This window comes from Heteronotia binoei, chromosome 3, assembly GCF_032191835.1.
Source record: "Heteronotia binoei isolate CCM8104 ecotype False Entrance Well chromosome 3, APGP_CSIRO_Hbin_v1, whole genome shotgun sequence".
Classification (NCBI taxonomy): domain Eukaryota; kingdom Metazoa; phylum Chordata; class Lepidosauria; order Squamata; family Gekkonidae; genus Heteronotia; species Heteronotia binoei.
In genome coordinates this window covers 28,943,638-29,520,353 of record NC_083225.1, presented here as the reverse complement: position 1 = coordinate 29,520,353, position 576,716 = coordinate 28,943,638, and the positions used below count along the sequence as shown (strand labels likewise).

Here is a 576,716-nt window from a genome sequence, read left to right as displayed (position 1 = left end):
ACTGGTGCAACTCAATTCAATATGCAAAGATGGAGAAAAGAAAAATCTGCTCAAAAGAATTCCTGTCTTATGTGGAAGTATGTGTCTCAGTAGTGGGGATTCAAAGACTGCTTTGAACCACTGAGTGCTGCCACCGAGGGGTGGAATTTTAGCAGGAGCTCCTTTGCATATTAGGCCACACCTCCCTGATGTAGCCAATCCCCCAAGAGCTTACAAAAAGAGCCTTGTAAACCCTTGGAGGATTGGCTACATCAGGGGTGTGTGACCTAATATGCAAAGGAGCTCCTGCTAGAATTCCACCCCTGCTGCCAACACAAACACTGGCTTGGCTCTTTTGATACCAGTCCATGCACACTTTGCTCTGGCCACAGTACAGCTCGCTTCCCCCATTGCTGGTACTGCTGTTTACCCAAGGCTCATTAAAAACCATTGATCATGTGCAAATGGAAGTGCGAGTGTCAGAGGAAATGAGCTGCAGTGCAGATGGTGCAAAGCGCATGTAGAACAAGGCCACAAGATAAAAACATTACAACATAAGAAAAGTCCAGTCCAGTCTCCTGTCTCACACAGTGGCCAACCAGTTCCTCTGGAGGGCCAACACCAGGGCGTAGAGTCTGAGGACTCCCTCTAATGTTGCCTCTGGAATTCAGAGTTTTACTGCCTTTGAATGTGGATGTTCCCTTACTCACCATGGCTAGTAGCCACTGATAGATAATACTCTGTAAATCTGATCAGGGATTTGTTTATTTTTTTTGGTAGAAAAAGCCCAGCAGGAACTTGTTTTCATTTGGCCACACCCCCTGATATAACCATTGTTTCACACAGGGCTTTTTGGGTAGAAAAAGTCCAGCAGGAACTTATTTGCATATTAGACCACACCCCCTGATGCCAAGCCAGTCAGAACTGCATTCCTGTGTGTTCCTGCTCAAAATAAAACCCTGGATTTTTAAGATGGCTTTTACTAGCTTGATGCACAGGAATTTGGGCTTAGGTAAGGTAGTGAATAATTGGTGTCAGGGTTTTTTTTTTTTTCTCCCACAGCCAGGACAAAGTTAAATATACATTGGGGTTGGATCCAGTGAGTGTTTTTACTCTCTCTTGCTCAATTCTCCTCCACATTGCAGCCCCCAACCCATATATCTTTCATCCGTAAACTTCCCATGATCCCCAGCATAGCCTATTTTGGGAGGTCTCCTTTTGGAGACGTCTCCTCTCCCTTCTCATCAGGAGAAACAAACTGGTTAATCCAACCCCATAAGTCCAGTGGAAAAAAAGAAGTGGGTCTAGAATTGCCAAGTCCCTCCGCTGCTGCAGTGGGGGACTCCTCTCATATGCATGAAGCATGCATGGAATTATGACATCAACAAGACGTGGTGTTAGCATACAGGGCACATTGCACTGGGGACGCTCTAGAATTTGCAGTAAAACCCTATGGTACCATAAAGTTTTTACCATGAATCTTAGAGTGTCCCGGCGTGATGTGCCCTGTGTGATGACATCACTTCTGGGTGACATCATCACGCAGGGCATGTCGCACAACCGCTGGGCTCTTTGGGGGCAGGGATCTCCTGGCAACCTGCTCTGTGGCACCGGGTCCATTTGGAATGGGCGGGATATAAATGGAAAGAGAATAAATAAATAAACCGAGGGATCCTCCACCCCCAGTCAGAGCTTGGCAGAACCTGGCCCAACTTTAGATCGCTGATGCACACCCTGAAAGCAATCCATTACACTCACCAGTGCCAATGGCAGCAATGAGGAAACTATTTCAGGCTTGGTGCTAGGTACCGAAGAAGTAAAAAATCACCATTGAGTGCATGAGGTGCCATATTAACAAACTTTAGAAAAGGGTTTGTTTGGGTTTTTTTGAAAAGTTTTTAAAGAAGCCAAGGATGGCACCAGGGTAGAAGAAAATCTGGCTGTAACATCAGAAGAAAGCTTCAGAAGTTCAAGCTGTTCCCGGTATATCTATGAAATGTCTCTTGCCATGCAATTACCTGACCTTCAATATTTCACAGATAAAATTAGGGACACTGTGGTGTCCTTGCAGCTCCTCAAATCTCATAGAAGGATTACCAGCTGAACACTTTCTCCCTCTACTATTATGTGCTGGTGGAAGTATTTTTGTGGCTATTGGATGCTACTTCTTATAGCGGCTGCATGCTTCACTTTCACAACAATATCTGTTTTGCACTGGCTTCTGAAGGTTGAGCAAAGACCAACATAATCTTTTTTAAAAAGTAAAGAATCTTAATAAATTTAATCCCACAATGGATCAAGTTGTTATTTCAAGATAGGTAACTATTCTACATATACTACATTTACTCTCAGAATAAATTGTGGTGGTGGAAGCAAATAGTGCATTAAAAAGGAATCACCTTACCCTGATCATGGAGCTTAACAACATATCTGACTCAAGATACGTTAGAAAACAGGAGTAGGGACCATATTGTTCCTAACCTAGCCCATCTATGCTGGCTTCCAGTTTGATTCCAGGCACAATGCAAGTTGCTAGTGTTGATTGTTAATGCCATTTGTGGCTTGGGGCTGGATTACCTGAAGCCTACTCCCTTAGCAACCTACCCACTCAGTACAGTCATTCTTCAAGTGCTGCCACCTTCTGAAATTAGGGCCTTCTCAGCTGTGGCACCAAAACTCTAGAAGTCTTTTTCCCAGTGAGACTCATCCATCCCTTTCTGTTGCTGCCTCCCACTGAAAACTTTTGTTTTGTTTTGTTCACTCAGCAATCCCACCTTACTGCTCTATGATTTATCATTTTATGCATGTGTATTTTGTTGAACATGTATTTTGACTTGGTTTTAACTGTTTTGAGGATGTGTGTTTGTTTTAATGGTTTCAAAAATGTGCTTTTATTATGCCTGCTTCGGCGGGGAGGGTGGGGTATAAATAAAAATTTATTATTATTATTATTATTATTATTATTATTATTATTATTATTATTATTATTATTATTATTATTATTATTATTATTCTATCTGCCTTGGTGACCATGACAAAAGCAGAAAGGTGGGGTATAAATTGTGTAAATAAATAAAATGAATAACTAACTGTTGGATGTTATCAACCATTCAAAAAAGAAACTAACTACGGAAGTACGTGATGTGGCAGAATGTAACAACATGTTACATTTTCTCCAGGTCTTACCTGGGTCTATTATGAGTAAAAAGGTAAAAGTAGTCCCCTGTGCAAGCACCAGTCATTTCCGACTCTGGGGTGACGTCGCATCACAATGTTTTCATGACAGGCTTTTTGCGGAGTAGTTTGCCATTGCCTTCCCCAGTCATCTACACTTTCCCCCCAGCAAGCTGGGTACTCATTATACTGACCTTGGAAGGATGGAAGGCTGAGTCAACCTTGAGCCGGCTACCTGAACCCAGCTTCCGCTGGGATCAAACTCAGGTCGTGAGCAGAGAGCTCGGACTGCAGTACTGCAGCGTTACCACTCTGCACCACGGAGCTGCTTTTCTGTTATGAATACCATGCTGCAAACTCAATTCCCAGTTACATGGGACAGCACTTGGATTGTGACCATTGTGCACACAAAGAGATACCACTTATGCCTTCCCCTCCCATGCTGTTCCCCAGCCAGAAATGGCTCAGGGGAGCTGCTATATGTTCCATTGGGTGTACCCTATTACTACAGGTGGACCCTGCAACAGGGTCTCCTTTGGGGCCACTTTATCTCAGGAAAATGGGATGGGGAAAGGCATAAGGCTTCTCTCCCTGCCCACTGCATTCCCATTCTGAATTGGGCTCCACACTTCTGGGAACTGGGTTGCCAGAATGCAACTTACAAGATACATCCGATTATGTGGAGCCATGGAAGACCAGGGGTGGGTGTGGGGATCCATATTGATTCTAAAAGGTTGAAGAAGGGATGGCAACTTTTATGCTCAGGGGGATATCTCAGCAAAATGCGAAATAGGAAAATACCAGACAATATAGATTTTTCCTGGTAACTGGAGGTACAACACATATAATCATGACAAATTCATCACTGGAGTAGGCGATATGGCAGCAATGCCCACCGACACAACCGTTCTAGCATCAAATTGAACATAGTCCTCATAATCATTTCTAATAACAATTTTTAGCTTATCTTTATGTTAAATAAGCCAGTATACAACTTTCTTCTTTTGCCTAGCTGATATCTGAAATGATGATTGATGACAGTAATTAACTCTCTAGTCCACTATTTAATTTCGGGAGCTTTTTGATTTATGAAACAGAGATAGCTGAGAAATATAGTAAAATTTAGAAAATGTCAAGCAACCTTTCTTCTTTCTTCTTCTTTTTTTTTTTGCAGTAATGTTAATTCAGTTGAAATCCATATTCATCCATCTGCTTATTTCTTAGCTCTCCAGATTTTTCAGCCTGATTATATTTCTCAGCTCTTGTTTCATTGTAATTGGAATGTGCCTCACAACAATCAGTGTCTGTAGCCCTTTTAATGAACAACAGCAACAGCAACAAAAATCCTTTTACCAACTTTTAACTTCTTGTCCTTGCAACAAGCTCATGAGGTGCTGCTTTTGCCATTTTATTAAAGCAATGCACAATCTCTCCTCCTCATCTGACACAGAGCAGAACTCCAAATCTGCCATTAAATATCAGACTCCAAACCTCATGTCCTCAAGGGAGAAGTGGCAGACAAGTGAATGCCCCACTATTGCTTTTCTTCCCCTCTCATACCATCCACACACACACACACACCCGCCACACACTATGTGTGCAATAATTCCACTGGGACAAAAGTGGCCCCAAAGTCACCCAGTGAAGGAGAAAATCAGAAAGAATGCTCAATGTTGTTCTCCACTTCTCCCTTGCCCCATCACTGCTTTGTATATTAGCAGGGCTTTTTTGTAGAAAAAGCCCAGTAGAACTCATTTGCATATTAGGCCACACCCTCAATGCCAAGCCAGCTGGAACGGTGTTCCTGTACATTCCTACTAAAAAAAAAAGCACTGCATATTAGGAACAATCAAAAGATTGGGGAGACCATTTTCCTACAAGATTCCAAATTACAGCTTCACTAAAACCAGAGTTAAGTAGGTGTAATGTACTGAGTGACGAGACGTGTTGAAGGCAACATGCTTTATTAGTGAGGCAAAATAATGCGGGCCAGGTCCTGATTATAGACATACCCCGGAACAACCCTCAGTCTGGCCAGGTCCAATCATGGCCAGTTAAACTTCCTGCCACAGATCTTGATTGGTGGAGCATATTAGCGGAGCTACATCCGGGGACCAGTGGACTTCCACTGGTCACCTCAGTAGCGTCCACTGTGTTGTAACTTCAGGGCTGAAATGCAAGACACAACACTCTTCCCCCCCCCCATAGTTCAAGACACAAAGTCTTTCAAGTAGGCTGGTGCCCTGTGTTCCCGGGTCGATCTCCTCGGGGTTATTTAGGGAGTTGGAGCAGCTGCCGTGGCTGGCGGGGCAGATGGTTCCTCGTAGTGGGGTGATGCCAGAAAAGGGCTGTCCGTCGCCTGTTGTTGTTCCGGAATCTCCTCTCTGGGGGGGTGCTCCCTTCGCTGTGGTGCTCTTCCACTCGCATAGTCGGTGCGGCCAGTATAGGCTGGGTAGCTCCCGGGGATGTTGCTGTTAGTACTCCCCCACTCCCTTGATCACTGTCGGTTCTTCCGGCAAGGTGTGATGGCGCAGCTGGTCAATATGCCTCCTTAGGATCTGGCCCCCCTCCAACAAGACCTCGTAGGAGCGGGACCCAGTCACCCGCAGCACCCGGGCGGCTAACCACTCCGGCCCGCTTGCAAAGTTCTTTGCGTATACCGGATCCTTTGGAAAGAATCCCCTAGCGGCTTCCCTGGTTTCGGGGGAACTGCAGAGGTCCGTAGCCCGGTCAGGATGCAACCTGTCTAGCCTCGTGATCAACTTCTTCCCCATTAGTAACTCGGCAGGGCTTAACCCGGTGACAGGGTTGGGGGTGATTCTGTTAACAAATAGGAAGGCTGCCTGGCGGTGGTCCCAATCTCCCTGTACAATGCAACCTAGGGCCTCTTTAGTGGTGCGCACCATGCGCTCTGTTTGGCCGTTGGTGGCTGGATGGAAAAAGGCAGACCAAATGTGCTGGATGAGGTACCGATTCAAGAACTCCTGGAATTCCCGGGAGGTGAAAGCGGACCCATTGTCCATGACGAGGGTCTAGGGAATCCCATGAGTGCAAAAGACCTCTCGCAAGGCTCTGGCTGCCGCCGCAGTGGAGGTTGAAGCTACAGGAAACACTTCCAACCAATTGGTGTATGCATCGACTAAAAGAAAGAATATTTGGTCCTGCTATGGCCCCGCAAAGTCTAGGTGTAACCGGGACCATGGCCTCCTGTTGGTCTCCCAGAGGTGGACCGGGGCACTGGGCGGATCAGGCTGGGACTCTTGGCAGGGTTTGCACCTTTGAACCCACCCTTCTATCTCCTCGTCCATCCCCGACCACCATACATAGCTATGTGCCAGGGCCTTCATGCGCACTATCCCCGGGTGTGTTTCATGTAGGGCTTCCAGCACTTGCTTCTGCAATGGGGGGGGGGGGAACCATCACCCTTCTACCCCAGAGAAGGCACCCCTTGTGCATGGACAGTTGTTCTCTGTGTGATGTGAATGCCCTGAATTCTGTGTCCAGTTTGCCCGCGGGCCACCCCCTTCCCACCCAGTCTAAAATGCGTGCAAGGATGTGGTCTCTACCCATGGCCCTAGCTACCTCAGCGGCGTGGAGGGGCCTCTCTGGTAGAGTCTCTATAAGCATCACATGGTGGGCGGGGGTGGGATCTGGGTCCATAGAGGGCAGCAGCAGGTGGCTGAGGGCGTCAGCATGTCCCATAGCTTTGCCAGGGCAGTGGACCAAGGCATATGTGTACAAGCTGAGGAACTGGTTCCACCACAGGACGAGCTATGACAAAATTACCGGTGTCTGGTGGTCTGGGGCAAGGAGGCCCAGTAGCGGCTTATGGTCCGTGGCAATCGTGAAATGCCTACCGTACAGGTAGTCGTTGAATTTATGCACACCCGCCACTATTGCCAAGGCCTCCTTGTCTATCTGGGCATAGTTGCGCTCTGCGGGGGTCAGGGTCCTCGAATAATAGGCCATGGGAACCTCCCTCCCGTCCGGGAGTTGGTGCCCCAGAACGGCACCCACCCCATACGGGGAAGCATCGCAAGCCAGAATCACTGGTAGGGATTCGTCAAAATGGTGGAGCACATCATTGGAAACTAGGAGGTCCTTGACTGCCTGAAAAGCCGTGGCCTGCTTCTTTCCCCAGACCCACGGGGCGTTTTTATCGAGGAGCCTATGAATGGGTTCTGCGATGGCTGCTTTGTGGGGCAAAAATGAATGATAAAAATTTAATAATCCCAAGAAACTTTGTAACTCTGTCTTGCACGTGGGGGCCGGGGCGTGGACTATAGCCCTGGTCTTGTCGGCCGTTGGGTGGATTCCCACAGCGTCTACTGCAAACCCCAAGAACTCTACCCTCGACACCCTGAGGGAACACTTCTCCCATTTTACTTTAAGTCCCGCTGTCTGGAAACAGCGGAGTACCTCTCGCAGACGGCTGCTGAACTCCTCAGCGTCCGGGGTGGAGATCAAAATGTCATCAAAAAATGGTTGCACTCCAGGGATCCCTTTGAGAAGAGAATCCATTATGCTCTGAAAAATCCCCGGAGCCACACTAACCCCAAATTGCATCCGCCGCACCCGAAAAGCTCCCCTATGAGTCACAATGGTCTGGACTTCTGCTGTCTCGGCATCCACCAGGAGTTACTGGTACGCCTGGGCCAGGTCCAGTTTTCCAAAAACCTTAGAGCCTGCTAGGGCTGCTAGTACATGGCTGACCACCCGAACGGGGTATGGATTGTCCTGAAGTGCCTTATTTATTGTGCACTTATAGTCAGCGCATATGCGCACATCTCCATTCGGCTTCACTGGAGTGACTATGGGTGTTTCCCATGCAGCAGGATAGGATACCGGTTCTAGCACTCCCTGGGCCATGAGGTGGTCCAGCTCCGCTTCTATTATAGGTTTAAGAGCGAACGGAACTCGCCTGGCCTTCAGCATTATCAGTCTCATGTGGGGATTGAGGGGTAAGGTGATGGGAGGCCCTTGTAGCACCCCAGGGACTCATCAAACACTTCTGGGAATTCCCGGCACACTTGCTCGAAATTTTGCGTTCGCATCTGCTGCACCCCCACTATTTGTATACCCAACGGTCAAAACCAGGCCAGCCCCAGTAATGTGGTGAGCTGGCGTTTGACCACGAGTATGTCCAGCGTGCCCTTAAAGTTCTCAAACTCTACCCTTGCAGTGGCCCAACCCAAAATCTGTACAGGTTTTTTTTTGGAAGTCCCACAGTACGAAATCAGCCGGTCGCAGCTGGGGCTGGCCACGGGGGCAAAGTTTTCTTAGCGACTCCTCCAAAATTATGGAGATGGAGGAGCCCGAGTCCAGCTCCATTAGGCATGGAGCGCCCTCAATTAGGACCGACACCCTGACCTTATCAGGGGTGGTGAGGGGCAAGTTCATTACCTGCAGGCTAGTCGATGTGGTCGAGTAAGCATCGGTCGAGTCGTGGTTGGTGGACTGGCGCCCGCGGTTAACCTCTAGTCTATCAATGGCAACTAAATCCAGAGCTAGAGCACACTGCAACAGTGCAAACGGTTCAGCTCATAGGCTCTGTTCAGATGTCAAACAAAAGTCAAGTCGTAATCAATGTTCCTTCTAAGCTGTGGAGTCTTGTGAGCAAAAATTCTACTTTGTGAGCTACTGGCATTAAAGTTGTGAACTGCTGCATAAATTAAAACAGGAGTCAAGTTGCACCCTTAAGACCAACCAAGTTTTATTGAGAACGTAAGCTTTCGTGTGCTCTCTAAGCACACTTCATCAGACGAGGGGATCCAGTATTGTGGGCTGGAATACATGCAGTTTGTTGATTAAGAGGGCAAACTAACTGATCACATGGTCACATAAAACAGTGTGGCTTGGCCATTTGGTCTGGATAGCCATAAAAGGTAATAAAGTTCCCTGCCAAATGGTGTTTCTGCAAATCTAGATAAATCACAAAAGGATATGTATATCCTAGTTGTAGTCTAAATAAAGTTCTAAATAAAACTTGGTTGGTCTTAAAGGTGCAACTTGACTCCTGCTTTGTTCAACTGCTTCAGATCAAAACGGCTGCTCACCTGGATTTGCTGCATAAATTAGTTTGCTCTGGGGTCATCCTTCCAAAGCAAAGACAAAAATGTGTGAGCCAGAAGTTAAAAAACTGTGAGCTAGCTCACACTAACTCAGCTTAGAGGGAACACTGGTTGTAATTTAAATAACTTGAATTTCACAGCAAACCTGCAACCAGTAGGGGCAGTCAGATGGCTAGACCCTGGCATGGATAACCCAAGCTAGCATGACCTTGTCAGACCTGGGAAGCTAAGCAGGGACAGCCCTGAATAGTACCAGGATGAGAACCACCAAGAAAGTCCAGCGTTTGCTATAGAGAGGCAAGCAATGGTAAACCACCTCCATTTGTCTCTTGCTGTGAAAACCCTATGGTGTCGCCATAGGTCAGCTGTGATTTGACAGCACTTTCCAGAACCTTTCTCAAAATTCAGTTTACCTACCCCAAACCAGGAACTGGTTTATTAGCCACAATATGAAGGGGAAATCCTCTGTTCCCGTTCTCACACTCTCCAGGCAAGAAGTGCTGAGTTGCTGAAAATCAGTGGATCACTTTGTCTCACAGGTAGTTCCCCCATCTGTGTTCATCACATCCTACTCTTAAAGGTGCATGCTCCATACTTATTTGCAGCAATCCCACCTCACCTGTGCTACCTCTTACATAGTCTGGGAAGGAGGTCACTCTTCAGGCCCGTCTTGATACTACCTGGGTATAAGACAAGTTTCAGTAGCAGAATATGAAATGTTTGCCAATTGTGGAAGGAATAGGGTTGTCAATCCCCAGTTGAGGACAAGGGATCCCCCAGTTTGGAAGTGCTCCCCCCGCTTCAGGGTCATCAGAAAACGGGGAGGGGGGGATGTCTGCTGAGCACTCTATTATTCCCTATGGAGACCGATTCTCATGGGGTATAATGGAGAATTGATCCAAGGGTATCTGGGGCTCTGGGGGGCTGTTTTTTGTGGTAGAGGCACCACATTTTCAGCATGGCATCTGGTGCCTCTTTTTAAAACACCCTCCAAATTTCAAAAAAAGATTGGACCAGGGGGTCCAATGCTATGAGTCACAAAAGAAGGTGCCCCTATCCTTCATTATTTCCAGGGAAGGGGAGGCATTTAAAAGGTGTGCAGTCCATTTAAATGTGATGGCCAGAACTCCCTTTGGAATTCAGTTATGCTTGTCGCAATCTTCCTACTGACTCCACCCCAATGTCTCCTGGGTCCACCCCCAAAGTCTCCTGGGTCCACCTCCAAAGTCCCCAGATATTTCTTGCAATGGACCTGGCAGCCCTAGGAAGGAAACTTGCTGGAAGGGCCATGTCTGTTGGACATTTGGAAGTTTAGATGGCATTTTTGTATGATGTGAGGAATATGTTAGTCTGAAAAGCCAGCCAGCTAAGGTGGCATGAACTGCTTTATGTGCTGGGTCAGTTCAGCTACCCCTACCCTGCTGTGCTACCAACCAATGAGACATGACTTGGTGCTATGGCAGAACTTTGCCCTTTAACTGGTGTTGCAATGCATGCGGGGATAGTGGGTGAGCCTTTGTTGGTGCAGGAAAGGACAGAGTCACTGCAACCAGGATCTGAAAAAACCAACCAGGACTGAAGTCTATGAGCTGAATCCTGATAACACAAACTAAATACATTTAAATAATGACTACTGTGTTACATCCAAAGAGAGCCATAGAGTCCCACTGGTAGATCAAGCAGAGCTGTCTGAATGGGCAAAACTAGGCAAACACTCAAACAGGATCCCATCCAGTCACAAACTTGGAATGGCATTTGTCTAGAACAGGGACACTATGCATGACTTGATTCCTCTGAAAGAAACGGGAAAGGTTTGTGAGGTACATTTTCAGACCTTCACCAATTCTGAGCTTTTCTCCACGCTTATTTCTGTCACTTTTGTGCCTGTACAGTGTTGTTGTTGTTTTTTTCTTTTCTGGATGTATTTTACTCTACCTAGTGGTCACTTTGATAGATCATCATTGTAACGCTGGCTTATTTCCCTGCAATTTTAAAGTCCAGGGAAATAAGCCAGAGAGACAGTGATAAAATATTGAATTGTTCATTAGAGGGAGCAAAACACATCTGAAAGGGGGGGGGGGGATGACACAATATGGGCACATAAATGACATAAATAAGAATGTGAAAAAGCCCTCTATCTGGGAGTAGGGTGGAGATATCCACTAGGGAAGGAGAATTATATAGGTTTGGGCAAGGGATAACGTGAAAGAAACAAGGCATGCAATCATGATGGGTTATGGTCTAGAACTCCACCTAGTTAGGTTGCTATCACGTCCGGGATTCACAGAAAAGACTTTCTAAAAATATCTATATCCAATTTTTTATAACGATAGTTCTTTGACAATGGTTTTAAACATCCTTAGTTATCGTCTCTGTTGGATTCTAGAAACTTGAGCAGAATGCTTGAGTATCATGTGTGACGTGTCATTCCTGATTTATTTTCCCCCAGATTCTGAAGAAAAAAAGTTATATGATGCCAGCAGGATAAAACCAGATGCTTCTTCTCCAGTTTCCTTGGAACAGAAGAGGAAAATCACACCTGGAGACAACTATTTGAGCCTAGCAACCCAGAAAGCACATCCAGATGTGAGATAGCAAGTTCAGCTACCGCCTGCTTAAGAACATAAGAGAAGCCATGTTAGATCAGGCCAATGGCCCATCCAGTCCAACATTCTGTGTCACACAGCGGCCAAAAATATATATATATATATACACACACACACACACTGTGGCTAATAGCCACTGATGGACCTCTGCTCCATATTTTTATCTAACCCCCTCTTGAAGGTGGCTATGCTTGTGGCCGCCACCACCTCCTGTGGCAGTGAATTCCACATGTTAATCACCCTTTGGGTAAAGAAATACTTCCTTTTATCCGTTTTAACCTGTCTGCTCAGCAATTTCATCAAATGCCCATGAGTTCTTGTATTGTGAGAAAGGGAGAAAAGTAGTTCTTTCTCTACTTTCTCCATCCCATGCATTATCTTGTAAACCTCTATCATGTCACCCCGCAATGAGTGAGTTGGAATGAGTTGGAGCAACATTTCTTTCTCTAGGTACATTTGGCTCTATAGCAGTCTGCAGTCTGCTTGTCTGCAGGCTCTTCTCAGGTTTAGAAAAGGATTGCTAAAAGCAGCTGGGTTTTGTCAGAATTCACCTAGGACCCTTTTAGGGCAGAACCAGGAGTTTAAAAAGCACTTGAACAGAATGGGTAATCCACTAGGGGTGCTAACTGTCCAGAATAAAGCAGTCTGATCATTGTTTTTGCTTTTAGACCGGTTGTCAGGAATGCAAGAATTAAGACTAGCCCTTTCTAGCCTTTGTTGTTTGGCAGGGGGAACACCTTAGATAAAAAGACCATATCTGTGCTCAAGACTTGTCCTTAAATGTTCCCAGGTTCCCAGTCCTGATTCCTGAACTTCTGGGTTGTTCCTCCACCCTTCACCATTGGACCTAGGTGCCCCATCCAGGTTTCAGACTCAGGAGTTGGCAGTCTTACCTTGGAATGAGTTGGAGCAACATTTCTTTCTCTATGTACATTTGGCTCTATATCAGTTAAAATTGTTTTTCTAGTAGAATTTTTCCCCCACAAACACAAACTGTGTTAGGGTAACATCAGGACTGCACGTCTGTACATAATTATATTCTAATTTAAGCCTACTGGTTTCTGATGGACTTAGACTGGGGCCACTCACTATAGGTTTACACTGTAATAATCTATGGTAAGGAATGATCATTTGACTCTTCTCAAATAACTTCTAAAGGCATCCTGGAAATTGTGATGTAGCTATCAAACAATGCACTGAAACCCACCACAATAAATCTGAAATAACAGAAAGAAAAGGCAACCCAAGGCAACCCATAAACATTCAGTGAAATCGTTCAGGGGATAACAACAGTTGATTGTCACTTTCCCATGTTCTCAGACTGGGCTATCATTTTAACTTTAGATCATTCATACTGTCCCTTGCTGGAGTTCAAATTAATGCTTCTTTCCCTTGAAAAATCCAAAGCGACCTCACTGGCTTGAAGGCTTGTAGTCTGAACACTTCTTTCTGTGTGGATCAGTTTTCGATCCCTAAGCCATGCAAATTCTTTGTAGATGTGAAAAGTATCATATTTAATACCATTCTGAGCCAATCCAAATATTTTTTTTAATTCACAATCTGTTTCCATTAATTTTTGGGGGGTGGGGGGTCAGTGTTCCCTCTAAACTAAGTTAGCGTGAGCGAGCTCACAGATTTTTAGCCTTCAGCTCACACATTTTTGTCATAACTCAGGAAGGATGACCCGAGAGCACACTAATTTATGCTCACAACATCAATGCCAGTAGCTCACAAAGTAGAATTTTTGCTCACAAGAATCTGCAGCTTAGAGGGAACATTGGTGAGGGTGTTTCATGCTGGTGTAATACCATAATAAATGATTTTGAATTTATTTCCATTAATGTCCAACCAGATACTCTTGTGGGTTTTGCCTATATCAGCTTATACAGGAATCCTCTAGATCAGGGATGGCCAATACCTGTCATTTCAGGAATATTTTATCCACTAGAGAATAGAATATATATTTGAGCATATTTTAAATATAAATTTTATTTTTCAGATTCAGCTCCCTACTTTGTTCTGGGTCTATAATAAGGTTCCATAACATAATGATATCATGTGCCAATATGCCATATTCTGGGCATGGAACAGGGTCACTGGGGGTATAGGGGGGAGGCACTTGTGAATTTCCTGCATTGTACAGGAGGTTGGACTAGGTGACCCCAGAAGTCCCTTCCAACTCTACACTTCTATTATTCTATAAGGGGAAAGCTTTATTGCTATGGAGTGCAATGAAACGACACCTCGCCCAACAGAGCTAACTTGAATAAAAGTTACAACCTTAGAATGTTCAGTTCGTACTCTGATAGTACTCAGGAGCTATGTTAACAAATCTTTCTCAGCTGGCAAAAGGCATCAAACAGTTTCTCCAACTAGCTTCAGTTTGTTTCGACATTGGTGGGTTGATGGTAACTAGCCAACAGAAAAAAAAATGTGTCTTCCCCACCCCCATATGATCAGAACTTTTACATATGCAATGAATTCTATAGAATCTTATGCAGTCAAGAAGCCAGAATTGTCCATCATGTGGTAGGTATCAGGTCTGATAAAAGAGTGATTGGTTAGCTTAGAGTGCCAGACATTCCAAGAGACCAACCTCAAAGATTCTTAAGGAGCTCTTCCTAGGCTGGGAGAGACACGCATCAGACGGCTCATCGAAAGAAACATGGCTTCAAGAACAAAGCCTAGACAGGGCCAGCACAAAAATATGAACACTGGAATAGTGTTTGCCTGGGGGAGTGTGGGACTGCCAGCTCTAGTTTGGGAAATTCCTGGAGATTTGGGGGTGGAGCCTGGGGAGGGTGGGGTTTGGGAAGGGGAGGGACATCAGTAGAGTATTTTGCCATAGGAGTCCACCCACCAGAGCAGCCATTTTCTCCAGGGGAACTGATCTTGGTTGTCTGGAGATCAACTGTAATAGTGGGAGATCTCCAGGTGCCCCCTGGAGGCTAGCAACCCAAGATCAGTGAGCAATGTCCCACCCCTGAGTTCCAATCCCCACTACAGCTCTTCACTCCAGTAGGAGCACAGATGGAGGGCAGGAAGTGATTCCAGTTCCATAAATCATGTCACAATATTCTAGCAATTCCCCAAATCCCTCTATGGTTTTACCACAGAGATAGAGGCATTTGTAGAACATGGTGATGTCACTTCCAAGTTCTAAAGATTTATTTTACTTATTATTTCTACTTGTTAGGGTACATAGTTTCCTAAATGAATATTCAATTCTAATTTTTTTTAAAAAAGAAATCTGAAGAAAAATTCACTGGCTTGAATTCTAGGAACAAGTTTTATGTACACTATGTAACGTCTATAGCAACGCATGCTTTTTCCACACAAGGACCCATTAAAAACTGTTGAACTTGAGCAAAATTGGAATTGCCAACACTAGAGGAAGCAAGTTTTGAGGAAGCGGCTATCTAGCGTATCATAGCAGCTATCATAGGAGCCAAACTTCTATCTCCAAAATGGAAATGCGCCATCAGAATACTAATAAACAATGGAAAACTAGACCATAAAGAGTCAAACAGCAACCTCGAGAAATACAGCAAAGAATTCCTCATGCAGAGCTACCTCCACTAGGCTTCTTGAAATTCAATTGAGTTATTAGTGACAATTTGTTTCCAAGGCTGCATTCCTATGCATACATAGTAGAAAATAAATTTTGATGGCATCGCAATTATAGCTAGAGTCAAGTTGCAGGAATCTGATACTGCTCTTTTCAGACTAACTTTCCCTCCTTTCTAGGATCAGATAAAAGCAAAAGTAAATGGACAACAGGAATGTTTGTAAAGAACCATCAATGGGGGAAATCTTAAAATGGGGGTGAGTTTGGAAGGCCCAATCACATTATGAGCAAACCCCAAATCCCTCCAAACCTTGGGCCAAGAACCTCATGGGACAGAGAGTGAATAAATTGTTGGATTTGCTGCCAGAGGATGTAGTGATGGGCGCAGGCAAAGACAGCTTTAAAAGAGGATTAGATAAATTTATGGAGTTTAGATCAGGGGCTGCAAAGCATGGTGACTAAAGCGATCCTCCACATTCAAAGGCAGTCAGCTTCTGAATCCCTGTGCTAGGAAGCAACATCAGGGGAAAGCCTTGACCTTTGTGCTCTGCTGTTGGCCTCCAGAGGAATTGGCTGGCCACTGTGTGAGGCAGGATGCCAGACTAGATGGACCACTAGTCGTCTTCTTCTTCCCTGCCTTTCCCACAAACGGGCTCAGGGTAGGTAACAACATTCTCTATGAGAATAGCTGGATGAACCCATCTCTGCCAGATTTCCCCATCCCTTGAGAATGCAGGGGATTGGTGGCAGGGAGGCTGCAGATATGAGAGACTTTCCAGCCCTTACCCTTAAAGCATTAATGTGCATACTCAGCCACATTATTCAACATGGGGGCGCATGATAGATGTATGTTCCAGGGTCTCTCAATTCAATATACTTCAGACATAGAAAACTACAGTTCTTATGTGACTGATCAAGAAAGGATACTTCTTAGCAGTCTCAGAAGCATCCAGGCTATAATAATAAAAGGGCTTTAGCTGGGCCTTCCTATCCTCCAGTGGAAAAAAAGGTTCTCTGGGAAGAGAAGGACTGACAAGCAAAGTCCCCTGGCCTTGGTTTCTCTAGGAGCCAGTATGGTGTAGTGGTTAAGTGCGTGGACTCTTATCTGGGAGAACCGGGTTTGATTCCCCACTCCTCCACTTGCACCTGCTGGAATGGCCTTGGGTCAGCCACAGCTCTCGCAGAGTTGTCCTTGAAAGGGCACCCACCTCACAGGATGTCTGTTGTAGGGGAAGATAAAGGAGATTGTGACTGCTCTGAGACTCTGAGATTCGGAGTGGGGATGTAAATCCAATATCTTCTTCTTCTTCTTCTTCTTCTTCTTCTTCTTCTTCTTCGATAAAGCTCAACAAGTCTAAAAGCTCCTTCCTGAAGATTCTCTAAGAAAGTTCAGAAAAACTGAACTCATTACAATGCAAACTGAGGTCAGCTCGTCGATTGCCATGAAGAGCCTGACATCATTGGATTGTGGCATATAAAAGTTAAGATGCTTTCCTCCTAAACTACTCCCCTTCCTCTTGAAAGAGTTTTGATTGTTCAAATATGAGTAGATTCTCTTGAATCAGCATATATCCCCTTCAGCATATATTCCACTTCAGGAATTTTAATTGATTCTTTTCATGCACTCTGGATGCCCTCACATTCTTGCGAGGGGGGGAGAACTACTAATAAGAGATTTTAAGAAAGGCTGACGCATTTATCGCCAGCATAGTTTCCATATCAACTAACATCTTCTGGGATCCACACAGTGATCAAGTTTCAAACCAAGAAAAATGAAATCAAAATCTTCATGGGCATCATTGTCCTTCAATAATTTGATATTGCCATTTTAAAAATTAGACAAGTAATATTTTATAAATTGTATAACTAACATGTTCACAGGCTTAAGGCTACAAAGGTTGTCTAGAAGTGAGCGATGCACGAACTCTGATGTCCTGATGGACCTTCACAAACAGTGGCATCAAGATCTCTGTAATCTTACATCCATTGCCTTACCTTCTCTGATGTCACAGAAAGGCAAGGCAACCTCATTTTAGACAGCTGAGTGGAAAGACCTTAGAATGAGAATATTGAGGTCGATGAGTATCTTTAGAAGATAATAGAACCATATTCTGGTGATACTTGGTTCAAATCAAATGTTTTGGAGTACTCTGGGGGCAATAAGCAAGTGACACTTTCAGTTCATATTACATGGAATGTGGTACCAAACATGAGTGAGATCCTAGAACCTCAAAGATTCATTTCACTAAGATTAGGAACTTTGTAAGAATGTGGGGGGGGGGGGGTTGTTTTAAATTGGTGAAAATGAATGAGGCATTCTATTAAAAAAATGCATGTTTTGTTTGTATTCAGATTTCTTGTCTCTTTTTTTGTTTGGTTAATTGGTTGATTCCCCTCTCTACCACCAAACATTCAAATACATCCTGTCTTGTGACCTTGACAAAAGGTACAATCTCAAAAATGGGTTGCTCCATAATCTGAACAAATGACAATCCATTCCCAAAACCAGGATGCACTTGCCTAACTGCCATGGGATGAAGAAGTATCTCACCACAGTCTCCTGAACCATCCTCCAGTTGACATTTGTTGACACTCTGAAAGAATTCTGAAAACCCAATGACACAGATCTTCCCTTGGCAAAAGCCAGCTCTTCTTCAGCAAGAATCCTTCTTCTTCTCTAGTGGACAATTCTGAACTTAGTCATTGTTTTCAAACTTTTTTCCTAGGACAGAAATCAGAATGATAGTCTGCTATTTCCTGGACGCTTGCTTTTCCAGAATCGTTTCCCTCCTGCTCTTTTGAACTGTATTAAATTCTGAACAAATGTTGATGCCTAAAAGATTAATGAAGGGAAAATCCTAAGTAAATTTACTCAGGATCAGGTCTATTCAGCATGACTTACTCATAGGACTGCATTCTTAGGATTGAATTGGAAAACAGCACTCTAAAGTATTCACCTGCAATCTGATGCTACTGCATAAAAAAGAAAAGAAAAGCTAAAGGTAGTCCCCTGTGCAAGCACCAGCCGTTTCCAACTCTGGGGTGAGATATGTAAAACAGTCTTATCTTATCTTGCCTTATCTTATCTTAGTTGTTCTAGTCTAAAGACACTATACCTGATCCCCTTGTCTGATGAAGTGTGCTTAGAAAGCACACGAAAGCTTACATTCTGATTAAAACTTGGTTGGTCTTAAAGGTGTAACTTGACTCCTGCTTTGTTCAGTCTTATCTTTCTTACAAAAGGGGAAAAAATCAGAAATATGCAATATGGGGAATATTTATGTGCACCTCGTTGGGAAATTTTGAGAGGAAAATTGTTTAAAATTTCCCAGCCAGTTCAATGGACTGCTGGATTGCAAAAGAAATTCAGAGGTCTTTAGTATTGAAAAATATATATTTTTATTTCTAGGTACACTGGGACGAAAATAATGACGCTATAGACTACATCCTTATTCTGTTGCTAACAAGCTTAGTATACTGTCAGCTCCCTTCAGACCGGAAGCTGCCAACCGCTGTCTCTCTTAACCGTCATTTTCAACCCTCTCCTTAACATTCCATCAGCTCTCATCTCATTGGCAGTGAGCCAGATATCCCTTCCTGAGTCAGCTAAACAATATGAACTGGTAAACACATTTAACCCTATAATGACTGAACTTAGACATTGCCTAGACATGCAATATAAATACTCAGAATTCCAACACATCGGACATGCAATCAGGGCACAAATCATGCAATCAGCACAAATTCATTAGCATATTAGGACACACCCCCGACATCACCAGAAATGCAGTCATCCTACCACTCATGATTAGTAGCAGTAGAGAAAATAAACAGAATAAGGTGAGGGTAAATAACTTTGTGAACAGATGGATGTTGTGCATAAACAGCCACCCACCCCCCATCCCAACACAGATGTTCACTAGCAATACACTTTCTTGGAATAGAACTCTTTCCCTTTCTTCTTCCCTCCCGCACAAGCACTTCGTGCCCACTCTGAGCAGAGTGGTCGGGGAAGGAAGGACCCTGTGGCTGCCTTCCAGGGATATTTTTGAGCCGGAGCGTTGACCAAGCCAGCTGGAACTGCATTCCTGTGTGTTCCTGCTCAAAAAACTCCCTGGATATGCTTCTCTACAGTTATACTGATAATGAGAGCATGATCCATCCCAAAGAGCATGTTTGAGTCCCATTAATTCTAGTAGAGAAATTTAGTAAGGGCCTAACAGGGTAATCCTGTGCACAGTTGTTCTGGTCTAAAGCTTGACCTGTAGGTCTTTTCCACAGATGAAAAGGATTTCTTCCACAGACACTGCCTTCCTCATTGCCCCATCCACTGCAGCCCAGAATGTCTCTAAAATGCAGGTGGGAGGGAGAATCCCAGACACATCACCAGGGAGAGTCAAAGGTCTGCAACAGGAAGCAAAATTCATGACACACACACACACACACACACACACATCCTTAGACATCCTCTGATGGGATCAAGTCTAAACCTGTTTATTGCAATGGTTTTAGATTGGATGAACCCTGCATAAAATTTAACTGTTCTGATTTTTTTTTTCTATTTAAACTTCAAGTGATACCTTAGAGGGGCTGCATTGTGACAAAGAAGAAGAAATGGAGAAGGAGGAAGTTTGGATTTATACCCTGCCCTTCACTTGAAATCTCAGAGCAGTTTACAATCTCCTTTCCCTTCCCCTCCTCACAATAGACACCCTGAGAGGTAGGCGGGACTGAGAGAGCTCTTTCCAGAGCTGCTCTTGAGAGAAGATTTCTGAGAACTGTGCCTGACTCAAGGTCACCCAGCAGCTGCATGTACAGGAGTGGGGGATCAAACAGAGTTCTGCATATTAGAGTCCACTGCTCTTAACCACTATGTCAGACTAGCTATCCAGATGCTAGGTAGAACAAATAATTTCCATTTTTCACTGACTCAGCATGTAAATAGTCATGAGCTAAAGAAAAAAAATAGATTTTAATATTTATTTATTTGCTGACTTTATTTATACCTCCCCTTTCTCTCCAATGGGGACCCAAAGTATCTTACATTGATCTACTCTCATCCATTTCATTCTCACAACCTAGTGAAGTAGATTAGGTTGGACCCCTACAAGATTTTTATATGGTTTTGTAATAGACACATGCACTTTTGTCTATAACTATTAATGTTTTTTAACTTTTGGTCTGGACTAGCATTCAAAACATTCTTTGGAGGTTTAGGTTGGGAGGGTGTCTAGCCAAAGGTCACCGGGCAAGCTTCCATGACACCAGAGGGGATCAGAACTAGGAGTGTGCATTTGGTTAGGCCGAACCGAATAGACCGCCGAATACCCATTGATTCATAAGTATACGGTATCGTATACTTCCAAATCCAATTATAAGGCATTACACGGGAGCCATATACGGTTCCCCGTATACTTCCAAATCGATATTCGGAAGTATACGAAACTCCATGGAAAAGGAGCTTCTGCAGCCTCAAGGTAGCTGCCTGCCTCCTTTCCCCCCTTTGGAAGCCTTTTCTCGCCTCTCCCATAGCCTCCCTGGGATCAGGGAGGGAGGGGGAGGGAGAGAGGAGCCCCAACAGCCAATCCAAAGCATGCATTTGCAAAATGCATTGCAAATGCATGATTTGCAGGGCTGTTGTGTAGCTGATGGCTGGGCTAATCCCCCAGCCATCAGCAACATTGTACCCAAGTAAGCACTGTTCTCTGGCCAATCACAGAGCAGTGGTATTTTTTTTAAACAGCTCTGTGTAGGGACAGAGAACCTTTTTAAGGAGTCTGCCTGGCTGAACTCTATTCCATTGCTGCTGTGTTGGTGTGAGAGAGAGATTGTGCTGCACTGGCCCTTGGCTTCAGCTGCTGCTGCTCTCTCTCAGCCTTGCCTGATCTGCCTGGAGAAGACATCTAAGGTAAGACAGTCTTGAGGTTCTTGTTTTTATTTTAGTTAGGATAAAAGTAAAAGGACTTCTTAAAACTCAGAATCCCTTTACTTATCCAAATTTGGGTGGGTGGGTAGCTTATTTGGGGTTAGGGGGTTCTGCTGGAGGTGAGGGCCTGGGGTGGGGGGGTTGCCAATTTGCCTATATCTAACTTTAGTGAGAGGACTTTTAAAAGTGCAGTGTCCTTTTACTTTTCCTTATTTGGATGGCCTGGATTTCTTGGGGTTAGGGAGAAGGTTTTTTGGGGGAGGAGGGGTGGGTTAAGTTCCTGTATTGTTAAAAGTCAAGTTTTTTACTGTTTTAAAAGGATTCTATGTTTGATTTGTTGCTGCTGTGTTGTGCTGCTGTTGTTCCTTTTCTCTAGTTCTGGTTCCTTGGGGGGAGGCTGTCTGGCCTAATTTTTATTGTTCAAAGTTCAGTTTTTAACAGTTGAGTTTGTTGGCCTTTTCTCAGTTGGATTTGTTTGGATCTGTTGTTGTTGGTTTTGCATCCTGTCCTGTTGTCCCTTTTCCTGGTTCTGTTTTTTTTTTTTTTTTTGCCGGGGGGGTGTTTACTGATTTGGCCTGAGGTTTTTTATTGTTAAAAAGTTCAGTTTTTTAACAGTTGAGTTTGTTGGCCTTTTCTCAGTTGGATTTATTTGGATCTGTTGCTGTTGGTTTTGCATCCTGTCCTGTTGTCACTTTTATGTTTTTATAGACCTATTTTTAAAGTCTGAGGGTTCCATGCAGTTTTGGGGGCTCTCCCTCAAACCCCCTGCCCCCCCAGTAGCCTCTGATTATGTCCTATGTTGCCATTGAGTTCACTGGCCCATAGGGTATAATGGTGGGATAGGGACACCTTCTTTGGGTTCCCCTGGAATGGGAACCCCTGGCCCAATCTTTTTTGGGACTTGGGGAGTTTGTAGGGGAGAGTTCCCTGCAGGTCTCCTGCAAATTTGGGGGCTCTTCCTCAAACCCCCTCCCCTCCAGGCAGCTTCCAATATACCCTATTTTGCCATTGATTTCAATGGCCCATGGGGTATAATTGGTCCGTATATTTGGAAATAGCCATATATCTCCTGTATATACGGCTATTCCGAATACCGGTATTTGGAAATATACGGTATTCTGAATATTTTGGACTTGTATATTTCCGAATCCGATTAATTCCGAATCCGATTAATTCCGAATTTCTTTTTTTGCACACCCCTAATCAGAACTTGGGTTTCCCAGAACCTAGACCCACCCTCTAGTCTTCTAGATCAGCAGTTTCCAACCTTTTTGGCACTAGAGGCCAGTTTTGTGGGAGACAATTTTCCCATGGACTGGGTTTGTGTGAAGGGGGGAAGATTTCAGGATAATACAATTGTGCACTTTATTTTGGTGTGGTGATTATGTAGACTCTTATCTGAGAGAACCGGGTTTGATTCCCCACTCCTCCACTTTCAGCTGCTTGAATGGCCTTGGGTCAGCCATGGGTATCGCAGGAGTTGTCCTTGAAAGGGCAGCTTCTGGAAGAGCTCTCTCAGCCCTGCCTACCTCACAGGGTGTCTGTTAATAATAATAATAAACTTTTATTTATATCCCACCCTCCCCGCCAAGGCAGGCTCAGGGCGGCTCAAAAGACATGGTGTGCACCATGATTACAATAAATACAATTAATACAATAAAATACAGTTAAAACACAATTAAATAAATTAAAACCACTATAAATTGAGGTGCTACATTACAATACATATATATCAAGATGGCTAGATGTCACTTTCAGGATTCCACCTTATAAGCCAGTTGAAAGAGGACAGTTTTACAAGCCCTGCGGAACTGATTGAAGTCCCGCAGGGCTCGCACCTCCTCTGGTAGCTGATTCCACCAATGGGGAGCCATTATTGAGAAGGCCTGCTCCCATGTTGTGGGGGAGGAAGACTGTTGTAGGGGAGGAGACTCTGAGATTTGGAGTGAAGGGCAGGATATAAATGCAATGTCTTCTTCTAATTATTATTATTATTATGGCATTATAATATATAATGAAATAATTATACAACTCACGGACCAGTTGCTAACAGGCCGTAGACAGGTAATGGTTCACAGCCAGGGGTTGGGGACCCCTGTCCTAGATTCTAATTTGACACCATCCAGACTCATTCAAGGTTGGGGTTAGAACTTGTATCAGTGACATGATATATCACTATAGAGCAGTTAACAGACTCTGCATTTTTTGCATTGTGAAGCTCTCACCCATCACTCTTCAATTCTGACACGTTTATTGACTTTGCCAGTTTCCAGCACAACAAATGGTATCTAAACCATAGCCGGTTGTTCTTTCGGGTTGCTAACTGTGTTCTTGTGCCATAGATTCTAAATTGGTACTATTTTGCATGCTTAACCACTGCCCATCAGCTATATGTATCTCTGCTCACTGTACACCATTTCATTGTCTGATGAATTGTGCATGCACACAACAGCTTGCGTTCTTAGAGGTGCTACTGGACTCCAACTTCGTGATATGTGAAAAGTATTGACCAACTAGAAGCAAAGACAAAGGACAGGAGCAAAGCTATTGAACTCATTTAAATAAACACAGATTAAAACAGTTAAACCGCCTGTTCTATTTTAAATGCAAACATAATGATCCCTCATTTGTTTTTACAGTGTCTGCATTATTGCATTAAGACAATTTGCATCATATCTTAATGTTTCTTTGCTTCACGGCCCATTTCATTGTCAAGGTAAGCACTTATCAGCAGTGCTTCATGCTGTTCTCCTTATTGCTTAAAAATTCAGGTTTATTAGGGGGTGTTTTTTTTAAAAAAAAATGTAATAATAATAAATACTTGGCCCTCAGACAGAGATACTCAATTGAAGGATCTACAGCAGGTATTTTTGCAACTACAATATTCTCCTGATATGTGAGAAAGATGATTGGAAAGGCTAGAGAGACAGCTTGCTGCAAGATTAGCCCAAAGAAAATGGCAACAGAATGCTACTGGTGGTCACCTGCAGCCAGACCCGGAACGTAGGTGTAAGCCACCTGGGGCCCCATCTGGCCTATAGGGGCACTGCTGGGCACCCCCTCCCCAATGCTTTTGGCTTCCCAGGTCTGCACAGGCCCTGGAAGCCGAGAGCAGATAGGCAGCATGTCAGCATGTGCTCTCCTCTGAGCCTGCCTTACTTTGGAAGGAATTAGATAGAAAACCTAGATCTTGATTCAGTCCAAGAGGATTCGTTGCCTTGAGTTTGAGCAAAACCATTCATACCAACTCAAGTTCATATTGCAAGGGAAAGTGGGCTTGGAGGAGAGCACGCTTCACCCAGCCGCGCTTGACTTCCCAGGTCTGCGCAGGGCAGCAGGCTTCCCAGGTCTGTGCAGAGTGGTGGGGCAGCACGTGTGCTCTTTGGAGGAGCACACAAGCCACTGCTCAGCCCTACCCTCACCTTCCTGGGTCTGCCTGGGGTGCGAGTGGAGCCTAGGGCACCAGGAACTCTAGCAATGGGCATGCCTACAGCTTACAACTCAAGTCAGTTCAATGTATTATTAATGATCTGCAACCCATGCTGAATAGTGACATTTCCCTCACACAGGCATTGGGGAGCTGACCTTTTCTTGCCTACAGACAGCCTACTAAGCTAAAAGAACTTCTCACTTACAATGAAAAACTACCTTTCAGTAACATGGACTCTGGTACCAAGGCCTACAACAAACCAAGATGCCAACTTTGTGCTCATATAGATCCTAGCAACACCATCAGTGGACCCAGCAAAACCAGCCATACCAGCTCAGGTTCATATTCCTGCTCATCCTCTAATGCGATTTATGCCATCAGGTATCAGTAATGCCCTTCCACCCTCTGCACTAGACAAACAGGCCAGTCCCTACAGCAAAAAATGAATGAACATAAGCCTGACATTAGGAACCACATTCAGTTTCTGACCTAAGAGCAGCAGTTGCCCTACAAAGGAATTCCAAAGATTGATTAGAACAAGAGACTTCTGAATTGCAGCTGATTATTGAAAAGTAGTGGGTAAGACGCTATAGTGATTCCAGCATAGCTCTTTTATTAGCGAAAACCCAACTGAAAATACACACAGCTAGCCACAACTTATATACACAGAAACTCCACCCAAAACACATCTCCAGCAATAAACAATCCAATAGAAAAACAGGCACTTGGAACCCTCATTTGCATGGGCTTCATTCAAATGGATATTGCCTAATTGGCTGGCTCAGCAAGGGCGGCCAATCTGAATGCAGTTGCAAGGAGCCTCTCCAACAAAGGGTCTTTGTTTGAAGCTCCCAGCACACAACAATAATGACACTCAAGGTAATGGATCCTCTTGGACTGAATCAAGACCTAGGTTTCCTGTCTCATTACCAATGCTGACTTCTCCATGCCTAATACCCACTGCATATCACACCTAATCCATTCACTCCTTCTGTTGTCATTCACCCGCTATTGTCATTTGACATCTGAAATCACTCCACTCTCCAAGATATAAAGACAGATGGACTCACATTCTAACAGTATCTGAAGAACTGAGCAGTGACTCACAAAAGTTCATTGCCTGCCACAAATCTTGTTAGTCATTATGGTGCTACTGGCTCTTGTTCTTTTCTATTGATACAAACTAACATGGCTACCCACGTTAAAGGGTATCCTAGTGGAAGATGTCTCCACCAGATGCTGTGGAGGAAGAGAATTGTGAGGGTGCATATGTATGCTAGGAGGAGAAAAGCCTTAATACTGAAACACTGAAAAACCAGTGATCTGTAAAATCAAATGTAAAAAGAATGTACAGAAGCATTTAATGTTCTGAAACGCCCTATCATAAATGAAAGCAATGCAAACAGCACCACCCAAAGGCGTGGTTTGGAATTAGCAGGCACAAGTTTGTTAAAACACACCACCTCCGGATTTCCTTATCAGTAAACATGTAGATGAACATAATGTAAACCATCTACACAGCTGTGACTTTCAGGGATATTGTTCTAGCCAAATTTATTTAAAGGAAATATTGCTTCATAAGCTACATTTTGGAGCGGGTAAAAGAAAACATCTTAAGATATATCTGAACAACAGACTGTAAAGGGAAATAAATTAGAGAGCGATAGGCATAAATTTGAAAGTGAGTATATTATTAGGAACAGTTAATGTAACACATTGCAAGAGTATGGATATGGTATTTTTCATATTGTGTCTTTTTAAAATTGAGTTGGATGTATAATAATTGATGTACAGAATATTCCGTGCGGTTTGTGTTGTTCATTGATGCATGGAAAATAAGTACAGTCAAATAAAATTTACTATAAAAAATAAGCAACATTTTGGAATCGTACAGAACTTTAAACACATCACTCCATTTCATTTAGTAAGGCCTGGCTTCCATACAGCTTCGTGTCAAAAAAAGTTGTCCAACCTGAAATATTTTTCAAAGTGAATTCCTGTGTATCAACATGAAATCAATAACAACAAAGTTTGAACACCTGTAAAAAAAAACTTGACACAAAAACAGATTGCATTAATGAGCAAAAGGGGAACATGACATGATATTAAAACATGACATAATATTAAAAGCAAAAACAGGAACCAAAGCCATGATAGATAGATAGATAGATAGATAGATAGATAGATAGATAGATAGATAGATAGATAGATAGATAGATAGATAGATAGATAGATAGATAGATAGATAGATAGATAGATAGATAGATAGGGATCATCCCAAATGGTGCAAGATTTCAGGCCCACCAGAGCTCTTCATCAGTCTGGATGTTACAAAATTTTTAAAAAGACAAAAGGTTGGGAAGCAGATTTTTTAAAGTCCATGATGACACTTTTTGATCTCACATTCATCCTCAGAAAGATGCAAGCAGGCAGTTTGCTTAATCTTATCATTGGTATTCAACATTCTCTGGGAAGCCATAGTCAGTACCCTTTACCCCTCTTCCAATTTTCTTTTTCCTTCAAATACAGAAACCACCCTTAGTCCACCCCCCCAACAATGCTTCAAACACCAATGCGAAGCACAGTTCTCTTGCGACCTGAGAGAAACAGGAAGCACCTTGCAGTTTCTGTAGTAACAATGCTTAATTTAGGGTTTTCCCCAACAGTCTTTTGTGTCACTTTGATTGGTCCCAATAAAAGGAACCACACAGATTCCCCTCCCCCCCCATTTTTGGAATTTGCTTGACTGATACGGCAGAACAGGGTTTTGTTTTGTTTTCTGCTTTGATAATCTTCAATGGTTTGAGAAACCAGCCTGATAAATGGACATTTGTGGATTATTGTCTCTCCTTCCCAATTTTCTTTATGCATGTTACAATAAGGACAGAGGCAGATGAAAACAAGACATCCATGTTCAGATCTCACAACATCTTTCATTTTATTTAAGACAGCCTGATTTGGATCATGGCCATCAGTGGTGGGACAGAGAGGTATTGCTTCCAGATAGCAAGCACACTTCCTCTCTCTCCCCAAAAGGCTGTGCACCTTTCCCCTTTCTCTGAGTTAATAGCTACAGCAATTTCCAGCCAGAAAACTGCAGGGAAGTTTCACTATATAGCCATCACACTACCATGGCCTCAGCAAACCCAAAGTCTCTGGGTATTTTCCAGCATAGACCTGGGGTTTTGTTACCCCAACAACCCTGGATTTGCATTACTGTTTCAGGAAATCACCTGAATCAGCCATTTCTGTGTACATTTTCAGTTTGTAAATTTTGATATGCACACCAGTACAACCCACAGCTTGGCAACCATGGCCTGAAATGGGCAACGTTTTGGGAATGCATTTTGGGGTTTTTTGTAGAAAAAGCCCAGCAGGAACTCATTTGCATATTAGGCCACACCCTGGCGTCACCATTGTTTCGTGCTGGGCTTTTTTGTAGGAAAAGCCCATCAGGGACTCATTTACATATTAGGCCACACCCCTGATGCCAAGCCAACCAGAACTGCATTCCTGTGCGTTCCTGCTCAAAACAAGCCCTGTATGTATTAATGGTCCTCATAAATTAACCACACATCCCTAGTCGATTGGGCTTCAATTAGAAATCTGTGCCACTACAACAAAAGAGAAAGCAATCTGTGCTTCTTTGGTATTTCCTTACCTCCAAACAGGGTTTTCTCCTACTGGTGCCCGTGTTGCTATTCTTGGAAACAATTATATGAGATCATGCAATGCCTTAACCTTAATCAACCTGAGTTTCAGATCATCTTGCTTTTGTGAATTCCAATTATAGAGTAAGTGGTAGAGATCTGATTTGCTTTGCCTTTTTTTTTTTTGCTTACTCTTGCCGTTAGCTAGCTAATTAGGAAGGGAAACTTTTGAATTGACTCTATCCATCATTTGGACCTGAGAGGAGTTTCCCACCCCCCTCCCTGCTGCTTCTTCATTTGTGTTTGAAAGGACTGGATTATGCAGAACACATTGATATCTACCTTAGCCGTGGACAATAAATCTAGATAATTCCATTGCCTGTAAATTCAAATAATAGTTGTTTCAAGAATCACATACATTCAAAAGGAATCATGGCACAAGTTAAGAAGTGAAAGAAACTGAAGAGAGAAAGCAAACCTATGTACCCTACACTTCGTTTTCAAGTAAACGACTGTTAATGACAACAATTAATGTTTGTTTGTTTTATTATCCAGGAGTACCTAAATCTTATCCTGAGGCACCTGATAAATAATCACATACTTATTTATGAGATATCAGAAGCTTTATCCTCTTGAAATTCACAATATTGTATTTTTTTTTCCAAATGAACAATGTATTAAGCATTCATAATAACATTAAAAATATTTTTTTTTTCACTTTTGAAGGTAGCTAGGAGAATACAGCTTTAATGTCTTAATTAATACTGCCACCTACTGGTCAAAAATAGGGAATTTGGGAATCTACCAAGTTGAAATATTTTTGCAAAGGGAAAAAATGACTAGCAATCAGCGGATTTACTAGAATAACTTTGCATAGGATTGCACTGTAAAGCCTCCCTAACTTTAAAAAAAAATCAATGATAATATTTTAAACATTTAAAATATTAAATATTTTAAACATCAATCTGAGATCTGAGGGGAAAGTGTACATTAAAAAAATTGCATTTGGATTTGCTACTTTTCTTGCTTTATTAAGGACCTGGAATATCACAATTTCTAACAGTCAGATCAAAAAATCAATCCGAGTAAAAAAGAGCCTTGTAAGATCTTGGAGGATTGGCTACATTGGGGTGTGTGGCCTAATATGCAAAGGAGCTTCTGCTAGAATTCCACCCTGAGTATCCATCACCTAAGAGATTCTCCCTGGCAAATTGCAGACAGATAATCTGCAATTTTAGAAGCAAATAAAATTGCTCTGTACAGGGAGGCATTATAACACTGTCATGTAAATGAGTTAGTTTTTCTGCCTTTCCCAAAATGAGCAAGAAGATCCAGTTTGGTATAGTGGCCAGTTTGCTGTAGTGGTTAAGAGTGTGGTCTCTAATATGGGAGAACTGGGTTCGATTCCCCACTCCTTCACATGCAGCCAACTGCATGATCTTGGGTCAGTCACAGTTCTCTCAGAGCTGTTCTCTCAAGAGCGATTCTCAAAGTGCTCTCACAGCCCCACCTACCTCATAGGGTGTCTGTTGTGGGGAGAGGAAGACAGGGAAATTGTAAACTCTAAGACTCTGAGTGAAGAGCAGGATATAAATGCAATTCTTTTTCTATCTATTATCTATCTTTCTTTAACTGTGATAACTGAGAATATTGACATGACTGTATTTAAACAGTATTTTAAATTATGTCGCTGTTTTGGTGAAATATTCAATTCACCCCCGAATGTTTTGATTTTGTGTAAGATACGGTGAGAAAACAATTTTAATACCTGTTTTATACTTGTTTCCTTAATTAGCATGGAATTAGTGAAGGATGGATTATAAATCCAATGTCCTCCTCCTTCTCCTCCTCCTCTTCTCCTCCTCCTCTCCTCCTCCTCCGTTTTAAACAAAAATGGCATATACTGGAAAGAGGAACTAAATCCTGAACCCTTCCTGTGCTCCAGCCCTTCCGCTATTTTTTTTTTTTTTGTCATTTGTAACATGTCCCTTTGAAGCGGCTTTTCAGTCCAGCAAGTCTTAGCTGGCTATGCCTGCAGCTCTTCCTTTCTTTTCCCTTCTCTTCCCATTTTTTCTTACTTTCCTCTCTTGCTGATGGGCTATGTTAGGGAAGGGGGTTGGGAGGTCAGGTTACCTGGAATTTGTTTCTCGTTATATTTACTATCTTATGTAGTAAGCAATTTTTAAAATCATAGAGGGAAAAAATGGATGTCCAGAAGATCCCAAGTTACCCACTATCTCATGCATAGAAAGGTCATCTGATTCTTTGTCATCGCTCGTCCCTGCTGAGCCTCTGTTGTGAGTGTTGCTCTTTACTGTCACAGGACATCTGTTTATGCCTCTGACTCAAAACACTCTGCACGTGCCTTCCTGCCAGCGTGTGCGAGACTTTGTTCAGCTTCTTGTAAGGCAGCCAAGTAGGCTGGTTGCCTAATGCCTATTGCAGAAGAGAGGAAAACCTCACCTCTACTTCTATCCTTTTCCCCTCAATCTGCAGGCAACCTGTCCATCATCGTAGAGAGGTAGGGTGTAGCCTGGGCTGCAGTATCCTCCCAATGGGCTGAGCCTATCTGCAAGCAGATGCAAGCAACTCTTTTGTCATTGCCTTCCAGCCTCAGCTACAGAGAATAAACTAGCTCAGGTCAACACAGTACATATGACTGTACAGATTTAAAAGCTCTCCCCAGTCCTGGCATGGTAGAAAATGTAAGCACTTTGCACAGAAACATCCATCATGATGATGTTGTTCAGCAAGAAATCTGGCTAGGTGTTTGGGTTGGAGAGATTCGTTCCAGGACTGTATCTGCTGAGTTGCCATCTCCTCTTTCTGCCTTTTCCAGTTGTAGGAGAAATGAAACTCAACAGTAAGGCTCCAGAATGACTGCCTGACTGACAGGTTTTTCAGACATTTCCAAATATTGGCAACAATTCTGTTCAGATTTGGAGCATGCTTGATATTTATGACTGGGGGTTGTTCAGGTCAGATCTTGCTTAGTTCCATTTCTACATCACTGTCATTGTAGTGTACTGAGAGCTTCAAATGAATACCCTTTGTTGGAGAGGCTCCTTGCAGCTTCATTCAGATTGGCTGCCCTTGCTGAGCCAGCCAATCAGGTAATATCCACTTAAATGAAGTCAATTGTTTGAGAGGCTCCTTGCAGCTACACTCAGAGTGGCTGCCCTTGCTGAGCTAGCCAATTAAGTAGTATCCATTTGAATGAAGCCCATGCAAATGAGGATTCCAAACACCTGGGGTTGTTTATTGCTGGAGGTGTGTTTTGGGTGGAGTTTCTGGGTATATAGCTACAGCTAGCTATATGTTTTTTCAGCTGGGTTTTTGCTAGTAAGAGAGCTATACTGGAATCATTATAATGTCTAACCCACTACTTTTCAGCCATCTTATTCGATTATGACATACAATTCTAAACGGCAATACAAACTTGTCAAGGCAACAGCTAAATATGCCTTGTCCAAAATAAACATTGCTCGTAATATAAATTCATAACAGGCCCTGGATAGGTTATGAGTTGACAATACTAACTTTGATGGACCAAGGGTCTGATTCAGTATAAGGCAGCTTCATATGGTTCAAGGTCTTTATAGTCCCCCAGTAGCAAGGAGGACCATGTATTTTGTTTCCGGGCTTGGTTAAGCCACAGCATTGATGGTTAAACCACAGTATTGATGGAACTCTCTGTCTGGGGCAGTGATGCTGTGTAATCTTGGTGCTTAGGGGTGGCAACAGTGGGAGGGCTTCTAGTGTCCTAGCGCCACTGGTGAACCTCCTGATGGCACCTGGTTTTTGGCCACTGTGTGACACAGAGTGTTGGACTGGATGGGCCATTGGCCTGATCCAACATGACTTCTCTTATGTTCTTATCTGCTGCTACAGTGTAAAAGGCCCTGAGAACCATTTCTTATGCTGTGTGAATGTTGCACCTTAAAAAATATCACTGCCTTGAGTGAGCACTTGGTTTGATCCTTTTGCCAAGGCTGGCTGTGTCTGGGGGGGGGGGGGGGGGGGGGAGAGACAGAGCTACCTGCCTGAGCTATTCTCACATCAGATTTTATCACCTACTGCTGCTTCAGCTGAGCAGCTCATAGAACTGGACCGTAAATCAATAATTTCTAATACAGTTGTAGCTCATTTGCTTGCCACAGTCAATTGGATAATTTAGGTAAGCATTTGTTGCACTTGGATGTATATATATATTCTTTCAGTGTTTGCAGATTATATTTCTTTATTCTTTCAAGGCAATGTTCCGACGCTGTCTTTTTATAGCTCGTTCGTGGGTCTCAGGCTAGAACTAGACATTACAGAACACGCATGGTTGATGCTGAAAATGGCAGTCATGTGTCTTCCCTTCTGTCTCCAGGACGCAGTCTGACTGCTGATGTTGGTGGTGCTCCAGAAAGTTTTCTGCTGCATTGCGATACAGGAACAAACAAAAAATATGGGATGGATAGTTGTCTAGGAGGGTAATTCCAGACAGGTAGCCATGTTAGCCTATATCGGGGGAGTGGGGGACAGGAAAGAGCCAGTTCGGTGTAGTGGTTAAGAGTGCAGACTCTAATCTGAGAGAATCAGGTTTGATTCCCCACTCCTCCACATCCAGCTGCTGGGTCGGTCACATTTTTCTCCGAGCTTTTCTCTCAAGAGCAGTTCTTGAAAAAGATCTCACTCCCACCTATCTCACAGGATGTCTGTTGTGGAGAGAGGAAGGGAAAGGAGACTGTAAGCTGCTCTGAGACTCCGAGTGAAGGACAGGGAATAGATCCAATATCCTCCTACTACTCTTCTTCTTCTTCTCCTTCTCCTTCTTCTCTTTTTTCTCCTTCTTCTTCTCCGACTCATCCTCTTGCTCATCCTCCAAGGCAATATAAGGCATCATATGTCCAGGGCGTACTATTACTAGTCTTAAATTATTGTTCTCCTACAAGAAACTTCAAAGGTAGAATCCAAAGCAAAATGACTTATACATAATTCACAAAAAAATTTGTTCAAGACTATTAATCTCCCAGGTCTGGGACCTGGGATCCAAGACATGTGCTATGATATCAGCGCATAGCACATTTCCCCTGCCCACAGGTGGCACAAGCCAAAAAGCAGGTGGGGAAACTTGCAGCTTGTTAGGAGACACCATGGATTCTGTCTAGCATCACTAGAAATTGTGAAGGAGAGAGGAGACACAGGAACACGGATACATATGACATAACATCAAATTCTGTTCACAAGCACCAATTACTGAGTCCTCAAGTCCCATTTTTCTAAGCCTGATGGTAGCTAACCATCTTGAGGAAAGCCAACAGATTCATTTTGTCATCAGTCTTCACCCTGAGATGGACAAGAAAGACAGTATAAGTAATGTGTTCCAAAGGAGTTGAAGGTATGGAAATCAACAAAACTACTTATCAGCATTGAATTCCCAACTAAAAGGCACAGGTATAACATGTGAATTTAACAGTATAGGTCAGGGGTGTCAAACTCATTTGTTATGAGGGCCAGATCTAACACAAATGAGACCTTATTGGGCCTGGTCATGTCAGGTTGGGCCAGGCCATGCCTGTGTCGGGCCAGGCTATATGTGTAACCTATTTAAGATTACGTAACAGAGATATAAACTTTTTAAAGGACACAAATAAACACAATTAAATATTTTTTTTCAAAAAAAATCTTTAAACATGCTTAAAATGTTATCACTTCTTGGTCTTAAAGGTGGTTTCTTTGTATTTCTCCCTTGGGATTCAGGGAACTGGGCAAAGGAAGCTGTGGCTCTTTCCTTCCTTCCCTAAGGGACTGGGGGAGGCCTCAGCCCACAGAAGGAAAAGAGGCTTGGCTAAGTAGCTCTGCTGTGTCATTGAGAGAGCCTGGCAAAGCAAGCTGTACCTCCCTCCACTTCCTCCCCAAGGAAGGAGCCTCAGCCAATGGGAAAAATAGAGGTTTTGCTCTGTAGCCCCTGTGAGATTGAACAAGCCTTGTAAAGCAAGCTCCTATGCAGAAGGAAGCAAGAGAGAAGGAGAAGGAAGCAGATGATAGCCAGTTGCACGAAGGCCTGATAGGAGCCCTCTGGGGGCCTGATTAGACCCCCGGGCCACATGTTTGACACCCCCGGTATGGGTGTTTTGGTAGCTTGAAAGGGCAGCCACACTGAACTGCAAAGCTACGGAATGAACGTCTAGTGCCTAGAGATACATTGGTTTTCAGCCTTGTCCCAGAGTAGAGCATCCTTGCTTTATCTTGTTTTCCTGGTTCCATTTACACTTAGAGAGCCAGCTTGGTATAGTGGTTAAGTGTGCAGACTCTTATCTGGGAGAACCACGTTTGATTCCCCACTTGCACCTGCTGAAATGGCCTTGTGTCAGCCATAGCTATCGCAGGAGTTGTCCTTGAAAGGGCAGCTGCTGTGAGAGCCCTCTCAGCCCCACCCACCTCACAGGGTGTCTGTTGTGGGGGAGAAGATATAGGAGATTGTAAGCTGCTCTGAGTCTCTGATTCAGAAAGAAGGGCGGGGTATAAATCTGCAGTCTTCTTCTTATGCCCATTTAACAATAACTCAAGGAAGTAAATTGCTGTAGTTGCTGCTCTCTGAACTATGTACATCAAAGTGTTTTTGCTACAATACGTTCAGCCAAATAAGACACCCCACCCTGCTAAACAGAGGGCGTTTGATCTGAAATAAGTCACTCGTTGAACTTCAACACTCTTGCTCCATTACTTTGAACAAAATGCTCTGGACTGCCATACTATACAATGTGGCTCATTGCTGTACTGTGATGCCTATTATTTAACATCTCCAATTATGAATTGGAAAAAAAGGAAAATATTTGCAGAATCCAGCACTGTGTAATTCTTTTAAAAGATTAAAATTTTGGCCAGATAACCAACAGCTTGATTCAGTCTAGCATGCAGCAATACAATGCATTGTATCTATAAGGCACAGAAATGATGACTCATTTAACTTCGGAAATGATATGTTCATTCTAATTTGCAGCATCTGAAAAACTGCAGAGGAGACCCTGGCTGTGATCCATATGCCATCTACACTATTGTAGTTGGATGGAAGTATATGGAAGTATGTATAGGTGTGATTGTACATGATGAATCAATCACCCAAGTGCCGTGAGACACCTGTCTTCATGCTGGCCATCCAATGTAGGAATACCGTAATTATTCATTATTGCTATTTGAGGGATTATTACTGAAGGGGATCTCTCATTCCTCCAAAACTGTCTACTAGCTTAGATCAGCAGCGGTGGCCTTTAAAAATACCTTCTTGGCGTTTGTCTCCAATAGGGATTGGCTGGGATTGCGCCTCCTGATCACTTGCAAGGATCAGATTGGAAGGGAGCCTTGTAAGCTCTTGGAGGATTGGCTACATCAGGGGTGCCTGGCTTAATATGCAAAGGAGCTCCTGCCAGAATTCTACCCCGGACAACTTCTATTGATAGCACTGTCCCCTTTTTTAAATGCATGATGTATCCTGTTCAGGAAAATCGTACTGTATGGTGCTTCCAAATATTGTTGACCAAACATATATTGTAACTGTCAGGGCTTTTTTGTAGAAAAAGGCCAGCAGTAACTCATTTGCATATTAGGCCACCCCCCCCGACATCACCATTGTTTCATGCAAGGCTTTTTTGTAGGAAAAGCCCAACAGGAACTCATTTGCATGTTAGGCCACATCCCTGATGCCAAGCCAGTCAGAATTGTATTCTTGTGCATTCCTGCTAAAAAAAAAAGCCCTGGGTGGTGGAAAGTGCTATCAAGTCACAGCTGACTTATGGTGACCCTATGGGATTTTCAAGGCAAGGGACATTTAGAGGTAGTTTGCCATCACCTGGGTCTGCATCATGATCTTGGTGGTATTCCTTGGAGGTCTCCTATCTAAATACTAGCCAGGGCTGACCCTCCTTAACTTCTGACATCTGGAGACCAGGCAAGACTGGGCTACCCAGGTCAGGGCTACCAGTGGATATTTCCAGGCCTTAGATTCAGTGGGAGCTCACAGGAGCAGAGCTCCTGAACCTTTCTGAGAGTTCCACCTCCTCCTTCTGAGAGTTCCACCTCCTTCTCCATTGAATAGTGCAGCTGCAGAACAATCCCTGGATGAGCTCCACCACATATCTTTCTACAAAATAACCCCTGGATATTTCATTTGAAAAAAAGATAAGAACATAAGAGAGAAGCCATGTTGGATCAGGCCAATGGCTCATCCTGTCCAACATTCTGTGTCACACAGTGGCAAAAAAAAAAAAAAACCAGGTGTCATCAGGAGGTCTATCAGTGGGGCCAGGACACTAGAAGTCCTCCCACTGCTCCCCCCTGCAAAGCATCATGAATACAGAGCATCACTGTCCCAGACAGAGAGTTCCGTCAATACACTGTAACTAATAGCCACTGATGGACCTCTGCTCCATATGTTGATCCAATCCCCTCTTGAAGCTGTCTATATTTGTAGCTGCCACCACCTCCTGTGGCAGTGAATTCCATGTGTTAATCACCCTTTAGGTGAAGTACTCCCTTTTGGGTGAAGATACAAATAAGCTCAAGCTGTACACAAAGACAAGAAAGAAGAGGTGGTCCTTGAGATGTTTATTTATTTATTTATATTTTGCCTTATATCCCGCCCTTCCCACTGAAGTGGCTCAGGGCGGCTTACAACATAATCAACTTACATAATTTTAGCTTAAAAAACATTTACATAAGAAGATTAAAACAATAAATTAAGGTGATCAAGGTTTAGGTGATCAAGTATTCGAAATGGTTCCCCTACATTGTACTCTTTTCAAACTTTGAAGTAGGTAAGTCTTATTTCCATGATGCCAACAGTGAGTGAGGCTAAAAGGCAGTGATTTGTCTAGGGCTGCCTAATGAGTTCATGGCTGAGGTGGAATTCAAAATGGAGACCTTCTGACTCAGAACGCAGTTGCTTAGCCACAAAGCAACAACAGCTCTGGAAATATAGAGTAGCCTGTTGCCTCCCTGAGTGATGAATCCCACGACTGAATGCCTCATTTTCTTCAATCTCATTAGGTGCCCACTGGCAACCCAGCAGCCTTGATGTACTCCCAACACTTGTTGCAAATGATGTGTACACTTGGTTATAATTATTTTCTCCTGTTCACCTAAGGGAGAACTAAGCTCCTCTCCTTACCTGCCTATTATTCCTTCCCCTTCTAAAGTGCTATCAAAGTTAAATCACAATTAAAAGAACCTAATTTAGGGACAAAACAAAGCGGGGAAATTGTTATTCTCTTAAAGGAGGGCTACTATGGAGGAACACTAATTTAGTATACATTTATGGATACTAATTTAGTATATATTTAGTACATGTTCTCTGACTGTGCGCCTATAAGCATAACTATTATCTGATGAACAGACTTTAAGGAGGGTGTTTAGTAAGCTGTGAGTGAGCCTAAATTCTCTTTATTGCCAGTGGGAGCTACCACTGTGCTCTCTAGCATTTCCCTCCTAATTTCAGTAAAAAGTACATTATTGGAAGCACTTATCTCAGTGGTGGCTGACCGAAAACACAACAATTCCGGCAGAGTAGCACTAATTGTTTTGCAACGAAGCTTGGAGTTCTGTTTACCATATGCCTTCAGGTTTCTCTCTTGTTTTCCCTACAACGTTCACGCAATGAATCGTTTTAATTAGCACAAAAAATGTAAACGGATAAAGACATTAGATACTGGAAGATGAATAAGAAATGGTATAATGAGACTTCAAAATAGCTGGAGGAGCTGGAAATCCCATTAGGGCTTTCCATTAAGTGGACAAAGACAACAGACCTACACAAACATCCATTTTCCCCCCAGGGAACAGATCATAGCACAGTCTGCCTATGAGCTCTTGTGGTTTGTGTGCATAGGGTCCTGTACAAATGTCATCTTGAAATCATGGAAATCGAGGGCAAGGGCAAGGGGGTCAGCTGGACTCACCCACAGGAGATGGGGAGGTGGGAATGTGAGGGGCAGGATCACAACATTGCCATAATATCACTTCCGGGGTGAATCCAGAAGTTATGTTATTGCATTGGTGCAATGCTTTAGCTTTTATCATAAAGTTTATCATAGAGCTTTAATCATAGAGTTTCTGGTGAATCATAGAGTGTCATCTTGATGTAATGACATCTCTTCCAGATTTGCCCAAGAAGAGACATCATAGCATTGCTGCACCAATTTTTCTTACCATTTCCCCTTCCTGCCACTCTACTGAGCCGTTGTGATGGTCAGGAGATGCCGGAAGAAGGGGCAACTTGAGGTGACCAAGTCCTATGAAAACCAAGTCCTATGAAAAAAGGTTGAAGGAGCTGGGCGTGTTTAGCCTGGAGAGGAGGTGGCTGAGAGGTGATATGAGCACCATCAAGTACTTGAAGGGCTGTCATATAGACGATGGTGTGCAATTGTTTTCTGTGGCCCCAGAAGGTAGGACCAGAACCAATGGTTTGAAATTAAATCAAAAGAGTTTCTGGCTCAACATTAGGAAGAACTTCCTGACCATTAGAGCAATTCCTCAGTGGAACAGACTTCCTTGGGAGGTGGTGGACTCTCCTTCCTTGGAGGTTTTTAAACAGAGGCTAGATGCCATCTGACAGCAATGAGGATCCTGTGAATTTAGGGGCAGGTATTTGTGAGTTTCTTGCATTGTTCAGCGGGTTGGACTAGATGACCCTGGAGGTCCCTTCCAGCTCTATGATTCTATGAGGTGCAGCCTTGATACCAAAAATAAACATTTGCACGGGGCTCTGCTCATGACCTGAGTTTGATCCTAGCAGAAGCTGGGTTCAAGGAGCTGGCTCAAGGTTGACTCAGTCTTCCATCTTTCCGAGGTTGGTAAAATGAGTACCCAGCTTGCTGGAGGTAAAGTGTAGATGACTGCGGAAGGCAATGGCAAACCACCCCACTAAAAAGTCTGCCAAGAAAATGTCGTGATGTGATGTCACCCCAGAGTCGGAAACGACTGGTGCTTGCACAGGGGACTACCTTTATCTTTATCTAATGACCCATTCATGGAGAAGACCCCTTGCCACAGAGCAAGCAGTTCTGGCACATGCAAAGAGAACATTCTATAAATCAGGCCTGCAAAAATTATGATCCATCAAATGGGAAGCATAGCGTCAGCTATTTTTAATAGCCCAGGTAGGATCCCAATATTTTCCCCCTTTATCAGACTTCTGATGTGTCATCGCTGTGGTATTTTGGAAGAATTTTTTTTAATGTGTTATTGTATTGTTTTTAGATCAAGATGGCTAGCTATGTTAGTCTGACTATAGAAATAGAAAAGAAGAAGAGTCCAGCAGCACCTTAAAGACTAATAAAATTTGTGGTAGGGTATGTGCTGTAAAGTATCTAAAGAAGCGAGCAGTGACTTACAAAAGCTCATACCCTACCACAGATTTTGTTAGTCTTTAAAATGCTACTGAACTCTGACTCTTCTCTATTCATTGCATTAATAGCACCGAGAGCCAGTTTGGTGTAATGGTTAAGTGTGTGGACTCCTTATCAGGGAGAACTGGGTTTGATTCCCCATTCCTCCACATGCACCTGCTGATGTGACCTTGAGACAGTCACAAGTTCTCTCAGAGCTGTTCCTCTCAAGAGCAGTTCATGTCAGAGCTCTGTTAGCTTCACTTACCTCACAGTACTACCGTTTTCGCACACAGCTTACCACCGGGTCACATTCCTGTTCTCTCCGCGGCGTCTGTCAGATTTCCTATTATCTGCGCCGGAGTTACAGGAAGTGCCGCGGCTTTTGCACAGCAAACGTAAACTGGGTTTTAGCGGATTACGTTTGCTACGCAAAAGCCACGGCACTTCCTGTAACTTCGGTGCAGATAATGGGAAATCCGACGGGCGCTGCGGAGAGAACAGGAATGTGACCCCGTGGTAAGCTGTGTGCGAAAACGGTCTGTGTCTGTTGTGGAGAGCAGAAGGGAATGGAGATTGTAAGCCACTCTGAGACTCCTTTGGGTAGTGAAAGGCAGGGTATAAATATGATCTCCTCCCCCTCCTCTTCTTCTTCCCCAGGAAAATAAAAATGGCTGTAAGAAATAATTAGTTTATTAGCAATTAGTTTATTGACAATATCTGTAAAAAGAAGCACATTTCATGAAGAACTCTTTTTTTGCAGTTATAAACACTTTGTATCCCTAAGAAGCTCAATGCTTTCTATACATTTCTGGTTGGGTTTTAAGTTCAATTATCCTACCAACAACATTGGAAGAAACTGAATGTTCATCACTGCATTAAATACCGTTGCCTGGGGAAACCATTCTAATAATCCCTGAGGAGAAACACTAATCTATTTTAAGTGACTCAGGAAATGTTAATTGTTGTTTTCTTACGTATATGCTGTGTGTGTGGATGTTCTTTCCTCCCAAGTAGATACCGTTAATGCAATATCTCACTGGACTGTAACCATCTGTCTTTCTGGTGATGAGGCTACTAGTATTCGGATGTGGTGTTCCTGGCGGTCTTGCTAGGGCTCGGATTGGCATGCATCCAATTACCACATCCTCTTAAGGTTATAAAACTACTCAGGTTTAAAGGTCTCCCCTTTCATCTGCCTCACACCGGATATTATTACAGAAAGTTCTGTTCTCCTTGATTAGGAAACTGAAGCAATGGACTTTCTTTTTTTTTTTTTTAAAGTTTCTTTCAAGGCTCCGGTAGAGCAGACAAGAGGGGAAAGCTCCATAGCTGTTAATCATCTACATTGCTAGAGTTGGTCTCTATGCCTGCTCAGCATGTTCCCATCTAAACCCATATGACAGTGCAGTGATTCCTAAATCTAGATCATAAGGAACGGTGTACAAATATGGAACATAACTTATGTCTACTGAAAGGGATTTCTGGAGAGTAACACCCCTTTTATTGTATTTATTTTAAGGTTTTGGTTTTGACCTCAATTTCAAATGAGCTAAAACGAGATGGGAAGTTTCATAGCTCACGAGAGGGTGAGTAGTTTTGTCACATGATTTGCAAGGATTGTGCTATGCATACAAAAGATCCTAGACAGCAGGATCCAAAAAGAACTTTTCCTGACACCCTAGAGCAGGGCTGGCCAAACTGTGGCTTGGGAGCTACATGTGGCTCTTTCGCACATATTGTGTGGCTCTTGAAGCCCCCACTGGCCTGTTGGCCAGCTTGGAGAAGGCATTTCTGTCTTTAAATCACTTCTCCAGCTGGAGGTTTGGAGAATGCATTTAAAGTTAAAGTTGTTTTCTTTCCACCTCTCCCTTGCTTCCTCTCTCTCCCATCTTTCTTCCTTCCTTCCTTCCTTCCTTCCTTCCTTCCTTCCTTCCTTCCTTCCTTCCTTCCTTCCTTCCTTCCTTCCGGTCCTGCAGCTCTCAGACATCTGACATCCATGTGACATTTACTCTATGTGGCTCTTATATTAAGCAAGTTTGGCCACCCCTGCCCTAGAAAGCCATTGCTAATTGGGGTAAGTAATTCTGAACTGGACAAGGGTCTGATACTCTTCATACTTTGTCCATCTAGTACTCCTAAAAACTCTTCCCTAGGAATATCACATTGAATAAAATTTAACTTGCTTTTGAGTAGGGCTGCTTAAGTTTGCTCTTGTATTAAGCTATGCTGAGACTGGATTGTTGAGTATTTTATTCTACACACTTTGTACTTCAGTATAACAAAACTTGAGTCCCGGGCCACTTTTAAGACCAACAAAGGCGGATTCCCCACTACCCTTGTCCCGGTCTCACACACCTCTTCTCTGTGGGGCTTCCATCCAATTTCACACAAGCTGCCATGGGGCTGAGACACGACACGCCTCTTTCCCACAGCAAGCAAGATCCTCTGAAAACCAGATTCTGCTTGCCGTGGGAAAGAGGAAGGGTGAGTCACAGCCCTGTGACAGCTTGTGCGAAATTGGACGGAAGCTCTGCAGAGAAGAGGAGCATGAGACCGAGACAAGGCTAGTGGGGAATCAGTCTTAGTTTAACTATGGGCAGGGCTTTTTCTTGTAGAAAATTCCCAGCAAGATCTTGTTTGCATATTAGGCCATGCCCCCTGATGTCATCATAGCTCCACACACAGGGTTTTTGTAGAAAAAGCCCAGTTGGAACTCATTTGCATATTAGGCCACACCCCCTGATGTCAAGCCAGCCAGAACTGCATTCCTGCACATTCCTGTTTGGTGTAGTCAGTTTGGTGTAGTGGTAACATGCACGAACTCTTATCTGGGAGAACCAGGTTTGATTCTCAGTTCTCCACTTACAGCTGCTGGAATGACCTTGGGTTAGCCATAGCTATCGCAGGAGTTGTCCTTGAAATGGCAACTTCTGAGAGAGCTCTCTCAGCCCCACCCACCTCACAGGGTGTGAGAGGAGAAGATATAGGAGACTGTAAGCTGTTCTGAGTCTCTGATTCAGAGAGAAGGGTGGGGTATAAAACTGCAGTCTTCCTGCTCAAAAATTCCTGTACATTCCTGATCCTGATCATAAGCGTTCATGTGTGTGCAGCTTATACCCAAAATTAAACATTGTCAATATTAAAGGTGCCGCAGGACTCAAACGTCGTTGTATTGTTTCAGACCAACATGGCTGCCCACCTGAATCTATGCCGTACTTGTTACAGATAAGTCATAGAAACTTGTTACAGATAAAGTAACAACAAATACTGATATAATTAAGATGTCATCTCTCTAGTTAAAAGTACCCTAGTTATATTTTTATCATTCTTTACCTTTCCATGTTTCTGAAATCTAAGTACCAGTTTCTCATTCTTATTCAGTTCTAGTCAAGACAAATAAGTGGGGGCGGGGGGAGAACAGCTAAAAGTCTACATTTGGGTATGCCATTCTAAAGATTTAGATATTGGATATGGCCATTCTGTAAATTAATGGCCAAGGCATTATTTGTTTCACTGGGGTCGGAACAAAGACACGTTGGAGTACCTTTGGACATTTTGAAAGCATAGCTAGGGAAGTTTTGAAAGTCACCCTGACTCTATGTGGCTCGTTTTTATTAGTACAAAAGCCACAGGGTCTCCCCCCCCCCTTTGATTTTTCGCATCCACATGTAGTTTGTACAATTAGCCAAATGCTGCTGAGTCAAGTTGGACTTTCTCTTTTATAAATGTTGCACCTTCCATTTTAAGAGGGCCATTAAATACTTCAGGGGTCCAAAAGGCTACTTTGGAGTCCATGGAGGGGGGGGGGGAGGAAACATCAGGAAGTTGCCTCACACCTATACGTCCACCCCTGTAATTTCTCTCTGAAGAACTTTGGGATGCTACTGTGGTGAAGAGAAACCTTTGGAAACCCTGAAGCAAGTATAAACAAGGTGTCTGATGAGCAGGTAGTGTTATAGCTATTGAAAACATGATGAAAGACTGAAAAGGAAGACAAAAGACCTGGGGTTTCTTTTATGTTTCCTTGAAGACTCAAACTACACGTTACAGGTAGGGATGGGATAACTTGTGGCCGCCAAGACCATTTTATAGGAGAAATTAGATGTTTAAAAATTGCTGAGAGGCCCTGATCAGCATAAAGCACATAGAGGCACTGTGTGCTTTTTGTTTTCCTTCCCCAGCACGTGCCTTTTAAAGTGCCAAAACAGTTTCCCACAATTGTTTCAGCACTTTAAAAGACTTGGGAATGGAAGGAAAAAATTCTGGGGCTGAGAGTTGCCAATCCACTGTGTGCCCCATCCTGGCTGATTAAAGCTTGCCAGATGGAGCTATGGTATCCTATACAGGACATCGTAACTAGATTTCTCTCCGAAGGGCTTTTCCCAACGCCTCTGAAAGAGGCAGTGGTCTGCCCTCTCCTGAAAAAACCCACATTGGACCTGGCCAAATTGGCATATTATCGGCCAGTCTTGAACTTGCCCTTTTTTGGACAAGATTATTGAGAGGGCAGTAGCTCTACAGTTACAGATTTTTCTGGAGGATGTTTCCATCCTAGATTCCCATCGGTCCGGTTCCCGCCCAGGTCATGGGACAGAGACAGTACTGGTCACCCTAATGGATGCCCTCCAGCGGCATCCGGACTGAGGTGGTTCAGCAGTACTGATGTTGTTAGATCTATCGGCTGCATTCAATACGGTCGACCATCAGCTGCTGACCCTCCGACTTGCACACACAGAGATTCAGGGGTTGGCCTTGCAATGGCTTTCCTCTTTCCTTTATGGTCGGGGACAAAGGGTGGCAATCAGGGGACAATCATCTCAGAGACACTCGCTTAATTGTGGTGTGACTCAGGGGGCAGTGCTCTCCCCGAGGTTGTTTAACATTTATATGTGCCCCCTTGCTCAGATTGCCCGGAGGTATGGACTGGGTTGCCATCGGTATGCTGATTTTATAATTTTTATTGGTTTAACTATAAAAAGAAAAAGCATAAGTATAGATACAGAAACATTAAAGGGGGGGGGTGGATACAGAATGGGAGACCAGAAACAAAGAATAATGCAAATATATCAGTTACATTTCTACCTCCAAATGAAATACCCAATTCTTTCTACCTGCAAGTATTAAATTTTCTCCTTATATTTTACCATCTTTATCTTTCATTATACACTTTTTACTAAACTATTACTTAAAATACAGGTCTAGACTATTCTTCTTCAGCACATTTAAGTATAAGAAAGTCAGAGAAGTCTCAACACAGAACTAATTGTCTAAGCTTAACCATATTAAAAAATACAGACTAACTTATTATTTTAACAATGTTGTCATTAAAATGAGCATAAGAAACAAATATCTTTATCCTTCTAACTTGCTTATTTCAAACGGAAAGAAAAAGAAATCAGATTTAAAATATCATAAAACGTAGAGATAAAAAAGTGATAAGCAGAAAAAAAATATAGTAATTTATCTGTCTCAATATAAACAATTTCTCCAAACAAACATATTAAGAGCAGATCTACCAGATTACAGAATAATTGTGTTGTCTGCCTTCTTAAAAATTAACCCGTTAACTATTTATTTATATAAAATTCTTTTCAAAACTTTTAAATCCTTTTATATCCATATTACTAGGAGGAACAACTTAATATGCCCCAAAAATCTCACTTGGCCTTTTAAAATCGCATGTCAGTTCTAGTTGAGAGTTCCATATCCAGTTACCCACAGAGAGAGAAATAGTTTAAAAACCCTTCTTCCTAAAAGTTTTCCACATCTTGATTTTATTGCTGAGATATACCTTCTCTCTCCTTAGTGCGGTCATCCCTCTCAATAAAAATAGTAAGGATCCCACGCCACTTGTTCCTCTCAAAAAAACTTCAATCAGTCTCGATTTCCGGTCCTTCTTTTTAACTGCACCATAAGGTTCCATTTTGGTTTTCTTCTGTTCATTTCCCAGTCTATTAATCAAAATTGAAAAGTAACTCAGATACCCAGTTAGTCTGTCTCTCCAAATCTCCTCCAGCCGTGTGTTTTGATTGTTGCCATTTCAGTTGCACTCAGGCGACAAAGACAAATCTCTCTAAAATATATCTCATTTTTGTTCAGACCATATTATAGCCAGATAATAGTCTCGCTAGCACATATTCAATTATAATCCGGGTCAATTTGAGAATCTATATTCAGTCTAATTCAAATTGTTGCCAATGTTCAAAGTTGTTCTTTGTCTTTTCGAAGCCTCATTCATGGGAAAGTAAGGAGGGGGGGAATTCGCCTCCTTCCCTTCCTTTGAACTGCCCCGTTTGTTGTTATGTAAAATGACCCATTAGCCAGCGGTATTGAAAATAAACTTACTTGCCGAGTAGAATTGCCGTGCTTGAGGTAGGAAAACGATGCATCAGAAGCTTGTTAAGAGAAAAAAGAGCAAGCGGTCGGCTGTTCACTTCTTACTGCTGTGATGGCGATCATGGCGGCGGAGCTTCGGGGCATACAAGAAGGGCAGGAACAGCCGCTGCTATGCCCCTGGCTTCTTGCAAAGCCCCATGTCAAAAGGAAACCCCTTCAGGGTCTCCCAGGAGATGCCATGTCTGTGGCACCTCTCCAACCGGCTCGAGACAAGCTCCGCAGACCTCCACTGAGCTCAAGGCAACATAACCTGGAAGTCAGCCACCATCAGTATGCTGACGACACCCAGCTCTATCTACTGATGTACGGCCGGTCTGGCTGTGTCCCAGAAAATCTAGACATTGCGCTGCAAGCTGTGGCTGGATGGCTTAGGCTGAGTTGACTGAAGCTGAATCCAACGAAGACAGAGGTCCTTTGTTTGGGTTGTAGTGGTCCGGGCAGGAAAATTCCCTTACAAGCTCTTGACGGGGCACCACTTACAATGACATCCAAGGTCAGGAGCTTGGAGGTGCTGCTGAACCTGTCCTTGTCAATGGAGGCCACTGCCAAATCAGCCTTTTTCCATTTCAGGTGGGTGAGGTATTGGTTCCCTTCCTCAAGCACTGTGACCTTGCAACTGTGATCCATGCAATAGTCACCTCAAGATTGGACTACTGTAATGTCCTCTACATGGAACTGCCCCTGTCTCGAAACCGGAAACTGCAGCTAGTGCAGAATGTGGCAGCTAGGCTACTATTGGGGCTCCCCAAGTGGAGGCTGAGGGAACTGCACTGGCTGCCAATAGTATACTGGATTCGTTACAAGGTGCTGGTTATCACCTTTAAAGCCCTATATGGCTGAGGACCTACTTACCTTAGGGACTGTCTCTCCCCACACTTTCCCCAGAGGGTACTTAGATCTGGGACACAACATCTATTAGTGATCCCCGGACCAAGGGAGGCAAGATTGAAGTCAACTTGAGAGAGAGTCTTCTCGATCGCTGCCCCCTTCTGGTGGAATCAGTTGCCGGAAGAAGTTAGGGTCCTGTAGGACCTTGTCCAGTTCCGCAAGGCCTGTGAAATGACACTATTTCAGTTGGCCTTTAGTCTGGAATGACTGATATGGGACTAGGGAATGATAGTTTATATCCTGAACGCCATCTGAAATGTAATAGTGTCAGCTGATATTAGCACCAGAATGTTTTAACTACTTTAATGGTTTTAATAATGTAATGTGAACTGTTCTGTTTTTACGTGTTGTGAGCCGCCTTGAGCCTGCTCTGGTGGGGAGGGTGGGATATAAATCCAATAAACTTAATTCCCAAATGGAGGCAGGGGATCCCCCGGGTTAGAGAACCTCCCTCCACTTTAGGGTCATCAGAAAGTGGGGGGAGGATGTCTGCTGGGCACTCCCTTATTCCCCATGCAAAGCAATTCCCATAGGGAATAATGGAGAATTGATCTGCAGGTATCTAGGGCTCTTGGGGGGGGCTGTTTTTTGAGGTGGGGACACCAAATTTTTAGTATAGCATCCAGTTGCTCCCCCCAACATACCCTCCAAGTTTCAAAAGGATAGACTGAGGGGTGTGAGAAAATGACCCCTCTGTCACAAACACGGTTGCCAGGGCGCCTGGAGAAGTAAGCTTGCATCCGCCTGGCCAGTGAATGCGAGTGATACTACCCAGGAAATACATAAGACTCCCGTGTACCTATTAACAAGAACATAAGCGCTTGAGTCAGGCACAGAGTGTCTGCAGCCGCGCAATAACATTTCCCCGCCATCGTGTGGAACCCGCCATGGCGAGGAGGAGGCTACGCCGCCACGGAGCTGTCCAGGCGAACGGTGTCAAGGCGCTAAGCATGGAAACCACTGTGTTTCGCTTACACCACATGTAGCCATCTTCCTGCCTGGTTGGGCTTCATTCCTTCTATGTGGGAACCTCACGTACACACCTTGAGTCATTCCTAGCCCGCAAGCAACCCACCTAGTCTATGAATGGATTAATGGCTCCACTATTAATCCTGATTGCCCAGTAATTTACTGAACAACCGTTTTCACCCCGGAGAGTTGAGAAAGAGGAAGGATCTCTCCTGATACAGCCAAGCCCTTTTGTCTACACCGGAATACCTAGGTGCATATCTGATTCTCTATTGTCCCTTTCCCAGTTAATCCCATCTCCTCCCAATCACCCAACCATTCCCACATTGATACCAGCGGAGCCGCCCCAGGCCCTGTCGCAACCTGGAAGTTTCCAGGATGCCCAGGATGAAGGTGATGTTCATTGGTTGAAGCACACATCCAATCAGGTGTCGCCATTGACTCGCCATTGGTCCAGCCGATGTCCAGCCTTCGTGGTCATCAGCAGAACCTCCCATGACCACTCCCAGTCACCTCCCATCCCCTCAGGACTAAGGTGACTCTATATAACCTGTGGACTAGCTACCCACAGGTGTGCCTTCTACTCAGTAACCCCCATTCCCGCTGTGTAGTTACACCCCCGATTCCTGATCAGTTTCGGGACCTTTCCCCCATTCCCTCATTCGTCGCCATCGGAGCCTTCCCTTGGAGTCTGCGAGAGGTAGTATTACCCTGTATGTCCATTCCTTTATGTTCCCCTATCGATCTCTCTATATTTCTTAGACCTGTGTGAATGTGTGATTGATTTTGTATCTTGAATGAAAGAACTATTGTTTCAAATAAACCACAATTGATTTTATTAAATTAGAGTCCTTTATTGAGCATTGACTCTCTGATCGGTTGAGCCTCGTATACACAGATAACAAAGATTCCTTTTTGGGGCTAGCTGTCTCTCAATCTAATTCCCCAATCTCATTTTGAGAGCAGTTTCCCTAACAGAAATTGGTGGAGAAAGATTGGGCATTATCCTGTTTGTGTGAATGCACGCGAGTCGACACGCGTGTCTTCATACAGACAGACGTAAGGTTGCACCGTTCAGAAAGTCTTGCTAGCGAGGCTATTGCGTGAGTGATTGAGTGAATGAGTTCTGTGTGAACGGCTCTAGCGAGCATTTCTATAAATTGTGGGTTGGGCTGCTCCCCTTTCTATCATTCAGCGTTGGACTTCTCAGCCGCACCTAGGAGGCCAGACACCTCGCAAGAGGACTGAGCCCGATAGAACGCAAGGGGGAAGTCCCGTGAAGTCTGGCCGCCGTCCCGAGGCCTTCTAAACGCGTCTATCGTGGGAGGGAATGTCAGGACAGGCTAGGATTGTTTAAGATCTGGATAGAGCACCCTTCCCTTCTCCCTTTTCTTTAGAGCTTAGTGCACACACGCACACACACTACATACACACTCAGACACCTACACACACACACCCAAGTCCTTACACGAGTCTAGGCCAAGGCTAGTCTAAGGCACCCGACAGTCAAGAAGGCAGGTGGGTCGTAGGACCGCTGCAATCTGACTGCTGGGCAACTTTTATTTTATTTGCCCGAGACGCGACCGTCGGGTCGGCTCGAGGCTCCCCTTTCTGCCCGAGACGCGATCGTCGGGTCGGCTCGTGGCTTCCCTTTTGGCCGAGACGCGATCGTTGGGTCGGCTCGTTGCCTAAAACTTTGCCCGAGACGCGATCGTCGGGTCGGCTCGTGGCTTCCCTTTTGGCCGAGACGCGATCGTTGGGTCGGCTCGTTGCCTAAAACTTTGCCCGAGACGCGATCGTCGGGTCGGCTCGTGGCTTCCCTTTTGGCCGAGACGCGATCGTTGGGTCGGCTCGTTGCCTAAAACTTTGCCAGAGACGCGATCGTCGGGTCGGCTCGTGGCTTCCCTTTTGGCCGAGACGCGATCGTTGGGTCGGCTCGTTGCCTAAAACTTTGCCCGAAGACGCGACCGTTGGGTCGGCTCGAGGCTCCCCTTTCTGCCCGAGACGCGATCGTCGGGTCGGCTCGTGGCTTCCCTTTTGGCCGAGACGCGATCGTTGGGTCGGCTCGTCGCCTAAAACTTTGCCCGAAGACGCGACCGTTGGGTCGGCTCGGTGCCCCCTAACCTTAGCTAAAATACCACCAGAGATTAGCAATAGGTGAAATACAAAGAAAAACCTACCCCCACGCTAAAATGGAGATTTTCGCGAAAAAGGAAGAAATCCCCAAGTTGGAAAAATGGTTGTTAAAGAAAGGGGACAACCCTTGGCACAAGGGAATCTTTGACCAAGGCCCTGATCCCCTCCAGTCCTTTAGAGATATATTTGAAGAAAATTGTAACAACAAAACGATTAGCACTGGCAAAAGAGACCTTTTTGCCACGTGGGGTTTGTTTGGAGCCCTGCGGGATAGCTCCGCCCTGATTAAACAACTCAGGGAACAGCTTACACAGAGAGATCAGGAAGTGAAGCAGCACGAAGTGCAGGCAGAGAAGAAAGAACAAGAATTGGAGACAATTCTTAAGAAACACGCAGAGGCGCTGGAGAGGGAGTTCCAAAAGCAGACTGCTGAAAGGGAATCCATACTCCAGAACCATGCGGCGGTGCTGGAGAGGGAGTTCCAGAAGCAAATTGCAGAAAGGGAATTCCTGCTCCAGAGCCATGCGGCGGTGCTGGAGCAGGAATCCCAAAAACATACCGCAGAAAGGGAATTCCTACTCCAGAGCCATGCGGAAAAATTGGAACAAGTGCAGCAGGATCACGAAATCGAAAAGGCAGAGTTGCATAGGAGACACGCTGCAGAAATGGATAGGATAGCGCAGGAAAATAATACTCTGGACCTTGACTGGCAACAGGCAAGTCGGACCGTAGAGGAGATTAAGGCTGAGAAACTCACCCTAACTATAGCATATCAAGATACCATAACAGCTCTAAAGAAGGCCCAATCGCAAGTAAAAGCATTGAGCAAAGAGCTGGAACAAACCAAAGACCGAAATGACAAGTTGCAATATGCGCTAGAATACACCTCCGAGAAAAATAAGAAGGCAAGGGAGGCAGTTAGTCACGAAGCATGTAAAAAGGAAATAGAGGCCTTACGGAGGAAATTAGAACTAAAGAAAACCTTCATAGCTGCCGTCTCGGCACCTGGCCTATATGAGTTTTCATCCGATGAGGAAAGTGAGGACGAGGAGGAAATTCAACCCTCTGAAACTGTTCCCGCCCCAATTTGCCCGGTGGTCACCCGGCAAACTACCACTAAACAGGGGAACGGTAAAGAGACAGTGCAGATAACTAAGGAGGTTAAGGATTGGAAAATTGAAAATGTTAAAATGGCACACCAAATTCTCGGCCCATATAATAGGGAAACCTCCATCCGATGGATGATGCAAATGTACCGAGAATACCCAAATATAACCATCAGGGAGTTAAATCAGGTCCTGAGATTGGCTCTAAACGGCCCTCATGTAGAAAAGGTGAGAGAAAAGCTGCTACTCGCACACACAGACGCTATAACCACCTTGGAGTGGATAGCTGAACTATTGAGAATAACTTGGAATGAAGAGAATGTTAAATATGTATATACCCAGACCGTGCAAGGTCCAGATGAAGACCCTATGGTCTATCTAGCAAAAAAACAATTTTTAGCCTTAGCTGCCGACGTAGTATTTCCGGAGGAAGAGGGTCAGGAGCCCGACTACGATTACGCTGATTTTATAACAGATGTCATTAAAGGCCTCAACCCAGAGACGCGGCAGGCACTGGGACCCACACACGCACCTAACCCCAAATGGAGCACACTTCATGCCAATCTGGAAAATATTAGTAGATATATGGACACGGTAGCGCAAGGGAAAAAGAGTAATAAGAAAGACAGGGCTAAGGAAGCTGTTAGTACGGTTACTTATGCTAACAACGGGCCTCACTCTCAATATCAGAAGAGGGAAGTCAATCCGGGCCCCTATAACCCATCACAGCCTCCAGTCAATCCTCCAACAGGACAAAATAAGTACGCTCAGAAGCCAAACAATGGGAAACCGGCCAGGCAGAAGCACGTAGCAGGGGGAGGGAATCCTAACTATCAACCGAGAGCCCCTCCTCCACCTGCGCAGCCCTCGGCCCCTTTTCCTTCTCCCACTGTGCAGCCGCCTCCGCCCCCACAGCCCAACATAATGACGGGCCCTTATGGGGAGGCATATCAAGATTTGCAGAATCAGAGTCGAGGGTACAAGCCTCCCTATAACAGAAAGGCCGAGCGAATTCGTTTTTGGAATTCAATGCCGCCCGAAGAACAGACTCAGCGAAAAGTGCTCTGGAACTTTTTACTCCATGCAGGGTGCGACATGACCAATATGGATCTAGCACCCACTGCACTTTTGATAGAGAGGCAACAGCAAGTGATGCAGGGGTGGGGAAATCAGCAGCCGTCTGCTCCCCCGCCCCCACCAACCCAATCTCATTTTGCGGCGCCTCAAGGGTATTCACCACCCGTAGCTGCGGTAGCCCAGAATCCGCCTACTCCAATATACCCTACCGTTCCACTATACACAGCACCAGTGGCGGCAGTTAATCAGGTAGCAGTCGCCAGCGATCCCGAATATGAGGAACAGGGGTTGCGCTAGGGGTGCCCGGGGCCCACTAATCTCCCCGAAGGAGTAGTGGCTAAACTTAAGCCAGACACCTGGGGGAGACCAATGGTAAAGGCAGGCATTGGGGCTCCAGGGAACATTAAACCTGCCACTCTATTAGTGGACACAGGAGCATCGATCAGCGTGCTCCATCCAAAGCTAGTTACTCAGGGAACCCAGACAGACAGAACTCTGGAACTGGCTGGATATGCGGGAGGAAGCCACCTCTCACATATCTGGAGAAAAATTCCAATCACTGTAGGGAGACTCAAAGCCACCATGACAGCCTGTAATAATGCAGGAGAAGACGATGGAATGATTGGGGCTCCCTTCATAAAGAAAAACCATCTAACTGTGGATTTAGCCAACGGACTCCTGTGGCACATCCCGGGAGGCCCGGACTTTATCAATGCTATACACCGATGTGCTGCTCTAAAGGCGCCTTTCCCTGTGTGTTCAGTGACAGGAGACCTATGGACCCAAAAGTTTCCCGGGGTATGGATTACTGACAAGGCGGAGTGTGGGACTGTGAGAAACGCTTGTGTTCTCATAGAGGGCAAAGATCCTCCTCCCCAGCGTCAGTACAAATACCCCGCGGAAGCGGAAGCAGGAATAGGGAAAACAATTGAGGGTTTGTTGAAGTGGGACGTCATCCTCCCAATGCAGTCCATCTGCAACGCCCCCTTGTGGCCGGTCCTTAAGGCAGATGGAGTAACTTGGAGGATGACGGTGGACTTCAGAGCCCTCAATGCGGTAACTCCCCCGGTGGCCCCGGTGGTCGCCAAATACAACGAGATAGTAGCAGCCATTGCGGCGGGATCTAAATTTTACAGCGTGGTGGACTTGGCCAACGCGTTCCACTCGATCCGCTTGCACGAATCCTGTTGGTATAAATTCGCGTTCACCTTCCGCGGTCAACAGTACGTGTTCAAGCGGACGCCGCAGGGCTTCCATTCTAGCCCAAGCATTTGTCACGCGCATGTTGTACAAATGTGGGACAGGCTGCTACCCGGATCAAAGGATTGCGTGCTCAGTTATGTAGATGACGTGCTGATTCATGCAGAGACAGAGGAGAAGGTCCGGGAGGTCACCGAGGAGGTCCTTAACCTCATCCAAGAAACTGGCTTCAAGGCAAGCAGGGAGAAAGCCCAGCTAGTAAAGACCGAGGTGAAGTACCTCGGCATCACACTAGGGGCAGAAGGGAGAACACCGGATTCACAGAGAGTAGAAGTGATCTCTAAACTCCCCGCCCCCACAGACCCCCACTCACTAAGAGCTTTGTTAGGCACCTTTAACTTTTCCCGGGATTTCATAGAGATGTTCTCCGAGAAAGCCCGACCTCTTTATGAGCTCCTGAAGAAGGATGTGCAGTGGTACTGGGGACCTGAGCAGCAAAAGGCTTTTGCAGAGCTCAAAAATGACCTCGCAAAGGCTCCGGCGCTCGCCCACCCCGACGTTACCCAGCCGTTTTTCATTCAGTTGGCTATCTCGGAACACAGTCTGGGAGCTACTCTGATTCAGAGACGAGCGGGATCTCAGCGGGTGGTGGCTTACGCCTCCAGGAACCTGTCTTCCGTGGAGGAAAAATTCTCCCCCTGCGAGAAGGTCTGCCTCGCTCTGGTTTGGAGTTTAACCCATTGGGAGTTTATAATAGGAGGAGCAAGGGTGGTAGTTCAAACCACTCATTCCCCTCTTAAGTATATCCTCTCAGGGAAAGTTAAAGATGGGCAAGTTTCAAACCAAAGGATTGCCCAGTGGACACTGGCGTTAACTAATAGAGGGGTAGATTTCCAGAAGGAGCAAAAGGAACCGCCCTCGCCCTATGGCCTCGTAGTTGAAGGGGAAGAGCATGAGTGTCCGCTGCCAGTGGTACAACATATACCCTGGCCGGTTAATGGAGGAATAACCCTAGCAGAAGCCCGACAACAAGAGCTTGTTTGTTGGTTTTGTGACGGGTCTTCTTTCCATGTAAATGGCTCAGCTCGAACCGGCTACGGCGCCATTAGGGTGCAGGATTCCCTAGTCCTTAAAGGAACAGTCCGCCCTCATTCTAGCCAAGCTGCGGAAGTGGAGGCAGTGTTAGCAATCCTCCAGTTTGAGCCTCCGGACGTGCCCCTAGCCATTTTTACTGATTCCCATTGGACGGTGCAGGCGATCACAGCCTGGTTGCCCATTTGGAAGAAACAGAATTGGCTAAATAGCGAGGGGAAACCAGTAGCGCACTCTCAGAAATGGCTGCAAATAGCTGAGAGAATAGAGGCGCGAACTGACTCCACCTATGTGACTCACGTCAAGGGACATCAGAGACAATACACAGAGGAAGGGATGTGGAACAACAGAGTAGACGCTATTGCCAAAGAAGCTGCATTCGCAGACAGCAATCCTTTCCGCTCACCCCCTACCTTTCCCCTACACCCGGTCACCACTCGGAACCAGAGCAAGGGGAGAGAAATCCTGATGGATTTGGGTGAACTCCAGAAAGACGACCCAGAGATCCTGGAGCTCGCCAAAGCCCAAAAGGATGAAACGGGGAAATACACCATCATTCAGCAAGATGGTATTTACTGGGCAGTAGATAGCCAGGGGGAACAACACTGGATTGTACCCCTGCAGGTCAGAGGGGATTTAATCAAGTTTGTGCACGAGCAGGGACACCGCGGTGCAAATCTAACTTTGGAGCGGGTAAAGGAGACGGGCTGGTGGCCGGGCATGCGCCAGGAAGTCGCGCAGTGGGTTAATAATTGCCTTGCGTGTGCTATGGTTAATGCCGACACATCAGGACCCAAAGCTCCCATCCAACACCAAAGAATAGAGGGACCCTGGGCTCGAATACAAATTGATTTTATCGGCCCCCTTCCCCGCACAGCAAGAGGAAATCGATACTGCCTCACGGTGATCGATCCTTTCAGCAAATGGGTGGAGGCTTTCCCTTGTAAATATAATACTGCCGCTACAACTGCTAAAATTTTATTCAACCACCTATGGACAAGATGGGGGATCCCGAGGGTCATGGACTCGGATTTGGGGTCACACTTCATCGGGGAGGTCACAAAGGAATTGTGCAAAGCCTTGGGGGTGGAGCAGCGGTTCCACATTGCCGGGCACCCCCAAGCCTCAGGGGCAATTGAGAGGACAAACCGGACTATCAAGGAAGCCCTACGGAAAGTAGTAAAATCCACAGGCCGGGATTGGGACGAGAAGTTGCCCATTATCCTGATGGCGCTGAGGGGAACTACTGCCGTCCATGGTCACACACCGCATATGGTCATGACAGGAAGGAAAATGGTGTTGCCAGAAGCCTTCTGGCTCAAAACACAACTTCCATCTGACTGGATGCCGGTGGTGGTGAATGACGCGTGGGTGCAATCGCTAGTCACGGAGGTCCACAATATCCACCTGGAGGTAGCTAAACAACTAGGAAAAACACAACAGGCAATGGATCAGAGACTAGGCTGGGTTAAAAATCCCCGAGTGTGGGATCCAGGCCAGCTAGTGCTGTATAGGAAATTCTCACAAAATGAACACTCCTTGGAAGCCAAATGGTTAGGTCCGGTCCCGATAACACTAAGGATCAGCCCAGCAGTCTATCAAGTAGAAATTCAGAAAAAGAACGGAGAAACCTGGCGAAAGTACTTCCATTGTTCCCAACTCAAGGAATGGAAGGGGACTGCTCCCGCCAACACTAATCCGATTCAGCAACCTGAGGTGACACCGCCGCAGAAAAGAGCGGAAATCCGACAAATCTCTGTTATGCCATGCCCCGAACCGGTAGATTTCTCCCTAAGCGACACATTCCTCTCTATAGGAGTAACCTGAGCGAGCTAAAACACATGGAGATTTCTGAGACAGAGACCTGTACACAGAAATCTAGGGGGGGTGGAGGAAATACAAACACAGCTATATAATGCTAGGAACTGCAGCAAGTTTTTTTTCTCTCTTTCTTTTTTTTCTCTTTCCTACCCTCCCCTCATACCCTATAAAAACCCCTCACTGTGTGTAGAAGCAGCAACAAGGGTCTACAGCACAACTTTATTTTTGTTCTAGGTACACAATATGGATTACCAGAAAACAAAGGTGAGATTTTTATGGGAAGTAATATATGCAATGTATTTAGTGTTGATGTTAATGCAGGAGAAATGCACAGCTGATAGAGCAGTATTGCCCACTATAGTCCCATTCTCTCATTGGAGATGTAAAACAAGCCTATACCCCAAGGAAATCATGCTATGTAAAGTCATAAAGTCTAATTATGGAGAAAATGACAGCAGACTTCCCAGAAGCAGCTATGACTTTCGCAGCTGTGATGAAGAGTGGGTTAGACCACCTAATATGATTTTGTTATGTGCTGGGACTAGAATGCTAACGCAGGAACTGTACTGTTTTTTCCCATGAGGACACCATGAGACCTCTAGTGCCAATGCATTGTGTTTATGTCCCAAAAGGCCCACGGAAATTAACAACAACTCCTACAATAACTCCTAGCGCTACTCCAGCCTCTAAAGGGTTTACTGAGGACATGGGGCCATACTGTGAAATTGCAATCGTGTCGACCGCAGTATGGAGCGCAAAGGATCCCTTCAAATTTATATTATCAATTGGCTCCAGGATAGAAAAACCGCTTGCGTTCTCAATACAGACACCTAGTGGAGAGACGCATCATTACCAGCTAACCGCATGGTCAAATAGAAATTGGATCGTTACTGATTTGGAGTTGGGAACACAGGGACCTCCTGACTGGTTTATAGTAATAGACCCTCTATGCAAGCAGGAGCCCGCGATGGGAATGAAATTCACCAAATTAGGTATCTTCAACACAGAGCTTCCATCGGAGGAAGGAAACTATACCCTCACGATAGGGAATTCCACCCAGCTCCAATTCAACCCTCTCATTCCCGACGCTGAGAGCACATTAAGCACCAACTCTCACATAATTGGTTCACATGTGATTAAAAGAGATATAAAGGAGCAAGTTTTAATCCGCCCACAGATGGTATTAAAGGAAATCAGGGTCAGCCTGACGGGATTAAATACCATCGAAAAATTGCCACAATGCGCTCCCTACTTGGAACCCAGTAAAAAGGGTTGGGAAGCTTGGCTGCAGTTATGGGTGGGGAACACACCTCGCAGATTGAAACGATCTGTAGGAGACTGGGTAGCACCAGTTGCTGGAGGAGTAGCGGTTCTAGATTCTATAAATATAGAAACCCTAGCAAATAAATTTGCCTACGCTACCTCCTATATTTCCCAGCTGGGAAAACCCATTAATGACTCTTTCCACACCATCTCTGAAGTCCAGCATTCTATCAGCTCCATTCTAGTAAATTGGGAAAACCAAATTGAAAGGGATTTTGCCTTGCTGTTGAGAGGCACCCAATCCCTACAGTTAAATATTTCTTTGGCGCTGGCATGCACCCAGGCTCAAGCTATGAATTTAGCAGTAACCATGGGCATGATCAGACAAGCCACGGAGGGAAATATCCCACTAGAAATCAAGCAGTTAATTAGACCAGAAATTCCCACCCCACAACTGGAATTGGAAGCCTGGTGGACTCTGGTTAATACATCTTTTTCTGTGGACCGGCAGGAGCTAAGACTTCTCATCCTGATGCCCACAGCACAAAGGTTCTTTTATGTGCACCCCGTTGTGCCGCTAGGACTGCAAGTGGGACCAACTGACGTTTTATATTCCTCGGACTCAGACAAATGGGCCAGGAATGACAACGGAAGTTGGGAAGCTGTAGATTTACAAGCATGTGTACATAAGGACAACTTGGGATTTATTTGTGATGAGCAGACTCTACACACTCACCACCCCTGTGTGAACCCCCTGAGGGACTCTCCCCAAGAATGCAAATATGCGCTCAAGCAAGAGAATGCCTCCGCTTTTGTGTATTTGGGAAGAGGGTGTGCTTGCGTGAGGACATACTGTGAGTACCTCATCATAAATACCTTCCACATTCAACCCATGTTACCAGGTGTCAACAGATGCTTCTGCAACCTATCTTCCATTGTAGGGTGCGATGTAGAATTCACAGTCCCCATATGGACTAGGGAGGAAATCCTGTTGGCCCCTGGCCTGTTCAAATTCATTCAACCAGTTTTTCTGGGCATGGGGCTGCGGGCGATTAGATCCTTGCTGTCTCATCCCCTTTTAAAACAGACCTTGCAAGAAATCAAGAGGAGCGGAGACACAGCGTCCATGGTGGTTAAACATGATGGACAGGAAATCTCCGGGCTTTTAACGCAAATCAAGGACACGGGAAAGCATTCGTTCCTTGACGCGCTCCTTGGCTGGAGCCCTACTGGGTCAGCGATACTTAACGTAGCCCTGCACCCTATTGTGGTCATTTTGGTCTTTCAGATTATACTCTGTGTTGTAATAATTGTCTTGGGGTGCTGGCTGAGAAAGCAGCTAAAGAAGGTGGACGAGCTCCAAACCATGTGGAGATATCGTCCCCTCGTCATTGAAAAGCCCTAAAGAACCGCCTTGAATCCTCTCCCCACTCGTGCAAGGGGGGGGGAAGGCTCCCCGTTCCTTATTCCTTTTCCAAGATCTTTCTTTTACTTGTAAGGGAGGGCTGTAAAGCCCAAGGGAAAGGGAGAGGGGAGAAAGGCGACGAAACCGAACCGTGGAGTGCGGACCAGCAGTGGCAAGGTAGAGCTTGCAAGGGCTGCTATCCGAGGGTTCAGAAGTCTTCATCGGAAGACTCCCATCGGGTGCGTGCCCTGCTTTGCCACTTCAGGCTCCCATCTGAACTGGATTGCGCCAGGCGCTTCAGTTCAACAGGCCCGCTGGGACCCCCGGTTCTGCAGCCCCACATGTTTGATAACAGCGGGGACCGGTCGGGTCACAGGCTAAAGCCGCCCGATCATCCCCCTCTGGTGCCTCAATCCCACCAAGTAACTAAAAGGTCACTAGGAGTCAAATGGAGGCTCGGCCCAATATATAGTTTAAATCTACACACACCCTGTTTATAGGTTTGGAAAACCTCCCTCCTCATTAACCCCTGAATAAGGTTTTAATGGTTGAAAACTTCACTGCCCCGTCGCTCCCAAGCCGCCTTGGATTTGAGGCATTTGCATAAATCTCTCCGGCACATGCTCCAACTTTTGGGATGGGAAACGGAGGACGATGGGAAATGTAGTCCCCACAGCCAGCTTTTACATTATGCATGTCAGTATCTTTCAGCCCCTCGCTCTGTTCCTATGGGAAGTTCTATCTTTTACCAAGTAAAGGGTGGGCTCGTTGGCCCAGGGGGATGGGGTGAGAGGAAGCCCAAATTGAGCAGAACAAACTCAGGGCATTCTTGCAAGTGTTGGATCGCTTCTTGATGGTCTAGATAACAGTCCCACCAAGTGATCCATCACTACAAGGCCCGAAGTGACTCTGGGACAGAACCTGTTCTGACCCAGAGAGACTCCCAGCAGTCCAGTGTTTGAGCTCTGTGACTCTTCCGGCGCTCCGTGATCCTGAAGGAACACAGGGAACGGAGAGGGGAAGAAGTTGCAGACGCTCAAAGCATCAGGAACCTGGTGCAGCCTCTGTTCTGACCCATTGGGACGCCTGAGCGTGCAGCCCTTACCCACATAACTGTGGAAGGGACTCAGGCTGTGCATGAGCACCCGAACCGAGGAGCTTAGGAAAAGCCACCTCCCGCGGGCACCCTGTGTCCGCCAACTACCTTTTAGATTAAAGAGGCAATGCGGGTGAAGAGCGATCTTGGAACCAATACACCTGAACTATGGCCCTTCCACAAGCCACTATCCCCACAGGAGCGGACCGAACCTAGGTACATATATTTGAAAAATGTTTTACAAATATCCTATTCCCAACATGCCTTGGACTTAGTTCATCTGCATAAACGCACCATGCGCATGCACTAACCCAAAGCACAGGATTGGGGACATCTGGGACTTAGAGTTCCAACACCCTATGTGGGTAATGAACTGTTGTTATGAAGACTTGTCTATCTTTTACCAGAGAAGGTTGGGCCGCCGAAGCAGCCCGAGGGTTAAAAGAGGGCAGGCACTGTCACTTGCCCTCCGGAGCGCGGAGCTCCAGCTAAAAGTTCCGCCCACCTAGGGTCTCAGGGGGCCAGAACAGACTCTGCACCAGGTGCCATACTTGCAGGGGCACCCTGAGTTTAGGCGCACACGAGACCAGGCGGAATGCTTGAACCCGGCCCCCACCGGGAGAGCCAAGCGCACCGGAGCACTTCCAAGTCACAGTGACTCTGGTATTCCCCACAAGAAAGAAGTGCCCAATAATAGGAAAACCGCTGAAGTATGACCGCAAGCCTTTCGGGGGTGACTCTGAAAAAGGGGCGCCCCACAATGGCCCAAGGAACCCATTTCAAGGCAAAAGAGTATTTGCATATGTGCCTCCCACTTGGCTTGCGTAATGAACTGTATATCATCATTGCCTGGCGCCTCTACAAACCGCCCTGTCCGTGGATAGACAATAGTGCGAGGCGGGAGAAAGTGACGTGGCAATGAATCAGTTGCTATCTCCCGGGCGGGAGGGGTAACCTGAAATGAGTTCTTGAGTGGTTGTATTCATGTTTGTATGTTTTAAGATCTACCTTTATACCAAGAAAAGGGTGCCCGCCCTTGGGTGGGCAGGCTGTGAAAAATTAGAGCAGGCTTTTGAAGAAATTACAAGGCCGAACCAAGGAGCATGGAGTTGGAGGGTGTGGGAGCCAAGTTAGCCCTTTTTGCAGGCTATCTCATCAAGCTTTCCCAAGAAGCATCCACGGGCACAGGCCTCTCCAATGGTGCAGGTTCAGAGAAGCCTACCCAATGGAGTAACTGGCCCAACTTGACACACTCCTCCCCATGGTCTCCACTATACTATCAGATTAGTGTGGGAAATGGCAAAAATCTCCCAAGCTGTTTTGCAAGAAATCATTTACATATCCCACGCCTACTGACGGGATATGGGCATCAGGATGTGGGCACGACCTCACAGGAAGTGGTGACTACCATGCAACCTAGATCCCACCCCTGCCGGTCAAAGATTTGATTGACAGGCAGGGATCCTTGGGCCAAATACCAACTTGGACCAAGGTTTCCTTGTGAGAGTGTTCTTATTATTATTTATGTTTTCTATCTTTTACCAAGTAAAGGGGGAGTCCCCCCCTCCCAGTCAGGGAGGGACTCCAAGAGGCCCTAAAAGAGAACCACGCTTATAGCTGGTTCTCCGGAGCCCAAACGGGCTCCCGATTAAAAAAAGGGGAAAGCGGCCAGTGGATCAACTTCCCCGAACCTACAACATGGGAGAGGCCTTTCCGCGGCCGTGCTCCCCGGTTCGGGGTGTTGGCCCATAGGCCTGCACTTCCAGGCGTATGCCTTCCCCCTCCGCAAAACCGGGAAGGCATGAGGAATGAGGTACTTCAAGGTTGAGGGGAGCAAGCTAAGGTCGACTGGAGAAAACTGTAACCTCATTAGGAAAGTTGGTTCTGTAAAAATGCTGTGACAGAATCTGCTAAATGTTATTCTAAACATGTATAAACATAAGCAAAGTATGTAAAGATTTCTCCCAGAACCCCCATTGTTCATTCATTTGCATGAGTACCCTGGAGACCCCTCTAGATAGGGTCTCCCCAGGTCATGTGAACAGACCCCCGACGAGGTCCGAGCAGCGTCGGGTCTTTTCGCTTAGACCATGCTCCAATAGACTCTTGGCTTCACTATGGGCAGCCTGGAGTCAAGGGGGGGTGGGATAAGCGACGGAGGCTACTCGGCGCCGCCAGCCTCCTCCCCTCCGGAAAGAGAGACTACAGACAAGCCTAAAAAGAAGGGAAGCCTTTCCTGTCCCCAGCGCTGAAAGTTGTCGAGGGGGGGAGAAGAAGAAGCCTGAAGACCAAAGGTCAGAAAAGAGATAGATGAATTATGTACTAGCATAGTGTTAGGAGTTTTATGAGTATGAAATGTATCACGGAGATTTTGAATGATTTGCCTTGTGAATCCGTGGATAATATGAAGTGCTTATTGCCTATCTAATCAACTATTGCAGCCTAGCCGGTCTAGACTGCGTGCATGATTTTTGCTTTTAAGTAACCTTTGATTCAAATACTTTGTATTATGTGATTTTACCACGTGTTTTTATGGATTTTAATAATGCTATATGAAATACTGAATATGCACAATGTATCTCAGAAGGCCTCCCTGTAAGCACGAACGCAAAGGAAGGATCTGATGGCCCATTGGCATTTTAAAATTGTGTTTTTGAGTAGTTTTAAGATAGTGGCTCCAACCTTTTTGCAGGTAGCCGGTATTCCCTAGTAGACACCCCATGCTTCAAGGGCTTACCGCCCTCTTACCGAAGCCCCATCTTCCTTTATTATTATCAGTTGTACATACGAGACTTTGCCACTAGACGGTGACGTCAGTCTCGAGGGGGGAACTGTGAGAAAATGACCCCTCTGTCACAAACACGGTTGCCAGGGCGCCTGGAGAAGTAAGCTTGCATCCGCCTGGCCAGTGAATGCGAGTGATACTACCCAGGAAATACATAAGACTCCCGTGTACCTATTAACAAGAACATAAGCGCTTGAGTCAGGCACAGAGTGTCTGCAGCCGCGCAATAACATTTCCCCGCCATCGTGTGGAACCCGCCATGGCGAGGAGGAGGCTACGCCGCCACGGAGCTGTCCAGGCGAACGGTGTCAAGGCGCTAAGCATGGAAACCACTGTGTTTCGCTTACACCACATGTAGCCATCTTCCTGCCTGGTTGGGCTTCATTCCTTCTATGTGGGAACCTCACGTACACACCTTGAGTCATTCCTAGCCCGCAAGCAACCCACCTAGTCTATGAATGGATTAATGGCTCCACTATTAATCCTGATTGCCCAGTAATTTACTGAACAACCGTTTTCACCCCGGAGAGTTGAGAAAGAGGAAGGATCTCTCCTGATACAGCCAAGCCCTTTTGTCTACACCGGAATACCTAGGTGCATATCTGATTCTCTATTGTCCCTTTCCCAGTTAATCCCATCTCCTCCCAATCACCCAACCATTCCCACATTGATACCAGCGGAGCCGCCCCAGGCCCTGTCGCAACCTGGAAGTTTCCAGGATGCCCAGGATGAAGGTGATGTTCATTGGTTGAAGCACACATCCAATCAGGTGTCGCCATTGACTCGCCATTGGTCCAGCCGATGTCCAGCCTTCGTGGTCATCAGCAGAACCTCCCATGACCACTCCCAGTCACCTCCCATCCCCTCAGGACTAAGGTGACTCTATATAACCTGTGGACTAGCTACCCACAGGTGTGCCTTCTACTCAGTAACCCCCATTCCCGCTGTGTAGTTACACCCCCGATTCCTGATCAGTTTCGGGACCTTTCCCCCATTCCCTCATTCGTCGCCATCGGAGCCTTCCCTTGGAGTCTGCGAGAGGTAGTATTACCCTGTATGTCCATTCCTTTATGTTCCCCTATCGATCTCTCTATATTTCTTAGACCTGTGTGAATGTGTGATTGATTTTGTATCTTGAATGAAAGAACTATTGTTTCAAATAAACCACAATTGATTTTATTAAATTAGAGTCCTTTATTGAGCATTGACTCTCTGATCGGTTGAGCCTCGTATACACAGATAACAAAGATTCCTTTTTGGGGCTAGCTGTCTCTCAATCTAATTCCCCAATCTCATTTTGAGAGCAGTTTCCCTAACAGGGGTCCAATTCTATGAGCCCCAAAAGAAGGTGCCCTAACTTTCATTATTTCTAGTGGAGTGAAGGCATTTAGAAGGTGTGTGGTCCCTTTAAATGTGATGGCCGGAACTCTCTTTGGAGTTCAGTTATGCTTGTCACAACTTTGCCCCTGGCTCCACCCACAATATCTCCTGGCTCCACCCCCAAAGTCCCCAGATATTTCTTGAATTGGACTTGGCAACCCTACTGGTGCTGCTACACCACACTACTCACACCAAATGCAGATAGGGGCCTAATGGCAATTTTTAAGCACTGAAATTCTCCTATAAAATGGCATTAGTAGCTGAGTGTTGTCCCATGCCCACCTGTAACATATACTTTGACTCTGAGAAATCTGAGGCATAGTTCAACCCAGCCACTAGTTTAATATCTTTTCACATGAAGCAAGGGTCTACTGGTGTTGGCTGTCCTTAATAAAGGTGGCAGAGCACTGCTGCAGCAGTCAGGTCACCAAACTGATTAAAGAATGACGAAAACTTCATTTAGGAACTAACAAATTGGACACCAAAGAGAAGAGATAGACCTAGCTGCCTTATCTGTAATGCAAAATACCTGGAAAATTTGAGGGTGGATCTGGGAGAGGGGAGGGTTTGGGGAGGGGAGGGGCCTCAGCATGGTACAATGCCTTAGATTCCACTCTTCAAAGCAGCCATTTTCTCCAGGGGAGCTGATCTCTGCCAGCTGGAGATCAATTGTAAAAGTAGGAGATCTCCCGGCCCCACCTGGAGACTGGCAACCCTAGCTGAGAGAGCATTATACACTGTTCTAGAGGAAAAGCCTAGGAGTAGCATTCTCCAGACAAACTTTTAAAAAGAAAAATGCCTACAATTGATAATTGGCACTGAAAGATCTGATTGCCATTTTCTTACAAATTGCCAGAGGTAGCTTTTGGATGACACAGTATGGGTCAAACACATCTCACCATCTTTGTGGAGGTAGCCTGACAAATGTTAATGAATTAAAAGCTTGCTCTCTTTAAATTCAAGAGCAGGGCTGGTCTCAAGTTCTGTCGGGGCAGGTACTTTCCCAACAGAGCTGTCCTTCTAAACAAAGGATCTCCTTTGAAAGCTTGTTGAAGGCCTTGATCCTTCCTTGCAACTTTGGGGCTTTTGGTCAGAAGCTCAGGATAAGCAGAACATGGCCTTCACATCTATGTTTCCATACATGTACAAAGAATATGAGGGTTTTCTTTTTCTTTTAAAGGCCACACAATAACATCCTGCAAAGTCACAGTAGGATCTTTATTGTGTTCCCTCAGATGGTGTTTAATTCAGCATTGGCTTTGTAATATTTCTGAGTCCACTGCACAAGACTAACAAAATGAGGAATGGATTAGAAGAACTTTAACATAAAAAGCAACTGAGCTGTCTCTAACAGTGCAGTCCTAAACAGAGTTACACTCTTCTAAACCCATTGATAGCAATGGGCTAAAAAAAAAAATTGTAGATCTGATTAGGATTGTTGGTAAATCCTGTTCTAGAACCAAATGACCTGTTCCTTAACACTGTACAAATATAAGGAAGTGTCTCTAGATCATGAATTCTGGCCTGTATCCCACAGTTCCACTAAGCAAAGTTCAAAGCTTTGTCTAGCTGAATGAGCCTTCCTACAGCTTTAGGAACTCTTCCATCAAAGGAAGAGCCGCTTGAATTGGATGAAGTCTTCTCAGAGTGGAGGAACTTCTTCTAAACTAAGGAGAGCTGCCAGCCTCTAGGTGGGTAGTAAAGACAAAGGACCACAGCGTGGAGGCTACAAATTAAAAATGCACAGAGCCAGGCAGAAAAAAAAACAATTTAGTAATTGCTAGTCATTTGTGTACAATATATATATACAGCATACAAATCCCAAATATAAAGTATGGACTACAGTAGGTTGATCCAATACACCATTTAAAATCTTCCTCAGGTCCAAGGATGAATACATTGAATAAAAAAAACCCCTTATAGTCGTGTTTGTTGCTATCACTTTGGGCGTTTTTGCACTCACCTTCAGCCGGCGCGACCCCCCTCTTCACCGCGCAGGATCTGCGCGGATTTCGCACTAAATGCCGCGGAGCAGCCGGAAGAGCCGGAAACTCCCGGCGCAAAAGCTGCTCAAACGTAAACCGCCAAAAAGCAGTTTCCGTTTGCGCGGCTTTTGCGACGGGAGTTTCCGGCTCTTCTGGCTGCTCCGCGGCATTTAGTGCGAAATCCGCGCAGATCCTGCGCGGTGAAGAGGGGGGGGTCGCGCTGGCTGAAGGTGAGTGCGAAAACGCCCTTTGAAGTCGTAACAAACCAGGCTCCAATGAATTTACAATCCTAATCATTGTTACCACTTTTGGAATGGGGCCAAACCAGATACCAAGGAACTTATGGTCTTATTTGCACAAACTTGTTTTTATATGGGAATCACTGCAAACATTCACCAGTAGCCAAAGCCTACAATGATTATACAAGATCAGTTTTGGAATTCAGCCACTGCTGAGAGACAGTAGAACTGGGGGGGGGGGGGGGAGTTGGCAAGGAAGTTTGGGAAGTAGGAGAAGTTTCCCATTACAGCCAAGAAAAGAGGATAGATCTTCTAGAGAGAGCAGAAAATTCACTACCCAGTCAAAGAGGAAATTAGCTCTGTAGAGTGCAAAGAAATCCCTGGTTTGGTATGGTTAGAAACTGCTTTTACAAACCTTAAGTGTAAGTTAAAAACTCAAGATGAGTACTGGTGTTTCAAGAGAAGAGGGTTAGGGTACTGGGAAGATTGTACCAGCTTTCTGGAAACTAAGAGAGTTAGATAATGGGGGGGGGGGGGTATACTAAAGTGTTTAAGGAAAACACGAGCAAAAGTCTCTCAACATCAAGATTTAAGTCACTGTGAAAATCTTAAGAAACTATCATTAGCCTGAAACATAAGAACTAAAGTCTGTGCTTGTACTGGTTTTACCTCAGAAATGTCAACCCCTGATTTCACCTGACTTTTCCCCTCTATGTTAAATAAAACATTTTTGTATTTTTTGAATTGTCAACTGCCTTGACTGCCATTTAAATTGTTTAAGGGCTCCTGATCCTTCACTCAGGTTCCTGGGTTGAGCCAACAGCCAAAATATTGTACTGTGACAGGACGGGACTGCCAGAGTTCCTCAGAAAAGAAGAAAACACATTACTAGAGAGGCTCAGTCAGTATAGGGAAAGAAAAATGGAGGGAAAATCTTGTCTCTGAGGAAGTTAAAATGGATGCAGCTGTCTGTCATGGAATTAGAGCTGGATTGAGTCTCAGTCTTCTGCCCATTCTAACGCAGTGCTATTTCAATTTCTATATTAATTCCACCCTATAGCTGAAACTTTGGTTCTGTTTCCCAGGAGGCTTTAGGACACTTCAAATCATATAGAGTGATGTGACCTTCCCAGTTAACATAACAACTTTTAGCCTCACATGACTTTTGCATTTTACATTTTGGAACATTTATTGTTGTTGTTGTTCAGTAGCACAGTCGAGTCGGACTCTTTGCGATCCCATGGACAAAGTCATGCCAGGCCCTCCTGTCTTTCACCATCCTCTGAAGTCTGCTTATATACTATCAAATTCTAAATAGGGTATCAGAGCCTAGCTTCCTGAGACTGTCTTGGTTAACCTTGACTCTCTGAGGCTGAGATCACACACACTAAATAATGCACTTTCAATCCACTTTCTAACTGGATTTTGCCAGTTCACACAGTAAAATACATTTGGAAAGTGGATTGAACGTGCATTATTTGATATGTGTGTGATCAGAGCCCCAGTCAACTAGCTTAACCCAGCTTTCCTGGACCCTCATGACTCCAGAGAGAAAGCGAGAAAGGATTGAGCTCTGTTATGTACATCATTATATGTCAGATACTCATCACAGAGTTGATGGGCAGCTACATTGGTTCCTATGGATGGGAAAAGGTATTTTTGGGCTGCTAACAGATGGGCAGTTTGTGGGGGTTGGGAGGTGTCCCAAATCAGGCCAAGTGGAAAAGAACCACCCCGAAGCTTCCACACACTCCCCAGCGAAGCACCTGCATCCTGTCTGTGAGGCAGACGGGCGCCTCCAGATGGGAAGGCGCCTCAAAAGCTGGATCACTCTTTCACTCCCCCCCCCCAAACAAGTTAACTGCTCATATGCTCAAGCGTTCCCAACAGTTTTAAAGGGGGGGAGCCAGAAGAGGCTTGGGGCAGCTTGGCGGTTTCACAGGCCAGGGCACCTCGCTTGCACCCTGCCGCTGCCAGACAGCGAGGAGATGGCTTGGCATACAGCTTAAAAATTTGCTACCACTTCCAAAGTGGTAGCTTTTTGAGTCGCTCTCTGGAGGCTGGAGGACAGGGTGGGTATGGGATGGGGACTGGCAGCAGATGTTGCCATTTGGAAGGATTTTTGGGGTTGATTTCAGAGGTGTCTCTGAGTCAGCTCAAAGTGCTGGTCTGTAATCACCCAATGTGAATGTATTCTTGTTACTGGTTGTTCTGGCCAACTACTATATGGTATGGGTCTGGGACTTGACAGAATAACCAGGGTATATCCTTTTATAAAATTACTTTGTAAATGTTTAAGTATTAGATTTTGATTAATGATGTATGAGTCTTATATGTTTTAATGAATTTACGGGTGGGATTGAAGTTAAATAAATAAGAAAAAGAAGGGGGTTGGAACAACTGTCCCTGTTTCTTGATGCAATTGGGAAACAAGGGTCGTTTTTGCACTCACCTCCAGCCGGCGCGACCCCCCTCTTCACCGCGCAGGATCTGCGCAGATTTCGCACTAAATGCCACGGAGCAGCCTTTTGCACCGGAAACTCCCGTCGCAAAAGCCGCTCAAACATAAACCGCCAAAAAGCAGTTCCCGTTTGAGCGGCTTTTGCGACGGGAGTTTCCGGCGCAAAAGGCTGCTCCGCGGCATTTAGTGCGAAATCCACGCAGATCCTGCGCGGTGAAGAGGGGGGTCGCTCCGGCTGGAGGTGAGTGCGAAAACGACCAAGCTTATCTCCCTTCCCAGATGGAACATGATGGAAATGGGATTGTGTGCAAAGGTTCCTGCGCCCCTAATTTCCCCAACACTGTCATTGCAGGCAGTGTTCTTTCTAAGATGAGTTAGTGTGAGCTAGCTCAGTTTTTTAGCCTCTGGTTCACACATTTTTTGACTTGGCTCAGGAACAATGGCCCCAAAGCAAACTAATTTATGCAACAGCTCACAACTTTAATGCCAGTAGCTTACAAAGGAGATTTTTTGCTCACAAGACTTCACAGCTTAGAAGGAGCATTGATTGCAGGCAACAGGACTGCACTGTACTAAATGCTGCACAAAGTTATTGAGATAAATTAATAGGGACTGTAGTTTATGCTACTGAATCTAGGATTCTACTGTGTAATTATCTTATCATTTAATGTGTCATGTTAAGACTCATGCTTTGATTCTGTTCTGTTTCTAGATTTCTGATTGGTTCTGTAACCCTAATCCTATTTTATTCTTTATTGAATTCCCCATCCTGTGGATTGTATTGACTTACTCCGTGCAATCTGCCTTGAGTCCAAGTGAGATGGAAGGAAGGAAGGAAGGAAGGAAGGAAGGAAGGAAGGAAGGAAGGAAGGAAGGAAGGAAGGAAGGAAGGAAGGAAGGAAGGAAGGAAGGAAGGAAGGAAGGAAGGAAGGAAGGAAGGAAGGAAGGAAGTTGGTTTTATGAATTGTCTGTCCAGGAACTTTTGGGAAACAACTTACGTTATATGCATAGAACTTCCATGCAAGACTGCAATGAATAAAAACGATGAGTGAAACCATCAGTTACAGGTAGACTTTGTAACTTAGAGAAGGGTTTGTTGACTTGATATTTATTGCTCTTCCAGTAAGTAAGCAAAAGGAGAAGGTGGCTGGGGGGAAGAGGACTTGGAAAAAGGAACACAGGGGAACTGGAATTGGAAGTGGAAACGGGAGCATAGAGAAAACATTTTTCTTGAAAGGCTTTCCTGCCTCTCTTGTAAATTAGTTTGAGGGTTCCAGAGATATGTAAACCATTGTAGTTTGGAGTTCACTTTTTGAGGATCAATTTTTCACATGCACAAACACACAAACTGCTCTGCAAATAAATTGTTGTCCTCCATATTTTTACTCTCCTGTACCCCTGTTTTTTAAGCTGGGCACTTCCTTTGACCAATCTTTTTGATCAGATTTCAGAGGGCCAGTTATTTATTTACTCACAACCAGTGTTACCTGTAAGCTGAGTTAGTGTGAACTAACTCATAATTTTTTGACTCACACATTCTTTTCTTAGCTCAGGAAAAATGGCCCCAGAGCAAACTGATTTATGCAGCAGCTCACAATTTTAATGCCACTAGCTCACAAAGTAGAATTTTTGCTCACAAAACTCCACAGCTTAGAGGGAGTATTGCTCACAACAACAAAATGCAATAATGGGAAGAAAGAAGACATTTCAAGCATTGACAGAAGTCCAAGTATTTTTATTTTCCCAAAACACTGGCAATATTTCTTGTAATACAATGCCATCTAGAGGTAGAAATCTGTGCTGTTTGGGTTTATGTCAACTGATATTCTTTGTGGATATTTGTTATAATTATTATTTAGAATACTGGCCTGCTGGGGCAGACTAGCATTCCATGTAGTTTAGCTTTCTATTTTTATTGCTAACTAGTCAAATGAGACTGGGAAATGCTCAAATAGAACATTAAGGCAAAAAGCCCCTTCCCTGTTTTCTATCTCCAGCATCAAGTTTTTGTTTTCTGCCATCAAATCACAGCTAACTTATGACAAATTGACCCCCCTCCAGTGGTTTCAAGGCAAGAGATGCTCAGAAGCCATCAATTGAGAAATTGAAATGGGCGTATGAGAGGAACTTGGCTGGGAATTTCAGTTGGCTTATGAGGAAGCTGCGGGGGCAGCGGAACGCCGCTGGTTGCGTGAAGGCAAGCATTTTTCCTTCAGAAGCCGACAAGCAATGGAGGGACTCCTTTGGAACTTTGTTTTTGAGTTGTAGTACTCTCTTTGTGAAAATAAGAGACTTTGTGGGGTCCTTCCTGAAATAATATATTTGAGACTTTATGTTGCTAAAATGTTTTGAATATATGGAAATTTCTGTATGTTTCTACACAATATAATATAATTTGTACAAGGTATTTAATAGTGTGATTTGCACAATATTTTTTGGTATATTTGTATTTTGTATATTGTGCTGCCATTGTCCTTCACCTCTTTCCCATGGCAAGCAAGATCATCTGAAAACCAGTTTCTGCTTGCTGAGGGAAAGAGGCAGTATGAGTCACATCCCCATGGCAGCTTGTGTGGAATCGGTCAGAAGCATAGGGGGGAAAGAGCTCCAACAAGCCTTCTGAATACACTTTTTCCTAACTTAAATCAGGTTGTGCATCTTTACTGTATTAATTCCTTTGTCAGCATGCAGGTGTATTGCTTGCAGAATTCCTGGATTATCTAAATGTTCTGTGAAATACTTTGAATTAGCTTGTAATTTCACATTCCTCAACTGGAGAAGGAAAGTACCTAGAAAAAATCCCTAGGTAATGCTGCCATAATTTGGCTTATATTGACTCTTTACTTAATGCATAACTAAAATTACTCTTCAGGAATATCAATATAAGGGATGCTACATTGCTGTTAGCTTTTTAAGGGACCAGCAAGCTCCATTTGGCATCTGACAGACATTTGATCAACTATCAGTTGTTATGTTGCCTAGCACACCAAGGCTGCAACCTGATATCACTCAAGTCACTCTCTGTGACCACTGAAGCCAGCAAAGCATTCTACACAGGATGCTGGCAAAGAGCCCTTAAGATCATGGCAGTAGGAAAGATCTTTTTGTGCCTCCCCCTCCTTTTTATCATTCAGCCTTGTGCAGAGTTCTTGGGCATTCAAAAGCCTGCATAGTGTGCTGTGGTATTTTGGTAGATCTTAATAAACATGGTTATTGTTTTGGGATTTTGAAAAGCAGTGGCCATTGTTGACATGTGAAGCAGCTATCAGGTTGATGCTAAATTTTGAGACACGCTCTGATCTCATAACACCCACCATAAAATGGAGGGAGGAGGGCTTAGTCCACATCCTGCTGTGTCCAGACCATGATGGCAGCTTGTCACTTGCTCACCTTCTTCCTTGTCTCTTTTAAGATGTTTAATTTTTTTTTCAATAGGAAAAAAGGATACAGAAGGGGGAAAAAATAGGAAGGATTCCTTTTTTGTTGTTGTTGGAGGACAAGATATGAGGTGTCCTTTAAGCTGATGGTGCACCAGATACCATTCTGTTGCACTGTGGCTGAAAACTGAACAGAAACTGGAACATGTAGTTCCTTAGAAGAAGGTGCTATTGCTAACACCAGGGGTGGAATTCTAGCAGGAGCCTTGTAAGCTCTTGGAGGATTTGCTACATCAGGGTGTTTAATCTAATATGCAAAGGAGCTCCTGCTAGAATTCCACTCCTGGCTAACACCTTCTGGTGGTGAGGAGGAGATTGGATTTATACCCCACCCTTCACTCAGTCACAGACTGGCTTACACTTTATTTCCATTTCCCTCCCCACAATAGATACCCTGTGAGGTGGGTGGGGCTGAGACCTCTATCAAGAACTGCTCTTCAGAGAACAGCTCTGAGAGAACTTGTAACTTACCCAAGGTCACACCAGCAGCTGCATGTGGAAGAGTGGGGAATCAAACCCACCTGAGACCATTTTAAATCAGGGAAATTACTCAGGGGCAAGGATGTTTGCCCACCAGGATGCATCCCATGGAGGGAGATGACTTCATGAAAGTCACAGTTACTTATTATGAGGTGGGTTCATCCCTCCAGCTTGAGTGGACCTGGTGGACTCCTTTCAACCAGGAGGGATGACCCCACCTCATAATGAGGAACTGTGACATGGATGAAGTCATGTCTCTACTAAGGGAGACATCTTCATGAGCTCCTCTCAACCAGGAGGGATGACCCCACCTCATAATGAGGAACTGTGACATGGATGAAGTCATGTCTCACTAAGGGAGACATCTTCATGAGCTCCTCTCAACCAGGAGGGATGACCCCACCTCATAATGAGGAACTGTGACATGGATGAAGTCATGTCTCACTAAGGGAGACATCTTCATGAGCTCCTCTCAACCAGGAGGGATGACCCCACCTCATAATGAGGAACTGTGACATGGATGAAGTCATGTCTCTACTAAGGGAGACATCTTCATGAGCTCCTCTCAACCAGGAGGGATGATCCCACCTCATAATGAGATATTGTGACATGGATGAAGTCATCTCTCTCCATGGGATGTATCTTGGTGGGCTTCTCTTAACCTGGACGAATGACCCCCACCTCATAATGAGAAACTGTGACAAGGATGAAGACATCTCCCTCCATGAGATTCATCCTGGTGGGCTCCTCTGAACTAGAAAGAATGACCCCACCTCATAATAGGAAACTGTAACATAGATGATGTCAGGAATGGAATTCTAGAAGGAGCTCCTTTGCATATTAGGCCACGCACCCATGATGTAGCGAATCCTCCAAGAGCTTACGAAAAAGAGCCTTGTAAGCTCTTGGAGGATTGGCTACATCAGGGGTGTGTGGCCTAATATGCAAAGGAGCTCCTGCTAGAATTCCACCCCTGGATGAAATCATGTCTCTCCTAGGGATGCATCCTGGTGCACTCCCCTCAACCAGGAAAGATGAACATGCCTCATAATGAGGAACTTTGTCATGGATGAAGTCATGTCTCTCCTAAGGGACCGATTCTGGTGGGCTCTTCTCAAGCAGGATGGATGACCCCACCTCATCATGAGAAACTGTGACATGGATGGAGTCATGTCTCACCATGGGAATCATTCTGGTGGGTTCCTCTCTACCAGGAGGGATGACTCTACCTCCTAATGAGAAAGTATAGCATGGATGAAGACACATCTTGGTGGGCTCCTCTCAACACTTTTTACATGCTTTCTTTTGAAAATTCCTTCAGCATTCTAGGGGGTTGCTTTGTAACTTACACAAGAATCAGCCAGTCAACCCAATGCAAATCTAGATTCCACTGCAAACAGAAGATAATTCCACATGAGCAGGCCTGGCCCTAGACCGTCTGGCACCCTGGGGCTGCAATCACACATGCTAAATAATGACTTTCAACCCACTTGTGATGCAGTTTACAACCTCATTTTGCCAGTTCACACAGTAAAATCCAGTCAGAAATTGCACTGAAAGTGGATTGAAAGTGCATTATTTAGTGTGCATGATCGCAGCCAAGGCAAAGCTAAATTCTGGCAAACCCCCCCCCCCAGCACTGATAATCTCACTGAGTCACCCAATTCAATGCCCCCCAGAATGCCAGCACCCTAGGCAATTGCCTAGTTTGCCTAGTGGCAGGGCCAGCCTTGCACATGGGTGGCTATTTAGCTAGGGGGAAAGTGGTGTGATAGAGTTGGATCTTGTTAGATCTTGAAAGCTTAGCAGTGCCGGTAGTTAGATGGAAAGACTCTGCAGAGGAAGAAGAAGAAGAATTGCAGATTTATACCCCACCCTTCTCTCTGAATCAGAGACTCAGAGTGGCTTACAATCTCCATTATCTTCTCCCCCCACAACAGACACCCTGTGAGGAGGGTGGGGCTGAGAGGGGTTTCACAGCAGCTGCCCTTTCAAGGACAACCTCTGCCAGAGCTATGGCTAACCCAAGGCCATTCCAGCAGGTGCAAGTGGAGGAGTGGGGAATCAAACCTGGTTCTCCCAGATAAGAGTCCACACACTTAACCACTACACCAAACTGGCTCTCCACATGGCTTTACTTCCAGGAAGGCAATGACAAACCACTGCTGCTTCTCATTTACTTTGAAAGCCCCCTGCTGGGTCTGCCATCAGTCGGCTGTGATTTGATGGCACTTTACACACATGCACAACTATTTTATCATCTAACATCAAAATAGAACAGGAGTTTGGAATAAATTTTGTTGGTCTTTTGTTGGTGCCACTGTTTTATTTTGCTATGAACAGCTTCCCCTGAAGCCCTTCCAGATGTACATTCCAAGTGCCCGGTGTTTCATGTTCCTTATGCTTTCCCTTTTCATTTCAACTTTTTGACAATACGAAGAAAGAGAACAGAAATTACAGGCACTTTGTTCTTAATGTTCTCCTAAATTTTTAATAACACCTGAAAGCACCCTAAACTTAATAGCCTTATGGCTTTACTTCCATGTGTGTTTTTTTCCAACAGGGGAAAATATTTCCTCATATCATTGGAGGGTAAACTGAGTTTTCTTTGACTAGCTTGTTACTCTCTCAGATTTGGGATGAGGAATGCACATAGCTTATTGCTTTCAAAATGGAAGCACAGAGGACAAGCAAAGTGTAGGGGCGTTTTCGCACTGACCTTACTCGGGAGCGACGTCCCTCTTCACCACGCAGCGTCTGCGCGGATTTCACACTAATTGCTCTGCAGAACCCGGAAGAGCCGCAAAGTCCCGCGGCTTTTGCGTCGCAAATGTAAACTGGCCAAAAACCAGTTTACATTTGCGACGCAAAAGCCGCGGGACTTTGTGGCTCTTCCGGGTTCTGCGGAGCAATTAGTGCGAAATCCGCGCAGACGCTGCACGGTGAAGAGGGACGTCGCTCCCGAGTAAGGTCAGTGCGAAAATGCTCTAGGACTGAAAAGAAACCCAGGCCTCAGATTCAGTGGGAGCTCACAGGAACACAGCTCCTGAACTTTTCTGAGAGTTCCACCTCCTTGTCCATTTAATAGTATGTGCAAGCTGCATAACAATTCCTGGATGAGCTCCACCACCAATTTTCTAAAAAAACACCCCTTGATGAACCTCTAGCTACTCTAAGAGCAGAAAGAAAGATACAGACAGATTTGTGGGGAAGGTGAAATAGTGGACCGCTTTATCGAACCGGACAAAAGCCTTTTAGGTGTCTGTACCCATGGATGCCATATGCTATCTAACAAAGAAAATTGATTTAAATCAGAGATGGCCACTCTGTTCTCCAACTCAAGTGCCAGAACTATCCCCTTTCCTCACAAATGGTCAGGCTGTGTAATATAGTTGTGATTTCTGAGGAGAGTATGAAGACACCAGCTGAGGGAGTAGGATTACATTGTGAATGATTGCCTGAGGAAACAAATTGGCACAAGTCTTCAAATATGTACCTGAGGTAAATTGTGTGTACAAAATTATATAATAGAGACATTTCTTCTTTCAATAAGTTGATGAAGATTTCTGTTTGTTTGTTCTTGTTTTATGGTCCCTTGTTCAACCTCGAGTTAATTCACTATTAAAATCCAAAATAAGAATCCAATGTCAGTTTAGAGACAAGTTTTATCACTCTCTAAGGTGCTATTAGACCCCTGTTTTATACAAAATAAAACAAATGATTTTTTTAAAGAAGAGGAGGAGGAGGAATAGGAGGAACAGGATAAAAACAGGAGTTCAGTGGAACCAATTTTTGTTACGGATTAACGCAGCTACTAATCTGAAATGGTCAAAATCCACTTTGTTCACTTGAATTTCTGCTTCCTCTCACTTCCTGAATACTCTGTAGGGAACATGTGCATCTTCCACATGGATGTGTGTACATCTGTTTGCAAGAAACGGCCAACATGTTTAATTTAGGGGGGGAAATGAGGACCAGTACCTGGAAAAAATGTGGGATTTAAATCATATGCTGAGCTGTACTGCCACCAAATGAAACATAAGAATCACTTAATGTGTGCACAACAAAAAAAATCTGTACGCTGTGCACAGATTGTATGCATGATCATGCACACACACACACACACCCCTCCAATATGCACAACTCAATTACATTAGCCAAAGCAATGTTTCCTCTAAGTTGCAGAGTCTTGTGAGCAAAAATTCTACTTTGTGAGCTACTGGCACTAAAGTTGTGAGCTACTGCATAAATTAGTGTGCTCTGGGGTCATCCTTCCTGAGCTAAAGAAAAAAATGTGTGAGATGTAGGCAAAAAATCACGCTAACCCAGCTTAGAGGAAACACTGCAGGTCACTTAATTCAACAAAGAAAATGTGGTCCACCATCAGGTCCAACCCGTGGGGTTCTGGTGTCTAAGGCAGAACCCCAATGCGCCCTCCCATAAAAGGTTTCAGGCATGTGCAAAGCACATGCGTGCACAGCGTGATAATGGCACAGTGACGTCATCATGACGGGCACTCAGTGCTTCCTTTCCCCAGCACCCTCAGAGGACGCGGGGAAAGGAAACTCCACTTTCGGCTCTGAGGGATTGGGGGAAGCTCCTCTGATCCTTCAGAGATGAAAGGACAGTTGGCTCTTCCCTTCCTTGAATCTCTCAGAGCCGAAAGAGCGGCAGAGGTTCAGGGATAGCATGAGCAGAGGGGGTACCCACCCCTGCTGGGAGCTGGCACCCTAGGCAATTGCCTAGTTCACTGACTCTCACACACCGGGCCTGTCCACCATGAAGATCGTTCCAGAGGGAAGCCATGCTGGTCTTGATGAGAACCTCTGGATTCAAGTGCAGTATCACCTTACAGCAGAGGTGTCGAAATCATTTGTAATGAGGGCCAGATCTGACATAAGCGTCGCTTTGTTGAGCTGGGCCATGTGTGCCATAAAACATAATGCCAGGTGCCAGAGATAGAAACTGTATAAAGGGCCACAGCTGGCAAGCTCCAGGTTGGTGTATCCTCACTTCAAGGCCCCTTGGGCTGGGAGGCGGGTGCAGAGGAAAACCCACAGAGGTAGACTGGAGAGACAACAGTGTAGCACCGGCCAGATGCTTCCACAATGCTTGACTGCTGCAGATGAGGTTGTTCTGTTGTGCCGAAGCCAAAATGGAATGGCTCCACCCACTCTCTCCAGCACTCTTGCATCAGTTGCTCACAGGTCATATAAAAGCCCAGGACTGACCAGTTCCGGCCCCCAGGCCTTACGTTTGGCACCCCGGAGACCAACAAAGTATTCAGGGTATGAGCTTTTCAGAGTCAAAGTTCCCTTTATCAGATGTTCCATGCAACTTCTCTACAGCACCATTTGAAATGAAAAGCAGTCCTTGGAGGCTGCAATCAGAACTGGAGGACATCCCAGTGAGGAAAGGGTTCTTAACTCTTTCCTCCCCTGACCTTGCCCACCTTTCAAAATGCTTCCCTCCCGAGCTGCTTATCTCCCCACAGGAGATGCAGGGGTGGAATTCTAGCAGGAGCTCCTTTGCATATTAGGCCACACCCCCTGATGTAGCCAACGCTGAGGAGATGTAAACTTTACTCTTGGTTCTATAGCAAACCATGTATTTCCTTTTCTTCAGTTTCAGAGAATAACATGTTGGTCTGCAGTAGAAGAGCTAGATTCAAGCCCAGTAGCAGCTTAGAGACCAACAAGACTTTCACGGTATGAGCTTTTGAGAGTCAAAGCTGAGACTCTTAAAAGTTAATACCATGAAAATCTTGCTCATCTCTATGTGCCCCTGCACTTGAATCTAGCTATGCCTACCATGTGTTCCAGGGACTCATGGAGATTTGGGGATGGAGCCTGGCACCTGGAGACAGGGACCTCATTGGGGCACAATAGCATAGACTCTACCTCCAGTTTTGGTGTAGTGGTTAAGTGTGCAGACTCTTATCTGGAAGAACCGGGTTTGATTCCCCACTCCTCCACTTGCACCTGCTGGAATGGCCTTGGGTCAGCCATAGTTCTGGCAGAGGTTGTCCTTGAAAGGGCAGCTGCTGTGAGAGTCCTCTCAGCCCCACCCACCTCACAGGGTGACTGTTGTGGGGGAGGAATGTAAGGGAGATTGTAGGCCATTCTGAGACTCTGAGGCCGTTTTCCCACTCACCTTTTACTGGCGCCACGACCATCCTGACGCCGGCGAATCTGCCTGGATTTCGCATCAGAAGCTCCGGCGCTCCCAGAAGCGCCGGCTACTTCCGTCGCTAAGCCAGCGCAAACGGAAATCGCAAAGATGCAGGAAAACGTTTGCGCTGGCTTAGCGACGGAAAGCGCCGGCGCTTCTGGGAGCGCCGGCGCTTCTGTTGCGAAATCCAGGCAGATTCGCCGGCGTCAGGATGGTCGTGGCGCCAGTAAAAGGTGAGTGGGAAAACGGCCTGAGATTCAGACTGAAGAGTGGAGTATAATCCAAAATAGTAGTAGTAATAGTATGTTATTATTATTATTAGTAGTAGTAGTAGTAGTAGTAGTATCATTATCATTCTTATTTCATAATTTATATTTTAGTAGAATTTTTAATAAAGATCTATGGTAATACAAATAACATTAATGTACTGAGTATAAAAATGCAATCAAGCAATAAGTATGAAAAAAAAGCCAAAATAAGATTGTAATAACATAGGAATAACAAGGAGAATATTGAAATTCTTCTTCTTCTTCTGCATTTTCTCCAGGGGAATTGATCTCTTTAGTCTAATCTGTAGTTCCAGCAGATCCCCAGGCCCCACCTGGAGGCTAGCATCCCTAGTCCTCACCATATTTTAAGGGGAAGGAAAGGATAGCACCAGTCGTTTCCGACTCTGGGATGACATTGCTTTCACAACGTTTTCATGGCAGACTTTTTACGGGGTGGTTTGCCATTGCCTTCCCCAGTCATCTACACACACACCCCCGCCCCAGCAAGCTGGGTACTCATTTGACCGACCTCGGAAGAATGGAAGGCTGAGTCAACCTTGAGCTGGCTACCTGAAAACCCAGCTTCCGCCGGAGATCAAACTCAGATCGTGAGCAGAGCTTAGGACTGCAGTACTGCAGTTTTAACACCCTGTGCCATGCGGCTCTTATTTAAGGAGAAACCAATGCCTAAAAACACACACCTGGCAGCCTGACTCTACCCCAGGTGCTGGACATACTTTTTTCACATTTAGAGGTGTTCATCGTCTTTAAAATCACACATTCCCATAGGAATATGTACTGGGTACTCACCTGTTTCTACAGAATGCAAAGCAACTCTTGGGGCAATCCTTCCAAATGCAGGATAGTTAGAACCACCTTTTTTCCAGTTTGATTATGCAGGTGGATGGTTTTTGCCTCCTGCTGTTAGTATCTTTTTGTTCGCAGAGGCAGTTTTGTTATTCCTTGCCCAAGTGCAAAATATGGTGGACCAACCACAGGGGAAGCAGTGCTGTTAAGCCTCCTCAAAATATGTAAGGAGAAGCATTTTAACTGTGTACTGTCTTGTTAGAGACAAGTTGCTCCAAACAGTCGCTAGAGGGCAGCAGCAATATAAAAGCACAACCACCGTACAAATTAGAGCTGCTGGTAGATGGAAGAACAAAATGTTTTTTAGAGCGGCACCCAAGTATTCTTTTAGCTGCGAGTACAGTGATCCGGCATCTGAGACAAGCAGAGACTGTCCAGTCATGGTACCTGCAGCAAAACAAACATTATCACAACCCAATCCTCCCTCTCTCTCTCTCTCTCTCTCTCTCTCTCTCTGTAGTCCCAACAAGTTGCAGGCAATTTATGCTGACCACAGCAAGGGGTTTTCTAGGCAAATGAGAGCAGAGGTTATTTGCCCTTGCCTTCTTCTGCAGAGTCTTCCATAGCGGTCTCCCTTCCAAGTACCGCCCACACTGCTTATCTTCCAAGATCAGATGAAACCAGGTTATCCCATGCTGCCTTCCCCCGCCCCACCCGAATACCCTTGATTTTCTATACAGAAGTGGAATTCCCATGTCAGAGAAATGATATAACTCACAGAGCAACTTTAATAAGACTTGTAAACACAAGAATGCTCTCATAAGGTCAGCTGACTCACACAAAGCTTACTGCAAATCTCTCTCAGCGTGGACAGCCTCAACTGCCCACAGAGAAATATGACTACGGTGTGGCCCAGAAGTCGCCCAGGTGGAAAGTCTTATGAGAACGTGTGGTCATGAGGCAGCTTTTTGGAATGAGCATAAAGATTTCCCAGCAGTTAAGAAAGATGAAAGGTGAAATGCCTGTGGAAAGAAAGAAAGAAAGAAAGAAAGAAAGAAAGAAAGAAAGAAAGAAAGAAAGAAAGAAAGAAAGAAAGAAAGAAAGAAAGAAAGAAAGAAAGAAAGAAAGAAAGAAAGAAAGAAAGAAAGAAAGAAAGAAAGAAAGAAAGAAAGAAAGAGGGAGGGAGGGAGGGAGGGACAAACAAAAAGACTAGAAAAGGCTGACAATCCTGTGAAGTAAAATCCAGACTTTGTATCATGTTTGATGTAGGCTTGCAACTTAAAAACTGAGTGACTGGACAGAAAATGTTTACACATGGTGCTTAGGGGGGGAAAGCGACTAATGTTGATTTTAAGCAGAATTGAAAGAAACAAACCATCCAAGCCATGAGGTGTAATAGGTTTACTCTAATCCATGCTAAGTCAGATGTCATTGGGACTACTGGTTCCCATTCTGAGTAGTGCATTTTAAGAAAGATGTAGATACACTAGAGCAGAATCAGAGGAGGACAACAAAGACAGCCAGAGGTCTGGGATGCAAGTTCTATAAGGAAAGGTTGAAGAAAATGAGTATGTTGAATCTGAAGAGAAGACAGAGGGGAAGACATCATTGCAATCTTCACATACCCATACAACTTATTCTTTGCTGTTCCAAAAGCTAACACTACAATATATCAATATTCTTCATATCTAGAAAGACTTGATATTAGCACAAAAATGAAAATCTACAGATTCCCCTAGTATTACTCAATGGTACTCAATTTTTTGGGACCACTACATTTTTTTTAAAAAATAACAAATTTATTGAGAAAAATATAAGGCGTTACAAGAAATACTGCTATTTAGAGCAGTATAAAATCAGTACACAGACAAACTTGAGATTTAAGGTATACATTACATATGTACAATTCAGCCCTTCCCTCCAGGAAAGAAAAAGAAAAGAAAAGAAAGAAAGGTGTTAATTAACAGGTCAAAAATAGATCCGACTCCAGTAAGACGGATTATTAGGTAAAATTTCATGTTCCATCAAGTATGAGACTAAGGGGAACCAGACTGATATAACTCTTTGTTCATAGCAATCTATTGAGTATTCATAAGTACTGTAGGCTAGTTTGTGAAGAAGGAACAAGTCCCAAAGTTTGAGTAGCCATTGCTCAATGGATGGAGAGGTTTTGTCAACCCATTCTGAGGCTATTATAAATCTGGCAGCTGCTATTAGAATATTAATTAATTCAATATTGCTTTTACTAAGGGTATGATCTTACCAGTTGTGTAAAAGGAAGATGTCTGGTTCAAAAGGAAGATAGTAACCAGTAATGAGTTTAACATGTCTTTGAATTTGTTTCCAAAAGTCAGATAAGGACAGTTCCACCATCCATGTAAATATGTAGCAACTTCACCACACCCTTTTAAGTGAGCCAAGTTTATCCCAGGATCTATCCTGTTTAATAATGAGGGAGTTCAATACCAATGCATTATTGTTTTGATAAATTGAAATTTTATATTGGAAATCCTTCGTTGTTAGACCATATAAATTCCATATTCTGTCCCAGTGAAAAGAGTTTAGCTGCTTCTAACAGTCTTGGTTCCAGCGTACTTGGTAACAAAGGGATCTAGTTTTTGAGGATTGTAAGAGGACTCGGTACAGATTTGAAAGAAGTCGTATGGGTTGGTCTTTAGGTTTACTAAGTAAATTTTCAAAGGCGGTGAGTGGTCTATTACATAATTCTTGAATAGGAGGAGAGTGAAACAAATGTTTTAGTTGAAGATATTGGAACCAATGCAAATCAAAGTTGATTCTTTCCTCCAGACATTCTTTCTCTAGGAATCTGCCTTTGAGCATTATATCTATAAAGCAATTTCACCCCGTGTTTCTCCAGATGTATAAAGGATTTTTCTTGACCCAAGGGGAACCATGATTGGGACCACTACATTATGGATAAGATCACTGTGGGTATCTCCAAAGCAGACCAATATCAGGAATACCTTAAATTTATAACAAAATGGTCACCCATAATCGAAAAATTCGACCAAACTATACAGGGTACAAAATGTTTTAGAAATCATAAATATTTTGAATGTATGCAATTTTGTTAGAAGTGATGGGTTATCTATACTATAAAGCAGTAGACAAGTGCACCTTTAAGACCAACTAAGTTTTATTCAGAATGTAAGCTTTCATATGCTGTAAGCAGACTTCATCAGACAAAAATGGAATGGCAAGCATCAGTTCTTAATATGTGGGCAGTGAGTTGGTATGTAGAATCATGGTTGCCATTCCATTTTTGTCTGATGAAGTCTGCTTAGAGCATACGAAAGCTTCCATTCTGAATAAAACTGGACTTAAAGGTGCAACTTGTCTATTGCTTTGTTCTATTGCTTCAGACCAACACGGCTGCCCCCTTGGGTTTATCTATACTATGTTATAGTTTTTGCTCATAGTTTTTGAAGTCTCAGTTTTTTAATTGTTAATATTATTTTTATTTTTATAATGCTGTAGTTGTTGTCTATATATTTTAATCTATCTGGGTAATTGAAATATCATTTTTTTAATAGACTAGATCTAATGGCCTTACATTACACGGTAGATTTTGTTTGAGATCAGGACTTCTTTTTGTAGAAAAAGCCCAGCAGGAATTAATTTGCATATTAGGCCACACCCTGATGTCACCATTGTTTCACACAGCAGGAACTCATTTGCATATTAGGCCACACCTCCTAGCACCAAGCCAGCTGGAGCTGTGTTCCTGTCTGTTCCTGCTCAAAAACACCCTGTTTGAGATAAATGGCACAATGGTAAGACCACTGAAATTGGAAAATTTTTATTGTGTTATATTTTTTTTAATTCCCTGTATAGGGGCCTTTCTAATGTTAGTAGTCTAGGGCTCTAAGGCAGTGATGAGTGGGAGCTGATGCATATGTAATCATATCCACAAAGAAAGTTCACAAGTTATCAACTCCTGTGAAGGTCAACTGAGAGTCAGCACAATGGATACAGTATCATAGTTCAGCCAGGGAAAGCTGAAATTAAAAATCTCCCTGTTCAGTCATAAACCTTTCCAGATAACTTTGAGCCAGTCAGGGCTTTTTTTGTAGAAAAATCTCAGCAGGAACTCATTTGTATATTAGGCCACAACCCCCTGACATCACCATTGTTTTGCGAGGGGGGGGTTGTAGAAAAAGCCTAGCTTGAACTTATTTGCATATTAGGCCACACTTCCTGATACCAAGCCAGCCAGAACTACATTTCTGTGTGTTTCAGCTCAAAAAAATGCCCTAGGGCTAATCACTCTCAGCCTACCCAACAAGGGTTGTTGTGAGAATAACAGAGAGAAGGTCCAAAGTACACTGCTATGAGCTTCTTCAGGAATGTAAGTATGCTCTCTGCAAATGATGTAAGATTTTGAGGACAGGATCAGGGAGCAGGGGTAGAGTTTGGGGAGAATATAATGTCAGTTCTGGGTGATGCTTACTATGGTAAAGAGTATAGAGACAAGGGGAAATTCCTAGAGCATCACAATGGAGGCCATTTTCTCGGCTTTCTGTGTAGAATGCCAAGTCCTCTTCATCCCCTGTTGGGGGACATTTGCGTGTGCAATGCATGCGCGAGCGCCAAAATGATGTCACCCGGAAGTGACATCATCAAAATGGTGGTGCCCATGCGGGGCCGCTCTAGGTGTTTCTGGGAAAACTCTATGGTTTTCCCGGATGCTCAAGCTATTTGGGAGGTTAAAACTTTATGGTGCCTATTGTACCATAGAGTTTTACCTCCCAAATGGCTAGAGCATCCAGGAAAACTATAGAGCTTTCCCGGAAACGCCTAGAGCAGCCCTGCACTGGTGCCGCCATTTTGATGATGTTGCTTCTGGGTGATGTCATCACACCCGCGAAGCAGGGGGAGGTTCCCCCAACCAGTGCAATGTGGGCTGGCGGGTTGAGAACCTCCCAGGCAGGAGATTCCCCACCCGAACTGGGGCTTTGGCAGCCCTATTTCTGTGTCCTAACTAGTCCTCAATTTCTTGAGGGTAGGGGACCAGGGTCTAGGGGTTGCCCACCAAGAGCAGGCAAACGGGAAGCCTAAGCTTCTTGGAGGACTCATGATATAAGAATGTCAAGAATAATAAACTCAAAAGGAGTGAATTTCTATAAGTATCCTCTTCCATTAACAGGAAAACTCCAATCCTGATTTCAGAACAAGGAAAAAAAATCACTTTTGGAAAGAGTAGCCAGAAAAGAAAGGAGAAAATTGTATACAACAATGAAACTACAGAATTTATCTGTAGGAAGCTCTGCTCACCTCACCCTGCCCCACATTTCTGAGGAATCCTTTCGACTGTACTTTTTTTTCCAACCTGGAGACAAGTTTCTAACAACCAAATTTAGTGTACACATTGTGGTTGCATTGGGAAGTAGGTTTCCCTTCTATTTCCAATGCTAAAATTAATCTCTAAAATGGAAAAAAAAATAACACGTGGGACTGCCATAGTTTATAAACTGGAATGTTAGTAGAATACTGTCCACACATTTCAATAGCACCCTTGTATAGTGTCCACCATAGGAGTAGTCTGGCACAAGCTGCACTTCAGGGTGCTTATTTAGATTTTATACGCTGCTTTTACGTGGAAAGTTTTAAAAACAAAAATCCCAGGCTCATCCTCACAACAAATCTGAGATGGCTATCGCTGCTGACTTGTGGCAACCCTGAAGGATTTTTGAGGCCAGAGATGTTCCGTGGTGGCTTGCCATTGCCTGCCTCTGAATCATGACCCTGGTATTCTTTGGTGATCTCCAGGGCTTTGTGTGTAGCAGGAAGTCCTTTGCATATTAGGCTACACACTCCTGATGTGGCCAATCCTCCAAGGGTTTACAATAGGCCCTGTAATAAGAGCCCTGTAAGCTCTTGGAGGATTGACTACATCAGATAGATAGATAGATAGATAGATAGATAGATAGATAGATAGATAGATAGATAGATAGATAGATAGATAGATAGATAGATAGATAGATAGATAGATAGATAGATAGATAGATAGATAGATAGATAGATAGATAGATAGATAAATTTATTGTCATTGTTCTCCACAAAAAGAGAGCAACGAAATGAGGTGCTCTTCCACAAACATACCAACACATCAAACACACATATTCATATTCATACCATTTAAATACATCTAAAACCATTTAAACCATTTAAATACATCTAAAACAGATAAACATTCATAAAACCATTAAAACCATTTAAATACATCTAAAACAGATAATCCTTCATAACCCTGCATTTAACCTAACCACAGCACTTGGATAGAAACTGTCCTTAAATCTGTTTGTTTGTTTGTTTGTTTGTTTGTTTGTTTGTCAGGGGTGTGTGGCCTAATATGCAAAGGAGTTCCTGCTGCGAAAAAAGCCCTGGTGGTCTCCTATCTAGATATTAGCCAGGGCCGACCTTATTTAGTTCACAAGATCTGATGAAATCTGGCTAGTCTGGGCAATCCAGGACATGGTATCATTTTATATTAAGAAAAAAGAAACCCAAACTGGTTTATATGAAAGCCACCCTGGGAGTTTATGTCTGAACTGGGACTTGGATTCAGCTCCTTGTATATCTCGTGAACTGAATCACTTCACTTCTCATGTTTTCATAAGGACCTCATCAAGGAATCGCCAAGAACCACCACAGTGCCCCAGACAACAACGCTGTTCACCCTCTCTCAGATCGCTCAGACACAAACATCATAGCAGCTTTTTTGCTAAGCAATACTGCTGCTGATGTTACTGAAACGGTGGCAAAGTTGCTCCAGGCAGCTCTACTTATAGGTAGTACTATGGTAAACTAAGCAATTTTATATTGATTTAATTCATAACTTTTAAAGAATGGAACTGAAAGATGGAATGTGTTTTTTATACATGTGTATGTTTTATTTCTGCATTTTCTTTTACCCTACCCTTTTCTATACGAACAGTTTTATAATGCCAATAAAGGAAATTGCTATGTATGTAATTTCTATGTGTACTCCCTTCTCTTTCCCTCAGTAAAGGGATTGCTGAGTTTATAGCCTTGCCCAAGTCCAAGTTTCCAGGCTGACAAGCTCTCCCAGAACACACACACACCCCAGTTTATTTATTTGCTTCTGTTTTTATCCCACCATCCCTGCAAGCAGGCTCAGGGTGGGTTACAAGTCATGCAATATCAGTATAAATTTTGTTGGATAAAATCATATTACTATTAAAACCATACACAACAATCAGAAAATGATGCTCAGTTTGGACTACTGAAAGGCCAGCATTATCAGTGTGGGGTGGGGAGATGAATTTGGAAGTCTGCTGGCTCCTCCAAAAGCCCAGCAGAACAACTCTGTTTTACGTGGCCTGTGGAATTTTAGCAAATCCCACAGGGACCTGATCTCAAATGTGAAATTGTAACAGGTAATGAAGAGAGGGCGGAACTGCTCAATTCCTACTTTTCTTCAGTCTTCTCTTCTGAGGGAAACGGTGCTCAACATGTCAAAAACAGAACATATAAGGAGGGTATGAAGTTCAAACCTAGGATCAGCATAGGGGTAGTACATAAACACCTAGGCTGATAACAGATGGCTGTTTTGGGGGCGGCTTGCAGCCGCCCTGAAGAAAGCCAGCCGAAAGAAGAGCGTCCTGGTGCTTCCAGAAGGCGCCGGAAGAAGGGGTGGGCCTTGGGTGGCCGGGGAGCATGTGGAAGAATGCTCACATGTCCCACTTGCGGCTCCCTGGGCACTTGTAAGGCACTTTCCAGGCTTTCAGATGGCCGGCCACCACCTCAGAGCCGCCCCAGCAAAAAGGAACCACTTTACCAATGGTTCCTTTTTGAGGCGGTATGAGCGTCTCTCAGGATGGGGTAAGTGCGGGAAGGGGGTGTACGGCAGATGTTGCCGTGTGGCCGGTTTTTTGGGGTCAACTTCAGAGCCATCTCTGAGTTGACCCAAAGTGCTGGTCTGTAATCAGCCCTAGTTTCTTTAAATGAAACTAAGTCCTCAGGGCCTGATGAATTGCATCCAAGGGTTCTAAAAGAGCTTGCGGATGTAATTTCTGAGCCTCTGGCTATTATTTTTGAGAATTCTTGGAGAACAGGAGAGGTACTGGAAGATTGGAGATGGGCGAATGTTTTCCCCATCTTCAAGAAGGGGGAAAAAGACAATCCAGGTAACTACCGACCCATCAGCTTGATGTCTATACCTGGAAAATTTTTAGAACAAATTTTCAAACAGTCAGTCCTGGAACATTTAGAAAGAATGGATATGATTAACATAAGAGAAGCCATGTTGGATCAGGCCAATGGCCCATCCAGTCCAACACTGTGTCACACAGTGCCCCCCCCCAAAAAAGTATATATTTATATATATACACACACAAACATACTGTGGCTAATAGCCACTGATGGACCTCTGCTCCATATTTTTATCCAATCCCCTCTTGAAGCTTGCTATGCTTGTAGCCGCCACCACCTCCTGTGGCAGTGAATTCCACATGTTAATCACCCTTTGGGTGGAGAAGTATTTCCTTTTATCCATTTTAACCTGACTGCTCAGCAATTTCATCAAATGCCCACAAGTTCTTGTATTGTGAGAAAGGGAGAAAAGTACTTCTTTCTCTACTTTCTCCAACCCATGCATTATCTTATAAACGTCTATCATGTCACCCCGCAGGTGACGTTTCTCCAAGCTAAAGAGCCCCAAGCGTTTCAACCTTTCTTCATAGGGAAAGTGTTCCAACCATTCTAGTTGCCCTTTTCTGGACTTTCTCCAATGCTATAATATCCTTTTTGAGTGCGGCGACCAGAATTGTACACAGTATTCCAAATGAGACCGCACCATCGATTTATACAGGGGCATTATGATACCAGCTGATTTGTTATCAATTCCCTTCCTAATAATTCCCAGCATGGCGTTGGCCTTTTTTATTGCAATCACACACTGTCTTGACATTTTCAGTGAGTTATCTACCATGACCCCAAGATCTCTCTCTTGGTCAGTCTCTGCCAGTTCACACCCCATCAATTTGTATTTGTAGCTGGGATTCTTGGCCCCAATGTGCATTACTTTGCACTTGGCCACATTGAACCTCATCTGCCACGTTGACGCCCACTCACCCAGCTTCAACAGATCCCTTTGGAGTGCCTCACAATCCTCCCTGGTCCTCACCACCCTGAACAATTTAGTGTCATCTGCAAACTTGGCCACTTCACTGCTCACTCCCAACTCCAAATCATTTATGAACAAGTTAAAGAGCATGGGACCCAGTACTGAGCCCTGCGGCACCCCACTGCTTACCATCCTCCACTGCGAAGACTGCCCATTTATACTCACTCTCTGCTTCCTATTAATCAGCCAGTTTTTGATCCACAAGAGGGCCTGTCCTTTTACTCCATGACTCTTGAGCTTTCTAAGGAGCCTTTGATGAGGAACTTTATCAAAAGCTTTCTGGAAGTCAAGGTAAACAACATTTATTGGGTCTCCTTTGTCCACATGTTTGTTCACCCCCTCAAAGAAATATAACAGGTTAGTGAGGCAAGATCTTCCCTTACAGAACGCATGCTGAGTCTTCCTCAATAACTCGTGTTCATCAATGTGCCTACTCATTCTGTCCTTGATAATGGTTTCTACCAACTTTCCTGGTGTTGAAGTCAGACTGACTGGCCTGCAATTTCCTGGATCTCCTCTGGAACCCTTTTTAAAGATTGGGGTGACATTCGCTACCTTCCTGTCCTCAGGAACGAAGGCAGATTTCAATGAAAGATTACAGATTTTTGTCTGAAGATCCACAAGTTCAGCTTTGAGTTCTTTCAGAACTCTTGGATGTATGCCATTCAGACCTGGTGACTTATTAGTTTTTAATCCATCTATCAGTTGTAGGACCTCTTCTCTTGTCACCTCAATCTGACTCAGGTCTTTCAACACCCCTTCCAAAATTAGTGGTTCTGGAGCAGGCAAACACTTCTCATCTTCCACAGTGAAGATGGAGGCAAAAAATGCATTCAGTTTCTCAGCCATTTCCCTATCCTCCTTCAGTAATCCTTTTACCCCTTGGTCATCCAAAGGCCCCACTGCCTCCCTGGCTGGTTTCCTTCTTCTAATATTGGTAAAATGTGGTTTGGATCCTATTACTGTTAGGTGGATCTGTAACTGGTTGACAGATCACACTCAAAGAGTGCTTGTGAATGGTTCCTCATCCTCTTGGAGAAGAGTGTCAAGTGGAGTGCCTCAAGGATCTACCCTGGGACCTGTTTTATTCAACCTCTTTATAAATGATTTGGATGAAGGAATAGAGGGAATGCTTATTAAATTTGCAGATGATACAAAATTGGGAGGGGTTGCAAACACAGAAGACAGAAACAGGATACAGGATGACCTTGACAGACTGGAAAACTGGGCTGAAATCAATAAAACGAATTTTAACAGGGATAGATGTAAAGTTCTGCATTTAGGTAGGGAAAATCCAATGCATGGTTATAGGATGGGAAAGGCTTGTCTTAGCAATAGTATATGTGAAAAGGATCTAGGAATCATACTGGATAATACGCTGAACATGAGTCAAGAGTGTGATGCAGTGGCTAAAAAGACAAATGCAATTTTAGGCTGTATCAACAGAAGTATAGTGTCCAGATCACATGATGTGATGTTATCGCTTTACTCTGCTTTGATAAGACCTCACCTGGAGTATTGTGTTCAATTTTGGGCACCATATTTTAAGAAGGATATAGACAAGCTGGAATGGGTCCAGAGGAGGATGACAAAGATGGTGAGGGGTCTGGAGACCAAGTCCTATGAGGAAAGGTTGAAGGAGCTGGGGATTTTAAGCCTGGAGAGGAGGCGGCTGAGAGGTGGTATGATCACCATCTTCAAGTACTTGAAGGGTTATCATATAGAGGATGGTGTGGAATTGTTTTCTGTGGCCCCGGAAGGTAGGACCAGAACCAATGGTTTGAAATTAAATCAAAAGAGTTCCCGGCTCAACATTAGGAAGAACTTCCTGACCATTAGAGCGATTCCTCAGTGGAACAGGCTTCCTCTGGAGGTGGTGGGCTCTCCTTCCTTGGAGGTTTTTAAACAGAGGCTAGATGGCCATCTGACAGCAATGAAGATCCTGTGAATTTAGAGGGAGGTGAGTTTCCTGAATTGTGCAGGATGTTGGACTAGATGACCCTCGAGGTCCCTTCCAACTCTATGATTCTAGGATTCCGTGAACCCTGAACTGGACCTGGTACTTTATTGGAAGCCAGTGCAGTTGGCACAGCACCAGCTGAACACGAGCTTGCACAGGCATCACCATCAGCATGCATGGTGCCGTATTCTTCACTGGCTGAAGTTTCCAAGTCAAGATCAAGGGCAGCCCTGTATAGAGTGAGTTACATTTATCTTTAGACACCTCAATAGCCTCAGCCACTATAATGACAGCTGAAGTTCTTTTTTCTCCTCATAAAAATGTTAAAGTAAAACATTACCAGGCGAACACACAGATCTATCAATTTATAGATCGATCTGTCTATAGAGGCACCTGTGGTATGGTGATTACCAGGCCTCATTTTGGGCAGGAGAACACAGGAGTGGCACTTTGGAACCTCTAAATTTTATTGTGCTCTTTCTTTCCTCCCCCCTCCCTCCACCACAAATGCTTGCTTCTGGCTGCATTGTTCAAACACATGAGAATTTTGCTGATCTCTAAGATATGACAAACTTTCTAATATCTTTCACCACAAAAGAAATGGGGAAATAACCAAAACATATAAAGCAAACAGATGGAAATCTTCATCATGCCACTGTGGCCACATAGGAAAAAGTAATTTTGAAAGTGTGATGGGAGTCAGGTTTTCTTAAAAAGGTAAAAGTAGTCCCCTGTGCAAGCACCAGTCATTTTTGACTCTGGGGTGACATTGCTTTTCACAACATTTTCACAGCAGACTTTTTACAGGGTGGTTTGCCATTGCCTTCCCCAGTCATCTACACTTTCCCCCCAGCAAGCTGGGTACTCATTTTACCGACCTCAGAAGGATGGAAGGCTGAGTCAACCTGGAACTGGCTACCTGAACCAGCTTCTGCTGGGATAGAACTCAGGTTGTGAGCAGAGCTTAGGACTGCAGCTTTACCGCTCTGCGTCACAGGGCTCTAAAGTTTTCTTATGACAATACTAATTCAAGAAGCATTTTAAGGTAGATGCTGAGCTGATCTAATTTTGTACACCTTTAGTACATTAGGGGAGGGACGGTGGCTCAGTGATAGAGCATCTGCTTGGTAAGCAGAAGGTCCCCGGTTCAATCCCTGGCATCTCTAAAAAAGAGTCCGGGCAAATAGGTGTGAAAAACCTCAGCTTGAGAGCCTGGAGAACCGCTACCAGTCTAAGTAGACAATACTGACTTTGATGGACCAAGTGTCTGATTCAGTATAAGGCAGCTTCATATGACCACCTTCTAGTAATTTCAGGGATGTGTGGTACCTGCAAATGATTTATGTAGATGAGTTGTGCTAATGAGCTCTAGCACCTCTTTTTCTACAAAATGACCCCTGGTGATTACACGCAGGAGATTCTAATCTGGAGAATCGGGTTTGATTCCCCACTCCTTCAAATGCAGCCAGCTGAGTGTCTTGGGCCACTCAGTTCTCAGAGCTGTTCTTTCATGAGCAGCTCTCTCAGAGCTGTCTCAATCCCACCTACCTCACAGAGTGTGTGCTGTGGGAAGAGGAAGGCAGTGCCGGATTAAACCATGTGAAGGCCCCTAGACATTTGAAATCTTGGGAGTCCCTTGCAAATTATCTCAGAGTTGGAGCACCCACCCTGCCACCCATGGTCCCCACTGCAGCCTGCAGTCACCTTCGTAAAAGCCCCTTTGACTAAGCTGTGGGAGGGAGGCAGAGAGAGAGGTAAACTTGGCAACCACACCAGCAGCAGCCGTACCTGGCAAGTAGGGCAAAGAACAGTTCAGTTGCTGGCTGCATGTGCAGGCTGAGAGGGGTGCAAACGGGGGGAAACTGGGGGGAGAGAGAGCCAGCCCGCGGCCCCTAAAAGCGTGGGGGCTCATAGGCCAGTGACTACCTGGCCTAATTACTAATCCAGCCCTGGAGAAAGGCAAGGAGATTGCATGAGACTCTGAGTGAAGAGCAGGATATAAATGCATTTCTTCTTTTATCATCTATCATTTATCTTACTTCAACTGTGATAACTGTGAATACTGGCATGACTGTATATTAAACAGTATTTTTAATCAGGGGTGGAATTCTAGCAGGAGCTCCTTTGCATATTAAGCCACACACCCCTGATGTAGCCAATCCTCCAAGAGTTTACAAAAAAAAAAAAGAGCCTTGTAAGCTCTTGGAGGATTGGCTACATCAGGGGTGTGTGGCCTAATATGCAAAGGAGCTCCTGCTAGAATTCCACCCCTGTTTTTAATTATGTAGATGTTTGGGTGGAAGCTTAAACTTACCATAGAATGCTTTGATTTTGTGTAATTCTTTAAGGTACAGTGGGAAAACAGTTTTAATGCCTGTTTTATATTTGTTTCCTTGATTAGCATGGCTTTCTCATGTTCTGATTAAACTCATACATAGGGATGGGCGTGAACTGCATTCTTGTGTTTTGGTTCATGGTTCATGCCTGAACCACAAACCAAAACACAAAGTGATACAAACCAGAAGGCTCATTCGCAAACTGAACTAGTTCATATTGATTTTGTGAGCCATTTCACATTTACACCCCTGCTTTCTGCTTCCTGCGGCTTTTTGCTGAAGCAGAAAGCAGGGGTTTAAATGGCTCCCAGTCATCTAAAACCAAAGAGCTGAGCAAAACAGCTTTTTGCTTGTGCGTGTGTGAAGAAGGGCCCTGCTTTTTGCTGTTCATGAACTGCCATGAGCTGCATCAAAATTTGTAAAAGTTTGTGATGGTTCTTCAGTTCTCAAACATTACTTTGCGAACCATGAACTGGCGAAAATTCATGACAAACTTTAGTTCATCAGTCAGTTCATGCCCATCTCAATTTATAAAAAAACCACGAGGATTCTGAACAACAGGTCTCCGGCGTAAAACAGCAGGAAGATATCCCAGAACTCTTTGGTTCAGATCCTTTCCACTGCTGCTAGGTATTTCTACTGACAGAAGAAGGGATAGAAACTTTTTTTCTGATTCCCCCCCTTATACTGTGGCATCTCATCTTGACTCCCATGATGTTCCTATGAGTGGGTGGGGGGTCCTACATGGAGACTATTCTGAGGGTCCCTGAAGGCTGCAATGGGAGGAGGAAGGCAGAAGTATTGCCATTTATGCAGTGCAGTTCCATTCATACTTCATAGGATCCAAGCCACTATACCTGATAACAACGGCATATTGGCTTCTTGAATTTTGTGGCATCTCTACAGCAATGTGCTAAGCAGGGCTTTTTTTATAGCAGAAGCTCCTCTGCATATTAAGCCATGCACCCTTGATGTAGCCAATCCTCCAAGAGTTTGCAGGGCTCTTAGTACAGAGCCTGCTGCAAGCTCCAGGAGGATTGGCTACATCAGGGGTGTATGGCTTAATATGCAAAGTAGTTCCTGCTACAAAAAAAGCCCTGGTGATAAGTATTTGGAGGTCAGAGGCAGGGCACATGGGCAACATCTTCCTATCTGAGGAACAGAAATTGAAACATAAAGATAGTCCCTGAACACAGAATCCTCTCACTTGGCTGACCGAATCTTAAGATGGAAGAGTAAAAGAAATATCACTATTCAGGGCTTTTTTCAGCAGGATTGTACAGGGATGCAGTTCCAGCTGGCTTGGCATCAGGGGGTGTGGCCTAATATGCAAATGAGTTCCTGCTGAGCTTTTCTTACAAAAAACCATTGTGTGAAACAATGGTAATCTCAGGGGTGTGGCCTAATATACAAATGAATTCCTGCTGGGCTTTTTCTACAAAAAAAGCCCTCTGACTATTATAAAACAAGTATCTCATTTTCTGTTCTTGTCCATGTGTATAAGAGGCACTTTAAAAAAAAAAGAATAGGAAGACACGTGTGGAGGCTTAATTGTGACACATATGGCAGAAGTTCAACAATGTCAAACATAACATGAATTTATGCCTTATTTATAGTTATTAGATTTTGATGCTAAAAATGATTTTCCAAACTGCAGTGCCTGTTGCAGTGCTTTCGTTGCTTCCTAAACATACACCATCTGGAGAGTTTTTACATTTAACAAAAAAAAAAAAATTAACCCTTTCTCATTTTTCTCACACAGTGTATTTTAATTATTTTCATGTCTGAGATAAGGCCCAAGTAATAAAAAAAAATCTGGAAAATAATTGCAGTAAATAGAAGTTTCACGAGGCTGAAGTTTTTGTGTGTGTGTTTTAACATTCCTCAGTCTTGCCAAATAGAAATTAATTGGACCCAAATAAGCTGATTGATATCAGGATGGATTCTATTAAAGAAAATACCAGGACTCAGAAACAGCTTATCTTTAATTGTGTTTTCCTCAGCTAGAACACTGCATGCTTCACATTTATGCTGAAGAGAGGTTGTATAAAACTAGCATCAAGGAATTAGGTAGCTTATATTTATTATGTGTCCATTAAATTCATATCAACATCCCTTGTTTTTCATACACATTCTTTAGTCATTAAAATCTGTGTAGATCTACCTTTGGATTCGTGTATGTATGTGTATATATATTTTGTAGAAAAAGCCCAGCAGGAACTCATTTACATATTAGGCCACACCCCCTGACATCATATTAGAACACATCCCATTGTTTAGCATAGCAGAAGCTCATTTGCAGAAGCTCATTTGCATATTAGGCCACACCCTCTGATGCCAAGTCAGCTGGAACTGCGTTCCTGTGTGCTCCTGCTCAGAAAAAGCCCTGTATATATATACACACACACACACATGCATACACACACACTTCAATTAAATAATATTTTTTTAAAAAAAGAAAAGATGTAAAGACTAAACTATAACAACAGTGGTAGCACTATTGCAAATATCTGAAAATAAATACTTGCCATCTATATGAAGAAGAGTAGAAGAGTTGGTTTTTATATCCTGCTTCTCTCTTCCTTAAGGAGTCTCAGAGTAGTTTACAATCTCCTTCCCCTCCCCACAGCAGTCACCTTGTGAGGCGAGTGGGACTGAGAAACCTCTGAGAGAATTGTGACTGGCCCAAGGTCACCCAGCAGGCTTCATGTGGATGAGTAGGGAGTCAAAACTGGTTCTCCAGATTTCTTAACCGATACATCATACTGCCTCTATATGTCATGCATTCAAATTCTGATGGAGTTCTGGGGTCCTCAATCCATTGATTTACCAGAGGTGGACTTTTATCTTTCCAATGTCTTTTAGCTGTTATCAGGCCAGTATTCCATTATTAAAGATAGGGTCTGTATTGGTAAGTAGTAGTGCAATCATAAGCAGAATTTCATTCTGCATTGATATCTGTCCTTGAGATGGCTCTAGCAAAACCCTGCAAATTGGCAGTAAAGGGACCAAGAAAATCTACCCCTTCTTGAACTGCCTTTCCATAAACTGCCCACCAGGCTGGTATACTCCCTTGCTGTTTATGATTGCATACAGGGCGCTTTTTTTGCAGAAAAAGCCCAGCAGGGACTGATTCGCATATTAGACTACGCCCCCTGACACATCACCATTGTTTCACACAGACTTTTTGTAGAAAAAGCCCAGCAGGAATTTATTTGCATATCAGGCCACGCCCCCTGATACCAAGTCAGCCGGAACTGCTTTCCTGTGTGTTCCTGCTCAGAAAAGACCCTGATTGTAAATATTTTGCCAGATTGTTGGACAACCTTTTCCAATTAGTGTCAAGGGATAAATGACAAGTTATTTGTCACTTGGACTGGGAAGCTCCAGAAAGATTTTTAGTATATGTTTTCATATCTTAAATTTTCAAATCTTAAGTTTTCACATCTTAAATTCATATTTTAAATTCCCACCAAAGCTAAGCATTTTGCTATTTTTCTTTCCAAAAAAAGAGATTGTGCAATTTACTCATGGTACTAAAAATAATTTGAAAATCTTTTGCCAATTCTAATATTTGCAGGGGGAAACATGTACGAGGAAGAAGCAGTGACATTTAGTATGTAATGCATGCAATTTGTCATTGTCTCAGGACACTGAAGTTGCCCATATCGCGTAGAAAACCTTCCATCATCCATCACCTCAACTGAGACAAATGGCAGCATTGTCCCCCTGTCCGTACGGGAGATTCAGTCCCGTCCTGCACCTTGTTTCCATTTCCTGCAATGCATCACCAGAAAGGCAGGTCTTATCGATTGTCTGGGAAAGGGAGGCTGCAACACCAAGCTCCTCAGATTAGAAGAAATGAGCAATATCAGGCCCCATTGTGGGCAGGAGCTCACAGGAGTGGCGCTCCGGAACCTCTAAATTTGATTGTACTCTTTCTTTCTTTACCCCCCCCCCAAAAAAAATGCTTGCTTCTGGGGTCAATTGTTCACCCACCCACCCCGGCAAAAATATTGCTGAACTCTACGATTTAACAAACTTTCTAATATTTTCCCCCCACAAAAAAAGGGGGGGAATAACCAAAACATATAAAGCAGACAGATGAAAATCTTCATCATGCCCCTGTGGCCACATAGGAGAAAGTAATTTTAAAAGTATGATGGGAGCAAAGCTTTATTATGACAATTCAAGAAGCATTTTCAGGTAGAGGCTGAGCAGGTAGAATTTAGTACGACACCTTCCGGTGATGTCAGGGTTGTGTGACGTATGTAGATGAGTTGTACAAATGATGTGTGCTAATGAGCTCTGACACCTCTTTTTCTACAAAATGACCCCTACGTATGATTTTGATTCACAGAGGTTGAACAGGTCTGAAGTAGCAACATTGCTAGCAGCGTTTCCATGCTTGAATATGGATGCAAGAACTCCATTCAGTTCCACGATTTGATATTCAAATTTTAGTCGGTCACACAAAACATAATATAAATGCCGCATTTGAAGGTCTGTAATCCTGGCTACATCATGCTCAAAAGCCCTCTGCTTAGAACTTGGCTTGTTGGATTAAGGGGAACAGGTTTGTTCCTTAAATCAGGAATGAACATTTTCTCTGAAGGAAAGAAAAAAAGGAGTTCAATAGCTTAGATCCATCTGATTACCGTTTAAGGAGTCAAGGATCAATTCCCTGGCCCTGCTCTGTTTAGTAATTCTGGGTCTCCAGACTCCAGGGGCTGCAACAGTCTCATTTAATCAAGGCATCAATGTAGCCTTCTGCGGGTCCCTTTCCATTTACGCAAACCAGGAGTTTGCCAGCCACAGGTATCTTAAGCACATGCAGGGCTGGCCCTAGACTGTCTGGCACCCTAGGCAAAGCTAACTTCTGGCGCCCCCTCCCCTGCACTGATAACATTACCAAGTCACATGAGGAGCGCCCAATTCGGCACCCGCAGTCGGCTAGCACCCTAGGCAACCACCTAGTTTACCTAATAGCAGGGCTGGCCCTGAGCCCATACAATTCCTTGGTAATATGGTCCCCATGTTGTGTGAACTGGACATGGGGATTTTCTATGGGAAATCTGGGTTTTGGTGCATGTGAATCGAACTTTTACCTGCATGGGAAATCCAAACATTGCCCAGCTCAAAGGAGGACCATGACTGTGATCCCGATATATGTGAATGGCTCTCTCCTGTTTAATGTGATAGGAACGTAATATCTCCACAGGGCTTGTGAATTTGAAAAAAAAATATTGCTTGGTCAGAGCAAGGGTGGCCAAACTGCAGCTTGGGAGCCGCGTGTGGCTCTTTCACACACATTGTGTGGCTCTTGAAGCCCCCACCGCCCTGTCGGCCAGTTTGGAGAAGGCATTTGTCTCTTTAAATCTCTTCTCCAAGCCAAGGCCGCTGGTGACTTGAAGAATGCATTGAAAGTTAAAGTTGTTTTCTTTCCTCCTTTCTCCCCCTCATCTATTTGCATTCTTTCCACTTTTCCTTCCTTCCTTCTTGCATGTCTTGTGGCTCTCAGACACCCATCATTTGTTCTATGTGGCTCTTATGTTAAGCAAGTTTGGACACCCTGGGCCTAGAGGGCCTTCTTGTGTAATACACCGTGATCACTCTTGGAGCAACATTTTTTGTAACATCTTTCACTTTGGGATACCAAAGTATGAAATATATATGCAGTATATCAGATCTGAAGGATGCAGAAATAGCTGCTTGTTTGAATACTGCATGAGGCTCTCCTGTTTATTGACTGTATGTATTTTAAAGGCAAATACAGAATGTGTTACACACATGCATCCTAAAAAGTGGCACACTGTAAGTGGGTTTTGTTCCTAAGAATAAAATTATAATGGTATAAACATTCCTCAGTGATATCTGCCTCAGTGCTACAGAGAAGTCTGCATTCTAAGCAGTGGCGGACTGGCCAGGGTGTCAGCTTCCCCGATGGCAAGGGAGCTCTGTGGGCCTCTGATGAAGTTGTTGTTGTTGTTCAGTTGCACGGTCGAGTCTGACTCTTTGCAACCCTATGGACCAAGTCACACCAGGCCCTCCTGTCCTCCACCATTCTCCAAAGTCTGCTCAAATTCGTGTTAGTTACATCAGTAATGCTGTCCAGTCATCTAATCTTTTGCTGTCCCCTTCTTATCTTGCCTTCTGTCTTTCCCAGCATCAGGGTCTTCTCCAGGGAGTGCTCCCTTCTCATTTGGCGGCCAAAGTATTTGAGCTTCAGCTTCAGCATCTGACCTTCGAGGGAACAGTCTGGGTTGATTTCCCTTAGGACTGACTGATTTGATCTTCTTGCAATCCAAGGGACTCTCAGGATTCTTCTCCAGAACCACAGCTCGAAAGTCTTCTGCGCTTGGTCTTCCTTATGGTCCAACTCTCACAGCCATGCGTTATTAGTGGCAATACCATCGCTTTGACTATATGGAGTTTTGTTGGCTGATGAAGTGGGCCCCCTTAAACATTAGACAATATGTTTAAAATGTCAATGACCTTTTAGTAGCTTGAAAATATAATAGAAGTTCTTTATCTCCTGGCAATCAATATTTTTAGACCCAGTCTGCCACTGATTCTAAGCACCTGTGCAGTGCACTCCTTAAAGGTGTCACTTAACAACTTGAAGATTTTTGTTCAAATCTACCCTCAGCCACAAAACTGAGTGACCTTAGGTCAGTCACCCTCAGGTGTTTCTACCTTGCAGGGTTGTTAGGAGGACAAAATGGGGAGGGAACACCATATGCTGCCTTACACGCTTTTGAGGGAGAACAGAATAACGATAGATAGCAGACAGCAATTGTACTAAATGAGTTCTCCTTAAAAGTCTGTAGCTGTAAATGAGGGGTGGAAAAACTTGTTTAATGGAAGAGCCACAAGACATGAACGTCAGGTGTTTCAGGAGCCACAAGACATGAATATCAGATGTTTGAGAGCCACAAGATGGAAGGAAGGAAGGAGAATAGATGGGAGGAAGGAGAGAGAGTTGAAAAGAAAGCAACTTTAACTTTAAATGCATTCTCCAAGTCACTTCCAAGCCAGCCAATGGGGCGATGGGGACTTCAAGAGCCGCACAATATGTGTAAAAGAGCTGTACGTGAGGTGACCTGAGCCACAGTTCGGCCATCCCTGCTATAAATCATAGCTTTAAAGCCCTTTAAGTGGGATTTTTACGTGAAATGTAAAATACAAGCGTGGTGTATTTAGGATGGGGAGTGGAACAAATCAGTTTTGAAAGGACTATATCTAAGTGTGTGTGTGTGTTGGATTGGATCCAATCAGCTTTTCCACCGATAAAAAGGGAGGAATAAAAAAGTGCGGGAAAGGGAAGGCATCCTATAACCATTTCAAAAGATTGTTTGGGAGACTGTGAGACCCAAATGTACATATGGCACATGGGATGGGGGCCATAGTAAAGATAATTGGGTACAACTGAGCAAAAAAGCTGACTGGATCCACCCTGAATAGGTGCCTGGAGAAACTAATGGCAGGGTTTTTTCTGTAGCAGGAACTAAGGGTGACAAACAAATATTACTTGGCATTAGAGATGCTATATCCATTCTGGGGATGCTAACATGGACCATGCTTTTCCTTTTCCGTCTAGGAAATAAATAGATTGATCACGTGTGAATACATATTAACAATTAGCCTTAACATCTTAAGCAATGCAGGCAGAAGCTGTGCAGAACTTTTCACAGCCATTGTAGAGGTAAGTAATCCACCCCAATGTTTCAGTTTAAGGCCTTATGTGGCACACTGCTAACAAACTCACCCTTTTTTGCATGACTAGTTTGAGCTTTGGGAAACAGACTTGTCAAATATTTGGATTTGTTGTACACCATAGCTTCATTTTCAATTACAGGACTGATTATTATCAGTACTGCTTCTTGCAAGAAGATACACTGTTGGTTTTGGGTGGTGTTATTCCAGTCTTGCTAGATACCTTAATGGAAGCTACTTAGGATCTGGGTACAGTAGTCAAGCAGTGACAACAGTATTGATTTGAGATATTACGGAAAACAATGAAATGCAATAAAATTAGTGATGTGGACTAGGACATAATGGGGAAAATGGAAGAGGGTATTTTGTGTAAACCCCCCCCCCCCCCCCGCTTGAACTATAGTAAACTGGGGCATGTTGAGTATCACTAAAAGAAATTCCTATAATGAAATATTTTATTTTTAAGAATGTTAAATGTTTCTTGTACAAGGTATTTCATATTCAGAACAACAAAGTTTGAGTTCAGTGGCATCTTTCAGACCAGCAAAGTTTTATTCTGGTATAAGCTTTCATGTACATGCACACATCTTCAGATATATGCACACAAAAGCTTATACCCAAAATTAAACTTTGTAGTTCTCAAGGGTGCCACTGGACTCAGACTTCGTTCTGCTGCTTCAGACCTACACATTCTGAATATGGATTCAGGTGTGTGGCCAACGTGGCCACACACCTGAACCCATATTCAGAATGTATAGCTTGAAAAAAATCAGTACTTTCTCAATTTTGTCCTGGGGAAATGGGAAAATTTGGGAGCACTGAAAAAAAACCCCTCCTTTGAAATATTGTCTTTTTTTTTCAGTGAGGGGGAAAAACTTGTCTTAAAACCATTTTACTTTTTCCAAATGTATACCATGAAAAGTCTGAAGACTTTTTCATTTTTTTTAATGGGAAAAAATGAAGAAATGCTGAGAATCATGGAAACACGTACGTTTTTGTTTTGGTTTTTGGAGTGAGAGAAAAAAAAGATAAGGTTTTACTCAAAATGTTTATGTAAGACAGTCTATAGAATTAGATAACGATAATCCCCATGTATACTGTAGACATATACAATGTTAAAAATTGTTTAAATGTAAATGATTTTTGCAACTGTTAGTACGCTATAATGCATTATTAAATCATTAAATGTTTTCAGTGTTATAAGATTTAACTTATAACAATTTTAACAAGATTTAACTTATAACAAATTCCAAACACATTGGTATTCTTACCTACTGAGAAGGTATGCGTTTTGATCCAAATAATACTTTTGTTTTCTACAGAATATGTTTTCTTCCTTTTTTTCCAGCCTCCCAAGTGGCAAAAAGATCCATGTGCTGTGGTGGCATAGAAGTGCAGCAGTTTGCAGCTGTTTCTCAAGTATGGGGTATGCTTGCAGGTTTCCTTGTAGAAAATGAAGACATTACCTTTGCATTCCACCAATATGCTGAACTGTACAATTTATGTGCTAAGTTATAAATGAAATGTTTTATGTTGTTAAATCAGTAATATGAATTTTCCATCTCTAAAATACAGTTGAAAAATATAGCTCAAAATTCTCTGCTTCAAATCTGTAATATTTTGTCAGTTTTGAATTGTATAGAAAGAAATATCCACTTCCGATGTTTGCTTACAGTATTGGCTGGGGGGTGGGAAGGCCATGTTCCAGCTCTCTCGCCTACTCTGCCATAAAGTTTGCCAGGTGACTTTGCCCCATTCATACTTTCTCAGTCTTATCGACCTCACCAGACTGTTGGAAAGACAAAATGGAGGAGGAGAGAACCATGTAAGCCACTTTTGCATTCCCTGGGGAGAAGGATGAAATAAAAATCTACAAAACAGTGGGGAAGTTGTCAGGTTGTACAACTTTTTGGTTCCCCATGCAGGCTATAAAGCTCAGATTTTAGATATTATAGAAATCCTATGTAGACTAGAAAAAGTCTAACCACTTTTGCTTCAAGACGTTAGCAACACAATCCAGCCAATCTTAAACACTTGCAAGCTGACATTCTTCGGCTTTAGGGATGTCTTGCTCGCAGGCAAGTATGCATAAGACTTTCACTTGGAGCCCCAATTATTTCCAAGGAAGAACTTGTCTATCTCCCTCTATTAGTGTTTTCCACCAGCAGGTATAGACAATGACTTCTTCTTCTTCCTCCTCCTCCTCCTCCTTCATTTGGGATACCCCCAATAATGGTTGCTGGCCTTCCTCCCTATTTTTGGTGTTGTTTATGTGCTGTTATTGAATTATTTGATCATTTTAAATGTTGTTTTTAAATATTCAAATGTTAAATTTTTTGTCACCTTGGGGACCCTGAGGGGGTGGGAAAGTGCCATGAAATGTTTTCAAATAAATAAATATATGTGTGAGTCTAGGTAGGGTTCAGACCAAACTAGTTCTGGATCGTGTCAGATACGTTGGTTCAGTTTATCAACTCAGTTTCCAATTAATTAAGAACCAAAAAGGTGAGTTGGAGATACAAAATAAGCGGCCCACTATTAATTTCAATACGTATAAAACATCAATATACAAATCATGCACATTATACAAAATACATTTATTTATTACAAATTGGTTTAAAAACAGTTACAGGCCCAAATGTAGCCTCAATAAGAATACAATTCATACAATATTTCAAAATTAAGACCTTATGCAACCCTACAATAGACACATTTCAGCCTTCTGGCCTTCTTCAGTGGTCAAGCATCAGTCTTACACATAGGCTCTGTAAAGTACCAGGCTTGGAGACGCACGTAGGGCAACATAGTTTATTCCATGGTACCATACAAGATGGAAGAAGAGAGCACGCGGGCTGGGTCCCGCATATATACAGTTGCCGGACTATTCTTCCTGCTGGCTGGTCCAATGCAGACCAGCCGTATTTCCCGCCACTGGCTGTGATTGGCGGATAGTCGCATCCAGCGCGGAGGCACCTGGATGTTTCTCAGTTACCTCCGCGGCTGGGGTGGACTGATGTTATTTCGCTGTTGTGGCCTTTATGAACTGGTTGCGTTCTGCGAACGCCATACACTACAGGCTCAATTATTGAAATGATAATATCAGACAATATAGGACCAAAAAATGAGAATTATGGTCTGATTGATATCAGTGACTCAAGGCAAGGAAGTGCTTTATAGGCTTCATATGGCATCACCTTGTGTCCAAATCAGACACCAGATGCATGTAATCCAAATAGCATTACAATTACGTGCCTCCCTACTGTGGCCCAAAAGAATCAATTTGAAAAGCAATATGGAGCCAGCGTAACCTAATAGTATGTAGTGCCAGTTCCCAAGAGCAATAAGAATACAGTGCATTGGGTTCAATCAGCTTTTCTACCAGGAAAACATGCTGTGCTGGGATCATGGGATCTGAATGGACAATGAACCTATGGGGATGGGGGTGTAACAGGGAGCAGAGTTCAAGACTGAGCAAAAAATGCTATTCAGAGCCAATCCGTTGGGTGGCACAGAGCACGTCACCCTCTTAGCCTAACCTAGTGGTTGGCAAGATAAAATGGGATCTCCTCATGTACTTTCATCCCCTGGAGTTTGAGGCAGCCAAGGTATAAAAGTGTTGTGAGAAAAAAAATAAGCACCAAATGAATTGTTAATTGGCATTGACTTTATTTACTGTATTCAGTAATTGTTTTGGATGGTGCTGCCAATAGTAATTTTGAAAATACAGATTAAAGAATATATCTTCACACAGAAAATTCCTCCCTACAGTTCCTATCACGTGCCATTGCTCTGCTTTTAACATACATTTGTAACACTCTTTCCTCACTTGCACAGAATTTGTATGCTATGACACAGGAGTGGAATTCTTCATTTAATAGGTATTTAATTTTCTACCTATTGTTGTTATTATTATTAGGCCAGTGGGAGCTCACAGGAGCACAGCTCCTGAACTTTTCAGAGAGTTCCACCTCCTCCTTCTGAGAGTTCCACCTCCTTGTCCATTGAATAGGTGCAGCTGTGTAACAATCCCTGGATGAGCTCCACCACCTATTTTTCTACTAAATGACCCCTGATTATGATTATGATTAGCAGTAGTAGTACTTAGCTTATATTGATAGTTGCTAACAATATTGTTTTTGGTTGTAACATATTCCTCTGGTATTGTAGTGTTGTTTTATTGTTGTTTCATTTATCTCTATTCTATAATATCAGGGCCGTAGCCAGGGTTTGAAAAGTCGGGGGGCTTTTATAAAAAGTCAGGGGGCATCCTTTCCCATCCAGACATTTTCTGGGATAGGGGCAAAAGCTGGATTGCATCTTGCATGCAAGCAGGGAGGGTTTCCTTCCACCTTCCTCTCCCCAACCCTGGTGCTTTGCAGCCAGCAGCCCTCCCCCTGCCCATTCCACCTGCCTCTCACTCCTCTGCCTCCCTCCTCTCCACCTGTTGTTTTTGCTGCTGCAGTGCACTGTGCCCTGCTCAGCTCTCCCAGCTCGGGCTGCTGCTGCTGCTGACACTTTACCAGTTCAGCCATGGAAAAAAGATCAAAAGCAGGCTGCACCCCGGAGGGCCCCTTGGGAGTTGGAGGCCCTGCCTGAAAGTCAGGGGGTAGTGCCCCCACAGGGCCCCCCTGTGGCTACAGGCCTGTATAATGTTGTGCTTATCGTTATACTTCTTGGAATTATATACTAAGATTGTTGGTGTTCTGTTTATTCTTGCATATTTTAATAAAGTATTATTGGCATCGGGGGGAAAATACAGTTTAAACATACAGTTTAAACACAAGGTTTATGAAAATACAGTATGAAAATACAGTTTATGAAAATACAGTATGAAAATACAGTTTAAACACAAGGTTTATTTTGAAGAAAGTCCTCATGGAAGAGCCTAACCAAGTTTAGCATGCTTCAACATTGCAGTTAACCTCCTCATAGTTTAGCTAGCCCAAATAGCCCAACTTAGCCTGAGCTCAACAGAGCTTGGAAGTTAAGTAGGGTTGATTACAAGCAGTGTTCCCTGTAAGCTGCGTTAGCATGAGCTAGCTCACAGATTTTTAGCCTTGGCTCACACATTTTTTGTCTTGGCTCAGGAACAATGGCCCCAGAGCAAACTAATTCATTCAGTAGCTCACAACTTTAATGCCAGTAGCTCACAAAACATAATTTTTGCTCACAAGACAGCTTAGAGGGAACATTGGTAACTGGATGGGAGACCACCAAGGAAGACTGAGGTTGTTACGGAGAAGAAGGCAATGGAAGAGCCTATGGACAGGTTTGCCACGAGCAGGTAAACCTATGCTTGGGCATATCAACGGACTTCAGATAGAGGCTTATACAACTGAATATTCTTGTGTATTAAAAGATGCCCACCACCCAGAAAACTTGACATCAGGGAGAAATTTATTTTACTTTATGTATAGTCCCCTTTCTCCCCAGCGAGAACCCTAAATGGCTTACAATGTTCTCCCCTTCTCAGTTTTATCCTCACAAGGTAGGCTAGAGCTGAGGTTTCTCCAGAGGTAGGTTACAACTGAGGGGGTGTGACTGGCCCAAGACCATCCAGGAAGTTATCATAGTGTGGGGTAGGGTTGCCAAGTCCAATTCAAGAAATATCTGGGGACTTTGGGGGTGGAGCCAGGAGACTTTGGGGGTGGAGCCAGGAGACATTAGGGGTGGAGCCAAGATCAGGCTGTGACAAGCATAATTGAACTCCAAAGGGAGTTCTGGCCATCACATTTAAAGGGACGGCACACCTTTTCAATGCCTTCCTTCCATAGGAAATAATGAAGGATAGGGGCACCTTCTTTGGGTGCTCATAGAATTGGACCCCCTGGTCCAATCTTTTTGAAACTTGGGGGGTACTTTGGGGAGAGGCACTAGATGCTATGCTGAAAATTTAGTACCTCTACCCCCAAAAACAGCCCCCCAGAGCCCCAGATACCTGCGGATCAATCAAACTGGGCCATGTAAAAGGGGCTTGAACAAAGTGCAGAGAGGACTGTACCTAAAAGGCAATGGGGCACAGCACAAAGAAGAAGGGGAACTCACAAGCATGTAAGAGGGTGCAAGGACAGGAAAACACGCACAAGGGACAAAACTGAACGAAGCCGTCAAGTAGCACCTTTAAGACCAACTTATTTGGAATGTAAGCTTAAAGCACCTGAAAGCTTATATTCTCAATAACATTTTGTTGGTCTTAAAGGTGCTACTTGACTCTGCTTTGTTCTACTGCTTCAGACCAACAAGGCTGCTCTCCTGGATTTGTCTACAAGGGAGGAAATTGTAAGAGCTCTCTATAGGGGAGCAGTATTAGCAGTTTCCAACCACGACTCGAGTTGAAGCATGCTGGGGTGTCCTTTGGATCATGCTGGTAGGAAAAAGCACAGGGAGATGCCCCCGTACCCTGCGCACAAGTTCTCAATATACGCTTGGGAAAAATGAGCGAAGCAGATAATGACAGGGAATATTTAGCGGTTTCAGGGCGGGCTCTCCAAACACATTTGGCGGTGAAGTCAAAGCAGTAGGGAATAATCTAGGACACCGAGTACAGTGCGAGGGACTTTCCCTCCCCTCCTTCCCCCCGACTCACTGAGCATGAGGACAGGGCGTGGGCCCATCATCTTCGCAACAAGGCGAGCGAAGAAACCGGCGCGGAACCTTCTGGAGGAGGAAAGAGAGGGAGGGTGGGAAAAGCGCCGCTTCGCCATGCCCGGACAACCTAACACTCTCGGGGGCACTCCTCCAAGCCCACCTCCGCGTCCTCTCAAGTGCGCATGCGCTTGCAGCACCCACCTCCGTATCGGCAGAGGCTGTTCCGTCATCCACTTTAAGGGAAAGGGGGGAAATGGAGAGGTAGAAAAACGGAACTAGACAACTTTCCGTTTCCCGCACGCTGCTGGAGTATGCAAAGGGAGCTTGAAATCTGTATGGTTTCGGCCCCCTTTCATCCTGTCATTCCTCCTGGGTTCGGCTCAGAGCCGGAAGTGCTTCTCAGGAAAAAAACTCCACCACTGTGAGTGGCGACCTCTAGCAGCCAATGCTTGAACTGGCTGAGCCCATCTCGGAGAAGCAGCTATGGTGAGCGGACGCCCGCTCTGAGATGGGGCGGCTCGCCACTTGGCGCCGTTTCCCCCCCCTTCCCCCCGCTTCCGTTTTTTTGGGGACCGGGGGAAGAGGCTGGAAATTCTGGGGTCCCTCGCCAGGGCGGGAGGGTTGGGAAGCCTAGTGTGGGGGATTCAAATCCAGGTCTGTCAGATCCTAGTCTGATACTCTAACCACTAGCTCTCAAAACTTAGCCTTCTCCTGGACAGATTAGTTTCAGCTGTATATGGATATTTTGTTTTTAGTGTGTAAGGAGGAGTTGGGTCACCTCAGACATACACACTCTTGTATTCTTAAGTGTTGATCCTCCTTCGGTACATTTTATCCTGCCGATCCTCCAGGGTGCTCATTCAAGCCTCTTCCGTTTTATCCACACAACAGCCCTGTGTGGTAAATGGGACTGAAAGACAGTGACTTTGTGAATCCAGTCACCAAACAAGCTTCACAGTTGAATAGAAATTTTGGTCTACCAGAGTGTGACACTCTTAATGACAGCATCATGCTGAGCCAGATATGAAGTCCCTTTGGGCCCCCATTGGAGGAAAAGGTGGGGTAAAAATGAATAAAATAAGTGAATAAATATGCTAAAAAGTAGGCCTAGAGTCCCAGATACTAAATTTGTCCGAAAACTTCTTCCCTCATCTCCTGCGGAGCTGTGGAGCTGCAACACCCCTCTGTATACCCAGGTGGGTAGCCATGTTGGTCTGAAGCACAAAGTTTTGAGTCCAGTGGCACCTCCTTTAGGACCAACAAGGTTTAATTCTGGTATAAGTTTTCGTGTGCATGTGCACTGCTTCAGATATCTGAAGAAGGGTGCATCTCTACAGGAAGGCTTCTACCCATGGTTAAACTTTCTTTGTCTTAAAAGGTGCCACTGGACTCAAAGTTTGTTCTTATATTAAGAATTGCTGCTCGCCATTCCAATTTTGTCTGATGAAGTCTGCTTAAGAGCATACGAAAGCTTTCATTCTGAATAAAACTTAGTTGGTCTTAAAGGTGATACTTGTCTACTGCTTTGTTCTATTGCTTCAGATCCACACGGCTGCCCACTTGGATCTTAGTATACCCAGCTGCTCTCTCTCAAGATGACTGAAACACAAGGAAAGGGTCCTACAAAGTTGCAATAAGAACAGCAAAGACCTTGGCAGGCCTCATTCTGAACTTCTCCTGTAGGTGGGCAGGACGCAAGGAAATGGTAGAGGCCACATGGAGATGTATCTTAAGGGGAGGGCTCTACTCAAATGTCTCGTGTTCCTCCCACAGCAAGAGAAGGGCAGCTACAGGAGGTGGAGTCTGTATTCACTAAGTGTATTGCAAACCCCCTTGAGACAGCAACAGGACCATCTGAGGGCTGGAGTGAAGTATCTTTGTCTTCTCTCTGGGCCCCCAAAACGATAACTTGGGGTTGTTGCAGCCCCTCTTTTATTCTTGTTCAGGCTTCACTCCAAGTCTATGTTTTAAAACCATTTTGAAAGCCTCGGGAACTGCCTTGAGGGCTGATATGAAAAGCTGGGGGGGGGGTATCAGTGCTATAAATATCTGAATCAGTAAGATGGAGCCCCTTGCTGGTTGATCTGGCTTGTCTGGAGCACGTCAGCAGCTGTATTCAGTGCCTGCCCTGTGGAAAATACAGCCTCTGTTTGCGAGGAGTTGCCAGCACGGATCTAAGTACACAAGTCATCAAACTGAATATACTTTTGACTTCCCCAACGCAGCGTACTGTATATGTAATCTGAAACTTTTACAGACCAACAGTGCAAATCCCAAGCAGGTCTACTCTGAATCATACTGATGTCTACTCAACAGGGCTAACTCTCAGGAAAGTGTTCTTCATATCGGTCGCACATAGATTTGCTTTTGGATAAACCCACTGACTTCACTAGTACTTTTCTTCCTTTTCAGGTTGTGTTCTTATTTGGGAATAAAGCCAACTAAAATCAGCAGGACTACTTCTGGGTCAACATGGATCAGATTAGACTACACATATGCTAAGGAAGACCGAACTGCGCAGTCAGATACTGCCTCAGTAGCACTTATTCCCAAACAAGCGTCCATATAACTGCAGCAGTCTAGTAAAATAATAACATGCAAATTGAGAACTATTTTGAAAGCATTCCAATAGTTTAACATTCACTCATCCTCATTTCCCAATGTTATTATTGTGTTCAAATGTTTTAAGCAGTATCATTGTCAGCTAAATTCTTTTTAAAAAAATATGTTGTGCTTTCCCTTGCTTATGAATGTGATTTATACTTAGAAACAACCTTCCTTGCTCTCCTCAAAACTGGTTTAAAGCAGATAAGCAAAAGTGTTGTTACCTTGAAGCATCATGGGAAAAAGCTAAAAATTATGTCAACTTTTTCCCTTTCATGTGAAGACGATGAAAATAATTTCTCAATGTCATTCAAAATATACATGCTAAATATACCAGAGGTTTCTTTTATTTGTAGAGAATGTGTATAGCAGATGTGAAAACTGGAAATGTCTAGCAAAATTTTAATATTGCAATGACAAGGTAACATTTTCTCTTCGTTGGGACACCAGATTCTGTTGCACAAAACGTAATTCCGCTGACTTAGGATGCGCCAGAAAGTTGTCCATCAATTTTTAAGATTACACAGACATTAAACGAAACTGTATACCATAGCAACTTGGTTTCAGAATGTGAATCTTTTCTATAGATTTCTTGACAAACTGTATAAAAATTTCCATTATAGGCAATAACCAATGCAAAGTGTTACTATTTCCTTTCTCCTTTATAATGTCTTCGGCTCTTACAGATTCCTTTTTACAGACCACCCTGAGATCACATCAACAGTTGGTTACAATGTAAAGAATTTCAGTATCCTTCTCTTCTTCTTTTTGGCTTGGGGCTAAAGATTTTTTTAATATATATATATAAAATGTCTGGCTAATGATTCTTTTAGTAACCATCGTAAAGCCAAAAGCCACACCAAGCTTAGGCTGATTTCCAGAACCGGTATTTTAGTTTTGGAACTCTCTCTTAAGCGTCTATCAGTTTTTCAAGGGAAGAAAATGCATCCATGTGACAAACTCGACTAGGCTTTAGGGGTTTTTGGCGTTTGCTTTTTTAAAATCGACGCGGTTAAACATGGGGGGGGGGGGGAGAGAAGTAACCTCGACGACGTAAAACATGGAGGGGGGGGGAGGGAAGCAACCTCCTTTCTCTTATTAATGGTCCGAAACAACAGCGGCTCCCGCAGCTTCCAATTCAAAAGACAGGACAGGGGAAGTTAGCATGAGCGAGCGGATGGTCCGAGATGGAGGGTCCATTTTTTTTTTTAAATGTGTATAGATCTGTTGTGCTTTTTCGAGTTTTCCGGTACGCTCCAAATTACGAAACGTGATTTGGGGAAAGGGAAACAAAGCAGGAGTCAAGCATCACCTTGAAGACCAACAAAGTTTTATTCAGAATGTAAGCTTTCGTGTGCTCTAAGCGCACTTCATCAGACAATAATAAGGAATGGCAAGCAGCCCTAAACATAGAGAAGGTGGGCTGTCCTGGAAAGTCATGGAAATGTTTTTAGCAGATTAAAAGAATCTAGTTAGTTTGATGCAGCTGGGCATCAGGGTGTTTTTTGAGGGGGGGGAGATCACTCTGTTTGGAGAAAAGCCGAGGGGGGGATGGGTAAGGGAGATGGGGGGGGGGGGGCGAGAGAAAACAGCCTCCCTTCCCTCTCCCCCGAGCTGGCATTTGTTTGCGTGCTTCCCTCTCCAGCTCTTCTTTTGTAAAGGCTTCGCTGGGATCTCATGAAGGCTCCCGATCTAAACTGCAAGTCCGGGGAGGTGAAGCCCCCCGAAGCCTGACAATGAGACGCTTAACCGTGCGTGCAAGCAGCCCCGGCCTCTGGGTGTGGGTGTCGGAGGGGGGGGGGGCGCGGCTGGGTTTAGGCTCCTCCTCGGCCCTCCGGAGCTGACAAAAACAAGCGTGAGAGAGTGAATGAGCCGCTAACGGGAGTGAGCAAACACAACAGGAAGGGGGAGGGGGCGGGATGGCAAAGAGCCCCGGCCAGCATCTCTCCCCCCCCCTCCTTCCGCGCTTTTCCTTTTCCCTCCCCCCACCTCCTCCCCCTCCTCTCTGGCCCCAGCAAAGCGAGCCCTCCATCCCGGGATGCGCCACATCGAAGATGCAACAGCCGGCATTCACTTTTTTCCCTCCACCACCACCCCTCTCTTCCACACAGTTCCTTCTCTCGAGTCGAAAACCTCGCAATCGCTTTTTGTCGCGCTGGTTTTTGCGAGGTGGACTTTTTTTTTGGGGGGGGGGGGTGGACGGCGAAGTTAAGATCGGACGGGGGTTTACTTGGAAAACTTCTTAAGAGATCCAAGTGGGCAGCCGTGTTGGGCTGAAGCAGTAGAACAATGTAGGAGTCATGTTGCACCTTTAAGACCAACAAAGCTTTATTCATTTCATTTATTATAAACAAGTTTCATTTATTTTAGCCCTCGTCTGATGAAGTGTGCTTAGAGCACACGAAAGCTTGCATTCTGAATTAAACTCTGTTGGTCTTAAGAGGTGCGACTTGACTCCTACTTTATTCAACTTAAGAGGTTATTGGGGTCGCCCGCTAGGCGCCATCGTGCGCCTGGTTTACTCGGAAGAAGGTCCCGCTGCGGACGGCCTCGCAGCTCGATCCGATGCAGTTAGGTGAACTGAAATCCATAGGCTTACAGCGTAACCATAAGCATGCACACTAATCATTTACTCCTTAACGTGTTTAAGATTGCACTTCAGTCACCGTTTCGCGCACTTTTACTTGAGAGTTAAGTCTACGCCCCCCATCCGCGGGGCGTTGTTCCGAGCGCACGTGCTGAGGATCGGAGTGCAAGAAGCCGCTGCGTTTGCAGACTTACTACGGAGCAATTTCACTGCCGCCCGCATAGCTGATGATGGTGGCCCACCAACGAGCCTTCTTTTGTGGGGGCGACCACCCTGGGATGATCCCACGGATCTTCAGGGACAAAAGCTATTTAAAAAGGATCACGTGCAATTTTCGCTTTCGTCGGCTCCAGGAGGGAGTACCCAAACCTACACCGCTTCTTGGGATGCGAGGATTGCACCTTCAGCCCATAAGACACTATAAAGCAATTCAGCGAGAAGCCGTTCAGTCCGCACATCCTCGGGTAGCGATCGGAGGAAGGACGGGACTCCAAGGGGAGCAGGTAGTACGAGTGTTTCTGTTGCTGCACCAGCACTTGGGTGCTACAAAGAGTAAAAGGGGGGGGGGGCTTAAGGGGAAGAAATGTTCCCCAGCTCTCGGGTCAGCTGAAAACTAACTGCCATCTCTTTCCTTCTTCCCTCGTGTAGAAGCCACATTGCACAGAGCCGAATGGGGCTCTCTGTAGGCGCGGGCGGGGCCGAGCCATAGTAGCAATAGTAAAAAAGCCGTAGTAAGAGGAGGAGCGGGGGGCGTGGCTCGACGGGGAGTGGGCGGGGCGCGCCCTGATTGGGCGGGCGCAGGCTCGGAAGGACTTTGTTTTCTATGCTAATGAGGGCGGAGAAGAGAGGGCTTGTGGCTATTGACGTTGAGGCGGGAGCCGCCGCCCTTCATTCTCCGCCCCCCCCTTCAGCCCTACACATGGGGCTCTCTCCCCTCCCCCTCTTCCTCCGCCATCATCATCGCCACCGCCACCTCTTCGCGCCACTTCCCTCAAGAGGGGGAAGCGGGGAGGGGATAAAGGGGGTGGGGAAAAGCGGTGGCGGGGCGGGCGACGAGAGCGGCAGTTGGTTGGTCGCTCCCTCCCTCGCTCGAGCGACCGACGGGCTGGTGAGTTCGGAGCGCTCCCGGCACCCCCCCTCCCCCCGCGCCAGTTATTGCAGTGGCGGCGGCGGTTGAGGAGAGAGAGAAAAGGAGGGAAAGCGCGGGCGCGCGCGCGCTCAGGTGGCCCGCGAGGTGGGTTTGGCGGTTAGTCGGTCGGGGCGCATGGCAGCCGGGTGCCCCCTGCTCGCGATTACACAGGCAGGCTGGCGCGCGTCCTCGCCGCGGCTCTCTCTCTCTCCCCCCGCGCGCGCGCAACGGCAAAGCGGCGCCCTCCTCCCGCACGACGGAGCTGGCGCGCGCGCGGGGGCGGGCGGGGCCGGAATGAGGGAGATTTGAAAAAGGCTGCGCGGCGGCGGCGGCGGCTTCGAACGCCTCCTTTCGTCCCCGCCGCCCGGCCTTGGAGTCGGGGAAGGAGGCGCCTCCGAGGATGAAAGCGGGGGTGCGTACGGCAGGCTGGCTGGGGAAGCCGCTCCGGGAGAACAAAAGCGGCGGAGGCGCGTGGGAAGGAGAGGGGGCGGCCGGCCAGGCTCTCACCACGCGGGCGGGGGGGGGGGGAGAAGAGAGTTGTGAGGAAACGAAACGGGGCGAAAGTTTCTGCGAGGGACTCCGCGGGCCGCCGGGCCGGGCTCCGCGTGGGGCTTTTGTTCTGGGAGGGGCGGGGGCGGCGTTGGTGGGGCCCGGGCCGGACTGCGTGTGGTGCGCCTCCTTCCCTCCAGCCCCGCCCCGCGCTCCGCTTTCCCGCCTCGGCGGGGGGGGGGCAGAAGCGCCTCTCGAGGGGGGCCGCATCGGGGGCGGGAGGCGGCGGAGAAAGAAAGTCGCGAAGACTCCGCTTCAACTGCGAAGTCGCCGGCGGTGGTGGCGGCGGGGCCGCGGCGGCGCCATGTTGCCGAGGGGGGCGGGGCCGGGACATGGCGGCGGCTGCGCGTGCTGAGGGCCGATTGTTCCTAGCTAGGCCTCGGCCATGTGGGAGCCCGGGGGTGGGGACCGAGAAGGGTGCGCGGAGCGGTGGCGGGGAGGCCGAGGAGGGGGGAAGGCGGCGGAGGCCGTGCCGGAGAGGGGAGGGGGGCGAAGGACGAGGCCCCGGCCGGCTTCTAGGGGGGAGAAAGAACGGGGGGGGGGGGAGAGTTCGCTTCTCTAACAGCAGAGCGCTGACCTCCCGTCTTCGCCACAGCGCCCCCTGCCGCCCATCCCCGCCCCAGTGGCTTCTCGGGCGCAGCACGTGCAGCTTCAGAGGAGCCGCGGGCCCCGGCTCGGGGGCGCCATTGTTTGCTCCATCTGCTTCCCGCCACCTTGACCCTTTCGCAGCCCCGGCGCTGTAGCGGGGAATTCGTCCGAGTTTCTGGTTCCTACGGGGCGGTGAAGTTTTGGCGAAGGTGGTTGGCACGAACGGGAGGCAACGGAGTTAACTGATCGGTGTTTTGGCAGGTAGTGATGTAGGGACTGAAAGTTGATTGTAACAACCCCCCCCCCCTCCTCCGTTCTTAAGTGTTGTGTTTTTCTCTATTTGCAGCACGGGCACAATCAGACAGTGAAACTCGGAGGCCTAATACTACTGAAAAATAAAGTTCCCTTTTTTGTAATAGGGGTAAGTTTCAAGCAACTTAGTAGTTCTGGGGTGCTAGAAGAATGATTTAGCCTTCCTTGTCCTGGAAAACGGGGTTTGTTTTTACTTTACAGCATTTATTTACAAGAAAGAGGCCGCTGATCCGTAGGAGTACACACATCGAAGGCAGGGAGGAATGGTTTTATGGAAAGGTTGAGAGTTTATGGTGATTTAAGTATTCTGGCACCATGATCTAAGCAAGTGTGTTTCACCCTTAACCTGAGAGTGCAAACTTCTTTTTGAGTGCTATAAGGGAAATGTCAATTTGATTCTCAGTAGACTGAAGTAGAATCTTGATACCATTTTTTTCTTTCTTAAATAGTCATGTAGTCAATGTTAAAAAGGAAATGCCGTCATATTGGGGGAACATGGATATATCTAACACTTATTTTGTTAGTGAAGTGTATGTAACTTAGTGTATGCTTCATAATGAGAGGAAGCTTTTATATAAACACTGACTTTTTCAGTTCGATTGTTGCAGAGATTTACAGCTATAATGGCAGGTGTGTAGTTACTTGAATAAGTGGGGCAATATAATTTTATATGCTTTTCTATAGAGGACTTAAGGTGTGTTCAAATAATTATAGCTCTCAAATTCTGCGCTAGAGAACACAGTTGATTCGGGTAGGTGATCTCCGCTTCAAGTTAGGCTATAAGTATGGTAAGTTACTTGTTATGTCTCTGAATGCTTCATGTTAATGAAAGCTGTTGTTTTCTTTGACAGGTGAAAATGCAGCCTGCTTTGAAACCAATGAAGATACTGGTCATGTCAGAGTAATGTCAAAGTGCTTACAGTGCAGGTAGTGGGATATAGAACCTACTGCAGTGAAGGCACTTGTAGCATTATGCTGACAACTGCCTCAAAGGTTTGACAAACTATTGTGCAAAGACCATAGCATGATGTTTTAATGCTTTTTGTTCTAAGGTGCATCTAGTGCAGATAGTGAAGTAGACTAGCATCTACTGCCCTAAGTGCTCCTTCTGGCATAAGAAGTTGTATTTTCATCCAGTCACTTATGTTGAGTATAAAACATAGCAATGTTTTGCAGTCCTCTGTTAGTTTTGCATAGTTGCACTACAAGAAGAATGTAGTTGTGCAAATCTATGCAAAACTGATTGTGGCCTGTTATTGCCTACATAAAACCATCTTAATTCCTCTTAATTTAACTTAATTGTCTTCTCAAGGTAGCAGGCAAAACAGCTCATGTAGCACTAAAGTGCTTATAGTGCAGGTAGTGATTAATAATCTACTGCATTAGAAGCACTTAAAGTACTGCTAGCTGTAGAACTTCAGTTTCACCATATTTTTCCTGTTTGCTGCTTTTTTTGTTGTTTGAACACTGTGCTCTGGTTAGTTTTGCAGGTTTGCATCCAGCTGTATAATATTCTGCTGTGCAAATCCATGCAAAACTGACTGTGGCAGTGACAAGTCAAATGAATAAGAGCTAAATTGTACCCCTTTCTACATAGGTTGGGATCAGTTGCAATGCTGTGTGTGTGTCTGTGGTATTGCACTTGTCCCGGCCTGTTGAGGTTGGTGGGGCTAGAACATGGAACATCTTAAAAAGTTTCTTTGTCGCCTGATGGTTCTGGATCACTGCAGAAGATTTTTTCCCCCTGTGAGTTGGTCATCCCCACAATTCTGATCCAGTGGAATAACAAAAGTTTACTTGAAATTCTTGGTGTGGATGCAGAGTTTTAGTTCTATAAAGTCATTGTATGAAGGACCTAAGACACTGAATAAAATGCTAGTATTATGCATTGATAATTATATGGGTGTGTTCCTTTTTTTTGCAAATTAGTGCATTAACAATTACATGTAATATGCTTAAGCAGTAGTCAGCCTATATTTGCCCTATCCGCAAACATACTGTATGGGAAAACAGTATATGCTTGCCAGTCTTACTGTCTCAAGGGACAGTAAGGTTGGTAATGGGAGTGCTGAAATGCTAGAGTTGTCCTGTGTGGCAGATTGTTCTCTTTTATGGCAGAAACTGCTTATCTAATATAGGCCATCCCTTTGACACCAGTGCATTGTGTTGATGGTTAATTGTTGCATACTGTGGGGTACTTGGTTGAAGAAGACCTGTAAGAGCCTAATACTGGCACATTTTTATTTTTAAAAACTGGGAAATTGTTATTAAAGAGGCTTGAAAACATTTATTTTTAAGCAGTATGAAATTTAGAAATGGCGATCTGTGAAATTCTAAAATGACAGTGACTTTGATCCTGTGAACATGCTCCATGTGTGCAAGATAGTCTGCTGTAGAACATCTCTCTTACTGTGTCACTCCTCCCTAGCCTGGTAGTGGCTGACAGTGGAATTGATGAAATAGAAGCCGGTATTTGGGACCCCACTGGGGAGAAAAGGGTGATGTAAGTGAAGTAAATAATTTTTCCTCTGCACAAGTAGATCTGTGATAGAAGCTGACTCTTTCAAGATTGCTGCTCTTTGCACACTTGAGTAAATTTCACATAATGTAATTTGGAGTAGAAATGTCCCTGGATTGGTCTGCATTTTCTCAGTCATTGAAGATGTACTCTCCTGTCAGCTTGGGCATTTTATGATCACTTTTGGATGTAAATAGAGGAATAGCTTTCTAAGGACACTTTTGATTCACACCTGTTCCTGAAAATGGAGTTGGGTAATGTCTCTCTTAACCACAAGATGTAGAAAGTCATCTTTGTCTTCAGGTCATTTGTTCTTTGGAGCACTGCTGCCAAAGTTGTTCAAGCAGCTTGAAGAGAAATGAAGTAATAATGTAAGAGCTACTAACGAAGCGGTGTGGTGGTAACAGGTTAAAATTCCCATTTTAAGAACTAAACCTGGCTGGATATGCCAGATTAGTTAGTGTGTTTTAGCAAAACATGTATTTTGAAGATGAGGAAACATCCTTCAGGACAGCTGTAAGACAAAATGATAACCAGATTTAAAATAGTGGATTAAAAGCACTTTTTCTTGCTGTCAGATCTGATAGGTAGTGAGGATTGAATTGGATCACATTAAGGGTGCTGTATGCCAAATGTAAGAGTAACTTTTTTGTCTGAAAACAAAAACTAATGTAACTGACCTGTGATATTTGCTGTACATAAACAACAGTATTCACGTATAAATCTAATCTGAATTGTGTGCAGGGTTTAAGTATGCAAGCAACATGGCTCAGATTTCTATGTTCCAGTTGAACGGACATTATTCAGGTGGGTAGTCTGATGTCACCTCATGGGTCAGTAACGACTCGATGCTTGCACAGGGGACTACCTTTACCTTTAGCCATGTTGGCCTGAAACAACAGAATGAAGTTTGAGTCCAGTGGCACCTTTAAGACCAACAAAGTTTAATTGGGTATAAACTTCTATGTGCATGCACCTTATGGTGTGTATGTACATGAAAGCTTATACCCAGAATTAAATGTTGGTCTTAAAGGTGCCTCTGGAATCAAACTTTGTTCTATACATTATTGTATGCTTAAAGTACGGGAGGTTCATACTTCAAACTTTTAAAAGTAATGATCTAGATATTTTTTGTGCATTCAAAGTGTTGGTACTACTAAAATACTTAAGTTCAGATGTATGACTTTTGCAGTGTTCCTTCTATTTTTGATGCCCGTTTCACGTTATTTTGGAAATGCTATAGCTAGGAAGACTGTATAATTGTAAATTGTAGCAAAGAGTAGTAGTAGAGAGTGGAACTAGTAACCCCTTTTTTGTTCCATGTACATCTTCAGATAACATCCTGATGGTGGCAGATGGCTCAGTGGTAGGTTTTTTGTGTGTCTAATGCCTAATGCAAGTATAAAATATACTGACCAAAGGAGTTGCTCAGCCTCATGATAGGAACTAGTTCTAGCCCAGTAGAATTTTCTGGTTTGCTCTAAACATCTGACCCTCTCTTTTTGCAACTATATTACTACTTTGGAATTGCCTCTTAGTTTCAAAAGTTGCTGGTTGTGGGGATGTTATGACTTTTAATAGTAAGTAAGATTTCAATGGTATGTTTTGGGAAGTTTAGTCACTGGCTTGAAGGCATATCTGTGTTCATTTTTAAAATGGGCCCTTTCTGTTTGTCCCACATAAAAACTTAACAATAGCACAAAAGTTTCAAATATTAGTTATGACAAATTGGCTTGGATGGTTTATGTTCACTCCTTCCATGATAATTATGTGCTTTAAAAAGCTGGCTTGAGAGCCATGTCTACAGAAGAAAATCCTGTCTTAAAAGTTCAGTCACCTGTGTCCTCAATCGTGACTTCAGATTGGACTACTGTAACTCTGTGCAGGCCTACCTTTGAAACTGATCCAGAAACTCCAGCTGGTCCAAAATATGGTGGAGCAGGTCCTGACTGGAATGTCATGGACAGCACACGTTCAGCCTGTGCTACCTCAGCTGCACTGGCTTCCAGTGGAGTACCAAGTCAAGTTCAAGATTTTGGTACTGACCTTCAAGGTCTTAAGTAGTCAGGGACTCATGTATCGTTGGGGCTATTTCTTCTGGTATGTTCTCAAAGAGTGTTTTGCAGAGACCTACTGGTGATCCCCAACCCAAAAGAAGTCCAGCTGTCCTTGTCCAGAGCCAGAGCATTTTCTGTCCTGGTTCCTACCTGGTAGAACTCTGCCAAACAACATCTGTGTCTGGTGCAGACCTAATGCATTTCAGCACAGCTTGCCAGGCAGAGGTGTTCCATCAGGGTTTTGGTTAAGGATAGCAGTGGTACCACCTTACTGGCATTTCCTCCCCTCCCTCTTATCCATTTCTGTCTCTTTTCCATCTTGTTGGACCAGGGACATAATTAGAATTCTGATATGTTAAACACTGTGAGAGAAAAATTTTATTTATATATTATTTAAATTGTTCTGTTTGTGAATGTTTTTATCATTGTCCTTGAGCAGTGTGTACTCAGGTAGGGCAGTCTATAAACTTCAATTATAAATAAACTTCATAAACCTTATGGGATGCAAAAAGGAAAATTTGTAATTGGTCATTGCATTTCTTCTTATAGCAGAAATGCTGATTATTTTTTTTTTTATTTTTTACTAAGCATTGGGGCAATGAGTAGACTATCACACTTAGATGCAAGCTATAATGGTCATGATCCTGGAGCAGTTACTTCTCATGTTTCTACCTCCTAGGAAGGTAGGAATATGATCTGGAAGAAGAAAATGTTCAGGAAGGGCAGGTGAAAGTAGTATTGATAAGCTTTTCTGGATAATTGTTTAGTATCATGTATTTTGGTATGGTATTTTTAGTTTTAAAACTACAATACAGCTTATTGATGTCTATATAGATGCTGGCTTTGTGCTAGGTCTGACATAGCATGACTTAGCTTTATTTTCCTTAAGAACAGGAGTTCCAGTTGCTTTAAAAGTAAACTTAATGCTTTTCAGCTAACATACAATGTACTGTGAAGTGTGAAATGTTGAGGTTCATAATGTCAGATGTCTTTCCCATGGTTCCTTCTGTTATAATTAAATGGCTTTAATTCAATATGTGTGATGGTAATTGATTCATTAGGTGTAGACCATGAGTAGGCAAGGCAACCTCTGCCATAAAAACTTGACAGTTTAATTTGGCTCCTAGGGCCACATCTCTGCCCAAGCATTAGCATTTTACCTGGGCATAGTGGTATAGGAAAAGGCTACAGGGATGGCTTATGGCTATCGTCTCCCAGACTTCCACAGCCACCAGCAAAATCTCTGCAAATCCCTGAGATGCTGGCATTGCTTTTGAGACTTGGCTTGTTCTGAGTGTCTGGCCCAGTACAATTCTTGTCTCTCTCACCACCCCATGATTGCTGCATACTAACATCTTTGGCTAGAAAAGGTAGCCTTGCTGTGGTGTAGACTTGTGTTTTTGAAAACACAAAGACTGGTCTGCTGCTTCTGGTTCAGTATTATCCTGACTGGCACTGGCTCTCCAGTTTCAGGCACAGAACCTGGCCTGAGAGCCTCTTAAGTGGAGAAACCAGCAGTTGGATCCAAGGCTTCTACTTGTCAAGTGTGTGTATTCACCAGTGGACATGAAGGTCATTTAAAATAAGGCTGTTTTATGGACATGTAATTGAAATTTTAAAATCTGATTTGTTTTTTTCTCACCTTCAATAACAATATGCTGTCATGTCATGGTTTTTCACATTGTCCTGGTCCCAGAACAGAAATTGGATCCACTGAATCATGCCAAATACATAATGTGTCAGGATTTCTGGATACCAGATTTGGATTACCTGCCTTTTTATTGCTTCTGAAACATCAGGAGTGAATCTACAGTGTACAGTAAATCTACAATGTAGAGGTGGGGAGAGACAGGAAAATCCTCATATGGAATTATTTGTTTAAGACATTACTTGGATCTAGACCTAGTAATTAAGCTATAGCATATTTGTTAACCAGCAAATATAGCTGGTTAACAAATATGCTCCCCCCCCCCCCCCCAAAAAAAAAGATTCCTTGTGGCTTGGATCTCAGTAGGAAGGAAAATTGGGTTTTGCTGATTTCCCTCCACCCCCCCTTGCTGCTGCCTCTCCCTTTGACCCACAGTATTCCTGATGGTGGAAGACAGGATGGCCTGGTGTGACTTGGTCTATGGGGTCGCAAAGAGTTGGACTTGACTGTTCGGCTGAACACAATTCCTGAAGGTTATAGAATAACTGCAACAGGGAAGGAGAAAGTTGTCATTTATGCAGCACAATTGTGGCTGTACTACATAGAATCCAAGGCTGGTTTTCTCCTATAGTATGTTCTTCTGGTAATACAAGTTCTCTGCTGGAAATCTTCATATACCATTATTTAGTATATGTCACATGATTAAATGTTTGGAGGACTTTATTTCAAATGTGGTTTGTTATTGCCTTCCTCTGCATGATGACCCTGTTATTCCTTGGAGGTTGTCCTTCCAAATACTAGCCAAGGCGATCCTGCTCTGACGGGATCAGGCTAGACTGGGCTATTCAGGTCAGGGTAATAAAGTGTAATTCATACTAACAATCTCAACTGCAAGTTAAAAATAACACGTTCACTTGATTTTTAGGGATATTTATTAAACTAATATTTGTATTAAGTCTGTCATCTACACCCTTTAAAACAGGGTTGTCGAACTCATTTGTTATGTGGGCCAGATCTGACAAATGAGTCCTTGTTAGGCAGAGTCATGTCAGGCAGAGCTGTATGTTATACCTATTTAAGATTAGGTAGCAGAGATAAAAATTATAATGGACACAAAAGTTTTTTTTTAACCACCTTAAAATAAAACATGCTTAAAACATAAGCACTTGTTGGTCTTAAAGGTACTTTCTTTGTAGCTCCTATGGGATCTAGGGAAGTGGGCAAAGGAAGTTCTGGCTTTTTCCTTCAGGGGACTAGAAGGGAGAGGACCCTCAGCCAATAGAAAGAAGAGAGGCTTGGGTCAGTAGCTCTCCCCCCTTCCTCCCCAAGGGAGCAGCCTCAACCAGTGGAGAAAATAGAGACTGCACTGTAGCTCCTGTGCAATTGAACAAGCTGTTATGTAGAAGGAAGCAGATGACAGTCAATTGCTTGGAGGCCTGTTAGGAGCCCTCCAAGGGCCTTATTTGGCCCCTGGGTGGAATGTTTGACATCCCTGCTTTAAAATATATAAAATATAATTGACGCTACAAATTAAAACCTGCAACCCAAGAACTGGCATGCTATGCTAGCACTAGATGTTTAATATTGTACCAGTGTTGTACCCATGTGTTCATGTTAAACATGTAGACCCATTAGCTATGACAAGGATATGTAAATAGGTTTCAGTAATTGCCAATTGCAAAAACGTTTGAGCCCCCCCCCCCACATTAATACATTATAAACTTGTGTTGGGTGTCTAAATGTGAAATAAGATGACTTTGCCAACTTTGAACATGCAGTTTAAGATTATATGTACATCTGTTATCAGAAACAAAGCTTGGATCCTATGACTGCATTCCATGTGCACTTTTCTCTAGCTGCAGTGCAATTCATTTCCTCTGTCACTAGTACTCCCATTTGCAGAACAGTTGAAATGGATGTAATGACAGGAAGTGAGGTGTGCTGTAGGTGGAGCAGTGTGTATGGAATGTAATAAGTTCTAAGCCAGTGTTAAATGTGACAACATAACACGTCTATGTTCACTCTTCAGAGTTCACTCTAAAATTTGGACTTGTAGGATACCATGGCCCCCCCAAATTGGGAACCACTTCTCTAGAGACCCGCAAGAGGTAAGTATACTGCCACAGTATGTATCAACCTGCATTAGTTTTTGAGGCATGAGTAACAGACATGGCAACAAAAATTTGCTTAGCAAACACATACTGTATCTGATATAAAGCTCTTTAGTGTTAGTGTGAACACTGAAGTGTGAACATAGATGTGCTATGTTGTTACATAGTACCAATGTGGGGTTGCAGCAAAGGCAGAATATTAAAAATAGTCACACTTACCTGTAACTTGTTCATGGATGTTTTCTGTGTAGACACAGTTCCTCCTTCCTGCCTCACTGAGCTTTTACATGGATATTTTTTCTTATATATGGAGTTTGTAGTGGCCTCTCTGGAGCTGAGGCTCCTGCCTGCAGAGTATGTGATGGTTTGGGTGGGAAGAGCTGTTGCGCCAGCTCTTGGAGGGAGGAGTGCCCTCACAGTAACTTTTAGCTGGGGAAAAAAACCTTATTACACAGCCAGCCTACACAGATGCAGTCCCAATGTGTTTGTGCACAGAAGATGTTTATGAACAACAGCTACAGGTAAGTGCAACACTTTTCTGCAGTATAACTACTTCCAGAAAATATGAAAATGATCTTTGACGCTGTTGCATTTTTTTTACTACTCAGCATGAAAATGCTTGGTGTTATGTCTTCTGGCAGCTTCTTCCACTTTGTTTTTAGAATCTAGAGATCTCTAATCACTGCCTTAGTTAATTATACAGAATTTAAATTTTTCCCTGGGTCCTTGGATCAGAAAGGCGCACTGATTTTAATTCCAGGTAGCAAATCTACATTTCTCATGAAGTTTTTAAGATATCCAAGTATTTGAACTGTGTTCTGAAGTTTTTTGAAATGTGGGATCTTTGGTGTTAAGTGGTAATGAGGTAAGCTTGCTCCAGAAGGTAGTTAGTTTCTGAGCACCATGAATGACAAACTGTTGCCTAAGGGAATCTCATGCCACTAGCCTCAACATGTCTTGGGAGTTTTGCAAATGTAGTTTAAGAACTTGTATTTATTCTGAGGTGCTGGATAAACTTGGAGCCTAATGGCAGTCTCACAGCTGTATTTCTCCTATATGAACACTTATATCACAGATATGTACTTCAACAGTTGACACAGACACTGATAATATAGGTGTTTCCTGTTGCATAAGAAGTATTAATCATCTAGAGTTCTCTGTTTATTACAGAAGAAAGATGTAGTTAGTGAAGACAGTAAGTGCTAATATAGAATAACTGAAAGCAGTACCCCAAGAACAGTTCCACTATGAGGTAACATATTCATTGCCCATTGAGGAGGAGAATTTTGGCCAAAGTACAACTCATCTGTGGTAGTGCATATGCCCAAGTTACCACTTTGTCACCTAAGAGTATTGTCAGTATGGAGTCAATGTCATAACTAGACTCTTGCAAGATCAACTATGAAAAATATCAATGACTAATAGGTACATAGTCCATAAAAATGCATAACATTCATTTACATGTGGAGTATTTATAAGTGTATTTAAGAGTATAAGGTTGCTTCCTTCTCCAGTCCACTCGAAGCTATATGCCCCACAGACTTGCAGTTGTCCATGTTGGGGCTTGTGAACTCCAGAGCTCCAGTTATCCTGCAAGCTGATAGGAGTGGTAGCCCTAGAGTTGATGGAGGGTGGGATTATGAAGTGCAGAGTCACGCCCTCTTCCATACCCTACTACAGACAGCAGCTGCATGGCAGTAGTTCCTTCTCTATCTCTGGTGGCCAAACTGCGGCTTGGGAGCCACGTGTGGCTCTTTCGCACATATTGTGTGGCTCTTGAAGCCCCCACTGCTGCATTGGCTGTCTTGGAGAAGGCATTTGTCTCTAAATCCGTTCTCCCAGCCAAGCCAGCTAGCAGCTTGAAGAAGGCATTTCAAGTTAAAATTGCTTCCTTTCTACCTGTCCCCCTTCCCCAGCTTCCACTATTAAAACAATTTTATTGGTAACATATGGTAATCTATATCTTACATCTTTAAAAACTTCTTTTATCTACCCCATATATTACTTTCTACCCACCCCTCCCCTCGTTACTTTACCCCCGCCAGTGTTATTTACTTAAAAAGCAAATATTTAAAGGTACCCTTAAAACAAAAATTTGTATTCTTTTTAAAACTTAATCATTATCAAAAATTGTCCAATGTCCTTTTATTTTCCACTCTTTTTCTACATATCTTCTAAACTTTTTCCACTCTGTCTTAAAAACTTCCAAATCATAGTCTCTTAAGAATGCATTTAAAGTTAAAATTGCTTCCTTTCCACCTGCCCCCCTTCCCCATCTTCCCTCTTTCCTTCCAGCTCTCAAATATTTGACATTCATGTCTTCAGGCTCTCAAGCATCTGACGTTTATTCTATGTGTCTCTTACGTTAAGCAGGTTTGGCCACCCCTGCTTTATATTGTGTAAGATAAAGTCAGTTCTTTTCAGCCTGATGTTGCACTACTGGATTTTAGGTCTCTTAAACTTTAAAGGTTTTAATGTACATTGCCTGTCACCCTTTTTTGGCTAATTTCTGGAACACGGGAGGAACGCGGTCCTGTGTGAAATGGAAATTGAAAGATGTGCAAGGTTTTCCTATAAGCCTAAACTTATTTTTTATGTTTTAACAAAATATATCATTTATAATTAAGCATTCATAATTTTTCTATATTAAATTTGAAAGTATAAATGTTTTAAATTTCTAGAAGGAAAGGTGCAAATGGTAGCTAATGCTAGAGAGATCCTTATGTTTCCTTAGCATGTGTACCTTTTTTTTGTCTGAGAGTTAGGAAGGATAAAGGTTAAATTAGAAGACAAAATGTCGTAGTAAAGAATATAGTTGAACAGCCTCATGAAATCACAGTAGAGCTATAGACATACTTAAATAAAGCACAACTTGTAATGTATAATCAAGTACCTTCTAGCATGTTGTTTCCAAAGTACTCATTTAAGTATTAAACACGTCCTTGAAATTACACTTTATATGTCTACAGTATAGGGTGGAATTATTCATATATCTAATGTTGAACATAGTCCCAGACGTGGGTCAAAAATCTGCCCTGTGGAGCATTTTTTAAAAGATTTCTGCAGATTTCCTATACCTGTAGAAAAATTCAACAGGTTAAATAAAATGGTTTTGAAGGAGAATTAAAATTTCCCTGAATGGGAAATGTGAGGTCATAGCCAGGTCTATGACATCCATAGCAACCAAGGCATCAGAACATGGGCCTAGACAACCCTGGCAGGCCAGAAGGTTGGGTGAAAGCAGCAACAGACAGACACAGGAAGGCAGAGATGCTGGAGTGAGTGACTCAGTGTACCTGGACAGGGAAGGGGAGTGCTCCACCACTCCAAGGGTGTATAGGTATTCCTTGAATGGGATGTCTTGCTTTGACTTAACCTGGAAGCTGCTCTCTAACCCCTTGCTCTGTCCTCTCATTCACACGTCTCCAGGGAGACAGGGCTGGCCCTAGACTGGCACCCTAGGCAAAGCGAACTTCTGATGTCCCCTCCCCAAACTAGTAATGTCACTATTTGCAATACGGTGTCCCCAGAAGGCCACTGTCCTAGGCAATCGACTAGTTTGCCTAGTGGAAGGCCTGGAGACACGTGTCTGCTGGTCTCCTGTAGATCCAAAGCTCTCATACACCATCACACATGATGCTGGACAAGCTGACATTTATGATAGGAAAAATACTCTTTAGATTAGGCTTTTTTTTCTTTGTCTTACTGTAACCTGAATGTGAATTGTATCTGAAAAAAATAAGTTTACTCCTTTTTTTCTTGCAATTACTTTTTGGGAGATTTATTCACTGCACTCGTTATCATGCTTCTACGATTGGGTGAACTCTATCAACCAGATTTCCCAATAGGTGAAAACATTGAGGGAAATAGGGGGAACAAGGGGGAGGAAAGTGTTGGGAATAGTGAGGGTCATTGTGGGAGGGAATAGGATTCCCCACCCCCCCAGAATTGCAGGTACCAAATTTGTCATTATTTAGTGTTACAGACTTACATAATGCTTTCATGCTTGCTACCCATTTTTTTTACATTAAATTCTTTTCTTTAAAAGAAAATATTCAGGAAGTGTGTTTTTAGTGCTTCAAGCGATTGCCTTCAGTTTTCCAATGGGAAAAAATGGTAAAGTCAGGGGAGTGGGGGATCAACCCCCCCCCCCCAACAGCGTTTCCATTTCCACCCAGCCACTTCACTTCTCTTGAAAATGCATGAATATTTTAAATCCCTAATAATGGCAGCTCAGTATTGCATATTAAGAAGCATGCCACGAAATCTAAGAGGAGAGCAGTGTAGTTATACCAAGCAAAGAAAGTGGAAGTCTTGCTTAAATGAGGTAAACGAGCTCAAATGCTGGGGAACTGTACCTAAGTTAATTATAAAACTGGTGTGTGTAGGGGGGGGGGGGAGTTACCATATTGCCCTAAAATTGCTTTAAATGCATTAAAAGCAAGAACAAACCAGGTGTTGTGGAGCACTTGGTTAATAAGAGGGTGAAAAGATTGTTAAAGGAGGATGGGGAATTTACAGATAAACTGATGATTCCTTTGGAACCAGTGAAGTAACCGCAGAAGCACCAGAGTGAAGATTAATCTGATCCATTTGTTGGGACTGGCTGTATCCGGGCAGTAAGCTTTACTTTCAGCGTTGCAAAGACTCTGTTGCTGCATTCAGAGGAAGCAGTGAAAAAAGTTTTAAGAGAGAGAGTCCTGGCAATGGGGGAAAGCTATACACAAAAGGGAATCTTGTTTTGGTTAATGTTTGTATGAAGAAATAGGCAACAAAGGTATGCGCAAGTTCAGTAAGTTTTCCAACTATATATCTAAAAATAATTGCTATGGTTGACTGGTAAAAGAGTCCTTTGGCTTAACTTGGGCTGTGCCAGCACTAGAGAATGCACTGATGCCTTTTTCAGTATCCATTGAGTGCTTAGCCCTTGCACATACGATTGGGAGAAACAAGTAGCTGCAGTTTATAATAGTTAACTAGGTGCAACGGACCTTTTCTTAGAAAAACAAAGCCATGCCCTAACCACCAATTCCTAGAAATCAGAATCGCAGGCAAAATTTGGAGGCAGAAACGGTATCGCAGAACTACAAATCCCAGTTTACCTTGAAATTAGAGACATGTTCCATTTAAACCAATCAAGGGAGAAGTAAACAGAGCAGCACACCCCCTCTACCGGTGTTTACTGCTTTCAAGAGCTAGAAGTGGATGTCGGTGTGGAAAATGTGGTTGGTTCGGGAAGCTTGTTCCGTCGCTCAGCTCCCCTCATAAGATTTGTATGTGGATAGGTTTCCTGCCCTTATTTTCAGCAAGATTGTAGCATGCGAGAGGAGGCTGAGCGACTGTTTCCCCGACAGTGTTTACTGGCTTCCTCCTGTCCTGGTTCACCATTTCCTTTCCTCCAATGGGGAGGCTAAGTATTCCTAACGGCAGCTGTAGCCACATCGCAAGGCCCAGCAGCTGCAGCCTAATCTCTTACACTTCCTAGAAACAAGCAAAAATTAAGAAAGTAGGAAAGTCTCAAGAGCAGACAGCAACTGTGTGTGTGTGTGAGAGAGACAGGAGAGATGGTAGTTTCATGACTGCAGTTGAAGCAGAAGGAACAGAGTTGTGCCATCTGTATTCTGGCCAGGATTGTGCCTTGACCCTTGAATGACAAGAGGAAATAGAAGCAAAGACTTTTCTTCACTGGATCTACATGCTGGCAAATGTTTCACTTGCTGAATTTCCAATGGGTGTTCATAGTCTCATAAACGCTTTCTGTCTGATCCTCCTGTAGTATGGCACTTAAGTTCCCTTCTAGACTTTCCTGGGGGTATTTTGTTTTACTTTGATCCAACAACACTGTTTTACGTTGCTCAAAAAGGTATATTCCCTTATTTTCATTTGTAATAAATATTCACTTCTATTGATTCTACGACTTTGCTCAGACATTGGGATCACTTGTGGGTAGGTACAGCTCTAAAGTAAATCCATGTAATTTGATGCTTACAAGGATGAAGTAGCCAGTAGTGCCACACATTTCATAGAAAGATTCAGCATGTCATGCACTCACCTGATTTTATGGCAAGGTTTCTGTGCCTTAAAAATTTCCATCTGAAAAACATTGCATTTGGTGTGTTTAGACACCTTGCTAGTACTAGTAATAAACTTTCTCATTATTTTGATAGTAGCTAGGTATAAGGAACAAACATCCTCTGAAGCTTCAGTCGTAAGCTCACTAGGACATAGTCCCCTTGAGAACAATGGGATAATTCTGCATAAACATGTTTAGTGATAGGCTGCAAGCCAGACATTCTTCAGTGTGAAGTGGAATTCTCAGTCTAGATACTCTTGCTTTATAGTGTTAACTTACTTTTTATAGATTTGATGCCTTTCCACTGATACCACCAGTTCATTTAAAAACTGATGAAACAGAATTAACCATGCTTAACTGGAAAGATCAGGGTTTTAAGCGAGCAGATACACTGAAAAAAAAGACCGCAGTTGAGTGTAAAGTATTCTGCCCTGATTAAGTGGTTTGGGAGATTGCATGGGGAGCCAGGAGAGCAAAACAAGGCAGGTGTATTTAAGAAGCGCCCCCCTCCTTTTATCAGTGGTACTAATTTCCAAGAAAGTTAGGACTCCTTTAGGACTGCAGCTTTTGAGACCTAATTTCAGATCTAACTAATGGTAGATCGGTTGCCTGTTTGCAAATGCTAAAGTTTATATTGTTAAGCACTCCCCACTTTTCTAAACAATGAGGAGTCCAAAGGGCAACCCTCTGGCTTTAACTTCTTTTGGATGACATAGTGCTTGAAACAGATGGTGTCTCTGTAATGTTTGTTTTGTTTACACAAATCTAGCAGATCATATGGGGGAACGAATATGTACTACTGCAGGCAGTAAATCTGCTATACTTGGAAATTCCCAGGGAGATTACCTGTACCCTAAGGTGCTTCATCTTCAGGCAGCCCATAACTCAATGTATCAATTTCTTCTTAACTGAAATAGCAACATTAACTTTAGCTGTATTTGTATCCCTTCCACTAGCTGAAAGGCATCAGTTTCCAAAAACAGGCAGAGGTTTTCCAGCTATCTTGAGAAGCCATTGTTGCCAATATCCAGCCAGGGGAGGGCTGGAGATCACATAGTATAACAACTGCTTGTAAGCCAAATTACTGGGGTGCACTCTTCTGATGGTCTTTTAGCAAGAGGTAGACCAGAGGCAGAGCTTAGGGATCTTTACCAATTTACAGAGGTGCAGTTTACGAAAGAAGACTCCAGAATAAATATATTTTAAAATATTTACTTAGAAAAATATGCAAAAAAACAATCACACATTCAAGTAATCAGCACTCATAGACAAAAAGCTAGGAAATAAAGGGTGAGGAATAGAGATTTTTAGGAATTATTGCAGAGGTGATATCTACCTTTCTAGGTGTGGTCCCAAGGATCTATGAAGCAGAAGACATGAAGGTGGGAAGTAGCCCAAACAATTTGGGGGTGCAGATCTGTGGTAGGGTAAGACAAGACACACTGGACTGGCAGACCACATGACCTTATATTACCTAATTTGTCTATGCAATGGCATCAGGTGACCCATGACAGGTCAGGTGACATGACACTAGTGCAAGGGTGGCCAACAGTAGCTCTCCAGATGTTTTTTGCATACAACTTCCATTAACCCCAGCCAGCATGGCCAATGGCTGGGGCTGATGGAAGTTGTAGGCAAAAACATCTGGAGAGCTACTGTTGGCCACCGCTGCACTAGTACATGTGACCCCTGATGTCACCAAAAGGGGCAAGCTTCCAGGAGGTTGACAAGATTAGCGAGTCATGGGTTTGCCCAGGACCTTTTTTGTAGAAGCCCAGCAGGAATTCATTTCATATTAGGCCACTCCCTCTGACATCACCATTGTGTAGCATAGGGCTTTTTTGTGGAAAAAGCCCAGCAGAAGCTCATTTGCATATTAGGCTACACCCTCTGATGCCAAGCCAGCCAGAACTGTGTTCCTGCTCAAAGCCCTGGCTTTGCCTAACCTAAAAGAAACATGACGGGATAATCTGGGGCCAAATTGCTTCCTATTGTGACACCAAAGCTAAACACAATGGGGATGGTCTCCATGACTGGAATTGGTCTTTGTCCTGCATGAGGTTATATTGTGTACATAACTGCTTTTGCTGTTTGGCAGGAACAGTCTTTTGTCCAGGTGAGAGGATGAAATTAACAAGTCTATAATAACATCTTCCCCATTTGTATCTTCAAGATGTATATCCTGAGTGTGTGGGGCTCCTGCCTGGCTCTTATGGTGTCCAGAGCGGCTTGACGTTGTTTTAAGACAACATAGGAAAATGGCTTCTAGAATGCTTTTTTTTTTTTTTTTTTTTTTTAGCTGTCAAATTCTTTTATTGGATCCAATTTAACATACAGAAAAAACAAAGACAAGAAAAAGGGAGCAAAATACATGTACAGAAAAAAATAATATCGACAAACATTTGTCACCCCTTTAAACTAATCTTAAATAAAATAATCGATATGGCTTCTTGCCACTTCCAACTAAAATTTCCGAGTGGAGTGAGACTGTAGAAAGCCCAAGGACAACTACTTTTCCAGTTCGCATCAAACAAATACTTAAAAAGGACTGCTACTATAACAAAGTAAGTCTATAACAGTATACCAAATATTCCATTTATTATATCCGCCCTTTATTCCCTTTCAATTATTTTCTAACCAAGCATAAACCTTTTGCCATCTCTCTACTGCTTTTCCCCTTGTAATACCCTTCATTATATTCGCTAATATATCCATTTCTATCACCGTTAAAATTTTTTGCGATATTTCGTTTCTACCCGGTATAACTTTAGATTTCCAAAACTGGGCAAATAAAGTTCTTACAGCCGTTATAATATATATTGTGATTAATTCATCCTCCGATGGAACTACACCTTTAACTAATGACAATAACATAAATTCTGGTTTAAGAGGGAAATTTACCTTCAATATCTCTGTTAAGATTTTGTGAATCTCCTTCCAATACTTTTTCGCGACATTACAGGACCACCATAAATGGTAATATGTTCCTGTTATTTTTTCGCATTTCCAGCAAAGAGGTGAAATCGCTTTGTTGATTTTATTGAGAACGATTGGGGTAATGTGCCATCTATAGAAAAGCTTTATGAAGTTTTCACGCAAGGCAACTGGCTTTATCATTTTAAAATTATTCTTCCATATAAATTCCCATTGTTCTAATGTGATACTATAACCGAAGTTTTTGGCCCATTTTATCATGACATGCTTAACGGTCTCGTCTTCCAGCTTTATATGAAGAAAATAATTATAGAATTTCTTGATCGTTTTTCCAGTTTTAGCTGTTATTAATATGTCGAAGTCAAAATTTGGCTTAGTAAATCCTTTATTTTTGTCCAAATTAAACTTGGCCACGATTTGCATCATCGTCCACCAATCTAATGCAAGCCCACCGGCTTCTAATTCCTCCTTTTTTCTCAATCTATTTTCTTCATCTAAAATATCCGAATATCTCATGGTTTTTTCTGGAGACCATAATTTCGGATGCATCGTGGCCTCCACCGGGGATATCCACCTAGGTGTCTTGTCATAAATTTTATTCTTAATCTTCAGCCATGTCTTCAGTAAAGCTTTCCTCACCAGGTGTCTTTGAAAGTAAGTTTGGGGCTTAGGAGCATACCACAAATTAGAATGCCAACCAGCCTGTAAGTCGGCCCCCTCAATTGTCAACAAACGTATATTCTCTAACATGACCCATTCCCTCAGCCAATCTAAAACACAAGCCATATAGTAAATCTTGAAATCCGGGAGGCCGAGACCACCATTTTCTTTTATATCTGTTAAGTTTTTCCAACTAATTCGTGGTTTTTTCCCTTGCCATACAAAATTTTTAACTAAATAATTCAACCTGGTAAAAAAACTGTCCTTCACAGCAAAGTTGGCCGTTTGGAACAAAAAAAGAACTTTGGGTAAGATTATCATTTTAATTAATGCCACACGTCCCATGAACGATATTTTCAACTTTTCCCATTTTTTAAACAAAATAGCTATTTCTGATAGGAGAGGTTCAAAGTTATCTTCGTAAATTGTGCTAGCTTTTGCCGATATTATTATTCCCAAGTATTTTATTTTAGTGACCCTTTGAAATCCTGAACTCCTTTCCAACTCTGAAATATCCAAATCGGAGAGATTTTTGGCTAAGAATTTCGATTTTTTTATATTAATCTTTAAACCTGCTACTTGACCGTATTCTGCTAGGTGAATTAGAAGCTGCTCCATTGATTCCCGTGGGTTTTGCAAAACAAATAACATGTCATCCGCATAACTTAACACTTTATAATTTTCTTTTCTTATTTTTATACCTTCAATTCGGTTGTCTTGCCTAACTATTTGAATTAAAAGTTCCAAAGTAAAAATAAATAATAAAGGAGACAGGGGGCAACCTTGTCTGGTTCCTTTTCCTAGCTGAATTTTTCCTGTTAAATCCCCATTTACTATTATCTTTGCGTATTGATTGTCATAAATTGTCCGAATATTATTTACAAAATTATCTCCGAAATTGGCATGCTGTAATAACTCCAACATAAAACTCCAGTCGGCGTTATCAAAAGCTTTCTCCGCGTCAAGAAACAAAAAAGCCAACTTTTTATCGCTATTCAGTTCTGCATATTCCAAAAAATTAAATAACATTCTAGTATTTGTCCTTAAGAGTCGTCCAGGTATAAAACCTGTTTGATCCGGGTGTATAATATCTTTAATAATTGTTCTTAGTCTATTTGCTAGAATTGTGGCAAAAATTTTATAATCTATATTTAATAGTGATATAGGCCGGTAGTTTGTGATATCATCGGGTTCTTTATCTGGCTTTGGAATAAGAACCACATTACTATGGCGCCATGATTCAGGGATGAGTGCCTTATCCCAGACCTCGTCAAGTAAATCCTTGAATGGATCTATTAGAATATCTTTGAAAATTATATAATATTCTGGGGGTAAGCCATCTGGTCCCGCTGCCTTGTTACTCTTGATTTTACCCCAAGCTTGTACAGTTTCAGCCATAGTTATCGGGCCTGACAGTGACTCTCTCTGATCTGCTGTTAGCTTTATCCTATTTTTATTCCAAATATATTCCCTTTGCATTTCTTCACTTCTCTCCTCCTTAGTATATAATTTTTTATAAAATTCTTGTACGATATTTTTCATTTCCTGTAAAGACGAAGTATTCTGACCGTTATTATCTCGTAGAGTTTTGATCACTCTTTTCTCTCTCTCTTTCCTTACTCTGTAAGCTAACCACTTGCCCGGCTTATTAGCATTTTCAAAGAAATATGCTTTAGAATATGCTATCTTTGCCTCCATCTGTTGCAAATAACATAAATGTACTTTATGCTGTAAATTTCTTATCTCCACTCTAAGCTCCTGCAGTGAGGGTTTTACCTTTAATAAGGTTTCTTTATGTTTAATTAAATCTGTCCATTTTAAAACATCTTGTTTATCCTGTCGTCGTTTTTTTGCATTATAACTGATAACAAGCCCCCTAAAGTAGGCTTTACTAGATTCCCACGTATTTGTCATCGAAACTTCCTTCTGCGTATTGAGTTTAAAAAAGATCTTCATTTCTTCAACTATATATTGGATAAAGTTCTCATCCTTCAACAATTTTTTATTCATTCTCCAACCTGTACTCTTCCTAACCACATTTAAGGCCAACATAACGGGAGAATGGTCAGCTATTGTGGAGGGGAGAATATCAGTTTCAGCTACCAATTTCATTAAGCCAGTCGAAATCCAAATTGAGTCTATCCTTGACCAAGATCCGTGTCTGCTTGAGAAGAACGTATAATCTCTTTTTTTCGGATTAAGGGTGCGCCAGACATCAACTAGGGCAAATTCATCCACTAATCTTAAAAAGTTCTCGGGTAAGATGTTACTCCTGTTTTTCTTAGATTTCTTTTTACCATTTCTGGGACTTCGATCTAACTCTGCATTTTCAACTGCATTAAAATCGCCTAAAATACAGATATTCTCGTATTGGGCCCTATCCACTTTGGTATATAATTCTTTAAAAAACACACTTTGATTTACATTAGGTGCATACAAATTAACCAAAAGGAACTTATTAGAATCCTTTATTATTTCAATAGCTTGCATCCTAGCCTCATTGCCTTCGAAAATTAGATCCGCCTGCAACCCGCCTTTAACATAAGTCACCAGACCTCTCTTTTTCTTGACGTCTTCGGAAGTAACAAATGCTTTACCCAATTTTTTGTTATGTAAAAGAAACTCATCTTTTTTCCTGATATGTGTTTCTTGAACACACACAATATCCGCTTTTAATTTAAATAGTTGTAAGAAGGTTCGTTTCCTTTTTCTGGGTGAATTCAACCCATTTACATTAACAGATATAATCTTCAAGTTGTGTGCCATGCTGTTTTCTTATTAACTATCTAAAGGTTCTTTTTCTTTCTCTGGGACCTAGTCTCTCTAATTGAGTCTTCAACCTGCAAAACCTCACCCTCTTCCCCTTCCTCTGCATCCAAAAGTTGATATTCCTTTTGTGAGTCTATGAGTACTATCTGGGCCTCTTGCTGCCCCCTGTTTTTCTCTTTTTGTCCATTTACACTATACACTTTAAGGAATTCCTCTAGTTTATCGATAGAATCTATCCTGAATCTGTTATTAAGATACGTGAAAAACAATCCCTCTGGCAACAACCACCTATACATAATACCTTTTCTCTGCAAAGCTAGAGCCAAACGCCTATACTCTTTTCTTTTAGATCTAATCAGCCAAGGAATGTCCTTCATAACCTTTATCTTGACTCCTTTGATGGTTAACTGTTGGTCTCTAGCTTCCCTCCATATCTTTTCTTTGACCGTCCTGCGAACAAATCTCACGTGCACTTCTCTACTGAGACCATTCCTTCTTGCATGTGTAGTACTTACTCTGAGGACCCAGTCTATTTCTCTTTCCGCTTCGTTCTGCTCTATAGACAAAAGATCTGCAAATGTCTCAGCCATTAATACCACCAAATTCTCATTCTTTTCCTCCGGTATATTTAAAAACCTTAAAGAGTATTCAGCTTGACTCATCTCCAATTGCATAGTTTTAGTCTCTAATTTAACCTGACCTCCTTCCAGTTCTTCTACTTTACCTTCCATTGATTTGAGTTTACCTTCAATAGATTTTGTTACCCTAACTACTTCGATTATGTCCTTCCTGGTATCACCAAACTTATTATCCAGACAATCCAATTTAGCCGCCACTCCCTCCATCTGATTTGTCAAGGAGTCCTTCAGTTGATTTAGTGCTTCTAAAAAATTTACTTGAATATCTTTTAAAGCGTCCTGGGACAAGGCTGCCCCTACCGCCTTCGGTTGGCCTGGAGAAAATTTTACCTTCCCTGCCTGAGACATTTTCTTAAATCAGTGAGCACAGTTTCCCACAAGTCTGAATTGTTACCTCTGTAAAGCAAATTCCTATAGAGAGGGACTCAAATAAACATAACCTTCCCACTAACGAAGCTGTCATAAACTACCTTCCCACCCTACAATTAAACACGTCCCACCTTGCTGAATTCCCAAACCTCTCCCAGCACTCCTTTCTAGATAAGACTAGTAGACTAGTAGACTATTAATCAGAAGAAAACAATCCACAGACCCACCAGCATCACATAAACGCAGTAGTTGAAACCCCTCCCCGACTGATACCCTTTTCAGTCCTCTTTTACGTAAACTTCCTTGCTTCAGAAACTCCCGTCGACTTTTCCAATAGATCTTATTCTTCGCCTTCTAGTCGGTCCGAACCTCCACAACAGCAAACTACTTGCAGCAAACAGCAAACAGTTTTCGTCTTTGAACTGCCAGTAATCAACCTGCCGAGTTGCCACTGTCACTCCATACAATGTGAGCTTAGGAACGCCCCGGCACAAAATAAAGAATGGAGCGTCTCAGCGTCCTGTCGACCCGGCGTCCTGACGTCTTTGTAAGTTACGTGCGTCGCCACACCTTCCGCGCCGCAACGTATTAACCCTCTAGGGAAATTCTTCCTCACGTCGCCGAGTTTGACGCCCTGACGGAAAATGTGAATTGAAGCGTTTCGGCGTCCTGACGTCCTGATGGGCTACGTACGTCGCCTCCCCTTCCAGGCCGGAGCGAAATTAACCCTCTAAGTTGCGCAAGGGTAATTCTTCCTCACGTCGTCGGGTTAGAAATGAGTGGTATATCTGCCGAGCAGGACCGCTTCTAGAATGCTTGATGGCTCTCAGAAATAGGAATGCAGTTAGGATCTGCAGGCTGAGCAGTTCAGGAGAGAAATGTGATCTGGAGTACTTCTCTGTAGAGCATGCATGAATGGGCTCAAACAGGAAGCTGGCTGGAAATTGGCAAGGAACACTGATACAGATTCACACAGAGTAAATGCCCATATTGAGCTGAAATTCCTGTGATTGATTAGACTCAAGCAAGGCTTGAGAGTCCAATGTAGCAGGATACATGTGCTTATGAGGATACAAAGCCCAAAATAAGAGTCCAGGGAGTCTGGTACCAGGGCTAGAATGAACATAGTCCATTAAAGATGGAGGAGGGGGCTTGGGCTTACATGCTCTCCAGATGGCAGAGATCACTTCCCATGGAGAAAATGGCTGCTTTGCAGGGTGGACTCTGTCATTATACCCTGCTGAGGTTACTTCCATCCTTCTTTGGTCCCCACTGTGGAGAAAGGCTATACTTTTCCTAGGTGGAGGCTACAGGAAGGGGAGGAGATGGAAAGCTGAAGTCAGATCACTTCTGCTCAAGAAAATGGCCACCTTGAGGTGCATACTCTATGGTATACTATACTGTAACATAACCACCAGGCAAAAAAAGACAGATCATACCACAAGCGCACACTGATGCTAAATGCTGCAAGGCTGAATACGATAGGAAAAGGCAGCAACAATGCATTGCAGACTAAAGGAATGCTGAGCTTCAATATCTGCATGATCGTTGTGCTATGAAGCCACAGCATGTTGACACTGAATGCCCAAGTCTGGGGCACTTGCCGAGAGTCTCTTTGTAGAGCCCATTATATTTATTTCCACAATGGGCCTTGTTCCTGATGCTTCCTTTTTGGTTTGGGGGGTGCACTGTGAAGGGTCCTTCATTAGGGTTACATGGTCTAAGGAAGAAAAGGAAAAACATATCAGTTTACTGGAACTCAGAGCAGTGCTTAATTCCCTTACCAGCTTTGCAGAGATATTATGAAATCAGGCTATCCTGTTACAAATGGACAATGCAGTCCCCAAATTTTATGTAAACACTCAAAAAGACACAGGTCCCAGGTTCCTGTGTCAACAAGAAGCAACACTAATATAGCAGGTGGTCCTAAGTCTCAAGGCTTCTATCCAGGCTGTACTTATTCCGGGAATACTGAATATTCAGACTGGCAATATGAACAGAGCAGGGACCATGTCTCACAAATACTGCCTCAATCAGGCCTACCTACAACCAGTATTTGCTTTGTGGAGGGTTCCAAGCTTAGACCTGTCTGCTACCAAAGAGAATGCAAAGGTGAACAGATTCTGCTTCCAGGCAGGACAGGGAGCATGGTCCAAAGGAGATGCATTTCAGGTTCCTTGGGCAGGGCTCCTTGTCTATGCTTTTACTCCTCTTCCTTTATTGATTAGAGTCCTTGCGAAGGCCAGAAGGGAACATTGCAGAGATTATTTTGATAGTGCCCTTTTGGCTCAGGCAAGCCTGGTTTTGCAGCCTGATTGATTCAGCACAAGGTTGTTTCATCCATCTCTCCAAACAGCCTGACCTGATCAGCATCAGTTAGGTTCTGCATCACAACTCACTTTGGCTCTGTCTAATGGCATGAAAGATCAGGCCAGAAATTTGTCATTCTCAGAAGGTGTGACTGACTTCCTTCTAAATGCTAGAAAACATTTGACCAGTCTTATGGTTTCAAATGGGGACAGTTTTCATCATGGTGTGTGACTGAGGCATTCAGCTGTTTACAGCTACCCTGAAGGATATTTTTGAATATATTATGTTATTGAAGAATAATGGTCTTCCGTACTCTTCTCTAAGTGTATATCTAGCAGCAGGGGTCATTTCATAGAAAAAGAGGTGCTGGAGCTCATTAGTACAACTCATTTGCATATGCCATTCACGCCTGACATCACTGGAAGGTGTACTCAATTATATCAGCTCAGCATCTATCTTAAAATACTTCTTGCATTATAATTGTCATAATAAAACCTTACTACCATCATACTTTTTAAATTACTTTCTCCTATGTGGCCACAGTGGCATGATGATGATTTCCATCTGCCTGTTTTATATGTTTTGGTTATTTTCCCATTTTTTGTGGGGGGGGAAATATTAGAAAGTTTGTCATATCTTAGAGTTCAGCAAAATTAACATGGGGATTTGTACAATGGAGCCCAGAAGCAAGGGTTTTTTTGGGGAGGGGGGCAGGGTAAGAAAGAAAAACAATAAAATGTTCTGGAGCTCCGTTCCTATGAGGCCTGCCTAGCAGTGATATGTTTCCTGTGGGAGTGGGAAGAGGGCAGATCCGTTTTCTCCCATCCTCTTAGGAGTCTGGCCAATTTGGTCCCACCAGGGATGTTAATTCCCCAATGGTCACTCTCATTGGTATTATACTGCTTAATGAGAAAGCCATTCAAACCTTTAGCAGCATGTCCTCTAGATGAACTGTCTTGTAAAGTTAGTTTTTTGGTGGCCATCACCTCGGCTAGACGGGTTAGTGAGTAAGCAGCGCTCAGAATTGAGCAGCATTACCTTGAGTTTCTTCCAGAGCATGTTGTGCTTTGGCCAGGTGCATTCTTTCCCACCTAAAATAATTTCTAAATTTCATATGCACATAACTGTCTCCTGGTCATGCATAACGATCCAGCATATGTGGCTGGTTTTGTTTGTTTGTTTAGATTAGCTAATTATGATTCTGGAAAAACTGTCCTATTAGATGGCAGAATGGTCATCTAAATTTCATTGAAACTTCTAGAAATGACTGCAATCAATTGAAATTTTCAGTCCTGACCACTGGGTGGCATCCCAAGGCTACTTACAAGCAGCATAAAATCACCTATTCAAGCTGCCAGGTTCTTTGCTTCAGCTGTTCCAGGCTGCCATAAAACACCTTTTCCTTGGCAAACAACCCCACAACTATGCAGATGACCGTATCCATTTAGTCCAAAATGTGCATAGCCTTAACTTTAAAAAATGTGAAGCTTCTTTTAGAGTAGGACTGTTGTCCCCAGTGCTGAGGATTTAAGGAAGATTTTACTCTAATGCCATCTGTGACAGAACAGCAGTATTTTAATTTCTTCCCCAAAACTCTTTAGTTTCTCATTCATTCATCCATCCGTCTGTCCATCTGCCCATCAGTCTGTCATTCATCTATCCAGGGTTTTTCTGGTAGGGAAAACCCTTCAGAAGGAACCTATTTGCATATTAGGCCACACCCCCTGATGGCAAGTCAGCTGGAACTGGGTTCCTGTGTGTTCCTGCTCAAAAAAGCCCCCTTCTCCCCCTCCCTCCCTCTCTATCTAGATTTCTATCCTGCCCTCCCCCCAAGTGAACAAGAAATTCACAGCCTGGTGTGTGAGAAATTGGTATTTCTTGTGACTTGCCACCAGGATGCTGCTGTGATCGCTCCAAGACCAGTGCTGACAGTCCATCAGAGTCAGGCATGGGGGGGCATGTGGACTGAAAGGTACAGAATCTCCCCCACCCAGCATTTTCCATGATCTTTCTGATGTATCCATGCCACGGTATATCTTGAGAAATGTAATCTGAAATATGTCTGATATTATATCAGGCAGCTTGGGGTCTCAAAATGTACCAAGGTGTGATGACTCAAATCAATTTTTGTGTTACAAAGGTTGTGCCTGGGGTCTCCACCCTGTGGAAGAGCTCAACATGAATTATGGGTTTTCCTCAATTTGCACCTGTATGGTATCTGATTTGGATCAGGATCCTAGTGTACATGGAGAAGGGGATTTGCCCTTCCCACACCATTTTTCTGCCTTGAAATGTTCTGGAGTACATTTCTGGGCAGAGCACAGTAAGGTGGTCAGGAATGGAGAGAGACCAAAGGTATACCACCTCCATGTTAGAAACATTATCCCCTCTCTTATTCCCTTTGACTACTATGAACTTTGACTGCAAGATGAAGGAACAAGATGCATATATTAATAAATGTAATTTAGCAATTTAGCTTGGTTTTAATGTTGAATGCAATTGTGTTGGGTTTGTCATTTGATTTGCTAACATTTAGTAGTGAGTTCTGCCAGGCCTAGGGTAGAAAATCTGCAGCTCTCCTTGAAAAGCCAAAATAGGCCTGGAAAGGGCCTCTCCCCCCCCCCCCCCGGTCTTTTACTGTCAGAACCAAGCCAGGTTCAACTCAGGGTTGTAGGGTTGCTGAGTCCAACTCAGAAATACATGGAGACTTTGGGGGTGGAACCCAGAGACTTTCCCATTCCCCCCAAAAAACATAAATAAAACTACAGCAGTGCATCTGCCCTGAATTCAGTCTTCATTTCCTTGTACCCCAGCAGATGGCTGCATTTTCACTAAATGAAACTGAACAGGCAGACACACAGCAGCCAAAATAAACACAGCATGCACACACTTTTGTGATCTCATTGGTGCAATTGATACAAGGTGCATCCTCCTTGTGTCCTGGAACATTGCTGGATAAAAGAGTAAAGTGGGGGATCCTGATTTTGTAAACATCTTCTTTGTGGTCTCTGTGCTTCACACTCCTGGGATAGTGCGCCTGCACCAATCCCCGCATTGGTACCTGAAAAGCCCGGGATTTTTCCACGCTCGGCGCCAATGGGCACGCTCAGGCATCCCAGTACGCATTCTCACCGGCGCCAACGCGGGGATCCCGCCAGTTCCTTTCTGACCGCTGTGCGGAGAGGTTTACCTTTCGTGTCCCCGGTCGGTGAGATTTTTGGCCTTTGCCTTTCTCGTTGTACATAGCCCGTTTATTGTTTTCCTTAGTGTATTTAGTTAGATAAGATAGTTAGATATATATTTTTTAAAAAAGTTTTTCTGTGTGTGTGTGTGTTGGACTACCCTTCGAGGTTCTCCCCCCCCTTTGTTTTCCCCCAGTTTTTCCTCTCAGAGGACTCTGAGTGGGTTTTTTGGCGACCGGTGTCTATGGACAGTCGCTGGGGGTTTTTCAAGCGGTGCCGTACCTGCAGGAAAAAGATTGCCCCCCTCCCCCAGACGGCCATTCCTTGTGTCTTCTCTGCTTGGGTGAAGCGCACCGTGTGCCCACACTGCCTCTGCTTCTCCAAGCAAATGAGGAAGAACCGGCTGGCGCGGCTTTCGGCAGCTTTAACCAAATTGGCACTCCGCCCGCAGAAATCGGCATCGGGCCCGTCAGCATCAAAGATGGCGGACACCCCGGCCCCGGAGCTCACATCGGCCGATGTGACCCCGATTGTGACCGAGCTGCCGGTAGAGTGAGGCTCCTCCACAAAATGTTCCCATGAGGGATCGGTGGACACGCCCGCTAAGAAGCGTCGAGATGACTCGGGGACCCGAGCATCTACTTCTAAGAAGGCAAAATCGAAGAAGCGGAAGCAGCCCCGCACTCCATCGCCTTCACTAGACGCTTCGACTTCAGTGACCTCCGCACAGCCGAGGAAGATCCTGGCTTCCCCGCACCGCAGCCCAGTGACTCAGCCCTGTCTATCGACGTCGGAGCAGGAGCAGAAGATCAACCTGACCCAGCGATCTTCGTCGTCAGGGTCGTGACGTCACAGTGCTAGCGGGTTGATGTCGGAGTTGGAGGCCAGAGACAGACAGGAGCTGGAACCCCCGTTTGCACCTCGCTGTTTCCCAATACCACCGTGGAAGCAGCGCAGGTGGCAACCCCCCTACTCGTACTATCCGCCGTATCAGTGGTACCCGAGGGAGTTTCCAGAGTGGGAGCAGCAGTCGGAGGTGTCCTGCATGTCCCAGGTCTCGCATCACTCCCGAAGCCATCGGTATCGATCCCTCCGGAGAGGCGCATTGTGCCGATCGAACCTCCTTGACGACCATTGACGCCGATCTGGTCGCCGCTGAGGGAATCGACGCCGATCCTGTCGGAACACTCCGTGCATCGGGAGTCTTCCTCATTGGGCTCAGACAGCGACTCTCAGGACTTGGAGCCCTCACCAGGTTCCAGACGGCTGAGGATCTTCCGATTTCACCATCGGAGGATCTAAAGTCCTACGGAGACCTAGTGAGGAGAATAGTTGCCACCCTCAACTTGCCTGTGACCCAGCCTCAACCAGTTGTGGATGATAATGTCTTTGACATTATGCAAAGGGACACATCCACAGCAATCGCTTTGCCGGTCACCAAAGTGATTCTACAGGCGGTGAAGGAGCCCTGGAAGAGACCATCAACAACACCGGTTTCTTCCAGGAGGCTGGACCACATGTATAGGGTCCAGGAGGCGGGGGCTGAGTTCCTTTTCACCCACCCGAAGCCGAACTCAGTAGTCGTCTCCTCCTCCTCTAAGGCTCGCAAGGTCCACTCCTCCCCACCGGATAAGGAGGGGAAGAAGATCGACAGCATGGGACGGAAGGTCTATTCAGCAGGGGCCCTCAGAGTAAAGGTATCTAATTATGCAGCTTGTATGGCTAGATACCAATACTCCGTATGGGAACAGCTCTCCCCTCCCTTCTCCTCTCCTCTCCTCTCCTCTCCTCTTCCTGAGCGAGGATAAGAAGGCTGCCACCAAGAAATTACAAAAGGAAGGCCTTGCTGTAGCCAAGCAACAACTGGCTGCAGCAAAGCACATGGTGAAAGTGTCAGCTAAGGCCATCACTTCTGCTATATGTATCCATCGCCACTCGTGGCTGAGGTCGACTACCTTGCATCAGGACACCAAGACCTTTGTAGAGGACTTGCCTTTTGAAGGAGATGGCCTCTTCAGTACCACCACGGACACTGCACTGCAGAAGTTCGATAAAAGCGTCAAGACCTCCAGGAACCTGGGCATGCAGGCCACGTCTAAGGCTCCCAGGTCGAAACAGTGGCACAAACCCTGGGCCAAGAAGCCCTACCAAAAGTTTTCACCAGAGCAGCAATGGCGTCCCCGCTCTACGCAGCCTGACAGACCTTCCTATTCTGGCAACAATAGGAGCCGCTATGGTTCCCAGGCTTCGGGCAAGTCCAAGGGTGCTCGCCCTCAAAAGCAGGGCCTTTGACTTTCCTGTGGCACGCGTCATCGCCCCCACTGGTACAACAGCTATCCGCCTCCGCCCTTTCCTGCCTGCCTGGGAGTTGATCTCTACAGACAGGTGGGCTCTGTCCATCATAGAAGAGGGCTACAGAATAGAGTTTGCGCAGATTCCGAACCAATCCGTGGTGATTACCACCCCCCCTCCCCACCTCTGCTGGCAGAGGTGAACAACCTCCTTCAGAAACAAGCCATAGAGAGAGTTCCGATGGAGGCCAGGACGGGAGGTTTTTACTCTCGTTACTTCCTGGTTCCCAAACGGGACGGGGGTTTAAGACCAATTATGGATCTTCGGAATCTGAACAAGTTCATTCTGTACCACAAGTTCAGAATGTCAACGTTGCAAACAATCCTGCCCCTCATCAACCAAGGAGATTGGATGGCGACCCTGGACCTCAAGGATGCCTACTTCCATGTCAGCATCCATTCGGCGTTCAGGCGTTTTCTCAGGTTTGCAGTGGGTTTCCAGCACTTCCAGTTCAAAGCCCTTCCGTTCGGCCTGTCCACTGCACCTTGGGTGTTTACAAAGATGATGAGCGTGGTGGCCACCCATCTCCGTCTTCAGGGAGTGGTCGTGTTTCCATACATTGACGACTGGCTCCTTGTGGCGAAGTCGAGGGAAAGTTTGTCAACACACATTGCCATCATTCTGCTTTTTCTCAACACCCTGGGCTTGCAGGTCAACCTAGAGAAGTCCCATCTTACTCCGTCAAGGACAGTGCAGTTCATTGGGGCTTTGCTGGATACAAACCAGCATCGTGCTTATCTGCCCTCAGCTTGGTTCAATTGCTTCAGAGGCGAAAGTGGGGCATGGCTCAGCAGCTTCAGCGGATGCTGGAGCTGATGGTGGCGACGACAAGCATGCTATGTTTTGCGAGACTGTGAATGAGAGGCCTTCAGTTATGGTTTCTGCACCAGTTTCGCCCACTCAGAGACTCACCTCGAAAGAGGTTTACCATCCCATCCGGGGCTCTTCAATCGCTACAGTGGTGGGAGTCGGAGAGCAACATCTGGCAGGGAGCTCCCTTCCATCTCCCGACTCCTACGGTGACTGTCACCACAGATGCTTCCCTGTGAGGGTGGGGGGCCCACATGGAAGACCTATGTGTGGGGGGCCAGTGGCCACCAAGACTGACTCAGTGTCACATAAACTACCTAGAACTGCTGGCGGTTCACTTTGCCCTTCGCTCTTTCTGCCCCTTGGTGGCGGGAAAGACTGTAGCGCTGCTTACGGACAATACCACTGCCCTGTGCTACATCAATAGGCAGGGGGGGACAGTGTCTCATTGGCTCTGTGCATTGGCGATGGATCTCTGGTTGGAGTGTCTCCAGTATGATATTTTTGTGAAGGCGACACATCTTCCGGGGGTCCTCAACATGCAGGCGGACTCCCCCAGCAGGGGTGGGGCTTCCCACACGAGTGGGAACTGCAATGGCGTTTCCTAGAGCCTGTGTTCCAGCTTTGGGGGTACCCGCAGCTGGATGTCTTCGCCACGGCCGAAAACAAGAAATGCCCTTTGTTCTGTACCAGAGGGGGAGCGGATCCAGCCTCTCTGGGAGACGAGCTCCTGCTTCCTTGGGAGGGTCGGTCCCTCTACATGTTCCCACCTCTGCTGTTGCTGACAAAGGTGGTCAACAAACTAGCACGGGAGAGACCACGCTGCATCCTGGTGACTCCCTGGTGGCCTCGCCAGAACTGGTTCTCGATCCTGCTCCAGCTGTTGAGGGGGGTCTTCTACCAGTTCCCGGCAGAACCGGACCTGCTGTTGGCTCAGGGCGGGCACGTATTCCATCACACCGTGCCTCATCTGAAGTTGACAGCATGGTTCATTGACCAGTAGGGTTCTCTGACAGGGTCCAGCAAGTCCTCATGAACAGTAGGAAACCGTCCTATGACAGGAAGTGGGGGAAATTTAGTAAGTTTTTGGCTGACTCTTCAGTCTCGCCTGGCAAGGTGGGATTGTCGGCAATTTTTTATTTCCTGCTGTCCCTAGTGGATGAGGGCCTGGTTTTCTCCTCCATCAAAGTTTATTTGGCAGCGATATCTGCCTTCCATGACCCGGTGGAGGGGTACTCTGTTTTTGTGCACCCCCAGTCCAAAAGATTTTTGAAGGGGTTATTCAGGCTGTATCCACCATCAAGGTTGCCCCCACAATTGTGGGACTTGACTCTGGTGCTGGACAAACTAACCCATCGCGCATTTGAACCAATGGCCACATGCTCTTTGCAGCTCCTGTCCTGGAAGACTGCATTTTTGGTTGCCATCACATCAGCACGTCGTGTTGGGGAGCTCATGGCGATGCGTTGTGATTATCCCTATCTCGTTTTTTGAGAAGCTGGGGTTTCCCTGGCTCCAGACATTACTTTTCTTCCAAAAGTGGTCTCTCAGTTCCACCTCAATTTAGAAGTTTGGTTACCCACTTTTTACCCTAGCCCTTCCTCGGACGAGGAACGCAGGTTGCATGCTCTGGACGTTAAGCATGCTTTGTTGTTTTATTTGAAACGTTCAAAAGATTTTCTCAAGGACAAGCAGCTGTTTGTTTCCTATGCTGCTCTTAAGACAGGTTCCAGAATTTCATCTCAGAGGCTCTCAAAATGGCTCACTGAGACGATTAAACTCTGTTATTTGCTGGCGAAGAAGCCGTTGCCTGGGCCTGTCCGTGGACACTCCACAAGAACGATGGCCATGTCGGTGGCGTTCCTCAAAGGCGTGTCCCTTTCGGATGTCTGCAAGGCTGCCACCTGGTCTTCTCCGCATGTCTTCATGAAGCACTACGTGCTGGACGTGCATGCTCAGCAGAGGACTCGGTTGGGGACTGCGGTGCTGCAAGCTGTTTCTTCCAGTTGACTGTCTTCCTGCCTCCAGGTATGCCTTGCTTGCTAGTCTCCCAGGAGTGTGAAGTTAGACAGGTTGCTTACCTGTAACTGTAGATCTTTGAGTGGTCATCTGTGCATTCACACTACCCGCCCTCCTTCCCCACTGCTGGTGGTCTCCCTCCAGTAGGGGCTTCCAGTGGTCAGGAAGGAACTGGTGGGATCCCCACGCTGGCACCGGTGAGCATGCGTACTGGGACGCCTGCGCATGTCCATTGGCGCCGAGCGCGGAAAAATCCCGGGCTTTTCAGGTACCGATGCGGGGATCAGCGCAGGCCCACTATCCCAGGAGTGTGAATGCACAGATGACCACTCTAAGATCTACAGTTACAGGTAATCAACCTGTCTTTTTGACTTCTTTTGACTGTGTTCTCCTACAGGAAACATGAGTAGCTGATGGATTTGAGCTGAAAGATTTCAAAGTTTTCAATCTCCCTGCCTATAGAATCCATCCCATGAGACGATGTAAAGCTGACGAAGCTACCCTGATAAAACTTGACTTACTGGTTAAGGTTGTTCCACTAAACCCATGCCCGCCAATCGCCCAGGCTTTACTGTTATCTTTTTCATTCATTACCTTAATTATTATTAATGTTTATTTTGCCCCCCCTTAATGAGAAGTCAGAGCTTGATGCGATTTGGGTGAAGTTTTCTGATTACATTTTGTCGTTGATCAGGGAATTTCATACAGCACAATTTTTGATCTTAGGTGACTTCAATGCTCGAATTGACAATGATCCTCAGAAATGGATCTCATATTCCGATTCTGAAGCATCAGATTCCCTCCCATTCCAGTTGTGCTTGCCTCATCAATCCAATGACTCTTTAATTAATAATGCAGGTTTCAAACTAATTGAATTTTGCATAACTCATAATATCGTAACACTTAATGGTCATTCTAAATTCTCAGCTGCATCTGAGTTCACCTTTTTTTCTCATGGGGCCGTACTGTGGTTGATTATTGCTTGGCCTCACCTGAGTTTATATTATCTATCAATAATTTTGTAATCAAGCCATGCACAGAAAGTGACCATCTGCCCCTCACTATAAATTTAAGCATGGATCAGGCAGATGCCAAGCTATCGCTCTTTACAATGGCCTCTGAGTATGTCTTGAAGAAAATCAAATGGTCAGCATCTGTAGAAAGAGAATTTGTCACTTTCTTTGACTCTGATATAATTCAGAGATTAAGAGACTCAATCTTAAATGCTGACTCTGATGACACTGCTTTTGCAGGACTTTTACTATTATTTAGACAATGCAGTACCAAAGCAAAACCTGTATCTATCTAGACCCAGCTTCTCTACCTGGTTTGATACTGATTGTCTAGTTTGGAAAAAAATCACTGAGTGCACAATTTCAAAGATCCTTTAAAAATTAAGGCCTATGATGATTGTAAAAAAACCCTTTTCAGACCTCATAGCTTCTAAAAAGAAAGCTTATACCCAGAGCAAATGGGATCAATTATATCATTTGATAACATCTAATGATAACAAGGCCTTTTGGAGAATTATCTAAGGTAACTTAAAAACTAATTCCACTACTGAGCCTATTGCTGCTGAATCCTTGGTTGACCATTTTCCTAACATATTTGCTGCTCCACATGTGTCTACTCCTAATATAAATGATTCAAACATCACTGATTTTTCAGTCTGGCCCCCAGTAACCTCAAATGAAATCAGTATTCTATTGAGAGATCTAAAAGTGGGCAAAGCACCAGGTCCTGCAGCGGTCTTCAAAAATTTGCTGACGGGTGGCTTTTACCCCTTGCAAAATTATTTATGCTGATTGACTTTTATGGTACAATCCCTGACTCTTGGCTTGATTCTATAATCATTCCAATTTATAACAAAGGGGGTCCTGAACTCCCGGAAACTTTTCATCCCATCAGGCTACTATCAATAGTGGTCAAATTCTATGCAAAACATCTGGAATCACATTTATTGGACTGGGTGCACCAAAACAACATTATTGGGTCTGAACAAATTGATTTTTCCAAAGGCAACGCTACCTGCAATCATTGTTACACAGCTCCAACTTAAATAGCCACAATGAGTGGCATTACTCTGCCCTTCAGGGTGATGCCAGCTGACAAGGACTGAGTAGCCCAACCAGTAGCTGATCCCACTCTCATTTGGCCCTTCAGGCAGCACCAGACTGCTGAACGTCCTTCTCTTTTCCTTGCTATTCTCTCTCCCCCCCAAAAAAAAAACCATCAGCAAATGGGTGCTTAGGAAGTAATCAGTGCACTTCCTGCTAACAGAAGGGGGCAATTATTGCTGATTCCCTCCCTCCACTGTAGACCGGAAGGGTCTGCTGTCCCCCAGAAAAAAAATAAAATAAAGGGGCATTTGGAGCTGCAGTGGGAGGGGAAAGGGAAAAGAGTCCCATTCCACTGATAGAAACCCTTTCTATCTGCAGATATTTGCAGTGGGGTCCATGCCATTAAATAAATTCACTCCACTTTTCAGCCACGATCAATCCCCCCTGAACATGAGATGAATATACAAATGTCACTGGAGAGCTTTCTTCCCAAAATATGTAACCTTTGATCACTTTAACCATCTTATTACTAACCATCAGATAAGCAGTTTTCTGAAAAGAAATATCTGAGATACTAATAGACCAACGTGTTTCTAGACTTCAGGATTGAGAAATATGAAAATCTAAACATAACAATGTATGAATAATGTGAGACTCATAAATGGAGGACTGAAGCTGGCATGGTATGACATTGCTGCAGCCTTTTTGCTTTCACTTTCTTAGTTACATTCAAAGAGAGAACACACTAAAAGTCATGTACTTGTTTTATAAAAAGCAGCACAATACTCCTTGCTATTCTGAATTACTGATAAATTGCACATAGATACATTAAATTTCACATTATTTCATTCAACTGAAGAGGTTCATTTAATTAAACTATAAGCTTTTGGTATGTTTCTTCTTTCTAAGGTTTAGGGAGACTGGTTCCTTCCTTCTGGCAGGGATTTCTGCCACAGTAATTTCACTGCCTGATTTAAGATTAAAGCTTTAAAGTTTCAGTTATCTGAAATGTGTGAAATGTCTATCCTGCATTAGAAATGTTAGAATAATAATGCAAAACTTTTTGTGTGTGTTCATTCTTGAAATGTAAAGGCAGTTTGGTGTTGTGGTTAAGAGCAGTGGACTCTAATCTGGATTACTGGATTTGATTCTCCACGTAAAGCCAGCTGGTTGAGTTTGGGTCAGTCACAGTTCTTGAAAGAGCTGTTCTCTCAAGAGCAGTTCTCTCAGAGCTCTCTTGGCCCCACCTACCTCACAGCTGTCTGTTGTTGTGGGGGAGGATGGGAAGGAGATTGTAAACTGCTCTGAGACTCTGAATGAAGGGGTGGGGGTGTAAATCCAAACCACCTCCTTTTTCATCTTATTTTCTCTGCAAGCAAAGTATGTATATTTGTGATCTTCAAGTTGACATGGTGCTCACTAATATGTTTTCTGTTACCCCTTTGTTTCATCTCCACAACAAAGAGCCAATTGTGGCTTTTGTTCTGCTCATTAGATCAGATTGTACCTTTACAGATGCAGCTTCCAGGCAGGACATGGCAATTCCCTGGAATTATAGTTCATCTCCAGACTACAGAGATCAATTCCACCAGAGAAAATGGCTGCTTTGGAGGGTGGGCTTTCTGACATGTCCCACTGTGGTCCTGGTCCTCCCACAGGCTCCACCCCAAATCTCCAGGAATTTCCAAACATGGATTTAACAACCCTACCTCCCCATCCCCTGACATTGGGCTTGGGGGTACATGGCAACTCTAGATACCTCAGAAGACTCCAGGAGGTGTCACTTTTGTTTCTTCAGAGGACCCATTTGAAATAACTGCTTCCATTGTAAATGAATGCTTGGCTTGGAACCTCCCAACTTTTTGTGGAAACTTCCAGCATTTTTTTAATCAAATAGATAAATAGCAGCATTCATCAGAGGTTCTCAACCTGTTAAGTTTATGGATACTTCTGAAAGTCCAAAAATGGGTTGTGGCTGCCGCCACAAAATGGCTGCTACCATAAGGAGATGAGGGTAAGCCACAATGTTCTGTCTATTTCTCCCACCTTTTCCCATTTCATGCACCATAACAGGGCTTGGGGGGATTTTTAAAATAGGTAATTGCTATTGTGCTAGAGCATTATAATGTTGTAACAAACCACTGTCACACAATGTACTAGTTCCTCTAAATTCTCAGCATAGGAGACAATGTCACATGGATGCCCCAAACAAACCTGCTCCCATTTTACATGCCAAACTGAATCAACTTCCATGTGGAAGCAGTCTATTGAAAACAATAGGTTTGCAAATACTTTTAAAATTAATCCACCAAAAAGTGGCAACTTGTTGGGCTAACATGGAACAATAAGTAATTGGCCAGTCTGTTCATTTAAAAAAAAAAACTGATTATGCCTAATTGCAATTCAAGAGCCACAAAAATCTTACTGAAGTATAAAAAATTCCATGTTGTCTGCTTGTGTGGGTAAGTGCACTAGTGTTTGGTAAAGGCTTAGCAAATCCCTGGCTGTTACAATTCTGCAGTAACCTGTCTGACAGTGCTTTGAAATGATATCTGGTAATTAGAGATAATGTAATATCAGCATAGCTGAGAAAAACAAACTTCATTAAACTGCTGCAAGTTCCCCCAGGAGTATACCTACTCCACCAAGATTGAATGTCCAGATCCTCCTTGGAATGAAACAATAAGATGTGGTCATACTGAATATTCTTGAAGGAAATACTATAGCATCCATGACTTGGAGGCACTTTGTATCCCATAAACATAACTTTACCATCCATTTATGGGGTTTTAAAGAATATTTTAGAATAATCGACCAATAAAGATTTTGGAGCTTTGAGGAGCTGTCAGTAGCAGATGAGTTCTGTTCATCAATGACTATAAGAACAGTCTCCAGACCAGTTCTTTATAGGTTAGTATTGTATGGATTTGTTCTGCTATTCTTCTGGTGCAAGATACCTTCCCTGATGAAAGTTTCTCTTCCATCCACTGTTCTGTAGCTGTTCCCACCGGTTGTAAACAGCATTATTAAATTACTATGTCACACTTCAAAGAACATTATTTACAACCAGTGTGTCCTCACTACTTTCTTTTTCTCAGTGTTTAAGATGAGAAGGCCAGGGAAAGAGAGAAAGAACATATGCACGGGGGAAATATATATTGACCTGATGCAGAGTAGAACAGTGCTTCTTTACTTTAGGAGGTACTCTCAGAATTGTAGTCATAGATGGTCTTAGGTATAGGGAAACTAAGGCACCATGATGGCTGTGAAACAAGCTGCCCTGGTTGCCAGCTACTGTGCTCCAACCATTGTGACTACAGACACAGAGGGTCAGAGACTATGCCCCCCCTTTCAGTTACCATATAGCTGGGTGCCTCTCCATCCTTCACCATAATCACCTCTGGAGTAAAAATAGCTGGCAATTATCAGTATGTCAGTCACAAATCACTGCCCTGACCATCTCTCCAGCCCAGAGGGAGATCAGAAAAGGGCTGGCAGCATTGACTGGTTCCTTGCATGAAGCCAACATGGGTGCTCCTTCTGGTGACTGCACTCCCAAACCTAGACACTGTTACTGTAATAGTTGCTGCAGCCAGAATTGGCTGGAGCTCAACCACCCTCTGCCTCCATGTGACAGGTTGGAGAAGGTGTTGGAATTCTGAGTATTTCTATTGCATGTCTAGGCAATGTTTAAAGTTCAGCCATTAAAGGGTTAAATATGTTTACCAGTTTGTATTGTTTAGCTGACTCAGGAAGAGATATCTGGGCTCACTGCCAATGAGATGAGAGCTGATGGAATGTTAAGGAGAGGGTTGAAATGATGGTTGAAAAATTATGGTTGGCAGCTTTGGATCTGGAGAGAACTGACTGAGTACCAAGCTTGTTAGCAGTAGAGTAAGAATGTAGTCTATAGTGTTATTATTTCCATCCCAGTGTCCTTATCCCTTTAGAAATAAAATTTATATTTTTCAATACTAAAGATCTCTCCGTTTCTTTTGTGATCCAGTAGTCCATCAGTCTGGGAGAGTTTAAACAGTTTCCCTCACAAAATTCCGCAACAGAAGGCAGGTGTGAAAAATGAAGAGAGGGGAGAGACCAAGCAGACTAAGAAGGGGGAAGGGAAGGCTATAATGATGATGAATGCAAAAGTAATGGCTGACCATTTCAAGCTTCAGGCCCAAGCTGGGGTAACAAAGTCTCAAAAGCAAAGAACTGTATGTGAGGAACTGTCACAGGCTGGTTGGTGGGAAAGTAATGGGGCAAAGGACAACCTGAGAGGCTGCCACAAGCCAAAAGGGATTTTGGGGGAGAGATCTGATCAATATTTCTGACTTCTTCACTAGGAATGAGCAAGAACTGGGAAATTGCAGTTCAGGTTGTGGTTTATGGCATGCCCAGTTTGTTAGCTAGGAACCTTTAGGTGCCAAGTGAATCAGTTCAGTTTGTGAGATTTGTGATATGGTAAAACACCTCCCCCCCCCAACCGTGTGCTAGAGACACCAAATTCACTGAGGATCTCCAGCTGACTGTCCCCAACCTGCCCTCCATGCTTGGTGAGGATAGGATTTAGGGGGTCTGAATTACAGCCCCTCAAAGGAGGTGCCACCAGGAAAGTGCTTTCTGGAGAAATGATAGACACAGGTTTAGGAGAGTACGAAGTGGACCCTGGGCAAACTAGAGACATCAAACTCATAGAGGACTTCCCCCAATGCTCCTCTATGTGCCTTCCAAATTATGTGCAGATTGTATTTAGGGGATCCAAGTTATGATCTACCCCCCCCACCCCCAAGAAGATTCTTCCAGGAAAGTGATTTTTGGGGAAATGCCAGGCACAGGTTCAAAAGTGTACACATCAAATATACAGGGAATCTTACCCTGCCATCCCCTCCTCTACAATCTCTCCCCTGCTGCTTTGAAGTTTGGTAAACATTTTGATTGAGCAGAGACAATCTGGAAATGTATCCATTCATGAACTGTCACAAAGCACTTGAAAGTCTGTGGAAAGTTCATGCCAATTGACCTGCCATGAACTTCAGTTTGTGAAATACAAACTGGCCAAAATTCATCACAAACTTTCATTTATTCTTCACCTGCTTCTGTGAGGACTGGCTGTGGTTATCAAGAAATCAACTGAGCAGCCCTGTGAAGTTTGGCTCTGACTGCCTTACAGCTGATTATTGGCTAATTCTCTGAAGCTGCCATGACTCCAAGGTTGACAACAGCAAGGGATGGATGCTGGAATGGCTTGGCTCTGATCTCTTTGGCAGCCCTGTCTGCCCTTTGGAGACCTAGTCAGTCAATCACTCTTGGAAGCCTTGCTACAGACTACAGCTGGCCTTGAGGCCAGCATGCTCTTTTTCATCAGTGACCCAACTTGTCCTCTCACTCATAATCACTGAGACTGCTCCTATTGCAATGCATGCTAAAAACCCAGGGACCTTGCCTATCTTTGTATCTGATCTCCTTTAGAGAGAGATATGGATATAAAACATGACATTTAAATTAGGTCCTGGTATATAAAGTAGCACTGGAAGTGGTTACTAAAGCATTAATGATTACAGTTGTATTTTTGGCTGGATAGCACTTTGTTGTGTTATTTTTTTTTTCTGCCGCATTTCCGCACATGTGACACGTGGTGGAGCTGTTGCTGAGCATTTGAATACTATTCCAGCTCAGTGGAAGAGCATTATTTAGTTTGTAAACTGGTTTCCTCTGTATCTGAAAAATACTATATAATTTAATTTGTTTCCTTTTATATGTTAATGTTTTGAGGACTTGTCAGGATGTGGAGCATATTAAAATGTTAGTGATTTTAACACCAAAACATGTTCACTGCTGAATATCCCCCCCTCAAGAGTTTACTCTACCATGCAGCTCAATCAGACCAGTGATTATACCATTGTCTAACCAGTTTCATAGTTTAATTGTATGGGTTTAAAATGTGGAAGACAATGCATGCTGCCCTGAGGTTCTTGGAGAAAGGGTGGAATGAGTGGCAGCTACCAGGTCAGACTGCTGAACACAATGGTGTATATCTGGGCACTAGTATAAACATTTTAATTCATGCTCATCATGTATTCTTTGTGTGGATCACAAAGAAAGGATTACTATCATTCTTTACGTGAGCTGAAGGCAGACTGTTTCACCCCCCCCCACACACACACACACCTTTTTGATATTGATTAAATGTACTACAAAGGCTTGGATGGAAAAGTTTTGCTCCTAGATGACCAACCCATCTTGTATTAAATTGCCTGTACTCTCTTGGGGTGAGAGTTGCCAACTACAGCCTGGGAGATTCCTGTATATTTGGGATAGATCCTGAGGAAGAAAGAGTTTGGGGAGGTGAAGGAGCTCAGTGAGATGTGATTAAAGCTGCAGTTTCCTCCAAGGAACTGATCTCTGTAGTCTGGAGATCAGGTGTGCAATTCTGTGAAAATGCCAAGCCCCAGTAGAAGATGGCAACCCAACTTAGGCAACCTCTTTGTCTGATCACTAATATTGATGAACCATAGTTATCCCTAATCCTTGTCATAAATTAACACTAATGAGCAGCCAAGGCCGATGAATGGCAATATACCTAATGGCATGGTGGGAGCTGAAGAAGGTTTGGACTTGATCTGAAAGGGGTGACCTCAGTAAGGAGATCAATGGAGTTTTGGAGTTGTTTGCTCAACAGCTACCATGTGGAACTGCAAGGCTATGTTCTTGTTTTGGGAACATAGGGTAAGGCTATCTCAAATCTCATTTTAAACTCATCTCAGAGAGGAAAAATTTAATTTCCCAGACATCTGGATTTAGCTGTCACAGGGAATTGCAGTTTGTTTCAAAGACTCTCAGACTTGCAAATCTTGATCATACTTTGTTTATAAAATGAGAAGGGTGTATGCAGGCACGGCAACCAAAAAAAGGTGTTTGTGCCTTTTGTGGTAAAAATGTAGCTACAGCTTGTCACGGCATCTGAAATTGGTTCTGGCTAACTAATCAGATATACTGCTGTGTTGTTTTTTCCCCTTAATGAGATAATAAAGCCACTGGATTTCAAATTGTGAAAGGAACCAACTTTTTCTCCATAAAACTTCTCTGACTTAGCATAGTTGAAGTCTTTATATATTTATGGTCACTTGCTGTGAATAAAGATGAGAACTAGTAGATCTTCTTCATGGTCTCTGTGCAGTCCCACACATGGGTCTTGCCGCAGGCAACGGATCCATACCTCGGAGCTCCAATAGCTCGCCTATAGCGTCTTTTGGCGCGCTTTCCTCCCGCCCTGGGGAGCAGGCAGCGACTGCGCATGCCTGGAGCGGGGGGAGAGCGCCCATTCCACTCAGTTTCTTCCCTACCGCCGCCCGGACATCACCTACCTCGCTGCGTTTCCTCCTTAGCTCATTTTCTTCTTCATTCTTCTCTTCATCTGGTATTGTATTCACCTCGTCTTTTCATATTCTTCACTTCTCTTGCTATTTTTCGTCCCTAAAAATTAAAAAAAAAAAGGTCCGTTTCTGCGCTTCCTTTCCCCTTCCTTTCCCTCCCTCCCCTCCCTTGTCCGGAGCGCATGGAAGGGAAGGTTACGTTCAAAAAGTGCAGGCGCTGTGGGGCTAAGATCCCCACCACTGACGGCCACAACTATTGCCTCTTCTGCCTTGGGGAAGCCCACCGGGTCGACTCTTGCACACATTGTGCTAATTTCGGGAAGCAGGCTCGAAGAATCGTGCAGCAAGGCTCCGGAGCTTTCTGCTTGAACTGTCTTTGAGGGCGATGCCCGCATCTGCCTCGCCGCCTCCCCCACCTAGAGCGGGAGATTCGGCTACTTCGGACGTGCCTCTCTCTCAAAAGCAGACGCACAAGTCCGTAAAGAAAATATCGAAGCACGCCGGGACCGGCCATAAGTCTTCTAAAAAATCGCGTCACTCTGACTCCGAGGATTTGGCGCCGAAAGGACCGCGTCACTCTGAAGCGACTGATTCGACTCCGAGGAAGTCTTACGAGTCGCACCCGACCTCGCACCCGCCTCGGGCCTCGACTTCGGCTCCCGATACCATGGACGTCGCAACCTCGGCCGCTCAACTCCTGCTCCCTTCAGAACTCTCGGCCCCGTCAGATGTAATTACTGACATGCCGCAGCTCACTCCTCACTCTTCTACGGCCGTAGAAGTGATTCTAATCCAGTCTCGCTCACCGTCGGTCCGCAGCGTGGTTCCGTCTGACTTTTTGGAGCCCGACCCATCCGATCCTACTCAACATTACGCGAAGTCTTCACTTCGACTCGGATCCTTCCGAGATGTCGCACTTTCCCCCCTGTATAGGGAGTCAGCGACCCAAAGCTCTGCTCACCGACTTCGTTCTCGTTCTCCAGAGGACCAGTCCATGCCGCGTTGGATTCGATCACGCTCCTACTTCCAAACGATTTGACTCGCTCTACAGAGTACATGCCCCGGATGCTAAATTCTTGGCGACGCATCCAGCGCCCAACTCTATTATAGTTCACTCTGCCACTAAGGCCAAGCCCTCACGACACCCTACACCACCAGATCGTGAGGGGAGAAAACTTGATACCTTGGCACGAAAGTTATTCACTCTGGCCTCTACCAATTCTAAACTCAACAATTACTTAGCTTATTTCTCTGCGTATGTCTTCAATCTAGCGAATCAATTTACACCCCTGATCCCTTCTCTCCCTGAAACCTCTCAGAGAACGGCCTCCAACTTGGTGTCGGAATCGTCCAGAGTCTCCAAACAGCAGATAAACACCGTACGACATGCTGTTTCTTGTTCTTCGAGGGTCTTCGCTTCCTCCGTTGCCTTGCGCCGTCATGCCTGGCTGCGTTCTACTAACTTGCAGCCCGACATCAAGCAGAAGATAGAGGATCTCCCCTTCGATGGCCTAGGACTCTTCCATGCGTCCACGGACGAAGTGCTAACCTCTGTTGACGACGGCCGCAAACGTGCCAAGCGCCTGGGAGTTTCCCAACCTAACTCCCAACAGTTCAATCGATCGAAAACTTGGAGACCTTCATTTCAGAAACGACAACGGTCACCAAAACAAAGTGACTACTGGAGGCGAAAGGGTGTACAACAAAAGCCTCATTTCCAGCAGAGACCTAAGCCCCAACAAACCAAGAAGGCCTCCCTCCAGACTAAGCAGTCTCTTTGACTCTCTCCAAACCCCACCTGCTCTCCAAACCCCACCTGCTTACAGCACACGTCTCCTTCCGTTCCTTCCCACTTGGAACTCGATCACAACCGACTCCTGGGTGCTGACCATCGTGCGCCTAGGTTACGCAATCGAGTTCATTTCTCCACCTCACCACCACTACTTCATTGCTACCCCCCCGTCTTCACTCCTCCATCAGGAAATCCTGGACTTGCTCCAGAAAAATGCCATAGAACCCGTCCCTCCTCAACATCGAGGGACAGGCTTCTATTCGAGATACTTCCTGGTCCCCAAGAGGGATGGAGGCAAGCGTCCCATTCTAGATCTGCCGAAGCTCAACAGGCACATCGAATACAGGAAGTTCAGAATGATCTCCCTGCAGTCCATCTTGCCCCTTATTCCCAGAAATTCCTGGATGGCTTCTCTAGATCTTCAGGACGCTTACTTCCATGTGACCATTCGACCTCAACATCGGAAGTATCTGCGATTCGCCATGGGCCAGGACCACTTCCAATATGTGTCCCTGCCATTCGGCCTCTCCACTGCACCCCGCGTTTTCACCAAGTGCATGGCAGTGGTGGCAGCTGCCCTTCGCATTCGGGACATCCCAGTCTTCCCATATATCGACGACTGGCTTTTCATAGCTCCGACTCAACATCAACTGCAGAGCAACCTCAACGCAGCTCTCACCCTTCTGAATTCCCTGGGCCTTTGTGTGAATGCTTCAAAATCTCACCTCACACCTACCCAGGACCTCAAGTTCATAGGGGCTCTTCTACGCACTTCTCTCCATCGTGCTTTCCTCCCCGAGGATCGGGCACTAACCATCATTGCCTTAGCCAAGTCAGTTCAACAACAGCCTCGTCAGTCTGCATTCACAATCCAACGCCTGCTGGGCCTCATGGCCGCCACAACATCTGTCCTTTACTTTGCCAGGCTACGGATGCGACAACTACAGCTCTGGTTTGTACGAGCCTACCATCCCCAGGCGCAACCGCAGAGCGTTTTACTCACTGTTCCGCAGAGAGCACTTCTATCTCTCACATGGTGGACTGTACCCAACAATCTCCTCGCAGGCATGCCGTTTCTACCGACTCCTCTGATGGCCATCGTGACAACAGACGCCTCCAAGTGGGGATGGGGAGCCCACTTAGAGGACAAGACCGTCAGGGGGCTTTGGACTCCCCCCGAGAGGGCCATGCACATAAACTGCTTAGAACTGATTGCTGTGCACAGGGCCCTCCAATCGTTCCTCCCACTGATAAGGGGTCGGCACATTCAGATCTCCACGGACAATATGGCAACAGTTTACTACATAAACAAGCAGGGAGGCACCAGATCCCTCCGCCTGTGCCATATAGCTGTACTGCTCTGGGAATGGTGTGTCAAGCACAACATCTACATTCACCTCCCGGGTGTGGAGAATGTTCTGGCCGACTCCCTCAGCAGGGTTCGCATAGACGACCACGAATGGTCCATCAATCCGACCTACCTTCGTCGTATCTTCCGATGCTTCGGAACGCCCAAGGTGGACGTCTTTGCTTCCAGGGAAAATGCCAAATGTCCTCGATTTTATTCCAGGAGGGGCAACGACGCCTTCCTACACAGCTGGACAGGTCCTCTTCACTACTTCTTCCCACCAACCCCCCTTCTGTCACGGGTGTTGGTAAAGATAGCACGAGATGGCACGGACTGCATCCTCATTGCTCCATGGTGGCCTCGGCAACCGTGGTTCACGAGGCTTCTACAAATGTCCCGCCACACTTACCGCCGCCTTCCTTCTGTGGGCGACCTTTTATCCCAGGCCAGTGGTCAGGTTCTACATCACAACCCTCGGGTTCTGGCCTTGGCAGCCTGGAGAATACATCCGCCTGCCTCTCCACAGAGGTAGCCAACATCATCCTCAACGCAAGGAAGCCTTCCACTAGACTTTCGTACCAACGCAAATGGAAGCACTTCTGCTCATTCGCGACATCTAATCATCTGCAGCCAGAATCAGCACCCCTTAACCTGATCCTTGATTATCTACTTTCTCTACAGAAATCAGGACTCTGCTATTCCTCCTTAAAAGTTCACCTATCTGCAGTTTCTGCGTTCCATAACCCTGTTGATGGCAAAACGGTGTTCTCCCATCCCTTGTCTAAGTCCTTTCTTAAGGGCATGTTGCACCTCAATCCACCTGTTAAGCCCTTCGTCCCGACTTGGAGTTTATCACTAGTTCTTTCCTGCTTGATGAAAGTTCCCTTTGAACCTATGGCTACCATAGACCTTAACCTTCTTTCCTGGAAGACAGCATTGCTGGTAGCCCTTACCTCAGGCAAATGGGCAAGTGACTTATGCGCCTTCCGCCACAATCCTCCCTACACCATTTTCCACAAGGACAAAGTTGTTCTGCGACCGGACCCTGCGTTCCTTCCTAAGGTTGTCTCCCAGTTCCACTTATCGACTTCAACTTCTCTACCAACGTTTTTCTCCAACCCATCCGACCAGGGACAACGAGCCCTGCATTCTCTGGACGTTAGAAGGGCTTTATCTTTCTACCTTGATCGTACACAACCTTTCCGTAAGGACCCTAATCTGTTTGTGGCCTACGGAAATCCTCACAGAGGACACAAAATCTCTACCCAGAGACTATCTAAATGGGTAGTTAGTGCCATCAGGTTGTGTTACGAACTGGCTAAACAGCCTCTGCCCGAAGGTCTTAAAGCCCACTCTACTAGAGCGGTCTCGACGTCTTCGGCTTTCCTGCAAGGCGTCTCCCTAGAGGACATTTGTGCGGCTGCATCATGGTCCTCACCATCCACGTTCGTCTCCCATTATGCTTTAGACGTTCGTGCAAGACGTGACGCCTCCTTCGGTCAAGCGGTCCTCAGATCCATCTTCCACTGAAGTCAGGGGTGAGTGCATCCGCTTCCATCTCTATGTTGCATAATATGATGTGATTTGGTTATGTGACTAACTTTCTTCTTTTACCAGCACCCTCCTCCAGGACATTTAGCTGGCTAGTCACCCATGTGTGGGACTGCACAGAGACCACGAAGAAGATAAACAGGTTGCTTACCTGTAACTGATGATCTTCGAGTGGTCATCTGTGCAGTCACACACGCCCACCCAGCCTTCCCCGCTGCTGGCCTCTTGTAATTGTTGCTTAACCTTGTATAGTGTCAGTGCCGACGGCGGCTGGAAGAAACTGAGTGGAATGGGCGCTCTCCCCCCGCTCCAGGCATGCGCAGTCGCTGCCTGCTCCCCAGGGCGGGAGGAAAGCGCGCCAAAAGGCGCTATAGGCGAGCTATTGGAGCTCCGAGGTATGGATCCGTTGCCTGCGGCAAGACCCATGTGTGTGACTGCACAGATGACCACTCGAAGATCATCAGTTACAGGTAAGCAACCTGTTTATCTTTTTGTAGTCATGAAAGATAGCAAATGTTCATAACTTTCCAGTGAACTCCTGAAGGCCATATGTCACTTTCTTTAAAGCAGAATGAGGTAGGAAGCCGTCAAATGAGCTCCATTGGGCACATGGGAAGACAATATGAACATGAGCCCTGCTCCCCTATAGCAGAAGGAACATGTCTCCTATTTACTTGAAAGGAAGACCAGGACATTTTTCTCCCCTGTCATAAGCCTCCAGGGAAAAAGAGGAGGATCATCTTAGATCCGCGTACAAGTTATCACTATGTACAGTAATAAAAAAAAGCTTTGGTGTATAACCATTTCTAGGGAGTCAACGCAGGTCATCTTCCTTTCAAGTAGGTACAAGTTCTCTACTTTTGTTTGCAAGCACGGGCTATTGTGTCCTGCAGTTAACATTGTAACATTCTCAGGAGATGCACAAAGCAGTCCACAAGAGATGCCCTATAAGGATCCAAGAACGCATAAGACTTCAAAGAGTAGCATTTATACTAAATCACAGCGTTAGTCTAACCAGGGCTTTTTTATATAGCAGGAATGAACAGGAACACAGTTCTAACTGGCTTGGTATCAGGGGTGTGGCCTAATAGGCAAATGAGTTTCTTCTGGGGTTTTTCTACAGGAAAAGCCCCAAGTCTAACTAGCTACTGAGTGTTGTTGATTCTGATGAGCAGTAACCCTCCAAGGACTCTGGTAGAGGTCTCTGCCAGGGGCTGGTATTGATGTTTATAGATGCAATGCAAACACTAGGGTACCAAACAATATCCCCCTTCCCTATATTTGATGAAAAATTCTCCAATGTGAGAGCTTTATCCATGGATTCCGTGGTATATCAGAAAAGCCACAAGGCTCAGAAATGCATTTTGCTTTATTTCACTAGCTTTATCCTCCCAACCCCCTGAAACTCTTGTTCTTATAGTGTTTTGGACTACTATTTTCTGATGCCGTGTTCTGTGCTGCAGTTATTGGAGTTGTATGGAACAGCCTCCTTTGCTTTGCATGAATTATGCCCCCCATCTCAGACAGACTTGTAACTAATTACATTCCAAAATGTGAAGGTATCTATTCCCTGTAGAAACTCGCAACCAGTCCCAGACCATAACTTTTTATTTTCTCAAGCAAAACCAAGACCAGTCCTCGGAGAGTAATATATTAATGGCACATACCTAACATTTGACATAACTTCTTAGAGCTACGACTAACATTGGCATTTGGGGGTAATATTTCAAAGCAGTGCCTTAGGAATTTAAAATGGCTAACTCTTGTTATTAATGTGACCTCCATGTTTAATCCTTTTCACATCTGGGAGTTTAAAGTTTAGCCCTCCCCCCTTCCCCTTTTGGAGCCCAACTGGTAAAAAAACTGAACGTCTCTGGTTTGGAGGCATTTATGCAGCATGACACAGAATGCCATCTATATTTGTATGTTTACTCTTCAAGCCTGACAGACTTTTAAATGTTTAATGTGAAAAGCTTTTCTTCTGACCTTCAAAAAGGTTTTTTTCCCCTTTCGTTTTGCTGCATGTGCCATTTTCTTTCACATTTTCTGAGTGCTGGAGAAGATCATTTAGTTTTAAATAAACTGAAGAGTTTTTTTGTTTGTTTTTTAGCTTTTTCTGTTATTTCAGTGTTTTGTCAAATTTACTTAGATACACCTGTTAAGATCCTGCTGACAGCCTAGTCAGTTTCCCTGAGTTCTAAATAGAGCATTGAAGCTTTGCAAATTTCATTAGCTTTTGTGAGGGTACCAGGGGCTCCATGAATTGACAGGAGTGGATTTTGTCCTAAAGTTGAAGTCCAAAAGTGGAATATCTCCTGGTCTTAATTAAATATGTGGCAGAGTGCTGTGCAGGTTTGAAGGGTGAATGATAGGTCAGGGACAGGGCAATAGTGCCTTTGAGCTTACAAGGATCTACTTCTGTGGCTTGCAGTGTGAATATGGTTACAAGCAATTAGGGTTGTGCATTCAGTTATATCAGAAAATATATCAGGCAAGATATTTATCAGAAAATATGAGAAAAATACCTTATAGGTATTTTCTGGCTATTTCTTCAGCTGGATGTAGATTTGGGTATTTTTTCAGCTATCCAAGATCGTAAAATTATTTGGGATTTTTTTTTTTTTTTGACCACTGGATAGTCAAAGAGTGTTTAAAGGGATTTCAGTCCTTTTAAATGCCGTCCAGGTGAACACACTGCTTGGAGAAGGTGCTTAAAGGGACTGCAAGCCTTCAGAGTTCACTTGTGGCTTGGAGAAGGCATTTAAAGGGGCCATGATCCCTTTAAATACTCTTTCTCCATTAAAATAAATGGAGGATGGGGCACCTTCTTTTGGGGGGGCGTTCCAATCTTTTGAAATTTTTTTGGGGGGCGGATTTTAGGAGAGGCATCAGCAGGTATGCTGTGAATTTGGTGCCTATACCTCAAAAAACAACCTGTCCAGATCCTCAGATAACCCTGGATCAATTCTCCATTATATCCTAATGGGGATCACTGACTATAATGGTTTCCATAGGGTATAAAGGTGCTGGAAAAAAACTGGGATTTCTGAAAAAAAAAACAAATATGGTATTGAGTGTCAGCAATATCAATAAATACAAATATTTTTCAGGTTCAATATATCCAAACCCCTAAAAAACTTTTTTTTAAACATCCCTGCAAACAATTATGAAAAAATGAAATTCACATATATTTTGACAAATTGTTTGAAACCAAGCATCTGAAATACGGAGAAAGCAAAAAATGCTAGCAGTGTTAAAAAGGGGTATAGATATTGGATTTATATCCCGCTCTCCACTCCGAAGAGTCTCAGAGTGGCTCACAATCTCCTTTACCTTCCTCCCCCACAACAGACACCCTGTGAGATGGGTGGGGCTGGAGAGGGCTCTCACAGCAGCTGCCCTTTCAAGGACAACCTCTGCCAGAGCTATGGCTAAGCCAAGGCCATGCTAGCAGGTGCAAGTGGAGGAGTGGAGAATCAAACCTGGTTCTTCCAGATAAGAGTCCGCACACTTAACCACTACACCAAGCATGAAATACAAAATGGCAAAATGCCCTTTTCATTTACAGAACTGTTTATTTATTTATTTATTTTAGTATATTTCTATTCCACCCATTCCCTGTAGGGCTCAGGGCGGAGTACAACATATGATAAAACAATAAAATACAATAAACACAATCTTCTTCCTGGTCTCTGTGCTTCACACTCATGGGATATAGTGCCTGTGCCGATCCCCCGAATAGGTACCTAAAAAGCCTGGGATTTTTTCGCGCTTGGCACAAGTGAGCATGCGCAGCCATCCCAGTACGCATGGAGTCAGCACGAGGATCCCGTCAGTTCCTTTTTGACCACCGCGCTGAGAGGATCTCCTTTCGATTGCTCTGGTCGGTACTGTAATCCTTTGGATTTTCTTCTTGCTATATAGCCCATTTGTTGTTTTTCTTAGTAATAGTTAGATAGTTAAATAGTTATAGATAGTTATTGTTTAAAAAAAGACTGTCGTTGTTGGACTTTGCCCCTCGGGGCTTTATTTTTTCCCCATTCCCTCAGAAATAATTCTGTGTGGGTTCCGGTGCCTATGGAAAGACGTTGGGTTTTTTTAAAATGTTGCTGCAAGTGTTGTAGCAAGATTGCACCTCCTGACGGTCACTCCCTCTGCTTACTGTGCCTGGGCGAGGGACACCGAGTCGATTCGTGCCTGCATTGCTTAAGTTTCTCTAAGCAAACCCGCAAAAACTGGGCGGCAAGGCTATTGGCAGCACTTGTAGAATCGGCTCTTTGTCAGCCGAAAATGGCAACAGGCCCGTCGGTATCGATGGGGGGAGCCACCCTAGCCCCGACGGTTACATCAGTCGATCCATCCTCACCGGTGCAGACCGATATGCCGACTGAGCGAGGCCGACCCACAAAACGACCCTTGGAAGGGTTAGTGGCAACTGTGGCCAAGAAACGTCGGGACAATTCGGGGACCCGATCATCCCTCCCGAAGAAGTCTAAGTCAAAGGATAAGCGAAAGAATAGACTTTCCCGCACTCCTTCTCGGGATGCCTCGGCATCGACGCAAGCTGCTCCACCCCGGAAGATCCTGGCAATCTTCTTCGTGGTCTCTGTGCAGTCCCACACATGGGTCTTGCCGCAGGCAATGAATCCATACCTCGGAGTCTCCAATAGCTCGCCTAGAGCGCTTTTTTGGTGCGCTTCCCACTCGCTCTGGGGAGCAGGCATCGACTGCGCATGCCTGGAGCGAGCGGGAGGCGCCATTCCCACTCAGTTTCTTCCCTTCCGCCACCCAGACAACACCTACCTTGCTGTGTTCCTCAATCCTCAGCTCGTTTTCCCTCCATTCCGTATCTACCGGTATAGTATTTTTCTCTTTTTCTCTCTACATTTTGTCTACCTTTTTCGTCGTTAAATATTTTTTTTAAAAAAAAGACCGGTTTCTGCGCTTTTCTTTCTCTGTTTCTTTCCCTCCCTCCCCTCCCCCATCCGGAGCATATGGAAGGGAAAATCACTCTCCCTCGGTTCATAGTGTGGTGCCTTCGGACTTCCTTGAACCCGACCCCCGTGCTTCGGATCTGACTCAAATTCATCTCCGACCTTCTCTGTGGGCTGGATCTTTTCGAGACATCGGTGTTTCTCTGCTATTTAGACAATCGTCAACACAGGTCTCCACCCAGCGGATCCGATCCCGTTCCCCATGCAGACATCGTGATACCTGCTCACGCTCTCCTATCTACTACGAACATCATGACTACTATGCCAGAGGTCAATATGACTACTCGTCTTTCTCCAGGTCACCATCTCCCAGGCACCGGCCCTACCATTGCTACTCACGCTCCCCCTCGGATGAGGGTGTTCGTTGCTCCCGATACCACGAATTCAAATCTGCTTCTCTTGGTCAGGATGTATCAACACCTCGCATCAGACAAGTAGATTCACCTCGGTTCCGTGACTCCTCTCGAACTCGAGATCCGGAGTACTACTCTCGACACCGAGAATCCTTCGGTACCGGGAGTCAGAGATGCCTCGCGCTGCTGCTTCCACCATCTCCGTTGCTCCAGCTACGGTGACCACTCCACCCAGACTTTTGACTGCCTCCCAATGAGTCAAATCCTCTTACGGACATGCGTCCACTTCGGTACCTGCCAAGCCTCCGATTTCCCCTCCTACTGAGGAATCCCACTCCGACAGGGACAGCTCAGCCTCCTCTGACTCCGAGGACCCTCCTGCCTCTCCTGCTTCGGATTCCACTCAGCCAGTCTGTCTCTCTCCCTCTGATGGTTCGAAGGCTTACCTAAACCTGATTACCACCATGGCTGAAGCCTTAAAGGTCGCACTTCCCTCCGATTCACCCAAGGTGTCGGATATCGTCCACGACCTAGTCCTGGCAGATTTCCCGGCAGGTTCCCTTCTCCCTATGTTGCCTGTGCACCTGGAGGGCCTGCGTGAGGCCTGGGACAAGCCTGCTTCAATCCCACCCACTTCGAAGCGCTTCGACTCCTTCTACAGGGTACACGCCCCTGACTCCAAGTTTTTGGCCTCTCATCCGGCTCCTAACTCCATCATAGTGCACTCAGCAACCAAGGCCAAACCTTCCAGACACCCTACTCCTCCTGATCGTGAGGGCCGTAAATTAGACACCTTAGCACGGAAGATCTTCAACCTTGCCTCTACCAATTCCAAGCTGAATAATTATTTGGCCTATTTTGCAGCATACATATTCAATCTGGCCAACCAATTCACTCCTCTTATACCTTCTCTACCTGAGACTTCCCAGAAGACAGCCTCGGGACAGCCTGGTGGAATCAGCTCCCTACAGAGATCCAGGCCCTACCTGGCTTATTAGCCTTCCATAGGACCTCTAAAACAGAACTGTTCTGCCAAGCTTTTAGTTGAGGCCACGGGCGTCTATTCTTGATCTGGTTGACCTCCCCTGCCAGCACTGTCACCTGTGCTATAAAATAGAATAATATCTGCAATCTCTTTGGGATATCATGATGTGAGATGGCCAAGCTGGGCAATATGTGATTATGATAAATTTCCTGAGTGCTGTTGTGTTGTCTGTTTATAAAATGCTTTTATTCTATTTTATTGTTTTATCATATGTTGTACTCCACCCTGAGCCCTATGGGGAATGGGCGGAATAGAAATACACTAAAAATAAAATAAATAGTGTCTGAACTGTCTAGAGTCTCAAAACAGCAAATTTACACCATTCGCCATGCTGTCTCCTGCTCTTCAAGGGTATTTGCCTCCTCAGTGGCATTGCGCCGCCACGCCTGGCTGAGGTCGACCAACTTACAGCCTGACATTAAACAGAAAATTGAAGACTTACCCTTTGATGGCCTCGGCCTCTTTCACACTTCTACAGACGAAGTCCTAACCTCGGTCAATGATGGCCGCAAGAGGGCGAAGCACCTTGGAGTTTCCCAACCACCCTCTCAACAATTTAATCGGCCTAAGCCCTGGAGATCATCTTTCCAGAGACGTCCACGTTCTCCCAAACAGACCAAGTACTGGAAAAGGAAGCCCACCCAGCAAAAGCCACTGTTCCAGCAGAGGCCATGGTCTCAGCAGACCAAGAAGTCTTCTCAGCCTGCCAAGCAGTCTCTTTGACTCCCCTATGTAACTAGTGCAACAGATGCAGCCTGCCTACCAGACACGTCTTTCCCCTTTCTATCCCACCTGGAGCTCAATCACCACCGACTCCTGGGTGCTAACCATAGTCCGCCTAGGTTATGCAATCGAGTTGGTTTTGCCACCTCACCACCACTACTTCAGTATTACTCCACCCTCTCCTCATCTCCGACAGGAGATCCTGGACTTGCTCCAAAAGAATGCCATAGAACCCATTCCTCCTCAACATCGGGGGACAGGCTTCTACTCAAGATACTTCCTGGTCCCCAAGAGGGATGGGGGCAAGCGACCCATTCTAGATCTCAGGAGGCTAAACAAGCGAATAGCCTACAGGAAGTTCAGAATGATCTCCATCCAATCCATCCTTCCTCTGATTCCCCAGAACTCCTGGATGGTATCCCTGGATCTCCAGGACGCTTATTTCCATGTGACGATCAGGCCTCAGCACCGCAAATATGAACATATGAAGCTGCCTTATACTGAATCAGACCCTTGGTCCATCAAAGTCAGTATTGTCTTCTCAGACTGGCAGCGGCTCTTCAGGGTCTCAAGCTGAGGTTTTTCACACCATTTTACCTGGACCCTTTTTTGGAGATGCCGGGGATTGAACCTGGGACCTTCTGCTTACCAAGCAGATGCTCTACCACTGAGCCACCGTCCCTCCCCTAATCTTCGCTTCGCCATGGGACATCACCACTTCCAGTTTCGGTCTCTCCCGTTCGGTCTCTCCACGGCACCCAGAGTGTTTATGAAGTGCATGGCAGTAATCGCAGCTGCCCTGCGCCTCCGCAACATTCCAGTGTTTCCGTACATAGACGACTGGTTGCTCATTGCCCCTACAGCACACCAACTGGCGAAGAATCTCGAAACAACTCTCACTCTTCTTGCCTCCCTGGGCCTTTGTGTGAATGTCACCAAATCGCACCTCATTCCAACTCAGGACTTGCAGTTCATAGCTGCGCGCCTTTGCACATCTCCTCATCTTGTTTTCCTTCCAGAGGATCGTGCCCACACCATTATGTCATTGGCCCAGTTGGTTCGGCATACCCCAATGCAACCAGCAATAATCATACAACGTCTTTTGGGCCTCATGGCTGCAACAACCTCAGTTCTTCAATTTGCGAGATTGCGCATGCGACATCTCCAACTTTGGTTTGTTCATGCCTACCATCCACACCTACAACCCCAGAATACTGTTCTCACTGTACCTCAGAGTGTTCTGCTCTCCCTTGTTTGGTGGACAGTGCCAGACAATTTGCTTTGCGGGAAGCCTTTCGTTCTTCTTCCTCCATCTACCGTCGTGACCACAGACGCCTCCAAGTGGGGATGGGGAGTCCACTTAGGGGACAAGACGGTCAGCGGGCTGTGGACTGCACCCGAGTGGGCTATGCATATAAACTGCTTAGAATTCATAGCCGTGCACAGGGCCCTTCAATCGTTCCTTCCGTCAGTAATCAATCAACATGTCCAGATCACAACAGACAATATGGCCACAGTGTTCTATGTGAACAAACAGGGCGGTACCAGATCTCTTCGCCTGTACCGTATAGCCATACTTCTCTGGGAGTGGTGCATCAAGAACAACATCTACCTGACTGCCATTCACCTTCCAGGGATAGAGAATGTCCTGGCCGACTCTCTCAGCAGGATTCATATAGACAACCACGAATGGTCTCTCAATCCACTCTACTTGCACCGCATTTTTGCGTGCTTCAGGACTCCCAAGATAGATGTCTTTGCTTCCAAGGACAGCTCGAAATGTCCTCTCTTTTACACCAGGAGAGGCAACGATGCTTTCCTTCACAATTGGAGGGGTCCTCTGCATTACCTGTTTCCACCGACCCCCCTGATCACCCGATCATTAATCAAGATTGCTCGGGTGGGCACAGACTGCATACTAATAGCACTATGGTGGCCACGGCAACCATGGTTCACGAGTCTTCTCCAAATGTCCCGCCACACTTATCGCCACCTCCCCTGGCAAACGATCTCCTCACCCAGGCTCATGGTCAGGTGTGGCACGACAACACTCAGATTCTAGGCCTTACAGCTTGGAGAATTCGACCACATCCTTATCATCAAAGTAGCTGAAGTTATCCTGAATGCTAGAAAACCTTCTACCAGGCGCTCTTACCAGTGCAAATGGAAGCGCTTCTGCTCCTTTGCATCCGCCCAACATCTCCATCCAGAGTCTGTACCCCTGCCTTCGATCCTGGAATACCTGCTGTCTTTGCAAGTGTCGGGTCTCAGCTATTCCTCTCTAAAGGTTCACCTTTCAGCCATTTCTACCTTCCACGAACCTATTGATGGCCAGACTGTTTTTTCCCATAGACTACCAAATCATTCCTAAGGGGCATGTTGCACCTTCACCCTCCTATCAAACCGTTTGTACCAGTTTGGAGTTTGTCGTTAGTGCTTTCACAACTCATGAAACCCCTGTTTGAACCCTTGGCCACCGTAGACCTTAATCTTCTCTCTTGGAAGACTGCCTTGTTGGTTGCTCTTACTTCCAGCAAGCGGGCCAGTGACTTGTGTGCCTTCCGTTCTGACCCTCCTTATACAGTCTTTCACAGGAACAAGGTGGCCCTGAGACCGGACCCTTCCTTTTACCCAAGGTGGTATCACAATTTCATCTTTCAACCTCCACTTCGTTGCCCACATTTTTTTCCTGATTCTAAGGACTCTGGGCAAAGAGCTCTACATGCCCTCAATGTCAGAAGAGCTTTGTCCTTTTACCTCTCTCGTACACAATCGTTCCGTAAGGACCCTAACTTGTTTGTGGCCTACGGCAATCCTCAAAAAGGACACAAAATTTCTACCCAGAGACTTTCTAAATGGGTATCCAGTGCAATTCGGTTGTGTTACGAGGTTGCCAAGCAACCCTTGCCTGAGGGCCTTAGGGCTCATTTGACCAGAGCTATCGTGACCTCCTCGGCCTTTCTGGAGGGCGTCTCCTTAGAGGACATCTGTGCTGCTGCATCATGGTCCTCGCCGTCCATGTTCGTCTCACACTATGCCTTGGACGTTCATGCCAGACAGGACACCTTTTTCGGCCAAGTGGTCCTCAGGTCCATCTTCCACTAAAATCACCCCAGGCGAGTGCATGCATGTTGTAAGTATGATAATGTTTCTCTTGCCAGCACCCACCTTCCTTTGACTCTCAGCTTGCTAGTCACCCATGTGTGGGACTGCACAGAGACCACGAAGAAGATAAACAGGTTGCTTACCTGTAACTGATGATCTTTGAGTGGTCATCTGTGCAGTCACACACGCCCACCCAGCCTTCCTCTCTGCTGGCTTTTGTCTGCTTTGGATTTTACCTCTGTAGACTGTCAGTAGCGGCTGGAAGAAACTGAGTGGGAATGGCGCCTCCCGCTCACTCCAGGCATGCACAGTCGATGCCTGCTCCCCAGAGCGAGTGGAAAGCGCGCCAAAAAGCACTCTGTTTTATGGTCCCATAGAATACAATGGACTCCATAGCCCACTCCATTGGCACCCGGAGCAAGCACCCCCCTCTGCCCCCCTCCTAGATCCGTCCCTGTCAAAAGGCTTTGAGTCTGTATTCCTGGCAAAAAGTCTTTGTTGTTTCATAATGTTTCATTGTCTTGCTGGATTATTTTATTGTGCATGTATGTGATTACAAACATACATTGCTTTGTCTTATTTGTGTTTTATTGTTTCTATATGACCAGCAAATGCACCATAAAACTCAGATAATTTCTTCTCTCAAGTCTTATGCATTATCATTGTTATGATAAATGGTACTTCAGTGACGAAATCAGTTTAATAACCTTTATGCTTTAATTGTTCAGATTTCATGCCTGAGATATACAGTGTGTTTCAGTGTAAGGTTTGGTATTTTGAATGTTGTTCTTTGCATCATAGATATATTAATATAGTCATGCTTTACTATATTCAGTAAAGCTTTAAAAATGGCAGGATTAACAAGAAAAAGGACTACTATATGTGAGTAAATCCAATATTAATGCCATTCACTTATGTCACTGAGATTTGGCTCAGAAACTTTTTAAAAAGATCATTTTGAATACAGTAAAACATTGTTTATGTGTGGTAATTTATAAGGCATAAATGATGAAACCTCACAAAAATGGTTCAGTGTTTGAAATGTGTTTTAAAAGTGCTTACTTGGAATCTGTAGATGGCATCAGTGTGCTTTACATGAACAGAGGTAATTAGCAAGATGAGTAGCATTAAGAGTCAGTCCTGCATCTGAAGCACTTGCTTCCCAATCCTTGGTGTCAGCTTTCTGAAACTGGACAGCACATCATCACAAGAAGAGAAATATTGTATTGTGCTTGTATTTCATCCACACACCCCCTTCAAATAAACCACAACCTATTCCTTATCGGTCACATCAGCAGTTTTTATAACTATCCTCAAACAGCAGGGAAATACAGAGGAGTTGAAACCCTATTGATTACTTGTATTTGTTTACGTTGGTAAATTTTCCATGTTCTTTGATTTCCCAAAAGCTGAATAGTGACTTCCTGTTATCCATCTCAGACTACCAGTGTGTATGTAGAGGGGAAAAAGATCCAAGCAGGAAAGGGCTGTGTATTCTGCTTTGCTGTGTTTCTCCCCTTGCTCCCTCCCAGTAGTATATATTGGATGCTCAGGAGAAAATCCCTTTTTATTTGATACAGTTTTGATGCTCACACTCAGTTTAGGGAAAGTTTATGCTACTGACACTCCTCCCAACATGTGCAATCACTTTGTGTGACTAGGACAATGTGTATTGTTTTCAGCTTTGGCACATGCAGACATGTAACTTGGAAAAAAATAGATATATTCAGCCAGGCATATGGAAGCTGGAAAATATGCACAGTGTCTATTCGCACAAAATGGGATACCAGGTAGCGTGATTTTTCCTTATGTGCAATTTGAGCACGAAAATTGAAATGAATGAAAAGGGCATATAAGGAGAAAATGAGAAAGGTGTCTGATCCAGTTTACTGACACTTACTGTTCTCTCACTTCAAAAATAATTTCAAAGAAAACTGTCATGCACACTGTCTCTAAAAGATTCTCCAGAAGATGCAGTATGATCTTCTTCGTGGTCTCTGTGCAGTCCCACACATGGTTTTTCCCGCTGGGACGAACCCGACCTCGGAGAATTTAAAGCTAGCCTAGGCGTTTATTTTGGCACGCATTCCCTCCCGCTCTGGGGAGCAGGCAGCCACTGTGCATGCCTGGAGTGAGGGGAAGGCTCTCCACTCACCCAGTTTCTTTCTAACAGCTGCCTGGGATAGTCCTTCCTCACTGTGTCTCCTTTATTACCTAGCCTATTTACCTCATCCTTACCTCATCCTAGACTGATCTTCGTACTCCGTTTTCGATCTTCACTGCTTCCTCTTCTGGTATCATATAAAAAAAAAATTACCCACTTTACTATCACTTTACCTTCTTTCCCTACTCCCCCCCCTCCCCTCCCGGGATTATGGAAGGAAAGGATTCAAAAGTTACTTTTAAAACGTGTACTCGTTGTGGGACAAAAATTCCCTCTTCTGACGGCCACTCTCAGTGTTTGTTTTGTTTGGGGGAAGCCCACAGAATGGACTTTTGCATCCACTGTAGTCAGTTTGGAAAGCAGGCAAGAAAAAACCACACCGCAAGACTGAAGAGTCATCTCTTGGAATCCTCACTATGACCTGCGATGTCCCACACTTCTGGGTCCCAAAGATCACTGCCTTCCCTGACCCCTCAGGGCGACATGGCAAAACCGGCAGCTTCAGTGGCCTCGGCTCCCTGTAAGCCTACAAAAAAATTGGATGACTCCAAGAAAAAGCACTTGGAATCGTCATCTAAACGACATCAGGAACTGAGAGCTACATTGGAGCCGATCCAGCCGGATTCCAGAGCTCCCGATTTCATGCCTACAACAACTTTGATACCGAAGACTTTGAAACCAAGGTCGACAACTCCAGTCGTCCCGCCAGAATTGTCAATGCCGACTGATGTGATCGAGGACGAAGTTATAAGGATTCGGTCCCGATCACCATCTGTTCATGATTCCATGCCTGAAGACTTCTTGGCATCAGAGTCTATGGAACAGTCGCCTCGTCCCCAGACTCAGAAAAACACACTCGAGCTACGGTCATTCCAAGAGATGCCGGTGCCGAGAGAGTTCAAAGACTCTGCTGTATCCCCACTACATCGAGAATCCCCTCACCATCAGAAACTACATACCCATCGGTACCAAGAAAAATCTCCGAGCCGAGGAAGAGATCGAGACTCGCATGCTTGTTGGTACCGAGAAAGATCTCCGAGTCGAGGAAGAGATCGATATTACTACTACAGCCAGTCTAGATCTCCATCTCCATCTCCATACAGGCATTACCGCTACAGACCTTCAAGGTCACTGTCTATCGAATACTATCGGTATCGTGATCAACCTCGGAACCATGTCAAAACCTACCATCCACGATATCAAGATGCCGAACCTCGGTACCGTGAAGAGTTTTGCCAACATAGAGATAGAGAAACACACCAGTCTAGTCAGCAGAAACAGAGTCATACATCACCGGTTCCATTGACATCTGCTATATCCAAGGTTGCCCTGGTGACAAAGCCTCCTGTTACGGCACCGATACTGGACACAACTCCAGCTGATGCTCCGGAAGAATCTGAGGCTGAAAGCTCTGATTCATCCCACTCAGTTTCCTCTCCAGCATCACCCGCATCTGACATTGTTAAACCAGCAGAGCTGTCTCCATCTGAAGGAGCCAAAGCTTCTGGATCTAATCTCCAACATGGCGACCACACTCAATATTAAATTAACAATTGACCTCCCAAAGATTTCCGTGGTCCATGACCTAGTTCATGCTGACTTGCCTGCGGGATCCTCCTTACCCATGCTGCCGGTTCATTTGGAAGCTCTTAAGGAAGCCTGGGATAAACCAGCCTCCATCCCACCAACGGCCAAGCGCGTAGAGTTATTGTATAAGATTCATGCACCAGAGTCAAAGTTCCTGTTTAACCACCCAGCTCCAAACTCGATGATTGTTTATTCTTCATCAAAGTCTAAACAAACATGCCATCCTGTACCACCGGAAAAAGAAGGAAGGAAGCTGGATACATTAGGCAGGAAACTCTATTCCATTTCAACTGCCACAGCCAAAATCAACAATTACTTAGCTTACTTCGCTGCCTACTCCTTCAATATCTCTTCCCAATTGAGTAGTTTCGTACCATCCTTACCTGAAGCCTCTCAAAAACAAGCATCAAAGTTGCTACAAAAGCTTAATCGCTTAAGCAAGCAGCAAATCAACACCGTACAACACGCTGTCGGCTGCTCCTCAAGATCTATGGCTGCTTCCATTGCCCTACGCAGACATGCCTGGCTCCATTCATTTTCTCTTCAGCCAGATATAAAATTCAAAATAGAGAATCTCCCTTTTGATGGCCAAGGTCTGTTTAATGCAACTACGGATGACATACTAACCACAGTGGATGATAGCAGAAAGAGAGCCAAGAGATTAGGGGTTAACCAACAGCAACCTCAAACTGCCAGACAAAGACCGTGGAAGACACCATTTTATAAGTGTCCTCGCTCTCCCAGGCAAACTGAATATTGGAAACGTAAGGCTCTACCAACTAAGCAACCATTCCACCATCACCAACGACCACAGTCAACCAAAAAGACATCTACGACCACGAAATAATCTCTTTGACTTGCTAATAACGCCACCACCACTAATACCGCCACCACCACTGACACATCATTGCCATCCAATTGCATCAAGACTGCTTCCCTTTTACCCCATGTGGAAATCAATAACAACAGATTCATGGGTCCTAGTGATCATCCACAGGGGCTACACCATAGAGTTTGCTTTGCCCCCGAAGCACCATTGCTTTATACCTACCCCTCCCTCCCTACCTCTCCAGGAAGAAATTGCCACCCTGCTGGCCAAGGCGGCCATAGAACCAGTTCCACCTCAATACCATCGCACGGGTTTTTACTCCCGATACTTCCTGGTTCCGAAGAAAGATGGAGGGCAATGTCCAATATTGGACCTTTGCGAACTCAACACTCACATTCAATACAAAAAATTCCGCATGATCACTTTGCAGTCTATCCTCCCTCTCATTCCAAAGAACACCTGGATGGCACTCATCGACCTCCAAGGCGCATATTTCCATCTTACAATAAATTATTGTCACAGAAGATTCCTGAGGTTTGCGGTCAGGAACGATCACTACCAGTTCCGAGCTCTCCCCTTTGGCCTATCAACAGCATCAAGGGTCTTCACAAAGTGCATGGCGGTGTTGGCGGCGTCACTTCGTCAACAGAAAATCACGATATACCCGTATATAGATGACTGGCTCATAGTGAGTCAATCAAGAGAGCAACTGCAACGAGACATCTCGACCACTCTAAGCCTTTTATCCTCCCTAGGTCTACAAGTCAACCCCCAAAAGTCCAACCTTGTTCCAACACAAGTCATCCAATTTATAGGAGCATGTCTATCGACTGTAGATCACAAAGCCTACCTGCCAACAGACAGAGTCAACAATATTCAAACATTGGCCAATGCTATCATATCTCATCCAACCCAGACAGCCCTTACCTTCCAACGCATGCTGGGTTTGATGGCGGCCACAACCTCGATCCTTTCTCGTTCGATCGTTCCATCCACATCGTCAATGCCAACAAACCCTACTGATAGTTCCACATCACATTCTACCAGCTATAGAGTGGTGAACAGTACAAGATCATCTCCTTGCAGGGATGCCATTCTTGAGACAACCTCCATCAGCCATTGTCACCACAGACACCTCGAGGTGGGGTTGGGGAGCCCATTTCGACACATTAACAGTGCAAGGACAGTGGACAACCTATGAAAAATCTCTCCACATCAACTGTTTGGAACTTCTAGCTGTCCACAAAGCACTCAAATCCTTCCTGCCATCCCTTCACGGTCTACACATTCAAGTCACATCAGACAACGTCGCGACTGTGTTCTATATCAACCGACAAGGAGGGACCGCATCCACCCGTCTGTGCAAGAGAGCTCTAGCTCTTTGCTATTGGAGCATAGCGCACAAGATACACCTGACAGCTATACACCTACCTGGGATCCAGAACATCCAGGCAGATACCCTGAGTCGACAGCTGGTCAACGATCATGAGTGGACACTCAAACGGTCGTACCTCCAACCAGTCTTCAAAAAATTTGGAGTTCCTCTTGTAGATGTGTTTGCCCCCCCGGACAATGCCCAATGCACCCAATTCTATATGTGAGGCCCCCCTTTGACTCACTCTGCAGGAGATGCTTTTCTCCATCAATGGAACGGGCCACTCCACTATCTTTTTCCACCCATTCCATTGATAACAAGAACCCTCCAGAAAATGCAACTGGATCAAACCAATTGTATATTAGTCACACCATGGTGGCCCCGCCAACCTTGGTTCACCACACTTCTCCTCTCCAACAGCATATTTCATCACTTCCCTCAAGCTCGGGACCTTCTATCACAACAGAATGGCAAGGTCCTACATCACGACCCAGGACTCCTGTGACTAACTGCATGGAGAATCAGTTTTTAGAGTTTCCTGCGGAAATCAGACAAGTTCTGTTGAATGCCAGAAAACCATCTACTAGAAGGTCTTACTCTCTGAAATGGAAGCGCTTCACTGAGTATGCTACTCATCACAATTTCCAACCTATGTCATCTTCCATGCCTCAAATTCTATCATCACCCTTTCTCTCTCCGAGTCTGGTCTTACCTATTCCTCATTGAAAGTACATGTAGCTGCCATTTCGGCTTTCCACCCGCATATCGACGGACGCACAGTATTTTCTCATCCTGCTGCAAAATCGTTTCTCAAGGGCATCCTACATCTCCGGCCACCAGTCCGTCAATTACACCCCACTTGGAGTTTATCTTTGGTTCTAAGCCAATTAATGAAACCTCCCTTTGAACTGATGGCATCTATCCCACTGCATCTTTTATCGTGGAAAACAGCGTTATTAGTGGCGCTTACATCGGGCAAAAGGGCCAGTGATATCTGCGCTTTTCGTTCAGACCCTCCTTACACTGTTTTCCGCCATGACAGAGTAGTTCTGTGTCCTGATCCTATGTTTCTCCCAAAGGTTGTTTCACCCTTACATTTAGGGAAACCTACTATTTTGCTGTCCTTCTTTCAGAACCCTACTGACAAGGGCCAACGAACTTTACACAGTCTTGATGTACGTCGAGCCCTTGCTTATTATATTGACAGGACGAGCTCTTTTCATAAGGACTCGAGATTTTTCGTAGTCTACGGAACTCATAAACAAGAATCTCTACTCAGAGACTCTCTAAGTGGTTGGTAGCTGTCATTTCGTTATGTTATCAACTAGCTAAACAACCTGTCCCAGAACATCTATGAGCCCATTCCACAAGAGCTCTCTCTACGTCCTCTGCCTTCTCCAGAGGCGTGCCTATAGAAGACATCTGTGCTGCTGCAGTCTGGTCTTCTGCATCGACGTTCGCCATGCACTACGCCTTAGATGTTCGTGCACGGCGAGACTCGTCCTTTGGACAGGCTGTACTCCACTCTATCCTTGATTGAAGCCTACAGTCTCTCCACTGGTGAGTGAAATCAACTTGGGTGTTTATATGAATGTCTAACTTATATGCATGTATAACCTCTAAAGTTCTGTTTCAGAACCAGCACCCACCTCCGCGCACTTCAGCTGTGTGGGACTGCACAGAGACCATGAAGAAGATAAACAGGTTGCTTACCTGTAACTGATGATCTTCGAGTGGTCATCTGTGCAGTCACACACGCCCGCCCAACCTTCCCTGCTGCTGGCTTTTAAATGCATTTTACACTTATACTACTATTTGTACAGCGGCTAGAAGAAACTGGGTGGGTGGAGCGCCTTTCCCTCGCTCCAGGCATGTGCAGTGGATGCCTGCTCCCCAGAGTGGGAGGGAATGCATGCCAAAATAAACGCCTAGGCTAGCTTTAAATTCTCCGAGGTCGGGGTTCGTCCCAGCAGGAAAACCCATGTGTGTGACTGCACAGATGACCACTCGAAGATCATCAGTTACAGGTAAGCAACCTGTTTTTTCTAGATGCTAATTTTTTCGTAATACATTTATTATGGTTTTGCTAACTCAAGTTAAGGCTTGTTTTATTTTAATTTGGAGGCATCACATAACACACTTTCAGCGGTCTAGTATCGTTATTGAAGTGACTAATTAAGCAATTGATATTATTGAATATCACATATTAGTCAAATATTGAATACCCTTTCAAATCAGTAGTCATACATGGAGTTGATACATTGGCCAGCAAATTGCCCTGTGTTGAAAAAAAACGTTGATGCAAAGACAGTTACTAAATAATCTTCTTCGTGGTCTCTGTGCATCACACTTGTGGGATGTACTGCGCCTGCGCTGGTCCCCAGTCGGTATCTGTAAGAAAGCCCGGGAAAGATTTCCGCGGACGGCGCCACTGGGCATGCGCCGGCGCCCCACTGCGCAGGCCCAACGGCGCCACCGCGGCAATCCCACCAGTTCCTTTCTGACCGCTGCGCGAAGAGTTGTGTTTCCTCGTGTTCCCGGTCGGTGAGCTTTGGGTTTTTTCTACCCCTTTTTCCCCGAGCCTCCTGTAAATATTAGCCTGTTTATTGTTTTCTGTAGTGTAGTAGTTAGTTAGTTCCATAGTTAGTTAGTTTAAAAAAAAAAAAAAAAAAGTGCGTTTTCGTTCGGGTGCGTGTCGCGGTGGGGTTTCTTGTCCTCCGGGACTTCCCCCCCCTCGCCCCTAGTTTTTCCTCCTCTCAGAGGATTCTGAGAGGATTTTTCCCAGCGACCGCTGTCTATGGACAGTCGCTGGGGATTTTTTAAGAGGTGCCAGGCCTGCGGCAAGAAAATCGCCCCTCCCGACGGCCACTCTTTGTGTCTGCTCTGCCTCGGCGAAGGACACCGCGTGGAAGCCTGCCCGCATTGCCTCCGCTTTTCGAAGCAGACCAGAAAGAATAGAGCGGCTAGGCTCTCGGCCGCACTAACTGCCTCGGCACTTCGCCCTCCGAAGCAAACGGCGTCTTCCTCGGCATCGGTACCGAAAATGGCTGCCGCCCAAACCCCGAAGGCCCCATCGGCCGATGCAGCCCCGGTCGACGTTGTCCCGCAGAAGGAGCAGCAGTCGGCGAAACGGCCCACCGACGAGTCGGTCGAGAGGCCCCAGAAGAAACGACGGGAGGATTCGGGACATGAATCCTCTAAGAAGGCGAAGAGCAAGGAGAAGCGGAAACGGCCACGCTCCCCTCCGCCTCCCCCCGACGTGTCGGCACCGATCGGCACCGACCCAGTGAGAAGGGTTCCCCCCTCTCCTCTCCGCACCCCCGCTACTCCAGGGGCTAGCGCGAGAAGGCAGCGCAGCCCTCCGACACCAAGGGCTAGCGGCCATCGACCACGCAGCCCTTCAACTCCACGGGCTAGCGCGCATCGACGTCGTACCTCCCCGACGCCTGGACCCAGCGACCATCGGCTGCAGTCCTCGACACACGACGTGGAGATCGACCTCACCCGTCGGTCTCCATCGGTGGCGTCTCGTCAGCGGAGCTTCGACTCGGCATCGGACGTCGAGTCTCTTCCACCGGTCGACGTGACAACGCCTGCGGCACCCAAGCGCGTGAGGCCAAGGGAGCCTTCGGTCGAGCCACGCCACTACCCATCGATGCCGCATTGGGAGCACCATCGATGGCAGTCGACGTATCCCTGCTGCCCCCAATATCATTGGCATCAGCCACTCGACCACCCGGACTGGGAGCATCAATCTGAGCTATCCTCGCTCTCCAGGACATCGCATCGGTCCAAGCATCCTCAGGGATCGGCCACGACTCCTCGGGACAAACGCGTCACACCGACGGAGCCTCCGCGCCGAACACCGACACCGACCCGGTCGCCGCGAAGGGAGCCATCACCGCGCCTATCGGAGCGCTCGGGCCGAGGAGAGTCCTCCCCGTCGGGGTCGGAAAGCGACGAGGAGAGAACCTGGGAGCCCTCACCGGACCCCAACACGTCAGAGGACCTCCCAGTCTCGCCCTCTGAGGACCTACGCTCCTATGCGGAGATGGTCAAAAGAATGGCAGCGACCATCTCCCTCCCCATCTCTCAACCCAAGCCAACCGTGGACGATAGTGTTTTTGATATCGTCCAGAAGGACACTTCTCCAGCCGTCTCCCTCCCAATGACAAAGGTCATGCTCCAGGCGCTCAAGGATCCGTGGAAGAAGCCATCCTCTGCACCGGTGTCTTCAAGAAAACTGGACCACATGTACAAGGTCCAAGAGGCGGGGGCTGAATTTCTGTTCACACATCCTAGACCAAATTCAGCCATCGTCTCCTCTTCCTCGAGGTCACGTAAGGTGCACTCTACCCCCCCTGACAAGGAGGGGAAGAAACTCGACGCCATGGGGAGGAAGATCTACTCGGCGGGGTCCCTCGGCGCCAAGGTATCGAACTATACGGCCTGTATGGCCAGATACCAATACGCCATGTGGGAGCAGCTGTCCCCCCTCCTGTCCTTCCTACCGGATGACAAGAAAACCACTGCCAAGGCACTGCTGCACGAGGGCCAGAAGGTCGCAAAGCAGCAACTAACAGCAGCCAAGCACCTAGTGGACGTTTCAGCTGCGGCAATCATGTCCGCTGTCTCCATTCGCAGGCACTCCTGGCTGAGATCGACCGCCCTGCAACAAGACACCAGGGCGCTTATCGAGGACCTGCCATTTGAAGGGGACGGACTCTTTAGTTCCACCACGGACACCGCACTGCAGGAACTAGATAAGAACCTTAAGATCTCTAGGAGCCTTGGGGTGCAGCCACTTCCCAGACAACCCAGAGCCAGACAGTGGAGCAGGTCCTGGTCGAGAAAGACTCCGCATAAGCCATCTTCGGACCAACAGTGGCGACCACGCCCTCCACAGCCCGACAAGCAGGCCTACTCGGGCAACAACAGAGGGCGCTACAGTGCCCAGCCATCAGGCAAACCGAAGGGCACCCGCCCCGCCAAGCAGGGGCTTTGACTTTCCTGCACCACGCGTCGTTGCCACCACCCAGCCCACCATCCGCCTTCGCCCTTTCCTGCCTGCCTGGGAGCTGGTCTCCTCAGACAGGTGGGTCCTCTCTGTCATCCAGGAGGGCTACAAAATAGACTTTGCTCAGATTCCAACACAGTCAGTGGTGATCACCACCCCCCCATCCCCACCTCTGCTGGCGGAGGTGGACACCCTCCTACAGAAACAAGCCATAGAGAAATTACCATCGGAAACCAGGACGGGTGGTTTCTACTCCCGCTACTTCCTAGTCCCGAAGAGAGATGGGGGATTAAGGCCCATCATGGACCTCCGGAATCTGAACAAATTCATCCTGTATCGAAAGTTCAGGATGTCCACACTGCAGTCCATCCTGCCCCTCATCAACCAAGGAGACTGGATGGCCACTCTAGACCTCAAGGATGCTTACTTTCACATCAGCATCCACCCAGAGTTCAGAAAGTTTCTCAGGTTTGCAATAGGCTCACAACACTTCCAGTTCACTGCCCTACCCTTCGGGCTCTCCACGGCACCCAGGGTGTTTACAAAGATGATGAGCGTCGTGGCCGCCTACCTGCGGCTGCAGGGGGTGATAGTCTTCCCATACATAGACGACTGGCTCCTGGTAGCCAATTCAAGAGAAAGTCTGTCTACCCACATCACAGCCACACTGCACCTTCTCGATGCCCTGGGCCTGCAGGTCAATCTAGAAAAGTCAAATCTCACTCCATCAAGGACAGTGCAGTTCATAGGGGCAGTGCTGGACACAAACCTCCATCGAGCTTTCCTCCCCGCCCAAAGGGCAGAGGACATCACCAACTCAGTACAGTTACTCCAGAACCAAGGCTGGGGCACAGTAAAGCAACTTCAGCGAATGCTGGGACTGATGGCAGCAACGACAAGCGTGCTTCTTTACGCGAAACTGAGGATGAGGGACCTACAGCTATGGTTTCTTCGCCAGTTTCGCCCGAACAGAGACTCACCTCGAAAGAGGTTCACTATTCCCCTTATGACGCTCCAATCGCTCCAGTGGTGGGGATCCAGAGACAATATCTGCCAGGGAGCTCCCTTCCACCTCCCACCGCCCTCAGTGACCATCACCACCGATGCCTCCCAGTGGGGCTGGGGCGCCCACATGGAAGGCTTGTGTGTGGGGGGCCAGTGGCCTCCCAAGCTGGCTGTGCACCATATCAACTATCTGGAGCTACTAGCGGTTCACTTTGCCCTTCGTTCCTTCCGCCCAAAGTTGATAGGGAGGACAGTGGCATTACTCACAGACAACACCACCGCTCTGGCGTACATCAACAGGCAGGGCGGGACAGTGTCCCGCCGCCTCTGTGCGTTGGCGATAGAATTGTGGACGGAATGCATCCAGCACGACGTCTTCGTGAAGGCCGCACACCTCCCAGGGGTCCTCAACATTCAAGCGGACTCTCTGAGCAGGGGGGGGGCCTCCCCGCACGAGTGGGAACTTCAGTGGCGTTTCCTACAACCAGTTTTCCAGCTCTGGGGGTACCCACAGCTGGATGCCTTCGCCACGGCAGGCAACAAGAAGTGCCCTATGTTTTGCTCCAGAGGGGGTGCAGACCCTGCATCCCTGGGGGACGGCCTCCTCATCCCGTGGGAGGGCCGCTTCCTCTATCTGTTCCCTCCTCTCCCTCTGCTGACCAGGGTAATAAACAAGTTAGCGAGGGAGAGGCCACGCTGTATCCTGGTGACCCCCTGGTGGCCCCGCCAGAACTGGTTCGCCTCCCTACTGACCATGTCGGGGGGGAACTTCTACCACTTTCCAGCGGAACCAGACCTCCTGTCGTCCCAACGGGGGCGGGTGCTACACCACAACGTGCCACACCTGAAACTGACGGCGTGGCGCATAGACCCTTAGAGTTCTCGGGTAGGGTCCAGGAGGTCCTGTTGAATAGCAGGAAGCCCTCCACCAGGGCATCCTATGACAGGAAGTGGAAGAGGTTCTCGGACTTCATGGCTGGCCGGCCAGTCGCACCTAGGGAGGCTGGCCTGCCGGCAGTCTTTGATTTCTTGTTGTCCCTAGTAGACGCGGGCTTGGTGTTTTCCTCCATTAAGGTCTACTTGGCAGCCATTTCTGCTTTTCACGAACCTGTGGCTGGGTACTCCGTTTTCGCCCATCCCCAGTCCAAGAAGTTCATGAAGGGGCTATTTAGACTGCATCCACCGTCCAAACCCCCCACCCCACTGTGGGATTTGTCAATAGTCCTAGACAGATTAACCAGGCGGCCCTTCGAACCCATGGCCTCATGTTCCCTGCAGCTTCTGTCCTGGAAGACTGCCTTCCTAGTGGCCATCACCTCCGCACGCCGGGTGGGGGAACTCACGGCGATGCGTTGTGACTACCCCTACCTAGCCTTTAGAGAGTCGGGCGTCTCCCTGGCCCCTGATATCAACTTCCTTCCTAAGGTGCCCTCCCAATTCCACCTCAACCTGGAAGTGTGGCTCCCCGCCTTCTTCCCTAGCCCCTCCTCGGACGAGGAGCGTCGGCTTCACTCCCTAGACGTCCGGCGTGCCCTGCTTTTCTACCTAAGCCGATCCAAGTCCTTCCGTAAGGGACAGCAGTTATTCGTTTCCTACACCGCACCCAGAATGGGTGACAAGATTTCTTCACAGAGATTCTCGAAATGGTTGACAGAGACCATCAAGCTCTGCTACCTCCTAGCAAAGAGGCCACTGCCTGGACCTGTACGTGGCCACTCCACACGAGCGATGGCGACATCGGTGGCGTTCCTGAAGGGCGTGCCTCTGGCTGATGTCTGCAAAGCTGCTACCTGGTCGTCCCCGCATGCTTTCATGAAGCACTACGCGTTGGACGTGCATGCTCAGCAGAGGACCCGGTTGGGGACTGCGGTGCTACAATCTGTCATCTCCGGTTGACCGTCTTCCCACCTCCAGGTATGACTTGCTTGCTAATCTCCCACAAGTGTGATGCACAGAGACCACGAAGAAGATAGACAGGTTGCTTACCTGTAACTGTAGATCTTCGAGTGGTCATCTGTGCATTCACACTACCCACCCTCCTTCCCCACTGCTGACGGTCTCCCTTCCTTAGGGGCTTTCAGCGGTCAAGAAGGAACTGGTGGGATTGCCGCGGTGGCGCCGTTGGGCCTGCGCAGTGGGGCGCCGGCGCATGCCCAGTGGCGCCGTCCGCGGAAATCTTTCCCGGGCTTTCTTACAGATACCGACTGGGGACCAGCGCAGGCGCAGTACATCCCACAAGTGTGAATGCACAGATGACCACTCGAAGATCTACAGTTACAGGTAAGCAACCTGTCTATCTTCTTCGTGGTCTCTGTGCTTCACACTCATGGGATAGAGCGCCTGCGCCGATCCCCAAATCGGTATCTGAAAAGCCTGGGATTTTTCCGCGCTCAGCACCAATGGACATGGCAGGCGTCCCAGTATGCATGCTCACCGGCACCAGCATGGGGATCCTGCCAGTTCCTTTCTGACCGCTGCATGGAGAGGTTTGCCTTTTGTGTCCCCGGTCGGTGAGATATTGGTCTTTTTGCCTTTATCATTGTAAATAGCCCATTTGTTGTTTTTTCTTAGTGTAGATAGTTAGTTTAGATAGATTAAAAAAAAAGAGTTTGTGTGTGTGTTTGTCGGACAGCCCTCCGGGGCCTTTCCCCCCATTTGTTTTCTCCCCAAAGTTTTTTCCTCTCAGAGGACTCTGAGCGGATTTTTGGCAACTGGAGTCTATGGAAAGTCGCCGGGGTTTTTTCAAACGCTGCTGCTTCTGTGGGAAGAAGATTGCCCCCCCCCCCCCTCGCCGACAGCCACTCTCTGTGTCTTCTCTGCTTGGGTTAAGCGCACCGTGTGGAGTCCTGCCCACATTGCCTCCACTTCTCCAAGCTAACGAGAAAGAACCGGGCGACGCGGCTTTCGGCTGCTCTAGCCGAATCGGCACTCCGCCCTCAGAAATCGGCATCGGGCTCGTCGGCATCGACCATGGCAGACACTCCGGCCCCGACGGTCACATCGGCTGATGTGACCCCAATCGTGACCGAAATGCAGATCGAGCGAGGCTCCTCCACAAAACGATCCCATGACGGATCAGTGAAAACACCCGCCAAGAAGCATCGGGATGACTCAGGGACCCTAGCATCTGCCCCGAAGAAGGCCAAGAAGAAGCGGAAGAGGCCCCGCACTCCATTGCCCTCACGCGACGTTTCAGCACCTGCTCCGCCGAGGAAGATCCTGGCGTCCCCGTGCCACAGCCCATCAGTATCGAGAGGCAGTACTCAACAACCCTGTCTCTCGATGTCTGAGCTGAAAATCGACCTCACCCAGCGATCCTCATCATCGGGGTCGCGGCGTCATAGTGGGAGCGGTTCGATCTCAGAAGTGGAGGCTTCGGCGCCGATGGATCCATCTCCTCTGATGGAACCCAGAGGCAGATGGGAGCTAGAGCCCTCCATGGCACCACGCCGTTTCCCACCACTACCATCGTGGGAGCAGCATCAGTGGCTGCCTACCTATCCGTATCCTTACCCTCCTTACCAGTGGTATCCACTGAGAGAGTTTGTGGAATGGGATCAGCAGTCAGAGGCATCCTGCATATCGAGGCTGTCGCACGATTCCCGAAGACCATCAGCATCGATCCCTCCGGAGAGGCGCACCACCTCAGCGGCTGAGACTCACCAGCGACCAGCGACATCGATCCGCTCGCCGATTCGAGAATTGACGCCGATCCCCTCTGAGCACTCCGTACACCGGAAGTCTTCTTCATCAGACTCTGAGAGCGGTGCCGACACCCAGGAAGCTGCTTTGGAGCCTTCATCAAGGTCCCAGACAACTGAAGATCTTCCTATTTCGCCATCGGAGGATCTGAAGTCCTATGGCGACCTAGTGAAGAGGATGGCAACCTCCCTCTCCCTAACTGTGACGGAACCACAACCCGTCATGGATGATAATGTCTTTGACATTATGCAAAGGGACACATCCACAGCAATCGCTTTGCCGGTCACCAAAGTGATTCTGCAGGCAGTTAAAGAGCCCTGGAAGAAACCATCTTCGACTCTGGTGTCATCCAGAAGGCTGGACCATATGTACAGGGTCCAGGAGACGGGGGCTGAGTTCCTTTTTACCCATCCAAAACCGAACTTAGTGATCGTCTCTTCTTCATCCAAGGCACAAAAGGTCAATTCATCCCCACCTGACAAGGAGGGGAAAAAGCTGGACAATATGGGAAGAAAGGTATACTCTGCAGGGGCCCTAGGAGTAGGCTAGATACCAGTACTCCGTATGGGAACAACTCACCCCTCTCCTCTCTTCCCTTACCGAGGACAAATAGGCTGCTGCTAGGAAGCTGCAGAAAGAAGGCTTTGCCATGGCCAAGCAACAATTGGCTGCAGCAAAGCACATGGTGGACGTGTCGGCAAAGGCAATCACGTCCGCTGTGTGCATTCGTCGGCATTCCTGGCTACGATCAACAGCCCTGCAGCAGGACAGAAGAAGAAGAATTACAGATTTATATCCCGCCCTTCTCTCTGAATCAGAGACTCAGAGCGGCTTACAATTTCCTATATCTTCTCCCCCCACAACAGACACCCTGTGAGGTGGGTGAGGCTGAGAGGGCTCTCACAGCAGCTGCCCTTTCAAGGACAACCTCTGCCAGAGCTATGGCTAACCCAAGGCCATTCCATCAGATGCAAGTGGAGGAGTGGGGAATCAAACCCGGTTCTCCCAGATAAGAGTCCACGCACTTAACCACTACACCAAGCTGGACACTAGGGCTTTTGTTGAGGACTTGCCCTTTGAGGGGGATGGCCTTTTTAGCACTACCACAGACAGTGCACTGCAGGAAATAGATAAGAGCCTGAAGACCTCCAGGAACCTGGGTGTGCAGGCCACCTCCAGGGCTCCTAAGGCGAAGCAGTGCCACAAACCATGGGCCAAGAAGCCTTTCCAAAAGTTTTTGCCCGAACACAATGGTGACCTCGCTCCACCCAGCCCGACAGACCATCGTATTTAGGCAACAACAGGAACCGCTATGGTTCTCAGGCCACTGGAAAATCCAAGGGTGCTCGCCCTCAAAAGCAGGGCCTTTGACTTTCTCGTGGCATGCGTCATTGCCCCCACTGGTTCAACATCTATCCGCCTCCGCCCTTTCCTACCTGCCTGGGAGTTGATCTCTACAGACAGGTGGGCTCTGTCCATCATAGAAGAGGGCTACAAAATAGAGTTTGCTCAGATTCCAAACCAATCCGTGGTGATCACCACTCCCCCTTCCCCACCTCTGCTAGTGGAGGTGAACAACTTCCTACAGAAACAAGCCATAGAGAGAGTTCCGACGGAGGCCAGGTTGGGAGGTTTTTACTCTCGCTACTTCCTGGTCCCCAAGAGGGAAGGGGGCTTAAGACCAATTATGGATCTTCGGAATCTGAACAAATTCATTCTGTACCAGAAGTTCAGAATGTCCACACTGCAAACAATCCTGCCCCTCATCAATCAAGGGGACTGGATGGCGACCCTGGACCTCAAGGATGCCTATTTCCATGTCAGCATCCATCTGGCGTTCAGGCGTTTCCTCATGTTTGCAGTGGGTTCCCAACACTTCCAGTTCAAAGCCCTTCCGTTCGGCATGTCCACTGCACCTCGGGTGTTTACAAAGATGATGAGCGTTGTGGCTGCCCATCTCCGTCTCCAGGGAGTTGTCGTTTTTCCATATATCAATGACTGGATCCTTGTGGCGAAGTTGAGGGAAAGTTTGTCAATGCACATTGCCATCACTCTATGTCTTCTTGATACCTTGGGGTTGCAGGTCAATTTGGAGAAATCTCACCTTACTCCGTCAAGGACAGTGTAGTTCATAAGGGCTTTGCTGGATACAAACCAGCATCGTGCATACCTGCCTTCGCAGAGGGCAAAGGACATTGTCGGTCTGGTACAACTGCTTCAGAGGCGAAAGTGGGGCACAGCACAGCAGCTTCAGCGGATGCTGGGGCTGATGGCGGCGACGACAAGCGTGCTACTTTTCACGAAACTGTGAATGAGAGGCCTACAGTTGTGGTTTCTTCGCCAGTTTCGCCCACTCAGAGACTCACCTCGAAAGAGGTTCACCATCCCATCCAGGACTCTTCAGACGCTACAGTGGTAGGAGTCAGAGAACAACATCTGCCAGGGAGCCCCCTTCCATCTTCCAACTCCTACTGTGACTATCACCACAGATGCTTCCTTGTGGGGTTGGGGGGCCCACATGGAAGGCCTGTGTGTTGGGGGCCAGTGGCCGCCAAAACTGACTCATTTCCACATAAACTACCTAGAACTGCTGGCGGTTCACTTTGCCCTACGCTCTTTCCGCCCCTTTGTGGCGGAGAAGACTGTAGCGCTGCTTACGGACAATACCACTGCCCTGTGCTACATCAACAGGCAGGGAGGGACAGTGTCTCGTCGGCTCTGCGCATTGGCGATGGATCTCTGGTTGGCGTGTCTCCAATACGACATCTTCATGAAGGCAGCACACCTTCCCGGGGTCTTCAACATTCAGACAGACTCCCTCAGCAGGGGTGGGGCTTCCCCACACGAGTGGGAACTGCAGTGGTGTTTTCTGAAGCCTGTATTCCAGCTTTGGGGGTACCCGCAGCTGGATGTCTTCGCCACGGCCGAGAACAAGAAATGCCCCATGTTCTGTTCCAGAGGGGGAGCGGATCCAACCTCTCTGGGAGACAGGCTCCTGCTTCTTTGGGAGGGCAGGTTCCTCTACATGTTCCCACCTCTGTCGTTGTTGATGAAGGTGGTCAACAAAATAGCAAGGGAGAGACCATGCTGCATCCTGGTGACTCCCTGGTGGCCTCATCAGAACGGGTTCTCGATCCTGCTCCAACTGTCGAGGGGGGTCTTCTACTAGTTCCCGGCAGAACCGGACCTCCTGTCAGCTCAGGGCGGGCATGTATTCCATCACAACGTGCCCCATCTGAAGCTGACAGCGTGGTTCATCGACCAGTAGGGTTCTCTGACAGGGTCCAGCAAATCCTTATGAATAGCAGAAAACCGTCCACCTGTGCTTCCTATGACAGGAAGTGGCAGAGATTCACTAAGTTTTTAGTTGACCCTTCGGTCTCACCTAGCAGGTGGGATTGTCGGTAATTTTTGATTTTTTGTTATCCCTAGTGGATGCGGGCCTGGTTTTCTCCTCCATCAAAGATTATTTGGCGACAATATCTGCCTTCCATGATCCGGTGGAGGGGTACTCTGTTTTTGCACACCCTCAGTCTAAAATTTTTTTGAAGGGGTTGTTTCGGCTGCACCCACCATCAAGATCGCCCCCACAGTTGTGGGACTTGATTTTAGTGCTGGGCAAACTAACTCGCCGTCCCTTTGAGCTGATGGCCATGTGCACTTTGCAGCTCTTGTCATGGAAGACTGCATTTTTGGTTGCCATCACAGCAGCACGTCGTGTTGGGGAGCTCACGGCGATGCGGTGTGATTATCCTTAGCTTGTTTTTCGAGAGGCTGGGGTTTCCCTGGCCCCGGACATTAGTTTTCTTCCGAAGGTGGTCTCTCAGTTCCACCTCAATTTAGAAGTTTGCTTGCCAACTTTTTACCCTAGCCCTTCCTCGGACGAGGAACGTAGGTTGCATGCTCTGGACGTTAAGCGTGCTTTGCTGTTTTATTTAAACCGTTCAAAGGTTTTTCGTAAGGACAAGCAGCTTTTTGTTTCGTATGCTGCTCCCAAGATAGGTTCCAGGATTTTGTCTCAGAGGCTCTCAAAATGGCTCACTGAGATGATTAAACTCTGTTATTTGTTGGCAAAGAAGCCGTTAACTGGACCTGTTCGTGGACCCTCCACAAGAGCGATGGCCACGTCGGTGGCATTCCTGAGAGGCATGTCCCTTTCTGATGTCTGCAAGCCTGCCACCTGGTTTTCTCTGCATGCCTTCATAAAGCACTACATGCTGGACGTGCATGCTCAGCAGAGGACTCGGTTGGGAACTGTGGTGTTGCAAGCTGTTTCTTCCAGTTGACCGTCTTCCCGCCTCCAGGTATGTCTTGCTTGCTAGTCTCCCATGAGTGTGAAGCACAGAGACCACAAAGAAAATAGACAGGTTGCTTACCTGTAACTGTAGATCTTCGAGTGGTCATCTGTGCAATCACACTACCCGCCCTCCTTCCCCACTGCTGATGGTCTCCCTCCAGTAGGGGCTTCCAGCGGTCAGGAAGGAACTGGCGGGATCCCCGTGCTGGCGCCGGTGAGCATGCGTACTGGGGCGCCTGCGCATGCCCATTGGCGCCGAGCGCGGAAAAATCCCGGGCTTTGCAGATACCGATTCGGGGATCGGCGTAGGCGCTCTATCCCATGAGTGTGAATGCACAGATGACCACTCGAAGATCTACAGTTACATGTAAGCAACCTGTCTTTCCAAATAGTTGGCAAATATCTGAATATTCATATAAAGTGAAAAGTCAACATAAAAATTTTGCAGTCAGTAACTTTGAGGCACCTTTTGGGAAACAGATTTCTTTAAACTCCGGAGGAGGTCTACCAACAAATGCCGATAAACCTTACCCACTTTTGAGTCAAATGAGCATTGATTTCTGTATGGAGTCAAGTAGGGGTTATTTTGTAGAAAAATAGGTGGTGGAGCTCATCCAGGGATTGTTATGCAGCTGCACATACTATTCAATGGATAAGGAGGTGGAACTCTCAGAAAGGTTCAGGAGCTGTGCTCCTGTGAGCTTCCACTGAATCTGAGACCTGGAGTTAAGAATGGAGACCAGGAAGAGAGAAAATCATCTTGCAGCTTTAAGGTGAGGCACCTATTGTATTTGGATGGAGGAAGGGTTTGGGAGAAGGAATCATTAGCCAATTTTGTTGCACTGGCTTAGATAGGCAGCTAACACATTGCTCTTTGCAGCTTGCCCCCATCTCGTGTAAGAGTGGGGCCATCAGATGGAATGGCTAAGCTTCAATTTTGTCCGCACATGCTTAAAGTGAAAAGGGATAAAGATAGGCTTCAGCGGAGGGGGAGGGGGAGAATTGCCTCCCTCTAAGGTTGTCAACTCCTGCTTGGGAAATACCTGGATCCTGAGAGTGGAACCTAGGGAAGGGCTCGCATCGGGGAGGGACCTTGGTGGGGTATAATGTCATAGATGCCACTCAAAGCAGCCATTCTCTCCAGGGAAACTGATCTCTGCCATTTGGACATCAGTTGTAATTCTGGGAGATCTTCAGCTCTTACCTGGAGTTTGGCAACCCCCCTTCCTTCCCTTATCACCAGACAGATTGACAAGCAAGCAAGTGCAGCAGTGCTTATTTTAGAAATGGAAGGTTCATGGTTCAGGGATTGGGTGGCCTTTGCTCAGAGTGCTCTGCAGTTTTCAATAGGGTCATGCTGCAGTCACACTAAAGGTAAAAACTAAGATTGTTGCATTGTTAAAACATAGAAGTCAAATCTTGCCTTGTTTGTTCTTACAGATTTTCATGTCTGTACTGTGTTTCTGTGACATTGTCAAAATGCAGAAAGATTCAAAACTGTCCCCCCCTCCAAAAAAAAAAGTTTTCAAACCCAGACCATTAACTTGCTAAGGACTGTGCAAAATGGGCATCAGCGAGACATCATTTTGTTCTAGTTTTGATAACAGAGGAGCATCCAAAAAAAATGATTTTGTTTAATAATAGCAGTGAAGCAAACTGCTGGGTTTCAGAAAGCAGTTTACATAAAATGTACTTAAGATGTTTTTATGCTGCCTTATCTCCTTAGACTCAAAAATTTTCCATGTAAGTCTCTAGGAAGTTATTAATTGAAGTTTGTTAATGATTCACAAACAACTTTTAGGTGATTAGGGCTTCATTTCTACTTGTGGACTAATTAGTCAGCAGAGCAGGCCTTCCCCCCGTTCCCACTTGCGGTAGTCCAGAAAGTCCCCACAAATGCTGCTCTTGGGGGAGAGGGACCCCAGGTACAGTATAAAGGGGGATTCAGATGCAGGAGGGGATTGGTGAAAGATGCAGGAGGGAATTGGTGAAAATCACTCCTATTCATGGAAATCCTCTGAATTCAAGCCAAAGGACTTATTTACTGGAAGCAACCCCATATGTGCCCCAGAGAGGTTTGCACTCAGCAGACCAACTTCTGCTGGCTATCCCTAATCCAAAGTACATGCAATTAGCCTTGACTAGGGCCAGGGCCTTTTCTGCCCTGGCCCCGACATGGTGGAACATACTCCCACCTGAGATCTGTGCCCTGCAGGACCTATTGCAGTTCCACAGAGTCTGTAACACAGAGCTATTCCACAAGGCTTTTGGATGAGGAGGTGGGCGTCCCTTTATTCCATCTATTTGTCCTTCCTTGCTTCAGCTTTCCATCCAACATGGTCCATCTGAAAATACTCCAGTTTTTTTGAAAGCATTATATTTGTAACTACAATGCCATCTGCTCCTGATGTATAATTCCTTGCTTTTAATTGTTGCATAACAAACAGGCCTCATTTGGGGCAGGAGCTCACAGGAGCAGTGCTCTGGAACCTCGAAATTTTATTGTGCTCTTTCTTTCTTACCTCTCCCCCCACCAATATTGCTTCTGGGCTCCATTGTTCAAATCCCCTGTGAGAATTTTGCTGAAGATTTGACAAACTCTCTAATATTTTCCACACACACCCCAATGGGAAAATAACCAAAACATATAAAGCAGACAGATGGAAATCTTCATCACGCCACTGTGGCCACATAGGAGAACGTAATTTAAGAACTATGATGAGAGTAAGGTTTTATGATGACAATTATAATTCAAGAAGCATTTTAAGGTAGAAGCTTAATTTATAATTTAGTACACCTTCCAGTGATGTCAGGGAGCGTGTTGCATATGCAAATGAGTTGCGCAAATAGGTTGTGCTAATGAGCTCCGGCACCTCTTTTTCTATAAAATATGCTGGTAACAAATAATTGTTATTGTTGGAATTGCTGTTGTAATTCACCCTGAGCCTGCTTGTGGGGAAGGCAGAATATAAATTTGACGAAATAAATATAGAATAAAATAAGTCCCAAGAAATTGTTTTGTAACTGCATTTCTTTCTAAGCTTCAAGCTGAACACTGAACATTAACACAGGTCTTCATGCTTGTGTTTATAAGCCAGGAATCACAACTGGCAATCCCGGCCACTACATCAGTGAGAGAAATGAGTCTGCTGTGGTGCCCTAAAGATTCACAAATGGACCATTAACAAGATAAGCAAGCAGCAACTTAAATAAGCAGCTTTCCTGCAATTCCATCAGCTCATAGCAACTTGTAGCATCTCTGTAGGACCACATATCCTGCAAGGAAGGAAAAGGAGGCTGCCTTTGCAGAGGTTGCTATGCATTCCACACATACTGCTGAAACAAATGTAATATTGTTGGCCTGGATCCTACAGATTGAATGAATGAACTTTTTATTACGGTCATAGACCAATATAAAAATTATAACACATAATGTAAAACCCCTCCTAAAATACATAAAATACAATAAAATACAGTGCAGTTCATAGGGGCCTTGCTGGATACAAACCTGCATTGCGCATACCTCAGCAGAGAGGAAGGGACATCATCAGCCTTGTGCAACTTCTACAAAGGTGAAAGTGGGGCACAATGCAGCAGCTGCAGCGGATGCTGGGGCTGATGGCGGCGACGACAAGCGTGCTTTTTTTTGCGAAGCTGAGGATGAGAGACTTTGGTTTCTTCGCCAGTTTCAACCACTGTGAGACTCACCTCGGAAGAGGTTTGTCACTCCATCTGTGACTCTTCAGACGCTACGCTGGTGGGAGTCAGAGAACAACATCTGTCAGGGAGCTCCCTTCCATCTCCCAACACCTACTGTGAATATCACAACAGATGCTTCTTTGTGGGTTGGGGGGCCCACATGGAGGGTCTGTGTGTGGGGAGCCCTTGGCCTCCGAAATTGACTCACTGCCACATAAATTATCTAGAACTGCTGGCAGTCCATTTTGCCCTGCGCTCTTTCCGCCCCTTGGTGGCTGGGAAGATCATCGCACTACTAACGGACAATACCCCTGCTCTGTGCTACATCAACAGGCAGGGAAGGACAGTCTCTCGTCGGCTCTGTGCCTTGGCGATGGATCTCTGGTTGGAGTGTCTGAAATACGACATCTTTGTGAAGGCTGCGCATCTTCCAGGGGTCCTCAACATGCAGGCAGACTCCCTCAGCAGGGGTGTGGCTTCTCCACACGAGTGGGAACTGCAGTGGTGCTTTCTCAAGCCTGTATTCCAGCTTTGGGGGTACCCGCAGCTGGATGTCTTCACCACAGCCGAAAACAAGAAGTGTCCTCTGTTCTGCTCAAGAGGGGGAGAGGATCCAGAGTCATTGGGAGACGGTCTTCTGTTTCCTTGGAAAGGTCGGTTTCTCTACATGTTCCCACCACTGTCATTGTTGACGAAGGTGGTCAACAAGATAGCAAGAGAGAGACCATGCTGCATCCTGGTGACTCCCTGGTGGCCTCGCCAGAACTGGTTCTCGATCCTGCTCCAACTGTCGAGGGGGGTCTTCTATCAGTTTATGGCAGAACCGGACCTCCTGTCAGATCAGGGGGGTCATGTATTCTATCACAACGTGCCCCACCTGAAGCTGACAGTGTGGCTCATCGACCCTTGGGGTTTTCTAACAGAGTCCAGCAAGTCCTCTTGAACAGTAGGAAACCTTCCACCCGCGCTTCCTATGATAGGAAGTGACGGAAGTTCCTTCAGTTCTTTGTTAATCCTTCAGTTTCACTCATTTGCATATTAGGCCACACCCTGATGCCAAGCCAGCTGGAACTGTGTTTCTGTGCATTTCTGCTAAAAAAAGCCCTGATTAATACTAATAGCTACATATTAAAATGCCCCCATCAATATACTATATGATTCATGTACAGATTCTTAGCATTCAGACAAATAAGTCTTTTAGGTAAAACCTGTAAATTCTTGGTATTTCCACACGCAGCATGCTCTCTTAACCATGATTACCTCTCTTGGGAGTGTCAGGTTCAATCCTCAGCATCTCCAGTTAAAAGGACCAAGTTAAAGGATCAGAAAATGATATGAATCACCTTCATCTCAGACCTTGGAAAGCTGCTGCCATTCAGAGTAGACGATATTAATGTCAGACTCGGTATAAGAGAGCTAAGCATGTTCTGTCTTGCTAGATTTCCAAAACGTTGTCCATTTCTGTCAGTCCACAAAATGCCGTATATATGTTGCCAGCCCTGCTAAATGGATGGGTGTTGCAACTGGACCCTGAGTTTTTCTCTGCCTTTATAGCAATTCCTACTTTCTGTGATTGCTTTTCACCACCCCGATGTACCAAATCATTAAACAGCTGCCTCTGCAAAAATGGAACTGAGTATATTTCCCCTGTATTAATTGTGAACTGATATATGCTCATATTAATGACTCTGGATAGAGATAAAATTTAATTAGTTGCTATTCCAAGCAGCTATTGTCAATGCTCTCACACTGGTGCAATGACTTTTCACACGCCATGATTTTAAAGACCATAATTATATATTTGCCATGAAGCCATTGTCATTCCATTGCATCCCAAATAGCACAGCTATTTAATTATTTGCTGTGCGCTATTATCCTTTTTTTTGTTTTGGTCGCTGACTGAGATGCCCACTTGACAATATTCCCTGTGCAGTTCTGTTTAGCCCCACGGGCTTTGCTTTCTTCAGCACATCTGAAACAGATGGAAATGCTTTTTTCCATAGACGTGGTTAACCTGTGAGACTTGTGTTGTTGTGATGGTAGAGGTTAATCCCTGGTGGTGAAGATTAGTTAGGAATGCCCTGACCTGGATAACCCAGGCAAGCCTGATCTCATCATATCTCAGAAGCTAAGCAGGCTCAACTATGGTTAGTACTTGAAAGAGAGACCTCCTTGTTTAAAACAATTTTATCGGTAACATATGGTAATAAATCTATATCTTACATCTTTTAAAAAACCCTTCTTTTATCTACCCCATATATTACTTTCTACCCACCCCTCTCCCCGTTACTTGACCCCCGCCGGTGTTATTTACTTAAAATGCAAATATTTAAAGGTACCCTTAACTATTAAAACAAAAATTTATATTCTTTTAAAAACTTAATCATTATCAAAGATTGTCCAATGTCCTTTTATTTTCCACTCTTTTTCTACATATCTTCTAAACTTTTTCCATTCCGTCTTAAAAACTTCTAAATCATAATCTCTTAAATATTCTTGTTAATTTGTCCATTTCACTCCATGTCATAACTTTTATAGTCCAATCCATTTCTCTGGTATTTTTTCTTGCTTCCACAACTGCGCATACAATGTCTTAGTGGTTGAGAGCAAGTACCAGATTAAAGTTCTATCTTCTTTTGGAAATTTTTCCATTTGTAGTCCCAACAGAAAAGTCTCTGCAACTTTGTTAAACTCATATCCCAAGATCTTAGAAATTTCTTGCTGAATCATCTGCCAAAACATTTAGCTCTTTCACAAGTCCACCACATATGGTAGAAAGAACCTTCATGCTTTTTACATTTCCAACATCTGTCTGGCATCTTGTTATTAATCTTTGCCAATTTTTTAGGAGTTATATACCATCTATACATCATCTTAAAACTGTCATGGGTGCTGGGGACCCTGCAGAAGAAGCTGAGCCTGCAGAAGAAACTGTACCCCTGCCACCTGCACCTGTGCCCCTGCCGCCTACTGGAGAAGATCCAAGCCCCCTCCAGCCTCGCCCTTTCGGGTGGCTTGCATACATGACCGCCTGCGTCAGGATCTCACGGACTGGAGGAGGACGGCACGCTCACGAGCAAGACGCTCCCTGAGCCCTGAGTTTTAAAAGGATCCTGGCCCCTCTAGGAGTGAGGATGTTGAGTCCCAGCAGGATCCTGGCCGCCCTCTGAGTCAGCAATTAATCCAAATGGGCAACAGCCAGCAGAGGGCTATATAGCTGTGGGCTTTGGGAGAAGGCTTTGTGGAAGCAACTAGTCACTTACCTGATGTTCTAGCATCCACTTCGGCTTATGACTTTGGCTTTGACTTCTGGACCCCCCCAACTTCAGCTCCTAGACCTTTGACTTGCGATACCTGGACTGTGATTCGATTTTGGCGTATTGGACCCTTGTTGCTCCCCAGCTACAGACCTTGGACTGCCCCTGGACTTCGCCTGACCCAGCCCCAGCACGTGACAAAAACAGTTTTCTTTAATACTTTGACATGTTGAAAGTTTCATAGAGTACTTCCACAAATATTCCCAAGTTTCCATCTGTATTTCTTTATTTACATTAATTGCCCATTTAATCATTTGCGATTTCACTACTTCATCTTCTGTAGACCATTGTAGAAGTAATTTATATACTTTTGAAATTAATTTATCATTGTCTCCAAGCAGAACTTTTTCCAATTCTGTTTGCTCTTTCCTTATTCCTTCAGTTTTAATATCATTCTCCACCAAGCTCTTTATTTGTTGCATTTGAAACCGATCATATTTATGATTCAACTCTTCAGCAGTTTTCAGTTTTATTTTGCCATTTTGTATTTTTAATAATTGATTATATGACAACCACTTTTATTCGCCTATCTCAGCTGTTATTTTTATTACTTCAGCTGGCACTATCCATAACGGTCTTCTCTCATCTCCATATTTCTTGTATTTAATCCATGTATTTACCAAATTATTTCTTATATAATGGTGAGAGAAAAAAAGTCTATCTTCTTTTTTCCATAATACAAATACGCATGCCAGCCGAATTTATAAAGTGAGTTCACTCTATACATATAGTCATACATGTTTTTAGTCTCTTCAGGGTCTTCCTCTAAAAATTCTGCAATGATTTTTATTATATATTCTTTTAAATCACCATCTTCCTTCTCAGGAACTCCTCTCAGATGTAACTGAGTCTCCATCAATTTGCAGTCATGGATTGTCACTTTTTCTTGCATTTTCAACAAGGTGGAATCATATACTTTCATTCTGCCTTCTACCTCCTGCACTTTCTTAGATGTTTCCTCAGTTTCCTTTCTGAGATCTTCCATATCTTTTTTAATCTCTGCAATAATTTTTTTTTTTCATTTATCATATATTTTTCATTTTTTCATTTTTCATTTATCATTATGGTTTAATGGTATTTTAATTGTTTAAACTGAAATTGTTTTAATTATTGTGTTGTAAGCCGCCCTGAGACACCTAGGTGAGAAGGGCGGGGTATAAATCTTAATATAAATAAATAAATAAATAAATAAATCTCTCTCACCCCTTTCATCATTCTGGCCTCCATTGCCTCCAATTGGTCCTGCATTTTTTCCAATGAAGTAGCCCTTGTATGGGGCTGCTTGTGTTCAGACATTTAAAAAACAGCGAAAATTTGGACCTCACCAATTTTCAATTCGACTATCAGATTCAAAAGAGTAGGACTTGCCCTTTATAACAAGCCCAATTTCGCTGTCCTTGGAGCTCCCAAAGTCAAGATATTTATTTTTAAAGTTTTTAAATCTTCCAAAATGGTGGTCGCAACTTTTTACTGCTCCTTACATTTTTTTCCCCTTTTAAAAACATCCGAGGTCCACACAAATAATATGACCAATAGTATTTATCTTCTTACCCCCTTCTCAGTTAACTCCAATAATTTTTAATGTCCCGAATTCTTTAAAAACATTGTTTTATTTTGACCTCCCAGCAATGGCCGCCGATGTTTCTCAATGTTAGTAAATTCCTAGAGTAGGTTTTCTTTCTGCTACTTCCTGCTTTTGTTGCCATGAAGCCTCATCCAAACTGGTAAGGAGATCTCACAATACTTGACGTACTTCCTGTCTTGCTTGAATGTGCTGCAGGTCTGTGACGATGGTGCTCTTTTTTCAAAACCACAAGTAGACTAAACAATAAATTTTTTTCCACTTTTTAGCACTTTTTAACACTGTCTTTTATATTTATAAAGTCCAAATTTCACCTCCTCCTCCCCTCTTCTTCCAGACTTTCTAGATTTCCCTTTCCCACCTTTTAAATTTATTCCATTAAGCTATAAATAGTTCCGGAATGAAAGATAGTAATTTGTACCTTCTCTTCCAATTATCCAAGTTCCCACGGTCTTGCAAAGCTTTAGATGTTTAGCAATGTCCAAGAAGGTTAGGATCCTGTCGAGCTTATGTCAAATAAATGACTCTGAAAACTTCTGCAGATGATGAAAATGCAACTCTTCCCGGAGACCCCTCAAAGGAGCCCCCCCCCCCAGGACTCCCTTTTATCCAAGGTAAAATTCCTCAAAGTTTCCTGTGCATATCTTGGACTAATCTCTGACTGAGAAAAGTAGGCGGTAGGCATTAAATTGCCTTCCACAGAAGTTCCAGCCTGCTCCCGTTATGAAAAGCAGCTTAGCTCGACATTTTCCTCCCCTGGAAGTCCTGAATGAGAGACTTCCTTGAAATACCAAATCAGAAGTACAAGGGCAGGCTTTATTCAGCCAGCTCTCTGAATATCTTACAGGGTCCCCAGTAGGGGTCAGTTACCAGAGGTCACCATGACTTCCAGGTGCAAAGAGAGAGAGAGAGAGAGAGATTAGAAATGGTAGCCAGTTTGGATAGTTGCAAAATACAACCTTGTGCTTCCTATATGCCTACTTTGCAAAGATAGTTGCCCTGATAGCTCAGACTAGCCTGACCTCATCAGAGACTGGAAGCTAAAGTACTTGGATGAGGGACCACCAAGGCAGACTTAGAAGTTGTTTCTACAGTGAAATGGATAGGAAAGAGTTATCTAGAACCTAGAACCACTCCTCTTCTTTCCTGTTTCTGTCTGAAGAAGCTGGCTGAAATAAAGCAATTGTTACATTCAGCAACTCCCATGAGTAAATTACCCCAGTGAGATCACAAAAGTGTGGGCTTGCAAACAGTGTTTATTTTGGCTGCTTTGTGAGTGTGTGTGTATGTCCTTAAAGAAGCCATGCTTGGAAATGCTTCCAAAGCCTGACAAGGAGGCTTGTGGAGGTATGATAAATTTCACTTTCATTTAGTGGAAGTGCAGCTGCCAGGGAAGGCAAAAAAAGAGGATGAAATGAAGACTGTATTCAGGGGAACAGCACTGCTGTGTTTTTATTTATTTAGGGAATGCGGAAGTCTCCTGGCTCCACCCCCAAAGTCCTGAATCGGACCTGGCAACCATACTACTGCCACTGATTCATTCAGTTGTCTACTGTAAAATGGGCAACTGCTTTCCAAGTGTTTGGTTCCTTATAATAAGTAGAATGAAACTCCTTTGCTACAATGATATGCTCTGCCTGTGTCTTGCATTCACTGCATGAATTTCCAGATTGACTTTGGGACTAGGGCTCATCCTCTGTATTATCCATCTGCAAAATGGGTGGATGCTGTCAAAGAATGTCTTCTAATTGCTAATGTTTTGCATTTATGTAAATTACACCTCTGATGAGAGGCAGGGGTTGCAGCTGGGGTGCACTTCCATACCTATTCTGCATGCATGTTCAGCTCCTGTCATGCTTATGATGCTTTGTGCTGGTCTGATATCATGTATGGATGGTATGGTCTGATGAAAGAAAACTTGTAAAGTAAATGCAGAAACATGGCATTTACTGTGGGCTACCTCTCCCAGGCATGCTGACTTTGCCCCACACCCAACAGGCATTGCACCCCCATGCTCCTCTCCCACACACCAGTGATTTTTTTACTTTCAAGAAATCACAAATGGCAATTTGTGACCCACCATCTCCATATTTTGCAATCCCAAGCAGGAAGCAAAAATTGGTCATTCAGGAAACCAAGGCTGCTGGGCATTTCCAGGGTTTGGAAGGGGTGAGCCCAGTCAGAGAGTAAACAAGGTCTCCCTCCTATTGTCTTCTGCTTCCATGACACACCCCTCCTCATGTCCCCTTCCTGCTCAGCTGCTTATGCTCTCCCACACACTCTTCCCCTCACCCACTTGCATGCCTAGCTGTGTGTGCCATCTAGTGCCACCAGAGGAAGGTCATAAAGGCAGCAGAGGAGGAGCAAAAGCAAGTGAGCAGGTGGTTAGGATGGGGAGAAAGTGTGAAGTGGTAACACTGGGTCACCAGAAGTTCTTGTCCTTAGCACTGCCCCACCTCAGAGTCTACTGCTACCAGCTGTGCATGTCTGATCAAGTATGTTTGGCTTGGTGTGTCATAAGTTGATCTTCTTCGTGGTCTCTGTGCAGTCCCACACATGGGTCTTGCCGCAGGCAATGAATCCATTCCTCGGAGTTCCAATAGCTCGCCTATAGCGCTTTTGGCGCGCTCCCCTCCCGCCCTGGGGAGCAGGCAGCGACCGCGCATGCCTGGAGCGGGGGGGGAGCGCCCATTCCACTCAGTTTCTTCCTTTCCGCCGCCCGGACAACACCTTCCTCGCTGCGCTCTTCCTTAGCTCGTCTCTCCTCAGCTCATCTCATCTCTACTTTGACTGGTATCGTTCTCTCTTCCCCCGTTTCGTCCTAAAAAAACAAAACAAAAAAAAAAACATTTCTGCGCTTTTCTTCTCTTTTTCCTACCCGTCCCTTCCCTCCCTTCCCTCCCTTCCCCCCACCGTCCGGGTCGTATGGAAGGGAAGGTTACTTTCAAAAAGTGTAGGCACTGTGGGGCTAAAATTCCCACCACAGACGGCCACAGTCACTGCCTTTTTTGCCTCGGGGAAGGCCATCGAGTCGACGCTTGCCCGCATTGTGCGAACTTCGGCAAGCAGGCACGCAAAAACCGCGCTGCACGACTACAGGCTTTCCTCTTAGAACGGTCCCTGCGGGCTATGCCCACTTCCGACTCGCCGCCTCCCCCACCTCGAGCGGGAGATTCGGCTGCCCCGGCTGCGCCTCAGTCTCAAAAGACGCACAAGTCCGGGAAACGACCTTCGAAGCACGCCGAAGCCGGCCACAAGTCTTCGAAAAAGCTGCGTCATTCCGAATCGGAGTCGGCGCCTAAGAAGGCTCGACACTCGGATTCGGCGCCTAAGAAACCTCACCATTCCGAACCGGCGCGTCATTCCGAGTCAGCGGACGCGGCGCTCATAAAGCCCCGTAACACCATGTCCTCGACTGCTCAATCGAGTTCAGCTCAACCACTCCTGCCGTCCGAGTTGTCGACCCCGGTTGACGTCATCACGGACATGCCTCGGCTTACACCTCACACCTCCACGGCCGTGGAGGTGATTCCGATTCGATCCCGATCGCCTTCAGTACACAGCGTGGTACCTTCTGAGATCCTTGAACCCGACCGTACCACCGACCCGACACAGACTTACCTACGCCCATCTTTGCGACCTGACTCCTTCCATGATGTTGCACTCTCTCCGCTGTACCGTGAATCGGCAACGCAAGTCTCCTCCCATCGGATTCGAATTCGATCACGCTCTCCGCGTAGCCGCCACGACTCCGGTTCCTCGGTCTACTATGAACAGCAAGATTACTACTCCAGGAGGCGATATGAATACTCTCTATCCAGATCGCCCTCACCTCGACAGGGCAGGTCCCGTCACCGCTCCGGCTCCCACTCCGAGTGGGACATCCATCGTAGATATCAGGAGTCAGACTCCTACTTCCACCGTGATCCCGCTACTCCACGGATCCGTTATGGCGGTTCGCCTCGGTCTCGTTACGCTCGCACAACCCGACATGAGGATTCACCTCAGCTCCACTTCGACCGCCCTTCTCGACTTCGTGACCCTCGAAGCCATTTCGAGTACTCACCCAGACTCCTCAACCGCCTCCTATCATCTGAACAAGAGGCTGGCCCCTCGCATCAACGCCGTGAGCACCCTCGGTACCGAGACGTGGCTAAACCGCGTACTGCTTCTGCCACTGTATCCGTGGCCCCGGATTCTCGAGTTCGGTCTCCTCCCAAGACCTCGGAGCCTGCAGCCCCCATCTCGGAACCGACTGTTCATCCACCCTCCCCCTCCACGGGAGCCTCTTCCTCGGGTGGGGACTCCCCAGCCTCTTCGGATTCGGAGGACCACTCTCCATCTCTCCCCTCGGACTCTGCGCAACAGCTCAGGCTCTCTCCGTCTGATGCATCCAAAGCGTATCTCAACCTTATTACTTCTATGGCGGAGGCACTGAAGATACCTCTCCAGGCGGACTCCCCCAAAGTGTCGGACATGGTACATGACCTGGTGCAATCAGACTTCCCTCCCGGGTCCTTGCTTCCTATGCTACCGGTGCACCTGGAGGGTCTTCAGGAGACTTGGGACAAACCTGCATCGGTACCTCCCACTTCTAAGAGGCTGGACTCCCTCTATCGAGTCCATGCCCCCGACGCTAAGTTCCTCGCCTCACATCCAGCTCCGAACTCTATCATCGTTCATTCTGCCATGAAGGCCAAACCCTCCAGGCATCCCGCGCCGCCGGATCGTGAGGGAAGGAAATTAGACACCTTGGCAAGGAAAATCTTCACACTTGCCTCCACCAACTCGAAGCTTAACAATTACCTGGCTTATTTTGCTGCTTATACTTTTAATCTGGCGAACCAATTCACACCACTGATACCATCGCTTCCCGACTCCTCTCAGAGAACAGCATCAGCCCTGGTTTCCGAACTCTCCAGGGTCTCCAAACAACAAATTAATTCGATTCGACATGCGGTCTCCTGTTCATCCCGTGTCTTCGCCTCTTCAGTTGCCCTGCGTCGTCATGCTTGGCTGAGATCCACTAATCTTCAACCCGACATCAAGCAGAAGATAGAGGATCTTCCCTTTGATGGCCTCGGCCTCTTTCATGCCTCTACTGATGAGGTCTTGTCCTCTGTTGACGACGGGCGTAAACGGGCCAAGCGCCTAGGAGTCTCTCAACCTGCTTCGCAACCGTTTGGCCGCAAACAACCTTGGAAACCATCTTTCCAAAGACGCCAGCGTTCTCCTAAACAGTCTGAATACTGGAAAAGAAGACCTGCGCAACAGAAGCCTTCTTTTCAGCAAAGGCAACGCCCTCAGCAGTCCAAAAAATCATCCCCCCCTACCAAGCAGTCTCTTTGACTTCCCCATTCAGTCACCCTACCCCACGCGTCTTTCCCCATTCTACAGGACTTGGACTTCAATCACGACCGACTCCTGGGTACTCACCATCGTACGTCTGGGGTACGCAATAGAGTTCGCTTCGCTGCCTCGCCACCACTACTTCGTGGCTACCCCTCCATCCCATCACCTCCATCACGAGATTCTGGACTTGCTCCAGAAAAAAGCCATAGAACCGGTTCCCCTCCAACATCGGGGAATGGGACTCTACTCAAGGTACTTCCTGGTCCCCAAGAGGGATGGAGGCAAGCGCCCTATTCTAGATCTTCGGAAGCTGAACAAATTTATCCAGTACAGAAAATTCAGAATGATCTCGTTGCAGTCCATCTTGCCCTTGATTCCAAAGGATTCATGGATGGCTTCCCTAGATCTTCAGGACGCTTACTTCCATGTGACTATCCGACCTCAGCATCGCAGATACCTCCGGTTTGCGATCGGCCAACATCATTATCAATACATCTCCCTGCCATTCGGCCTCTCCACTGCACCCAGGGTATTTACCAAGTGCATGGCGGTGGTGGCAGCGGCTCTTCGACTGCGAAACATCACAGTCTTCCCGTACATAGACGATTGGCTCCTCATTGCACCTACTCCAAATCAGCTCGAGGCCAATCTTCACGAAGCCCTTCTCCTCCTGGAGTCTCTAGGCCTGCGGGTGAATGTCACCAAATCGCACTTCACCCCCACTCAACATCTCTGCTTCATAGGGGCCTATCTTCGCACCTCTTTACACCGTGCCTTCCTTCCAGAGGACCGTGCTATGACAATCATCACCCTTGCCAGGATGGTCCAGCTACATCCCATCCAACCGGCCCTAACTATTCAGCGTCTTTTAGGTCTGATGGCCGCTACTACAGCAGTCCTCCTCTTCGCCAGGCTACGAATGAGACCACTTCAGCTCTGGTTCGTACGTGCCTACCGGCCTCATGTGCAACCTCAGAGCACCCTGCTCACCGTCCCCAGGAGAGTCCTTCCTTCTCTCACTTGGTGGACCAGCCTCGACAACCTCCTCGAGGGCATGCCGTTCTTACCAACTACTCCAACAGCTATCGTGACAACAGACGCCTCCATGTGGGGATGGGGAGCCCACTTAGAAGGCAAGACTGTCAGAGGTCTCTGGACCCCTCAGGAGAGGACCCTGCACATAAACTGCTTAGAACTGATTGCAGTACACAGAGCTCTTCAATCCTTCCTTCCTCTCATTGCGGGTCGCCACATCCAGATTTCCACGGACAACATGGCGACAGTATTTTATGTAAACAAGCAGGGAGGCACCAGATCCCCTCGACTATGTCGCATAGCCACACTGCTCTGGGAATGGTGTATCAAACACAGCATCCACATGACCGCCATCCACCTCCCAGGTGTACAGAATGTATTGGCCGACTCCCTAAGCAGGATACGTATAGACGACCACGAATGGTCCATCAATCTGACCTACCTTCGTCGGATTTTCAGGTGCTTTGGGACCCCCAGGGTGGACGTCTTTGCCTCCAGGGACAATGCCAAATGTCACCGCTTCTACTGCAGGAAGGGCGACGATGCCTTCCTACATCTCTGGAGAGGTCCCCTCCACTACATTTTTCCGCCAACCCCCCTACTGACACGCGTGTTGACGAAGGTCGCACGGGATGGCACGGACTGCATCCTTATCGCACCGTGGTGGCCACGGCAACCATGGTTCACCAAACTTCTGCAAATGTCACAACACACTTACCGCCGCCTCCCGATCGTGGGAGACCTTCTATCGCAGGCGAACGGCCAGGTACTTCATCACAACCCTCGGGTTCTGGCCCTCACTGCTTGGAGGATACACTCACCTGCCTCTCCACAGAAGTGACCAATATTCTTCTCAACGCAAGGAAGCCTTCCACTAGACTCTCGTACCAACGCAAATGGAAGCGCTTTTGTTCCTTCGTTGCACCCTATCATTTGACTCCTGAGGTAACACCTCTAAACCTGATTCTAGATTATCTCCTATCCCTGCAGAAATCAGGCTTGTGCTACTCTTCACTTAAAGTACACCTGTCTGCCATCTCGGCATTCCATGACACTATCGACGGCAGGACAGTGTTCTCTCACCCCTTATCTAAATCCTTCCTCAAAGGAATGCTGCACCTACATCCACCGGTTAAACCATTCGTCCCAACGTGGAGTTTATCCCTTGTTCTTTCCTGTCTAATGAAGGCGCCCTTTGAACCCATGGCGACAATACAGCTCAATCTTCTTTCTTGGAAGACAGCATTGCTAATAGCCCTCACCTCGGGTAAGCGGGCAAGTGACTTATGTGCCTTCAGACATGACCCTCCCTACACCATCTTTCATAGGGACAAGGTTGTCTTAAGACCGGATCCTACGTTCCTCCCCAAAGTTGTCTCCAAGTTTCATCTGTCTACCTCCACTGCGTTACCAACGTTTTTCCCTAACCCGTCGGACCAGGGACAGCGATCCCTGCATTCTCTGGATGTCAGAAGGGCGCTAGCCTTCTATCTGCATCGCACACAACCTTTCCGTAAGGACCCTAACCTGTTTGTGGCCTACGGTAAACCACGTAAAGGACACAAAATTTCTACCCAAAGACTATCCAAATGGGTAGTTAGTGCCATCAGGTTGTGTTACGAACTGGCTAAACAGCCTCTTCCCGAAGGCCTCAAGGCCCACTCTACTAGAGCGGTCTCCACGTCTTCGGCTTTTCTACAGGGCGTCTCCTTAGAGGACATCTGTGCAGCTGCATCGTGGTCCTCTCCTTCCACGTTCGTCTCCCATTACGCTTTGGACGTTCGTGCGAGACGAGACGCCTCTTTCGGCCAAGCAGTTCTCCGATCCATCTTCCACTGAAGTATGGTGAGTGTTTTCGCTTCTGCCTCTATGTCTTGGAACATGATCTGTTTTCTTATGTGACTAACTATCTTCTTTTACCAGCACCCTCCTCCAGGTTACTCAGCTGGCTAGTCACCCATGTGTGGGACTGCACAGAGACCACGAAGAAGATAAACAGGTTGCTTACCTGTAACTGATGATCTTCGAGTGGTCATCTGTGCAGTCACACACGCCCACCCAGCCTTCCCCGCTGCTGGCTTCCTGTGATTGTTATTTAACTCTGTACTGTGTTATGTCAGCGGCGGCTGGAAGAAACTGAGTGGAATGGGCGCTCCCCCCCCGCTCCAGGCATGCGCGGTCGCTGCCTGCTCCCCAGGGCGGGAGGGGAGCGCGCCAAAAGCGCTATAGGCGAGCTATTGGAACTCCGAGGAATGGATTCATTGCCTGCGGCAAGACCCATGTGTGTGACTGCACAGATGACCACTCGAAGATCATCAGTTACAGGTAAGCAACCTGTTTTTATTGTTGTTAGTTTATTTATATTCCGCCCATTCCCTTGTTTGGGGGCTCAGAGCAGAGTACATCAAAATAGAAATAAAATCACAATAAAATATCATAATAAAACCAATTTCAACATCAAAATAGAAATAAAATCACAATAAAACCAATTTCAACATTCAGTAAAGTGCAACAGGATGATTCAGCAAGATGGTATAGCACAAAAAGAGTACCACCATACAGCACCACCATACAGTAGTGCAGTAGGGGGGAGGCCAAGCGATCGAATAGATAAGGCCTGCTGCCTCATCCAAAAACCTGGTGGAACAGCTCCATTTTATAGGCTCTATGAAAGGCCAACAAGCCAGGTAGGGCCCGGATCTCCATAGGGAGCTGATTCCACCAGGTTGGGGCCAGGACCGAAAAGGTCCTGGCCCTATTAGAGGCAAGACAGGCATCTCTTGGGCCAGAGACTATCCGAAGATCTTGGAAGGCTGAGCGAAGTGACGCCTGGGGCATATATGGAAGAAGACGGTCCCGTAGGTATGTTGGTCCCAGGCCACGCAATGCTTTAAAAGTCAGAACTAACACCTTGAAACGGATCCGGTACTCTATAGGCAGCCAGTGCAGGCCGTAGAGTGCCAGTCGTATGCTCACCCATACAGGTGATGCAGTCAGCAGGTGAGCTGCCACATTCTGCACCCACTGCAGTTTCTGGATCAGTTTCAGGGGCAAGCCAGCATAGAGCGAGTTACAGTAGTCCAGCCTGGAAGTAATCATTGCATGGGTCACTGTAGCCAGGTCTTGGGATAGATATGGTGTTAGCTGCCTGACCTGCTGTAGATGGAAAATGGCAGACCCAGCAGCCACTATGACCTGGGCCTCCATGGAGATGGAGGCGTCCAGAATCACTCTCAGACTCTTCACCTGTTGGACCAATACCAGAGCAGCAGCTCCCAGGGTTAGGAGCTGGATGCACAAACCCACACCCCCTCAACTCAGGTACAGGACCTCTGTCTTAGCTGGATTTAATTTCAGTCAACTCTGCTGTAACCATCCAGCCAGGGAAATTGTGAATGCCACTTCTGTATGCTGTTCTAAGGAACTTTTGTTAGCCATTGTTGTGTTGTATTTTGCTATAGCCTTGTTGGCATGTGTTGTATTGTGCTATTTATATATTTAGGTGTATGTTGGTGTATGTATTGTGTTTTATTTATATTTAGGTTAGTTCGAAGGAACTTTTCAGGTATGTCAGCAGCACTTTTGTGTGGCAGAATCTCAGAACACACTGGTAATATCTGGCTATCTAGTGCTTCTGGAGGAAGAAGAGGAGGAAGAATTAGAATTTAAAAGCTGCCCTTCACTCGGAATCTCAGAGTGGTTTACAATCTCCTTCCCTTCCTCTCCCCACAACAGATGCCCTATGAGATCAGTGGGGCTGAGAGAGCTCTGAGAGAACTGTGATTGACCTAAGGTCACCAGCTAGCTGCATGTAAAGAAGTGTGGAATTAACCCTGGTTCTCCATTTTAGAATCTGCTGCTCTTAACCAAATTATATCCTGTCCTTTTATCCTTTTTATCCCATATTTCCTCCAACCAGCTCAGAGCGATATATATCTCTGTATGGATCTCATCCTTTCATGTCTCAAACTATCAGTGATTAATAATTACACTGAGTTAAATTTCTTCTCTGAGCTGTTGATCAATTCAAACTAGTGGAGGAACTTTCAATTTGTGCTATTAGGTAGCTTTTTATACTCCAAACATCGGAATCACTAGGTCAGCGTTAATCTAGCCTAGTTGTTCCCTTACCTGACAGTTAAGAAAAATTACTCTGTTCTAGAGAGAGCACATGAGACAGAAAATTAATTCCTAATGGTGGTCATTTACTGATTGAATAGATATGCTGTACACCACTTCTCCACCCTACACCCACCCTCAATGAGTATTTTTGAAGCCAAGTGCAGTATCACTCATTCTTGCAAACTGCAAATACCCAGCGAGGCATTCTTAAATTCCCAGTGGTTGATATAGAACACAGGCTGTGCCATATAAATTCGTAGCAAACAATTTTGACATCAGTGCTGCAGTCGTCTGTGCAAAAACAAATATTTTAAACAACTCCCTACTGATACATCTGCAATGGGTGAATGAATTATTCTGTGCACCAATGTGAATCCATAAGGTATTACACAATTCAGTGCTCCACATTTGTAATTTGTTTCAATCGCTTCCAACTGATGGAATATTTTGTGTGCTTTGTGCTCGTAGAGTGATTTGCTAAAGAACTGGACACAACCAGCCTGTTTAATCCATCTCCAAAATGCAAATTAATTTGATATATCAAAATATAAATCAGAACCAATGCATTTGTGAAACTGTTGTATTCTGAGGCAAGCCAGTTCTCCAACTTAAACCAGTGCTGCCTACTCAATCCATGGCTACCCAGCATTTTAGGTAGGAGCTCAATCCATGGCTACCCAGTGCTTTTTAAACTGGCAGTGTCAGCAGTTGAACCTAAAGCCATTTGTCAGCAAGGTTCTTCTACTGAATAACATTCTCTCCCCAGGATCCAGTTCCTAAAAGCATTGCCTTTGTTTAGAGATGGTAACTAAACAATGGCTCTTAGTACATGAAGGCTACGGTAGACTTCCCAAGGTGTAAAAATCTGGTTCTTTTTCACAAATGCATCACCATTAGGTTTAACAATTTTGCTAGGCAGTACCACCATTTTAAAGTCTTGATACTGATAGCATATCCTTAGATGCTAAAAATCAATGGAATTTGGGGTTACACTACACGTTGTCACTACTTCCCATATACTCTGTAAAAAAACAACAACACATTTTGTTTATTTTTCAAATGCAGCTGCCAGGACAGTTTTATTTTTTCATAGAGACTGCTGTGGGGAGGAAGGAAAACTTTCCCCTCCATTTCTGCCATGTTTCCCGCTTGGAGAAGCTGCTCCACATTTGCTTTTATCTTTGAGGGGGAGGGGGGGAATATGGATACATCTAGAGCTTTTTTCTGGAAAAAGACGTGCCAGAACTCTCAAGACGGTTGAGAAACACATGGGTGTCCCTTGTGAACTTTTAAACATTTTTTGAGGATTTCGTTTCCACAAAGTGGTTTCGGAACTTTTTTCCACTGCATTCCCCAGGAAAAAAAGCCCTGGATATATCTAAATTTTTTTCAGTAGGGTAAGAGCAGCTTTGTGGGCTATGTGGCTGTTCTCAGCAGGGGAGAGGGAAAGGTTAGTTTTGTTTTGTCCCACACTGTTCTTATTCCAGTGTGGGATAAGAACAAATCTTATTTGCAAAAGGAATAAAAGTTGTTTAATGGGAACACAGGATAAAAAAAAAATCCTGCTTTAGTCTAAGCTCACTTAAAACAGTGGGCTTGGAGTAACTCTACACAGGACAGTGTTGTTAGAAATGTATTGATGTGGTACTGGGAGAATAAACTGAGCCTTTATAACTCGCAAAGCAGTTCCTGATGGGTAGCTCACTTCAGCAGGAGCACTGAAGCATAAATCCCACCAGGCTGATTTATATACACAAAAGAAAGGCAGGGAAGGGAAATGTTACAAAGATAGGCTGGTTCAAAAAAAAAGAACAGATCAAAAGAGCAATCTGTTCTCTCAGAATGGGTGTAAGATACTGCAGGATGAAATCAAACAATGAGCCAACAAGAAAAAGAAAATGAGCAAATTAGCGATTTTATAGTGGGTTTAAAGCATCACAGAGACCATAGTGATAACAGGTTTTTTTAGGGGCCGCATAGTGATGGCTGCTCCAATAAAAGACTGACTAAGGGCCTACGAGCCAAATCTATATACAACTCTAATCTCCCGTGCTAGCTTGCCATTGGTTCATTCAAACAGGCAGGGGTCTGTGATTGGTGTAGGGCGGCAGGTATTTGGATCCCACTACCCATTGTTCTCCAGCCCTCAAGCTCTGCTGTCCTGGCTCCAATGAGGCAGCAGGAATCACATAATTTAAGGCACATACATAACATCCCTCCCTCCTAAGTTCGCAAGCCCTATTGCACATAGTCCTGTAGGTACGCTGGCTTGTGGCGCTCGCGTGTTGACTGCCTGAGCTCTGGGGCCTCCGGCAGGGAGGTCGCTGCCTTGGGTGCTGCGAGCTGGGGGCCGGGTGACATTGGTGCCCCAGCCAGTGGTTCGGGGTCTTCCTGATTCTCAGTCCTGGCCGGATGTTCTGATTCCCCTTGCGGCTCGGGTGTTTGTTGAGCTGCAGTTGCTGGGGCAGTGGCTTCTTCCATCTCCGTCCTGAATTGTCAGCTGGCAGGTCATTGGGGCTTGCCGTTCTGCCCTCTGGTGCATCATGGGGCCATAACTGGTCTGTGTGCCTTCTCATTGTGAATCCCTCTTCTGAGGTGACCTCATACATTATAGCCCTCAGTACCCTGGAGACTTGGGCCGGTATCCATGCTGAGCCCTCCCCTGTGTCAAAAGCTCTGGGCACCCAGACTGTCTCTGGTACCTCCTGTAGGTTTGGAGCCCGGTCCGGGTGCATGCAGTCTAGTAATGTGTTAAGCCTCCTACCCATGAGCAGTTCCACCGGACTTCGGCCAGTCACCGTACTAGGGGTGTAGTGTTCGGCGAGTTGGCATTCCGCTAGGTGGGCTTCCCAGTTGCCCTGGATGATGTGGCGGAGTGATTCTTTGGTAGCCTGCACCATCCATTTTGCTTGGCCGTTTGTGGTGGGATGGAAAGGAGCCAACCTTATATGCTTTATTAGATTTCGGCCACAAAAGTCTTGGAACTCAGCCGAAGTGAATGCCATCCTGTTGTCCGAGACGAGGGTATCAGGCAACCCGTATGTGGCAAAAAACCTTCGAAGCGTCCCTAGTGCCGCCCTGGTGGAAGTGGATGCTACCGGGATTATCTCTAACCACTTGGAGTGGGAATCTATGATCAAGAAGAATACTTGCCCCTGGAAGGGTCCCGCAGAATCTAAATGCAGGCAGGACCAGGGGTTTCGTGTGTGTTCCCACTGTTGACCTGGGGCTCTTGAAGGAGCTGGTCAAGTCTCCTGACATGACTGGCAATGAGCTACATAGGACTCAATGGCCTCATCTATCCAAGGCCACCAGACATAACTGCGGGCCAGCGCCTTCATGTGCACTATACCGGGGTGTTTCTCATATAGCGCATTGAGGACCAGCTGCCTTAAAACCGGGGGTACCACCACCCTGTTTCCCCACAACAGACACCCCTTATGTACAGACAATTCATCCCAGCGGGATACAAACACAGAGAATTTTGACCCTACCCAGCCCATAGGCTATCCCCTCCACACCCAGCCCAGGACCCGCGAGAGGGTCTTGTCTTTCCTGGAGCAACGGGCAATGTCTGTAGTGTGTACCGGGTGGTCTGGAAGAGACTCCAACGACATGATCTGGTAAGCCAGGGCAGGATCAGGGTCCATGGAAGGCAGCGACAGCCGGTTTTACGCGTTCGCATGGCCCATCGCCTTTCCTGGTCGGTAGCACAGGCCGTACTGGTACCCCGCTGGTGACAGCCTTTGCAGTGTCTGGCAGTCTGGAGCAAACAGGCCAAGCAGGGGCTTGTGGTCTGTGTGTATAGTGAAGGGCCGGCCGTAAAAATAGTCATGAAATTTCTTTATCCCTGGTACAATAGCCAGACCCTCCTTGCACTCCGGTTTCTGCAGAATTTGAGAATAATACTTCACTGGGACCTTGTGACCATCAGGCAGCATGTGAGCTAAGACCGCCCCCCACCCCGTATGGTGATACGTCGCAGGCCAAGATGACTGGCAGCTGCTCGTTGAAGTGTGCCAGCAAGCTATTAGAAGTCAAAATGTCCTTTACTGCCTGAAACTCTGTGGCTTGCCAGCGACCCCAAACCCACGGAGCCCTTTTGTCCAGTAGGTGGTGCAGAGGCTCCGCCACTGCCGCCTTGTGGGGAAGGAAGGCATGGTGAAAATTTAGAAGTCCCCAAAATTATTGTAATTCCGTCTTGCTCCTGGGGGCCAGAGCATCACAAATCACCCTGATTTTGTCCCTTGCTGGGTGAATCCCTTGCGCATCCACCCTGTACCCAAGGTAATAAATGCTGGTAACCCCTAATTCATATTTCTCTCTCTTGACCTTCAACCCCACCCCGTCAAAACGCTGTAATACTGCTTGGAGGTGGGATGCGAATTCCTCCTCTGTGGCTGCGGTGATCAGCACATCATCGAAGAATGGCTGGACCCCGGGAATGCCTTTAAGGAGAGAGTCCGTTAAGTTCTGGAAGATCCCTGGGGCCATGCTGACACCGAACTGCAGTCGTTCAACCCTGAAAGCCCCCCCTGTGCGATTGTCTGTGCATCTACGGTGGCAGTGTCTACTGGAAGCTGTTTATATGCCTGAGCCAAATCTAGCTCCCCAAAAATTTTAGTGCCTGCTAGCGAGGCCAGCACATGACCCACCACCGGCACCAGATAAGTGTGGCCTTGCAGTGCTTTGTTGATTGTACATTTGTAATCTGCACAAATGTGCACGCTGCTGTTGGGCTTTTCTGGGGTAACTATGGGGGTTTCCCGTTTGGCATTCACCACTGGCTCCAGTACCCCTTGAGCCATGAGGTGATCCAACTCCTCCTCTATCTTGGGCTTTAACGCCAGGGGCACCCGCTGAGCCTTCAGCCTGATAGGCTGCACATTGGGGCCTAGTTGCAGGGTCACTGGTTCTCTGGTATATGTACCAAGGTTGCTGTTGAAAATAGTGGGAAATTCTTCACACACCCTCTGGAAATTAGTCAGAGAGGGCATGTAATGGATACCTGTTACCCGAATTCCTACGGCCTTGAACCAGGACCGCCCCAGTAGACTGCACAAGTCCCCCTCAACTACTATCGGGGGGAGCCTGCTGGAAAACTGGCCATATTTGACATGGACATTTCCTACTCCTAGTACTGCGACCTCCCTCTTCTGAAAGTCCCGGACTATGAAGGGGGATGGGCTCAACTGGGCTTCCCTCCCCGGGCACAGTTCCCTGAATGTCCGGGCTGATATTACCATCTGACCCGCCCCCGAATCAACCTACATCTGGCAGGGCCTGCCAGCGATGAGCACAGTCACCTTGTACGTGCCCGGGGAGGGCATGGGGATGAAGCTGGCATACATAGTCCCTCACCGCAGTGAGTGCCTGGATGTCCTCCATGAATGCGACCTCATGGCAGTGGCCATCTTTCTGTTGCGGTTTTCCGCCAGGGCGCAGCAACTTCGACCGGCAGACCCGTGTAATGTGTCCCTTTTTCCACACGTGTGGCAGATGGCATTCCAGAACTTGCAGGAATGGTGCTCATGGGCTTCCCTGCAACTGGCGCATCCTCCCGTCAAGGTAGGGTTGGTGGCATGTGGTTGTTGGCGCTTCAGGGCTTGGTGTGTCTGTAGTGCATCTTTGTCACCAGAGTCTTCTGAGTTGAACCCGCTGGCAACCTGGTTCATTGCTGTGGTACGCCACTCCTTATGTGACTTCTTGTAGGTGGTCACCTCGTCCAGGGCGTCCACCAGCATAAGGTTCCTGTGTCTCGTCAGCTTGGCCTGTAGGTTCTTGTCACAGAGGCCCACCGCAAAACAGCACAGCAACGCTTCTTCAAGGCTCACAAAAGCACAATCTCAGGCCAGGTGGCGCAGCTCAGCTAGGAAGGTCAAAGCGGTCTCGCCAGCTTTCTGTACCCTCTTGTGGTATTCTAATCACAGGGCCGTTAGCATAGACCTGGGTGAGAAATGCTCGATGAGCCTCTCTGTGATTACCTTGTTTGTGGCAGCATCATCAGTCAGCCACACAGGCGACATCAGGTTCTCAGCAAGTGCCAGCGTATCTTCTCCCCAGAGGCTGAGCAAAAGCTGTTTCTGCTTCCACTCGTTTGTGATGTCATGGTAGAGGAGGTAGAAGTTGAGCCTCTTCTCCCATCTCTCCCACCTCTCTGGTTGGATGGGATTGAACTCCGACAGTTGCCCATGGGGCCCAAGCGCCGAGGCTGTATCAGAAGCAGGGGCGCTGGAGGAACTGGAAACTTGGTTGTCACTCATCTCTGGTCCTGGTGTGGTGCTTCTTTAGCAATGGCGGTGCGATGCACGGAGCTGGGTCACAGCTGCTGCGGCGCAGTGCAGTGTCAGTTGCTCAGTCACCTACCAGGATCCCACCTTCATCACCACTATTATATAGTGAGTTTAAAGCATCGCAGAGACGAGACCATAGTGATAACACCTCTTTATTAGGGGCCGTGTGGTGATGGCTGCTCCAACAAAAGAATGACTAAGGGTCTGCAGGCCAAACCTATATACAACTCTAATCTCCTGCGCTAGCTTGCCATTGGTTCATTCAAACAGGCAGGGGTCTGTGATTGGTGTAGGGCAGCAGGTATTTGGATCCCACTACCCATTGTTCTTCAGCCCCTAAGCTCTGCTCTCCTGGCTCCAATGAGCCGGCAGGAATCACATAATTTAAGGCACATACATAACATTAGCAAACTGACGTGAGCCTAAATATCAATGATTGCCACAGTTTCTCGAGTCTGGTTTGAAACTAAATAAGTACATTTATAACTGAGACATAACTGTTTCATAACTGAAACACTGCATAATTTGGCTTTGGTTAACCTAATGTGGACCTACTAAGGGCTTTGTAATATATTATGGAGCCATATGAACAGCTTTCAAAGAGGCAAACAGAATTCTCCATTAAGCACACCCCAATTCTACTCCTTGCAAAGTCAAGATGATAGTCTAAGAGTGATTCCTCACCAGCATTTGCTCTGTCCCCACACTTCTGCTTGCATCGGCAGAAGCCATCGATTCCCCACCAGTTGTTCCGCAGCGCCTCTTGCTTCGGGACTAATTCCGATTCCCGTCGCGACAACTGGAACTTCAAAAAACTAGCATCCTGTTGCTGCGGCAGTAATAGGAAGAAGCCGCGATGTAAGAGACCGTGGAGCAACTAGTGAGGAATCCATCGCTTGAGATGGCTCAGGGAGAAGAGCACGGGCACAGCAAATGCCAATGAGGAATTTTTGGTTTTCAATGGCGGATCTCTTGTAAAGGATAGAAACTGCCCCACTTTGAGAGAAATAAACTGAGAAATTAGTTTTAGAAATTTAGATATTGGAAGCTAAGGGTGTTTTGCTGCATACTTCCCAACACCTTTTGGTGGCAAGGAAACATAAACCCTTTTCAGTCATTACTGTCCATGTACTGGAAGCCTGGCAGGCATATGTATTGAGAGCATGGACTAAATGGGATCTTCCCATTACTCACCAATGTTCACTCTAAGCCGCAGAGTCTTGTGAGCAAAAATTCTACTTTATGAGCTACTGGCATTAAAGTTGTGAACTACTGCATAAATTAGTGTGCTCTGAGGTCATCCTTCCTGAGCTAAGACAAAAATCTGAGCTGGAAGATAAAAATCTGTGAGCTAGCTCACACTAACTCAGCTTAGAGGGAACACTGCATTCATTACACATGATCATTATCTTGTCTGAAGAATGCAGCATGTGTATGTTCAGTCTCATTATGCAAATACAAGAATGTAGAAAAATAAGGGTTCTGGTACATATGTTTCCAGGGCTTTTTTTCTGGAAACAGAGGTGCTGGAACACTCAAGGGAAATGAAGGAGAAACACATGGGTGTCCCTCATGAACTTTTAATTTTTTTTGAGAACTTTGTTTCTGTGAAGGGGTTCTGGAACTCCATTCCACTGCATTCCCCCAGAAAAAAAACCCAAAACCCGATGTGTTCCTAACCTGGAATTATGCTTATCGCTTTCTATCAAAATTATTACCATACTGTAAGCACCAGGAAGATTGTGTGGAGTGTGTACTCTGTTATGCTTTACAAAATGTGACAACTGAAGAGCTATACTTTCAGGCCATCTGCCTGAAGCTGTAGGCATTTTAGAAGACTAGCTGGTTCAGACCAGATCTGGCCTATGGACAAGGGATTGTGGAAGAGTGTGGAAAAGGACTCTGCCCCTTCAGCTGAGTTCTCCCTCCTCACTATGCACCTCTAACAAGAACCAAAGCAATCAGAGCTCTTTTTGACAAGCTCAAAAGCGGTTGCTACCAGAAGCAGCAGCAGCTGAGGTGATTGACAAGAGTTACAAAGCCTTCCACTGGTAAGTAATGACTGAGAGAAAAGGAAAACCTGGCACTCTTACTGGAGAGCAGTAATGTGCAGGTGTGTGGCATTGGGCCTTGGTGTCAATGGCCTGTTTTGAGCGCTGCTGCATGTCTGCCCAGCACCAAGCTGCTAGCTCCTATAATCATACAACCACTTCAGGGTGCCCCCCAGGAGCAGGGGGCTAAGTTCACTCCTGCTTGCTTGCCCTTCAGCCACAGATGCTTTTGTATTTCCAGGCAATAGAGATAACAGTAGGGAGTGACAATTACAGAAATGATTTTCCTTGTACCATTGCAAACGTCTGGGGCCTTTTTTGAAACTAGAAAGAGATGAGGCTACCGCACAAAAAGAAAGGAGATGGCAGGCAATTGACGTTCTCTGTTACACATGTCTACAGCGACTTGAAGGTCTTATTGCATGGGAGGAGGAATTAGAGGGGGCTCTTTTACAGCTAAGCTACTAAAAAGAAATTGTTCTCAGCTACAGAAGGACTCACCAGATACAGGTCCTGACTTCATCCTCTCACTTCTTTCTTCCCCAGTGCTTCTTTCCTCCTCCTCACTTGTCCTGCTGCTGCCACTTCTTCTCTCCCCATCTCCCTTCCCACCACTGCTGCCTCTTCTTCCCTGCCGCCACCTGTAGCTGCTGCCACTTTCTCCTCTCCCTCGCTTCTGCCACCACCCTCTTCCCTTGCCTGGCTTCCCTTTTGCCCAACAGCAGCAACCTCCACCACTAGCATGGTTTATGGGGTTTACTAGGTGACCCTCACAATGGCAGCCTAGATGTCACAATGTAGTGCTGTAAGCTCTCATTTCCCCATACATGTTAGGGTTTGGGGGGGGGGGCTTATAAAATCCCCTCACTTTTTTGTTATGCAAACCTTGGAGCTCCCCCCAGAAGAGAAGACCAGAGCCTAACAGTACAAGTGGCATTTCATCAAACAGAGCTGCCCAATTGCTATCTCAATTCACAGCTGATGATGACTTATTAATAGATCTTACCTCTCCATCCACAGGAGAGAGGACATAACAGAACCAGAGAAACAGCTCCAACCCTCAAGAGACCCTTTTAAGCATAATTCTTTTGAGGAGCATTAATTGTCTTTTTTGAAGTCCTTCCCCCTCAGGAACAAGACAAAATGTTAGCTAATTTACAATCACCTACCCATACTTTAACTGATAAAAAAAAATAAGAACCCCAAATTAAAGATGCTGAACACACCCACAGAAAGGACCTGCCACCTTTTGAAAATGAATCCCTGATGACCACTCCAAAACACTATGCCTTTCACTTCCACCAATATTGAAACAGAATGGTAGCTTGAACCCATGTGGGCATCATTACCTAAAGAAGCAGTCCACGACTTCTGTCTTCCCATCTGAACCTCATGGGCTGGATCTTGATGTTTCTGTTGAAGAAGAAAATCAATTGACTCAATGTCAGTAAACAGAAGCTGAAAATCTTCATCGTGGTCTCTGTGCAGTTCCACACATGGGTTTTCCGCCTGGAAACGAACCCGACCTTGGAGAATTCAAAGTTACCCTAGGCGTTTTATTTTGACGTGCATTCCCTCTCGATCTGGGGAGCAGGCATCCACTGTGCATGCCTGGAACGAGGGGAAGGCCCTCCACCCACCCAGTTTCTTCTTAACCACCGCTCGGAATAGACCTACTTTGTTGCATCTCCTCAATTCTCCATGATGACCTCTTCTATCTTTATTCTTCGACTGGTATCGTTAATCTTCATTCTTCGTACTATTGTTCATCTTTTAAAAAAGAGAGAGAGAGAGAGACTTTATCTTCTGCTTTGCTACTACTCCACTCTTCCTCCCCCCCCCCCCGGGCATATGGAAGGGAAGGACAGCAAAACAACTTTTAAAAAGTGCATTCGGTGTAGGACCAAAATTCCCTCTACTGACAGACACTCTTTATGCTTATTTTGTTTGGGGGAGGCCCACAGAGTCGATACTTGTGTTCACTGCAGCCAATTTGGAAAACAGGCCAAAAAGAATCAAGCCGCTCGACTCAAAAGCCTCCTTTTGGAATCCTCTTTGCGGCCCGTGATGCCCCACGATTCTGGGTCTCATACTTTGCCACCTTCCCTAACTACACAAAGGGAATGGTTCAATTGGCAGCTTCCGTGGCATCGGTTCCCAGCAAGCATAAGTCCAAAAAACACTCCAAGAAATCTGATGACTTCAAGAAAAAACACCAACCGGAATAATCTTCCAAACATCGATCGGATTCAACAGCATCAAAATCCAAACCAAAGACCAACCATAAGTCTTTAGATTCAAGACCCTCTGACCATACCATGGCATCGACTTCCGCATCGACCCCGTACTCAGTGATGGCGGTGGCCACAGCTGCGGTATCATCAGCACCATCGGCGCCAAATGTTCCAGCAGAACTCTCAGCTCCCACCGATGTAATAACTGACGAAGTCATTCGCATCCAATCGTGATCCCCCTCTGTCCACGAATCACTGCCAGATGAGATCCTTGCCGCTGAATCTCTCGACCAACCACTTCGACCTCGAGGGCAGCGAACTAATTTTCTTGGACTCCATTCATTTTGAGAAGTAAAAAAAAAAAAAAAAAAAACATTTATAAACTAAAATTCCAAGAGATCATACAAGACATGCAGTTTCTTGTTTCTTAGTATGGAACTTCACAAGATAATGGCAAAATTTGGCTATCTGTCTAGAGATAGTTGGACTTGCATCCATCAAAAGTTTCTCCAAACATGCCTCGTCCGCGTCTGCCATTGGTTTAACTACAAATGGGGCAACAAACCTATCCCTCTGTACCTGGTGGAAAGGGCATCGAAAAAACATATGAGTCATCGACTCCACCTCTCCCATAGCACAAGGACAGCATCGGTCTTCATACGGGACTTTTCTATATTTCCCTTCTAGCACCTTTGAGGGCATGGCTGCGCATCGAGCCAATGTAAAGGCTCTTCTGTGGGCTGGTACCTCCAAATAAAAAAAGTACTTGGCCGTCCTCATAACATATTTGGTCTCAGTAGCTGCTAAAAAAGAGGGGGCCTGTTCTAGATCCCTTTGTCTCTCTATATCGCAGATTCTTTGTTTGATAATACTTTTTGCTTTGGCATAGCTCTGCGCCAAGAGGTTTTCAAGTGAGAATCCTATACTTTCTAAGTTGCTTCTGACCAATTGCAGCCACCTTGGCCTATAGGGGTCTTGAGTTATTAAAGGGAAGAGGCCTTTTTTGTTTTTATGGATCCTTAGCCATTGACATGCCGAAGATAACATAATTCTGGCCTCAATTCTCATTTGCCCAGTTTCTAAACGCAAAAGGGCATTTGACACACCTGGCGGAAGCTGCAAAACGTTACGAAGAAATTTAGATTGCACTTTCTCGAGAGCCTTCAGTTTTTTAGCCGAAATGCCCAGGTTAATACCATAGAGCAATTGTGTTAACACTTTGTATTGGAACAGTTTCAGTGCTGCCGGAACATAGAAGGCCCCCTTAGAGCGAAAGAATCTCAGGATAGCGTACATTGTTTTCTCAGCTTTCTCCACCCTCATATTACAATGTTCAGTATAGGCACCTGTATTCTGAATTACCATTCCCAGATAAGTAAATTTTGTTACTTGTTCTATTTTCTTCCCTTTCATAGTCCAATACCTCTTCTTGGCTTTTTTGCCAAATGCCATCACTTTTGTTTTTTCAAAGTTTATTACCAACCGTTCATTTTCGCAGTACTTAACAAAGCTGTCTAATGCTCTCCGCAACCCAATAGGTGTTCTAGATAACAGTACCACATCGTCTGCATATAGCAGTACTGGAAGATGGCGAAGAGCCAGCTTTGGGGGGTGAAATTTAGTATCAGTCATATGTTCCACCATATCACTGATATAGTAGTTAAATAGGATGGGGGCCAAAAGGCAACCCTGTCTTACACCCTTCTGAGTTTTTATTGGTTCTGTAAGTAATCCCTGCATATTGGCACCCCACACCTTTAAGGACTCAGACTATATCGAGAGTCTTCAACCCAAGATCATGATTGACATTGTTCACGATCTCCGCTGCACCGATCACCAACGTACAGAGATTTTTCAACACAAGCCTATGCTGACCCATGGTCTCCAAGCTGACGCACTGATCGCTGTTGTTATAGTCCATCATGGTCTGGATCACCTTCGCCTCCACGTCAGTACTGGCAGCACTATCGAATCTCTTGATCACCTTCCTTTGAGACCCATTGACCTCGGTACCATGAGGAAACCTACCAGCCTTGGTACCGTGAGGAAATTCACCAGCCTTGGTACCATGAAGAAAGCCTCTGTACCGTGAGGAAATCTACTACCCCCAATACCATGACGGTTTATCTCCACATCGACAGAGGCATTACAGCCAGGAATCGAAACAGCGATCACTCATGGCCTCAACTTCTGCTGCCCAGTCCGCTCTATCTAAACAGATAGAACAACTTGGCCAACCTACCCATCTGGAAAAAGCTATATCGATACCGACTAAACCTTTATACGACCGTTCAACCACACCTATGGATGCACCTGAAGATTCTGACTCTGACCACTCCGACTTCACAATCTGCAGGATCCGCACATGTATCACCTATTTCTGACATCAATAAACCGGAAGATCTTTCACCATCTGAGGGCCTATTTAGACCTGCTAACCAACATGGCTGACACTCTAAATATCAAGCTCACTACTTATTTGCCTAGAGTATCGGATGTGGTCCATGACCTAGTCCACGCTGACTTACCTGCTAGATCTTTCCTCCCAATGCTTCCTATTCACCTCGAGGGCCTCAAAGAGGTTTGGGATAAGCCTGCATCGGTTCCTCCTAAATCTAAGAGGGTCGAATCATTATACAAAACCCATGCACCTGATTCCAAATTCTTGTTCAATCATCCTGCACCCAATGCCATGATTGTCCACTCTTCATCGAAGTCCAAACAGACATGACATCCGGTTCCACCTGAGAAAGAAGGGAAAAACTCGACACCCTAGGAAGAAAGATTTATTCTTTCACTACTGCTACCTCTAAAATTCATAATTACCTAGCATACTTTTCGACCTATACTTTTAATTTAACTTCGCAGCTAACTACACTGGTTCCTTCTCTACCTGATTCTGCGCAGATGCAAGTGTCGCAACTCCTACAAGAAATTTCCCGGGACAACAGATTAACATGGTATGCCATGCTGTTGCTTGCTCGTCCAGGACCATGGCCACATCCATCGCCTTGCGTCGCCATGCCTGACTTCAATCCTCCTCACTTCAACCAGACATTAAATTGAAAATCGAGGACCTGCCCTTTGACTGTCAGAGTCTCTTCAGTGCAACAACCGATTACATCCTGACTACTGTCGATGATAGCAGAAAAAGGGCTAGGAGATTGGGAGTCAGTCAACAACAAGCAGAGAGTTTGGAAACCATCCTACTATAAATGTCCCCACTCACTGAAACAGGCTGACTACTGGAAGTGCAAAGCTCCACCAACCAAACAACCTTTCCATCAATGGCCTCGTGCACAGACCACAAAGGAAACGACTCTCGCTTCAAAGCAGTCTCCTACCACTATCTCCACCCTCGCTACAACATCCATCCAGTACTACAAGACTGCTTCCATTTTACCCCATTTGAGAACTTCAGACTCCTGGGTCCTGGTGATAATCCACAGAGGTTACACCATATCCCCTGAAGTTCCATCGTTTTGTATGTACCCCTCCATCTCTTCCACTTCAATCGGAGATCTGCGCCTTGCTTGACAAGGCAGTCATAGAACTAGTTCCACCACAGTTCCATCGCACAGGGTTCTATTCCCGATACTTCCTGGTACCAAAGAAAGATGGAGGACAACGTCCAATACTGGACCTTCGCAAACTCAATCGCCATGTACAGTACAAAAAATTCCGCATGATTACCCTACAGTCTATCCTTCCGTTGATCCAAAAAAATGCTTGGATGCCATTGATAGACCTTCAAGACGTCTACTTCCATCTCACCATCAACCATCATCACAGAAAATTCCTGAGGTTTGCCATCGGGGATCAACACTACCAGTTTTGCTCCTCCTTCGCCTTTGCTCTCTCGACTGCACCAAGAGTTTTCACAAAGTGCATGGCGGTCGTGGGGGCAACATTTCGCCAACAAAAAATTTCCATATATCCTTACATAGATGACTGGCTCATTGTGGCACAATCCAGAGAGCAACTTCAACAAGACATCTCTACCACTCTGCTTCTCCTGTCCTCATTGGGCCTTCAAGTCAACTTGACAAAGTCCAATCTGATTCCAACGCAGGACATTCAATTCATAGACGCATGCCTATCCACGATAACCCACAAGGCTTACCTTCCTGTAGACAGAGCCCACCGCATTCAGTCTCTGGCCTCTACCATCAAGTCACACCCTACCCAAACAGCTTAATTTTTCAGTGCATGCTGGGACTTATGGCTGCTATGACCTCTGTCCTGTGTTTTGCAAGACTCCACATGAGACCTCTGCAACTATGGTTTGTGTGGACTTTCTGCCCGCATCGACAACACCAAATGACTTTACTCACTGTTCCACACCACATTCTCACATCCCTTGAGTGGTGGAGAACAGAACATCATCTTCTGGCGGGAACGCCATTCATACAGACATCTCCATCAGCCATTGTCACGACCGATACTTGGAGGTGGGGTTGGGGAGCCCACTTTGGAACTCTAACAGTGCAAGGGCAGTTGACAGACTATGACAAGTCTCTACATATCAACTGTCTAGAACTCTTGGCAGTCCACAGAACACTCAAGTCGTTTCTACCGTCCCTTCACTGTCTGCAATGTCCAGGTCACCTCAGACAACATGGCCACTGTATTTTATGTCAACCGACAGGGAGGCACTACTTCCATTCGCCTTTGCAGATGGGCCTTATCCCTCTGGCATTGGAGCATTGCTCACAACATATTCCTGACAGCTGTACATCTGCCAAGAATCCAAAATGTTCAAGCAGATGCACTAAGCCGGCACCTTGTAAACGATCACAAATGAACCCTCAACTGCACCTACCTTCAGAGAGTTTTCAGGACCTTTGGGTTTCTGGCCATAGACGTCTTTGCCTCTCTGGCAAACGCACAATGCCCACGCTTTTACACTTGATGCCCTCTGTCTCCGCAATCCGCAGGAAATGCTTTTCTCCACTCGTGGTCGGGACCGCTCCACTACTTATTCCCTCCGATTCCAATGATAACCAGAACTCTTCAGAAAATCCAACTGGATTGGACCAACTGTATCCTCATCACTCCCCGGTGGCCCTGTCACCCATGGTTCACCACCCTCCTACTCCTGTCACACAATGTGTTTCATCGTTTCTCTCCTGTTCGAGACTTAATCTCCCAACAAGAAGGGAAAGTCCTGCACCATGACCCAGCTCTTCTGCGACTGACTGCCTGGAAAATCAATTTCTAGATTTCCCCCCCCCCCCCCCAAAGTCCGACGAGTCCTCCTCAACGCCAGAAAGCCGTCCGCTAGTAAATCCTACTCACAAAAGTGGAAGTGTTTCTCAACATATGCTGCTCAATACAACTTCCTCCCTGAGTCATCCTCTATAACCCAAATTCTGTCGTACACCTTGTTTCTATCAAACCCGGTCTCGGCTACTCCTCCCTGAATGTTCTCTTGGCTGCTATTTCAGCTTTTCATCCACACATTGAAGGACACACTGTCTTCTCTCATTCCATGACAAAAGCCTTCCTAAAGGGCATTCTGCATCTTCACCCTCCAATTCATCAACTTCAACCGACGTGGAGCCTCTCTCTTGTCCTGAGCCAGTTGATGAAACCCCCCTTTGAACTAATGGCATCCATCCCACTGCATCTCTTGTCATGGAAGACGGCGTTACTGGTGGCACTTAATTCCGGCAGGAGAGCCAGTGACATTTGTGCCTTCCGGACAGACCCCCCCATACACTGTTTTTCACCATGACAGTATGGTGCTATGTCCGGACCCTTCTTTCCTCCCAAAGGTGGTTTCGCCTTACCACCTAGGGAAGTTGACTACACTTCCTTCCTTCTTTTAGAACCCTAGTGATGTCAGACAAAAAACTCTACATAATCTCAACATATATAGAGTCCTCGCATTCTACATTGATAGAACATGTCCCTTCCGGAAAGACTCTAGACTTTTTGTAGCCTATGGGACACATAAGCAGGGCTACAAGATCTCAACTCAGAGATTTTCGAAGTGGGTTGTGTCTGCAATTGCCTTATGTTACCAGCTGGCTGAACAACCCTTACCTGAATGTTTGTGAGCTCATTCCACTCGAGCCATTTCCACATCATCAGCCTTCTGCAGAGGCGTACCAATGGAGGAGATCTGTTTCGCCGCGTTCTCGTCTTCTCCATCTTTTTTTCCTTTTGGGGAAGCTTGGAAGCTATTTAAAACTACAATTTAAATAGATTTAAATAGCTATTTAAAACTCTTCTTCCTTTTGGGGAAGCTTGGAGGCTATTTAAAACTACAATCCTAGAAGCTCAGATAAAATATATACCACAAGTTAGGAAAGGCACAAACAGGTATAAGAAAAGGCCTGCATGGTTAACAAACATAGTAATGAAAGTTGTAAAAGGTAAGAAGGACTCCTTTAAGTGGTGGAAAGCTAGTCCAAATGAGATTAATAAAAGGGAACACAGGATGTGGCAAATCAAATGCAAGACTGTGATCAGGCCGGCAAAAAGGGACTATGAGGAGCATATTGCAAAAAACATAAAGATCAACAATAAACATTTCTTCAAATATATTAGAAGCAGGAAACCAGACAGGGAGGCAGTGGGGCCCTTGGATGACCAAGGGGTCAAAGGATTACTGAAGGAGGATTGGGAAATGGCTGAGAAGCTGAATGCATTTTTTGCCTCCGTCTTCACTGTGGAAGATGAGAAGTGTTTGCCCGCTCCAGAACCACTTATCTTGGAAGGGGTGTTGAAAGACTTGAGTCAGATTGAGGTGACAAGAGAGGAGGTCCTACAACTGATAGATGAATTAAAAACTAATAAGTCACCAGGTCCAGATGGCATACATCCAAAAGTTCTGAAAGAACTCAAAGTTAAACTTGTGGAACTTCTGACAAAAATATATAATCTTTCATTGAACTCTGTCTCCGTTCCTGAGGACTGGAAGGTAGCAAATGTCACCCCCATCTTTAAAAAGGGTTCCAGAGGAGATCCGGGAAACTACAGGCCAGTCAGTCTGACTTCAATACCGGGAAAGTTGGTAGAAACCATTATCAAGGACAGAATGAGTAGGCACATTGATGAACACGAGTTATTGAGGAAGACTCAGCATGGGTTCTATAAGGGAAGATCTTGCCTCACTAACCTGTTATATTTCTTTGAGGGGGTGAACAAACATGTGGACAAAGGAGACCCAATAGATATTGTTTACCTTGACTTCCAGAAAGCTTTTGATAAAGTTCCTCATCAAAGGCTCCTTAGTAAGCTCGAGAGTCATGGAGTAAAAGGACAGGTCCTCTTGTGGATCAAAAACTGGCTAATTAATAGGAAGCAGAGAGTGAGTATAAATGGGCAGTCTTTGCAGTGGAGGACGGTAAGCAGTGGAGTGCTGCAGGGCTCAGTACTGGGTCCCATACTCTTAACTTGTTCATAAATGATTTGGAGTTGAGAGTAAGCAGTGAAGTGGCCAAGTTTGCAGATGACACTAAATTGTTCAGGGTGGTGAGAACTAGAGAGGATTGTGAGGCACTCCAAAGGGATCTGTTGAGGCTGGGTGAGTGGGCGTCAACGTGGCAGATGAGGTTCAATGTGGCCAAGTGCAAAGTAATGCACATTGGAGCCAAGAATCCCAGCTACAAATACAAGTTGATGGGGTGTGAACTGGCAGAGGCTGACCAAGAGAGAGATCTTGGGGTTGTGGTAGATAACTCACTGAAAATGTCAAGACAGTATGCGATTGCAATAAAAAAGGCCAACGCCATGCTGGGAATTATTAGGAAGGGAATTGATAACAAATCAGCCAGTCTCATAATGCCCCTGTATAAATCGATGGTGCGGTCTCATTTGAATAATGAGTGCAATTCTGGTCACAGCACCTCAAAAAGGATATTATAGCATTGGAAAAAGTGCAGAAAAGGGCAACTAGAATGATTAAAGGGTTTGAACACTTTCCCTATGAAGAAAGGTTAAAACACTTGGGACTCTTTAGCTTGGAGAAACGTCGACTGCGGGGTGACATGATAGAGGTTTACAAGATTATGCATGGGATGGAGAAGGTAGAGAAAGAAGTACTTTTCTCCCTTTCTCACAATACAAGAACTTATGGGCATTCGATGAAATTGCTGAGCAGTCGGGTTAGAACGGATAAAAGGAGGTACTTCTTCATCCAAAGGGTGATTAACATATAGAATTCACTGCCACAGGAGTTGATAGCAGCTTCAAGAGTGGGTTAGATAAAAATATGGAGCAGAGGTCCATCAGTGGCTATTAGCCACAGTGTATATATATATATGTGTGTATATACATTTTTTGGCCACTGTGTTGGACTGGATGGGCCATTGGCCTGATCCAACATGGCTTCTCTTATGTTCTTATCTACGTTTGCCACGCACTACGCCCTAGACGTTTGTGCACAGCATGACGTATCTTTCAGGCAGGCTGTACTTCGCTCCATTTTTGTCTGACGCCTTCAGCTCCATTCCCTGTAAGTACAATATTTCATGTCATTTATATGCATGTTTAACATGTGTTCTTTTATCCCTAAACCAGCACCCACCAACCGTGCACTCCAGCTTACCAGTCACCCATGTGTGGGACTGCACAGAGACCATGATGAAGATAAACAGGTTGCTTACCTGTAACTGATGAACTTTGAGTGGTCATCTGTGCAGTCACACACGCCCACCCAGCCTTCCCCGCTGCTGGTTTATTCTTCTAATATAAATTCTTCTCTATACAGTGGCTAGAAGAAACTGGGTGGGTGGAGCGAGCTCCTTCCGCTCGTTCCAGGCATGCACGGTGCATAACTGCTCTCCAGATCGAGAGGGAATGCTTGCCAAAATAAAACGCCTAGGCTAGCTTTGAATTCTCCGAGGTCGGGTTCGTTTCCAGGCAGAAAACTCATGTGTGACTGCACAGATGACCACTCGAAGATCATCAGTTACAAGTAAGCAACCTGTTTATCCTCTCTTGGAATATTGGGGGGGGGGGGGGGGGATGGGGAAACAGAATAGGCTCCCAAGAAGTTAGGACATTCCTGGCCAACCATGATATATAGTCCATATATATAGTCCTGCTGCAAGAAACCTGGCAGTGCAATAAAATTTACTTATCTGGCTTCACTGACTATACTTTTGAGGTGCTTAAAAAACCCAAACTAACTGCCCCTCTGCAGAAATTGCCTGCTTGATCTCTACTAGCTTACTAGTCAGCATCAGAGTTCTACCTAGTTAGCCACCTTATGTGATAGCTTTACTCCTACAACTATGAAAAGGAGTTCCTCCCAGTGACTTGTGTGGATTTTTTTTATCTGCACTCTGGGGTCATTTTAGATATAATTGATTAAACCAAGCCAAGGATCTAGGACGTCAAACTTCAGCTCTGTTAAAGTTCTGCTGCAAAATAACTCTTTAGGAACAAGAAATTGGTTTTCTTAAACTAGTTAGCTACTTTTTAAAATTCCCAGACACAGGATAACTTTCACTCTGTTTCATCTTAACTGTTCTTCCATCCACTGTATTAACAGAAAAATACTGTAGTGTGCCACTTCATGAGATTTTGTGTCTTGTGCTACTGGGGAAATTGAAATGGTTGAATATGTGCTGATGGATTGCTTCATATGTGATGATCTTTCATGCCTACCCTAAAAAAAAATTTCCAAGGAAGATTGGAGGACAAGTAGACCTTGAATCTAGAACTTAGGATGGAGTTGCTAGGTTCTGTGCTAATACTGCTAACTACAGGTTGGGAAATTCCTGGAGATTTGGGGGTGGAGCCTTGGAAGGGATCTCAGGATGTATAATTGGCATAGAGGCTACCATTCACAGCAGTCATTTTCTCCAATGGAATTGATGTCTGTCATTTGGAGATCAGTTGTAATTTTGGGAGATCTCTAGGTGGGGCCCAGTGATCCTAATCTGTACAGCTACCAAAGTACTGTGCTGATTTGGTGAAGCATATTTGCTGTTTTTATAGTTCTTTATATAAGGTTGTGTATGTGTGTGCATATAGTAACTATTCAGCTGAACTATGACTGCATTAAATAAATGATTGATATCTTGATTAAAGGGAAAATATCTGGATGTTAAGAAACTGCCTGAAAAAAATGAGTACTGCTACCAGATTCCATATCCATCTATCCATCTCCTAGGATAAAAACCTTTATTTGAACAGGGAAGTTAAACCTCTGTCAAATATTCTCATGCTTCAAGCATGGACAATGTATATTAAGCATGAAAGAATGAAGGACATGGCAGCACACTTATGTATATATTTATATATTTATTTGCCTGTTGGGTTGGGGACAAATGCAAAAAGTGGGAGAGAGTTGATAAAGGAAAAGAGGTGAATGGGTATGGAATATACAGTGATAGACAAGGCTTGAAGAGTGAGTGATGGGGAGCATTGCACTTGGATGGAGCATCAGAGGGAACAGTCACCTAGTGCTAGGAAGCAGCATGTTTATGGACAAGGGGAACCTACATATTTGTGGGGCTATGTGGGAAAAGAAGTATTAGAGATGAGTGATGTGTATTAAGGGACAGAATCTATAAGCCAACCTGTTATCACAAGGTTATGAACAGAGCAGGAAGTGCACAATACTTGGTTCGAGAGACGCTGTTCTCACTTCAGAACTGGAATGGAAAAACAGAGAAGCCAAGATAAAGAATGGGGATGGGGTCAACACAGAGTAGAAAGGAGGGAGACAGTGGTGTACAGGTAAATTTGTAGTTCTTACGAACTATCTGCTCATTGTCATTCTACTTTAGATATGATTGTTCCACCTTCTTTAAATGTCTCAATGGTTAGCCTGCACATATCTCAGAAGAAGTATTGATCCTGTGTAAAATTGCCCAGGCTAGCCAGACCTATGAAGCTAAGTACAGTCAGTGCAGGTTAGCACTTGGGAGATCCACAATGAAGGCCAGGGTTGCTATCTGTATCTTGCCTTGAAAATCCTTTACGCAGATCTGTCTAAAATAATTGTAAATTATTTTTTAAAAACAGTCTCACTACATAGATCTACAGAGAGAGAGTTAATGAAGTACTTCTTCAAAATTCAGAAGAATAAACAAGTCATTGATCTCCTACTTAATTTAGGAAAAGCCACTTTACATTTTTAAAGGTTTCAGCTTTTTTTTTTTGCCTGCTAATGATGGATGCTAATTAATTCTATTACAGTTCATTGCATTTGAAAATGATCAGCAGAGATTCCCACCCCCCCTCTCCTGTCAGGGTGATGTTCTTCCTTTGATCACCAGGTTGACATCGAGAGACTTCTTAACTGAACTGAACATCTCAAACCAGAGATTGGCTGATGAGCAAGGTTACAGTACATCAAGAAATCAAAGGCTGGCTACCAAGCCTCACAAGACTATATCCATAGTTGAGACAAGAGTTTGCAAATGGTTATTTCATTTGACGTTAATGTCTCAATTGTGCATAAATCATTCATTATAATATAAATTGAATAAAAGAGGAAAGCTCTGCAATTTTTGCTTCATGTAAATGACATTAACAGCCATTTAAAAGCTCCCGTGCACTGCCAATAATCCTGCACAGAAGCCTGATGATAAAATAGAAACAAGTGAACTACCTAGTCCAAGATACCCCTGGTGCTCATAACACAGTGCTAATTACATACTGCTCATAACATTGTGCTAATCAGTGTTGTGATAAATGCCTAGATTTGTTGACTGGTGCCACTCCCCAATGGAGAGGTTCAGATGTTATGATGACCTATCAAACTTTCAAGCTGGATCACAGAAATGTCCATCTATTTTTTTTTTTCAAATTGCAATGCATATTTTGGCTTTTTATCCAAAGCCTCTGGAATTCCCATCATTCCCCTTGGATGTGGTAAATATGAACAACATGAAGCCAGAAGTGTAGCACCATGCCACGCACCCTACCATCTGAGATATGAATATCCTGGCTGGAGTTAGGGATACCAGCCCCTAGGTGAGACCTGGGGTTCCTTTGGAATTATAGCTCATCTTCAGACTACAGAGATTTGTTCCTCTGGAGAAAATGGATGTGTTGGAGGGTGGACTGTATGGAATGGAACCCCACTGAGGTCCCTGTCCTCCCCAGGCTTCATCCCCAAATCTCCAGGACTTTTTCAACCTTGATTTGGCAACCCTAGATGGAGTTGGAGAAACGGTGGCTCAGTGCTAGAGCATCTGCTTGGTAAGCAGAAGGTCCCAGGTTCAATCCCTGGCATCTCCAAAAAAAGGGTCCAGGCAAATAGGTTGAGACCCTGGAGAGCCGCTGCCAGTCTGAGTAGACAGTACTGACTTTGATGGACCAAGGGTCTGATTCAGTATAAGGCAGCTTCATATGTTCATGTTCAGTGCTTAGGGGAGGTGATTGTCTACTATTCCATGGATTTCTACCATTGATGGTAGCAGCTTCCTCTTACTTTAGTGCAGCTTTGGTGAAGCACTACCCTGGAGTTATATGAACATGGGGATTCATTCCTATCCTGAACAGTTTACCGAGGAATTCACTCCTATCCCAAACAGTTTACCAGTTTTCCTTAGAACTGTGTCCTTTTAGTTTTCAGTAATTTTAATTGTTCCTTTTCAGTTACAGAATTGTTTAGTACAACATCCAAGGAGTCCAGCCTATTTAAGTAGCTGTCTGCATACACATGATACTTCCTTATCCTGACATAGACTACTGGTGTATTGTCTATTTCAGGGCTCCCCCAAGCAGTGCCAGCTGGTGCTATGCTGCCCAGCCCACTGATGCCTTTCTTGGTGCCTCTCAAGTGTTTTTGGAAAGTGGATGGAGCCAGATGAGACTCTTTTTTTTAACCATTACTGTGACTGTGCTATGTTGCCAGACATTGGCCTATACATTGCTGTGGACAGTTCTTCTTATGCCTGTTGGTTGATATGTTGTACTGCCCTCAGAATTTTATGCTGTATGCTTTGATGATGTTTTATATTTTAATCTATAAGTATGTTATACTTCTGCTGTAAGCCGCCCCGAGCCCATTTGTGGGAAAGGGCAGGATATAAATCTAAAAATTAAATTAATTTTTTGCCCAGCAAGGCTTTTAATTGGCTATTGGAGAGCTGATTGGCTGTACAGATCTTTGAAAAGATTACTTTGGCAGCAACTACTTGCACAGCACAAGGAGCTTCACTGCATGACTAAAGGTAAGCTTTGTGTATGTAAGAAAATATCTTGAAACAACATTTTAATTTAAAAAGGCATCCTGTTAAAGTAGAGCTTCTGCCTAACATATTGAAGAGCTTACCATTAGAATTATGCCTAATTTCACTCTTTGACATTTTGTGATAGGTTTTGCCTGCTGTGGCAGTCATTTTGTATTTGCCCCCAACATCCCATTTCAGAATTCTGAAGATTCCAGAAAGCTCAAAAAGGTTGGGGATCCCTGGCCTATGACCAGAAATGGCTCTCCAGGGTTCCAGGTAGAGCTCTTTCATGTCAGCTATTGCCTGATCTCGTTAACAAAAAGTGGCAGGAATTGAACCCAGGACCTTCTGCATGCAAAGCAGGTCCTCTGTCCCTTGTTTTCTCTTAATTCTCGGCTGATGCTTCAAAGTATTAGCTATTGTTGGTTTTTTAGACACTACAACTTACAAATCCACCCTGTGTGTGTGTTTAAATGGGATTTTGAGTTTAATACAAACATTGCTAATGATACCTTCTGGTTTATAAATCCAGAATAAATGTTATCTCAGTGGGCCAGGCAGCTGACAAGACACAGGAAATTCATCTTACTAATTGCCAACTGCATGCCATAATAACATAAATGTATTCACTCAGGAGAAGGCCAGACATTTTCAAATCTTTTTGCTTGGAGTCAAACAGAACACTCTGATAATGATTTAAAGAGGCTGCTCAAGGAATGTGTTAGCCCAGCTATCTTTTCCCCTCGGAGAGATGGGAGATTTAAGATCTGATCAGAAACGCTCTAAGATATGCAGCGATGTTATACAGAGCAATGCCATCTCAAAATAATAGGTAAATACATAATTCAAGGTATTTCTAATGCTTTCAAGTTCTGTATTAAATAATTTCTCGAGCTAATAGCCAAGCTACCTACTATACTTAATTAAGGCTGAACCTGACATCTATTCTAAAAACTTGTTTATGGTCATCTTAAATTCTGAACTATTTTAACTGTAAAACAACCAGTTTTACTTTGATTTAAGGAGAATGTTTCCGGAACAGTAGTATATATACTATACATAATCTGTAGGCATACCCTGCCTGGCCTGTTTTCATGGGACCTGTTTAAAACATCATTCAATGAGGTGGTGCATATTCTATAATCTAATACTACTTTGGTCCAATCATAATGCAGAACCATGGATTATTTAAAATGTTTTTTGTTTGAGAAACCACACTTTGGCTTGAAGATGTTAATTCAAATCCTGGTTTGCTTTGACAAATGCTGGTTTCATTGCCTCTGCTCTGGCCAGACATCTCCCCATTGTAAAGATGCTGGCGTCTAGGTGGGACCTGGGGATCCCCTAGAATCTTCAAACTACAGATCTTCAAACTCCAATCTCCAAACTACAGAGATCAGTTCCCCAAGAGAAAATGGATATTTGGAGGACTGACTCTATGGCAGTAATGTGCACCCTCTTTGGAGGGTGGACTCTATAACTTTGTCCTCTCCAGTCTACATCCTCAACCCTGCTCCCCATCCTCTCCTGATGATCAGGGTGACTTGGGAACCCTACCCCACTGGAGAATGGCCATGGCTATAGTTGCCGGGGGGGGGGGAGGGTTCCTAGGGCCTTTCTGGGATCTTCTGCAATGTGTACTTTACACAGAAGTATCAGGGGGTGATGCTCTAGTTTTGGGGCAAAATTCTATATTTTTTCCCCCTTCAAAACCATACAGTTTGCCACAAAACTAGATGTTTCAGCAATGTGATGATGTCACTTCTGGGTGATGTCATCATGTTAGGCCCTATTTGGAGGTGAGGTTTCCCCCACCAGCCAGCTGGCTAGTGGTAGATTGAAACCCTCAAAAGTGGGAGATCCCCTGCTGGGGGCTGGGAATCCTAGCCATGGTTTGGTGGTAGAGCATTTGTCTGGTGTTCAATCCTTGTTGCTTTCGGTTAAAATGAATGATGTAGTACGTGATGTGATAGATCTCTGCCTGAGACCCTGGAGAACTTCTGTCAATCTGAATAGACAATACCGACCTTGATGTGTTGGAATGAGCCACACAACACATGTGTTAAGGAGAGAATGCTCTGCCTTGCCTCTCTGAGCAAGTGTTTATTTATTCCTGTTCCACTCACACCAAAAATAATTCAGCTTACCGCATCACAACAGACAAAGCACTCACAGGAAGACATCTCCCCCATTACCATGAGGTCGTGTCTGCCTCATCTACAGAAACTAATACCAGCTCAGCAGTTGTCAGGAATAGATTTATCTGAGGAAGCAGAAGTGCAGTTTGAACACGGGTGTAAGGATCTTGTGCTCTTGTGTTATCAGAATTAATAATGCAATAATGAGGGACATATGCATAGCCAGTCCCAAGAGTGGGCTAGATAAAAATATAGAGCAGAGGTCCATCAGTTGCTATCAGCCACAGTATAAATATACATATATATGTGCATGTGTGCATGCACAGAAGAAGACATTGGAGGGGGAAAAGGAGGCGGAAGAAGAGGAGGGGCAGGGGGCATAAGTTGGACACCAGTGCCTTTTAAGGGACAATCTTTGGAGAGCTGGCTTGGGTTAGAAACGGGCATAAATTTCTCTACTGCATATCTACATTGATGCCAGACTTGCAGCAGTTCAATAGAAGCTCGGGGCTCTGTGTGAAAGGTCTTCCCTATCTTCTCCCAGTCCCGAAGTTTAAGAGAACCTCCCACCGGATACCAGGGGCATTGTTTACTGATCTCTTGTCTTAAGTTGGCCAGAAGTCACGGACCCGCTGGACTTTTGGATCAAAAACTTTAGCTCACCTAAATGTTTCTGCTCAGCCTGAGAGAACTGTCCACCCATACTTACCAAATGAAAGGGGTCATTTGAGAACGACGGGGTGCACACTTCAGGGGCATGTGCCAGGCGATACCTGAAAGCAGGAGCCCTCCCTTGTCCCGGGAGTTGAGCTGTGCCTGCTTTGGTGAGCTGTCCCTGTAGGAGCTGAGCTGCTGGGCTGTGCCAGGCGATACCTGAAAGCAGGAGCCCTCCCTTGTCCTGGGAGCTGAGCTGTGCCTGCTTCGGTGAGTTGTCCCTGCTTCGGGGTGCCACTTGTTGGAATGAGCCACACAACGTAATAATAATAATAAATTTTATTTATATCCCGCCCTCCCCGCCTAGGCAGGCTCAGGGCGGCTAACAACAAGTTCAATAAAATTATACAATATATAATAAGTTTAAAACAGCATTTAAATTGTACAATAATTTAAAACAACAATATCTAAAACCAGTTCCAGTTGTCTAAGCCATTCCATAATTTAACAGCGGCGGTGATGTTCCTGATGTTATTCTGTGTATTTATATAAAGTGGCAGAGATCACTAGATAAATCGTTTGGTCGGTTGAGCAGCCATCCTGTCAGCGGTCTACAAAGGCCTGCTTGAAAAGAATGGTCTTACAGGCCCTGCGGAATTGGTCCAAATTCCGCAGGGACCGCACCTCCTCTGGGAGCTGATTCCAGAGGCACGGGGCTGTAACAGAGAAGGCCCGTGCCCGGGTGCTCTGTAATTTTGCCTCCTTTGGCCCAGGGATAGTCAGCATGTTCTTCCCTGCTGACCTCAGTGCTCTTTGGGGCTCATATGGGGAGAGACGGTCCCTCAGGTAGGCAGGTCCTCGGCCATATAGGGCTTTAAAGGTGATAACCAGCACTTTGTAGCGGACCCGGTATGTAACTGGCAGCCAGTGCAGTTCACGCAGCCCCGGCTGTATATGCTCCCATTTCGAAGCAAGCATGTTGAGGAGAGAATGCTCCGCCTTGCCTCTTTGAGCAAGGGTTTATTTATTCCTGTTCCACTCACACCAAAAATAATTCAGTTTACCGCATCGCAACAAAGCACTCACAGGAAGACATTCCCCCGCTACCATGAGGTCGTGTCTGCCTCGTCTACAGAAACAAATACCAGCTCAGTAGTTGTCAGGAATAGATTTATCTGAGGAAGCAGAAGTGCGGTTTGAACACAGGTGTAAGGATCTTGTGCTCTTGTGTTATCAGAATTATAGGGAAGCAGGTTGGTGTGCTGATTGCATGATCCTCCCACATTGATGGACCAAGGGTCTGATTCAGTATAAGGCAGCTTCATGTGTATACTCTGTACTTGGGTAGTGGATGAGGGTGGTGATAAGAAATAAGCCAGGATTATGCCAGGATGTCTGCATCTGTATATTTCACGAAACCATCGTTAGGACCAATTGTGGTTAATATGCCAACTTCAAACCATGATTTCAGATCTCAGTCTGACATAACATAATTACCATTAGTGGAATGGCCCACATTCAGATATTACACTGACCATAGTCAGTTGAATTAAACTGTCTGAACAGAGCCAGTTTAAAAGTTGTACCTTGGAGACAGGCAACATTTCCCCTTGGTCTCTTGTCTAAATGGGTTGGATTCAATGATCCTTTCTGCCGGCGGAAACAGGTTGAGGAGCCTCCTTTGTTGTGCTGGCATTCTTAGGATTTGCATAATACAAAAGCCAAGTCCATTGGGGGTCTATATTAATGAGGAGAATTTGGCAAGGCTAAGTGAAAATGCCTGCTGGATCCAGCTCATAGTCTTTCAGCATAAGTTTTGTCTTACACCTTTTTCCAATGTTGGAACAAATGTTAATACCGAATATCTTTTCCCCTTGCTAACTGTGTACTATTTATATCTGTTTTATTTGAGCAGCTCTTAGTGGGTTTTAAATTATTTTGGGTACAATTCATTTGGCTTTCATCTTTCTGTACCTTACCTTGAGTTTGGGCTCATTCTCTGAAAGACTGAAGAAATGCTGTGATAAACAGATCCGTTCTAATTATTTTCAGCAGAAGATTCATTTTGCTACTGTGTAACCTCGGAACCCTACTACTACTACTAATTTTCTTTCTTTCTTTTAATGACACACTGCATCCATTTTATTGAGTTTTGTTTGTATGAGGAAATTCAGAAATATATATTTTTAAGCCCTGCAATTCTGAACGAAGAAAGCATATGTATATGGTACATTAATCAGTGTTAAAACTAGGGGTAGTGAGGAACAAAAATGAAACAATATGCATTATAATGTTGGTCTTGTCCTTGTGTATGCATTGTATATATAAATGCCCGGAACCAAAGAATCATGCCACTAGGTCTCTGTACCTCAGGGAACTCCATGAACTCAAAAGCAGATTGTTGGCGGCTTTTGAAATGGGAAGGGGGCCTTTTTGAGTTTGTGGTATGGCAAAGTGATCTACAGTTTGAAAGGGGGGGAAATTATCAAAACTCCCAATGGGCCTTTGAAATACCAAAGTTCGATCTTATCCAATACTATTTATTTTTGAGATAGTATTATATTATTTTGCTTACCAAGACTGAAGACTTCTCCAATATTTGGAGCATGTTTTTGACACTGAGATATACCCTGGTGTGTGTTTGTTTTTTAATTCCAACTATGAGACTTTTTTTTTAGTGTAAAACTCTAGCTTTGTAGAAATTTTTGTCATTATGTTGGACTTACAAGTTCAAAATTAGCAGCCATCAGAGGCTGGTAACTACTGCCCACTACAAATTGTTTCTGCAATTACTTTTTTTTCTCTATCATCCTCTCCCTATTTTGTCCCAACATTTGCTAAGTCATTCATTACCATATGGTATCAAATGCACATATATTTTTTTTTATTTTGTGATTTTCTTTGGAGAATGGCATTTAGAAAGACACATGCCTCTATTCCTTCAAGGAGAAGATAATCCAATGCACTTCCTTTGATACTGCATGTAAATGTGGTCATAAGAAATTCTAACTATGATAATGTTTAGAATTTATCACCCACTGCCTCCTAGAATTGCAAAACATTTCCTATTTTACTGTACTTTAAATGCTACATTAGTCATGGTTAACAATATATATATATACAGAACAATCTATACATGAATTGTTAAAGATTCTTTAAGCAGAGAAACAAATTACAGTGCTTTCGCTGACAGGATTGTCGTTAGACTTTCTTATCTGAAACAACATTGATTTCTGTGGTAGACCTGGAAAATATTTTGAAAAATCTCCATGTCCAGCTTTTGATGAATGATTTCAGAAAGTGAATGACAAAGCTGTGCAATGCAAAGCATTTCAAATAAAGGAAAAATACTCTTGAGTAGAGAAATGTTAGTTCCATATAAACAGATTGGTCATTATATTGTACTCCATCTGTTGGGATATTTATAACTAATTAAGGGTGGCCAGATACCTTACAATGGAGGTTTTTCCAAGATTCAGAGAACTATGCATCTAGTTGTGGATCCAAGGAGTCTTTAGACTTTTCTTGTTGAACAGCAGGACTGCTCAATCTCTTAATGCCATATGGCAAACTGAAAAGAGAGGCAGTTTGGCATAGTGGTTAAGAGTGGCAGATTCTAATCTATAAGAAAAAGGCTATTCTGGAGATCATGGGAGTTGCATGGACAAAAGCCCTATGGTATGGGGGGCTGTAAAATTTGGTGAGGTTGAATGAAAAAAAACTGGCTTAATCCAACCCATTGAGCGAAGATGATTATTTTTATATTTTATTAACATTATTTTGTTTGTATCATCGTTTGACATACATGAAAGTAATTATTTCAAGGCAAGCTTAGAGGAGTTCACAAACTGAGTATTAAGCAAACTTCATTTTAAAAACACTGAAATAAGGTAAATGGAAGACAGAGAGGACTGGTTGGCTACTTGATGAAACAGGATGCTGGACTAGATAGACCACTGTAGAACAAGAAGATACAAGAAACCTAATAATGTTAAGACTGTGGAAACATCTCCATTTGATAGAAACTATGATCTTAACCAGACCCTTTAGATCAGGAGTGTCAAACATGTGGCTTGGGGGTTGAATCAGGCCCCTAGAGGGCTCCTATCAAGTCCCCGAGCAACTGACTATCATCTGCTTCTTTCTCCCTATCTCTTGCTTCCTTCTGCATAACAGCTGCTTTGCAAGTCTTGCTCAATTGCACAGGAGCTACAGAGCAAAAACTCTATTTTCTCCATTGGCTGAGGCTCCTCCCTTGGAGAGGAGGGGGAGAAGGTAGAGCTTGTTTGTCAAGTCTCTCTCAATCACACAGCAGAGCTACTGAGCCAAGCTTCTTTTCCTTCTGTTGGCAGAGGCTCCCCTCCTCCTGGTCCCCTGGGGGAAGAAGGAAAGAGCCAGAGTTTCCTTTGTCCAGTTCCCTGGATTCCATGGGAGAGATACAAAGAAGGCACCATTAAGACCAATGAGTGCTAATGTTTTAAGCATGTTTTTTTTTAAAAAAACAACAACAACATTTAATTGTGTTTGTGTCTCTGCTACCTAATCTTAAATAGGTATATACATGTCCTGGTCCAATACGGCCCAGCCCAACCTGACATGGCCCAGCCCCACAAGGTCTCATTTATGTCAGATTCAGCCCTCATAACAGATGAGTTTGATGCCCCTGCTTTAGATAGTAAGAAATTCACAAAGTTCCAAAGATGTTGTGATATTTTATGTAAGAAGTAATGTTGGGTGAGGCTAGAAGGCATCTTTACAATGCTATACTCCTTTATACTTCAAATTTCAGCAAACACTGCCAGAAGCACCCCCCCCCCCCAAAAAAAAAAATCACCATGTAGTTTTACAGCTCCTGCAGGTCCGTTTTTAAAATATGTGCCTTTAAGGCTGAGCAGGAAGCAGGAAACAGGAAACAGGAAGGGCTTCGGAGAACGGCTCCTCTTTTTGCTTTGCTTTCGTTTTCAGTTCAGGTAAAGTTCTGCAGGAACAAGACCCAGTAAGTATTTGTGTGTGTGAGAGAGGGAGGGGGCAGGGGATTCCCTGGTTTGGAGGCCCTTCCCGCTTTAGAAAGCGTGTGTGGGGGGGGAATGTCTACTGGGCACTCTATTATTCCCTATGGAGAACGATTCCCATAGGGAATAATGGGAAATTGATCTGCGGGTATTGGGGGCTCTGGGGCGGCTATGTTTTGAGGTAGAGGCACCAAATTTTTAGTATAGCATTTAGTGTTTCTCCCCAAAATACCCCCCAAGTTTCAAAACGATTGGACCAGGGGGTCCAATTCTATGAGCCCCAAAAGATGGTGCCCCTATCCTTCATTATTTTCTATGGAAGAAAGGCATTTAAAAAGGTGTGCTGTCTCTTTAAATGTGATGGCCAGAACTCCCTTGGAGTTCAATTATGCTTGTCACACCCTTGTTCCTGGCTCCACCCCCAATGTCTCCTGACTCCACCTCCAAAGTCCCCAGATATTTCTTGAATTGGACTTGGCAACCCTATGTCCTTGGGATTTCTAGAAAAACTGGAGAAAACATAATAGATATACCATATTTACCCCCCCCCCCAAAAAAAAAAAACTCAGAATGCAAGATGAACCTCCAAAGAAAAAGGTTATATACTGTACATAAGCCCAGGCTACCCTGATCTCACCAGGTCTCTGAAGCTAAGCAAGGTCAACTCTGGCTAGTATTTGGATAGGAGACTTCCCAGGAATACCATGACATGGAGACAGGCAATGGCAAACCACTTCTGAATGTCTTTTACCTTGAAAACTCTATGTTCTATGAGGTTGCCATAAATCAGCTGTGGCATGACCAAAAAACCCAAACAAACACATAACTAACTTGATGGAACAACGGCCCAATATAAAATCAAAATCCTGTCTTCCTTTTAGGTAAGTAGGATGAGCGTTTAATCGGCTAAATCCATCTGTATGGATTAGTTTTCATGAATGGATCACAATGTATGAGACACCTATTATACAGGAAGATGCAGGGGTGGAGGAGAGAAAACATGCTGGTAATTAATCCCTAAAGCATTAGGAGTTCATTGAAGATTCCTGATGTTCCGGTGGAAGATGGAGTTTTTCAAGCAACGAGTCTGCAATATTCAGACCATCACCCTTTTGCTTTGCGAGGGAACAGAAGGAGAAGCATCTGGCGAAGGAGGGAACAGCAGCAGGAGTGCCCATAAAACCACTAAATTGTAGGAGATTTACTTCTGAATGCTGGCTCCATCTGATTAGCAACTAAGAAGAGTGCTTGAAAAGCAAATAAGGAATCAGAAGAGCAATGAACAGCAAAAAAACCATTACCATATGTGGAGGGTGCTCAGCAGTGACAAGTTGTTTAGACAGAATGGAGTTAATTCCCTTGGGTGCTGTATGTGTGTGGGTCCCCCCCATATCTTTTCTTAATTCATCTGAGATGGCTGCACAAGGAAAATGTTTGCAAATGAATCTTTAGCATAATTTGAACACGTGGTTATAAACAATGGGGATTTACAAAGGAGCTTCTTGTTTGCAAATATGTATGTGGGTTTTTGGGGTTTTTTTAGGCTGACGTCTAGTTGGAATTTTTTCTATGTATTTCACAAGCAAGTTTCCCACCGAACAGCTGGAATGTTTGAAATCTGCAGGTATGCAAATATTGAAAAAGGACAGAGGAAGGTGTTTGGCTTCCTGAGAAGTGGATATGACTATGTATAAAACTTACCATTGTTTGTAGAGGGACAGGTCATTTGGAGCAAGGTAGAAGCTGAGATGTTCTTCAAACACAGTGCATTAGATTTCTGTCCCTCTTAGCTTACTACCACTACCTTTTCTGCATGACAAAGTAATAATGAGAAGATGGGCATGTGTACTCAATTACTGGGGACATAATTCAGATAAAATACTTCAGAGATGTTCAGAGCACATTGACAAATTTTCATCCGTTTCCATTTCTATTTTACATACAGAGCCGCCCAAGGGAATAATGAGGTGGTGAGTCCATCTGTTTCTAATATCATTAACCTAGCCTTCTTCCTAACCCACCATTTTGAAACTGATGAAAGGGGGGGGACTACGCAGCCACTGTTCCTGCCCCCTAACAGAATTTTATACACTATTTCTATGTCAGCAAGGCAAAAAAATAAAAAATCAGGATCAGACCTAACCATAAAGCACTGCCTTCACTAAAAACATCTCTGTAAGGAATACTTGCAATGCACTTGAAATAGCCAGTAAACTATGGTAAGTTTGGTGTTAAATTTCATTGTGCATACCTTTTTACCCTTCTGTTTTTATATTGTATTGCTGTTCATTTTGCTTGTTCTTCTTTCCTGTTGACTGGTTTTCTCAATGTTTGCAGTCTCCTTCATACAGTTCTCAGAGAAAGTATATCTGGACTGAATATAATGGCAGCTGTTATTCAAGTTATGTGAAAGTAATTTTTCATGACTGGCTCCTGTGGGTTTGGGGTAGGGTTGCCAAGTCCAATTCAAGAAATATCTGGGGACTTTGGGGGTGAAGCCAAGAGACACTGGGGTGGAGCCAAAAGCAAGGTTGTGACAAGCATAATTGAACTCCAAAGGGAGTTCTGGCCATCACATTTAAAGGGACCACACAACTTTTAAATACCTTCCTTCCATTGGAAATTATAAAGGAGCACCTTCTTTTGGGGCTCATAGAACTGGACCCTCTGGTCTAATCTTTTTGAAACTTGCAGAGTGATTTGAGGAGAGGCACCGGATGCTTTGCTGAAAATTTGGTGGCTCTGCTTCAAAAACAGTTTTTCTAGAGTTCCAGACACCCATTGATCCATTCTCCATTATACTCTATGGGAATTGATCTCAGGGAATAATGGAATACCCAACAGACATTTCCCTCCCTACCCCCACCCTGCTTTCTGATGACCCCGAAGCGTGGGTAGGGCCTCCAAACCAGAGGATCCCCTGCCCCCACCTGGGAATTGACAAGCTTAGTTTTGGGTAACATGAAAAGGCACCAGCTGAAAGACAGGTATCAGTTCTTGGGAAAGACCCATGCAACCAGCCCTATCCACATACTTTGGTCATCTAAATATTACCTCAACCACACAAAAGCTGTTCACCCCAAAATGGCTACCACAGAGATTTTTTTTTTTTAAGCCAGCACATTTATGTGGTTTTATTGCATACCAGGTACAAACAACACATTATGTTTCCTTCATTCAAGGTATAAGCTTTTCTGCACATGAAAGCTTATATTTTGAATAACATTCTGATGGTCTTAAAGGTGCCACTTGATTAAAACTTTGTTCTGCTGCTGCAGACCAACATGGCTACACACCTGAATGTTTCTTCCATTATATTTTTAAAATATCTTCCCTCCTACAACGTAGCTGTCAAGGCTAATGTTCCAAGGGGAAGGATGGCATGAAAAGAAGGAAACATTTTACCTTTCATTCCCATGTCATTTTTGTGCTGGGAAAAGTCACCTCTAAGGTATTTTTACTTTCCACCTGAGGGAAATGTATTTATGTCTATACTTCCTGTGCTCCCCCTGGCTGGGGATGAAACATTAACATTGGTTTGGGGTTTGTTAAGTTTCACAAGTTTGTTAAGTTTCATAAGTGTCTCATATTTGCTGAGTTTTTTATATATCAAAAGCAGATTTTATTTATTCAATTTATATCCTGCCCTTCCCACAAAAAGGCTCAGGGCAGCTTCCATCATAAAATCCACAGTATTAAACAAATCAACAAGTATGTATGTATGTGTGTAGATGGATAGATGGATGGATGGATGGATAGATGGATGATGGATGATACAGTGAATCAGCATAGCATATGACTCAACAGACCTCAACAAGAATTAGTTTGGTTTTAGGTGGTACATGTTTATGGAGTTTTCAGAAAAGTTTCAGTTTTGTTTTCTTACTAACTCAATAGTGGTTTATCATTCAGTGAAATGTCATAAGGTTTCTTCATGAAACATAATATTACACCCAGGATTCTCACTGTATGAGTGTGTAAGAAAGAGTTACTTTGAAGTACTTTTTCTAATTGCAATATAATTTTAGTAGCATGTTTGATTATTTCAAGGTACACTACACCTATCTGACATCCCGCTGAGCTTTGTTTTGTATCTTTCTAGCTTGTTGACACAAATGTAGGTATGCACATCCCATGGTTCTCTGTATGTGTGTACACATATACACACACTCAAATTGATTCAGGTGAGTAGCTGTGTTGGTTTGAAGCAACAAAACCAACACAGGATGATGGGATGATGAGTAAGTTAAGGAAAATGGCGGCGTGTGAGGAGCGTCGGAATGAAGCTCCTACAGACTTTAATACTTTGCAACTATTACCTGGGTCATAACTTGAGCTTTCAGATGTGGACTTTCTGCTGCTCTTTGTGGAATGCTAGGACAGCGTCTTTCAGCAGCATTTGACATGGTCGACTACAATCTAATGACCTACCACCTTGCCGACATTGGAGTCCAGGGGGTGGCCTTACAGTGGTTTTCCTCCTTCCTCCATGGTCAGGGACAAAGGGTGGTTATTGGTGAGCAGACCGCCCTGTGTCACCCACTATAATGTGGTGTACCACAAGGAGCTATTCTCTCGCTGATGATGTTCAACATCTATATGCGCCCCCTTGCCCAGATTGCCAGAGGTTTTGGGCTGGGTTGTCACCAGTATGCAGATGACACCCAGCTCTATCTGTTGATGGACGGCCACTCAGACTCTGCCCCAAATCATCTAACCGGGACATTGGAAGCAGTGACTGGTTGGTTGCAATTGAGCCAGCTGAAGCTTAATCCTACCAAGACGGAGGTCCTGTATTTGAGTGGGGGGGGGGGGGGGGGCTAGGATCGGGCATTTGGCTCCCCACCCTGGATGGTGCATCTCTTGTGCCAGCTCAGAAGGTGAAGAGTCTGGGTTTGATCTGGATGCCACCCTCTCTATGGAGGCCCAGATCACAGCAGTTGCACAATCTGCCTTTTACCATCTGCGGCAGGCCAAATAACTAGCGTCCTATCTGGCTCCCCAGGATGTAGCTACAGTGACCCATGCAACAGTCAGTTCCAGGTTGGACTACTGTAACTCGCTCTATGCAGCCTTGCCCTTGAGGCTGATCCGGAAACTCCAGCTGGTGCAGAATGCGGCAGCACGTTTGATGACTGAATTGCCTGTATGGACGAGCAGTCGGCCAATGCTGCGCAGCCTGCACTGGCTGCCAATCGAGTACCGGATCCACTTCAAGGTATTAGTACTGACGTTTAAAGCCTTGTGCGGCCTGGGACCGGCATACCAAAGGGACCGTCTCTTCCCATATGAGCCCCAGAGTCCAGTACGATCGGCCACTAAACATCTTCTGACCATCCCTGGCCCAAGGGACATTTGCCTTGCCTCCATCAGGGCCAGGGCTTTTTCGGCCCTGGCCTCGACCTGGTGGAATCAGCTCCCCATAGAGGTTCGGGCTCTCTCAGATCTGTTGCCATTCCGGAGAACATGTATGACACAGCTGTTCCACCAGGCCTTTGGCTGAGGCAGGCAGGTGTCGCTATCTTGCTATACCATCTAACTGGCCTCCCAGCACTGACAACACTGATACCACCGACCAGCAATACCGATTACCATCTAGACTGAGGAGAAAATTGGGCCGATATAGTTGGCATCTTTGGACACCAGGCTGTGTATTTAAGTGTCCACACTATCCACGCTGTTACTGGCTTAACTGTTTTAATTGTTAATGTTTTTAATTGTTTAACTGTTTTACTGTAATAATGTAATTATTGGTTTAACTGTTTATATGTTGGAATCCGCCCTGAGCCCAATTTGGGAAAGGGCAGAATATATATCCACAGAAATAAATAAATAAATAAAAACAAAGTTTGTATCCAGTGTCATGTTTAAGAGCAACAAAGTTTAATTCTGAATATAAGCTTTCGTATGCATGCACACTCAAAGTTATTAACTTACAGTGGAAGTTAAAGTTGAGAGTACTTTTAACTACATGCAAATATAGTTTAATTGAATACAAACAATTTGGTCTAAAATGTCATTTTTTTCTGCCTGTGGTGTCCATTGCTTATGCATGTATGCACCTTTATTTCCAAATGCATGTTCTTTGAGTCATATTATTATTTGCAACTATATTTCACAGAGGGGTGATATTCAGCTTAGTCATGGTGAAGTCAAACACATAAAGACATTCAAGAGGCCTCCATTGTAGAGAGCTGTTTCTAGGTCATAACATTTTATTGTGTACAATCAGCAAAGGTGGTGTGACTGGCAAACCCTACATTGTTTTTTGAAATTACTGTGCTACCAGTATGTTCCAATCAATGAGAACTTTTCAGCCATGAACTTTTATTGATTTGTATTCTCCTGGGCAACATAAATGGCCTTCCTTAAGTCTTCCAATTTCACTATCATGATTTATTTTTCTGGGAGAAAAATGGCTGCAGAAAGAATGATAGATTTATTTATGGAGTTGTGCTACTTCTACAAAACTTGGGGAAAACAAAGCCTTTTTAGCATACGAGCGCTGTGCTAGTGAGGATAACACTTGTGCTTCTGGGAAGGAGAACTTTAATTCTGGTTTCAGTTGAGTGATCGCTGCAGTAACCATCAAATGCAGTGAGGACACAGCCAAGATGAAAAGATGTTTGTGTACACCTGCATCTCCATATGGTAGAGTTTAGAATCTTCTCCCAGCACCAGTTATCCTGGGGTACTTTTGAAAGCAGTTCCCATGAGTATTTGTGCAGCTGAAAATGTGCTGCTAACATGGAACTTGATAGTTTGTATAACCACCACCTCTGTATGATCTCAGCCAGCCTGCCCTGTGAGTGCTTTCACAGGGACTACTTCGTAGATGAACAGCTTATAGCAGAAAATTATGTACCTACTAGAAATAAGGCCCGTTGTGGAGAAAAAAATGCAACAGGCTCTAGAAAGAGGATCTGGGTGAGTGCTCTTCACCCTTGTTGTCTACCCACCCCTCAAGTGAAGGCATTCACTCCCTCCCCATCTCAAGGGGAGCTGATCTCTACCATCTGGAGAACAGTTGTAATACTGAGTGATCTCCAGCCCTCACTTGGAGATTGGCAACAGTAGTTCCCCAGGTCCCACCCCCCTCAAACCCCACCATCTCTGGGCCCTAACCCTTAAATCTCCAGGATTTTTCTAGCCCGGAGTTGGCAACCCTATCTCCCTCTTTGACTTCAGGTTTCCATCACCTTCCTCCTCCTTTCAGCCTCCATATAGGAAAATGACAGTCTTTCTTCACAATGGCGGGGGTGGGGTGGGACCAAAGCAGTTTACATCATTCTCCTTTCCCTCCATTTGATCTGAACAACAACCTTGTGAGGCAGGTTAGTTTGGGAGTCTGTGACTGGTCCAAAATCACCCAGTCAGCTTCCATAGCAAGAAGCTGGGTCTGGCAGATCCCGCTCGGAAGCCTTAACTCCTATGCCACATTGGCTGTCATAGGCGGGCTGCTGCTGAACAGTAGCAAGCAGCCAGGTGTAGGATAGCCAACCCCAGATGGAGCCATCCCTTTACCTGCCCCTCTGACTTCAGGTTTCCATTGCCTTCCCCCTCTCTGTGGCCTCTACATAGGAAAATAACAGTCTTTCTTCACTCTGTGTGTGTGTGTGTGGGGGGAGGGTCAAAGTAGCTTACATCATTGTTCTCTCCCCGTTGATCTGAACAACAACCCTGTGATCTGAACCCCGTTGATCTGAACAACCCCGTTGATCTGAACAACAACCTCTCCCCTTCCGAAGAGGGTTCAGGTTAAAGATAGGTTGAGGTTTAGGTAAGAAGTATCTTTCATTTCATACTGAAAGGTATAGTCTTGATGGGAAAAATTTTTTGGATGTTTTTGCATTCTCCATTTTAGCCTGTTTTTATCATTACAGTGAATGGGTCCATAAATTGTTCAGGGTGGTGAGAACCAGAGAGGATTGTGAGGCACTCCAAAGGGATCTGTTGAGGCTGGGTGAGTCGGCGTCAACGTGGCAGATGAGGTTGAATGTGGCCAAGTGCAAAGTAATGCACATTGGGGCCAAAAATCCCAGCTACAAATACAAGTTGATGGGCTGTGAACTGGCAGAGACTGACCAAGAGAGAGATCTTGGGGTCGTGGTAGATAACTGACTGAAAATGTCAAGACAGTGTGTGATTGCAATAAAAAAGGCCTACGCCATGCTGGGAATTATTAGGAAGGGAATTGAAAACAAATCAGCCAGTATCATAATGCCCCTGTATAAATCGATAGTGCGGTCTCATTTGGAATACTGTCTACAATTCTGGTCACCGCACCTCAAAAAGGATATTATAGCACTGGAAAAAGTCCAGAAAAGGGCTACTAGAATGATTAAAGGGTTGGAACACTTTCCCTATGAAGAAAGGTTAAAACGCTTGGGGCTCTTTAGCTTAGAGAAACGTCGACTGCGGGGTGACATGATAGAGATTTACAAGATTATGCATGGGATGGAGAAAGCGGAGGAAGAAGTGAATGGGCCCATAAATTTTCTCCCCTTCTCACAATACAAGAACTCATGGGCATTCGATGAAATTGCTGAGCAGTCAGGTTAAAACGGATAAAAGGAAGTACTTTTTCACCCAAAGGGTGATTAACATGTGGAATTCACTGCCACAGGAGGTGATGGTGACTACAAGCATAGCCAGCTTCAAGAGGGGGTTAGATAAAAATATGGAGCAGAGGTCCATCAGTGGCTATTAGCCACAGTGTGTATATATGTGTGTGTGTGTGTGTGTGTGTGTATATATATATATATATATATATAATTTTTTGGGCCACACACTGATCCAACATGGCTTCTCTTATGCTCTTATGTTCATAGGGTTAGGGTGAAGGTTTGAGGCATATTTATGTTCGGGTTAAAGTTAGGTTTAGGGTTGAATAACTAGTATCTTTAATATCATATTGAAAGGTATACTCTTAATGGGGAAAAAAATTGCATGCTTTTCCATTCTGCATTATAGCCTATGGGAATCATTACACTGAATTGGAATTATTACAGAGCAAGGCAGCCCACCCCTGCAGGGATTGAGTCCCTCCTGTGCTCTGATTGACCGAAGCAATCCAATGGTCTCCAAAAATCTGTCATTTTAAGGGTTAAGTAACCCTGAAAGGTTATTTAACCTTAAAATGTTTGATTTAAGGAGAACATTGGAATATCCTGCTGAGTTTAGTTTTGGTCGATCAGGAAAGGCAGCTCACCCCTACGGGGATGGGGGCCCTCCTGTGCACCGAATGACCAAAGGAATCCAACGGTCTCCAAAAATTTGTCGTTTCAAGGGTTATTATACTTAAAGGTATACTGTTGTTTTGGAAAAAATTGGATGTATTTCTGTTCTTCATTATAACCTATGAGATTCATTACAGTGAATGAGCCCATAGGGTTAAAGTTAGGGTTATGGTTCGAGTCATAGTTATGTTCGGGTTAAATATAGAGTTAGGTTTAGGTTTGTGTAAGATGTATTTTTCATACACCCTAATTTTTGAATGAGAGAGATTCACTAGTTTGATCTAATGTACTGTTTGTGCATATGAAGTAGCATGGTAGTACTGGTTCTGCTCAGGGACACGGCACTGCCTGTGGGGGAGAGGCCCCTGCAGCTGCTCTGCAGATTTGGGGGCTCTCCCTCAAATCCCCTGCTCCCCAGAATCAGTTTTCTCACTGTTATTACAGTGGGAAAACTGACTGCTTTTTCCCCAGCATTGGGAGAAATGGGCCTTTTGGGGTGCCCCTAGAATGGGAACCCCTGGTCCAATCTTTCTGAAACTTGGGGGTTATGTAGGGAAGTGGCCCTTGCAGCTGCCCCACAAATTTGGGGCTTCTACCTCAAACTCCTTGCCCCCCAGCCACACTTCATTGTACCCTATTTTGCCATTGACTTCAATAGCCCATAGGGAATAATGGAAAGATAGGGGCACCCTCTTTGTGTGCCCACAGAATTGGACCATTGGTCCAATCTTTTTGAAACTTGGGGGTTTTGTAGGAGAGAGTCTTCTGAAGCTTTCTGGAGAATTTGGAGTCTCTACCTCAAACTCTGTGCCCCCCAGTTGCACTTCATTATACCCTATTTTGCCTTTGATTTCAATGGCCCTTAGGATATAATGGGGCTGAATGGCCGCCGAATTTCAGCGGCAATTTCCGGCTGCAGTATATGACTCCAGAATTAGATCAGAGAATCTGATTTGGCTCTATACTGCTTTAATACAGCTGAATCAGCTGTTATTTGAGGGTGTATTCAGTTCGACCAAATCAAATGCACACTCCTAGTAGTCACTTTCTCAAAAAAAGAGATCAGGTTAGTCTGACATGACTTGTTCTTGAGAAACTCATGCTGGCTCTTAGTAATCAAATCCATTCTTTCTAAATGTTTCAGGACTGACTGTTTGATGATTTGTTCTAAAACTTTTCCAGGTATAGACATCAAGCTGACAGGTCAGTAGTTACCCGGATCCTCTTTTTTCCCCTTCTTGAAGATGAGGACGACATTCGCCCGCCTCCAATCTTCTGGCACCTCTCCTGTTCTCCAAGAATTCTCAAAAATAATAGCCAGAGACTCAGAAATTACATCTGCAAGCTCTTGTAGAACCCTTGGATGCAGTTCATCTGACCCTGATGACTTAGTTTCACTTAAAAGAAACTAGGTGTTTATGTACTACCCCTATGCTGATCCTAGGTGAGAACTTCATACCCTCCTTATATGTTCTGTTTTTGCCATGTTGCGCACTGTTTCCCTCAAAAGAGAAGACAGGAAAAGTAGGAATTGAGCAGTTCCGCCCTCTCTTCATTACCTGTTACAATTTCACTTTCCTGCCCTCGCAATGGGCCTACCATGTCCTTGCTCTTTTTCTTACTCTGAACATAAGAAAAGAACCCTTTTTTGTTGTTTTTAGCATCTTTGGACCGCCTAAGCTCATACTGAGTTTTAGCTTTCCTAACTTTTTCTCGGTTTTCATAATTTTTATTGATTTTAGCTATAAAAAGAGAAAGCATATGCATAGATACAGAAACAACAAGAGGGAGGGGTGGGTTCAGAATGGGAAACCAGAAACAAAGAAAGCTGCAAATATATCAGTTACATTTCTACCTCAAAACAACATACCCAATTCTTTCTACCTACAAGTATTGAATTTTTTTCTTTATATTCTACTGTCTTCATTTTCTATTATACACTTTTTACTAATCTGTTGCTTAAGATACGAGTCTAAACTATTCTTCTTCAGCACATATAGATATAAAAAGTCAGAGAGGTCACAACACAAAACTAACTGGCTAAACTTAACCATATCAAAAGTACAAGCTGACTTGTTATTTTAGTGGTCATCATTTGGATAAGCATAAAAAACAAATATCTCTTTATCCTTCTAACTTACTTATTTCAAATGGAGAGAAAGAAAGCAAATTTAAAATAACATAAAAAGTAGAGAGATAAAAAAGCGGCAAACAAAAAACAATAGTTTACCTGTCTCAATATAAACAGTTTCTCCAGTCAAACATATTAAGAGCAGATCTACCAGATTACAAAATAATTGTGTTGTCTGCCTTCTTAAAAATTGATCCAAGTTAATTGTTTATTTATGTAAAATTCCTTCTAAAGCTTTTGGATGCTATAACTTTTGTATCCATATTGCTCTGAGAGGCACAAATCTAATATACCATAACAGCCACAACTCCCACACTTATTTATTTTTATCTAAAAAAACAAACAAAGCATCTATTATCTCTATAGCTCGCTCTTTAATACATAGCTCTATTTAACTTTATTTTTTAAAAAAAGAATATAGAAAATAACAGACAAAAAGAGAAGCATCCATGTCCCAAGGATCTCACTTGACCTTTTGAAATCGCATGTCAGTTCTTGTTAAGAGTTCCATATTAGCCAATTACCTACAGAAAGAAAAACAATTTAAAATCCCTTCTTCTTGAAAGTTTTCCATGTCTTGATTTTTTTTACTGAAATGTGCCTCCTCTCTCCTTAGTGCGTTCACCCCCATCTCGGTAAAAATAATAAGGCTCCCTTGCCATCACTTCCTCTCAGAAAAGCTTTAGTCGGTCTTGATTTCCGGTCCTTCTTAATAACTGTGCAATCTGGCTCCATTTTAATTTTCTTCAGCTTCTTTCCCAACGGATCTTTATCCATTTGACTTCACCGAGATCTCTTTAACACTCTGCTCATGTAGATGTAAGGTTTTGCTGCCTTTCAGAAGAAGAGCTCCCATTTGTTTTTTATCAACTTTGTTAATGAACCAAGGTCCTGCTTTAGACAGATTATGGCATCCATTATATCTTTTTTATGAAACATTTTGCTGTGCAGTGCCATTTTTCTCCACAGAATAACTCAGTCTAGTAATCAAAGTTGAAAAGTAACTCACAAACCCAGTTAGTCTGTTCTTGCAAATCTCCCCCAGCTGTGTGTTTTGATTGTTGTCATTTCAGTCCCACTCAAGCAACAAATACAAATCTCTCTAAAATATACCTCGTTTTTGTTCAGACCAAATTATCTGGGTAATGGTCTCCTTGTCACTTATTCAATCATAAACTGGGTTGATTTAAGTATCTATATTCAGTCTAATTCAGATTGTTGCAAATGCTCAAAGCTGTTCTTTGCTTTTTTAAAGCCACACTTGTGGAAAAGTGGGGGGGGGGAATTCACCTCTTTTCCTTCCTTTGAACTGTCCCATTTGTTGTTATGTAAAACAACCCATTAGCCGATGGTATTGAAGAGCAAACTTACTTGCGAATAAGAATTTCAGTGCCTAAGGTAGAAAAGCGATGCATCAGACGTTTGTTAGGAGAAGAAAGCAAGCGGCCAGGTGTTCACCTCTTTCTGACGGCGGAGGACTGGAGCACACAAGAAGGACAGGGAACAGCTGTCGCTATTTCCCTGACTCCCTGCAAAGCCCCATGCTAACAGGAGACCCCTCCAGGGTCTCCCTAGAGATGCCGCAACTGCGGCACCTCTCCACCCGCCTGGTTCAGGGGGGTCGCTAGAGACGAACTCCACGGACCCCCACTGAGCTTAAGGCGACGAAGCCCGGAAGTCCCTCCTAACTTTTTCTCTACAAGCACTGGTGATTTGTTTATATTCATCCTTGGTTATAAGGCCCTCCTTCCAGTTGCTAAAGGAGTCTTTTTTATTTCTCAAGTCTTTAGAGAGCTGTTTATGGAGCCATTTTGGCTTCTTTAGGCTTTTTCCATTTTTTCTTCGCATGGGAATCGTCTGTGATTGCGCTTTCAGTATTTCACTTTTAAGAAACTCCCACCCTTCCTGAACCCCCTTCCTCCTAAGTATTTCTGACCATAGGATTTTACCTAGCATAGCTCTAAGTTTATTGAAGTTTGCCTTTCTGAAGTCCAACCTATGTCTGACTATGTTTAGCTTTTCCCTTCTCTGAGACTGTAAATTCCAAAATCACATGGTCACTACTGCCCAGGGTGCCCACTATTTCCACTTCTTCAATCAATTCTTCCTTGTTGGTGAGAATCCAATCAAATCCAATGGAATGGAAATCATTATAGTGATAGGCAGCCTTGCATGATCCACATGGCTTGAAAAGAGACTGTAGTGATTCTGAAAATTGGCCACAACAAATTCTTTGTCAGATATGGAGATGCCATAGATCCCTGGAGACATCTATGCAGATGCCAGAGATCTACGGGGATGCTAGATATATCCTAGTGCATATGTTTGAATGTTGCTCAGATATTATACCAAACTGGCCTCCACATGCTCCTGCAATGGTCTCGTGAGGCATGAGCTGCAAATATGAGCCAGACCATAATGCTTTTTCTTCTCATGAAATTGTGCAAAGGGTGCCTTTGATATATGGTTTACTGTGAAATCTGACAGAAAATCAAAGACAGGAGTTGTTGCTGTACTTGGGTCGAGATTAGTGGCCAAGTTTCAAACCACTGTCTATTAGGGGATTGAAGAATATGTTATATTAATTCTATTACTGTGGGCAAAACCATTCAGAAACTCAGTGGCTTTCAAACATGCTTATGGAACTCTTATATTTTATTTTTCTGTATGGCACATGAAAAAGAATAATAGAGCACTTAAATCCACTAATGAGATATTTTTATTTCCGATAGTGTAATAGTCGCCATGGAAAAGAAATAGATAAATCATGGACTTTGTTGCTAGAAAGAGAAAGGGAAACCATGAGATACATTTTTAAACTATTGGAAATCAGTTATGGATTTCAAGGTGGACTGAAATCTAGTTAAAAATCCAAACAGTCAATTGATTGAGTGGTCTGACTTCCATTCTTCAGCTCCTTGGTCTCCCTCTATTTAGCTCCCAAGTAAAGTCCATGCAGATGTTAACTTTTTTTAAAAAAAAGTCTGCCTCATTCACTAGACTTATTTAACATCTCGAACAATGTGTCCAACTGAGTTCTGTAATCATTCTTCCAGCAGGTCCAACAGGGGAATAAAGGGCAAATCAAGAGGTGAAGTTTTGATCATCTAGTGTCAGACTGACTTGAAAAGGGGCAGGGACATCCCTTGGGGATCTCATATCTCTCAGGAAGTTGCCTAGCTAGGTCTGGAAATAACTAGTGGGAATGTGTATTGCACTGAAACCACAGTTGAAAATGTACTTGGAGAATGTTCAGGGGGAAAATGCCTATGAAGTGTCACACATCACAGCCCTAAATCATATTAGGCAGCATGGCTCCCAAGATCAAACCATTTCCGATATTCCCCTAGAGAAATCTGAACAGTGACAGATGCTTCTTCATTGCAGAACTAATACACAGTATACACAATACTTCCTCATTGCAGAACTAATACACAGTATACATTCACAGAGATAAAAGTAACCCTAGTTTTCCTATTGCAAGGTTGATCGAAAACATAACACCAGTTTTACAATCCAAGGCTGATCTATGCATCACAAACACAGATGGCTTGAAAAAGAAATTAGATTCAGGGAGGAGAGGTCTATCAGTGGCTACTAGCCATGATCACTAAAGGGAATCTCCACATTTAGCACACAATAACACACTTGGCTATGGAAGTCCAGCAGACAAAATGTACACGAATGGGTTACTATAGACATAATCCATGCAGCTTTCTCACTGTCACCATTCCAGAGGACCAAGACAAGGAATGTACATCTTTTTTATAAGTTAAGATTCTTTTCTTTAAAAAAGTTGGATAATTTGGGTGGATGGAGGAGGGCCAAGGCCATCAGGAAGCAGCAGAAGAACCTGTATGTGTAAGACATTACTGCTTGACTTAGAACCATTTCAAGTGTTCCATGAAAAGCAACTGTTTGAGGGGGCTGCTCACAGTCTTGTGACTTGAACAGAGGAAGTTTCACATATCACTGTTACATGATTGATCCTCAGAGAGGACGTTGCTATTGCTGCCTTGTCCCTTGGCCGGCACTGCCAGGTGTCATATTATGGTGAGGTTAGCATACTGTATGTCTTTGAGAACAGGGTCACAGAATTGATCCCACTGGCTTTAGGTTACCATGGCTTCTTGACAGAGAGAGAGAGAGAGAGGGAGGGAGGAAACCCACTTAAAGTGGCCAATGGGTTACTGCTGAATGTGACATCTGAATGCACCATAGAGTCTGATCCATTTGGGATATATGAGATGGGCATCTTGTTCCGGAAAAAAATTGACAGGGCTACCCATTGAAAATCTATGCATTCTGCCACATTAATATTCAGATACATTGTAAGAAGTCTTAGTTAATATGCTGCGCTTAGAGTTATAGATAATGGAATAATGGTCGGTATAGATAACATTATGGAAATGAGATCACATAATGAAGTATTAAAATAAGAAACATGCTCATTGCTTGTTAGTTCATCAATTTCATGTTACGTTAAATGGTTATTAACAAAAGGCATGTGTCCTTGAATATGTTAGCATTCATAAATGAACACTAATATGGCACTGACAATTCCTGATTGCTCTTCCTTGTGTGGGTGCCATTTATTATCTAGTGTGCCCTGGAGTAGTTTCATTGACTTCAATGGCATTGCACCATATAGATATACCAAATACAAACCTATGCATTTTCATAACAACAATGCAAAAGATGTAAATCCAATCTGTTCACTCAAAACCTTGACACTTTAAGTACACTATACCTCTATAAATGTTTTAGTGAATTATCTTTGAAGTTGAATGTCTTCATTAGATGTTAGTGTTTAGTTTAGAGCATTTCAAGGCATCCAATTTACTCATTATAGAACGTTGCGGTAAAAACGAAAAGAGGGGAGAGACTGTCGTCATTTAACTTATGTAGTTTTTCACATGTGCCTTCAGAGAACCGTAACAATTTGCTCTTTCATTTTGAAAGACATATCCTTGCTTGATGCACAGCATATAAAAATTCTACTGTACAATAGGGCAATCCTGGCTTACTGATCTATTTGCCAACTCTGGATTTGTATATTCCTGGAGATTTGGGGTGGAATGTCATGGATTCCTCTTCTCCCAAGCCCAGGCAGAGCAGGAACGCATGTTTAGGGATGAGACAAAACCAATTACGAAAGTCCTAAAGGGAGTCTAAGCCCTCTCTCCAGATTAAACATTAGGCTGCCATCAGATCCTTTGATTTTCCCAACAACTCCAGAGTAAGAACAGTCAAAACTTTGGGCCTTTCAGGGAATTATTGATTTGCAGTCTGAGTTTCTAAACAAAATATTAACTGTGGATGGAGCAGTCCAAGGCTTCTGAATTTAGCTTCTGAGGCTTTGGAGGAAAACAAACAAACACCATGTTAATAAAATAAATTTTATTTAACATTCAAAAATATCTTTAAAAGACATGAGAGTGATGGGACAAAAGAAATGAAACTAAATTTATCTAGAACCCCTAGCACTTGCCAAGCAGATCGCATCCTTTGGAACCTGATGGTAAATTAAGTTCAACATCCTCAGAGACAGAGTAATGCCTTCAGCCATCGGGAACAGCAATTAGCTATTTGGCCACTGACATGCTGCCTTGCCAGGGGTTCAACAGCTGCAAAACCCATGCAAAACAGGGGTCATCTAATAGAAATTGATTCTATTTGTCTCTGGGCTCTAGAGCCAGTCGCAATCCATGGGGTGATGTAATCTCTTCCCTTTGTTACTAGGAAACCAAGGTTGCATGCAGCCAACTTGTAGCCTTGTTTCCCAGGGTCTGAGGTGTTTTGTTCGGTTACATGGAATTTTCCAATTATGAAGCCTTGTAAAGAATGGTACCAAGCTTCTTCCAGGTGCAGATAGTTTACTTTGAAGGTCACTTACCAATTATCTCTTGAGAAAATGCATAGCCAAGTGGCCTAGTCAAAATCTTTTAGCTAGGCCTGCTTGACCAAAGTGTTGTAAGGAACCAAAAATCCACTATAGAGGAGGGAAGGAGTTCAGTAGGTATTTGATCAGTTATAATTCTGAGAGGTCCCCAGGCCTCTTCTCTAGGTTGGAAAACCTACCATAAATGACTGCTAAACAGAACAGCCTGTAACCTAACAATACCTAAAACATTCATGAAATTGTCAGCCGTTCAGTAATGTACATTTCAAAACATAGCCTGAAAACATAAATACACTCCCTTGAAATTAAGATTCAAGATCAATGGGACCAACTGTGAGTAGAAATCACTGGGCTAAATGATATCCAGAGGAAGACTTCCTGCATCAGATTATAAGGAAGGTGATGTTACTTGAGCCGATAGATGCACAAAACCCTACAAGTTTGGCTCATATCTTGTTTGCTGGTCAAGAACACAGGGACCAGATTTTTCAACAGCTGGTTCAAAAAGTTTGTCAGTGATCAAAAGTGATTTGTTTGTCAGTGATCAACAGGTTGCTGCACTGTATTCCTTCTTAGACAGTGTAATTGGCTTTTAGCATATGTGTCTTCTCGCAGTGTGAAAGCTTGCTGAACAAAGACTTCAGATCTCTTTGCTGTGTTTCAGCCTTCACCAAACAGAGATTGGGGAGAGGGATTAGAAGCTCATTTCAAGAGCAATCACCCAACATAGGGTTCCCAGCCTCCTGCAGGGGGTAGGGGTTCCCTGGTTTGGGTGGCCCCAACCCACCAGCATGGATCTGGCTGGTGGGGGGATCCCTGTCCCCAATGAGCCCCATCATCACCCAACATGCCCAGCATGATGATGTCACCCAGAAGTGATGTCATCGCACTGGGCACATCGCATGGGGGATGCTCTAGCATTTGGGTAAGAATTCTATGGTGGAAAAATAGTAGGACCTGGCAATCCTACCCCAACATGATGCAAATAGATGGCAGTAAGTTTGAACTTCCTTCTTTCTGACCTCTCTTGCACAATGCTGATGCTCTTCTCCCTGCACATGCCAGGAGAGACAACATGCTGTCTGCTTCTGGCACCATGAGGCATGTAGTGTATCAGTAAATGACATGCGACCAGGCGCAGGGGCAACTGGGCTGTCCCAGGAGCCCCAGCGCAGGGCGCGAGTTCCCCCGCCAATCAACAGCTGTGGCGGGAAGTTCAACTGGTCAGGATTGGCCTGACCAGCCAGTAGGCTGTACCGGGAGTTGTATATAAGCGGGACCCGGCCCGCGTGTTCCCTCTCTTGCAACGTGCTCCTAATAAACAATGTTGCCCTACTCTCGTCTCCGCTTCGAGTACGTTACACTGGCGACGAGGATGGGATCCTAGCCTTATCGGCTACGACGGAGATCTTGGGCAACGAACGACCGGCCACGGCCGCCGCCACCACCATGGCCAACCAGGGCGGAATCACCGGCCACCTCGAGCCCTTCGACCCTGCAAATCCAGAGGGCTGGGAGTCCTACTCGGAACGGGTCGAGTTCTACCTCCGGGCCAACAAGGTTACCGACGCCGGAGCAAAGAGGGATGTTCTCCTGAGCGTATGCGGGCCTGCCACGTTCGAGATCGCTAAGGGTCTCTCGGCGCCCGCCCGCCTGGCGGAGAAATCCTACGAGGAGATCATCAGACTCCTCACGGGCCACTTCTTGCCGCAGCCCTCCCGGGTAGCTCGCAGATTCCTGTTCCACAGGAGGGACCAGGCGGCAGGAGAATCGGCCGCCGACTATCTGGCGGCCCTCCGCAAGATCGCCGGGAACTGCAACTTCCCCCAGCTGGAAGACACCCTGGCCGACAGATTCACGTGGGGCCTCCGCGACGAGAGGCTCCAACAGAAGCTCTTCGCCAAAGAAGAGCTCACCCTCCAGAGCGCCTTCAGCGAAGCGGTGGCGTTCGAGAGGACCTCCAGGACTTTTCCCAAGACCCGGTCAGACGCCGTTCACCACGAGGAGCTGGACCACGACCGCATGGAGGAGAGAGAAGCCTACCAGCTGCGTCGCCCCGCCGGCCCACCCAACAGAGCGGCCCAACGCCCCCGAGCGGCCGAGCGACCACCAGTGTCGGAGAGGGTTCCGGCCACCAAGTGCGCCAGCTGCGGCGACTCCCACGATCGGAGAGACTGCCAGTACCGGACCTGGGACTGCCGGAGTTGCGGGAAGACCGGCCACATCGCCAGGGCTTGCCGGGCCAAGCTCAACCGTCGGAGGCCGACCACGCACCACGAGTCAGCGGAGTCCCACTCAGCAGACTCCATGTCCCTACAGGTACTGAACTTGCCCCACGCCACCCCCGATAAAATTAAAGTGGCAGTCCTCATCGAAGGGAACCCCTGCCAAATGGAGGTGGACTCAGGTTCCTCCATTTCCCTCATAGCGGAGGAGACCCTGAGGGAACTGTGCCCCCGGCAGCGGCTGCAACTACGGCCGGCGAACTTCATACTCCGGGACCTTCAGAAGAACCCGGTGCAAATTGCGGGGTGGGCGCGGGTGCAAGTTGAGAGGGGGTCCTTCCACGGGCCGCTGGACATCCTGGTGGTAAAGCGCCAACTTGCCACCCTGCTGGGGCTGGATTGGTTCAAACCCTTGGGGATACGCGTGGAGGGGGTGGGGCAAACCTTAACGCCCAGCGGGTTCGGGGAGATTTGCAAAGAGTTCCCCGAGGTATTCGATGGGTCCCTGGGAAGCTACAAGGGGCCGGCCATCTCCCTGCCCCTAGACCCCACGGTCAGGCCGATCCGGCTCAAGGCAAGGAGGGTCCCGTTCGCTTTAAAGCCAAAAATAGAGGCCGAACTAGACCGCCTCACAGCCCAGGGTGTCCTGGAGCCTGTGGACTATGCCACCTGGGAGACCCCCATCGTAACCCCCATCAAGCCAAACGGGGAGGTGCGGATCTGTGCAGACTATAAATGCACGATAAACAAGGCACTGCAGGATAACCCCTACCCAGTGCCGGTGGTAAACCACGTTCTGGCGGCCCTAGCGGGGTCCAAGATCTTCGGGAAGCTGGACCTGGCACAGGCCTACCAACAGCTCCCGGTAGATGCTAAGACGGCGGAAGCCCAAACGATAGTAACGCACAGGGGGGCCTTCCGGGTGAGGAGGCTACAGTTCGGGGTAAGCGTCGCTCCGGGGATCTTCCAGAGTATAATGGACGCTCTCCTTAAAGGGATCCCCGGAGTCCAGCCGTTCTTCGACGACGTTTTAGTCGCCGCCCCGGACCCCGAAGAATTCGGCAACCGCCTAAGAGAGGTGCTCCGCCGGTTCCAGGCTGCGGGGCTAAAAGTCAAGAGGGAGAAGTGCCTGCTGGGGGTTCCGCGGGTGGAGTTCCTGGGGTTCGCCGTGGACGCAGCGGGAAGAAAAGACACGGGCCATCGTGCAAGCTCCGGCCCCCACCTGCAAAGCGGAGCTCCAAAGCTTCTTGGGGGTCCTTAACTTTTACCACTCATTCCTCCCCCACAAGGCAGCCCTAGCAGAGCCCCTTCACCGCCTCCTGGATAAAAAAACCCCTTGGGTTTGGGGCAAACGCCAAGCCGCAGCGTTTCAGGCGGTCAAGGACGTTCTGGTGTCCAATGCGGTGCTCCACCATTTTGACGAGGGCCTCCCCATCATCTTGGCTTGCGATGCATCGCCGTATGGGGTGGGAGCAGTCCTGGGGCACCAACTCCCGGACGGGAGGGAGGTGCCGGTAGCATACTACTCCCGCACACTGACACCAGCAGAGCGCAATTACGCACAGATAGATAAGGAGGCTCTGGCGATCGTGGCGGGGGTCCGCAAGTTCCATGAGTATCTGTACGGGCGGAGGTTCACCACAGCCATGGACCACAAGCCCCTCTTAGGTCTGCTGGCCCCAGATCGACAAACCCCCCAAATCCTGTCACAGCGTGTGTTGAGGTGGAATCAATTCCTCAACTCCTACACTTACACACTGATACACCGGGCCGGCAAGGCTATGGGCCACGCTGACGCGCTCAGCCGTTTGCCGCTGCCGGAAATGGGTCCAGACCCCGCCCCCGCACACCAGGTAATGCTGATGGAAAGCCTCCCAGAGCCACCCCTACACGCAGCGGAGGTCGCCAAGGCCACCCAGAAACACAAGACACTGGCACGGGTGCTCGACTGGGTGGTAAGGGGGTGGCCAGAGGGAAACATGGGGGAAGAATTCAAACCCTATAAAGTCAGGAGGGAGGAACTGGCAGCCCACAAGGGGTGCTTACTATGGGGAAGTAGGGTAGTGATTCCGCCCCCGCTGCAAAAGCGTGTTCTAGAATCCCTCCATGAGACCCACCCCGGCATAGTGCGAATGAAGGCCCTGGCTAGAAGCTACGTCTGGTGGCCGGGAATGGACGGGGAGATTGAGAGTTGGGTCCGCAGGTGCCGGACGTGCCAGGAGTCGCGGCCCGAGCCTCCCAGCGCCCCAGCCACTAGGTGGGAGTCCACCAGGAAACCATGGTCGAGACTCCACATCGACTTCGCGGGGCCATTCCAGGGGCAGATCTTTATGATAATCGTGGACGCCTACACCAAATGGCTGGAGGTCATCCCCGTAGGGTCCACCTCGTCCGCCGCCGCAATCAAGGCGCTACGCAGGGTCCTATGTACACACGGTATCCCGGACACCATAGTCTCCGATAACGGGACTGCGTTCACCTCAGCCGACTTCCAGGCATTCCTCCAGCGATACCTGATTAGGCACATAAGGTCGGCCCCCTTCCACCCAGCCACCAACGGTCAGGCTGAGCGGATGGTCCGCACCACCAAGGAAGCCCTGGGCCGAATAGTACAGGGAGACTGGGACCACCAGTTAGCGGCATTCCTATTCGACAATAGGATCACCCCCAACCCGGTCACAGGGGTCAGCCCGGCCGAGCTCCTCATGGGGCGAAAGCTCATAACCCGGCTGGACAGATTACACCCCGACCGGGCGTCAGACACCCGCGAGAGCCCCGAGGTCCGGGACGCAGTCCGGGGGTTCTTCGCGGGCGACCCAGTCTACGCCCGGAACTACGCAAGGGGCCCCACTTGGGTGGCGGGCCGAGTACTACGAGTCACGGGGTCCCGCCACTATGACATATCAACTGAGGAGGGCCAGGTACTAAGGCGGCACATAGACCAATTGCGGCGCCGCACGCTACCAGAGGAGCTGGCGGACACCGACGAGGCAAGATCCGGAGGGGAGCCCAGCGGGGACCAGCCAGAGAACGCGGCCCCAACACCCCCAACGCTGGTCCAGGTAGCCCCGGAACCGCCAGAGCCAGAGGGACCCGCAGAAGCAGTCCGGTCGCCACCGTCCGCACCAGCCGCACCAACCGCGGTGGCCACGCCTCCCCCACAGGACCTCCCTAGGCGATCCACCAGGGAGCGCCGACCCCCCGCCTATCTTCAAGACTATGTTCCTTAACCAGGGGGGGAGGGGTGTAGTGTATCAGTAAATGACATGCGACCAGGCGCAGGGGCAACTGGGCTGTCCCAGGAGCCCCAGCGCAGGGCGCGAGTTCCCCCGCCAATCAACAGCTGTGGCGGGAAGTTCAACTGGTCAGGATTGGCCTGACCAGCCAGTAGGCTGTACCGGGAGTTGTATATAAGCGGGACCCGGCCCGCGTGTTCCCTCTCTTGCAACGTGCTCCTAATAAACAATGTTGCCCTACTCTCGTCTCCGCTTCGAGTACGTTACAAGGCAGATGGCCTTATTGCCATCTGCTTCCATCCTCAGCTAGTAAGTTAGTAATCTATCCTGTCTCTTTCCTATCCAATGTATACTTCTCTAATAAAGAGTGGAATATTTTCTTCTTTTAAACGTGCATTGTGGCTCTGTGTAGCTCTGTAAGCTGAGCAACCTGGCTAAGTGATGCTCCTGCATTTGTAGCTTTATTTAAGCACTCTGCTAATTAGTAGGAACTGGCCTAACTGTACCAGTTAACCTCAAGAGTAACTTAGGAGGGACCAGGCATTCAGGTTCAATCCTATCCATCCTGACCCAACTCCATGTGTTCCTGGGGCAGCCTTAGTGAGCCTCAGATAGGAATGGACAGAGTTAAATCTCAACCTGATGTGCCTCTTTCCCAACAGGAACTTCCTCACTTGCTAGCTTTTTCTTCTTGACTCTGAATTGCCCTCCACCTTAAATCAAAGGGACCACATGGCTCACAAGAAACCACCCCCACACAAAATCTGTTTGGCTACGTGATGTTTTTCCTGCCCTGCCTGTCTTGTCATCACCATGGCAATGTCACTGGGATAGGTCGACAAGATTGTTTTACCAATGTTTTGACAAGATTGTTTTACCTTTCATTTTCCCTATCTGGCTTTGACTAGCTGTTCTGCATTTCAGGATGGGTCGCTAACCAACTTGATTTGCAGAACCAAGCATAAAATGTCCTCAAGGAAAAGTTAAATAACAATTACTTCTGAGGGGTGATTGCTGAGATGCCTCTTTTGGGGGAGTGGAATCCTTCCAATATAAGAGACAGTATTAAAATGAGCTGAAAAAAAAAAAAAAAAAAGATGAGACCAGTACCTTCTGGATATGTTCCCTTGTGACTATGTACTAAGCATTTACAAAGAACTTCATACAAGAGGCTTAACTTAGAAAAGGCAATAGATTCTCCCTTCTTTTAGTTCCCACAGGCTAGTGTCTGAACCTTTCTTTTATTACTAAAGGCTTTGGCTTGCTTCAATCTATTGCAAACCTTCATAAATATTTCAATAAATACTATTCTGTGAATCTGATTAGGAAGAAAGTGGCGCTGGTTTCCTTTTCATGAGCCACATTGTTTATGACCATGGATTTGAAGTAAATCTTATAGGACAGGTTCATAGTCTCTCTTTGACTTCATTCTGTCTCCTGGCCTCTGCTATTTTAATCGAAAATGAGTTTTAATATTGCCAAGATTGTTCCTTTCCCCTCTTGTTTTCCTCCACCCATTGTATCTCTTGGGACTTCTTTCTTTGTTGTTGTTGTGTGTTTTTTTGGGGGGGGGGGAGAAAATCAAGATGGCAGTAGGTAAGATCTACTTGTCAACAATACTGGTTCTTCTATTTTGAGAGTTGGGGATTGTATTATATGCAACATTTTCATCTCATTCAAATCAAATGAATGCATTTCAGTCACCTTCAGTAAACCTACAAATAATTGATCCTATGGGATGTACCAGGATTAGCGCTACAGGGTAGGCATTCATAACCCAGCTGGGATACAGAAAGGGCCTTCTCTATAACCATCACTAAATACAGTATTTCAACATTGCTAGTAAATAATCCTTTTGAGCTCAGATTTTGTTCATTTTATTTATTACTTTTGTATCTTTCATTTTCTCAAAGAGGCTTAGGATAGTGTATGGTTCACGGGGATTTTCCCCATTTTATCCTGAATGTTTGCTGTTTAATAAATAGCAACAGCTTCTACGGTGTATTCAGTTTTTGCTAAGTTCCAGCCACCTGAGATATGTATCCTACCATTTTCTCTTACATCAGAAATAGTAAAACATGGGATCTGTTTTTGTCCAATAAGTAATAAAATCTACGAATTATCCACATCTAATAAAAATAAAATCTACTAATAAAAAGTATGGTAGAGACAGCATTTCTTTTCTCTTCCTTTCCACATTTCTATTCTGCTACAAAGTCAAATTGTTTTCATAACTTGTTCCCATGACAGCAAGCCATGCTGTGACTTTTTTTTGGTTTTGTTTTGTCTTTGTTTTGGTGCAGTGACTGTAGCCATGATATGCATGTGTCAACGTCGCAGCTTGCATAATAAAACTGGTGTTTTCCAAGCCTGACCTGAATAGCCCAGGCAAGCCCAATCTCATCAGATCTTGGAAGCTAAGCAGGATTGACCCTGGCAAGTATTTGGATGGGAGATTGCCAAGGCAGCAAGCCACCTCTCTGAATGTGTCCTTGACTCCCAGCCTCGCTAGGGGTCACCAGAAGTCAGCCATGACATTCAGGTATGCACATGCACCCCCCTCCCCCACAGAGACACATACATTTTTTAAAAAACCTGATCTTATTCAGTTGAACAAAGCAGGAGTCAAGTTGCACCTTTAAGACCAACAAAGTTTTATTCTTTGTTAGTCTTAAAGGTGCGGCTTGACTCCTGCTTTGTTCAACTGCTTCAGACCAACACAGCTGCCCTCTTGGACTGATCTTATTCAGAGCTGTCAGTGGGTTGCTTCAGATGCTTCACAGAAAGAAACTTTTATAAAGAAATACTCAAGGCAATCTGCAGTAGGGAGGGAGGGTTGACATATATGAAATGGTCTAAAATCAGTTTTCTTTCTGCATAAATTCAGCTGCTACACTCTCTTCCCCCACCCATAACTCAGAAGACAGATCATGAATTCTGCAGTTCCTGTGTTCTCTAGTGTTTTTCAGATATGGAGCTGCATTGCTAGAATCAATAGGTGGGTATGTGTTGTATGTGTGCATAGATATTCTGCCCAGTTCAGGTATTCAGGCAGTCCAAGTTATGTAGCATCAACTTATACTTCCATTGTCTACATATATCATCCATCATTCTCAATCATACCATCAATTCCTTCCTTGTATATAGAAATTTCCACTTACCAGACAGACACTTTCATGGATTTGCAAATACAGACTCAAAGATCTGGCTGGCGATTGAATTTCCAGAGGAAATTTAAACAGCACTGGATAAAACTAAGAACAGAATCAATGAGGGGGGTGGTGGTTCCAAGAGAAGACAGTGATCATCTTAACATATAACATTTGCTCACAGCAGTTCCTTGCTTCTTGCATTTTTCTCCTCCCACTCATTTGATTTACCCTTTCCCTATCTCCCCTTCTTTTGACTTCTTGCCCTCTGTTTGGAATACAGATTCCCTCTTCCTGTAACTGGCTTTGATGCAATCAGTGCCACATCTAGGTCACAAGATCTACAGAAAACCAATTCAACTCATACAGATCGCTATTTACACAAGAACTCCAATCATCACCCTCGACAAAAAAGAGGCATAATCAAAACATTAATAGACGATGCAAAGTGGATATGTGAACCACATTTTAGCAACGATGAACTAAATAATCTAAACCACGCACTTCAAGCAAATGGTTACTCTAAGAATGGAATCAAAAGAGCAATTAAACCAAGGATTAAACAAACAATTGAAGAAAAAACAGTCTCCCACAAAAAAAGTGTTTTTGCCATATATCAAAGGAATCACTGATCAGATGGGAAAACTTATGAAGAAACATAACCTACAAACAGTGTTCAGACCCACCAGAAAAATACATCAGATGCTACAATCTGCAAAAGACAGAAGAGACCTCCTTGCTTCTGCAGGAGTATACCGCATTCTCTGCAGTTGTGGACAAGTTTATATCGGGACCACACCACGTAGCATCCAGACAAGAATAAAAGAACATGAAAGACACTGCAGACTTGGCCAACCTAAATAATCAGCGGTGGCTGAACATAGCCTAACTCAAACAAGACATAGTATCTTATTCCAAGTCACTGTAATGCTGGACAACACATCCAATTATCATGTTAGATTACACAGAGAAGCCATTGGAATCCAGAAACATAAACACAATTTCAACAGGAAGGAAGGAAGTTTAAAAATGAATAGGGCATGGCTTCCAGTCCTGAAAAACACAAAATGCCCTACAGCTTGCAACAGCACTACAGGTAAGATAAGAATTTCAATAGCCAATCCATATACAAAAGAACCCCCTCAGGTAAGCTTCTCCATTAGCATCTCACAGCCCAGTAAGCTCCCACAAGATAATGACTCAGCCCTACCCCACCTGCCTGTGTAGATATAAATTACATGCCTTCCAACTTCTTCTCAATTTGACCCAGAGAGAACTCCAGTTTTCTGGGTTACACCTCTGAGGATTCCAGTGACAGTTGCTGGTGAAAAATCAGGTCTCACAATGCCAAGACCACGGCCACACAGCATGGAAAATCTACAATAGCCAATGGACTCCACCCATGAAAACCTTCGACAACATATAACATAGTGCCACATCTCTTAACATTGCTTCCTTTTTGAACATCGGCCACAATCCTCCCTGGGGGGGCATAAAGTAGACTGGCCACAGCATGCTAAAGCATGCTGGGGCCCTCATCTCAGCAAGCTGCTTTCCCTGGTTTATTTAACATGTTTATCTGTTGCCATTCCACAACTCTGTCATATATTAATAAGAAACAAACAAAAGTGAAAAGAAAACAACAACAAAAGAAACACATGGTCATCACAACAAAATAATAATAATAATAAAATCTTATTTATACCCCGCCCTCCCCACCAAGGCAGGCTCAGGGCGGCTTACAGGTATGGCAAAGCCATTGAACAATAAAACAGTTACACAATTCAATAAAATTACAATTTATGGTTAAATTTTTACATAATCTAAAACAATCTAAAAACAGTCTAAAATAATCTTTACTCGCTGTTATCTCAGTTATTAGTATTTGTGATGGCGTGATGTTTATTTCAAGCTCCATCTTGAAAGGCTAGCCAGAAGAGGGCGGTTTTGCACGCCCTACGGAATTGACTAAGGACCCCTAGGGCCCGCACCTCTTCCGGCAGCTGGTTCCACCATTGGGGTGCTTTTATAGAGAAGGCCTGTTCTCTAGTTATTTTTAGTTTGGCCTCCTTGTAGCTGAGACATCCAACAAAAAAGCCCCCCCTCTCGGGATGAAGATACCACCTCTATGCTGAAGATACCACTCTACGAGGCAAAGATCAAATAAATTTTAGAAACCTCCAGCACCAGTTTTGGAGACTGTACATAGGACAAATGGGGCAATCTGGTTTTAATTTAGTTTTAATATGTTTTGACTATTTATTAATGTATTGTTGTGAAGCCAAGCAGCCTAATTATCTATTGTAATCTTCCCTGAGCCCGCTTGAAGGGAAGACAAAATATAAATCTGAAAAATAAATAAATAAAATCAACCAATCAAGCATAAAGCCAGAAGCAGAAAGTCATTCTAAGAAAATAGAATTGTTTTTTTTTACATGGTACTCACTAGCAAGCATTCTCTCCGGACCACCACACCAAAAGCTCATGTCTCAAGCAGCCACATGCCTAATTTTGTAACACAGAGGGTCATCTTGAGCACGAATGCAGAGAACACTGACATTAACATGATCACCAGGCAAGCTTACCTTGATAGAACTTCCTTGCTCACATGCAAAGTGAGCTCCATATTAGATCACCTAATTTTGTTGCTGTTGAAATCTTTCTCAAACACTATGCTGAATGAATCTGAACTTGTTTGGTGGCTTTTTGTACTACAGGGCCCAACTATGCATTGATAGTAAAAAAAGAAGGTGCCACTTGTTATGTGAGGAGACATAATTCAAGTAGATCCAAATAGGCAGCCGTGTTGGTCCGAAGTAGTAGAACAAAATAGGAGTCGATTGCACCTTTAAGACCAACTTAGTTTTATTCAGAATGTAAGCTTTCATGTGCATGCACACTTCTTCAGACGAGGAATGAGGTACAGTAAGCAGAGTACAGTAAGCATAGCTGGTGGGGTTTGGAATGCCAAGTGGTACAAAGTTAAAAACCAATAGCAGAATAGTGAAATTAACAAATTCAGAAAACCTTTGATCTTGGTTGAATTGGCATGGGAAACCATAACACAGTAACATGTCAGAATGTGAGAATGCCTGTTAATTATTCTATTGCTAATAAACCTGGGTCAAAAAAGAAGGCATTTCTTTCCCAGAAGTTTTTCCTGTCCAACTAATCTACCTTTTAACATGTAACATCATTCTAGTTTGCCATTAGGAAAAAATACATTAAAATATAGTAGAAGATGGGTTTAATATATGTAATGAGATAAACAGCCAATATTCCTAGTTTGAGTATGTCAATACAAAAGCATTATTCTGATACACTATCCTAAAAGAGAAGTACATCTACTATATTTTAATACATCTTTTACTATATTTTAATGTATTTTTTCCTAATGGCAAACTAGAATGATATATATATTTATGTTATATGTTAAAAGGTAAATTTTGTTCTAATAATCCAAGTAGTAAGTTACAACTCAAAAATCACATTTTTTTTCTTTTAAAAAGGAAAAAAAAAAAGCTGAAGGCATTAGTTGTGTCTAGCTTAGTGAAGAGGCTATAGCCTTGAGAAGAAGATATAACCACAGTCCTCAGAAACCTAAAGAAGAGGGCAAAGTTTTATTCACATGGAAGAAGGCAAAAAAAATAAATAGCAGATTTCAGCTAGAAATTAAGAGAAACTGTGGTTCAGCACTGGAAACAATTACTTCGGTCCTTCCAGTATAGGACAGTCAGCCCATATTTCAGAAATGTATTGAATAGAAGGTTAGACAAGATGGCCTTTCATCCCTATGACTACTACCCAAATTGCAGATATGTTCCGTCAAGGGGAAGGCAACTCCATCCCCCAATACTTCCTTCTTTTTTGGATTAAATTTATCAGCTGATATCTAGCTCATTACCAATTAGAACACCTGTGAGCATACAATAATACAACTTATACTTCACCACTACTGTGCTATCATTTTGTTTAGTCTTTTTGATGAAGACTCCATACACATCTACCACAACTTCCTTGCAGGAAAGCAACTTGCCCACCTAAAATGATCCTTAGTGAAAATTAATGGGGTTTCACCTATATATGAGCAAAAGATTATTCATACAATTAAGTGCTATATCAACAGTGCAATGCAAACAAAGAACTCAATGAAAATGAATATTCAAATATTGAACTGCAAACAGGTTAATTATCAATTTAAAGCACTTGTGTAGAATACAAATATATTTGCTTGCAACTTTTCTTCAGCATTGATGAAAATGGATGGTATTTTGGGACCAAGTATGCCTATTAAACTGATGTGATGCATTACCATGCTGGCACAGAAATAATGAACACAGATGGTGGGTCTATTACTTCTCTAGGAAGAAATTTGTCTTTTTCCTCCCTTCCTAAGTCTCAAATCTGCATGCTACTTTCTCAAGTCAAGCTACCTCATGGGAATCTTTAATTTTTTTTCATTACTTGTACATTAGTAGGGGGAAAACGCAACACATTTTTCAACTCAACAGGTTTCATATTTTGTCTGAAACAAAGTCAATTGAGAGGTAATTTTACATACCATGCCAAGATCTCAGTAGGCCCACTTATTGTCAATAAATCACTTAAAAACGACAGTGAAATTTAGACGTTAGCATAATCATTGTACGAATAGAACCTGGAGAGTGAAAAAATCACACATAATTAAAGCTATATGATATTTCAGCTGTGAACTTTGGTAGCTGTGGTATAATATCTATTATGTGATTCTGGATTCTTGTTGCTGCTGGGATGTTCTGAGTATTACCATTTCCATTTATGGTCCAAATGAGCCTACCATCAGTTGGTTACTCATGTACCATTTGAATCACACCCAGAATGGCTCAGATCCCAGTCCCCAGAGATGCCCCTAAAAATCTGGAGAAGTTCAGAATAGGAATCCCAGCAGTCAAGACCCCTGTGCTTGATTGTCTGTCTCACTAGCTATTGGTAGTCAATTCAAGACTGGCAGATGGAGCTGTGCTTGGCCACAGTTGTCCTTCATCCATTCACTCAATATGCTGACACACACATGATACAAAAGAGGTGTTTGCCTTGATTGTCTTGATCTTGCTGAGATGTGGGAAGCTGTGTGGTTCCTCTCTCAAGTGTTCCTGCCTTGACCATCAAAGACGGTGCGTGTGTCTAAAGTGCAGTTGAGTCTCAGTTGACTTATGGAGACCCCAGCAAGTGAGAAGCAGAGGTCATTGCCATTTTGTGTACAGTCTTCCTTGGTGGGCTCCCTTCCAAATACCGAGACTGACCCTGCTTAGCTTTCAAGATCTGACAAGATTGGGCAATATCATGCAGCCTCCCCTCCCACCAAAGGATCCTTATTTTCCGTTTATAAAATGTTGAAGCGTATAGAAACTGTACCAAGAATCCTCACCTTGAAAAGTATTTATATCAATACAGAAATCCTATAAAGTGTCATTACAGTTACTGACTCACCTGATCAATGGCTTTGCCTATGTGATTAAGGAAAAAAAAATAAAATCTGACAGAATTAAAATACTTATCTACCTTAATTACTTGTAATATTAAATCAGAACAAGATAATGCTGAATGTTTAAAGACTAAAGAGAGAAAAAAGCCTATCAGTACATATAATTAACAAACTTATCATCCCGACAAACAATTTACAAATGAAAAGCAGCTTCCAGGAACAAACTAGTAAATACATCAAAACCAAGGAAGAGCTTAACTACACCTCTCTAAGAGCATCCAGGGCTCAGAGTCAAATGGGCACCTTCAAGCCACCACTGTATGGACATCATGTAACTGATTGCATTGTTGAGCAAGCATTCTTGTGACCTCATAGAGAAGAAAGGCGGAGAGGAAAGGTGACTGGCTGAGTCCAAACTGATTGAAAGGAACTCTGTCCAGCATATGGTACAATCATTTTTAAAGAACTAAACATTTAGGAACTGAAAACAGGGTCACACTTGTGTAGGTATAGCACTCTGTTCATACCAGAGACCACAGTCTGACAACCTCACATCACCTTTGCTCATTGATGAAGGTCTTTCAACTTGATGGATTCCTTTTCCTGTCCTCTGGCTTTTGAAGCAAGCAAGCCAAGAGCTGTCTTCTTTTAAAGCTTCTTGTAATTTCATGATGGACTTGATTGAGTTTCCCACAGAACAGAACTCAAACACATTTAGCATTGTTCATTATCTTGATAGGTGGCTATGAGAGGGAAATTCTCTTGAGTGCAAGTGTGAAAATTTTTTAAAAGGGCACTTCTAGCATCTTCTAAAGAGGCAAAGTAGGGAAAGGGTTTTCCATGGACAAGTAAAATAGGGGCTTTCCAGACTGAACTGAAACTCTCAAAAATATATTTCTCCGTGCATAAATGCTCAGTACACTTCTCATTGTTACAGCCTTCTAAGAGCTTTGACTCCTTTGGATGTAGAAAAGTGTAACTCTCATTAGGACTGCATGGACTGTGGCTGAAGTTTGATAGTCTCTGTCCTGTTGCCCAAAGAATCAAAATAGTATAGGTAGTTGGCAGTTGGCTGTCCCATTAATTGCGTAAATATTTGCATTGTGTCTGGTTGTAGGTCTGATGTTAGCACATGCTTTTGCCTAAGAAGATAGTTTCAAAATTTAAAAAAAACAACAAACAGTCTTCAGCATAAAGCTTATTCAAGAATCAGAACAGTGGACTGTTGTGGGGATCCTTTGCTAGTCATGGTATAGCTGAGATGATCATTGTGAAATTGTTATAGTCATCAGGGCTTCTTTTGAGCAGGAACACACAGGAACGCAATTCTGGCCGGCTTGGCATCAGGAAGTGTGGCCTAATATGTAAATGAATTCCTGCTGGGCTTTTCCTACAAAAAAGCCCTATGCAAAACAATTGTGATGTCAGGGGGTGTGGCCTAATATGCAAACGAGTTCCCGCTGGGCTTTTCTACAAAGAAAGCCCTGACAGTGATGTTTTCAAACCATTGCCTCATGTGAAGGATGCACCTGAGTTTTGGCGATAATTATTTTGTTGATACTTATGAAGACTGAACTCACGTCCTACTGGTTCGCTTGCTTGTGGGATGCAGTTGTTTTGAAGTGAACACCTTGTCTGATTGCTAAATTGCATCAGTCAATTACAACTTGCAGGAAACAATGACATACCTATGTTTCTAGGCATGTATCCACTGGAATACCTAGGAAGTAAACATCTTGCTAAATTGTTGAGTTGACTCTGACTCTGCCTTTGTGTCTGCCACGGCCACTGCATTAAGTTCTGCAAAGGCCATGTACATTTTGGGGCACTCTCACCTTATGAGGGTGAACTTCTCTAGTGGCAGCAGAGAGCTTAGCTAAGCAAGTGAAAGGGTTGCTGTCAATTTGAATATTAGAATGAATGCTTGAAAGTTCTCGTTACAAAATTGTCAGACAGTCTTCCAAGGAGGATATTGTTAGGAATACCATGCAGCCATAAGAAGCCTTCCTCATAATAGATTTATTAATGATAGTAAACATCATGGGTGATAGCAAAATAACCATTCCACAGAAGTCAAAAGATCAACACTCACAGTTCTGCTCAAAACCATGTCCTAGAGATTTCACCAATATCATCTGAACTCTGATCACGTTCAGGTTACATTACCATAATAAACTCTATGTGGAGCTGTCTTTGAAGCCTGTCCAGAAGTTCCAAATGGTACAGAATATGTTAGCAAGATAATTTACTGACAGGAGATGCAGAGATCATGTGCAGCCAGCAGGTCTGATGAACAAGAACTTTCATTTGTACCTAGAGAAACATTGGCAGATAGGGTCATCGTGGATGCCTGGAGCCAACCCTGTCACTAGGCAAACTAGGTGATTGCCTAGGGTGCTGGCCTTTTGGGGGTGCTGAATTGGATGCCCCATGTGACTTGGTGATGTTATCAGTGTGTGGGGGGAGGCATCAGAAGTTAGCCTTGCCTAGGGTGCCAGACTGTCTAGGGCTAGCCCTGCCTGGGGACATGTAATGACCAATGTCCCCTCTAAGCTGCAGAGTCTTGTGAGCAAAAATTCCACTTTGTGAGCTACTGGCATTAAAGTTGTGAGCTACTGCATAAATTAGTGTGCTCTGGGGTCATCCTTCCTGAGCTAAGACAAAAATGTGTGAGCTTGAGGCTAAAAATCTGTGAGCTAGCTCATGCTAACTCAGCTTAGAGGGAACACTGGTAATGACCCACTCTGAAGTTGTCACCTTTTGAAAGGATTGCCAAGGGTGGAGGGAAGAGTACATGTGGCCACTGTTTGCATCCCTCCAGGTTCTACTGATGATCATCACAGCTGCCATTGCCAAAGCTTTTGTTTAAGAGAGGGAAAACACTTTGCCTTGGGTTTGTACAAGGAGGATCCCACATTTCTCTCTCTTTTGCTCAATGATACATTGTGAGGAACAGCCACAGCATGACAAATTCACAATCCTCTTAAAACTAATTTTCACAGAGGTGGGAAGAAAGCAGGGTTTTATTGAAGGGTAAAAAGAAAACAGTAGAGAGGATGAATTAATGTATATAAATAGCCTTGTTAATGATTATTATTTAGCTTATTTATAGCCTGCTTTTCTTACGGAAGCAGATTACAGAGTATGGAAAGAGGAAAAAAATGTAATCATACAGTATAGGACATCAGATGAACAATGCAAGAGGACTAGAAGTGCAACATTGAATGATAGTGAGTGATGATGTGAACATAAAGTATAAGATATACTGTGGACAGTAAAATTAACAGTGTAAAAGAAGTAGGAATACAAAACTGAAGGCAAATACCAATATACTAACAGTAGGAAGCTAAGCAGAGTTGACCTTGGTTAATGCTTATGTGGGACACCACCAAGGGCATCCAAGGTTGCTATGCAGTAACAGCAAGCCACTTCTGTTCATCTCTTGCCTTGAAAACCCAGTGGGGTCACCATGAATTGGCTGTAACTTGACAATACTTTCTGCTACAAAGGTGCACATCCCCTGATCTTCAAAGTATCTCTATAGGATGGCATTAGTCACTGTATCAGACTGCTGATAGATCCTGTAAGAGCAACAGCAAGGCACGCCCTTTGTCTCTATCCAATTGGAGATAGTCGGCTAAAGTTACCAACACTGTCTCCATTTCATAGCCTGATCTGACGGAAAGACAGATGGATTAACCAGGAAGGTATGGAGTGCTACTGCTCTCTAGATGATCTTGCCAAAAAAGGGAATGATGAAGACTAGGTGATAAATGGGACCGCCTCTCCCCATACGTCCTTTGGAGGGCCTTAAGATCGGCTGATCAATGTTGACTGGTAGTCCCATGAGTGGACAAGTTTTACCAGCACTTCCCTCTTGCTGAGCGCCAGTGCCACTTTCACCTGCATTTTGATTAGGCAACAATCAGACCACACCCCTTTGACCAGATCTTCCTCTAAAGATTCTGTACAAAAGATTCAATCTAAGGCATGCCCTTCAGAACCTGGGTTACCAGAGAGGCTATGAAACTTTCTGTTGGCCCAATTATGGTCCCATCAGTAGGTACATTAAAATCACCCAGATAAATTGTCTCAATTTCACATTACCCAAGTTCTCCCTGAAACCTAACAATCTCCTCCTTTTTTAAGGCATTTGGGGCTTGGATCAAATCGATTTTTATTTGTTCCAAAGATAAATTCAGATTTTTGAATGAAAACGTTCCAACTCCCCCAAAGTCTTGAGGTATTTTCTAACACAGACCTGGCAGCTGTAAATTATCCCCATCCAAGTCAGATTCTTGAAGAATTTGGGAACTTAATTCCTCAGCATTACCATCCGACCATGGGGCATGGTTCCCCTAACCTGGGTCATTATAAATATCATGTCTAGTTTGTTTGCTAGTAACCCAGCTCAAGATGTTAACAGTTATAAAAATGATGTCCAGAATAACATAACATCCCTAACATATGTAGTTACCATCCATTAAGATGTCTGTCACCGTCTACCTTCTCTCTTGAGCACAGGAAACCATATCAACTTATGGTTCCTCTGCTGAAGCTTCCTGCAATTGAAATAAATGAAGAGTTCTTTTTCAGCTGTCACCAGGTTTTCCCAGGCAATAGAATCTTTAGTTATTGGCTCACCTGCTCATGACAGGCCAGGATACTCAAAGGATTGCCTTCTCTGTATCAACCTGCCTGATCAGCATTGGAGGCCCTGCTCTTTCCCCCTCATCTTCTGAGGCAAGTTAAGGTGGTAGCCAGACCCAGGTTATTCTTTGTGGCGGCGTCTTGGCTGAATTCCTATTGCAGTTCTGTTTGCTCATGTATTTTGTTTATGTTATCCAGGTTTTGTCTGGATGGTCCTCACAGAATTTTTTATGGCAGAGGTGGGTGTAAGTGTTGAAAGATCATTAGTTATTATATTGTTGTCATATCATGTATCTTTGCAGTGGCGTGTGTGTGTAAGAACATGGGCCTATGCTAGGGTTGCCAGCTCTGGCTTGAGAAATCCCTGGAAATTTCAGGGCACTACCTGAGGGGGTGGGGTTTGGGGAGGAAGGAACACAGCAGGGATGTGATGCTTTTCCCTCCAGGGAACTGATCTCTGTAGGCTGGAATTCTCATTCCAGAACTCAGGACCCAAGCTGGAGGCTGGAAACTCTAGCTATAGCTAAGCTTCTAGAGTTTTGGCCCCCCCTGGTGGATTTCCTGATGGCACTTTGGTTTTGGCCACTGTTCGACAAGGGTGTTGGATTAGATGGGCTGTTGGTTTGATCCAACATGGCTTATCTTATGTTCTTATTTATTTTTATTTTATTTTATTGGATTTATATCCTGCCCTCCCCACAAGCGGGCTCAGGGTGGCTAACAACCATTATGGCCGTAAGACATAGAATCATAAAACAACCAATAACAAATACTATATAATATCATAAAATACAATATATACATCATTTGAAAATACAGCAATGAGTGAAACATCATCACCGGTACCATCCAATGATCTCATAAAGTACACCATTGAATATTGATGCAGCAATGATGGCAAAGACAATCAGTTCTGTGGCGACTTGGCAGCAATCTCCCAATCATAAGTCTACCATTTTAAAGCAGACTTAAGTAGTTAGATGGGTTCGTTGACATCAGAGCCGAAAAGGAATGTTGTGGCACACTAAAAGTCTAACCTCTCAAGTACCAGATCTGGTTCAACGTGTTGGTCCTTACCTTTAAGGCCCTTTACGGCCAGGGGCCTGCATATCTTCGGGACCGTCTCTCCCCATATGGGCTCTGAGATCTGCTGCTCAACATCTTCTCATAGTCCCTGGTCCTAAGGACACCCAGCTGGCTTCAATGAGGGCCAGGGCCTTTTCAGTCTGGGCCCCTACCTGGTGGAACGAGCTCCCACTGGAGAGCCGGGCCCTGCAGGACTTATCAAGGTTTCGCAGGGCCTGTAAGCTGGAGCTCTTCCGTCAGGCTTTTAATTAATCCAGTGGGCATCCTTTAAAGTCATCACTTCCCCCAGCATTTCACCATTATGATGTTATGCTGTTAGCCATCACCCATATGCTATTTACCACCTATGTCTGTAAGATTGTTTATCGTGCTGCTCCTGTTTTGTGATGTCTATTTTTATGATATTATTTTAACCCTGTTGTTTTATTGTTGTAAGCAGCCCTGAGCCCACTTGCAGGATAAGGCGGGATATAAATCTAAAAATTAAATTAAACTAGGCAGCAAAGAAATCACAAAGTTCCCTTTTTGTTATCATTTTCAGGATAAATACGGCTCCATTTCTGCCGCAATGTAATCTAACCATATCACAATCTTGTCTTTTGAAATGTATGATATTCTTGTCATTTGATGATGTTCACATAGGTGACACTTCAACGCAAACATCATTGCCAGCCATCTACGTTGACTAAACTCCTCATTTACATGCAAGGCAGCCTCCTCCCCTTGCCAGATTAGCTCAATGTTTGACCTTACTATTGAGATTGCTACAAGGTCATGATTGGATTGTGGCTGGATTTATACCCTTTATGATGCAATTTGTGACCACTTCAGTGAACTGTTGGTGATTCCAGAATATGTACATTTCTAGCTGATGACAGTTGCCTTTGAGCAGAAGTTGTAGCAAGAAGATTTAAAAAACAGGATTCATTTAATACCTTGGAAATGATTATTTATAAATTGCATTCTTTCCCCAAGTTGCATTCTCCCTGGTCCTGTAACAGTTTTTAATTGTGTGCTGAAACTGTGGCATGCCGACTGCAGGAGTTATTTCCATAACACAGGATCATTGACCAGACACACTTTTCTGCAAAGAGCACATGTTGATAACCAACTCAGGGAAATTTTTAGCCAAAGCATTTCAACAATTCCAGATGACAAACTAGAACAGGATCTTCCGAGAATGACAAAAATGCATTTTGCATAACACCCTTCGGAAAGGAGGGACTGGCTTAATAGCAGAGCACGATGAATAAACGTGCTAGATATTGTGGTATCCCTGCAGCAGAGCTGTTGTTCATGCTGAATGAATATAATGAAGCACCGTAGAAGCTTAAGTCTGGTAACAGGATTGCTGAAGTAGAGGAGTGTTTATTACCAATCTGTTGCAAATCAGTCTTGCTCCTAAAGTTCAGGATGAACAGAGAGCTATTTGTCTATCCCAAGAGCTCAACAATCTTACATTATTGTACTATGGAGGGAGGGATTCCCTAGTTTTTACCCCTATTATGAATGCTTGTTGCTCCCTCTGTATCATACAAGCAGGGGCCCAGATTAGGTCCACAGTGTTGTTTTTATTTGAAATTGTTCAAGATTTTATCTTCCTTGGCTCTATCATCAACCCAAAAAAATCAGAAAGAGATTGAAACTGAGAAGGGCCAGAAAGGATTCTTAAGTGTAGGGAGATATTGCTGGTGATGACCAAAATCAAGTTTTCATGCCATGGTATTCCCCATTACTATGTATGAGTGTGAAAGCTGAATGATGACAAAAGTTGACAGGAAATAGGCTTACCAGTTCCCAGGTCCTGGCAGGGGTTCCCCTGGTTTTGTAGGCTCCTTCCCACCAGCTCCCAGCTGGTCAGCAAGGGGAAGCTGCACTCCAACAGCCACAGTGTGCCTTTCCACCTTGGAATGCTTAGAAGATGCTTGGGAGCTTAGAAGAAGCTTGGAAACTTGGATGGTGTGTGTGCTTTTAAATCTCAGTAGGAGCAAGGCTGAATGGAGGTGGGGGCGAGCGAGCAGAGCAATGTGGCTGTTTCCAGCAAGTCAGTGAAACTGCGAAAAAGGAAGAGAACCCAGCCCCTCCATTTGATTTACATTCCTTTCAGAAGTCATTTGCATAGTAAAGAGTCAACCAGAACCTTTTGTTTCCTGTGATAGTCTGAAGAAGTCAAAATACAGCAGCTGGTTACATATAGCAACTCCTGTGAGTAAATTGCCTCAGTGAGATCATAAAAGTGTGTGCCTGCAAACTGCATTTATTTTGGCTGCTTTGTAATGTGTGTGGGTGTTTCATTTTCATTTAGTGGAAGTTCAGCAAGCTGCTGAGGATTAGGATATGAAGACTGTATTCAGGGGAACTGCACTGCTGTATTTTTATTTGCTTTAGGGAATGGAAAAGTCTCCTGAATCCCACCCCCAAAGTCTCCTACCTTCACCCCAAAATCTCTTGGCTTCACCCCCAAGGTCCCCAGGTATTTTCTGAGTTGGACCTGGCAACCCTAACAGGAAGAAAGTTTATTCATTTGAAGTGTGGTGTTGGAGGAGAGTTTTTCAGATTCTGTGGACCACCAAAAAGACAAATAATTTGGATCTCAATCAAACCAAGCCTGAACTCTCCCTAGAAACTGTTTTTAAAAATGGTAAAATGATAATCCTTCCTTTGTTAGTCAATCTACAGCCTTTATAAAGCACTGCACAAATCAATACTTTCTGGGCCATTTTCTAAATCCTCCTCCACTCTGATCACATAGCTGTGCTACAGTTAACACGATTGCATTTTCAGTCCATTTACAGAGATAGTGCCACTACACACAGTATCCATTATGGTGCAGATGCTCCTTGCACAAGCCTATTTTGCACCTAAATTGCTTACAGCTATTTTTGGCTGTGGGGAAAAAAAGCCACCTTTTTTTTGGAGGCTTGTTAGCAGAACAAGAATAGTTCTCCAACTTTTAACTCTAGCAGTGTATTAAATAAAGGATGTTGCGCTAAAGTATGTGCAGAGAAAAACAGTGCTGAGTGGTGAAATATAAGTAGTGCTAACTCTTCCTTGCTGTGTGCTAAACAAGACACATTGATGGAAATTTTCAGGTGTGGATGGGACTACAAGCACGTATTGTGCACCCTTGTATGCATTATATGCTTGCAGCAGTCTTTCATAAAACGCATAGTAGAGATCATAACCTTATGGGAGACCAAAGCAGCTCCAGGTCCACCTCCCCCAACATAGTCTTTTCTGTGCCCTCAGAGATGACTCCCGGGACTGTTACCTGCTTGCAGTTTTTATAAGCTGCTTATATTTCGGGGCAGTAGCTCGGATCCCACCTGCATTTTCTGCTTGCAGAATGCACTGAGAAGGGAAATTGCTGCCAATTCTCCCCTCCTACTGAAGCTCACCATGCCCTCCAATGCCAAATTGTACTGTGTCTCCCTACTATCATACATACCCTTATTAAGCTGCTCAACAATTCCTTGAAAATAGAACAAAATATGAGTCCAGGAGCACCTTTAAGACCAACGAAGTTTAATGCTGGGTATGAGCTTTCACGTGTATATACACTTCTTTAGATACACAAAAGCTTATACCCAGCATTAAACTACTACTACTACTGCTTCTTATCAGCATTATGTATATAATAATTGTATATGATGTATATGATAATTGCTAGTTTATAAACCACATGGATTTCCTATAGAAAAGACAATAAATACAATAGTATTGGAAAATCAGCCAAAGGCTAGCAGCTTTGAATAAATCTGTGATGTAAACCTGTTCCTATTGAAACTGATGTAAGCAGGGAAGCTTACTATTTGAAGTAACCATACATAGAGTCAGTTGTATTAGAAGTGGTGGGAAAAAATGAGAAAGTCTATGGCTCTTCTGATAATGTCCCCCCCCCCCCAACACCCTCCTCCCTGTTTAGCTCTGCCCTGAAGCAGGCTCAAGCTGGTGGAAATGGCAGTAGGGTAACAAACTCACTGCTGCATCATAAAAGCTCATTGTCTGTTTCCCACCCAAGGTCAGCAACCTCCATTTAAATGAATGGAGCATAACCCTCTAGAGAGCAATATGCACTTTCCCCTGTAACTGATGCGATCTGGGTTGCTCTGACCTGCATTCACTCTGAGAGTATGAAAGCTTCCTTGGTCTTGATTAAAGGTGAGCATTTGTAGTTTCATCATTGGGGAAATGATGTGGATTTATGTTTCTTATCCAGAGTTCACATTAACAGAGATGCTACCATTTCAGATTATTATAGCACAGCACCCTCATTACTAGTATCTCCTAAATTCTCAGGTCAGATTGACATACAGCCAAAATGACTAGGTTGAATAATTAATGTTTTGTGTTTGCACTAGACCTCATTTGACCTCATAGTTTACCTGTGATTAGTAACATACAATTGTGATGAATCTTGGAGTCCTGGAAATGTCAGATATCTCAGTAAAACAGGGCTCAGAATAATCTTGGCTGATATGTGTTGTGGACAAAAACATACATACATATAAATATGTAAGTATATTTAAAACATGCACGAAATGGATTCCATTTGTCCCTGTATCACGTACCATAAAAACTGCAAAATTCTGACCACTCTTCCTATGTTAAAGGCAACCTAATACTGAGGCAGCACCCATCTTTTTCCAGGCACAATTGAAACTGCTGGTTCTTATCTTTAAGGGCCTAAATGGCTTGTGGCCATTTCCTCCTATACTAGAGTTGTCAGGCATAGCCTTCAGAAAATGTGGGAGTAGGCTTCCCAAACCTCCCGCTCTGGCGGGAGACTTCTGGGTTCGCAGCCTCATCTCCCGCTCTTCAAAACTCTGGAAGCGGGGGTGGGGGGTGGAGGGGGGGAGAACATACCTTTAGGCTTCATGTTGTAGAGCTCCTGAGCCGTTTGCAAAATGTCTGCCCCTTTAAGGCTGGGCAGGAAGCAGGAAGGGCTTCTGAGAACGGCCACTCCCTTTCTTTTGCTTTTGTTTTCACAGGAAGTAGAGTTGTCCGGAGGAAGATCTGGTAAGTGTGTGTGTGTGAGAGGGAGGGGGCAGGGGATTCCCTAGTTTGGAGGCCCTCCCCCCCTTTAGAAAGCGTCGGGGGGGAGGGAAATGTCTACTAGGCACTCTATTATTCCCTATGGAGAACGATTCCCATAGGGAATAATAGGAAATTGATCTGTGGGTATTGGGGGCTCTGGGGGGGGCTATTTTTTGAGGTAGAGGCACCAAATTTTTAGTATAGCATCTAGTGCCTCTCCCCAAAATACCCCCCAAGTTTCAAAACAATTGGACCAGAGGGTCCAATTCTATGAGCCCCCAAATATGGTGCCCCTATCCTTAATTATTTCCTGTGGAAGAAAGGCATTTTAAAAGGTGTGCTGTCTCTATAAATGTGATGGCCAGAACTCCCTTGGAGTTCAATTATGCTTGTCACATCCTTGTACTTGGCTCCACCCCCAATGTCTCCTGGCTCCACCCCCAAAGTCCCCAGATTTTTCTTTAATTGGACTTGGCAACCCTATGTGGGAGGCAGGGACTAGTGATGGGCACAAAGTGAGGAAATGCTGTTCATTTTGGTTTGTGGCTTGCCTAGTTTGTGAACCATGAACTGTCAAACTATAAGGTGCTAAATGAACTGGTTCTGTTGGTGAGGTTTGTGGCCCAGCATAATGCCCCCCCCCCCCCCAGGTATGCTAGAGACACCAAACTCTTAGGAAATCTCTGGCTGACTCTCCTCTATCTGCCCTCCACGTTTGGTGAGGAATGGATTTATGGGGTTCAAGTTACCGTTCCCCAAAGAAGGTGCCTCCAGGAAAGTGCCTTCTGGGAAAATGACAGGTGCAGGTTCAGGAGTGTATAGAACAGATCCTTGCAAGCTAGAGATATCAAATTCACAGCGGGCCTCCCCCCAATGCTGTTCTACAAGTTATGTGCAGATTGGACTTATTAGGTCCAAGTTTTGGCCCCCAAAGCAGATGCCCCCAGGAAAGTGCTTTTAGGGGAAATGTTGGGCATAGGTTTGCAAGTGTATAGAATGGATCCCCTGCAAGCTACACACACCAAACGTACAGGTAACATGTTGCTTTGAGATTCTGTTGCATTGAAATAAACAAACATTTTTATTGAGCAGAGATAGTCTGTCTGGAAATGCATCCATTTATGAACCACATAATTTGTGGTTGTTGATTTGTGCTGGTTGATTTGCTATTAACTTCAGATCATGAACCACGAATTGGCCAACATTTGTAAAGAAATTTAGTTTGTGAGCTGGTTTGTGCCCGTCCCTAGTAGGTACTTCCTTTTGAGGGGGTGACTGGCATCCCTGGTGCAATAGGGTTGCCAAGTCCAATTCAAGAAATATCTGGGACATTGGGGGTGGAGCCAGGAACAAGGGTGTGACAAGTATAATTGAACTCCAAGGGAGTTCTGGCCATCACATTTAAAGGACAGCACACCTTTTTAAATGCCTTTCTTCCATAGGAAATAATGAAGGATAGTGGCACCATCTTTTGGGGCTCATAGAATAGGACCCCCTGGTCCAATTGTTTTGAAACTTGGGGGGTATTTTGGGGAGAGGCACTAGATGCTATACTAAAAAATTGGTGCCTCTACCTCAAAAAATACCCCCCCCAGAGCCCCCAATACCCATGTATCAATTCCCCATTATTCCCTATGGGAATCGTTTTCCATAGGGAATAATAGAGTGCCCAGTTAGGGTTGCCAATCCCCAGGTGGGGGCAGGGGATCCCCCGGTTTGGAGGCCCTCCCCCCCCCACTTCAGGGTTATCAGAAAGCGGGGGGAGGGGAGGGAAATGTCTGCTGGGAACTCTGTAATTCCCTATGGAGATTTATTCCCATAGAAAATAATGGAGAATTGATCTGCTGGTATCTGGGGCTCTGGGGGGGGCTGTTTTTTGAGATAGAGGCACCAAATTTTCAGTACAGCATCTAGTGCCTCTCCCCAAAATATCCCCAGGGAGTCCAATTCTATGAGCCCCAAAAGAAGGTGCCCCTATCCTTCATTATTTCTTATGGAAGGAAAGCATAGAAAAGGTATGCCATCCCTTTAAATGTGATGGCCAGAACTCCCTTTGGAGTTCAATTATGTTTGTCACAGCCTTGATCTTGGCTCCACCCCAATGTCTCCTGGCTCCACCCCCAAAGTCCCCAGATATTTCTTAAATTGGACTTGGCAACCCTATGCCCAGTAGACATTTCCCTCCACCCCCACGCTTTCTAAAGCAGGGGGAGGGCCTCCAGACCAGGGAATCCCCTGCCCCCTCCCTCTCTCTCACACACAAATACTTACTAGGTCTTATTCCTGCAGAACTTTACTTGCTCTGAAAACTAAAGCAAAACAAAGGGAGGGGCCGTTCTCTGACAAAACTGTTACTGACCCTTTCCCATGAAGCCCTTCTTGTTTCCTGCTCAGCCTTAAAGGAACACATTTTAAAAACGGACCTGTTTACTGGTTTCTAAACCTGCAGGAGCTCTAAAACTACATGGTGACTGTGAGGACGGGGCTTCCCCCGCCGGCCAGCAGGTTGTGTGGGGGGGGAAGCCTGTATAAATGGGGGATCCCCTGCTGGGACCTGGGGATTGGGAAACCTATGGTGCAATGATATAACTTCTAGTACTATCCGGAAGTGATGTCATTGCACTAGGAGTGACACTCAAATGTTTGCCCAAAACTCTATGGTTGAACACTATGATTACAGATTTTAATCACAAAATTTGTGGCTTCTAGTTCCCTCTAATAACACTGCCAGCTATATTTCAGGCTGTGACAAGGAAGTTCCTATTAGAATTGCCAACTTCCTGGTGAGGTCTGGAGATCCCCTAGAATTACAGCTAATCTCCAGACAACAAAGATCTGTTCCTGTGGAGAAAACACCTACTTTGGAGGACAGAATCTATGGTATAAACCTCACTTATGACATTTTCCTCTATAAACTCCTCCCTAAACCCACCCCAGGTACCACCCTCTAAACTCCAAGAATTTTCCCAGCCAGATTTGCCAACCCTACTTTCTATGCCTTCAGAGCTCATGATGGTTCAGACTGCAGTTCACCACATTTGCAATGGGCGGGCTGCAAATCAGAAGGAAAGCAGAATTCTCCAATTCTAGTATATTTGTTTAGTTAATTCATTTATTCCTTGTCTTTCTCCCCAATGGGAACCTAAAACGGCTTACCCCATTCTCCTCTCCATTTTATTTAATATATCCCACAAAGATAATAATGCTAACCTGTTGTGTTTGAAAATAGACATTATGAGGCACCTGCCTGAATTGGTGAGGACAGGTAATAGAAGCAATGCTAATGCTATTCATTGACCAGATACAAAGAAGGACATATGCAAGAGAACACCATTGAACATATTAAATTTGTTTTCAGCCCAGAGAGATATGGGGAAGAAAAGGATCCACTGATGGTTTCTGCCTTTGATGACAACTCAGCTATAGATCCACTTTTAGTTTCTTTGCTTCTTTCCATAGCTTGATTCAGTCTCTTATATTGTTTAATCTCCAGTTTCAACCTGTTCATTAAGTATGATAAATCTGAAACTGTTTGAAGGCATAAACCCTGATCTCATGGTCTCATATTGATACAATTGTCTCTGAAAACTGTCTTGAAATAGTGGCCTTAAGGTCCACATGTTTGTCAACAAAACAATGTTAATATTATAGTGAATAATGTAGCTTGCCAGTGACACATCATAAACTGCAAATGGTGAATTTTATAAGGTGCTTCTGCTCACTTTGGTCCCTCCTCTACCACCTTTTACCCACTCACTTTTCCCCAGGAACAAAGAGGAGGAGTTGGATTTATACCTCACCTGTCAAGCATGATAGAATTCCACTGGTAATTGATTGCTTTAGAGTCCCCCATAAAGCTGGCCTGTGAAATATCATGGAGGACCAAGGTCTATTAACTCTGTTATTCTTCTCCCCTCCCCCTTCTTGCTTTATTGCTTGCGAAGCAGAAGTAGAGAGAAACTAAACTAACTTGAAAAAGAGTAATCAGCACCTTCCCATACATTCCTGTTAGGGAGTGTGGCACATCTGGGGTAAGCAAGGATGGAGTCCTGATAACGCTATGAGAATGTAGACATTTATGATAGTTTATGTGTGAGAGCGCATCCCTCACCCCCACCTTTTGGAATCCTTTTGAAGTATGCCTTAAAAGTATTGTATCAATGTATCTTTAGCATCACTCTCAAGAAACTGTTACACAGAAAGTATTGGTCTATCAATAAACGTAGTTTTGCATCAAACCTGACTCATCATTGAAACCGCATGCTTGACATCACCTTTCACTTGGAGTCTCGGGGTGGCTTAACATCTCCTTCCCTCTTCTCTCCCCGCAACAGATACCCTGTGAGGTAGGTGAGGCTGAGAGTGTTCAGAGAGAGCTGTGACTGACCCAAGGTGGCCCCGCTAGCTGCATGTGAAGGAGTGGGGGATCAAACCCAGTTCTCCAGATTAGAGGCTGCCACTCTTAGCCACTACACCAAACTGATTGTCTAGGAGCACCATTTACAGAGATTCAGAGGAGGAAATGGACTCCTTCATTCCATTCTTTCAATGACAACAAAACTTGAAAGCTATGATAGAGAGATAAGGTAAAGATAAAGGTAGTCCCCTGTGCAAGCACCAGTTGTTTCCGACTCTGGGGTGATGTCACATCATGACGTTTTCATGGCAGACTTTTTACGAGGTGGTTTGCCATTGCCTTCCACAGTCATTTACACTTTCCCCCCAGCAAGCTGGGTACTCATTTCACCAGCCTCGGAAGGATGGAAGGCTGAGTCAACCTTGGAGCCAGCTACCTGAAACCAGCTTCTGCCAGTATCAAACTCAGGTCATGAGCAGAGGGCTTGGACTGCAGTCCTGCAGCTTTACCACTCTGCACCATGGGGCTCCTTATATAGAGAGAGAGATACTGAAGATATTTTGAGGATATTTTGGTTAGGAAATATCACATGTCAATTAGACCCAAAGCTGCAGGCAGAGGTGAAGCCCCCCCCTCCGCTTCTCTGCATCTTTCAATCAAGTAAAGCAAACACCTATTCGATGTATGAGTATGTGACGTTTGTGTCTTTTTGTTTGCAAAGTGCCATGAAATTGCAGCCGACATGGCAGCTCCATAGGGGTTTCAAAACAAGAGATTAAGAAAGGGGGTTGCCATTGCCTGCCTCTGTGTAGCCACCCTGATTTCCTTGGTGTTCTCCCATCCAAGAACTCACCAGGGCTGACCCTACATAGCTTCTGAGATCTGATGAGATTGGGCTAGCCTGAGCCATCTGTCAGGGCCCTATTCAATACATTTTGTTAAAAAACAACACCACCACCCAACAATAAAAGGAAAAAATGAATAAAATACAACAATCACAAACAGGAAATCGTATCCCGGACAATAAACAACAGATAAACTGACCTAAGATACTGTTGCTAAATAATCTGTGCAAAAATTTCCTGTAGTAGATCAAAGTACAAATGATGGTTAGAATTTCTGGCTTTTTTTTTTTTTAAGCTCACAGCCCCCTTCCATGAATTCAGTAGCTCAACCAACAGTTCCACAAATACTGGTTTTAGAATTGGAGCTTCAAAGGGGCTGTTTATATCATGGAAGAAGCATGAGAAGAGAGGGTTAAATATTCATTCCCAAAGCAGCTAGCAGGGTTTATTAATTAGATTAACAAAAAAACCAACTAATCTTGGAGCTGACAGAAAAGCTGGTGTATAAATATTTTAATACATCATTACTGTATAGTTTTACCAAATACCCACATGACATTTCTCAGGATCACCTGTGGAACTGGATGTTAGAATGTTAACAGAATAGTTTAGACTATTTCCCCCCCTCCTGATGATCCTTTATGCAGCCAAAATTAGAAATAAAATTCCTACATGAGAGCCAGTTTGGTGTAGAACATGGACTCTAATCTGGGAGAACCAGGTTTGATTCCCCACTTCTCCTCCTACTGGGTGACCTTGGGTCAGTAACAAGTTCTCTCAGAGCTCTTCTGCTCAAAAGCAGTTCTCTCAGAGCTCTCTCGGCCACACCTACCTCACAGAGTATCTGTTGTAGAGAGAGGAAGGGAAAGGTGATTGTAAGCCACTCTAAGACTCTGAGTGGAGGGTGGGGTATAAATCCAATCGCCTCTCTTCTTTAGTGGGCAAATATTGACTTTTATTACAGCAATGGATGGAGGGATGGTCTAGACTTTAGCTTTTCAAACTGCAAACATCATGGTGTGCAGGGCTTTTTTTGAGCAGGAACACACAGAAATGCAGTTCTGGCTGGCTTGGTGTCAGGGGTGTGTGGCCTAATATGCAAATTAGTCCCGCTGAGCTTTTTCTACAAAAAAAGCCCTATGTAAAACAATGGTGATATCAGGGAGTGTGGTCTAATATGCAAATGAGTTTCTGCTGCGCTTGTGATACAAACAAAGCCCTGATGGTGAATGAAAAAATGGAGAATGTTAGAGGTTTCTCAGATCACACAATTCAAACTCAACTCACTTTAAAGAGGACCATTACTTTTTACTGTAATAAAACATTGAAGTAATATCCCCTATAAACTGAAATAAAATTAGCAGATTTTATCCTCAGCATGATCTTGCCATCAAAAGCCATTTCCTGACTAATTTTGAATTTCTGTGTCCAACATGCTTCTCCTACACACCATAATTAATTGTGTGGAACAGCAAATGAATGTCACAAGAACAGTAAAAGTCTCCCAGATCTTCACTACTGTTTCTATTCCTCTAAGGGCTTACTGCCTGCTATCATGCATGCCTTTTGGTGCTCAAGGCTGCCGTTTTAAACTTGCTTCCCAGGAGGTAAGGCCCACTGAAGTCAGCGGGATTTACTGCCCAGTAAACGTGCCTAGGGTTGTACTGCTCATCACCTTTGCAGAGTGGACTTAACCTTTTTATGAGCGGTGGGATTGATCTAAGCCCAGCTGCGGCGGACAAGGTGTGAAGGAAGAAGTCTGAAGCGCCAGTCGAAGTTCATTATAGAATTAAATTGATTTTAGATGTGTTTGATCACTATCTTCTGGTGGCTTTTCTTTTTCCTGAGCTAGTGCTGTGAGAGAACCAAGGTTGAAATGGAAGGCGTCAACAGCAAGACGTGTCGCCAAAGTGGTGCAACAACTCCTCCTAACCCCTTTTCCATATAGCACACCCCCCCCGGTCATTTTTAAAACTTTTTTTTTGGGGGGGGGGGTTCCTAGTGGCCTCACAAAGTACTGATTAGAATTCTACTCCAGTCAGAGAAAGAGCTGTATTCATAGGGTGTTTTCGCACTCACCTTCAGCCGGCGCGACCCCCCTCTTCACCGCGCAGGATCTGCGCAGATTTCGCACTAAACGCTGCGGAACAGCTGGAAGAGCCGGAAACTCCCGGCGCAAAAGCCGCTCAAACGGAAACCACCAAAAAGCAGTTTCCGTTTGCGCGGCTTTTGCGCCGGGAGTTTCCGGCTCTTCCGGCTGCTCCGCAGCATTTAGTGCGAAATCCGCGCAGATCCTGCGCGGTGAAGAGGGGGGTCGCGCCGGCTGAAGGTGAGTGCGAAAACGCCCATAGAGATACCCACTGGGTTATAAGTGTCCCTGGCCAAACACAATAACAGAATTCTGAGGCAGAAAGTTAACACATAAGTACTCCTAAGCATATACAGAATGTTTTCCCTTTTCCACTGAGTAACTGTATCCTCTTTCCCCTAGGGTTGCCAACCTCCAGAGGGAGCCTGGAAATCTAGGATTACACGGGATCACCAGTCTACACAGTTACCCTGGAGAAGATGCTTGATTTGGAGAATGGTCTCTCTAAGGTACAGAAGGTTTGGTTGTCTCTGGGTTGGGACTTTGAAATGGGGCAGCTGGAAGTGGATTCTCTTGTCAGCAAGGCTTTTTTTGTAGCAAGAATTCATTTGCATATTAGGCCACATACCCCTAATTCTCCAAGAGCTTACAGGGCTCTTAGTACAGGGCCTACTGTAAGCTCCAGAAGGATTGGCTACATCAGGGGTGTGCGGCCTAATATGCAAAGAAGTCTCTGCTACAAAAAAGCCCTGCATGCCAGACTTTAAAAAGAAAGGGAAAATCTCTAATGCATGTTTTATACAATTAAGTTCTTCCACTTCAAGAACTTATTCTTGACAAAAAAACCCTTTTCTTTTTTTAGTTGTTGACTTCTTTAATGGATGTACTCTATTTTTTTATTTCCATGTCTCATGGGGATGCTTTTGCAAAACTTAACTTGACTTAGGTCAGGGGTGTCAATCATGCAGTTTGGGGGCCAAAACAGGCCCTGGAGGGCTCCTATCAGGCCCCTGAGCAACTGGCTGCCATCTGCTTCCTTCTTCCTCTCTCTTGCTTCCTTTGTATAACAGCTTGCTTTGCGAGGCTTGCTCAATTGCACAAGAGCTACAGAGCAAAACCTCTGTTTTCTTCATTGTCTGAGGCTCCTCCTTAGGGGAGGAAGGGGAAAGGAACAGCTTGTTTTGCCAGGCTCTTTTAATCACACGGCAGAGTTACTGAGCCAAGCCTTTCTTTTCTTCTGTTGGCTGAGGCCCCTCCCCTCCTGGTCTCCTGAGGAATGAAGGAAAGAGCCAGAGTTTCCTTTGCCCAGTTTCCTGGATCCCATAGGGGAAATTCAAAGAAAGTATCTTTAAGACCAGTGAGTGCTAACGTTTTAAGCATGTTTTAAGTTTTTAAAAAATATATTTGTGTTTGTCTGTGTTCTTTATAAAATTTATATATTTGCTACCTAATCTTAAATAGGTACACACATGGCCTGGCCCAACATGGCTTGGCCCAACCTGACATGGCCCAGCTCAACAAAGTCTCATTTATGTCAGATCCAGCCTTCGTAACAAATAAGTTCAACACCCCTTTCCTAGGTGGTATACAGCAGGGCTAGGCTAGCAGAAAGGCAGTGATTGGAGAAATGCTGAAGGTACCACTCTCAAGTACCCTTTGAAGATTTCTTGTCCCATGGAAGGGAATGGAAAAGGCCTGAATGAATGAATGAATGAATTTAATTTAAGGTTGATGCTGTCCTAACGGTTGAAGACAGATTACAACAATTAGGGCATCATCAATATCTATTTTGTAAAGCTTACCATCCAAAAATAGTTGATACTAGATTTAGTACAATGGAGTCACCTATAAGGAGTACACAGTTCACTCTGTAATAAATTTGCTAAACAGATGCTAAAAACATTAAAATTGGTCATTTTCCCCACCGCCACCAATGGCTAGGGAGACCCTGGCAACATTAATAATCTAACAGGCAAAATACATATCCAGACACCACATTCTCTTCTCCTAGATCTTGTCATAATGATTTAGCAATGACCTGTTAATATTTTTTGTGTCTTTTCTCATTGTGTGAAAAGATGGTAACTCCAAAAGGCTAAATGTTCACATATGAAATGGTGTCCGGGGAGTGGTGGGGGGTGGGGGGAGGATGTAGTCTAATGCACAAAGTAAAGGAAATGAAATACATCTCTTGTGTTGACCTCTTTCAGTTGCAGTAATCTTAGGTGTTAGCAGCAGTAACAGCAGGTAGAGAATGTCCAGGTTAAAATGTGGTGTTTAAGTTGATGGTGATCCTCAGGAGGGCAAGAAAATGTGTTTATTGTGCTTTCTTTGGAAGTTCATCTTCTGCTTTCTGACTATAACTTTATGGTCTAACTTTTTGACTTTGCAAGTTACAGTTATCTTCAACTTTACCCCTTGATAACTTTACCCACAGGAGATAATTTTACCACCTGAAGTTTTATTCACATGCATATTCAAAATATTGTGACAGATACATGAGAGAGAGAGAGAAAGAGAGAGAGATTGGATCTTGTCCTTCATTTGGAGTCTCAGAGTGACTTACAATCTCTTTTCCCTTCCCCTTATTAGGGAAACTGCTCTCAAAATGAGATTGGGGAATTAGATTGAGAGACAGTTGGCCCTAAAAAGGAATCTTTGTTATCTGTGTATACCAGGCTCAACCGATCAGAGAGTCAATGCTCAATAAAGGACTCTAATTTAATAAAATCAATTGTGGTTTATTTGAAACAATAGTTCTTTCATTCAAGGTACAAAATCAATCACACATTCACACAGGTCTAAGAAATATAGAGAGATCGATAGGGGAACATAAAGGATGGACATACAGGGCAATACTACCTCTCGCAGACTCCAAGGGAAGGCTCCGATGGCGACGAATGAGGAAATGGGGGAAAGGTCCCGAAACTGATCAGGAATCGGGGGTGTAACTACACAGCGGGAATGGGGGTTACTGAGTAGAAGGCACACCTGTGGGTAGCTAGTCCACAGGTTATATAGAGTCACCTTAGTCCTGAGGGGATGGGAGGTGACTGGGAGTGGTAATGGGAGGTTCTGCTGATGACCAAGAAGGCTGGACATCGGCTGGACCAATGGCGAGTCCATGGCGACACCTGATTGGGTGTATGCTTCAACCAATGAACATCACCTTCATCCTGGGCATCCTGGAAACTTCCAAGTTGCGGCAGGGCCTGGGGCGGCTCCAATGATATCAGTATGTAGATAGTTGGGTGATTGGGATGAGATGGGATTAACTGGGAATGTGACAATAGAGAATCAGATATGAGCCTAGGTATTCCGGTGTAGACAAAAGGGCTTGAATGTATCAGGAGAGATCCTTCCTCTTTCTCATCATCTCCTGGGCGAAGCCTGTTGTTCAGGATATTACTTGGCAATCAGGATTGATTGTGGAACCATTAATCCATTTATAAACTAGATAGGTTGCTTGCGGGCTAGGAATGACTCAAGGTGTGTACGTGAGGTTCCCACTTAGAAGGAATGAAATCCCACCAGGCAGGAAGATGGCTACATGTGGTGTAAGCGAAACACAGTGGTTTCCATGCTTAGCGCTTCAACACCGTTCGCCTGGACAGCTCCGTTGCGGCGTAGCCTCCTCCTCGCCATGGCGGATTCCACGCGGTAGCGGGGAAATGTTTGTGTGCGGCTGCAGACACTCTGTGCCCGTCTCAAGCACTTGTATACTTAGTAATAGGTACACAGGAGTCTTACACAGTCCCTGGATAGCTTTGCTCGCATTCACTGGCCAGGCGGATGCAAGCTCACTTCTCCAGGCGCCCTGGCAACCGTGTTTGTGACAGAGGGGTCATTTTCTCACACCCTCCCCACAGCAAACACCCTATGAATTGGGTTACCAGGTCCAACTCAGAAAATATCAGCAAAATAAATAAAAATGCAGCAGTGCCGTTTCCCTGAATACAGTCTTCATTTCCTTGCCCCCCAGCAGCTTCACTTGCATGAAATGAAAGTGAACATGTGCACACACTTTCTCACAAAGCAGCCAAAATAAATATAGTTAGCACGCATACAATTTTGTGATCTCACTGGAGCAATTTACTCATGGAAATTCCTGAATGTGACCATGTGCTGTATTTCAACCAACTTCTTCAGACTAATGGGAAAATGAAAGCAGAGCAGTCTAGGCGGAGGAATTTTCCTCCAAAGAAACAGAGGGACTCTGTTCGCTTCTCTTCCTTTCTCACATGGTTCACACACTCACTGGGAAGATCCACATGGCTTTGCCTGCCCATTCAGCTTTCTTCTTGTTCAGATTTAAAGGCACACAAACAGTCCAAAACACAGGCAATTTGCAGGCTTCTTTTAAGCCTACACAGATTTAAAGGCACATGGTTGCTGTTGGGGTTGGGCTTCACCCTGCCAGCCAGCTGGGACCTGGGGCTGCCAAGCTTGTTCCTCTGGCACCTGGGGCTGACAAGATTACATATGAGGTAGATCGGGCTGAGAGAGCTGTCCCAGAACTGCTCATGGCCTGAACAGCTCTGAAAAGGTTATGACTGACCCAAGGTCACTTCAGCAGGTGCATGGGGAGGAGTGGGGAATGAAATTTGGTTCTCCCATTGAGGGAGCTAGAGAATGCTTGCAAAAATATATTACTTTTAAGAAAAAATTCAGGAAACAAACAGTTCTAGTTACCTAATAGTTCAATTTATTACCATCAAAGATTAGTTAAAATCTGAAATAAATAAGATGTGCCAGCAGCTCAAGATGTCGTGCTTTTATTCTTGCCTGATGCTCTCTCTCTTTCTGTATACTAATATATAATTGCATCAGATGGGGCATGGTCAGCATCTTGGGAGCTGGGGGTGGGGCCAGAGCAAGTCTGGCTGCATTCATCCCTTGCAGATCTTCTTCATGGTCTCTGTGCTTCACACTCATGGGATAGAGCGCCTGCACCAATCTCCGAATTGGTACCTAAAAAGCCTGGGATTTTTTCATGCTCAGCACCAGCAGGCATGCGCAGGCGTCCCAGTACACATGCTCACCAGCGCCAGCGTGAGGATCCCGCCAGTTCCTTTCTGACCACTGTGCTGAGAGGATCTCCTTTCGTGTCCCCAGTTGGTAAAGTAATCTTTGGATTATTTCTTCTAGTTGTATATAGCCCGTTTGTTGTTTTCTTAGTGTAGTTAGTTAGTTAGTTGTTAAGATAGTTAGTGTTGTTTAAAAAAAATGTTGGATTGCCCTTCGGGGCTCTGTTTTTCCCCTCAGAGTTATTCCTGTGTGGGTTTTTTTCCTGGCGTCTATGGAAAGGTGTTGGTTTTTTTAAAGAGGTGCCATTCCTGTGGAAAAAAGATTGCCCCTCCTGATGGTCACTCCCTCTGTTTCCTGTGTTTGGGCGAGGGACACCGCGTGGATTCTTGTCTGCACTGCCTGAGTTTCTCAAAACAGACGTGCAAGAATCGTGCGGCGAGACTTTCGGCCGCATTGGTGGAATCGGCACTTCATCCTTCAAAGATGGCATCAGGCCCGTTGGTACCAATGGGAGAAGCCGCGGCCCCGACGGTCACATCGGTCGATACATCGCCAATTTGGACTGAGGAGCCAGTCGAGCGAGGACGTTCCACAAAATGACCCTCTGAAGGGTCAGTGGACACCCCAGCTAAGAAGTGTCGGGATGACTCGGGGACCCGATCATCCTTACTGAAGAAGGTGAAATCCAAGGAAAAGTGGAAGAAGAGATCGTCCCGCACTCCTTCCCCTTCTCTGGACACTTCGGCATCGATGCAGGCTGCTCCACCTAAGAAGATCTTGGCGTCTCTGCGTTGGAGCCCTTTGGTGTCGAGAGGCAGTGCTTCACAGCAGTTGCATCTGTCGGCATCGGAGCACGAGATTGACTTGACTCAACGTTCCCACTCTTCGGGGTCGCATCGTCTGAGTGAGAGCAGCTCTGTCTCAGAGGTAGAAGTGTCGGTACCAATGGAGCCATCAGCACCGCTGGATCAGCCGAGGGGACAGAGAGAACTGGAACCAACCACCATAGCTCGTTGCTTCCCACCACTTCCACCGTGGGATCAGCGCCAGTGGCCTTCTTCCTACGCTTACCCATACCCGCCGTACCAATGGTACCCCCCTCGTGAATTTGCTGACTGAGACCAACAGTCCGAGGCATCTCATATGTCGAGGATTTCGCAACACTCTAGGCGTCATCCATCGGCATCGGTGTCCATTCCGCCTGGAAGACGCGGCGTGGTGGTGGAGGAAGTCCAGGCTCGGTCGTCGGTGTCGATCCAGTCACCCGTGAGAGCGTCAACACTGGTACTTTCAGAACACTCCTTGAGGAGGGAGTCTTCATCATCAGACTCCAAGGTTGGTACCGACGATCCGGACAGGGCTTTTGAGCCTTCACCAGTGTCACATATTGCTGAGGATCTTCCCATATCACCATCGGAGGATCTGAAGTCGTATGGGGACCTGGTGAAGAGGATGGCACTCTCCCTCCCGGTGGCACAACCGCAACCAGTCGTAGACGATACCGTATTCGACATCTTGCAGCAGAACACGTCGACAGCGGTTGCCTTGCCTGTTACAAAGGTCATCTTACAGGTGGTGAAGGAGCCCTGGGTGAAACCGGCTTCTACACCTGTGTCATCAGGGAGATTGGACCACATGGACCGCATCCAAGAGGCTGGTGCCGAATTCCTGTTCACCCACCTGAAGCCAAACTCAGTGGTTGTATCCTCCTCATTGAAGGCATGCAAGACTCACTCCTCCCCACCAGACAAGGAGGGAAAGAAGGTGGATAACGTTGGTAGGAAGTTTTACTCTGCTGGAACGTTGGGGGTAAAGGTATCTAACTATGCTGCGTGCATGAACATATGAAGCTGCCTTATACTGAATCAGACCCTTGGTCCATCAAAGTCAGTATTGTCTACTCAGACTGGCAGCAGCTCTCCAGGGTCTCAAGCTGAGGTTTTTCATGCCTATTTGCCTGGACCCTTTTTTGGAGATGCCAGGGATTGAACCTGGGACCTTCTGCTTACCAAGCAGATGCTCAACCACTGAACCACCATCCCTCCCCATCAATCATGGCTAGATACCAATACTCTGTGTGGGAACAACTCACCCCCTGTCCTGTCTTCCATGAATGAGGAGGTCTGCTGCTAAGAAGCTGCAGAAGGAAGGCTTTGCTGTAGCCAAGCAACAACTGGCTGCAGCAAAGCATATGGTGGACATGTCAGCAAAAACAGTCACGTCTGCTGTCTGCCTCCGCCGCCACTCTTGGCTCAGATCGATGGCCCTTCAGCAAGACACCAGGGCTTTCATTGAAGATCTGCCCTTTGAGGGCGAAGGCCTCTTCAGCTCGACCACGGACAATGCTCTTCAGGAAATGGATAAGAGCATAAAGACCTCCAGGAACCTGGGTGTCCCGGCTTCGTCTAGGGCTGCTAAACCAAAACAGTGGCATAAACCCTGGTCCAAGAAGCCATATCAAAAATTCTCCCCAGAACAACAGTGAAGACCTCGCTCTGCCCAACCTGAGAGTAGGTCCCCATATAGGAGGAACAACAGAAACCGCTACGCTTCAGCTCAGACCACTGGCAAGTTGGTGCTCGCCCACAAAAACAGGGCCTTTGACTTTCTGGTAGCATGTATCATCGCCCCCACTTCTTCTACTATCCACCTTCACCCATTCCTTTCGGCCTGGGAGTCCATCTCTACAGACAGGTGGGCTCTTTCCATCACCGTGGAAGGCTACAAAGTAGACTTTGCTCAGATTCCGAACCAATCTGTGGTAATTACCACACCCCCTTTCCCACCTCTGCTGGCGGAGGTGAGCAACCTCCTACAGAAACAAGCCATAGAACAGGTCCTGGTGGAGGCCAGAAAGGGAGGCTTCTATTCTCGTTATTTCATGGTTCTCAAACGGGATGGGGGTCTGAGACCAATCATGGACCTTCGGAATCTCAAGTTTATTCTGTACCAGAAGTTCAGAATGTCCACTCTGCAAACAATTCTTCCCCTCATCAACCAAGGGGACTGGATGGCAATGCTGGACCTCAAGGATGCCTACTTCCATGTCAGCATCCATCTTGCTTTCAGGCATTTCCTTTGGTTTGTAGTAGGTTTCCAACACTTCCAGTTCAAAGCCCTTCCGTTCGGTCTCTCCACTGCACCTCGGGTGTTCACTAAGATGATGAGTGTAGTGGCTGCTCACCTCCGGCTTCAGGGGATAGTCATCTTTCCATACATCGACGATTGGCTTTTTGTGGCGGAGTCGAAAGAAAGTTTATCCAGCCATATTACCACCACTCTTCATCTTCTTCACACCTTAGGTCTGCAGGTCAACTTGGAAAAGTCACATCTTACTCCATCACGGACAGTTCAGTTCATAGGGGCTTTGCTGGATACGAACCTTCACTGCGCCTTTCTGCCTCAGCAGAGAGCGATGGACATCATCAACCTTGTCAAGCTTTTACAGAGTCAGAAGTGGGGCACGGCGCAGCAGCTGCAGTGGATGCTGGGGCTGATGGCGGCAACTACAAGCACGCTGCTATTTGCGAAGCTGAGGATGAGAGGCCTGCAACTGTGGTTTCTTCGACAGTTTTGACCCTTAAGAGACTCACCTTGGAAGAGGTTTGTAATTCCACCTGTGACACTCCGAACACTGCAGTGGTGGAAATCAAAGGACAACATTTGTCAGGGAGCTCCCTTCCACCTATCTGTGATAACAGTGACGATCACAACAGATGCGTCTTTGTGGGGATGGGGGGCTCACATGGACTCTCTGTGTGTAGGGGGCCCTTGGCCTTCGCAATTGACTCACTGTCATAAAAATTACCTGGAACTGCTGGCAGTTCACTTTGCTCTTTGGTCCGCCCCATGGCGGCGGGGAAGGTTGTTGCCCTGCTAACAGAGAATACTACTGCCCTGTGTTATATCAACAGGCAGGGCGGGACAGTTTCTCCCGGCTCTGTGCACTGGCACTTGAATTGTGGTCAGAGTGCCTGGAGCATGACATCTTTGTGAAGGCTGCACACCTCCCAGGGGTGCTCAATCTGCAAGCGGACTCATTGAGCAGGGGTGCAGCTTCCCCACACGAGTGGGAGATACAGTGGCGCTTCCTTCAACCTGTGTTTCAGCTCTGGGGGTACCCTCAGGTGGATGTGTTTGCCACAGCCAGAAACCAGAAGTGTCCTCTGTTTTGTTCCAGAGGGGGCACGGATCCAGAGTCATTGGGAGACGGTCTGTTGTTCCCGTGGGAAGGTCGGTTCCTATATCTGTTCCCACCTCTGCCAGTGCTGACAAGAGTTGTCAACAAAATCGCAGGAGAGAGGCCATGCTGCATCCTGGTAACACTGTGGTGGCCTCGGCAAAACTGGTTCCCGATCTTGCTTCAACTGGTGAGGGGGGTCTTCTACCAGTTTCCAGCAGAACCGGACCTTCTGTCGGGTCAGGAGAGTCATGTATTCCATCACAACGTGCCTCACCTGAAGCTAACATCGTGGTTCATTGACCCTGTGAGTTCTCCAGCAGAGTCCAACACGTCTTCCTAAACAGCAGGAAGTTGTCCACCTGTGCTTCCTATGATAGGAAGTGGCGGAAGTTTCTTCAGTTTTTAGTTGATCCTGCAGTCTCACCCCACCAATGGGTGGGACTATTGGTGATTTATGAATTTTTGTTATCTCTGGTGGATGCTGGCCTTGCCTTTTCATCAGTTAAAGTTTATTTGGCAGCAATATCAGCGTTCCATAAGCCAGTAGAGGGGCATTCAGTATTTGTATATCCTCATTCTAAGAGATTTTTGAAGGGTTTGCTTAGGCTTTATCCTCCATCGAGATCACCCCCACAGTTGTGGGACTTGACTTTAGTGTTGGACAGGTTGACTCGGCATCCCTTCGAGCCAATGGGCACATGTTCATTACAGCTTCTATCTTGGAAGACTGCTTTTTTGGTAGCCATCACATCAGCACGCCGTGCAGGGGAGCTATGCGTTGTGACTACCCATATCTAGTTTTTCAGGAGTCTGGAGTGTCGTTAGCTCCTGATATTTCTTTTCTCCCCAAGGTGGTTTCTCAGTTTCACCTTAACTTAGAAGTTTGACTGCCCATGTTTTATCCCACACCTTCCTCCGATGAGGAACGTAGGTGGCATGCTCTAGATGTTAAGTGTGCCTTATTGTTTTATTTGAGTCGCTCCAAGAGTTTTCGTAAGGACCAGCATCTTTTTGTTTCTTATGCTGCTCCTAAATTGGGTTCCAGAATCTCGTCTCAGCGGCTTTCAAAGTGGCTCACTGAGACTATTAAACTGTGTTATTTGTTGGCAAAGAAGCCGTTGCCTGGGCCCATTCGTGGACACTCTACAAGAGTGATGGCAACGTCGGTGGCGTTCCTGAAAGGCGTTTCCCTGACGGACGTTTGCAAGGCTGCCACCTGGTCCTCTTTGCATGCTTTCATGAAGCACTATGCTCTGGATGTGCATGCTAAGCGGAGGATTCGTCTGGGAGCTGCGGTGCTGCAAGCTGTCTCTTCTGGTTGGCCGTCTTCCCGCCTCCAGGTATGTCTTGCTTGCTAATCTCCCATGAGTGTGAAGCACAGAGACCACGAAGAAGATAGACAGGTTGCTTATCTGTAACTGTAGATCTTCGAGTGGTCATCTGTGCATTCACACTACCCGCCCTCCTTCCCCACTGCTGACAGTCTCTCTCCAGTAGGGGCTTCCAGCGATCAGGAAGGAACTGGCGGGATCCTCACACTGGCGCCAGTGAGCATGTGTACTGGGACTCCTGCGCATGCTCGCTGGTGTCGAGCGCGAAAAAATCCCGGGCTTTTTAGGTACCGATTCGGGGATCGGCGCAGGCGCACTATCCCCATGAGTGTGAATGCACAGATGACCACTTGAAGATCTACAGTTACAGGTAAGTAACCTGTCTTTGTTTAATCTGTCTGATGTTTAATCTATGTGGCTCTTACAGTAAGCAAATTTGGCCACTCCTGCACAACACCAAACTGGCAAGCCATCAAAATCCTTCCTTTTGTTACAGGAATAGGAGGGGTGGTGGTGGTGAGTCCTTCCCCACATCTGAGTTTTACTATTTTTACTATTTGAGGGATTGTAGTATCTGAACTGGCCCTTAGTTATAACTCTGGTTTAGAAAAATGCAGGTTGCAGAGCTTCCAAAATGTGTTAAGGAAACCAGTTTCGTTTTTTTTCTTTTTTATATCAACTGGAAGATAAAGGCTGAATAATTTTGAGCTGCACTCGGAGAAGTCAAGAAGACCACAATGAGCTGGGTTAAAATCAATGATAACTATTTTTAAAGTCAGTGAAATGATATCTGTCCTTCACCAAATGATTTTAATGAAGATGCCACTGGTAATTTAATTGTGGTGAGTATTGCATTACCAGAATCAATAGAGACCCTGCTTTATTAGTGGAATCTATAAACCATAAAGGCTCCGTGTTTCCCCCTGAGATGAATGCCCCACAGAATGGAGAAAACAATCTTCCAGAATTCTTCCTATGATTCTTCATTTACTCCAGCCATTCAACCGACTCCTGTCATCAATATGTGACACTGTTGCAATTTTATCAAGATATTTCTTCTCAGCATTTGTAATAAAGGTTCTTAAGCCCAAGAAAATGAGCATTGTTAAAAACCAAAATTGAATGCTATTTGCATTTTGAAACTGGGAAAGTGCATAGCACTTTTATTCAGCTAGCTTTCAGTTCATTTTAACGTTTTGGATCCCCCCCCCCCTTCTTCTTTATTATTGTAGTTATAAACTCTTCGGATTCCTAATCAAATTTGTCCTACTTCCATAAGGAGATTTTGCTCTGATTTGCAATCTGAAGTGGTTCTCATTACCATTGTGTGAATCCCACCAGCTTTTTAAATCCATTCTTGTCCTCAGGCCTCATTTTGAGCAGGAGCTCACAGGAGAAGAAGATGATGAAGAAGAAGATGATATTGGATTTATATCCCGCCCTCCACTCCGAAGAGTCTCAGAGCGGCTCACAATCTCCTTTACCTTCCTCCTCCACAACAGACACCCTGTGAGGTGGGTGGGGCTGGAGAGGGCTCTCACAGCAGCTGCCCTTTCAAGGACAACCTCTGCCAGAGCTATGGCTGACCCAAGGCCATGCTAGCAGGTGCAAGTGGAGGAGTGGGGAATCAAACCCGGTTCTCCCTGATAAGAGTCCTCACACTTAACCACTACACCAAACTGGCTCTCCGGAACATCTACATGGTATCGTGCTCTTTCTTTCTAACTCCCTCCCCCCAATACTTGCTTCTGGGCTCCATTGTTCAAGCCCCCTGTGAGAATTTTGAACTCTAATATTTGAAAAACTGTCTAATGTACCCCCCCCCCAAAAAAAAACAACAACCCGGGAAAATAAGTTAAAGCAAACAGATGGAAATCATCATCATACCACATAGGAGGAAGTAATTTTAAAAGTATGGTGGGTGAAAGGTTTTATTGTGATCATTATAATCCAAGAAGCATTTTAAGGTAGATGCAGAGCTAATATAATTTAGTACACCTTCTGGTGATGTCAGGAGTGGGTGGCATATGCAAATAAGTTATGCTAGTGAGCTCCGACACTTCTTTTTCTACAAAATGGCCCCTACTTGTTCTTACTACACCTTCACACCTGGCTTTTGTCCATGGGAGTTCATATGATCCTCAGCATAGCTTCTGGGGGTAAGATGTCAAAGGGGAACCCTCCTTCCTTTTTCATGAGGGGAAAAGCTGGATGGATCCACTCAGTCAGTGCGGTTCCTGAAGGATCAAGAAGCATTAAGGTAGATGTGGAGCTGATATAATTTAGTATTAAATTATATCTAATATGCAAAGGAGTTCCTGCAACAAAAAAGCCCTGGTCTTCATAGGGTATAATGGAGAACTGATCTGTGGGTATCTAAGGCTCTGGGGTGCTGTTTTTTGAGGTAAAGGCACCAAATTTTCAGCATATCATCTGGTGCCTCTCCTAAAAACACTCCCATGATTCAAAAAGATTGAAGTAGGGGGTCCAATTCTATGAGCCACCCAAATAGGTGCCCCATCTGCCATTATATCCAGTGAAGGGAAGGCATTGAAAAGGACAGAGTGCAGTCCCTTTAAATGTGATAGAGTTCAGATTTCAATCGTGCTTGTCACAACCTTCCTCCTGGCTCCACCCCAAAGTCCTCAGATATTTCCTGAGTCAGACCTGGCAACCCTAACAACAACCCATATTTGGATTACACCTCCTACCTTTGTAAGCTGGTTTTCTGGGCTCAGCCTTTCTTCCCTAGCCTCACAGTTGGTTTACTTTTGCTGGAATCTCTGAACCTCCCTCCCCCACTCCCGCACACACACATCTGAGCTTCACACCTTGCAACTCATAGCTCGTGTTGGACCAAGTTTCTTAGATGAACACCACACTGTGCAGTGTTTTAGTGTGATTTGTGACTGATTTAATTCCATCATGAAACCTGACTGCTGAGCAGCCCAGTGATCCAACAGGGTGTTCAAGCACCCTACACAGATGCAGGGATGCTTAAAGCCCACTGAAATAAACAGGGCTTTTTTTTTTAATCCGTGGGGAGGGAGACAGTGGAAGCGAGTTCCGGAAACTCTTTGTGGAAACAAAATGCTCAAAAAATGTTTAAAAGTTCATGAGGGGCACCTGTGTGCTTCTCCTTTATTTCTCTCTTGAGAGTTCCAGCAAATCTTCTTCTAGAAAAAACCCCCTCAAAATAAATATTCAGTTCTTTTAACTCTGCATTGGGTGGTGACCATTACTTTCCCATTTAACCACAACAAATTTGCTGTATGAATCAGTAGCGTCTGTAGCTGAAATATGTTTGTTTGGAATATATAGCATAGAGTGGTGAAGCTCCAACCTTCCTCCAAGAAGTCTTCTCCAGTCTAAGTATCCTTGTTCTAGCTTAAGTAGCTCTTCTATAGGAGGAAGATGGAAAGTAGTTTCTTAGGCTGGAAGAACCCTTCATACTTTTCTCAGCAGAAGTAGTAGAATAGGGGTAGGATAGGCTGCACCCCAGAGTCATGTTATAACAGAATTTTAACTAAATAAAACCCGTCTGTATGTTTAAGAGTTAAGGCTGCTGTCTAAGTTACTGTTTCCAAACTCCCCAAATGAGAACAAGATCAGCAACAAATTTCATATAACAGTGGCTGTAAAATAAATTGAATTTTGACAAACACAGTGCCTCTTTAAAAAAAAATGGATCTTGTAATACAATGAAATGATTGGACTTGAAACACTCCGGCATCAGACTTTTTCAAAAACAGTGTCATAAAAATGCTTCAGTAAAGCAGTTATCATTGCACCAAGCATTAGCAAGAAGGACTAAACCATTGCTTGCATAAGGCGTTTTAATTCAAGTAGGTATATCAAAAATAATACATGAAAAACTTTATTAAAAGCCAATCACAAGAGCAGTCGATTACAGGGAAAAGCCATTTATAGTTGGATGGGCAGGGAAGGAAGGTATGGAACCCCTTTTAAAGGACTGTCAAATAAAACATTATATATATATTTAAAAAACAAAAACAAAGCACAAATGAAATAGTGTTTCCATACCAACACAATACTTTTCATCATATGCATATACTTTAGACATTTTTTGTTTTTCTGGCTTCTGAACTTCAGTTCACCCACTTGGAAGTTTTCACAAACCATTTTAACGATTGTTCATAAGCTATTCTTCTCTACCTGGTGAGAGCTAGTGTGGTGAAGTGCTTAGAGCAGTGGTCTCTGATTTGGAGAAGCAAGTTTGATTCCTCATTCCTCCCCATGAAGCCTGCTGGGTGACCTTGGGTCAGTTATAGTTCTCTCAGAACTCTCTCAGCCCCACCACCCTCACAAAATGCCTGTTGTGGGAAGAGGAAGGGAAGGCATTTCTAAGCTGCTTTGAGACTCCTTCAGGTAGAGAAAAGTGGAGTATTGACACCACCACCATCACTACTACTACTTCTTCATCATCATCACCATCATCATCACCATCATCATCACCATCTTCTTCTTCTTCATTTGGGCGGTGATGAAAGGAATACAGTAGTTATCCTCATGAAACAGGAAGCCAGTGCATCGTTCAGGGCAAAAGTTAGTCAGCCTGCAATCATATTTAGAGTGAACCTCAGTACTATGGCGGGAGACTAGTTTGCCATGTACTTGGAAACAATAGAAAGTCTGCAGCCCTACAACCTTGAGCTATGATTATGCAAGATTTCCTGAGCTAAGCAAAATTTGGAATGTCCATTACTTATTTTTATTGCTGACAACCACAATAACACATATAGCATTTTTCATCTTGATCGTGTTTTTAGCAACATTCACCTCTATGAGGCACAGAGGTAGCTAGGGAATGTCTAGAGGAGAAACCGGTCCAGATAAATTAAGCGGTAGGGACAAATTGGAGCATCAGATTTGATCTTTTGCAGAGATCATTGAAAACAGGATGAGGATCTCACCCTTGACCTACAAGATAGCCTTAAGACTCGTTTTGCCTTCTTCTTAGGTGAGAAGTATCAGCTGTTACTTGTGCCAAAGAGCTTCACAAACCCTGTTATGTGGCATTGCAACCATGTTATACTAATCTCCTGAGTGAATTCTCCACTGCTAAGGCTCTTTCTATCTGACTTCCCTATAGATAATCTGAGAAGAATGCATGGGGTGTGTTCACACAACACTAAATAATGTGTTTTGCAACTGGATTTTACTGTGTAAGAATAGCAAAAATCCAGTCATAAAACACATTATTTAGTGCAATGTGAACACACCCCATAAATATGTGATTTGATGGCTCTCCAGCTCACATATGCTTGGTACTTAAACCCCAGTTAGAACTGTAAGGATATCTAACCCAGTAACATACTGTGGAGTCCCATTATTATTTCTAGCAGTTTTTAGCAATCTGACCATTGTGTAAAGAACCCCAGAGGCATGCACATAGTTAAAACACATGCAATTGATAGTCACTGCCTGTGAAAGAATAAATGAGAATATTAATGCCATCTAAGGATGCTACAGATTTTCTGACAAGCATGTTTGACAGTTGGGTTTACCCTGTTGGAAGGCAACAATGGAAGCCTATCATTTGCTTTGTTCGATTTGCTTATCTGGTTTGCATATGATTTTCCCAAAAAACACCTGGGCCAAACAGACCGCCAGTCTTCAGTGTCACCAAGGATTATGTAGATGAATGCTGACGGATAGAATCTTTAAAAGCACATTTATTTATGACTGATTTGACACCCTGTGGCTGAATCCAAACAAGCTCCCATTTCCCCTCTATTTTTCCCTTGTCACACTGATGTAGGATTTTTTGAGGGATTTTTTAAAAAAGGTTATTGCTATTCTGCTATCACACAATAATATTCTCATCACCTATTCCTACAGTTTCTGAATTTCAAACTTTCATTAAAAAAGATTATAGCCCTTTTTAAAATTCAAGTTGAGAAACTTAGATGTAGGTCATTCAGATGTTAAATTTCAATAGAACAATAGCAACTTAAAAAAAAAAAGCCTAAAAAAACTTTCCAGTGGTGGGGAGTAGTAGATAGGGGGCCCCTATCATCATCAAGCCGCATTCCAAAGTGACAGCTGCCCCTCCCATACACGTGCGCGCACACAAAAATGAATGCAGTATGTTTCCTTATGGGGGAGTGATGCAACAGTCCCCCTCCCCCCCGATGGGAGGCTAGGGATCTGCCCACCCCAAGGAATGTTGGATGTTACATAAGTAGGGTTGGCAGTTCCAGGTTGGAGAGTTGCTGAAGGGTGAGCTCAGCAGGGATGTGATGTCATAGGACATACCCATCAAAGCTGCTGTAGCCTCAAGGAGGGGCCTTGGCTCAGTGATATAGCATCTGCTTGGCATGCAGAAGGTCCCAGGTTCAATCCCTGGCATCTCCAGTTAAAAGGATCAGGCAGTAGGTGATATAAAAGGTCTCTGCTTGAAACCCTGGAGGTCCTCTGCCAGTTTGAGCAGGTGATTGCCTAGGGCACTGGCCTTCTGGTTCTCCCCCTTATACACTGATAATGTCACTGAGTCACATGGGGGGGGGTACCAAATTCAGTGCTCCCAGAAGGCCAGCGCCCTAGTCAATCACCTAGTTTACTTAGCGGCAGGGACAGTCCTGAGTCTGAGTAGACAACAGTGACCTTGATGGACCAAGGGTCTGATTCAGTAGAAGGCAGCTTCACATGGGTACCATTTAGCCCTGACCTGGGTAGTCCAGGCAAGCCTGATTTTGTCAGATCTTACAAGCTAGGCAGGGCTGACCATGGCAAGTACATGGATGGGAGACCTTGGAACATCAGGAATGGGAGGCAGAGGTAGGCTGTATCAAACCACTTCTCTGAACATCCTCCGTGACCCACTAGAGGTATTCAGAAGCCACCATGACATTCAGGCATGGGCACACAAACCCCTCACAAATACAAACATAACCCACCCACCCCAAAGCTGCTGTAGTCTCCAGGAGAATTGATCCCTGTGTTCTGGAGCTCAGGTGTAATTCTGGGAGACCTACAGGCCCAACTTGGAGGCTGGCAATCCTGCACCTAGACTAACAGAAAATGGCAATTAAACTAGCATCTATAAGCTGGATTGTGATTTCACAAACTAGCCATAAATTAATTATACCGTGGAGTTGGATCCAGGCAAGACATTTCCATTGGCATAAGAATTTCTATCCATGGAGCAGAGTATTCCTGTCTCCTCCTTCCTGCAGCCCCAAATGCTCCCCAAATCCTGTTTCTGGCTGTCTGCTCTTTCCAAGAACAGGCACTGGGGGGCATTTCAGACTGTTATGGGAGGGGAAAGGAGGGGAAATCATATTACTTGAGTGGGAAATCCTTGTGTCTATGGAAATGTCTTCTCTGGCTCCAAAACATGGTTTTCTGTGATGTCAGAACAGAGTCGTCTATTTGTTAACCCGCACCTTAAATCCACAGGTGCTGAGCCGTCTCAACTTTGTCCTCACTACTCAACTTGCATCCTTTGAAAAATCTCCGCAACCTGCTTAGGAAAATGTTTTTCCACAACCAAACGTATCAATTCTTGCTTGCCTAACAGGGTGTCTCCACATTTACGTTTAAACGAAATTGCAAAAACAAATGGTTTCACTTCTGGAGGCTCTTGCTATGTGACAGAGGTCTTCACTTTTTCAGCCCTTCACTTCCAGTCGTTTAATCATTTCTTCCTCTGCAAACGCTCCATCACATCTTTAACAACTGAACAATGACACAACAATGGAAATCCATATCGCAAAAGTGGTCCTAAATCAGTCCTAACTGATTAATTCCCCTTTTATTCACAAAGCCAATCAATCTAAAAGCTATTACTTTCATACTTGCAAGTGTTGCCTTCAAAATCAATAAAAACTGAGTTCATTTTTTAAGATGCAATATATTACCAAAATAAAAATTCCCATTTACTGGAGCTGGAAATTTATCAAAAAGCTTTGTAGTCGACAAAATCTCGTTTGTTGACCCTGCTCGTACTCCACTGTTTTGCAATCTTCAGCTTCTTTCTATTTTTTCTCTCTCTTTCATTTATTTCAGAAACAAGATCATTATTAGTTCTGGGCATTCTTTTCTGTATCTGTCAAGAAGCAGCTTATTTTATGATCAATGGCTTCCCAGGAGGTCTTTCTGCCCCATAACCTAGCCTGTGTGTTTCATTTTCACAAACTGTTTTTATAAGAAGCATGATGCTTAATGCACTCGGCATCCTACCTCCTCTAGGAAACACGACTTTACTTCACCATAGACTTCAGTATACTTCTGATTTGCGTCAAATAAGAGCTGACTTATGGTGAACCCGTGAGGTTTTCAAGGCAAGAGATGTTCAAAGGTGGTTGGCCATCACCCACCTCTGCATAGCAACCCTGGACTTTCTTGGATGTCTCCTTTTGTCTTTGCAGGAATCATCCATTTGGAAATACCAGTCTCCACTGGAGGAGGATGGTTGGCTTGGAATCTCCCAACATTTTGAGGAACTTCTCAGAACTCTGTAAGTGGACTCAGGGCCAGGGCCATAGCCAGGATATCAGGTGGGGCTTGCAGCAGCATTTTTTGTTTCTGGGAGCTGGGGGACCACTTGCTTTGGCTCTAAACATTTTCTCTGCTTCTCAAGTGAAGCTATAGCTCCCCCCCCCTCACTTGTCTAACTCAGTAAATCTTCCAGGGGGATTCGGCTGCAAGTAGGCTTCTCCCCCCCCCCCATGCCAATCTGAAGCCCCTACAGTAGCAATGCTGCACTAGTTCAGAGCAGTGGTGAGTGGTAGTGAGCAAAGCGGGCAGATTGGAGGCTCTCCAATAGAGGGGCCATACAGATGGCAGGGGAGGCTGAATGCAGTGGCCTGGCCCCACTGCAGCTACGGGTCTGTCCAGGCCTTTGTTGTGGCTCCCACTGTCCATTTTCAAAACTTTGAAAGTGCCTACTCGTCTAACAAGATTTGGGATCCCAGTCTTAGATCACTGATAAATCTGAAGAAATGGATGGGGCAAAAAGCACTCAGTTTTACTTTGTATAATTACGACAGAAAACCAGTCCCTGCTCTGAGATTTTAAAGGGTTTCTTAGAATGCCTGTGGTCATTCAAAGTGTAGGGTGTGTTTCTGGACAAGTGTACCATCCTGAAGGTTAGTGACTTCAGTTGGTTCATACACTCCTCAAAAGATAAGCAAGATAGGCTAATTACATTGGTAAGGTCTGCAGTGAAAACCTAAGTACCACTTCTTTGATAGCTTAATAGGTACCACAAAATATATGATTCTTCTCCTTATTTGGCAGGATAATGAAGACTGACCCAGTGGTTTCATGCAGTCTGTGGTAAGCTACCAGTTGTGCTTTAGTTAAATATGACACTTGTGGGCAGAAAGTTGTTCAGAAAAGAATGACTTCTTTCCAGTGACAAAAGTGTCACCTTTTTACAGTGCTGGCTCAAGACTTAGGCTGCTCTCACCACTGCTTCTGCTTCCTTTCCTCCAATTCCTTCCACTTGGGAGCCTGGAGCCACTAACACTTGTTATTCTTTTTCTCACTAGCCTTCTTTAACAAGATCATGGCAAGACATGAATGCCCTGTAGGGGCCTCCTGAATTCTCATGCAATCCCTTCCTCTCTTTGTTTCAGAGTTTGGCCATCTGTTTGGGTGCCCAGTGATAGTTAAGATCTCATGAGAAGAAGTGACCTCAGGAGAGTAGGGGAGACTCTGCAGAGCATGTGCGGCTTGCTACACCGATTTAAAAGAGGGCTGTGAGAGAAAGGCCAAGGAGAAGGTGACGGCCGAGGTGGGACGTGATGGAGTCACTGTGAGTCAGTTGTGACTCAATGGCACAATTTACTTTTACAAGGTTAAATCTGCCACTTTGCAATCCGTAATGCAGTATACTGGACCATTTTTACTCGCTTCCTAAATAATTCCGTTAACCTCCTATTGCCAGATGATGATCTGTAAAATGGAGACATCATAACCTGGGGAGGGAGAGTCCTTTTTAGGGGTGCCAGCCTCCAGGTTCAGGACCTAGGGATCCCCCAGAATTACAGTTCATTTCCAAACCACAGAGATCAGTCCCCTGGGAGTCCCCTGGGACAGATTGGTCCCCTGGAGGGTGGGGTCTGTGGCACTGTAACCCACTGAGGTTCCTGTCCTCCCCAGGCTCCGCACCCAAATCTCCAGGAGTTTCTCTATCTGGATCTGGCAACCCTACCCCACCATCCTCTACTAGTGGCCAGGGGGGGGACCAGGCAATCCAAACTTGTGGGGATTTACCTTGGGAAGATTTGCTGTATTACATACAAATCTACATAGTATGTTTTAAAAGTTGGGTAAGTGCTAGAGCACATACTTTGCATGTTCTAGGCTCAGGATTGAGTTTTGTGCATCTCTCGTTATAGGATCTCAGGTAGTAGGTTTTGTGCAGGTCCTCCGCCTGAATAAGCCATCACTGATCAGAAGAAATAGCATTGAGCTTGACAGTGTAATCTATTGTGTTCATGTATTTTTTTTTCTGATGGAACTTTAGTTCTTTTTTATGTCACCAGGAACACAGGAGCTGTGCCTCAGTGGAAGAGCACATACTTTGCCTACAGAAAAGCCTAGGTTCAGTCCTGGGTCTGTCCAGTGAGAGGATCTCAGGTAGGTGTGAATCATCTCCATCTCAAATATTACAGCGTCCTCCACCACCAGGACAGAAAACACTGAGTTTGATAGGCCAACAGTCTGACTCAGTACATTCACGCAGGGCTTCTTTTTGTAGCAGGAACTCCTTTGCATATTAGGCAACACCCCCTAGATGTAGCCAATCCTCCTGAAGCTTACAGTAGACCCTGTACGAAGAGCCCTGTAAGCTCTTGGAGGATTGGCTACATCAGGGGTATGTGGCCTTATATGCAAATAGTCCCTGCTACAAAAAATGCCCTGCATTCATGTATTTTCTCAGGAGCTTCTATAGTTCTGTCCTTGTGAGCAGGATAGCAGTCATTTCAAGACCAAGACATTCACAAAGTTGGGAACATGCAGCTTGCCTATGCTGCAATAGTTAGACTAATTTTCCTTCTTTAAAACAGATGGTGTTTGTGTGTTTACTTATGGAATGTGCCTCTTCCTTAGTTAAGAGAGGCTGTTTGTGCCTCATGGTTCTTCTGCTGCTGTCTCCATAGGGTTTCAACATAATTAGGGAACTGAAACTTGACAACTGGAAATATTTACTTGTAACTACATATTTCTTCAAGTGAGTGAGTGGAAGCAAAAAAAAAAATCATCATATATTTGGTTTGAACATAAGGGATTTTAGCCAAAGCAAATGAATCGCTGGATTTTAATTCACTGAGGTTCAAACTCATTTAGGCCTGTCATATCTTACAAAAGGAAATTATCAAGCATAAAGGAGCAGTCAGGCATGATATTAAACAGCTGAACTTGTCAAAATAATCACCATGTAGTTATGAGGTTCCATTCAACACACCATATTGTTACACATTTGCCATTGTGCTTGATTTCTTAGCTGCCTTAGCATCGTTGATTTGTTGTTGTTTTTTGTGATACACTCATTAGGAAATACAATCCTAGTTTAGATCTGTCGAATTAATAAGTGGTATGATGTAAATTTTTTGATAATATTTGTTTACGAGACATATTAAGATCCAGCGCTCAGCTATCCTAGCTCCCCAGGCGGTCTCTATAGATAGCATCAAACAAGAACCAAAGACCAAGCAAACAAACAAATAAAAAGATAGCACACAGAGCAGCATTCCAAGACTGAAAACATCTAGAAGTATCACTGAAACCATTAAAAGGATCAAAGGAACAACAACAATAATATACATCAAGACAACTTTGAACACTGGATGGAAGGGATTGGCAGGAAACCTTGAAGTCTGGTACAGAATGCTTTCAAAGTTTGGAACCAGGTGTACAGCTGTGGGAACATAGTTCCAAAGCCTAGTTACCTTCGAAGAAGAAGAAAAAGAAGACTGCAAACTTATACCCCGCCCTTCTCTCTGAATCAGAGACTCAGAGCGGCTTACAATCGCCCATATCTTCTCCCCCCACAACAGACACCCTGTGAGGTGGGTGGGGTTGAGAGGGCTCTCACAGCAGCTGCCCTTTCAAGAACAACTCCTGCGATAGCTGTGGCTGACACAAGGTCATTCCAGCAGGTGCAAGTGGGGGAGTGGGAAATCAAACCCAGTTCTCCCAGATAAGAGTTCACACACTTAACCACTACACCAAACTGGCTGGTGACCAGGAAGAGGCCTGGTCTCTCATGGTCCAATTCACTTTACCTCAGAAAGAGGAGGAACAGTTAACTGGGAAACCTTTATAAATGACTTCAACTGAAAGCAATAATATTATTGCTACTGTTTAATCCAGGGGTGTCAAATATGCAGCTCCTATCAGGCCCCCAAGCAACTGGCTGTCATCTGCTGTTTTCTCCCTCTCTTTTGCTTCCTTCTACATCACAGCCTGCTTTCCATGGCTCGCTGAATCACACAGGAGCTACAGAGCAAAGCCTCTATTTTCTCCATTGGCTAAGGCTCCTCTCTTGGGAGGAGGGGGGGAGGAATAGCTTGCTTTGCCAGGCTCTCTCAATTGCACAGCCTCTCTTCCTTCTGTCGGCTGAAGCTCCTCCCCCTCCTGGTCACCTGGAGAAGGAAGGAAAAAGTCAAAGCTTTTTTGCTCAGTTCCCTGAATCACACAGGAGAGATACAAAGAAATCACCTATGAGACCAGAGAGTGCTAATGTTATAAGCAGGGGTAGAATTGTAGCAGGAGCTCCTTTGCATATTAGGCCACACACCTCTGATGTAGCCAATCCTCCAAGAGCTTACAAAAAAAAAAGTACCTTTTTAAGCTCTTGGAGGATAGGCTACATCAGGGGTGTGTGACTTAATATGCAAAGGAGCTCCTGCTAGAATTCCATCCCTGGTTATAAGTATGTTTTATTTTAAGCTTTAAAAAAACCTTTATGTTTGTCTGTGTCCTTTATAAAGTTGATATCTCTGCTATCTGGCATTACATTTTATGACACATATGACCTAGCCAAACAAGTTCTCATGTCAGATCTTTCCCTCATAATAAATGAGTCCGAAACCCTTGCTTTTAAGTGTTGTGCTGCTCTGTGTGTCTCCTAATACTGCAGAGTAGAAAGAAGGACTTAAGGCTTCCCTCTCATGCTGTTTTCTTCAGTGGAAACAGCTGCAGGGGGGACTGTTTGCTTCTTCTCTGTGCTCTGAAGCTAGGCCCCAACCCCCTCATAGTATTTAGAGCCAGGGATGGAATTCTAGCAAGAACTCCTTTGCATATTAGATCTCATACCCCTGATGTAGCCAATCCTCCAAGAGTTTACAAGGCTCTTTTTTGTAAGCTCTTGGAGGACTGGCTACATCAGGGGTGTGCGGCCTAATATGCAAAGGAGCTCCTGCAAGAATTCCACCCCTGTTCAGAGCCCTACAGAGAAATACAGTGAGGCCAATCCTATGTGTAACAAGAAGTTGGGTCAGGCACCCATGTCCTGACTTCTCTCCCACAATCATGTTTTTTAACTCTGAAGTTGCTATTTGATTAATTTACTGGTGCCTTCAGCAACTCCACACATGAAAATTAGGCAGGTGAAGTTTTACCTGGCATGGAGTTAAATGACAGGAAATGCTCCATCTGCTAAACTGCAGTGTGCTTAAAGGTGCAGGAGTGTAATAACTAAGAAACTGAGTAATCCAAAACAGTGTAATCCAAAACAGAGTTAAATTTATCTATACCCACTGGCTTCCACAGATTCAAAAAACATGCCCTGGTTGAATGTAGGTTCTTTGAGGATATAAGGGATCATTATATTAAGCCTTTAACTAAACGACTGTCCCCCTACTAGGGTTGCCAAGTCCAGTTCAAGAAATATCTGGGGACTTTGGGGGTGGAGCCAGGAACAAGGGTGTGACAAGCATAATTGAACTCCAAGGGAGTTCTGGCCATCACATTTAAAGGGACAGCACACCTTTTTAAATGTCTTCCTTCCATAGGAAATAATGAAGGATAGGGGCACCTTCTTTTGGGGCTCGTAGAATTGGAACCCCTGGTCCAATCGTTTTGAAACTTGGGGGGTACTTTTGGGAGAGGCACTAAATATTATACTGAAAATATGGTGCCTCTATCTCAAAAAACAGCTCCTCCAGAGCCCCCGAAACCTCCAGATCAATTCCCCATTATACCCTATGAGAATCGATCTCCACATAGGGAATAATGAAGTGCTCAGCAGACGTTCCTCCCCCACCCCCCGTTTCTGGCGACTCTGAAGCGAGGGATTGGCCTCTCTACTCACAAGTTATAGCCATCTTCCAAGTAACACAGACACCCCATCCCAAGAGGAAGCCTTTCCAATCGGAGACTGGAGCCTCCGGAGGGGGATAGTCACATGGTGTCTTTGGGGGCGGGGCTTCCCCCCGCCGGCCAGCTGACTAGGGCAGGAAGCAGCCTGGGAAAGCAGAAGAACCCCTTCTGGGACCTGGGGATTGGCAAGTCTATCCCCTACACTCTGAAAGCCCTGGCTCTTTTGCGTAGTTATAAGGACCCCAAGTTTACGTTACCACAGGGGTGACCAAACTTGCTTTATGTAAGCACCACATAGAATAAACATCAGATGTTTGAGAGCTGCAACACATGAACAAATATTACATAAATGTTTTTTATTAAAACTCTTAATACTTTCTTTGCACAGAAAGATAAAATACATATGTTTGCACTTTACAACATGACCATGCTAGAAGGAGACTTTAAAAAAAAAAAAAGCTGGGAATAACAGTCCCCATAAAACCAGCATAGGGAAAGGCTAAGGAATTATTTTTTGGCACCAGTGGGAAAAGGAAACACACAAGTACCATATAAATCACTGACCACCATTTGTATCATTATGCATCTCTCTTTGCCTTGACCCCAAGGTTAGTAAAGCCAACTATAAGGGCTATGAAATTAAGGGGGAACCCTGAACTGTCCTCTTTAATTCTGTCCCTCCTTTCAGTGGCTCCCTTGGGTCTTGCAATCTCTTCTCCTATTCCAGGTCTCCAGACAACCTCTGTGGCGGAGGAGAAGAGCTTGCAAGCCTGCCTATTTTTCCCTCCTTCTCTGCTTCATATATAGAAGAAATACCTATGGGCCAGTGCTCAGAGGCTGCCTGAGGTCCCGATGCTAAGCATGCTTACTTGAGAGTAAGCCTGCATTAAGTTCCTCCTTGACTTCCAGGAGTCACACAATATGTCGCAGTTTGGCCACCTCTACTCTAGCAACTGTAAAATTTGTCTCAGTCTTTTTAGCTCTTAGATTTACAAAAAAATCATAAGAAGCAAGTATCTTCTCCTGCTCAAGATCTGTGAATCAATGAACCTTAAAGGGTATAAAAGGAAGAAAAAGAAAGATTCAGAAAAGTATAATTGTGTTTGAGCTTAGTTTTAGTTGTATCATTTCAGAATAAATGATGCTAACTGTCCTCTCATATGTCTGTTAGAACTCTATATTAGCTAATATAATTTGCTGCACAATGTTTTGTGGGTTTTTTTTTATATAGTTATGGATCCCAAAGCTGACAATAGGCTTTATAATAGACAGGTAACTGGAAGAGTATGTTTCCTTCTCTTACTGTCACCAGCTTCCTACCGTATATGTGACCCAAATGAGCTATTAAAAACTCGGAGCTAGTCTAAAGGATAAAAATTATAAACTTTTCCCTTTGAAAAGCAAGACAGAGAATTACCATAAAAGAACAAGCTGAACAATAAATTGCTTCATGAAGAGCGAAGGGTTCCATTTTAGCTCCAGCGTGTGTATTTCCATGTCAATATTGTTGACGGCGTATTATGCCTCACCTAGGCAGAAAAGAGAAGAACGGCTCTTGCAATATTAATCCACAGACATTTGTACATAGAAACCCACTGATCTCTGAATATTAATCAGAATTAGACTAAAGTAATGGTTATAAAACAGCCATTTAGGCAACTCTAGCCATGGAATCTAGACAAGGACATTATTTGTGAACTATAAATTATTTACACGGAACTGTCGCTAGCAGCTGGGATTTTTCTTTCTTTTTTTTGGTGGGTTTTTTTTTAATCCTTGCTTCCAACTCAATCACCAAAATAACATCTAAATTCACATTTCCCCTGCAGCTTGACAGGAAAGTACAGCCATGTTAGGCAGATGTTTGCTACAGATAAGGTGCATTAATGCATGGACCATTAGCTGAACTGTTGTGTAAGTCATCAAAGACTCAAGTGCTTTAACAAATTGCTATCCATACAGTTGCGGGGAGAGCTTCCCAAAAGGGTCTATGAAATGATGCAGTAGTTCTTATTGACAGTCTTAGAAATCAAGACAACGGCTGAGTCTGGTGGTGTATGAACAGAATGCCAAAGGAGAAAATGCTGAGAGACAGAGAGAGAGATTAAAACAATCAGGGCCAGCTCATCCAGTAGGCAAAATAGGCAGTTGCCTAGGGAGCCGGGAAGGGGGGGAAGGGGGGCACCAAATTGGGCTCCCCACCTCCCGGTGCTCAAGACAACCACCTAGTTTGCCTCCCCCACCACTGCTGCTGCCGCCGCCACCAACCCACTCCCTTCCCTTCCGCCATGCTTCCCCCCTCCCCTGCTGCTGCTGCTGCCACCACCACTCGCCTCTTCCTCCCCAGTAACTCGCCCACCCTCCTCTTCCTCCGCCCACCTAGCCCTTCTCCTCCTCGGTAGCCCGCCCGCCCTCCCCCCTCCCCTACCATCTTCTTCCTCCACCCGGCCCTTCCCCTCCTCCTTAGCTCACCCACCCTGCCTCCTCCCTGTGAGCTTCCCAGAGGTCATCTCCCCCCACCCCCAGCATACTCACAGGAGTGATGCCATCCTCCTGCTTCCCCACTTCAGTGGATATCGTAGTACAATGTTCTCTTAATGAGCAGTAGAAAGAGGCTTTGAAGCAGGGGGTGCCCATGCGGAGGGGTTGGCGGTCGGTCTGCCTGGGGCGCCATGCATCCCAGGACCGGACCTGAAAACAATCTGAATGATATTGGACACAAATTATACGGGACGTAGTGATGACCACAGGAATAAAGCTTTAATAGGGGATAAGATAGATGCATGGAGGATAAGTCTGTCAATGGCTGCTAACCACGGTGGCTGAGGGAAACCTCCACATTCAAAGGTACTAAGCCTCTGAATGCCAAAGCCAGGAGGCAACATCAGGGGAAGGCCTTAGCCTCTGTTTCCAGTTGTTGGCTGCCCGTTGTGTGAGACAGAATGCTGGGCTACATGGATCACTGGCCTGATCCAGCAGGGCTCTTCTTATGTTCTTAAAACTATAACACAGAAACAAAACCCTGTCCTTTTCTTTCATGTTCCACCTGCACCATCACATGTATAAATAAATGCTGTTTTGTTTTTCCCCACAAGGTGGCATTTAAGACAAGATAGAGTGTGGAGAGTAGGGACCCTGTGGCGCAGTGAGGTAAGCTGCAGTACTGCAGTCCAAGCTCTGCTCACGACCTGAGTTTGATCCCAGCAAAAGTTTTCCATGGAGTGAGACTTAAACTTTCCATGGAATGAGAACAGGACAGAAGCCACAGAGAATGTTTAGGTATCGGAAGCCACTGATCTTACCCTGATCTTGGGGAAGGGCCATCACTCAGTGGCAGAGCATCTGCTTGGCATGCAAACGGTCCCAGGTTCGATCCCCACCATCTCCAGTGAAAAACAAACAGTAGGGAATGGGAAAGACCTCTGCTGAGTCCCTGGAGAGCCTCTGCCAGTCTTAGACAACACTGACCTCCCCCCTACCCCGCCGCCGCAATAGTAGTTATTTAGTCATAGACCACTTCATAGGAATCCAGATAATAACAAGTAAGGAAAGGAAAGGTCACCTGTGCAAGCACCAATCGTTTCCAACTCTGGGGTGACATTGCTTTCACAAAGTTTTCACGGCAGACTTTTTACGGGGTGGTTTGCAATTGCCTTACCCAGTCATCTACACTTTCCCCTCAGCAAGCTGGGTACTCATTTTACTAACCTCAGAAGGATGGAAGGCTGAGTCAACCTCAAGCCGGCTACCTGAAAACCCAGCTTCCACTGGGGATCGAACTCAGGTTGTGAGCAGAGGGCTCCGACTGCAGTACTGCAGCTTTACCACTCTGCACCACCAGCCTCTTAACAAGTAAGAGGGAATACTATAAAATAATACTACAAGTAAGAGGCAATAGTTATAAAAGAAAAAGCCAACTAAAATTATACATAGCCATTTAAGATCCTGAACATCTAAATTTAGTATAGCATACAAGTAGAACAATACTGACCTTGATGGACCTAGGGTCTGATTCACTATAAGGCAGCTTCACATATGCTCTTGTGTGTACTTATTTGCCAAGCATCACATTTCAGGTGGCCTTGCTCAAATGAAGGAAGGTGCTCTAGCTGATCTTCTGGGAGGCCATTGAAAGCAATGGAACTTACTTCTGAGAAGGCAGGCGCAAGATCATGCTGCAAGGGCCTGAGGGGGAGGGAAATAAAAAGGCAGCTTGAAGAAATGAAATTTACAAACTGCTCATGAAAGAGATGATTGCAGCTCTCTCTCCAAAAATACAGTGGTTGAAGCAAATGCTAGAAAATTAATAAGAAATACTGGGTGTGAATGAGAGCGGTGTCAAATGCTGTAATGTGCACTCTGCGAGAGTCAGCTTCAGAAGAATATTCAGAAACGGAAACAGTTGCAAAATAACAAAAACCCTAGGCTTGTAACTGATCATATAACATTGATCTATAAACAGCCATGGCAAGCCGCGTCTCTGTAATTTTGCAGCTGGCTGCAAGGAGCAGGAAGGCCCGCAGAGGCCACCTCTCACCCACCCTCTGCCCAGCCAGGGGGACCTAAGTCTGGGGCCTTAAGGCAGAAGTCAGGGGCAGGGCCCCCATAGGCCCCCCATAGCTACAGGTCTGTCCCAGACATTTGATTTTCTGTGCACCATTCTGCAGAATTACGGCAAGTCACACTCCACAGGGAATATTATATAGGTCATCTGAGTAGTGATTATATAATACTTATTTTCAGGGCTTTTTTTGTAGTAGGAACTCCTTTGCATATTTCTGTACTGAGAACCCTGTAAGCAACAGCTGGGGCGTATGGCCTAATATGCAAAGGAGTTCCTGCTACAAAAAAAAGCCCTGTATATGTAGGTCATTTAAACAACGTCCCCACTGTTCAGGCACAAGGGGCGTGCAAATAAGGTGTGAGCTATGTTTCAAGTGTAGGTCTCAAGCATTGCCCGCTGTGAAGAATGAATTTGGCAATTGTGCAAGAGTGAAAAATGACTGCCAGCCAGGGCCGCCCCTGGCACTAGGCAAACTAGGCAATTGCCTAGGGCGCCGACCTTTTGGGGGCACCAAATTGGGTGCCCTCCCTTGTGACTCGGTGACATTATCTGTGCAGGGAGGCACCAGAAGTGAGCCTTGCCTAGGGTGCCAGATAGTCTAGGGCTAGCCCTGCTGCCAGCTGCAGCAAAAAGTAAATAAATCTTATCAAAGAAGGTACAGCTCAGCCATGACCCCTCTGCACAAAGTCACATAGCTGCTCGGCACAGTGTTTACGTCAGACACTGGGCAGCAACATCAAGGCAATCCGTCTAGGATGTCCACCTTGTGTGCAAGCTAGCATTTTGATCAAGGGAGGTTCAACTATCCATGGTGTTGATATTAAAGTGTTCAGCATCTCTGTGTCGAGATCCCTTGCCATTTTACTGTTTTGCCATCTTGCTGTTCTGTTATAAAACATCTGCTACGCTTACTGGGAAAACAAAAGTATTTAGGCCCTCTCACACTGTCTGACCATCAAGGTCATTGCTATCTGTTAGTGTTTTGCTAACGATTATTGTAGTGTGAGAATGTCTGCTTTGTAGCAATTTAGTGTTTTGAACTTATCTCGGGCCAGAAAGTTAGGCGCGCATGTAATGGCTAACTGCTTCTATATATATATCCAAGCACCTGCGAACCGTACTATCCTGTCTTACAATAAATACTAATCCTGATGAAATGGAGAGTTATTATTGAAGATAGTCACAGACCCGACACTCTGGGACCAAATGACTGCTTAGTTCATCTCTCTGATGTCATTTGGTCCCCTTTCAGTTTTGGTTCCTTGAACATATGAACATATGAAGCTGCCTTATACTGAATCAGACCTTTGGTCCATCAAAGTCAGTATTGTCTTCTCAGACTGGCAGCGGCTCTCCAGGGTCTCAAGCTGAGGTTTTTCACACCTATTTGCCTGGACCCTTTTTTGGAGATGCCAGGGATTGAACCTGGGACCTTCTGCTTCCCATGCAGATGCTCTACCACTGAGCCACCGTCCCTCCACCGTCCCTCCTTACTGACACACACTTGTTTTTCCTACTCAAAATACCGCTTTCAGGTATTCCACTTGGAATTTTTCTTTCACATTTAGGGAAAAAAAGCAAGGCCTTTCCCACTAGAAAATAATTGGTCAGCAGGGGAGGGAATGACCTTCAAGAAGTCGTCCATCTCAGCTTCCTCTCTTTTCAGTCTTTCAATGCTACAGCAAGGGGATAATTTTAAAAGTATGGGTGAGCTGAAACATTTCCAAAAAGTGTGTTATTAACTGCCTTTAAATCAGCAAATTAAGGTTGACAACAATATATATATATATATATATATATATATATATATATATATATATATATATATATATATATATATATATATATATATATACATATATACATATATATATATATATATATATATATATATATATATATATTTTTTTTTTTTTCAAAAAAAAGTACATTTTCCCCTATAGGTATTGGTTAATGTGAAAACCTAAAACAGAGCAACTGGGATGGAAAATTCAAGTGGTTAATGGTGTTATTAAAGACCATCTGTTTCTGCAACAAGCATGAAGGATTCGATCTGATCTGATCCAAAAACCACCCTGAAGATGACAGGGAAGTATCCCAATGGAATTTGTCTGCTTGGCTATAAAGAGCAGGGTATCTATGAGAATTAAAATATCCATAGCAATTTCAGATATATGCAGCAACAACTAAGAAAATCTTGAGGCAAAAATGTAATCATGGCACGTGAATGTCCTCTACTTTTGCCTGTTATGAAGAATTGCAGATTTATACCCCGCCCTTCTCTCTGTATCAGAGTCTCACAACAGATTACAATCCCCAATATCTTCTCCCCCCATAACAGACACCCTGTGAGGTGGGTGGGGTTGAGAGGGCTCTCCCAGTAGCTGTCCTTTCAAGGACAACCTCTACAAGAGCTATGGCTGACCCAAAGCCATTCCAGCAGATGCAAGTGGAGGAGTGGGGAATCAAACCCGGTTCTCCCAGATAAGAGTCCACACACTTAACCATTACACCAAACTGGCTTATATCTGACTTTTTTGGGAATATTTTCTTCAATGTTGATTCTGTAATAAATTTGTGTGTTTGTGTATGCATCTACCACTCAATAATCCATGGTGCTAAAAAAATTCTATAAATCCACCTTGGTGAATAATAAAAAATAAACCATAGGATTATTTTTTTCAGTTCATTATATCTTTAACAACACAACTTTATGTGCCACTGAACTGACATAGGAGGCCATTTAAACATTTATATTCTGCCGTACAATAAATTAATTAAAATTAAATTAAGCACCATTCTGACATCTCTCCCTCCCTCTCTCTCTAGATAGATCCAGGCGGGCAGCCATGTTGGTCTGAAGCAAGAGAACAAAGTAGGAGTCCAGGAGCACCTTAAGACCAACAAAGATTTATTCAGAATGTAAGCTTTCGTTCGCAGGCAGACTTCTTCAGACAATAGAATGGGGTACAGTGAGCAGAACTACATATAGCTGGTGGGCAGTGCTTAAGGATGCAAAGTGATATGAAGTTGGAATCCAATGGCAAAATAGTGAAATGAACAAACTGAAAGAACATTTGGTCTGGATAGCATTTGTGTGGGAAACCAATAAACGGTAATAAAAGCTGCTTGTTAATTGCTTTATTGCTACAAGTCTGCGTTAAACAAAGGACATGTTTTTCTTATTGATGTTCCTGTCCTCCTAATTTACTTTTTTAACATGTAACATACGTGGCCAAATCCCTAACAGATGCTTCCATGCAATGCACCCATATATCGTGCAGGGGGCACTTTGGTGCGTTCACATGGTTGTTGTGTGCCACCCCCTTAGCGCAGTTTGGGTTTCTTTTTCTCCCTATATTTTAGTGACCATGCACTCCTGCACTCATGTTCACATGTGCTCATGTGCCCATGAGCCCATGTGAAGAAGAAGACTGCAGATTTATACCCCGTCCTTACAATCTTCTATATATTCTCCCCCCACAACAGGCTGAGAGGGCTCTCACAGCAGCTGCCCTTTCAAGGACAACTCCTGCGAGAGCTATGGCTAACCCAAGGCCATTCCAGCAGGTGCAGGTGGAGAAGTGGGAAATCAAACCTGGTTGGGGAATAAAACCCAGATAAGAATTTGCACACTTAACCACTAGACCAAACTGGCACATGCACTCTGGACAGGTATTTTTAAAAAATGAATGCCTAGAGCAGATTGGCAGGTTCCCAACACCTATGTGCCTTCCTTGCATGCTCCCATGGTCAGATGTCGGGAAAGACAGTGCAGCAGGAGAATTTGATCCATCTCAAGAGATGTCAGAGGATGGGGTGAGTGCAGGAGCAGGATGGGCAGTAGCTGTGCCTGTCTGGACCTCACTTTCTTAATCTGCCTGGGGGCCCTCCCTATGTCCACTCCAATTGGCTGTCTGAATTCAGCCACCGAGCGGCTTGTAAATTTTGTCCTCCAGATAAAATTTAGTCTGTTCCTGGATTTCTGGGCTGAAGTCAAAGGAAAAAGCATGAGGAAGAAAAAAAATTAAAGAGAGGGAGCAATGGTAGGTGAAGGCAGATTATATGTTGGATATATCTGATAACCATTGGGAGTGGGTGTGATGTTGCAAATTGAGAATAAAGAGGGTTCTCAGCCATGAAAAGACTGGCGATTACTATTGTAGCATCAGCAGGGTAAGCCACTGTTTGTGCTTCTAGAGCTAATGATAGAAATTATGAGGCTATTAGAGCAGAGCCTTTCAAGCCAGCCAAGATAACTCCCACTAACAAGACTTGTTGGAGTTCTTCTGTTTTAAACACAGATAAAGGTAGATGATGATTTTCTTAAATTGGAGTTGAAAATTCTGTTCCAGGGTTTTATATCTACTTCCTGAAAAAGGATGCTTGTGGTTTGGTTCATATTATGATAGGGGTCCGAATTGGATTTTACATTGTTTTAAAAACTTGTGTCAGATTATTTAATGTTGGGTTGGATCCAACAAGTTTCCCATTGCTGAAAATGGGAGGGGGCTTCTTTGGCCACTTAAAAATCATGAGATGTGCATGGACAAAAGCCATATATGCTAGGGGCTGCAGTCAGGAGAATGGGGTGAGACTGAGACCGATTTCCCACTCGCCTCACGCCGCTCTGATGCTCCTCTTCTCCGCGGGGCTTCCCTCCGATTTCACACTATCTCCCCCAGGGCTGCAGCTAGCACTGGCTTTTTTGCACAGCCAGCACAAACCTCTAAAAACCAGTTTCTGTTTGCTGCATAAAAAAGCCAATGCTAGTTGCAGCTCCGGGGCATATAGTGTAAAATGGGATGGAAGCCCCGCTGAGAAGAGGAGTGTCAGAGCAGCATAAGGTGAGTGGGAAATCGGTCTAAGTGAAAAACTTTGTCTGGATCCAACCAAGTGGATGTTAGGATAATTGCTTCTATTAGCTTTAATGGGGAAGGTATTTCTGAATACAACTCTCCTCTTGGCACACAACTGGAATTGTACCTTTTGAAATAAAGTGAGTTCAGCCAGCTCTGAATCAACTAAAAACACTTTATTGCAAGAAGAAACAATCACAAAAGAACACATGCAAAACTGCAACTATATATATTACCTGACCATGGTTAATCATGCCCCCTAGCAGGCACCAGTTACTTCTATTGGCTCACTCTAGAATCCTTCATTTGCATCTCTTTGTTACGTCATTACATGCCTAGCATCCTGACTGGTCAGTTCTTCCAGGATTCATGATCCTGGTTTGTAAGGAGTTCCTGTCTCAAGCTCAGGCAACAAGAACCCAGTGAGATGCAATACTTAACACCTTTCACCCAAAGCAGCTTCCCCTTTGAATTTCTGAAGGATAAGCTAAAGCATCCAATTATTTTTCCCCCTTTGCATAGCAGGCAATCATCATCATCATCATCATTATTTTGGATAGCAGACACAGGGAAGTGTGACTTTTTCTCAGTTCTTGGGATGTACAAGTGATAGGAGGGGGAGCTAAACCTTGCAGCCTCTTGCTGTGTCCCATTTCCTCTCAAGAAGAAGAAGAAGATATTGGATTTATATCCTGCCCTTCACTCCGAAGAGTCTCAGAGTGGCTCACAATCTCCTTTACCTTCCTCCCCCACAACAGACACCCTGTGAGGTGGGTGGGGCTGGAGAGGGCTCTCACAGCAGCTGCTCTTTCAAGGACAACCTCTGCCAGAGCTATGGCTGACCCAAGGCCATGCTAGCAGGTGCAAGTGGAGGAGTGGGGAATCAAACCCGGTTCTCCCAGATAAGAGTCCGCACACTTAACCACTACACCAAACTGGCTCTCAATCTGACTGAGGACAGATTCATGTGTTATAAAGTCCTTGTAGCTGCCAGACATGTTCCCATCAGATGTATGTTGAAAGACTCAAGGAACATGTGGGCCCAATGCTGATCAGTACAAATCTATAGGGAGACTGGCTGTCAATTGCATCTCTGCTGAGCCACTGCTTCTCCTTATTATTTATTCCTCCTGCAGGTTGGGAACCTAAAACAAGACAGCAAGGTGCCAGAAGAATTCAGAGATTAGAAGATTTCTGAATATGAGAACTATTTCTGCTTGGATTTACAAAATAGAATGGTTCAGGTCAGGTGCTGATCTATACATTTATGACTCCACGTCTCTCTCTTATGGGTAATGGATAATGGTTATCAGATGACAAGGGAAAGGAACTGTAAAGATACTTTAAGGCGCTATTTCCAGTTCTCCCTGTTTCTGGAAGAAGCAGATGTAACAGTGAGTAATAACTGATGTAAGCAGGGCTTTTTTTCTAGGAAAAAAAAGAGGTTCTAGAACTCTCAAGAGGAAAATGAACAAGAAACACATTTGCCTCGCACAAACTTTTAAACATTTTTTCAGAATTTCATTTTTGCAAAGAGGTTCCAGAACTATGTTCTGCTGTGTTCCCCCTGAAAAAAAAGCCCTGGATGTAAATTTCATGTTTGATTGTTTATCTGCTACTTCCCCTTTCAGACTGACTCTGTGGCATTCTGGGTAATGAAGATGGTGGAGATGGCAGTTAGCCAACTTGAGTATGGAAGTTATTATTTTTCATATACAGGGCTTTCTTTGGAGCAGGAACTCCTTTGCATATTAGGCCACACACCCCTGATGTAGCCAATCCTCCTGGAGCTTACAATAGGCCCCTGTACTAAGAGCCCTGTAAGGACTTGGAGCATTGGTTGCATCAGGGGTGTGTGGCCTAATATGCAAAGGATCTTCTTCGTGGTCTCTGTGCAGTCCCACACATGGGTCTTGCCGCAGGCAACGGATCCATACCTGGGAGCTCCAATAGCTCGTTTATAACGTCTTTTGGCGCGCTTTCCTCCCGCCCTGGGGAGCAGGCAGCGACTGCGCATGCCTGGAGCGGGGGGAGAGCGCCCATTCCACTCAGTTTCTTCCCTTCCGCCGCCCGGACAACACCTACCTCGTTGCGTTCCTCCTCTGGCTCGTCTCTTGGTATCGTACTATCTCTCCTATTTTCTTCTCTACTTACTCTTCCTTCGTCCCATTAATATAATACAAAAAAAAAAAAAAGGTAGAACCCGATTCTGCGCTTTCGCCTTTTTTCTTTCTACCCCCCCCTCCCAACCCCGTCTCTCCCTTCCCTCCTTCCCCTGTCCGGAACGGATGGAAGGGAAAATCACCTTTAAAAGGTGCAGGCAGTGTGCTTCTAAAATTCCGTCCTCTGACGGTCACTCACTCTGCCTCTTTTGCTTGGGGGAATCCCACAGAACCGATAACTGCCACCACTGCGCTTGCTTCGGTAAGCAGGCGCGCAAGAACAGAGCAGCTCGTCTTCGTAGTTTCCTCATTGAATCCTCTCTCCGCGCAATGTCTACCTCAGATCCGCCGCCTCCCCCATTGAGAGCGGGAGATTCGGCAGCTTCGGCCCTTCCTATCGTACCTAGGAAGCATAAGTCCGACAAAAAGGCTTCTAAGCACTCTGAGGGGCACAAGGCGCCTAAACAGACTCGTCAGGGCGAATCGAGCCTGTCGAAGCCACACCACTCGGGTCCGAAAACCTCCAGCCCGACCACTTCGGCGCCTAAGAAGCACCACGACCCGTCGGCTTCTACCTCCGTGCATCCCAGTGCTTCCGCCTTTGCTACGGCTGCGCAATCAGCTTCGGCGGCTGCGCAATCGGTTGCGTCGACTGCGCAAGCGGCTTCCGCGCAGTTGAATCCGATTCTACCTATCGAACTCTCGGCTCCTTCCGATGTCATCTCGGAAATGCCCCGCCTCACTCAACCCTCTATTGAAGTGATCCCGATTGGCTCTAGATCGCCCTCGGTGCACAGCCTTCCTCCTAGTGATATCCTCGACTCCGAGGCTCCACCTCTCAGACCAGAATCCTTCCTCGACATCACAACGCCAGTGCTGAAGGACGTTACAACTCCATTGCTCAAGGATACTACAACCCCAGTGCTTAAGGACATTACGACTCCATTGCTTAAGGACACTGCAACACCACTGCTCAAGGAATCTTCTACCCAAGTTTCCTCTCATCGGCTCCGATCTCGATCTCCGTGGCCCCGCTCTCGCTCGCAGTCTCCGCTTCGTCCGAGGTCTCCGATCCGAGATCGTCCCAACTCTCCGCATCGAGATGACTACCAGGACTTTCGCCGCGATCGCTCCCGGTCCCGGTACGGTGACTACCATCGTGACTATCGACGAGACCGCTCTCCATCCTGGTCTCCGTCACCTCGGCTTCACTCACGTTACCATCGGTACCTGCGTTCGCCATCGCGCCACAGCTACAGGCATCTCTCCGACTTCGATCCCGAGTCTTTCCCCAGAGATGTCTATATGCCTCGACTCAGGGATTATTATTCTCCCGGACCCCGCGACTACTATCGTTCACGCGACCAGCTATCTCCTTATTACCGCCATCTGATCACTCCGACTCCGAGGAGGCCCCAGCCTCGCCCTCATCGGACCAACCTCCTAGGCTTTCACCATCCGACAGTTCTAAGGCTTACCTTAATCTGATCACAACCATGGCTTCCGCACTAAACATCCCTATGTCCTCTGACTCACCTAAAATTTCGGATGTGGTACACGACCTGGTTCGCGCAGACTTCCCTGATAGCTCTACGCTTCCTATGCTCCCTGTACACCTTGAAGGTCTCCAGGAAGCCTGGGAGAAGCCGGCCTCGATCCCTACACTTTCCCGCCGCCTGGATTCTCTTTATAGGGTGCACGTAGCTGACTGCAAATTCCTCGCATCCCACCCGGCACCCAACTCTATTGTTGTTCATTCCGCCACCAAGAACAAACAATCTCGCCACCCCGTTCCTCCGGACCGGGAGGGCCGAAAATTGGACACTCTGGCTAAGAAAATCTATAGCTTCTCTTAAACCAACTCCAAGTTGAACAATTACTTAGCCTATTTTGCGGCTTACTCCTTCAACTTGGCAAACCAGATTACCCCTCACATCACATCCATGCCTGACTCATCTCAAAAGGCTGTGTCGTCTCTCGTCTCTGAGCTCTCCCGTGTCACAAAACAACAAATCAACTCTATCCGCCATGCGGTTTCCTGTTCCTCCCGAATCTTTGCAACCTCGGTGGCTTTACGTTGCCACGCCTGGCTGCGCTCGACGAACTTACAGCCGGACATCAAGCAGCGTATAGAAGACCTTCCTTTCGATGGTCTGGGACTGTTCCATGCGTCCACGGACAAGGTCCTTGCATCGGTCGATGACGGCCGCAAAAGAGCGAAACGTCTTGGGGTCACACAACCAACCTCACTGCCCTCTAATAGGCAAAGACCGTGGAAGCCATCCTTTCAGCGCCGTCAACGGTCTCCTAAATCTCAAGATTTCTGGAAAAGGAAACCTCTCCCAAAGCAGCCTTTTCATCAGAGGCCACGGGCTCAACCTTCTAAGAAACAATCCCAGACAGGCAAGCAGTCTCTTTGACTCTCCCATCAGGCATACCAGACTATCCCCTTTTTACCCAAGTTGGAGTTCCATCACCACCGACTCTTGGGTCCTTACCATCGTGCGTCTAGGTTACGCAATAGAGTTCGTTTCACCACCACACCACCACCACTTCATAGCCACACATCCATTTGCACTCCTGCAGCAGGAAATTCTGGACTTGCTCCAGAAGAATGCCATAGAACCCGTTCCTCCTCAACATCGAGGGACGGGATTCTACTCAAGATACTTCCTGGTCCCCAAACGCGATGGAGGAAAGCGCCCTATCCTAGATCTTCGGAAGCTGAACAACTTCATCGAATGCAGGAAGTTCAGAATGATCTCCCTACACGCCATCCTGCCTCTTATTCCCAGGAATTCCTGGATGGCTTCCCTAGATCTTCAGGACGCTTACTTCCATGTGACAATCCGACCTCATCATCGGAAGTATCTGCGATTCGCTATGGGGCGAGACCACTTCCAGTACGTATCCCTGCCCTTCGGCCTCTCCACCGCGCCAAGGGTATTCACCAAGTGTATGGCGGTGGTGGCAGCGGCTCTCAGGCTTCGAGACATCACAGTCTTCCCGTATATCGACGACTGGCTTCTCATAGCACCGACTCAGCGTCGTTTGCAGACCAATATCAGCACAACGCTCTCTCTTCTCGATTCCCTGGGGCTTCGTGTGAACACATCCAAATCCCATCTCGAGCCTACTCAGGACATCAAGTTTATAGGGGCTCTCCTACGCACTTCTCTCCACCGTGCTTTCCTTCCAGAGGATCGAGCAATTACTATCATCACCTTAGCCAAGTCAATTCAACGACAGCCTTGCCAGTCTGCATTCACAATACAACGCTTGCTGGGCCTCATGGCCGCCACGACTTCCGTCATCCACTTTGCCAAGCTACGGATGCGACAACTACAGCTTTGGTTTGTAAGAGCCTACCATCCTCAGTTGCAACCGCAGAGTGTCTTACTCACGGTTCCCCAGAGAGCACTTTCATCCCTTACGTGGTGGACGGTACCCAGCAATCTCCTCGCGGGCATGCCGTTTCTACCGGCGCCTCCAGTGGCTGTTGTGACAACGGACGCCTCAAAGTGGGGGTGGGGAGCCCACTTAGAGGACAAGACCTTCAGAGGCCTTTGGACTCCCTCCGAGAGGGCCATGCACATAAACTGCTTAGAACTGATTGCCGTGCACAGGGCCCTCTTATCTTTTCTCCCGCTGATCAACGGGACCCATGTCCAGATTTCAATGGACAACATGGCAACTGTCTACTATATCAACAAGCAGGGGGGAACCAGGTCTCTCCGGCTTTGCCGTATAGCCGTCTTGCTCTGGGAATGGTGTCTGGAGCACAACATTTACTTGACCGCTGTTCACCTCCCAGGTGTCGACAATGTTCTGGCCGACTCTCTGAGCAGGTTTCGTCTGGACGACCACGAGTGGTCCCTCAATCCGACCTACCTCCGACGCATTTTCAGATGCTTCGGAACACCCAAGGTGGATGCCTTTGCTTCAAGGGACAATGCCAAATGCCCACGCTATTTTTCCAGAAGGGGGAACGACGCCTTCCTACACAGATGGACGGGCCCTCTTCACTACATCTTCCCACCAACCCCTCTACTGACTCGGGTACTGATGAAGATCACACGAGACGGCACGGACTGCATCCTGGTAGCCCCCTGGTGGCCACGGCAACCATGGTTCACGAGACTTCTCCAGTTATCTCATCACACTTACCGTCGCCTCCCTCTCGTGAGCGACCTCCTGTCCCAAGCCAACGGTCAGATATTGCACCACAATCCTCAGGTACTGGCCTTAACGGCCTGGAGAATTCGACCTCCCACCTCTCCGCAGAGGTAGCCCACGTTATTCTAAACACCAGGAAGCCCTCCACAAGGCTTTCGTACCAAAGGAAATGGAAATGCTTCTGTTCATTCGCGACTGCTAACCATCTACTTCCAGAATCAGTACCTCTCAATATGATCCTGGAGTATTTACTTTCTCTACAGAAATCAGGACTCTGTTACTCATCCCTGAAAGTTCATCTGTCTGCCATCTCTGCGTTCCACAATACGGTAGACGGCAAAACAGTTTTTTCTCATTCCTTGTCCAAGTCCTTTCTCAAGGTCATGTTGCACCTCAATCCACCCGTTAAACCCCTTGTCCCAACTTGGAGTTTATCCCTAGTTCTTTCCTCGCTTATGAAAGCACCATTTGAACCTATGGCTACCATAGACCTCAGCCTTCTTTCCTGGAAGACAGCATTGCTGATTGCCCTTACCTCTGGAAAACGGGCAAGTGACTTATGCGCCTTCCGCCACGATCCTCCCTACACCATTTTCCACAAGGAAAAGGTTGTCCTAAGACCGGACCCTGCGTTCCTTCCTAAAGTGGTCTCCCAGTTCCACTTATCGACTGCAACCTCTCTGCCGACCTTTTTCCCCAACCCAACCGACCATGGACAACGGGCCTTGCATTCTTTGGATGCAAGAAGGGCTTTATCTTTCTACCTTGATCGTACACGGCCCTTCCGTAAGGACCCTAATCTATTTGTGGCATACGGAAACCCTTGCAGGGGACACAAAATCTCTACCCAGAGACTATCTAAATGGGTAGTTAGTGCCATTAGGCTGTGCTACGAACTGGCTAAGCAGCCCCTGCCCGAAGGCCTTAAGGCTCACTCTACTAGAGCGGTCTCGACGTCTTCGGCCTTCTTGCACGGCGTCTCCCTAGAGGACATCTGTGCTGCTGCATCGTGGTCCTCTCCTTCCACGTTCGTCTCCCATTATGCGTTGGACGTTCGTGCAAGACGTGACGCCTCCTTCGGCCAAGCGGTCCTCAGATCCATCTTTCACTGAAATGGGGGTGAGTGCATCCGCTTATGTTCCTATATCATACAATCTTTGCTTTGGGCCACGTGACTAACTTTTTCTTTTCCAGCACCCTCCTCCAGGACACTTAGCTGGCTAGTCACCCATGTGTGGGACTGCACAGAGACCACGAAGAAGATAAACAGGTTGCTTACCTGTAACTGATGATCTTCGAGTGGTCATCTGTGCAGTCACACACGCCCACCCAGCCTTCCCCGCTGCTGGCTTTTGGTACTTCTTGCTTTAACCTTTCTAGTCTCTCTGCCAGTGGCGGCTGGAAGAAACTGAGTGGAATGGGCGCTCTCCCCCCGCTCCAGGCATGCGCAGTCGCTGCCTGCTCCCCAGGGCAGGAGGAAAGCGCGCCAAAAGACGTTATAAACGAGCTATTGGAGCTCCGAGGTATGGATCCGTTGCCTGCAGCAAGACCCATGTGTGTGACTGCACAGATGACCACTCGAAGATCATCAGTTACAGGTAAGCAACCTGTTTATTTCCTGCATATATATATATATATATATATATATTTATTTGGAGGACTGTTGTGGTACTCAGAGATACTTCTCTTTGCTTGATCTCTATTAAGCACTTGTTAAAAAATGTTTTCCCCCTGTAATCTGCTAGCCATCACACACACAGTGGCTCTGTGAGGAAGGAAGGTGCAAAATATATTCAGAGCCATCTGCAAAGGGTGTCTTGTCTTAAAATGGGAGTATTATTTTTTGGGACCATGACTCATGATTTCTGAGGGAGATGATTTTACAATCCCATTGATATCAGCATAATGCAAATAACTGTTCAACTGAAATCACAGATCCGAAAAGCACTTAACTTTTTGCTGGATTGTGTGCATCAACTCCAGAATGTTTGCAAAGCACCAGTGAGTCAAGCATTACCTTTTTTTATTTGGGGAAAGTATGGATCATATTTCCATCTAATACACATCCTTGTTTAATTTAGAGTTTCTTCTGTTGATGTTTGCAGCATGTATTTAGGTCATGCCAAAAGTCGATAAACTCAACTATATTTAATTGTTGTGGCTTAAAAGAGAGGGGCGGGCTGAGGACCCCCTCCCCAGTTATCTTAATTAGATATGCACACAGTAGCACCTACATTGAGTACTAGGCTGAAATATCGTGATGCTTATTTTAATTGGCCAATTAATTAAAAGCTAGAGAGTTAAAAAGAGTTAAATCTTTCACTTGTACATTCCTTTATGTTTGGATCAATTGCTGCCACAGTGTACATGTTCTCACGACAAAAAAATAAATGAAACTTAATATCTTGCCTTGTGCACTCTCTGGTATGGCATTTCGTCCAAAGGAGAGAGAAAAAAATAACTGTTTTACTGAAGACTAATCTTATTTCATCAAAGAGGTCAATGTTCTGGTTAGGCACAGGAGCTCTGATGTGCACATTAGCTTGAGGTTCCAAGAAAGGCTGTCACAGTCATTTCAACTGAGGCATCAAGTCAGTGCACACATTCGTGCATAGAAATCTGCATTCTTCATTGAATGGAACAGCCAGTGCAAGCTTTGTCTGTGCATAACAACAAAGAGTTCTGCATCTGAGCTGCGGCCAACAATTCTACCCTTGTTTTTACATGGAAGCACTGATAGACTCCTACATTGGCAGTGATAGAATCTCATATTCTACCAATATGGCTGAGTCCAGACCAGCACTTTAAGTCAACAAAGGGATGGCCCCTGTGCAGCTTAAAAAACACAAGTCACACATGCATATCTGCCTAGCAGCCCTCTCCTGTACTTACCTTGTCCCTTGTTGTCCATGGAGTGACTTACTTTGTTGTTCAGTTGCACATTCGAGTCTGACTCTTTGCGACCCCATGGACAAAGCCAGGCTCTCCTGTCTTCCACCATCCTCCGAAGTCTGCTCAAATTCATGTTAGTTACATCAGTAACGCTGTCCAGTCATCTCATCTTTTGCTGTCCCCTTCTTCTTTTGCTTTCTGTCTTTCCCAGCATCAGGATCTTCTCCAGTGAGGGCCCCCTTCTCATTTGGTGACCAAAGTATTTGAGCTTCAGCTTCATTATCTGACCTTCCAGGGAACAGTCTGGGTTGATTTCCCTTAGGACTGACTGACTGGATCTTCTTGCAGTCCAAGGGACTCTCAAGAGTCTTCTCCAGCACGAAAGCATCTACTCTTTTTCACTTGGCCTTCCTTATGGTCCAATTCTCACAGCCATACATTACTACTGGGACTTACTAAGTGGTAGCAAATTGCAAGGAGTTTCTGAGGTGCCTTTCCTGGCCATCTGGATGGCCGGGAAGCACCCAGGGAGTTGCAGTAAGACACATGAGCGCTGTGGACACTCCTCCAAGGTGACTGCGGCCTGTCCCTTTTCTGGCAATGGGCCGCATGCTGTCAGGACACCCCAAGGTGCTTCTGTTTCTGCTGGCTCACTTCTGGGTTGGCATGCTGTTGCCCTGAGCCAGCGATCTGGGCTCAGCCTATGAGATGCAAATCACAGTTATGACTCAAAGAAGATGATATTGGATTTATATCCCACCCTCCACTCCAAATTTCAGAGTCTCAGAGTGGTTCACAATCTCCTTTATCTTCCTCCCCCACACCAGACACCCTGTGAGGTGGGTGGGGCTGGAGAGGGCTCTCACAATAGCTGCCCTTTCAAGGACAACCTCTGCCAGAGCTATGGCTGACCCAAGGCCATCCCAGCAGCTGCAAGTGGAGGAGTGGGGAATCAAACCCGGTTCTCCCAGATAAGAGTCTGCACACTTAACCACTACACCAGACTGGCAAACTGACCCAAAAGGAGGGAAGAACTGAAGAAAAAAGGAAACTTTTCAAAATAAAATCTTCAAGATAGTGAAGTGGACACTGAAGGGTTGCCGACTGCAAAAAGTCACCATCTTCTTCCTTGGTCCCCAACTCCGCTCGTTCAGCTTCACAACTTCTGGGATGTAAATGAGAGTTCCCTTTGAGAACTCCTTCGAGGGCTTCTTGGAGGCCCTTTGCTTCTCTTCAGAAGCCACCTTCAAGCTCTAGTTTTAGATGAAATTCCCAGGGGACAGAGTTCAAAAGTTTGGGGTAACCAGGGCTTTTTTTTTTAGCAGGAACACACAGGAACGCAGTTCCAGCTGGCTTGGCATCAGGGGGTGTGACCTAATATGAAAATGAATTCTTGCTGGGATTTTTCCGTGTGAAACGATGGCGACATCAGGGGGTGTGACCTAATATACAAATGAGATCCTGCTGGGCTTTTTCTACAAAAAAAGCCCTGGGGGTAACCATCAGTGTTCCCTCTAAGCTGAGTTGGTGCGAGCTTGCTCACAGCTTTTTAGCCTCCAGCTCTTAGCTCAGGAAAGACGGCCCCAGGGCAAACTAATTTATGCAGCAGCTCACAACTTTAGTGCCAGTAGCTCACAACGTAGAATTTTTGCTCACAGCTTAGAGGAAGCATTGGTAATAATAAATTTATTCATTCCCACACTCACTGGCCCACCTCCTCCACTCCAGACCCACCATGGCTGCCCTCACCCTCTCTCTCTCTCTCTCTCTCTCTCACACACACACACACACACACACACACACACACACACACACCAAGTCCCTTCAATGCTACAAACAGGGCCTGCAGTGAGTCTGGGTCCTGACTTTGAGGAATGATCTTTTAAATGTTTTACCCTCATCCAGGGCTTTTTCTTTTGGTAAAAAAACCCATTTGGAACTCATTTGCATATTAGGCCATACCCCCTGGTGCCAAGCCAGCCAAACTGTGTTTCTGTGTGTTCCTGTTCAAACACCCCCCTCCCCATCTATTTGAACACTGCTGGCTCTTTCAGCATATTTTTATTGTTTCATTGACTCTTGTAAAGCGCTTTGAGCAACTTCTCATGGCGGGTGTAGGAAATAAATATTTCAAATAGCCATTTAAATGGGACGCAGTGATGCATTAGGAGCAAAATGTGATAGCTTTCCATATTTCCCAAATGTAGCGATGTAGCCTTCATCATACCAGATGTTGCATACTAAGTGAAGTGCCCTTGGCAAGCATATAGTCAGTCTAACAAAATCTAGATTATTGGAATTCTATCTTGCATCTACAAGTTAATTCCATTTTAAATTGGTCTCATCATAGCAATAAAAAGTTATTATTTTAATGAACCAAATACCTCCATTAGCAATATATCTTTTATTACAAGGTATTAAATGGATTTAAAGTATAATTAACTCAAAATTAATTTGATGCTTAAGATAACTCAAACTCAAACGTCTTTTTATCACTTGGTTTGTTGCCGTTGGTTTCAGCTTTAGAAAATGGAATGCTTTCAGAAATCTTGCAGATACTGGGATGACTCTGACCCACAGTTCTCTAGATCATTTCTCTAAAGCCAATAATATTACAGTAAGATTAATTATGACTCATAAAATAGAACAAAATAGAAGTCACATTAAGATAATATCTAAAAGACAACAGGATATTTATCAAGAACTTTTCCAGGACTGCTAAACATATCTGGTATAAATATGCCAGGATACTCTAATTAAATTGACTCTTATCCCTAATGTTAGCTGCCACTTAAAATGATCAGATGTCACACCTTACACATGAACACATGAAGCGGCCTTCTATTGAATTAGACCATTGGTCCACCAAGGTCAGTATTATCTGATCAGACTGGCAGCAGCTTTCCAGAATCTCAGACATAGGTCTTTCACATCACCGGCTACCTGGTGCTTTTTCTGCAGATTTTATTATTTTACTTGATTTATATTCTGCACTCCTCTACTAATGTGGGGCTCAGTGCGGGTTCCAACATGTAATAAATAAAACATATCTAAGATTAAAATGTGTTAATTAAGAACAATTCCAGCAATACAATTCCTAAGATGGCCCATACAATTTCTATAATGCTGCCCCAGGGATGGAGAGGGGGAGGAAGAGATGATCTGTATGGATTGGAGTTCTCCTGACCTCATCCAGGATTGAACCTTGGACCTTGTGCATGCCAAGCAGATGCTCTGCTACTGAGCTATATAGCCCGTCTCCTGGTCCAAATTGTGAGGACATAGCTACAAGGGAACATCACAATATTTTGTAGGTGTTAGAGAAGTCCTCCATTCCAAAGCGGTGACAGTTAGATGTGAGAGCTCTAAGCCAACATTCTCTTGTGCGTGATTCATTGGTCCTTCTGTCATTCTCATCATTCATGCAGACAAACCTCCTGGAATTAGTGACAAAACACAACAATCCTTCCCTCATCTCAGTATGTGCACTCACCTTTTTTTTGTATTTTTTTGTGTGTGCCTGGAAGTCATGACACCTTCTGGTGACTGACCTCTACTGGGGGCCTGGAGGATATTCATAGAGGTGGTCGAATAAAGCCTGCCCTGTCCTCCCAAATGTTGGTGTTTCAAGGAAATCTTCCATCCAAGTACTTGCCAGAGTCGGCCCTGCTTAGAAGAAGAGGAGATTGGATCAGATGGCCATTTAAACAGAGGTTAGATGGCCATCTGACAGCAATGAAGATCCTGTGAATTTAGGGGGAGATATTTGTGCAGGGGGTTGGACTAGATAACCCTGGAGGTCCCTTCCAGGGTTTTATAGACCCTGCCCTTCACTTGGAATCTCAGAGTGGCTTACAATCTCTTCTTCTTTCTCCTCCATACAATAGACACTCTGTAAAGTAGGTGAGGCTGGGAAAGCTCTTTCAAGAACTGTTTTCTTAGAGAACTTGTGACCAACCCAAGGTCACACCAGCAGCAGCTGCATGTGGAGGAGTGGGGAAGCAAACCCAGTCCTCCCAGATTAGAGTCCATGCACTTAACCACTACACCCAACTGGCTCTCCTAAATTTGACAAGACTAGGCTATGCAGGTCAGTCCATTCACTTTTTGAGGACTTTACTTGTGAGTGCAATAAAAAACCCCAAGTATTTATGAGTGTTCACAAAGAAGTTACAATAAAAGTGTAAATCCTAAGTCTCTTCAATACCTCCATCCCTGTGAAATCTTCTTTCCACCTATCTTACCTGGTGGTCAGGATAAGGGTAGTAGATGCAGCAATGAGGTCTCTCTTGAGGTCTTTCTTCTTTTTGTGCTCCCTCAGTCTCCCTTCCTGTCTTTCCTGCTCTGAAGATGTTTCATCCCATTTAGACAGTGTGGATAGCTATGTCATTAAGCCAGGCCTACAAGTGTCACAAGGGTAGGAAAGGGAGAAAAGAGAGAGAAGCCCCTCCTCTCCCCAAACCCCACCTTCTCCTGGACCTACACCCAAAGTTTCCAGGTATTTTATACCACAGACATGGCAATCCTATTGGGAATCCTAATTCAGAGATCTTCTATGTAAGATTTTGCCACTGTGGGTTGAGGTGAATCTGCTATCAAATCTCTCTATTTTTAGAACAAGGGACAAAGCTACCATTTTGTTCACTAGTCAACACATTTCTGAATTATTTTTAAATGCCTACTGTTCTGCTAGGGTTGCCAGCCCCCCTCTGGGGGTGGGGGAATCCCTACTTTTAGGGGGCATTTCCCACGTCCAACTGGGCTGAAAGGTGACATGATGACATCACCTGGAAGTGATGTCATCATGTCACTGACATCGCACAGCAATGGTCAATTTTTTGGGGTGAAATTCTGTTATAATCAGCTACAAACCATAGAGTTTTACTCAAAAATGAAAGCGTCACACACACACACACACACACACACACCCCGAAATCAGTGATGTGATGACGTCGAACCATTTTCAACTCTTTGTAGTATTTAGTTAAAATATTTTTGTGCTGCTTTTTCACTCAGTTCAGGACCTCCAAAGTGGCAAACAGTAAAACGCAAACAGCAAGGCACAAAAGACATTAAAATATTCCAGATGTTCTGTTAAATAGTGGGTTCGATATATGAGGACACTTGTTGCAGTTGATCACAGCTCTTTATTAGTGATTACAGCAGGGTAATAGGCAACTAAGACTGCTGAACTGGGCCAACGGGGCCAATTATATACACTCAAGCATTCCCGTGCTAGAATGTCATTGGGTCATTTGAACCAGCAGGGGGCTGGCGATTGGTCTGGGGAAGCAGGGATTTGGATCCTGCTTCCCATTGTTTCCATGTCCCCAAACTCAGTCCTAAAAGCTCCGATGAGCCAGGCAGGAACTAACCTGTAACATACAACACAGAGTCCACATACACAACACATTCAAAAGGATTTTAAAATTTACAAAGAGGCAACTAGGGAATGAGAAGAAGCAAAGAAGCAGGACTGTATCCCTACATTTGTACAAGCCAGTGGCAAATCCACTATACAGGTAATAGATAGGGTTGCAGGCAGGGGATGGGAGGGGGAGGTAAAGTTGCCAGATCCAGGTTGAGAAACCCCTGGAGATTTGGGGATGGAGCCTGGGGAAGACAGGAACCTTGAGAGGTTACAATGCCATAGAACAGGAGTGTCAAACAAGTGGCCCGGGGGCCGGATCAGGCCCCCAGAGGGCTCCTATCAGGCCTCCAAGCAACTGGCTGTTATCTGCTTCCTTCTCCCTGTCTCTTGTTTCCTTCTGTATAACAGCTCTATTTTCTCCATTGGCTAAGGCTACTTCTTTGGGGAGGAAGAGAGGAAGGCAGAGTGTGTTTTTCCAGGCTCTCTCAATTGTTCAGCAGAGCTACTGAGCCAAGCTTTTCTCCCTTCTATTTGCTGAGGCTCCACCCCCTCCTGGTCCCCTGAGGGAGGAAGGAAAGAGCCAAAGTTTCCTTGACCCAGTTCCCCAGATCCCATGGGAGAAATACAAAGAGAGCACCTTTAAGACCAATGAGTGCTAATGTTTTAAGCATCTTTTAAGTTTTTTTAAAAAAAATTAATTGTGTTTGTGTCCTTTATAAAGTTTACATCTCTGCTACCTAATCTTTAATAGGTACACACATGGCCTGGCTCGACATGGTCTGGCCTGACATGGCCCGGCCCGACTCAACATGGCTCGGCCCAACAAGGTCTCATTTATGACAGATCTGGCCCTCATAACAAATAAGTTTGACACCCCTGCCATAGACTCCACCCTCCAAAGCACTAATTTTTTCCTTGGGAACTGATCTCTGTAATCCAGAGATAAGCTGTAATTCTGGGGGATCCCCAGGTCCCACTTGGAGGCTGGCATCCCTAACGTAGGAGCAAAACAATTCTAAAACAAGGCATCCATATTCAACTTTCCCAGGGTAGCCTGGTTGTGAGTGCTTGCACTTTCAAGGTGAATTAGAAAATATTGTCCTCATTGAAAATGAAAAATGAGCAATTAGTGCATAAATTGCATGCGCACCATAGGCAGGGGATAAAATATTGCTTTCCTCACAAACATAAATATTGTGACCCTTAATTAGGCTGATTATTCTCTTTTATAAATAGGGGGAAAGGGTGACAGTTTCATAATCTATTGGGCCACCATGTGGTTTTGTTTTCCCTGTTCCTTACAATCACTCTGTTCCATGTGTATTCATAAAAGTCCCTCCTAAAGACAAATGCATCCCAGCCCCCTGGATTTGCATTTCTATTGCATAAATATTTGCCATGCCTTTGCCATCATGTTAGATATGGAATAAATGCATTTGCTTGTTGTGGTCTCTCTGATCAAGATCCTTACAAATAGTGTGCATATGGACATCAGCTTGTAAATACCCAGATTCCATTTAGCGCAGAACTGTTTCTGAAAACAATAGCACTAGATCCACTGCAACATAGGCCAGTCACCAGTGATCACTTACAGGGCTTTTTTTTGCAGCAGGAACTCCTTTGCATATTACAGCACACACCCCTGATGTAGCCAATCCTCCCAGAGCTTACAGGGCTCTTAGTACAGGGCCTACTGTAAGCTCCAGAAGGATTGGCTACATCAGGGGTGTGTGACCTAATATGCAAAGGAGTTCCCACTACACAAAAGCCCTGCTTACACACAATCTTGCACAAGTGGAAATCCAAGTTGGGCTCCAGTGGGTTGGATCCAACAAGCTTTACCCTGGTAATGAGGAAGAGGCATATAGCAAACCTGGATGAGAGGTGTAGTAAGTGTAATTTGGTGAGATTGAACAACAAAAAAATCTGTCTGGGTTAAGCCTTCAACACAAGCTTCCAGTGTAAAGTTTTCAGTATGTTTTAACATGTGGGAAGGCTCTAGCCCATGCAAAAAATCTTCTGGATCTAACAATTGACAATGACTACCCTTCATAGTGGTATATATGTTGGTACGGTATATTGTAGATAAATTTGAGAATTCTGTTGGAACTTTTCATTGAAAACATATCAAGGAGAAGCATTGTTGAACAATTCCCAGTTCATGAAGTACTGAGACAGGCAAACAAGGCAAAGAGAGACCCTATCATTCTTATGGGGCAGCAGATCCACGCACACTCCTCTCACTATTAGACACTGGGTGTTTTCACACTACCCTAAATAATGTGTTTGGAACTGGATTTTTACAGTGTAAGATTAGCAAAAAATCCACTTGCAAAGCACATTATTTAGAGCAGTGTGAATGCAGCCACTGTGGACACTGAGGATAATCAGGTACCTGGAGACCAAGCCCTATGATGAAAGGCTGAGGGACTTGAGAATGTTCAGCCTTGAGAATGCCTTGAGGGACTTGAGAATGTTCAAGAGGAGGTTGAAAGGGGGACATGATTGCTCTCTTTAAATATTTGAAGGGCTTTCACTTAGAGGAGGGTAGGGAGCTGTTCCTGTTGGCAATAGAGGAGAGGACTTGCAAGAATGGGTTTAAATTAAGATCTGGAAGGTTCTGGCTGAATATTAGGGAAAACGTTTTTACATTACGAGTTGTTCAACAGTGGAATCAGTTACATGGAGAAGGTGATGAGCTCTGCATCAATGGCAGTCTTGAAGCAGCAGCTAGACAAACACTTGTCAAAGATGCTGTAGTCCAGGCTGATCCTACACTAAGAAGGGGGCTGGACTAGATGGCCTGTATGGCCCCTTCCAACTCTGTGATTCTAGGTTTCTACTCCTTATGGCTTGGATCTTGCCTAAAATTTCAACGAATTGAAGGATTTCCATCAGCAGAGTGCAGCTTTTCCCTTCCCCTCTCCTGCTGCGATCCCAAATGCTCCCCCAGTGCTGTTTCTGGGTGATGCCCCCCCCCTCGAAATAGCTAGGGGGAAGTTAAGAACATAAGAGAAGCCATGTTGGATCAGGTCAATGGCCCATCCAGTCCAACACTCTGTGTCACACAGTGGCCAAATACACACACACACACACACTGTGGCTAATAGCCACTGATGGACCTCTGCTCTACATTTTTATCTAACCCCCTCTTGAAGCTTGTAGCTGCCACCACCTCCTGTGGCAGTGAATTCCACATGTTAATCACCCTTTGGGTGAAGAGGTTCGCTACATGAGCAGTGGAATCAGCAATGATCACACCCACACCGTTTCATCCACAGAACTTTTAAGCTGAATTCAAGCATCTGGAAGTTCAGTAATGGCTTACCCTACACTTTTCAATGTACAGACAGACACACATATACATACGTTCCTTGCCTACTATAAGTTTTCCTACCATAAGTTATCAACTGTTCAAAAGAAAGAGGATGAATGTGAATGTTGTCCCCTTTCTTCAGAATGAGCTAACTCCTGCATAGAAAATGATTCCGGCATTCTGCAGATCGAAACGGGACTTCACAGATGTGTACGGATGGACATGGAGATATCCCTGGTTGGGAGTTGTTATGTATGCACAAAAGTGCCCCTGTTTTCAGTTCATTTCTTTTTAATTGGGAGTTGTTATGATGCAGCTGTTGTATTGATATAATGCACAGCAGGTTTGCACAGAACCCCTCTGAGCCAGTGTCCATGCAGCCAATCACCTCTCCTCTCTGCCTTGCTTCTTTATGAGGTCACAAGGACATTGGGTCAATAATTCCTGGCAGTTAGATGATGTCTTCAGAGTTACTGCTGAAAAGTGCCCCATTTCTGACTGAGCTCTTGGTGCAATTAGAAAACCCAGTAGGTAAGGGACCATTGTTTTCTCCAGTATTTACAAATGTATTTAGCCTTTTCCATTTTTTTTAAATCTGAAAGTTCTATAGATAAATTAGTTGACAATTCTATTTACAGATGGGATTTTCTTTGTATGTCACTTACATATTTAAGTGTAATTGTGTAATTAGCTTTTTGATTAACTAATAAGGTAGATACAGCAGATATTTTGATAATATTATAGTTGACTTTTCGTAATTACATCAGGAAGATCTCTTATCAGGGTGAAGACTTAATAATATCTTCTGCTATATTTTTATGTATCCATTGTATATTAATGCTTGTGGGAGGAATTAGCATATTTTATCAAAAGAACAGTCCTGAAAAAAAACTGGGTGGGGCTATTTTCATATATGCTGTGATCACACACACTATACAATGCACTTTCAACACATTGTCAATACACTTTCCAACTGGATTTTACTGTGTGAACTGCCAAAATCCAGTTAGCAAGTGCATTGAAAGTGAATTGAAAGCGCATTATTGACTGTGTGTGATCACAGCCACATACAGCCCTTGTTGCAGTCAATTTGCATGCACATGTAAAACCTGCATAGGCTAGAATGCTCATTTTTAGCACAAATGACTCTCGTCTGAACCATGAGGCTGACCCAGATGACCCTCTCTCCACCACCACTTCAGTCTGCCTTCATTCAGAAAACCTACTAGCACAACCACCCAGCTGGGTACATCATTACAAAGAGCACACAGTCTATCTCCCCAAGCTTCCACTCTTTGCTGGCACCAGTCTCCCCTTCTGAATACACAGCATGAACCAGGAGCCAGAGCAGATCATATTATCCGGGGATCTTTAAATACAGTGTGGCAAACCTGTAGGCCAGTGAGGGCCTTCCAAACCCCAGCCAGAAAGTTCTCCTTCCAACATGCCCATCTAACCCTGTTCAATTTGAAGACTCCCATCACTATCCCTTATATCTGCCTATTTCATGAACACACAGAGACACAAAGCTGCCTTATACTAAGCAGGCCATTGGTCTATCAAGAAGAAGAAGAAGAAGATTTTGGATTTATATCCCGCCCTATACTCTGAATCTCAGAGTGGTCAGAATCTCCTCTACCTTCCCCGTCCCCACAACAAACACCCTGTTAGGTAGGTGGGGCTGAGAGTGCTTTCAAGGACAGCCTCTATGAAAGCTATGGCTGACCCAAGGCCATCTCAGCAGGTACAAGCGGAGGCGTGGGAGAAGACTATGGACGTACAACGCCTCATCAAACAGAAATCAAAAAGTGACAGCTGCCCCTCCCCCACAATTTCCTCATTAAACAGCTGCCCCTCCCCCACACCAGCCCCCACCTCCTGATCAGTAAATGAATGCCTGACGTAGTGGGATTGTACTTTTTTGCTGCCCCTTCTAATACATTAATTGTAACCATCCCAGCATTTTCTTACACATTAAATCCTAACATTTACCTAGCCACCTAACAGCATTTTAGATGCCTATTCTAATACATTAATTGTAAACATATAGCATTTTCTTACACATTAAATCCTAACATTTTTCTATCATCTTCAGTGCCTGTTCTCAGAGTGAGACAAAAGTATTTGACCTTAAAAGGTCAAGTGCTGAAATGTATATCTCGCAGACGTGGGAGGATATTCACCCTGTGAGAGAGAGCAAGAATCTTAGCAAATTATTTAATGCTGACACAGTTTAGACCTGGACAAAATAAACAGATGAAATTAGGTTCTCACGCAATAAATTTCCTGTTCTTATGGTCTGTGATTTAAAATAGCTTTTCCATCAAATTTATGTATGGGCTAATTGTGAGAATAGTGTTTGACCCCCAAAAATGGTCCTAAGAGGTCAAGGGGTTTTATGGCTGTGAAGTGCAGAAAAATGTAGACTTAAGAAAAATGCAAAAGCAGGACAGAGATATACAATTTAGGTTATTTTAAATATAAACAAAGATAGGATTTTCTGACATGTATAGAAACACACAGGTTACAGAATGCCCCATTGGTTTTTTTGTGGATATACTCTGACTGTGTCCAATATGTAGATAAAATAAAATTTTAAATAAAAACAAGCAACAGTAAGCAGTGTTTTAAATGATTTTAGTTCTACATGCCCTGTTAAATGTGCATTCACCCCATGTTCCCCAAGTATTGTTGACAACACAAATATTTACTGCCAACTTTGGTGATTTTTGATATGGTTCCACCAAGATCAGGATCTGAGCCTTTAATTGTATTCAAGTAGGCATTCATTTGCTTTTGATGGAACTCTTAACATCAGAAGATCTGGGGCTTAGTTCTGAGCCATGCAGCTCACTTAATATCTTGGCACACAATACAACTTTTTTCCATCGTCAGCATCCTCCACCTGTTAGCACTCCAAGGAGCTGTCTGGGGGGTTACTTGAGCAATGAACAGGGCCCCGGCAGTAGGAGGTTGCCTAGGATTCTATAAGAAAAAGAAGAGCTTATCGTTGCTGCTTTAGGGAGAAGAGGGGGTTGTGGGTCACGGGCAGCCTAGGAACTGATCTCCTTGATGAACCAAGGGTGCAGAGAGAGGAGCGAATTCCACATTTTAATCACTCTCTGTGTAAAATAGTATTTCCTTTTGTCCACCCTGAATATGCTATCAGCCTCGTTGTATTGAGTTCTAGTATTTTGAAAGGGGGAAAAAGTTCTGTTTGTCAACTCTCTCCACCCCTTGCATAATTTTATAAACCTCTATCTTGACCCCACACCCTCCCCCTCCCCTAACATAGCCATCGCTTTTCTAAACTGAAAAGTCACTCATCAGCCTTTCCTCATAGAGAAGGTGCTCCCCCCCCCAACCCCCCCCAATCAACTTTGCTGCCCTTCTCTGTACTTTTTCTAGCTCTGCAATGTCCTTTTGGAGATACGGTGACCAGAATTGTACACACTATTCCAAACAAGGCTGCGATATGGATCTATATGGGGGCATTACAATATAGGCTGTTTTATTCTCAATCCCGCTCCCAAGAATACCTACCACAGACTTTGCCTTTTTCACCGCTGCAGCACACAGGGTTGACACTTTCACCAAACTATCCACAACACACTTGGGATTTTCCCCCCTCTCAGTCACAGCAAGTTCTATCCCTATTAGCTTATACGTGAAGTGGGGATTTTTTTTGACCCACTATGCCATCACCTTACACTTACCAGCACCTCACCCCTAGTTCCTAATCATTTATGAATAAATGAAATAGTCTTGCCCCCGTACCAATCCTTATCGGACCCCGTAGCATACTTCCCTACATTGTGAGAATTGTCCACAGATCCCCACTCTTTACTAACAGTCATTGAACCAGTTTTTTAATCAGAAAGAGAACCCATCCTCTTATCCCATGACTGCTAAGTTTACTCAGGAATCTCTGGCGAGTCTTTCTCAATGAACTCTAAAAGGTTGGTGAGGCAGGACTTCCCTTTGCAGAAGCCATGTAGGTGAAGAGTAGGTGGAATTCACTGCCACAGGAGGTGGTGGCGGCCACAAGTATGGCCACCTTCAAGAGGGGTTTAGATAGAAATATGGAGCACGGGTCCATCGGTGGCTATTAGCCACAGTGTATGTGTGTATATAAATTTTTTTGCCACTGTGTGACACAGAGTGTTGGACTTGATGGGCCGTTGGCCTGATCCAACATGGCTTCTCTTATGTTCTTATGTTCTTAAGATTAAAAAAACCAAAACAAAAAAACCTGGCACGATTGTGATCTGAGGGTGGAAAAATGTTTTTGTTTCAAACAGTCTTATTAGTAACATATGGCAATAAATTTCAATTTCTTACATCATTAATAATTACTTTTTATCTATCCCATATATTACTTTCTACCCACTCCTCCCCCGTTACTTGACACCCGCCGGTGTTATATACTTAAAATCTTAATATTAAAGGTACCCTTAATTAATAAGAACCAAAATTAATATCCTCCTCCCTCTTGTACTTAGTCATTATCAAAAATTGTCCAATGTCCTTTTATTTTCCACTCTTTTTCTACGTATCTTCTGAACTTTTTCCACTTCATCTTAATTACTTCTAAATCATAGTCTCTTAAGGTTCATGTTAACTTGCCCATTTCACCCCAGTGTCATAACTTTTAAAATCCAATCCCATTTTTCTGGTATTTTTTCTTGCTTCCACAACCGCGCATACAACGTCCTAACTTTTTCCACTCCATTTTAATTACTTCTAAATCATAGTCTCTTAAGGTTCATGTTAACTTGCCCATTTCACCATGTGTCATAACTTTTACAATCCTACCCCATTTCTCTGGTATTTTTTCTTGCTTCCACAACTACGCATATTATGTCCTAGCAGCTGAAAGCAAGTACCAAATTATAGTTCTATCTTCTTTTGGATTTTTTTTTCCATTTGTAATCCCAACAGGAAAGTCTCTGCAACTTTCTTAAATTCGTATCCCAAGATCTTAGAAATTTCTTGTTGAATCATCCGCCGATGCTTTTTTTGCTCTTTCACAAGTCCACCACATACGGTAGAAAGAACCTTCATGTTTTTTACATTTCCAACACCGGTCTGGCATCTTATTATTCATCTTTGCCAATGTCACCCAGTGAGTTGCATTTGAACCCGAGTCTCCTGGTTTCTTGTTTAACACTTAACCCGCTAGAGCCAGCGGAGTATTTTACTTACTTTACTGTAGCCCCCCCTTTTTTGTTTTTGTTTTTTTGCTGAGACTGAAATGTAAGAACAATGTTCTCAACTAGGATAGGCATTAGAGGACCACACTAGGATCCGGAACCATCAAGTTCAAATCCTGACTCTGCCACGCAAGATTGCTGGTGACTTTGAGCCTATCACGCTCTCTTGCCTTAGCCTACCTCACAAGGTCGCTGTTGCGAAGATAAAATGGAAAAGGAGAAAAACAATTGATAAGCTGCTTGGTATCATGATTAGGGAGGGAAACAGGATGTAAAAACTAAGCACTACACCACAATGGTTTCAATGAAATGTGGAGGCTGGACAGTTGTAAGAGACCGCAGAGGCTACTGTTACACGGCTAACCCTACTGACGTCCAAGCTCTGACAAAATTGGGCTAGTCGGTTATATTCAGGCTTCCCATGAAACATTTACATGCGGATAATTAGAGAAATAAGAGCCCCAGTGGTGCAGAGTGGTAAAGCCGCAGCACAGCGGTTCTAACCTCTGCTAACGACCTGAGTTTCACGGTTAAAACAATTTTATTTGGTAACAAATTATATGTCCTGCATCATTAATAACTTCTTTTAACTATCCCACATATTACTTTCTAGCCATCCCTCCCCCATTACTTGACCCCCGCCGGTGTTATTTACTTAAAATACTAATGTTTAAAGGTACCCTTAACTAATAAAAAATGAAAATTAACATTCTTCTTTTTTTTCTAAGACTTCATCATTATCAAAAATTGTTCAATGTCCTTTTATTTTCCACTCCATCTTAAAAACTTCTAAATCATAACCTCTTAAAATTCTTGTTAACTCGTTCATTTCACACAATGTCATAACTTTTACAATCCAACCCCATTTCTCTGGTATTTTTTCATGCTTCCACAACTACGCATATAATGTCCTAGCGGCTGAAAGCATGCACCAAATTATAGTTCTATTTTCTTTTGGAAATTTTTCCATTTGTAATCCCAACAGAAAAGTCTCTGCGACTTTCTTAAATTCATATCCCAAGATCCTAGAAATTTCTTGTTGAATCATCCGCCAATACTTTTTCGCTCTTTCACAAGTCCACCGCATACGGTAGAAAGAACCTTCATGTTTTTTACATTTCCAACATCTGTCCGGCATCTTATTATTCATCTTTTGCCAATTTCTTAGGAGTCATATACCACCTGTACATCATCTTAAAACAATTTTCTTTAATACTCTGACACGTTGAGAGTTTCATAAAGTTCTTCCACAAATATCCCCAAGTTTCCATATATATTTCTTTATTTACATTAATTGCACACTTAATCATTTGAGATGTCACTACTTCATTTTAAAAGTAACATATAGATTTTTGAAATTAATTTTTCATTGTCTCCAAGCAGAACTTTTCCCATTTCTGTTTGTTCTCATCTTATTCCTTCAGTTTTAACATCGCTTTCCACCAAACTTTTTATTTGTTGCGTTTGAAACAATCATATTTATTATTCAACTCTTCGGCAGTTTTCAATTCTATTTTACAGCTTTGTATTTTTAGTTTATACGACACCCTTTTTCCCTCTCCCATCTCCGCCGTTATCCTTATTACTTCCGCAGGCACTGAGGATAGAGAAATGTTACGACCGTTCCTTTGTCATAGATTGCTATTTGATCATGTTTTGCGCGCTTCGGTTTTAATACAAAGGCACGCAAATCGGGGCCCTCGGCGGTAGTTTCTAAAGCATCCGCGCAATTCGATGTTTTGATTACGCGTGTCTTAGACGGTCGTTGTATATAATCGAATAAAATATAATACGCGATCGCGATGTATAACGTTAGACAACCTTGTTACTCTGACTTTTGAAAACCCCGAGATAGGCCCCCTTCTGCGAATTCGGCTCAGCGGCCCGCCACCAATAGGGGAGTCGCCGTTGTTCAAACGCGCCAGCGGGTGCGGGGGGGGGGGGGGGTCGGCGCAGGATTCTCTTTAAATACGGGAAACCCGAGCGCCGTTCTGACGGCTCCGTACCACCATGGAGAAATTTTCTAACATGGAGGGACCCCTAGGCATCAAGCCTCACAAACATTCAAGAAAAGGCAACGGTGATGAGATAGAAGCAGAGAACACCGCCCCGGAGAAGACCCCTCTAGAATCTGTACCCGAAAACATGGAAGAGGAGAGTTTGGAGAACCAGGAAGCAGAAACAGATGCACAGGTAAGTTGTGAGAAAAGAGGAAAGCTGGGAGGATTGCAATGGCGGGTCATGTAGCGTTATGCCCTTTCTTTTTTTTTAAATTAGGCGGCGGAGGGATCAGAGACCAAAGTCGCTGATTTAGAGGATTTGATCATGTGTGGGATGCTAACCCTGGTGTTGCTCAAATCTTTAAGAAAGCGTGGTTCTAATCTCAAGAACTCAACACAGGTGGAGAATAATGAATCCCCTTTGAGGGAGAGTTCCACAAAGAAGGCTTGGGAAAAGTCAGAGCTCACTGAGAATGGCGTCTCTATCAAGGAGTCAGAACGTGGAGGGAAGGCACAAGAAAATATGGAGATTGTGGAGGAAACGGTCTATTTGAAAGCGCTCTTTCCGAATGTAAGGCCTAAAAAACCCCCAAGGTGTGTGGAATTGGGGGTGGGGGGCACGCTCATGAGACCGGATACTAATTTTTTTTTTTTTTGTTCTTCAAACTTTTAGGTAGAGAATGTGGCAGCGGTCAACTCAGGGAGGCCGGACACCTGTCACTGCCCATACTGCGGGGGTCTAGCACACTTTCAAGATTCAGATGAGGAAGATTCCCTAGCAGATGCCGAGCACGATACAGCCGGTGATTCCGGAGCGGACATGGAGGATACCTCTGGAGATTCTGAAGCAGACACGAAGGATGAAGCTGTGGAAAAGGCGAGGGAACCCCCGGTTGATGAAGCGCAAACACCGGAGTCTCCAAAGGAGGTTGATTCCCTCATGGAGGAAGAAGAAGAGGTTGCAAAGAAGGAAAAACATACAGATTAGAATCGAGAATGTCCCAACCACATGTAGATGAGAAAACACACACGTCTGTTTGTATATAAGACCCGTATCCTGAAGCGGATAGTAAGAACTGTATTTTTTCAGTAGGGTGGGGGAAATAGCACGCTTGTTTTTGTTTTCTCACGTTGATAAAGCGGATGTATCGTTGCTACACTTTCTGTACATACACACGTGTCTAATCCTTGTGAATCGCAACATGACAAAGATGTACGCCGTGTATTTCTTACCCTGCCCCCCCCCCCCTTGCAGGATTTCCCGGCAATCCCCCCTTCCCTCCTATTCGACACCAAAGTGGAAGACGCCTCATTCGCGGGGAACTGTAGACACGTGGGTCGGGATGCAGATTGTTGTTAATTAAAAAAAGCTACGCTTTGTATATTCTCGCTTTAATAAAATGCTTTTCTATTAGATATGACGGTATGAAACACGTGGTGTGCTCGACTGAAATAAGCTTAGAATTCCCATCGTAAAAATCCAAACACACATCGTTACGCCGGTTGCACCGCAAGGTCATCTAACGTATTTTAGCATAACGCCTCAGTTCTCTAGAATGGAACTAACAAAACATACAAACTTAGGACCTGAACAATCTTTGTTTCCATTTGTTTGGTTTTTTGACGTTGCCAAGGTGGGTTGTGCTTCATTTAAACATTCAGGCCTAGACACCGATTTAAGCAACGTTATTAAAATTGTAAAAATATAGAGCGGACTCATCACGGGTACTTGTTCATAGTTTCATAGCGCTTGTTCATAGTTTCGAGTTCACGATGTACTTTTATCTCACGGCCATGAGGAAAGCTAATCCTGCTAGGACAAATCCGGCGGTTGCTATGATAGTGTTGCTTTTGGTATCGCACCGGCTGATTGAATCAGAACCGTGTTTGTTGAAGTAGCGGTAGAACCCTTCCCAGCCACCATGCGCCTCCAGCCACTCGCGCTTCTCCACAGACAGATAGATGACCAATGCCTCTGTCAGGCCGCCGATCTCCTCGTGGGCCCCCCGCTCAGCCAGAGCTGTTGCCAAGGTGCCGGTGAACACAAACAGCGCCACTACTCGACCCCAGTTAAGCCCGCCATCAGATGCCATCTGCACCGCCACACGTCTCAAATGGACGTCTGCCCTACCAGGCTCCGGCAAGATTGCCGTGGAGCAAATGGAGTGAAAGAATGTCTTCTCACGGCTCTCCAGCTTGTCAGCCACTCTCCGCAGGGTCTTGGCCGTGTGGCTGTGAGACAGCACCGAACCACTCAGGTTGCGTCGCAAGTAGCCATCCACCAGTCGCCTTGTCTCGGCTGTCAGATCGCTCAGCATAGCGACTCTTCGATGACTGCCGATGAATACGTCGGCCCGCTCCAACCGTGCCCCAGTACCGCCGGTTCTATACAGATACGGTTTTACAACCTACTTTCCCCCAATCGGTAGGTTTCTTACAAACCGAGAAGCCGACAAATTAAGCATCTGTAATAGATACGGTCATAGAAATGTAGAGGAAGTACCGTCCGAAAGAACACGGGTAAAAGAATGATGGGATTACCTACGTGTATAGACAAGGAACATACCCCCCCCCCTTTCCCTAACATGATCCGGCGGCGGACTATAACGCTGTTGCTCGTGTGTTACTTTGTAATATGTTTATTGCACCCCAACCTGATTCCGGCCTCCCCCCATTCTCACCTTTTCCCATTATGCTCACCCTCGGCACTTTTGATTCGTAGCCATCTTTATACAATATTACACCCGCTTTCCTATATAAAATCAGATAGACTCCCTCCGTTTCTTACCCCACCTGCCCCAGCTAATTTTAATCCGCCCAAGCAAACGCCGAAGAAACCTATCCTCCCACAATTGCGATCCGCAGCCTTTACACCGTCACTCCTACCCTGTTCAATAGGTCATATTTACAGGGGAGTGTTTCACTGTAAAGTGAAAATAAAGGAAAAAAGCTTATATGTAATAACAGGGTGTGTCCGATTATTCAGTGTATTTTTATACTTTGTTTCTTTGTTGCCCAAAGTGTTTTACAAAAAGCCATTAGCCAAAAATTGGCATGATTATACATTATTAAAACAAACCAGGAGAAGGACTTTCTGTGTTGGTGGTATCGGATGAGAGAAGAGACGGCCCCCTCCTTCAGCCGGGGCATAAGAACGGAACCGCTACAGAAAAAGACTTGCTCCGGCTTTTAAAGAACTTTTAAAGAGCTGTTCAGGATTATGTGGGGAAGAGCGTGCACGGTGTTGTTTTTTAAAGTAAGGAACCCGTGAAAACACGCTGTCGGTATTAGGACTTGTGTTTAAATAGCTCTCGGTCTATTTTAAGTTTTCTCGGTGCAGAGCCGTTATTTTCATCGTTATTGGTAAAACCATACGTCTATCGGCGTATCGGCGTCAATCTCCCTCTTACTGCTCAAAAGCGACCTCCCTAAATACAGCGTGATCTTTTTTAATATCGAATATTTTTTAGTATCAAAATTTGCACAAACTCAACGGCTTCTAAATACATTTTTATTTTTATACATGTGAATGTATAAAATGTACATTTATTACAGAAAGTTTTTAAAATTTATTTACAAAAGGGGGAAAAGAAAGGTATTCACAGATGTGCCATTCTGAAATGTATTATGCAGAAATTTCTCAACAAGTGTCACATAGGGTCGGTGGCATTTCTGAAACAACGTTCTCAATTGTTCACAGGGGGTCGGGGATGTTTGTACGCCTTCCACCAGGTTGGCCAACATTATGACATGATTCTTGTTAATACCACAACAATCAAGAAAACACGCAATAACCATGATCACATACAACACGGGGCCCATATTCAGATTGCGACAAACATATCTTAAGTTCTCATCGTAAAAAGCAGAGGACCACGTCAAACATACATGAGAATTCTGTCCGGGTCTATCTAAAATGCATCCGTCACACATAGAATAAGAGAGATCGTTGGAGCAATAATTGAGAACAGAATAAGCGGTGGCAGTTATCAGTTTGTACATCGCAGAACGTGACTTTTGCTTGTCCACAGGTGGAACGTCTTCATCGGACACTCCCACGTATTTTTGCAGGACGGTATGAATCGACGTCTGAACACCGGACAAGTCCACGAGACAAATTTTCTAAAAATCACAAACACACAAAATGAGAAAAGGAGCCTAAACAGAAACAACACAACCTTTTACACATCTTTCCCATGTTGTTCTACCCACCTTAAATGTATCTTGTTGTGACGGATTCACGGAGTCACAACTCTCACCATCCTGGAAACATCTACTCCGCTTCGGTGTACAGATTTCTGCCCCATCTTTCATTTTCTCGGGGGAAGCAAAAAGGCGTTTAGCAAGAACCGGCTGTACATTCTCCTTGTCAGAATCGGTGCTAGGTTTTTGAATCCTCGCTGTAGTTTTCCTCCTCACGGGTGCTCCGGGGGCCACGGGATTAAAAACAGACAGAGGTGTATTCGCCATGGTGGTACGGAGCCGTCAGAACGGCGCTCGGGTTTCCCGTATTTAAAGAGAATCCTGCGCCGACCCCCCCCCCCGCACCCGCTGGCGCGTTTGAACAACGGCGACTCCCCTATTGGTGGCGGGCCGCTGAGCCGAATTCGCAGAAGGGGGCCTATCTCGGGGTTTTCAAAAGTCAGAGTAACAAGGTTGTCTAACGTTATACATCGCGATCGCGTATTATATTTTATTCGATTATATACAACGACCGTCTAAGACACGCGTAATCAAAACATCGAATTGCGCGGATGCTTTAGAAACTACCGCCGAGGGCCCCGATTTGCGTGCCTTTGTATTAAAACCGAAGCGCGCAAAACATGATCAAATAGCAATCTATGACAAAGGAACGGTCGTAACATTTCTCTATCCTCAGTGCCTGCGGAAGTAATAAGGATAACGGCGGAGATGGGAGAGGGAAAAAGGGTGTCGTATAAACTAAAAATACAAAGCTGTAAAATAGAATTGAAAACTGCCGAAGAGTTGAATAATAAATATGATTGTTTCAAACGCAACAAATAAAAAGTTTGGTGGAAAGCGATGTTAAAACTGAAGGAATAAGATGAGAACAAACAGAAATGGGAAAAGTTCTGCTTGGAGACAATGAAAAATTAATTTCAAAAATCTATATGTTACTTTTAAAATGAAGTAGTGACATCTCAAATGATTAAGTGTGCAATTAATGTAAATAAAGAAATATATATGGAAACTTGGGGATATTTGTGGAAGAACTTTATGAAACTCTCAACGTGTCAGAGTATTAAAGAAAATTGTTTTAAGATGATGTACAGGTGGTATATGACTCCTAAGAAATTGGCAAAAGATGAATAATAAGATGCCGGACAGATGTTGGAAATGTAAAAAACATGAAGGTTCTTTCTACCGTATGCGGTGGACTTGTGAAAGAGCGAAAAAGTATTGGCGGATGATTCAACAAGAAATTTCTAGGATCTTGGGATATGAATTTAAGAAAGTCGCAGAGACTTTTCTGTTGGGATTACAAATGGAAAAATTTCCAAAAGAAAATAGAACTATAATTTGGTGCATGCTTTCAGCCGCTAGGACATTATATGCGTAGTTGTGGAAGCATGAAAAAATACCAGAGAAATGGGGTTGGATTGTAAAAGTTATGACATTGTGTGAAATGAACGAGTTAACAAGAATTTTAAGAGGTTATGATTTAGAAGTTTTTAAGATGGAGTGGAAAATAAAAGGACATTGAACAATTTTTGATAATGATGAAGTCTTAGAAAAAAAAGAAGAATGTTAATTTTCATTTTTTATTAGTTAAGGGTACCTTTAAACATTAGTATTTTAAGTAAATAACACCGGCGGGGGTCAAGTAATGGGGGAGGGATGGCTAGAAAGTAATATGTGGGATAGTTAAAAGAAGTTATTAATGATGCAGGACATATAATTTGTTACCAAATAAAATTGTTTTAACCGTGAAACTCAGGTCGTTAGCAGAGGTTAGAACCGCTGTGCTGCGGCTTTACCACTCTGCACCACTGGGGCTCTTATTTCTCTAATTATCCGCATGTAAATGTTTCATGGGAAGCCTGAATATAACCGACTAGCCCAATTTTGTCAGAGCTTGGACGTCAGTAGGGTTAGCCGTGTAACAGTAGCCTCTGCGGTCTCTTACAACTGTCCAGCCTCCACATTTCATTGAAACCATTGTGGTGTAGTGCTTAGTTTTTACATCCTGTTTCCCTCCCTAATCATGATACCAAGCAGCTTATCAATTGTTTTTCTCCTTTTCCATTTTATCTTCGCAACAGCGACCTTGTGAGGTAGGCTAAGGCAAGAGAGCGTGATAGGCTCAAAGTCACCAGCAATCTTGCGTGGCAGAGTCAGGATTTGAACTTGATGGTTCCGGATCCTAGTGTGGTCCTCTAATGCCTATCCTAGTTGAGAACATTGTTCTTACATTTCAGTCTCAGCAAAAAAACAAAAACAAAAAAGGGGGGGCTACAGTAAAGTAAGTAAAATACTCCGCTGGCTCTAGCGGGTTAAGTGTTAAACAAGAAACCAGGAGACTCGGGTTCAAATGCAACTCACTGGGTGACATTGGCAAAGATGAATAATAAGATGCCAGACCGGTGTTGGAAATGTAAAAAACATGAAGGTTCTTTCTACCGTATGTGGTGGACTTGTGAAAGAGCAAAAAAAGCATCGGCGGATGATTCAACAAGAAATTTCTAAGATCTTGGGATACGAATTTAAGAAAGTTGCAGAGACTTTCCTGTTGGGATTACAAATGGAAAAAAAAATCCAAAAGAAGATAGAACTATAATTTGGTACTTGCTTTCAGCTGCTAGGACATAATATGCGTAGTTGTGGAAGCAAGAAAAAATACCAGAGAAATGGGGTAGGATTGTAAAAGTTATGACACATGGTGAAATGGGCAAGTTAACATGAACCTTAAGAGACTATGATTTAGAAGTAATTAAAATGGAGTGGAAAAAGTTAGGACGTTGTATGCGCGGTTGTGGAAGCAAGAAAAAATACCAGAAAAATGGGATTGGATTTTAAAAGTTATGACACTGGGGTGAAATGGGCAAGTTAACATGAACCTTAAGAGACTATGATTTAGAAGTAATTAAGATGAAGTGGAAAAAGTTCAGAAGATACGTAGAAAAAGAGTGGAAAATAAAAGGACATTGGACAATTTTTGATAATGACTAAGTACAAGAGGGAGGAGGATATTAATTTTGGTTCTTATTAATTAAGGGTACCTTTAATATTAAGATTTTAAGTATATAACACCGGCGGGTGTCAAGTAACGGGGGAGGAGTGGGTAGAAAGTAATATATGGGATAGATAAAAAGTAATTATTAATGATGTAAGAAATTGAAATTTATTGCCATATGTTACTAATAAGACTGTTTGAAACAAAAACATTTTTCCACCCTCAGATCACAATCGTGCCAGGTTTTTTTGTTTTGGTTTTTTTAATCTTAAGAACATAAGAACATAAGAGAAGCCATGTTGGATCAGGCCAACGGCCCATCAAGTCCAACACTCTGTGTCACACAGTGGCAAAAAAATTTATATACACACATACACTGTGGCTAATAGCCACCGATGGACCCGTGCTCCATATTTCTATCTAAACCCCTCTTGAAGGTGGCCATACTTGTGGCCGCCACCACCTCCTGTGGCAGTGAATTCCACCTACTCTTCACCTACATGGCTTCTGCAAAGGGAAGTCCTGCCTCACCAACCTTTTAGAGTTCATTGAGAAAGACTCGCCAGAGATTCCTGAGTAAACTTAGCAGTCATGGGATAAGAGGATGGGTTCTCTTTCTGATTAAAAAACTGGTTCAATGACTGTTAGTAAAGAGTGGGGATCTGTGGACAATTCTCACAATGTAGGGAAGTATGCTACGGGGTCCGATAAGGATTGGTACGGGGGCAAGACTATTTCATTTATTCATAAATGATTAGGAACTAGGGGTGAGGTGCTGGTAAGTGTAAGGTGATGGCATAGTGGGTCAAAAAAAATCCCCACTTCACGTATAAGCTAATAGGGATAGAACTTGCTGTGACTGAGAGGGGGGAAAATCCCAAGTGTGTTGTGGATAGTTTGGTGAAAGTGTCAACCCTGTGTGCTGCAGCGGTGAAAAAGGCAAAGTCTGTGGTAGGTATTCTTGGGAGCGGGATTGAGAATAAAACAGCCTATATTGTAATGCCCCCATATAGATCCATATCGCAGCCTTGTTTGGAATAGTGTGTACAATTCTGGTCACCGTATCTCCAAAAGGACATTGCAGAGCTAGAAAAAGTACAGAGAAGGGCAGCAAAGTTGATTGGGGGGGGTTGGGGGGGGGAGCACCTTCTCTATGAGGAAAGGCTGATGAGTGACTTTTCAGTTTAGAAAAGCGATGGCTATGTTAGGGGAGGGGGAGGGTGTGGGGTCAAGATAGAGGTTTATAAAATTATGCAAGGGGTGGAGAGAGTTGACAAACAGAACTTTTTCCCCCTTTCAAAATACTAGAACTCAATACAACGAGGCTGATAGCATATTCAGGGTGGACAAAAGGAAATACTATTTTACACAGAGAGTGATTAAAATGTGGAATTCGCTCCTCTCTCTGCACCCTTGGTTCATCAAGGAGATCAGTTCCTAGGCTGCCCGTGACCCACAACCCCCTCTTCTCCCTAAAGCAGCAACGATAAGCTCTTCTTTTTCTTATAGAATCCTAGGCAACCTCCTACTGCCGGGGCCCTGTTCATTGCTCAAGTAACCCCCCAGACAGCTCCTTGGAGTGCTAACAGGTGGAGGATGCTGACGATGGAAAAAAGTTGTATTGTGTGCCAAGATATTAAGTGAGCTGCATGGCTCAGAACTAAGCCCCAGATCTTCTGATGTTAAGAGTTCCATCAAAAGCAAATGAATGCCTACTTGAATACAATTAAAGGCTCAGATCCTGATCTTGGTGGAACCATATCAAAAATCACCAAAGTTGGCAGTAAATATTTGTGTTGTCAACAATACTTGGGGAACATGGGGTGAATGCACATTTAACAGGGCATGTAGAACTAAAATCATTTAAAACACTGCTTACTGTTGCTTGTTTTTATTTAAAATTTTATTTTATCTACATATTGGACACAGTCAGAGTATATCCACAAAAAAACCAATGGGGCATTCTGTAACCTGTGTGTTTCTATACATGTCAGAAAATCCTATCTTTGTTTATATTTAAAATAACCTAAATTGTATATCTCTGTCCTGCTTTTGCATTTTTCTTAAGTCTACATTTTTCTGCACTTCACAGCCATAAAACCCCTTGACCTCTTAGGACCATTTTTGGGGGTCAAACACTATTCTCACAATTAGCCCATACATAAATTTGATGGAAAAGCTATTTTAAATCACAGACCATAAGAACAGGAAATTTATTGCGTGAGAACCTAATTTCATCTGTTTATTTTGTCCAGGTCTAAACTGTGTCAGCATTAAATAATTTGCTAAGATTCTTGCTCTCTCTCACAGGGTGAATATCCTCCCACGTCTGCGAGATATACATTTCAGCACTTGACCTTTTAAGGTCAAATACTTTTGTCTCACTCTGAGAACAGGCACTGAAGATGATAGAAAAATGTTAGGATTTAATGTGTAAGAAAATGCTATATGTTTACAATTAATGTATTAGAATAGGCATCTAAAATGCTGTTAGGTGGCTAGGTAAATGTTAGGATTTAATGTGTAAGAAAATGCTGGGATGGTTACAATTAATGTATTAGAAGGGGCAGCAAAAAAGTACAATCCCACTACGTCAGGCATTCATTTACTGATCAGGAGGTGGGGGCTGGTGTGGGGGAGGGGCAGCTGTTTAATGAGGAAATTGTGGGGGAGGGGCAGCTGTCACTTTTTGATTTCTGTTTGATGAGGCGTTGTACGTCCATAGTCTTCTCGTGGGGAATCAAACTTGGTTCTCCCAGATAAGAGTCCGCGCACTTAACCACTACACCAAACAAGGCCAATACAGTGTACTCTGATTGGCAATGGCTCTCCAGGGTCCCAAGCAGAGGTCTTTCATGTTACATACTCCTTGATGCTTTTAATCTGGGACTGAACTCTATTTAAGAAACCAGAACAAATAGGGTAATGTCATAGGACTTGACTGTAGATCAGTGATACTCTGTGGCTTGCAAAGAGTCACATTCACATTTCCATCAACCCAAACATCCACATTTTCTTCCATCACTGGCATCAGGCCTGCATCCCAGGGAGGCTTATAGTTTATGCATTCAGGCACTGACTGTTTGAAGGTGGGAACCACCCGTTAACCACAGTACTCACTGATCAAGGGCCTTCTCCATTTTTTTTAAATGTGGAGAAGGTGCCACATTGTGCTCAGAACAGTGCTCAGAAGAGACATAACTGGCATGTTGAAGAGCCATTTGTGGCTCTTGAGCCACTGAGTATCACTGCTGTAGATTAGAGATTATGGGATGTGCTCATGTGCTTAGATTGTAGCCACATCCCTGGCAGGAATTTGGCAGCCATAATGTGTAGTGATACCTCTGGTCTAAGGTATACTTTGTACATCCAATGCACTGTTGCACTGTAGCATCCAGGAAGAGAACTTGGATGGTCTCATCCAGGCTGAAGCACTGGTTAATGTTATTGTGGGATTTCCCAAGGGCTCTCTTTCCATAGGTCCAGATGAAGAAGGTGTCATTGATATATCTTAGCTAGAGATGAACTGCATGGGGATAGGACAAAGAAAAGTGTTGTACATTCTTCACTATATTGGCATACTGCAGAGTCAGGCAAATGCCCTTGGCAGTGCTATTGACCTGAGGGCAGAAGTGACTCCCCAAAATCAGAAGTAGTTGTGAGAGCAGAACTCAGGGTTAGGCAGAGCTGTAGCAACCAATGCTCCCTCTAAGCTGTGCAGTCTGTGAGCAAGAATTCTACTTTGTGAGCTACTGGCATTAAGGTCATGAACTACTGCATAAATTAGTTTGCTCTGGGGCCATCCTTCATGAGCTGAGACAAAAATGTGTGAGCCGGAGACTAAAAAAACCACTATGAGCTAGCTCACACTAACTCAGATTAGAGGGATTACTGGTAGCAACATATTTTAAATCCTGTATCCTTGAGTTGACCTTCCCTCCATAAAGTACTCTAAGCTAGAAGGGATAGAGAGAGGAGCATAATGGTTTAAGAGATAGCTACATTAACACGCCTTTGGGATGTTTGATGTAATAATTGACAAACACACAGGATCTGAGATGAACTGAAGTACCGGTCCATGGTCATAATGGATAATGTTCTTTTCTTTGGTTCCAGAAAACATTTTTTGAAACTTCTCTTGAGCAGACGTTAAAAATGTTCCCCTCCTGCAGGAAATAGTCTTATGAGCTTATATACAGTGTCACCCCAGTAATTCAGTTATGTTTCCTTATGGGTGAAATTTGCATTCTAGCAGCTATCCTGGGCCTTGTTGAATTCTCAAGCAATGCTATATATATATATATATATTTCCAGGAGGGGGAGGAGGCAAATGTTTGCTATTCATTTTAAGCCCAAATTGTGTGGGTATGCATTATTCTGCCAATGCGTGATCTGATATTGAGTTTCCCTTTTCCGAATAAGATTTAACCTTCCACCCTCCACATGCATCACGCAAACATTGCAATGAATGAAAAGTTAATGCCTTTATATATTTGATGTCTGTGGGTGTAAAAAGTATAACTGCACACATTAGCATTTAATTTTCTTCAAATGCCTGCCAGTTTAAGATCCCGTGGGATTGTATTTAATTTGTAAGCGAAAGTTGGAAGGCATTCAGCTTCTGCATAGCCGTACCGCACAGCCAGTCTTCAATTAAAAAGTCTCCCCTATGGTATACTTTACCTGCAAAAATACTAATAGAAAAGGGATCTGAGGCTGAATTAGACATGTGTGCCTGTGTAGCTCATGTACCTTCAGAAGAGTAGCCAAATTGTCATTTGTCACTGTGGCCAACAGGAGAAATCCATCTCCCATCCTTAGCGTTTCCTGACTGAATGCATTGGGCAGAATTAGCCCAAAACAGATGTATCTCTTTTTATTATCAATTTTCAGAAGTTTTTTTTTTAAACAAAACAAAACAAAACCCTGTAGGTTCTGTTTCACTGGTGATACCTTAGTGGGGGAAGTGAGCCCAAACTATGCAGAACTTCTGTTGAACAGGGTTTTTTTTTCTAAGCCAGGTAGTACAACACTTGAAAATGCCAGAGATGAAGTAAATGAAAGATATATGCCTCAGTCAGATGAATATGGAGATGGAGTTGGGGTATGTGTGGGAAATGGAAATTCAATCCTGGAAACGTTTGTAACCTGGAATCATTAGAATGATGAAGCATGAGAAATGTGTCTTGTTGAGTGATTAAAATGTGGAATTCACTGCCAGATGTAGTTATGGTCACAGGCATAGACAGTTTTAAAAGGGGATTAGATAGATTCATGGCGGATTAAAAGGGATTTAAAAAGAAATTACATAAATTCATGAAGGACAGGTCTATCAGTGGCTACTAGCCACAGTGAGTAAAGGGAACCTCATGTTCAGAGTCAGTCAACCTCTGAATCCCTGTGCCAGGAAACAACGTTAGGGGAAGGCCTCAGCCTCTCTGCCCCGTTGTTGACCTTCCAGAGGAATTTGTTGGCCACTGTGTGAGACAGGAGGCTGTATTAGATGGACCACTGGCCTGATCCAGCAGGGCTCTTATTATGTTCTTACAATATTACTCTTAGACTGGCTGCCCTACTGATTTCTTTTAGTGGACAATTCCACTAGCGCTGTGAGACTCAGGAGACTGTCTCCAAAATCCCTGAAGTGTACCATCTTCTGTAGGAGACTAATGTGCTCCCAGAACATTTCCCAAATCTCAGATGTGCAATGTGTTCTGAAGATGCTCCTCACATATCTGCTTCTTTTATGTCATACTAACTTGCTTCTGACCATTTAGGTGTACTCTAATTGGCTGGTTTGGGACAGTCTGTTTCCTCATTAGGATTAGCAGACCATGGAGGTGAAAAAAGTAAATAGTGCGAATGATCACACCTTGCTGAACAATAGTAACTGTTGTTTTGAGGTAAACCTCAGATTTTTCCTCTTTGTGGATTTATATGCGTTGACCTGGCTAGCCTGATCTCATCAGGTCTTGAAAGCTCTGATCTGGCGGTGACTGAATATCTTATCAAAATCAGAATGGCTACATAAAAAAACCCATTTTGGCCTTGAAAGGAAAAAGGCCGAGTTCCTTATGTGTTTAAATCTACCTATTGCATGTGCCATTCTGCATTCATGGTTGATACATTGGAATCTGAAGTAGACAGCTAGCAATACAAGTCACTGAGAGTTATCACATCCCTGAAATCTGACAGAATTTTCAACACACCAAATATTTTCCTCTTTGAGATAACAGAGGAAATGTTGTGACTATTGTCTTCCAGGAAAATAGCACAAGGCTCACGGTTAACAAAAGGCTGTATGCTAAATATATGAAAAAATTCAATTTTTTTTATGAAACAAATATGATTTTATCAAACATTCCAAAGAGAACAAGTCCCACCCCTATACAAGGTAAGTGCAATGCTGACTTTCAAGGTACAATGGCCCCTCCAAGGGAACTGCAACTCCTCGTACCGTACTGATGTTAAGCTGAAAAATGTCCAAAATGTCCAAATTCTTCATTGGCAATTGATGCCAGCCTTGTCACATGACTCGAAATGCTTGAATGGTTTGGAAAATGAGTCCTAAGACCATGCATGCCTAAGGAAGCCTGTGGAAATGGAGTAACATGGCTAGCATTCCATCGCTTTAACAACATATGTGTGCAAGGACTAACAAAGAATGGGGATGGTTCACATAACTATTTAGAAAAACACAAAAGGGAGAGGTTTTTGCTGTGATAAGCTAAAATATTTATTTATTTCAATTTCTATCCCATCCTCCCATAAGGCTCAGGGTGGGTTACAACAATATAAAACAGTTAAATTTGAAATCCACATGAGACCACTTTAACACCCTGCCACAACAGCCAACCCAATCCCTAGACTGGGGAAATGGGACAGGGGAGGCCAAATGAAGACAGCCATCACCTCCTCAACTAAAGGCTCAACTAAAAAAAGCAAGAAGGAACAAGTGAGAGTAGAGGGAGATGGTGGCACAGTAAAAGGAGGAAAAATATTAACTCTGCTGCATGTTTTAGGTTTAGTTTCAGTAGCAGATAGGATCTTAGCTTCATGTGAAAGATGGGTTCCATATTGGCCCAAATTTTAGAGACTCCACATGATTTTAAGGTTCTTTTCCTGCTTTATAACTCTGATTTGGAAATAGCTGAAATAGCAAAATTTCTTTATAGATCTATGGTAATAAGTAGCAAACTTTATAGAGCTATGGTTATAAGCAGTACTATGCCCCGTGGTGCAGAGTGTTAAAGCTGCAGTACTGCAGTCATAAGCTCTGCTCACGACCTGAGTTCGATCCCAGCGGAAGCTGGTTTCAGGTAGCCAGCTCAGGTTGACTCAGCCTTCCATTCTTCCGCGGTCGGTAAAATGAGTACCCAGCTTTCTCTGGGGGGAAAGTGTAAATGACTGGGGAAGGCAATGGCCCCGTAAAAAGTCTGCCATGAAAACGTTGTGAAAGCAATGTCACCCCGGAGTCGGAAACAACTGGTGCTTGCACAGGGGACCTTTCCTTTTTCCTACCTTGTTTACATCTTGTAATCCTAATCTTATTCTGTATGCTCTCTGTACTCTTCTAATCTGTAACTTGCCTGACCCTCTACTTTATATTTTTTACATATGCCAATAAAGGCTTGTTTTGTTTTGAAAGATGGGTTATGAGGAAGTATTTGAAAGAGGCAGAGAAGTGGAATCACGCATATATACTGAGAGGGAGTCCCTGTTCAAAGCGGAGGAAGGAAAAAAGGCACTGTCTGAAGGATGTAGGAGGCCTTTGGTCAGCTAAGCATGCTGAATGTACATGAGAAAAGGTCCTGATTACTAGTATTACATCAGGATATGAGAGCAGAGAACTAGAGGAGAAGACCATGGATGATTATGCAGATAAGAAAGGAGTCTGTGCTAGACCCAATGGAAGAAAGCTAATGTAGGGATTTTAAGTATGAACATCATATGATCTGAACAAAGAGAGATTAATGATTTTCACAGTAGAGCTCTGGACAGAGGTGAGAGAATGACATGGCAGGCTGGAGAGCATCAAACTGCAGTAGTTAAGGTGAGAAATTATGAGAAGGTGAACCAGAGTGTTTGCAAGGGAATGGAGAGGAAGGGCATATTTTTGTCATACTGTACAGAGTGAAACAACAGGATTTGATGAAGGACTGAATATGAGGTGCAAAGAAGAGACAGGGATCAAAGATATAAGAAAGCTTCATGCCTGGTCAACAGGATGGATGGTGATGTTATCAAGGGGTATGGAGACTATATGTGGAAAATCAGGTTTATTTGAGCAAATGTAAAAGTTTATGGCTTGGACATACTAAGCATGAAACTAAGGTTTATTTGAGCAAATGTAAAAGTTTATGGCTTGGACATACTAAGCATGAAACTGCAGTGGAGCAGACCAGTTGAATATATTTCATAGGCAACTGGAGATGTGGCATTGGATGTAAACTGACCATTAGGCACTAGAGAAGTAGAGCTGGATGGTTTCAGGGAATAGGTGACACTGCAAGCCATGGGATTTGATGAGGCCATCAAGGGCCCATGCTTAGTGAGAGAACAGCATCCTGAATGAGATGGTGAGGGCCAGCAAATGGCAGTAGGAACACATCCTAAGGTGAAACTGGGACCATGAGAGCCACTCCCAGGCAGATCATCCCATGTCTTCCTCCTGATTCCTCTTGACGCAGGCCACACTTCATAGGGATCTACAGGATAGACCTTGGAGTGGCTCAAACAATTCTACTTTCTTCAAGCCTGAGCCTTTGCAATTAGGATCTAGGTTGTTATGGGACATAACAAAAAATAGCTCAGTGTTCTCCACAACTGCACCAACAAAATCCTGAAGAAAACAGAAGAAAAGGCATGCAACAAAATCCTGAAGAAAACAGAAGAAAAGGTACAGTATAAAACAGACTGGATGTTCCCAAATGGGTTGCTACATTCAGCAATTTAAAGCAGCCATCTTGCATTGGCCACTGAATGGAGAATGTCCTGTGTCCAAGGAAATAGATGTTAGTAATGAAACACTCATCTCCCTTCCCCTTTGTTGCTGTGGCGATCACCCATAATAGCTGTCAAAATTTTAAAAGAACGCAGTATTAATTGAAGAATCATTGTAATGCTGGCTTTTGTCCAAATTTCAACATATTGTCCCACCTGCCCTTTGACAAATGGATGAGCTCAGTGACAAATGCATGCTGTTATCATCTTAGCGAAAAATGGACTTTTTATGGCTCATTAATTCAGTTAAAAATTCATTATAACTCAGATTCATTTCTAGAGGACAGGGGCCACCTGTTAAGCAATCTCCATTACTGGAGATCAGCAATCCATCTCACACAACCAAGAATTTGAACAAGTTCCTAACTGCACAGAATTGTGTTTCCATTTTCATATGTACAGCAAAGTACAAAAAAAGTGAATAGGCAGTAGCAGTGGTAAGACAGCTTCCAGTTCTTGATCCTTCACAGATGCCGTGACATCAGGAGATGTCTACTATTTCTAATCAGGCTATGAGATCAGAATATATCAGGCTATGAGATCAGCCTGTCCTCTCAAATCCAGCCAGATTTAAGGATTTTCTCCATATTCTTGAGAGCAAGAAAATTATGGACACTGGATTGGGTCCAAACGGGCTTTTTGCCAACTGGTGAAAATGGTGTACTTTGACCACTCTGGTGATCATGGGACCTCCTATGGATCGAGCCATGTGAGATGGGGGGCAAGCTGCGGTAAGGAGAATTTGGGAAGAGGAAGAAGAAGAAAAAGATGATGATAATGCAGGATTTATATCCCACCCTCCACTCCAAATCTTAGAGTGGCTCACAATCTCCTTTACCTTCCTCTCCCACAACAGACACCCTGTGAGGTGAGTGGGGCTGAGAGAGCTCTCACAGAAGCTGCCCTTTCAAGGACAAACTCTGTGAGAGCTATGGCTGACCCAAGGCCATTCCAGCAGCTGCAAGTGGAGAAGTGGGGAATCAAGCCCGGTTTTCCAGATAAGAATCTACACACTTAACCACTGCACCACTGCACCAAGGTGGCTGGATCCAGTGTATAATCTTTAGCTCATTTATTTCTGAAAAAGCCTATTCAAGTCAGATGGATTTACCTCTGAGTAATTAGGTAATGGTACAGCCTACTTGTGATGTGCAGCAGATACTTGAATATGGCTATACCTGATGTAAATGAATCCAACTGTGCTGGTGACAATGCCAGTTTTTATGTTAATCAGAAGAACTGGAATATGTAAATAGCAGAAAAATAATTGGATGTGTGAGACATCTGCTTACCATATCGTTTGGTTAATAAAAATATAATGACTGGTGCTTTTAATATGAAAGTGATAGGTAATATTCACTAATGAGGTCTGCTGTTACCTAATGGAATGTAATAGCATTCAAATGATTCCACAGCATTTTATTTTAATTTCTCTTCCATCTACAAAAGGAATTCAATTTTCTAACAAGTGCCAACATTTAGGTGCAATTACTCTATGGATCAATGCAAGATTTTTTCATTGGGGAGCTCTGGCTAGGAACTGAGTCAAGGGAATGAAAATGAATCCAAGCTAATATTGATATGAGAAAGTGTTCAGCTAATTCCCAGTTTATTGCTTTGCCCCTCAATGGTGCAGATTTTTAACTATCATAAACATTACACACTCTCCCTTAAATTCTACTCCAGGCCCGATAAGTAGATACATGTTGCTAGTGAATTCCTAACAGAACACACACACATAAAGTCAATTTTGAAAATTTGCAATATTTTCACATTTACAAAAATGCAGTTCCTAAAATTTCCCTCATTAGGTGGCTTAATTTCCCCTCTTAGGTGGTTTGTCTTATGAGACATTTTCACAATGAACAGTGTGATCCTAAGCAGAGTATGTAGAATCACAGAGTTGAAAGGTGCCATGCAGGCTATCTAGTCCAACCCCCTACTCAATGCAGGACCAGTCTAGATCATCCCTGACAAGTGTTTGTCCAGCTGCTGCTTGAAGACGGCCAGTGAGGGAGAGCTCATCACCTCCTTTGGCAGTCAATTCCACTACTGAAGTACTCGTATTGTAAATCTCCAGCCCCAGTAATAGAAGCACAGTTATAAACTTTTAAAAGGGCTTTCTTAGTTGTGGCACCTAAACTTGGAATTCTCAATCTAGGGAGATCCGTCTGTCCCCCTCTATTATTGTTTTCCACCAACAGGTGAAGCCTTATTTGTTTTGTTTAGCATACCTTCAATAATGGTTACCAGTCTTTCTTCCTGGTGCTATTTGTTTGTGTGTATGTTTTTAAAATTATTTTACAATGTTCTGTATTTTAATTGTACAAATGTTTTAATTTTTTTTTTAAAAAAAGTTCGCCACCTTGGGGACTCTGATCAGATGGAAAGGCAACACAAAATGTTTTAAATAAACAAATAAATACCAAAATAACTAGGATGCTGCCAATAATGCTCATTGTAATTTCATTTTGATTTCATGTGTTGTTTTATGTCAGCAGTTTTGGTTCATTTTTGCTGTCATTAATAACTCCTATCCTCATTTATACCTTTGATGCTGTTTGTACGATTTATTCATCATTTAAGTGTACACAGCATTTTATCCCCGCCCCCCTTTTTCCCCCTGTGAAGTCATAGCTGATTTATGGAGACCCTATAGGGTTTTCAAAGCAAGAGATTATCAGGGCTGGAGGGTGTTGGTGGCTCTGCAGCAGCTGTTGGCTGTGAATCCTGACAAGCTTGCAGCTCATCTTGCTGCTTTTCAGCTTGCTGCTTATGGGGGTCCTGTTCTCCAGAGGAGTTCTCACTATATCTGAGAACTCATGGCTGACTCTTGACAAAACCTATATACTTTGATCTGAGGAGATTTACTTTTATGTTCCATTGACTATGAAATCTGATTCACTAGGACCCAACTCTTGACTCCCCAAACTTCATTGGGCTCTTCCCCTTGGCCTGGTAAGAACTCACTGGGCTCAAATTTGCCCAGCCAAAATCCACTTTCACTCCAAGTACTGACTGAGCATTTTTTAAAAATCACAGGTTGGCTTCTCTGAATCTAGCAAAGAGGCAGAATGAAATGCAAATGTAAATCTGAATGTTCAGACCCCTGGGCAAATGACAGTAAAAGGAAAATGACACGTCTGTTCCTTAGAAACGAAATGGCATGTCGAGATTGTTTCCTCCAACGTCGTAACCATTTGCCACTCTGATGAAGATCGTAGCTAAAATATCATTAGCAAATGTTTCACAGACTGCGACACTGTGATCCACATATTTTCCAACTAAAGGGCTTGTCATTCTGATCCTTAGATTTGCTGTGTTTGCGGATGAGTTGCAGCACTAGCTATGCCAGTAGACCATTACAAAACATACCGATGCATTAATATCACAGCTGCATGACAGCAACGCAAGGTGTTAAACATGGCCATTTTGGCTTATTAGTATGACAAATAACTCTTTTGTGTGTGTGTGTATATATATATATATATATATATATATATATATATTCTGTGCAGTTTCACAAGCCGCAGACCACTCGGCAAGAAGTTGATCAGATAAGAGGACCAATTTGGCTACTTTGAGAATCTCATTATCTGGCACCAGTGCTTTATGTCATATTTCTGAGATAATGCTAGTGGGAGATCATAGGAGTTACAGGAAAATTCCCATAGTTTACAAGGTACAAGTTTCAGAAAACTATTTTGCCCCCTTAAAAAAGAACATTTCAGAAACCCATTACGGTGTAATCTCAATAAGATGCTCCAGAGTGTGTTTTATGTACCCATTTATGGACATTTTGGTAGGCTGAAGACTGTTAGGCTTTGGCCTTGTGCTTCATAGGGCAACCAAGGAGTGTAAAAATGGCTCTGTTAAAAAAAATGCCCTGTTATGTTTTATTGTGCAAAAAGTTCCAGGGCTATATAGTTTTTTGTAATCTATTTGAAACAATGCTGTTCATTTTCAAGCACTCCCATTTTTTATTAGTCCAGGCTTTATAGAAGAATGGTTCACAGCATCCAATTTGGTACAACTCTATCCAACCTGTTTTTTTCTTTCTTTTTATTATACGCATCTTTTTAGTATCTTTTTAGTGTGTAGGACCAATATTATTTTTTTTAAAAAAAGACGTCTGCTGTAACTTCAGGGATAGAGTCAGTTTACGAGAACATTCCAGCAAAGTTTAAGACCCATGGAAGGTTTTGGCTCCATTGAGGATGGTGTTTCTGGAGGGCCTGATGATGGAATGAGGATAACATGCTGAATGATATCTCGTCTCTGTATTTATTGTGCGCATTGACTCATAGTGTGTTTGCAAATGCTAGAATGGCTGATGGATCCAGTTTTGGATCCAGCCAGATTTTTTGATAGCGAAAACAGGCGGAGGAGTTTCCTTGGACCACCCCAAAAGGTTATGCTGGGGACCATGGAACCTTGCACTGACTAAAGCCTTATGGGATGGGGGGGGGGGCTGTAGTGGGGAAGGGAACTGGGAACTGTTGAGGGGGAAAGCTGGCTACATCAGATTGTCTATAGGGTAAAAGATTATATGTGTTATCAATATGCCAACTGGACTAGTTCATTTACAGTGCAATCCTACACCGAGTTACCCACTAATACATCAGTTGAGGTCAATGGTTTTTGAAGGGTATAATTCTCCTTAAGACCTTGCTGTTAGCAGCTCTGTTCGGTTATAACATGAGCCTAAGTCATATTTTTACTTCGATTACTTTGTGACACCAGGAGGCTACTAGCAAAGCATTGCTCAGGTCCTGGTGTATCTGAACAAATGCGGGTTTCATTATCTTTGATTTATAGCCAGGGAGGGCAAAGAATGAGAAACTGCAATTAATGAGAAACTGCAATTAAAGCTAATATGAACATATGAAGCTGCCTTCTACTGAATCAGACCCTTGGTCCATCAAAGTCAGTATTGTCTTCTCAGACTGGCAGCGGCTCTCCAGGGTCTCAAGCTGAGGTTTTTCACACCTATTTGCCTGGACCCTTTTTTGGAGATGCCAGGGATTGAACCTGGGACCTTCTGCTTCCCAAGCAGATGCTCTACCACTGAGCCACAGTCCCTCCCCTAAATCAATGAACTTAATACCATGATCTCAGATCCCATTTTGATGGACTCTAAAATCATACATAGTGAAATGACCTATGTTCAGACAATCACAGTCACCATAGTAAGTTCAATTAAAGTTTGGTTTCCCATAATGTCTAAGCTAAGCCACTGCGTAGGAGGTGCTTTTGAAGGCCTCCTATATGAGCAGTGCCTATATCTGGGACATCCACAAGTTCTGTGATATATGCTTGAATTATTATTATTATTATTATTATTATTATTATTATTATTATTATTATTATTATTGTTGTTGTTGTTGTTGTTGTTGTTGTTGTTGTTATATTTATTTTGTAAATATTGAGTTTGGGGAGGAGAGAAATTGAGTGCAGTATAGCATTGCAGGTCCATCTGTCTGCTTTATTTTTTTTTGGGGGGGGGCGGAATAAGAAAGAAAGAGCATAATAAAATTTAGAGGTTCCATAGCTCCACTTCTTTGAGCTCCTGCCCAAAATGAGACTCAGGTCGTTTTCGCACTCACCTTAATCAGCAGCGACGACCCTCTTCACTGCGCAGGATCTGCGCGGATTTCGCACTAATTGCCACGGAGCACCCAGAAGAGCCGGAAAGTCCCGGCGCTTTTGCGGCGCAAACGGAAACCGCCAAAAACCAGTTTCCGTTTGCGCTGAAAAAGCGCCGGGACTTTCCGGCTCTTCTGGGTGCTCCGCGGCAATTAGTGCGAAATCCGCGCAGATCCTGCGCGGTGAAGAGGGTCGTCGCTGCTGATTAAGGTGAGTGCGAAAACAACCTCAATTTCTTCTTACATCCTCCAGAATAACACAAGGACTGAAGGAGATACTAGATATGTGCATTTTCTTATTTTTCTCCCCAGTTGAGAGAATGCTGAATGGGACCTCAGCACACTTATCCATTGTTTAAACATAGATCTGCTGAGTCTGGCCTTAATTGCAGATCTGTAGGCTCTTAATTGAAGTATCTACACTTTCTCTGTTTTTATAATGTAGTCATCAATATCACTTTTCTTCTGGTGTCAAGTGTATTGAAAGAAAGCGGTACTTTTCTTCAAACTATGGACAACCCATGTCCCTTTAAAGAAAAAGCTAAAGAGAAACAAAGGAGAACGGAGTATTGAAACGGAACGGAGCTCTTGCAAAATGCATACTTGGGAAAGGAACAGCAGCAGCAGCGGAGAGAGATCTGTTGCTTTAGATATCAGAGAATAAAAGTGTGGGAGGATTCAGGGGAGAACTGCAGGACATTTAGCACAGAGCCCTTGTACTACAGTGTTTTTGTGTGAAGTACCTTCAAGTCACGGCTGACCTATGGAGACCCCAGCAAGGGGCTTTCAAGGCGAGTGATTTAGCAGAGGTGGTTTCCCTTTGCCTTCCTCTGCAGAGACTTCTTTGGCAGTCTGTCTTCCAAGTACTGACCCTGCTTAGCTTCTGAGATCTGATGAGATCAGGCTATATCCTGCTGCCTTCCCTCCCTGTTTCAGTCTAACTACCAGTTTAAGAGGAGTCTGCAACACCAAGGCTGCAGTTAGACATCCAATTTAACTGTGGTTAAAAGAAAACATGCAATGAACCCAACTTGTGCTGGGATTAGGGCTTTATTTAAAGCAGGAACATACAGGAACGCAGTTCTGGCAGGCTGGGTGTCAGGGAGTGTGGCTTAATATGCAAATTAATTCTTGCTGGACTTTTTCTAAAAAAAAAAAAACCCTGTGCAAAACAATGGTGACATCCAGGATGTGGCTTAATATGCAAATGAGTTCCTGCTGGGCTTTTTCTACACCTATGTCTAAATCTCTACCCTTCTTGTATGAATCATAATGGAGGAATGAATGACATTCTAAGACTAATGGTGGTTGTCTATGAGAGACTAACTCAGATGCACACCTTAACTGGAGTTAGTTTTCCATCAACTGGCTGGCTGCCTTCTACCATGATCTGATCAGACAGCTCTTCGTAGGGGACAAGCAGCTGAACATACATTTTGTACCCAGCTTACTGAGTCATTCCGTGTGGAACATCTGCACCAGGTGCTACCAGAGGAATGCAAGCTTTGTCTACAGATGACATGTTATTGGACCCAATATAAAAGTTACCTTGATTAAGTAATGTTTTCATTGATTAGGTAATGTTTTCAGGGCTTTTTTGGTAGCAGGGTCTCCTTTGCGTATTAGGCCACATACCCTGATGTAGTCAATCCTCCTAGAGTTTACAGTAGGCCTTGTACTGAAAGCCTTGTAAGAAAGGAGTTCCTGCTAAAAAAAAAAGAAAGAAAAAAAGCCTTGGTTTTCATTGATCCCTTTCTTTGTGCTATCAGAGGAGTTCCTGACTTTAACCAGTTCCGCTGGGCCTGTAAGACCGTCCTCTTCCAGCTGGCTTTTTAATGTGGAAGTATTATATTATCACTATGCAACCTATGTGGTATTTGTAGCACCAAATTAATCTGTGTTTTAAATTGTTTTAATGCTTAACTAATGTAATAATTTAAATCGGGGTATTTTGTTTGTTTATTATCTACCACTGTAATGCTGTATTTATGTTATATTATGTTGTGTGAGCCGCTTTGAGCCTGCTTCGGCGGGGAGGGCGGGGTATAAATTAAAAAATTATTATTATTATTATTATTATTATTATTATTATTATTATTATTATTATTATTATTATTATTATTATTATTATTATTATTATTATTAAATTGTCATTTTGTGTTTGTGTGCCTTGCACTGATATTGTATGATTTTGGTACAGGCATCTTCTGGAATTTTCTAGTTCTTTCTAACTATCTTAGCTTTGTCCACTGCTGGTGACTGATTTCTGGCCAGATCAGCTTTTCACCACCAGACACCATCTTTGTTTCTGTCTTTCACTTTTCCTGTACTAGATTTACTTTTCTTGTCTTTATTGATCATACTTCAATAAAAGCTTCCGAGAAATGGCAACATTCTTCCATTTGGAAGAAACTCCGCTAATTTCAGTACCACTTGTTTCTATATAAATGCCTTGAGATTGCACCCTGAGAACTAGAACGACACTGTCACCATCCTGAAGAATAATAGCGGATAACTTTAATTTCCAAGAATGCACTTAATTTTTTTATACTGTTGTCAGCTCTGTATCCTTTATGAAAACCCACCAATCTGAACCCTTGATCAATGTACTTTTTGTTGGACTGGACCTCATCACACTTCAAATGAATGTCTGAATGCTCTCTCACATAAGAACTTCCTTCACATATCAAACTAGAACATCACGGACAAGATCCTAACCTAAGCATCCCTGTCATCAGGACTTTTTTTTTTTGTAGCAGGAAGTCCTTTGCATAATAGGCCTCACCTCCTGATGTAGCCAATCCTCCTGGAGCTTACAGTAGCCCCTGTACTATAAGCCCTTGCAGGATTGGCTATATTGGTGGGGTGTGGCCTAATATGCAAAGGAGTTCCTGCTACAAAAAAAGCCTTGCCTGTCATACTCACATGTATAAGGACTTTCTTCAATGGGAGACCATTTAGACATTCAGTTCAGCAAGTGCAATCCAAAGTGGTACAATCCAACAGGCTGCACATTTAATTTCTAAGAGAAATGACAAGTAGCTAATAAATACATTTCACCCCTGAACAGAATCCACTGGTTTTCCCTGAAGCATATGTTTACCCCTTGTACGCATTTGTTAAGGTTTTAATTGAAATCAGAGCTTCAGTTCCAGTTCTTTTGCTGGGGGAATTTTCTGGTGAATTGTTTTGCTAAACAGGTTCTTTTCAAAGCAGATGTTTTGCAATAATGTTGTCGCCGTCACTTGTAAGCGAAAACAACAACAAATGTTTTGAGATCTGTGGTTTACATACCAATGAGTTTGCAAAACTGATACCCAGTTTACAAGGAAGGGCATTTTGGGGGTGTTGTCTGTTGTAGAATGTGGTCTATACAGGGTGTATGACATACCCCTCCTCCCAAAAAAGAGTACTGCGCTCATCATACACCAATACATTGGTGATTCCGGGTCACAGAATATCCAACAGGCTTCAACTAAATCTGGAGCCTCCTCAGTTGTTCCTCCCAGCTTGTAGGGATGCCCTCTCAACTGATCCAGGCCCTGTGGGCCCTAAAAAAAGTTCAGCAGGGCCAGCAAAATGGAATTGTTCCACCAAACTTATGGCTGAGATCTATGAAAAATTCCATCTAAATTCGGCTTTTCCTTTTCTCCTACCTTCTCCTCCCCCCCGCGCCCCATTTGGTAATCATCCAGACAGGCGTTTTTGGGAGCAGGAACTACTTTGCATATTAGACCACACCCCTCTTATGTAACCAATCCTCCAAGAGTTTACAGGGCTCTTATTACAGGGTCTACTGTAAGCTCTTGGAGGATTGGCTACATCGGGGGGGTGTGGCTGAATATGCAAAGGTGTTCCTTGGACAAAAATAGCCCTGCATCCAGAGAGGTATGACAGTCTTACGCCATCAATTTAACTTAATACTGTATCCTTTTAATGCTATAACTCTTCAATCTCAAAATGTTTAATCTATTCCCTGATTGTATTATTGATTATAATATGATGTTACTCGCTCTGAGCCCCATGCTAGATAAATAAATAAATATGATTCCAACCTACATTAGTATGATCACTAATGGATTCTATAAATGTCCTGACGGGTGTATTAGATGCTGATCCTAACATCTTATCAAATGTTGGAAAGAGTTGCAAGAGGTTAGTTTTGACATGGTTCCTTCCTCTTCCTTTACAGAACCAATTAGCCAAAAGATGCCCGACTTAACAATAAAGACCTGCCGCCATTTGGATTAACCTGTCAGGAATCAGTAACTTTCGTCAGTGGGCCAGTCAAAGGAAGAAATGTAAGTGACGGATGAACTTGCTTCTTTACATCTTTCCTCTTCAGTTGCTAACATCATCCCACTCGAAACTGGTGGAAAGCTCTTGTGCTTCTCTAGGATGTGCATGTATCAGTGCAGTTATAAGCAGAGTCTTGCCCTTCTAAGCCCATTGATGGTGCTTTCCATCCATTCCAAGTCCACTGCTTTCAGCATACGTGCATCAGATGAAACAGGAATAAAGTATACGGAGGCTGTCTGGAGCCAAAGGGCTTCTTTTACCATCGCAAAGGGACAATTAAACAAAGTGGCAGTCAAGAACATGCCAGAACTGTCTTAGGGGGTTCCAGTTGCCCAGCAGTAATATTCACATACAATAACTATAGGTGTGCAAATAGATTGTGTAGATCACAATGGTTCTCCAACCCTACTGCCAAGGGATGGTCCATCAATGGCTGTTTGAAATGGGTTTCTGGGAGCATAAGTATCAGTACTGGATTAAACCCTGTGCAGGCCCCTAGGCAGTCAAAATCTTGGGGGCGGGGGGCTCACAAATTATCTCAGAGTTGGAGCATCTGCCTCACCACCTGCAGCCCCTGCTGCAGCCTGCAGGCACCTTCTCAAAAGCCCCTTTAACAAAGCTGTGGTGGAGAAGTAGAGAGAGGCAAACTTGAAGATGACACCAGCAGCCACACTAGGCAAGTTGGGCAAAGAGCACCTCAGTTGCTGGCTGTGTGTGCAGACTGGGAGGGCTGCAAATGGGAAATATGGGGGGAGCCAGCCTGGAGCCCCTAAAGGCGTGGGGGCCCATAGGCCAGTGCCTACTTTGCCTAAATGTTAATCCAGCCCTGATAAGTATTATTCCTGACATGGAATAAATCAGTGATCTGCAATGACTTCTGGGTTATGATCTCCCATCAAGTTGCTTTCCCCCTACAAGCATTTTAAAGGGACTTACTGCTTCCACACATCCATGGGAAGTAAGGGTGCCATTCCTCTACTGTTGTGTATATGAATTGATATTGTTGCATTGCAATAGGGTTCCTGCCTGGCTCATTGGAGCCTTTAGGCCTGAGCTTGGGGACTCAGGAACAGTGGGCAGTAGGATCCAAATCCCTGCTGTCCTGCTCCAATCACGGGCCCCCTACTGGTTTGAATGATCCAATGGCGTGCTTGCATGGGAACCTTGATGTATATATAGTTGGCCCCACTGGCCCCGTTGGCCCAGTTCTCCAGTCTTTGAGTTCAGTTATTGCCATGCTGTACTTAATAAAGGAGCTATGATCACTACCACCTCGCCTCTTCCTTGCATTGAACCCACTATATTATATCCATCATTATGGCATACACACTAAGAAGAGCAGCAAAGAAAGGTCACAGCAGTGGAGAGGATTCCATTTTTACCATAGGCAGGTTCAGAGAGACCTGACTCTGCTATATATGCTTGCCGATCACAGAGGCGCCTGGTAGGTAGAGTAGGTTTTGGTTCTGGAAGGATGAAGACCATGCTGGTAGATGATTTCAGAAATGGAGGCTCAACCTTAACCATGGAATGGAAACTCCCTAACATCTTCCTTTGAGCTTCTCCTCAGCTCCAGCATCCCTGCAGTCCCTGTAAAATAAAAAAGGAAGAGTGTTCAGGCAAGCTCCTATTTACCTAGAGGGATCTTGGCTGTACCTAGAATCTGCTTTTCCAATTATCTCTTTCTTTTGTCTTGTTCTGTCCTTAACACTGCATGGTCTAATTGCTAGTTCTCTGTATGGTTGCCAGTGGCTTTCCATTATTCCATTAATCCAGCAATGCTGCCCATATCCCAGTTTCCTCAAGGACAGATCAATATGTGGGGTAGCAGAAATTAGTGTGCCTTGACCACACTACCCAGATGGTCTATTGTCTCCAGTCAGGTCAGATTTTTTCAAGCTACAGAAAAGTAATTGGTAATTTTACATGGATACATCCCATCAAATCTTTTAAAGACTTAAAGTATTGAATAAAGTCCTTAGCTTGGATCCCATAATTGACCTCTGCAAACAGAAGGTATTTCCCATCAGCAGAATGGGACCTCCTAGCCTCCTCAAAAAGTTGCTCCTGAAAAAAAATACTTCAGTTCCTTTTAGGTGGAATTAGTGTTCAGTTACAGGAGAGAGAAGCTGAAGAAAATGCTCCCCCATCTGAGGAGGAGGAGGAGGAGAAGGAGGATTTATACCCTGCCCTTCACTACCCAAAGGAGTCTCAGAGTGGCTTACAATCTCCTTCCTTTCCTTTCCCTACAACAGACACCCTGTGAGATAGGTGGGGCTGGGAATGCTCTGAGAGAACTGTGACTGGCTCAAGGTCTTCCAGCTACATTCGTGTGGAGGAGTGGGGAATCAAACCCAGATCTCCAGATTAGAGTCCTCTGCTCTTAACCACTAGACCACACTGGCTCTCATTGGCAGAAATTTACTGCAGTAACTAAGTCATTAAAATACTGGACTGTTTCAGAAAGATACATATGGCAGAAATCCAACAGCAGATATAAATTTAACCAGTTTTCATTTGATTGTTGGGTGGATCCTACCCTCACCTGCTACTCCATTGAACAAAGTTTATTTATTTTTGGAGGTTTGTTTGTTTATTGAAATATTTATACCTTTCTTCCTTCCTTCCTTCCTTTCTTTCTTCCTTCCTTTCTTTCTTTCTTTCTTTCTTTCTTTCTTTCTTTCTTTCTTTCTTTCTTTCTTTCTTTCTTTCTTTCTTTCTTTCTTTCTTTCTTTCTTTCTTCCTTCCTTCCTTCCTTCCTTCCTTCCTTCCTTCCTTCCTTCCTTCCTTCCTTCCTTCCTTCCTTTCTTTCTTTCTTTCTTTCTTTCTTTCTTTCTTTCTTTCTTTCTTTCTTTCTTTCTTTCTTTCTTTCTTTCTTTCTTCCTTCCTTCCTTCAATTTCTAGCCTGCCCTCCCCACAAGTGGGCCATAAGTTTGAAGCTTTCTTCCAATCTAATGAGGATTCTTCCAACTTGGATGAGGAGCTATTTAATTTGTAGGGATGCTTCTTAGGCTAGATGAAGGCTACTTGGGAGATTCTTGGACCTCACTGGCAAAACAGGCTATTAAAAATTACTCCAACAATCATCCAGTCATTGGCTTTACAATGAAATCCTAGGTGTTCCATTCCATAGTAGGTTCCCTATATAGTACTTGCACGGAAACTCTAGTTATACCATGTTTTGAGTGTTCCTCAGGTCATTTGAGTAATGTCGGTATTTATAATACATTGACTTTTTCAGTCAAATGCATTTGGGGACAGTGTAATATTTCTAGATTTTCTACCCCTTTGAAATTAACTAATTTTTGATTGACAACCAAATCTGCTATGTTCAACCAACAAAATTGGGGAAGAGGGGAGGATAATCTTTCAAGAGTCAAAACTTTGATAAGTTCTGATGTTATCTGATGAAGGGAGTTTTGACTCTCAAAAACTTATACCCTAAAAATCTGATTGTTCTCTAAGATGCTACTGAACTCAAATCTTTCTGCCCAAAGCCTTTTTTTTTTGTAGAAAAAGCTCAGCAGGAACTTATTTTCATATTAGGCCATGCCTCCTGATGTCACCATTATTTCTACGAAAAAGACCAGCAGGAATTCATTTGCATATTAGGACACACCCCTTTATATCACCATTGTTTCACACAGGGCTTTTTGTAGGAAAGCCCAGCAGGAACTCATTTGCATATTAGGTCATACCCCTGATGCCAGGCCCGCTGGAACTGTGTTCCTGTGCGTTCCTGCTAAAAAAACCCCACTGTTTCTGTCTATCTGTCTGTCCATATGTTGGTATAGAAAAGCATTCAGTCATTTGAACATGACTTGCAGGCTAAAGCAGTATATTTTTCCAGACTCAGGTGTGCACCACCATAGTCAGGACTATGATGTCCTCCTTTAAAGGATTTTGATCATAGTAGGAAACATCTGTCACTTCAAATACTTTCCCTCCCTTGATAACTTGTAGACATTAAGAAACTGGAAAATTGCTTCTAGCTACAGCTACAAAACGCTGAATTCATTCAAATAACCCTTCATAAACATGAAATTATACTTTCACATATCATAAGACTTCCGTCTTTCATGCTTTCAGCTTCAATATCCACAGTTTCCCATTTGTTGTTCACTTCATTTATTTGAAATCTTACCCTTTCCCTATCCTGTAGGCAGCGCAATCTGTAACTGTTATGCCAATTTAATGCCCCCCCCCTAAAAGAAAACCGCAACATCCACTCTGCTTTGATTTTTAATCACATCTGTTCATTTGTGTAGCTCAACCTTTTCTGCCTCGATTTCACAGTGGGGATTCTAATGGAGAAAAAGGGGGAGGGGGGACAACAGGATTTCATCTGTAATGTCAGAACCTGTGAGCATTAATGCGCCCAGTCTTTCAACTTAGTTGAAAAAGGAAAGGAACATGAAAACACCACAGCTGTGTATGCCAACTGATGGAGGAGACTGTGCACATCTTCATGGAACAGGATCTGGGAGGTGAACACTGGAGTTGCATTGAATCATCCTTTCCACTGGTGAAAAGGGGAGGAAGGGAGGGATCCCCTTGGGCTAACCCAAAAGGCAGTGCTGGGGATCATGGAACCTGCATGGACAAAAGTCCTTTTGATGACATGGATGTAATGGAGGAGAACTAATTGTAGAGGGGGGAGAGTGGGTGGATTCCGCCTCCTCAATAGAAGGGTAATAAGGCATATAGGCAATAGTGTGAAATAGTCTCTTTGCACCAGCAACTTTATGATTTGCGCCACTAATCATGGCTATCCTCACTCACTATATTATATCATTTGTTCTAGGAGATTATATCTTTGTAACCTGCTCTGAGCCTACTTTGACAGGATGGATGGGATAGAAATCCCATCAAATGAATGAATGAATGAACGAATGAACAAATTGAATATGCATGTCAACAGATTTCACAAATCAAACTGGTAGCTGAGGGGCATATGTTACTGTGATATCCCTATCCCTGTGCTCATTCCCACACTCTGCAGCCAAAACCCCTGTCATGGGTGCTGGGGGCCCTGCAGAAGAAGCCGAGCCTGCAGAAGAAACTGTGCCCCTGCCACCTGCACCAGTGCCCCTGCCTCCTGCTGGAGAAGATCCAAGCCCCCCTGCCTCGCCCTCTCGGGTGGCTCGTGTGCGTGACCGCCTTCGTCAGGACCTCAGGGATCGGAGGAGGGCGGCACGCTCATGAGCAAGACGCTCCCTGAGCCCTGAGTTTTGAAAGGATTCTGGCCCTTCTAGGAGTGAGGGTGCTTGAGTCTCAGCAGGATCCTGGCTGCCCTCTGAGTCAGCAATTAGCCCAAATGGGGCAACAGACAGCAGAGGGGCTATATAGCTTGTGGGCTTTGAGGGAAGGCTTTGTGGAAGCAACTAGTCACTTACCTGATGTTCTACAATCCACTTCGGCTTCTGACTTCGGCTTCTGGACCCCCTGACTCTGGCATTGACTTCTGGACCCCCTGACTTCGGCTTCTGAACCTCTGACCTACGATACCTGGACTGTGATTCGGTTTGGCGCTTTGGACCCTCCTTGCTACCCAGCTACAGACCTTGGACTGCCCCTGGACCTCGCCTGGCCTGGCCCCAGCCCGTGACAACCCCTATCCTGAACTACAAATCCAGCTCTCACTAGCATTCAGTCAAGTGGGGGGTGGAATCAGTGGGGTTCCTTCCTTCTATCAGGTGGTTCCTTCTATGGGACTTCATATCCTATGGGGTTCCCCCCCTCTGTTTTGGTTTAGAGCTATGTTGCAATTAGAAGCTGTTGTATCTTACAATTCGGTCCCTCAATTTACAACACAGCGTGAGTGCACGTGCGCAGAGGTGACCAGTAGGAAACCGCAGGTTGCCAGACGTAAGGACGAAAATGCACTCCGCCTATGAAGATCTGTGGTGGGAAGTTTAACTGGCAGGATTGGACCTGGCCACGTAAGGGGGTTGTTCTGGGATATGTATCTAATCGGGGATCCGGCCCCACCATGTTCTCTTTGTGATGTACTCGCCAATAAAGAATGTTGCCTTCTAAACGTCTTGGAACTCAGTACATTACAGAAGCACACAAACAAATTCAACAGTCACCTTTAATAAGAATTAGGAATTAAGAAGATCAGTGTTTGGATAGTTCAGAAAGATCATTCCCTTCCAGAAACTTCTTGGGAAGGAAGATCTCGCATGAGCTGTTCTGCAGAACAATTAACTGTCAGAACTGAATCTCTGCTTTAAGCCAGAAAGTTCCATCAGTGTCTATTAGCCACAGCATATTGATGGAGAGCTCTGTCTGTGGCAGTGATACTCTGTATTCTTGGTGCTTGGGGGAGGGGGGGGGCAGTGGGAAGGCTTCTAGTGTTCTGGCCTCACTGGTGGACCTGCTGATGGCACCTGGTTTTTTGGCCACTGTGTGACAGAGTGTTGGACTGGATAGGCCATTTGCCTGATCCAACATGGCTTCTCTTATGTTCTTATTTACAAATATTACTCCTGCCATGAGCTCAGGAGCCTTTGATAATCCCTTGTCTCAGTAAGCCTTGGGCTCCCTCCCTGGATCTGTGGTATTAAAAGAACAGCTTGGCCAGTCTCAGGGTTATTGAGATAATCCTTGAACACTTGAAGAGCTATATAATTTTGATCTGCAGCTAGGTTGCATAATTTTGTCCCTTCTAATTGCACTTAGTTGCATTAAAAATTATGGTGAGGTTGCTTAATTTATACATGGATGGTGTAAGCATATTTCAAACTTTTGGAAACAAATCCAATTTCAGATCAAACTTACTCCCTCTAAAACTTGATGTATATCTTTTACACAATTAGAAAGACCATGTGCTTAACAAAGGTACTGTTGAATTAATTAATATTTTGATTGTAGCAGCTAGAATGACGATAGTTGCAAACTGGGTAAACTCTTCTCCACCTTTATTAGATCAGTGGTTTCATAGGCTGTGGGAATTGTTTTGCTCTGAATAAAATTGCATGCAATTCTTTTGATTTTTTCGATAGAGCAATATGAACATCGTGTGGTAGCTGTCTGGTTTCCTCTGGTAAAGTGTTTAACTGAATATGACATTGTACCTAACAATTCATTCTACAAAAGACTGATCTATTTTTGATCTGTATTTAATTTTTGTTTTGTCCTTGTTTACTTTGATTTTCAAATGTCAGATTTGAGGTATGCAAATTGTTGACACTTTGTAATTATTTTATGTAAAGGATAAATAAACTTTATTATTGTGAATGGCTATATAATGGCAAACATTACTGTTACTAAAGTAGCTGGTTGGAGAAGGCGTTAAAGCAATTATAGAGCAGGCTTCCACCTAGCTGAACTAAAAGCATGCTATAAATCTAGTCTGCAAAAAGCCATGCAGTTTCCAACAAAGATATACAATCACTTGAATTAGTTGAATTCACTAGGTAATAAAAGAGGAAAATGTTAGATTTAAGACAAATCACTTCTCCACCACTCATGCAGAATTCTTTTGTTTCAAACAGAAACTCTCCAATTACGTATATGGAGAAAGCTATAGAAATCTTCCCTACAATTCTGAATGCACCTATTTATGCATGGTAATTAGCAATAATGTGTTTGTTCCAAACCTTGGGCTAATTGTGATGAAACTCCAACACATTTGCAGTGCTTGCTGTTAGAAGCGGACATTAAAAAGACGGAGCCACTAATTGCTGTAAATTTCTTGAATAGTTTTGACTTTGTCTAAATTGTCTGTCTCCACCTTATCTGGTAGATCTTCAGATGTCCCTGGTGTGAGAAGGGGTCAAGCTCCAGTTTCATCGGGGCAGAACTTTTTCAAAGAAATGGAGAAACGATCTTGTTTGTGTAAACCAAAAGAAAAAGAAAAGAAAAAGGCAATACACCTCCGGGCTGCTCAATCATCACTGTCAATGCTACATGGACTTATTGCATTCGCAAGATTAGTATTAATCAGAATACACTGCAGGATGCGCAGTAAATCAATTTCAAAAAATGTCAAGCCAAATCCTCTCCGCCACCTTAATAAACAGCTTCCCTTTTACATAATGCCGGAAACTGAATAAATAGATGTGGATCAGTGGAAGGGAGAGCTTTTCTGGCAGGGTGTGTGGAGCTTCTTTGGAATCTTTGATATAAAGGCTCTGTGAAAACAGAATTATCTCCATACTGACATTCCTAAGGGCTTTAAAAAAACAAAACAAAGATGTAAAAATCAAAACTCACAGAGCACTGGTATTGTCAAAATGCCTCTGGCCATCTTTAGCCTGAAAAATTAGGATGACAAACGAATGTCAGTTTTGTGCATGGTTTCCAAATATTTGCTAAAGCAACACGGCATTTTTGCTAAAGCAACACGGCACCTCAGTTACTGTCCACCTTTCTTGTTGAGAATCAGTGTGGATTACAGATTTAGGAAACATAGTAGTAAAAATAAATAAAGGTTTCCCATTTTTGAAACATGCAAAAATTGGGAATCAGTTGATGTATATATGATCAGAAAGGTAAAGAAAGTACACTGTATCTCTAAAGTTAACATTTTTTCAATAACAGAATAACATTAAGCAGGATTTTTTTTGTAAAAACAATTTTTTATTATTCTACAACATATTATATCACTATTTCATTTACTTCTCTCAAATAAAAGTCAATATGTTGCATCACATTTCTACCTCCCCCTCCTCCCTTTCAAGACTTTCCCAGTGTTACTTACAATATAAAAGCAATAAAGGTAATTTAACATTTAAAAAAAAAACTGTTTAAAAAGAAAAAAGGAACTTATATTTCTTTATGGTTATTACCTCATTAGATTAATGATCCAATATATTACTAAATTAAGTCATATTATCTATCTTATTATAATCTTTTAAGAAAGAACAAAATATTTTCTCATACTCTCATTTTAACTATCATTCTTATCTCAGTAAATTAAAAATAGCTGATAAACAAGTTATCCATTATCAAATATCACCAAGTGTCCTTTCACTCTCCAATGTTCTTCCACATAGTTCTGAAACTTTCGCCATTCATTATTAAATTTTTCCATATCAAGTTCCTTTAGTGTTCTTGTTAATTTGTCCATTTCACTCCAGTGCATAGTTTTCATAACCCAGTCCCATTTTTCTGGAATTTTATTTTGCTTCCACAACTATGCATACAATGTCCATGCAGCTGAAAGCATGTACTAAAGTAATGTTCTGTCTTGCTTAGGAAAATTTTCTATTTGTAACCCCAACAAAAAGATTTCTGGTGCCTTCTTCACTTTGTATCCCAAAATCTTTGACATTTCTTGCTAGATCATTTGCCAATATTGTACAGCCTTTCCACAAGTCCACTACATATGGTAGAAGGACCCTTCATGTTTTTTACATTTCCAACATCGATCAGACATCTGATTATTTGTTTTCAACAGTTTTTTTAGTGTCATATACCATCTATACAACATTTTGTAACAATTTTCTTTTATGTTATTACATGTCGATATTTTCATAGAGTTCTTCCACAAATATTCCCATTGTTGCGTCTGAATTTCCTTGCTTATATTAATTGCCCACTTTATCATTTGAGATTTTACCACCTTCCTGTAGACCATTTCAGTAACAGTTTATATACTCTTGAGATCAATTTTATGTCCTCACCAAACAGCATTTTCTCCATTTCTGTTTGTTCTTGTCTTATTCCTTCATTCCTAATATTCTGCTTCAGCAGACTTTTGATTTGTAACCATTGAAACCAATTAAATTTATAATCCCATTCTTCCACTGATTTTAATTCTGCTTTGCCGCCTTGTATTTTTAACAATTGTTTATATGGTAACCATTTTTCTTCCTCAATATCCAAATATAACTTTATTACTTCCGTTGGCACAATGCACAGCGGTTTCCTCTCATCTCCATATTTTTGGTATTTCAACCAAGTTTTAAGCAAACTACTTCTTACATAATGACGTGAGAAAAAACCATCCATTTTACTTTTCCCACAGCACAAATATGCATGCCAACCAAAAACCTTTCCATGGCCTTCTAATGTTAATAATTTTCTGTTTAGTAACACTATCCAATTCTTAATCCATACCAAACAAACTGCATCATGATATAGTCTTAAATCCGGTACTTGGAAGCCTCCCCTTTCTTTAGCGTCTGTCAGGATCTTCATCTTAATTCTTGGTTTCTTGCCAGCCCATATAAATTCTGAAAGTTTCCTCTGCCATTTATGAAATTGTTTATCTTCTTTCACTATTGGTATAGTTTGAAACAAGAATTCTTGGTAATACATTCATTTTTATTGCCGATATTCTACCCAGGATAGACAAATTCAACTTATTCCATTTTTGTAAGTCCACCTCAATTTTCCACCAAAGCTTTTCATAGTTGTTTTTAAATAAGTCAATATTTGTTGTAATTTCTACTCCTAAATACTTTACTTTAGAGGCCACTTCACAGTTTGTTAAATTTTGTAATTCCATCTGCTTAGATTTTGACATATTTTTACACAATTTTTTTTCTCTTTATTTACATAAAAGCCTGCCAGATCACCATATTCTTTTATTTTTTGGAGAAGCAATGGTGTAACTTGAGTTGGGTTTTCAATTATAAACATTACATCATCTGCAAACGCTCTGTATTTGTAAGAAAAGCCTTTTAATTTCAAACCCTCTTTCTCCTTATCTTCTTGAACTTGCATAAGCAGTATTTCCAGTGCCATTATAAATATCAAAGGGGATAGAGGGCACCCTTGTCTTGTTCCTTTACAAATTGCTATTTTCTCTGTCAAATATGCATTTATACAAAGTCTTGCTTGTTGGTCAGTATATATTGCCTTTACCATTCTAACAAAGTCTTCACCCAATCCCAATTTCTCCATTACTGCAAACATAAAGTCCCAATGAACATTGTCAAAAGCTTTCTCTGCATCAGCGAAAAGCAAAGCTACTTCTTTTTCAGGATGTTTTTCATAATATTCTGTGTTTTTGCATTTTAAACAATTTTATTGATAACATATGGTAATAATTTCCATTAATAACTTCTTTTCATCTATCCCATAAGCTTCTTTCTAATAACCCTTCCCCCCATTACATGACCCCCGCCAGTGTTATTTACTCAAAATACTAACATTAAAAGGTACCATTAATTACTAAGAACTAAAATTAATATTCTTCTTTCTTCTAAAGTTTAATCATTATCAAAAATTGTCCAAAGTCCTTTTACTTTCCACTCGTCTTCTACATAACTTCTAAATTTTTCCACTCCCTTTTAAAATCTTCTAAATCATAGTCTCTTAAAGTTCTTGTTAATTTGTCCATCTCACTCCATGTCATAACTTTTACAATCCAATCCCATTTTTCTGGTATTTTTTCTTGCTTCCATAACTGCGCATATAGTGTCCTAGCAGCTGAAAGCAAGTACCAAATTATAGTTCTATCTTCTTTTGGAAATTTTTCCATTTGTAATCCCAACAGAAAAGTCTCTGCAACTTTCTTGAATTCATATCCCAAGATCCTAGAAATTTCTTGTTGGATCATCTGTCAATACTTTTTCGCTCTTTCACAAGTCTACCACATATGGTAGAAAGAACCTTCATGTTTTTTGCATTTCCAACATCTGTCTGTCATCTTGTTATTCATCTTTGCCAATTTTTTAGGAGTCATATACCATCTATACATCATTTTAAAACAGTTCTCTTTAATACTCTGTCATGTTGAAAGTTTCATAGAGTTCTTCCATAAATATTCCCATTTATCCATCTGTATTTCTTTATTTACATTTATTGCCCATTTAATCATTTGAGATTTCACTACTTTATCTTCTGTAGACCATTTTAAAAGTAACTTATAAGTTTTGGAAATTAATTTTTCATTATCTCCAATCAGAACTTTTTCCATTTCTGTTTGCTCTCATCTTATTCCTTCAGTTTTAATATCACTTTCCAACAAACTCTTTATTTGTTGCATTTGAAACCAATCATATTTGTTATTCAAGTCCACAGCAGTTTTCAATTCTATTTTGCCACTTTGTATTTTTAATAGTTGATTGTATGACAGCCATTTTTCCTCACCTGTCTCAGCTGTTATTTTTATCACTTCTGCTGGCACTATCCATAATGGTTTTCTTTCATCACCATATTTCTTATACTTCATCCAGGTATTCAACAAATTATTTCTTATATAATGGTGAGAGAAAAAACTTCATCTTTTTCTTCCCACAATACATATAAGTGTGCCAACCAAATTTATTTCCATGACCTTCCAACATTAAAAGTTTTTTTATTCAACAGCGTCACCCAATCTTTTATCCACACTAAACAAACTGCTTCATGATATAATCTTAAATCTGGTAATTGGAATCCTCCTCTTTCTTTAGCATCTATTAAAACTTTCATTTTAATCCTTGGTTTCTTCCCAGCCCATACAAATTCTGAAATCTTCCTTTGCCATTTGTTAAATTGTTCACTGTCTTTCACAATTGGAATAGTTTGAAACAATTGCAGCTATTCTTCCAAGCAATGACAAGTTAAGCTTATTCCATTTTATAATATCTTCATCCATTTTACGCCATAGCTTTTCATAGTTATTTTTGAACAGGTCAATATTCTTCATTGTTATTTCCACACCCAAATATTTTACTTTAGAGGTAACTTCACATCCTGTTAGTCTCTGCAACTCCTTTTGTTTATTTACTTGCATATTTTTACATAAAAATTTTGATTTTTCTTTATTAACATAAAATCCTGCCAGTTCTCCATATTCTTGTATTTTAGCTAACAACAAAGGTATTACTTGTGTAGGATTTTTATTTATAAACATTATATCATCTGCAAATGCTCTATATTTGTAAATAAATCCTTTAACTCTCAACCCTTCTATTTCTTTATCATCTTGTATTTGCATCAATAAAATTTCAAGAGTCATTATAAACAACAAAGGTGAAAGCGGACAACCTTGTCTTGTACCTTTGCTGATTATCATTTCATCTGTAAGATCTGCATTTATACATAACCTTGCACATTGTTCAGTATATATTGCCTTTATCATTCTTATAAAGTTTCCCCCCAACTCTATTTTCTCCATTACTGCAAACATAAAGTCCCAGTTCAAATTGTCAAAAGCTTTCTCTGTATCCGCAAAGAATAATGCAACTTCCTTCTCTGGATGTCTTTCATAATATTCTACAATATTTACAACAGTTCTAATATTGTCTCTTATTTGCCTTTTAGGGAGAAATCTCGCTTGGTCTTCCTTTATGAAATTTATCAAATATTGTTTAAGTCGTTCTGCCAAAATTTTGTATATATCGTATAGTCATTATTTAGTAATGAAATTGGTCTATAGTTTACATTCGTGACATCTCTATCTTCCTTAGGAATCAAAGAAATTACAGCTTCCTTCCATGTATTTGGTATTTTCCCTTTTATTCTTATCATATTCATCAATTTTTGAAGTTTTGGTACTAATTCTTCTTTAAAAATTTAAAATTTTTTTTGCCATATATCCATTTGGCCCAGGTACTTTTCTGATTTTCATTGCATTAATCGCTGCTTCAATTTCTATTTTTTCAATTGGATCATTCAAAATATTTTTGATATATTCCGTTAAGGGTGCTATTTTAATCTTTTGCAAATACGCTTCCATCCTTTCCTTCTTTACTTTAACACCTTTAAATAATTTAGAATAGTACTTGAAAAATTCTCTTTTTATTCCTTCTTGATCTACCATCTCTCTTCCATCAACCACAATTTTATTAATAATTTTACTTCCTCTCTTTTTCTTCAGTTGCCAGGCCAAATACTTTCCAGGTTTATTCGCTCCCTCAAAGGACTTCTGTTGTAATTTTTTCAAATTCCATTCCAATTCCTTATTTAACAAATGTCTCATTTGTGCTTGTAGTATTGTAATCTCCCTTATAATTTTCTTTTCCTCTGGCCTTTACCTCAGTTCCCTTTCTTTTTTCTTTATTTCATTTTGAATGTCCAACATATGTTTTTCTTTTGCCCTTTTGCCCTTATTGCTTAATGTAATCAATATTCCTCTCATTACGACTTTATAAGCATCCCACACTATCTGAAATTTTATATCATCTTTATCATTTATTTGGAAGAAAACTTTAGTTTCATTTTCTAGAGATGTCACTAATTCTTTCTTTTGTAGTAAATCTTCATTTAATCTCCATCTTCTCACTTTTTTAGACAATTTTGTAATCCATAATATTGGGTTATGATCTGCACCTATCTTCGGTAAGATCTCTATTTTCTTAGTTATAAGGCCTAAATCCTTTGTACCCCATAACATGTTAATTCTGGAAAAAGTATTATGTCTTGCTGAAAAAAAATGTATAATCTTGTACTTCAGGATTAAATTTTCTCCATATGTCTTCCAAGTTTTCTTGTTTAACCAGTGCAAAGAAGGATTTTGGCAATTTTCCTTCGTTATTGTTATTTTTTCCCCCAGATTTATCCAATGTATTCTGAATTGTTCCATTAAAGTCTCCCATAATCATGACCTGGTTGTATGTCACTTCATCAAGTTGTTTTATAATGTCTTTAAAAAAAACATCTTTTGCACCATTTGGTACATACAGTCCCAATAATAAGATTTTTTTTCACATTTATTATTACTTCCACTGCCACAAATCTTCCATCTTTATCTTTAAATATTATTTTTGGGTCCAATTTTTGTTTAATATAAAAAATCACACCCCTTTTCTTCTGTTCAGCCAATGAAAAAAAATTCCAGTCCCAATTGTTTATTCCATAAAAATTTATAATCCTTTTGTTTAATATGAACTTCTTGTAAGCAAATTATATTACAGTTTTGTTTTTTAATCCAATGAAATATTGCCTTTCTTTTCATGGTGAATTTAGTCCATTTACATTCCAAGATAATAATTTATAATCCATCATGGTGCAAATTCTTTATTCTCTTCATAAAATTTACGCAGCTCCTGTGTATTTGTAATTGTAATTCTTCTTCCTTGTAGCTCAAAGCTCAAACCTTCAGGTATTATCCATCTATACCTCATTCCATTGTCACGCAGTTTTTCTGTTAATTTCTTATATGTTCTCCTGTCATTTATCACTTATCTTGGCAATTCTTTCATTATTCTTACTCTGCTTCCTCACAATATCAATGACTTTTCAAAATTTTTATTCAAGATTTTCCCCACCATTTCTTTTGTCATATATCTTATAACCACATCTCTTGGTAAGTTATTTTTCTTGGCATATGATAAATTCACTCTATACATTTAATCATATTCCCTTCAGGATCTTCCTCCAAGAAATCAGCAATTATTTTTATCACATGTTCTTTTAAGTCTGTCCCTTCTTCTTCAGGTACTCCTCTCAGACGTATTTGTGTCTCCATCAATTTACAGTCATGTATTGTTATTTTTTCTTGCATTTTTAATAAGGTGGAATCCTGGAGTTTAACTTTCCCTTCTACCTCCTGCACTTTTTTTGACACCACCACTGTTTCATTTCTAAGCTCTTCCATTTCTTTTTTAAAGTCTTCAATATCTTTTTTAAGTTCTTTTTTGCAAACATTTATCATCTTTTCCACCCCTTTCATCATCCTAGCTTCCATTGCTTCCAACTGATCTTGCATCTTCTCCAATGAGGCAGCCCTTGCACAGGTTACCTTTGACTCTGACATTAAAAAAAAAACAGCAAAAAAAATGATATCACCAAATTAAATTTCAACTATCAGGTTTGATAAATTAGAGCTTGCCCTTTCAAATTAGCCTAATTTTGCCGTCCTCCAACCTTCCCAGGCTCAGATATTATTTTTTAAAAAATTTAGCTTCCTAGTAATGGCCGCCAATGTTTTTCTATGGTAATACAATCCTAAAGTAGGTCCACTTCTTCAATAGTTACTTCCTGCTTTGCTTGCCCCAAGTCACGTTCTCACTGGTAACAAAATCTCAAGATACTTGACGTATTTCCTGTGTTCTGTAGAAACTGCAGATCTCTGATGATGCTGCCTTCACTCCACAACCGCAGGTAGACAAAACAATAAATTCCTTTCCAATTTTTAATACTGTCCTTAATTTAACAAAGTCCAAAATTCACCCCTTCTCCTCTTCTTCTTCCAAGCTTTCAAACTTTCTCTTTCCCACTTTCTAATATTATTTTGTTTGCTTTAAAATAGTCCCGGAATGGTAGATAACTATCAGTACCTTTTTCTAAGGTTATCCAGATCAACACTGGTCTCATACAACATCAGAGGTTTAGCATTCTCAAAGAAGATTAGGATCTTGTCAAGCTTATGTCAAATAAATGACTCTGTAAGCTTCTGCAGATGATGAATATGCAACTCTTCTCCGGGGATCCCTCAAAGCCTCAAAGGAGCCCCCCCCGGGACTTCCTTTTAGCCAAGGTAAATCACCTCAAAGTTTCCTGTGCATATCTTGGACTAATCTCTCACTGAGAAAAGTAGGCAGAAGGCAAAAATTTGCCCTTTACTACCCCGAACAGAAGCTCCAGTCTGCCTCCCTTAGAGAGGCAGGTCAGCTCAGCATTCTCCAAATCCCGGAAGTCCGTTTTTCATAATATTCTATTATATCTATTACAATTCTGATATTTTCTCTTAATTGCCTTCTGGGGAGAAACCCTGCTTGTTCCTCTTTAACAAAACTATTCAAATGCTGCTTCAGGCGTTCCGTTAAAATTCTAGCATATATTTTGTAGTCATTATTTAGCAATGAAATTGGTCTATAGTTTTTTACATTAGTCACATCTCTGTCTTCTTTTGGTATCAATGAGATTACTGCTTCCTTCCAAGTATTAGGTATCTTCCCATCTATTCTTATAATGTTCATCAATTTCTGAAGTTTTGGAAATAGAGTTTCTTTAAGAACTTTATAATATCTTGCTGTAAAATCGTCAGGACCCAGAGCCTTCCCTGGCTTCATTGAGTTAATTGCCGCTTCAATTTCTTCCTTACCAATTGGGTCATTTAAGATCTTTTTCATATTGTCCGTTAGGGGCTTAACATTAATTTCCTGTAAATAGGCATCTATTTTCTCTTCCCCCACACACACATGACTTTTATACAAATTTGCATAATACTTATAAAACTCTCTTTTGATTCCTTCCTGGTCAACAATTTCTTTGTTGCCCAAACTAATTTTATTAACAATTTTCTTTTCCCTTTTTCTTTTCATTTGCCAGGCCAAGTATTTTCCAGCTTTATTTGCACTCTCAAAAGACTTTTGTTGAAAAGCAGGATTTTTTTTGAGCAGGAACACACAGGAATGCAATTCCAGCTGGCTTGGTGTCGGGGTGTGGCCTAATATGCAAATGTGGCTCTACTGAGCTTTATTTCTACAAAAATTCCTGTGTGAAACAATGGTGACGTCAGGGGTGTGGCCTAATATGCAAATGAGTTCCTGCTGGGCTTTTTCTACCAAAAAAGCCCTGATAATAGGGGGAAACGTCAATGCCAGAATAGGTTCAAATGACAACAAACCACTTTCTTCCAATTTTTGGAAAGATAACAACATAGAAGAAGGATGCTACTCCAAGGACAAGGGCATTAATAGATCTGGGGATAAGTTGACAAATATAATGTCCAAGCTATCCATAGTGATTAGTAATCTCCTTCAGGAGATTATACTTTCATCAATTATACTGTAATCAATCGAATGTTGATTGGAGATTCTTGCTTTGCTAAAATACTAGAGTTCTAGGTTGATGACTATAGAACAGGGGTGGCCAACGGTAGCTATTCAGATGTTTTTTGCCTATAACTCCCGTCAGCCTCAGCCATTGGCCATGCTGACTGGGGCTGGTGGGAGTTGTAGGCAAAAAACATCTGGAGAGCTACCATTGGCCACCCCTGCTATAGAATAAGTAATCATCTTCCTATCCATGTCAAAGTATCAACCAAGATTACTCCGCAAATTGAGTACAGATTGAACTAGATATAAGATATTCCACCTAGGAGAAGATGGTTCAAAAGATTGTCCATTATAGCTACAAAAATACTTCACACCACCAAAACACAAAATCTGAAAGAAAAAATTCAGTGGAATGAGATTGCCCCTCAGTTTTGGAAACCTTGGCACTACTCATCAAATTATTTGATCTACTAAACAACAGAAATGAAAAGAGTAAGTATTCTGTGTCTTTTGGTGCTCTGGTCAAGAAGATCTTTGCACTCATCTTCCTGGATCAGGCTAAAGGTTCTAGTGTTGACCAGCTCACATTAGGCTAAATCAGGGCACCTGTTGGGGTTTCTGACAATGCCCACTGATGGCACCACCCCATGCTCCCTTGCACCATGCCACCATGCGTTATGATCATGCAAAGAGTTGGTTTGATAAAGACTGTAGGAAGATGTAAAACCATGTTAAAAGGAACCATAAACTCTTCAGGCACAATAATACAAACATCTGAAGACTGTGATTGCTGCAAGCCAGAAGGAAATATAAAGCCACATTGAAAGGTGAAAAAAATGCGAGCCCCTGAAATTCTTATGGGACAAAATAATTACAACTGCCAGGGGAAAACCAAATATTTCCCTCTGGCACTTAATTATTCCAATATTGAAACAACAACAAACAAAACACTATAACCCTCATATCATTAAGCACTTGGGAAATAATAATCTTTATTAAAAAAACATAATCTCAAACTGGATCCAAATTCTGAAATTAGCCTAAAGCAAACCCTTGAATGGAAACCTGCCACTTGCCAAGAGATTGTTGAACTGATCAAAGTTTTGAAACCAGGAAAGTCACCAGGCTTTGATGCATTCCCTGCTGAATGGCTGAAGATAACTCCTGAATGGTGGGCTCAAGTGCTTGCACCCTTATTCAGATAATACCTGAAAAATGTCTCTGATTTCACCTATATAAAACTACTGACTCATTAGCGTACCGGCTGTAATTGGCAAATTATGCATCTGTTTGACCATTTCCCACCCTTCAAAACTACCAGATCTCTATCATCTGGAGATCAGTTCCAGGAGAACTTCAAGCCACACCTTGAAGTTAGTAAGCTTAAAAAGGGGCTTGGAAGAAACTTCCAGAGATGTTGATAGAAATAGAAAAAAGAGCAGAATCACACAAATCCTTAACTTCAAGTGTTCAGTTGAAAACAACTATGGGCTGGAGTTTTGCATGGTTGCAGACAGTTCTCCTTCCTTCCTCTGCTGGAACACTTTGCATTGGAAAAGAGAGTGAAAAAAAGTTCCATTTTATAGCGGAAGTCATTATAATACAACTATTATCTCCTTGGTGTCACTCAACCAATTAGAATTTCCCAGGGCTGAACTATCAAATCCCAGCACCAATCAGCACATTTTCTGGCCAGTAGTCTGAGGTGGTCTGTTAGCTGCACGTCTGCAGGCAGCAGCAATCCTGAGCTCCCACTCTTTGACGGAGGAAGAGGATCTAAAAATATCGAATTCAACACTCCTTTAAGCACTGAAAGTCAAACTACGTCAAACTACGCAATATATGGAAATACATTTACCATTTTTTTAAAAAAAATAACTTGTTTTAATAAGGAAAAACTTTTTGGAATGAGGTAATTGGGAGCAATGGAATGTCAAAGGGCCCTTATCCTTTTATTTTAGCCTGCCTCCACTCCAAATGGCTCATGGAAATTTCCCTGGAATGGCCAGGGAGATATGAATGCTCCTTGGTTTGTTCCTGTTTTTTCCCCACTTTTAATGTCCAATTTGTGCCCATTCAGTCTCATATATGGGAGCAGCTCCATCTAGGCAATGAGGACCATCAAAGGCCATTTGCTGACAGATGAATGCATATTTGACATTACTGATCCCTTGAAACTCTGCCTCATCGTCTGAGCAGATGGCCTGTTGCTGGGGTTCTTTGCCAGCTCTGAGTTGCTTGATACATATAAATGAGGCCACATAAATGGCCAAACTGTCCTGGATTAAACTCTCTTAATGTATATATATGAATGGCCCAGATTTAGACCAATTTCACCAGATCTCAGAAGCTAAGTGGGGTCAGCCCTGGTTAGTATTAAGACGGATGACTATCAATGAAATCCAGGATCACTGCATATAGGCAGGTAATGGCAAACCACCTCTGAACATCTCTTGCCTTGAAAACCCTGTGGGGCCACCATAAGTTAGCTGTAGCTTGATGGTGCTTTCCACCACCACTAATGTCCTGTTAAAGAGCAACTAGGGAGTTCAGCTGTGTATTAATAATGCACATGAGTGTCATCTAGTCACAACTAACTGATGGCAACCTCAGCAAGGGGCTTTCAAGCCAAGCAAGAAGCAAAGATGGGTTGCCAGCGCATTCCTTTGCCAGTGCTTTCCTCTGCCATCTTGCTTGGTCTTCCATCCAAGTAGAAGAAGAAGAAGACTGCAGATTTATACCCTACCCTTCTCTCTGAATCAGAGACTCAGAGCGGCTTACAATCTCCTATATCTTCTCCCCCCACAACAGATACTCTGTGAGGTGGGTGGGGCTGAGAGGTCTCTCACAGCAGCTGCCCTTTCAAGGACAACTTCTGCGATATCTATGGCTAATCCAAGGCCATTCCAGCAGCTGTAAGTGGAGAGGTGGGGAATCAGACCCGGTTCACCCAGATAAGAGTCTGCTCACTTAACCACTACACCAAACTGGCTAAGTCCTGATGCTGCTTAGCTTCTGAGATCTGATGAGACTAGGCTATACCACATTACCCCTTCCATAAATCTTAGTTTAACCTACTGGATGAGTACTGCTTTTTAAATCTGAGGTGTGGGGTAAGTGACCTGCTTGTGGTACGTAGCTGTTTTAGGTTAGTTTCAGAGGGTGACTGTGCTGGTCTGCAGTAGAACAGCTGAATTGGAGTCCAGTAGCACTTTAGAAACCAACCAGATCTTCAGGGTGTAGGTCTTTCAGGAGTCCATGTGTCAGTATCTGATAAAAGGAGGATTGACTCTTGAAAGTTTACATGCTGAAAATCTTATCAGTCTCTAATAAGGTTGCTGACCTCCAGTTAGTGGATGTTGTTGCAAACCAAGCGTTGGTGCCTTGAGCCAGCTTTGCCTCTTTTTAGTGGAGTAAAAAACTAGTGCCTACTGGAAGAAGCTAATGCGAAACAGGGGCACTGGTACAAACCAGTTGCCTTATGGATTGCTGGCTGCACTTATTTATGAATGGAACTGATTGAGCATCTATAATTTTCATTGGAACTTTCCCAAAGAAGTCGGAGCATTGATTTGCTGAAAGAGGAGGGGCTGGTGTTCTGACTGGTTTGTTCCTCGGACTGTATAAGGGACTACATTTATTTTTCTGTGGAACTTAAATATATTATACATTTGTATTTGTCATAGTGAACAGATTTTTTTTTATTTATTGGAGGCTGGATTTCACAGTAACTTTCGCTTTGTTTTCCTCTGCCTTTCTTTGCCGTGATTCTCTTTTTTTGGTTACACAACCTCCAGTTGGTGGCGGGAGATCTTCCACTATTAACAACTGATCTCCAGGATACAGAGTTCAGTTGACCTGGAGAAGATGACATCTTTGGAAGATGGATTCTATGGCATTGAAGTCTCTCCCCTCCTCAGGCTCCACCCCCAAAATCTCCAGGTAATTCCTAACTTGAGGCTGGCAACCCTAATGTCTAGGGTGCTACTGGACTCTAGCTGGTTCAGGCTAGAAATTCAGGAAATGTCAGACCCAAAGAATAATATTATCTCGTTAAGTAGATATCTCAAATTTAGTTACTAAATGCAGCTGATATAAGAACATCATAGATCAAGATGGTAAGTCATGTTAGTTTGTCTATAGCAATAGAAAAGAGTAAGAGTCCAGTAGCACCTTATAAACTAACAAAATTTGTGGTAGGGTATGAGATTTCATAAATCCCTGCTCAGTTTCATGACTCACAAAAGCTCATACCCTGTATCTGAAAAAGTGAGCAGTGACTCACAAAAGTTCACTCTTACCACAGTTTTTTTTTTAGTCGTTAAGAACATTATAAAAAATCTACCTTGGTAACTGCTCAATATTTTCTCAAGGAGAGCCAGTTTGGTGTAGTGGTTAAGTGTGCGGACTCTCATCTGGGAGAACCGGGTTTGATTCCCCACTCCTCCACTTGCACCTGCTAGCATGGCCTTGGGTCAGCCATAGCTCTGGCAGAGGTTGTCCTTGAAAGGGCAGCTGCTGTGAGAGCCCTCTCCAGCCCCACCCACCTCCCAGGGTGTCTGTTGTGGGGGAGGAAGGTAAAGGGGATTGTGAGCCGCTCTGAGACTCTTTGGAGTGGAGGGCGGTATATAAATCCAATATCTTCTTCTTCTAACAAATATTGAAATTGTTTACTTATGATAGGATGAGGAAACATTTCATACATTTTGCTTTGAAAGGCTTCTTTGGGAAAGCTGCCCTCTCCCAAGTCATACACAAGGAAAGTGTACGAGAGCCTTCATTCTGAATGGCTTTAAGCAAATGTTAGAAAGGTTACCATTCATAGACTTTCCAATATCTTCTGGCTAGTTGACCTTTTCAAAGAGTAAGCCTTTACCTTCAGCTGAATTATAACAGTTAGTAGCAAGCCAAGGATGGTAAAATGCTATTCACACGAAGAAAGAATTATTAAAACTACTTGGAACTATTTCATAAAATAAAATATTGTTTTCAAAAAAATCAGAAACCTTCTTTTGAATGTCCTTTCTGAGGTATTTCCCCTTTCATTTGTATATTTTGTTTGAGAAAATACTGAGAAACACACTCTTTTCTCTTGTGAACCCAAGATTTTTCTTCAGTTGACTGAAGTAGGTAGCTAGGTGTGAAACCTGTTTTACATTTCCACAAGAAACCATGATATCTTTAAAAAGAAAGAAAGTGCATGAACTGCCTTCCATGAGGGCCGGATCCCGATCCAGCCTACAATGTGGTACTCTTACTCCCCTCCCTGTGTCTTTTCAAGTGCCAAAACAGTTGGAGGGTGGGGTGGCCATTTGAGCACTTGATAAGATGTGAGGGGGAGGGGGGACAAGAGGGCCTCAGCCCACTGCACTGCAGGCCCAAATGGGATTGGGCCATCACAGCATTTTAAAATGACTTTAAAATGGCAGCATCGTCATGGCAACCGTGAGGGCGCCATCAAGTCTAGTTTGGCCTACAGAGAGGACGAATTTCTGCTCTAGGAGCTGATCTTTACAGTAATGTAGGGATAAAGTGGCTCTCATAAGCGCAGGATATTTGATTGGATTATCTTCAGTGACTCCTCCGGCTTCCCTTTCCTCTCCCACAGTTAGCATGTAAGGAGCAGAGAGAGACAGATTAGACCACACACCCTAATATAAATGTAATGCAGGCGCTCGCTATAAAAGTCATCGGAATTCTTCCTGGCACCCTTCTGTGGCTGTGATTTAAAAAAAAAAAAATCAGCCTAAAGGGTAAATGTCGAGCATGTGTGATAATGCTAAGACTGATTACTTTGCTCCAAGGAGCAAGCCATAAGTGAGGGAAACATCTCTTGAACTCCCTTTTGCAATAGCGGTGGCAGCTGTTTAGTCTTCTGCTGGATTTGTACTAAATTCACAGTTTAATCTTATCCTTTCCTTAATGTTCAGGCAAAATGACAGGGCAGTTTCTTTAATTCAGAAGGCTGAGGTTTTTTTTTTATTTAAAAAACAATAACATAAGGCTCTCACCCCTATTGATTGACTGATGTGCCCTTCTAAGTGGCGTTACAATCACCTTAGTCTCCAGGTACTAAAGCAACCTAAATGAATTAAAATTCATCAGAGTTCTTCTTCGTCGCACCAGGCACTTTCCCTTTTCCATTGAACTCGCAGGCATGAGCTACTATTCTGTGTCTTTGAAGTTTCCGGCAGTAAAATAAATAACCTGCTTACAGTTATGGGTGCAGGAGAAAGTTATGGGATTGCTTAATGAATTGTTTTAGCATGCTTAAGATGTTAGACATACTAGCTGGTGATCAGGATAGGATTATTCCATTATTAAACCCACTGTTGAACTATGTATTCTAAAACCTGGAGAGCCCTCGGGGAACAATGTACAATCAGAGGGTACTTTGTGTGGCCAGTTAATCCTTTAATTGTAAGTATTATTTGCCACCTTAAAAGAAGATGTATGTAGCCTAGCAATGGAGGGCTGATTAATAGCTGCATCACGAAGCTGGTTAAAAAGAGAATAAGATTCAAAATATTTCAGAAAATATTTCCAAGTACAAAATAACACATGCATCATATCGTTTGCCCAAGAACCCCAGAATGATGATAAGAGGCAAAATGTATGGGCAAAACTGGGCTTATTAAAACTAAAGTTGCCATGTCTCTCATCCCCACTTTGGCAGCCATTTGCATTGCCGCTGCTCCATAGGAGGGTGGTGGGGAAATCAGTGTTGAGGGAAAACTATGATGTCACTTCCAAGGCAAAGTCAGAACCACAATGCTTTAGGATTCACCTGAAACTCATATGGTAAAATCATTAGTGTTTGGGTTGAATCCTAGGGTGACATGCTATCATCATTTCTGGATTCATCTCAGAAGTGACGTCATGGTATTTCTGCAATCATGCTCCTTATGCCCCACCCCACATTATCTGCCTCTGGGTGCCAGCCACCAGCTGGCAACCCTAATTAAAACATGTATTGCAAAATATTTATTTATTAGTCTTTTTTCCCATTTTGAATAAATGTTTATTATTGATAAAAACAGTACATACATATGGCAGACATTAAATTATTAGTCTTAATTAATTGCCTCATCCCAGCTCACATTGGACTCTGGGTGATGCACATCGGAATACAAAGTACATACATTTGAAACAATTAAAACATTCAAGTTAAACATCTTATAAACTTCTTGATGGTGTCTTAATAATTTCTTCTGTTCCATCACATTGAGGGGGGGGGAGCTCAGAGGGGCAAAAAATGAGGTGAGGTGTCAACTCATAAGAACATAAGAGAAGCCATGTTGGATCAGGCCAATGGCCCATCCAGTCCAACACTCTGTATCACACAGTGGCCAATACACACACACACACACACACACACAATGGCTAATAGCCACTGATGGACCTCTGCTCCATATTTTTATCCAATTTCCCCTTAAAGCTGGCTATGCTTGTAGCTGCCGCCATCTCCTGTGGCAGTGAATTCCACAAGTTAATCACCCTTTGGGTGAATAAGTACTTCCTTTTATCCATTCTAACCTGACTGTTCAGCAATTCCATTGAATGCCCACAAGTTCTTGTATTGTGAGAAAGGGAGAAAAGTACTTCTTTCTCTACTTTCTCCATCCCATGCATAATCTTGTAAACCTCTATCATGTCACCCCGCAGTCGATGTTTCTCCAAGCTAAAGAGCCCCAAGCGTTTTAACCTTTCTTCATAGGGAAAGTGTTCCAAACCTTTAATTATTCTAGTTGCCCTTTTCTGGACTTTTTCCAATGCTATAATATCCTTTTTAAAGTGCGGTGACCAGAATTGCACACAGTATTCCAAATGAGACCTCACCAGTTCACAACCCATCAACTGTCCATTACTTGAAAGCTTGGCTGGATTGTCTCTGTCTTGCAGGCCCTGTGAAATTGCAGAAGATTTCACAGGGCTCTGATGTCAGCTGTCAGAAAGTTCCACCAGGTCGAGACCAGGACCAAGAAAGCCCTGGCCCTCATCGATTTCAGCCAGACCTCTTTAGGTTTGGGATCACCAGCAAATTAGTACCAGAAGAGCACAATGCTCTTCTGCGGATATAGCGAAGGAGGCATTCCCACAGATACATTGGTCCCAGACCGCTCAAGGCCTTGAAATTCATAACCAGAACCTGGAAACTGACTTGGTGCTCAACTCCATCCAGCTTCTAAGACTCCAACCTGGGAGGATCAGCTAAAAGCAGCTCAGTAAGAGTTGATTGAGGGAGGGCAACCTCAACTGGGTTTCAAGTTCAGGGCAGCTAATGCTGTTGTGCCCTATTTTTCATCACCTGCAGAAAATTGTGCAGAGAGGAATTGAGCCCCACCAACTCCAGTCCCAGGCTACAGAGGAACTCGGGTTCAGCTGAATGCTGGTCAGCACCCAGGGAGCCTCTTCCCCACGCCCACTGCCTTACAGCTGATAAATGGCTGGCTTGGGTGAACTCTCTCCATCAATAGATGCCTCAGGGTGTTTGCCAAATTTTATTGTCTATCATATATCAGGGCTGTGTTGCCTAATATGCAAAGGAGTTCCTGATACAAAAAAGCCCTGCTTATCCCCTCCCTAAGAGATTAACAATATAAAACAGACGAAAGCACGGATTCAAGACAATTTGATGGACCTAAAAGGTACTAATATTTTGCACTTGGAAAACCGGTGTGTGTGAAATTGTTTGAAGTTTATCTAAGTTCTTTTACTAAGTAGGTTCCCTAGAAATCATTGGGATCAACATGCAAGAAAATATATTTCAGACTGGGGCATATATTCATTCCACAAACAGTGTTGATTTCCTTCAGACCCTTCCACTGCAGGGAAACCAGAGAAAAGGGCCATTGTTAGCTGAACAGATCTGTGGGACCCAAAGAATTGAAGTCATGGAATGAGAATAAATGGGACCAGTATTAACTGACCTGATCTGGATGGCCCTAACTAGCCCTCTCACAAACTAAGCATGGTTGGCCATGGTCAGTACTTGGTTGGAAGACCACAAAAAAAGTCCAGATTTGCTATGCAGAGGTAGACAATTGCAAACCACCTTGGCTCATCCTTTTCCTTGAAAACCCTACAGGGTCATCATGAGTTAGCAGCACTTTCCACTACCAATATCTTGTGGAAAAGCACATTGAATCATCTACCCCTCTCAAAAAAAATGAAGATGACCTCCTAGTTCTAGAAACCATTCATCTGTTGCGTGACTGAGAATGCATCTGTAAATCCAAATACAATTCAAAAAGTGAAATGAGGAATCTTGTAATATGCTGTTTCTTGAATGGACATACTTATCTTGTAGTTCTCAGAGGAGGCATTGCATCTATTCTCTGCTCTGCTTAGGTGGTATTTTGTTGATGCTCCTGATCATTCATTCTCTCCCCTGCTTTAATTGCCCAGTAGGCTTCTAAGGTCCCTAGAACATGGCAGCACCAGCTGGGTGTTGATTAGGAACATTTGATCCTTGTCATCCGGTTCCCTAAACAGGTTAGAGTGATTGGGTTGTACCTGGGAGACGGGCAAGCAAGATGTTTTGCTGACAGGAGCCAAGACATTGGGATGGGGTGGGGAATCAGAGTGATTCAGAAGATTGATCTGTGTAACCTTAATATTTCAGGGAGTGTAACAGACTGCAACACCTCGAGGAAGGCAAGCAGCCAGGTATTTGACAAGTTTATTGTACTGTTCAGACCAGAACTTCTGGAATAAATTCAAAATGCTTGAGAGGGTCTTACACTTTATGGTCATGACTGAGTGCCCTTCACCTGTTTTAGGATGCCCTTCAGAGGTCTGGGTGAAGGCGGTAAAATGAAATTGGGTTGTTTTCACTGGAGGAATTTGGTGCGGCTCATAAACCATTGTTTCCCTTGATAACACAAATCGAGTGCCCTGAACTAAAGCACAAATAAAGAGCTACCTAACTGAAAAGGAAGCTCATTTGTGCAACTAGTTCCTAGCCAATGTGACAGGATTCTTATCCTATTTATTTGTACACTTCACTTATATTTACTGCTGCTTTGGAAATAATTGTTGTACACACCTTGGATGTGCACGCTTCCTCTTCCTGGAATTACATTGCTTGGGAACTTTACGGTATATCTTTTCTGAAATGCTTAATTTCCACAAGTGTATCTCTGGGTGAGAGGGAGCAATAGCTGGTGTAAGCTGCTGTGAGATTGAGAGCCTGGCAAAGCAAGCTCTCCCTCTCCCCCCTTCCTCCCCAAGGGAGAAGCCTCAGCCAATGGAGAAAATAGAGGTTTTGCTCTGTAGCTCCTGTGTGATTAAGCCTGGCAAAACAAGCTGGGATGCAGAAGGAAGCAAGAGAGAGGGAGAAGGAAACAGACAACAGCCAGTTGCTCAGGGGCCTGATAGAAGCCCTCCAGGGGCCTGATTCAGCCCATGGGCCACATGTTTGACACCCCTGATCTCATCCTTTTAAATGGAAATGCTGGGGACTGAATCTGGGACCCTCTATGTCCCATGAAGCAGGTCATTTAATAGAATGTAAAGTAATTGTATTTGGTCATTATGAAGGAACCTCACAATCTCTTCCTAAAAGGTCATCTTTCACCTTGCTGATTATGTGACATATTAGGAACAAATAGGATTTTCCCCCATAATCCCCTAGTACAATTACTTTAGAGTGGTAAATGTCATGTTGGAAATTGATAAAGAAAATGATTTAAAAGAATAAGTATCTGATGGGTGAGGACATGGCAGCGAAGGGCAAGGTACAACTTTGGTCTATGGGAAAACCTTGTCTGACTCTAATGAGGCAGATGCCAAAATTAAGCAGTGAAGAAGAAATAATAGAACATGACACAGAGCAGTGATTCTGCCAGTTCTATTGACATGATTATGTGATACGAGCAGTGGATCACATGAAAAACAGCTGGAGTCAGCACAGATTGAAAAGCCTGCAACCTGAGCAACTAGTTACCTTGCATGTGAAATATGCACATATTTTAACATACTCAATCTCACTCTTTTGTCTTCTTATGACTAACCCCCCCCCCCTTCAGTAATGACCTCTTCAATAGGTAGGTAGCACTTATTTGTCTTGTTCTGAATATTTGGGATTCAAAAAGCATTTCAGTTTTGAAAGCTTATTGGCTTTGTTTGGTTCAGTAGAAGGCTTTTTCTTAGCCTCTGTCTTTCATGGATGCTTAGATGTGTTCTGCTACTTCTACTAGAGCTTTCCACTGCTCTGTTTGTCTGTCTGCTTCATTCAATGCTTGCCAAGATGATCTCACTTTCCCCCAAATACTGCAGAGCTTTCACCTTGGCCTCCTATAATTGCCTGCCTTCACCACTTCCAGAAGGGAGATAGCTACACATTCCCTACTCCCAACATTTGTGTCATGAACCAACCAAGCCCAGCAGAGCAAAGAGACACTGAAGACTCCTCTGAGGAAGAGGCAGCCAGTGAGCTGACCCCAACCCACAACCAGCAACAGAGGAGCTGTAGGAGGAGGCATCTCTGATCCTTAGCCAGAAACCAGTGCACTACCCCCTTAATCCCCAGTCCTGAGTTGGCAACGGACAGACAGCTGCTGGTTAGTTCACTCCTGCCTGTCACCAGAGCCTCAGGAATGAAGATATTGAAGAAGATATTGGATTTATATCCCGCCCTCCACTCCGAAGAGTCTCAGAGCGGCTCACAATCTCCTTTACCTTCCTCCCCCACAACAGACACCCTGTGAGGTGGGTGGGGCTGGAGAGGGCTCTCACAGCAGCTGCCCTTTCAAGGACAACCTCTGCCAAAGCTATGGCTGACCCAAGGCCATTCCAGCAGGTGCAAGTGGAGGAGTGGGGAATCAAACCCGGTTCTCCCAGATAAGAGTCCGCACACTTAACCACTACACCAAACTGCCTCTCCTGCCGTAGGGGGTTGATGAAGAGAAACCTGTAAGACAGAAAGCATAGTGCTCACCTAGCAGCAGAGCACTGACCAGCACCAACAGTGAGGATTAACAGGGCATTTTTTTTGTAGCAGGAACTCCTTTGCATATTAGGCCACACACCCCTGAGGTAGCCAATCCTCCAAGAGCTTATAAAAGGCCCTGTACTAAGAGCCCTGTAAGCTCCAGGAGGATTGGCTACCTCAGGGGTGTAATATGCAAAGGAATTCCCGCTACAAAAAAGCCCTGACTGAGTGCTTGCAGGAGCAGAACTGAGGCAGCTGATATGTGCATGACACAATACAAGCTGCTGAGCAGCATGGTGCTTAAGAGCTGCAGTGGTTGTAACTTGTCCATTGGCTACTGACCTTTCTGCTTCTGCTCTGGATGGTCCTCTTCATCTCTGACCCTGGCTTGTACCTTGGTATCCTTGTTCTTGGATTGTACTTTGGACTTGAAGTTGTGGGTGTTACCTACCCTGTGCCTGAACCTTGGAAGTATATTTTGATGCCTGGCCTTGGAATTGTTTTACAAACTCTGATGCTTAGAAACTCCATCTGTGTGCCTGCTGGAAAGATGTTGGCCAACAGGACAGTCTGTGTTCACGCCAACTGAATGGGACTGAAACAGTGGAACATATGATATTATACTGCCTATTTTACAAGGGCATTCATTCCACATATCTCACCCCTGTTGAAGTCTTGGAGACTGGTCTAATGTGACAACCGCAAAAGTGGCCAAATTCTGTGCTGAGGCTTTGACCATAAGCAAGCATGTATTTCAAACCTTTTAGTAACTTTTTAGTTACACCTATAAAGCTACGAATTTCAATCCTGATATTAATTTTATATTTCTATGGAAAACTAGACTGGTAAATAGGTGTTGGCTGATGCTTTGGTCACATTGTTGTTGATGATGATGACGACCTCAACTTTTAAAAAAGAGAGAGAGTGTGTCAAAAATAGTCTCTCTCTCGGCTTGGCTTCGCGAACGAAGATTTAAGAAGGGTGCAATAGTCCACATTTGCTGCAGGCTCGGCGGTGGCTGACAAGTACTTGCAAAGAAACTGCAAAAAAATAGTACTTGCAAAGAAACTGGTGTTGAATGAAAGTAATGGAGAGGGACTTGGTCATCTGAATCCACGCCTCCTCAGATATCTGAAGTCTTCTACATTTAAAACCCCAAATACCATTTTGGAATTGTTGGCAATTTACAGGAAAAAAATGGAAAAAATGCTTCTTTTACAAATAGCATTGTAATTTGAATAGACTTTTTACTGAACAATGGCTTGTTGTCACTGTGTCTCTCCAGTGACCCATGAGGGTTCTCTGGACCAGGGATGGCCAGATGTTTGACAGCTGCAAGACACAAACAAATATTATACATATGTCTTTATTAAAGCTCCTAATACTTTATTTGCACAGAAAGATAAAATACATATGTCACACACAATCATGCTACAGGGAGGCTTAAAAAACAACAACAAAATCTGGGAATAACCCTCCCCATAAAACCAGAATAGGAAAAGATTAGGGGAGTATTTTTTGGCACCAATGGGAGAAGGAAACACACATATACCATATAAATAACTGACCACCTTTTGCATCGTTATGCATCTCTCTTTGCCTTGACACCGAGCTTGCCTTGACAGCAAGTAAATACAGCTTCTACATGAACTATGAAACTAAAGGGGAACCCTGCACTTCTGTCCCTCTTTCCGGTAGCTTCCTTGGCTCTTGAACTCTCTTTTCCTGCTCTATGTCTCTGGGTGACCTCTGTAATGAAGGAGAAGAACTTGCAAACCTGCCTATTTCCCCCTCCTTCCCTGCTTCACACAAAGTGGCAATACTCACCTACCTATGGTCAGTGCTCAAAGGCTGACTGAGGTCCTGAAGCTAAGCATTGAAGTCCTCCTCAACCTCTGGGAGCCACACAAAGTGTGTGAAAGAGCTGCATGTGGCTCTGGAACCGCAGTTTGGCCACCCCTGCTCTAGACATTTTCATCCTTTGAGTCTTGGGCTCTCCAGCTCATGCTGGTTTTATTAGGTATAAATCTGTTCTGCTTGAAAGTGATTCTGCTTAATTTCCCTGCCTTTCTGACATATAAATATTCTTGCCTTGGATTCCTCGGCTATTAGTATGCATTTATTATTATGGCATTTAAAACACTTCCCAACAATCTTTAATGAGGCAGCCAAACAAACTGCTGTGTAATCTGCTAATGTCGGCATTTACAATGTAATTAAGATTAAGTGTTTTGAAAATGAATATCTTATAGTTTTATGCCTAATAACTGCTGATTACTGCAAAACACTTAAAGCGGTAATAACTAAACGGAATAATTAAAATCATGAAATGAGCCCTGAGTCTCTACGGCACACAGATGAAATGATACCTTCTTTAAATATTGTGCATCGCTCTGGTGCTGCTAGGTCTCACAACAGATACTGATGTTTTGATGTCCATTGACAGAGAGCTAGTTGGTTCTAAATGTGGAACATCAGTAAGATACATAAGGAAGTCTCTTTCACAGGGTTTCCTCCTGAGTCCCAATTTCTCTGGTATGGGGTGCTTTCCCTGTTCCCGAATCACTCTTTACCATCAGTCTCCACTGCGGATCTTTCTTCTTTTTAAAATCCTAATATTATAATCCATAAATGACACTGTTATAACATTTGTGACTGCTTTAAAGGAAAAAAGAGAAAAGAGACAAATTACAGGACAAATACTGCAAAATTAATGCAAAGCGATAGCATGAGTTTCTGTATAACACGATCTGCAATATCCAACAAATGGAGACAAATACCATCAAAATCTCTCTCGGCTCTTCTGATTGATTACATCATTCATAAGCAATGCATAATTCTTCTTTAGCAATTCATCAGTTCTGGGACTGAAAGCCTATTCCCCCTAAGACACAGACACCTAAGGACAAATTCTGACAAGTGCCTATGAGAGCTGTGGGGGCAGGGGATCCCCCAGTTTGGAGGCCCTCTTCCTGCTTCAGAATCATCAGAAAGCAGGGGGCAGGGGGAATGTCTGCTGGCCACTCCATGATTCCCTATGGAGACCCATTACCAGTATAATGAAGAATTGATCTGTGGGAATCTCGGGTTCTGGGGGGCTCTGTGTTTTTAGGTAGAGGCATCAAATTTTTAGCATAGCATCCAGTTCCTCTCCCCAAAGTACCTCCCAAATTTCAAAAAGATTGGACCAGGGGGTCCAAAAAGATTGGACCAGGGGCTTTTGATAAAGTTCCTCATCAAAGGCTCCTTAGAAAGCTCAAGAGTCATGAAGTAAAAGGTCAGGTCCTCTTGTGGATCAAAAACTGGCTAATTAATAGGAAGCAGAGAGTGAGTATTAATGGGCAGTCTTCACAATGGAGGACAGTAATCAGTGGGGTGCCGCAGGGCTCAGTACTGGGTCCCATGCTCTTTAACTTGTTCATAAATTATTTGGAGTTGGGAGTGAGCAGTGAAGTGGCTAAGTTTGCAGATGACACTAAATTGTTCAGGGTGGTGAGAACCAGAGAGGATTGTGAGGCACTTCAAAGGGATCTGTTGAGACTGGGTGAGTGGGCGTCAACGTGGCAGATGAGGTTTAATGTGGCCAAGTGCTAAGTAATGCACATTGGGGCCAAGAATACCAGCTACAAATACAAGTTGATGGGGTGTGAACTGGCAGAGACTGACCAAGAGAGAGATCTTGCGGCCATGGTAGATAACTCACTGAAAATGTTAAGACAATGTGCGATTGCAATAAAATACAGCATACTGGGAATTATTAGGAAGGGAATTGAAAACAAATCAGCCAGTATTTATGCCCCTGTATAAATCGATGGTGCGGTCTCATTTGGAATACTGTGTACAATTCTGGTCACCGCAACTCAAAAAGGATATTATAGCATTGGAAAAAGTCCAGAAAAGGGCAACTAGAATGATTAAAGGGTTGGAACACTTTCCCTATGAAGAAAGGTTAAACCGCTTGGGGCTCTTTAGCTTGGAGAAACGTCGACCACAGGGTGACATGATAGAGGTTTACAAGATTATGCATGGGATGGAGAAAGTAGAGAAAGAAGTACTTTTCTCCCTTTCTCACAATACAAGAACTCATGGGCATTCAATGAAATTGCTGAGCAGTCATGTTAAAACGGATAAAAGGAAGTACTTCTTCACCCAAAAGGTGATTAACATGTGGAATTCACTGCCACAGGAGGTGGTGGTGGCAACAAGTATAGCCAACAAGTATATGTGTGTGTGTGTGTGTGTGTGTGTGTGTATATATATATATATATAAATTGGCCACTGTGTGACACAGAGTGTTGGACTGGATGGGCCACTGGCCTGATCCAACATGGCTTCTCTTATGTTCTTATGTTCTATGAGCCCCCCCAAAAGGTGCCTCTATCCTTCATTATTTCCAGCAGAGGGAAGGCATTTAAAAGGTGTGCAGTCCCTTTAAATATAATGGCTGGAATGCCCTTTGGAGTTGAATTATGCTTGTCACAATCTTGCTGCTGGCTCCACCCCAAAGTCCCCAGATATTTCTTTAATTGGACATGGCAACCCTAGTTTTACCATTTAGTTTGAAGAAGAAAGAAAACTCAGCTTGAGCCACCAGAAGGCAAGTGCAGATCCTAACCGTGTCCTTAAGAGCACCCCTTCACTTTCTCCAACATAAATAGCTGCCATTCAATCCTATGGAGAAAAATAAAGTGCCTCACTGGGGGATTGTGTTGCAGGGAAAGCTTTAATTTCATTTACTGTCTTAACTGTTTTCAGTGATCCCAGTAGACAGAGCTGTGCTCGAATGTTTCAGCTTCCAATCTTAATGCAGAATTGCTTAGACTGTCCATGAACATGAAATCCCCCTATAGCTAAAAGGAAAGAAAGAAAGTTTCTCATATATTCTGGAAGGAATAAAGAAATCCTCTCTTCCAAATACCAGGAAACAATGGTGAATCGATTAGTATTATTGCTGGTGAATTGAACACTCTTAACATCCTACCTTGACATAGAAGCAGGGGTTACAAAGTAAGTTTTGAGCAGGCTTGGAATTCAGTACTTATTGGTGTTTTGATCTTGTCTCTATAAAATAGGCAATGTAAAATGTTATATGGGCCTTAGAACACCTCCCAGAACCTTCTGTAATGCTTGGAAGTATTGTGCCAGGGACTGTTCAGCAGTATGTGGATTCACTTAAGCAGGGGTGGAATTCAGCAGGAACTCCTTTGCATATTAGGCCACACTTTGCATATTAGGCCTTGTAAGATCTTGGAGGATTGGCTACATCAGGGGTGTTTGGCCTAATATGCAAAGGAGTTTCTGCTAGAATTCCACCCCTGCCCTTAAGAAAGATAGGTGAAAATGGTGGGTTGGATCCAACCAGGTTTTTCCACACACACACTCACTGAATTCTCCTCCTTACTGGCTCAGTGGTGGAGCATCTGCTTGGAATGCAGAAAGTCCAGGTTCAATCCCTAATATTTCCTACTAAAGGGATCAGGTAGTAGGTGATGTGAAAGACCTTTACCTTGAAGAGCTGCTTCTCTGATTAGACAACACTGACCTTGATTGTCTGATTACTCTGCTCTGGTAAGACCTCCCTTGGAATATTGTGTTCAGTTTTGGGCACCACATTTTAAGAAACTAGAACAGATCCAGAGGAGGTCAACAAAGATGGTGAGGGGTCTGGAGACCAAGTCCTATGAAGAAAGATTGAAGAAGCTGAGTATGTTTAGCCTGAAAAGGAGGTGGCTGAGAGGTGACATGATCACCATCTTCAAGTACTTGAAGGGCTGTCATATAGAGGATGGTAAGGAATTGTTTTCTGTGGCCCCAGAAAGTTGAAATTAAATCAGAAGAGTTTCTGGCTCAACATCAGGAAGAACTTCCTGACAGAGCAGTTCCTCAGTGGAACAGGCTTCCTCAGGAGGTGGTGGGTTCTCCTTCCTTGGAGGTTTTTAAACAGAGGCTGGATGGCCACTTGACAGCAATGCTGATCCTGTGAATTTAACAGGAGGTATTTGTGAGTTTCCTGCATTGCGCCGGGGGTTGGACTAGATAACCCTGGGGTTCCCTTCCAACTCTATGATTCTATGATTCAGAAGTAGGCAGCTTTGTGTACTCATATGTACAGTTCTTGTTCCACATGCTTTCTTTTGATGCAAGCTCCACAACCTCTAGCTTAAACGTTTTGGGTGATAGAAGGCAACTTCTCCTCTTTTCACCATTGGAAAAGCTTATTGGATCCAACCCAGTTGCTTTAAAGCATTGCAACAGAATACAATAGCTGTGAACAGAAATCTTGAGGAAACAAAGGCTAATAGTGCCTTCCTGAGCAAAATTACACCATTCTAAGTATACTTCAGTAGACTTGGGAGGATGTAACGGTTTGTTTTGAGCGTAAACTTTCATGGACTGGAGCCTACTTCTCCCAGTGCAATGAATGGGCCCTTTGCCCTCATTGCATTGTATTTCATGGCCCCTTGATTCTGCTGTTTGTTTGTTTTCATAGCCTGGCATAAAATGACTGCATAGTGATGGATCACTCATTGTATCTGAAAAAGTGGATTCCATGAAAATTTATGCTGGGACAAAATTCTGTTTCTTTTTAGGGCGATAGAAGAGCCTTGTTTATTTTGGCTGCAACAACTAACCCTACTACCTCACACTCCCGACACAATTGTGGGTTTTTGTTACAAAGTCACAGCAGTATTTAAAGTCTTACATGCTGTAGTATGGAATAAAGCCCACTGAATGCAATGAAACTTGTTGTTCAGTCGCACAGTCAAGTCTGACTCTTTGCGACCCCCATGAACAAAATCACGCCAAGCCCTCCTGTCTTCCACCATCCTCCGAAGTCTGCTCAAATTCGTGTTTGTTACATCAGTAACGCTGTCCAGCCATCTCCTCTTTTGCCGTCCCCTTCTTCTTTTGCCTTCTCTCTTTCCCAGCATCAGGATCTTCTCCAGTGAGTGCTCCCTTCTCATTTGGTGGCCAAAGAAAATGAAACTTACTTTGGGGCTAAACATGCTTAGGAATGTATGGAATGTTTCTTGCCTTATTTAAGGCATCTGGTTTTGAATGAAAGTACTTGAAGTCAGGGCTTTTTTCTAAACAAGAACACACAGGAATGCAGTTCTGGCTGGCTTGGCATCAGGGGCGTGGCCTAATATGCAAATGAGTTCCTGCCAGGTGTTTTCTACAAAAAAGCCCTGTGTGAAGCAATGGTGATACCAGGGGTGTGTGGCCTAATATGCAAATGAGTCCTTGCTGGTCTTTTCCTCCAAAAAAGCCCTGCTTGAGGTCATCTGAGATGTTGAGTTAAAAATGGGTGTGAGGAAATATTGTTAATAAATTGTAATTATTAATATTATTATTAATTAGTAGCCTGTTAGACTCTTTTTGTTTTAGAAGTAGACAATTATCCCTGAAATGTGCTTATCTATTGAAAATACACACAGGAAACGTCACCACAGTTAATAGTTACATTTGAATATCCAATTTGCATATTGTGCCTCCCTAATTGCAGTTCAATTAGACTAAAGGATCTTCAGGAATGTTCTTTTTTAAAATCCTGAATTATTAATTTGGAGTCTAAATTAGCCACATGGTATTCCTTCCTTATGGCAGGCTAATGAACTTTACCCGATTGCATGCAGTTTGAATACCTTTTGGAATGTGGGAAGCAAAACAGCAGGGAGGTAAAACAGAAAAAGAACTAAGGAACTTCTCAGACTACAGTGTCACTTTGCACAAAAAGAAAATTATATACCATAAACATTCTGAACAGTACAGAATTAATACCATTAAGAAATAGCAGGGCTTCTAGAATTGCCAACTTTATAGTGGTGCCTGGAGATCTCCCAGAATTACAACATTTTCAGGCTACGGGTAGGGTTGCCAGTCTTCAGGTGGGGCCTGGAGATCTCCTGTTTTCACAACTAATCTCCAGCTGGCAGAAAGCAGCTCCCCTGGAGAAAATGGCTGCCTTGGAGGGTGGAGTCTATGGCATTGTCCCATGCTGAGACCCCCTCTCCTCCCCAAACTCCACCTTCTCCCAGATCCACCCCCAAAGGCTCCAGGTATTTTCTAACCCAGACCTGGCAACCCTAGCTACAGAGATCAGTCCCCCCGGAGAAAATGGCTGCTTTGGAGAGTGGGGCCTTTGGTATTGTACTCTGATGAGGTCCCTCCTCTCCCCAAACCCTGTCTTCACCAGTCCATACCACCAAATCTCCTGGAATTTTCCAAACAGAGCCCCATTTGATGCATCAGTGTATAGCCAGAGGTACTATCACCTTAGACCCCCGTGGCACAAAGTGGTAAAGCTGCAGTACTGCAGTCTGAGCTCTCTGCTCATGACCTGAGTTCGATTCCAGTGGAAGCTGGGTTCAGGTAGCCGGCTCAAGGTTGAATCAACCTTCCATCCTTCCGAGGTCGGTAAAATGAGTACCCAGCTTGCTGGGTTGATAGTGTAGATGACTGGGGAAGGCAATGGCAAACCACCCCGTAAAAAGTCTGCCATGAAAATATCATGATACAACATCACCCCAGAGTCGGAAACAACTGGTGCTTGCACAGGGAACTACCTTTACTATCACCTCACAGAACAATTAGGATTTGTGCTGTGAGAGTCTCTCTCTATAAATCTAAGCAAATTGAAGCTGAAAAATAACAGCTTTTGTAGCCTGATTATATCTTGTACCAATGAGTTAATTGAGGGGAAATTGAGCAGGGTTTTTTTTTTTTTTTTATCATTCATTGGTATGAAGACACAGGAATATTCAGAATTATGCTACTGATAATTGTGATCAGTGTAAGCATTTATGATTAATTATTCCAAGCATATAATGTATATGAGCAAAGGAAATTTTCGCAAATTGGAAATCCTGAGAATATTTTTTGTTGATTTCTCCATTTTTTTTACTATTCCCCAGCAGCTGCTACCATTTCAAAAGGCATCAATCAACAATGCCTTCTCTTTATTGGCTGCTCATGAGTTCTGAAATAGGTCATGTTCTTTATGAAGGCAAAGATATTGTGTCACTTTACTGTAGAATTCCAGCACAGTGCTGATAACTGTTGTGTTAAGAAATAAGGAAATGATAGTTGCCATGCACCTAATTCCAAATTTGGTTCTAGAGTGCATCAAAAATGTGTACAAGGGGGCCATGTACAGAAATTAGGACTGTTTCTACAATCCCCCCAGCTTTGCAGAAAAATTCCAAAACTTAAACAGAAAAAGTGTGTGTGTGTGTGGGGGGGGTAACTTGCCCAATAAAGAATTGATGGGTTGGATCCAACAAAGTTTTCTGCCATTGGGGGGGGGGGAAGTGGTCAGTTTTGACTACCTCATAAAGCACGAGTGGTCCTAACTGCAGGCTTGTTTAAGATTGAGGTGACCCAGAAAGGAGTGGACAGAAGGGGGCAGTGATTTTGGGGCCCTGGGGATTCTGGGTCCCCTTTCTGTACTTTTGCTGAGGGCCCCAGAATTAATAATAATCTGCCAGGATCATAGGACTCACATGAACAAAAGCTGTTTGGGATGGGGGCTGTAAGAAGGAGAAATGGGTACACAAAAAAAGTTGGCTGAATCCAACTAGATGTCTATGCAGCAGGATGGGGATGTTGGAGTGGAAAGATTCCAGACCCAACTGGCTGTCAAGCATAGGAGTTTCAAAAGATCCAAACAATGTTTAGAAACAAAGTATTGGTGTATTGATAATCCAATTTGCATATCCAAGGACTATATTGAGAGTGATACGCTGTATTGTATAGCCGCTGGCTTTAAGCAGTACATCAAAGGAATACTAAAAATTGCTAGGAATTCTCACATAGGCGTGTGAAGTGCTACATTCACAGGTTCAGTTATTTTTTGTGGTTAATAACATCCTGGGTCCCAGGCTGAGGCCTGGGAATCTGTCCCCAGAGGCGTTATCTTCAAAGCTAGCATTCCTGCATTTGTTACAAGAGGTGCAAACTAGAAAACAGTTTACATGGCTTTGATATGCACCAGCAAAGAGCAAAGATAAACAATACAGTTCTATACTAACAAGAATACATATGCTTGACACTGGCAGTGACTAGGAGCCAGTCTTTCAGCAGAAAGTATATCAGCTGCCTTTTCTCCTAAGCAGAATTGTACACATTTATTTGGATCACGTAATGAACATATGAACATATGAACATATGAAGCTGCCTTATACTGAATCAGACCCTTGGTCCATCAAAGTCAGTATTGTCTTCTCAGACTGGCAGCGGCTCTCCAGGGTCTCAAGCTGAGGTTTTTCACACCTATTTGCCTGGACCCTTTTTTGGAGATGCCAGGGATTGTGAACCTGGGACCTTCTGCTTCCCAAGCAGATGCTCTACCACTGAGCCACCGTCCCTCCCCTTTAAAACTTTATAAAGGACACAAACACATTTTTTAACGTAAAATAAAACATGCCTAAAACATTAGCACGCCTTGGTCTTAAAGGTACTCTCTTTGTATCTCTCCCATGAGATCCAGGGAACTGGGCAAAGGAAGCTCTGGCCCTTTCCTTCCTTCCCCAGGGGGCTAGGAGGGTGAGGATCCCCAGCCAAAAGGAAGAGAGGCTTAGCTCACTAGCTCTGCTGTACAATTGAGAGAGGATGGCAAAGCAAGCTGTTATGCAGAAGGAAGCAAGAGAGCGAGAGAAGGAAGCAGGTGACAGACAGTTGCTCAGGGGTCTGATAGGAGCCCTTTGAGGGCCTGATCCAGCCCTAATGCTTGCCCGTTGCAATAAGTGGACTGATTGTTGGCAGTTTAGGTTGCTCATTGCTGCTTAAAGAGGCTTACCAGGTTACTTTTTGCATATACACAGCACACAGCAAACACCCACCCCTTGTCAATGCCTTAAAAAAAAAAAAAGTATTCCCCTGTGCAAGTACCAGTCGTTTCTGATTCTGGGGTGACATTGCTTTCACAACATTTTCATGGCAGACTTTTCACAGGGTGGTTTGCCATTGCCTTCCCCAGTCATCTACCCTTTCTCCCCAGCAAGCTGGGTACTCATTTCACCAACCTCGGAAGGATGGAAGGCTGAGTCAACCTTGAGCTGGCTACCTGAACCCCGCTCCCGCCAGGATCGAACTCAGGTCGTGAGCTGAGTTTAGGACTGCAGTACTGCAGCATTACCACTCCGCACCACGGGGCTCTTTGTCAATGCCTTATTGCACCACTAATTGATAAAATGGAGAATGCACAGACCCAGTTGCTCATACATAAACAACATCCACCTAAAAATAAGTTAACTTCCCTGTGCCTGCCTTATCAAACTTAGTGGCTTGCTGATATGTCTGGATATGCCCAGGCACATTTTCACAACACCCCGTGGAAGTTTCCTATGGAAAAACAGTCAATTTCAAAGTGCTGGCATTGATATTTAAAGCCCGATACGCCTTGGGACCAGCTTATGTGAAGGTTCACCTGCTCCCTTACAAACCTACCCAGCCACTGTCTTCTGACACCTTGCTTCAGATGCCTGAGGTAAGGCAAGGGGCAGCCTGACGAGAAAGCCTTCTTGGTCATGGCACCAAAACTTTGCTACTCTCTCCCTTCTTGGTCATGGCACCAAAACTTTGCTATTCTCCTGTCTCTTTATCCTGTCCACTTCTGTTGTTATCTTCTGGCAGAGGAGGAAGACATTTTTGGTTTGCCTGGCATTCTCTCAGGGGTCCCCCCCTTCTTGCCAATGTTTTTTTTAAAATAGTTTTGCATGTGTATTTTAGCTTGGTTTTAATTGTTTTCAGAAGCTTTTTTATTATCAGTGTTTTTAAATTGTCAGTCACCTTGGTGGCCCTAATGAGGACAGAGGATATGAATTTTGTAAATTAAAAAAATTGAATGGGGAGTTTAGTGAAATGAGACAGCATTGAGTAATAAACAGCAGGGGCGAGGGGTTGTAGAAGGTACTTCATTGCAAATTAGGCAACACACTCCTGGTGTAGGCAATCCTCCAAGAGCTGACAAGGCCTACTATAAGATCTTGTAGGATTGCCTACATCAGGGGTGTGTGGCCTAATATGCAAAGGAACTCCGTCTACAAAAAAAAAACAAACCCTGATAAAGAATACAGACTTAGAATATAGAATCACAGAGTTGGAAGGGACCTCCAGGGTCATCTAGTCCAGACCCCTGCACAATGCAGGAAACTCAATAAAAACACCTCCCCCTAAATTCACAGGATCTTCATTGCTGTCAGTTGGCCATCTAGCCTCTGTTTAAAAACCTCCAAGGAAGGAGAGCCCACCACCTCCTGAGGAAGCCTGTTCCACTGAGGAACCACTCCAACAGTCAGGAAGTTCTTCCTAATGTTGAGCCGGAAACTCTTTTGATTTAATTGCAACTCATTGGTTCTGGGGCCACATAAAACAATTCCATACCCTCCTCTATATGACAGCCCTTCAAGTACTTGAAGATGGTGATCGTATCACCTCTCAGCCTCCTCCTCTCCAGGCTAAACATCCCCAGCTCCTTCAACCTTTCCTCACAGGACTTGGTCTCCAGACCCCTCACCATCTTCGTCATCCTCCTCATATGCCCGATGCACCAATGTAAACCAATGGGATCTGACCATGCTTCCCTGTGACTTGATTGCGTCTGGTGTGCCTCTGTGTGGAATTCTTGTCATGCCCCTTACAAAAACATGATTTCCTGAATATTTTGTTAGCAGAAGATGTAATGGGAAATTGAAAAGTTAAGGAGTTGAAACCAAAATACAAGTTATCAATTGTGGCAGTTATATTATAGAGTTAAGGTGATGTCGTTCAAATACAATTTTGCTGAGAGAGATTCCACTAAAATAGATACAATGCAATGATGATATTGGAGTAAAATTGAATGCAATATGAATTCTGTTTCAGTCCCCAAGAGAAACATAACTGGATTTATTACGTATTATCCCCTCAGTAGCTAGAACTCTGAACATATGTAATTGGATTATGATGAATTGAAAAGCACTGCACCATATGAAAAGTTTTAAGGTTTCGCTTTGTTTTCTCGATTTTTAAAAAATATTCTCAATGCAGTATTTATAGTAAAATGTCACATTTCCAGTAAAAGAGATATATGGATGGATTTAATGAGCATTTCCAGAAATTTTCTAAAATGAAATTGCAATAGATGCATGGAAATTAGATAAAATGAACACAGCTCATCAGAAATTCATTTGAGAAAGAATTTGGCTCATAAAAGCTTTGAAGAGCTGACTCGAGTGCTTCGGAGTTTAGTTATTCTCATAAGGGTCTGTAAGTGATTCAAAGCCTATCACTGTAGAAGTTGAAGGGGGCATAAAATTTGCCATAAAATCTTTATTAATTGCAAAACAAATGAATAAAACAGTCCTTCCCTTTGTACATCCCGTCTCAGTATTTGTAGCTTTACCTTCTCGCAAAAGTCACTTCTCTTACACTTCCTCCACCTCAATCACCTTTCATTCAAAACATTTTGGAGTTATCATTCAGAAGACATTGCCTGATACATAGATGCAGGAGCCATTTTGTAGAAAAAGAGGTGCCGGAGCTCATTTGCACAACTCATTTGCCTAACTCATCTGCATATGCCACATACCTCTGACATCACTGGAAGGTGTACTCAATTATATCAGGTCAGCATAGGGCTACCAAGTCTCCAGTCTTGGCAGGAGTTCCCCCACCCGGGAGGTTCCCAACCCACCGGCCCACACTGGGCCAGCAGGAGGAACCTCCCCCCGGCAACATGATGATGTCACCCATAAGTGATGTCATCGCAATGGCAACATCACATGGCGGCCACTCTAGGCATTTCCGGGAAAGCTCTATGGTTTCCCTGGATGCTCTGGCCATTTGAGAGAGAAAACTCTATGGAGAACGCAAAGGACTTGGCAACCCTACTCAGCATCTATCTTAAAATGTTTCTTGAATTATAATTCTCATAATAAAACCTGACTCCCATCACACTTTTTAACTCACTTTCTCCTGTGTGGCCACAGTGGCATGATGAAGATTTCCATCTGTCTGCTTTATATGTTTTGGTTATTTTCCCATTTTTTTTTGTGGGGAGAAATATTAGAAAGTTTGTCAACTCTTAGAGTTCAGCAAAATTCTCACCGGGGGTGGGGGGGTGGGGTTGAACAATGGAGCCCAGAAGCAAGTATTTGTGGGGTGGGGAGAAAGAAATAGCACAATAAAATGTAGACATTTCGGAACCCTGCTCTGGTGAGCTCCTGCCCAAAATGAGGCCTGCATAGATGCATCTCAGTGTGGTGTATGTCCTTCCCCAGCAGTAGGCCAACAATATCTGTATTTCTGTGTAACGTTAAACTGCTACAGGCTGTAGGAAAATCTTCATTTCCAGCTTGCCTTCCACAATTCAGAGGACCTAGAACAACTCTGCTATATCTAGGCATAGGGGTCTGCACTCTTGCCACTTCTGCAGAAAATGTACAAATGGTTTCTTCATTCACTTCCTTCTCAATCTTAATTTGTTCTATCCTGAACAGCGGTATGGCAGGGGGGGAACAGATAGGAATCATGTTGAGATAGGAATGAATGTTCATTCATTCATCCATCGCCTCCCTTGCAGAGATTGGAGGTGGATTACAAAAATGAAGAATGCAATAAAGCAATGAAAACAATAAGAGCTCACAAGAAATACAATAAGAAACTGCGTAGAAAATGTCCATGAACATTAATCATGTCCAAAATTCCCTTCATAAAAATGCATTCCTGAACCATTCCAGTATACACATTCTGTGGAATGATAAAAAAACAGTCTGAGCTTTCTTGAACTACTCAGGCAGGTAATTCCACCCAGTAGGATCACAACAGAGGACAGGTAAAGGACAGCTGTTGAACTTACCTATTTTCAGAGCATAACTGTCAAAAGACCTTGCTCAGATTAATGAAGCTGGAGAGATGGTCCTGCAGCTATTTGGGTCTCAGAAAGACTACAGGTGATAACTAGCACCTGTTCTCTGCCATGACACCCGTGTCATGGGAAATAGGGATACCTGTTTCTTTCTGCTTATTCAGTTGTTAAAGATATAAGAGAGTCTTTCTGAATAAGAGTCAGCAAACCTTATAGATAGAAGACTACGGTGTCCAGCTTTTCAATCAACCTCTACAGCCAGTCTAGAAACAGGAGCATGATGTACAAACATCCTGCTGTAAATGGCGTCACTTGCTCATTTTACGAGATCAAACCAGGCCTCATTTTGGGCAGGAGCTCACAGGAGAGGATCTCTGGAACCTCTAAATTTTATGGTGCTCTTTCTTTCTCACCCCTACTTCCTGCCAAATACTTGCTTCAGGGCTCCATTGTTCAAACCCTCTGTGAGAATTTTGCTGAACTCTAAGATTTGACAAACTTTCTAGTATTTCCCCCCACAAAAAAAGGGGAAATAACCAAAACATATTAAGCAGACAGATGGAAATCTTCATCATGCCACTATGGCCACAAAGGAAAAAGTAATTTTAAAAAGTATGATGGGAGTAAGGTTTATTATGATCATTATAACTGAAGAAGCACTTTAAGGTAGATGCTGAGCTATATAATATATTACACCTTCCAGTGATGTCAGGGGTGTGTGGCATATGCAAATGAATTGTGCTAATGAGCTCCGGCACCTCTTTTTTTAATGAAATGACTCCTGCATCAAACGGAAGCTGCATGACTAGGAGTAGGTTTTCTGACCCGTTAGCCACTCTAAGGAAGGAAGGATGAAGGAGATGGATTTGTGGATCAGCTTCATGGATATCCTCACACTACCCCATTTGTGCCCTGACTACTCCAGATCAGTCAATCAATCAAAGATTTAGTGTGTATAGCCATTGGCAATTATAAGACAGAACACAAACAGCAAAGTTCCCAAATAACACCTTAAAATTTCCCCAGAAAGGCCAACCTCAAGAAGGATACATGAGCATCATTGTCAGATAACAGACATATAATCGTTTCAGTTTCCTAATGTGCTTTTAAGGTGGTTAGTATTCCAGCCAGAAATGTAATTCTGGGGGTGTTGTAGAGTGGACAGGATAGAATAGAATGGGGAAGGTTCTCTATCATAGGCAAACCGCAAATGCAAAAACATTGCTCTGTTGGGATGTGAGAATATCAACTGGTTAACAGAGTTGTTTGCATAGTCTGAAAGTGAAGAGCTGTGAAGGATGTTCTGATGTTAAATCTGGAGATATTACCCATTTGTGCCCTGACTACTCCAGAATCAGTTCCAATGTCAGTTTCTGGGTTATTTGACAGGGGAGTGTCTCTCTGTCGCCAAGAAGAGATCAGCCCAGTTCCTGAAGTCAAATTGCCTCAAACGAAGTCAAATGTATGAGTCAGTGTTGTGATCAATGGTGTTCCAACCAACTGACTCATACATTCTGACTTCGTTCTGAGGCAATTTGACTTCAGGAACTGAGGCTGATCTCTTCTTGGCGACAAGCACGAGACCCTCCCCTGTCACATAACCCAGAAACTGACATTGGAACCTGATTCTGGAGTAGTCAGTGGCCCAATGGGTCCCCTATCTCCAGTCTTGTTAGTGCAGCCACGTACCATGCTGTTCTCAATAAAGAGCTTGTTATCACTTCTACTTTGCCTCTTCAATGCCTAAGAACCCACTATATTACAGCCTCTAATCAACCTGAACTTCTGGTTGTATTCAATGAAGGAGTTCCATTCAGGAGGAGTTGCTAGAAAAAAACATCTCCAAGGGGTTTTGAGCCAATGTCTATTTGAAACACGGACAAAAATATAGGAAAGTAAGAAGGAAAAGGGGAAAGGGATAGAGATTCAACATAGCTCAGCCAAATATTTATTTATCTAGCAAAATACTTACAGCGCTGCCAAGATAGGACAGTCATCCATAGATGGCATACAGGAATGGACACACAAACTCCTTCCGGTTGGCCCTCAGGAGATTGGAAAAACCCTGGCCGATTTCCCACTAGCCATATGCCGCTTCCACTCTTCTCTTCTCTGCGGGGCTGCTGCTGGATTTTGCACAAACTGCCCCGGACTAGAGAGTTGCTCCGCCTCTCTTCAAGTTCCCTTCGCAGCAGGCAGGATCCTCTGAAAACCGGTTTCTGCCTGCCATGGAGGGAACTTGAAAAGGAGCGGGACCACTTGCCGGCTTGGGGCAGTTTGTTCGAAATCCAGCAGCAGCCCCACAGAGAAAGGGAGCAATGAGACAGGAACAAGGTGAGTGGGGAATCGGTCCCTGTCTCCCTCCCAAGTCTCTGCCTGGTGGTGCTGCTCCTTCCCCTCACTATCAGAGGTGCAAAAACAAAAACACCCAAACAGGTCCCACCTGCTGCCACCAATGACTCTGAGAATATCTCCTCCAAGTGAAGTGGTATAACTAGCATGGTGTATCTGCATTGCCATTTAGAGCTTGCTGCTGTGCCTCTCCCTACACTGCTACAAGCAACCATGGGGATCATCTACTGCAGCTGGGGAGGGATGGTGGCTCAGTGGTAGAGCATCTGCTTGGGAAGCAGAAGGTCCCAGGTTCAATCCCTGGCATCTCCAACTAAAAAGGGTCCAGGCAAATAGGCATGAAAAACCTCAGCTTGAGACCCTGGAGAGCCACTGCCAGTCTGAGAAGACAATACTGACTTTGATGGACCAAGGGTCTGATTCAGTATAAGGCAGCTTCATATGTTCGGATATGTTCTGATATGTTCATTTTCACATATCCACAAGGTGTTTGGGGGAGGGACGGTGGCTCCATGGTAGAGCATCTGCTTGGTAAGCAGAAGGTCCCAGGTTCAATCCCTGGCATCTCCAGCTCAAAAGAGTCCAGGCAAATAGGTGTGAAAAACTTCAGCTTGAGACCCTGGAGAGCCGCTGCCAGTCTGAGTAGACAATACTGACTTTGATGGACCGAGGGTCTGATTCAGTAGAAGGCAGCTTCATATGTTCATATGTTCAAATCTGAATTATAATATAATGGGTTCAACACAAAGAAGAGGCCCTGGTCTTTTCCTCAGCTCCCCTTCTTTTTTCTTTATTTCATTTTGAATGTCCAATAATTGTTTTTCTTTTTTCCTTTTGTCTTTATTATTCAGAGTAATCAACAACCCTCTCATTACTGCTTTATAAGCATCCCAGACAATCTGAAAGTCAATATCTTCTTTATCATTCACTTGGAAAAATTCCTTAGTTTCCTTTTCTAGAAATGTCACTGTTTCTTTGCTCTGTAGCAAATCTTCATTCAATTTTTTTTTAATAGTTAAGGGTACCTTTAATATTTGCTTTCTTTAAGTAAATAACACTGGCAGGGGTCAAGTAACGGGGGGAGGGGTGGGGGAAAAGTAAGATATGGGGTAAAAAGGTTTCTTTTTTATTTTAAGCTTTTATAAGTTGTAGATATAGTTCTGCTACCATATGTTACTAATAAAAATTGTTTATACTAAAAACACAAAGAAGAGGCGAGGTGGTAATGATCATAGCTCTTTATTTCGGTACAGCATGGCAAAAGGGCTGCAATCTGAGACTGAAGAACTGGAACAACAGGGCCAACTATATACACATCAAGGTTCCCGCGCATTGGACCATTCAAACCAGCAGGGGGCCCATGATTGGTGCAGGGCAGTTGGGATTTGGATCCTACTGCCCATTGTTCCTGAGTCCCCAAGCTCAGTCCTAAAGGCTCCAGTGAGCCAGGCAGGGACACCATTACTAATACACAGCTTGGTTCATATACACAACATAAACAAAACTGTGTTGGTCTTAAAGGTGCTATTGGACTCCTACTTTGTTCTACTGCTTCAGACCAACATGGCTGCCCACCTGGATCTATTTGCAAATCTGAGTTGTTGTGCTCCAAGGACAGCGAGTTTATCCCCTGTTCCTCCCCATTGCTGTATTTCAGATCAGAAAACCAAACAGGTGTGGTGTTTTTCCAGAGGAACTTCATGGATCCTCCCAGAAGGCAGCTTGAAAACTGCTACTTTAGAGGATTGCAGTCTTCAGAACCTAGTTTGGAGCAGAGAATGAATTTCTAGTGGTGTCCCACTGCGTTCTTCGTTTACAGAGGGTTGATACTGTCACCATAGTTACCACTTAGTGGTGGTCTCTTAGGTATGTGGTTCGCTTCTTTGCTTTACTGCCTTAAAGCACTATAACTCTTGAACGTAGCTTGCAGAAATAAATTGCTTGTGTTCCCCAATTGAATATAAAAGGCTCTAAGTCTTTCCCTGCGTGTCGCTGTTCCATTTATAAAACTATAAATGCAAAGTTTAATTACAATGTCAAATAGATGGGAATAAATAATGAAATAAATTCACGGCCTCCACGATATACAATGGTGAGGTATTTATTGTGGCACTGAGTAGCCTACACTTAGGAGTGGAGGCCTTGCATTGACTGACGTTCACTCATTCTTTGTCTGCATATTGAAGATGTGAGAAGAAAAACTGACGGCATTATTGCCCAAGTTGTTTTGTAGCGGGCCAGATGTACTTCCAATGCATGCACTGTCTACCCATTTGGATTACACTCAAATCAATATTAGAATTCTTTTATTTCAGTCACGGTGTGCTCCAGAGATGGTTGAGTGGGCCAGGCAATGTCTTTCAGGTCACTGTAACTTCATTTGATGAAATTTGATGTTGCTAAGATTACAACACTGCCACGGGAGACGGCAGCCCAGCACATCTGCCTCTTCTTCTGAACATTGCTATGCAAAATCTACGGGATATTATCACATTGTAGATTTCCCTGCTAGGTAGGGTTGCTGTGCAGTGCCTAGCAACTGGCAGGAGGGTTGGGGGTGTGTGTGCAGGTTTGCAGGAGAATATTTTTTTAAAAAATGCTGCCTCATATAATTACTGGAAGTTTTTACTGAAAATGAAAAACCCATAAAGTTTTCAGCCATTCCTAAGACTACCCTGAAAGTGACAAAGGGTAGCTCTAGGAATTGCTGGGAACTCTATGGTAAAATCGTAGAGTTTCAACAGTTCCTACAGTTGCCCTTTGTCACTTTGATCTGGTTTGGTAAAAAGCACAAATTGTTCCTATTGAGAGCTGTGAGTATGAGGAAACTTACAGCACAACACTACTGCATGCTTTAGTCTGCTAGAAAGGACGGAGGGATGGCAAGCAGAGCTGCCATTTGAGCTGACAGCCATGCCACTTGTGAAATGATCATCCTTAGAGGAGACTTTAAAAAAAATTAATCTTGGCACTGAAATGTCTACTCAGGAGTAAGTCTCTGCAACCACCCGGCCTGGCTGTCCAAGGTTCGGGGTGTGTGTGTGTGTGCTGCAGTCGTGTAAAGTGAAGCCAGTGTCTGCACATGCAAACACGCTCCTGCCCTGACACACATTTTTTGCTGACCAAAAGTACCTGCAGGGTGACCAGGCAGCCTCCCAGGAAGCACTCCATGGAGTCTGCTCAGGTTTTAACTTCCCCCCCACCCCTTCACTCTGCTGCTCTCAATGGGCCAGCCTGGGATGCTATGGGGGAGCCTGGGGCCGAGCACACCTTCCTACTACTGCTGCCAGTAGGGTTGCCAAGTCCGACTAAAGAAATATCTGGGGACTTTGTGAGTGGAGCCAGGAGACATTGGGGGTGGAACCAGAAGCAAGGGTGTGACAAGCACCACTGAACTCCAAAGGGAGTTCTGTCCACGTTTAAAGGGACCACTCTCCTTTTGAATGCCTTCCCTCCATTTGGAATAATGAATGATAGGGGCACCTTCTTCTGGGGCTCATAGAATTGCACCCCCCAGTCTGATCTTTTTGAAACTTAGGGGGGGGGGTGTTTTTGTTTTGAGAAGAAGTACCATAGTCTATGCTGAAAATTTGGTGTCTCCTCCTCAAAAAAAACAGCCCCTGCAGAGCCCTAGATACCCACAGATCATTTTTCCATTATACCCTATAGGAATTGGTCTCCATAAGGAATAATGGAATGCCTTGCAGACATTTCTTCCCTCCCCCTGCTTTACCACAGGAGGTAGTAACGGCTGCCAGCACAGACAGCTGCAAGAGGGGATTGGATAAACATATGGTCCATCAGTGGCTATTAGCCACAGCATATTATTGGATCTCACTGTCTGGGGCAGTGATGCTCTGTATTCTTGGTGCTTGGGAGGCCAACAGTGGAATGGCTTCTAGTATCCTGGCCCCAATGATGGACCTCTTAATGGTGCCTGGTTTTTTGGCCACTGTGTGACACAGCGTGTTGGACTGGATGGGCCATTGGCCTGATCCAACATGGCTTCTCTTATGTTCTTATGTTCTTTCTGATGACCCTGAAGTGGGGGGAGGGCCTCCAAACTGGGGGATCCCCTGCCACCACCTGTGGATTTAGTTGACAGGCCCAGCCACCCAGGGCTCTGCAGTAGCAGCCGCAGCTCCAAAGCAGGAAACAAGACTGAGGGGTCTGCGAGCCATGCCGTTGGTGGGCAGGCAAAACTGAGAGATCAGGGGGCTGGCAGGGCGGATGGGGGAGGGTAGCTGGGAGGGCTGCAAGTCTGGGGAAGTGGCAGGAAGCAAGAGGATGTGGCGGCAGCAGCCATAAGTGGTGGGAGCAGCCGATTTCTGCAGGAGTGAAGGTGGAGGGGTTCGACCCCACCAGTGCCCCATTTCATATACAGGCCTGATACAGGGTTTCTCTTTTTAATGCTATGGCTGGCTGAAGCTCTCCTGCTAGGCTGCTGCTTGACCACCATTTTAGGAATCTGTAGAGAGAAGTGCAGCTGTGCAGAAATCCAGCTGCTTTGGAGTTCTGTAAAACTGAATCCCTTTGTTCAATCTGCTTGAAATTTAGAGCCAGTTTGGTGTAATGGTTAAGTGCGCTGATTGTTATCTGGAAGAACCGAGTTTGATTCCCCACTCATCCCACATGCATCTGCTAGGTGACCCTGGGTCAGTCACAGTTCTCTCAGAGCAGTTCTCTCAAGCACAGTTCTCTCAAGAGCTCTCTCAGCCCCACCTCACTCACAGGGTGCCTGTTGTGGGGAGAGGAAGGGAAGGGGATTGTAGGTGGCTCTGAGACTCTGAGATTGAGAGTGAAGGGCAGGGTATAAATCTAATTTCTCCTTCTCCTCCATTTTATGCTTACAGTTTGATTGTTCTTTGATTGTTTTATGCTTTTATTGATGGATTATACTGTTCTATTGTGCCTGTGATCCGCCCTGAGCCCATTATGGGGAAGGGTGTACTATAGATCTGCTAAACAAAATGAAATAAAAATAGTTACACTATGATCCGTTAAGATATGCTGAAAGAGAATAGCTGGGCCAAGGTCACCCAGTGACCTGCGTAGCTAGTAATCAAGTGCTTCTCAGTATATGTCAATGGACTGCTTTGAGTTTGGTTGGTCGCCAAGTTTTATCAGCCTGTCACATACTATAAAATGGGAAATATGCTGGCTCTATATGAGGAACAGTCTGAGGAATTATCTTTGCTTTACTTTGGGGAAGTGTAGACCGGATTTGTAAACAAGGCTTCACCTGGTTACCTATGGTATGAGCAACAGCCTCCAGGGGAATGGGGTTGAAATTGTATTTCAAAAACTGCCTGGTTTGATTAGAATATCCTCGTGTTCATTTCCCCCCCTATCTTACAAGAAACAATATTTGGAGCAGCATCTCTTTCCTTATACTGAATTTGCCTGTTCAAATTAACACATTTTATGATGTTCTCTCCCCCCCACCCCCCCCCCCCCCCCTTCTGCATCAGGTGGATATCAGTGGCATATGGATGGTTTAAAACAGTGGTTCCCAACCTTTTTGGCATGAGGGATTGGTTTCATAAAAGATCATTTTTCTACGGGCCAGGGGGGAGTGGTGCTGGGGTTTTGTCAACCCCCTGCCTGCACCCCCATCTCTGCCCCCCATGTGGGTCTTTAAATGGAGGGGGGGGGAGAGACCGGGGCTAATTCTGCCACCTCCTTGTGAGGTGACCAAATGCCAGCAGATAGGAAATTGGCAGTGGCGTTCCCTTTGGAGAATAAAACTTAGAGGAAGCCTGGGATGCAGTGAATATCCCCACTTGATTCCCCACTTTGGGAAATTGTGGCACCATCACACTACTGTACCTATGCATGAGAAAGACGGTCCCTGAAGAAGGATTATCAAGATTCAAAATGAGATTGGACCAGTTCTTTTTTCATTGTTGAACTTTATCTTATGGATATTATCACGGAAAGTAGCATAGTTGTGTGCGCAGGATGATTGCTTCACTGTACTATTACACTGTAACTTGCATTTGAAATGTTGACGTCAGTTTAATAACATTCAGATACTGTTTTGTACATGGAGAGTATTTTCGTTATTTCCTGGTTTTGTACCTTGGTGGTCCCGCTACTTGTTGACCTCCTTGTGAGGTGGCAGAAGCAGCTGATCTGCTTCCCTTTCTCTGGCAAGCCAGGCTTGGAGGAGAGCACATGCCAATGCACCTTCCCACTACTGTCAACTTCCTGAGTCTGTGACTTTGGAAGCCGAGAGCATCATGCCTGTGTAGCCCAATTGCTAACAGGCCTCAGACCAGTACTAGTCCATGGCTCAGGGGTTGGGGACCCCAGTTTAAATAACAAACAAAAATGAAAGCATTGTCAATAGCAGATTTTTTAAAAGGACATATCCAAACCAATTACAACAGTCATATACAGAATTAAAAAGAAATAAAAATGGTCATATAGACTTGTCCCTGGTGGCGGGGAATCAGTTACGAATAGGAAAAATTCTCTGTTCTTGTTGTTTGGCCACTGATTCATTGAGAACAGATCTTTGGATGCTGACAAACAAATTAAAATGTTTGTGAGCTAGTAACTCTTGTAATGTTACTTGGAAAGCTGGTTTATTAGAAAGGACTAAATATTGTGGTCATTAGTTCATGACTTTTTAAAAGTATAATCATGGACTGTAAGCCAGAAGAAGACCTAGGAACTGATAAGGAGAGGTGCCACTTTGACATCACTTCCTGTTCGTCAGTTCATCAAGGAGTTCTTCAGCTGTTTGCAGTTTGCTGGTGTGTATTCACAGGGACAGGCTACTCTTAGGCACCAGCAGCTGACTCCCAGCCAATGAAGAATCAGCTGGGAGTGGGCTTCTGATCTCCTGCTGGGGAAATTTTGTCTGTACTCAATAAAAATTCCAACAGTGGGGATCCTGAACCTACCCTCAACTGACCAATGGGTGGTGGAGTTCTTCTATTGCCCCATCTTCCAAACTTTGCTTCCTCCAGAATTGTGAAAATGCAGCAAATTTAGGAGGAGTGATCAGAAGCCCAGATGATTTCTTTTCTCCCTACCCCAAGCTGTCAACTTGTCCTGAAGAAAAAAGAAACCAGCTCTTTTTTCTCCCCCCTTTGCGATGCAGAGATTAGAAGCATTGCATCTGTCCCCATGGCTTCTTGTGTCCTGGCTCCACTGATGGACCTCTGATGGCATGCGGTTTTTGTTTTTTGCCACTGTGTGACACAGAGTGTTGGACTGGATGGGCCATTGGCTTGATGCAACATGGCTTCTCTTATGTTCTTATCATGCTTAGAAGGGGTGGAGAAAAGAAATGTGCTCTCTCTTCTGCAATGCAGATTTCAAAAGCATTGCATCTGTCCCAACCTGACTTGGAGGGTGGGAACAGGAACTCGTTCTTTCTTTCCCTTCACGAATTCAGAGATGAAAAGTATTGTCTCTGCCCTGCTCAGCAATGGACAGGAGACAAGAGCTTCCCTTTTGCAAATTCTCTGTGTAGCTAATTTGTTGAGGGGACAAAGTACATGAGATGCTAACTCACAGCTAATCTCCCCATCAGCTGGGAATCAGCTTTTGACCAAGCAGCTGCTCAAGTTGCTCCATGCAAAGGAAGATATCCCTGATGAGCCCACAGTCTGATCAGGAATGTCAAACAAGGTAAGTGTCAAGTCCCCCTTTAGTGTCTTCTGTGTTTCTTTGATGTAGACTGTGGAATGTGTGAGTAGAATGCTTAGTCTGTTGCTGAAATGGAAGTCTACCTGCTTGCCTCCTAGGCGCTGGGAACCCAAGGCTGTTCCTCCCTTCCTAGGATGTTTTGTAGAAAGCTTTGTAGGGAATGTGTGTATGTGACCTATAGCCACTAAATATGAACATGCCCTAAATTCAGGCGCAGTTCTAACGACCATTGGAAAAGTATATAATCTGAATCTGTGCTATTGTGCATCACTTTCAACAATGATTGACTGCGTCAGTGTCTATGTATCCTGCCTTACAATAAATGCTTATCCAAACATGTGGAGAGTCATCTTTATTGAAGGAAAAGTGGGATCTTGACAGTAAGTTGGCACACCGAACAGATTCACTGAGAAGTTCCAGTATCTATGTGGCTAAGAGATTCTCAGTACAATCCAAAAAGCACTTTCCTGGGTGTGAGACATTCAATAAACTTGAGGAGACTTCAGAGTAGACTTGCTTAGGATTGGTCTCTTTGTTTCCTACTTTTACAATCTTTTATAATGAGAGAAGATTTCATTTGTCGAACGTATGGTTTTAATACACTTGGTTAGCTTCGAAACTACCATGGCAGAAAATTCATTAGACGTTCAGCAAAAGGAGGAAGCCACAGAATGCTGACCTTTTAAAAAATCCTTGCTTTTGATTGGTTCAATATTATGCTCCATTGCCAGGAAATCAGTGAAGCAGTAAACGAGGCAAGAAACCATAGCATTCAGTCAGTAAAACTTTTCAGAATATCCAAAAGGTCAAAGCAGTTCAGCTATACATTTTCGTAGATAAAATGTCCATCCTACAGAACTCAAGCGCTGTAAAATGTATGTTCAATGGTTAGTTTGTAGACACAAGTGATATTCAAAAGTAACAAATATGTACTTTAAAGGAACCTGTTTACAATGGTCAATATATTCTACTCATGAAAGTTGTTCTTCATGGACAGAGGGTTCCCCCCCCCACACACACACACACACTTGCTATTCCTCTGTTCAATACAAAAAAAATTAGATACGGTCTTGGAATAGGACCCTCTGCAGTTCCTTCTTCAGAAAAGAAGAAGAAGACAACAACAACGACGACTGCAGATTTATATCCCACCCTTCTCTCTGAAACAAAGACTCAGAGTGGCTTACAACCTCCTATATCTTCTCCTCCCACAACAGACACCGTGCAAGGCGTTGGGGCTGAGAGGGCTCTCACAGCAACTGCCCTTTCAAGGACGGCTATGGTTAACCTAAGGCAATTTCAGCAGCTGTAAGTGGAAGAGTGGGGAATCAAACCCGGTTCTCCCAGATAAGAGTCTGCATACTTAACCACTACACCAAACTAGGTGAACATGCCTGTTCAGCACACAATACAACACTTTTCAAGTGAGCGCATGAATGAACATGCAAACAGAAGCCTAACCTTACAGACAGAATTTTCCTCTCACTGAATAAAATGCTTTTCAGTGAGTCAATTCATTCATTTTAGAAATCAAGCCTCCCCAAACTGGCCCAAAGTAAGTTTGTGCCATCCAAGAAAGGAATTAAGGCAAATTGTCTGTAGATAACCCGATTTTGTGGCTTTTGTTCAGTTGGAGATTTCCCACTGGGGCAGAGGGTCTGCTTAGACCACCCAGATGTCCATGCTTGGGATCATGGGACCTGCATGGACTAAAGCCATGTGGAATAGAGGCTATGATAAGGAGTGAGAACTGGCTGAGACTGAATGAAAAAGGAGGCTATATCCAACACAATTGCTTACACAAGGGCCAGCTAATTTACCATTAAAAGGACAAGTTGGAAGTCCACAATGGATTCAGAAATTCGCTACTTCATTCCTTAAATTCTCCACCAGAATTTTCAAGCGGTCAGATGTTTCAGGAGGTTGATTTTCCTTCCCTGTATCTTGCTTTAACTGACACTCATCTGCTCTCAGAATTTCTGTTCCTACTGGAATATTTTCAGTTTTCATCAAGCTCTCTTTTAGTTGGAAGTGAGTTTTTCTTTTAAAATTAATTTACAAAGTCATCCTTTTCTGTTTACCTTCAGAATCCCTTGAGGAGGCAAAGACTTTGCTTGTCTGTGTGCAGATAAGTTTTTTTTTTGCATTTATGTCCTGTATGTAGGGTTGCCAGGTCTGTTTTGGAAAATACCTGGAGACTTTAGAGGTGAATCCAGGAGAGGGTGGGGTTTGAGGAGTGGAGGGGCCTCAGAATAGTACAATGCCATAGAATCCACCCTTCGAAGCAGCCATTTTCTCCAGGCGAGCTGATCTCTGCCAGCTGGAGATGAGCTACGAAAGTGGGAGATTTCCATACCCCACGTGGAAGCTGGCAATCCTACCTGTATCGGAGCCAGCCAGTTGACTATTAAAGTGATCGGCACCCAAAGTGAACCTAAAAAATTAACTATTTGAAGCTGAAGATGAGAGGTCAGGTGGAATACTTTATTTTTCATTGTATATGATATGCATTATACATACATATACATATGTATACATACACATTTATATAATGCCATATAAATATGTATTAAAAACATAGCATGCATACAAAATATGAACAAATCTACAAAACCAAGAGCAAAATGTAGAGAACCAAACCTGTCAACAAAAGTATGTCAATGTAAAAAGGAAAAACATGAGGAAAGTTTGCTTTAAAGGTTTTTTTAAATCATATAACAAGAAGCATTCATCGCTTTGCAGTGGGATGTAGGGCCACACAAAGATGAGACATGAAAAAAATAGGACACAGCACAGATTTTCCCCATGCAAATAACTACACACTAGCCCATATTATAGGAAGCAATTAGGACTACGTAAACCATAGTGTACACAGGATGGTCAGAAAGGAGTATTCTCTTCCCTGATGCCATCCTTACACTTTGAAGATCATAGTGCCATGCTACATCAACATGAGCAGCCCCATGGTTCAGAGTGGTAAAGCTGCAGTACTGCAGTCCTAAGCTCTGCTCATAACCTCAGTTTGATCCCGGCAGAAGCTGGGTTCAGGTAGCTGGCTCAAGGTTGACTCAGCCGTCCATCCTTCCGAGGTTGGTAAAATGAGTACCCAGCTTGCTGGTGGGTAGGGGTGTGCAAAAGAAAAAAAATCGGAAAAATTCAGATTTGGGGGTATTCGGGGCTACAAAATACAGGAGGCCATATATCTCCTAATAGCAGATTCGGGAGCCAAATCTGATTCGGAAGATATACGGCTATTCCCAAATATACAGCCCCATTATTCCCTATGGCCCAATGAAATCAATAGCAAAATAGGGTATAATGAAGTGCAGCTGGGGGGCAGGGGGGTTGAGGTAGAGGCTCCAGATTTTCAGGGAAGCTTCAGAAGACTCTCTCCTACAGAACCCCCAAGTTTCAAAAATATTGGACCAGGGGTTCCCATTCTAGCGGCACCCAAAAAGGCCCATTTCTCCCAATGCTGGGGGGGAAGCAATCAGTCAGTTTTCCCACTATAATAACAGTGGGGAAACTGATTCTGGGGAGCAGAGGGTTTGAGGGAGAACCCCCAGATCTGCAGAGCAGCTGCAGGTGCCTCTCCCCCACAGGCAGTGCCATGACCCCAAGCAGAATCAGTGCCACCATGCTACTGCCATTTTCACAAACAGTACATTAGATCAAACTAGATAATCTCTCTCATTCAAAAATTGGGGTGCATTGAATGCACTACTGCCATGCAGCAGAGATGGGGTATGAACTTTCTGCATGTCAAGTATCTACCCACTGAACCACAGCCTCACAGAAGAAATACCTGTGTGGAATCCCTCAACACTCCACTTGTTGTTTGTCACTGAAACTGGGGCACTTGGGTTTCAAAAGAAGCTGATGAAAAAACAAGGCTGCTCAAGGGGAACCTTGACTGAAATGCCAAGTGGCATGCAAATATCACCTCTGCTCTTCTTTTAATAGCAAGGATCTTGGGAACCTGTTATTGCACTGTGCTTATTCTAGTTCTTTGTTCTGCCATGGCACACTTCTGAAGAAAGAAGCATTCCTATCTATGATAACAAAGCTGAGAGACCAGTCACTGCAAAAATACTTGAGACCCAAGAACCCCCAGGACATCACAGAGATATTGGATTCTTATCTCAGTGGACATAGCTTTCTCAGCTCTTAATTTTCCCCAGAATTCAGACTGTTGGTTTTAAAAGAACATCTGGTCTCTATTTATAGTGTCCCTGTTTACGGTGAATGCCTGCTTGGGGTGGGTTAGGGTTTTCTTTTGGGGTGGGTTGGGAGATTGGTCAAGTCCTTAGAAGTTAAAATTTTGTGTAGGGTTTAAAAGCTTGTAGAAATATTTCACTACTTTTATTCAAAATATTACTGTATTATTGCTGTTATTATTTTGTTGCTGGATGGGGGGGGGGCAGGTTGTTTTGTTCACTGTTGTGCCATACTATCATAGAATTTTGGCAGCAATTCGCGGCTGCAATATACAGTTCCGGAATCAGATCAGAGAATCTGATTCAGCTCTATACTGCTTTAAGAGAGCTGAATCAGCTGTTTTTCGGGGGTGTATTCGTTTCAGCTGAACCTAATGCACACCCCTACTGGGGGAAAAGTGTAGATGACTGAGGAAGGCAATGGCAAACCACCCTGTTAAAAAAGTATGCCATGAAAGCGTCATGATGCGACGTCACCCCAGAGTTGGAAACGACTGGTGCTTGCACCTTTACATTTTTTACATCAACATGACTATGAGTTGAACATGAGAGACTGCTGGTTTCATTGCAAAAATGAGGTATTTTGTTAAAGTAGTGAAACTATTTGATGCATCAGATAGTTGTAATTTTGAAATTTGTCCCTGCTTTATCCTAGGCTGGCTGATGCCACCCATGAGCACTTCCTAAACACTTCCTTGTTGTACGCTGACAGAGGTGTAAACAAGGACGGACAAATCTGTGAAGATTGATGCTGACAGTGATTGTGGAGAATATGGGAGAGGGTAAGTGATTGAAGGTGCCTGTTTCTAAGCCTGTGATTCTCCCTCCGTTATAGTCATAATGCAAACATAATGAAAACTGTGAATAAATGTTAGGATGAAATCGGAAACTTTGCCAGACAGCTGACCTCACATTAATGCAGCAAGAGATGGGGGGGAAATCCACTAAAATTATGCATAAATATCAATAAAACCATATATAAAATTTTATTTTCAATAAAAATTTATATAAAAACAACTTGTAGACATTCTGACAGGCATTTGTACAGTAGCCATGGGAGAAACAATTGCATTCAGCTCAAATATGATGGGCAATTTATGCACAACTCATACTTTATAGCCTTTTTTATTCCATTATGGCTGAAGTTTTATATTTTAAATGGGAAGGTCATGGTACTGGAAGCCTATACCTCTAAGATTAGAGGCCTGAACTCAAACAATCTCTTTGTATTTCAGTTTCATTGGAATAGACATACAGGGACCCAGAAAAGCAAAGATTTCTGAAATAAAAAAGACAGAACAATGATGGCTTGTTGAGCGACAAGGACCTTTTGCGCATTGTGTTGCTCCCAGATACATTTGTTTATCTATACAATTGAGTACCTGTTCAATTTCATACTCAAGAACCCATGTCTTAGCAAAACCTACATCCAGATTGCACATAGGAATATTTGAACTGGGAATGGACATGTGCATTGTTGTTTGACTAAGTCAGTGTGGATATACGTGCTATCCTAGATCCTGAGCAACGTTTCCCAGGAACAGGATAACAAGGGACATCTGCTGCAGCTCCAGGAGCTGAGAAAGTCATACTGTGTGGGCTGAAATCATTGAGTCCACAAAACTGCTGTACTGGATCCAAGCAACAGTATGTAAAATGCATATTTTTCGGTTCTGGCCCCTGCCTGGTGGAATCAGCTTCCTGTGGAGATCTGGGCTCAACTTGAGCTACTGCCATTGCATAAGGCCTGTAAGACGGAACTGCTCCTACCAGGCTTTTGGTTGAGGCAGTGGGTGTCCTATTCCACCAACAACTCCCTTGTTGTGACATCAGGCTTTACGTTTATAGCCTTGTTGAGGTGCTGAATCTGATTTTAACACCATCACTTCTTCTTGGGCCAAAAACTGTACTCTGTGAAATGTGCCCTTTCTGCCAGCGATGCACCTTATTTAGTTTTATCATTCTACTGTTTGGTTTTATTGTATTGTTTTAAATTTGATTTGTTGGTTTTTGTTGTTTAACTTATGTTGTGATCCACCCTGAGCCCATTATGGGAAAGGGTAGAATATAAGTTCACTAAATAAATAAATAATAAGTATGCATGGAAGACACACACAGGATATTCTCATGAAGGAAAGATGATGTCTAAGATGCTGTTCCAAAATGACATTTATACCTTACTAGGTAGGCTTATATGAGGGTGCAGAATGGTACAATATAGACCAGTCTCATTAGATCTCAGAAGCTAAACAGGATTAGTACTTGGATGGGAAGCCAATGGCAAACCACCTTTTCTTAATCGCTTGCATTGAAAACCCTACAGCATCACCATCAGTTAACTGCAACTTGACACCACCGTACACACACACACACACATATATACAGAGGCTTTGCTTTGTGCTGCACATTTTAGAAAGATGTACAACCTCTTAAAATTATCTTTCTGCTTAAAAAGATAAGCAGGCTTCCTCCAAGGAGAACAGTATTTGTTGGAAGGAGTTGCTCACCCAAGCCCATGTTACATAGTGCTGTGTATGTGTAAAGTACTGGGGTCAGCGCAGTAAGAGACCAGAGTCGGAGAGTGATTTCAGCAAGCTTTACTACAGGAACACCAACACAGACTGAGCTCTATTCAAACCTCCCGCTCCTTTATACAATTCTTGCCCCCTTCTGATTGGACCTTAACTATGTACATGGATTGGCTATTTACAGAGGCCTAAGGGCCTATCAGGGTACAGTATGAGCCTAGATGTTGATTGGCTACTTATGTTTCAATCCTTCCCCTGATTGGGCACGCTTAGGCCTTCTCTGGAACCCTGGTGTGGAGTACAAGCTTGGCTTGTTCAGCTTCCCTCCAAAAGTAACAGTTCCCTCCAAAAGTAACAGTTCTCCATTTGAACCTAGGACACAACAGTATGCATCTCAAGATTCATAGACATTTTGGTGTGTTCATACCATAAGTTTAACTGAAATATTTCAGCTCTGAAAAACATTCAGAGCTGTTATTCTAAACATCCAGTTTTTGCTAGATAGTTGAGATTCAGTTTGATGAACCCTTCTGGTTACACCTGTGGTAAAGTGTTACTGTGAAATACTGGGTTCGATGCATGAGGAGACTCTTGCATAGTGATTAAAGCTCTTTATTAGTGATTCAGCATGTCTTCTAAGTGATTACAAAACTAAGCACCAGAACATGTGGCAATGTGTACAGTTGGGGCCGGAGAAACCCAGCCCTCAAGAAGCAGAAACTTTTCTGTGATTGTGCCCTTTTTGATCCTTCATTAGAATAGGCATCCTCACTGGCAGATTCTAGGATCCTCTAATACCACCTCCCGATTGGCCAGTTTGAATTATGCATCCAATCAGGATGCAGATCTTTGAATCCTCTCAGTTTATTTTGTTGCACCTCAAGCTCAGGACACTATGCCCAACATATCCAGGCATGCCTTCACATACATAACAGCTACAAAGAGTTATACAATTGAGAATTACTTAATATTTGGATGAGAGGCCTTCTTCCTCCTGGTGGTATCTGAGAGGAAGAATCAGTGTTGTGATTGTTGAAATGGCTGCTAGGGTTTTTGCAGTTAGGGCCTAAGATTGCCAGGATGGGAGGTAGAGTTTCAGATATAGGTTGGGAGACTCCTGGAGATTTGGGTATGGAGCCTGGGGAGGACAGACATTTCAGTGAGTCCATCCTCCAAAGCATTCATTTTCTCCAGGGGTACTGATCTATGTAGTCTGGAGATGAGGCAAGGCTCTTTTTCCAGCAGGAGCTCCTCTGCATATTAGGTCACACCCCCTGATGTAGCCAATCCTCCAAGAGCTTAGAGGGCTCTTAGTACAGGGCCTACTGTAAGCTCCAGGAGGATTGGCTACATCAGGGGGGCATGGCCTAATATGCAGAGGAGCTCCTGCTAGAAAAAGAGCCCTGAGATGAGGTATAATTCCTGGGAAATCCCCAGGTTCCACCTTGAGGCTGGCATCCCTATTAGGGCTTCTAGGCTGAAGTTAAATTTCTCCAAAGCAGCTGAGATTAGTTCTTTCTGGAACCTGGAGGATTTTCCTGAATTCCCATTATAACAGTACCTAGTCTGATCAGTTATACCATCCTAGTATTTGATCAAGAAGGATATTTCTAATTCTGAGTCATACTTCACAATAACAAGAAGCAGGTTTGCCTTCTGTGATCTTCTAATTTTAACATTTACTGCAAAGCAAATGTATCATCATCTGTCCTCTGAGGAATATTACCTTAGTGTAGTTTTACACTTTTACATCACAACGCTGAGATCACTGTCATGAATATCAGTAAATGTAGGAAATGTAGATGATGAACAATCCATGTGTCTCTTCTAAAAAATCAACACTGCAAACATAAGAACTGCTTTTCTGAATCACACCAAAAGTCCAACAGTTTTTCTCCTGGTTCCCTATACTGGAACCTGCAAGGGCAAAACAGATGTGTATATGGGCTTGCCAATCCCCAGGTCCCAGCAGGATCTCCCAGTTTGGAAGGCTCTTTCCTGTCCCCAGTCAACTGGCAGGTGGGGGGAAGCCCACCCCAACAGCCCCCATGTGCCTTCAAACCTCAGAAGGCTTAAGATGACGCTGCAACAGTTTGCTCTTTGAAAGGTGTGTATGCCTTTAAATCTTCAGCTAGGATGAATGGGGGTGGGGTGAGCCTGCAAAACAAAGTCTCCTGGCCCCATCCCCAAAGTCCCCAGATATTTTGTGAGTTAGATTTGGCAACCCTAGGTGTATCAGAGGCTGTAGTAAGTTGGAAAATTAGTTAAAGAATGAAAGAAAAGCCCCAGGGTGACAAAATACTTAAGTACTTAACAAAACTTTAAAGTATTTATCATCTGTAATTAAGAACGATTATGAAGTTACAAAGCCCACTATAACAAGGAAAATTTACAAACAACAAAGTAATACAAAATGCAGCATGACACAGTGCAGTAACCCAATGCAGGTTGCTCTTAGAAATAGATGTCAAGCTAGTCCAAAAGTGTGGCTCAGCCAACTGTATTCTTCTCTGGCCACTTCAGACTTGACCAACTTGAGAAAGCAGAGCTGTACCAGTAATCGATAATGTCCAGTTTTGAGTAGCCTTAGTCTTAGGCTCACATAAACCTCAGAGCAACGTCCCCCTGTCTGAAATAAATTCCAAAAGGGGAAAAAAACATATTCTAGCTGTTGGGATGTCTATCGCCTTCCTTGGGATTGAATCCTTTGGATTGAAATATGCACCAATGCAGCGTAAATGCACAGTCTTGTCCATAGTTACCTAGGGGTGAGTCCCATTACACTAAATGGAGCTTAAATTGAACTAAACTTGTTTAGGATTGTGCTGTAAGGATTCTGTCTGAAGCTGAGCCAGTAATTCAACGCACAAGTGTTAATTTTAACTTTGTTTTGTATTGCTTTGGCAAACCATGCTAGGAATTAAAAAGGGATTTTAATGTTTGCTCTAGGAATATTATGCATATGCTAGCAAATTAGAGATGGTTTCTATTACATGGTTGTCAGCGTCTGGAGTTTCCAGAGGTGAGTCCATCAAGGCTGAGTCCTCCAGGGTTCTCCTGTTTTCTGATGAGCTTTATGGCAATCCTAAAACAGCAGAAAGAAAGAGGGGGGGATGTCCTCACCCAGTTCCCACTACCCATAGTCTCCAGGATGCTCTCCGGTTGATCCTGCCTCATGCCACACTGACTTGGCATCTTCTGCAGACATAGGAAACCCCAGTGTTGTCATCCCTATTGGCAGTAAGTACAGGGAGGTGGAACTGCCCCCAGACCTCTTCTTTTTACGTCTGACTCACATTTTCACTGTTTTCCAGTGGGGGTCCCTGATCAATTGGATCAGCAGCATGTATCCAACGATGTAGTTCCACTAATGGATTGTCATTCCCACTAGCAAAAAAGGGGTTAGGAACTTCCACTGTCTCCTCCCTCTAGATAGAAACTCCCAAATTTGGCTCCCAATGCTATCCCTGGGAGTCTGCTGACTTAATTTGGCAGCAGGTCTCCAGGGTCTTTCTCATCACATCCTACTAGATCCTTTCAAATGGAGATGCCAGGGATTGAACCTGGGACCTACTGCATGGCAAGCAGATGCTCCACCACTGAGCCATGGCCTCTTATGAATCAAAAGCATAACCAAAATCTGTCAGACCTCACATAAGGTGGGTCTGGCCTTAACCTTCTAGAGGAGCTGTAAAGCTCGTCAAGTTTCTCAGAGTATGTCGGGGTGTCACATTCATCATTTTGAGGCAGGGCTTTTTTTGTAGAAAAAGCCCAGCAGGAACTTACTTGCATATCAGGCCACACCCCCTGACGCCAAGCCAGCCAGAACTGCATTCCTGTGTGTTCCTGCTCAAAAAAAGCCCTGCTTATATCAGCTTTGTGGATCTGTGCGTATTTGAATTCACATCGAAAAGTTCTAGTCTTAACGTTCCTCTTGGAGCTTCTTTGACAAGCTATGAAATGGTAACACATTATGGAGTTTGAAATGATCCCCTCCCTCGCCCCCACCAATGCAGCATAATCCCTCTACAGCGTTATCTATTAACCACAAACAAGTTTTGGTTACTGGTTCATAATAGACACAACAATCTCCCACTGAATTTTAAAAAAAAAAATGTATAAATATCAATGGACTGCCTAATTAGCTGTTTAGCATTGCATTGCTTCTGTTTAGCACTGCATTGCTTCTTAGTCCTTAATATTTGACAAGCAGTCAGAAAGCCACAGGGGGCACTATGCTGATATGATGCAGGGTGAAGGAATGGAAAGATGGGTCATGTTCCTGTTTCTCTATAATCCCGGAGCTGAATTCCCAGCCTTCATATATATTGATGCATGGTCGATGCTAATGATAAAGTGGTTGTAAAAGACGTGAATGGCACAAAGACTGAGTGGAAGCACCACATCATTTGAATATTTTAATATGAAGCAGGCCGGTAATGTCAACACTCTCAATGCACATGCTGGTTGCAGATTATATGTACCAGGAGGGAACTCCATTTATCCTAGCAATCCCAAATACATATTTTCTTGTCAATGACATAAGAAATTACAGTTTAATATGCCACATATTCATTCTTACAGCTCCCCCCAAAAGTGGATGGAAGGAAGGAAGGAAGGAAGGAAGGAAGGAAGGAAGGAAGGAAGGAAGGAAGGAAGGGAGGAAGGAAGGGAGGGAGGGAGGAAGAGAGGGAGGAAGAGAGGGAGAAAGAAAGAAAGAAAGAAAGAAAGAAAGAAAGAAAGAAAGAAAGAAAGAAAGAAAGAAAGAAAGAAAGAAAGAAAGAAAGAAAGAAAGAAAGAAAAAGAAACCCGTTTCTGTCAGATAAGAAAGATGAAAACAATAGTTCTAAAAAGAGAACTTTAGTTGTGGGAAGATGGTTTAAGATGAAAACTGACCACATCTGCAGAGTTCATTGTATTACAATGAGGACCTATGAAAGAATTGTGAGTTATAGACAGGTCCCTTTCTGAGCAGATACCTTTCAGTATCATCGAACTGCATAGCTCCAGGGTTTTTTTTGAGCAAGAACACACAGGAATGCAGTTCCAGCTGGCTTGGCATCAGGGTGTGTGGCCTAATACGCAAATCAGTTCCCGCTTTTTTTTTCCTGAAAAAAGCCCTGTGTGAAACAATGGTGATTGACATCCAGGGGTGTGGCCTAATATGCAAATGAGTCCCTGATGGGGGTTTTTCTACAAAAAAAAAGCCCTGCATAGCTCTATAAGAAATTATCATGGATATGTGACAACCTGGTGAGTTTGGACTTTATTGTGGTTGATGCTTGGAGACCTTTGGGGTGGGTAGTACTCAGCTTGTGAGGAACATGGTGACTTTTGAGATTGACAGTAGTATGCTCTTGTAACATCAGAAGTCTTCTTCTGACTTAAATGGATACCCTATCGGAGGAAGTGTCATCTAAGTTGTGGGATGCATCCTTTAAGCTGGAGGAAGACTTCCAACTTTGTTTAGCTTAGTGGTTCATTAGAGGGTTTTTTTTCCCAGCCTGACAGGAAGGATGCCAATTGATATATTAATTGTGCTTAGCAAACTAACCAAACACGATCCCCCCCAATAGCACCAGGATTATCCTGTAAACTGGTATTTTAAGAATATCCCAGAACCTGGTTGGCATGCTAATCTATGGTATGTGCAAAAAGGGCAGAAATATTTTAAAAATCATTTGATCCGCAAAACCATTTACGAGGTTTGTTTAAAAATTAGAAGATTGATTTATGTTAAGACACCAAGATGGATATCTCCTGAAGAGGCGTCAATTCTGCCTCAACTGGTTAACTTTAAAAAGATAATTAGATATCAGGATATTTTGGATGATAAAGATAACTTAAGAGGAAAAGAAGATCTAGACTCTAGAGGGATAAGTATGGATTGGTGGACCAGAAATCAAGTAATAACCAAATATAACTCAGACAAGGCGAAAGGATTTACAAAAGTAAACTTCGATTTTGACAAATTGCTATTAAGGGAAGAGGAGAAAATAATTAAGAAAGTTTATAATTATATGTTGCAAATTAAATTAGAAGACGAAGTGGTTAAAAACTCTATGGTGAAATGGGCGCAGAATTTACAACGTAATATTAGTTTAGAACAATGGTCCAATTTCTGGAAAAAGAATTACAAAGTGATAAAGCCAATTAATTACAGGGAAAATTTTTTAAAACTATTTCACAGATGGTATCTTACCCCGGTACAGATAGCTAAATTTAACTGTGCAATGTCACCTGTATGTTGGAAGTGCAAAGTAGATATTGGTTCATTTTATCATATGTGGTGGAACTGTAAAGTGGCCAAAACTTTCTGGAAAAAGATACACTGTATGATAAAGGAAATATTAGCTAGAGATTTTGTCTTTGAACCAGAACTGATGCTATTATCATTTATTAAGAATACAGTTCCACAAGCAGAAGAATACATGGTGATTTATATTATAACTGCGGCAAGGATAGTGTACGCTAAGTACTGGCGTCAGGAGAGGGGTCCGAACCTGAGTGAAGTTATCGAAAAAGTCTTGGATGCCGCCGAAATGGATGTACTTTCAAATATGTTAAGAGGAGAATCTAAAGATGACGCTGTTAGAAACTGGGGCAAGTTTTATGAATGGTACGAGAAAAAAAAATATTTTTATCACTGATAAAACCGAAAAAACTTAAAAATAATTATTATCTAAAAATTATCTAAAAATGATTTGTTGTATTTATAATTTGTTCTGAATTCTATAAAGCAGATAAAAAGTCGTGTAATTGTAATGTAACGATTTAAAGTTAAACACTGTTTGTATTTAAGTTAAGATAGATGCCGCGGACATTCTCCTCAAGGAAGTTTATTCAACTCTACTTATGTAAATAATGTGTATATATTATGTGACAGTAAGTTGATGAAGTGGGTGTATTAATGCCATTGACATTGATACAAAGAAAATAAAAACTATTATGGCAAAAAAAAAAAAAGAATATCCCAGAACCAGAGACGAAGTCATTTTCTACCAAGTAGGGGGCAATGCTGCTTAAGCGTAAGAGCAGGGGTCCCCAACCCCTGGGCTGTGGACCCAAAACCATCCCTGCCCCATGGTCCATGGAAAAATTGTCTTCTACAAAACCGGTCCCTGGAGCCAAAAAAGTTGGGGACTGCTGCCTCAGAGCATGTCTTTGAAGGCAGCTGGTTTGAAGTGCTAGAAAATTGTGAAGGATGCCCTCAGGGATCTTTTGAAGGGTTCCAAGAGATGCAAATTGCCTGGGATCTGGAAACACTCAAGTGTTAACGCCTCCTACATGCACCGTCAGGTCATGGCCTTCTGATAACACCTTACCTCTTTGAGCTATGTATTTTTTTGGTCAGCTTTGAAAGTAACAACTTTTTATTGCTTAGGCTAGGATGTTGGGCATTGTGTTGGGGGAGAGATTGCAGGGCTATTTTAGAAGTGCTTGTGTGTTGGCAGTTATTCCTGGCAATTTCCCAGAAGGGAGCAGACGTGCTTGTGACAATTCAGCGATAAAGCTTCATCTATAATGACTGGCCCTGCCGCTAGGCAAACTAGGCAATTGCCTAGGTCTCCGGTCTTCTAGGGGCACAGAATTGGGTGCTGTAGATAGAAGGTGCTTCTGGCCACCATGTCAGCCTACTTTTCAAAGAGCAAGGCAGGGTCCATAAGCACCTCAAGCTCTTAACCTGCTCTGAAAAAAAGTTAGTCATGGACTAGCAAATTCAGTACCTCTGGAACTTCACCCTTCACAACCAGTTTTACCTCTACCTTGTCTGGATTCAGCTTCAGTTTGCTCTTCCTTAGCCACCTGACCACAGCTGAAAGCACCAGTTCAGAACCAAGATAGTGACCTTAGAAAGCTTGGATAATGAAATGTAGAGCCGGATGCTATCTCAACCCTGAAGCTCCAGACTATCTCATTCAGTGGCCTCATAGTGATGGATGGATGGATGGATGGATGATAGATAGATAGATAGATAGATAGATAGATAGATAGATAGATAGATAGATAGATAGATAGATAGATAGATAGATAGGCTAGGTTAAAGGGACACCTTCTCCCTTTTTCACTAGTGGGAATGCTGGCTGGATCTCGCCCATCACATTTTACCTTATGCTTCATGTATTCCATGCCCCCTTTAACCACCCCCCCCCCTCATCACCTTGCATATTTATGTATGGCATGTATCACAAAAGCTTGCATTAGAATGAAAATGTCTTTACGGCAAGCAAGACACCTGTTCATTTTGGATGCAGCCGACTCGCGCAGCTGCCCTCCTCTGCATTCCACATAAAATTTGAAATGATCCGACAAATTTCTGGCAGCTGTTCTCTAATATTTATTTAATGATTACCATGCACTTGGCATTGGAAATAGATCAGAGGTATGGTATCTTTAATTGTTGGTTAACGAAGCTAGGTTTTCGAATCAGGCGCCGACTACAACAGACGAAAGGTTTGTTTATGTTTTGCAAGAAAACAATACGTTAATGGAGGGTGAGTGGTGAAAATTAGAATGGTTTGTACCACGTTCTACACAATGGCTTGCCACATCCGGCTCTTGCCTTGATGTATCATTTCAGCAGAATATGCCTCAGCTCAGAGAGTGGGCTTATTAAAGATCTGCTAATCGAAGGCCTTTTAAAAGAGAGGGGTGGTTTCAGCGTGCATTTCAACGATGAATTAATCTTCTTGGCAGGATGATTTTCCTTCGCGTAATGGAATGAAATGTACTGAAGAAAGTTTACAAGACCGAAGATTAACAGAATTTGCTTTAAATTGTTTGTGTACTAATAGCCTAGTGGCACGGAGGCAGCCTCTATTTATTGTGGAGCTAATTATCTGACCTGACAGTAATGCGGCGAGGGTGTCTTTACCCGAGCAGTTTAGAATCGCAAAACACTGACGGCTGACTGAGTGCAAAGTTTCCAAAGGAAAATGTCAGTACTTTTCAGGGAATGCAGTGTTTGCTCAGGCTTAATATATGCTTCTATATCAAATAGATCTGGGGCATGCTGCAGAAAGAGGGTTGCCACTCCCCAGGTGAGGCATGGAGTTTTCCCAGAGTTCCAGCTGATCTTTGCTTATATTTGCTTTTGAAGTGTGAGAGATATAAGCAAAGTATTGGTAAGTTGATATGCCTGTCAATATGGGTTTTTTTTAATTAGTAGAATAAGAGTTGTTACCTTTAATAAATGTATTATATGATTATTTTATAGGAAAATGTGGCTTGGGTAAAGCAGTTGCGAAACAGGAGAATTTAGACCGGTTATGCCTGTAAGCTGATACTGAAAGTGTGTTGGAGTATTTTGTGCCTACATTGTGCAAATCAGGACTTATCCTGAAAAGTAAAATTTGAAATATCATACCAATATTTTGAGTGGCTTTTTTGAAGAGACTGATAAGAGGTGTATTTTACACGGAGTGGTTGCTTATTTTCTGCAGCAGGAAAGAGGCAGACCAAGTTGCAGTCATGGGGTAGCTGGTGCGAAATCGGACAGAAACGTCAGGGGGAAAAGAACTCCAATGCCAGAACAAGCCTAGTAGGGAATCTGTTACAGTGTCCCCCTCACCACATTTATGCAAGAGAACAGACCCCAAATCTTTTACAGTTAAGGGTCTACAGTCACTTACTTGTTTCAATATCTTTACATACAGGGGTGAAATTCCAGCAGGAGCTCCTTTGTATATTAGTTCACACACCCCTGATGCAGCCAATCCTCCAAGAGCTTACAAGGCTCTTTTTTGTAAACTCTTGGAGGATTGGCTACATCAGGGGTGTGTGGCTTAATATGGAAATGAGCTCCTGCTAGAATTCTACCCCTGTTTACATGTCTTTGAGATAACCAGGAAAGCCTGGTTCCTATGGTTTGTGCTGTAGAACTTGCTCCTGTGATGTCACTTGGGCTCCTTCAATATATTTGTCCATTGTTCTAGTTTGAAACAGCAAATAATCTTCTGGCATGTTAAAAATCATTGGTTGGCTATAAATTGTGGACTTCATACTGCACTGCCGGTGATAACTTTTGTCACAGAAATATAGCAGGCGATTGGACTTTAAAATGTCAAACTATGATGAAGGACAAAAAGATAATGCGTGATGTGGAATAGCTGAGTCTCTGATTGCAAGTTGTAAAATGAGGATGTCTTGGTTCACTTTCTATATGCTATCACAAGCAGCTTTATGAAATGAACTAGGATCACCATGAATCCCATAAATATATGAACTAAAGTTCAAAATCAGGGCTTTTTTTGTAGCAGTAACTTATTTACATATTAGGTCACACCCCACTGATGTAGCCAATCTTGCTGGAGCTTACAGTAGGCCCTGCACTAAAAGCCCTGTAAGCTCTTGTGTGCTTACAAGGGGTGTGTGGCCTAAAATGCAAAGGAGCTCCTGCTACAAAAAAAGTCCTGGTCAAAATACACACTAATTGACATGTCATAGTAGAGGTGCCCGACCTGACGTAGTCACATTTATGACTGGTGAACTCACCTACAAAGTGTTCAATTGCTCCATTTGGTTCAGGAGCACTGCAAGGGGGGGGGGGGGGCAAAGGGCATTAGGGTTCCCTCCCATGCCATTTGCAAGCAAAAATAGCCATGGAAGGCTGCTTGCCCCTTCTATAAGCTTCACAAGTCCCGGGATAAACACATGGAGCCGGAGGAAAAGGCAAGAAGACCTTCCCCCAGAAACTGTTTCAGCTAACAAAAATAGCACAAGAGAGAAGCCTGAAGTCCCTCCCCCCCTTTCAGGGCTTCCACAGCCAAGTAGATTAAAGGAATACTTTGAAGTCACCCTGATTATGTTATGAGTCAGGTTAGGTGCCTGTGAAACGACTCCCTGAGCCAGTGAGTTGTCCCGCCCCTTTTCAAGTTCCCTCCGTGGCAGACAGAAACCAGTTTTCAGAGGATCCTGCCTGCTGTGAAAAGAACTTGAAGAGAGGTGGAGCAACTCACTGGTCTGGGGCAGTTTGTGTAAATCCAGCAGCAGCCCCGCAGAGAAGAGGAGAGTGAGAGCGGTGTAAGGTTAGTGGGAAATCGGTCAGAGAGTTCCATCTATCCCCTGTGCCTATACCCTACTTCATGGGGTTGTTGTGAGGATAAAATAGAGGAGAGGAGAATGATGTAAGCCATTTGGGGTCCACTGGGGTGAAAGGCAGTGTATAAATGAATGAATTTCAAACACATATGCATAGAGAAAGGGTGGGGTATAAATCTACGAAGAAGAAAAAAAAGAATAATATATACTGTGTCTCCACAGATGGTTCAGTTTAGCAAATTCCTTTCTGAAATTTCACATTGTGTGGGAAATCTTGTAATCCATTTTTGTCTCTGATGATGCAGCCCTCTACTCAGGGGATACAGTCTTGAATGCAGATTCTGGCACATATGTTTAAAGGCAATAGAAGACCGTTGTCATTATTTTGAAAATAATAATCCTTTTTGTAAGACTGAAAGGACTTTACAACCTAATAAAACCTAAAGCCTATAATATTTTTATTTGTAGCTTATTTTCTGTAGGTGCAGTGATCCTGTGAAGTATTAAAATATTTAGAAAAATGGTCATGGTACATTACTCTTTAATGATACATGCTTCTCTGCATGTGCTCTCATACTTCAAAAAATTGAGCACAACGCTTAAATAAAACAAACACTGAATATGTTAAAAGCATTGCAGGTACATGCCTTCAAATGTGTTCCACTGATTATGTATTATAATACGGTATGGATATAGGTGATCTCCTTTCCAAAGCACCTTACCAGATACATCAAATTAATTCAAATTAAGCTTTAATAAGCTGTTCCTCACAGGGAGACACTTTATGGAACCCTCCATGTTTACGGTTGTTAAATGTGGTTATGCCATGATACTTGTTTTCAGAAAACTCGGATGGAAACTTGGAGGAGGGGAATATGTGTAAAGAGTGATCATCAAGAAAAATCAAGATGGGTAGCCGTGTTAGTCTGCCCAGAGCTTTTTTTTTGTAGAAGGAACTGCTTTGCATTTTAGGCCACACATCCCTGACGTATCCAATCCTCTTGAAGCTTACAGTAGGCCCTTTGCTAAGAGTCCTGTAAGTTCTTGGAGGACTGGCTACACCAGGGGTGTGTGGCCTAAGATGCAAAGGAGTCCCTCTGCTACAAAAAAAAAAAAGCCCTTAGTTTGTCTGTGTAGCAGTAGAAAAGAATAAGAGTCCAGTAACACCTTGAAGACTAACAAACTGTGTTGCCGTGTTGGAGCTGCCACAAATGTTGTTTGTCATCAAGCAAAGTGTGAGGGACATGGAGGGTTGCATTCTGTGAAGTGTGAATGAAAGATGTGTTCTCCATTCTGCCCTGCTGCCCCTTCTAAAAGCTGCTTGAGAGGATTGGAGACCCCTGAAGATAGAGAGGAATTTGAAGAAGATGAAGATGAAGAAGATATTGGATTTATATCCCGCCCTCCACTCGGAAGAGTCTCAGAGCAGCTCACAATCTCCTTTACCTTTCTCCCCCACAACAGACACCCTGTGAGGTGGCTGGGGCTGGAGAGGGCTCTCACAGCAGCTGCCCTTTCAAGGACAACCTCTGCCAGAGCTATGGCTAACCCAAGGCCATGCCAGCAGGTGCAAGTGGAGGAGTGGGGAATCAAACCCGGTTCTCCCAGATAACCGTCCAGGCACTTAACCACTACACCAAACTGGCTCTCTTTGGCAGGTAAGACACCTCTCCTCTCTCGTCTGACCTCTTTGGATGGGACAAGAGGTCATCTAGGAGTATGGGGGAGATTTTTGCTGAGGAATTTCTTTCCCCCAAAGGTCAGCCAAGAGAGCCCTGAGGCGCAGAGTGGTAAAGCTGCAGTACTGCAGTCCGAGTTCTCTGCTCACGACCTGAGTTCAATCCCAGCGGAAGCTGAGTTCAGGTAGCCGGCTCAAGGTTGACTCAGCCCTCCATCCTTCCGAGGTCGGTAAAATGAGTACCGAGCTTGAATCGATGTCACCCCCCCGAGTCAGAAACAACTGGTGCTTGCACAGGGGACTACCTTTTTTGAAGGTCAACAAACTCTCAGGAGCAGCAGGGGGAGAGCCGTAGTCAGAGGAAGGAATTAGTTAAAAATTGCCCCCCTCTTTGAAAAATTTAAATGCACAGGGTTTTTTTGTTTTGTTTTGTTTTAAAAAAATATCTGGCTAACTTTAAGACTATGGAAAAATAAGAAATGAATGCAGATCGTCTGATAGGTGGTGAATTCCATAATGTATATAAATCCATTGTTTCCTCTTTTTTCTTTAAAAAAATCAGAATAATTACTAAAAACATTGCACCTGGTAATAGCCAGCTTTCTGATATGTCGTCTTCTAACAGAGCTGTCTTTGCATTCTTTAAATAACCAGATAATGTGACCTCCAGGAGGTCTGTTCTGCGTAAGAGGGAATTTCAATTAATTTTTGCATTTGAATTTCTCCTCGCCAGTAATTATTCCATAACCTTGAGTAATCTATTTCCTGATTGTGCTATTCAGATCATTGTGCTGCTTATCTCCTCAGCAGAGGACAAAAGAGCTGTTTCACGGAATAGTCCTTCTAAGTCCATATCTCCAGCCATCTCACGAAGCAGTGCGAGCTGCTTCATGTGCCTTTACAATTCAGAGATCCATCATTCTGTGAAGCGGGATCCAGGTGCCTGGTTGGCAAACAATAAGCTAAGATAGGGCTATAAACACAGGTTTGCCTGGACTGCAAAAGAAGAGGAAGAAGAAGAAGAAGAAGATGATAACGATGATGATGATATTGAATCTATATCCCACCCTATACTCTGAATCTCAGAGTCTCAGAGCGGCTCACAATTCTTTACCTCCCCCCACACACAACAGACACCCTATGAAGTAGGTGGGGCTGAGAAGGATCTCACAGCAGCTGCCCTTTCAAGGATAACCCCTGTGAGAGCTTTGGCTGACCTAAGGCCATTCCAGCAGCTGCAAGTGGAGGAGTGGGGAATCAAACCTGGTTCTCCCAGATCAGAAGCTTAGCCCTTTAACTTTCTGGGACATTTCACCATGGGCAGATTTGGATGATGGCTAGAAATGAGCCAAACCAAATCTCTGAAGCTTTGGGAGCACCCAGAAGCATCTTTGCTTGGGCTTGGCTAGTAGTGATGGCGATCATAAGTTGGTCCATCACCTCCTCTCACACTGCCATCTGATGGATCTGTGAACTCTTTGGTGGGACCCAGTTGGTGGCAACAGAAGAAGAGGCAATGGGCAAGCTAGCTAGTATCCTTTGTCCTTATAACTGGTGGCTGAGTCTGAGCTATGAATACCTTGCATACTTTAATTTATTTTACTTTATTTGATTTATATCACGCCCTCCTCACCAAAGCAGCCTCAGGGCAGCTCACAACATAAAACCACAACAGACAATTAACATCCACAACAAAGTTATAAAATTTAACATTCAATATTTAAAACAATCAAAACAATGTGGTGCTAGCATCCTTGATGTTATATAATTACAGTGGCAACAGCATTTCTTAAATTTTCCCTGTGGTACAAGGCTCAGGGTCAATTAAAGCCCAACTGGAAGAAAGTGGTCTTATAGGATTTGCAGAACTGGGGGAGGTCCCACAAGGCCCTCACTTCCCTGGCAGTTGGTTCCACCAGTAGGGGGCTGCTATCGAGAAGGCTCTCTCTCTTGTGGTCTTTAGTTTAGCCTCCCTCGGCCCGGGGATTGCTAATAGGTTTTGGAATCCAGATCTAAGTACCCTCCGGGGAATATGTGGGGAGAGACAGTCCCTAAGGTAGGCAGGTCCTAGACCATATAGGACTTTAAAGGTCATAACCAGCACCTTGCAGCGAATCCGGAATACTATTGGCAGCCAGTGCAGTTCTCGCAGTCCCGGCTGTATGTGCTCCCACCTGGGAAGCCCCAATAGCAGCCTGGCTGCCACGTTCTGCACTAGCTGCAGTTTCTGGATTCAAAACAGGGACAGCCCCAAGTAGAGGGCATTACAGTAGTCCAATCTCGAGATGACCATTGCATGGATCACAGTTGCCAGGTCGCTGTGCTCAAGGAAGGGGACCAACCGCCTCACCTGCCTAAGATGGAAAAATGCGTATTTAGCAGTGGCTACTATCTGGGCCTCCATTGTCAAGGCAGGCTCCAGCAGCACCCCTAAGCTTCTGACCTTGTGTGCCATTGCCAGTGGCACACCATCAAATGCTGGTAAGGGGATTTCCTTGCCCAGACTGCTGCGACTCAGGCAAAGGACTTCTGTCTTCACTGGATTCAGCTTCGATCGACTCAGCCTAAGCCATCCTGCCACAGCTTGCAGCACCAGGTCCAGCTTTTCTGGGACAGAGCCAAGCTGGCCATTGATCAGCAGATAGAGCTGGGTGTCATCAGCGTACTGATGGCAGCCCAGCCCATACCTCTAGGCAATCTGAGCAAGGCGGTGCATGTAGATGTTGAACAACATTGAGGAGAGCACCGCCCCCTGAGGCACCCCACAATTAAGTGCGTGCCTTCAGGACGACTCTCCCCCAATCATCACCCTTCATCCCCGACCATCTAGGAAAGAGGAAAGCCATTGCAAGGCCAGCCCCCGAATCCCTGCATCGGCGAGGCAGCAGGTCAGCAACCAATGGTCGACCGTATCAAATGCAGCCAATAGGTCTAACAACATCAGTACCACCGAGCCACCTCGTTCCAGATGCCATTGGAGGTCATCCACCAGGGTGACCAGTACTGTCTCTGTCCCATGACCTGGGTGGAAGCCGGACTGGTGGGGGTCTAGGACAGAAGCATCCTCCAGAAAACTCTGTAGCTGTAGCGCTACTGCCCTCTCAATAATTTTTCCCAAAAAGGGTAAATTCGAGACCAGCTGGTAGTGTGTCAATTCGGCTGGGTCCAGTGTAGGTTTTTTCAAGAGAGGGTGAACCACAGCTTCTTAAAAGGCTTTGGGAAAAGCCCTTCAGAACGGGATCTATTTACGATATCCCATATAGGATATCTAAGCTCCCTCTGGCAAGCTTTAATTAGCCAGGAGGGTCAAGGGTCCAAATCATAGGTTGTTGGGCACACAGTGGAGAAGATTCTATCAACTTCCTTCAGGCTGAGTGTTTCAAAGCGATCCAAACCTAGTCCGAAAGACAGGCACGGGGCCCCGAGTTCACATACTGTTTCAAATGTGGTGAGGAGGTTGTGCCGGAGCGACGAGATCTTATCTGCAAAGAAGTTCACGAAAGCCTCACAGCCAATATCCAATTCCCTACAATTTGGCCTGCCTTGTGGGAGTGTTGTAAGGGTTCGAATTGTGCTAAACAATTGTGCCAGGCACCAAGTTGCAGGCGCAATCTTGGCCGCAAAGTAAGCTTTCTTTGTGGCTTTGACTGCCATCTCATAGGACCTCATAAACTCTCTATAAGATGTTCTAGTCACTTCGTCACAAGTATGCCACCACTGCCTCTCTAGCCATCTGAGCCCTCGTTTCATCTACTGAATTTCTGGGGTAAACCACAGCGCAAGCTTAAAACAAGGGCGCGCAGAGGACACCGAGGTGCGATCTCATCGATGGCCCTGGAGATCTGGCCATGCCAAGACTCCACCAGGTCATCCAGAGAGTTGTCAGGGGGCCAGGGATTCTGTAGAGCCTTTTAGAACCATAGAGCATGAACCACTTGGCTCAGCTTGCCCTTAGGCCATTTTGATAGTCCTGTTTGTCTCTGACTACCTACTTCGATAACCAGAGGCAAAAGACTCACAGTCATATTAACTGGGTTGTTCCAGTCAGGGGAAAATAATTTTAAAAGTATGATGGGAGTAAGGTTTTATTATGACAGTTATAATTCCAGAAGCATTTTAAGATAGATGCTGAGCGGATATAATTGAGTACACCTTCCAGCAATGTCAGTGGTGTGTGGCATATACAAATGAGTTATGCAAATGAGTTACGCTAATGAGCTCTGGTGCCTCCTTTTCTATGTAATGACCCCTGCATATATGCATTTGAGTGAAGAACAGGCAGTATAAGGGGATATGCTGCACTGAATTAGAGCCCTTTGTTTCAGTGGGAAGATGCAATATCACAATAAAGAGCAAGAAGATTCATGGTGGCTCATTTGGAAAAAGTTAAGGGGATGAAAGGTAAGTTGCCAGCTGTGAGCTGGGAAATTCTTGGAAATTTGGGGTGGAGTCTGAGGAAGGCAGGTTTTAGGGAGGAAAAAGAACTCAGCAAGATGTAATGCCATAAAGTCCACCCTCCAAAGCAGCCATTTTCTCTGAGAGAACTGATCTTGGTCATCTGGAGATCAGTAGTAGTAGCAGGAGATCTCCAGATGCCACCTGGAGACTGGAAACTTCTGAAGGGTGGATGAGCAGATGTTATAGAGGGGAAGACAGTTTGGCTCCCATCCCCAGTCAAAGGACCAAATGTTAATAAGAGTTTAGAAAGTTTCTCTTCTCTCTTTCATCAACAGCTCTTCAGCTAGAGGAGTATATTAGCTTGGCCCCAGTGCGTCAATCATACACCCCCCCCCCCTTTTATGATCTCCGTTTCCCACCCGTCCTTAAGTACATCACATGTTGACTGATTTGGATTTCGAGTTTGCGGGGTTTGATTTTATGCGTGACTTAATAAATATTAAATTGTATTATTATTAACATCTGTTCATTAAACATTTAAAAGCTTTATAGAGTTGGAAGGCTGTTTGTGAGAATGATTAGTTTCAGAAGAATTCTAGGACTATTGGCCCACCCCAAGATTTCTGGGCAAACTAGATTTGATGATTAAAAAAAAAAAGGATGCCAGGATCAGTTCACCTTCCAAATGACCTGAATGATTACTTGGGGTGCCATAGGGGCTCAAGATGATGCTAGCTGGACACAGAATGACAGGCAGTAATAGGTCTGGGCCCGACAGTATCTCCCAGAACAGTGCCACTGATACCTTTCTCCAAGGTGGGTTCCAGAAGTAGAAGAAGATGATATTGGATTTATATCCTGCCCTATACCCTGAATCTCAGAGCAGCTTACAATCTCCTTTACCTTCAACAGACACCCTGTGAGGTGGGTGGGGCTGACAACTCCTACAAGGACAACTCCTACAAAAGCTATGGCTGACCCAAGGTCATTCCAGCAGCTGCAAGTGGAGGAGTGGGAAATCAAACCCTGTTCTCCCAGATAAGAGTCCGCACACTTAACCACTACACCAGACTGGATCTAACTGGAAGAACCTGTGGAGCTCATATGATCTGGACAGCAGCGGTATTTGAGGAGACAGAAAATTACCTTGGGTGGCTGTTATCTGGCCTTGACACAAGGTTGCTGCTGAAAATGGCAACCGCACATCTAGCTTCTCAATTTTCTTCCATAGCATATAGTACACAGGGCCAGCCCTAGACTGTCTGGTACCCTAGGCAATGCTAACTTCTGGTGCTCCTCCTGCACTGATAATATCACCAAGTCACATGGAGGGGCACCCAATTCAGAGTCCCCAGAAGGCCTAAGCAATTGCCTAGTTTGCCTAGTGGGAAGGCCAGCCCTGATAGTACAACTTACCAGGGGTCATTTTTAGAAAAATAGGTGGTGGAGCACATCCAGGGATTGTTATGCAGCTGCACCTACTATTCAATGGACAGGGAGGTGGAACTCTCAGAAGGAGGAGGAGGAACTCCCAGAAAGGTTCAGGAGCTGTGCTCCTGTGAGCTCCCACTGAATCTGAGGCCTGCAATTTACACCTTTTTGTGTTACAATGACCTGTGTTTCCCCATCTCCACTACACATACTGATAGTGAAAGCAGGAAAACACAGAAATCTGGTGGCTTAAAACATATCTTACTCTACAGGGGGGAGGGAAAAACTAGACACACGGCTGCCAGTTTTGCCAGCAGCTATGTGTTCACCATTACATCTGGTTTGGTCATTGGTGATGTGAAATCAGATTCAGAGAAGATAGCAGATCAGAAAGGAACCTGAAATATTGAAGCAGAGCAGTGATGGATAGTCTTGAAGAAAGCTCACATTTTGGTTAAGGCTTCTGGCAGTCTCCTTCCAGCAGCGATTCTAAAACATTATAATTCCAAAGACTTATGTGCACCATATGGGAAGTGCTATATCAGACTAAGATACTCCAACATTAGCTACTACCATAAAAAATTCTGAAACATCCGATACAGATCTGGAAAAAAACTTGTTTGTGGAGAAATGGTTTTACTTTTTTGACTATGTACAATCTGAACAAAATACACTGTGTAAATTACAGGACAAGTACTTAACTTTTGCTTTATATTAGATCTATACTCTGCTTGGTATGTTTCATAATATGATGGCTTGTGGGTAGATTCTATGTTTGTTAGTGTTATAGTTGATGTTTGTTAATTTGTATCTTTGTTAATATTTAATTAAAAAAAATTAAACTTAAAAAAAAAAACAAAAAAAAAACACATAGCCTGTTTGCCTGCCTGAATATGTCGGCCCACCCAGCATACTCCCACAGTCAAACTTTTGAGTGTGAAATTTTAGCTACAGCTCTGGAACTGACATCATGTTAGGAACTTATATTTTAATAAACATCCTTATAGTAGCGAAGAGAACATGTGGTGGACACGAGGTGACATACTTCCAGCTTTATTTTATTGTTAAGAAATAATACAAATATATGAGATACACAGACACATATATACATACATACGTATGTATGTATATTAGCCGCCCTGAGCCTGCTCGGCGGGGAGGGCGGGATATAAATCTGATAAATAAATAAAATATGTAAAGGTAGTCCCCTGTGCAAGTACCAGACAGTTTTGACTCTGGAGTGACAATGTTTTCATGGCAGACTTTTTTACAGGGTGGTTTGCCCTTGCCTTCCCCCGTCATCTACACTTTCCCCCCAGCAAGCTGGGTACTCATTTTACCGACCTCGGAAGGATAGAAGGCTGAGTCAACCTCAAGCCAACTATATGAAAACCCAGCTTCCGCTGGGATCAAACTCAGGTCATGAGCAGAGGGCTCCGACTGCAGTTCTGTAGCTTTATCACTCTGTGCCTCGAGGCTCATATATATATATATATATGGTCTAGTCTACATAAAAATACATTTACATTCTTAACATTAGGTTATTGTAAGCATTTTTGGACTTTATTTTATTTATTTATTTATTTATTTATTTATTTATAGTCTTTAAAGCTTTGCAGCCTAACTTTGATCAATATATGCAAAAAATACATTCAATTTTTCTTGAAATTCAGATTCTGGTCTATTATGCAAGTAGGATGTTAACTTTGCCATGATCATATAATCAGAGTACCTTCAAGGGCAGCCTCAAGCAGAATGCAATACAGTAATCTAGTCCACAAGATGTCTGCATTTTTAAATGTTGTACGGAACGGGAATATTGACACTTTGGGCTTTTACTTTCATTGAAGCATTCTGACCTGCCAATCTTCAAAGAGCAATGAGGTCTAAAGAGCAGGGAGGTGATGAATTGCCCATACTGATTTGAATTAACCAGCCAATCCCTTTATCTAACCAGCCAATACTCTTATCACTTTGCAGTGGAGTTAAGTTTAGATTGTAAATGCATTCCTGTAGAATATTAAAACCCAGTGATTCAGTTAATGGAAAATATTCATAGAAAAAGAGTATGTAAAATCTTTGAGCTGTAATGCAATTTCACATTAAAATGAAAATACTGGGAACAGACAGAATCACTTTGCGTGCAAGCCTTCAACCTGGCTATTAGCCATGACTGTTGCTTTTCTCCCAATTCTTCCAGCCAATCTTGCATTCAGATTCTTTCCTTCCGACCTAGTCAAAAGATGCCGGCCTAGATACATACAGGATTTGATTAACGGAAGTGAATTTGAATGTCAGCTCTCCCATTTTGCAAAATCTCAGCACCCTGCAGGGATAGGGCCAGAAGGTGTGATCCTGCCCCCCCCCCTTCATAGCAGAAATATCAGCGCATTTGAGGATCTGAAAGGAGCTTCACTGTGCAAATATGGACTAATTTATGAGATATGGAATTCAATAATACAGATTTCTCCAAGAGATGGTTTAGCAGGTCCAGAGACTAACCATTTTTATATAGCCATAATTCATTCAATCAGTTTTTGACCATCAATCTATTTAAATACATTTATGGTGAACATGTTCAGCAGACGAATGTACTGTTCTTGTTAGCTGAAGTCACTCATGAACCAAGGCTCTGATCTCCTCACTCAGCACTACCTAATGGAAACAGCTGTCCAACAGTGTTGCAGCTGCACAGTAGGTAAAATTCTTTCCTGGGGTCACCAATGGTTGGGTCATGAATGGGGAGGGGCTACAACCAATACTCCCTCTAAGCAGTGGAGTCTTGTGAGCAAAGATTCTACTTTGTGAGCTACTGTCATTAAAGTTGTGAGTTACTGCATATATTAGTGTGCTCTGGGGCCATTTTTCCTTGGCTAAGACAAAAATGTGTGATCCAGAGGCTAAAAAAGCTGTGAGCTAGCTCACACTAACTCATCTTAGAGGGGATACTGGCTACAACTCCCATAGAGCTTTGTGGAAACATCCATGAGATAGAAATCACTTTGCTAACATGGGCTTAAGTGAATATAAAACTGTAAGATTTTTGAAATATGGTATTTCTTTATAAACACTGGATAACTTATTGGTTTGCTCAATCTTTCTTTAAACGATTGGCTGCCAAAAAGCATGCAGCACCATTAGATCCGTGGTGGGGAAGAACTAGGATTCCTATTGGGATGTGTAAGAATGCGCTTGTGAGAAACACTGCCAACTGCTCTGTTTGAATATGTGGGGAAAAAACCCAGCAAACAGGCTCAAACTGCTCACAAGCTCCCAAACCAATTGATGAAAATTGCCCCCCAAAGATGGAATGAAGAGTCAGTCACAATGAATTGGATGAACTAAGGGCCACTTTATTAAATTTTATTCAAAATTGGCAAGGGCTAAACAGCGCAAGCAGCCCGGTCAGGGCCAGGGGTCTCAACAGACACCTCACCTGCCATTTAACAGGCGAGCGCCCAAGCCCCTGGCCAGAGCTGAACATCACAGCTCCAACCAGGCCAGCTCAGCAAGCAGGCAACACCTGGAAAGTCCCCCCCCACGAGCCAGGCAACTCAATGAAAGGACCCTTCCAGGTAAGCCCCAAAGGTTGGTCTGCATTCTCCCACCCCAGGCCGGCAAACCCAAAGGTTGATCCTGACAGACCCCTAACCCCACAAAGGGGGGATGCTTTGTGGCCCTCCCCTAGCCGCATAAGTTCATTAACCACCAAACCTGCCACCCCAAGCCCTTGCCGAAGGTCTCTCAAGAAGAGACAATTACCCTCATCCGAAAGATGAACGCCATCACCCCTATATAGGTGGGCATGATGAATATGAATGTCCGAATGAGGCAAATAATGGCCCAAACCATCATCCAAGGATCTTCGAATTATTTTATTTGCCTTGCAATGGGCCCTATCCATGCCCAAAGGATCCAAAACACCCCGCCAAACAAGGTGAGGGATCATGGCCGACCAAATAATAATAGTTGAAGGCCGTCTCTCCTTGATAGCCCTAAGGTCCTTCCCTGCCTGCAGGGTCAAAGCTGTGCCCTTCATCAGCCCCAGATCATTCCCATTCAGATGTATAACTAAGACCCGGGGCGGAGGATCCACATTCCCCTGGAATAACAGTGGCATCAGGTCAGGCCAATGAAGACCCCGGTACCCCCGCCACTCTATTGTAAACCATTGGCTGAGTCCCAGCTGAGAGCTGACGGAAGTTCTCCGAGCCTGATGTGCAGCCCAAAACCCATAACTGTGTTCACAGATGAGAACTTGGCTCCTCTGGTCAGGAACAATAGCACCTACAAGAAAAAAAAACAATCAACTATCAACTATAAACACAATGCTCCATGTTAAAATGCATGAAGTTAGGGATAGAGCAAGGGGCAAACATATGATTTATAGGCCGCTGAGCAACATCAGCCCAGCTGCTGAATAGTATGCGCAGGGTACCCTAAGGCGGCAGCCGTAGAGGCTGCTCCAATTCTAAAGGAGTGGGTACCAAACCGCACCCCAGACAACCCAAGCTTAGCTAAAGCCCGGGAAGTCACAGCCCAAAACTGATGCTTTGTCAGTGGGCTGCCGTTAAGGTGACAAAACAAAAACCCATCCGTGATACCCCATACTGCCACATAAGCAGCCAAAGCAGAAACAGGACACAACTCTTGCTCAGAGCATGTGCCCAGCTCTTCACCTGTCCCCCTTGCAGCACTGGTCAGTCTTAGAGAGTTGAACGGTAATGACCTCCTTACTCTCCACTAACATCAGGTCCTGTAGCAACAAAGCATTACCAGAAACATCATTTCTGGAGCCTGCCACTAGCTCACTGACTCTAAGTGCCCCCAAAAAGGCAACCAAGGAAGAGGCATGAAACATTGTGGCTTCAAAATAGGATGCACACACTGTGCCCCAAACCCCCTTCAAACTCCGAAGAATCAAAGGAGAAATGGGCTTCCTATCATCAGGATTAGATCCAGCCTCTCTAGCCCAGCCCTCCAGCATCTTACACAAACAAAAGTCTGCAGTTTGTTCCTTATACCCCAATACCTTACTAGCAAAAGCCAGAGCAGACAGGCGTCCCCTAATCGATCGCATGGCCAATCCCTTACCTTTTAAAGAAATACAGTAGTGGAGCAACTGCTCCACTGGCAGGGACCAAACAATGCGATATCCTACCTCTGACCTAAAGTCCTCAAACTGCTGCACAGCGCGTTCGTAAGACTTCCTGGTGCTGGGCGCAATGGCTAGGCCTATCGCTCTGCAGGCCTTGACTCTCAATCAGCCATAGCTCCTGGGGCATTGGTGCCAGCTCGTGATCGGAATCTGGGGCCAGCTGACGAAACCTCTCCATCTGTTTACGAGAGAGAGCATCAACCACCCCATTATTCACCCCAGGAACATGCTTGGCTAAAAACAGTATGTTAGGCCACAGACAATGCAGAGTGAAGGCCCTCACCAATTTCATAACCCATTGAGATTTTGATGAAAGGGAATTAATGACATGGACTGCCATGTTATCACACCAAAAGTGAATTGTGCGGTTGGCCATATGATTCCCCCACAGCCAAACCACAACAAGAATGGGAAAGAACTCAAGAAATGTAAGATCTCGGTTCATACCAGCCTGAACGCATGACTCTGGCCTAGAGTCTGCGCACCAACCCCAAAACCTAAAGACCCAGCAGCATCAGACATAACCTGTAGCTCCACTTCAAGCTTCATGTCTTCCCTCCAAAATGAAATCTCATTAAAGGACTCCAAAAACTCCTGCCATACCAATAGGTCTGCCCTCATGCTGCTGGTAACCCGAGTTCTATGCTGTGGAAGATGTAGACCAGCCATTACATCACAAAGTCCACACAAGAAAGCACGTCCAGGCTGCACAACTTTGCACGCAAAGTTGAGATGCCCTACCACCTGTTGAAGCTCAAGTAAAGTAACCTTTCGCTTAAGAAGGAAAGAATCAACCCACTCTCTCAAATCTGCGACTTTTTCAGTAGGTATTCTGGACATTGTGCCAGAGTGTCCAGCTCAATCCCAAAAAAGTAAGTATTTGCGCTGGACCCTCTGTTTTTTCCTGTGCCAGCTCCATAAAGCCAGACATTAACTTTGCACAATACCCAGTCCCTTCAGCACCCACAAAGAGGTAGTCATCTAAATAACGAACCACTTCCTGTAAACCCACTTTCTCATGAACAGCCCATTCAAGGAACATGCTAAAGCGTTCAAAAGCTGAACATGAGGCAGAGCAACCCATAGGTAGAGCTCTGTCCATATAGAATTGCCCCTCAAAGGAAAAATGCAGAAGCTCGAAGTCAGCCACATGGACAAGGAGAAGGTGAAAGGCAGACTTCATATTGCATTTAGCCATCTCTGCCCCCCTACCTCAGCGTCGCTCAACGCAAACGGCCTGATCAAAGCTGGTATACCTAACAAAGCATAAATGTTCAGGAATGCCATCATTTACTGATGCACCCCTAGGATAGGAGAGATGGTGACTCAGACAAAATTCATCCAGCGCCTTTTTTGGCACCACTCCCAGGGGAGAAACCCGAAGGTTAGACACTGGAGGATTCAGAAATGGGCCCAAAATCCTACCCTCAGCCAACTCTTTGGCAATCTTATTCCTAACTACATGCTGCATACCTCTAACAGAACCAAGGTCCCCAGACCAAAATGTGACCCAAGGACCCTGAAAAGGAATTCTAAAAACCAAACATGAAACCTTTTAACAGATAAGCCCTATCAACCCATTTGGGGTATCTGGCGAGCCACCGCTCAGGAGGTCCCACCTTTATCAGACTGGGCCCCTTTACCGGCTTGGGAATTACCTCCATCTCCACCTTGCTTCTTTTGACCCTTACGTGGTTGGGCTCTGGGGCAGTTGCTATGGAGTGAAAGCCCCCGCACATGGGGCATTTGTGCTTGTACTGGCAAGCCTTCCTATTGCACACTCCTTGAGAACCAAACTCCCAGCAGAGCAAACGGGGTTGAACTGCCTGCCCCGCAGAACTGCTGGAAGAGGATGAAGAAGACACAGATGACCTAGCAACTAAATGACTGCTATCAGAACTGTCACCCAAATTTGGTCGCACAGGGGACATGACTTGGAGCCACAGCTGCTGATGGATACGATCCCATTGAAGGGAGGGGTATAAAGCAGCCCTCATCCTGAATTCTTCGTCATATTGAATCCAAGTGGGCCCATTAAACATGGTATACCCCTTATAAATAATATCCATATACTGGATAAGTGAAGCCACCCTTCAAGGCTGGGTGCATGCTATCACACCAGCATATATGAAAAACCCCGGCAGCCAATTGGCCCAAGTCCGGTCCACTTTGCACTTCTTCATTTTTTCCTTTCCTTTGTCATCTAAATCCTCCTTATCTTTCTTCTCCAACTCACAGAACAGGAGGGGGAAGGTATCTACATATTCCCCTTTTAGAATTTTATCTCTCGTCGCTGGCAATAAATGGTCCCCTAAAGGTAATGCTACTTCCCCAAAAGGTATGGCAGTGAAAGGAACTGCCCCATAAGTGGTGCTCAAGGGGGGAGGAAAGCCCCCATCATGGGACCTGACATGCCCTGTTGTCCAGTTGTTAGCCATGGCCCATAAGGGCCAAACTGCCCAGATGGCCAGGACCAGCCTTGCTGTGCACCCATGCCAGGGGAGGGGGAAACACTTGATGCCCCTGTAGCAGCACTCGATGTAGCCGGCGCAGCCAGGCCCCAAAGTCCCCATGGCCAAGCCTGCCTAGTGTGCAACTGTGTATTGGTATCAGCCTTACCCATAGCTCCAGTTGGTACTAGCACAGATCCCCCTCCGATGTCCATAAGCGATGGCCCTGCAGCCCCTTCTGAGCCACTGGAACCCATGATTCCTCCACTGATGCTACCAGCCGACTTGCCCTCAAGGATAGACAGCCTGGTTAAATGAAGCTTGAAATGAAGTTTTAGAATTTTTCTGCAAACCAGAACCCAAATCCTGTGAGGAAGGCATCCTAGAAGCCTGCTCAAGTGCCTTAAGCCTTTGCAAAATTGCAACATTGACCACATCATCCCCCTCCTCATCCAAAGAGGATAAAGGGGAAGGTGGCCTTTTAGGCGGAATTTTAGCAGCTTTAGGCAAAGGGATTTTTCCCTTAGACCTGCCCGTTCCTTTTTCCCAGTCATTTTAAACACCCAAGATTATACTAAAATGGCCACTGATCCCCAGCACCCAAAATGGCCGACTCCTCCTACAGAAATAAAGCCCACAGGGAAGCTCAATGCAATTGGAATTAAAATGCCCCCCTCTCTGTAGCACCTAAAATAGCCGCCTTCTTTCCCAAAAACAACAACCCAAAAGGGAACTTAAAATGGATGCTGCCTCCCTGCTACCCACAGCTGAAAAAGTCCCATTCAGAAAGGGCCTTTCACATCACCCACTACCTGATCCTAAATCAGCTCCCTAAGAAAGGAACAAATTTGCATCCACCCCACCACAAAATTGCCCAGTAAAAGAGGCGAGGTAAAGGGGGGGGGGTGTAAAACCAGCCGTATAATGATGCTGCCGCAACAGTGTGGAGAGTAGACTACCACATGACCACCAGAGTCCTACCAGCAGCACTAAACACCCAGAAAAACGCCTCAATCACTACCAAGCCTGCTGCCTTATCAGCGACCCAATCTTTGATGAGACGCCTGAAGGCCTGGAGGCAAGGGAAACTGAAAAGAAGGAAGAGCAAACGCTCTCCCAGCATTATCAGGCACCCGCTCTCCCCCGAACGTGCTAAACGTTGCTATAAAAGAGCGGAGGGAAACTGACATGACCAGAGCCAGCAGCCAGAAAGACGCTCCTCTCCCATCCGATCAGCCCCTGACCCCTGCCCAAACGCAACTGACATGATCAAAGCAGGAGCAAGCCAAAAGCACTCCTGCTCAGCCCGATCCTGCGATGGCAACTGGGACAGGCAGGGAGAGCACACTGCTATCTCAGTCAGCTCTGCCCCCAAGCCCGAGCCCAGCAGGCTGTCAATCTTCCCCTCCTCCAACAAAAGGGCGGCAAACGTGTCCCTCCGACCTTACAGCATAGATGCAGGCCGGTTGGGACAAAATCAGTTCACTGCTAGCAACCAGCAAGCTATACATGAGCTGAATCGCTGAGCGTTTGAGCACTAAAATAGGCACTGTCGTTTGTGAGCAGGAAGTTGCAACAAAAGCATAAGGGAGATGTATGAGAGAGGGGAGCTATCTTTTTTGCCCATTACAAAGCAAATTTGACTCTTCCAATCCATCGGACACTGCCCTCTCCTAGCTGAGACACCCGGTTTTTCTGTGTTCTCATTTTTCTTCACTTGTGTGTTTTTGTTGCTTCATAGTGGGGGGGGGGGGAGGTTCTGTCCTGCATGTATTTTGCCCCCTCTACTGGTCAATTCAATATTGCATTACCTTATGTCTGGCATATCCCCCTGCAAATTTAAACTGCAGGCTTGTATGCTGAATAGAAAGTGTTGTAATATCTAATTATCCACTAGAAGAACCAAAACATGTGCAGAATAGAAAATAGCCACAAAGAAACAGAACTTACAAATGAGGAAAATTAGTATGTGGAAAAGCCCAATAGAGAGCCAGTTTGGTGTAGTGGTTAAGTATGTTGACTCTTATCTGGGAGAACCGGGTTTGATTCCCCACTCCTCCAGTTGCAGCTGCTGGAATGGTCTTGGGTCAGCCATAGCTCTCACAGAGGTTGTCCTTGAAAGGGCAGCTTCTGTCAGAGCTCTCTCAGCCCCATCTACCTCACAGGGTATCTGTTGTGGGGGAAGAAGGTAAAGGAAATTGTAAGCCGCTCTGAGTCTCTGATTCAGAGAGAAGGGCGGGGTATAAATCTACAGTCGTCGTCTTTAATATCAAATGGCCCTGATTTAAAGGAACAATAGTATAGCAATTTTTTAACATCTTTAAGGTAGAAGGGGGGGGGGGAAGTGATTGTTTCATAACATGCAAGGTTAACAGTTATCCTAAGCAATATCTAAACATATCCATCACATTTTCATAGCACTTTTCATATTTCTAAGACCTCACACTGTCCACAAATCGTGCATATTTTAGGGTGTATAAGCCATTGTATCAGTCTTGGAAGCTTCATAATGAGGTGAATGAAAATCTAGGAAGCCTCAATGTAACCGATATCTTGTAGGAAAATATTGGCAAGATGGATATAAAGACACATGCTGTAATTATATAACTTTGTCTTTCATATAATCAACTATTTATCCTTTCCTTTGTTTGTGCATTTCTGTAGGTGTGTGTGTGTGTGCTGTAATGACTGGAGACTGAACCTTCTGTATGCAAAACACAAACTTTACTATTAAACGGTGTCCCTTCCTCAAATATTATATGTGATCTACAATATGAGAAAGAATTTGTAATGGACTTGGAGGAAACAAAATGTTATTGGAGATTAAATAAAACAGCATTTTCATGCTTGAATCCTTTCATCCTTGTTTCAGGCTATCTATTTGAAGTCTGGCTGCTGTTAATGCCTAAGAGATGAGATACATTTATATGGCAAATGAGTATTCTGTCCAACGTCAATCTTACATTCATATGACAAACTTGCTGAAGCAAGAACTGCTTTAAGCTTTATGTGTCAACACTCATATAGTTTCTGGAAACATATAAAGCATAAAGCACCAAAATTAAATTTGAATTTTTAAAAGGGAAAAAAAGGGATAAAGAGGTGAGAGGGGGCAGACTGTACAATTATTGGCTTACGATGTTGATGTTGTACCAAAACTGAATTTTACTCCATAGGCTTTGCTTTGAAACATTTAATACGTGCAAGCACTGTGTACTGAAATAGTGGGGTTTTTTTTTTTCAAAGTTAAAAGATGATGCCAGATGGTCTTTTCACATCCAGTAGATTGATCAGAAGCTCTTATGGAGAAAAATATCCAGACCATTAGCAACTAAAGGAGGTGGCCCATTAAAGCGAAAAACCGTTGCTGAAAACCTGCTTATGGAACAGCCCAAACTACACAGCGGTATCGATCAAATGTGAAACCCACTGGATGGCTTGAGATTTAAAAGATATTTATTGCTAGTTAAATGTTGGCGGATCATAGGGCACGCCGTATTAATTTTTTAGTAGTTGCATAAGCTGTCAATATGTCAATGCTATTTCATTTGTGGCAGTTGGTCACATAAGCCCTTCCCAAAGGGAGGGGGGTAGGAACCGGATTAATTTACCCGTATCCTTGCATATTCTTGAAACAGACTTGCTGAGACTTCAGCCTGCTCTTTCTTCTGCAGTGTATGTATTTCCTCCCACCATCACTCCCCCTTTTATATGTATTTTGCTTTGAAAATACGCAGCAACTGACTGCAAACATCCAAAAGATGGAAGCGAACTTTAAAGATGGAACACATCAAAACAGCCTTTCAGGTCAGTGGACATGATTCTGCCACAGTGAAACACTTTAAGTCTTCCTGGCAGGGCTTTTTTTGTAGCAGGAACTGCTTTGCATATTAGGCCACACACCCCTGATGTAGCCAATCCTCCTGGGGCTTACAGTAGGCCCTGTACTAAGAGCCCTGTGAGCTCTCGGAGAATTGGCTACTTTAGGTGTGTGTGGCCTAATATGCAAAGGAGTTCCTGCTACAATAAAAACCCTGCTTGTTGGCATAACTGGGAGGTAGTAAGACACAGGCTTAACTTCCCCAATGAAATCATGTTTGCTTAAATTTGGCTGGAGACCGATACTCCTAACTGTGGAGTCTTGTGGGCAAACATTCTACTTTGTGAGCTACTGGTGTTAAATCTGTGAACTACTGCATAAATTAGTTTGCTCTGGGACCATTTTTCCTGACCTGTGTGAGGCTAAAAAACTGTGAGCTAGCTCACACTAACTCAGCTTAGAGGGAACATGCTGAAAAGTCTCCAGGGGTGCGGTCACACGTACCATTAAAAGCGGGTGTGTAGCGCTCAAAACTGAACCGCTGAATATTGATTTGATGCAGGGCAGTTCAGACGAGCATCCAAGAATGTGATTCATTCTGTTGTTGCGCGATCAGACATCCAATACTATCATGCTCTTTTCTTGGAGCATGCATAATCAGGTGCTGATTTCTGGGGGGGGGGGGGGGGTGGTCCATTGAACATGTGCCAAACTGTTTGGAGCTGGGAAATCAAACGTTGCTTCAGAGGCAGGGGGGAAGGGGGAAAGTTTCCGGAATTAACGTTGCAGATTTAAACCAAGGAACTGCCAGGGATTACTTTCCTAGAAATTGGCAGTGACAATGATATCTGGAAATCCTCCACATTGAAAAAAAATATTTTTTTTTCCTGTTCTGAATAGTGGGATAACGTTTCCCCCCGCCCCTCTGATCCTGTGTTGATTGGAGAAGCAGAAGCGTCACCTCAGATTCCCGGATGATCTGGCAATGCGCATGTCTGCTGGGGCTTTTTTTTTTTTTTTTTAAAGGTGGGAGGCAGTATTGCATGTGAGCTGTCCAAACAACAAAAAGCTGATTTTGTGCCGCTGTTTTGAAAAAGGGCTGGACTTTCTGTGCTGTCAAATTAATGCGCCATTCAGGCGTAGCAAGCCTGGATGACCCTGGATGACGCTCGATTGCTAGATGTGGATGTCTGAATGAACACATTTAATCCTTCAGCTAGACAGAGCTCTGTCGCCACTAATGGTACGTCTGACTGCACCCCAGTAGATCCTTGGCTTTGGTGACTATGCAGGAAGAGCAATATCTGACAGCATTTCTCCACATGATCTTTTGAAGCAGGTTTGGTTTCTGTTGGTGGGGGAGCTCATGAGAAGAAGGAGGAGGAGAGGCAGCATGCCACTTAGAGTTTGATAGATCAAAAAGACTACCTTGAATTGGCGCAGCCCAGCAAGAAGGGAGATGTAGCCACTTTTTCTGAAAATAATTTGTTGTACCCTTTGACTTGCCTCAGCAAGGAATTTGTAGAGAGAGATCTTCCCTATTTTTCCTGTGATCCCTCCTTACAAATCTAGTACTGGAGGTTGGAGAACTTCATGGACAAAAAAGTCATGCAGCACAAATGGCTGCAAAAAAGGAGGAGGCGGATGGAGGAATCATTGTCATCTCCCATCCACTAGTGGAGAGTTTCCCATGTCAACCTTCCTCTGCTTCTGCACAGGCCCGTAGCTACAGTGGGGCCTGGGAGGAGCCAGTCCCATTTCTTTAACCCCCTCCTTCAAAATATATGGCCCCTCCACTGGTTGCCCTCTTTGCTCACCACCATTCTAAACAAGTAGCAGCATTGCTGCAGGTCTTTTTGCTTTTTTCTCTCGCCTTCCCTAACACACATTGCAGATAGGGCTGCCAAGCCTCAGGTCCGAGCGGGGGTTCTCCTGCCCGGGAGATTCACAATCCATCGGCCCACACTGGGCCAGCGGAGGAAACCTCCCCCAATGTCGCTGGCACAATGATGTCACCTGGAAGTGACATCATAAAATAGTGGCACCCATGCGGGGCCACTTTAGGCATTTCCGGGGAAACTCTACGGTTTTCTTGGATGCTCTAGCTATTTGGGAGGTAAAAACTCTATGGTGCATAGGTACCATAGAGTTTTTACCTCCCGGATGGTTAGATTGTCTGGGAAAACAATAGAGTTTTCCTGAAAATGCATAGAATGTCCCTGCATGGGCACCGCCATTTTGATGATGTCACTTCTGGGTGACATCATCGTATCATGTGCGCTCCACACGTGAGAGAGAGTCCCCCGCTGCGGGAAGCTGAGGACTTGGCAACCCTACTTGCAGAGGAAAGGGGAGGGGGATAAAGTCAAGAGGGGTTAAAAGGGGTAAATACACTGAGATGAGGAGGCATGTGAGGAGGAAACTGAAAGGAAAGGTACATACGGTCAAAACCCTTGGGGAAGCTTGGATGCTATTTAAAACTATAATCCTAGAAGCTCAGATAAAATACATACCACAAGTTAGGAAAGGCACAAACAGGCATAAGAAAACGCCTGCGTGGTTAACAAACAAAGTAATGGAAGCTGTAAAAGGTAAGAAGGACTCCTTTAAGCGGTGGAAAACCAGTCCAAGTGAGATTAGTAAAAGGGAACACAGGCTGTGGCAAATCAAATGCAAGACTGTGATCAGGCAGGCAAAAAGGGACTATGAGGAGCATATTGCAAAAAACATAAAGACCAACAATAAAACTTTCTTCAAATATATTAGAAGTAGGAAACCAGCCTGGGAGGCAGTGGGGCCCTTGGATGACCATGGGGTAAAAGGATTACTGAAGGAGGATAGGGAAATGGCTGAGAAGCTAAATGAATTTTTTGCCTCTATCTTCACTGTGGAAGATGAGAACTTTTTGCCCGCCCCAGAACCACTAATTTTGGAAGGGGTATTGAAAGACCTGAGTCAGATTGAGGTGACAAAAGAGGAGGTCCTACAACTGATAGACAAATTAAAAACTAATAAGTCACCGGGTCCGGATGGCATACATCCGAGAGTTCTGAAAAAAACTCAAAGTTGAACTTGTGGATCTTCTAACAAAAATCTGTAATCTTTCATTAAAATCTGCCTCCGTTCCTGAGGACTGGAAGGTAGCAAATGTCACCCCCATCTTTAAAAAAGGTTCCAGAGGAGACCCGGGAAATTACAGGCCAGTCAGTCTGACTTCAATACCGGGAAAGTTGGTAGAAACCATTATCAAGGACAGAATGAGTAGGCACATTGATGAACACGGGTTATTGAGGAAGACTCAGCATGGGTTCTGCAAGGGAAGATCTTGCCTCACTAACCTGTTACATTTCTTTGAGGGGGTGAACAAACATGTGGACAAAGGAGACCCAATAGATGTTGTTTACCTTGACTTCCAGAAAGCTTTTGATAAAGTTCCTCATCAAAGGCTCCTTAGAAAGCTTGAGAGTCATGGAGTAAAAGGACAGGTCCTCTTGTGGATCAAAAACTGGCTGAGTAATAGGAAGCAGAGAGTGAGTATAAATGGGCAGTCTTCGCAGTGGAGGACGGTAAGCAGTGGGGTGCCGCATGGCTCGGTACTGGGTCCCATGCTCTTTAACTTGTTCATAAATGATTTAGAGTTGGGAGTGAGCAGTGAAGTGGCCAAGTTTGCGGATGACACTAAATTGTTCAGGGTGGTGAGAACCAGAGAGGATTGTGAGGAACTCCAAAGGGATCTGTTGAGGCTGGGTGAGAGGGCGTCAACGTGGCAGATGCGGTTCAATGTGGCCAAGTGCAAAGTAATGCACAGTGGGGCCAAGAATCCCAGCTAAAAATACAAGTTGATGGGGTGTGAACTGGCAGAGACTGACCAAGAGAGAGATCTTGGGGTCATGGTAGATAACTCACTGAAAATGTCAAGACAGTGTGCGATTGCAATAAAAAAGGCCAATGCCATGCTGGGAATTATTAGGAAGGGAATTGAAAACAAATCAGCCAGTATCATAATGCCCCTGTATAAATCGATGGTGCGGTCTCATTTGGAGTACTGTGTGCAGTTCTGGTCGCTGCACCTCAAAAAGGATATTATAGCACTGGAGAAAGTCCAGAGAAGGGCAACTAGAATGATTAAAGGGCTGGAGCACTTTCCCTATGAAGAAAGGTTGAAACGCTTGGGACTCTTTAGCTTGGAGAAATGTCGACTGCGGGGTGACATGATAGAGGTTTACAAGATAATGCATGGGATGGAGAAAGTAGAGAAAGAAGTACTTTTCTCCCTTTCTCACAATACAAGAACTCGTGGGCATTCGATGAAATTGCTGAGCAGACAGGTTAAAACGGATAAAAGGAAGTACTTCTTCACCCAAAGGGTGATTAACATGTGGAATTCACTGCCACAGGAGGTGGTGGCGGACACAAGTATAGCCACCTTCAAGAAGGGTTTAGATAAAAATATGGAGCACAGGTCCATCAGTGGCTATTAGCCACAGTGTATGTGTGTATATAAAATTTTTTGCCACTGTGTGACACAGAGTGTTGGACTTGATGGGCCGTTGGCCTGATCCAACATGGCTTCTCTTATGTTCTTAAGAGGTCTCTGGCTCTCAGAGAGAGGGGCACATAAGAAGGGTGGGGGGAGCAGAGCTGCTGTGACTGCCGAGGTGAAGGGGGGTTAGCTTGTGAAACTCAAGGCAGCCTACAGTGCTGAGAGCCCTGGGCTGTCAAACCGGGTGGTTTTACCCCACCCCCCACCCCCCAACAACAAATCCTGTTGTGGGCCCTGCCAAACATGAAATCCTAGCTACGGTCCTGCTTGTGCATGAAACAGTTGGTGATTGAACTTGATTAGCATTGTGCCACTGGGCATTTTGTTTACAACAGTTCCCCAAACCTGAGTTTTTGGGGATCACAAAGTGGCTACTTAAGGAAAAGTAACATCCAAGTGGGCAGCCGTCTTGGTCTGAAGCAGTAGAACAAAGTAGGAGTCAAGTGCACCTTTAAGACCAACAAAGTTTTATTCAGAATGCAAGATTCCGTGTGCTCCAAACACACTTCATCAGATGAAGAATCAGGTACAGTGGGCAGAGCGACATATAGCTGGTAGGCAGTGGTTTAGAATGCAAAATGGTACAAATTTAAGATCCAATGACAGAATAGTAAAATTAACAAATTCAGCAAAACTTTGATCTGGGTGGCATGAGTATTAGAAATCAGTTCAGTTCATACCTTTATTGGCATAAGAGCAATAATGATTCACAATCAAAAGTAGGTACAAAGGTCTGAAATATAGTAAGAACAATACATAAACAATCAATTAAAATAGCAGCCAATAATACTAATTAAAAGTAGACACCCAGCAATTAAAATATAGTATGCCTAGATTTAATTTTATAGGCTTCTATAAGAAGTTCGCAACACATATAGTAATATTGGGATTAACATCTTCTGTTGATGTGAAGGCATTTAAATGCACCAAAGTAAAAGTCCAACAATGGAATGGGGAGTCTAAATTAAAAATAAATGGGGTATCTTCCCATGTCTTTGGGGTATACCTAGATTGGCTGCAGAGCAAACAGGGGAATGTGAGGGGAACACTTTGGTATTCGTGATCCATAAACCTTAGTTGGATTGTTTTTAAGATATATAATTCGTCACATAAGAAAAGAGTGTCCACCTCAATACCAAGTTTTTGTAGTTTGTGGGTAAATGTAGAGAGTCAAATAATGCTAAGCCTGTCTTTCATCAGGTAGTATAATAAACTTCCTGAATCTGTTCTGAAATGAATTTTTAACCAGAATTTAAAAGCCATAATCCAGCCTCTGGTTTCTAGAAGGTGTAAACCTAGCTCCGCAAAAATGGATGAGAAGGGTACACATTTGGGAGCACCTAAAATCTGATGGCAGAATGATGCACATCCTCGTTTAAAACAATTCATTATACTGTAATATATTGTAATAACACATTCTCATTTGTTATTAAAAATTAATACATATACATTACATTTTCTCCATCCCTCCCCCCTTTTGGTGACCCCCGGCAGTGTATTTTATTTAAGTTGTTAAAAAAGGTAATAAACTCTATTAAAGAATCTTACTTCACAAAAAAAGAACATCCAAGATAAAGAAAGAAAAAGGAAAGAAAAAACCATAGGTTATAATTATAATCCATCTTCATAGTAGTCCTTCAGTCATTAACCAAGAAAGAAAAAAAAACAAAAATGATATATTCCAATAGTCTCACTTTTTTACTATAATCCATTTAAAGTTTCTTTAGAGATTAACCATTGTCAAAAATCGTCAAATATCCTTTAAAATTCCATTGGTTTTCAACATATTTTTGGAACTTTCCCCACTCATTTTTAAACTTCTCTAAATCTTGTTCTTTTAGGATTCTTGTAAACTTATCCATTTCACTCCAATGCATCACTTTTAAAATCCACTCCCACCTTTCTGATACTTTGTCTTGTTTCCACATCTGCGCATATAATGTCCATGCAGCTGAAAGCATATACCAAATTATCGTTTTGTCCTGTTTTGAAAATGTTTCCATTTGTAATCCCAACAAAAAAATGTCTGGTGCCTTCTTGATATTATATCCCAAAATTTTTGAAATTTTCATATGCCACCTATAAAACATTTTAAAAATTTTCTTGAATGTTATAACATGTAGATATTTTCATAGAGTTCTTCCATAAGTATTCCCATGACTCCATCTGTATTTCTTTATTTATATTTATCATCCATTTTATCATTTGAGATTTAACTACTTCATCTTCCATAGACCATTTCAATAATAGTTTATATGTCCTTGAAATCAACTTTTCATTTTCGCCAAACAGCATTCTCTCCAGTTCTGTTTGTTCTTGTCTTATTCCATCATTCTTGATGTCCTGTTCAAGCAAACTCTTTATTTGTTGCAATTGAAACCAATTATATTTATATTGAATTTGTTCAGCCGATTTAATTCCACCTTTCCTCCTTGAATTTTTAAAAGCTGTTTATATGATAGCCACTTCTCTTCTTTAATATCTGAATACAATTTTATTACTTCTGTTGGCACAATCCAAAGCGGTTTCCTCTCATCTCCATATCTTTTATATTTTGACCAAATGTTTAACAAATTACTTTTTATATAATGATGAGGAAAAAAGCCATCCATCTTATTTTTCCCATAATACATATAAGCATGCCATCCAAAAACATTTCCATGACCTTCTAATACTAGTAATTTTCTATTTAGTAATGTCATCCATTCCTTAATCCACACCAGGCATACTGCATCATGATACAACTTTAAATTAGGCAATTGAAATCTACCCCTTTCTTTCGCATCAGTCAAGATTTTCATTTTGATTCTTGTTTTTTTCCCAGCCCATACAAATTCCAAAAGTTTCCTTTGCCATTTATTGCATTGTTTATTATTTTTCACTATTGGAATTGTTTGAAACAGGAACATAATTCTCGGTAAGACATTCATCTTAATTGCAGAAATTCTGCCCAGCACAGACAAATTCAACTTATTCCATTTTATCAAGTCTCCATCGATCTTACGCCAGAGTTTCTCATAATTATTTTTGTACAAATCATATTTTTTTGTTGTTATTTCCACACCTAAATATTTTACTTTGGAGGTAACTTCGCATTCTGTTAACCTCTGTAGTTCTTCCTGTTTGCTCTTTGACATATTTTTGCACAAAATTTTCGATTTTTCTTTATTTATATAGAAGCCTGCCAATTCTCCATATTCTTGTATCTTACGAAGCAACAATGGTGTTACATGAGTGGGATTTTCATTTATAAACATTACATCATCTGCAAATGCTTTGTACTTATAAGAAAAACCTCTCGATTTCAGTCCCTCTGTCTCTTTATCTTCTTGAATTTGCATTAGCAAAACCTCTAAAGTCATTATAAATATCAGTAGAGATAGAGGGCAACCTTGTCTTGTTCCTTTATTATCATTTTTTCTGTTAGATTTGCATTAATACAGAGCCTTGCTTGTTGTTTAGAATATATCGCCTTTACCATTCTTATAAAATCTTCTCCCAATCTCAGTTTCTCCATTACTACAAACATAAAGTCCCAATGCACATTATCAAATGCTTTCTCTGTGTCTACAAAGAATAATGATACTTCTTTTTCAGGATGTTTCTCATAATATTCAATAATAACTGTTCTGATATTATCTCTAATTTGTCTCCTGGGAAGAAATCCTGCTTGCTCTTCTTTAATAAAACTGTTCAAATGCTGTTTAAGGCATTCTGCCAGAATTCTTGCATATATTTTATAGTCATTATTAAGTAATGAAATTGGTCTATAATTTTTTACATTTGTAGCATCTCTGTCTTCTTTTGGTATCAACAAAATTACTGCTTCTTTCCATGTGTTAGGAATTTTCCCATCTGTTCTTATAATATTCATCAATTTCTGAAGTTTTGGTAGTAGCACCTCCACAAAAACTTTATAAAATTTTGCTGTAAAGCCATCTGGACTGGGTGCTTTCCCTGACTTCATTGAATTAATCGCCTTCTCTATTTCTCCTCTTTCAATTGGTTTATTCAGCACCTTCTCCATATTTTCTGTTAAGGGATTTACCTTAATTTTCTGTAGCTACACATCAATTTTTTTTCTATCCACACTTTGACTTTTAAATAGCTTGGCATAGTATTTATAAAATTCCCTTTTAATTCCTTCATGATCAACAATGTCCTTACCTCCCAACACGATTTTACTAATTACTTTATTCTCCCTTCTTTTTTTCATTTGCCAAACCAGATATTTTCCAGGTTTATTAGCTCCTTCAAAAGATTTCTGTTGGAGTCTTTTTAAATTCCATTCCACTTCTTTATTCAGCAAATGTCTCAATTGGCTTTGCAATATTGTAATCTCTCTTATAATTTTCTTTTTCCCAGGTCGCTTTTTAAGCTCCTTCTCTTTTTTTCCAATTTCTTTTTGAATGTCCATCATTTGCTTATTTTTGGCTCTTTTATCTTTATTATTCAATGTAATTAAAATGCCCCTCATTACCGCTTTATAGGCATCCCACATGATTTGGAATTGAGTGTCCTCATTTTCATTTATTTGGAAGAAGCATTTAGTTTCCTTTTCCAGAGACACCACTATCTCCTGTTTCTGTAGCAAATCCTCATTTATCCGCCATCTTGAAGTCTTTTTTGCTGATTTTGCAGACCTCATTATTGGATTGTGGTCTGCCCCTATTTTAGGAAGTATCTCTATTTTCTTCGTTAATAGTCCAAGATCTTTTGTAGTGCATATCATATCAATTCTCGAAAAAGAATTATGCCTTGCTGAAAAATAAGTGTAGTCCCATTCTTTGGGTTTAGTTCCCTCCAAATGTCTTCTAGACTCTCTTGTTTTACCAGCTCAAAAAATGACTTTAGTAATTTTCCTTCATTGTTTTTTTTTTCCATATTTGTCCAAAATATTTTTAACTGTCCCGTTAAAATCTCCCATTATTATCTCCCGTTTGGGGCATATAGTCCCAACAACAAAGTTATTTTGTAGTTTAGCGTCACTTCCACCGCAATATATCTGCCATTATCATCTTTAAAAAATAATTTTGGGTCTAATTGTTGCTTGATATAAAAAACAACCCCCTTTTTTTCTCCTTGGCCAATGAACAAAATTCCATCCCAAGTTGTTTGTTCCACAAAAATTTATAATCCGTTAGTTTGATATGTACTTCTTGCAGGCAAATTATGTTATATTTTTGTTTCCCAATCCAGTGAAAAGTTGCCCTTCTTTTTTGCGGTGAATTTAGTCCATTTATATTCCAAGGTATTAATTTGTAATCTATAATGGTTTTTATTCTTGATCTGGTCCCCCAAATTCCTTATGATCCCCCCAAAACTTTGTCATTTTCTGGGTATTTGTAATGGTAAATCTCCATCCTTTGTACTCAAAAATCAAAATCCTGGTTTTTTCAAAGAGCTGGCACCTATGTAAATGGTGCATTGGTTCAGAAGAAATTGAACATTAAAGCTTACAAGTATTTGGGAATTACCTTTAACTACAATCTTAGATGGCCAATGCATTGTAATAAAACTGTAAGTCTAGTAAGATGTTCTCTGGCTCAAACTAAAAAGTTCTAATTTTTAGGAGGTAACCAGCTCATTCCAGCAACTCTGAAAATTTACAATGCTAAAATCCTCCCTCAGTTGCTATATGGAATACCTTTGTGGATTGGAGCCTTTAGTCCCTGCGTGGAGAATGGGCAATCATCGAGGGCTTCCGTGTTTTGGTCATGGTGGATTGAGCTGCTTCTCAGCAGAGGAGCAGACCAGAGCCTCTGTTCTGGGCAGAGAACATGATTGCAACACCTACTGCCTACTTCTTCCAGGCAGGGAGAAGGTCAAGATATGCATATTAAGTTCTGAGGGCATTTACTTTGTCTGACGAGGTACTCCAGTGGGGTTCCTTTTTGGCTTTGAAGAGTCCCCGGAGAAGAACTGCATTCAATCATCTACAGAAGATTTCTGAGGTCATTATGTTGACTTAAATTCACCAAGATTCAAAGCTTCTTTTGGACTGATTAACATCTATCTTCGAAAAGAGCAGTGTGCAGAAGGATATTGGCATTGAAGGTAAAAGATCTATATCTATCACTCCGGGACTAATATAAGACTAATTTATAATAAAAACAAAGGTCTGGATCCAATTATATCATCTTAAACTAAGGAAGATAAAGGAGGGGGTAATATTGAGATTGGTGAAATTGGAGGAATAAGATTAAAAGAGGAAAAACAATTATTGTTTTGAATACCGTTGGTTGAGAGCAGACAACCCCCTCCAAAGAGAACTGCTGACTTGGTGAAGACGACACAGGAAATGGCATCATAGAAATAATGTGAGACTTCTTAACCATTAAAAATGAGACTTTGTGGCAAGAAAGGAAGGAAGAAGCCATTAAAAAAAGGGAGAACAGCAAACCTCCCAGCCCTCTCTAGGACTTTAAATCATAGAGAAGTATTGGCAGCAATTAAAAGGTCAAAATTTTAAAAATTAAGTAAAAGAAAATGGGACTTTTAAAAATAGTGGAGCCGGCAGATATTTGAAGGAATAATTTTTAAAAAAAATTAATATCTGGACTTAGGAGCATAAGGGAACGGTGATTTGGGGCTCATATAAAAGGGCATGGTCCAATCTATAAGACTGTGTATTTGAAAATTGAATTTGAGAGGTCAGCTTTGGAGCCTATTTAAGCAATGGGCCAATAGTGATGTCTGTGCAAAAATCAGCAACAAAGCAGATTCGAACGAGGGTTGGGTCACTTGAAGAAGCAAAAATGGCCAAATGGCAGGAGGCAATGGATGCTATGGAAGCAAGATTAGTAAAGATAATAAAGGAGTCAAGAATAAAAAGAAATAAAGAAATAAAAAAGACATTGAGCCCAGTGCAGAAGAGGTTAAAAAAGAAATTAAAAAAGAAATTGAAGATCTTAGAAAAGATTCTCAAGCAGCGATAAAGAAAGTTCAAGAGGTGGAAGAAAAGGTGAAAGACCAAGGTACAAGAATAGACATAGTGGATTCCATTATTCAAAAAATGCAGGAGAAAGCATTACTACTTGATTGTAAACTAATGGAAAATCAGATACGGTTAAGAGGAGTACCTGAATCTATTGAGACTGATTTAAGGACATATATAATAAAAATTATTGCTGAATTTTTAGATGAAGACCCAAATGAAACTAATCATCTCTATGACTGTATCTACAGGATAAATTCAGAATATGCCAGAAGAAACAAACTACTAAGAGATGTGGTAGTAAGATTTGTAATTAATTATGAAAAATCAAAATTCAATCTACAGTATTGATGAAAGGCTTTCAAGTATTTTTGGAGGCCAATTCTGGTACGTGAAAGAATAACAGTGTCGCCAGTGTACAGCAGCAAAGGCTCTGCTAACTGTTCTAAGAAGGGAGGGTGGCCATTCACAATGGACATATGTTGGTTCAAATCATTCAGAAACAGATTAAAGAGATAAGGGGCAAGAACAAAGCCCTGCTTTACTGCCTTAGTAATTAGGAAACTGGAAGAGAGTTGACCATCAGGGGATACTTTAATAACACTTGAGGTAGCATCATGTAGTTTCTTGATTAAGAAAAGTAGGCGTGGTTCCATCCCCAGAGTTATAAGTTTTTCCCATAACAGATCTCTGGTGACTGAGTCGAAAGCGCCCTTTAAATCGATAAAGGCTGTATACAATTTCCCTCTTTTAGGCTTCATATATTTATCTGCCAAGAAGGCAAGGGTGGAGCAATGATCAATTGTAGATTTCCCTTTGAGGAAACCAATTTGTTTCAGGCCAATGATCTTTTCTTTAGTTAACCGATTTAATAGGTGATGTTCAAGATGTTTAGAATACAGTTTACATGAGATGGAGAGTAGGCTGATTGGGCGATAGTTTCCAGGGGAAGCCAAATTACCTATTTTATATATTGGGCATATTAATGATCTTAACCAGGACTCAGGGATGTTTCCATTCTGATCAATAAGAGTAAATAGGTTTGCCAGTGGAATGGCCCATCAGTCCACATATTTCTTAAAGAGTTCTGCTGGAATCCCATCTAAACCAGGGGCCTTGCCAGTCTTCAATTCAGAGATTAGATCAATTATTTACAGGAGGCCATTCTGGATTGGTTGAAAATGTAAATTCTTCTCTGCACTCTATTGAAATATCTTGGTCATTAAATATTTCAAAATAATAATCAACCCATTTTGGGGGAGTGGGTGTAATCACAGCCAGGGCTGAATTATTTTTCAAGTAATCAGAGACTGTTTGCCAGAATAGTTTACAGTCTTTGGTTTTAATTGTATTCAGCAAATGGTCCCATTTTTTGTTTATAAAACTGGTCTTTTCCCCAGTGATAAGGCTATGATATATCTTCTTGTGTGAAGAGTAAATTTTTAGGTTGCAGGAATTATTGTCTTGCCTAAAAGTTCTAAATGAGTCCCTGATAAATTTTTTCATAATCCTGCATTCTGAGTCAAACCATTGATTACAGATGGGATTAGGAAATTGGTTTGGCTACAGAATTACAGGAAGCAATTATCTGAGTATAGGCTAAATTGGCCTCCTCCATAGTACAGGTTTTGGCAATAATTGTTCTAAACTCCAACATTCTGTCTGATTGAAATAAGCAGAGTAACTCTTTGTCAGTTTGAGTAGTCCATTTGATTATTTTAACAGAGCCCTGGGAAACACTATTAGGGGATATAGATACTGGCATATGAGTTATAAGAGAGTTGCCATGAAGTATCAGTGGGAGAGGTTGATGGTCACTCTCAGTGCGGATTCCGATGGAAAAAGAGCTAACTAGTGGGCATAGATCTGAGGAACAAAGGCAATAATCGATAACACTGTTACCTCTTGTTCAGGAGTAGGTAAATTCATTTGCATTTGGGAAACTGGGTGACCCATTCAGGATATTAAGATCATAAGTAATACAAAATTCCATAAGTTGTAAACCCACCTTATTATATAATGTATCTTTAGAAATTCGTATGTTGGCAAGGAATAGAGGTAATTGGTCAAATCCTTCAAAGCCTAAAGGGGAAATAAGATTTTGGTTACTTGGTCCTATCCATGCATTCATATCACCTATTATAAGGAGTGGGGTACATGGGAAACGTTTAAGCAAAGAAATAATAAAATCAGATAGTTTGTTCCAATTGCTCAAAAGCATTAAATCGTCCTCAGGTGGAGGAACATAAACATTTACCAGAATCAGCATAGAATTAGTTAAGTGAATTAACAGAGCCTTTGCTTGGGGAGGGGAAGAGTCAAGTAAAGTTTCATCGGAACATATATTTGCTTTAACCATAATTGTTAATCCAGTTTTAAATCTGCCCCTGGAAGCATTTCTATGAGCAGCAAGGTTGAATGGAAGAAATCCAGGGATATTGATTTCTAATTCTGACCAAGTTTCTTGAAGTAGAATACAATCATAATGGGTAAGGAAATCGATAAAGACAGGGTCACATGATTTATTTAGCCAGCCAGCAATATTCCAAGATAAGAGGTGAAGATCTCTAGTTGAAGACTTTTCGGACAGTCAGTCCAGCTCTGTAATTTGGTTGTGTAGTTTTTGAGAGTCTTGATATATACATCCATTGGTAGAAAGCTGGATGGTGTAGAATTAGAGGTCAAATTGTCATAGTTAAAGTTGGTCTGAAGTGAATGGTTGGAGATTATAGAAGTACAGGCTTCTTCTTGCTGATCTGAATTTGTTGGTAAGGTGTCCTGTGAAATTTCTATTTGATTATTGGGAATCCCTTGGATTCTCTTTTGGAATTCAGTCTGTTTTAATATGAGATTTTTCCTCAATAGATCAGTCTCTTTAGGATATCCTGTTCTTCTGCTTGAAGTGATTAGAAGTGATCTCTGATATTATGTTCTAAAGGGGGGGAGGACCTCCATACCAGGGAATCCCCCTCCCTGCCCCCTCCCTCTCTCACACACACAAATACTTACTTGGTCTTCTTCCAGCAGAACTTTGTTGGCTGTGAAAACGAAAGCAAGGCTGCACAGGAAAAGAAAGGGAGGAGCCGTTCTCCATGGAAACTGTTACTGACCCTTTCCCATGAAGCCCTTTGTATTTCCTGTTTCCTGTGCAGCCTTAAAGGGACACATTTTAAAAACGGATCAGAAGCTCTACAATAACATGATATTATTAACATGATCTTTTCAATTAAACAAGAGAGTAAGACCCACATGATAGGACTGTTTTATGAGGTTTGAGGAGGTCAGATAAGTTCCTATTCTTCTGGCCAGGGGTGGAATTCTAGCAGGAGCTCCTTTGCATATTAGGCCACACACCTCTGATGTAGCCAATCCTCTGAGAGTTTACAAGGCTTTTTTTTTTGTAAGCTCTTGGAAGATTGGCTACATCAGAGGTGTGCGGCCTAATATGCAAAGGAGCTCCTGCTAGAATTCCACCCCTGCTTCTGGCATTCTGCAACTACATGGGGTGGAATTGTTCAGGAGGGCATTTTTGTAAAAGTGATAGGGCTACATTATAATGGAATGATTCAGGAGATGTTTCAATGAAAGATCTTTCGACTTTACCCCTGAGCCATAGATTGTGTTATCATGTTCTCAGCATATTATATTTCTCTTATGTACCATTTACTGTTGATTTTCCATGTCATGTTTTCTAAATAAGGAATAAAATAAAGGATCAGTAATACTACCTGGGTTGAAGTTAGAATCCAGTGGTGCCTTTAATACCAACCAAGTTTTATTCAAGGTATATGAGCTTTTATGTGTAAGCACGCTTCTTCAGATAAAATGCAATGGAAGATAACCATTCAAATGGATATAGACAGGGTTGAAAACCAAATTATTATATAACAGGGCGGCCAAACTTGCTTCATGTAAGAGACACATGGAATAAACATCAGATGTTTGAGAACTGCAAGACATGAATGTCAGATGTTTGAAAGCCACAAGAGTGGGAGGGAGGAAGGCAGGCAAATAGATGGGGAAGGTGGAGGTGGGAAGAAAGCAACTTTAACTTTAAATGCCTTCTCCAAGCTGCCAGCTGGCTTGGCTTGGGCGAGTCATTTAAAGAGAGAAATGCCTTCTCCAAGCCAAGTGACAGCGCAGTGGAGGCTTCAAGAGCTGCACAATATATGTGAAAGAGTCACATGTGGCTCCTGAGCCACAGTTTGGCCACCTCTGGTATACAACATGAACTAGATATTTGAGACAAAACAGGAATATACCTGGTTTGGTCATAGGGTGGCCAGACCGTCCCGGTCACCCGGGAAAGTCCCGGTTCTGGCCCCCAATTCCCGCCTCCCGGGCTGGCTATACCGGGACCATTAGAAGTCCCGGTTTAGCCAGCGGGGAGCCGGCGAGGAGCCAGCGGGGAGCCGGCGGGGCCGCGGGCGGGGAAGGCGGCGAGGGAGGAAGCCAGCGTCTCTGCCCGTGCGCACGGCGGTGTGGCGGGCTCTGCGCATGCGCGGGGCTCGCCACAACGCTGTGCGCACGTGCAGGGACGCTGGCTCCCTCACTCGCCGCCTTCCCCGCCCGCAGCGCGGGGCCCGGCGGTGGTGGCAGAGGCCGGGGAGGCGGCGGAGAGGCCGGCGCTGGTCGCTGGAGGCCCTCCAGAGACCAGCGGAGGTGGCGGAGAGGCCGGCGCTGGTCGCTGGAGGCCCTCCAGTGATCAGCGCCGGCCTCTCTGCCGCCTGCCTGGCCTCCGCAGCCGCCACCAGCAGCACCAGCCGCCGCTGCACCTCCTAGCCAGCCCGCACACCCAGAGGGGAGGGAGCTGCCCTCGAAGACGGTAAACAGGCAGGCCTGGAAGAAGGTGAACAGGCAGGCAGGGAGGGAGGGGGCCGAAAGCGGGGAGGGCGGGAGCGGGCAGCCTTCCTTCCTTCCTTCCTTCCTTCCTTCCTTCCTTCCTTCCTTCCTTCCTTCCTTCCTTCCTTCCCTCCCTCCCTCCCTCCTCCCTTCCTTCCCTCCCTCCCTCCTCCCTTCCTTCCCTCCCTTCTTCCTTCCTTTCTTCCTTCCCTCCCTCCTTCCTTCCTCCCTCCCTCCTCCCTTCCTTCCCTCCCTTCTTCCTTCCTTTCTTCCTTCCCTCCTTCCTCCCTCCTTCCTTCCTCCCTCCCTCCCTCCTTCCTTCCTTTCTTCCTTCCTTCCTCCCTCCTTCCTTCCTTCCCTCCCTCCCTCCCTCCTTCCTTCTTTCCCTCCTTCCCTCCCTCCCTCCTCCCTTCCTTCCCTCCCTCCTTCCTTCCTTCCTTCTTTCCCTCCTTCCCTCCCTCCCTCCTCCCTTCCTTCCCTCCCTCCTTCCTTTCTTCCTTCCTTCCCTCCCTCCCTCCCTCTCTCCTTCCTTCCTTCCTTCCCTCCCTCCCTCCTCCCCTCCTCCCTTCCTTCCCTCCCTCCCTCCTTCCTTCCTCCCTCCTTCCTTCCTTCCTTCCTTCCTTTCTTCCTTCCTTCCTTCCCTCCCTCCTCCCTTCCTCCCTCCCTCCTTCCTTCCTTTCTTCCTTCCTTCCTTCCCTCCCTCCCTCCTTCCTTCCTTCCTTCCTTCCCTCCCTCCCTCCCTCCTCCCTTCCTTCCCTCCCTCCTTCCTTTCTTCCTTTCTTCCTTCGTTCCCTCCCTCCCTCCTCCCTCCCTCCTCCCTCCCTCCTCCCTCCTTCCTTCCTTCCTTCCTTCCTTCCTTCCTTCCTTCCATCCTTCCTTCCTTCTTTCCCTCCTTCCCTCCCTCCCTCCTTCCTTTCTTCCTTCCTTCCCTCCTTCCCTCCAACCCTCCTCCCTCCCTTCCCTCTCCCTCCCTCCTTCCTTCCTTCCTTCCTTCCTTCCTTCCTTCCCTCCTTCCCTCCCTCCTTCCTTCCTTCCTTCCCTCCTCCCTCCTTCCTTCCTTCCTTCCTTCCTTCCTTCCTTCCTTCCTTCCTTCCTTCCTTCCTTCCCTCCCTCCCTCCTCCCTTCCTTCCCTCCCTCCCTCCTTCCTTCCTCCTTCCCTCCTTCCTTCCTTTCTTCCTTCGTTCCCTCCTTCCCTCCCACCCTCCTTCCTCCCTCCCTCCCTTCTTCCTCCTTCCTTCCTTCCTTCCTTGGCTCTCAAATATCCGATGTTCATGTCTTGCGGCTCTCAAACATCTGACCTTTATTCTGTGTTGCTCTTTTGTTAAGCAACTCTGGCCACCCCTGGAGTAGACAATACTGACTTTGGTGGACCCAAGCACTGATTCAGTGTAAGGGAGCTTTGTGTTTGTGTCTTCTGGTGCAATTTTGTTTTCAGATCCTGTATTTACTTCATCAGTATATGGGATAAGGCACTTTCTCAACTGTGCTGCATAATGCAGCCTATTTATTTTGTCCTGTTTGCTCTGTTGGCTCTATCTGCGCCACCTTCATCACTTTCGGGGTGTGGATCCCCCAGTGGGGTGGTCTCCCGACTCCCTCCGCCGGCTGTTTCTGATAGCCCTGCGCCCCCTCTTTCATTTGATATGTGTCCCGTGCGGGTGCCACCCTCCCGCCAGGAGATGCCGCAAAATGAGCCCCCTTGAGGCTTATGGCGGCAGGGCTCGGGGGAAGCGAGCTAGACTGCTGTTATTTTGAGGGGTTATAGAGTGTTTCAAGCCCGTCCCTGTGGCATTGGTCCCATCATTGTGGGGCCCAGGGGGCCGTCGCAGCGGCCCGCTGAAGCAGCCTGTCAGTCACTTCCGGGTTCCTGTCCTGCATCTCGACCTGTGTTATTAGTGACAGGCTGCTTCGGCGTGCCGCTGCGCTGGCCCCCTGGTCCCACAACGATGGGACTGATGCCACAGGGACGGGCTCGAAACACTCTATAACCCCTCAAAAGAACAGCAGTCTAGCTCGCTTCCCCCGAGCCCTGCCGCCATAAGCCTCAAGGGGGTTCATTTTGCGGCATCTCCCGGCGGGAGGGTGGCACCCGCACGGGACACATATCAAATGAAAGAGGGGGTGCAGGGCTATCAGAAGCAGCCGGCGGAGGAAGTCGCGAGACCACCCCACTGGGGGATCCACACCCCGAAAGTGATGAAGGTGGTGCAGATAGAGCCAACAGAGCAAACAGGACAAAATAAATAGGCTTGCATTATGCAGCACAGTCTCGCTGGAATCTCACTGGAATCTGACTGGCTTCTCAGCGTGGAACCCGTTCTCTCTAGTCTTCTCACTTTGAAAAAAGTAAAAAAAGAGTTTTATTTAACTTTATTTCCCCCTTTCCCTCTCTATAAATAATCTTGGTGTTTCTGGCGGTGATATTTGGGGGATTTTTGGGGACGTCACAGGAAGTGCTGTGAAGTCACTTCCTGTTTCCGGCAGTGGCATTTGGGGGAAATGATGTCATTTGGGGGAAATGATGTCATTTGGGGGAAATGATGTCACAGGAAGTGATATCACTTCCTGCTTCTGGCAGGTGGCGCGGGGGAAATGATGTCACAGGAAGTGATGTCACTTCTTGTTTCTGGCAGGTGGCGGGGGAAATGATGTCACAGGAAGTGATATCACTCCCTGTTTCCGGCGGTGGCATGACATCACCAGAAGTGACGTCACCGGAAGTGACGTCACTTCCTGTTCCGGCAGTGCGCACGCGGGACGCGCGCACACACACATTTCTTCCCCCCTCAAGGTGTCCCTGGCTGGCCTGCAGATATTATGGCCACCCTATTTGGTCATTTACATGCTGGCCCCTGCCCCACAGAGAAAAGTGATTTCTCTGAAGCCAAGGACAATATCTGAAGAGAAATCTGGAGGGGACAACTATTGGTAATGCCAGTTGTCTGTTTTAGGTTGAGATTGGCATGGGTACATGTTGTATTTCCTATTGGAGCAAGTATTTAAAAAGTTTCACAGTGGATCCTGCAATCCCATATCTTCTTTAATGATCTGACAGGCTTGAAATGAGAAAGACTGCATGACTAATTTTCTGTTTTCACAATAGTGTGCTTATATGTAAAGGCTTTCTTATAAATAAGCTTCATAAAAAAAAGAAACTCACAGGAAGAGAAATGGTGTGCTATAAAATATTCAGGAAAGCATCAAATAGCTCTAAAGCAGCTTAGCAAATCCATTTCATCTCTCTGCTTTTTCCAGAAGGCAGCCAATACTACCTTGCCATTCAACCTTTTCCTCTTAAAGAGCTGCAATAAATTAATTTTAAAAAGGAGAAGACTAGGGCCACAAAATATGATCAGAAATTATCAGCATCCTAATGAAGTGTCTCACTAGCTGGGAAAAGAGTTATAGAAGTATGAAAGTTGAGAGAATGTTAGCTTAGCATGGAGTCTTCTAGTTCCTCACATGTTGAGTTTTTCCCAGTTGAAATATATATTAACTCTATTAAAAAAAAAAAAAAAAAGGAGGAGGTCATGGCATAGGTCTCTGCTCTTTTTCCCCAATTTGCTGAACCTAAATATAACAGTAGTTTTTATAGCCCTTACTGTCTGAGAAAATTCACTATTGATTCGAGGGTTTCTCAGAATGATACAGAAATTTCTACCTGTAAAGAACTGTGATGGAAAAGTTTATCATTAGCTGGATTTTTTTTAAAGTTTGCTTAACTTCACCAGTCCTAGCTTGCTAAAAATAACACTCATAATCAGCTTGTTTGCTGATATGGAACAGCCATTAAGTTCCCATATAGCCTTGCGAACCAGATAGAGGAAAGACAACATAAGAACATGAGAAGCCATGTTGGATCAGACCAATGGACCATCCAGTCCAACACTCTGTGTCATACAGTGTCCAAAAAAAACCAGGTGCCATCAGGAGGTCCATCAGTGGGGCCAGGACACTAGAAGCCTCCCATTGTTGCCCCCCCCAGCATCAAGCACCAAGAATACAGAGCATCACTGCCCCAGACAGAGTTCTAACAATACGCATGCATCTTACGGTGCTCCTAAGCATCTTCTCCCACAAGACATAGCCAAATAGTTTCCCTGGTTTACAGGGGAATTGATGGCAATCGGGACTTTTTTTTTAGCAGGAACTCCTTTGCATATTAGGCCACACCCCTCTGATGTAGCCAATCCTCCTGGAGTTTACAGTAGGTGTCAGTGTTCAGTTGCTTTAAGACAACTAAAAACTGCTGAATCATTTTGTTATGTAACTAAGCTATACAGGAGTCACGAGAATGTCAGGTGCAGCTAATGAAACAATCACTGTTATGATTGGTGGGCTGTACTATATTAGTGAAAAGCCTTGCCCTGTGTGGGTGTGGTTGATGGTTGATGATAGAAGGAGCAGAAGGACGTTGTGAGTGAAGGAGTAACATCTTGCTTGTATACTGAAACTCTGGAGGATTGCATGGCTACTGATTTGATGTATGGACTGGATTTTTGACTTCTCTACTTGGACATAGAATTGGTACTGTATATTGGACAGACTGACTTTAATGTGTATGACCCATTGGCTTGCCTGAGACTGCTTCTTACGTGTTAACCCAATACAACTGTTTACTCGGCTGTCTTGGAGTTTTGTTTTCTTTACTATAGTGTTCTGGAGTTGCACTCTACTACCTACTCCTACAGGGGCACCTTCCTACGCGTATAAAAACTCTGTCAGTAGGTCCTGTGCTAAGAGCCCTCTAAGCTCATGGAGAATTGGCTACATCAGAGGTGTGTGGCCTAATATGCAAAGGAGTTCCTGCTACAAAAAAAGCCCTGATGGCAATGAAATGGGAGGGATGCTGGCTTGAATGTCGCTAGTCAAAAACTCGAAGCGGGGCTGACTGAACAAAGCGTATTGCCCATATTAGAGCCTTTCCCATGGAAGTGATGGTGGCAAAAAGGAAATAATTTTCTGGCACCATGGCATCTGCATGTAATCGTCCAGTGCAGTTTTTCTGTGTGACTCTTACATCATAGCCCAAGGATATAGAATGCTATAGTACAGCCTGATCCTGTCAGATCTTGGAAGTTAAGGAGGGTCGGTTCTTGGATGGGAGACCATCAAGGAGGACTTTTCAGAGAAAGGCAATGGCAAACCATTTCAGTTAACTTCCCACCATTAGAAAGGATTCTTTTACACATTAATCTCCTATTTTGACATATTTATTGCTTCACTGTTGTTCCCCCTTAATTCAATCCAAACAACCGTTGACCCAATAAACTTAACTTGTTATTCCTGTTTTGTCTCCACATATCTTAAAACATCTTCATAATGTTAGATGCTAATTTGCTGTTCATTGCATAAAATCGAATGGTTGCCTTCCATTTCTATGTATCTGAGGAAGTGTGTGTGCACATGAAGGCTCATACTTTGAATAACACTTTGTTGGCCTTAAAGGTGCCACTGGACTCGAACTTTGTTCTGTCACTTCAGACCAACATGGCTACCCACCTGGATCATCTCTGTTTGGTCATTTGTCTGGAAAACCCTGTGGGGTTGCCATAAATCACCTATGAGTCGACTTCACTTTACGCACACGCATCATAGCCGCAGGGAACTGGTTCCAAGATTTCTATTCCTTAGCTCCATCATCAATTGAAAGGGAGATTGCACCCAAGAAGTCAGAAGGAGATTGAAACTGGCAGTGCAGCCATGAATGAGAAGGAGATATTGGATTTCTATCCTATCCTTCACTCTGAATCTCAGAGTCTCAGAGTGGCTCTCCATCTGCTTTACTTTCCTCACCCACAACAGACACCCTGTGAGATAGGTGGGCTGAGAGAGCTCTCACAGAAGCTGCCCTTTCAAGGACAACTCCTGCGAGAGCTAAGGCTGACCCAAGGCCATTCCAGCAGGTGCAAGTGGAGGCGTGGGGAATCAAACCCGGTTCTCCCAGATAAGAGTCCTCCCACTTAACCACTACACCAAACTGGCTCTCTAGAAAAGACCCTTAAGTCTAAGGATGTGTCAGTGGTGAGGTGATCAAAGTCTAGTTAATTCATGCCATAGTGAAAGCTGGATGATGAAGAAAGCTGATAGAAAGAAAGTAGATTGCTTTGAAAGGTGGTGTTGGAGGAGGGTTTTACAGATACCATGGACCCTCTCTCTCTCGGCTTGGCTTCGCGAGCGAAGATTTAAGAAGGGTGGAATAGTCCACGTTTGCTGCAGGCTCGCTGGGCCCTAGACCAAATCAAGCCTGAACTCTCCCTAGAAGCTAAAATGGCCAAACTGAGGCTTTGGTCACATTATGAGAAGACAAGAGGTACTAGAAAAAAGCAATGATGATAGGAAAAGTTGAAGGTAGCAGGAAAAGAGAAAAACCCAACAAGAAATCGACTGACTCAATAAAGACTCAATAAAAGAACTACCAAGACCTTAGAATGGCTGCTAACAATATGACATTCTGAAGAATGTTAATTCATAGTTTTGCCATCAGTTGGAAGCAACTTAATGGCACTTAACATGCACGCACACATAAATTAATAAACACTGCACTGATGCAAAAAGTGGATAGGTGGAAGGAAATGCTGTGCGTTGAGTGTTGCAAGGTGCTTTGGACTTATGGTGGCCCTGTCAATTATTGACCTCCAAATCTTCCTACCATTAGGGTTTGTATAATTTATTTATTTATTTTATTTGGCGACTTCTATCCCGCCCTTCCTACAAGTGGCTCAGGGCGGCTTACAACGACAATAAAACAATAAAACAGTAAAATCAGAGCAAGTTATTACATCTAAAATCAGACAATTAAAACCTAAAAACCTTAAAATTAAACATTAAAACTATACAGTATAATCACACTGTGTGATGAAAGGGCAATTGGTTTGTGGATGTGCCCATTGTTTGCACATCCACAAACCAATTGCCCTTTCATCACACACCCTCCAGCCTAGAAATAGCAGCTCTCCAGCAGCCCTGGCTCCACTCAATGCACAGCAGCCAAGAAGGTCTGAGCGCCTGCTCCGGCTGCAACGCCACTGAGGATGTTCTCCGCAGCTGAGAACGAAACGTCTGGAAGGAAAACTTTCTCCAGTAGAACACGGCACTTGATTCCAAAAGATTATACAAACCCTAATGATGTTACCAGCTGTGAAAACCTGAAATCTTTGACTTCTTACCATTAACAATCTTGCTCAGGTCTTGGAAGTTGGGGGCCATAGCTTCTTTGATTGTGTCCATCTATTTCGTGTTGGGTCTTCCTTTTTCTCCTGGTGCCTTCAAATTTCCATAGCATTATTGCCTTTTCCAGTGAGTCTGGTCTTCCCATAAAGTACAATAGTCTCCATTTGGTTGTTTTTGCTTCTAGGGAAATGCTAGAAGAAGGCAGAAGGGGGGAAATATTCCACTGCCATGGTTGCAAACTGTTTAACTTATGACTCAAGTTGGAAGCAGCACAGAGAGACAAGGAGATCCAGGGCCTGACTCAAGAACGACTGAGGCTGTTAAACATGGTGCATTTGCCTGCTGAAAATATGTACTATGAAGTTCCCAGTGTCCAAAAGTTCAGACTGAGGAGATGGAAATATTCAAAGGGGAGCAGGAAAGGGGTTGATGACCCTTACCACTACCTACTGCTTCACCATTCAGGGCCAGCCAAATTATAGATTGGAATTTCATGTATAAAGTTCCCATATATGTGTTGGATCAGAACCAAAGTACAGAAGGAAGGAAGGGGGTTAAGCCTGCTTCCCCATGACATTTTCCCAGTCTGAAATGGCTTTGTGGGGATGCTGTTTCTCTCACTGAGGCAAAGACGCAGATTCTACATTGGAGTTGCAAGGGCTTTTTTTGTAGCATGAACTCCTTTGCATATTAGGCCACACACCCCTCATGTAGCCGATCCTCCAAGAGCTTACAGGGCCTACTGTGAGCTCCAGGAGGATTGGCTACATCAGGGGTGTGTGGCCTAATATGCAAAGGAGTTCATGCTACAAAAAAAGTCCTGGGAGTGGCTTATCATTGAAAAGCACAGTCTCCTCTAGAAGTCAGCAACTCTATAACACGGGTTATACAAAAGATATGTTCCAGCACTGCACTGTGGTGTATCCATCTTCAGAAAAAATAAACAGTGTGTCACCTTTCATCATGACAGCCTATTTTTCCTGTGCGTCATTGCTTTGATCTCTTATACTTTTTTTGTAACTAAAAGCATGTTAGCATCTGATTCTCTGCTCTTGCCTTTGTTTTGTGCTGTTTACAGTGCCTTGTCAGCCTCTCGGCTGCTCATGTCTTGATGCGAGCATTTCTTTCCTGAGCAAAAGCTGCTCTTCCCTCCATGTGACAGAAGATGTCGCTGTAGCCCTCGCTGACAAAGCGCGCCTCCCTGATCGAGTGGGGCTGGGAAACCACCAATTGACTCCTTCGGAGCTGTTATTGCAGATCCAGCTAAGGGTTGGCTGAGGTTTTATGGTGCTTCAAAAAAAAAAAAGGAAAGGAATTTCATTTTTACTGATTTCATTAATCATTGTTAAGCATAAAAGAACTTAGCTACTAATCATATAACACAACGGGTGCTTTTGCATGGCGGCTGTTTGCAAGTGGATTTTGCTATTCCAACACAGTAAAAATCCAGTCGCAAAGCGTGTTATTTAGCATGCGTGAACACACCCAATTTGTTTTTAGGAATGCCATGAACATCCATGATTCAGATGTGATTAATCCATACCCAATTTTGTAGACACATATGCAGGAGCTATTTATTTAGTGTCTATTGCATGCCTTTAGGGAACATGCATGTGCCTAGAATAAGTCATATTAACCCTTTTCAGACATTACAGTCATGCATACTGGGAGCCCACCGACTGCGTGTTTCAACAGCGCATGCTTCCTGCAGTCCTCAGAATTCCCATGGTTGCCATGTTGTGTGAACAAAGGCAAAGCTTTGGTACACATAAACGTACCACTGAATTCTCCAGGATTTCTATAAACATATACCAAGGTGTATAATAAACAGTGTGTTTCCCCTGTTCACACTATATGGTGACCATACCTACTGGAAGGATCACAGATAATAACATGCATAAATATGCACACTTGGCCTCCCAATATATGTGATTGTGTCATCAGAAAAAATGCTAGTATAGGTAAAGAAGATAGATTCTGATTGTTTGTTTGATTGATTGATTAGGTTATTTATAGTCCACTTTTCTCATTGAGATGATGCCTCCTCAGGACCAGCCCTGTCACTAAGCAAACTAGGTGACTGCCTAGGGTGCCAGTCTTCTGGGGGCACCAGACATTATCATTGCAGGGCAGGGTGCCAGAAGTTAGCCTTGCCTAGGGTGCCAGTCTAAGGCTGGCCCTGTGCCTCCTTATAGCAATAGATACTTCTTGCCAGAGTTTCTGCATTTGACTTGTTTTCTTTTAATGTTTAGGTCTTTTTTTCCCCCCAAAACCAAAAACAGTACAGATCTTCATGTAGATTCATAAGCTTGCCCTGTTATCAGTGGAGATCCAAAGGCAGCATGCAGGAGGATGGGAGTATATATGGGCATAAAAGGAATTTCGAGCAATACTGTTTTTAAAATGCTTTAATCAGAAATAATATCAGCAATATATATATAAAACCCCCATGTTCTCACAATGGCATAGATAGGAAAAGCTTTCCATTCAGTCTCTGAAGCCCAGTTATCTTTGCTAAGCGTTACATGCAAAGCTTTCTAATGTTATTTTCTGCTGTTATTTCTCCTCTTCTTTACATACTCATGTACTTAGAAACAGGCACGCAACTATCTAAACTACACTTATCCTTTCTAAAAAGAGGTTGCAAAAGCTTACTAGCATTAGACACCAAAGGTTCCATTTAGCTAGAGCAGGGAGGAACATTAAATACCTCTCCCCCACTGTGTTTCACTTCCCATAAAGGATATGTCCTTCAAGTAAACCTAGACCTTTAAGGAGCTGACTCATTTCTGCACACTAATGCTGCAATCCTATATAAGTCCTGCAGTCTAGGTCCCTTCTTACACATCTAGGGAAATGCTAATCAACACTTTGGAGTCAGGAAACAATATTCTCCAGGCCAGGTTGGCCAGGGCTCCTGAAGGATTTTTTATTATTATTATTATTATTATTATTATTATTATTATTATTATTATTATTATTATTATTATTATTATTATTATTATTATTATTATTATGCCATTTCTGGTCATGGAACGGGGTCACTGGGTGTATGTGGGGAGGTGTTTATGAATTTCCTGCACTGTGCAGGGGAGTTGGACTAGATGATCCTGGAGGTCCCTTCCAACTCTTCTAGAATGCAGATTTTTTGAGTTTATGAGGGATTACTATATTAATCCATTATTTAACCAACCAATTCCCCATACTCTGGAAACCCTGGCTTCTTACTAAGCCACCCTGAGTCTGCCTCGGTGGGGAGTTTGGGATATAAATCAAATAAATAAATAAATAAAATCACTCAAGCAGTTGTGAAATTTGTCTCAGTCCTTTTAGCCCTTGCATAGGAAGGAAGGGAGGGAAGGAGGGAGGGAGGGAGGGAAGGAGGGAGGGAGGGAAGAAGGAAGGGAGGGAGGGAGGGAGGAAGGAAGGAAGGAAGGAAGGAAGGAGAAGGAAAGGAAGGAAGAAGAAGGAAGGAAGGAAGGAAGGAAGGAAGGAAGGAAGGAAGGAAGGAAGGAGTGCCTTCTGCTGCTCAAGATTTATGAATCAATGAGCTTCTATGGGTACAAAAAGGAAAGGATTCAATTAATTGATTTCTAGGGTCTCAGTCTGGAGTAACTCTGCATGATAGAGAATGGTGGGGATGCAATCCTATGTAGTCACATCCTTCACAAGCCTGTTGATGTTGGCCAGTTTTGAAGGCTGTGACTCTGCTTGCTTGATTCTGGATGGCCCAGGCTAGCCTGGTCTCATTAGGTCTTGGAATATAAGCAGGATCGGCCCTGGTTAGTATTTGGATGGGAGAACACCAAGGAAGTCCAAGGTCACAACATAGGGGCAGGCAATGGCAAGTCACCTCTGAATGTCTCTTGCTTTGAAAACTCTACAGGCGCTGGCCATTAGTCATCTGCAAACTTGACGCCATTTTCCCACCACTACCAGCAGCAGCAGCAGCTCTGCTGAGGATTGCACTGCTATCAGGGCCAGTTCCATGTTGTGGGGGTGGGGCACAGAGTTTCAAGAGCCCCTCCGTGTCCTCTACTAGCTCCCTGTCGCACTTCCCTCCCTCCTATATGCCACCCATCTGCCTGTGCAACTTGCCACCACTTGCCCTTACAGCTACCCTCACTGCCCAGAGCACTTGCAAGTGGGGGGGGGGGGTACACAGGCAGGTGGCAGGGGAAGTGCATGGGCAGGGAGTGGGTGGCAATGGGTTCCACCAGAAGCCCTGGGCCCCGGCAAATCAAACCCCATTCTCCAGGTCAGAGTCTGCCGCTCTTCACCACTACACCCACACTAGGAGTAATTGCTACTAACTAGGACTATTCCTAACCTTCCAACCCCAAAAGAGGACATTTTAATCAGCTTTTCAAAAAGAGCCCCAAAGAGGACAGACACAAAAAAGAGGACTTCTAAACACAGGACAGAAAAAAAAGAGGACATCTAAGAGGGCAGACAGAAGAAAAGGGGATATCTTCTAAAAAGAGGACATCTGGTAACTCTTAAAAAAAAACCAGAAAACAACCACAATACATGTTCTACAAATCAGGGCTTTTTTTGTAGCAGGAACTCCTTTGCATAATAGGACATACACCCCTGAGGTAGCCAATCCTCCAAGAGCTTACAGGGTTCTTAATACAGGGTTTGCTGTAAGCTCCAGGAGGATTGGCTACCTCAGAGGTGTGTGTCCTAATATGCAAAGGAGTTCCTGCTACAAAAAAAAAAATCCTGCTTCAAATTCCTTCTGTTTTTGAAATCTAAGCTTAAACATAGTTGACAACAGGCCCTCAATTCTGATAACTTTGCTTTGTCATTCCCCAAATCTTTCTGCTCTCAACTCTACTAAACAGGAAAATGGCACTCCTGTGAGATTCCTTAGGAAACAGGGCAGTTGGGAAACACCTCTCACAGAAAATGGGGCCTCAGTTCTTGTATCAAGGTGGCTTTATTTCAGTCCAGTTCATTCATTCCCTTCCTGGCTCCTCCATCTTTCTCTCACACCCTGTGTGTGTGTGTGTTTGTGTGTGTGCGCTTTTAAGCTCTTCAGATAGTTTACTCTCTTGGCGGCAACACTACTTACTAATGACAGAGGAGAAGAGTGGGGAAGGTGACTGAACAGACTTATTGACAGCCAAAAAGGCCTAAATTGATTATCCACAAAGAAATACAATAAGAGGAAGATGCTTCACTAAAAGCATATCCTTCGAACAAGCTCTCTATTAATTAATTGTCCACCCCAGGAGATAATGTGGTGCCTAAACAAGAAAGCAAAGCATGGAAAACCTGAAAGGGAAAGTGTGCTGCAAAAGGCGGAGGCGAAGGAGGGGGGGTTGGTTGGCATTGAATAACTCGATCAAAGCATTTGTGTCGCCAGGAGGGCTGCAGAGACAGAATGCGATGGTTCAGAGTGCTCCCATTTAGTCCTCATCTCAGGGAGGACAGAGCAGAATTTCCTCTAGAAGCTTCTGTATTAGTCAAGGGCTTCAAGTGCTAAGAAGGCATGTTTGCTCAGAGATTGGATTTGTACCACCCTTTACTCTGGCTATTCGGGGAGACCCACACACACATTCCTTCTGGAACAAAATGTGCATGTTTACTCCAAGCTGGGCCACCAAAATGAATGGAATATATGTTTACTTCTCTTAATACTGTGCATCTTCATATTTCTAGTTTCTATCATGCATTCCTACCCACCCCACCCACCCCATTTCAGTCAGGGAGGCCACACAAGAACTATTACGTCTTCCAAAGCATCAATAATTTCTAAAGTTTTATTTCCTCATCATCTAAAAAAAAAAATCTGTTTCTAAATAATAGGGGGAAAGTAACATTCATTTCAATGTGAAGGTTAGCTGTTTCTTCATGCCACAGATTTTTTTTAAAAAAAAGAAGAAGAAGAAGCTACAGCAAGATAACTATATGGGTGTCATTTTTTTCAGAGATTTAATTACGTTGATTCACTTTGCCTTATAACCCGCATTGATTGGTTGAATTTGACAATGACAATGATGATTTACCTTCAGCACAAAAAGCACATTGTAGTTCTTACATATGAACATATGAAGCTGCCTTATACTGAATCAGCCCCTTGGTCCATCAAAGTCAGACTGGCAGCAGCTCTCCAGGGTCTCCAGCTGAGGTTTTTCATGCCTATTTGTCTGGACCCTTTTTTAGTGGAGATGCCAGGGATTGAACCTGAGACCATCTGCTTACTAAGCTGCAGATGGGTTGGGGGTGGAGCCTGGGAAGGTTGTGTGTGGCCTTGGTTGTGTGTGAAAGTTGGAATCTTGCCATGCTCTGGATCAGTGAATTGCGGAGGGACAGTGGCTCAGTGGTAGAGCATCTGCTTGGTAAGCAGAAGGTCCCAGGTTCAATCCCTGGCATCTCCAAAAAAGGGTCCAGGCAAATAGGTGTGAAAAACCTCAGCTTGAGACCCTGGAGAGCTGCTGCCAGTCTGAGTAGACAATACTGACTTTGATGGACCAAGGGTCTGATTCAGTATAAGGCAGCTTTATATGTCCACCAGTGTTTGAAGCTAGTTAAAGCTTGAAGTGAAATGAGGGAGAATAAAGTACTACCTCGTTGCTGCATTGTGGTGCTGTGTGGATAACACTTTTGTGATATAGAATATCATGAGGAGTCCTCAGGAGCAACTTGGAACTGAGGATCCTAAAAGAATTGAAGGACCGTCCGTTGTGAAATGAACATTGACTTGTAACTGGAGACGCCAAAATTTGAGTCCTTAGGTCTTTATTATGTAGTGTTCTATTGCCAGGGTATGTTTGTAAAGTGTTTTGTATGAGAGTGTTGAAATAATATTTTTTTATTCTATTTGTAATTTGTTTCTAAAGTATGTAATTGTGGAGGCTGGATATCACGGAAACCTAGGGTTTTTTTTCTGTCACTCTCTACTAGGGTTGCCAAGTCCAATTCAAGAAATATCTGGGGACTTTGGGGATCGAGCCAGGAGACATTGGGGGTGGAGCCAGGAGCAAGGGTATGACAAGCATAATTGAACTCCAAAGGGAGTTCTGGCCACCACATTTAAAGGGACCTCACACCTTTTTAAATGCCTTCCTTCCATAGGAAACAATGAAGAATAGGGACACCTTTTGGGGCTCATAGAATTGGACCCCCTGGTCCAATCTTTTTGAAACTGGGGGGGGGGGGGATTTTGGGGAGAGGTACTGGATGCTATATTGAAAATGTGGTGCATCTACCTCAAAAAGCAGCCCCCCCAGATACCCGTGGATCAATTCTATATTATTTCCTATGGGAATGTCTCTATAGGGAATAATAGAGTTCCCAGCAGACAGTTCCCTCCCCTCCCTTGGCTTTCTGATGACCCTGAAGCAGGGGGAGGGCCTCCAAGCCAGGGGATCCCCTGCCCCAACCTGGGGATTGGCAACCCTACTCTCTGCCGTGATTCTCTTGTTGGTTTCACACCATCTGGAGGGTGGCAACTGGATGAGCTGGTAGTACCTTAAGGCCATACTTCCCTGCATGAGGGAATGTCATTTCCATATGAATCCCTACAACATAGCACCTTTGATAGAAGCCATTCTTCAGATGCTATGGTAATGAAGTAACATCTGTTAAGTCATAATGTGGAGCTTTTTCTTTTATACTGTCATGATCAATACATTCACTCTCGAGAAGCCCATCAAGCAATGCTTCTTCCCAGACAAGCATTTTTGAATTTACAGAGCAGTCCTAAGCAAAACTACATCCCTCTAAATCAGGGGTGTTAAATGTCCAGCCCATGGGACAGAACTGGCCTGCCCAGGGCTTTAATCAGACCTGAAGGACTCTTTTCTCCCCCATCCCCCACTCCTGTCCTCACCCTTTGAAGCTCTGAGGCTGCCAAAGTTCCCTGCTCTTTCTGCCTTCTCTTTGCTGGCTGCAGCAAGAAGCAAAGCTGCAGAGGGCACAGAGACATTAATGGAAAATCCATTCCACATATTCCTTGCAACTTTGTCTGTGCTGCAATGTGTTTACTTCCCAATGTTCCTATGGTCAGCTGAAGCTGTTGTTTCCTGGAGTTGTATCCTTCCACATAAAGGGTTGATGCTTTGAGCCAGCTTGTCTCTGCTGAATGGATGTGAGGACTGCTGCCTAGTAAGTACTCTACCATGGGAACCCACAGTCAAAGGGGGATATTACATTGGAGAGCCACTGCCAATCTGAGTAGATGGTGGGGGGAGAGAAGCTTCCAATGCCCAACCATTTCATGTTTTCCTAGACATAGCATTTTATATTTTAGTTTCTGCTGTGATCCTCGTGCTTTTTTTTTTGAAGTTTTATTTTTAAAAAATTGCATTGCTAAATCCCACTCTTCCCTAGGGCTGCTAAGTTCCTATTGGGCCAGCAGGGGGATCCCCTGCCAACATTGCCGACATGATGATGTCACTCACAAGTGATGTCACAGCACTGGTGATATCGTGCACCAGCCACTCTATTTGCTTCTGGGAAAACTTTATGGTTTCCCCAGATGCTCTAGCAATTTGGGAGGGATACTCTATGGTACTATAGAGTTTCCCTCCCAAATTTTATTTTATTTTTTTTTGGTTTAAAAAGTCCCCCACCAGAGGCCATGGGGGACTTGGCAACCCTACTCTTCCCCATCTTTTCATTTTAAACAAAATATTACAAGAGTTTTAAGCATGTTTGTATTTAAAATAAAAATAATAACATCTTTAACTGTGTGTGTCTGTGTCCTTTATAAAATTTATATCTCCTCTACCTGGCATTACATTTTATGACATGCATGTCTGGCCCCACAAAGTCCCATTTGTGTCATAACAAATGAGTTTGACACCCCAGCTCTGTATACACTAAAGTCAAGAATCTCAGAAGTAGATGATTCTGTTTAAGATTGTTCTGAAACTAATATCAATTGTAATGCTTTTATTGATTTGGGTTATTCCTAGGATGATCCTTTTGTCTTCGATAAAGGTTGTATTGAGCTGGTGACAGAAAGTAGTCACTGCAGGGCATTTTTGGTAGCAGGAACTCCTTTGCATATTAGGCCACACACCCCTGGAATCCTCCTGGAATTTACAGTAGGCCCTGTAAAGTAGGCCCTGTAATAAAAGCCCTGTAAGCTCTTAGAGGATTGGCTACATCAGGGGTGTGTGGCCTAATATTCAAAGGAGTTCCTGCTATACAAAAGTCCTTAGTCACTGTGATTGTATTATATACAGCATGTTGGATACCTTGGCCTTCTTGTTTAAAACAGGATGTTTTAAATATTTCTGTGGATTGGATGAAACCAGCTTTTCCCTGCTGAAAAATGGAAGCAGGGTCTGCTTTGACCACCCAAAAAGGCTTTTCTGGGAACCATTGGATTTGCATGAACAAAAGCAACATGAGTTGAGGGCTATGATAAAGAGGAGAATTGTGTGAAAAAAAGCTAGCTGGATCCAACTCTTGTGGCAGTTGAATGAGATTGGCCTAAGGCCTGTGGGTGAACTGGAGTTTGAGTCCAACTGTTGGAATGGAATAACTACTTGCTGTCCCTAAATATTTTAATTTCTCAGAACCGATGCACCATATTGGGAATAGGAGGAAAGAGTGTGATGAGCTTGGCAAAATTCAAAATTTCTGCTCCATCTGCTTTGCAGAGAAGCCAGAAGGTTTGTTGCTGGAGATATCCTGCATAAATATTGGAATAATTGGGGACAAAATAACACTAGTTTTTGTTTGTTTGCCCAGTGAAAAGTCACATTTCTCTTCATGCTGTTTCAGCTGTCATTAGTAGGGATTTGCAAAGCATTCAGGAAAGTGCAGTTGTGTTTCCCAGTCTTTCCGCTCACTTCCACATTTGAAATATTCCACTGCTTCCATAAGGGTGAAACTTCCTCCTGTTTCTTAGTACTTAGTACTAAATTAAAATAAATAAATAAAAAATAAGTGGTACATGCCCCCCAAACAGTGATTGTGTGTGTGTGTATTCATCAGGGGTGTTCATCTAGCAGGAGCTTCATCGCATATTAGGTCACACCCCCTGATGTATCCAATCCTCCAAGAGCTTAGAAAGCTCTTTTTTGTAAGCTCTTGACTACATCAGGAGGTATGGCCTAATATGCAAAGGAGCTCCTGCTAAAATCCCACCCCTGGTGTTCATACATTATGTGTTTATACTCAGACATATGTTAGGGAAACTGCTCTCAAATTGAGATTGGGGAATTAGATTGAGAGACAGCTAGCCCCGTCGGAACCTTTGTTATCTGTGTATACCAGGCTCAACCGATCAGAGAGTCAATGCTCAATAAAAGGACTCTAATTTAATGAAAACCAATTGTAATTTATTTAGAATAATATTTCTTTCATACAAGGTAAAAATACAAAACATTCACACATTCATACAGGTCTAGGAAAAATAGATAGATTGATAGGGACACATATCAGGGTAGACATACAGGGCGATATTTACCATCGTAGTTCTTCCAGGAAGGTTCCAATGGCGACATGAGAGGACAGGGGAAATGGACCCAAAACTGTGGCCAGAATTGGGGATGGATCTAGACAGCGGAAGGTGGGTTGCTGAATAGAAGCACACATGAGTGGAGTTGGGTCAGAGGTTAAATAGGCTTCCTCAGACCCTTAGGGACTGGGAGGTCCAAGGGAGGAGAGATGGGAGGTTCTGCGATGACCAAGAAGGCTGGACATCCCTTGCTGACACCTAATTGGATGCCAGTTTTGACCAATGAACTTCACCTTAGTCTGGTGAAGCTGGAAATTTCCAAGCTGCGATGCTGCCTGGGGCGGCTCCAAGGTATTAGACTAGGGTGAGAATGGAAATGGCTGGATACTTAAGATTAAATGGGATTAGCTGGGAAGGTGACAATAGGGAATCAAATGCTGGCCTAGGTACCACCCGGTGTAGACAAAAGACTTGATGGAGACAGGAGATGTCCTTCCTCTTTCTCATCTTCTGCTGGGCAAGATTTATTGTTCTGGTATTGCTGAGCAATTAGGATCAACAGTGGAGCTATTAATCCATTCATGAGGTAAATGAGTTGCTTGCAGGCTCAGGGTGTGTACGTGTGACTTTCCCACTAAGAAGGAATGAGTTCAGCTTGGTAGGGTATGCTTGGGTCAGGAAAGCAAGCTGGATTCTGCTGTTGTTAGCTTTAGGTCCATGGAGCCAGGCTGGAAACATGGTGGCCTGGCTTCTTCCACTGCAGTGGCCAAGACTGGGCACACAAGGAGCAGCTGGAGCATGTCTGTAGTTCTGGCTAACACTCTTCAGAGACGTAGAATGCAAAGCTGAGGCTTATGGTATCCACATAAGCCTTAGAAACTGCAAGCAAAGTCCACTTCTTAGAGCAGAGGTGTGAGAGTCAAATCTCCAGGCACCCTGGCAACCATGCTGGTGATCATGATGTTCACATGTATGAAAAGTAGGGGGCTTTTCCTCACACATAGGACAACTGAGGAGAGAGGGCCTTGGGGACAAAATTCAAGGAACCCTGGTCATTGGGAGGGGGGTCTATGTAACGGAAACCACTTTGCCTCCCTAAGAGCTACTGTTTAACCCTCTACTATCATTTCTGTGAGATCTGGATCATAAGGAAGGCTGAGCGCAGAAGAATAGATGCTTTTGAGATGTGGTGCTGTCGAAGAATCTTGAGAGTCCCTTGGACTGCAAGAAGATCAAATCAGTCAGTCCTAAAGGAAATCAACCCTGACTGTTCCCTGGAAAGTCAGATGCTGAAGCTGAAGCTCAAATACTTTGGCCACCAAATAAGAAGGGAGCACTTACTGGAGAAGGTCCTGATGCTGGGAAAAACAGAAGGCAAAAGAAGGGGAAGGCAAAAGATGAGATGGCTGGATGGCGTTACTGATGTAACAAACATGAATTTGAGCAGACTTCACAGGGTGATGGAAGACAGCAGGGCCTGGTGTGACTTTGTCCATGGGGTCGCAAAGAGTCGGACTTGACTGTGTGACTGAACAACAATCATTTCTCAGTAGATTATGCAGTGCAGAGTTCTCATGTTTCCTTGAAGTGTCATCTTCTGCCAAACAAGCTTTCCCTACTTCCTACTACAATTTATAGGGATACCAGCCTCCAGGTGGAACCTGGGGATCCCCCAGAATTACAGCTCATCTCCAGACTGCAGAGATCAGTTCCACTGGAGAAAATGGATGCTGAGGAGAGTGGACTTTAGGACACTGTACTTCATTGAGGTCCTGTCCTCTCCAGGCTCTAATCCCAAATATCTGGGAATTTCCCAACCTGGATCGACAACCTGACCCCCCATCCCCTGCTAGTTGCCCAGGGGCAACCCTATACAGATTAACCCTATACAGATTAAACAATTTTGACACGTTTTCATATTTTCTCTTGGTTTAATAAATCCACATAGTCCAGGTTAGGCCCCTTGTGATACTGAGAAGGACTGCGATATGATCCAAGTACTGTGCCATTATTTTTAGCAATTTGATTATACTTTAAATACTTTTTTTAAAAAAAATAAAAGGTATATTAATGTCATTTAGAGACATTTCTTTAATAGTGTTAAAGGTAAAGGTAGTCTCCTGTGCAAGCACCAGTTGTTTCCGACTCTGGGGTGACGTCACATCACGTTTTCATGGCAGACTTTTTACCGGGTGGTTTGCCATTGCCCTCCCCAGTCATCTACACTTTACCTCCAGCAAGCTGGGGACTCATTTTACCAACCTCGGAAGGATGGAAGGCTGAGTCTGGTAATTAACATTTTATTGGAGTTTTCCAATACAAAAAACAAACAAGATTGCAAAGGAACAAGGATGTAAATAACATTGTAAATAACATTGCAGTGCACTAAATAATATTGGCTATAGCTAAGTAAGAAGTATATATAAACAAGCTGTAAACCATTTTGGACAAGAACATTAACAGCCACATTATGTATAAAAAGAAATTAAAGGGAGGGACGGTGGCTCAGTGGTAGAGCATCTGCTTGGTAAGCAGAAGGTCCCAGGTTCAATCCCTGGCATCTCCAAAAAAGGGTCCAGGCAAACAGGTGTGAAAAACCTCAGCTTGAGACCCTGGAGAGCCGCTGCCAGTCTGAGAAGACAATACTGACTTTGATGGACCAAGGGTCTGATTCAGTATAAGGCAGCTTCATATGTTCATATGTTCAAGATAGGAAACCTTGCAAATAGATTAACACCAAGTTATGTAAAATGCCATAATCAATCAATTATGGAAGTTAAAACCTAAAACCTAAACCTAATTTAAAGAATATCAGTGCACAGATTAACATATGCTATTACTATACAGAAGGCTGAATCAATCTTGAGCTGGCTATCTAAACCCAGTTTCCACAGGGATCGAACTCAGGTTGTGAGCAGAGAGCTTGGACAATGTCAGGCGATGGAGACTCAAGGCTGTATTCATTGAAACAATGTAATACTTTATTGGAAACGCATAGCTTGAAACAGAGATTGAGACTAATACCTTGGTATGAGTGTTTCTGGGTCTTATGGAATCTACATCAAAGCGGTATCTAAACAAAGACATTATTCTCAAAACAAAAGGGAGTGAAGGTGCAAACTTTCATATGAGAGTTCCTGCTTATCTCTTAGCCTCTGGGAAGAATTTAGGGTGGCCACAATATCTGCAGGCCAGCCAGGGACACCTTGAGGGGGGGAATGATGTGTGTGCGTGCGCGCCGCCGGAAACAGGAAGTGACATCACTTCCTGTGACATCATTTCCCCCAAATGCCACTGCCGGAAACAGGAAGTGACTTCACAGCACTTCCTGTGACGTCCCCAAAAATCCCCCAAATATCACCGCTGGAAACACCAAGATTATTTATAGAGAGGGAAAGGGGGAAATAAAGTTAAATAAAACTCTTTTTTTACTTTTTTCAAAGTGAGAAGACTAGAGAGAACGGGTTCCATGCTGAGAAGTGTGGAACCCCCAGTGGGGTGGGATCCCCCAGTGGGGTGGGCTCCACACACTTTCGGGGTGTGGATCCCCCAGTGGGGTGGGCTTCCGACTCCCTCCGCCAGCTGTTTCTGATAGCTCTGCGCCCCCTCTTTCATTTGATATGTGTCCCGTGCGGGTGCCACCCTCCCACCGGGAGATGTCGCAAAATGAGCCCCCTTGAGGCTTATGGCGGCAGGGCTCGGGGGAAGCGAGCTAGACTGCTGTTCTTTTGAGGGGTTATAGAGTGTTTCGAGCCCGTCCCTGTGCCATTGGTCGCATCATTGTGGGACCCAGGGGGCTGGCGCGGCGGCCCGCTGAAGCAGCCTGTCGGTCACTTCTGGGTTCCTGTCCTGCATTTCGACCTGTGTTATTAGTGACAGGCTGCTTCGGCGGGCCTCCCGCCACGCCGCCGCGTGGCCCGCCGGCTCCTCTCGCTGGCTAAACCGGGCCTGCAGGGAGGGCGGGGCGGGGCACCTCGGCGGCCTCCTTGCCGCTCGGACCCCCTCCCGGGCCTCCCCACTCAGCGGGGCAGCCGCAGCCAGGTCGCCGGGCCTGCAGGGAGGGCGGGGCACCTCGGCGGCCTCCTTGCCGCTCGGACCCCCTCCCCCCGCTGCTGGCGGGGCTGGCGGCGGCTGAGGAGGAGGCGGCCGAGCCCACCGACCCGGGGCCTCCCGCCAAGCCGCCGCAGGCGCCGCCGGCCCGCCTCCCGCTCCAGCCACCTCTGCAGCCGCCATTGTCCTGCCGCCGCCTCCACCGCGCCGCCTTCCCCGCCCACCCGCGTGGCCCACCGGCTCCTCTCGCTGGCTAAACCGGGACTTCTAATGGTCCCGGGATAGCCAGCCCGGGAGGCAGGAATTTGGAGGCAGGAGCGGGACTTTCCCAGGTGGTCGGGACGATCTGGCCACCCTAAGATGCTAGCTAGCGGCCGTATCTAATAACAGCCACATTCCTTTACTCCCTCTGCCACCTAAACATAGTTAGCACTTCAAACATTCCCTTTGATATGCATGTGGACTACAGCATTACAAAGACTAGGTGTTAGTGTAGAAAAGTCCATTTGGTTAGTATTTTATAATTTCAGCATGAGTTACAGAGCCTGGCAGACTGCAGTACTGCAGCTTTACCACTCTGCGCCACAGGGCTCCTATGATACGCGCGTTAAATAATAATGGTAAAGTGGTAATTTGTGGACTTGCCCCCACAGTCACTCACATGACCTTTGTTTGCTCTAGAGCAAGGCCGAGAGACCGCTCTACAAAACATTTGGCTTGCTGACTCAATACTCCCTCTAATCTGTGGAGTCTTTTGAGCAAAAAATTCTACTTTGTGAGCTACTGCATAAATTAGTTTGCTCTGGGGCCATTTTTCCTGAGGTTAGACAAAAATGTGTGATCCAGAGGCTTAAAAAACTGTGCGCTAGCTCACACTAACTCAGCTTAGCAGGAACACTGGTTGCTGCTCAGTTTAACGTTGACTAAGCCATTCCACATTCAGTTAGTCTTTATCTCAAGAGCATGCTTACATCTTGAAATCTTTATCGGTATTTAGCCAAGCACATAACTTCATAGAGGAAGATTTCTCTATGAGTTAATCAGAAATAAGACTTTCAGATCCAGTCACCATGTATGTATCATATTTTCATCATGAAAGCCTAGCACATTCCTTGTTTTGGCCCATGCAATCGAGAATGCCTTGATGTTGAAGTCGGTTGCTCCCTTGTTGGGATAGATGGATGGAAGTCAGGTTGTTTCATTCGATGCCAAATGTTTTGGTGCAATTTGTGGTTGCTCTTTGATGAGGGCAAACCAATTTGCCCATGATGAAAGTCATTCTCTTTGTACAAAATCCATGGGATTTAGGATGGAGCCATGGCATTGAACAGATTCCAAGGCTACGTCCTGGAACAAATTTAGCCTACATTGTTGATCTACCATCCCCTTTCACCTATGTGCCTCATTTATTTAAGATGTTAATAAAAACCTTATTTAAATTGTTAATAAAACAGTTCCAGGGATGAGACCCTGGAATATGTAAGGCAATAAACTGTCCTGATAACCTCAAACTATATTGTGTTGGTAGGTATGGCAAAGGAATTCCTTTTTCCAAAATTCACTTTTTTAGATATAGCCATTGATTCTTCTTATTCTCCTTTTACTTTCCAAAGAAAGTGTCTTTTCTTTCTCTTGATAGTTTTCTGATAAGCAAATACTGTCCGGGTTTATTTATTTTCATATATTTCTATTCTGCCCATTCCCCGTAGGGCTCAGGGCGGAGTACAACTTATGATTAAACAATAAAATACAATAAAAACATTTTATAAACAACTGCACTGAGAAAATTTTCTGTATCATATCATCACCTATTGCCCAGCATAGAGGTGGCAGATATTATTCTATGACCTTTGGAAATTCAGCCTTTGTGGGGTTTTTATAATGTTACCCACTAGGGGTGGGGTTGTAGCAGAAGGAGAGGAAGGCCTGGGAAGACATTGCTTGCCTCTGAGTATCTGCAGAGTAACACTTTGATACAAACACAACATTCAACTTTCTCTTTCAAACAAACAAGAACTTACCAACTAGTGCTGTTGATATTCCCTTAATTCCGCATTAGTTAGTTTCTCCATGGAACCCAAAAATCAGTTTTCTTCCTCTTTTTTATAGGAATTTGGAGCCTGATTTGAGCCAGACTCCAAATTCCTAAAAAAAGAGGAAGAAAACCAATTGTTGGGTTCCAGGCAGAAACGGGCTAATGTGGAATTAAGGGAATATCCCTTAACAGCACTAGTTTCCTGGATTGTGCAGGGGGTTGGACTAGATGACCCTAGAGGTCCCTTCCAACTCTATGATTCTATGAGTCTAAGATTATGCTTGGGATAAAGAAGGTAGAGACAGAAGTACTTTTCTCCCTTTCCCACAATATGAGAACTCATGGGCATTCATTGAAATTGCTGAACAGTCGGGTTAGAACTGATAAAAGGAAGTACTTTGCCCAAAGGGTGATTAACATGTGGAATTCACTGTCACAGGAGGTGGTGATGTCTACAAACATAGACAGCTTCAAGAGGGGATTGGATAAGCATATGGAGCAAAGGTCCATCAGTGGCTATTAGTCACAGCCTATTGTTGGAACTCTCTGTCTGGGGCAGTAATGCTCTGTATTCTTGGTGCTTGCGGGGCAAAGTGGGAGGGCTTCTAGCCCCACTGGTGGACCTCCTGATGGCACTTGGGGGTTTTGGTCATTGTGTGACAGAGAGTGTTGGACTGGATGGACCATTGGCCTGATCCAACATGGCTTCTCTTATGTTCTTACATGAGGCATTTCAGACGTGCTGATCTCAAAAAACTCTTACTCACCATGGAAACGGAGCGGATTTAACAGGAAGGCTGTCAGAATGAACTTTTCCTTTGACTTTTTAAAATTCCAACTGGCTGATTTCCCATTGATTAATACGGCAGGAAATGAGGAGAAATGAGAGTGGATAGCTAATCAAGTAAAAGAGTATTGAATAGTCACCAACTATCCCTCACAATTACTGCTCACATAATATGTGAAGCACGGGTTTTGATAAAGCACTCTTTTAAAACATTTCTAATGAAATGGGAAAATGGTACTACATTAGTCTATTTAAGCAGAAGACAGAGCATCTCAAAAACTAAATGCTCATTTGGCAATACCCTAATCTTCTTGTACATCTTGGATGTTTCCCTCATTTCACTATGCCACAGTAGTGTTGGTTCCAAGTATAATACTATTCTTGGAATTATTTCTGCTTATATTTCCATTGTTTAAATTCTGCTCCAAGAAGCTGATGTATGAAAATTATGCAAATCTTTGAATGTCTTCTTCCCACATTAATGTTTCTGTACTTTTATTATTTTGCATGGGGGAGCAAAAAAAGATACTTGCCGGCTCACCTCCAGATTTCTAGAAACCATTATCAGTTAATTCTTCAGCACCTCAGAGCCATGTCACATGTGACAAAGTCCTTATGTCCCTATTCTAACAGGAGCTCCTTTGCATATTAGGCCACATACCCCTGAGGTAAGCTCTTGGAGGATTGGCTACACCAGGGGGGTGTCCTAATATGCAAAGGAGCTCCTGCTAGAAATCCACCCTTGCCCCCATGTGACCTATCAACAAATATCTTCTAGGAATTCCATGCTCAGAACTTAATTCCTAGGTCCCGAATTTGAGATGTGGAGCCCAACTTGGACATGAAGCATGTAGGCCCCAATTGGACACGAGTAGCTTGTAAAATCTGAATTGGCCCTCAGACATCATGGCTCTTACAGCTGCTCATCCACCAATGCAATATATGTTCTCATGCACCAACAATACCTGTTTGCTCTGTATGTAGGGCAAACCAGCCAATTTCTACGCAAAAGAATAAATGGACACAAATTGTACATCAAAAATGGCAATACCCAGAAACCAGTAGGAGAACACTTCAATCAACCAGGACATTCCATCAAGCACTGAAAAGTCACCATAGTTCAACAGAAACATTTCAAAAACAAAATCCATCGGGAAGCTGCTGAATTGGAATTCATATGTAAATTTGACACAGTCAGACTTGAACTGAATAGGGACTTTAAATGGTTATCTCATTACCAGAAGTAACTGCCTTTCCCTTTCAGGTATTCCATTCAGATTCATCAATAGAAGGAAGTGGTCTCATTCAACCTGGATTGTGCATTCTACCTTTTTCATGACTTTTGTAGCTGCTTTGCATTTACATGGCACTCACTTCCTGCATCCACTCAGCCCTCCCCCTTTTTGTTGTTGTTTAGTCGCACAGTCAAGCCCAACTCTTTGCAACTCCATGGACAAAGTCACGCCAGGCATTCCTGTCTTCCACCCTCCTCCGACGTCTGCTCGAATTTGTGTTTGTTACATCAGTAATGCTGTCCAGTCATCTCATCTTTTGTCCCCCCCCCCCTTCTTCTTTTGCCTTCTGTCTTTCCCAGCATCAGGATCTTCTCCAGTGAGTGCTCCCTTCTCATTTGGTGACCAAAGTATTTGAGCTTCAGCTTCAGCATCTGACCCTTACCACCTATATATCTCTGACCAGTTTCTACATACCCTCCACACATCTGACGAAGAGAGCTGTGTTTCTCAAAAGCTTATGTTACAATAAGATTTGTTAGTCTTCAGGGTGCTACTGGACTCTACTGTTTTGCAGGAACAGACTAACACAGCTAACTCCTCTGGAGCCTTGAGATATTTCAAATGTATCTTTGTAATGATAATGCCTAAGGACGAATAGAAAAGGCTGCAGGTCTCTGAAAACATAATTCTATACTCAATACTACATTCCTGCTTCTGAGCGGGATGAAATTACGGCTGCATGCACCCATGTCCCTTTGTTCATCTAAAATTATATTGCATTGGGAAACAACAGCAACTACCTCCCCAAACAAAGGCTCTAGCATAAAACTCTTCTTATTGAAGACAGAAGCGCACTGGCTTCTTTATATTTGTTCATCAGTCAATGTTCTAGCAGATATAGAATCCCCTTTATCAACCAAGTATGCCTTACTGGACCCTGCTTACTGGACCAAAGAAGACCATCTTCTTCAATCAGCTGCAGCCAGGTTTTTCAGTACTCTAGAAGCAGAAAAGACATTAAGTAATGGTAGGCTAAAAAAAGAATTATGGCTGATGCAGATGAATAACATCTGGGGAAAAAAATCACCTAGACAGTAAACCTGCTGATAGTCACCAAGAGAATGGCAGGCTGTGATCCCATTCAAATCCCAGATTCCTTTAGACTTTTAGAAGAAGATGAAGGTATTGGATTTATATCCCGCCCTCCACTCTGAAGAGTCTCAGAGTGGCTCACAATCTCCTTTACCTTCCTCCCCCACAACAGACACCCTGTGAGGTGGGTGGGGCTGGAGAGGGCTCTCACAGCAGCTGCCCTTTCAAGGACAACCTCTGCCAGAGCTATGGCTGACCCAAGGCCATTCTAGCAGGTGCAAGTGGAGGAGTGGGGAATCAAACCCTTTTCTCCCAGATAAGAGTCCGCACACTTAACCACTACACCAAACTGGCTCTCTACATCTAAGTATAATTTTATGATGAGCAACCCAGATACAAGGGTTTTTTTGGACTGCATGCATGTGCAACTGTCCTTTTTTCTGTGTTGTCAGTTCTATTTTGGCAAGTATTTCATTTTGATATCTGGTCAGTCTTGATGCTTTCAGAAGATCCAAAGGAGCAGGGCTTTTTTGTAGAAAAAGTCTAGCAGGAACTCATTTGCATATTAGGCCACGTACTCTGATGTCGCCATTGTTTCACACATTTTTTTTTCTACCAAATCAAATCAGCTGGAACTCATTTGCACGCAAGTGAGGCAGACTGGTGGTGTGAACCCACAGATCTACTCTAGGTACTCACCAGTATTCTTTAAAAAAAACCCAACTGCCCAGACCACATGACCGCATGTGCACATGAGCGCATGGCCACTAAACATGTAAAGGAAAAAAAGAAACCCAACCATGCAAAGGGGATAGTGTGCAACAACCGTGTGAATGAGCCCAAGTGCCCACTGTGCAATATATGGGTGCATTGTGTGGGAGCATCTGATCAGGATTTGATCACTCCAGTTTGAGGTGGCACAGTTTGGGACACCTCCAGTGCGCTCAAAGTTGCCCATCTGTACCCAGCCCTAGTGTCAGAATTCCAAAGGTACCCAGAGGCTTATAAAGGCTGGGGAGCTCTCCTCTAGGAATTTCCCTTAGCTTCTATGATAAAGAACATATCGATGAGGAAAGGCAGCGTAAAGCATCACACAGGAGTGGCATTACATTGCCTTCAAGCTCCCAAGCTCCACCCTTCTCAGGCACTGCCCATAAAACCTCTCAGCTTTTGCCCATGCAGTGTTTGGAATCCTAGCTATGTGCTTTTCTATTAGCAGGTCTCATTTTGGGCAGGAGCTCACAGGACCGGAACTCTGGAACCTCTAAATGTTATTGTGCTCTTTCTTCCCACCCCCCCAGCCGCTAAAAAAATACTTGCTTCAGGGCTCCTGTGATATTTTTGCTAAATTCTAAGATTTGCCAAACTGTCTAATATTTCCCCCCACAAAAAAGGAAAATAACCAAAACATATAAAGCAGACAAATGGAACTCTTCATCGTGCCACTGTGGCTGCATAGGAGAAAGTAATTTAAAAAGTATGCTGGGAGTAAGGTTTTATTATGACAATCATAATTCAAGAAGCATGTGAAGGTAGATGCTAAGCTGATATAATTGAGTACACCTTCTGGTGATATCAGGGATGTGTGGCATACGTAAATGAGTTGTGCTAATGAGCTCCGGCACCTCTTTTACTACAAAATAACCCCTGCCTATTAGCCAATTAGGACAGACAAAGACTGCCATGTGAATAACAATGCAATCCTAAACATACATAAAGTACTAAATATACTTTACCCATTTTCACTATATTTTATTGTATTCCTTTTTTTCTATGCCAAACTAGAATGATGTCTACATGTTAAAAAGTAAATTAAGTGGACTATCACTAACCAATGTATTTCTCTTTTAGCTGTATTGACACACAAACAGGGATATTGGTTGCTTATGCCATTACACATATTCAACCCATCTCCTACTAAATGTTAATGTACTTTTCTCCTAATGACAAACTATATGTATGTTGCATGTTTAAAGGTGGGTTAGTTGGATGGGAAAACATAATAATTCCTTCCTTTTGGCCCAGGTTCATAGCAAAAAAGTCATTGACAGACACGCTCACATTTTGACATACTACTGCTTTCTCATGCTCATGCTACTCAGATCAAAGGTTTGCTCAGTTTGTTAATTTTACTATTCTAAATCTCTGCCTACCAGATAATTTTACTTCAGTGTAATTGGTTCTTAAATCTGTACCATTTTGCATTCTGAACCACTGCCTACCAGCTATGTATGGCTCTGCTCACTGTGCCAGATTCCTCGTCTAATGAAGACTAAGTTGGTCTTAAAGGTGCAATCGACTCCTATTTTGTTCTACTACTTCAGACCAACACGGCTGCCTACATGGATCAATCCTAAACAGAGTTAATCCTTTCCATTGCAGTGAATCGGCTTAGGAGGATGTAAGATTGCCTGGCTTCTGTTGTGAAACTCCTATGCAGCTGAAGGACTGAACATTCATAAAAACAATTTAGCAAAATATCGAATTACCAGTTTGAGAACTGTTTCTTTTTGCACTTTGGAAAGCTAGGCTTGGCTAGCTTCCAGTTGTATGGGATCTTGCTGAGCAACAACAGTTGTGACAATAGAGAGCCTGACTGGGGCTGCCAAACAGGAGTCTTTCAAGGCTGAAAATGAAATATTCTAGATGGGAAAAGCTGGGTGGAAAATCCATTTGATTACATAGCAAGGGAAGAAGAAGGAGGAGGAGGAGAAGTCAGTCAGTCTGGACTCCATTCTTGGATGTCTTTTGATGTGCAGTACAAATCTGAGCATGTTCTCAGAAATAAGTCTGATTTAGGCCAACAGTTCTTACTACCTAGTAAGTGGGTTTAGAACTGTAGCCTTTATCTACTAAGGAGAAAATGCATACACTTATATTGTGCTGTTGACAACAATAGATTCCTTTGCCTATGTTGTCTCTTAGGGAGTTTTCAGAGATGCCTTTTTGAATTAAAGCGGTAAATATGTTTTTAAAAGGAGGTAAAAATAAGTTTAAAAAAGAGATGCCTTTTTGAATATTTTTGCATATTAGAAAGAAATCACATCCCTTCCCCTGATTTCTTAGCAAAATCCTTAATGCTGCTGAATGAGTTTGAGTTATTCCTGCTCAATTCTGAGCATAACCAGCGAAATTAAAAAGCCAACACAGGACAGTGAATTGTACAAAACATTAATCTGACATACAGGAGGTGAAGAAGAAAATTGTCAATTTATAAGGATAAGGGGCAGGGTCAAATAGTGATGTGTCGTATAGAAACCAGGTTATGTGAGAGTGCCCAGTTTTAATTCCTGAAATGTTGAGGTTATGGGAAGACATATAGCTAGAATTATAATATTGCCGGACAACTATGATCAAAAATAACAAGAGTGTATTTGTGAAACATTTGTATAATTTTAGCAGATGCTTGTGCATGGATAACCTCCATGTTATTTCAAACCTATGAGATAACATTTTGAGCCCTATCACATGTGGGGCAGGAAGCTATTGTTTGAAGATGATCTTGAAGACCTCTAAATATGATGCGGAGCTTCCTCTTCATACATGAAGCGACTTGCCTAGTTTGGGTAAGGATTATTTAAAAGGACTCGAGTAATTGGCTAAGGACAGCTACGGTTTACAACTGGCACTCCCACTCCCACTTTCGCTCCCCCCGCAAGAGAGCAGCACCACCAAGATTCGATGCCATCTTACTTTTAGGGAACTGCAATGTTTTACTGCTTATTAATTTGGCTTTATCTTGTTTGGAATTATGACATGCTGTGAACCGCCCTGAGTCTGACCATTGGGAAGGGCAGTTAAAAATTTGATTAATTAAATAAATAACAAATAAAAAATAATTTGTCTTCTTTACTTATCTATGCGCAATCAATGCATGGTGTTCTGGTCTTTTACATTAACTAAAGTGGTAAATATGTTTAAAAAGGAGGTAAAAATAAAAGATTTTTAAAAAGAGAAAATGGAAGCATAACAATATAAGAGAAGCCATGCTGGATCAGGCCAATGGTCCATTCCATCCAACACTTCGCGCCATCAGGAGGTCCATCGTTGGGGCCAGAACTTCAGAAGACCTCCCCCTGTTATTCCCAAGCATCAAGAATACAGCGCATCATTGCCCCAGACATAGTGTCGCATCTATACCTTGTGGCTAATAGCTACTGATGGACCTCTGCTCCATATGTTTATCCACTCACCTCTTGAAGATATATCTGCTTGTAGCCACCACCACTTGCTGTGGCAGTGAGGCAGTGAATTCCATGTGTTAATTAAGCAAAGATTCTGAAGTAATATTTTCACTTGAGTACAATACCTGTAATGAACCATGCATGTTGTGAAGGGCACCTCTTGCCAGGAGATTAATGGCTTGATATAGGAAACCTAAGTTTCCTAAGGCTTCTTAGGATCGCCTCTATCAATCCCAGAAACAGCTCTGATCAGAATAATCCATAGCAGCATTCTTCACAAATCCCTTTTAAAGGAATTTCAAATCAGCCAATCACCTCTTCTCTCTGACTTGCTGCTTTGTGAGGTCACAAGGACATTTGCTCAACAATACTGTCCGATGATGTCCTCAGAGTTTCTGCTTGAAGGTGCCCGATTTCTTTCTGAGCGTTTGGCACAGCTAAACAGCCCAGTAGGATGAGGAAAACTTGGTTTTTAAAACGTTCTCTGGTTCTTTTAATTAGGTTGGTAGTTAATTTTTTTTATTACATAATGATTTTCTTTACATTTTCTCTCTATATTCGTAATGTTATTTAGCTGTTCTGCCTTTAATTGTTCTTACTTATTAGCCAGTAAAGTGAGTATTTCAGTTATGTTGAGTTTTTTCCATCATTATTAGGGCAGCACTTACCAAGCAGAACACCCAATGAAATCACAAACCTGATTAACTGAATGTAAGTATTTTGAGTGAAGGAAAGTTGTCTTTTATCAAAAGAATCAACCTGAAAAACAGGTGAAAACAAGGAACAGTTTTATCCAGCGTTCCGCTTTCAAGTCAGTAAAAAACTATTGGCTACAGAGTTCATTCACATTACAAACTTCTCTTTCTGTTTCTTTAACCTCATTGAGATCTACTCTGGGGTTAGTGGCCGTGGAAGACCACTCTTTGGTTATTTAGTTCATTAAGAGAGATTCATTGCTCTACCTGATAGCTGTGGGATTTTTTAAATACATAAGATTGGCTTTCAGTAGGCTTTCATCCTGGTCATCCTTCCCCTTTGTTTTGGGATGATCTGAAAACCCGAGTACATGCTACATACTCCCTCTAAGCTATGGAGTCTTGTGAACAAAAATTCTACTTCGCGAGCTACTGGCATTAAAGTTGTGAGCCACTGCATAAATTAGTTTACTCTGGGGCCATTTTCCTTGAGCTAAGACAAAAATGTATGAGACAGAGGCTAAAAAACTGATAATGATGGTAATGATGATGATGATGGTGAATGGCTTACAATCTCCTTTACCTTCCTCCACCACAACAGGTACCCTGTAAGATGGCTGGGGCTGAGACAGTTCTCACAGAAGCTGCCCTTTCAAGGACAGCTCCTATGAGATCTATGGCTGACCCAAGGCCATTCCAGCAGCTGCAAGTGGAGGAGTGGGGATCAAACCCAGTTCTCTCAGTTAAGAGTCCATGCACTTAACCACCAGGACCAGCCCTCCCACTAGGCAAACTAGGTGGTTGCCTAGGGTGCCGAGAGGCAGAAAATTGGGCTCTTGCCACCCCCTTTGGTTCCCCAGGCAAGCGCTTAGCTTGCCTCCCTCCCCCCTCCCTGCCGCTGGCCCCCTCCGAGCTGTCACGGCGACCCACCCCCCTGCCGTGGTGTCCCACCCCCTCTGCCACAGTATTCCACCTCCCTGGGCCCCGGCACTCCACTCACCTGCCTGCCGCCACCGCTCGCCCGCTCACTCCTTCCCTTCTCCCTGCTTGCCGACTAAAAGTAAGCTTAACTGGCAAGCAGCTCGCACCTGCACATTTTGTTGCCAGCTAAGCTTACTTTTAGCCAGTGAGCAGGGGGAAGGGAGGGAGTGGAGCGGCGGCAGGCAGGTCAGCAAAGTGCCTGGGGGGACAGGGGTGGGATGCCACGGTGGGGGGCAGGGGGTAAGGGGCGTGGAGCTGCGGGGGGAGAGCCGTGGGGGGCGATTGGGGGTTGCCAGGCAGCAAGTCTGCCTAGGGCGCCCCAGGGCATTGGGCCAGCCCTGTTAACCACAACACCAAACTGGCTGTGACTACACTAAACACTAACTCAGCTTAGAGGGAACTACAACTGCCATGGGGACTTTGAGCCACATTGCTTCTCTTAGTTTTTTAGTGGGGGTGCCATTTTAAAAGCACTGCGGAAGCCCAATTCAGATCACAACTATGGCACAAGAGGAGAGGCTCCAGCCCCGTATTCCGTTTTCCCAAGCTGAAATTGCACTGGGGAAGCATTATTTTCCCCATGAGGGGCTCCACATGCATGAAATGGTTCTGCAATAAAGTACTAATGACAATGACATGGTTAAGCATAAGCTATCATGCTGACTTTCCCCCCTCTTTTGCTGTGCAATCTCTCTGATAAAAAGAGAACACAGTTGGTTCTGAGACAAGTTGCATAAAATGAGCTCTCGACAAACCGGAAAACCTTTATGACAAAAAGTTTTCAAATTAGCACCTAAGAAGGTGACAAGACGAGAGGAGGGAGGCGAAGGCTATTTAAGTTTTCGTAATAGATAACTCTGCTTCTAACAGGAGCACATGAGTTCCGTAAAACTTTGACAGCATAGGAACTCGAGGCTCTTCTAATTACCAAAGTTAGCACCTGGGGGTGGGAGTGGGGAAGAATGATAGAAAAGAACATACCAGCAGCTGTCTCATCAAGACTCCAATTTATGCAACATTCACGGGCTGGAACTAAGCAAAAGAGAAAAGCGCAGCTCTCTTTGCTGCTTCAAATAAGTTAGAGCCATTACCTTTTGAATTTATCCCACATTACCCAGCTGTGGAGGCAGAGGAAGCAGAGCAAACTGTGCTTCCTGTTGTCAATATCACAAAAGAACGTGTTGCGAAGATGCCAAAACAGCTGGTGGATTCCCCCCTCATGTTGTCTCGTTCCCAGGATCGTTCTCCCATGCTGTATGAATTGTTGGTGGGTGTGTCTCAGGTCTAAGCAGGAGCTTAAAGTAGACCCTGTACTAAGAGCCCTGTAAGCTCTTGGAGGACTGGCTACATCAGGGGTGTGTGGCCTAAAATGCAAAGGAGTTCCTGCTACAAAAAAAAAAAAGTCCTGGGCCTAAGGCTAAGTGCTCATCTATATCTGAGTCAAACTAAAGCAGAAATTAGATGTTCCAGGTCTGCTCAGGGATAAGTGGTGCTATGTCCAAAAGAGAACTGACGATATTGATTTGTTACATTTCAGTTCTGCAATTTCTCCAAAGATCACAGAATGCATGGCTTTCTTATCACCTGCGTTATCCTTTTACCAACCATTGGAAGTAGATTAGCTGACTGACTCAGTGAGCTTCATGACGGAGCGAGGATATGAATCCAGGGCTGGATATGGAATCCAGCACTCTAGCCTCTATACCTCACGTGGTCTTACTGAAGCATCCTATCAAGACAGATTCTAATCATGTTGAAAATCAATCTGGCACTGCAGTAATGTAAGAGAACAGAATGGTTTGCCCTGGGCAGTACTTTGATGAGCCTCTCTTTCAGTACCTGCCATTCAGAAGTGCCATCTTAGATTTTTAAGAGGAGTGTCGCTACTAGCCTCCAAAGTATATAGAAATGTAAGCATGTGCCGTTTTCCCGCAAACGAAAAGTGACTTGCCACCTAGTGCGATGATCCTATTACAACTGACAAATCAAACCCAGCAGTTCAGCGGCAGTCCTTCCCGCAGTGATCCTTCAAGGAACACCTAGTTAGCCAGTTTGATAAGTTAGGAGATTATGCTTGAATCTTAGCCAATGCTGGATAAATTTCTTGGAGCGGAGCCATGGAGGAACTGAATTTTGCCAGAGGGACAAAAAAATCTATTTGCTGTCAAAAATGATAAGGTTTAAAAAAAAAGGTTTATTTTTAAAAAAGAAAGACAAAAGTCGGGATTGCCCAAAATAAACTAAACATTGTACATTAGCTGGTTGTGGTACCCACTGCAAGATTTCAAAGAAAGTGAGCCAAGATATATTCTGGAACATCTTCAAAATGTTGGAAATGTTTCCACACTAAAACGGCACTGAGGGGTGTTATTTTTCCCATGTTTGCTGTGGAACAAAAATAACTTCTGCCCAAGCACCATTTTGTTGGAGAAAATGGTGGGGGTGGGGCAGGAGCCCTGGCTCAACTCTTTGAAAACCAGCACATGTTCTTTGGCCCTCAGATGGAAGTCTAAGTGAGGAAGTGCCCTGCAACATTGGTGCTGCAAGAGTAGGAATGAACTGAGAGCTATTCAAAGCAGCCATTGAGATTCTGGAAAGAAACCAGTGAAGAAATCAGACTGTTCTGAGCCGGCACCAACAGCACCAAGCGGCTGGCTGCTTAGAGTGATGAATGATGGATGCAGGTGCAAAAGCAGCGAATGAAATAATGTCATTTTAAATTTAAATTGCCAACATAAAAAAAGAGAGAAAGAGAGTTAGGTGATCATCTTGAACAAAATGGGCGTTTTGAGTAGGGGAAATTTGCATTACAAATCATTTGCAAGCCTGACACCATCTTTACTGAAAATCAAGTAGAAAGAGAATAGAAAATATTGGAGATAGAGTTGCCACAAGGGAGGTTTTCTACACACACACATATTTTTTTTTCTGTCTCAGAGACACGCTTTTTTGGAGAGATGATTATTCCAACTACCATGATAATGCTGGAACTGAGTTTTCCCAAAGACCTCTACCGCTACAAGCAGTAAGTTTAAGTGAGTGATTCTTTTTTATTATTAATAGGTTTTTATTTATTTTAAATACAAAAGAAATAGGTTTATACTATGCAACAATACAAATAATATATAGATGTGTAAACAATATGTATAAATAATAATATGTATACGTAATAATAATATCTATGTATGAATAATTATACATAGTCATAGCTCTAGTATTAACTTTTCTGTATAACTCTCTATATATGAATTTTGATTCCAGTGGCACCTTGAAAACCAACAAAGTTTATTCAAGGTGTGAACTTTTGGGTGCTTGCAAACTTCCTCAGACACAATTGGAATAGAGGCTAACAGTTCATATAGATATATATATAGGTACATATAGATATGGCTTTTTTTGATCAGAAACACAGTTCTGACTGACTTGGCATCAGGGGGTGTGGCCTAATATGCAAATGAGTTCTTTCTGGGCTTTTTATAGAAAAAACCAGCAGAAACTCATTTTCATATTAGGCCACACCTCCTGACACCAAAACACCCTGAACAGCATCCTTTCCTTAGGGGTCAAGGAATATATTCCAATATTTCAGACCTTGAATAAAACTTGGTTGGTCTTAAAGGTGCCATTGGACTCAAAATTTGTTCTGCTGCTTCAGACCAACACGGCTTCCCACCTGGAACAATATATATGAAGGATTCTAACAATGCAGTCCTAAGCAGAATAATCTTTTCATGACTATTGAATTCAGTGAGCTTAGAAGGGTATAACTTTACTTAGAATTGCACAATAAAAGTACTCCGATTGACATATTGTCCACCTTCCCCCCCTCACAAAAACCATATTTCATATTAAGAAATGATTTACTGATTCCCCCCCCCCCCATTTCATACCATAATTGTATTCTGAGTTCTCAACAGAAGAATTCAGACATTTCATCACTTGTTTGATAAGGCATATCAATAATAGCAGGGTAGAACCTATCATCTTTTCTGCTTGTACAAGAGGGTGGAGGACCAACTTTCCTGATTACTTTCTTCATTGCAGCCACCCATCTGTGTGACAGTTTTCTCTATATAGGTTCCATGATCTTCAGTGTAGTCTTTTCAGGGGCCTCCTCCCTCAAGCACCAAAGCTGACAGAACTGCTGCAGGTTAGAGGTGGAGCCAGGGAAGTGCCAGTTTGAGTGGGGCGGGACTTCAGGGAGATAGAATGCCATAGAGTCCATCTTCTCTTTTGTCCAGGAGAATTGCTCTCTTTTGTCTGAAGATCAGTTGTAATTCTGGGAGATCTCCACACCCCACCTAGAGGTTGGCAAACCTATGTTCAGCCCATTCAATAAAATGAACAATACACATATGAGACAAATGTAAATGGAGGAGTTGCGATCTGCGAGTGGTGTGAGGGTGATCCATGAGGATATAGTGGAAGCCAGGCATGTAATAAAATCAAGGCCTTACAGTAAAACTCTTCCATTGTCAACTTCCTTGGACCATGAACATTCCAAGTCCTCTGAGTGGCCCTTCCCTTGGGTTGTTGGATGATGGTTCTGTACTGGTTGTCCTCACTTGTTGAGTCCCACATGAAAGAACAAGATTTGAGGAAATACCCAGGGCAGAAGCGGGGATCAGCATGTCTGACTACAAGTGGCTTCTATAATATCACTTCTGTGTTGTGTTGCTGTTTATGGTTTTGACTTCTGAACTGTGAAGAGTACTTATGAGGAAAATGTTGGCCAAGATATGGCAGTGAAAGGGATGAGACACGTGGTACCCACATAGCAATTTAAAGGTCTGTTACAGGATTATTGGGAAGATTCTCTGTACACTCTATGTCCCTCACTTCTTGAGTTATAATTCTCATTGGAGAGCCAGTGTAGCATAGCAGCTAGGATGCTGGATCAAGATCTGGAAATGCATCTCCTCCCTGCTGGAGGACCTTGAGCCAGCTGCTTTCTCTCAGCTTCACCAATCCCAACAGGGATAAAATGAGGCAAGGAAACATTTTCAGGTGTGTGGAGACCAAGCCTCAGATTCAGCAGGAGTGCAACTCCTGAACCTTTCTGAGGGTTCCCCCTCCTCCTCCCCACCTTCTCCGTTGAATAGTAGGTACAGCTGAATAACAATCCCTGGATGAGCTTCACTACCTATTTTTTTACAGAGGGACCCCTGGCGGAGACCCCTTAGAGAAAGGAACAAAAATGTACTAGATAGGTTGAAAAACTCAACACTACACTGACAGGCATCAGAATAATGGGTAGAAACAAATACTGACATTTTCCTCCCAGTTCACATCTGCTGTAATAATGATAGTGATGTGGAACAGTGTAGTGTAGCCAAATCTCATCAGAGTATGGAAGGAGTGGAGGCAACTGATACCACCAACTGCAGAACTGGAGTTTGTTTTTAGACTGTTGTATTGTTTTTAGATTGTATATTGTTTTATTATATGTATCTGATTTTAACCTTGTATTATTGACTGTTGTTACCCGCTCAGAGCCCATTCAGGAAATGGCAGGCTATAAATAAATAAATAAATAAATAAATAAATTTAAGCAGGGTCAGTACTTGGCTGGAAGACTAGCAAGGAGGACTTTGCAGAGAAAGCAATAGCAAACCATGTCTGCTTAATAACTTGCCTTGAAAACTCTATGGGGTTACCATAAACTGGTTGCAACTTAATGGCACTTCACACACACACACATACTAATGAGAGTAATAATAAAGATCCTTTTTCCCCACTCGCAAATCAACAAGTTCATATAGCTATTCTAAAATCAGAGTATAGCTACAGAAAAGATCATATTACAAACAACAACTTTCCTAACCTCTGAAGCTGGAATGTGCTTGGAAAGTCTCCCCCATTAATGGCCTCAGGTGTTGGGCAAGTCCAGATATGGTGGCCAGCTCTGGGTGGAGAAATACCTGGAGATTTTAAGAGCAGAGCTTAGAGAAGATCATGGTTTGAGGAGGGGGAGGGCTTCAATGAGGCGTAAGGCTACCGAGTCCAGCTTCCAAAGTGGCCATTTTCTTCAGATGAACTGATCTGCAGTTGGGAGATCAATTGTAATCCCAGGAAATCTCCAGCCACACCCTGGAGGTTGACAGTTCAGGTGGCCGTGAGAAGTTCTTGGGGTATTTTGGCTTCAGACTTTTTAAAAAAAGTACTGAGTGTTGGTTGAGGAGAGAAAAAGCAACGAGCATCACATTTGCTGCGATCAGTAGTAAGCCCCACCTGTCTCAGATTATAAAATTGCATCTGAATTAGGGTTTGTAGAATCTTTCGGGATCAAGTGCCATGTTCTACTGGAGAAAGTTTTCCTTCCAGATGTTTTGTTCTCAGCTGGAAGGAAAACTTTCTCCAGTAGAACACGGCACTTGATCCCGAAAGATTCTACAAACCCTAATGATGTTACCAGCCGTTAAAACCTGAAATCTTTGCATCTGAATTGTTCAAAGGCAGGGAAACACGGCTAAGGGTTGACTGCCCTTCTGCATCAGGACACATGAGCAGTCTTTGTAAAAAATGCAGATGGATGCATTCCATCTCTTCTGGAATGCATTATGCTGCTGCCCTGTGGATTGCCTGCAGGTTATTTACTGTTGAAAACACTCTCTCAAAGGAAACAGCTGTTTCATATTTTAGGCTTTCCTTGCCCAGGGGGACAAATTAATAGAATTTTAATTCTGATGATTAACATAAATTAATCGAGCCATGAAAGGAGGGGGAAGATAACCTAACCTTATTTCTTTCTTCCTACAGGATAAGTATGTAGGCTTTCTTAAATTCTCTTTCTCTCTTTTTGTGATTCTAACATGTGAGAGCTCTTTCACATCCCTACAATATGGAGGAATCTCTGTATTAGCGGTGTAGTTGTGACTAAACACCATGTCATTTGGTATTTCTGTTCGGAAATTCCTCTTTGTGCTGCTGGCGCTGCAGAATACAGAACTACAGGGAATAGTCTTTTTCACCTAGTGCATAAGGGAGGGGAGACAAGACAGGAGAACAGCAATATCCCTACAGCTCACTTACTTTCTGGGTTGTACTTGCAATTGAAACCTGTTAGCTCATTCTGGGGGAGGTATCATAGGGCTTTCATGTCACTGAGTTTTTCAGAGCTGCTTGGCATTAGTCCTTGCGCACACACCGTGTCCTCGGCATACTCTGTTCTTAGAAAATTGCTCTAAGGGATCGTTTTTTTCCCTGTTCCTTATTTCTCTATATTCTTCAAAAGAGGCAATTTTCCCCTCAGGACTATTGAAGTCAGAGCTCATACTTGGGTGGGGAAAATCTTTCCCATGAAACCAATCGGATCTGAGCAACAAGAGAAGCGGGGGGGGGGTAGCGGGGGATGTCTTGTGGTAGAAGCTAAACAGATTCTCTTCTTTTGAGCCTTGAGCAAAAAGAGGATGAAAGCTTTTTTGTGCTTTGGTTTGATGGAACCTTGCAGCTCTTAGTGGTCTATGAAGGTAAGCAGGCCAGGGAATCAAAACAGAGCTCTTGAGAAGTGTTTCAAGTCCTGGCAGAGGAACATTGCTTTGGCATTCCAACTGAGGCTCAGAAGAGATAATTACTTTGGTTATTTAGACATTTACACCCTGTTGTGAAGAAGGAGGAGGAGGAGATTGGATTTATACCCCACCCTTCAGTAGCCAAAGGAGTCTCAGAGCAGTTTATAAATCTCTTTTCCTTTCCTCTCCCCACAACAGACACCCTGTAAGGTAGGTGGGGCTGAGAGAGCTCTCCCAGAACTGCTCTTGAGCAGAAGAGCCTTGAGAGAACTTGTGGGGAATCAAACTTGGTTCTCCCAGCTAAGAGTCCGCGCACTTAACCACTACACCAAACTGGCTCTCATTTAACCTCAATGGAGATCCAACATGGTTTGCAACATTCTCCTTTCTGCCACTTTATCTTTATAACAACAACCCTGTAAAGTAGTTAATGCCATATATTCTGAAATAGCAAATATTTCCTGAATCCAGTTTGGGCACTGAATCTATTATTTGGGGATATTCCCCTCCCCCCTGAATATCTTTGCCCCTGAATACTCCAGAATCTGAATCCCCCCCCCTTTTTTGCACATCCCTAGTTGACATCAACCATAGTTAGGTCAAAACTAGGGAAGGGCATGAACTGGAACTGAATCATGAACTAAACTGGTTCATGGACCCACAACCCCCATTGAAAGGTTTCACAGTCACAAACTGCATTGATGAGATTTGCAGGAAGACTGAAAAACAGCTGAGCAGTGAGCAGGCACTCCTCAACACAGCTATTTTTGTAGCTTTTGAGGGGAACAGAAAGGGTTTAAAGGGCCTCAGAGACCCTTTAAACTCTGCTCTGTCCACAGAAACTGCCATTAACTGCTTTAAAAGTTCATGGAAGTTCATGATGGTAGATAGGGTAAAATTCATGACGAATTTTGCTTTATGGTTTGGATCTTGCCTATCCATAGTCAAATCCCACACTTATCAATCTTTCAGCTTTTAGCTATGCATGCAGATCTTTGGTGTTCATATTGGTGCTCACAGGAATGCAGCTCCTGAACCTTTCTGATGGTTCCTCCTCCTCCTCCCCCCCTTGGCCATTGAATAGTAGGTGCAGCTGCATAACAATCCCTGGATGAGCTCCACCACCTATTTTTCCTACAAAATGACCCCTGCCTAGAAGTACTCCTTTAAGAAAACAAACTGAGATATTCCCAAGGTCATGGAATATCTGGGCATGAGAAGTTGTATCACTTGATATTAATAATGGTCACAAGCACGATCCAATAGATGCTTATTTCCACGCAGTACTCACACTAGCAATAGGAATGGTAACTGTTGGAAGGGCTGCATTAACCAATGACAAAGTTGAATGTGGGGAGAATATTTATATGCAGCAGAAGTACTATCTTGGGAGAAGACATCCAGACCCTAGTAAAAATGCCCTGCCTGACCTCCCTCCTAAATAACACTGTTATGAACAGGATATAGACAAATTCTATTATTTGTGCACTGATTCATGGTAGTCTTTTGCATATGCACTGAACAGCTTTGACCCTGGGCAGTGAGCAATTAATTGGTATGGGGAAATCGGTTTTCATGCCAGCGCTGACCTTGTTTTCAAAAGGCGATAGGCTAAAAGTATTCACTTTGCTTCTTCTGAACGAAAGCTTGATTCCCAACCTAAAAATGTGCAGAGTGTAATTTGGAAAAAAAAGCTGCCCTTCTCACCGAGTCTGTAAGCAAAGGATTTTATCTGTCTGAACCATCTTGTCTCAGACATGACTTAAGAGGATGTGAACTTTGCAGAACTGAGCCTGTGATTTCTCCCGGCTTCTTTGTGGGGAGACTTATATACCAGGTCTTGGAGTGAAGTTACTACTCTGCAGTGACCTTTGCCAGAGAGAAGAAAAAGATGAACATGGACTTCTGTCTCCTTCCATTTTTTTGTTTTAAATAGCTTTGTACTGAACTGATTATTACATCACTGGCTTGGTTCCCCCCCCACACACACACACACAAGGGGGATGAAGTTTAAGTAACATGTGCATGTTACCATTGGTCTTTCCACCTTCTTATGTTTGCTTTTTGACACAGGTGCTGAACGGTTCTTTTCCACATTGCAGGTCATGTGGGAGAAGGCATGCACCTCCTAGAACGTTGGTTTGTTTGACAGCAGCAGTAAGGTCTACTTCTATGTGGCTGAGGTCTTTTCACATTACCTCCCTATATGACCCCCCATGCTTGTCACCTTCAGTCTTCATCGCAGCACCTGCTGCAGGTGTCTGGTCCATCAATAGCCAGTTTATCATCCACTATGACAAGGGCCTTCTTGGTGGCTGCCCCTGCCCCCTGGAACCAGCTCCCCAAGGAGGTTTGTGCCCTGCAAGATCTATTAAGATTCCATAGGGCATTTAATTAACTAAGGGAATGAGTGAGCTGCCTGGCTGTCCAAACTGGTTACAGAACTGATGCCCGGTTGAATTCTTTAATTAGAACCCATTGTATTTATTTGTAGTTATTAGTTTTATTATCTATTTTAAGTTTTGTTGCTGTGTCACATATTTGGGGAACGAACGCATGTCCTCTGTTGTGGAGAGGATTCAGGTTATGAATTGAGTTAATAAATACCTTTGTAATGCAGGAATTGGGTGCACGGCCGTGCCCCCACATATACCCAGCACATTTATTTATTTGAAATATATTCATATCTCATTTTCTCCAGATCGGCAGGGTGCCAAGTGGCTTACATCAAATTTAAATACAAATCTCACTATCGAAGGAATGCAAGGAAACGGAAGCAACCCACAGCCCCCACTCATGAGCAGCGCCAGCTCTGCCAATAGGCAAACTAGGAAATTGCTTAGGGCACTAGCTTTCTGAAGGCACCAATTTGGGTGCCCCCAAGTGTCTTGGTGACATTATCAGCTCAGGGGGATGCCAAAAGTTAGCGTTGCCTAGAGTGCCAGACAGTCTACTCCAGGGTCAGCCCTGCTCATGTGTAAACAGAAGCACACTGGAGAAGCTCTGCTTTACTGAGCCTTTGAAATCCATGCAAGTTCACAAGGCCTTCCTCACATCTTCAGAGAGCCCATGCCACAGCCCAGGAGCCACAGCCACCGATAAAGCTGAAACAGTTATGGCTAGCCAGTTTGGTGTAGTGGTTGTGCATGGACTCTTATATGGGAGAACCGGGTTGGATTCCTCACTCCTCCACTTGCAGCTGCTGGAATGGCCTTGGGTCAGCCATAGTTCTAGTAGGAGTTGTCCTTGAAAGGGCAGCTGCTGTGAGAGCTCTCTCAGCCCCACCCACCTCACAGGGTGTCTGTTGTGTGTGTGTGTGGGAAGGTAAAGGAGATTGTGACTATTCTGAGATTCTGAGATTCAGAGTATAGGGCGGGAGATAAACCCAATATCATCACCTTCTTCTTCTTCTTCTGTTTGCCAACCTCCAGGTAGTGCCTGTAGGTATCCTGGAATTACAAATAGTCTTTAGACTGCAGAGTTCAGTTCCCTGGAAGAGAATGGCTGCTTTGGAGAATACACTAGGTCATTATAACCTGCTGAGGTCCCTCCCCTCCCCAGGGGTTAGCCTCAGACCCCTCTGAAGGGATAGTTTGGCATCTAGAGAGAGCAAGCCCAAGCACCCTTCATTTTAACAGCAAAATGTATTTGTTTGTTTCAATTTATATTCCACCTTCCCTGCAAGCAGGTTCAGGTCGGATCACAGCAGGGTCTAAATCCGGGGTGTCAAGCTCATTTGTTCTTCATTTGTTCCGAGGACCAGATCTGGCATAAATGAGACCTTGTCAGCCAGGCCATGTGTGTCATAAAATGTAATGCCAGGTAGCAGAGATATATACCGTTTTCGCACACAGCTCACCTCGCAGTCACAATCCTGTTCCCTCCGCAGCGTCCGGTCGGATTTCCCACCATCTGCGCCGGAGTTACAGGAAGTGCTGCGGCTTCTGCGTAGCAAACGTAAACCGTTAAAACCCAGTTTACATCTGCTACGCAAAAACCACGGCACTTCCTGTAACTCCGGAGCAGATGGTGAGAAATCCGACAGACGCTGCGGAGGGAACAGGATTGTGACTGCGAGGTAAGCTGTGTGCGAAAACGGTTATAAACTTCATAAAAGAAAAAAACACAAAGATTTTTTGAAAAAAAAATTAAAATAAAGCATTCTTAAAACATTAGCACTTGGTCTTAATGGTGCTTTCTTTGTATCTGTGCCATGCGATGCAGGGAACTGGGCAAAGGAAGCTCTGGCTCTTTCCTTCCTTCCCCAGGGGACCAGGTGGGGGAGGATTCTCAGCTAACAGAAGGAAGAGAGGCTTGGCTCAGTAGCTCTCCTGTGCGATTGAGCAAGCCTAGCAAAGCAAGCTGTGATGCACAAGGAAGCAAGACAGAGGGAGAAGGAAGCAGATGACAGCCAGTTGCTTGGGTGCCTGATAGGAGCCCTCCAGGAGCCTGATTAGGCCCTGGGCTGCATGTTTGACACCCCTGTCTAAATTATATCAAATAAGTTACAAACATATAAGACAATTTTAAAAAGCATAAATAAAAAACCTATCATATTGTTTGTCCATATACATGATTTTCAGTTGGCGACCTTAGGCCTCTAGGATCTTTTTGGCTGGGTCTCATAAGATGGTAACTTCAGCTTCAGCAGGGGAGGCCCAGTGTTTTATTGGATGCCTGCCACCTGCAGTCTTGGGGGGAGAGATAGAGTGCCAGATGCTTGATCTGCTGAAGATGATAAAAGGCAGACCTGGCAACTCTGGTGACCTGGGCCCCCAGGTAATCAGATCTTCTGGGCACAACCTGGTCTGAAAGGGAAACCAAGACGGTTCTGGAGTCATACAAAATGGATGCCAGTAAACACAAACCAAAGATGTGTCATGGCAGCAACTCTGGAAGGTGTAATGTCAAGGGGGTTGACCTCTAACAACCCTGTCCCCACCTTGAAGCCATGTACAATAATGGCAATAATGAGTCTCCCTGAGAAGACATTGCTTTACCTTAATCACTTCCTCACCTGGACTGACCTGACAGGTCATTTACCATAATTATGAAACTACTTAACTTTCAGCCATCCCCAGTAACTTCCCCATCCTACAACAGTGGGTCATCAAGCACTGTCTACATTCATGCACAATATCACAAGTGGTCTTTGTCTATTCTTGGGAATGCTATTCAGTCTTCCCCCAACACATTATTTTACTTCTAGCTAATCCCATCAGGTATTGTTTTACAAGGGCAGTCATATCAGCATGCCCTCAGGTAGCATTTTGGCCTGTAACTGAACAAACATAGCCCCATTTTGGGGGAGGGGTTCACTACCATATCTCACACCTAGAACACTGGCTGTTTTGTAACCTTTTCTCTGGACCTCATCTCTTCTGGTCTAGTAACTATAATTCCCCCAAATGCCTTATTTTATTCCAGCTCTTTCCTGTATTTCTAGTAGCTTGTGTATATGTTTTTTTTTTTATTATTTCTGGATGTGTGCTTTATTTTCAGGACATTTTTGTAGCAGGGACTCCTTTGCCTACTTGGTGACACACATCTCTGATATAGCCAGTCCTCCAAGAGCTTACAGTAGGCCTGTAAGCTCTTGGAGGACTGGCTACATCATGGGAATGTGGCCTAATATGCAAAGGAGTTCCTGCTACAAAAAAAGCCCTGCTTTCATCAGTAGTTCATTGGGCTCTTGGAGCCTTAGTTTCAACTTGTCTTACTCTCAAGAAGTTTTTGGAGTGAATACTTCAATATATATGGAATTTGTTTACATATCTACTGTGTGATATACTCCTTATAGGGATTTTCTTTACAACTTCATTCGGAATGGACTATATAGCTCTGAATGGACTATATTTGGATCTCTAATATATATAGATTATAAAAGGATTGTTACTGAATGCTGTTGATTTTGTAGAAATGGCTTTGATATTCGTGTTTGCACCGATCACAAGTAAATACACTATTCAGTGTGTTTGGTGTAGAGCCAGTTCGGTGTAGCAGTTAAGTGTGCAGACTCTAATCTGGGAGAACCTGGTTTGTTTCCCCACTCTTCCACATGCATCTGCTGGGTGACCTTGAATCAATCACAAATCTTTCAGAGTTGTTCTCTCCATAACAGTTCTCGAAAGAGCTCTGTCAACTCCACCTACCTCCCAAAGTGTCTATGGTGGATAGAGGAAAGGAAAGGAGATTGTAAACCGCTCTGAGACTCCAAGTGAAAGGTGGGGTATAAATCCAGTCTCTTCTCTCTTCTTCCTCTCTTTTCTTTGTTAACATTCATGAGATTTGAATTTTTTTCTCCCATGGTTATTTTGTATTTCCTAGTCCTAATACTGCGGTGCCTGGTATTTTTCGCTGACCCTTATCTTTGCGGGCAGCCCAACGAAGTGACCATTGCAAGAGTCCAGTCTCAAGGTACATCAAGAAAGGTTCTTTACAGCTGTGTAATTTAAAAATCAGAGACAAGCAATGGCAAGCCTCCTATCTTGCCTTGAAAACCCTATGGGTTCACCACAAGCTAAGTACAACTTGACTGTAAATAAATAAATAAATGGTTCGGGGTGCGCATGCATTCATTTTTGAAGAGTACTTTTCATTTCTGTGCAGCCTTTATGGACAAAGCTGGAGAGGTGAATGAGACCTCGGCACTTTGAACCGTTCCTCCGACAAAAAGCTTTCTTTGATGGAGACACGTTGGGTTTCCTGCCTGGCTGAGGCAATGAGGAGTTTGACCCTTTTCAACCATTTTATCTTTGTTCTATTGAACAGATATTTGCAAATGTGACTGGATAGCAGATTGACCTGCTTAGGAAGGGAGTATGATGTAATGGTTAGACGGTTGGACTTGAACCAGGAGATTTGGATTCATATTCCTGAAGTAGCATGAAATTTTCTTGAAAGATTTGGGTCAATCATTGTCTTTCAGCATCATTTAACAGGATTGCTGTAAGGGTAAACATGGAACAACTCCATTAGAACTCTAAATTCTTTGAGGTGCACACCAGATAGTGTTTTGACTCATTAATCAGCAGGGCTTTTTTTCCTTTTCTTTTTGAGCAGGAACGCACAGGAAAACAGTTCTGGCTGGCTTGGCATCAGGGGGTGTGGCCTACTATGCAAATGATTTCTTCTGGACTTTTCCTACAAAAATGCCCTATGCTAAACAATGGTGATGTCAGGGGGGGTGGCCTAATACAAAAATGAGTTCCTGCTGGGCTTTTTCTACAAAAAAGGCCACGCTAGTCAATATATCCTCACATGTCAGTATGTGAAACAAAGCTGAACATATTCAAATAAATATTTATAGTAACTTTATTAATAATCATGTTTATATTAAACTGTTTCTTGAAGAAGTCATGAGAGCTGCAAATGGCATTATTCTATTCTGCTGACTCCATGTACAAAAAAAAAAAAATGAGATTCATAGGACTTGTATGACTTCCCAACACCTTAAATCAGTAACAATAAGTCACAAGCATAGTATGCATTCTGTGGACATGTCAATTGTGTGAAGCATGCCTAAAAACATAAATCCCAATAAACAGTATGTTCTTGGTTCTCCGCATACCGAGTGCCAGAAAATCATTCCACCCCACCACCACCATTTCTACCCTGGCATCTGTTGCAGAATCCCTGTTCATTCGCCATGTGCAATTAAGAGAGCCTGGCAAAGCAAGCTATTTTCCACCCTTCCTCCCAAAGGGAGAAGCCTCAGCCAATGGAAGAAAGAGAAGTTTTGCTCTGTAGCTCCTGTGCAGTTGAGCAAGCCTTGCAAAGCAAGCTGTGATGCAGAAGGAAGCAAGCAGGAAAAGAAAGCAGATGACAGCTAGTTGCTCGGGGGCCTGATAGGAACCTTCCAGGGGCCTGATTCGGCCCCCAGGCCACATGTTTGATACCGCTGCCCTAGGCAATCACCTAGTTTGCCTAGTGGCAGAGCCGACCCTGTATTGATGCCTAAGTGTTTCACCTTCAAGTATCTGATTTGTGGGCTATTTATACTGCTGTCTACACAGAGAAACCCCCTTCAGGGATACAATGTATATATGGAAGTGAATATACATTGTGGGAGGGGGGAGATCACTAGAAATAGGGAAGCTCCCTCCCCACTAAAAAGTTTGTCTGCCTCTCCTAATATTATCCATGAGGAAGCTCTGATAAGCTTGAAGGAAACCCTAAGGTTCTTTGATACCACTGCCACTGAGTTCATCTTCAGCGAATAAATAAGTAAACCAATAACTTTTAACGTTTAGTGGCATAACAATAGCTTACAGAAAGGAATGAGCATGCAGTTTGCCCATATGTCAAGATAAAACAATATAGATACATCGAATTGTAATGCCAATTGATAATTAAAATAATAGGGATAAAAAGGACAATCATCTTGAGTATCACAGACAACAAAAAAGAATGAAATTTTACAGTGAAAGAGCTTAACAGGGGATATGATTAAACATTTTTTTAAAACAAACAAACAAACCCTTTAATGGGATAAAACATAGACAGGATACAAAATGGGCAAAACCGAGTAAAAAAATTGCACTGGCCAAAAAGGCAGTAAAGACAACACCACAGAAGAACCAATCAGATATTCATTGCCCTTACCCAAAATTATGATAGCCCCTTGGCAATACACCAGCCGCACACCCAGCCGCCAGCCCCATCAATCTGGGCGATGCACCAGCAAAGAAATACTGGGCTACTCCCACTGAAGAGCTGGAAAGGTCAGAATCAACAGGATAAGGGCTTTTTTTGAAGGGGGGGGCAGGAACGCAGTTCTGGCAAGCTTGCTGTCAAGGGGTGTGGCTTAATATGCAAATGAATTCCTGCTGGGCTTTCCCCACAAAAATCCCTATGTAAAACAATGGCGTGCCAGGGGGTGTGGCCTAATATGCAAATGAGTCCTCAGGTTGCCACCCACTAGAGCGGCCTGCCTTGCATCAATTAGAATGCATGCTTTTTCTATTGCAGCTCACACACTGTGACATATGCTCCCTGAGGCAGGAATGGTCCTTGCTCTCAAGGTCCTTGCTCTCAAGGACCGGCAAGGCCCCGCATGCAAGCAGCTCCTTGGATTGCAATGGGCAGCAAGCCAAAAAGACACGGAGAACAAGATGGAGTGGGATGGGGTGGGATAGAAGAGGTACATAAAATGGGGTGGGATAGAAAAGGTGAATCTGGAAAATAAGTAAACCTCATTTTGAAACACACGTTTTTTCAGCTTCTTATCATCCTCCTTTTAAACCTTTGTAGTTCCTCCAAGTTGTGCAACACCGTATCAATAAATATTCTTTATGAAATGACTCCAAGCAAGTACCAAGGTTGCTACTCAGCACTGATAATACATGTTCCCCCCCCCTCCCCGTTTCTTATTTACTTGTCCTTTTACATTTACATTTACCGCAACCATTGTATGCCCAGGTTTCATCCTGAACTGAATGTGTGGCAGGTTTCATTAAAACCTTGAAAAACAACGTTATAGTACACATGCTGTCATAATGTTTATTATAACAGCAGACATATCTCCAATATGATGTTTATTTGCAAACCCTTCAGAACACCTGTGAAAGCACTCTGATAAGCTGATAGACTAAGGAACATTCATCAAGGGATCAAATGTGAGGTTATGTGCTGATTGAAATAATTGCTTTGCTCAAACAATGACTTTCCTTGCCCGATGTCAATGAACTTCTGTCTTTTTGGACTATGAATGTGGTTACTTTCCTGCGCATTGAATGAACTTAGATATATATCCTTGGTATGTGCAACATCATATGGCCCTACTTCAAGTACAGAATGTGCTGAACACCAAACTTACAGAACCAACCTGTGCAGGTTTTCTTAGGAAGACAAGTAGATAGTTAAAACCAGGTCTCATTTTGGAAGCTAAAAAGTATTGAGAGCCATTATATACTTGGCTTGACATTTCTGGTTGATCCCCCAAATGCAGTTATCTGATGATACTTGCTATTGTTTGCTACCATATATATTGGCATCAAGACCCAATCTAGATATGTTTAACCATGAACTTACAATATTCATATAATATTCATTAACTTCAATGTATTTTGAATTATTGAATTACCTTATTACCTTTTCATTTTTGTTGGTATATTGAGATGCAGAATGTAATATTTCTCTATGTATTCTTATTTCTACTTCGCATTCCCCGTCCCTTTTTCTATAGAAACTTAATAAAACTTTAAATTAAAAAAAAAAAAAAACAGGCCTCATTTTGGGCAGAAGCTCACAAGAGCAGCGCTCTGGAACCACTACATTTTATTGTGCTCTTTCTTTCTTACAAGAGCCCTGTGGTGCAGAGTGTTAAAGCTGCAGTACTGCAGTCCTAAGCTCTGCTCACGACCTGAGTTCGATCCCCGGCGGAAGATGAGTTTTCAGGTAGCTGGCTCCAGGTTGACTCAGCCTTCCATCCTTCCGAGGTCAGTAAAGTGAGTACCCAGCTTGCTGTGGGGGAAAGCGCAGATGACTGGGGAAGGCAATGGCAAACCACCCCATAAAAAGTCTGCCGTGAAAACGTTGTGAAAGCAACATCACTCCGGAGCTGCAAATGACTGGTGCTTGCACAGGGGACCTTTCCTTTCCTTTCTTTCTTAACCTCCCTCCCCCCACCAAATACTTGTTTCTGGGCTCCATTGTTCAAACCCCGCCCCCCATGAGAATTTTGCTGAACTTGATAAGATTTGATAGGCTTTCTAATATTTTTCCCTCACAAAAAATGGGGAAATAACCAAGACATATAAAGCAGACAGATAGAAATCTTCATTATGCCACTGTGGCCATATAGGAGAAAGTAATTTTAAAAGTATGATGGGAGTAAGGTGTTGTTATGACAATTATAATTGAAGAAGCACTTTAAGGTAGATGCTGAGTTGATATAACTTAGTACACCTTCCAGTGATGTCAGGGTGTGCGGCACACGCAGATAAGTTGTGCTAATGAGCTCCAGCACCTCTTTTTTTTCTACAAAATGACCCCTGATTGGATCCATCTAGCTTTTCCATCAGTGAAAAAAGGAATATGAGTCTCACTTGATCATCCAAAAGAGCTAGACTATGGAGCATGTAATCTGGACTCATAAATTCTGTAGTAAGGAGAAGAATTTGGTGCAACTGAGCAAAAAACAAACAAAAACAAAATACGACCCAAAACACTGGCTGGATCCAACCCTGTGTCTGGAACATTATATGGAGTGCACAGGCTTTGAATTTTGGAAGGCACCCATAAACCCATATGTGAGCAAAAAAAAATTACATCGGAACAATTTATCCATTCCCCAAGAACAATCTTGTGGACAGGATCTCCTGAAAAAGTTCCAGAGATTTCATGAAACTTTTTAGCATGAGTTTGTTCATGGTAAGACTTCTAGAAATACTGGTATCTACTCCTTTGATTTATGGCAAGGGCTATAAAAATGCCCAAATCTGCCTTAATATTGTAAATCTTCTGGACAGGGCTATCAATATGCTAGAATTAGGGATTACATTGTAAATTCACTGAGCAAGTTCTGTTCGTTGTATGTAACATAGGAAATGATTGCTAGCCAACAAATGTTAAAATATAGTCATAGTGATAGACCACAGTCCAACATGCACTTCTGAGGGCTCAAACCCTCTGAAATCAATGTGTGGAATCATGGGAAAAATGGCTCGGGGTGAGGTTTGTAAGGGGGAAAAAAGCAATAATGTGATGGGATAATTAAATGTACCTTTTCCCACTGCCACTTCTGCTTAAACCTGAACCTTCTGATGCTGTTTTTCATTTATTCAGTGGTTTCTCAAACTCAGATCTTTGCTAGATGTATAGTTTCATCTGTCTGTCCATTTCTGAATCCCATTGATTTCAGAGGGCTGAAGTCCTCAGACGTGCATGTTGGACTGTGGTCTATTACTATGACTATGTTTTAGCATTTTGCGACCCAATCAAAACTTCTATGTAAAAATATGCAAGTAAGCAAACAAAAGGAACTGCAGAAGATAACGGGATGTGAAGTTACCTCTAAGGTAAAATATTTGGGTGTGGAGGTAACAATGAAGAACATTGATTTGTTTAAAAACAATTATGAGACGCTATGGCGTAAAATGGATGAAGATATGATAAAATGGAATAAACTTAATTTGTCACTGCTTGGCAGAATAGCTGCAATTAAGATGAATATTTTGCCAAGAATAATGTATTTGTTTCAAACTATTCCAATTGTGAAAGACAGTAAACAATTTAATAAATGGCAAAGGAAAATTTCAGAGTTTGTGTGGGCTGGGAAGAAACCAAGGATCAAAATGAAAATCTTAATAGATGCAAAAGAGAGAGGAGGATTCCAATTACCAGATTTAAAACTATATCATGAAGCAGTTTGTTTAGTGTGGATAAAATAATGGGTGATGCTGTTAAACAAAAAACTTTTAGCGTTGGAAGGTCATGGAGATAAATTTGGCTGGCACACTTATATGTACTATGGGGAAAAAAATGGATGGTTTTTTCTCTCATCATTATATAAGAAATAATTTGCTAAATACTTGGATGAAATATAAGAAGTATGGGGATGAGAGAAAACCGTTATGGATAGTGCCAGCAGAAGTAATAAAAATAACAGCTGAGACGGGTGAAGAAAAGTGGTTGTCATACAATCAACTATTAAAAACACAAAGTGGCAAAATAGAACTGAAAACTGCTAAAGAGTTGAATAATAAATATGATTGGTTCTAAATGCAACAAATAAAGAGCTTGGTGGAAAATGATATTAAAACTGAAGGAATAAGAAGAGAACAAACATAACTGGAAAAAGTTCTTCTTGGAGACAATGAAAAATTAATTTCAAAATTATATAAATTACTTTTAAAATGGTCTACGGAAGATGAAGTAGTGAAATCTCAAATGATTAAGTGAGCAATTAATATAAATAAAGAAATACAGATGGAAACTTGGGAATATTTGTGAAAGAATTCTATAAAGCTTTCAACGTGTCATAGTATTAAAGAGAACTGTTTTAAAATGATGTACAGATGGTATATGACTCCTAAAAAGTTGGCAAAGATGAACAATAAGATGCCAGATAGATGATGGGAATGAAAAAAACATGAAGGTTCTTTCTACCATATGTGGTGGACTTGTGAAGGAGCAAAAAAGTATTGGCAGATGATTCAACAAGAAATTTCTAGGATCTTGGGATACAAATTTAAGAAAGTTGCAGAGACTTTTCTGTTGGGATTACAAATGGAAAAATTTCCAAAAGAAGATAGAACTATAATCTGGTACTTAGAAGAAGAAGATATTGGATTTATACCCCGCCCTCCACTCCGAAGAGTCTCAGAGCAGCTCACAATCTCCTTTACCTTCCTGCCCCACAACAGACACCCTGTGAGGTGAGTGGGGCTGGAGAGGGCTCTCACAGCAGCTGCCCTTTCAAGGACAACCTCTGCCAGAGCTATGGCTGACCCAAGGCCATGCTAGCAGGTGCAAGTGGAGGAGTGGGGAATCAAACCCGGTTCTCCCAGATAAGAGTCCGCACACTTAACCACTACACCAAACCGGCTTTCGGTTTGCTTTCAGTTGCTAGGACACTGTATGCACAGTTGTGGAAGCAAGAAAAAATACCAGAAAAATGGGATTGGATTGTAACAGTTATGACATGGAGCAAAATGGACAAATTAACAAGAATTTTAAGAGACTATGACTTAGAAGTTTTTAAGATGGAGTGGAAAAAGTTTAGAAGATATGTAGAAAAAAAGTGGAAAATAAAAGGACATTGGACAATTTTTGATAATGATTAAGTCTTAGAAGGAAGAAGAATATTAATCTTTGTTTTTATTAGTTAAGGGTACCTTTAAATGTTAGTATTTTAAGTAAATAACACCATCAGGGGTCAAGTAACGGGGGAGGAGTGGTTAGAAAGTAATATATGGGATAGATAAAAAGAAGTTATTAACGATGCAAGAAATAGATATTGTTACCATATGTTACTAAATAAAATTGTTTTAAACAAGCATTGTGCAACCAAAACCACTGCCAAACAAGTTTGCAATTACCTGTAGGTCAGAAGTTGACTAAGAGTTGACTGGGGAATCACCTGGAAGTCAGGTTCTGATCCGGCAGTGAAGCAGAAAAAAGGGGGCAAGCGATTAAACAGTCCTTTTGAAAAGCAATAATATGGTCTTTCAAATATAAATCCCGAAGGCTGAAAAATGAGTGTGACTCCTAAATTGCTTCTAGAGTCCCCCCCCCCCATTTAAGCCTATTTTTATAAGTTGCCAAATAAGTGTTTAATAAATAGGAAGATGGCTACAGATGACCTTCACCTCTACCTCACTGACAAAACTCCTGTGAGTTGCAAATTACATGCCAGATAATGTCCTTTAAAAAAAAAATACCCTGAACGCTAGCACAGAATTTCCATAGGAGATGCCCACAAAGATCTTTACCACCAGTATTTCTTCAATGGCAATGTATTTTGGAAATGCATTTTGTTTTATGGGCCCCAAATGTCTCATTTTCTACTCAAGGGATAATATTACTCCATTTCCATAAGCTGGAAATGTTTCTGCTTGGGCTAACCATTGTACAGGAGGTTTATGGTTTGTTATGTTTTGTTGATAGACTTGATGCCTTGATAGCTCTGGATAATGCATCTATAAAACAGAGCCTCTGGCACCATTTGCCTTCTGAAAGCTGGAAACAAGTGGCTGTCGAGAGGGGAAAGATGTTCAGGTGATTTGTACACAGTCACGGCATTTCAGGAACTCAACTCATTGCAATAGATTTGCCTGCTAAACAATTATTTATTATCAATGCAGCTCTGCAATGTCGAAACGATAAAGGTCCTGATCCACTCAAAGTTAAGCACTTGGAAATCCCATAAATTGATATAAATGCATGCTTAACTTTCTTTCCTCTAAAGCCTATTTTCTACCTTCTTCCCATCTCTTCCTTTTCCCCTGAATGTTTCCTAACAGTTCTTATTGTGTGTGTGTGATTTATGTAATGATATACTTTCATCATAAGGCTATAGCCCATGAGAACCAGTTGTGGAGTGAACCTTGCAGATCTGGATTTTTCTGCTTCCCCACTGAGTTCCCATCCATTTGTTCTGGGGAATCAGTGAACCTTCAGACACTGCATAGCAAGGTCTACAGAAGCAGCCGGAAATCTGCAGAAACATCTTAACTCCCCTTCTGATGATGGAAGTTATTTTATGTCTTCAGAAGCAAGATACAATCCAACAGGGGTTTTTTTTTAACTTTTTATTTATAATTTCCAAAATACAAATACAATAAACTAATTTTCAGCTTTAGATATTATATCATAAACTTTGCATATTATCAGGGCTTTTTTTGAGCAGGAATACACAGGAATGCAGTTCCGGCTGGCTTAGTGTCAGGAGTGTGGCCTAATATGCAAATGAGTTCCTGCTGGGCATTTTCTAAAAAAAAGTCCTGTGCAAAACAATGGTGATGTCATGGGGTGTGGCCTAATATGCAAATGAGTTCCTGCTGGGCATTTTCTACAAAACAATCCCTGTATATTATATTTTCCAGCTTTCCCTCCCAGTGGGACATATTGTATTCAGGAGGCGCCATGACTCAATCGAGAACATTTGCCTGGCAAGTAGAAAGTTCAGTTCTCAGCTCCTTCAGGTAATAGGATCAGGTAGTAGGTGATGTGAAAGATCTCTACCTCATGCCATTGCCAGTATGAATAGACAATATTGATTTCTGTGGACCAAGGGCCTGATTCAGTATAAGTAGAAAAGAATGAGTCCAGTAGCACTTCAAAGACTAACAAAATCTGTAGAAAGACATGAGTTTTCATTAGTCACTGCTCACTTTCATGACTCACAAAAGCTCATACCCTACCAAAAGTTTTGTTAGTCTTTTAGGTGCTACTGGACTTTTACTTTTTTCTGCTGCTACAGACAGACTACCATGGCTGTCCATCTTGATCTGTAGTTCAGTATAAGGCAGCTTCCTGTGTTCTCATGCCCATGCATGAGTTTTATATGATATTTATGCAATACAAGGGTGGCCAAACTTGCTTAATGTAAGAGCCACATAGAATAAATGTCAGATGTTTGAGAGCTGTGATACATGAACATCAGGTGTTTGAGGGAGGGAGGGAAGGGAGGGAGGGAAGGAGGAAGGAAGGAAGGCAAATAGATAGGGGAAAGGAGGGAGAGGTGGAAAGAAAGCAACCTTAATTTTAAATACATTCTCCAAACTGCTGGCTTGGCTTGGAGAATTGATTTATAGGGGAAAATGCCTGCTCCAAGTCAGTCAATGAGGCAGTGGGGACTTTGGGAGCCACACAATATGTGTGAAAGAGCCACATGTGACTCCCAAGCCACCCCTGATGTAATACATTGTTTACAAATTGTTCAAAGAACATTGTAAATACGTTTGATATGGTTCTTCCTGACTCCATATGACAGACCTACTTCGAGCTCTCAAAACAACAGCAACTATATTTAATAAATAAATAAATATTCTCTTAATGGGATTTAAAACTATGTGGTGTTTACTGGTTTGTGCCCATGGTCACTTTTCAAAGTGCCAATGGAAGTTTCTTTTGGACTGTACACTTTGATTTATTTGGTAGCTTTACTAAAAAAAATGGAAGATGTTATATACAGGGCCAGTGTGTAGGAGTAGACCAGGTAGGCATTCACCTAGGGCGCCACTTCCCCCTGCAGACCCGGGAAGCTGACAGTGGCAGGGCAGTGCATCATCATGTGCTCTCTTCTGAGCCTGACTTCCCTTGCAAGGGAAGGTAGGCTCAGAGGAGGGCATGCCTTGCCTGTCACTCATGTCATCGTATTGTGTCACTGATATTATGCCTCTCTGAGGAAGAATTATTAAGAAATGACTCCACGAGTCGACGGTATTCATTAGAGGCTTGAATATGTCCATTCCATCTAGAGAAATCATCAACTGAAAATCCACAAGACTAAACTCACAAATACTATATACATCCAAGTAGGCAACCGTGTTGGTCTGAAGTAGTTGAACAAAATTGGAGTCAATTGCACCTTTAAGACCAACTTAGTTTTATTCAGAACATAAGCTTTCGTGTGCTCTAAGCACACTCAGATGAGGAATTCGGCACAGTGGGCAGAGCCGCACATAGCTGGTAGGCAATGGCTCAGAAGGTAAAATGGTACAGATTTAAGATCCAATGACAGAATATTAAAATTATCTGGTAGGCAGTGGTTTAGAATGTAAAATGGTACAAGTATAAGATCCAATGACAGAGTAGTAAAAAGTGAGCAAACCTTTGATCTGAGTAGCGTGAGCATGCAAAAGCAACAAAACGGTAGTATGTCAAAATGTGAGAGTGTCTGTTAATGACACTATTGTTATAAACCTGGGCCAAAAGAAAGGAATTTCTATCTCAGAAGTTTTCCCATCCAACTTACATTGGACACTTATGTTCTGAATAAAACTAAGTTGGTCTTAAAGGTGCTATTGACTCCTATTTTGAAATACTACATACTTTGAAGCACTTTACTGGAATTCCGTAGGATCAGAACAAGCATTTTTGTACCTACTCAGTTGAAAAGGTTGGAAGCTGGATTACCTTCTTGGCATTTGGAAAAGACTATTGTACATTGTACCTTGTTCATATACAGGAAGACTGACATGCATTGCACTTTATTCATATTGCCTTTATTGTAAATTGTTGCCTTATTTGTTATAGAACCCATCTTTTGAAATTATGATTATAGTGCATTAGTTTCTTACATTCACGGCTTTTTGCTTCTGATTGTAGCTTACACTTCGTGAATCTCTCTTGGTTGTAGTCCTGGAAATACAACTGATTTCAGTTCCCCTCAAGGAAACGACGGCTTTAACAGGGTAGATTCTATGGGATTGCATCCCCACAGAGTCCACCTTCCCCATTCACCACCCCCAAATCTCCAGGAATTTCCCAAGCTGGAGTTGGTGACCCTATGGTTACTAGATAACACTTTTGGTTTTACCAGTGAGCACCTTTCCCCCTATTGAATCATGGAGCAGATATAAGTTGCAGATAAATCAATTATCCCTTAGTTACATATATGCATTAGATTTTTTTAAAAAAGAAATAATCTTTATGTAAGTTTATACTTCACATACACTACCAAGCCGATATATGTCAATACGCTGAAACAGTTTACAAAATGACAACTGCAAAAAGTTAATAACAGAATGCAGAAAACCATATCTGATACAAATAAGGAATTACATGTATTAGAAAAATAACGAGTTCTGATAGCAGACCTTATTAGGAACCACAGTAAATGCAGTCGATTGGATCCTACCAGGTGATCCTTCAATGCATGCGGGAGGTGCAGGAAGTTTTGGCTCTGAAAGAGCTGTTCTGGGAATCATGGGGCATAGGATGATGCTGCAGGATGGAAGGCAATTAGACTTTACAGTAAACCTGGCTGGGTAGAAGTTCTGGTTTGCCTCTCATGTTTGGAGGAAGGTCAAGCAAGCTAGAACACATCCAGAGCCTCAGACTACAAAAAAAAGGGGGCGTTTCATCTCCAGGACCCCCTCTCTGCTGGACATTCATAGATTCTTTCAGGAGCAAAAGTTTTCTCTTGTTCCAGATGCTCCCCTCTACCAGCTGTCTTGTGTCTCCCTTCCTCCTCAGCTCTGAACAGCTCCCCTCCCTTTGAAACAGTCACCATACCCCCATCCCACTAGGTGGCTCTGTTCTCCCCACCTCCCCCAGGTGCTGGCAGGGCCAAGCCTTGCAGGGCAGCCAGAGGTCACTCCAGGTGTGTTTGGGCCAGCATAACTCAGCTTTCAGGGAAGCTGTCATTCTCCTCATTTCCCTCCCTTTCTTGACCTAAATGAAGAGAACCCGGAGCATCCTCAGTATCTGTGAGATTCCTGTTGTCTGATGGGGTAGATCGAGGTGGGAGGAGCATTCCCAGGTCCTTCTGGGGGTGGGGGTAGTACTTCGGACTTGTACCAAGGTCCGGACAGCACTTTATTTTAGCAGATTACAAAAGTTTGCAGGTGAAATAATGGAAATAAACAGTAGATAAAAAGAAGAAGACTGCAGATTTATACCCCACCCTTCTCTCTGAATCAGAGACTCAGAGTGGCTTACAATCTCCTATATCTTCTCCCCCCACAACAGACACCCTGTGAGTTAGGTGGGGCTGAGAGGGCTCTCACAGCAGCTGCCCTTTCAAGGACAGCTTTTGTGATAGCTATGGCTAACCCAAGGCCATTCCAGCGGCTTCCTTCAAGTACTGGTAGTGAAAGAAGCATAAAAACACGATCCTTGTATATTTTTCTTTTTGAAATGTTTTCTTGAAGGAATTAAAAAAAAAAGAGCAGAGCTGCTGGAGGCATTTAAAAAGAAAGAGCAGAGCTACTGGAAGCATTAAAAAGAAAGAGCAGAGCTACAGGGTCCTTCCATGAGAGTGCTTGTTTTTTCACCTTTCAGCCATAAACCCGATGTATTTGGAGACACAGTCAGGTTTAAATATTAATGAGTTGTTTAATGTGTCGTCCTGCTGTGCTCTGTGCAAACACGCTTTTGGAATCCTGTGTCAGAACATCCATTGCATCAGTGCTCCCTGTCAAAAATCATTTGACTAGCTCAAAACCCAGCCGGCTGTTTGGCCCTTTTGGTGTCACGCCGTTTGAAGCACCGTCTTTCCCCGATGTGTGCAAGCCTGAATGCATTCGGAAATATTTCCATGATGCAGAAGTGACAGCAAAGATGTGCATTCGCAAGGGTTCCCAATGCATGTTTATCTTCAAATATTTAAAGAAAATCTGCCACGGAGCAGATTTCCTCTTCATTTCGCTCAAGAGCAAATGGAAGTTTTCGCAGACGAGGAAGGGCTCTTCCACATTCTGATTTTCATCACTTGCCCCTATTGCTTCAGGGTTCCTCCCCCCGCTCCCTTTTCCAATGTGTTCTGCTCTCTCCAGTGGTTGATTCAATATTACATTGATATATATATCTGGCATATTTCCCTTCAGGGAAATACGTCAGACATACAGTGATAAAATATCAGATTGACCACTAGAAGGAGTAAAAAACATATGGAAAAAGGTGAAAAAATTGAAAGGAATTTGAACACACAAGTGACAAAAAACTGAGAATGAGGAAAAGTCCAAAGTGCACCCTGAGGCAGAGACCATCAGGTATGCACAGAAGTCATTCATGAGTTGGGTACATAATTCTCAGGACAATGATCATCTGGCTCTGCTCTTACCTTGGCTGTTCGTCCCAAGGGTGTCTCTCCCCTCTCTCCTCTGCCAAAGCAGCTGTAACTTCACAGGCAGTTCTACTGGAGCTCTGAGTGACAAAAGAGTAATCTTCAGAAGCTTCACTTCAGGTGTCCCCACCTTCTGAGATTGTGGGATGCCAGCCCAGGAGAGGGCCTTCTTGGTTAGGCTTCCGGAGAGTACCACCAAAACTCAGGAACTCTCTCCCCAGGTACACTCATCTAAGGCCTTGGGTTAGCCATAGCTCTCACACAGTTGTCCTTGAAAGAGCAGCTTCTGTGAGAACTCAGCTCCACCTACCTCACAGGGTGTCATGTGTGTGTGTGTGGGGGGGAGAGATAAAGGAGATTGTGAGCTGCTCTGAGATTCAGAGTGATGGGCGGCATATAAATCCAATTTCTTCTTCTTCTTCTTCTTCTTCTTCTTCTTCTTCTTCTTCTTCTTCTTCTTCTTCTTCTTCTTCTTCTTCTTCCTTTCCTTTTCTGTTGCCCCCTTCTGTCAGTGAGTGCAGACTTTTTTTTTGTTTCATATGGCATTCTTTCAGTGTTCCCTCCTTCCTGCCCAGTGTTTTGATTATTGTTGTTTTCATTTTTGTATATATTTTAGTCCTGGCTTTGATTTTTTTATTATAATAATAATAATAATAATAATAATAATAATAATAATAATAATAATAATAATAATAATAATAATAATATTTTATTTTATTTTTATATCCCGCCCTCCCCGCCAAGCGGGCTCAGGGCGGCTAACAGACATGGGAGTCCCATGATTCATATAAAACAACATAAACAATTTTAAGTATATCAATTACAAATAAATTATTTAAAATAGATAAAATATATAAAATAGGTGCTAAAATACTGTAATCATATAGTGTGCTTTAACTGGTTAGCTTCTTTGGTGCCCCTATTGAGGGCAGAAAGTCTGGATACAATTTTTGTGAATGAAATAAAGAAATAAAAGTTCATCCCGAACTCAGTGTAGCCTTCTCCCCTAAACCTGGGAGGAGAGCAGGTGCTCCAATGTCGAATGTCCTGCTGTTTGGGATAATGATCTCTAAAAAAATGGTGAGGGAAATGTCAAATGTTCTCAGAAAGATTAAAATTTCTCTGGAGCATCTCTCACTGATGTCAAATGTCACCAAAACCAACATTCAAAAAGTATTTAGAGGGTCATAAATAGGTGGGAAGAATTCTATGGAGACATAAAGCCAGAGCTTTTTTTGTAGCAGGAACTCCTTTGCATATTAGGCTATACCTCCCTGATGTAGCCAATCCTCCAAGAGCTTACAGGGTTCTTAGTACAGGGCCTACTGTAAGCTCCAGGAGGATTGGCTGCATCAGGAGGGAGCAGCCTAATATGCAAAGGAGTTCCTGCTATACAAAAAGCCCTGCTTAACACTTTTTGTCTAAGATTAACAAGCTGCTGACTTGGATGGCCCAAGCTAGCCCAATCTTGTCAGGTTTTAGAAGCTAAGCAGGGTTAAGATTTGGGTGGGAGGCCACCAAGGAAGTCCGGGGTCACTACAGGAGCCAGTCAATGGCAAACCACCTCCCAATATCTCTTTCCTTGAAAACCCCATGGGGGCACTAGAGGTTGACTGTGACTTTATAGCACCTCCCACCAAATCCCTGAGCCTGCTTCAGTGGGGAGGGCAGGATATAAAGCCAGTAAAATAAATAAATAAAACAAATAAACCCCAAGATTAGCAGCCTTTCTTACAAAGGGAAGGCGGAGCTCCACCTGCAAGAATTCACCCTAACCCTAGCAAAGACATCTGTGTAGGGGTGCTCTAAATCACCATGGGAAACTTGTAGAGTTGTCAGCCTCCAGGTAGCAATTGGAGATCTTCCAGGATTGAACTCCAGACAACAGAGATCAGTTCCCCTGGAGAAAATGGCAGCCCTTTTTTGGGGGGAGAAGGGTATTCTATGGCACTATAACCTGATGAGCTCTCATTCCTGCCCAAAGCCTGCCCTCCCCAGGCTCCACTCCCAGAATCCCCAGGTATATCCCAAAAGGGAATTAGCATAGGGCTGCCAAGCCCCCGGGCCAGGCAGGGGTTCTCCCACCCTAGAGGTTCCCAACCAACCAACCCACATTGATGTCATTGCACCGATGATGTCGCGTGCCGGCCACTCTATGCATTTCCGAGAAAACTCTATGGCAGGGGTGGCCAACGGTAGCTCTCCAGATTTTTTTGCCTACGACTCCCATCAGCCCCAGCCAGTATGGCCAATGGCTGGGGCTGATGGGAGTTGTAGGCAAAAAAAACATCTGGAGAGCTACCATTGGCCACCCCTGCTCTGTGGTCTTCCCGGACTCTCTAGAAATTTTGGAGGGGAAACTATGGTACAATAGAAAAAAGCCCCCAACCGGAGGCTGTGGGGGACTTGGCAATCCTAAATTAGCAACCCAGGAAACTTGTCATCGAAAGGTTTGGGGCTTCCTTAAAGTTCCTGAGCTATTTTGTCTCAGCAGAAATCTCTAAGTTCATTTCAGTTTTGCTTTAGGCAAAACGTTTGTGGCAACTCTATAACTGATTATAAAATCTTTTTTTTTTTATTTAAAGAATTCATTTTATATTGAGTACACATCTTGGTGCTTTATTTACAGTAGCAGCAGAGGCACTATCTCTTTTTTCCCCCAACACCCTTGCCATATGTATTGCCAACTGTTCTTTCTTTTCAAATTGTCCTTCAGGCAGACCAGTCTTTGCGATTTTCATTCTCGCTAAGTATTTAAAAGCTGATCTTTCCAGACGATGGGCCTGCTCTTGGCAAGAATAGGTGTCTTCTGAAACAAAGAGCCCTTGGCATATGCAAGGAATTGTACGAGCAATCAAAAATGACAGTGTTAGGCTAGGGAGCAAAATCCTAAAATTCTCCTAGAGTGTTTTCCTTGCCAAGGAAAATATTTACATTGGTTATCTCCATTTGTTGAAATGTGTGTGCTGCATCTTTGTGCTTGCCAGGGGGACAGTAAAGAAGCAGGGAACTAGTTAATTGGGTCTATTGCTGGCAAGAGTCCATCTTGAAAATAATAATATACATTTAAAAAAAAAACCCTCCTTATGATACATTCTAGTGAATCTTAACGGTAGGTCAGCCAAGTACGCTCATTCACTGTGACGGACACAGTAAGAGGCTCTTTTCGCCATTCAAGATATTCATAATGAATTTGAGTTATCTGTTCTGCAACATGAGAGTTTTCCACCAGCGAGATGTGAACCTAGCCAGTGAACTCGAAGTTTTCATGTCTTAAATTTCATCACGGAACAGACATTTCCCAAGGATCTAATCTATTTGATTTGTTAGCAAGCATGAGTTCCACTTTCATATTTTAATTTTATTTCTAGCTTCCCAGCAGATAATGAATAAAAGAGCTGTAAATAAAGGGTTTTGTGCTGCCCTATAAACTACAACAAGGCAAGAGGAACAAAGCTTTAAATTCATTAATCGTACTCCTGTCCACCCGATTGGGCATCAACATTTGAGACTCCCTACAAAGTCTAGAATGCAGGCCTCTAATTCAACCTCTTCCTCCCCACCTACCTTGTCCATTGAATAGTAGGTGCAGCTGCATAACAATCCCTGGGTTAGGAAAGTGGGCAGCCAGTCAGCGACCAGGGGCCTCGCCACGCCCCCAGTAGCCCTCATTAACCCCTAGAGAAGCTCACGCCACCCTTTCTCCACTTCCTATGTGATTTTGAGTGGCAGGTGGCTTGCCGACCTTTTCACTGGGGGGGGCAGCCCAGGAGAGTCCCAGGCGAGTGAGGCCTGCTTGGGCTGGCTGGATCTCTAGCCAGCCCAAGCAGGCCTCACTCACCCAAGGCTCTCCTTTCTTGCATCAGGTTGCTTTTGGCTGGGGGGGGGGATGGCATATGCTAATGTAATGCTAATGAGTTCTGCCACCTATTTTTCTACAAAATGACCCTTGCTGGAATGCCCTAAAAATCTAGTTTCTGAGAGATGAGGACCTCTAGGAACAGGATTGGGAAGAGCGTTTCAGGCTGCCAGGGAAGGGAAGGCAAGGAAGTTGTATTCTGTGAGTGGTAATCCTTCTTCCAGGGGAAAAACTCTGGGTCATCTAAGCCGTAGTTCTCATGTGGATGAACACGTTGATATCACTATTGTTTCGCTTTCACGGCAGTCCTACAATTTAGCAATTGTGGCGCCACAAAATATCTACTTTTGTCTTTCACAAAGTAATAACCGGGGTGGGGGAAAGTGTAGCACTTCTCAAGCCCCTGCCCCAATCCTATTGGCCAATTCCCCTGAAGCTGCAGTTTCTTCAAAAGAGGGAAATGTCAGAATATTCTATCAATGGCACAGCTATGTTCATTTTGACTTTGGGATTAATGGGTTGGGGGTGGAGCTTGCCTCAATAATGTACTACAATTCACAGAATGCATTGGGGGAAGTGAAGGTGGATAGGATAGAGTTCACTTGTCTCTAGCTACCATTTGCATTTTCTCCCATACAAAGACAGGGTAGCTGGAACCCTGGAAGTTGTCCCCAAATTCAGCCTTGATGCCAACACTCAGTTGAGTTGTAAGTTATCGTGGAGACCATACTTTGACCCTCTGTAATTATGACAACAATCCTGCAAGGTAGCCTGGCACCATCTTTATATAGGTTGGCAAGAAGAAGAAGAAGACGGCAGATTTATACCCTGCCCTTCTCTCTGAAGTAGAGACTCAGAGTGGCTTACAATCTCCTATATCTTCTCCCTCCACAACAGACACCCTGTGAGGTGGGTGGGGCTGAGAGGGCTCTCACAGCAGCTGCCCTTTCAAGGACAACTCCTCCGAGAGCTATGACTGACCCAAGGCCATTCCAGCAGCTGCAAGTGGAGGAGTGGGGAATCAAACCCGGTTCTCCCAGATAGGAGTCCGCACACTTAACCGCTATACCAAACTGGCTAGAGGACAAGGAGTTTTCCTGAAGCTTCCTAGAAGTTTTATGGCTGAGATGAGGGTCCTTTGCAGAATATCTTCTTAGCCAGTACTGTATACCAGCTCTCCTTCCCCCATCATAAGGATACAGTTCACACCATGGGGTTTGCATGATTTACTGTGACCTTTGCTTCGTGGAAGCCTTTCCGCAGTGTGTGTGAGGTCACATTTCCTAGCACATTTAATTCACAGCCCAGGTAGCTGACGGCTTGCTTGCTAGAATGATAATGCTCCCACTGACAATGAAGAAGCTGTTTCAGTTCCTCTTCCTTTGAAGATAATTGATTCTGCTAGAGAATGGGAGAGAAACAGTATGCCTTCATAGTGTCCAGCAAATGCTACCAGCATTTTACATATATATATATATATATATATATATATATATATATATATATATATATATATATATATATATATATATATATATAAATGTGTTTCCATTCTGTTCAACTCTTCAGTGAACAAAATGCCTTGGATAAGGCAAGAGGAGAGGCCACCCCTTGTTCCCAAAGTAAATATAATATATGAATGAAAAACCAATTGCTTTCTTCCCCTCCAATGCCAAAGCAGGGCAGGTAGAAATGATGTATGAAATTAAGCGTATGGTGGAAGAGCATCTCTCGGCTTGACTTCGCGAATGACGATTTAAGAAAGGTGCAGTAGTCCACGTCTGCTGCAGGCTCGGTGGTGGCTGACAAGACCAATGCGGGACAGGCAGGTCCGGCCACAGTGGCTGCAGGGAAAAGTCTGATTTGGGGTTGGTGCTGTAGCAGTGCGATTCTTCCTCAGTCTCCTTTTGTCCTCAAGACCAGCTATGCGTGCGCTCTCAAAGGAAGAGACAGCCTGATGGATGGTGTGCCTCCATGCTTTGCGATCTGAGGCTAGGTCAGACCACTGGTGATGGTTAATGCAACAGGTACCAAGGGATTTCTTCAAGGAGTCCTTATACCTCTTCTTTGGTGCCCCTCTATTTCAATGGCCGGTGGAAAGTTTGCCATACAGGGCAATCTTGGGAAGGCGGTGGTTTTCTATCCTGGAGATATGCCCTGCCCAGCGCAGCTGCGTCTTCAACAGCAATGCCTCGATGCTTGTAACCTCCGCCCGCTTGAGGACTTCAGTGTTGGTCACAAAGTCACTCCAGTGGATGTTGACGATGGTGCGAAGGCAGCGCTGATGAAAGCACTCAAGGAGTCGCAGATGATGACGGTATAAAACCCACGATTCGTAGCCGTAGATGAGGGTTGTCATCACACCCGCTTTGTAAACACTGATCTTTGTGCCTTTTTTCAGATGCTTGTTGCTCCACACCCTTTTATGCAGTCGGCCAAATGCACGGTTTGCCTTTGCCAGTCTATTGTCAATCTCCTTGTCGATCTTGGCGTCTGAGGAGATGATGCACCCCAGGTAGCTGAACTGCTGGACTGTCTTCAAAACTGATTCACCCACAGTGATGCAAGGAGGGTGATAATCTTCTTGGGGTGCAGGCTGGTGGAGAACTTCAGTCTTCTTCAGACTAACTTCTAGGCCGAATAGCTTGGCAGCCTCTGCAAAGCAGGACGTCATATGCTGCAGAGCTGATACCGAGTGGGAGACAAGTGCAGCATCATCAGCAAACAGTAGCTCTCGGATAAGTTTTTCCATTGGAAGAGCATCATCATCATCAATAATAATAATAACAACAACAAACAATAGCAATAACAATCAGGGCTCTTTTTTTAGCAGGAGCTCCTATGCATATTAGGCCATGCCTCCCTGATGTAGCCAATCTTCCTGGACCTTACAGTAGGCCCTGTACTAAGAGCCCTCTAAGCTCTTGGAGGACTGGCTATATTGGGGGGGGGGGGCATGGCCTAATATGCAGAGGAGCTCCTGCTAGAAAGAGTCATAATAATAATATTCTGCCCATTCCCCCGTAGGGGTTCAGAGCAGAGTACATCAATATAGGTAATAATAAAATCACAATAGAATCACAATAAAGTCACAATAAAAACAGTTATCATATTTAGTTAATAGTACAGCAGGATGATCCAGCAGGATGGTATAGCAAAATGACCGGCCACAGAGTCTTCAACGGAGACTTCAATGGAGACGACATCCTGAAGCTACACCAGGCAAGCCGACAAAAGCCACGGGCATGGACGACAGAAACGACCACTCCCAAGACCTGCGCCAGCTGCGGGGAGCCACACGAGCGACACACCTGTAGGTTCCGGAGCACAACCTGCCACATGTGCGGAAAGGCCGGGCATCTGGCCCGGGTCTGCCGGTCGTTGGCGCAGCGGCAAGGGAAACCTCCATGCCAACAAGATGGCCACCACCATGAGGTCACACTCATGGATGACATCCAGGCACTCTCCATGACGGGGACCCAGGTATGCCAACTGCCTTTTCCATCCCCTGATAAGTACCACATGACTGTGTTCACTGACAGCAATCCCTGCAAAATGGAAGTAGACTTGGGGGCAGGCCAGATGGTCATTTCAGCCTGTACATTTAGGCCCAACTACAACCATCCCCATTCATAGTCCGCGATTTTCAAAAGTGGGTGCTTGCAGTCCTGGGAGTGGGGCTGGTCCAGGTTACTTATGGGAGTTTCAAGGGCAAGCTTCCCCTAATCATAGCAGAGGAGGACCTGAGTAGCCCCCTGGGGTGGGCCTGGTTCGAGGCCCTTGGGATATGAGTAATAGGTATCCATCACACCTCCATTCAAAGAGACTTCCAAACCATCTGCGAGGAATTTCCTGCTGTGTTCGATGGAACCCTGGGAACGTACACATGGGACCCCGTAGCACTACAACTAAACCCGAACGTGCAGTCCATATGGCTGAAGACCAGGTGCATGCCCCTAGCGCAGCTCAAAATTGAAGAGGAGTTAGACCTCTTGTCAAAGTGTGCCAGCAAGCTGTTGGAAATTAGCATGCGATGTTTTGCCCTACAGGGTGGGCACCGTGCTGGCCCACGTACTACCAGATGGCCGCAAGATTCCGATAGTTTACCATTCGAGGACTCTATAGAAACCAGAGCGAAACTATGGTCAAATATACAAAGACAGCCTGGCCATCGTGGCGGGGGTTAAAAAATTCCATGATTTCTTGTATGGCCGGCCCTTCACCATATTGAAGAATCACAAGCCCCTACTGGGCCTGTTCGCCCCTGACCGCCAAACACTCCAAATGCTGTCACCTCGGGTGTTGAGGTGCTCCATCTTCCTCATGGGGTACCAATACAACCTTAAGTACTGCCCAGGGAAGGTGATGGGCCATGCTGACGCCCTGAGCCACCTTAAGTTTCCCTCAACGGACCCAGACCCAGCATTCCAGATCATATTGCTGGAGTCCCTCCCAACCGCACGGTGCACGCCAAGAACATTGCCCACTGCTCCTCTAAGGACAAAACTCTATCCCGAGTTCTGGACTGGGTGTGGAGGGGGTGGCCAAAAGGCCAGGTGGGCATGGAATTCTTGGTGTTTGCGTCCTGCAGGGACGAACTGTCTGTGCATAAAGGATGTCTGTTGTGGGGAAGTAGGGTGGTGGTGCCCCCGGTACTGCAGCAGCGAGTCTTAACAGCCCTGCATGAGACCCACCCAGGAATTGTGCGCATGAAAGTGCTGGCCTGCAGGATAAACAAGGCAATTGAATCCTGGGTGGCCTGATGTCAGCCATGCCAGGGGACCTGACCAGTGCCGCCCTGCGCCCCAGCAAAACATTGGGAGTCCACTCGCAACCCCTGGTCCCGCTTGCACCTCGACTTTGCAGGGCCATTCCAGGGGCAGGTATTCTTCATTATTGTGGACTCCTACTCTAAGTGGATGGAGGTAGTTCCAGTAGCATCCACATCTATGCGGGCAGCGCTAGGGGCCCTCTGCAAGGTTTTTGCCACACATGGTCTCCCAGATACGTTGGTATTGGATAATGGGACGGCTTTCACCTTGGCCAAGTTCCAGGATTTCTGTGGCCAGAACTTAACAAAGCACATACAGTCGGCCCCTTTTCATCCCGCCACCAACAGCCAAGCAGAGAGGATGATGCAGGTTACAAAGGAAATGCTCTGCCACGTTGTACATGGAGAATGGGAAGCCCGCTTAGCCTCCTGCCTCCTGCCACAACATTGCACCCCCAGCACTGTCACTGGCTGCAACCCATCCGAGCTGTTCATGGGTTGGCGGCTGACTACCCTGCTTGACCGCATACACCTGGACCAAGCTCCCGGCCTATAAAAGGTGCCAGAAGCAGTCTGGGCCCCCCGGGGGTTCAACACAGGGGACTTAGTGTTTGCTAAAAACTTCAGGAGGGGGGTGGGCCAGCATGGATACCAGCACGGGTCTCCAGAGTATTGGGTGCTGTCATGTACGAGGTTACATCCAAGGGAGGGTTCACGATGAGGTGGCACGTCGACCAATTATGGGCACACGAGTTGCCCGGAGGGGAGGGGGATGAGAGTATCGCAAACCCGACAGCCACGCCAGGCACAGCATCGTACCAGCCGAAGGAAGCAGAAAGACCAGCAGCAACACTCCAGCCGGCACCTGAGACAGCGGAGCAGCCAGGACTTCCACTAGAACAAGAGACCGCAGGGAACCCAGCTCCGCCAGCTGAGGTCCCCTCGATGCCAAGCCCTACAGCCAGGGTGCCAGAAGCTGCTGCTGTGTCGCCGCCCACACCAGCGCTTAGGAAGTCAACACAAGAGCATCACAAGCCTGCGTACCTAAAAGACTATGTCCACTAGGGGCTTGAGAACTAAGGAGGGAGGGATGTTATGTATGTGGACTCAAGAGAAGACTTTGGGTGTGCCTGCCAGACTCATTGGAGCCATACGGACTGAGCTTGGGGACTTGGGAACAAAGGGCTGCAGGATCCAAATCTCTGCAGCCCTAGACCAATCACAACCGGTTTGAATGACCCAAGATGTGCTAGTGCGGGAATCCAGAGATGTATATAAGTTGGGCCAGTAAGCCTCCATCCCCAGTCTTGTAATGTAGCCCTATCCTAAATCATGTCTATTAAAGAGCTTGTGATCACTCAACTGGCGACTCCTCCATGCATAGAACCCACTATATCAGGGGTGGCCAACAGTAGCTCTCCAGATGTTTTTTTGCCTACAACTCCTATCGGCCCCAGACATTGGCCATGCTGGCTGGGGCCGATGGGAGTTGTAGGCAAAAACATCTGGAGAGCTACCGTTGGCCACCCCTGCACTATATTATATCTACAAAAACAGCCCTGCTGAAAACCAAGGACGCGTGTGCTGCTGAAGCATTTCTATCTCTATGTTCATTCCCATTCTTTGTATCTCAGAGCCTTCCCAAAGCGCAGAGCCTTGTCACAACGTGCACAACCTCAGACCAGAGGTGCTTGAATGTGGCCCAGGGTCTCTCTCCCCAGTTCTTCACAGGCTGCCTCTTTATTTATTTACACAAGCAAACTCCCTCCAGTCTCTTCAGACCTAGACCTCTGTGCCTTCTCTGTTATTCCACCCTCCTGGCCATTGCTCCCTCCAAGCTGGGGAGTCTTGTGAGCAATAATTCTGCTTTGTGAGCTTCTGGCATTCAAGCTGCGAGCTACTGCATAAATTATCTTGCTCTGGGGCCATTTTTCCTGAGCTAAGATTAAGAAAATGTGTGTGTCCGAGGCTTAGAAACTGTGAGCTCCCTCACACTATCCCAACTTAGAGGAAACATTGCTCCCGGCCCTCCCTGGTACTTCTCAGCTCCCGGCATCTCTGCAAAATCTTTAAAACCCTTTGAAATCCTGTTTCCAAAGTTCTCGGTTCCTGTTAACAATGGGTGTTTTTACACTGACAATTTGGGACTCTCTATCACCGCATTGGAAACTCACCTTTTACATTACCTAATGTTCTCACAACTGTTTTGCATTGCTGCTGCCCGAAGCATCTATAGTTGTTTCGGAGAGATGAGTTCCAGCGCTGCTGCTGCAACGTTTTTCTCAAAACTAGTTTTGATCTGGTCATTTCTCTACAGGCGTTTCAAACTTGTATTGTAGAACTTTTAAAAGACTCCTCCAAAAGCCACAAGGTGCAATAATTTGCATGAGAACTGACAGCACTTGAAATGGTTACATATGATTGCTTGCCTCATCTTGTAAGTTAAATTTATATTGTTTTCGCAGTATTGACACAATTTCCAAGCAATCATATACATTTTACAAAGCACTGGTATTCCGTCTGCCCTGTGATCAGAGACCCCCCCACCCCCCAAAGTGAAATGCTTTCAGCAGGAGATATAGAAGTTTAGCTATGCAAAATGAGCAGAGCAAATCCAAAAATGTAAAAGGAAAATAATTAAAGCAGAACGGTGGCAGGTGATTTGAAGACTCTAAAACGCTGGATCAAATGGAATGTAAAAGCACCCAATGCTATTCACTGGTTTGGTAAGCCAGGAATCTCTATCAAATGAGCAGAGTGCACAACAGGCTACACGCAGTGTAGCTTGTTTGTTCTGTGAGTGCTGGCAAAGTTACAGAGTTACACAGAACCACTTGTCAATTTTAAAACTATTAAAGATATCGTTAAGTTAGCTAACTCCACTCAAGGACAGGATAGATGCAGGGCTTTTTTTGTAGCAGGAACTCCTTTGCATATTAGGCCACACACCCCGATGGAGCCAATCCTCCAAGAGAATACAGGATTCTTAGTACAGGACCTACTGTAAGCTCCAGAAGGATTGGTTACATCAAGGAGGTGTGGCCAAATACGCAGAGGAGTTCCTGCTACAAAAAAACCCTGGATAGATGAGAGACAGGAATAGAATGCTAACTACCTGTATGGATGTAGATGGAGACGGCATTGATGGTGCCAAAGATGGAGAGCAACATTCTCCTACTTTGTCTGTGTGGGAAAGAGAAGCATGAATGGAAGGAAGGAAATACTGTGAATTTGGGGGGAGGTATTTGTGGGTTTCCTGCCTTGTGCAGGGGGTTGGACTAGATGACCTTGGAGGCCCCTTCCAACTCTTTGATTTTAAGTGATTCCTTGAGAATATCAGTTTACACATCAGTGGGACTTGCAGAAGACAAAAAAAGAAGGAAAACCACAGTTTGCCTGTCTGTCTATCTGACTTCCTTGTAACCCCCATCTGGAGGCTGAGGCTGAGAGACAGCATCCGGTCCTTCTCTTCCAACAAACAAGTCCTTACACAAAGGACTAACTGACTAGCTGTCCATCCTGGGTGTCTCCTCACTTGAAAGGCTGGCCGGCATCAGTACCTCCAGCAGGGCTGGTGCTAAGGTTTTTGGTGCCCTAGGCGAGCTGCCCACTAGTGCCCCCCCACCCCTAGAAATTTAAAAAATAAAATAGAGAATTGTAGGAGAAATGAAAAAACTTGAAACTATATACATTTTTAATTTACAGTTTTTTATTTCAAATTTCGTTTTATTTTTTTAAAAAGGGAGATTAAGCAACAAAAAATTGTGAGAATACTACTTGATCCTTTTAGCTGGATGTGCCAGGGACAAGACCTTGTGTATGCGAGAAAGATGCTCTATCACTGAGCTACAACTCCCACCCCATGGCTGTTTAAATTAGAGTAGGAAAGATGAGTGGCAGCATACAACTACAACAGGAGCCAGTTTTTAGAAACTGTGATTGAGTTTTCTTTAGCTTTTACAATTGGTTAATTTATCCCTGCTGGGTTCCAAGGAGAGCACTGTGCAGGTGCCGTCAGCTTTTGCAAAACCAGCCTGGCAGCATCTGCACTCCATGGAGCCTGCTTTCCATTGAGGAAGGCAGGCTCCAGGGAGCACACATGCCATGCGTGGGGAGAGAGGGTACCTGGTGGCGCACCCTAGGCCAGGAAACTAGGCGCCCACCTACTTGGCCTACTCCCACACACTGGCCATGACCTCCAGGCTGCACCCCCTGTTCACCCAAACCACCTCCCTGCATGTGAGTGCAACCTCTCTGTGGCCTGTCAGCTGGCATAAGCTCCACTGCTGCTTCCTCTCTGTTGCCTTGCTGCCTGTAATCCCCTCTTCTCCATCCTTCTCCATTTTTCTTGGCTCCACTTGCCATCTTCAGCTGCTCAAATTTCACTCCTCGCTAGGCATGGGCATGTTTCATATACTTTGAGGCTGAAACACATATTGTTTTGTGTTGGCCATTTGGTATTTATCATCAGCTTCATATGAGGGATTTATAATAGTTTATGTAAAACTTGATTCTCAGTGTCTTTTAGAGAGCTAGCTTGGTGAATTGGTTGAGAGCACAGATTCTAATTTAGGAGAACCGGGTTTGATTCTCCCCTCCTCATATGCACCTGCTGATGTGACCTTGAGTCAGTCATAAATCTCCCAGAGCTTTTCTCTGTAGAGCAGTTCTCTCAGAGCTCTCTCAGCCCCACCTACCTCACAGGGTGTCTGTTATGGGGAGGGAAAGGGAAGGAGATTGTAAGCAGCTGTGAGAATCCAAGTGAGGGTGGGGTATAAATTCAATCTCTTCTTCTTTGATTACAGCCTGTTATTCAGATCCTGTTATTCAGATTATGCACATCATATAATAAATATTTTTTTTCTTTTTATACAAATTGTATGTGCTGCAACTTGACCTTTCTCACTACACTTCTGGTTGAGTTTGTTTCCCACCTCTCCTTTGCATGAAAATAATGCCTGCTATTTATCTCAATGACTGTGGCTATATATCCCCTGGGAAGGATCTAGCCAGCTTTTCTGTTCAAGTTCACCCAGTTCTCCTCCTTCCTGCAGCACCCATTCCACATAGTGTTTGCCCACGCAGATAAGGTCCTATAATTCCCAGCATAGACCTTTTGTATGGCCCAAGAAGCCCCCATCAACTGTTCACACCAGCAGAAAAGCTGACTGGATCCACTTTATGTATCTAACAAATTCAGTACGATTCATATGAGCACTTGCAGGGGTGGAATTCTAGCAGGAGCTCCTTTGCATATTAGGCCACGCACCCCTGATGTAGCTAATCCTCCAAGAGCTTACAAAAAAGAACCTTGTAAGGGGTGTGTGGCCTAATATGCAAAGGAGCTCCTGCTAGAATCCCACCCCTGAGCACTTGTGATATGGATATACAGAGAAAACATATATAGCGGATATTGGTTGGACCAAACCAGGTTTTCCATCGGTGAAAAGGGGGAGGAGGGAATCTCCTTTGATCACACCCCAAAAAAGCTATGCTAGGAATCATGGAACCTGCTTTGACAAATGACATTTGGGATGGGGGCTGTGGTAAAGAGGAAAATTGGGTGAGATGGAGCAAAAAAGCTGTCTGGATTCAATCTGCATTTAACATTTTTTTTTTCCATTTCAAATTAGACCATTTCTTCAACGAGTGCAGTTTATGATTCTGGATTCACCCTCTAGTATTTGCACTTTTCCTATAAGATGCACAGCAATTTGAATTCGCATTCCTCCCAGAAGACCATGTTAACGATTGTCCTTTCATTTCTCCATGCTGACGTATATTCAATGAGTTCTTTCATCTCCCTTCTCTCCCCTCGCTCTGCTCCACTTCCATATCTTCTGTCTCCATTTGCATGGGGCTCACAGGATAATAACACACAGAATGGGACTTCAGTCATCATTGCTTGGTATTTCAGCGTGTCAGACAGGACCACAATCAGCGGAAGCACCAGGCTCCCAGGAGAGAAACTGTTCTTGTTTCTTGTTCCAAATATAGCAGATGCCAAAAGAGCTATGTAACTCACAAGGAGGTTTGTTCTCCTGAGATTTCCAACCCGATTTTTACGGAAGCAGAGCCAAAATACAAACATCGGATGGCAAACAGAAACACGGGACTCGATCTGAAAAGCTGGGGTTCCATATGCAATGAAGGCACCGCAACTCTGTGATCTTCTGCTTGGCTGTTTAATCAATGCCTTTTTGTTTGTTTGTTGTTCAGTTGAGTCCGACTCTTTGCGACCCCATGGACAATGTCACGCCAGGCCCTCCTGTCTTCCGCCATCCTCCGAAGTCTGCTCAAATTCATGTTTGTTACATCAGTAACGCTGTCCAGCCATCTCATCTTTTGCCACCCCCTTCTTCTTTTGCTTTCTGTCTTTCCCAGCATCAGGATCTTCTCCAGGGAGTGCTCCCTTCTCATTTGGTAGCCAAAGTATTGGAGCTTCAGTTTCAGCATCTGACCTTTCAGGGAACAGTCTGCGTTGATTTCCCTTAGGACTGACTGATTGGATCTTCTAGCAGGGCTTTTTTTTTTTTTTTTTTGAGCAAGAACACACAGGAATGCAGTTCCAGCTGGCTTGGCATCAGGGGGTGTGGCCTAATATGAAAACAGTGTCCAGCAAATGCTACCAGCATTTTGCATGTATATTTTATTTATTTATTAAGAAAAAAATGTGTTTCCATTCTGTTAAACTCTTCAGTGAACAAAATTCCTTGGATAAGACAAGAGGGGAGGGGACCCCCTGTTCCCAAAGTAAATATAATTAAGCGTATGTTGGAAGAGCATTGCATGTGGAGTCAGAATCATAGCATCAAGGGGATATAGGTTTGCTCTTGCCATATCCAGTTTATGCCACCAAACATGGACAGTCCCCACCTAGCACATTATACCATTATTGATTGATCAATTTGCTGCTGGGAGCTAAGGTAACTTTCCTAATCAGGGATAACAAGCAGGGATTGGATGAATTTCCCAAATCAAACTGAAAACCAGGGCTTTTTTTTTTGAGCAGGAATGCACAGGAACGCAGTTCCGGCTGGCTTGGAACCAGGAGGTGTGGCCTAATATGCAAATGAGCTCCTGCTGGGGTTTCAACTGAGATAGTGTGAGGGAGCTCACAGTTTTTTTAGCCTCGGACCCACACATTTTCTTGATCTTAGCTCAGGAAAAATGGCCCCAGAGCAAGATAATTTATGCAGTAGCTCGCAGCTTGAATGTCAGAAGCTCACAAAGCAGAATGATTGAAGCTGGGTTCAGGTAGCTGGCTCCAGGTTGACTCGCCAAAAAAAAAAAAGCCCTGACGAGTAGATTAAGTATGAGAAGAGTTTGAATGAATAGATTTTGAACATTTTTCAAGGGAAATTTGATATTGTATTGTAAACTGGGTCGTAAAGGTTGATTCATCAGTCACTGAATCAAAAGAACAATGTTGGAGTCCAGTGGCACCTTTAAGACCAACAAAGTTTTATTCTTGATACAAATTTTTGTACGCACATACACTTCTTCAGAAACACTGAAACAGAGTCACCAACCATTATGTATAGGCAGAGGGTAAGAAGGATGTTGTCTGGAAGGACCAATTAGAACTACGATTAGCTTAAGGCAATTGCTAAGTAGGTAGCAATGTGTGTGAACAAGATCCTGGGGTACAGGTGGACTGTAAGTCAAATATGAGCAGCCAGTATGATGCAGCACAAAAAAAGGCTAATACGATCTTGGGGTGTATCAACAGAGACATAATATCTAATTGCAAGATGTTATAGTCCCACTGTATGCTGGTTACGCTGCACTGGTCATGCTGTACGCATTGGTCAGGTCACACCTGGAGTACAGTGTGCAATTCTTTAGGCCTCACTTCAAAAAGGATGTAGACGTAATGGAACGGATGCAGAGGAGAGAGATGAGGATGATTAGGGGCCTGGAGACCAAACCCTATGAGGAAAGGCTGAGGGACTTGGGAATGTTCAGTTGGGAGCACAGGAAGCTGAGGGGGGATATGATTGCTGTCTACGTATTTGAAAGGCTGTCACTTAGAGGAGAGCATGGGGCTGTTCCTCTTGGCAGCAGAGGGGAGGACTTGGAAATAATGGGTTAAAATTAAGGGTGGGACAGTACCAGCTGGATATTAGGAAAAACATTTCTACAGTAAAAGTTGTTCAACAGTGGAATCAGCCATCTATGGAGGTTGTGAGCTCCCTCTCACTGGCAATCTTTAAGCAGCTTCCAGACAAACACTTTTCATGGATGCTCTAGGCAGATACTGCATTGAGCAGGGGATTGGGCTAGATGGCCTGTGTGGCGCCTTCCAACTCTGTGATTCTATTAATAGCAGCAAATATAGTTGAGGTTGGTGTATGTCCACCACTCGAAAAGACTATTGTTGAGGATCTTGGAATCAGTATGGACACAAGCCGTGTGAATTAAAACTGAGAATCAGTTGATAATCTTTCAGGTTAATTTAGTACAAATATTTACCACCAATTCCCATGGTAAATAAGCAGCACTGTGGCACAGAATGGTAAAGCTGCAGTACTGCAGTTCTAAGCTCTGCTCATTATTTGAGTTCAATCCTGGCAGAAGCTGGGTTCAGGTAGCTGGCTCAAGATTGACTCAGCCTTCCATCCTTCCGAGATTGGTAGAATGAGCATCCAGCTTGCTGGGGGGGGGGGGGGGAAGTGTAGATGACTGGGGAAGGCAATGGCAAATCACCCCGTAGAAAGTCTGCCATGGAAACGTCGCGATGCGATGTCACCCCAGAGTTGGAAACAACTAGTGCTTGCACAGAGGACTTCCTTTACCCTTTTTACCCATGGTAAATAAGCTGACCATTTGGGTGGTAGGACTCCATCAATTAATTCAGCTATGACACAGATTCTGAAGTCAGAATATGTATGTGTGCTAAAACACATTCCTTGGAATAAACAAAAATTTCAACAAGATTCTCCTCCAACTCTTAATGTCCCACACAATTCCATACAATGTAATTTTGAAGACATGGCATGTAGGTGAGCCTACACTGTAGAATAAATAAATATCCTTAAGAACAGAAATGAATGGATGTCTAATGTGCATCGGTTAACTCTTGAAAAGGTTAAAAACATCACATTTAGAAATATCACAACCTGACTTTAATGACCAAGTAATAGGGTGACATTTGCAATATCTGTTTTGAGTGTGGGTCTAATAGCTTCCTATATGAAAGGACCAGTTGACACAATGTTGCTGCTTCTCACAAAGATGAGAATATGAATAATAATAGTACAAGAGAGGTTAATAACAGGTCCATTTTAGCCTTGGGAGAAAATGAACTGAGACGTGTTGTCAAATTCCATTCAAAAAGGGAAACAAGGAACAATCTGTATGGGAAACATCAGGCAAAATGGAATAGGGCTGTAAGAAAAGGAGAGGAATGGTTTACATAAGGAGAAGAGTAGGTTTTTATACCCTGCTTTTCTCTACCTTAAAGAATCTCTTTAGAATGGATAAAAGGAAGTGCTTCTTCACCCAAAGGGTGATTGACACATGGAATTCCCTGCCACAGGAGGTGGTGGCAGCTGCAAGCATAGACAGCTTCAAGAGAGGGTTGGATAAACATATGGAGCAGAGGTCCATCAGTGGCTATTAGCCACAGCATATTGTTGGAACTCTCTGTATGGGGCGGTGATGCTCTGTATTCTTGATGCTTGGGAGGGGGTGGGCAACAGTGGGAGGGCTTCTAGTGTTCTGACCCCACTGATGGATCTCCTCATGGCATCTGGGTTTTTAGCCACTGTGTGACACAGAGTCAGACTGGATGGGCCATTGGCCTGATCCAACATGGTTTCTCTTATATTCTTATGTACATTTCCTTACTCTCTCCACACAGGCACCTTGTGGTGTAGGCGGGGCTGAGAGAGTTCTGAGAGAACTGTGACAGGTCCAAGGTCACCTACCAGGCTTCATATGGAGGAGGAAGAGGAAATCAAACCCAGTTCCACAGATTAGAGTCAACTGCTTTTAACCATGACACCAGTGGCTCTCAACAATGTGAAAGTTGTTCTCAAGGTTACCTGCTCAGATGCGGTGGAAAGCTTGGAATTTGCAAGCCAAAGCTTTGTTTCCTTTAAAAAAAACAGTGTCACATAAATTATGGGTCCTGGGGTTTAAGTTTCACAAATGTCTAAGCTCATTTAGAAATTAAAGTTCAATAATTTGTACTCCACAGCCACCCTGATCATTCTGTGTTTCCACACCGTGTCCTCTGTGGCAGTTGTTATGTTTAGGCAACCAAAAATTTACCAGTGTATCTTTCCCCACCACCAGCACCACCACTGTCTTTCCTGGATCTTTGACAGTTTTGTTTGAAAGACAGAGTGCTCTTGTTCTCCTATGCATTGCTGGCAGTTCAGATCTGTAGTGTTCTTATGTAGTGTTCTGACCTCAGAAGGATGGAAGGCTGGGAGAGCCAGTTTGGTGTAGTGGTTAAGTGTGCGGACTCTTATCTGGGAGAACCAGGTTTGATTCCCCACTCCTCCACTTGCAGCTGCTGGAATGGCCTTGGGTCAGCCATAGCTCTGGCAGAGGTTGTCCTTGAAAGGGCAGCTGCTGTGAGTGGCCTCTCCAGCCCCACCCACCTCACAGGGTGTCTGTTGTGGGGGAGGAAGGTAAAGGAGATTGTGAGCTGCTCTGAGACTCTTCGGAGTGGAGAGCGGGATATAAATCCAATATCTTCTTCTTCTTCTTATGATTAAAAGATACATATTGCCAGTGATCTGCTGCTAGATGTTTAAGCAACAAACAAAAAAGAGGCACATGGCTGAGATTACTGGAAAACTGGTGTAGTAAAAATACTTATAGAAAGGTGTACAAAAAATACAGAAATTGAAACATTCACAAAGTGTAACAATACACTTGCACAATAATCTTGTATTACAACAAGTCTCAGACGTCTAGGAGCGAGCATTGCGAGACTCATGGCAAGAATTATCTATGAATTTATTGAAGCAGAGTCACTCAAATCTGAATATCCGACGAAGCAGACCAGTGAAACGGCCGGCTCCAGCATGCGGGCCCTTCATTGGAACGCGTCGGGGTTTTGTTGCTACATCTTTTAAAAAAGGTAAAGGTAGTCCCCTGTGCAAGCACCAATCGTTTTCGACTCTGGGGTTACATTGCTTTAAGAACGTTTTCAAGGCAGACTTTTTATGGGATGGTTTACCATTGCCTTCCCCAGTCCTCTACGCTTTCCCCCCAGTAAGCTGGGTACTCATTTTACCGACCTCAGAAGGATGGAAGGCTGGGATCGAACTCAGGTCGTGAGCAGAGGGCTCCGACTGCAGTACTGCAGCTTTACCACTCTGTGCCACGGGGCTCTTTCTACATCTTTACCCACTTGCTATTTCTAAAAAGTAGACTGGATCTTGATATGAATTTAGTGAGGATTACAGTGGGGTTAGACATATATTGGAGATTCTTGAGTCCACTTGATTGTGTTTTTTGCACAAACCTTGTTGTAATACAAGATTATTGCACATGTGTATTGTTACACTTTGTGAATGTTTCAGTTTTTGTATTTTTGGGGTTTCCTGCATTATGCTCTGGAGGTCCCTTCCAACTCTATGATTCTACCTTTCTATAACTATTTTTACTACACCAGTTTTCCAGTAATGTCATCCATGTGCCTCTTTTTTGTCTGTTGGGTATCTACTCCACAGCTTCCTCTACGTGTTATTTGCACGTCAACCATGATTCAACAAATGGAATTGCATCCCGATCTGCTAACTCCTTTCCCAATAAATTTACTGTCATTAAACCTGATATGTGAACTATTTCTTGCTCATGCACAAATTATACTCATTAAACTGAAACCTCTTTCAGTTTCAGCACTACTGATTGCAATAGCGAATACTCCCCCAAATCTTCTTCACCTCTGAGGTGATGCTGGACTTGAATCTAGCTGTTTGACTACAGACCAGGGGTGGCCAAACTGTGGCTCAGGAGCCACATGTGGCTCTTTTGCACATTTTATATGGTTCTCGAAGCTCCCACCACACTTCTTTTAAATCACTTCTCCAAGCTTTGCTGCCAGTGGTTTGGAGAATGCATTTAAAGATAAAGTTGCTTTCTTTCCCCCTCCCTCTCCTTTCCCCATCTATTTGCTTTTCTCCCTCCCTCCCTCCCTCCCTCCCTCCTTCCTTCCTTCCTTCCTTCCTTCCTTCCTTCCTTCCTTCCTTCCTTCCTTCCTTCCTTCCTTCCTTCCTTCCTTCCTTCCTTCCTTCCTTCCTTCCTTCCTTCCTATGCGGCTGTTATGTTAAGCAAGTTTGGCCACCCTTACTACAGACCAACATGGCTACCTCTGAAACTATCTTCCTAAATTTTGACTGATGAGTTCCATCTTTTAAAGCAGGTTTTATGGAATGTTTTTGGGCTGGGGACAGTTTTACAGATATCAGTTTAGGTTGCTGAACATTGTTTTATTTTCTTTTTATGCCCCTGGCTTATTTTTCATGGCTTGTTGCTAATTCTTTCTTCTTTAAAAAAAAAAATTTATATTGGCTTTTTTTCTTGGCACACTCCTGGGGTAGGTTTCAGGAGAGACAGTGTCTACATTTTCAAAATAAAGAACTAAATGGCATCCGTCTATGTTGAACATTGATTCCCTTTGAGCCTGCAGATCACTGCTCTTTTCTTGGTTTTATAACCCCACTTCTTTTCGGCCCTTCCCAAAGATGTGGGAGGGACTAATTGATAATCGCTGTTGTAAGCAGGTCTGTTAGAAGTGGACATCAAGGAACGAAGAGCTTGGCTGGAAGATGATCTGGGTGAAACCTCAGGAAAATTTTCCTGGGCTGGGTACAGAGTGGCAGCTTTGGGCACACCAGAGTTGCCCCCAAACCGTGCCGTCCTGAACTGGAGTGGACAAAGAGCGATCAGATGCTCCTTCACAAGGTGCCTGTATCTCTCATGAGGAGCGTTTCAGCGCATTCAGGCAGTTGTTGCGCACCATCCCCTGAGTGTAGTTTGAGTTTCTTTTGTTTCTTACAATTTTTAGTGGCCATGCACTCATGCACCCATGTGCCTTGGGCAGTTTAAAAAAAAATACTGGTGAGTACCTAGAGTGGATTGGAAAGTTCACTCTGCCAATTCACCTCACTTGCTCTCTCCGGCATTCGGAAGCCCGAAAAGGCAGATGGCGTGCAGCAAAAGAATTTGCTACCCCTTCGTAAGTGATAGCTTTTTGAGCTGCCTCAGAGCTGCCAGAGAACAGGGTGAGTACAGTAGCCAGATGGGAGGCAGAGGTGCAGGTTTCGACTTGATTTTTTAATCCGTTTGCTGGCTGTCTCTGTGTCAATTTAAACTGCCAGTTTGGACCTAGCTCTGGAGACCCTCAGTACCCAAGGCCTAAATTCAAAACAGACTGTCTTCAAAGGGAACTGGGCAGCATCATGTGTTTTGTGGAGAAACCTCTGCCTTTGTGCTGAACTGCAGACTACTTTCCAAGTTCATGGTAATTTGAAATGTAAAGCTAGGTGGATAAGTAACTCATTGGTGACCTTCTGTACATTGATTTGGTGCAGAGACTGGATGGAGTGTTCTGAATCAGCACGTCACTGACATGGGAATGCACTGTGATGAGCTACCTGACTGAGATCGGGAAACGGAGAATGAATTTTGCAAAAATCTGCATGCGTTTCGGTGGCAAAGGCCTGCTGTTTAGCGATTTTGTTAGTCTCTACCGATAGCAAAAAATACGGGCAATTCTCAGAACTGTAGCTCTAGAAAGCACAATGCAGGTTTTCTAGTTCCAATTTCTTCAACGTGTTAGCCAACTAAAAGGTCCTTGGGCTTTCCTGTGCTATTTTTTGGACGCAGCTCAGCTTCTTAACTGCATTGTTTTTCCCTTTCACTCACACAGCATCATTTGCCTCTTGTGCTCTTTTCCTTGTTTTTCTTTTAGTTTTCTCAGTGTCTTTCAATCCAGCATCATCAGGGTGGGGGGTGGCCTTGAGGAAAACTTGGGGGGAAAGACAGGTGAGCAAAAACAGGCAAATGATACTGCATGTAAAGGGGTTGGGGGGGGGGGAGTAGAATTCAGTTAAGAAGTTGGGCTGTGGCAAGGACTCAGTGCACAAATGCCCTTTGGCAGGGGTGGAATTCTAGCAGGAGCTCCTTTGCATATTAGGCCACACACCCCTGATGTAGCCAACCCTCCAAGAGTTTACAAGCTCCCTTTTTTCTAAGCTCTTGGAGGATTGGCTACATCATGGGGATGTGGCCTAATATGCAAAGGAGCTCCTGTTAGAATTCTACCCCTGCCCCTTGGTCTGTTTCTATGGTTGGCAGCTCAGGGTTGGGAAATCCCTGGAGATTTTGGAAGTGGACCCTGAAGAGGGTGGGATTGGAGGAGGGAAGGAACTTCAGTGGAGTGTAATGCCATAGAGCCCATTTTCCCAAGCAGCCATTTTTTCCAGGGAAACTGATCCCTGTCACTAAGAGATCAGTTGTAAGCCCAGGCAATCTCCAGCTACTACCAGAAGATTGCAACACAACAGAGAAACACGGATATATGGAGCAGGGTAAAGGTACAAAAACCTCCGCGAGAACCAGCCTCAACAGTAAAGAAATTTAAGTGTAATTTACATGCCTTACATCATTCTACTCATCTGTTCACCAAAAAAGATTGGAGCGTTGTATTCCATTTGAATATCGACATTTTTCACCACAGCCCAGATCTTCAGTTTGAGAAACTTCATGTTTAGAGACTTAAGTACTATGGGTACAGGCGTGGTCAGTGTTCTGGCACTTTAAAATACGATTTATTTCACTTTTGATATGCTTATTTTTGTTATAAGAATTTTTAAAATTACACTTAAATTTCTTTACTGTTGAGGCTGGTTCTCACGGAGGTTTTTGTACCTTTACCCTGCACCACCTGAAGATTAGCAAAACGCTATGTAAAATGCATTTAAAATAATCATGCTATAGCCATTCAAAACTATACTTCATTTGCTTATGATTAGTATAATTCATAGTTCATAACATTTCAGTCAAAATCATAGTCCAAAGTCAGTTTGGCATAGTGATTAAGTGTGTGGACTCTTATCTGGGAGAACGGGGTTTGATTCCCCACTCCTCCACTTGCACCTGCTGGAATGGCCTTGGGTCAGCCATAGCTCTGGCAGAGGTTGTCCTTGAAAGGGCAGCTGCTGTGAGAGCCCTCTCAGCCCCACCCACCTCACAGGGTGTCTGTTGTGGAGGAGGAAGGTAAAGGAGATTGTGAGCTGCTCTGAGACTCTTCGGAGTGGAGGGCGGGATATAAATCCAATATCTTCTTCTTCTATAAATCCACTCAAAGTGAAATCCAATCCTGGATGCTTGAAATCAAGAAAGGTACCAACTCCTGCCGTATCCTCAATTTCCAGACGCAGGCAGTAACATAATAGCACTTGCTGTTTTCCTTTAGGCCGCAGTCCTCTATCCAACTGATGCTGCATGTGCCTTTCCACCTTGGAAGGCTTAGAAGAAGCTTGGAAACTTGGGAGATGTGTGTGCCTTTAACTCTCAGTAGAAGCAAGGCTGAATGGGGATGCAGCAAGCTGGCAGAGCCATGTGGCTATTCCCAGTCAGTCTGTGAGAAAGGAAGAGAAGCCAGCACAATCCCTCTCTTTGTTTTACATTCCTTTTAGAAGTCATTTGCATAGCAAAAAGTAAACTAAAAACTTTCATTTCCTGTGTTAGTCTGAAGAAGTTGGTGGAAATGCAGCAGATGGTTACATTCAGCAATATGAATAAATTGCCCCAGTGAAATCACAAAAGTGTGTGCTTGCAAACTGCATTTATTTTGGCTGCTTTGTGAGTGTGTGTGGGTGTGTTCACTTTCACTTAGTGGAAGTGCAGCCAGCTGCTGGGAAACAAGAAAATGAAGACTGTATTCAGGAGAACTGCACTGTTGTATTTTTATTTATTTATTTTAGAGATTACAAAAGACTCCTGACTCCACCGCCAAAGTCTGCTGACTCCACCTCCAACATATCCAGGTATTTTCTGAGTTGGACCTGGCAACCCTAACTGAACATGGGAATGTCCCAGAATGCCTGTGGGGCTGAGATTATTTTGAATCATCTTGATAGTACAGAGTTACCACACTGTCAATCAGGTTGGTTGAATGAGAGTGGATTTGTCTACTCCTCTGACTGAGGGGACTGTGGCAGAATGTGCCTCCTCTCCTGTTCTGCATTGCCCTCCTGGATGTTTCTCCATACCTGATCAATGGCTGCCTTCCCTGGATACAGAAACCAAGAGGAAGAGAGCTTCTTTTTGGCTCCCAGGAGTTTTATCTTATCTGTTTCCCCACCCACCCCAACCCAGACTGATTCCCCACTCGCCTTGTTCTAGTCTCGTTGCTCCTTTTCCTGCGGCACTTCTGCTGAATTTCGCACAAGCTGCCCAAGGGCAGTGAGTTGCCCTGCCTCTTTTTAAGTTCTCTCCGTGGCAGGCAGAAACAGGTTTTCAGAGGATCCTGCCTGCTGCTGAGGGAACTTGAAGAGAGGCAGAACCACTCATCACCCTGGGGCAGCTTGTGCAAATTCCAGCAGAAGCGTTGCAGGAAAAGGAGCAACGAGACTGGAACAAGGCGAGTGGGGAATCAATCCAATCAGGCCAGAGCAAGGAAGCATTTCCTGCTGCTTCTTCCTGGCCAGCATTCCTGGAGCCTTGCTAGCCTCCAAACCTCTGTTCCCAGCTAGGTGGAAGAGGAAGATCTAGACTAGAAGTGCATTCGGTTCGGCCGAATTGAAGAAACCTTCAAATCACGCCTGATTCGGAAGTATACGGCGCTGTATGCTTCTGAATCCAATTGGAAGCCATTACACAGGAGCCGTATATGGCTCCCCGTATACTTCCGAATCAATATTCGGAAGTATATAGATGTCCATAGAAAAGGCGGGAAAGGAGCTTCTGCAGCCTCAGGGGAGACGCTTGCCTCCTTTCCCACCTTTGGAAGCCTTTTCCCACCTCTTCCATAGCCTCCCTGGGATCAGGGAGGGAGGGGGAGGGAGAGAGAGAGGAGCCCCAGCAGCCAATTCAAAGCATGCATTTGCAAAAAGCATTGCAAATGCATGCTTTGCAGGGGTGTTGTGTACCTGATGACTGGGCTAATCCCCCAGCCATCAGCAACATTGTTGTTCTTTTGTTTACTTGGGTATCCAAGTAAACAGTGTTCTCTGGCCAATCACAGAGCAGTGGTATTTTTTGAAACTGCTCTGTGTAGGGCCAGAGAACCTTTTTAAGGAATCTGCCTGCTGGATTCCATTCCATTGCTGCTGTGTTGGTGTTGGTGTGTGAGAGAGATTGTGCTGCGCTGGCCCTTGGCCTCAGCTGCTGCTGCTGCTCTCTCAGCCTTGCCTGACCTACTAGGAGAAGAGAAGACATCTAAGGTAAGGCAGTCTTGGGGTTCTTGTTTTTATTTCAGTTAGTAAAAGGACTTTTTAAGACTCAGAGTCCCTTTACTTATCCAGATTTGGGTGGGTGGGTACTGGGTAGCTTATTTGGGGTTAGGGGTTCTGCTGGGGGTGGGGGCCTTGGGTGGGGGGGTTGCCAATTTGCCTATATCTTACTTTAGTGAGAGGATTTTTAAAAGTGCAGTGTCCTTTTATTTTTCCTGATTTGGGTGGCTTGGATTTCTTGCGGTTAGGTTGAAGGTTTTTGGGGGGAGATGGGTTGGTAAAGTTCCTGTATTGCTAAAAGTCAAGTTTTTTACTGTTTTAAAAGGATTCTGTGTTTGATTTGTTGCTGCTGCGTTGCGCTGCTGTTGTTCCTTTTCTCTTCTGGTTTTGGTTCTTGGGGGGGGGGGCTGTTTGGCCTAATTTTCATTGTTAAAAAGGTCACTTTTTTAACAGTTGAGTTTCTTGGCCTTTTCTCAGTGATTTGGATCTGTTGCTGTTTGGTTTGTATCATGTCCTGTTGTCCCTTTTCCTGGTTCTGGTTTTTTGGGGGGGAGAGGGGGTGTTGTTGAATGATTTGACCTGAGGTTTTTTATTGTTGAAACGGTCACTTTTTTAACAGTTGAGTTTCTTGGCCTTTTCTCAGTGATCTGTTTGGATCTGTTCTTGTTGTTTGGATCTGTCCACCGCTTTTCTTGTTTGAGAGTTGTGTTGTTTGGGGCAGGGCTGGAGATCTGGCATCTGTAGATTGTGTGTTCTGTGGTAGGGAAGCTGGCATCTGGGTGAGAGACCCAGAACCAGCATGCTTGTTGTGCTTAGCCAGCTCTCCCCGCATTGTTTGGGGCAGGGCTGGAGAGCTGGCATCTGGGTTTGCTTCAGGCTTGAGCAGATTGTGTTTTGTGTGGCAGTGACATTGGCAACTGGATTTATATTGGTTCCAGGCCAGCACGGTTCATAGAGTAGACAGATGGATGTAGTGCATTTGGGTCCTATAGAGATTCTGCGGTGTGAAGTTAGGTTTGCTTTGGGTGCCCCAGGAATTGGACCCCCTGGCCCAATATTTTTGGGACTTGGGGGTTATGTAGGGGAGAGTCCCCTGTGGGTTCTCAGCAGTTTTGGGAGCTCTCCCTCAAACCACCTGCCCCCCCCCAGTAGCCTCTAATTATGCCCTATTTTGCCATTGATTTCAGTGGCCCATAGAGTATAATGGTGGGATGGGGCACCCTCTTTGAGTGCCCTTGGAATGGGACCCCCTGGCCCAATCTTTTTGGGACTTGGGAGGTTTGTAGGGGAGAGTCCCCTGCAGATCCCCTGCAAATTTGGGGGCTCTCCCTCAAACCTCTTCCCCTCCAGGCGGCTTCCAATATACCCTATTTTGCCATTGATTTCAATGGCCTTAGAAATAATGGGGCCGTATATTTGGAAATAGTCATACATCTACTGTATATACGGCTATTCCAAGTACTGGTATTTGGAAATATACAGTATTCCGAATATTTTGGCCCCATATATTTCCGAATCCGATTATTTCCATTATTTTTTTTTTGCACACCCCTAATCTAGACCTACCTATTATCTCTCCTGCCAGATCTAATAGTATTTGAAGGAAGATGAGCTGAGGTACATCTGGAAGCAATTGCACAGACTCTGCTCCCCCATTTCTGTTCTCTACCCAGAGGAGGAAAAGAAACTTAAAATGCATAGTGGAGGCTTTTGCTCAGTGCTGCCCTCCCATGAGAAAATGCATTTCTTCACAGGGACTGCTAAATCACGGAGCCAAACTAGGTTTCCCTCCCCCCACCCCCGCCCCTTCATTCAGGTTTTACACATATCCCCTAATTCTTCACAGTTCTCATCAATATTCCCTCTAAGCTGTGGAGTCTTGTGAGCAAAAATTCTACTATGTGAGCTATTAGCATTAAAGTTGTGAGCTACTGGCATTAAAGCTGTGAGCAACTGCATAAATTAGTTTGCTTTAAGGCCATTTTTCCTGAGCTAAGACAAAAATGTATGAGCTGGAGGTTAAAAAATTGTGAGCTAGATCACACTAACTCAGCTTAGAGGGAACATCGGTCCTTGTTATTCTTTTGATGATCAAGTTTAAATATTACTAATGTTATATGCTAACAAAATTTGTGTTAGCGAAGGAGTTGATATCTGTGAGTACATTGTGGGTGGGGATGCATTTGTTTTGCAGTGCACCTTAAGTACAACATTGTCTAATCTGATGGGCAGTATTCTATGAAGATAAACTGTAGCAGTTTTTGACTTTTCAACTCATTGTCACAATGTCCATATTTAAGAAATTGAACAATTTAAGACTGAAACGTTTCAGCTCTGTAAATTGGACATCTCAGATGCTAGAAGGAAAATGGATGTCTGACTATCTGTTAACATGCTGAAAAATATACACGGTAATGATAAGTACTTTGATCAAGGTATATTTAGAGGGGGGGAAATGGCCTCCCTCCCTTTCTTCTTTTCACAGTTTGCAATAGTGATCTCTCCGCTGAGTTGTGGTTAGAGGACATCTCTCAGCACTTCAAAGCAATCTTTAGTATGGTAAGCCTTGAGGGCAGTTTAATCAGCATCTGAAGTAAATGAAAATCTCTTGACAAGAGCTGTTATGTGTGCCAAAAAGCAAGCCTCTGGTGTTTCGTTACAAATTCACAGGAAGGTGAAGCAGCAGGGTGATTATCTAAACCTTCAAACTGGGTTTGACTTTGAACAACAATTACCGTGTACCATTATGTGAGTCAATTTAAAAAAAAAAAAAAAACACGAGTTGTTCAATGACAATATTAGCTCTTTTTCTGCAGATGAAAAGTATACCTTTTACCGTTGCTTAAATTCTGTGTTGAGTTAAAATGATTGGGAATCTGCTAGACTTGCAAAGGACAGGTGAATTGTTTTTTTTCTGAAAAGCAAGCTTCTCAAAGACTGAAGTAGCTGGTACTGGACAAGGATAGGCCATATCCAAATGTTCCCAGTGCAAATTTAGAGAGGAGCTGTGTGCACCAAGCAATCTCTGCTGTTAGGAATAATTGGATGAGAAGGAGGAGGAGGAGGAAAAGACTCTTCTTTCTTACAAGTGCATTATAGGGCCCTCAGTGATTTCCCCCCAAAGTGTTATGGCTCAAGTAGCCCCCTTTCCCCTTGAGAACTTGGTGGGAGCTCCTTCCTGATTAGCCAAGTGCACTTGTGCCATCTCTTTGTGCGGCTTGGTATGTTCTGTCCTGATTTCTACAGGTACCATATGTTGTTTAATAAAATCTCAAACTCTAAAAGCCGATCCTGAATGTGAGATTTATTTATTTGGTTTTTTTTTTTTAACCGTCCTTCCCCACTTGTGTGAGGGCCAGTTTGGTTTACAACGATTTAATTGAATACAATACAAAACAGGTTAAACCATAAAAGAATATATAAAACATTCAGACTCTTTAAACACATTTAAACAGGGTAGGAGCGCTAGCATTGGGGAGGGGAGGTTGCCATGCAGAAGTAAAGATGCAGCACCAATGCTAGGGTGCCAACTTCCTACCCACTGTACACCCTTCCTCCCTTCTCACCTGAGTGCAGCAGCGGCAGCCCCAGTTAGCATGCTGGAGCACACCAACCATGCCACTCTGCACTGCTGCCCCTACCGGCTGCCAGGTGCCCTCCCCACTCAAGGCTGGGATGAGAAGGGAAGAGGTGGAGCAATGGCAGGAAGGAGCAGAGAGCTTCCTTCCTGCCTTGTTGCCTCTTGCCTTGCTGCCAGCTGTTTTTATTTGCTGGTGGCTCAGCCTCCCTCACAGGCTGTTCGGGCCACCTGAAGGGAGAGGACAGGGGCAGGAAGGGGTGCCCGGGGCCCCTGTAGCCCAGGTGGTGCCCGTAGTCCAGTCACCTACCTGGACTACTCAGATTCACTGGGTCTGTAAGGAGGTAAAGAACTGTCACAGGCCTCAACCAAAGGAGATTAGGAGCATTTTTATGCATGCCAAAAGATTCAAGAGAACACAAACAACCAATGCTTTTTAAAAAAATGGAATGGAGAATTTAGAGATGTGATTTTATCTGGAATTATATTATGTATTGCCATATAATCTAAGAATAGGATACCATTTCTCAGTGAAATCTGAGTGTCTAGGAAAGAGTTCATACTATAACAACCAATCTGTTATCTTTTCCATTTTTTAAAACCACAAATCATCCAAATCTGATTCTATTTTTTCCCCCATACCTCTAACTGCTTTGCCATTTTGGTGGTTACTTAAGGACTTTGGTTAAATATTTAGAAGCCACCCGAGTATGGCTATCTAGGCTTGTGAATAAGCGTTATTTTCGCTAACTCTAAGCACTCCTGGAATAAAAACAAACAATATTAATTGGACTACTAATACCTTCATCTCTCTCTTGATATTCCTCTAGGCAGAGAAATCTATCCCCAGCATCATTAGTATTTCTCCTTTAGCTTTTCCCCAGACATCACCTCTAATTTAAAAACTCTGTACTTCAGAAAGAAGCTAACAGACCTGTTCTTTTAGATGCCTCACTTTTCAACCCTAAGGTGGTATTTCATTTTCCAGTGACATTTACATAATTGTCCAAAGAGCAGCATATTCCATTGTGTTCTTTGAATACTGACAGATTTCACTGATGGTCCACAAACTTAGTGATGTTAATCTTCTCTAGTGTGTCAAGTATCATTCCA

General features: G+C 44.0%; 2 protein-coding genes across 2 annotated transcripts; one reads left to right on the top strand and one right to left on the bottom strand.

The window, feature by feature from the left end:
• Positions 1-262,808: 262,808 nt before the first annotated feature.
• Positions 262,809-264,861, top strand: LOC132569175 (uncharacterized protein K02A2.6-like; the record flags this gene model as incomplete). The annotated part of the gene is made up of 2 exons (XM_060235364.1): positions 262,809-263,931; positions 264,044-264,861. Coding segments are annotated over 2 exons (1,941 nt in total), but the record flags the coding sequence as incomplete, so codon positions are not given.
• An 88,904-nt stretch (positions 264,862-353,765) lies between these two features.
• On the bottom strand, positions 353,766-354,302 carry LOC132568889 (anti-apoptotic protein NR13-like). Its single transcript, XM_060235074.1, has one exon. It carries the CDS (start codon positions 354,300-354,302, stop codon positions 353,766-353,768), a length of 537 nt encoding a protein of 178 aa, XP_060091057.1.
• Positions 354,303-576,716: the final 222,414 nt, after the last annotated feature.

Coding starts and splice junctions, on each gene's coding strand:
- LOC132568889 (XM_060235074.1), bottom strand. CDS start 354,302: ATGCTGAGCGATCTGACAGCCGAGACAAGGCGACTGGTGGATGGCTAC.